Source organism: Platalea leucorodia (genome assembly GCF_965183815.1).
Source record: "Platalea leucorodia genome assembly, chromosome: 4".
In the NCBI taxonomy this organism is placed as follows: Eukaryota; Metazoa; Chordata; class Aves; order Pelecaniformes; family Threskiornithidae; genus Platalea; species Platalea leucorodia.
Genome location: NC_138826.1, coordinates 17,209,119 through 17,785,834, shown reverse-complemented (window position 1 = coordinate 17,785,834; position 576,716 = coordinate 17,209,119). Strand labels below are relative to the sequence as shown.

The window sequence follows — 576,716 nt, the reverse complement described above, 5'->3', positions numbered from 1 at the left end:
CCACATCAACAGGAGTGATTATATGCTCTAATATGAAACACCTGATTTGTGTGCCTAAACTGAGAAACTAAGTTTCTATGCAGAAATACAGAAGCTTCCAGGACTATAACAACCAGTGCTAATTTCCTTTGCGCTCCCCTGCAAAGAAAACATAAGGCTGTGCTTCTGACCCTACCTCTGCTTCAAAAGGCATGCACCTGACATCACTTTATTCTTTCTCACTGACAAAATGAAATTGGCATCTAGTGGCAACACCCTGACAGCAACGACCTCCAGGAATTCTTGCTATTGATTTCTTTGTTGCCAGGATTTCACTCTTTCATGGCAGAATAACGTGAAAAATTTCAGGAGTTGTTGCCACATCAGGAGAGTCAGCCTACACAGAAGAATGCAAGATTGTGCTTATATATCCATGCTAACTCAGGTTCCAAATGCAATAGAGATGAATTACTGCATTGTTCTGCCCTTAGCAACTTACTCTGCTTTATCAGCAAAGCAACTAGCCTAAGACAACATTGATCTTCTAAAGCTATAGTGCTTTCGAGATCTAAGCAAGTATATAGTACTGCATTGTGCCATGTCAACACTTGCCAACAGTTGAATTTATGTGAAAATATGGAGGTCAGTCTTCTAGGCTGACTTCTCTGGTTTGGGCCAAAATATAAGTGAGAGTTGATTGGTTGAACACATACCAGAAATGACTGAGGAGAAAAAAGGAAAAGAAATAGCAAGATTACGACAGCTAATATCTTAGTTTAGTTATGTATGTATGCCTATGAATGGTTGCAGCTGAGTGGCAATGGATGAGGAGACTTTGCAGTCTCTCTGCTACTTCCCCATCATTTATCACAAATTGCATGCTGTACAGGACTGACCTAGGAGAAAGATTGTACAGTCTAATTTTACTGCAAATGACACTTACATTTTAAATGACCATTTTTGTTTATTTGTGTTTTTAGTTTGTCTTTTATACGACTGTAAAAGATGAGACTGTATCCAGGAAACACCTCTGGAGGAAGGAGCAAGTTGTCTACCCTAAAATTCAGCACCCAGCCAATCTTAAGTAGCCCATGCTTTTTGAACCCTGAAGTTCATTGCTACAGGGTTTGGGGTCTTTGCGCAATGCAAAAAAACCCTGTAATCAATGGATGTAAAAAGTAAAGTCTCAACATGAATATTTTCTTCTGACTGTATGCTAGATTTTGTCTATTACTTTAAGTTCAAGAGCCAGTGTTTACAGAAAAACAATACATGTTTCAGTTTTTCTAATTAATACAGTATACAAGTAACATCTAGTGTAAAGATAACAAAAGATACTACAAAAGACACTTCTTTCTTTTTCTGGACATTATACACTAACAGTGTATACACTGTCCATCTTAGGCAAATACAAATTCATCATAGGAATTGCTCAGGGGCTAGAACCACTCATGCAGTGTTGATGGTGAAAATATTCATGAAAATAATGCCATGTCATCATCATTTCTACAGCTTCTCTGGAACTAATGCACATCTATACTGACAATTTCTACATAAGAGGTAATGCAGCCTGGCTTCATCTTACTAATTAGTTAGCAGTATCAGACCCATGCCAGTGGGGAATTCAGCAGTTGAACAAACAGTGCAAAACTCTTCATACCCCTGTCACGGGAAAGCAAAAGATAGTGCAACGTATAACTCAATTTAGGGTAGGCATGAAACAGACCATTCATCTTTAAGTGTGAACCTTAAAATTTACAACAAAGATTGTGGTAAAGAGCAAAAGAAATGGAGACCCTATGGTGACATGTGCATGGCAAGATTATAATACTTAAACATAAAAACTGTTCATAGTATTGAAATATAAACAAAATTATCTACTCCTCAAAGTAAATCACAATGGAAATGCAAATTAGAATTACAGTACAGGTTCTGGGGCTCAGACATCCCACTTCTTGTGTAAGTAGAGTTTTGTTTATACATGTTAAATACCAAAACCAAATGAACCTATCCCTCTACTCTTTTTTATTCTCACTAATCTCTTCCTGTTCTAATTTATAGGGACCTCAAGCTATCCTAAATTTGTTTTATTTTTTCATTTTTTTAACTAAGTTCACCTTATTGATAGCAAAAGGAACAGCAAAAACTTCTTTTTTAAGCAAACAGACCTAGGAGTCTTCTGAGCTGGCAGGTCTTCCTGAGCTCTCACAGCTTTAATTTTAACATTGCAAGGCTAATCAAGTTGCATTTTGAAACTCTCTGAAATGTCACTTCCTGCTGCTAGGTTCAGTGCTGGTAATTACATACTGTTTTTTATAGGGGGAGGGGAGGAATATCTGCGTAGAGCCTTCTTACCTACACTTGACAGAATGCCTTTCTGCTATTAAAAGTCCACTCAAAGGCTTATTTTGCTGCACTTCCATTTTGTTAAGGTCATTATGCTCATATGAAAGCAGGTTCATTGCCTGACTTCAGCTCTTCAAGAAGTTCAGCTTGGATCTGGGAATGTACATTTTCCAGCAGAACTAGTTAGTGTGTTTCTGACTTCTTTTAAGAAAAACAAACAAACAAACAAACAAACAAACAAAACACCACACCCCCAAAAAACTCGTTAGATCTCTCAGCTCTCTGTATGTTGTTAACAGAAAACACAGAGGAAAGCCCAGAATTTGTCTTTGTTGATTCTAGATTTACTGAATCTCAGTCCTGTACTCCTTGGCTTTACAACAGCTCTTACTTGTCTGGTCCTGGGGTAGTCATCGGAGGCAGCAAGAGTCATCCTCTTAAGTTCAAGGGCTGATTTTACTACCTGTACTCAGGCTGATTAATTCCTTTCAAATTGCTGCTTGTGGAAGAAAGCACTATTCAGATACAAGCAAGGGAGACAGAAGCCAAATATTACCTAATCTTTACTGCTATTAAAGTATACATGAAAAGTGTAGTGGTAATATTATTTCATCCCTCACAATTATTTTGTCCCTCACACACACAGAGATACTGTGCATAGCACCTGAGATCTGGGAAGAAAGGGTGCTATGTCAGTGTTAATTCATTGTGAATAATACAAAAAGTGAGATGTTGCCTATGGTTGAGCACACAGAAGATCTATTCTATAGAAAACTGGAAATGAAGAGATGAAATGAAGTGTTTGCTTTAAAAATTCTGCAGCCTGTAGGCTATCCAATTAGAAGTTGTTACAAACCAGGATGTTGATTTAGATTCAGTATCTTCTTGGCTGTCTCAGAACAGCTAAAATAATCTAGATTTTTTTTTCCTTTCCAAATGAAGATATGTAGCTTTTCCATTTTCTTGTACAGGTGATACCATCTCTTCTTATTGGAAGAAAAATGAGTGTAGTGGACAAAGTAGGGAAGATAAGGAAGGCTTTTGGGGTGGGGTGGTGAAGTGAGAACAGGAGGAGAGCAGAAGAGATCAAAGAACATTAAAAAGAGACCCAGAATGTGTAGGGAATAGCATTTAACGCACTGAAAGTTAGAAACAAATAAAAAAAACTAAGTATGGCAAATTTTTAACAATATTAATTTTAAGTTCCAATAGCTATTAAACTATTTTATATATCCTACACTTTAGGATGTCATCTGCTATTCAGCTTATTGCCGTAGTGTGGCAGTGTGCCTTTTCTGACCTTGTTTCATTCCATGTTCATAAACCTGCATGTGGCTGCTTAATATAGGATTATAGGGTAATTTAGGTTGGAAAGCTTCTCAGGAGGTCTCTAGACCAACCTCCAGTTGAAAGCAAGGTAAGTGTTGAACAGCTGAGACTGTCAGACCAGGTTACTCAGAGCTTTATCCAGTTGGGCTGTTAAAACCTCCAAGGATGAAGCTGCACAATCTCACAAAGTTTGTCAGTTCTTATGGTCAAAAGTTTTTTCTTATATCAAGTCAGAACCTCCCTTCTTTCAACTCATGTCCATTGTCTCTCATCCACCTACCATGGACCACTGTGAAGGGCCTTGGTCCAGCTTGGTAACCTTGTATTGGGAAGCTGCTGTTAGGTCCCTGTGAAGCCTTCTCTTCTCCAAAGTGAAGAAGCCAAGTTCCCTCAGTCTGTCCTCATAGGGAATGAGCTCCAACCCATTTCTGACCATCTTAGTGGCCATCCACTGAACTTGCTCCAGTTTATCAGTCTTTCTTGTACTGGGGGACCAAAAACTGGACACAATATTCTAGATTTGGTCTACTGAGTAGCAGGGGATAATCACTTCCTACATGCAACCAGTGATATGTCTAACCCAGGGGAACTCTGCTAGGAAGTTGTGGACAAATTCCTTCTCCTTTTCCAGTGTCACAAAGAAGCCATACAGTGTATTTGTAATGGATTATTTTCCTTTTCCAGTGGCTATATGGCATATACATATTATCCAATAAGATTCTGGAATGGCATCTGCCTCCTGCTTATAACAGTTTATGCTCACTAGTTCTTTTCCTGTTTTCTAGGCTCTGAGTCTTACTACATCAGAAACAGCCACTTTGGACATTGGGCACCTAACTTCCTGGCTGTTTACTGGGAGTTTTTTTCTTTTGGTTGGTTGGTTGGTTGGTTTGTTTGGTTGGTTTTTTTAAAAAACATCAACCAGATGGAACAATTTGAAGATTCTAATAGGATCCTCAAAGCCCTAGAAAGCATTGCAAATGGCCTTTTGTAGTATCTTATATCCTGTTAGCAGACCCATGAATGATCATAATTTATATCTGACCTGGATTTGGACATAGCAGAATGTCATACCTAAAGTTTATATCTAGATTGGATATTAAGAGATCAAATTCAAAATAAAACCCTGAGATGCTTTAGATGGCTGTTTCATTTCACTTGGCTATTACTGCCATCTAGTGATACAGTTTACAATCTTCAAAACTTTTCATTTAGAAATTCTATTGCATCAGATGTATTTGGAAAGGTGCAAGACATGTTCTAAAATCTATGTTTCATTTACTCGCTAATGTAATGCCCCATGCCGGCATGCAATTATGTACATATTCAGTTTTGAAAGTTGTTATTTTTTCTGTCTTCCCTATAAGCATGCACTTGAAGACCCAGATACTTTCCTAAGAAGAAAACTGTTCAGAGCCATAGTAGTAGTTTATAATGTATTCAGCTCCTTCTCTTCTAGCAAATTTCCCTTGAACAGGCCATATTATTTATGACTGCAGTGGTTGTTAGTACATGATTCATAATAATTTATATGAATATAAATTATGAAAATAATTGTGGTCAAGTAAAAGGAGCTAATCTCTTCCTTTTTCCGGTGAACAGAAAGTGTCCCATGTTTATTTGAAAAGTAATCACTTTCCAAATCTCCTACCTACCTAACATGAGACCATGAAATGAGAAAACACTTAAGAGTGAAAACTGACTCCTAGGATATTACTGGCAGCTGAAGTTCAAATGAGAATAATCTTAACACACTATCTTAATCACGAAGGCAAATTGCCTATTAGAAACATTTATTATTTGTCTGTGATTTGATGTCTTTAAATCAGGATTAATCTTTCTAAAGAATTTGTTAGATCTCAAATTGTCAATTTCATTCATATGAAAAGATGTTTTTTTATAATCATCTGGTTTTACTTCCTAAGCAGCAAACTACTTAGCGATTTTCTCTAGTTATGTGCATTTAAATTTATTCTTTTGTTTTTTAGTCAGATTATCCCACTTCCCTGCATGGTCATCCAAGTCATAGTGCTGCTGAGTTTAAATCAATTTATGCATTGAATATAAACAGATACAAAACAAATTAAAAAAACCCCAATATCTAAGAATCTCAGACTTGACATAATCACATCAACCATATTCAAATTTCATTTCAATTGTTAATTGAACTGCACATGAAAAGCCTTACCACACAATTCTACCATGGGACAGTTCAGACTTTCATCATAGCTTATCACAGGTGCCTGGGTCACAGACCAAGCACTGAGGGTTCAGTCACAGTGAGCTCTATTAACTTTTTCTTCACAGATTGATCTTTATGTTTCTCCAAGTACTGCTACAGGCCTCTCGGGCATGTTTTTATACTCATTTTGATGTTTCTCCTTGGTATCTCCCCTAGCTCTGTCACAGAAAAACTTTTCTGCAAGTCTTTCTTCAGCCCAGCTGAACAAACTCTTATGTGATCTGCTTCAAAGTCTGTGATACGGGGAGCTGAATAACAAGGCCACAGAACAGATTATATATGCACTTTCTTGAAGAACCTGTTCCCATCAGCATCAATTTAGCAGAGTATTTAGCCTGCATATGTTAAGCACACAGTCTGTGGAATGTTGACATTCTTTAAATTAAGTAACGCTTGGGTCCTGTATTCTAGCAGAAACTTGTGTAGTAAGCACTTTGACTATCATTATCATTGTGATCTGCTTAATATCCTGTTTGAATATTTCCAAGTACCAAATGTCTTCCTCTGTTTTCCAGTTCTCAATGTTAAAACAAACATGTACATTTAATTCTGAGTTTGGACTTAACTCTGTGCAAAATAAAACCTGATAGTTTAGCAGAAAGGTAATCCTATTGTCACATATAGAAGCAACCTCAGTTCTAGCTCACTTAATTCTCATCAGCTCCAAAATCCCAGACTGCTTCATTCTTAGATTTTCAGTTTTTTGATCCTAGGTAAATCTCATTGTAACAGTACAATCAGGCATCTCTGATAATATTAACTATGCAAATTGGAAAGAAGAAAATGCAAGTCAGACATCATACTCTGTACAGTGGATTTCCATTCTTCCTAGAATCTCTTCAGATTTAGATACTATTAATAAATAGACACTCTACCATATTACAGTCATACATTCAAAATACATATTTTCAACCACTCAAGTAAACTGGAAGAAAATCCTGCTTCTGAAATCAGAGGGGTTTTGGCATTGTTAATTAAATACACAGATTATGCTGTTGAGCACATCTGTGAATTCTTGCAGTCACAGGATCATTGTCAAAGTAACTAAGTTGATGGACCACTAACAATTCAAGTTATGCTATTTTGTGAACCACTGAGTTAAACATCATATCTAAAGCAAGAGATGACTTCAAGTGACAGAAAAGTGTGCATTTTGCATTATCTTTTTAAGAAGCCATCTGCTAGTGTCAGCAATCAAAGCAAGGATCACTACCAAAAGGGGGGGATCTTGTTCCTCCTGCTTCTGACTATAGACACTGTTCTTTCTCCTTCTTTCATATTCTGCTTTTTCTGGCTCTCCCACACATCATACCCTGCATTGAGTCAATTCAATTTGTTGAACCAGAAGAAAACTAACCTGACAAAGAGAGGAGAGTGAATAGTTTGTCGATTTAAAGACTTGAATGAGTTTATCACACAATCAATTAAGTGCTAGAGCTGGTGTGAGGGAAGAGGTGGGATCATGCCGCTAGGAACAGTTGAACAATTTACCTGTTTGCACAAGAGCAAGCTGTTAGAGTACATCAGTCATGAACTGTAACTTTATCCTCAAACTGTGCCTCCAAATCATGCTTATTGGTGAGATTTAGCTCCACTTTCAATCCATATATATAGTCTGGCTCCCTCCTATGCCCCAGTTCCAATGCTTGTCCAACCAGTGTACTGTCATGATTAAAAGACACTCACTTTTTCATTGTCACTGACATATTTTACTGGGTTAGAGTGTTTAAAAAAAAAAAAAAAAGTCAAACAAGCCATGTTACAACTGACATAGTAAAGAAGCAGGAATGTTTAATCAAGGCACTTGGAAAAGCCAGGCTAGTCCACAGAAATCATACTGGCTTAGTTTGCCACTAAATTGCAGTCTCCCTCAAACTTAGGAAATGCTTTTTCCCCCCTCAAAAGTAACAAAGAAAATATTTCCATACAGTATTTTCACTTTTCATTCCATTTCCCTTTCATAAATCTTTTGGGACTACATCAATCTTTCTTAAATTAAGGACACGTCAATGACAACAGAACAGGGCCACTGGAAGACAGATAGAACTGGGGCATCATTTGGCAGAAGGACAACTAGAAGGTAAGTGGGGAGTATTAGGCCAGTATTTAGCCCACTCTACTCCTAATCTTTACTGCAACTGGGAAATTACCTGAGGCTAACAGTTTGAATTTCTCAATAGCAGACCAGCTGCATGTAAAATTATTTCATCCTGATAATAATTGAACAAACTTAGCTGAAAAAGATTACCATATTGTCATTAATTGGAAAAACAAGACTGAGCTAAATGTCAAGTTTCAAAATAGTATAATCTTATTAAACCCGATTCATTATTTGCTGTAATAAAGGCAAATCTAATATAACTAAGCCCCTATAAAAACAATATGCCAAAAATGATAAAATAACCACCTATGAGATTACAGAATTCAGCAATAACATACTCACTGTAATCACAGTCTTTATAACCTCTGATAAAAATTAAAAACACAATCACGATAACAATTTTACTTTATCACAGTTGGCTATTTATCTTAATATATTAAAAAAGTAATAACACAAGGTATATGCAAATACTTTTTTGTTGTTGTTATAAATCTGATTTTTTTTTTTTTTTTAAGCAAACCTGTACATAAAAATTGCAAAAAGAGAAAGGATTAAATGCTGTGACATTGTTCCAATTTGGAAGTAATATGCTCAAAAATAAAAGACAGGGCAAGTCACCTTTGCTTTTTTAATTTTGCTAAATGTAATACTCGGAAAAGTTTTGAGCTGGCAACATTAGAGTTGCAGTTTGACTGTTCAGCTACAAAGTTCAGGACATGCAGTAATCAGCTATTTAACTAGCCCACCAAAAACACCAGCTCCGCAGTGACTATGTCTAGGTCAATTCCCAATTTACTCTCTTTCAAATCCTTACAAGTTCTCACTAATCTGTTGAAAATGATTAGGCTCACTCAGGTGTGATCATTGTGGTGGAACAATCTCAAGATGCACCCCTTTTCTCCTACAGTTATAGCCCAGTGTTACAGCCCTATCACATAAAATGGATCAACTAACATCACTCCCACAAAGATCAACTTTCAGGTGGAACAGATGTAAGGAGGTCTCTAGGTGCAGCTTCCTGCTCAAAGAAAGGTCAGCTTTGAGATCAGATGAAATTCCTTGGGGCTTTATCCATTTAGATATTGAAAACCCCCAAGGACAGAGACTCCCCAAGTTCTCTGGGCAGCCTGCTCCAAAGTTAATGCAAATCCATCCTGAAATGTCATGACTAAAATATTTGCGTTGTATGGTCAGACACTATTGGGCAGTAACAACACTAAAGGACTATGCTGAATTTTGGTGTAGAAAAGATCCTAAAGTCTAATTCCTGGCAAAAGCAAAAATTAAATATATTGAACAGTTGATATAGGTTCAGCAGAGCAGCCTCTTCCTCTCTTACAGTGGCCATGAGGGATACAAGAGAAAGTAGCCCCTTGTAAATAGTCTTTGAAATACTGATTGTTTCTTTGCCTTTGTTCCTAAGAGCCAGATCACCCAAAAAACTTTTTTTTGTGCTTACTTTTTTTTTTTTTCCTCTGACCTACTCCTTCTTGATGAGAGGTGAACTGAGACATTTTGGACAGCTGCTACTTCAGGTAACATCCATAAAGCAGTTTTCTCTTAAAATTCAGATGGCTGTACATCTAAATAAAACAAGGTTGAAAACAGCAGGTCTTAATTATTTCATTCAGCAATGTCATCTGGCAAACTGCATCTGAAAAAAATTATAAAATTAACTGGTAGGATCAAAATTGGTTTGATGTTAGAACACTCAATTGAATGATGAAATAGCTACCTTTGTATTTAACTACACACAAACACTCCTCCTCAATATATGAAACCAGGTTAAGGCCCAAATAAAAATCAAGACCAAGATACTCAGAGAATACTCAATCTATATTTAAATAATTTCCCATCTAAATAACTGTTTAAAAAGAGCAAATCATGACTACACATTATCAACTTCCATAATTGTCCATTTCACTCTCTTGGGCAGTAGTTAAAAGAAATGAATACTCAGAATTAATTCCTTAATCTTTTCTGAATTCTTCATTTCATTTTTATTAGAAAATGCATTACATAAGACAATTGCCAGAAAGAGACAATGGAACTTTTAATTATTTGAATAGGATTAAATACTGAAATCCTTGTGCTTTCAATGAAAAGCAATATACTGCGAAAAGAGAAAAAACAACATTTTATTCTGAAAAGGTTGGAACTAAATATTGATATTGGTTTGCATTTCTAACTTTGCAGCTATCAGTGATCAGTGGGAATGCACGCCTTGTTTTTTGCTCTAACTCAGCTGCAGAGGAGCTGTTTGGGCTTCAGTCCTCACAGAGCGATAACAAAGTATCTTTATGGGGAGAAAATATTAGATAATAGAGAATTATCTAATTCCTAAGGAATAGCCTAACAAGAACCAATAATGACAAGCTGAAAAAAGATAAATGCAAATCAAGATATTAAACAAGGTGATTAACTTGGGGGGGGGGGGGGGGTAGGCAGGGGAAGGTGCGAATTACCAAGAAAAATAAGGGTCACATCTTTTGGTGTTTCAGTCAAAATTAGGTAATCTTTTGACAGACAAACTATGGTAAAACAAAATTACTAGGCTCAACAGCAGAGGTGACTGGGTAAAACTTAATAGCCTGTTAAGTGGTCACCTCATATTAAACCTTCTAAAGCTTCTTGTCACCCTGAGTTCCATGAATTCCAGCTCATTTGCAACATTTTGCATCAAAACAAATTATACTTCATGAGTTTCAAAGCACCTTCTAGTGTAATGATAACAGAGGAGTGGGAATCAAAACAGAATTAAGCCAGATCTTAACTGAGGGAGAAAAGCAGAATAATTCCAAGAGGTTTTCCTTGTCTAAGGCTTAACATCTTTAGAGAGTTCATTCTAACAAGAGGATATAAATATTTTCACTACATTTTTTGATAAGGTGCATTTTCTGTCTATAAATTGGAAAATGAAAATGTTGGTATTCCTATTCAAAGGATTATTTTTTAGACAGTAATTCTGGTCATTTTTATGTAGTCCTGCATTTCACCGGTGTATTTTTGAGTCTGATTTGAGAACTGTTTTGCAGTAGTTTGGGAGAAAGGGCATAACATCAACGGTTTTTGAGTTTATTAATAGATTCCTTATGAGAATGTTTTCCATCAAAAAAGTTCTTTCTGCAAAAAGGGAAAACTTTTCACCACAAAAAAGTCAGTATTATCAAAGCTCTGATTTGTATGTTTTGACAAGCTTCAAATCCTTATTTTTACTGAAGTATTTTTAAAGATATGTATATACTGAAAAAGGAATTTCATTTTATGTGAATAAACCTTTTCAAAATAAATTCAATGAAAACTTAGGTAAAAAACATAAGGAAGATATACAACATTGAAAGGTCTTTAAACCCTGCACAGTGAAACTGACTGAAAAAAAAAAAAAAAATCTTCTATTCAGGAAACCATTTTTAATATTCACTCTGCCTTAATTTTTTAGTCAAAATAGTGTTAGACATTTTTCCAATGTGTTTATGACACGCACAGATCACCCAACATACTTCAGAACTTGGCATAAAGAGTTAAGATTTGAAACAACTTTTAAAGAGTGAATGCTTACTGCACAAAAAGGAAATATTTTTCTTTTTGCTGTTTATCAGTCTCTCTCCAAAAAAAAGTTGGTGCAGATGGTACAGAGGCTGCTTAGAGATATTCTCAGCAACAGATACTGCCAGACTTGGATTACATTTGTTCACAAACTGAAACAGTTTGCTTGTTTTCTTGCTCTGTTTTAGGAGCTCAAAGCTCTATGAAGGGGAAGAAGTTTGTCACATTTCAACTAATGACAGAAGAACGGACCATTCTGCAATCCTGCACTGGATGAATCTTTTGGGACAGATGAGCCATTACGCAGTACTACTTATGGGAATCCATCAAAGCAAAAGAAAAAGTTGTCTGTCTGTATAAATACAGAAGTGTCAGGAGACCTTTAGGTTCAGGAGCATGAAAGACAGTAAAAACAGATCTTAACAAATCCATGTGGACATCTGTAGTGAAATCCTGGCCTAATTTCATCTGTCAGAAAATATATTTTTTACTTCAATAGAGCTATAACTTTTTCCTGATGTCCATCTGTTTCTATCTGTCCTTAGTATACAATAACTTTCTTTCAGATAACCTATATAAAGTGATCAAATTTACACAAGTATGAAGCCAGCTTTCTGTCTTGTCAAAAGGGCGAATCACCATATTACTCTTTCATTAAAAGTGAAGAAAGCATTTAAATGGAAATATCATCTTCTCTAATTCTTCAGCAAGCCAAGACTAAATCTTGAAAACCTAAGTAAGTAAATTTCAGCCCTTATGCCACTGCAGTTGTCACGCTGATACAAAGGGACAGAATATATGTCTAAAAGCTTCAGGAAAGTTAAAATCCTTCCAAAACACATTTATTCTCATGCAGTCATTCATGATAATCCTCCTTCTTTAACTTCATATCTCAGTCCCATTCATGGTGATATAAAGTAACTTCTAGCTAATTTAATATTCCCCTGGCTAAATATAAGATCCAGTCATTTTCACATGTTATTTATGTTGTCCTTTTCTCTCTTTCTACTTGCACACTCTTTACTATTATGTCTTTGTTTCATTAAGTGCTGGAATGCACCAGAAGAAATTTATTTTTCATCAGAATGGCAAAACTGTCCAGCATCATCAAATTGCCAGATGGGAGTTTTCAGACTTCAAAGCAGGTTCCATCTCCCATGCACCAGAGAAAAATATCACGCTGTAATTCATTAAGTATTATTTTCTTTAAAGGCTCCCAAAGGAAAAGAAATCAACTATGAACAACTGGTTAAACCACAGATCTACAGAAAGACCATGGGTTTAGTGCAATATGATACAGCAGTTTCTCTATACGGCTTCTGAAAGCCTATAAACACTTAATATTTTTAATAACTTTAATTTAAACAAAAATGTTGACTTTTAAGAATAGTATTGTTCCAGAATAGAATAAAATATATTTGAACTTTTTCTGCACACAATATATGCTAATAAGCTGAACACAATATTTAAATGGCCCTGAAACACTCACAGAATAAACACGATCACACAAAATGTGACCCTTAGTCATTCTGCTGAATATCTTACAGGGCCAAAGTAGCTCCTACAGAATTGAGCTGGAGCCTCTTTTATCATAGTGAGTGAGCGTCTGGGTTAAAATTCTCAGAAGTTATCAGGAATATAAGTGTCTTATTTACACATGTGCCAAACTTCATGCTCCTAAAAACCAGATCTCATTAAGAAAATTCTGCATTAAGACTGTTTCAAAAATGGGACCTCTTAGGGGCAGCTGCAGAGGAGACATTCAAAACCACTAGCAACTTCTTAGTACTTTGGCCTTGGTTGTTTATTAACAGGTTTGTTGTAGGTCCCGAAAATGTTTACCTCTAATTAGGTTACAGATTACAACCCTGTACGATCCTGCTGTCAGCTACATTTACGGTTAGGTTATTGATTAAAAACAAGCTGAAAGAACCTAAATTCAGTGTAGACATACTCAATTTGTAATGGAAGAACTCTGTATGGTGAGAAAGGCTGAAAATGTAATGATATTTTTCTTTACCTTTTTAATGAAGTGTGGATTTCACTTGTTACTGAATTCATGTTTTTCTTTAGCTGCTAGCAATGATCTTAGAATTTTGTGTTCTACACAAAATTGGGGAGGGGGGGGAGGTACACCCCCAAAATAAACTGAAATACAAAAGAAAGCAGATAGCAGCTCTATTTCTAAATATAGAAGAACAGACTTTACCTTTCAATAGCAGAGAACTGTTAAGTTGGTTCAGCAGTCTCAAAGAACCACACCTGAAGGATGCTGTTACATGAGTTCGAAATGTTCTAAATTTTCAGTCCAAAACAGGATGTGTTGTTCAGGAGATTAAACTGGCATAACCAAATACCTCTCATTGAAAGGTTTTCTGTTCTTCTTCAACACTCAAGAGAAAAAAGCTGCTGCTAAGCTGGGCAGGTACTCTATTTCTTTTTCTGATATAAAAAGTAAAAAGTAAATATAAAAATATTTTCTGATATAAAAAGTAACTTTCAAAATAAATAATTTCAAAACATTTGTTGTCTCTAGAGACAGAAACTTTAGGGGAATTCACAGCTCAAAGTAGTCTGTGTTATCTTGTCTCCAGATACATTTATACCTGTACTTCTTACCATAAAGATTGAAATTTATGTACTTTTGTCATAAGCTGGCTGACACATTAACCTCTAACATGGACACGGTTATTTCCATTCTTCACATAAATTAGCAGACTGATTTCACCCTAATGTTTACCTCAATAATTTACCTCAAACCACTAAACCTTAGGAAAACTACAGATAATCAAATCTATTCAAGAATATTATACGCTGGTTACTGTGAGATAACCAACATATGATAAGAATATTTTTTCCTAGTAAAAGCTATTTAAATGTCCAAGTTTTGTTCACATTTAGCTAGTACTTGTTAAAATTCTCTATTTTGAAAGCAGAAATGCAATGCTTCGGGGCTCATTTTAGTTTTGGTTTTAGTATAACAACTATCTCATAACACTATATATCAATTATCCCATAACCATATTTAAACTAAGATCTAAAAACATATAATGAAGGCACCAAAATTATACCCTAGGACACACCAATTAAAAAAAAGTGTTCTTAAAAAATAGACTAGAAGACTGTTTATCACAACCACTAAATATCAGCAAGCCGTCTACAGCAAATATACAAAACTAAAAAGTTAGTATGCCCTACTGACCTAAATATTACATTAACAAAATCTCATGTCCTGAAATATAAATTCTAATCATAGCATATGAAATGCACGGTTGATAGTTTTTCAGCAAGTTGCTACAAGTAGAAAAAAGATCCTTAAATACATCAAACAAGTCTGAATTTTATTCTTACTCCACTTAGTGATTTAATCTTTCAGACTATCTGAAACCAAGCCTGAGGCAGGAGCAAAAATTTTAAGTCTGACTAAGATTGGGGTGCTGTATTTTTGACATGTTCAAATTAGATACCTGAATGAAACTTCACTTTTAAGAAGTGGGGTGAACAATATAATAATTTAATAAATCCTTCAATTGGGCTACAGCAAATGAGAAGATATTGTGTTTGCACTCAGAAATCTTAGCACAAATAGGTCTGCTGTAACATTACTTTAAAAACACAGTAAATAAAATGTAACTGCCCATAATCAGTTAAGAACTGTTGACCTCTTCATATCCATAACTTTAACATTGTGTCATACTGTTTTCACAAGAATGCTCTCCAAACAGTTTTCAAGGTTAATTTTGCTGTTACTCCCTCTGGCAGGGTAAGAAGATAATTCTGTCTCCTCGCTAATTTCTTTCCCAGCGTGTTTGATATCAGTAACTTGTACCAATGCTAAATGAAGTTTTCATCTTTTGTCAAGGCCACTGTTTGAATTTGTCTGTCTGTTTTATTTCTAAAGGTAATATTGATACTTCAAAGGATGCAGAAAAAACATAGGATGGTTCTTGTTAGTGAGATTGCTGAGAAAGTTGTATAACTTCAGTGAAAACATTGTAGAGCAAGCTGCTGTATTTTTCCATTTCTATTTATGAGGAATTAAAATTGAAGAGGATTTGCTTGAACCTGATCAAAAGTATTCGCCCCTGTGGCTGTGTAACAGACTGGGGGGGGGGGGGGGGGGGGGGGAGGGGAGAAACAAAAAACCAAGCAACAAAAAACCCAGCAACAAAAAAACCCCACAAAACTGTTAGTCACAATGTCAAATGTTAAGATATAAATTAGCTGTATAAGCCTCAAAGTGTTACTTTTCAGATCACATCCACGAAAAACTGTTCCATTCCTCATACTACTCACTTTAGTAATTCCACTGAAATAAGACTATTCTTCTAAGTATAAACATGCAAATTTTTTTTAATTTGGGGCATGTGATGCTTTTGGACACAGGCAGCTTAGTCCTTGACAAAATTAATAGATTCAGACTTAAACTAAGGAATAGATGTAACAACAGCACTATATGTTCAGAAATCCCTTTTATTAATGCACATCTTTCAAGTTTGAACAAGCTCCTAAATACTAAAATATGAACATTTGTTCAATGTACAGCACAAAAACCTTTGGGCCTGCTGCTGTGAATCAACATAATTTCAGCCCACAAATGTTTACTCATTTACACCAGCTGAGGATTTGGACTACAGGAGGTGCATTACTTTGCATTTGAGGCTATTTTGATTGTTCAGGTGCACTACCACCATTTCCCAATCACTCAGGAAAATGCTTGAAGTACTCAAAATCTTGTGAGCCAATCCACATATTTACAGGTGAAAGAAACCCTCACATTTTGTTAACACGTAGGTATTTTTTCACACGCATCTGAAATGCATTCTTTTGGAAAAATTTTATCCAATGACAATAATAATGTGTAATCTATACGAAACTATCGCATCACCTGTAATAAGAGCTCAGGCAAATGAATGACAATGAAGGTGATCCACACTTGCTAATGTTTTATATTAATAAAAGGTCTTCAGCTGGTAGAGAAATAAAATAATAACAAAGGTTTTCATTTCACTATGCTGTTTAGCATACCTTACCTACCCCATTTCTGATTGCAACAGAGACAAAACCCAGTCTGTGGGGATTGCACACAGTTACCAGTTACACCATCCTGGGACAAGACACAGAAAAATGTCTATTATTCTGGCTTTTTATACTTTGAAGGTGTGGTTCTGCAGTCAGGCCAGCCAATCCTGCTTTTAGTAAAATGGGGAGTCCTTGTTTCCCCTTCTTTTTCCCTACACCTTGCTAATTTGGCTGAAAGCTACTTTTTTTTGTTGTTGTTGAATTAATCTTTCATTGGAAAATAACTAGTGAGTTGAGTTGCGTTATGGAGAGGTACACCAAAAGCCAGAGCCAGCACAGAATAAGCAGCAGGAGCATGTAGCTGGGATTCAGAGAGAAAGCAAGGAGGTAGCAGTGAACTGTTAAGATTGTGTCAGCTGATATCAAGAAACTGAATCTTCAGAAAGATTTATAACTGACCCAATTAATGATTTGCTTCCACCAATATCTTCCTCTGGATTTCCACAAACATGAATAGTGAAATTTAACTTTGAACATGTTAGATTCCCCAGTATTATATTGAATTCATTAATACTTCAATAAGTGTACTAACGAAGCACAATGAATGAAGACAGCAGTGTCACCTGCAAAGACAAATTGAGAAGAATTTTAAAAACTGTTCACACGTGCTCCTTTCTAATGAAACACAATGTGCCAATGGTTCAAATACTTCTATCAATGCTCAACTTTAAACATGACTTTTTTTTTTTTTCTTTCAGTCAATGATTCTGCAGGGACTTAAAATGAAAATTATGTAAGAGTATTCCTACACTGCTGAATTAATTTGATTGATCCACTCAGCTCTTAGAGGAAGACTTAGCTCAGATAGAAGAAGCTAGTAATGCAAAGCCATTTTGTAGAACTTTCATTCCACTGTACATATTTGGTAGAGATACAGAGGCTTGGGGCAGCTTATCCTCCCAGTCATAATATTACAACAAGCTCAACAATTTTTCCAGGGAACTGTGGAACAAGTTGTTTGCCCTACTGAGAACACAAGAGAACTGTCAGCTAGCCTGTTTCCTCACTGATACTCTGGGGAAGATACCTGCATGCAAAAGCATCTTGCAATCTTTATCTTATGTTTGAGAGTGATCATTTAATGGAGCACCACATTTTAATTCAGAGACACCACTTTTCAGGGACAGAGCAGCCAGCATCAACACTTTAGTAACCGTTCAAATATAGCCTGCCCTAATGTGCAAAACTGAAACCTATTATTTTTATTTTCCCCTTAAGAAAGCTGGACTCATACCCTGGTAGCCCGGAGCAATCTGCAGTTTCAGACAGCTTTGCACCACATAAGTGAAAAGTACAACTGTGTATATTCAAGTTCTACCAATAGATCACCCATACACACACACATAGCTAAGCATGAGTTAACAAGCAAGTTAACAACTTGCAGGAAAAAAAAATTGCTCCCAAATAAAATACTTAAAAGAATGAGAGCCTTTGCTCCTTAAAAAGAGTTGCAGGAGGCAATTGAGGGGTACAAAAACTCTTCTTTGGGTAGGTTCGAAAAATGCTTGTATTGGTTAATATATACAAAGTGGAACTTAAAAATAATCAGATGGAAAACCTTAGTTAAAAAAAAAAAAAAAAAACAAACAACAAATAATCCTATTTATTGTGCTGAATTTCTAATGAATCTGTACGGTTAAGCTGGCTTTTAGCTTTGATCTGTAAAATACTGGCACTTCATATATTATTCAGACAAAATGGAAAAAAATAACAAAGATTTTGAGGCTTCTCTAAAGTCCAGTGTTTTCACTGGGCAGGTTTCACTGAGTTCAGTGAAGACTGAATCAGATCTCTGAATATGAGTTTATTCCAGCTTAGTTTCATAAGCTGTTTCCTGCAGTTTGCATACAATCAACTTTGTTCACCCTACTTGGCCCAGAAAAGCAGTTTTGAAGGCCAACTACTGTATCTTGCATCTTTTAGTAGTTAAGATGCTTGCCAACTTCATTCTTTCATGCACAAAATATGCAAGCTTTCTTTCCAATATCTTTGACCATTACCATTCATGTCAGTAGCATATTTTTTATATTTATGCTTCAACTATCCGGGCAGAGTTCATGGATCTTCATTTTAAGGCAATTTAATTAAAAAAAAAAAAGAATAATAGAATAATGCATCTTGTTACGCACTTACTTGGCATTTGCAAACAAAAATGCTCGTTCTCTTATGCTTATATAATGCTTATATAAATGGATTTTATGCAAATGAACATTTTTTTGCAAGGATCACTCACCACCTGCTTTTATGCATTCAGTGTATTTTCCTGAAATGAACTTGCACAGATCCTACTTTTAGCTAAACATCTAAGACTTTAGGCACTGAATAGTGAAATAATTTACATTCATCAAAAAAACTGAACTTGAACAGAACATTACTGTATGAAACTTCCAAGGCAGCCTAACATTACATATAAACATCATGTACATCTTCAGTATTTTTCAGTTATGCTTTCCATTATAAAGTTTACCTCAAATACTACAAATAATAGCAATTTAATTGTGTGTTTGCCCAGGTAAGTATGTCATGTTACAGAATAAATTAAAAACTTGTAACCTGACTGGGTCATAATTTAAATTCAGAAGTTTTGTCTGCAAAGCCCTTGGCGGCTCCCCCAACCATCTGTTAAGGGCCATGTGTTGATTTTTGTCTGGTGAAACACACAGGGCAATGTAGGTCTGCAGTTTCACTGAAAGGAGTTCCTCATTAGAGAGAAAGACCCTGACTGCATTCTATTAAGCACGTTACAGAACAAAAAAATGTAATTCTTGCTCCATACAGCTAAGTGCAAAACAGAAGACAGGGAGTAGGTGAAAACAATGAGACAATTAGTGCTGACAAATTAGTCAGCATGATGAGCAATATGCTCAGCCCCACAGCAACGTAGCTATCAAGAAAGTTCTTGTAGGTATCATGGCAAAAGGTGAATTTTAACAGATTTCTAGAAAGCTAATCAAAATGCTTTGTGGATGTATAAGCAAAGCCATGTTGTAGAGTAGAAAGCCAAAGATTCTTGTTTGAAAAAGTTACAATGAATGCTGTCATCCTTGGTTAATCGGAGGCACAAATCAGCTTCTCAGTAGTGAATGAAAGGAGACTGATACAGGTACTGATTGTGTATGAAAGGACTTGAAAGCAAAAAAAGCAGCTCCTGTTTTATACAATAGGAAAGAGGAAAGCAAAAAGGCCATAACCCGCTTCTAAATAACGTTGCTGTACCTGATATCAGATATTTTACCTTCCATAGGGCAACATATTAAAAAACATTAAAACTATCTAATATTTAAGAAGAAATGTTTCTCTCTTAGGCACTCACAGAAAAAAAAGTTAAAATAGAAATAAAAATATTTCTTAGAGCAAGAAAAATAAGTCATCACATGCCTACATCACAAAGTGCTTATACATTAGTCCTAAAAAAATCCCAACTTAGGCCACTGTAACCCAAAACACTTTTAGAATATAACAACAATTCTTCAAAATGCTTCTATAGCTATCTTCAGAATGTGCATTTAAACTATCCTCATTCATAACTGCTTAGCGTAGTTAATGATAAAGACAGAAACCAATTGAAATCACACGTATATACCTATACAAACATACATGCACCAACCATACATTTATCAAGAATGTCAAATTCATTGTGGATACTAAACATCCTTACATGTCAACTGTCTGAAATTGTACCTATGATCATCACGTTGCTAACCAGAAAAGGTCCACTGGTCTGAGAAAATAAACTTTAAGAAAAACTATGGAAATTTAGATAAAGGAAAGAAGAAACCATATTTATGAGTGTGTGTGCTTATGTTCAATTGTGAAAGCCACTACCGTAGGCTGGCAGATCCCATTCCAGTTAACATTTATTTTCAGTCCGTATTTAGAATACAAACAGTAACTCACATAAACCAGGTTTTCATTTCTGATCTTCCTCCTTTTGGACATTACACAGGATGTGCAATTATAAATGAACATTCCAGTTTTAATTCAGTTGCTATGGTAGAAAGTCTAACAAATGCCATTTCTACATTTAAAATGTATAAGAAATACATTAGAAAAAGCCCAGCCCTGTCATATCCAAAGTTTTTTGAGAAATACTATTCTAAAAATTTAGGCTTAGTTTGATTGTAAATAGTATCTTGAGCTAACCACTCAAACTGCTACTACATCTTCAACTTCTAAAAACTATGCTTCCACCCTAATCATATTTTTCCAAGCTGCCATACAGGTCCAGTGAATTGCATTCTAACCTATTTTGTTTCAAAGCTACAATTCAAGCATTATAAATCATGTAGCTGATGGAAGATAAATCTAGGGCTTTCTCTCACGTCTGTGTTACAGCCCAGTTAGCTTTCCCTTCTGCCTGCATCTACTCTGTAGCAATCATTCATGGAAGGACAGATTACAAGTGTTTGTTTTAGATGAGCAATCTAGAATAGCTTTTAACATTAGAAAGGGGCTGTTCAAACAGAGCACTCAAAGACTGGAGCTACATACAATTAAGAATGTTCTTTATTTAGGCCGTTAGATTTTAAATATCAGTTTAAAAATGCCAAACTCTCCCTCTTCCCCAAGGCAATGACCAATAAATTAATAACACCAAGAGCACTGGGATAGCTTTTTTCAGCTTCGTTAGCCTTGACAAATATATATATATATATATATCTCTTCATGTTCTATAACCATAAGAACACCAAGCATTCTTTTAACATCGCTTCCAGTGATTAAAATGAATTGTTAGCTCCACTTAAAAAATAGACTAAGATACACCATATGGAATTACTGAGGTTGGAATGGAAAAAGTACATGGATTTATCCAGGCTATTCTTCAGTCACTGTAGGAATCGATTTGGACATTGTTGCCCCACATGCACACGCTGAAGATAAAGGGAGGCTGATCACTGATTTAATGAGAGTACTCTCAATCCTACAATCACCCATCTTTGGAGCTGCGTAAGAATACAGAAATGAGTCTGCCAAACATTTGAAATAACCAGCATTGCCCCACATGTAAAGCCATCCAGGTTCATTGCAAAATATAACAAAAAAGCAAGGTTCACATACTAACCAAGGGATCACTGCTTTTCCACCTCTGCAGCTGTTTACAGCATTAGACTATTCGAAAGATAATATTAGCATTATGATCCTGTCTCTTTGAGGACAGTTAGTTAGTGAATCATCTCTTAATAATAAATAGATGGTGGGTTTTTGTGGGGTTGGAGAGGTGGTTTGGGGGGGCTGCCTGGGAGGGGCTGGAGAGGGGTTTGGTTGGTTTGGTTTTTGGGGTTTTTTTTTAAAGAAACTTTGATTTATCCTTCCTGGTCAAGGTTCAAATACTTGGGCTTTGTAGGGGAGCTGGATACCGACAAGACAGAATTCACATACATAGAATGCATAAGCCAAATGTTCTAGTAGTCCACTGTCCTGGAATATATAACTCTTCCTATCCTATTAGCTGCTCAGTGTAAAAGCAAATCTCTGCAAGATGTCTTCTGCCTGCTTGGTGCCACGTATCCTACCATTTTACTTACAAATCGGCATGAAGGAAATTTTCATCAGACACTTTCTTCATCCCTCACATGTATGTTCCACTGAGAGTTTTTGTGGCAAGTAGAAACTCGTGCCAGCCCTCAGGTTTAAAAAGGCATTGTGCCTCCAAATATTTACATTACAAGTTATGAATGGTCATAATAACATAGTACTTCCTTATTTTAGGGGGCTATGAGCAGCAACTTAAAGCCAAATAGCTCTATACCCCTGCAGGCAGTCTGCATCAAATTAACATAAAATTTTTGACTGAAAAAAAATGTAGGTTCAGTAATACCCAATAAAAGTTTGTAACCAAAAACCCCCTCCCCAACTCCGAACTTTCTTTCTTCTTAGGGGAAGCACTCCTGTGGTGTTTTAAGTGAGGCTTTTTCCAATACACTTCAACCTCTCTCCCACAAGTTACATGCTTTAACTTGGTCAGCCCTGAATCAGTCAGGCAGTCGGACTAGATGGTCACTGTAGGTCCCTCCCAACTGAAATAGTCTATTCTATAGTTACCCTCAGTAAGTTTGCAGACAACAGCAAGCTGGGTGGAAGTGTTGATCTGCTGGAGGGTAGGAAGGCCCTACAGAGGGACCTGGACAGGCTGGATCATTGGGCCAGGGCCAACTGTATAAGATTCAACAAGGCTAAGTGCCGGGTCCTACACTTGGGTCACAACAACCCCATGCAACGCTACAGGCTGGGGGAGGAGTGGCTGGAGAGCTGCCTGGCTGAAAAGGACCTGGGCGTATTGGTTGATAGCCACCTGAACATGAGCCAGCAGTGTGCTCAGGTGGCCAAGAGGGCCAATGGCATCCTGGCTTGTATCAGGAATAGTGTGGCCAGCAGGACCAGGGAGGTGATAGTGCCCCTGTACTCGGCACTGGAGAGGCCGCACCTTGAGTACTGTGTTCAGTTTTGGGCCCCTCACTACAAGAAGGACATCGAGGTGCTGGAGCGTGTCCAAAGAAGGGCAACAAAGCTAGTGAAGGGTCTAGAGAACAAGTCCTATGAGGAAAGGCTGAGGGAGCTGGGGTTGTTTAGTTTGGAGAAGAGGAGGCTGAGGGGAGACCTTATTGCTCTCTACAACTACCTGAAAGAAGGCTGTAGAGAGATGGGGGTCGGTCTCTTCTCCCTAATAACAAGTGATAGGACAAGAGGAAACGGCGTCAAGCTGCACCAGAGGAAGTTTAGGCTGGATATTAGGAAAAACTTCTTCACCAAAAGGGCAGTCAGGCATTGGAACAGGCTGCCCAGGGCAGTGGTTGAGTCCCCATCCCTGGAGGTATTTAAAAGACGGGTAGATGTGGTGCTTGAGGACAAGGTTTAGGGGTGGACTTGGCAGTGATAAGTTAACGGTTGGACTCAATGATCTTAAGGGTCTTTTCCAACCTTAACGATTCTATGATTCTATGATTCTATTCTATTCTAAATTTCTCACAAAGCCAGAAACAATGAAAAATTAAAATTCTATACAAAGCTGTATGTGTCATAATACAAAAAAAAAAACATTCCCAAAACAAAAAACAACTTGAGCTCATAAATAAATCCTTGCAAAAACACATGTACATACACACAGACACACCTGCCCATAAATTAAATAAAAAGTCCCTTTCACACTGTTTAAGACACCAGCTAAGAGAGAATTCTGGTGCAAGCTGATGCAAAATATGTTCTAGACCTTCACAAGCAGCATAGTCTGCTCTTTTGAAAATACATTACAAGAAAGTTGGGATTTCTAGTCCCACTAATTCTAACTGCTCAGAGGGGGTTGAAACAATAAATATCCTCTAAGATACAGTGCTACATAATTTATTTGACTGTTTCTTTTATTTTTTGGTTTTTTTAAAGAGCAGCTAACAGCCATGATCCACAGGTCTACATATATGCATGAAGTGAAGTTTGCATGGATCTTTTTATAGGAAAAGGTTGTTAAATATAGACATTTATGATACCAAATTACACATAAAACGCATAAAATATTGGAGACATTAATCCTTGTATGCATTAAAATTCCAGGCTATTTATTTTACACTAGCTACCGACCTTATGTGGCTTTCAGAGGAATGCCTGAATGGAGTACGTTTCAGAAATCATGCCTCAAGGTTAAAAGGGATCAGATCACCTCTTTGTATGCAACATCAAAGGCAAAAGATTGACTACTGTGTTAATTTCATTTTTTTTTTCTAAAATTTCAAAGTTGCCTGCTCTATTTATATTTCTGAATAAAACACATAATTTAATAAAGGTTTAATTCTGCAATCCAAATCAAAACCAGCTTTGATTGTGTTCTTAAGAGAGACTGATAAATTACAAATCAGCTGTACCAGGTATTTTCCCAATCCACAAATAAGCAATACCAATTATAAAACACAAAAGTCAAGACACTGCTCCTTCACACACAAGTAAGCAATCTTGTTACTCTCAGTGAGAACACTTATCTGAATAGCCACTCCTGTTCATAAAGATGGAAGCCTCAGACCCCACTCCAGATTTCATTAAGGTCTTCTGCGGATATATGCTTTAACCAAAGCTTCACACACCTTCTGATGTCAAAACACATTTCCGAGTTTGGTGATGCTTTCACCCTGCCTTACCTGGCCTATCTAGGACTCAAGACTAAAGCATAAATAGTGCCTATATTCCAGCTGCTAATCCACCAATGTAGTGTTCAATCCCCTAGGGGAAAAAAACAAAAAAAAAAACCCACACAAACCAACCCTCTTTCCCTCTCTCTCTATATATATTTATCAGAAAAACACATACCAAAACCAAAACTGACAATTCCTCTAGCACGTTCTAAGATGGCTTCAGGCCAGAAGCACAGAACCTCGATGAAGAAAAACTGAAAGAATCAATTATACCTTTTGTAAAAATCCGAGGAAAGATTCATCTTAAACTAAATACAGAAATCTTTTTATTTCAAGGCACTGTACACAAATCAGAATGCAATGACTGTTTCTTATGGCACGAAGGAACAAACTGAACCTGAGGTTACAAAGTGAAAATTAGGAAATTAAGGAAACTTCAACAAATCTTCTGACACTGAAAGAGCACAATTAATGAATTTCAGGAGTGTCCAGACATATGAATAAACAACAGCATGTAACAATTAGTGTTGTGGTTACTTGTGATACTGTAGTTCTCTGAATTAATTTGAGCCAATTCCAAACAATTTTAGCTGATCACTCCAGACTTCTAATATATAAAATAGATCATCTTTACATAGGAGATCAAGTGTTATAGCCTAATAAATGTCCTAAAAGAAAGACAGCAACTTGAAAGCAAATGGTTAAAGAATTTGTTCACAAATAGGATTAAATATGGTGAAAGATGTTTCCCAGCCTTGGCATCCAGCAGGGAGGCTCACTAGTGCCTGGATAAGCAGAGGAAAGCCTTGTACACAGACCTTGATATCTCCCCAGTAAAGTCATATTTGCAGTGAAGGACATTGATAGAGATTCTCAAAAAAAGTGTGCTGGGGAAAGGAGGGGTTAGACAGAAAACACAGCACAGGCTTTGAGAACAAGAAGTCCTCTCCCAGATTTACATTTTCCAAGCACCATTGACGTACGCGAAAGAAAATACAGACGATAAATTCTCATTCTCAGCACACATTTCAAGCCATCACTTTAATTATTCCTATCAGTCCTGTTGTCCATGGCACTCCTATTTCTACCTCCCCCAACATATGAATGATACTTTCCATGTTTTCAGCAGTTTTACAAAGCAGTGCTTTTTGTGCACCCAATCTGCAGGTGCAGCAAAGACCTTGGCAAGGGGCAAACCGATTATCACTTATGAAAACAGTTACACTGTATTGTTCATACTCCTTCAAGGTCTTGAGCAAAGCATAAATTCTCATGAAAACGAAGTTATTGCAGTTCAAGCATCAGACGGCTAACCAGGTAAGTCTTACTGTTGTTTGTAGAGATGATTTTACTGTACTTTGTAATTTATAATTTTTTTTTCTCTCTCTCTCATGCATTTGTTCAGTAATTCAAATAGGTATTTTCACAGCTCTTAAACAAAAAGCCTCAAATATTGTGCAGTAGTGCAATATACTGAAAATAGGATATTGTTACTGACTTGTAATTCATCTTCAGGTCAATTCTACAGAGATGACTCTTCATTTTTTCTAAGAACTCTACATTTTCTTTTATGTATTTCAAAAAATAGAGATTGCACTGATGAATTTTTAACATACTGAAGACTGTTAAGTCTCTGCTGAATCTGAGGCATTAATGTTCTTGTCTCGTACTTTAACCTCTGTCCTAGCCTGCACTAGTTTTTAACAGCCTTATAGTTCAAAAGAAAAGGCATTGTGTAAAGAATACAATTTATTTTTATTCTCCTTAATCTATACATTTACATTCCAGGTTTACTCTTGCCACAAGTGGAATTGATCTTTATCTGACTCGTTGTTCCTTTTTCCTATGCATATACTTCTTTGAGAACTGGATCTAAAGAGGCATAAGGCATGGGAAAATGGGGCGACTGAGGTACTTCACCATTCATTTCAAACGGCATTGCCAAGGTGACTGTAGAATTGCATAGAGAAAAACAGATGTATGAAGAAATGGAAGGTTAATTTATGCTCTCACTTAACTCTCACTTAACCATCAAAAAATTAATAAAAAAATACTGGCGTTATTTAATATAATAGTTGAATGTTGGTTTCATCCTAAAAAAATGATTTATCACAAGAATAATATTTTAAGCATTTATCCAACTATGGTATTCAATACGTTGCTTGGTTTAATGTTCCATCTAAAATATATGCATTGCTAAGAAGCTACTTCTGTAGTCTTTATTCCTGTAAACCTGCAATTGAAAATAACAGGAATGTAGTAATAAACTGCAAAAATGCAACTCTTTGGACCTGTCTCTTGGTTGCTGGGAGTCAGTCTTCACTGAATTCAGTTAGTGCTGACTCCGATGTGTAAGGCCAAGTGATGCAAATGTTACCCAAGTGGGCTGTCTTCAATGTGCTATTTATTCTTAGGACTTGATCCTTTAAGATCCTAAGTACCTTTTATATGATGCCTGCATGTGTAGAATTAAAAATTCCCCTCTTGTAAAAATCAGACAGTTAATAGTAAATCAAATAATAAACATGTTAATTTTTTTTCTTCTTTCACCCACAGGTGTCTTGGAAGTGAAAGAGTAGAAGTTCTCTTGGCTTTTTTCATTCAGTAGAAAAATGGTCATTAAACACATTTTTTTATGTTTCTGTCCAATTACTTTTATTTACTCTAAATAGCAATGTATATCACATCAATTCTGGGGAAACAAATATTACTGTTATGAAACAATGTAACTGTTCATACCACGTCAAATAAAAACCTAATGTTTCAGTCACAGATCAAAAGTTTGTGTTACCTTGCATCACAAATTCTAACGAGTCTTGTAAAGCTATATGTCTAAAAAAAAGCAAAACTAGGTGCATTACAAGTCATTTCACTCAGTGGTTATTGTTATGCTATACTATTCAAGCTTAACTTATTATTTTAGAAGTCACCGTTTCATTTATCTGTAACATAATAGTGTGAGAGGACTATCCTATTTACATGTCACTTTTTTCCTTAAATTAAAGGGCAATAAAAAATTGCATCCACAACTGTATCTTTATTTATATCAAAGCTTGTGGTAAAGGGGGTGGAAGTACATAAACAATACACTACTTAATTCACTTGTGAGAGAATGGATGGATTTTTTGAATATAAAAAATATTAAATCTAATAACTGTCATTAAAATCAAGAGGCGCCTCCAGAATTCCTGCACATAAAGGTGGAAAAAAGGTATACAAAACAAACAAAAATATAAATAAACAAGAGACAAACCCCTATAAAACATAGTTTCTCAAATTCCACAGAGATTTCATGTTAATATAAAATTTAAAAAAATGCAATTGTATCAGGAAAGTGTATCTTTTACCTTTAATACATCTTTTGTATAACTTAGCCTATAACAATTCCCAGAGTCCCATGCAACAAGACTACAACTGCTGCTTTTTTCTTTTTCTTTTTTTTTTTTAAAGACACAGAGTATACAATTTAAATTAAATAAAAGTTAACAGGAAAAATAATGTCATCTCAGCTATTACCAAAAAGAGAAGAAAACAAAGTGTTTGAGTTTGGAGTGAAATCAATAAAAATATCAGGCCAAAGATCAACCATATCAAACATAGTAGCAGCAAGGCAAGTAGCAAGACTGAACTGAAGGAGTACAACATGAATGTCAACAAGAAGAGAATTTTAATATTTGGTATCTTTTTTCTTTTAATTTAAAATTAGTGGCTTTCATAACAAGAAAGTTAGAACAATCAGATAAGCTACTTAAAATCAAATAAGAAACACAATGTTTACATTCACTCACTATGTTACGGGAATCATTTCAGCTCATTTACAAAAACTTGGGGGAAGGGGTTGCATATGAACTGATAAACAAGCACCTCATTGGGGTTTTTTATGGTTTGGGATTTGTTTTTTTCTTTAATGTTTTTAAAATCCTTTGAGGAGAGCGAATCTAGTTCTCACTCTTGTTAAGTACCACTGGTTACTGATCCCAGCTTTCATGACAAGAGTCAAAACTTTACAAAAACTGTCACATGCCTCTAAGTGTTCTCAAACTCCACATATTTTTAACTCCAAGACACCGGTCTTTGTAAGCATATAGAAAGTGATGAAATAACAGGACATACAAATGATAAAACTCAGGACAGATACTGGGAGCAGAGCTAGCAAATCTGAAGAAGAGATGGGACAACGATGGGACAGTGAAGCACAGATTATCTACAGGCTTTTCCACCTCTATCCAGTTTGTGCTTAATCTCTCAAACACAAACCACAACCCTATGCTTAAACATCTTCCTGAACAAGACTGAAGGAAGAGTAAAAGACATGGTTAAAGTGCAGGTGGAGAGACCTTTTCCCTTTTTCTTTGTGGTACAGTGTAAGATCCAAACCAATTATCATAAAAAAATAATTATTTTAAATGGGAGCAGTAAACTTAGAAGGTAAGGACAGGAGGATACCATTCTGTAAGGCTTAAACAGGAAGGCAGAACCCTAGCTATAAATGTACTTTTCACCTGCTGAAAACACGTCAGTTAAGATGAACTGACAAAACAGTATGATGAAAATGTGATACAGAGGTACATGCCGCATTATTGAATAGTAAATACTCAGTGGAGTAAAATAAAGGACTGGAAAAATGCAAAGAACATTGCAATACAAAGAAAATCAGTATTAAGGATTTTACTGTTCAACAACTGTATTGCAATTTGTACCACTGCCTGAGTTAAAAAGGCAGTGAAAGCTTTAACAAAATTCCTTTGCACAAATATACTTCTACTGTTCATTCTGTTTTTCATCTCATATAACTGTTGGGAAATGGGAAAAAAATGGGACACAGGAGAGGTGAAAGTGTGAACTTACCTCTATCTGCAGATAAAAGTACAAAATGTCCATAACTAAAATAAAATAAAAGTTAAATCAGGTATGAATCAAGACAGTGATGAACACTGACACTACACCAGTTGCACAGAGGGAAGCACCAAGTTGGAAAGGTCTTTTGATTATTTATCATTCTAAAGCATTGCAAATCTACCTCTGATACAAGAAGAAATCTAGTAAAATTCACTAGCTTAGGGTTTTAAAGTAATTTCATGACCAATTTTTCTCCCCAGAGACAGGGTCTTTTCCTTTCTATCAGCAGAAACATAAATAGAACATTATCATTCTATAAGAAAACAAAGATTGCTAAAAAACAAGCTTTGGTTGCGTTACAACAAACGCCAACGTGTCTCATTACAATGACTGGAGTGTAATCATGTCACGCTCCACATGCTGTACAATTGCTCCTCTGTATTCTGTAACAGGTAACGGAAGCAGGTTTTCACTTTTGGACATTTTTTGCCATTGTATCTCATCTGAACCAAGATTTGTTTCAAGATTCTATGTTGTACTGATTTTGAACTAGATAATTGCTAGATATTTTATGCACAAATTGATAATATCAGCTTGTACTTATATGTGATACTTCAAGCTAATTTAAAATACTGGAGGTCTCAGTTCTGAAGTCTGATGTACAAGCAAATGACTTTACAGCTGGGAACAATTTAAAATTGAAAACTATTAATAAATAGGAATAAAATTTTAAAAATAAGTTATTAAAATTATCAGCTCAATAAACAATGTAAATATGTGCACGTCCCAGATATCAGGAAAAATCACTCAGTAAGGATATCTGAAATCCTGATTACATATACTGCCCTTCAGAGCAGGAATGTTATGTAGGAGTCCTATATTACTCATCTACAGTTTCAGCCAAACAACAATCATGCAAAGGTGCATTTGTCCAAAACACGCACAGTTATCTTCTAATTTTAACTGCATTGTCCATTCATCTCCCCACACAAATCTCCATAGCCAAAAGAGGTGCATACTGCTGTACATACAAGAGTATATGCTGTTTATCACCTCTACGTATAAAAAACACTTAAGGCACACAGTTTGGAACTGGCAATAAATATGCGATAGAGGTGATGAAACCAAACACGCAGCACAGAAATCTATAAAGGTTAAATCATGAACCATCTAGAATAATAATTTCATTTGAAGCTCCTTAGAATAATTTTTCAAATTGAAAAATCCATATTTCGTAATGCAGAACAGCCTTAAAATAGTCCCCAAACAGAAGACTACTTCATCAGTACTAAATCTATAATATTAATAATGTATAATATTGCAGTTGTTACAGAGTTGTTCTATGTAGCATGTTATCTGTAGGAGCATCTGGTAAACACACATGAAAAGAATAATTCAGGTAATGCCTGAATATTTCTGGGGTTTTTATTAAATGCTCTAAGGCACCCCCAAGAACAAATACATTTACCTAAAAAAACCTATACTGAAATAAATATATTTGTTGTATATTAATGCAGTGAATATTACGAAACTAATTCTCTGTCTCCGAATAAAGAGCACAGCACTAGGAGAAGCAGGAAATAAATTAGCTTAATCTAAGTTACAATGCCTACACTTTTAAAAATTTCTGGCCAACTAAAATTTCCAATTTGTTATGGTGTTGCATTCTGTAATCACGACTTAAAAGCAGTGAAAAGTACAGAAGGGGTAACATCTCAGTCCCCTTCTTCCTGCCCTGACAGTCTCTTCCTGAATTTGTGCTGCCTATGGCAGTTTTCAAACCCTTACGTATGTGACTTTAACTTAGTAATGCAGCAGTTAAAAACAAAACAAAACAAAAAAACCACAAACAACAATTTTCTGTTATGATGGGTTACTCTTGAATAAGATCTCCTCTAATAGAGGAATCCAAAAAGTGTCAGTCCTAGCAAAAGTTAAGGAGCAGAAGTGTGCAACCAGAAGCTGAAAACTTAAGTGCAACAGCACTGTAATCTATTAGGTACGGCCACTTACAGTTGTGGAACAGTTCTCTGAGGAGCACAAATAGTTCAGACAAATCAACTGGAAGCAGAAACTAGATTTTCTAAAGAAGAATTGCTGCAAGAGAAATTGGATGGTGCTGATAACACCGCTTCAAAACAAATTTCTGGGATCTGACGAAGTTAGAACCCTCAACTAATCCTGACAAGTTTCGAGCTGGCAGAGAAAAGCTAGCCTTCAGCTATTTAGTATATTTTGCCACTTAGAAATAATTATTTTCTTAATCATCTCTTCTTTAGTTTACATATTGGGTGATACTGATAAACATTGTGGGTTTCAATTACATCTGAAGCATTTTTATATATAAAAAACAATCCAACAAAAGCCCTCTGAGAATTCAGGCTAAATTAACTTAATTGCAAAGCTTTTCATTATCACTCCATGCAGTAGTCTTAAAAGACACAGGGAACAATGTCTTTTTTCAGACATTGTGCCCTCATATTTGGTAACAATATGCATTACATGACCAGTATCCTGCAGTTCCCATGACTCCCTATTCCTACTTTTGCCTTACTGTATCTGAGCTTTAAACTAGATCAGAGAATCAACCTGCCAGGGGGGGTGGGGGGGCACAGAGTGGGCAAAAAATTCCATTTCCCTCCCTCCCAGTGGAATTAGTTCTCTGATCGGATTCACTTTGTATCTGCAAACCAGCTGCATCAATATAATGAAGGAAGAGAAGCAGAAGTTGCTTAAGTTAAAAGGACACTTAGGGACACTTGGAATTGCAGTTTGAGGAAAGAGAGAGGAAAGATTTTCTGTGTACTCACTTTCTCTAACACACAAATACCCATGACAGATTTGCCCTAGAGAAAAGAGCCAAGACTTAGCTAGAGGGAAATATGTTCATCACCACCTTTTTCAAAAACTTACCGACACATGTAAATTTAATTCATCTGTAACACTATCTGTCAGCACTGGCATAAGTGACGGTGAGAAAGCAATAAGGAATCATGGTCTGTACATCCAAATACAGTATTTTGCTACAAAACCAAACACAGTTAGCAGCAACATAATATACCATGAACACTTAGATTCATTTTTAACTGAAACTAAAGCTAACTCTTCAAATTCATGTTCCAGCATCTACATAAAACTTTTTTTTTTTTTTTTTTGAGAGGTCAGTTTTGTTACTACATGTGAAGAAGAAAGGTGCAGTTCTATATGAAGAATTGAGCAGATTAAACAGCTCACTGACGCTGAAAAGGAACAGTCCCTCATACCTTCCTCCTCTGCCTCCTCCTGCTTACCTTGCATGAATTCAGGCTAGTTTTCTGACCTTCAGTTAACTCTTACCAAAGGCATTCAGAAAGAGGAAAATTCTTGGGTTTAGGTCAAAAAAAAACCCGAACAAACCCAAACCCAAACCAAAACCCACCAAAACAATTTCAAATATTTTTCTTTGTTAACTTTGTTTGTTTTTCACTGAAGGACTGCAGTTTAATGATAATTTACATGCCACGCATGTGTGCATGGGCGTGGGGGGAAAGTCTGACTCAATACCCCACCTAAAACAGCTCAGTTTGGGACTAATCGGTTTTCTTGTTGTTTTTTGTTTTTTTTTTTTTACTATAGCAAACAAATGCTACAGCAATTTAAATAATGAGCTCTAATTCTTCCAACTCTCAATACTTGGACTAGACACACAGAGCAGAAGTATTAGATGTGTATCTGTTCTTTTCCTCATGAAAATTGTTCCAACTTTTAACAAGTCCTAGGTGTACTCCCCCTCAAAAAAGCCAAGTCAAATCAATTAGATTTCACACAGACTCGGACCTGCTGAGATTCAGCATCCTCCAAAAACTTTCCCTCTGCTGTGGCACGCTTCAGCTCGGGGCTGCAAAGAGCTGGGCAGCACTTTTCCCACGACTGCTCCCCAACCAGAACCAGCCTCTCCCACGTTCTCGGCGCTCCCCCTGCTGACGCTTCCCCGGGAAACACGGAAAGAAGGCAGCAGCTACAATACGAGATGGAGAGAATGACAGCAGATACCGCATGTCAAATCAAAAGACATTGGTTTTACAAAAGCAGAGGTGAAGGAAAGAAAGGACTGGATGTTTATGAAGCATATGAGAAGACAAGAGCTATTGTTGGGAGGACAGAATTTTGGGCCTTTAGGTTTTTTTCTGTTGTCTTCCATTTCTGCAAGCCATCTGTTTCTGTAATACAATCCCCTTCAGAACATGGGATTACAATGCTTATTCCTGTCAGAAAAAAACAAAAGCAAACAAACAAAAAAAACTTTTACCATTTTTGATAGTGAGCTTTGGTAGACATCCACAGTGTGGATTTTTTTTTTTTTTTTTAAGAAAAATAAATCTTTGTAAATATTAAGCAATCTACTAGGAGTTGAAAAGTTTAAACATACTGGAATTACTCATACAATCTTAATTTTACTTCATAAAACATGCATTACAATGCGGTCTGAATTCAAACCTCTCAGACCTGTAAATTATTACTTTTTTTCCCCCCCCATAGGACTCCTCCTCCGTTCTGCAGGATCAAAGCCTTATCAGCTGTAAGATATGGGAAGCTGTAGATCAACTGAAGAAGGGAAAGCAGAAAGAGAAAGCAAAAATCTTACAATGAAGAAAGGTTAATGACATATCAAACATCTTATTTCTTCTGTCAGGGACAGATTGCCTGTGAGATGGGTCAAGTTTTTTTAAAAAAATATCCTTGCATTTTTCTTATTTTTTGTCTTATGATGTGTCAAGGGGGTTAAATGAAGATTGAGCACTATTTGAATTTTAATTCTAAAAAAGTATTGTTTTGCATTAAAAGTATTTTTGCCATACCATATGATATCCTTTAAGGAAGAAAAGCATTACCCACTGTCAGAGGGAGCCTGAAAGCAACAATAAACTACGTCTTTATTGTAGCACAATGCACTATTAAAATTAAGCTGTTACTCAACTATTGCTGAATCACAGATGTGTAGTACTTAACAAATGGAAGTACAGGCTTCTAGCCCGTTAACAGATTCTGCTTTGAGTACTGTGAAGTGCCACTAGGTGATGTAATTTGGAACCATCGTAAGAGGCCTTGCACCACTGCAAGCAAGCATTCAATTAGATAAAGTACTGGAGCAAGGAGCAAAGGACATACTACAGGGTCAAACTAATCTAATCAGAACATCTAAAAAAGCTGGCAAAAAGGAAGCCATGAAAGTAAAAGTCATATTCAAAACCCATTATTTATTTACTAGTGAGTTACATATGTGCCTGCACATCACTCCAGTTCTTACCTTAGTCTCTCTATCTGGAGAAAGTGAGTAATTATACTGACCCATTGACCATAAAGACACCGACACTTATTTATATAAAGCAACAAACCTACTCACTACCAAAAGGAATCATCCTGCTTCTTCCTCTTCCCTTCCATGCTCCAAGCATTCCTCTGTGCAAGTTACAGAGCTCATCCAACTTTTCAGTGACTGGGTTTAGCTCTCCTAGCTGTTAAAAAGCCATTTGCTTTTCTTTTTTTCTTGTTTGTGTCCTGCTAGCTTGGAAACCTAAATGGACTCCCTGATAGATCAGAGGGTTACCTAAGCTCAGAGCATGTGGGAAAAAGCATGCCCAGAAAGAGGGAGGGGACTGAAAAAACTCCCTTCAACAGCACAGAGCTGTTAGTTCTACTCAAAACATTCGTTTAGCTAGGTGTGTCCTTTGTGTCAGGTAGAAATGAACGTGGTACATAACATTTTTATTTGATGAATGCCCTTCATATTTGTTCAAATGATTGAATTACCCTGTCTCTAGTGTTTTTAATTGCTTAGATACTTTCACTGCTAGCATACTGACAAATCCTAGTACAATTTCTATGCATTAATATTTTCCATAACGAAACCAACACCACAAGAATAACTGTTGCTTTTTAGGAAATTATCTTCACAATTGATGCAATAACTAAAACCATATTAATTAGTATGAGACACTCGGTAAAGTTATGTCAACAAGAGACTTAAATAGACAAAAGAAAACATAGCCATAAGTGATACCAAACATTTTCATTGTTATCTCGGTCAAGGAAGGTTATCATTAAATCGCAGCAGTAAAATGTGAGTCAGTTACACCTTCACTACAATTCTCTAGGTTACTACTTACATTCAAAGTTTTGGTCATTATGTTTTTTGTAGTCTTTGTGATCATAGAAAGTGCTAATAATCAATGGAAGATAGGATAAATCACAGGACCTGCCGATTGTTAATTGCTAACTAGAAACACAGGGCAATTACCCTTTAAATTGTAATTGCTCTCATGTGATGGTCGCTTATGGCATTACAATCACTCCATCAAAGTCCTTTGAATGGAGGCTTTGCCTCAAGCCATGCTCTGTATCTTAGGTAAATCATCATAATAACACTCAACGCATGAAAATTAGCATTTAAAAAATATAATTCACTTCAAACATACGTTTTCTTGTGTTTATCACCTTCATAGCCACTGGCACTCACTCTTCTAGTTTTGTTGAGCTCCCAGGTTAATTTTCATTCTACTATTGCAGGGTCGAACGGTCTGGCAAAAATAAAGCTTGTTACGAACTAGGACACACACCCCCCAAAAAAACCCAAAAACAACAAAACAAAACAACCCACAAGGACCTTGCAGAAAAACAATCACATTAAATAATACTAAAAGCCTTTAAAAACACAACACAACACACATTGAGTTTATAACATAGGAGAACACTATACATCTTTTATAGCGCAGTCCCCTGCCAACACAGGAAAGTTTAGTCATTATGTCACCTACTTCTGTTTACAATAAATAGGCCAGTATTTAAAACATGGGCAGCCACCAGAGCCACTTTCATTTTATGTCTGCAAATGGTTTTCTTCTAACAGTTATACCAACACGAAAATGTTGTTGCCAATACATTTTATTTTACCCGAGAAGCAGCAAAAGTCCTTAGAGGTATGCCTGTGTTGTTTACAATTATAAATTAAAACTACTAGCATTGTTTTTAAAAGGATTGCAATAAATGCAAAAATATCCCCAGCAGCAAAAATCCTCAGAGCAATTATGACACAAATCTATGAAAGTTTTTATCACCAACAGATAAAGCAAAGGAGATTCTCCACCACCACCCTTTAAAAAGATATTTGATTTTCAAAAAGAAATGGACGATATGGAAGTCCCTACTCCTAGCCTCCTAAGTACAATTTCAAAGCCAAACTGCTTCAGAGGATGTAAAGAGAAATTCTAGAAAGACTTTCTCAGGTGATTCAGTCCCATGAAAGAAGTAGGAAGGAAGCCTCACCAGCCTAACTATAGCATGAGTCCAAAAGACTGCTCTATTACAAAAATATTGTATTAGCTTCCTGTGTCTTTTGAAATAAAGGAATTTCTCCCCAAAGCTATAAAATTGATTATTCCAATCTAGTCAGATAATAACATGATCAATGATTGAAGGATTTTATTAAAAAAAAATACAAATTTAAAAACTGACATCATAGTGGCAATCCTTTTGTTGCTTAAAAACATTGTCCGTCTATTAAAATAAGCACAATAATAACGACTAGGAACAATAATATAATAAAAGAATGATATCTTACTGATCCTTCTGATTACATGTTACCTGTAACACTAAATATATTACAACGATTCACTTCAGAAATTGCCTATGACTTTATCATTTTTCCAGACCAAACTTTATTCTTTACGGGGCTAATTTGCAGGTTTGCAGGACTAGGAACCAAGCTAACTCAAAACACACGTAATTATCCATTTCAGACAAATCGTCCTGGACACTGAATTACTTCCCAGTAATTTTTCTTAAAATAAAACGTTACACTAAAGGTTCAAGACTATACCCCTTGATTGGCGTCAAAGCAGACTACTTAGCAACAGTCTCCTTCCTGGGTTTTTGTTTTGCTTTGGGTTTTTTTTGAGACTGATTTCATCTGGTAAATGCAGAAAAAGAATCTACAGATTTCTCTGTGGTTTTGGTTGGTTGGGGGGGGGGGGATTGGTGGGGGGTTTTTTTCATTAAAAAGAGAAGCTGTGACTTCTAACTTGCATCCTAATTGTTTGCAAAAGCTGTAGATTGCTGTGGGTGGAATTAGAACCACATGAAGACAATGCAACTGCCATCCCTGTTAGTCTATTCAGATAAGCTTTTCAGTAAAACATATGTGTCAGCTATGCAAAGTCATTTCTTTACTTCGAAGCTTATGTAGTCACCTCCTAGAAATTTCATGCTGATAAAAACACAGAAAACCTTAGAGGAAAAAGAACTAGAAGGGTAGCATCATCTGACTTTTGCCATCTCACTACAAATACATCACCGTTCATAAACGGTGACATGAAGTTCTTTGAAGTCTAAGAATTAACATGTTGTCTCAACCATGTTCAGCTCTGCGTGAAAGCTAGTTCATTATCTCTGACTGTATAAACTCAAGCAGTAGTGACTGTTTACTGAAACAACCTGTAAATGTGTTAGCCTCTGTTTGCAGAGGATAAGGACTGTGCCATCCCAGGCCCACTTCAGACCGTAAAAGTGGTTCTTTTCTCACCCTTATCTGAATCATCCTTGAACAGACTGCCTCTGAACAGAGTTTACACTCCTCCTCTTTGATCTACTTTATAAGAACATCAGAACTGTTTACTTTGAAATGCACACATTTCTTTGTTGGGGTGCAGGGAATGGAGATCATGTTTTAAGACATGAACAGATAAGTTCAAGCCAACTAGTCATCTCAGTGTTTCCTATCCTGTCCAATATTCTGCAATATAACTGCTCATTGCTTAATCTTATTCTTAAATAAATTCATAAGAAATAACTCATTCTACTACCTATTAAATAATTCAAAACTTCCTACCCTACATTCTACAAATTACCTAACAAAGTGCCATGCTAACGCCACTGTGATCTCGTTTCAAACCTTTTCTCCCTGAAGACCCCGTTAAATCTCCGATACTACATAAACTGAAGTCAACCTCACACTTCAGAGGAAGATGAGTCCTAGCTGCAGCACTGGGCCTCATGGACAGCAGCGAAAAATATTTAACTCTGTATTTCCAACTAACTTCTAGTTCAAAGAACATCTACCCACACTGACTTGATAAAGAGCAGCGTGTTACGCATAGGCATACTGGGAAGATACTAGTGTCAGTGTTTCTCCGTAATTTTTACCTGTTTGCAGGCTCGAGGGCTACTTACTTGCTCATACCTCGAGTCACTCTCCTTCGCTGGTAGAAAGGCAACAGGATTCTTCCAAACCTTGCATCAAACAGGCAAGAGGGGCTCCAAATTTGGGTTTAAGTGTCATAAAAGAGGCCTCTCTACGTCCACCTTTGTTACCAGTCCCTTCTGAATCCTTCATACCAGGAGATAAAGATTGAAAATCACGGCGTGGTTCAAGAGCCGAGGCCAGCGTGGGCAGCGTAAAAAGCACTGGCCGTGATGCAATTACGAGCAGCTACGTGGTCAGGAGACGACTCAGAGCTGAACTTGGCGCCAGGTCAGGTAGCCTTGAGTTCTGCTAACTACCGCGTTCAGAGATTAGGCGGATGTAACAATCACCTGAAAGGGGAGATTAAAGCGCCTCTCAATGGGGTCCTTTGTTCTCGGCCTCATTTGATGCTTTGCGGCCTTTTCAAACCACGTCGCGGAAGGCGCTTTAAATGTTTGCCCCCAAAGCCGGGGCGGCTTCAGTGAGCGGGGAGAGCCGGCCGCAGCGCGAGAGATGGAGAAGGGCCGCTTCTCGGTGGAGTGGCTGGCCCAGAGCAGCCGCGGCGGAGCCCAGCCCACGGCCGCAGCCCGCCGGCCCCGCTGCCGCTCCCCGCCCGCAGACACCGGCGGCCCGGAGAGCCCGGCGGACCGCGGTGAGTCCCGCCTCTCCTCGCGGGCGGGTCGCGCGGCGGGACCGTTGGTGGCGGCCGTTAGGCTAACGGCCGCCGCACGTGGGACCGTCGGGGGACAGCAGCCGCACGTGCGGCCGCTGCCTACGTCACCGCCCGCCGAGGGAAGGGTGCCCCCCTGACGCCCCCGTCCTGTCCCCGCAGCCGCGCCCCGGGGCCGGGAGGCCGCGGACCGCAGCAGCCCCGGGCGCGAAGCGGAGGCGGGCGGCGGCGCCGCGGCCGGGCGGCCCCGCACCAAGTTCTCGGCGGCGCAGCTGCAGGAGCTGGAGCGGAGCTTCCGCGAGCAGCGCTACATCGGCGCCAGCGAGAAGCGGCGGCTGGCCGCCGTGCTGAACCTCTCCCAGAGCCAGGTGAGCGCGGCCGCGGCGCCCCGGGCCCGCCTCTGCCCTCCGCCTCAGGGGGGAGACGGGCCCCGCGCGGCCTCGGCCCTCGCACCCCTCCTAAAAGCTGCGGGAGAGGAGGGGCGTCCTCCGCCCGTGTTTGCCTCGGCGGGCACCGCAGCATCACCGCGGGGACGGGGACAGCGACAGCTCCCGCAGGCGCGGCGGGTCAGGCTGCCTGTCGGCCTTACCCCTCTGGCAGAGAGCACGCCTAAGCACGCTTACAGCCCCGCTTCAGCCGGCACAGCCCTGTCTTGTGTTAAACCAGAGGCAATACGGGAATGGAAAACGGTGAACGCAAAAGGTGAAACCTCACCGGAGGTAACAGTACTGGCACAATCACCAGAATTTCCGTTTTCAGGCTAGTTCTTCCTTAAAGTTACATATATACTTAGCAGTATTGCAGGAATTCTCTCGGCACAGAACTAGCCCTACCCAGCCCTTGTAATCCCACTGCACCAGTCTTGAGTTACAGTCCTGGTCCAAATCTGATCTCCGAGTGATTGGCTTGCTGTGAATCACGGAGTTGTCACAGCTTGATTCCTCCTCATGCCTAGGCAATTACTCTACACTGAATATAGATCAACGTTATTAGCCCTAAATCTTGTAACTGTTAATATAGTCTGTCACTTGGATAATAAATCTGCCTTCAGGATGCATTACTATACGGAAAAGGGACAAGTGGGTTAGTTCTTGACTCCTTCTTTCTTATCCTCAGATAAAAACCTGGTTTCAGAATCGTCGTATGAAGTTTAAACGTCAGACTCAAGATGCCAGGGTGGAAGCTCTTTTCTCAGGCTTATTTTTGCCCTATCATTGTTACCCAGATATTGCTACCTCCAGCTATTCTCACGGGATGGACATCAGTGTCTCTTCTGCCTCTGCCGTTTCCCTTCACCCAGCTGTGCCAAGCCCTGCCTTGTTGTTACCTTCTGTTCCAGCTCAGTCCCTTCAGCCAGTTTTGCCAAGTCCAGCTTTACTGTTGCCTCCCAGCCCAGGATTATCTTGTTACTCTTCTGTAATTCCAGCAATGACTCTAACCGATGACCGTAAAAGACTGATGTTCCAGCCATATCTTCCTTCCTGTTAAAAATGCCAAAGATTACCTGTAATCTAAATAAGAACGGCCAAGTATCTCTAAGAGTAATTATTTAACTTATTTTGTTATATTAAATAGATTGATGATTCAATTTTTTTTTAATCAAATTTTGTGGTCTATGTTAAAGGAGAAAAGAATTTGCCTGTATTAGAGAAGTAATACTGAGGGTGAAAGCAGAGGACTTGAAACTTCCCTTATTCCTACAGTCTTCACTATGCGGTATTGAAACTTCTATATACATTTTCCTGTCCAAAGGTTTGTTTTCAGAAAACAACCTATAATCTTGTGGGGATCTCCACTGAAAAAGGGAAGTACTCTTTCCACTTTAATTTACATAGTAATTATATGATGTAATAGATAACAGTGTTAAAAACTTTGACCATTTTACCTGAGTGTGGATTTTTAAGGAAAGATTTGTAAACTACATCATATGCATCGAAATGAAAATGGTACCAAAGGTGTGGCAGCCCTATGAACAAACCTGAACCAGTTGTCCAGTATTGCCTTTTATCTGTATATTCTGCACCATTCCTACAGTTTGTTGATGTAGACCTTCCATTTATGCATTTAAAGACAGGTGAGGCTAAGGAATTAATTGGCAAGCATGTATTTTAATGGCAGTGTCAAACATACCTGTAACTTAAATCTGCTGATGAAAACATTGGAGTTCACTAGTTCAGGGCTCCTGGGACACTCAAAATGAAAATGTTTCAGGTTTTACTGCTAAAGTTTCAGCTGTAACTTAACAGTGTCACTAATTTTAAACTGCAGAATTCTGTTAGGGCTTGCTATCAGGAACACTCAGGGCCGTTCCTAAAGATCCCAAAGCAAGCTTTATGGAGAAGGGCAAAGCTGAGCCTTTAGGGAATAATGAGAAACAAGAGATCTTGCAACAGCATAAAGAAACTGCAGCACGTGTGATTACATCTCCTTCCCTGCCCCCAGCTACCCTAAACTGCTTGCCAGGTGACTGTTAGACTACTTTGCAGTTGTCAAGAGAAAAAAACAAAAAAAAAACCCAAAACTAAAAAAAACCCCACCCCTCCCTTCCACATAGAGATTGCTCATAAAAAAAAAAAAAAAAGTTGACAAACAGGGCCTACAACAGCCCCACACTGTGCTTTCCCTTCTTCCCCTCTCTCCTCTCCCATTAGCAGTTTTGTGGGGCTAAGGAAAGCAAAGTTGAAATCAGTCTTTGATAGATAACAGGGATATTGAGATACAGGAGGGGACATACTTCCACCCAAATTCCTGCCTCCCGTGTCTCATCTCCTGTCTGATTATAACCTCTGGTGGAAAAGAAATCCCTGAGCATGCCATGGCCAGGTTATCTGTGAACCTGCTCTCAAGCATCCCTACCTTTCCTGTCTAGGGGGAGGGTGGGAGATATCTGAAGGAATTCCCCCCACCACACACCTTCTCAGTGCCACCCCAGGACAGCACTGCTCTGAGATGCAGCTAGGCAGCTGAATGAATGATGTGCCTTTCTTTGTCACTTTGAACAGTGACCATACAATGCAGGGAAGACGCAGCATGACTGTTAACCAACAGTCAGCCTGTAATTCAACATCTCACTTTCCCTAGCAAGTTTGCTTCCAACATGTCGACCTGGATCCTCTTGGAGTTAAGACTGCATCTGGTTTGGAACAGCGTAACTGCAGAAAATTCCCTTTCCCCCTTCCAAATCGTCCTTTCCCAAATGAGAAGCCTCTAGGCTATTAAATTGATACTCTTGATGGCTCACTGTATTGGAGGGTGGAGGGGGAAAATTTAGCAATCAATCAGCTTAGTTTCTAATGCGTTTAGAAGACCTTTCAGGTGAATTAAAGACACTTCATTGAAGTCTAAAAGATCAAGAAATAAGAAGTGTTAACCAAGCTCTTTCAGGAGAGTGAAAACTGATCCCAGGAAGAACTAAAAACGCGACAAATTTCAGTATTGCTAAAGCAAAAACTTGGAGTAGCTCAAGCTACTTTAAAAAAGCTCCCTTTACACACTTCTTCTAAAGGGTTCAATTTACTAAAAAAAGGTTCAAAATATGCAATTATCATGGGCATTTAGTGGTGAATCAAAGGCCAAATTTGCAGATTAAACCCCCATTTAGACAATATGGCTATGAACCAAGCACAATTATGCTCTTAAATTTTTTACAAAGTATTTGTTTTGGTAATTGTAAAACTTTAAAATTCCATAGTGAAAGCTTGAAGTGTTTAACGCCTGTTTAAAGACACATCGACTTAATTAACATTTGTAGTTCACACAGCCGATGCTTTCAGGTGGAAGATGGGACTGGAAACGCAAAGCAATAAATTGATTAATATTCAAGAAGAGAAACTCACCAACAGTTTATCCTTCCTCTTGGAGGATGCACTTAGCCAAAAGCACAGTGCAATGCAACTGTTAAGGTCCAGGCTCCCAAACACACTCAACAACATACGGACCGTACCTCAACGTGAGCGCAGGAAAGTTACATGAGATGCATAAAACATCTAAATCCTTCGCCGTTACCCAAAGCTGGAGTTTAGGTGACCGTCGTTGTTTACACTGCACAAGTGCAACCTTATAGATTTGGCACATATAACTGTTCAGATTATTCATATGTTTTCCATAACTGCGGATGTGCAATGAAAACCAGTTTCTTAACGTGCCCATTTCAGATTAAACTTAATAACTTTGCCCTACACCATGGGAAATTTGGCAGAAGCAAGTTTCTGCTACCGCTTTTCTCCCTCCAGTTCCCTTTCAGCAGCTTCCTTTCAGAACATCAAGATTTAAAAAATTTAATAGCTTATCAAACAAAAAATTACTGAGTGGCATCACATCTAATAAATTTTAATGTCAATTAGTACAAATATAAAATTATTCCTTTTCATATTTAACTTAATAAAAGCATACTCTTGCAAAATAGGCAAGAGATTCTGAGCACAAAATAATACATTACAGCATACAACACTTTTCCCCCTTGCCTGACCTTTCCCCCCGCCCCCCCCCTATAATGCATATACAGGATGGCATTGCTTGTCCATTTTGTTCTGAATAACTGGGTGGAAAGAAGGATGAGGAAGAAAGCGTTGATGGTAGTACGGCAGCTCATTTGCCATAAAGCAGTAGGTGCTTTGCGATGCATCGTATCTGGGAAAGGAGAAGCTGAACTGCAGAGCAGGCACCGGGGTAAAAGGCAGGAGTCTCTGGTGCTGCGGAGCAAAGGGGTAGCGGAGCCCATCCTGAAAGAGGGCGGGCGGGGTGCCGGGGGGGTAGCTGTGGAGCGGAGCAGGGGACACGAGGCTCTGCTGGTGGTCCTGTACCTGCCTCTTCAGCTTCATCCTCCGGTTCTGAAACCAGGTCTTGATCTGAGTAACAAAAAGAACGGGGTGAGGGGTGGAGGAGAGAAATCGGGGACTTTGCTTAAAAATAACGTGTAAGTTATAAACAACTGTGTCTCAGCTGCCTTTGCTATTTTACTCCACTTGAATCGACAGAGTTGGACTGCTGCTGTCGCCCTAGTTAACCGAGGGCAGAGGATCTGGGGGTGTAGCGGGGGGAGTGTCCACGTTCAGCGATTTTAGATTAATCACTTGGAGTCTTTAAGACCGTGTACAAGCTTTGCAAGATCTAAGCAGATCGCTGTACGTCAAGGAGAAGCAGTTTACCTTATTAAGAAATAAGGAACCTTGATACCTCACCGGTAGAAAGTGCCCCCCAAGTTCTCCGACTGTTAACTCGTTCATCCCCGAGGGATCCCACTAACCTTCCCGCAGCCCCTGCTAAACCCTGCTGAAGACCGCTACGTCTGTTCAGCGCAGGGAAGGCCGACGCCAGACTGCCGAGCCCGGCTGCCCCTGCCCGACGGGGGCGGGAAGGATCCGCTTCCTCCGGGACCCACCTGCATCTCCGAGAGCTGCAAGGCAGCCGCCAGCTTCCTCCGCTCCGAGGCCCCCAGGTACTTCTGGCGCTGGAAGGTCTTCTCCAGCCGGCAGACCTGCTCCGAGGTGAAGGCGGTCCGGGCCCGCCGCTGCCGCCCGCGGCTCCCCCCCGGCGCCGCGGCCGCGGGGGGCTCCCCGCCCGCGCTCTCGCTCTCGTAGCCCGAGGACTCGTCGGCGCTCAGCCAGCCGCCGTCGGGGGCTGCAAAGGGGAGAGAGGAAGGGAAGGGGAGGCGGTGAGGTCTCTTTCCCGGCTGGGGGGCGCCTCCGCCTCCCCTCGTCCTGCCGGGCCGTTGCACCGACGGCCGTCGAGGTCCCGTGTGTGTCCCCCCGCCGCTCCCCTCTTCTCCTTCCCTGTCCCCTCCTCACCCACCTGGCTCCGACGGGTACGGGTCGGTGGGCTCCCGGGGACTGTCTCGGCCCCGCTCCGCCGCGCAGGGCTCGCTGTCCGCGGGCCGGCTCGGCCGCGGCCTCCCCCGTCGGGGCTCGGCTCTGACCAGGAGGGGGGCACTGTCGAGCGCGGTGGGGGCGCGGGGAGGCGGCGCGCAGCAGATGTGGGGCCTGACCCCGCGGGGCTTGGCCTCTGCCAAAGGGAGTTGGGCCTGGTTCATGGCGGAGAGGGGCTGGGGGACCGCCGGGCTCGGCCCGCTCTTATATGGGTGCTCCGGTCCCGGGCGGGCTCGTTTGCAAGTGTGAACCCACATCAAAGTGGGAATGGAGCAAAGATAACAGCTGCCAGCGAGGAGGGAAGTTCACACGTATGGCAAATGTCTACAGCCCCTGGCTCCAGCCTGTCTGCGGGGCCGGGGGGACCCCCTTGAAGTGCAAACCTGCCCCGCTCCCCCGGAGGGGAGGGCACGGGCGGCCCAGCCCCGCAAAGGGGCGTTTAAAGATACCGACGGTGCCGATAGCAGCGCGGTTTTACGCACTCCGTTTTCAGCCGCGGGGTCCCGCATTGCGCAGGTACCCGAAACCAGGGACGAGGGATGACGTAACGCCGGCAGGGCCCGCCAGCCCCGCCGCCGGGCGCTTCACCTCCGGGGAGCTGCGGAGACCGGCCTCCCGGGGAAAAGCCGGGGGGGGCCGCTATCAAGAAGTCCCTATCGCCGAGGCTGAGCCCTCACCCCCGGGGACGACGGCCGGGCTGTGGGGTTAGCAGGGCCGCGGGCCCTCTCAGCTTGAACTTGGCGCCGTCTGTCTAGCCAGAAAACGCAACCCATCTCCCAAAGAGTTTAGCGATCAAAGCACTAAGTGAGCAGCAAAGCTCGCACCTCATCAACTTCGAACTATCCCAATCCACACATCGCCTCCCGAGAAGCACGATGCCCTTGTTATGCAGGGAGGACACCAAGACACCCCCCCAGCGAAGCTTGGCTGGGGAAAGGGGCATCCCGGCAGCGCAGCCCGTGTCCGGGCTCTTCTTGTGTCCAACTTAGACCCGGCTTTTAGCCACCCCAGTGAAAAAGACCGCACCAACCACGACCCCACTGGCAGTAGCGCTACTTGGATAACACATATTCTAACCCTCGATGCTTCCTAAAGACCAGGGAAAGCGATCGTCATCCCTGTAACTGGGGGAATGCGCTGACAGGACTTCAGTTTCCACTAGCGTCCTCGGGGTTCCCACCAGGATGCACGACTGAAAGGAGTGGGCACCATAAACCTAGGTCTAACGGGGCGGGAGCTTGTTTCTTTCTAAGAACAGAGCAATAATCTCGGTTCCCACACATAAGTGTAGATGTGAGTTTTCTTTCTCAAAAAAAATTAAAAAAAAAATAAAAAAATTAAACAATAAGTCAAATACCCCAACTAAACCAGCTCCCCTCAAAACTCCATAATTTATGATGAGAGATCAGGGGAGAAAATCATATTCGTGCTACCCATTTTCATCATTTCAAGCGTTCCCGTAACTTCATGGCCACCAGAATGGAGAGTGCGTTATCAACCCCTCCTGCCCCCAAGGGCCACACTGGCTTATCCCAGCCCAGGGGAGCGATAAAGCCCGGGCATTAAAGCAATGCAAACACCTTACCAAGCGCACAGAGTCCAGGAGCTGGATTCCTCCTGGAGCTTTGCTTGCAACACCAACCCCTAAGGGCAGGGATGGGAGAGGCTGTACTTGCCCCGGCACAGCCCTGATAGCCTGTTCCTTATGGGGTGCAGGGCACAGCCACTAATGGAGGCTCAGTTACCTCTGGCACAAGACTGTCATTTTGGCTGATGTGCACAAGCCAGCCCAAAAACCCAAGCAGTTGAACACTGAGCTGGACACCAGACTTCCTCCCTGGGTCAGAAACACATACCTGTGAGCACCACTGACCCAACCAAAACCACCATAACAGCGGAGCTTTGAAACCCCATAGCATTTCCTAGACACTTTTCAGTCAAACAAGGACAGGCAACTCGCTGTTCCCCCAAAGAGCTAAAGTACCTGCACATTAATTTTAGTAACTTGTGGATTTAATAACTAGTCCTGAACTATCCACCTGTGTATGGTCCTTCTTTTTCTGGAGCAAATGCACCACCATACTCACTCTCTTCATCTTATTTCAGAGCAGCCATTTCTGAATAACCCCACATGTGGACAAATCCAAGCAGAGAAACTCAGGCTCCACCGTGTATCATCTATTCATCCACAGCAAATTTTACCTTGTAATGCATTGCCTACTATCTGCAGAGCCTCGCTGCCTTGCCAAAAACAAGTTTGGAGGTACTACCTGAAAACCACTGGGATTCAGGAGCTCCTAAGCTGAGCACACACCTACCCAGCAAGCAGCGTACTCCCCCAAGGGGGGCTCCCCACTATTTCTCCAGCAGATGAAACCTATGCCAAGCCAGGCAGCCCTGTGTCCCCTCCGCCCTGCAGTCCCCCCAGCCAGGTACACAGTGACACCCAGGGACTACCATCTAGGGAGGGACACTTTGTCCCTACCACCGAAATTAAAGCAGGCATGAGATGACCATTCAGTGCTGTGCCCAGAGACCAGCATGCGCATTTGCATTTATACATTATGTGTCTTATAGAGGGAAACAGTAACCCCGAAGCTGCTGCCATTTGACCGAGGATGCAGGGAAGCAGCTGACCCATCCCATTGATTGCTGAAAGTCAAAGAAAACTGACTTTTTTTTTTTTTTTTAAAATTAGAATCCAATCTGAATTGCCTATTGAATAAGATTATACCCAACCCTACAATTCCCCCTGCCCCCCGGGTGAACATAGCTGCATCTGTGGACCACAAAACCCTGGAACAGATGGGGAAGGGGTGGAAGGTGTTATGTGGCTGTTGTAGCTCCCATCAGAAAGAGGTGGCAGCTTGAGAAACTTGAAAACTTTGATGACCCTGGGTGGACAAAGGCTCTGCAGCTGCAATTAAATCCTCCCCTCACCTTGCAGAAATATAGTGCTTAAGGAGACGCAATTTTACTTCCACTTAATTCTTTTGTATCACTTGAAACTTTTGTATCATTGAATTGATATATGACTACAATCAAAAATAAATCTAAGTGTTTAGGGAAATTAATGTCTTTTCATGTAGAATTCTGTATAGCCATAACTTGGTGATACTGTAGAATCTTGGAAGATACATGTGTTTTTCTTACATGATTTATATTAAGAATATAGTGGACCCATTTCTCCAAATCATATTTAAAAATATTTATTGTTCTGCATTTGCATGTAAGCCTTACAACCACAAGAAACATGCTTGCTTCAAGAAATTTACTGATAACTTAGGTGCATTTGTAACTCAGTATGATACCCTGAAATTTAGCTGCAGTGATTAATGCCAGGATGTGAGAATTACAGCTAAGCTCATCAGGAAGAAGTGCTCTTTTCATGCGAGCTCTACAAGACTTCTAGGGACAAATGGTAGATTTATCTCACTGGTACACAATGGGAATATTTCTTTTGGGGCTTTGTGCACATGCACGAAGTACAAGCCCATGAGAACAGACAGGATTGTAGCAGGTCTACATGCATGAAGGTATTGTTAGGGGAAAAGTTCAGCCCATTATCTAGGCTGCAACGTTTCCTGCACCAGTTACTAGAAGCTCACCCTTTGCTAGAAGCTGAAGTACTTGCACTCCCCAAGAATGCTGTTGGTGGGCCAGGTCCTTTAATGTACTGTCCCACCTGGTTTTGTGTGACAGCATAAGGAAGAAATGGCCACCAATTGGAAAACAGAAGAATAATCCCTCACTAGAAAAACAGTTCCTAACATAACTGGGCAAATCTTCAGGTTCCAAACTTTCCTTCTACTAGCCATGTTTGTAAGAAGTACTCCACAAAAAAAGTTGTATACTGAGCAATGTATCACAGCGTTTATCATAGATTAAGAGCTGATGTACTAATTCACCAGACCTGGGACCTGCTGGGCTACTAAGTTACTGGCTCCATCATAGGCAGGTCTCATTTATCTTTCTGAAAAGCACAGATTTCAAAGTCTTTTTGACAAAACTGGAGAAGTGGGGATGATAGAGGATGCAGTAAGAACAACTGCAATGCCACCCCACCCCCCCGGGGGAAAAAAAAAAAAAAACAAACAAAAAACCAACGACACATCCAAACCCCAAACCCCACTATGTTTAGCTGCACAAACAGGCAGCAGGTTTTTTAGGAGAGAGTCTGCAGTAGCCCTTCAGAGGTAAGTAAGCTGACTTACTGCAGGGAACGAGGTTAACATTGCTGGAAGCACAGGCAAGACAAGCTATGTTGCCCTACTCCGCCCGGGGCCATACAAAAAGCCGGGACCGCAGCCAGTGGCAGGGCCCGGGCTGGGCTCCGGGCTGAGCTGCGGCCCCGGCCCCGGCCCCTTCCCCGGGCGGCGCGGGAGCCGCTGCCCCCGCCGGGCTGGCGGGGCGGCTCCCTGCCCGCGGCCCCGGGACAGCTGATGGCTGTTTGTACCCTTCACTGCTCCCCTTTGGAAATGCTAACGAGGTTATTCAGCGTCTCCTTTGATGTCCTGATAGGTGCTATTAGATAGTCAATTAGGCATCAACGAGATCGATTGTTTCGGAATAGACGCTTTGCTGTTTGAAGTACCCGTGAACACTAACAGGGCCATCACCCGGTCGCTCCTTTGCCCACGGGAACAATGCGGGCTAACACACCATAAATAACAAATGCTACTGACTCACTCGCAGCGCTGCACCCTCTTCCCTCCCGGCTCTCACGCTGCAAGCCCAGCTATTCCCTTTCAGCAACGGTGGGGGCGAACACGCGCTTTGCATTAAAAACAATTTATCGGGGAAATCTCATTCAGTTCTTTGCGCAACTAATGGACAAAGCGCCTAGATAAGTTAAGTACAAGTTAGCTCGAAACGAAATAGTACTTGAATCCCCATGCACACCATCGCCACGTTGCCTGAGGACTTGTGACACCTCCAGAGTTGTTCAGAATTGCCCAGGCAGAATAACTGAGCACTAAAACAAGAATTAAAGCACTTAACCCACCTGAATACCAAGAGGCTGCCGGCATTAGCTCCCTACTAAATACTATTATTTATACTACTAAACACTACGTCGAGGCCTAGGAGTTTAAGAGACAGTTACAAAGGAAAAGTAGCAACGTCTGCACAAGGAATAAGTCAAGACCAAGAGATCTCTCCTCTTTCTTCTTACCCCCGCTTCGGTGGGATTTATCAAGTTAATTGTCATCTAATTGCGTATCAAAGAAAGAGATAATGGGCAGCAATTAGATGTAATGGCCTGCCAGTGCGAGATCTCTCCCGATTAGCACACAACGCCGAATAACTTCGCCTGGTTTGTAAAGAGGTCCCTGGAGTGGCTCCACCGTGTCTGGGAGCTGCAGGGGGGGGAATACCCCGACCCTATTCCCAGTCCCCTCTTGGCTGCTCTCGCCAAATTGGGACAGGCGTTAACGAGCGCGGGCCGCAGACGGCTCCCTGCCATTACCGCTGCGCTAACTCAATCACGCTTCTCCCCCTCCGCGCACGCACTGCGGGGGAGAAAGGCTTTGAAGTTAGTGCTCTGGCAATTTTCCCCTCCCACCCCCTTTTCCCCCCGGGAGCCCAGTTTCCAGGTTATACAGCCTCTTCCTCGACAGCCGCCGGGCCGGGAGCTCCAACAGTTTCACCGCACAAGCATTAAACTGCTCCTCCCCACCTAATCGGCTCGGCTTTTCCATTTGTAGCTGCCTTGCAGACAACGCTTTGTCTTGCCGGGGAGCATTCCGGTACTGATGGTTATTGTCATGCGATTAAAGACACAAAGGGGAGTGCTAGAAACGAAGGGGGCTCCCGGCTGCGCTGGTGGGGCAGCCCCGGAGTTTATCTGGGGGGCTGCTGATCAGAGGGGCGGCTGATGCCGGCCCCGGGGCCCGCGGCGGGTGCGGGGCCAGGGCCGGACCGCGTTGCTCTCCGGCGAGGGCCTGCCGGGCGGCGGGCTGGGGGCCTGCACCGGCGCTGCGGCACCCGCATCGCTGCCGGGGGTGAAACACAGTGGATGAGCAGTTCAACCAAGCAGGAATAAAACATCAAGTGTCGTCTGAGTTTATTTCTCCCAGATCAAAGATAAAACTTACTACCACGTTTTAGTAACAGAACTCGACCGCTTTAGCAAAATGAAGTGATTTCACATACAGTTTTCTAGACCACTGGAAGGTAGTAGTGACCTTCTAGAGAGAGCCGATTATTGCAGGTAGAAGAGGAATTACCGTGTAGATATTCGGAGGAATCCGCTACCATTAGGGACTCAGCCAAGTGAGCATCACCTCTCGCGTTCATTTGAGCAATTTGTCGGGAAACAGGACAATGTTTGCAAGCTAGCGCTGCCGAAACACTGGCAAGGCATTTCGTGTGCTTGTTGACTATACATGTGACCAAGGAGTCATTATGTTAAGTGATCATTAGCACCTTTTCAAACAGAGCCCAGCTTCTCCCTCGCCAGCCGCTGTGCAGCTCGTAGCCCAAAGACAGGACACCCCGTTAGCCCCGCTCGCCAGCCCGCGCCCCTAGCACCAAACCCCCTGCCTTAGCAAGACGACAGGCAGCCGCACACCCCGCAAGCAAAGCCTCCACCTCCGAGACTGCCCCATGGCCGGTGCCGCTCGGCCCCGCAGCCCCGCTTGTCCCGGCGCGGTCCCCACAACCCCCGTGGGCTTACATCGTGGCAAAGATCGCAACACTACATGTTGTCCCGGCAGCCCCAATTGCCTCTGGCTTGCTCTAAACCTTTGTACGGATGGGGAACTGCTCCCCACACCCCTCCGAGCACCGCTGGACCTCGGCCGAGCCGTGCTGGGGCGCGGGCAGATACAGCGTCAGGCCGCCTCTGCTGCCCTCCCGCCCCCGGCCCGGCGCGGCCCGGCGGCTGCGGGGAGCCCGGGGCTGCAGCGGCGCCGGCTCCGCGTTACCGGCCCCGGGGCCGGGGGGGGAGATCCGGGGGAGGTTGGGACAGACACCCCGGCAAGGCTCAGCCAGAGCTGCCCCCGGGAGACAGCTCGCCCGGGACATTTGGAGACCCCGATAAGGTGTGCTCCTGCCTCTCCCTTATTACCCTTCGGGGGGGGGGGGACGGACGACCTTCCCCCCGCACAAACTCTGTCCCCACGGAAGCAGCTCCCCTCCGCGGGTGGGAACACTTTGTTCTCCCTCTCCCCTCCCGAGCCCTTTCATCTCTCTCACTTCCCCCGGGCCCAGCTGCGGTGGTGCCCGTCCCTCCCTTCCCTTTCACCCCCCCGCCCCCCCATTTGGTCCGGGGCCAGGGCGCTCCCGCAGCGCTGCGGGCAGCCCCGGGCCCGGCCCGGCCCTCGGAGGGTGCTGCTCCCCCCAGCCCCCGGTACCGCCGGCTCTGCCTTCTAACAGCATGAAGGGCTATTACTCTTCCTTTTGTACCGGGTGAGCAAAGCATTTGGAGGAGAAGTGGGGTTCTCCTCTGTGGCCATACACGATTATAAGGGGATCACCTAAGCCCTCAACCACTATCCCCTTGAAAACGGGAGTCTCACGCTTAAGACCTTTTTTTTTAAGGCAAATTGTATATTTATTGGCCTTGACTGTTTTGCTATTTTAAAAATGTCACTGCTTTAGAGCAGAGAAGGTATTCACCATTGCAGAGCTTTCTGGCAACATCCCAGTTCCCTAATGACATTTGAAAGAGCCAGAGAGAATTGCAGATTTTTTTTTTTTTCTTTGAATCAATGTAGCCGTTTAGCAATACCTGACTTTCAGAAATAAGCCTGCATTCAATGGGAATTTTCATCTCGTGTCAACAAATTTCCTTAATCCCAAACTGCATCATATTCCTGAAGAGATCTCAGCAAGATTGATAGCACCTGAGCCCTTATTAGTTTCCTGAAACTCTTGCATTAGAGCCACATTTGCAAGTAAATACTAATATCTCAAAAGGCTAGAAAATTAGAGCATGGCTTACAAAATAATTAAGGAGACTTCTAAATGTGACAGCTACTAAGAAAATCAAAGGCCACAGCCTTCAGGGGCACATAATGTTGCTGTTTACCAGGCAAGCGTGCTCGTGGCAGATTGGCCCCTGTATACAAAAGAAAATAGGTGTGTTCAAGGATGACTGACAGAGAACCTTCAGACCATTCATTATACGAGCCCAGATTACAAGTGCGCCGGAAATCTTCTCATAACCCCCGAGATCAACTCTAAAGTGATGGAAATTTTTATTGCTCTTTTCATGTTAGTTGACAATTGACTTTGAAAGATTCATGGCAACTTACATCAGTCAAGGATCATTTTTCAGCACCCTTTCTCTAGCCTGAAATCAGGCCATTTTGATCTTCAGTTTTCTAGAGCATTATTCAAATTAAAAAAGTGCATAGCACAATGGTAACAAACTTTACTGCCACTTAGGGAAAACCGGCTTTGGAATGTTACATTTCTTTTGATCATCACCCTCATACCCCATTAGGTGTATGTGAGATGCCGAGATACTATTTTGTTGATAAGAAATTTCAAGGCTAGATCCTTTCTGAGATCTGTTTAGGCAAGAGGCCCTCACTAACCTACTGAGGCTGCACATGAAAGCGTGAAGATATATTTACATATTTATTTAGAAAGTCACTTTTTACATCTTAAAGTCATATTCTATATGTTATTTAAAGGGCTGCAACAGAAAGTATCCGTTCCACTACTATAGCAAGCCCAGTATTAAGTATTAGTAACAGGTGTAACCACGTATTTCGTTAAAAGCACAGTCCCATCAGAGAAAGTGCCACCTAGGAAGCAGCTGAAGGGGTTGGATGATACCTGTTTTAGAGGACAGGGGGATATTCACGCTTTTTTGCACTCACCCTCAGCAAATTGGAGGGGGCCAGAACAGATTCAGAGAATAAGGAGCCTATGCTTCCTTTAAAGAAGAGGAGCTCTCTTATTGGGCAGGATAAATAGCTCTACAATTCTTGTGGAAGGAATTCACATGAAAGCTGGAAGAAGTTTAGGTTTATTAAAATATTCCATTTATCTTAGTGTTTGTCCTGCTGTGTTTCTATCTTACACAGTTGCCTATAAATGCAGAGGCCTGAAGTCCATGATTCAGATTGTCCAGCATGTCTCTGTAAAATATTTTGTTCCGTGCTGCATCATAACTCCACCAGGCAGTTACAGACAAGGGCAGCCCAGGCAGCGATCAGTAGTGCAAATCCTCCTCAGTTATAGTCCATATTAGAGGGTCAGACACCCAGCAAGAAGGCTCTGGGGTCCCTGTACCCTACAAAGCAAGGTGCTGCCCAAAAGCCCACCGGCTGTGCTCGGCAGGCGCTGCTGAGGTCCAGGGTGGGTGCCAAGGTGGAGCCCCCAGAGGCGGCCCCTTGCCGGGGCAGAGGTGGTGGCCGGGCCACGTACGTGAGCGGCAAGGGCACAACGCCGCCCTGAGGTCCGTAAGGGAGAGGGGGGCTGCAGAACGGCTCCGTCCTCAGCTCCTGCAGCTGCCGCTTGAGCTTCATCCGGCGGTTCTGAAACCAGGTCTTGATCTGGGGGAAAGAGGAGGAAGGAAGGAGCAGAGATGAGGTTACAGCGGCCCCCGGCCCCTGCCGCGGCCCTTGCCCGAGCCCGGGCCCCTGCCCCGCCGCGCTCACCTGCACCTCCGAGAGCCGCATCCTGCCCGCCAGCTTGCGGCGCTCGGCCGCCCCCAGGTACTGCTGCCGCTGGAAGGAGCTCTCCAGGGTGCTGAGCTGCTCGGCGCTGAAGGCGGTGCGCAGCCGCCGCCCGCCGCGGCCGCCGGGCTCCTCGGAGCCCGAGCACTCGGGACCCGCCTCCGGCGGGGGCTGCCCCGCGCCCCGCGGCCGCTCGCCGGCTCCTGGGGAGAGGGAGAAAGGGGTCAGCCAGGCCCGGGGACCGCGGGGGTGCCCGCCCGCCTCCTTCGCCTCCGGGCGGCCACCGCACGGTCGGTCCTCAGCCGGGCCCTGGGGGCGGCACAGGGCCCGTCCGTCCTCCCTCTGCCCGGCCCCGACGGCCGCGGAGACCGCGGTTACCTGCAGCGGGGGGGGCCGCCAAGCGCTCCCTGCTCCTGCCGCCTCTCTCGGCCCCGGCGGGCCGCCCCTTGCTCCGCTCGCTCAAGCCGGGGCTGGAGCCGGAGCCGGGCCGGTGGCCCGCGTAGGATGATCGGTGCGGGGAGCCCTCGGTGGGGCTCTTGAGGGCTTGGCTGCTCTGGGACAGCCACTCCACAGAGAAAGGGGCCTTGGTCATCCTGCCTTGTGTCGGAGATGCCGGGAAGGTGGGTGTCGGGGAGCAGGGCTCCTCCTTTATACCGCAAGTCCCAGAGGAAAACGTTGTTTGTGTAAATACACATCAAAGGGACAGATAAGTATCATCTAATTGCCATCAGTCCTCCCCCCCCAACAAAAGATACCGTTCACACATTGCCACAGCTCGCGGAGGCTCGGCTCCGCCGTGTCTGCCCCTGGAGGAGTTCGCTCCGCCGTCAGTGATTTACAGCTCTTGTTACATCCTATCCCGATGCAAATGGCATTTATAGAGCTGAGCGGCCTCAAACGGCGCTGGGGAATGCAGCCCCGGGGGAGCGCACAGGGACCGGCATCCCCGGGCGCTGGCGCGAGAGGGGACGCTGCGGCTCCCGATCCCCCTTTCCCTAGAGCTGGCCTTTTCATTCCTTTTCAAGCAGAAGATCCACTGCCTAAAGGGATCTTCCCACGCTGCTTCTCTCTGGGCTGAGGCAAGCAAGTGGATAAACTCACTCATTGCATTCTGCTGGGACTGCAGCAGCAGGTTATAAGCACCAGGCATAGGGTGAGGGTTTGAAGAAGGTTGTGAAGCACAAAAATGTAAAGGTCAAGGCTGTTTGGTTGCATGAATTGGCCAGCTCCTGGCGGCTTATATAAACTATGTTTTCTGGACAAAAGAATCAGAAAAAGACAATCGTTGCCTTATAATTCACATTCTGCTGACATTTTTGCTGAGGTTACAGAATTCATGTCATGTCTTCCCCTCCAGATCTCTTGCAGCTGTGCGGGTCACACAGGTTTCTCTGCTATCTTACTCTCCCTGTCTTTTCCCTTATTACCTTATGCATGTCTTTCAGAAGTGTTCCCATCAATCTTTGCGTTTTTTGTACGCCAGGAACACTTGGCTGCTGCAGTAATGCCTCTAGTATATTGACAAAAGGTTCCTGGTGCTTTATGGGCAGTTTTTCACTGCAGGGTAACCATGCATTCCCTCCCCTTTTCATCCTCCCCTCCTGTGTAAGAACAGAGCAGGACTACTGCACCACTGATAACTCCTATCACACCCCTGCTTGGTTATCTGTCTGCCTCCAGAAATCACGACTGCATGCCTGATTTGTCTGTCCTTGTTCCTGCTTTCTGCTTTACACTCACCCTCTACCACCTGCACATAAACCCAGTGCTCTACTGTCCATTTACCCTGTGAGCTGCTCTGTTATTCTGCCAGTCCTGCTGGATTTCTCAGCATTCACTTTTTCTGATGACAGTTAATGTAACCATGCCTCTATCTCTTTCTTAGGCTGTCAGTGAGGTAGAGGCTTGAAGACTGAACCCCTCCTACTTAATTAGTTTATGTCTAAATATTTCAATTTATTCAATTTTAATTTTATAAAGATACATCTTCTTCTTTATATTAATGCAGTAAAAAGTTTTACTGAAACCCTCTTCATCTATCTTTTCCTAAAACCAACACTTCAACTTCCTGTCCATCCAAAGTGTGGTTGCTATATCCATCCATCCATCCATCACTAAATTGTACCATTTTCTGCTTACTAGAAAATCGTTTCATTGAATGATGTTCAAGCTTCACTTGTGAGCCCCTTCTAAGCTGTCTCTCCTTGCTTGTTCATTCTCATGGCATAGTCTGAGTCCTCTGCTCTGTCAGTGATGCCACAGTTCAAGAGTGAATTATCTCTGACCAACAAAAATACAAATGCCATTGTCACCTTCATTTAAACGTGGCTAATAACCAATCTAGAACCTGTGGGTGCTACCACAACCTGGTGTGACCGTGGTCCTCTTGGAGCCCTTTGTTTCTGGCCTGTGTGGGTAGGGATTGACTCTTGAGCCTGCGCTACAGCAATAGCCTGAGCCCACTAAAAAAGCTCCCTGGAGGAAACTAAGGGAACCAGTGTAAAAATGTCTAAACAAACGTTCAAGCATTAATGCCTCCTGTGCATGTGTTACATACCTAAAGAAGCCTACAAACATCTCCAGCATGGACAAAGCCCTGCAGGACATATATATTTGGTTTTTTCACTGTATTAAAGTGTTCAATATTTAATTACTTAAAACCTCCTCCATTTATCCTTCCTAAGAACTTTCTGATCAACAATGGAAAGTTTAGAAAGTTTACTTGACCAAAGTATGCAAGATTGGTTTTACATTTCCTCTATTTTACAAAAAAAACCCCTCAAGCCCCTTTCCCTGCCCCACCCCGAATATTGCAACCACAGGTTCTTAACTATTCTTTTCATTAGGTAAATGCGAAGACTACCCCCACCACAAACCTGAGGAAATATTTTAAAATACCAGAGCTTCTGAGCATTAGCCAGTTCTGGTGCCAAGATATTTCATAGAGCAGACCAAACAGGCAGGAGATGGAGCGGAGATATAGAGGAGTCTGCTCTGTTAACTGAGTTACTAAATGACAAGTCCCTTGAGTTGGCTCTATTTAACATGTGGCCTGGAAGCAGCCTCCCCAGTCACAACTGGGAATACCAGTGCCATTGCCTGCCTGCAGAATCCTGCCAAGCCTCCTTTGCAGTCAGGCAAAATGCCATTCTCAAGGACCAAATTCTCACGAACATCAGAAAAAACAAGTGTAACTTTCCTACAAGCTTCTTTCTCAATTTAAATCTCTCATTACTTTAACAGCATTCTGCATCGCAGATGCGGCAAGATCCCATCACAACGAGATAAATATGTCCCTTGTGCTCAGAATTATTTCCATTCCTAGTCCCTACATAATGTTATACATACATACAAATATAAATAATATACTTATATACTACTTGCATACTTTGTATAACATATATACTTACATATCTATATATAAATATTTGAAAAAAGTATAAAACAGTATCTGTATGACGTTAGTTTTTCCAGCTTTATTATATGTCAACGAATAAAGGCACCTGGCAAGCTGTTGGATAGGACAAAATGAATACATGACATATGATGGTGCTCTAAAAAATGGAAAATCTTGGGGTTTAGCATCCACTGATACATCTGTCACGTAGTTTCTTTACAGATTTTAAGACATTTTCACCATCTGAGCTGCAAATTACATCTTTATACACTGCTGGTTTATTAATTGCATTTTATTGAGGCAAATGTCACAGCCAAAAGATGGTGTCAAATGTTGAGCTCTCAGAGACACAAATTGATCACATTGTGACAAGGTTAAACTGAATCTCATTTCCATTATACATAAAATGTATAAGTATCCTGGATAGATGGCAGATGACTTCTGGATGTAATGACTACTACAATATTTAACAGCTGCTAGTTTAATTTTATCTAAAATTCTTAAGCTGCCATCTTTCTCTTTCTATGTATTATTCATTAGGTGTTTGTTTGAAAACCTCCTGCTAAACCGTGATTCAGAAATACCATGTTTAAAATCAAGTGATGTCGCTAATGGGATGAAAACCTGCTCATGCTAAAGTCCTCAGGAATTTGTCAGAGAGTGAAGCAGGAACAGTTAGGACTTTTCACTCTGCTGCTAGGTTAAGACAAAGAGCTCAGACATACCAACAAGACTGCCCCTAGCAGAAGTGTAAAGATCCATTTAGTTAAGATAATGACAATACTTTATGCAGATGTTTGTACAAAACATAGTTGCTTTCTTTGGGGAGTCAGCAACTTCCCCATGAAAATAAGGACCATCAGCTTCCTGAAGACTAAAGAAGACTGAGGATCATAATGCCAAATGCCACCCCAGGCCAGGCCATTCTGTGGGAGGTGATGTAAGGGAACATTTTAGCTTCCAGGGGAATTAAAGTGTGTTGAGATTCGTCACTTGACACTGACCCCTATATTTCTTGTGAGAAGCAGCTGCATTCAAAGAGGCCTAGAAGTGGCTTTATAGATGTCTGGCTGGAACAGGTAGGATGGGATCAAGATAATGGTGCTTATTTGCGGAGCAGCTCCATAGAAATGTATACATGCAACACTGGTCTCAGGCCGAGGAGGTTCTGCAGAACTAGCTAGTCCTGCTTGGATGCCTACTAGGCAGTTGATAACAGATGTATTTTGGAATAACAGGTCAGCCTTTGAGAACTAATTGCTGCTCCACATCTTCCAACCCAAAGGCCAGCCCTGCCCTGGTCAGCCAGCGCGGAGCCCTGCAGAGGGGCAGGATTGTGCTCTGAGATATCCCCTTGCTACTGAAGCTTTGAAGGAACTAAAGAGAGAGTAACTAAGGACTGCCGAGTACCTTGGGTTCCCCACAGGTACTGGAGAAAATTGCCATGACTTGGCCTTGCTGCAGTGGAGGTACACAAGACCAAAGGAGGGGACTGTCATTTTTAACAGCAGGTGACACCTTCTTGTAACAGTGGAGGGTCCTGTTGGACTAGAGTAGAGTGAGCGTGTGGACCTTGGGAGTAGGTAGGTGGTGATGCAATTAAAAGAATGAAAAAGGCAACTTAGGACACACAGGAGGACGTGCGTTCATCTGTGGACATGCAGATGTCCTGTGAAGGTCTGCCCAGTGAAGCAAGGGCTGCCGGCATCTGCTATAAAATTGATGTGGTCTTGGCCCTGGCATGTTTATCCAACCATTGTAATTTCTGAGAAATCACTCTTTAGGACTTAAAAGCATTACAAATGGCCTCTAACCAATCTCTTTATTATCAATTATTATAATCTTTCCTGTTTGACAGAATAAGAGCTACTTTTCCATGAGGAATGAAAAGACCATATGTGCAGAAACACCAGGAGGGCCTGGAATAAACACAGTGGCAATGCATAGATGAAAATTAAATGTCTCATCATGATTGGAATTGATCTAAATCAACACAGCACTCAAAATGCCAAGAGCTCCCATGGCTCCTTACCATAAGGCTGTTACCAGCAACTAAGCAGAATCGGTGAAATGTTTTAAAAAGATATATATTCTGCAGAGAGATGCTGTAAAAGTTAAGAAAGAAAACACTATGTGTTATGTTTTTAACAGTTCCTTACCCAAATTTAAGCTTATTGAAGAAGAAGTCAAAGTCGGCATGAATCAGGACCACATTTAAAACATGTACCACTGTTTTTACAGAAGCAAGGTTCACCAGCAGATTCTTTCTTTTTTTAATTTCTTTTTTAAATTTTTATCAGATAAACTATTATAGTTGGAAAACCAGCCAAGTTTCAGGCATGTAAATCCTTCTTCAGCACTCACTGCTGTCATACTGTCATTGAGAGAGATCTCTGTGGGCACTGCTCAAACAAAACTGCTTAAAAGTCTGTATCTAGTTTGATTCTGTCTAGACTAGTAATTAGACTTTTAAAACTATTAGTTGAAAGGAATCAGCATGAAAAGGGGCTTTAGAAGTGGTTTTATTTTCCAAAGTAGATAGGGATTCATTTTTAGGTCCTTTAGGATCTGGGTTGTGTTAAAAATACGAATTATCTAGGGATATGAGATGCACCTACAGAGAATAATGTGCATATGCAAATTCACATAAATCCCACTGGTTTTAGCAATTGTTCAGATCACTTGGACTAACAATCTGATCAAGATCGCAAAATACCACACTTTCACACCCCGAAATCTTTTCAAAACCTAACAGAGAGGCTTACTTCACATTTTAGACCAAGGTCTTTTTCTTTGTCAGTCTTTGCTGAAGGATAATTTTTTTCATGATGGTTACTTCTAAAGTTACATTTAACAACCTATTACATATAAAACATAATGCATTAAATCAGAAATGTTCCATTGTTTTTACTTTTTGTTTCCCACAAATACCTTCTAAAGAAATTTAGCTATACTATGACCAAAGCATTTATCATTTCTGAAAGTAACTTTTCACTTTCAGCTATTAAAAAATAAATCTTTTTTTTCCTCGATTTTAGAGCATGATGAGTCAGCAGGAGAATGAGCTATCACAGCTGGCAGCCCTGGGTCATCTATCACCCTCTGTGCCCATCCTGGTCTATGCCATACAATGCTGCTTTGAAATGCATTGGTCCCAGCAGTGAAAATATTTTACTGACTCTTCCTTCCCTTAACTCACACCTAATATAAATCAGATCTTTGTACTGCTCCAAAACCACTCTGTTCAAATTAAATGGAAACACATGTTACCTTTTTCTTTCCCCTGACTTCAAGGCTCTTCTCCATTTCATGTTTCTAGTTATTTCTTCCCCTCTTCTGTATTCTTCATTATACACTGTTTCTTCCTATTCCCTTTCTTCCAGCCACTTCCATTAAGTACCCTGCAAACGTTACTACTAGCTGAGGAAGAGAATAAATTTGGCAGGATGCAGCAAAACACAAATGACTGTCCATTTAACTTCACTGCACCCCAAAACAGGGAGCACAGACATATCCCAACCTCCTCTCATTTTACTGATAAGGGAAAGCTGGGCTATAACAGGTGAGGACAGGAATGTAGTTAGGTAAGATGCTTAACACTGCCCCTGTAACGTGTAATTCAATGACTATGTTTCCTCCAAGCAACCCAGTGTACTTTCTTTGACCGGTTTCACACCAATGAGTGCATTACACATCGAGAGAAAGTAACTAAGATTTAACATCATGAAGTCGTGTGTGCGTGCATTTCTCTAAAAGATTATTTTTTTTAAAAAATTTAAATTTTTAAATTTTTTTTTCTCTTAAAAACTAAATAAAAGCAGCTGAATGTAAACACATTCATTTTAAAAATGGAATACAAAAAATCTCTGCCATTTCGTGTTTGCCCGTGTCTAACGGGCAGATTTTAGGTAGACATCTGGAAGGCCGATCGTTTTTCACGATACCTTTGCTCATAGCGCGGCGTGTACATCTAGAAGGCTGCAAGGGTCTCTTGTGCCATCTCCTGGTTATGTTAGGACTTCACATCCAGGAAACTGCTACGCAAAGGAAGGGAAAAAGTTGCAGAAGTTTAGCTGAGGCAGTGATAGAATCAGAGAATCAGAGAATCATTTAGGTTGGAAAAGACCTTTAAGATCATCGAGTCCAACCACAAACCTAACACTGCCAAGTCCACCACTAAACCATGTCCCTAAGTGCCACATCTACACATCTTTTAAATACCTCCAGGGACTGGGACTCAGTTCTTGGCAGCTAAGACGACTTGGCAGCTAAGAGTTGCTTTCCACACTCCCCCAACACAGAGATGTGCATGGTGGGCTTTTACCCCTCTGCTGCTTTTAGAACGAAGTCACTCTTCCACTGTGTTAGCATACGTACCTAATGGAAATTCAGTATCCCTCTAGAACATCTTTTACATAAGTTCAAGTAATGCATACTCCGGCAACACCTACTCTTTTGCTATGTATCAGTGGAAAAATGCAAATAAAACCTTGAAAACTGAAGTGACTGGAATACAATGAAATTAATAACCAAATTAATAGCATTCCCTGATTGCCAGTAATTATTTGAATTTGTGTCCAATCTACTTTACTGAGAACACAGAGGGACTGAAGATCACTGCTGAGTCCCTCTCCCTTCTCAGGGACAGGACCAAGTGGGCCTGGGCACTCAAGACAGTTTTATCTGATCTGTTCTTACAGATTTACAGGAAAGGGAATCCTACAGGTGTGTTACAGGTGAGTAACCTATTCCAGTGCTCCACACGAAGCTCTCCAATGTAAAAACTGAAACTGAATCACTCTTGCTTCAAAATTAATGCTGCTTGCCTTAAGCTTCACAGAGCACAGAGAAAACTCACTCTGTAGCTGCAATAACTTTTTACAGCAACATTTCATGCATGCAGTCCTGCTCAATCTCATCTTTTCTACATAAGTCTAATTCTTCCACTCTTTCTCTGTTTATGTTTTCTAAACATATTTTTGTTACTGTCCTCCATGCTCTTTCATTTTCCCTGTATGTATCTTAAGTGCAGTGCTTAAATGGTGAAGTGTTCCTGCTGATGCTTCACTAGTGCCAAACAGAGCAAAATAATTACCTTCTGTCACGTATGGCTCTCTTATAGTACACCTCAGGTCTTTCCTATTTTTTTTTTTTTTTTTGAAAACCGTACACATGGATTCATATTTCTTTGTGATCCATTATGGTCCCTAGAGATTTTTTCCGAAGTTCTGCAGTTATTTTTCATTTCATATTTATCCTTCAGAAATGTAAGATTTAGAGCTTAAATTTAAACCATCGTCAAGATTATTGTGAGCTCTAATCTTATATGTTCTGTAAGTACCATCCTACCTGTGTAAGTTCCATCCTACCCTGTATTTCATTATAATGAAATCATAAAATCCCAGACACAATTGGATCCAGGCCCCACCCATAATAATACGGTGTAGGGCATGAGAAGACTTTGTTATGGTAATCCAGGACAGTTCGCCTCCCCCATCCAAGTATGTAGAGTCCCAAGAACATCTTATTTTGTTACTGTAACCTGGGATAGTTCACTTCTTCCCATCCGAGTATGTAGAGTCTCAAGCACGTTTTATCTTCTTTCTTACAGTAAGCCAGGATAGTTCACTTTCCCCGCTATCTGCAAGGGTGCCAAGGTGAAGGCCAGCTGCGGATTTCAGAATTTGGACAACAGCACCTACATCAGTTTGCTAATGAGCAAAACAAGACATTGCATATATATGATACATTAATCAGCGCAGGTTTCATTACTCACCCCTGCAGTGCTTTCCCTTGAGCTTCACTCCCAAGCAGGGCTCCACTGCATCAGGTCCCCATTTGATTAGCACTGGTGCCCCAGAGTTCCCACCGTGGTAATGCTGCTACTCTTTCAATAAACCCAAAGCTTTCACGCACTGAGTGTTGTGCCTCGTCCCTGAGTGATCTGCACCTGCTTTTCACTCGTAACATATGGGTAGTCCTACCCCTACTACATCCCACTCAATTTATCTTCACAATTTAACACTCGTAATTGCCCTTGAAATGATGTATTAACTAGTTGTGTATCCACTTTATGGGACCATCATCTGGATCTTAGCAACCTACTATATAATCAGGTCAGGTGGATCTATTGTCAAGGGGTTTATTGACTTATACAACATACTGCTCTGTTTTTATCTATTGGGACAGTTAGCCTGATAAAGGAGACCATTAGCCTATTTTAAAATTACTTTATGGACAAATGCATGTTAGCCTTTTAAATTAGTCTCTATGCTTGTAGATTTTTAGACAGCTTTTTCAGTAACTCTTCTGGTATCAGTTTGCCTGGCTGATTCCCCAAGTCATTCTCTTTACCTTGCCTTTCCAGTCATTCCTGTGCTCTTGCCCACTTTTGATAAGTAATATTGTTTTCTGGTTCTCTGGGAACTCACTCATTCTTTCTCAATAAAAAATATAATAATTCCAAGATTATTTCAGTTTTGCTTCTTCTTATTATAGAACAGATTTAATCAGAACTTAATGTTCTAATATATCTAATTAGCTTGATAGTCTTCCATTCTGACCTGCATTCCTGTTTCCTGGTCAACTTTGATCATGATACACATTGTTTAGAGGGTAGGGAGTGAAATAGCAAGCACTGCAGGCTTTGGCACCATCTGGTATTTATTCACCTCTCTTGGTAAGCAGAGAACTCTTATTGTATAAGAGAAAATTATTTAAGAATCCATTTTTATTGTTTTGCTTTTACCTTGCTGGCAATAGCATTTTGTCTGTCCAGTTTTGTTCCTAACCTGCTGTGCTCTTCTTTTGTATTTGTTCTTGCCAATGCAGCCTTCTTGTTCCTACTTTTTTCAGTATTCTTTTTTGATTTTTTTCAGTATTCTTTTTTGATTTTTTTCAGGCCATTGATGAGGCCCTAATACAGCCACACTGCTCTATCAGTTTTCTTTCCTTTGTGTGAGGATAGACTGTTGTTATACTTAAAATATGGCCTGTTTAAGAAACCTCTTTTTAGAAACTCTCAGCTCTCCTGAACTCTTTGCTTTAGAATTCCTTCCCCAGGACCTCATGTACCAATTCCTTGAGTTTATTGAAGTTTGCTTTTTGAAGCCTACTGTTGTTATTCTGCTTCTTTCATTACTTTCTTTCCTTTGAACCATGAACTCTGTTGTCTCATGGTAACTTTCATCTTGATTGCTTTCCACCTTCAGATTTTTGACTAGTTTCTCTCTATTAATCACAGTAAAATCTTAAATAGTAGCCTGTTTGTACAAATGAAGTCTCCACACTCTCTTTCTGGCTGATGATCAGTTATAGACCCCATACTACGGCACACAGCCCTTTTAATTGAAACAGAAAAAAGCTATGTAGGCCTGTCTTTAGATTCTAAAACAACTATATAAATTTTTGAAATACGTTTTAGTATTCTTTCCCCTTGTCTTTCCTTCCTGCATGTGCTTGTTCCCTCCAATACATTGCAACAATCTTTTGTGTACTACAGGTCTAGTATTATTCCCCATGCTCCCAGCACTAGCTTAGACACCCAAAGCTACATCCAAACTGTCCCCATGGCAGGCTCCGACCAAAGCACATCCTGGCTATCATCAGAGGGATAAGCAGGTGGTATGGGTAGGGATGTTAAGCACGGGGTACTGCAATATGTCCCTTGGTCTGGACAAACTAAAAATGAGGGACTATTGGTGGCATTTCAAAATACATTGTCCTTGCAATTTTAGATGCAGCCTAAGATATTCAGTAATTTGTCAGCTATCTCATCTTACATGTTTGGTGACCTATTGCAATTCTCCACATCTTTCTCTAGGTTTCAGTCTTTTGGTCAATTATCATTTATTTAAATAAACTAATTTGGGGGATTTTGCATTCCCAACAACGGTCTTTAAGAGATGTATCCTATCTTTGTCCTGCAGTTTACCTTCATGGAGAAAAGTTATTTTGCTGATGTCTCTGGATCTATATACTCATCTCAGGAGTCATCTGTTCTTTTTTGGCCTTTTATTGTCAAGCCTTTTGCCCTTTCAGTTCCCTGCATCAAGAAATAGAGAACTAGGAGATACCTTGGGGGGATATCAAGACACTGCTTCACCAGCATAAGTGACTATTCTTTATCCTCCCTTTTCCACAAAAACACAGTAATCCTAGTCTACGTTTGTGCAGCTGATTATCCCGGAACTTCACATATGTCTTGTGTAACATACCTTATTTTATTGTGTGTCGTTTTTCCAAGTTGTCAAGATAATTTTAAATTTTGATCATCATCTTCAGCACGCGTGCAGAGCCCCACAGATTTATGTCATCTTCGAAAACTAGAGCATGTCAATGGAGGCATGAAGTAATACCAAATGCAGGCAGACCTCTTCAGAGCCTTACTGGACACAACCTTGCATTTTCATAACAAGCCACTGTCAGCCACTCTATGGTTATCCAAACAAAGCTGGATCTGCCATTTAGCAGTTTTTTCTAGACCTGTTTCCCTAGCTTGTTTGCAAAAAACTTTATTGCGTATCCGTTACTTAAGTGAATAATTTACTACTGTTACTGTTTACGAGCTTTATGAGATATGATCACAAATAAGCATCTATTTGCAGAGATTTTAATTCTGAGTCCGACGCTCAGGCTCACCTGTGCCCAGTCAAGCTTTCCAAATTATGTTTCTTTGATAATGGCAACTCAAATTGTCCAGTACTCTAAGCTCTTAATTTCATTATGACAATTGAGTTCCACCAGTTTAAAATACAGCACCTATTTTAGTATCTAAAACCAGTATGTATTTCACCTACATAATGCCAACATCAGAACAAGACCAACCCTAGTAACAGAATGAAGGATTCAAGAAATAAAATAACCTTACAGCTAAAACGCAGGACAGATTTATGAGACAGATATTCAACTCCTGCCTTTTAGGCAAGTTACAAAAGCATCGTTTACATTAGACCAAAAATGAATAAACAAAATTATGCGAAGACCAGATCCTAGACTAGATTACCACAATGGCCTGATGTAATTTGGCAACTGCCAATTCCACTTGCATGTGAGACACTGAACTACCACTGAACAGGAAGCACACTAAAACAACGCCAGGCAGAAGCTGTCCGGGCATACTTTCAGGTTGTTCACAAAGAACCTTCACGTAATAGCTAAAAGCTTTCTTCAAAGACTGCAACAGAAGAAACTAAAGAGCTTCTCTCTGCAAAGTGAGGGAACAAGATTCTACAAATCAAAGTTTCTAGTCTACAGGGGTTGTTGTCACTCATTGCTAGATTATAAACAGCAACATAAAAAGGTCCTTCAAACTTCTTGCTGCAAGAATTTTTAAATAGAGATTGGGAAGGTGGAATTGTTCATTCTCACATGTATTTTAGAGAGTTATCAGAGTACAACATCACATAAAAAACCTCAATGGAACCTTCTACCGCAAATTAGTCATTTATTGGTACTTAAAATAATTACAAGATCTCTTGAGAAAAAAACTTTTATAATGCAAATTGTAGTGGGGGCAGTTAAAATGACTATCTAAAAATTTCTTACATTTATAATATTAACATATTTGATAACTAAATGAAGACAAAAAATATTTACAGGTGAAGAATACCTGTTAGTAAGGCAAATCCCAAAGATGACCACTCAATTAAGCTTGATTTATGGGGCTTGAGTTTTCAAATACTGTTCAAACCTGCATTTCCAATGCTTTGAGACTCCTTCTAAAGCTCAACATGTATTTTAAAATAATTATTTATAAAGCATGTTTTGAGAAAGAAGATTTTCTGGAAAAAAAACCCACCAAAACTCTAAACAGAACACAATGTGTAATTTAAATGCTGATATGCTTTGGTTTGTATTTAAAGCAAGTATGAGGGAGAAAAAATAATTTATCTGCACTCTTTCTCTCATCATAACATCAAGGATTGAAACAATTAACCATATGCTGAAAAATTATTGCTAGCTGCCCTCCTTTCAAACTGTAGTTTATTAATTTTTTATTTAGAAACAGATTTCCTAAAATTGTAATCTTGTGCAAATTACAGACAGTACTCGCAGAAGTTATGAGCCTCAGCAGTGCTTGTGAAACTGATTCAATACATAAAGGAAGAACGCAGAAAACCATAAGAGCAAAGTTTAGAAGTGGCTGAAAAATTTCCAAGGAAAAAAATTTGTCAGAATCATGAATCAGTGTTGATTCATGAAATATTTTCCAGCTTCTTGGTTTGGGCTTCCATGGACTAGTTCATAGGATCCAAGTGAATTCATTCCCATTTCCTGGCAGGCTTCTGGAGGTGTTGGAGCTGGAAACCTGCTTTCAAACGCAGCTGGTGTAACTAGGACACAGTTCCCAGCTCTCTAGCAGGAGGCCTGAAAAACCCAGGGATCCTGGGGATAGACATCTGCAAAGGGACACAGAAAGAGCACCAATGCACAGAGCAACTGGAAAGGCTCCCAAGGAGCAGACTTCATTTCAGAAACTCCATGGGTCACTGTTTGAAAAATAAACAACATAAAAACAAGATGAGGGAAGTGTGGAAAAAATGAAGAACTAGGACAGCTGGTGGCAATTCTGGCTTAAAGAACAAACTCCATTTTTTTTCCAAATATTCTAATTTGGTATTGGAATGGAAACATGGGGGCAGACTGCACAGTCCTTCATTTATGCAATGCAGTTACTGATGCCAGTAATTTTTTGCCAACTAGATACAATTGAACTTGCTTCTTTGACATGTTTTGTCCTGTGTTTTCTTTTAAAAGCACATTCCCCACAAAGAGAGAAAACTTTAGCCCAACCCTTCCTGCTTGTTAGACATAAATAAGCAGTACAGTTATATGCTAGACATAACTTTATTCTGAAATCTGTGTCACATAAGATGTGCATACACCAGTGTTCATGGACAAAAGCAAACCAGTTTCCTTGTAAAAGAGTAATTTTTTTGTTTTCAGTAGCTATTTACATTTTTTGTTATTCTTGTGAGGTGGTGTCTAAATACAAAATCTTAAATATCTGATTGATGAAAACACCCTAAAGTAGTACCATAACTCAATACTATGCATTCATAGCAATATAAGGTCTGATACACTGAAGCATTATACAGAGGATGTGAGATGATTTTTAAATTCTTGTATAGCACCAGTTATTGTCATAGAACAAACATAATATTTTTCCAGACGTAGCAGTTGCTTTAAATCTTGGTAAAACTGTAAGAAATACGAGCTAATTATCATGAGTGCAAATATAAATGATAAGTAAATCCAGAAAAGAAATTTCAACAGTCTGACTGGCAACTACATAAAATGAATTTATTAAGATCATGTGATTAGCAAGTTTTGTGGAGTTCTTTACATTAGTAAAGCTTATGCTACTTTAAATTTTACTGTGTTTCAAAGGCAAGGCGTGGCTTGAAGTGAATGGTAATCTTTAATCGAGAAAAAACAAACTACTAATAAAAACAATTCTTTAAAATAAATGCATATAGATCAAATATGTGAAATATGTGTCTGAAGATAATGTTATCATTAATATTCTTAAATCATTGTATTATATAAAGATAGCAGGTAAAGATTAAATGTTTTCACATTCGTCAATTTTTAGAGAAATAGCAACACATTTTATTTCCTTAAGGCTAAGTCAGAATACTACAATTAATGATATACTAAACCTACATATGGTAAATAACAAAATAAATCATCTTAAAAGTAGAACAAATGCAAGAAAACCCTGTTGAGGACTGAGTTCTCCAGTTTTTAAACCAATAAGAGCACAAAAGTTAGTCTGGTATTGATATATTAGTATGAAAAACTAACTGAGGTATTTAATGAAAAGTATGCACATACCTTGTGTTTGACCGAGAAAGATGAGAAGCAGGTGGCCTGCTTTCCTCTTAAACATTGAAAAATCTACAATTTAACATGTGCACATCCATTTCTGTCAGATACAATAGTACAATATGCAAAATACTAGAGATGTGCACATTCTCATTTCTTACATCATTATCTTCCTCCATCACTAAAACATGCCAAGACATTCAGTTCACATCTGCTCTTCACATCTCTCACAACATTTTCTTTTTTATTTTTTTTAAACATAGTTCTAGCAAATTACTTTCAGATATAGCTCATTTTAGCTGTTTCTTGCCCTTCCCCATTTCTCTTCCAATATTACTGTTGTTCCCTCTGGTAGAAATACTTATATTTGTAACTAATTTGTAGCCTTAACATTTTGGCATTGCATAAACCTGGGTAGCTCAACAAACCTTCTAGCAGTAGCATCACATTTCATTGCATTTAGAAGGTCTTGTAAGTATAAGGTCTATAAATAGGTTAGCACCAAAGTTTTACAAGTTGCAGATCCAAATTTCACACAGTTGTCTTCTATTTAATGCTGCTGGAGCACTGCAATCTACAAAAGCAACCTCAGGAGTGAAAGCCATAATCAAATGTGCACACATACATATGTACACAAATTGGCAAAGTGATTCTTGTACCAAATACAGAAAAAAAAAAGCAATTTCACATTTACTGTTTTCACAAGGGCAGAAGCAGAACAACAAAGTGGTAATATTTAGATTCAGATCTTACTGTCATTTGGAAACAGGTTAGTTCAATGACATTAAAACCAAAACAAAAAAAAGCTGCAGCATGGCATTCCTCTCCTTCTTTAGTATGCTTGAAGAAAAAGATGGCCAATTATTTAAGTAAATTATAGTTTTCATAATACACACAAAAAAAAGCAAGACACAACAACAGTCAAAGGATAGCAGAGGACCTGTGTCCCTGAATTATATGCACGCTGTGACAGGATACAAGTATACTATGTTTATATAAAAATATATTCAACATTTAATGAACTATATTTTGAACTCTCCTAGGCCAACTTTGCAACAGAAGCTGTAATTTTAACATATTTCCGCAGTATTTTTTAGATATTTGCTTGTGGGCTAATTATTTTTTTATGCTAAAGAACAGGGACAAAATTAATCATCCTTTTCATCTATACTTTCTTGTTACTTTTTTTTTATTCTTTTGATCTGTCATCCAGTTGCCAGGGATTCAAATTTCAATATAGTCAGCATTTTATAATTCCACATTAAGAAATATAATGATTTCAACTTGAGATAATATTTTAAGTCTCTTCACTTAAGTATTTGCTTGGGAATTGGTCCAGGAGATGAAGTCAACTTAATCCGGTTTTACAATCTACACCTGGAATAGAATAGATGAAATGTAAATAATTACTGAAATGTTGCCTTCATTCTGCGCAGTGTGTCCTGAATTTTTCGAGAATGTTTTTCTGCTGGTATCTGATGGAAGTTGGCACAGTTGTCAGCTGCCAAGGCAGAAATGTCTGCTTCTTTAAAACGAGTTATTCTTTGTCTGAGGTAAGTCTGCAGCTTGAAATCTGGTGTATATGTATAAGGATTCTCTTGAAATGCATGAACTTGGCTCACAACTTTTGCAATATTTCTTGAAAGAGAATATGGTAAAAAAAGATTAGTTTGTTTTGCTGCTGATAGAAAACCAAACCCCCCCCCCCCCCAAACGTTAAAGGAAATTCAAAGGTATTGAGCATTCTCTTCTGTAGTATATGTCCCTTTAGTTAGATGTCAAAATGACTGAAACTGTTTAAAGTGTTAACTGTGAAATGTTGCATTAGCTCGTATTACCCCAGTAGACAATATTCTATTTTAAAAAGTTAGGTGATATACATACATAATTAAAATAGTTACCTAAGTTTAGCCCACTTATGAGCTCCATTTGTCATTGTGAAGCCTCCAGTTTCAAGTTGTTGGACATGCATAGCCAAAACATGGGCTGATGGAATTGTTGGAAGTGTTTTGAATCTTTCTCCTTCCATCAAGCACAAGCTGTCACTTTTTAAAAACACCTAGTTTAAAAATGCACACAGATAAATCTCACGTTAAGTGTTGGGGCAGGTTTTACAAGAAGTTCTCCACTTCATGTGTTTAGCACTATGTATTTATTTATCATGAATTTTAACTTTTGGCACTGAAGTTGAAGACAACGTTATGAATTAATCTTGTGGCAAACATTTTAAAGTACAGAAATAAAGAATAACTTTAATCAAAAGATACTTCATATGTAATTTTTCATTGTTCTAAATAACAGTCAAAATTACATTCTAGAACTTAACTCTACGATTCAAAATTGGATAGATCAGTAAGAGAACGCCTGTGATAAAATAAACATTTAAGATTTTTCAAAACAGATTACAGCCACAAAGCTCCTGCAGAAATCATCAGACAAAGTGTATCCAATGTCCTAGCTTGCTTTGAAATTTCTTTCTTGATTTTTAGTCACACAGGATACATTTTTGAGAAATACTGAGATGAAAAATTAATGTAAACCTCTCAGATCAGGACTCAACAATTTTAAATCGAATTAAAATGTCCTGCATAACACAAAGTAATAATTATGGCTTTCACCCTGCAGAGACACCCATGTAAGCAGATCTTGCATCTTATCCAACCCCAAAGAAGTATTTTTACATTAAAGACTTTATACTGTACCTCAACAGCCTTGAGTTCTTCCATTATTTCAGCTACTTTTGCAGGTATAATTTTCCAGGCCTTACAATAAAACAAAATATATTTTTGTTTTTCACATTAATGTCCATATTGGAACAAGATTATGTTAAGCAAAATAGTTACAGAACAGAGTCCCAAACTTACTGGTAACTGTCGTACAATAAGATTTTCCAAGCCTGCTAGGATTTGCATTGCAGTAGCAAAATTTCTTTGTTCATAGCAGCATTTTGCTATAAGAAGAAATTTTGATAACAAGCTCACCTGCAGCTGAAAAAAATATTAAGATATACTATATATATATAAAAATATTGAGATATACTAAATATATATAGTAATCTACATAAATCTACATAATAAAATTAAATGAGAAGGAAGAAAGAGAGATGCATATTCTTTTTGAATTTGTCATCAAAATTGTTGACTGTAGTAACATTTTCCTCCAATACAAAGTTTTCTCTTTTCTGTCACCACGGTGTCCTTGTTAAAGTCTGACATCTATTCTCCTCAGGCAACCTATTTCTTACATTCTATTAGGTTTTGACACCTGCTACTACAAAACATCCAAGACATCCAAGAGCCTCCTTGTGACAACAAACCAAATTGTTAACTGGCCACTCACAGGTGTATTTCAGGGTATTTCTTGCAGCTTTGCTACATGGCAACTCATATACAATAACAAATAAATAACCATTTCATAATTAATAATACAATAAAACAATGACAAACCTTAGATGTGTGACATGTTACAATTTCAGCAGCAACCCAGGTGCTGATATTGTCTGCATTTCTTAATAATTGTAGAAGGTACTGGTCTTGTATGCACTTTGACAGAAACAGATTACAGACTTTAAGTGAAACTGTCTCAGTAGAAACAGCTCTATGGAGAGAATGGAAAAAAAGGCAAAAATAATTCATGCTGACTTTGGATTTTCAGAGAAAATCTTGAGTGCGAAGATGCCAACTTCTAACCATTTAAAATAATTTTGCAGTGCTTGCAGTCTTGATTTTATAATCTTTTACAAAGTACATAGTGAGCTACTGTTACTTTTTCTTCCTTATAATTACAAGAGACTTATATGCGATTAGGTATATGCAGCATACGTTTCTGTACATAAAGACACCTTCACCACTTGTTACTGAATAAAACAAACCATCCAATCTGACACAAAATAACAGCCAGAAATCCAAACTCATTAAAAACTGCAGCCATGTAAGAAATCGAGCCTGATACCTAGTGGTAACACACAGTTTGTTTCCCATGCCTGAACCCCAAATCCGTACAAACCAGCTGATTTAGACTCTGTCATCTAACAATCTGTGAAAGATGAGTTGCTTTAGATCTTCATTCCCTATCCTTAGACAGAAAAGTCTACTACAGGTAGTGCAATTAACAAGTACTAACTAGAAGCTAGCTGAATCCACTGAGTATGTAAGAAGTAGACCATAATCGAATATAATTAGGTCCATGTGGCTGGATGAAAACATTAATTACCATTGACCAAGTAATTTAAATAGGTTGGTAACCACTCTAATAACTATAGGAAAATTCTTACGTATCTGTGAATACTGATACTTCATCTACCTAACAGTACAAAATGAACAGAGAGGTTATGGAGTCTCCATCCACATTCAGAACCCAACTGCACACAATCCCGGGCAACCTGCTCTAGCTGACCTTGCTCAAGGCAGGGGCGTTGGACTACATGATCTTGAGAGGTCTTTTCCAGCCTCATCTATTCTGTGATTCTGTAATGGTCACTGAGATTTTATACACACACACACAGAGGCATTATCAAGTAGCCTGTTGCGGAAACCATTACAATTTTTTCTGATAAAAATAAAACCTCTGAAGCAACCCCCCTTACACAAGTCTTCAGAAATATTTTAGCCTGACCCACTTTAGATTTCAAAGAAATCACCTTGCAAACGTGACCTACCACATACACGCATAGGTACATATACATACACATGTGTAAAATCTCCTGAAATTCAAAAACTTATGTAAACAGACGATCTAGTCCATCGAAAACATATTAAGTATTTAAAATGTTTCTCTCTTCCTGGATGTATTGAAGGTGCAACGCAGGAAGTTATCATGCATCAACAGAATAGAAGGGCAGTTAAAATAAGCAACTTACTTTTGGACAGCAACACATTTGTCTTTAACACCAAGAGCTCTTGAATTTAGAAAGTGTACTGGATGACATTTATGAAATACTTCCTAAACAAAAAGAACAAGATATATCTGTTGTTAGATCTAGCAGTTCTTCAAAAATGCTTGGGGATAAAGACGACAGAGGTTTCCCCTCCACTCCCTCACCTTCAGCAAATTTATCAGAGGGATCACAGCCTAAGAATAGAATTAGCCATTCTAAATTTAACTGTAGAGATTTCAAGAGAAAAACAGATTATCTGAACTCAAAGTCTTAAGAAATAGTATGAAATAAGCTTGAAACAGGGTTGGGAAATGGTAGAGAAAGGAGGCTGAGTATAAAGTAAGAAGATAGATATTATTTGTACTTCCAAGTAAACCTAGTCCTTTGTACCTGTTGCAGTAATGTCAGCTGACAACAAAGCTGTTGCACACTGTATTCTATTAAGAGATATGGTCCCACTTCATCTGCTTTAGCAAAGGAGACTGGGAATTCTTCTGTGAAACTGTTGTAGCATGGCTTTGGCAAAACTGATGAAATAGTGTACAGTCGCTCTCTCTGATACTGTGCAATTGGTCCCATACCTTTGGAAAGTTTCCAGTTAAAGTTCTGTAGAAAAAAATATATAAAGCTACAACTTCTCTAAAGCAAACATTATGTCTCCCCTTGATTTAACTTTCTGGAATATTTTGTTAGAGAAACACCTTCGTGGATGCAAACCTCTTGAGCTAATCTTCAAGGTTAGCCCAGACAGTAATTGGCTTATTCAACATTGCTATTTTAAGCTAATATAATACACACAGTTGATGAGTCTGAGCAGGAGGTTACCAGGTCTCAATCAACAATCAAAACTTCTGTGTAGTCAAGCTTGCTGCCATAAAATAGTTTGTATTCTGAAGTTTTATATTTTATGTTTTACTTCTTACTATCTCTTACTATTTCTTGTACTCTTTTTGCTTAGAATCAAACAGCTCTTTCCAAAGAAATGTTGATTTTTCCATTCTTTTCCCTTCTTCTACCTTCCAGTATCATTATGATGCAGTGACAATAAAAGAAGTTCATGTTTTCTCTATTCTGCTTGCCCTTTATTGGTTGAATCCCCAGTATACCCCATGGAATTCTGCACCTTTATCAAGAGGCTGATTCTAAATTCAACTTGCATGTTATTGATACAGTTGACTTCCACATGTCATTTTGGTCACTCTGTAGAGAGATCTTTTTTCAGAAAAAGCCTACAGTAGGCTCCAGCTTCTGGGGTTACTTTTCACTAGCACACTATATGAACAAGTAAACACAGACAAAAGTTCAGACAAGTTTTTGCTACAAGCTTTGAAGTTCTAGCAGGAAGCCACTCACCCCCCACTATTTTCCTATATTTATAGACTTACAAAGATATATGCCTAATAAGAAGTATTAATGTTTGACAAGGGGGAAAATGTTTCCTAGTAACTATGAGTCACATGCCAGTATCAAGGATGAAGAGTTCAACTCTTTTCAAAATTTGGATTATGTGATCTGTTATTACTGAAACAGATGACAGGGTGCAATTAAGGCTTAAGATGACTTCCAGTTATAGAACTGTTTAGGGCTTAGATAGTTTCAAGAGAAAATTTAAAATGCAGGTACATAAATTTTACTAAATTAGGGTGTAGACTCCCAGCTGGATACTCTGGTCTTTGTCAGAAAATAATATATGGAAATGTTCTCCATATACTGCAGTCTGAAGAAAAGACATGCCTTTCTGGAAACATCTTCTGAGAGCTTTTTACATAGAGAATGTAATGTTTTTCTGTCCTCCTCGCCCTCCTCTTCACATTTGTTCATGCTGGAGCACTGATGAGCACTGCCACTTTTCCTGGCAGAAGCATCCTCAAGCAATGACAACAAGCGCTCACCGTATCCATTTAATGGAGCAACCTGTAAATGCAAAACAGGTTAACAGAATATCAAACTCAAGTTCCCATCAATTATAATCAAGACACAATACAGCTGGGAGATTCATGTCTGTCCAAAACCAGATATATTGAACATAGCTGTCAAAGATGGCATTTTTTTTTTACTTTAATTGTAACTAGGACAGCTTTTTGTAATAACAATTTTACATATACCCTAACTGACTTCAATTGATTTTTTGTTTTTTCCTTAAATCTTCTACTGAAATTCTGACTTACCTTGGAAGAAATAAATTCTTTTAGGGTACACAAAAGATCAGTATTTGTTGCAAAGTCTACACTGTAGCAGTCTTCAATCCAAGCCTGCAGGATGTAGAAACTGCGGTTACATATTTTGGTAAGTGATGTGGAAGGATCCAGGGTTGCACTGGTGAGAAGAAAACGGCAGTTATTTCACCAAAATTGATATCCAATTCCAACTTAAAAATAAGCGTTGAAAAGCCCACAAGTATTATTTGGTATTGACTGTACTATTTTAAATTCTTGTGTTTCATGTCTCTAGAATCCATGGCTCTATGGAAACAAAGCCGTGGTTGTACTTACAACCCATCAGTGAACAACTAGCAAAAGTAAGACTTGGATTCAGAAGAAAAAAGAAGTAAGCACGTTGTCAAATATAGCACTTGCTCTAGTTTCACTCTCACTTGTCAAGAGAGTCTTACAAAAACAAACATCAAAATTCAATTTAATTAAGTAGTTCTTTTCAGAAACAGCTATTTGCCATTGGGGGGGAAAAGTCAACTGTGCTTTGATAATATTTTTCACAGGAAATTACTGTACCTGGATAAAGTGCTGCTGATTCTATCAAGAAGAAACTGCAAAAATTCTTCTTGTGTGCAGAAATAGCGAAATGTGTAGAGAAACTGCTGTACATAACCTTCTAAAAATGCATTTCTGTGAAGCACAAGAAAAACTTCAGACAAGCAAGAACATAATTTCTTCTTGCATTAGAGTACAGCAAGAGCAAAAAAAATTCTCAAAATACCAAGAATTAGTAGAGATTTTAAATTCTCAAGCTCCACATAAAACCTTGATTCCTTTTTATTTTATTTTTGTACATCAAATATTGTGACTGCCAACACTGAAAGCACAATTTGTTTTAAAAAAAGTTCCTCTACTTGCAATTTTGTGAAGACCCACTTTGACATTTCTATTATTATCAAAAGTTACTTTCTAAATAGTATGGAAGAACATATTTAATTTTCTTTTTTCTGTCATCTCACTTGATGTTGTTTTAAAAGCTTTTTACTATAATAACAGCATAAGAAGTAGATGCTTCAATCAAGAAAATATTTCCTGCAGCTCTAACTAGAGCAGTAGTTGCTTTAACAACAGAATATACTTATTACACACACATTAAAAATTATTGCGTTCTATTTTTTTATCCGTGCACATGCACATTCTCAAGCTCTCAACACAGGTTAATTGTCATGTCTCCCTGATGGCTTATGGCTAACCATGAAGTTCTGGGTTTGATGAATGTGGAAGCTCTAATTCAAAAACATTTTTTTCACTTTGTGCAAAATATTAACTACCAGGAAAAGCAGCACTCAGGATAAGTAACTGGGTCTCAGAGTCAGGATGAGCTGGGAGAAGTAGCTGGGAGGAAGTTTCTTCCTCTACAGTGGCACAAGTCTGATGGAGTCTCTCAGGCAGTTTCCATCCTGCATACTATTACAGCTCAGGTACCTTAAACCAACACTGCCCTCATCCTAGTTTAAAGTTAAAGGACATCTTTGTCCCCATTTAAGCCCTGAGATAGGCCTGCATCTTGATCAGTCCCAAGGACTAGAGCAATAATCTGTAAAACAGAACCTATATGTTTTCACATCCAGACCCTATTAATAAGAATTATCAAATTATATGTTCTGAAGAATTGTTATACTGCTGGCAGTAACATAAAGCCTTGACTCCATGGCAACTATCAGAGGAAAACCTCAAATAAGTAAAGGATAAAAAAGTTTAAAGTTATTAGTTCTTGATTTATTATCAAATGCTTTGAGTTTCAATCAAATCGAAACTTAGCAGTTTGGCTTATTTCTTATCAGACTGTCTTTTGCCATTTCCATGCCCATTTCTGTAAATCAGTGTTCATAGAAATAACATTAAACTTGGTACAAGACAGGAGAATTTATGCAATGTTGAGTAACTAGGATTTATCACAGAGGCTATTTTTTCCTGAATTAGCAACTATGCCTCAACCCATTCCCAATTAAGGATGTGCAAAATATACTATACCTAGAATATAAATAAGCCATTAAACCAAGTGGTGTACCAGCCTGCAGAACTCTTACTCCATTTTGATTATTACACTGGTGTTTCTCTGTGTTATAGTAAAGAAGCAATGACGACTCATCCGTAGGTGCCACATCCACGGTGTCAGTTCTCCCGTTGTGAATGACTGTAGGCAACGCGCAGGATTCCACACCCCACTGCTCTGCATACATGATCTGTTCAAAGATGCAAAGCCATGAAAAAATAAACCATAGGAAAATAAAGAGGAAAATCCACACAAAATGCAGTCAACTCATCTTACAGCCAAACTGCATTTCATACAATTGTATATATAATAATGCTTTTTTTCCTTTTTAAACAATACTAGTAACAATTACCTTTACTTCAATAATTCTTTTAGATTCTACTTAATTTGGCACTTTTTGACACAAAATATTTCACATTTTGTATACTGACTTGAGCAGCCAACTACACTGATGCAGTAATGAAATGACAAACAAAACGCAAGCAAAATAAAGTCTGACTTGCCTGCACGTATTTCTTCACCAGTTCAAGAAACTGCACTTTTGATTTCATCTCCTGTAGCTGTGCTCTCAACTTGGGCAACATAGATTTAGTTTCAGGACCTTTAGGTTTAAAACATACAGCACAAGAACATCAATGATTCTGATTTACAGAAAAAATCCTTACAAGCTCTATGCACCCATTTCATTACTGGCAAGTTGCTGTAATCTTACCTTTGCTTCTTCTTTCTTTCTGCAGTAGTTTCTGGTAAAACTTTATGGTCTTTCTGTAATTTTTTGTCTCCATCATTAGCAATTGTTCTAATTCCTATTTAAAGAGAAAAAGAATTCTGATCAGAATGGTAAATGCAAGGTTCTAGTAGGAAACTGAAGTTTTAGAAGAGAATTATTTTGTATGAAAAAAAGAACATCCAAACAGACAAGAACATGATATTAACCAGGAAAAACTACCTTTCACACGAGTGCTTACAGGCAAGTTACAGCAGGCATCACCTGTCCCCAGAAAAGCATTAGTTATGCCACAGTTCTGCAGCTCAAGAACTGGAGCTGGTTTGAGTATGACGAGACTGCATTGAAGTTTGCCTGAATCTGTTTATATAAATATGCCTTTAGTTATAATTGCACTTATCTGGTTGATTTCAAGAGCATTTTTAACAGTTACTCTCAGAAGTCATCCAGAATTAAAAGTGATGGGTTCTGAAATCAGTGCAGACCCCAGAAATGCTCTGTTAAGCGGCTGACCTATATTTGCAGCAAGAACTGAGTGTTTGACTGAAAGCAATGGTTTCCAAACAAGTATAATTACATTATATTATACAACCAGGTCAGAAGACAGACAGGACAGCTGCTCTATAAATAAAGAACATATCAATTTTTGAAGTTCCGCTTACATATTTTATGTTTATGCATTTTACATAATTGAAAAAATAAACTAAATTTCTATAGAATTATATAACTTAAGCAATGGATAGAAACAAAAGTATATCAGGCTTCTCACAATAATATCAAATGTAATGTAAACATTTATATTTGTTTGCATATCAAAGGTTTCATTATTTTACCAACCAACGAAAATGGGCCATCCACTTTGGGTTCAGCTTCTGATGTATTATGAAACAACAAACCTGATGTGTGTTGTGTTTTATAAAAGTGGTGGCTTTTGCACTTGGGTCCTAAGCTAACTACCAGTGACCCAGTTACATGAAACAGCATTTTAAATGGAGTAAGTTCACTGAATGCAGCAGACAGAACTCCCACAAGCAGAGTGATCAGAAAACACATAGCTCAGAGCTAACATCTCAAACAACAGATTGGTAAATAGGTTAGCTTTAATGGGATGGACTTACTAGAAATGAATTTGAGTTCGAGAAAAACCTGTCACTGTTTTTCAGAAAAGCTCAAAATGTTTAACAACATAGTTCATTAGCAGCAAGTCACAAAAGCCCTGTGGATTTTTAAGACTTACCACCACACAAGCATCACATAGAGAACAGTGAAAGCACAGAAAAGCTATTATCCAGATTCTGAATTGGAAACTGCTTGCTTTTACTTAAAGGTTTGGTTTTGTTTCGTCAATTAAAGTGAAACCAAGTTGATTAAGAGACTCTGAACACAAAGGGAATCAGAAAGAGTGGCCATTTTCTGATGTTTGGAATCTGGTGGACAGAAGTGGTTTGTTCCCTAAATAACTTCAGGTGAGAAGCAATGAAGTCAGTAGCAAATTCCCAGTCTATTCCACAACATCTTCCATTTTAGGTAGGTCTAGAATATAAACATTTTTGATGAAGCTATACATTCAATTGTTCTGCTCCCTCTGAAGTATATTTAATTTGTCAGGACACTTTTCTATAGAACATCCCTTAGACTATGGAACAAAGTAATGATAGAGTGACTTTGTTTACTTGAGAAAATTGCAAATTCCAATCTGTCCTTGAAGTGTAAGTTTATTACATGCTGAAAAGTGGCTCCACCAAAGGATGCAGAATATTGGCAGAAGGGAAAGGAAAAGAAAAAAGCGAATGGGAAAGGGAAAACTGTGGCCAGAATATGCAAAACTTGCACTAGAAACCTCGTAGTCACAGCTTGGGTGCACTGAAGTTTGTTGGAGACTCTTACAAGTAGCTTATGAGATCTGGGGGACAACTGAAACCTAGTGCGGGCAAAGAGGAAAAGGGCAAAGCCTAAGGGTGAAGGCTTAGGGCTGCAGGAGAACCGAAGCCAGCTTATCAGACTACAGAAAAAAAGCTCTTCTCATTGTGAGGGCAGACTTGGACATCAGCCCGGAGAAATGGCAGCCCTGGTAGCTGCCTTCCCTTCCTGGTCTGCTGCAAGGACTTGGTTTGCCTGGATGCACTCTCTATGAGGGTGCAAAATCAGCAGCTCCTGGACTAGAGGTGATGTGAGGCAGGGGACATATACTTGCTTGCCTAAGGACTAACTTTTATAAATGTAGAGTAACCTTTGCTGACCTTAAGAAACACAATGAACTATCTGATAAGCACCTACACAGTAAAGCATTAATTATTTTTACGACATTTGAAAGTGTCACCTTGATCCATAAATATTTTATTTTTTTAATGCTAGCTATTTCACATTCCTTTCAAACATAAGAGCACATATTACCATTTTTTTGAATCATAATAGCTTGATTAATCCAATTAATATTGTCATCATATAACAAATGTTTTGCTTTTTGCATCTTAATAAATCACAACCTATCTAAGGTGCAGACAATATCCAACAGGTTCCAGTAGAAAAATAGAAAAGTTAATTATTTTTATGGCAGAATGTTTAATAACATGTTCTGGCAGTCAGAGTTTCTCAGAACCTGCATGTTCTCAAACCTACTTACAGGTGTACAAAATTAGAAAAACTAAATAAATTTAATTGCATTTAGTTTTAGAAGGGGAACAAAGAAACATTTGAATCATATGAATATTTTCATTGGGGAGGTAAGTGTATTAATGACATGTATATGTCTCCAAAACTGTAATTTGTTGTGTGGTTAGACTCTCGTTCAGTACTCAGTTCCAGTTGCAGACTACACCTGAACTGACCAAGAAGACCTATCCCTATGAAAGGGTAGAGCCACTAAGTCAGGATAAATGTAGTCAGGCTCAAATGTCTATCTTTAAACATTCACTCTTTGAAACATCAACTCCCAAACACTGCTTTAGCACACTTTACCGCAAAGCTGTAAATCAGCTCAACTTTATTGCTGACTTCTTAAAAATCTGTCAGAGACCTGGGGCAAAATATTTTATATTCTCAGTATTTTGGTTCAGACAGTGCAACATTCCCTTGGAATTTGCACAGCTCTTATTCATTGTTTATACATTAACAGTGTTAAAACTTCATAAATGCCAATGACTAACAACTACATTTATTTTCTAAATAACATGTATTCCAAGTACAACACATATAAATATTCATATTATGAAAGAAAACTAGCTGAAAACATTTTCCTGTACAAATACAGCTGTTGGCTGCATCCAAGTACAACAATACACGAGGACTTATAAATGTTAAATACTACTCCTATCAATGGTACCAGCAACATCCATGTTGTTCAAAATGAGATACAAACTGGTCTTTGTCAGATGCTGGTATGGAGATTAAAATCGTGCTATACATTTTCACAGTCGTAGTGTTTGGTTTGATGAATCAGGCAGAAGAGACAGCAGAAGGAAGCTGGGTAGAGCTGCTTATCACCTACATGTTGATAACTGATTGTCTTACAGGTAAGAATGATCATCTCCTGACTGCTGCAATAGCAGAAAAATAAATTTCATTTTCATATTTTTTCCCTGTCTTTCTTATATATATTGACCAGTTAAAATTTGTAACAGTTCATCTCGTTTCAACGATATTGCTAATAGTTTATTTCAGAAATTGTCATGACTGATGGAGTTTGGAAAAACAGCAGGATTTTAGGAAAGTTTTCTTTGCTTAGGTTACATGTTCAAGATTGCTGCAATTGGAGCATTATCATTCTGTAAGTTTTTGTTTTAAACACATTTGGAAGAATCTGGGTTTCACAGAAAGTCAGTGTCGTAGTAACGCCAGTAGAAAGAGTAAAGTTGTTGATGCTATGGTAGTGAAAGAAATAAAAATAGTCACGAGACCAAAAAGTAACTGGTATTTTAAACTAGCCTCTGTTGAATTTGTAGTAACAAGACACTTTAAAAGCATTTTTAATAAAAAAAAAAAGAACATTTAATACAATATTATTAAAAATATTTTTAAGATTATATACCTGAATATTCTAGTATACCAAGACCTTTTTTGTATAAACAGTACAACAGCATGTATCTGCACATACATGCTTTTTTGTGAAAATTAACTTTTCTTTTGGAATGCATTAAAAAAATTTCTATGCTGTAGAAGAGTAATCTTCTATTAACCTTCTTCTCTGAAGAAAATGGTGGAATATAAACTGAATTTGACTTCATAATTGAAGATGACAGTTTATAATTGTATTCCTTGCAACCTGGACGCAAAGGGATTCCACAAATTAGGAAAACTATTTATATAAGATACCAAGCTTCTGTTGTCTGCAAATAATGATTTTATTCTTGTTCATCTGGCCTCATGTGCAGTCCAGATCACATACATTTTCTCCATTACTGAGACGGAGTAAGATTAGAGTTTATTTTTTGTCCAGCTATTAAGATTTCGCACTAATTTTAGATAACACAAGGAAGATTAGTTCACTAATCCTCAGAGTTGCATGCATCTTTTTCAGCTATTGGAATGTGCGTTCTCTTGCTCTCTAAATGAATTGTTTACTAATTGCTAAACTGAACAAATTGCACTTTGTATCAATAGTAATCTTCCTCCAGTGGAATGTACTGTGCATGAACACAATATAATTTTCCACAGAGATACCTTATGACTATTTCCACCCCCAGCCTCCTGTATGATTGTTGGGTTAGCCAAATTCTTATGCACTAGTGCATATAGTAGCAATGTATAATAGTATGCATTAATTTCATAAGCAAATTCAAAAGCAGGCTGTAAGCACCATAAACCTTGCTTAATTTTTGCTGTATGCCTGTTAAGTAGGGAAAACAATTGCCAAGAACTCAGAAGATAATTCATCCTTTTGAATCAAACTAAATTGCTGAGTAGTCTGTAAAATCTCAAGGTAAAAAAGACTGCCTGTTGAAACAGAAAAATCTGTTTAGATGCTTATGAAAACTCCTTACTCGTGAAAATCTGTTCTTCAGTCAAGAATTAGTCCTTCAAGTAAGGGAGATTATGCAAGCCCATTTTTCGCTAGCTGGCATGCTTACACAGGATTAAACAGCCCTATAGGATTAGAAATAGGATTTTTTGAGTAGATGGAACTTTTTGAGAGTGACAGTCCTGAAAACTATTTTTTTAAAATTTTAATTATTTATTTTTACACAACCCAACAGTAGATCAAGTTTCTCATGCTATTTTCTCCTATAGACTTACACCTGAACATTAAGAAGCAAAAAAAAAAAAAAAACCAAACCAAACATCCTCAATGATTCAGGCTTTAACTTGCCTAATAACAGAAAAAGTTATGTTTTTTTATCGAAAACTGAAGTGAGGTCACAGTCCTTAAAAAAAAAAAAAAAAGAATGTAAGTAGATCCATTGGGATTTAAACTGGCTATCTGGAAACAAAGAAGTCTAGATAGTGTTCTCAGCTGTTCAGTTCTACTTTGTCAAGCTCACTTAAAAAATAAAGCAGCAAATTCAACTACCTGCCCATAGTAAGGAAATCCACAAGAGCAGTGCAACTCCTGCTTCATCTTTGTTAAACATGTATCTGGCAGAAACAATAAGGATACACAAACTAGACAACTAACCATTCTCAGGGACACAAAAAGATTCCAGATGTCCCTATACTAATACGTCTTCCAGTAATAACTCATTTACTTAAATTTTTCCTTTTCCTTCCCATGAACCAGCTCCAACTATATAGATTTCTACAGTTTCATATATTATCCTTACTCTGTGGCTTTGGACTTGAAATATTTACAAAAATATTTACAAACTGAGGCTTGTTATAGATAGATGCACAAATGTAAAAATTAAGTAAACGTGATCAATATGATCTTTAAGGGAATAGAAGACCTTGCTAATCTAAAACAACCCACCCCCCTACCCATGCTCCCCCATGCTCCTCAAGATGCTTAAAAGGCACAAGGCCACATTAATCATGATGATTAGTGATCTCCAAGAGAAGATGTGAGCAAGTAACTGCCATTCTGCTGGCAAATGGTGAGAAGCTGTCAGGGAATTCACCATGACCAAGGAAAAGGGCTCAAAGCACATGACAAGGAAGACCTCTTAAGAGCTTGTGATACACACCAGTCATAGCCATTCTTAGCTCTTTTCTATAATATTACCACCATGGGGTTGGTGCATATGGCAGATGGTACTTTTCCGGTCAACTTCAGGAAGAGAAGATGCATTGTAAGTCAGTCATTATCAATTTCATGTCAGTGCTCTTTATTTTGGAGTACTACCCTTACTCTGCTTTATTGATAAGATATCACAAATTTTGAGGATTTGAAAACACTTAAGAGTCAGTATTTAAAAGAAGAAAGGGGGTTTCAACTCACTATAACACAATAAATATTATCATACTTTTAACCAGCAAGTAAAGAGGTATCTTAATGATTTTAAATCAATGTACTCACCACTTTTTTAGCATCTATATTTTGTGACTCACTTGATTTCTGCTTTCCAAGGTTTTTCATGTAACTATGAACTTCCGAATCAAAACATTCAGCTCCATAAAATGCACTGCTCCAGCCAGGACTACAGCTATTAAAGTCAGGTAGATTGGGAGACACAAGGTAGCTGTTTCCAGCTATCTTTATTATGGTCTCTTCCTCTGGCTCTGTGTTTTCTTCTGTAAAGCCTGGACCAATACAACAGCCATTGCTTTGTAAACATTGCCCCTTTTTGTCTATAGGGATAGTATTCTGCAGCCTCAATTCTTTTTTGAAATTATCCGAAGGTGACTCATCAAAATCCATTTCAGCTAATGATGTATTTATCACAGGCTCAGCCTTCACATCAAAGGTTGCTTCCCCTTCTCCTAAAGAGGGTGTATGAGGGGGGAAAGAAATAATGGTCATGTGCTGTGATGCATGCATTGTTGAACTTAAACACTACACATACAAAATACAGTTATGAGACTATCTATGCCCTCTAACAGCAGTGTTGTTAGGTGCTTATTTTGGCTCTGTGCTTTCTTTTTCTCAGTGACATTGTAAAATGATAAAGATTAAGGACATTTCAGAACTATTAAGCTCTGGTCAATACATTTCTGAAAATTACAAAATATGTCTGTGCATATACAACAAGCATTTAAACAAAGCATAGTACAGAAGTTTTAAAACAAAAGTTAAATATGTCAGACCTGTGCACGCATTAGTAAAAAGCTTAGCTTTTGAGGTTTTTTCCATCCATAAGTCTTGAAGCTTTTATTCCATACATAGAAGGCAAGAATACTTGATACAGCCAAAGTGGACACAGATGTTAAACCTTCTACTGCTACAGGACTCACTCCCTTGAGCTAGGATGGGACTTCTTTGCAGTTGTAACGGCTACTACCAACCTTAAGGGACTGAGGCGACAGTCAAAGGTTGGTATGATGCTGACAGAAGCTTTTACGCCTGCCAGAAGTCTCCCTTTTCACTTGAGCAACTCTCCAGGGCTTAGATATGCCACCTTAGAGTCAAATGGACCTAAATTACTGGTGCAAAGAAATCACATACCCCATGGGAAAGTCTGGCTCTACATCTGCAATCATTCTGAGCCAAAATGGAAAATTGTAACATAGAATGACAGCAGTCAAGTACAAACTTACAAATTTATGTTTTGCCATAAAAGTTAAAAATGTAGGGGTATAAGCCATTAGGTAAAGAACACACGGTTTAACTTTGCTCAAAACAGGATTCATGAAGTTTAAGTGCTGAAACTTGGCTGAACTATCTTGAAAAAAAAAAAAGAAATACTGATACAACAGCAACCAAATACAACCTGTCCATGAATACACCAAGCCTAGAAAGGGTAATGGTTTTGTTATAATAATGGGATTTACCAGTCCCAGCTCAGTTTTAAGTTAAGTTACTGAAAGATGGAATGTTTTGTTCAATCACATTGTATGCCAGGAAAAATGCAAAACCCACACTGAAGAAGTACAAATAAACCATCCGCTAATATAACCTCAATGACTGCCCTGAAATGGTGTCCTGTAACCAAGTTTGTGATCAAAAGGCAAAACTATCTTGATTAACAAATTATTTGACCCACTGTTCATTTTGCTATCTATCTTTAAAAAGGTACTTCAGTGGATAGAACAGGGAAGTGGAGGAATTACTAGGAGAGAGGTAAAGACTTCTTTTTTACCTGTTTGTGAAAACCCTTTTGATGAATAGTTAAAAATGCCCATTTAAATCCAAATGCAATTCAGTTTCTAGATTTCTGTACAATTCTCTTCCCCAGAATTTGTAAATAATTTTATTGACAATACTATTTTTTATTTTAATACATTTTATTTATTTTACTGCCTAGTTTTTTTTTTAATTCTGATAAGTGAAAAAAGAAGACCAATCTGTTGCATAGTCATCCTTCAATCAATTCGCAACTTCTTCAGTAACACCTAAGGAGTCGTAAGCATTTTCTGAAGCTCCCCTCTCTGCCCAGCTAAGCTTGTTATGTTGCATGGACCTGACTCAGTATGACTGTCCCCCTTCCCCCTCCCTACTAAAGCATGCCACGAGAACATCTACTGGATGAACACAAGAAAACTACATGTAGCAGTTAGGATTTGGGGAGTTTTTCAACAGACACATCTGTGTAAATAAAAGTAAGTAAAGGTACATGAAATGGGCATTCCACTCAATGATATTTTGTCATATGTAAGCTTCATACAAAAGACAACAGGTCCCCAAGGCATTGATAATGTTCAGATTCACTGATAATGTTCATAAGTGCTAAGGTGAGTGTTTTCCTGAAGACACACTCAAAGTGCTAATCTCAAAACTTGTGTCATTGTAGATTCCTAGCACACAAAAAGATCTAGAAACATGAAGTCCCTTCTCACCCTCTGTCTGACTACTGCTTCCCAAAAAGCTATCAGATTTCTTCAGATCTTGGAACACCGTGCCACGCTTTGAATCATCTGCCTCCGTTATGCTGAAAATACAAGAAGATTAGCAAAAATTAGTGTTTCATATACTTTTATATTTACATCAGTAAAATGAGATCTTACAAATGACTCTACCATGTATGTGAAGGGTTTCATTCATAGCATTTATCTACCTCCTGAAGTCTGCATGTTCAGCTTCAGTTAGTTGTTCAAGGAAAAAAAAAAATGTTCAAATGGGCATTAAAGTACACTGAGTAAGATACAGAGATTTTCCTTTACAGCATTTGGCAGAATTCCAACAGAAGTATCAGAACACATACAAACAGAAGGCATAACTCCAGGCATAACTTAGACTGCAAATTACTGTAATGGGTTTTTCACTCAGGATTCAACCTCTGGATAACAGCCTGCAGTCTGACTCTAAGTCATCCCTAATAAGAATAATCATAATTTTAGAAGTCAAAGAAGGTAACAATTAAAAACTTCTATATTCTTTGTCTAAAGAATGTTAAGTAAACAGTGTCTCAGAGATATTCTGAGGCAGTTCTTGCGTGTGATTTAAAAGCTAGACCTGTGTTTTTACACTGGATAATAAATGATGATTTCCTTTTCACACCCACTTTCAAAAACTTTACTTCATAACAGAAGCTCATATAGAGGATGACTGCTTCATATATCTCAGTAATTCAGCTGCAACAGCTCAAGTTTCTCCTACCATAACATTCAACTCTGTGGAATTAAGAGCCTAACCTCCAACAAGTTTTCAATGGCTCCTTAAAAATCCCAACCCAAATGGGAAATAGGCTGGCATATCAGGGTCTGATATCTGGAGGTTGTAGTCTATTCTCTCTGAAACTTGCTGTAGGGATAGTACATCTTTTAATACTGAAGTTTTTCTAGACTGTATCTACCAAGCTTCTTTGTCAAAACTTCCAATTTGTAGTTCCAAACCACAACAGACAAAGAAAACATACATAACTGCCACATATAAATTGATTACTGCTTACAACAGAACAGTAAGTTTTTATAAGTATGCTGCATTTGGAGGCTGCAATAAAACAAACATTGTTGTCATTATTTTTCAGGTAAATAGGTCATTGAATATGAAATAGTAAAAATTAGAAATTAGACTGGTGTTTTCTCACTTAACAGGCTACTTACAAAAGATTGCCAGGAGGAACATTGAGTCAAACTGAATCAGTTAAGTAAAACATTTCTAAGCTAAATTAATTACAAAAAGATTTACAAAATTTATTTTTACTTACAAAAGATTGCCAGGAGGAACATTGAGTCAAACTGAATCAGTTAAGTAAAACATTTCTAAGCTAAATTAATTTCCTTGTTCTTATGTGTGAATAGAACAAAAGGGTGTATAAAGAACTAAACTCAAACAGAATAAGCAAACTGAACAGTAAGAACAATATATTTCACTTGATTGAACAGCCTCTTTCTAACAAGACTACGAAGCTCTCCATCAGTGGCTGAAAACAATATTGATCAGAATTAGGTCTCCATTATGAAGATGGAGTTACAGACAAGCTTAATAAAAAAATATTTTCTGTGAAACCATTAAGCACTACTTGCTATGGGGAAGGCCATGAAGTATCTAATAGACTGGGAAATTAACAGTTGGCAGGAAACAAGTAGAGATACCTGAAGAGAAGGAGCATATCCTTTCCTGCTTCTAGGAAGTAGGGAGAAAAGCATTAAATTGAAATGTAAGGAGGAAAAAGTTCAAAAACACCTACCATAAATGTGAAGGTCTTTCTCCATTTACTACCTGATAGAGATTCTCCAGTAATTTTTCATCCCAGTAGAGGTCACAAAACTTCTCACAAATTGTATCAGAGAACATACCAAACTTAACTTCCTTTAAGTTTAAAATGAAGTTACCTTGTTTAAAAAAAACAAAAAAGAAACAAACAAACAAAAAAGTGAGAAAGAGACATTACTAACAATATTCTTACACATCAATGATAATAATATACAGAAGAAAATGTACATACCCATATCAAAAACTTCAACTCCATTCTCTAGATAGCCATCAAATGCAAACTCCTCTTGTATAAGATGAACCACTTTCTGTAGTAAAGTGTCACTTGTGCTGTTCTGCTGGGGCAGGACTTCAACATCACAAAGATGAGAATCATCTTGATTCACTGAGGTACACGGTGTGTGTTTTTGTTCAGTGAAAATACTGTCTACAGTGGTAGCACACTCAATTTCTTGGCAGTTGGTTTGAATAGCTGGGTTACTTTTATCAAACTTGTTCTGTGTACTAGTAGTCTCACAGTTTTGCACTTTGCAAAGGGAGGCATCATTTTCTGCTTGAGTGCTCATTTTATAACTTGCAATAGTACTTGCAAGTAGCACTGGCAAACTATGATAGCAATCATAAGCAATTCTTGAACGAAGAGGTTTATTTGGTATTTGCTCTGATACAGCTAAATGTACTGGCACGAATGTCAAAACTCTTTTCTCTGAGTCTTGTTTGAGAATGATGTTATTTATATGGAGAAAATTAGGAGATGTGGAGCAAGCTAAGGAGCTTGAAGGAACTTCAGATAAAATGCTCTTTTCTTGTAGAATATGTGAGGAATCAGATGGTGATGGTAAGGTAACTACAGAAGTAAATGCATTGCCTGACTTTTGCTCTTCTGAAGATATCGGAGATGAGTGGCCTGGAACTTGTAAATCACACTCAGCTATTTCAGGTGCAGTTTCAACAACATCTGTGTCTTCAGTACCATAGCTTTTAGAGTCTTTTATATATCCTGATTTGTTGTGGTCGATGTGTTTTTCTTTTCTTGTTTCTTTCTTGAATTGCTCAGAAACTGGTGTGTGAACCTCTCTGAAAAGGCACAAAGAATTTTTTTGAGGACAATTCCAGTAGATTTAACAATGAAGTCTTAAGCTTAACTTACTCTGCTTTAGGATATACTAACTTTGCTATATTTGCATTTTGTTGCAGAATAATAGGCTTAAAGTGAGTTGCAGGAGAGGTGAATGCAACAGGTAATGTAGCTTTCTCACAATTTAGAGAAATCTGGCATGGTACTGGTCCTTTAACTGCTACAAGTTTACTTTCACTGGTAATAGGCACAAATCCTGAAACACAAAGACAGTTAGAAAGATGAACAATATGTAAAATATAAATGCAAGGTAAATAACAATCAATTTCGATAGAAAAAATAATTTTGTACCTGACCAAGAAAATCTTACATGGAGAACTGATCTAGAGAATATTAAAACAAAGTAAACATGTCAAAGAGTCTGACTGCTTACCTAGACTTGACTCTGAAGGGTCCATTTCCTGGCTTTCATTTTTAAATTCAAAAGCAACATGAGCTTGAGAAGAGATTACTTCTTCCTCAACAGCCTAACAATAAAAATTAAAGTCCAAACTGAATTTATTAGCATTTTCTTGTTTTTAAATTCTGCTCAGCACATTACTGGAAAAAACCACACAAACCCAACCCCATACAAACCTAGAGTTTTAGGATTTTCAATTTCTGTAATCTGCAAAGCAGCAACCTAGTCATGCCGAGGTGGAGACTTAAAACAAATGACACACAAAACTCTAAGGATGGTAGAACTGTTTGGAAATCTTGATAACCCTCTGTTTCAAATCAGAACTTTTAGGTAATCAAAGTTTTGAACAAAGTCAGTTCCATGGATTGACTGAATGCCGTGTCAATTACATATTAATGTCTTCTGTTTTGATAAGAAGGGTGGTAAATGAAAGAGAGATTATGAAATTAAATCACTGGTTCTTCTTATTTCTGAGCTCTCACCCATGCAGATTGTGGAGTCAGGGCACCAAAATCTGGGGAGTGATCACTCCAACAGCAAGAACTAGAAAAAAAGCAATACTTAAAGACTACTTGAAAATTAAAAAAAAAAAAAAAAAAAAAAAAGAGAGAGAGACAGAACAAATCTAACTATACTTGCGGGGGCCAAAAATCTTCTTGGAATACAGTTTACAGAATTAATTGAAAAAACATAGAGAATTAAAAAAGGTGGCACTCTTACCTTAAAGACAGATTTATTCAACAATGCCAAAATATTTTTGCTGTTTATACCTTGTTCAAGTAAATAATGATTGCATGTCTAAAAAAAAAAAAAAGGTAAAAAAAATAATCATAATTTTCACTCAGTAAATAAGTTTTCAATCAAGTGAGGTATTCTTGGACAAGGACAAAGTCAAGATAGTCAATTAGAAGTAATCTAAGTTTAGGAAGTCTTATGAACCTATTCCGAGTACCTTATTGACAATTTCAATATAAATTAAAACCACACCTCTCTGTGTCCTTAGGGAGGTAACTTTAATAACAAATCACAAAGTGACTGGCTTTCATTTAATTAGATATCAGTCTATTACCAAAAACAAATTAATATTTTGATATTCAAATCACTAAAATGAGACTTTAGACACAACTAAATTTCACATAAAATTGCTTAAATCTAGTAACCTTAATTGCATCAGCTAGAGAAGGTCTTTCTTCAGGGTTTTTTCTTGCCATATCCAGAAGAAGTTTTTTTAATTTTCTTGGCAATGCTAGTTTATGACTTGGCGGAACACTGTATTTTGCAGCCATCCACAGAACTGCAGCAACACCATAAATGCAGACCTATTGGTATAACATAAGAGACAGGAAAGATGTAAACAGACCGAAACAAGCTTCCACTTCAAAACCAATTCCAGCAAATTATCCAAAAATTCCCCTCATTCCCTGCAAAAAAAAATAGAGCTAAAAAACCCCTAGAGCTTACAAAGTACAGATCACATTTGGCTTTTGAAGATGCTGATGAAAATTGCAGCCCATTTCAAAAACTAGCTGTTATGCATGCAGGGCCAGTAACAGTAGCTAATTTTCTACTGTTGGAGCAACAGACATAATTTGTCTTGTCCTTTGTCTAGGAAAATTATTCAGGAAAAAAGCGTTTTTAGAACCATTTTGAAGAATTCCTTTCTCGTGTAAAAACTTGGATTGCTGCAAGCCTTAGAGTTCTACCATAAAACCTGGCCAGCCGCAATTTACTTAAAAAAGGTCATGATAATTCAGGAAGCAAATGGTGCATAGTAATGACAAGCTAGCCAGTATGAGTCATATTTTACAGAGAAGATTACACCTATCAGAAGAATGAGGTACTGTATATTTATTTTAGCAATTATTGTGCTACCTGCAGCTAGACCAATTGAAGTTGCCATGATGAGGGACCTTGAAAAGCATTTGATCTTCACAAGCTTTCTTGTTTTATTTGAAGAATCACATTTTTCAGACAGAGCCAGATTTAGTCTACCTAATGCTTAGTTTACATACATTAGCATGTACTACAAACGCAATTTTGACAAAGCACCATGCTTCTTCACATTGCCTCTGAAAGAGATTACAAAGGCTCAAGGGACAGAAACCTAAGCACAGTACTAAACAATGTGGTCCTATAAAACAATGTTTTCTAGCACTCTTTTGAGCAAAGTGAACAGCAATGAACACAACGTAACAAGGAAATTCACTATAAAGAAAATAATCTGTGAACCATTTGAACTGTTGAACAAAAGCTACTAATAGGTACAAAAATATTTTAAATGGGAGAAAGCAGCTCCACCAAACCAAAAAAACTTTTCTTCCCCGTAGGCTCAGAATTCCAAAAGGTCAATGGGATCACAATTTTAACCTAAATTTATTTATTTATGAAAAACTTGCCATCCAATCTAGCATATCCTTCAAAAAAGTTCCTTTTACTGAGGTAGCACAGTTATTGTGACTGCCACTACACAGTCTTGACTCCCATACAATAATTCTAACTAAATGTTCATAACAACCAAAAAGTTATACAAATATCAGGAAAAAGCAAAAAAACCAGGTCAGCTTATTCTATATATAATGTTGTAGAAAAACACGGAAAAAAGATTACTTCAGATTTTCTAAAGAAAAAGAATAAAGCATAAATAATAAAGCATAAAGAATAAAGACTTTAGGATTATTAACTTCTACTGTATGGTGAAACTGCTGTATTGTATTTCAGGGTTAGTTTAAGCTTCTGAAGACTTTGAAAAACTTGCATGTTGGATCAAAGCAGTTTATGAAGAAAAAGCAACTTTAAAGAAGGTATATAAGCATTTTCTAGTTACAGATAATTTTACAGAAAGTCAAACTCTCTCTTTAGTAGATTTTTAATGAAGTTTTTTTTTTTCCCCGATTCATGACTATTATGTTTAATTTTAAAGGACTCATGGGGTACAAGGTACTGCTTTTCTTGTTACATAATAGAAAGGTACCATAAATTCTGTTTTCCTGACTCTTAAGATCACTGTGGTACAGGTTGCAATTCAGATGCAGTTGCAGTGAAGACAAATACTCACCTGCTATTTATTAACATTTTTATCATCTTTGGTCTGAGAGCACCTTACCTATAGCAAAAAACTCTAGGAAAACTGCATTGGTAAAAGACATAATTCATAGCATTCCCATAGTAAAAATATGCTGATAGTGATATTTTTATCCAGTCTTCCAAATGAGATTAATGTTTGGGCTTTAGACAGTCTAAAACACTGATCTTAGTGTGACCTCCAGAATGTGAAAACATGACTTCAAAGTCTGTCTTACTGCTAACAAACTGAAAATAATTAAGCTTTTTGGAAAACTATTGAATAACAGATTTTTGGCAGTTACTCCAACAATTTTGGAAGGCAAAATTATTTTTTGGAAGCAACTAATTTTATGGGAGATCAATATATAAAAACCCACAGATAACCAAGCAATATTGGGAGAAATGAGAAATATTATCAGAATCTTAGAAAAGTTTAGCTTTCTTGTTCAAGCAGCAGAGGGATACAACTGTCCTCTGATAAAATGCATAGCAACCTACATAACCTACCACATTACCTTCTCACTATCCACATCCTCTTCTTCAATTTCAGGGGCTAAATAAAATATATCACAAGATTCTAAATGAGAAAAGAAACCAGAAACAAAAGGTAAGATATTTGCTTTCTTCTCCACTCCCCCCCCAAAAGAAATAAAAGCAGAGCACACAATGTATTCATTTACCTTCAGCTTTTGGAGCAGCAAAGAGGATACTTCCATGGCAGTCAATCAGCACGGAGTCCAAACATAAGACCACTGCAAAACAAGCCACAAAAGGGCAAGGCATAGTAAATATCTGTTCTTGTAACTACTGGACACTAATAAAAATTAATTAAATATTTAAAAAAATAATTTGCTATGTCAGCAATTACCCTATGATAAATGATGCTTTAAATAACACTAATGCTAGAACAGACACCATCCAATAAAGAGACAGTAGATGCATAACCACCCGAAGCACTTCCTACAGAACAAAGACAAGAAAGTAAAACAAAATGGGATCACAATAAATAAAAGGGCTTAGAATACCAGAAGTTTATTCTCTTTATAGCCAGCATTGAAAAGGAAGGCCAAGAAAGGAACAAAACAAAAAAAGAAATACAGCAGCTAGATGTACTCTAGTCTTCTCACAAGGTATCAATAAAAGACAGTCAATTTATCTTTAAGCATTTAATCTCTCCTCTCTTCCCTCCTCCAACCTGACCAAAATGCAGCGTCATTATCTGGAGACAACTGAGACATATGTGGCCAGATCCAGAATTCCTCTAGGTGGGATAGGATATAGAGTTCAGTTTTGCACAAATAGTTACAATCGCATACACTCTCCCACTGAGGAAGTGTTATGTAGATCGGTATTTGCAAGACCCTCAATTTTCTATAGTCCGGAAAGAAATAACTGACTTCTAAAACTATTTTAAATGATGTGAGGTCTTCAGGAACTTAACATTAAGGTCATGAGATCACGTTATATAAATTCAGTGATGAAAAACTTGTGGTAAGACTGTGTCTATCTGTTTGACATCTTCAAAGAACACTGTAATTTAACGTGTTTCAATATAATAAGCCAATTGGTTAGCAATGTAGTCCTGCCTTTGTAGACTACCATCAAATACATTGTTTTCTTGTTAAAAACAGAGTACTAGGAGAATAGATTCTTCAATTAAATTAAGTAAGACGTTAAAACATGAAATTTATTATTATTAAATAAAATATTAAAGAGGCTAAGAGTAAAACAAATATTAATTTATTATTAAATAATAAATTGAAGAGGTCTAAGAAAGAAGAATGAAGTAAGAAAAAAAGGAAATAATTCTTTGGCTTTTGTAGTTACCTGTACAAAACACATCTAAAGCCATTAAATTGTTGACTAGGCTTAATATAAATAAAGGCTTGCCTACTACCTTCAATAATATTTAAGCTGGACCGGAATTTAAGCTGTCTTGAAAAACAAAGCTTTCCTGAATGGGAACCTTTACTAGTTATTTCTGCAGAGGCAGCTCCCCTGAGAACTCTTCATGCTCACTATCTTTGCTTCTCAAGAGTTAACGCCTCTGGCCCTGAATCTGCAACACAGTTAACGCAAACCAGAGTTCAGCACAACATGAGAATTCTCACCTGGGTTCTCTAAAGTGCCCGTGAACAACATGTAAGCAACATCCTCTGGTAAGAGGAGAGGAAATAAGTCTCAATGGAGGGTACGAACAACTTTTGTAGCAGGATTGAATTAAAAAAAAATACATGAAGAGGCTAGCTTTGGGGTATGTTTTCTTACCCAGATAATTCCTGCTTATGATAATGAAAAAAGTGTAATCAAGGAAGGATTTGGAGGAAAAGGCTGTTTAAGTGAATAAATAATAAATAACCCAGCTTGTTCCACATTTCATATATTTAACTATGACTCATCAGCTACCAATCTTACTCTACCAATGTTAAGACAAAGGATATTTTAACAAACACTTTAGATGATATCAGCTTCACCTTTAAGAAGTTAGAATTATTCAGAAGGAATGCTGAGAGAACTTTGGGGGTGTGTGTGTGTGTGTGGGCACCGAAGTAGTAACACCCCTGTAAGCCATTCCACAATGTACAATTACTCTCAGAACAGGCAGAGAACCTTCTGGCAGAAATATTCTAAATCTGAAAACAATAGTCAACTTCAAGGTAGCTTTATTTGTCAAATATGGAATTTTAAGGAAGGTGCCTTCCATTTAGTGGTTTGTATCATTCTGTTCACTTTTACATGCTACATAAGGTTCAGATCACAACTCAGTCTTTAGTATTTTGAAGACTTATACATTCTAGGTGCGTGTAAATATAGTAACAGAGGCTGGCTAGGCATATTAAATTAGAATCTGAGCCATTATGTGCAGTTATTTGAAACCTCCACAAACATTAGGAACATGCTATGAGGCTGAAGTAATTCTTCTGTTGCAAGGTATGTCAAATACTTAGTTTTAAGGGTAACATTGCTTTAAGTGCTCAGAAATCTCCGTTTATGGCCAATTTCCTTTTGTTGTGGTTTAACCGCAGCTGGCAACTAAGCACCACACAGCCACTTGCTCCCCCTGCCCCCCAGTGAGATAGGAGAGAGAATCAGAGAAAAAAGTAAAACCCGTGGGCTGAGATAAAGACAGTTTAATACGACAGCAAAGGAAGAGAAAATATAATAACAATAACAATACAAGTGATGCACAATGCAATTGCTCACCACCCACTGACCAATGCCCATCCCATCCCCGAGCAGCAATCGCTGCCCCCCAGCCAACTCCCCCCAGTTCATATACTGGGCATGACGTTATATGGTATGGCATAGCCCTTTGGCCAGTTTGGGTCAGCTGTCCTGGCTGTGCCCCCTCCCAGCTTCTTGTGCACCTGGCAGAGCATGGGAAGCTGAAAAGTCCTTGACCAGTGTAAGCACTACTTACCAGCAACTAAAACATCAATGTGTTATCAACATTATTCTCATGCTAAATCCAAAACACAGCACTATACCTGCTACTAGGAATAAAATTATCTATCTCAGCCAAAACCAGGACACCTTTTTAACAGTTTTATATCATGAAAGATAAAATAGCTGAAGCTGAAAACCTAAGAGATGCTGTAAGTTTTCTGTACCTTACTATCCCATTGTTTATATTCAGTTACAGGCTTCAAACTCATCCCTGTCCAAACCCCCAAAAGCAGGCTTTTTAAATCAAGAAAAAGGAAAGGCAGGGTGGCGGTGGTGGTAACCTCTGCTCTATTTATCAGAACTGCTACAGATTTATTATTAGTATAAGCTAAACCAACATTCAGAACGCCTACGGAAATTTAGGATGGTCTTCTCCCAAGTCACATACAACTTATTCCAAGTCTGTCAAAGGACAGTTCCCCGTTCCTCTCTCAGAAGTTGACTTCTGATAATTCTTCTATAAACTGAAGCATAGGGAATATGGAAGGAGTAATGTCATGACAAGATCCTGGGTGCGTTAAACTGACAAAGCCCTGTATTATCAAAAATATGTCAGGAATCATTCGTCACAAAGAAATCCAGGCAAGAGAGGAAATTTTATGTTTATGTATATATAAAATTTATTTCCTCCTGCTTTCAAGATACAAGTCCCAAGTGCTTTTCTTAAAAGTCACAGTACAGTCTCTCCATCCCCAAAATGTCGAAACACAAAATTTGTTTCATTGTTTGAAGTCATAAAGATTTGTTTCCTCTGCAAAAGCCGTCAAAACTCAAAATAAAGAGAAAAGAAGGCATTCTTCTATATACAGAAGAAAACTCCAAATTGAGTAAAAATTCTAAGTCGCAATTTAAGAGAGTGAAGTTAGAAATATTGCCTATTATTTTTTCTGCACACAAAATGAAAGTTGAGGTATTTTGCATCAACAGTATAAAGAAAACATTAATACAGTGAACATAAATAACTAAGCAAATATTTCAAGATAATTAAGACTATACCTGGATAATCTATGCAAGTCTGCAGAGTACATAAACACTCATGACATAACGCCCAGAGTTCATAGTCTTTCAGAGGTTTACCATACCAGGACAACAGGAGTTTTAGAGAGATCCACTGAAAAAAAGAGTGAGGATGCAGAAAGTTATTAAAAATTATCACAAACCAAAAATGTTTAGTGATGCAACAAAAAAGTAAATCCTAATATACAACACACTCACCTAAAAAACGTTAAGAAAAGGTATTTATTGCACTTGCCAGTAATAACTAATAATACTTCTTATTGAAAAAAAATGGCACGGTTAGATGTATAGATGAACCAGTAGTTTCTTAATTGCATAACAAAAGTGTAAATCAAGTGAGATTTCAGCAAGATTAGAAGTGTTTCAGGAAAAGTGAGCTGTTTGGAAGCTCTTTCTTATCATATGAAGGAAAGACTCTTTTAGAATGTCAAAGATGACACATAATTATAAGGACACCACCTACACTTAAAAAGATAAAAATCCAAATGATCACCACCAACAAAAAAATCCCACATTCAAGTTCTGATTTACCCTGACAGTCGCATTACAAGTCTTACCTTAAAGATTTCATCAACATTTCTTGTTCTTCTGTGAAAGATGTTAACAATATTGACAGGATTAATGACAGGTTTATTTGAAGTCCAAGCACGTTGTTCTGTTTTTAATCACTGGCTGCTCAATTTGTAGCAACAGCATTTATTTTTCTAGCTATCAGTTTAGCTTTTGATAACTAGCATAACACCTTAATGTGACACAGGTACTGCTCCATGGAAACTTAATGTTCTTCAGAGAATCCATGTTTTATATTTTGAGATTTTTTTTGGGGGGTGAATATAAGAACTTGCCATTGATAGTACTGCACAGACACCTTCCAGATCAAGCTGTGCTAATAGAAGAGCTTATCACTACTAGTGGCTCTTGACATCAGCTAGACTTTACGATCTCCATTCATCTACCAAAGGAACAGTAAAAAATTCACTGTAGGCAGAAATCTCTGGTTAGAGCAGACCCATCTAACTAGTTTAAAAAATAGCACAGCACATTTCCTGTTGCATATGTAGCCCTAAGATAGTAAACTATCCCTAAACGTCAACTTTAGGCCATGCTGGGGAAAAGAACTACCAGAAGCAATGCAGGATTAACTCTGGAAAAAAAAAACAAAACAAAACTGGAGCACAGGAGACAGAAACAAAAATAGAAACCTCTGAACTGTTCTGTTGTTTTTATAGACACCTTTCTATCCCAATCAATGTTTGTAAAAAGGGTCTCTCTCACACGCAATGGTAGTACATCATTACATTTGACAAATCAGTCTCTGCACTGCATTTACTGCAGTCAATTTTTCATGATCCTGGCTATGAAACACCCTTCAGTGAGGCACTACTTAGATTTTATCATAAAATATGTAATGAACAGACTACTGCATTAACTTTCATCAAGATTAACAAACAGAAATAGCTTCCCTGCGATCTATGGGGAGGAGGAGAAGAACCACATTAATTTCTGTAGCTGAAACTTTGTTTAATTTTTACCAGAAGACCTTCTCAAGGAATGTAGTACTTTGGGCTCGTACTGTTTAAATATTCCTTGAAGGTGAACCAGATAAACTATGAATTTTTAACAAGATGTGCCAGCAAACCCACCTTTTGATTTACTTAAAATGTTTTATATTCTGGCTACCTCCAACACACATAAAAGTGAATTTGGTGCTTTTATTCTCCTAATCTCCATTGTGGTACATCACAAAAATTGGTAACTTCAGTATAGACAGATTTGAAGCCAGGTAATAAGGTTAAGCTTCATTCTCAAATTTTGCTATCACCAGCATCCTGGAGTGCAAAATTCTTACATCAATGTGTTCCTTCATTATACCTAGAAAAGTAAGCTCTTGAATTGTATGATAAAAAAAAAAAAAAAAAAAAAATCAATTACACAGCAGGAAGGAAGCGGTCAGATAGTCAAAAGAATGAATTTAGTCTAGAGAACATTCAAAATAGAGCTTCATACTGTTGATTGATTACTATCCCTGATCAGCGCTGCATTCCCCCCTCCACAGCATCCTGGTTCTCACATGCCTCATATGTCTTTGCTCACAGACACTTTACAATAAAAGCAGCAGCCAAATCTTCAAATTCACCCTGCACAGCTGACACGAATGGAGAAAAATCAAAACAGAAATTCCACAGACTGACTAGAGCATTAAGAAGGTTTTCGGATTTGGGAATATTGTTGTCATAAGCACACACTGCTGCCATAAGTTTCTCTGTAAGAGGATCCCTCCTCTTGACATTTATGTCCCTAGTGGCTCTAAAAGCTGCAGTGGAGAAAGATGGACTTCCTCTATCGCATATACAAATCACCTCTCACTTCAGGAGAAGGTGATGAATAGCTAGCAAGGGGAAAAAGAATCTCGTGCTAAACTGGAGACTGAAGTTAGTTGTACAGCAGAAAGCTGAAAGGTATTTCTCATCACTTCTGGGATATCCAAGCTCTCTAGAGGAAGAAAGAAATGACAGAAAGATTTAAGTACAGCAGGAAAATAGGAAGAAACCCTAAGAGCAACAGCCAAATTTATGATAAGAAAGAAGAAAGTGTCAATGATATAAGATAACAAAATAGAGGATGAAAAGGCACCAGAAACTGAAATTCGGTTTCAGAAGAAAAAAGGATGTAGGAAAAGCAAATCTTAGCAGAAGTGAGAATCACTGCCATCCACAGGATGGCCAAATTAACCTGAGCGAGGGGAAAAAAAGGATGCACTCTGGTTACAGATTGGTGAACTTTATTTAAATGCATACCCTCATTGTTTCTCTCTGGCAAGCACCATAAAGAAAAATTAAACTTCAAATATTAATATTGCTAGCTAGTATTCATTTGGTAGTTGTTCTCTTGTGATACTAATAACTGACTGCATTGCTATTGTCTCTTAGTATAATTCAAGGCTCTCCCCACCTTGACCATATCAAAAGATTATTTTTATTCCTGAAAAGAATACCTGAGAAGGTCATTCTTCTAGTGCCCTAATCATTCCAAATGCCCACCTTCCTATACCAGAAAGACAGAATTCTGGAAGAGTTCACCTGAAGACTGAGGGTTCAGACCTGCTGGGAACTTGTCTTTCTAACATCTTGTAAAAGTTATCTGATACAGTCAAGGTACATGACAAGACATGTTTCATCACACATTTACATCTGTGATGAAAAATATATACAGCCTGGTTAAAATAGTTTCCAAATGAAAAAACATACACTTCTCAACCTAACGTTATAAGGCATTTTTTATTTAAGCCTCAAAGCAGGTATTTAATGCAATGCACATTCAAATTCCACTGAACTTGTTTATGTTTTGGTAAACATTTAAGTGTAAAACCTCCCTTATTTAGGCATCTGTCTCAGATTTGGTTGTTCTGTTTTGTTTTTTAACATGCAGCTCTCTTGATTCATGGCTATTATTATTCCCTACAACTTCCAAAAACCCCACTCAACCACCAAGAAAAAAAAAAAAATCTGAAGTGCTGGAAAACATATGATTAAAATTTTTAGTCAAACTGCCTGTCGCATGCGTTGTTTCTTAACTGTCTATTCAGACATTTTAGGAAACCAAGCTCAAGACAACTGTTCAGCATCCATAGGCCCCAAGTCCACTTCATTTAAAGCCTTAACTTTATTTTAATACTGCTATAAAACATTTATTAATATATTATCACCAGTGAAATTACACTAAAGAGCAAACAAAACTATAATCCAGTGCCCCTTCCTGAAATTTTTTCTTCATGTTCTAAAACAGACCTTTTCATAACAGGATTTATATAACCCAGTTTTTAAAATCAGAAGATGTTTTTCACAGCACAGAAATCTTGACAGAAAATACAAAAAAGCCACATGACTGATTATTGCCTACAGCTACATACTGGTGACATTTTGTTTGATGCCAAAAAGATTGCATTTTAAACCTCACTTCTTGAAAAAGCAATGTTTTTTCTTCAGTGCTGCAAAGATCATTTAACAGATCTTTTATTTCGTTGTTGGTACCAGAATTGTAAAACCAAACTTTTCAAAGCATTCAGACTATGCCAAAATACTATATTTTATGAACAACAATGCTGGCATATTTCAAACAGCCAAAGCAAGCAAGATTTTCATTATTCTTTTCTTAATAAGTACTATTCTCGGAATAGAGAACTTTTCTTTTCTTGAAGTGTTATTTCCCCAGTGTTCAAGTGTAATTCTCTAGCTACATGGCTTTTCACTTCTCTCATGTTTGACTGGGTATGAATGATCAACAGAAAACAAATGTGTATATGCCAGGTTCCCGTTAACCCTTCCCATGTAAAGGCCAGAGCATCTGAATCACAGAGAAACATTTAAAAGCATTAGAGATGAGACACACCTGATTGGAATGAAATTGGTTAGAGAAATAAAAGATCCCCACTCAAACTTGAAGTGAAAAATATTTATTTATGGCATGCAAAACTATAAAAATTACTAGGAAAACCCTCACAAGATACATTGCAGTAGCCAGACAAAAGCAAGCAAGTATTTTTAGTAACGCTTACTAGCAGTAAAGCACACAACATTAAGAAGCAGTGTTGGGGTATTAGAAAAATATTGTCCACTGGAGAAGTATTATTGACAGGTAAGAAAAACTGTCTGTTCTCCAGAGTAGACAAGGTTGATCTTCAACCGGATGGGACTGGTATCGCACTTTCTCTAAAGAACAAGAAATATTTAAAGAGATGCTAGAGATACTATTCTAAAAGCTCTATTTGCTGCAATCATGCTTATCTGTTATAGAGAACTAGTGAAAGAGCAGCGCTGTAAATCTTATGAGGTGTTTTCCATTTAGCCCAGAAGATAGAAATCACATTAGTTGGGGCTTCACACTTTTTGTGCCTTTGCAGTAAATAAACAAACTCTCAGACTTAAGTTTTAGCTTCTTAAAAAAAAAAAAAAAAACAAAAAAGCAAAGAAACATTTTTAGGTATTTGGTAAAATTCTGGCACAGAGAAACGAAAGGGAACTTGAAAGCATACAGAATCATCAGTTGTAACTTTTTCACATAAGGGATAGCACAGTATGGCTTTATTTTTGCAACTGTCAGGAGATAAGACAAAGGCAGAAACTGCTATGTTTCAGAAGCCTGAGGAATAAAATCTCTTTTCCAGAAGAGGAAAAAGAAGCTGAAAGCATTAAAAAGAATGCCCCCTTCTCTAAGAAGACTTATAACAGAGTCTGCCATACAGTTCAACGACTACTGAAAATGAATGACCCCCCTTCAGAAAACAAAGATTACCAGGCTAGAAGCTCAGCATTTCAGGGAATAGACACCCATTTCAGAAACCTAGGTGTTGCTCACAGGTGTTGATATATTCAAATGCTTTTTTCCTCCCTATGGCAGTTAAATAACCAAAGATGGCTTTGTTTTGGTGGTTTTTTTTGTTGTTGTTGTTGTTTTTTGTTTGTTTGTTTGTTTGTTTGTTAAGACCAACTTGGGATTTTAACAAGCTCTAAAGAGCATAATATTTTTATGTGGCAGAACCTGAACATTTGCTGGAATTTATTATTTTAAAAAGAATATAGAGTATGAGTCCATCAAACTTTCCTTCTACTGAAAACATAGCTATAAAACTCTGGTTTCACAGGCAACAACCACCCTGCTGTCTTCATTTCAGATCATATGTATTACAACACTGCTTATTAGGGTAACTGGAATAATTGTTACCTTTTCTAATTCACTGAGATTGTCCTGTGAATTCAGTGGGAGCAGGATAACCTCACTTCTACTAAGAGCCTACTTATTTAGAAGAATGAAATTCTGTTCAGGCTGAAAGAACACTTTATTTAAATTGATGATGAAATATTTGAAGAAAAAGAGGATTTCGGAAGAATGGCAGAATAACCTGAAAACATTTTGATTTACTTTTCTTTGTGCCAGTCTCAAGTGCTGTTGCAAGAAAAGCAAACAGGACTTTTGCTACGGCTTTTAAATCATGCAAGAATTTTGAGAAACTACAATTCTGAGGAAGATTATTTTCTTGAAAACATCTTCAGGTACCCAGACTTAAACTGTTGTCCTGATAATCCAGTGAGGACGGAATACAGGTCTTATTTGAACAGATTTTTTTTTCCTTCTTAAAGAACCCCTATCAATACACTCAATTTATGTTTTTAAGTGACAGCAGCTTATTCACCACACCTCTCTAGTTAACACAGAGGCTTAAGTAAGCCCACTTCCACCTCCAGGCAAGTGACTTAAGTGTGGTACCTTTATTTCTTGGAATGAAAAATCCCCAACAAAACAGCTGCAGTGGTTTTATAGTCATCTGATGGCCTTAGCCGGCATCTCCATGACCAACATGGAAGTTAATTCCTAGGTTTACACAGTTTAGCATAAAAAATATAAAACCTCCATTCAGAAAAAAGGTATTTGCACATAAGATGAAGGACAGTTGTTTCTCTTGCTTGAATACCAAGACAGATCTAGATTTCTGTATACTAACAAGCTTTCTCACAAGAAGTCAGTGACTGAAATCGCCACGATCCTTGTTAGAAATACATGCACATCTACCAAATGAAGCAGGTCCATGTAAATTCAGAGTAACAAATGACATAGCAAAAGCAGATGACTTTGGAATGGCTATAAATCTGATTATTACTTTGCACTCTTCTGAATGTGTAAGGTTGCATAGTCCAGAGCAGGAAGACCAAAAAAAAAAAAAAAAAAAAAAAGACATTTTCCCAGAGTCTGAAGAATGAACCTGCAGGATTTAAAAACTAAATAAAGGATTCAGTATGTATACAATGAGTAACTCCCTCAGAGAGTAAAACCATGCTATGTGGTACTTATCCACATTTACTATCCTCCTGCATTATGAATTTAATAAGTGCACGTTATTGAGGGGAGAAGAGACAGGAAAGGGAAAAAAGCAGTTAGAACAGAATCCTCAATGTTGCATTAATTTTTTTAGCTGTGATGAACCAAGGATCTTTACACACTTGACAGACCTAGGTTACTACTCCAGTGGAGGTGTTTGGGCAAGGTGAAAAGAGGGATGGACACAGACTGAAAATAACCCTGGATGCCACTGCATGGGATGGCTGGAAGACTGGCTATTAGGCAAGGCAAACAAGGCTGAGTTGTCAGTAAACAAGTAAGGAAAAAACCCAACATCTTCACGTAAGCATAATTTCTGGAAATGAAATATGTGAAGTTTGTGCTGCTCTTTTTAATCAAGTCACAGCAAGGCTGGAGAAGCATCAGCCATCCTGCATTTTTAGCCAGCAGCTCTCCTATCACATGGATTGTTTACATCTCTTTAAGTGTGGCACAAGAAAAAAAACCATCTAGTCAGAGACCAAACTTGTCCACCCTGAAAATATGTAATTTAGGCAGAGACCATACTACACTATCTATCGAACAAATTCTAGTAGACTAATATCAGCTCTCCCTCTTCTTATTTGGCTATTTATAAAGATGAAATGCTTGAGACAACATAGCCATTATATTGTGCACATATTTGAATTCTATCATGAAATATACATAACAAACACAGAGGCGGTAATTTAAGAACACAGAACAGATACAGCATATGTACAGTTTCTGAAAACTTAAATGCACACGTAGATTAAAAAAAAGTGGAGTCTTTTCACCTCCCGAAGCAGATGGGATATTGCCATTGATTTCAATGAGGTCAGGCTTACAGTCAGGAACTCTGCAATTTTCATAAGCACCTGGGAGGCCCACTGCAAGGTAGTGAACTTTATGCATTGACAGTAATGTAAAGAGTTAAAAAACTACATATGCTTTGGTAATGTTCTCTTACAAATGTAATGTATGTCGCTCTAACACACTAGCAAGAATACTGCATTTGTAAAAAAAAAATTTAAAATGAAAGTTGATTTTGCAATAGCATAAATTTCACTGTAGCACTTTACTTCTAAAGAGGGAAAAAAGGATGACTATGTTTCCAATACTAACTCTTAAATTGTGCAGACTGGCAAAATTAGATTTTCCAGGGTGCTAAAGGGGGCGAGGGGGGGAAGCAATCACACAGTATTTAAGTCATTTCATCTCCACATAAGTGACTACAGCAACTATATAATGAAGACTTTATTTTTACTACCTGCTCATTACTTTTGATTTCTGACCCTCTGCCTCCACAAAGATTATCTTCATTATTGTTTGCGCTCATCGCACCGTTGCTCAATTCTGGAGACCTAATTAGGTTTGATCCGTATCTGTTCCCACTGGGTTTTGTCGTTAACACTGACGCCATCTTGTTAAAATGTGGTAAAGAATTTTCATTTGACCCTTGAAAAGGTTCAGAAGAGTCTTCCAACGCCATGTAATTGTCTAGCATTTTTGCTCCAGCAATTGATTGATTTGGGACTTTTAGCATACCAGCTGTGTTGGGCATTTCAGAGGTAGCATCAGAACAGTCTTCTTTGTGATCAGATGAAGCAAAACCTATCTTTTTACCATTAATAAGTGACATATGTTCTTCTAGATTCATGCCAGACACCTGTGTGCATACACACGGAGCTTCTAAATGACGATCATTAACCTGGTGATTCTTTGGTTCTATTTTTGGTGGACTACTAAGAGCAAACGAATTAAGATTTCCCTTTGAAAAAGCAACCTCATTATTATTGTCTAGAGGTAGTGACTCTTGTGTTAGCAAGTGATTTTTCCTAGCTAGTGGTCCACTGTTGGTTACAGAAGTAAAAAAGTTATTTGTATCTGCAGGTTCAAGTGGTAGCTTTGGAAAGGTTTTAATTTTTCTCAAAGAACCTTTCTTAAAAATGCCATCTCTCTCCAGGTCAATAACACATGATTTTATATCCAAAGCAACACTAGCAAAACTGTCAGTATACACTGCATGTTTGTCCTCTTCTTTGCTCTTTGTAGCTTGAGTTGCAAGTTGAGAATGTTGAGTTTTCTCATTATCCAGATCAATTTGCATTTCCTTTAAACCACTTTCTCTGCCAGTCACCATAGTAACTACAGAAGAGTCCTTATGACAGGTAGCTGTCACATCTTCCACTGCAGATGAATCACCTGCTATGTTGTTTTTCTCATTTGAATATAATTTAGATCCCAAACTTCTCTGACACATTCTTCCCTTCCACATGTTATCACAGACATCTAGATGCAAAAAAAACAGATGCTTATATTAAATGTGTATTTAAACCTTGTAATCTTTCCTAATAAATCATTATATTGCTTTTTCTGTCACTGCTGTTACGTATATTCAGTATGTTACACAAATTAATTATTTTTGGACAAGTCACTTAATCATAAAGGACACTCTAAATATAATAATTATGTTCATTAAGAGTTGTATGTCCCCTGCTCCCCACGCCCAATCCACAAATATTTAATAATGACTTATGATTTCTAAAAAGGAATCTATAACAGGAAAGTACACAAACATAGTATTTTAAAAATAATTAGATGTGCGAGGCAATATAAATTCTAGCCTAAATACATTTTAAGGTTACCTTGAGAAGCACCAAATGATTCAATTGAAAGAACCCTTCTTCCAACAGCAGACAGGCTTCGACAAATATTACTTGATGAAGCAATCTTCAGTTTTTCTTCACATAATGACAAAATGCTCTAGAGAAAATTAGCGTTAAATACTTATTTAATAATGAATACATTTGTGAATTCTGACTAAAGTGAATCATGTTAACTCACACATTACATCTGAATTTATACGATGCTACATTAGAGGTCTTTGTTGCACTGTTCATTATACTGTGTGTTTCTATTATGTGGATGAATTAATTTCTTAGTTTTACCATGGGCTATCATGGAATTATTTAATACAGTTCAAGTTCTAGCCTACAGTTAGAACACTAAGAACAACTGATAAAAATTAATAATCTTAAATGTTATCCTTTATGAATAAGATACTGAAAATGTAAAAAGCTAGAGTGTGGATTATTTTTAAACAGTCAGTGATTCCCTTGAATTGAGTGATATAGGCAGGATGATGAATGTTTTTATTACCAAAATTACATTAAAAGTAAATCCTGAATCTTTTAAAAACTGCAAAATACAAATATCTAGAAAGCACTATTCCCAATTAGAGAAAATAATCATTATCAGGTCACAAGAAGAAATAAATAGTCTTATACATCTCTAACCTGTAGCCTGAGCACCATTCGATGGCATTAGCACTGGTCTCACGCACAATTAACTACAGACATTCAGACATTTAAAAACCTGTCACCATGGGCAGGAAGTAGAAGAGAGCTGCCCCTCCAAATGCATCCCAGTGTTTCCTCAGTAACTGTTCCTAGATAAACACTGATGAGACCTCATACAGCTCTGAGGAGCTGCTCTTACTTCCCCATTAACCTGCTCAGCTGCTGTTCTGCTGTTGTGAGTGGAAGGAAGAAAATGGCCCTGTTGGTTCACATAACAGATTGAGGAAGGACAGGAAAAAATGAGACAGGTATCCAGTTGTGCTGGAGTCTAGTGAAAAGCCTAGAAAAGTCTACAGGTTTTCCCTCCGTATAGCTCCCCCCACTCCTTTCCACCCAAGAAAAGGCCCAGAGGACAAGGAATGGAATAATCACAAAGCAACCTTCGTATATTACCCTAGACCAGCCTTGACCCACTCTATTTTTGGGCTGATGTAAGTAGTCAGCAATAGCTTTCAGGGATTATAGACCAACTGGAGATGATAGGGAGTGCTATACAATCCCTTTCCTGACTATGCTCAAAACCAAATGAATAGAAATACAGGAGTTGATCAAGTAGGCTTTATGTCAGAAAGGGTCTCCTGCCGGGGCAGTCCTCAACCAGGTAGCCAATATTATTTGCTTTATAAAAATTAATCTATTCATTCTTTTGTTGCAGCACTCTTTCTGCAAAGTATTGATTATAGGTGCTATACCACTTAGAACATACATATCAATTCAGGGAAGAATTAAAAAACAACAACAACAAAAAAAACCGAGAACAGAAAAGTAGGTAGCGTTATTCTGAAGTAGAACTGAATCCAAGAAAAGTCACATTTGGACAACTGTTATTCTCTGGCTATAGTCTGAAAGTCTGCAAAAATAATGTATTAAAGCTAAACTTTCACACATCAATGTCAAATAACATTGTATTAGGTAACCAACATTTAGAATATAAATTCTTTGAAAACATCATCTTGAAAAATCCTATATATCTTCAAATTCTCTCTAAAAATTAAAGGTAAAATAAGAGTCTAAATCGAATAAAATATAAATGCAATTAAGATTTCTAATCAAATACTACTGAACATTTATATATTTACAGAAAAACTAGTTATTAGCAATGTTTTGGACAACATTGCTTTGAATGTGCAAAGGAACAGAGGTTTCCTGGGGCATGGCTCCCTCCATCCCCTTCTTAAATGCAATCCAAACATCATTTGAGGCACCACACAAATTTCACAGCACAATGTCTGTGCTCTTATGTCTAATGACTCTCTCTCTGTGTAAACTAAATAATAAATGGGAAGAAACAGTTAATGAGAAAATTTAGATCCACAAATGTATTCACCCAACCTTCTTAAAAAATTTAATCACCGTAAAACATTTACATGTGCTTTTCAGGTTCCTTATCTCCATTAGATAAGGAAGAAAGAAGAATTTCTGCTGAGTCTGGGAAATCCTCATTTTTTTTTTCAAAATCTGAGCATACTACATATAAAGACCATCTCTCTTTAATGAGCACACATACAGAAATATTTTTGTCACTTTTTTTTAAACAGAAAATTATGTAGGGCTGTTTTACCTCAATGTCTGGCCTATTTTCAGGATTTTCTTCTTGCATTTGTTCCAGTAGAGTATGGAGATCTTGCCCAAATTCTGATTCTGTCTCAGGTTCTACTATATATTCTATTGCTGCTTTCAGTGTTGCACCCAAAGAATAGATGTGTGCCTGCATGAAGTTTAAAAAAAAGGCATTAAACATGCTACCAATTCTCTCTCTCCTGCCTGTTCTGAGATCACAAGGGATACAGCTTACATTATTTTCATTTTTAACTTACAAGGTAACAGTTTACTGGAAAGGTGGTTTAATTTAATTGTTCTTACAATTCTTGCAATACAATTGTTCATCAGCTACAGTTAAATATAAAACTCAGCCCCCTGCGTGTGTGCAAGTAATATTTAAGTTTAGAAGCATGCTGGGAGATTGAAATGGCATTCCTCTTAGCAGGGAAAAAAAATTAGTGTGACAAAAAAAACTTTATATATAGCAGTATTTTATAAGTGCTATCAAGCATAAAGAAAGTGAGCAGAAACAATACAGCATAATATCACTTGTCTCTGACGACACTTATGAAAGAAATACTCCACGTTTGGCACCTCTGCTTCTCCTAAAGCCCAGAACCTTGTGATGAGCTCCAATAAAAATGGAGGTGAGCCAACAACTTTCTTAAATCTAGTGCTAACGTATTAGGTTTGCCATACAACACAGCTACCTCTTAATTTTAGAAGTTTTCTGCTTCTTAAAAAAAAAAAAAAAGAAAAAAAAGACCTTTTCAGACCCGCTTTAGTAGTGATGGTAATTTATCCATGATCGTTTGTATTTTATTTTCATGTTCCAGACAACACAATTCAGTAAAATTTATAACCAAGTTTATAAGTGCAAGTTTGTGTAAACATTTCAATGGTGATGTAGTACAGCCAGGAATTCAAGTGCACTGAACACCACCCTCCCAGGTTTACAAATACATACATAAATAAAAGAATAAAAGAATGACCAAATTCGTACATTAAATCTGGTTGTACTAATGCATTTACTATATGCTTTACCATTTTTCACCCTAGAAAGAGGACCAACTCTAAGGTCAAAAGCAATTTCCTCCCTCTCCTCCCCCAAATTTCCTCATTAAGGTGTATTATCGTCTCTAAATTGCAGGAAGGGGAGGTGACTTGTTCTGCAGATATGCATATGTATTTACCTCCTAGTGAGGCAGGGCACCTCCTTGAAGAGGTGTGCAACACGACCTCATCAGGAAGCTGCGTGTGTGTGAGCGTGTAGCTTGGACAGTTCCACTCCTCCCCTCTCCTCCATGCCCCCCCAAACGAAGAAAGCAAAAACTAGTGCTGACTGCTGGATTTCAAGTTTTAATTTACCCTTGGGACACACAGCAAGATTAGGACAAAGGTCAGAAAAACAAACCACATGTCATCTGATCTAAAAAGAAAGATCAAGAATTTTTTTTTGCAAAGCAGTAATTTCAGTCTCAAGTTCTACGCTATTAACAACTTCACCATTAAGCAGAAGAGGTAACTGAAGGCTTTTGGTTTTCTTTTGAGAATCTCAGAGGAACTCAGACAGGAATTGTTGTGATTTTTATTTTGATTTAGCAGAAGAATGAATGCTGTTCATCTGTTCCAAGAGTAAGGGTTACTCCCCCCCTCCATCTTCACCACATTAAGCTACTATAACCCCTTTAGTGGCAGTAGCCCTGCTGAACTACACTGTTCACAGACTGGCATGATTTTTTTTTTTTTTTGTAAGATAAACCAGACTATATTGGGAAAAGGATATGAAACTATGAAGCCTGAGCAAATAACCCACTAACAAGGTGATGGGAAGACACTTATTTCTTCATAATTCCTGAAGTTACCACTACCCCCACCCATACTTATTTCAGCTGCAGAAAATGAACTCCACCCTGGCCTAACAGAGCTACTCAGAAAGGAAGTACAACTCCTATTAATGAATGTTTAGAGGATGGCCTTACAGTCCACACAAGTTAATTTCCTATAAAAAACTAGGTATAAATTAACACCTTTCTAAGCCTTCCCAAGACTAAAGGCCAGTAACTGTCGGGGGGGAGGGGGGGGGGGGGGGGAATCTAGATTTACACTTTAGTATATTACAACCTGTGGAAGAAATTTAACCAAAATTCCTTCCCCAACATGCAAGAATTTATGAAGATGGTTTTAAGGGTTTTTCCTGCTGAGTGTTTCATAAGCTTTTGAACAGTGAAGAAGTGTAGAATGTAGAACTTATTCCTTTACTTTGATATTAAATATCCTGTTTCAGTGAGCTATGTCATTTTGCATTTCTCAATGGACAGGATAACAGAAAGCTTAACATAAAGTTAAAAAAGAAGGAGGAAGTAAAGACAAACTCTTAAAAATATAATACAGCTCTATTTAAAGAACTTTTTGTATAAATGTAACATTGTACTGTGGTAGTTTAATATACTCGATATTAGTAAGTTATTCCATGTATCTGATATGATCTGCAATAAGTAACATCACCTCCACTCCACAAATTGACTTTAATAAAGAAAGAAATTAATCACTCCTCTAAGAACTGGAGGAAAAAAATCATAATGTACAAGTTATGGATGTACACTATGCAAAACAAGCAATGTCAGAATACCAGATGAAATAATGCCATATAGTGTGGGGACACCTTTGAATTCAGAAAGTACTTCCAAACAAAATAACCAATTTCAGCCTCCCTACACCACTCCTAACATCACGAATGGGTAGAAGAATTGCTTTATTAGGAAAATTTGCTTTTAGACTCTAATATCCAGTATAAAACTGACACCAAGCTTCACTGATGATACTTTAAAGATAATATATTGCTTATGTGCTTTTACATCATGTGGCAGAAGTAAGCAACACATGACATTTGTACTCTATCAGCAAATCTGGCACTTCTATTTATTTAGTATAGTGTTCTATTTATAGAAATGTTAATGTTAACAAAAGCAGCAGAAAAAAAAATTGATCTACTTATTCATTCTTGGGGGGTGGAGGGTGGGTGGGATAAAAAGCAACTGAGACTCAGCCTCCAGAAACAGATTATGTTGTAACACTTGGTATGTCCTTAACAACTCATCAAGAGACAGGCTGTAGCCACGAAGTAAGAATTAAAAATAGTTTACCTCAAATTGTCAACTTACTTGACATATTTTTTTCCCTGTTTGGCATTTAGCAAACAGAATACTTGTCTGAAACTCAGTGAACTAGAATATGGATGAAAGAGGTTCTTGTTCCTGCCTCCTCTTTTTTTTGTTGAGTTCAAAAGTGGTATTTTGCATGTGTCTACAGGCATCACTTTCAAGGGTATTTTATCATTTGGACATTACCTGTATGTTTAAGCCTCTTCAGGACACGTGTGTGATTTCTCAGCATCTGATTTTATTTACAGAATGTAGTGTCTATTCCAAATACACAGTGCATAAAAATAAACAAGAGTTTATCTAGTCTTCTCTCAGCAAGAAATTTATAAGAAATAAAGTATTTCTTACAATACATAAGAAGAAAGCATATTTGAATATAATCTCATTATATACAACTCAAATACCAACTCGAAAAGCAGGACAGAAAGATGAGAAAAACTTTACTTTGAGGGAACAAAAAATTTGCCTTTTGACAAATCTTCTTCATCCATATGAGGATGGATGTGGACATTACAGGACCCAGGAACAGGAAGGGCAGAGCAACATATTACTTCATCCCACTTTTTCCAATTAATAATTTCTGTTCACTGTGGGGTATAACTTATACCCCTAGTCTGCCTTTAAAAGCACAAGTCTTGGAGATGCAAGCGGACAGGCTTCCACTCCCTCCATTTTGCTGTCCTGTTTTAAAGAAGTTCACTGCATCTTTTCTTGTACAAGGGAAAGGCCAGTCTCATACTGAATAAAGAAAGAATTTTTCCCCGCACAGAAAATCATTCTGTTGAGGTACTTCCTTTCCTCTGACACCCAGGCAAGCCAGTTTTGAAGATGGCCATTTCAATCACCATAGCTTGTAATTAATTTCTTATGTCAAAACATTTACTGGGAACTTCAACATATTTTCCAACTTGAAACTCTCTTTAATGTAAATCCCCTTTTTACCTTTCCCCTCTCCCAGCTCCCCAAACACCACCACTGCCACCCCCACAAGAAAAAGGAGAAAGAAAATCCAACTATTTAATTTCCTGAGCTGTCAGTACACATGGTTAATATGTAAGGTATTCCAACATAACCTTAAGTCTCCTGTCTGAACCGGAGCAATGAGAAAACGAGTCTGTGATCATCCACTAGGTGGGGCCTTCCCCAAGTTTATGCATCAAATCTGCTGCTTCTACTTACTACACCGTTAAGAGACTTAGGAAGAAAATTTCACTTTCTGGGAAAGGAGAGCAAGATGATAAATGCAATAAATAAAGCAAATTCAGTAGTATAAAATATCTAATGCTCACTAGAAGGGACTGCTCTCAATGAAAACTCTCTCACAATTAAGCTAATTTTTGTTAGTATAAGGAGACTAACAAACAAATAGGAAAGGGCAGCAAACAACTTTTCTTCTTCTCCTGGAAGGCAAGCAAAAACTGGTACTGTATTGGCAGTAAGGAATTTTCTTAAAGAATTAAGAGGGGTTTTTCCTTAGTTTCTGGAAGAAAACCCACCTGTTTTAAATCTAGCTAAGGAGAACAGTTTTTGAATTATATGAACTTTTGCATTACAGGATAATAATATTAATAGCTGATAAATAGCATGCATTTCAAGAAAGTTCCAAAAGAAAAAACAAAAAAACCAAAAAACCCCAAACAACCTCTTCACAACTCCTAAAGAGACTTTTAAGTTAAAGACTAAATGTAACTTGTTACAAAAAATACACAGACCGTGCTGGCAAGACTGCACTACAGTATCAGCTTCAAAAAGGATGGGGAGAAAGGGAGGAAGTCACATTAGGAAACCAGATCTCCAGATATGGTCTTAAAGAGTACATCTACTCTTAGCCCAAAGTTAGCAAACGTAACAAGAATTATAGGCAAAAATCACAATTGTATGCATCACTGGGAAGGCCATCATGGAAATAATGTGCCCTTTAAAAATCAAAATGGCAACACGACGAAAAGATGTTTGAGAAAAGTCACAAGTATGATTTGAGGCCCTGAAAGTCTTCCTTTCAGCAACAGGCTAAGGGAGCTCATGTATTTCAGAGAAAAATTTGAAGGTCATAATCATACAAGTAGCTTCAAATCAAGATAACTTCACTAAAGTGGCATAACAAGACTCAAAAGTAAAAAAAAGAAAAACAGCTAAAAATTCAAAAGGTGAAGATACTACATATTTTTAAAACGTTCAGGCTAAGTACTGGAAGCACTCACCAAGGGAGAGGACAGCTTCTGCCATAATGTTAAAATTTTGTATCATGAGTGAAATATATTCAAAAAGGCTTCTGTCAATTTCAATCAAAAGTTACTTGGCTTGCTGCATGCCATTTTATGACCGTTTAACACTATAGGAAGTGAAATCAGAGAACAGTAACGATCTGCTCTAGTTTTAAAATCTGGAAATCAAAAGATCAGGAGAGGAAGTAAAAGCTCCAAGCCTACACACAGAGTGTGACAGAGACTCTGTTGTATTACTGCTTGGCAGGGCTAAAGAACTAAGCTTCTATAGGAACTCATACTTGCAGGCAAACACTACAGAAAAAAGCTGACAAAAGAGCTTTTGAATAGTGACTGCATAAGCATTTAGCATATTGCAATTACGAATAATGACCATTTACTTTTTGTATTGAGATTTCACTGAGTTCAGAAATGTAGGTCTTCAGCAGAACTGAAAAAGACAGACCATAATAGAACGAATACTTCCTGTAAAGTATTTCTGACTAAGTGATAAGCTACAGAAATAGTGTAAGACAATTCTTGGTTTTGACATTCATAGCTGACCCTTATTTTACCTTGCAGTTTATACTGAGATTGCTGCCCATATATAGATGTTTCCACCCTTTCACAATTCAAAGCATTTAAAGGTTCCGTAAATGAAAGCTTCAGTGTTGTTGTAAAACTCAAAGCTAATGCTTGAGAAAATTACTATTGGAAGAAAACATTTAATATTTACCTTCGTCTTTTTTCAATGTACTCACTCTAAAATGCACTGGTTTTATGCAAAAAGAAGTCAGACAGTAATATTCTTCAGCAACAAAATGAAATGGAAACAGGCCTATTATTTTTAATACTTCATTACAAAGGGACTAAGCACCTTTCTGCATAACTGTAATTACTGGAAGGTGCTGTATCAAATATTAGCTTTTTATTCATTTGGCACTTTGGATGTGTAGATAATTAGTCTGCAGAATGTGCTAAAAGCGCTAAACCACTGTAGCCTATTCACAAAACGTATATGCTAGCCTGAATTGGTAGCAAATGCTGGAAAAAACTTTTCAACCAAAGCTATATTTGCAGTTTGTCCCTTCTAACTACAGTTGCTACTTAGCTTTGTCTGAAAAAATTCTTCTCCAAAAGACTTCTAAAAAAATGGGCACAAAAATGCAGCTACAGGTCAGATTTCTCTCAAACAATCCACTCATAGCTGAAGTTTGCAGGTATTTCAACCCTCAAATTGCCTTTTAATTTACCTAACAACTAAGTGAAAGCTTTCAAGTGTTAATATGTTCTTGGGCAAGCGTCAGGTGATCAGTTTACATCACAAAACACAAGCAAGGCTTCATAGATATAATCATCTAAAAAGCAATGCTACAACAACATAAGGAGAGATGAACCGAGTAAAATCTAAATGCACTTGGAAAGAGTGTATATCACATATACTGTGACTGAATGTTGTCTAGTCCCTACATTTTACTATGTTTTGGTTTCTTGTGACCTCTGTTTGTACCATTCTGAACTGAGGAACCCTACCTAGTACATCACTCTAATCTCACTGTTTTGTAGTTGCGGGCTTCTTGTCTGTAATGGTCTATGACAACCGTTTTATCTCCATGAATCTGTCTAAGCTTTATCCACACGCAATCTTTTTGCATCTATGTTTTGCAGTACGTATTTCCATGGATTACTGCATAACAAAGAAGTATTTCCTCTTGTTTGAGTCCACCTGTGTTCATCTCATTGTTGCCACCTACTTCTTTATTTATGAGGGCTGGCAAATACTCACTCCATGGCTGCTGCCATGGCATACTCCACAGATTTCTAGCATAACTTCTCCCTCAGGGCATTCTCTTCCAGGCTAAAGAATATTACTCTAAGTAATTGCTTCTTTTATGAATGCTGTTTCACCATCTGGTCCTGGAAACTTATTTTACTGCTAATTTCATCAACTTGGTCACTAGTCCATTCTGACTCTTATTTGAGCCAAATTTTTGATAATTCCCCATAAAGAAGAGTTGCAATGTAAGAACCCCCTGAAGGTCCTGCAAGATGAAAATGGGTTAAAAAAAATAAACAGTTTTTCTGCTATAGCATTCTTTGAAAAACTCTTTTGTATCTTGTTCATCTCCAATCACTGCAGACTTCGGGCAGCATTTCTGTGTTTTGATAGATTTGGAAAAAAAAATTGCTAGTTTTTCAGACTTTTGTAAGCTTTTTGCATACTTTTTGACTTAGTTCTAATCACCTCCTTAGGCTGCTGTATACAAACATCTTTTCAGTTTTTTTTTTGAGATCATCTTTGATAGGAGATACGTATTTGTTGGAAAAAAAAAAAAACCCAAACCATACAATAGGTTTACAGCAGTCTCCATGCTACCTGCAAACACTTTATTTTAACAGCCATATGTTTTGGCTTTCCATATGGCTATGTAAAACACAGGTGACTGCTGTCCATAGACTAAATTGCCAGCATCTATAGCAGTAATTAATTTGAAAAGCAATATTGTCAATCCAGAGCTATACCCAGAGAGGAAAGAAGAAAAGGAGTCAGAAAATACAAACTTTTCAACTGGACCTCAATATAGTTTCAAGAAGCTGTTACCTTAACTATTGTAGTGAAGACAGATACATCTTGAGCCACTGGCAGCCACCTTTGTAAACATTCATTTCACTTTAAGAAGTCACACAAAGATGAACATACACAGAAGCCTGACCAAATTTAAACCATGCTATGTGCATGAAATTACCCATGTGTTTGCAGGGTGAGGACACAAATTAAGAACAGGTTTCTTACACTTCCATCCCATTTTCAGGCTCCCTTAATCACAAAGATCAGCACCCCAACATGGATGAATAGCACACCAATTGACTCCTCTCCTGCGGTACTGTAGAAGTATAATTATGACAGGTAAGGAAGAACATTGCAATAAAACTGCTGGAGACCTCAGAGGTTAGATAGCAGAAGTTAGACACATTTATCTCTAAAGCTTCTTGAACACTATGATTTTTTTTTAAACTCCCTTTGAAACAGAGTTTCATGTGTCACAACTCTCCTTATGATTTATCAGCCATTAACCTCCTTACTTTTAAGTTACCTGCCATAGGTAATTCATTTATCACTTAATTAAACTAACACAATTTATTACCTGTAGGCATAGGAAAAGGAAACCTGGGAAACAGTTACATGCATGCTGAGCAGACTAGCTCTCTCTTCTCTCAACTGCATAAATATAAGATTTTTTTTCATTGTATGGCAAATATGTTATTTGTAGTTATTGAAGTTATTTGTTTAAAAAAAATAGTATATTCTTCTTATCTTAAACCTAAGAGAAGGTGCCTACTGGTAAAGTCTGTCACTCTTTGAGCTGAGTAATGCATTCACACAATCCTGTGTTGGGGGGTGCTTATTGCACATTTTGGAGCTGAAGAACTGAAGTGCAGCACTTCTGGTCAAGAACACTACAGGCAATAAATTCAAATAGCATCCCAGTTTCTTTACCATGCCATGAATCAATGACATCAGGGGTCTGACACATAAAATATTTGTTGCTGTACAGTAACCAGTACACTCTTCTTTGAAGTAATCATCTATGTAGATTTTTTTTTCTACAAGGAACATCTATAGAACTGCAAATGTAAAAAGCTGGCCAAACACTTCTGAACTTATCCCACTGCATAATATCTTGTTAAGACCACATTCAAAACACCAATTTTCACAGAACAGCTGTAGGTGATTGAAATAGCAAATGAGTAGGTAGCTCTCATCGTATATATTAGGAACGTAAACAGAGGAGGATAAACAGGAAGGATTTAGGGTTTTTTTGGTGGGGGAGGGTTGGGGGCTGGTTTGGGTTTTTTTTTCTGTTTGATTGTTTCATAGGGGAATGATTTCTGCAGAAGTGAACCTTTCTCCTTTTTCTCTATTCAGGCATAGAACTCATGCATAACATAAGACTCGAACTGTATAGCCCACAAAGAAAAAAAAATTTACAAGAAAAGTGTAACATACATATTTCATTTATGTCCTTCTTCAAAAACTGAATAGATCAGCATCCCTGAGTAAAAAGGCAACACCTGTGCCATAACAATTGAGAGAAAGGAGGAGTTTTTTCCTTTTTTTGTTTTTGGTGGGTTTTGTGTGTGGTTTCCCCCCCCCCCCCCCCCACACTTGGTGAAAGAACTCAAAAGTTCAAGAATCCTGGAGCATGTATATACTAACAGGGTCATACCTGTTTGGGGTGCATCAAACACAGCATAACCAGCTCATCAAAAGAGGCAATTATCCCGCTCTATTCAGCATTGGTGCGGCCTTACCTTGAGTATTATGTGCAGTTCCGGGCCCCATAATTTAAGAAGAACGTGAAGGTCCTTGAATACGTCCAGAGGAGGACAACAAAGCTGGTGAAAGGGCTGGAAGGTATGTCCTATGAGGAGCAGCTAAGGACTCTGGGCTTGTCTAGTTTGGCGAAAAGGAGGCTGAGGGGCAACCTCAATGTTGTCTACTGCTTCCTGAGGAAAGGAAGTGGAGAAGGAGGTGCTGAGCTCTTCTCCCTGGTATCCAGCTATAGGACTTGTGGGAATGGTTCAAAGCTGCGCCAGGGGAGGTTTAGATTGGACATTAGGAAGCATTTCTTTACAGAGGGGGCGGTCAAACACTGGAACAGCCTTCCTAGAGAGGTGGTCGATGCCCCCAGGCCTGTCAGTGTTTAAGTGGCATTTGGACAATGCCCTTAATAACATGCTTTAAAACTTTTCATCAGCCCTGAATTGGTCAGGCAGTTGGACTAGATGATCACTATAGGTTGGTTCTAGCTGAAATATTCTATTCTATTCTGAAACCTGCTCCAGTGATCATCTAAGAAAGCCTTAGTCACTTTCAATGCATTTCCCAGGAGACAAGATCCTCAGCTTCAAAAGCATGTTCTCAATTGTTCTTTGAAGTTTTTTGAAATGCTGTGACTAAGGAGAATGATGTGTGAGTGACAACCATTTTGCCATAATCCTGAAGCTTATGTTGACTAAATCTCAAGCAACCTAATAAGATGACTCTACAACCATCTAATTCACAGTGAAAACTGGACTAGTCTCAAAATTTTCCTTGGAGATTAGGAAGTCATCCATTCTGCCATCTACTTCCAAGTCAATCAGCTCCTGAACCTTTCAAAAAGGTTGTCGTATTTATGAATGTTCTCATACACTGGTGAAATGGCTCTATTTTCAGTTCATGCAATTGGTAAAAATGAATTGTTTGTCATTGTTCCAGAGAGTATAAAGTCTCCAGATCCAATCTAGCAGTGATCATGGATCTTTTAGTGACCTGAATATCCATATAGAACAGACATAAAATTAATGAATGAGAAATCTTTTGATATCAAGTAATGACCAGGAATAATTTTGCTGGAGGTCTTCATGTTGCCTTTAAGGGTTCAGGCTTACATTTCAAAAGCATTTTTGAACATTCTACACAGTAAATGATGGAAATCAGCAGAGACTGCAATAGAAAATTAAGTTCTGCCAGTAAGACCAGTATGATGATGGGTCCACCAAAGAAATGAGTTTGAATGGGTAGCACCAGAAACCGACAGATAATTCTACTAGGACTAAGGAAGACAACTTCATCCATAGCTGAGAAAGTATCAATACTAATTCAGAAGAGTTATGTGGAAGAGGCTGGAGATAAACAACTGATCCAAAACAACTGTGCATCTTTAACATTAAGGAGCCTAAAGTTTTATGACACTGCACAAGCATAACAGGAGAAAACAATCTGTCCTCTTTTCCATAGATTTTTGCTCATGATGGGAACTACCTGCAAATTTATCCAACACAGCTCTTCAGGCTTCTAAAAGAATAAACTTCAACTACCACAAGAACCAACTGTTTTAAGACAGAACACCAACCTCTCTTTTCACTCCCAATCTTTCTCTCACAAATCCAAAAATCCTCAAACAGCTGATTTGAAAAATGCTTTTGTACATCAGAGGATAATCTTCCTCAATCTTAAGGAAAATATATATCTTAGGTTTAATAATGCCTTCTTATAGGAACCTAATAGCCAAGTAAGGAAGAAACCTAAAATACTACATATTTTCATTGAGCAGGTTACCTGTACAGTCAGTCATTTCTCTTCTGAGGACATTTTTCTGCTTAAGAGACAGACTATTCCTGACAAAAATAGAAGTCAGCTTGTGAAAAGCTGTGTTTCAGATTTAGAGGAAAAACTGTAAAAATACCAGCAATATGTTCTAAAAGCCAGCCAGAAAAGTCCAATGACAACTTTGCAAGCCCAACTTCAGAACTAAGCAACAAGCTGTAGGATTTTGAGGAAGTCAAATGACAAACTTTAAGATACTCTATACATTAAAAAAAAGAAAAAAAACTGCTGTAAAAAAAAAAAAAAGAAATCCCACTGGCCTCATATTCTTCCTTTGTGTAAAGCAACTAAAGGGTGATATTTGCTCAGTACTAAGGTCCTGAATGGAACCTCAATTGGGCCAATGATGTAAAAGCAAGAGCAGGAGGATTCCATTTCTTCTTCTATAGCACAGTAGAGGCATAGGTAACCAAATAAAAGTAATTTATTTTTGTCACTGAAAGAAAAGACAGCTTTAAATAACACTCAGAAGATAGAATGGTTTAGACTACAGGAGGAGATAAGTTACCGTTTGCTGATGACAAGCGTTGCTGCTGTTAGATAGAATTAGTCTCAAGAGGAGGCTACATGAAATTAAGGGAAACAGAACTCAAGAAAAAAGGCACTAGGTGTTTCAAAAGACTTATTTCCCCCATCAGATAAAAACAAAACCAAAAACCCCTCTAGGAGAACATGTAAAAAGTTTTCTTTTTTCCTCCTGCACTGAGAGCTAAAGAAAGAATAGAACAGTAGAGTGCTTTAAAAGACCAGGGAAGTGGCAAAGGCAAGACTTCCTTTATACCTTCTGCTGTTTAGATTTGGGAGAAAGATGAAGGCTTTCGTATTTAGAGAAGGACCAACAGCTGAGACCTGAGCGCTAGCTCAGTAATGATCAGCTATTGTGAAATATTGCAGGACCAAACTGTCAGCTCAGCTTTCTTCAGCAGGACCAACATATATATACCCTGAACCTTTCTTTCTTTATCTGTTCCCTAGAACATAGGTTTCATTTGGCATTTCAACCCACGCATTTATATGCATATAAAATATTTGTACATATATGATATATATCAATCCAACTGCCTGTCACATTTCATAGGAATAAGCCATATGAATCTTAACTATTTAGTTTAAATAAAAAAAAAAAAGTAATACACTTTAGCTTGTCTTTTCTGTTTGCACTAGTTATAGCACTTTGTGTAGAATTGTTTATTTTTAAGGTTGTTGAAACACTTGGACTTTTTGTTTTTTATAATATAAATCAACTATAACCCACTGAGAACTGCAAGTTGACAGCTGTCACATTCTAGCAAAGAGACAGGCAGTGTTCAGCCATTTCTGGCTCTGATTCTCTCCCAGGTGAGAGATCAGCATACCCGACTCCTGCCGTGATAGCAAAAAGTTCTAGATGACAAAACAGAGAGAAGTGTGAACTTGACTTTCTTCCCATTCTCTATCCCGCATTTCCCCCTTCTCCTCAAGGTAGTATTCAACTCTGTATCACTTTTTCAGTTCTTTTATTTCTGAAAGGTTTTAATCCTGCCGCATACTGAGGTTTCTAACTACTGCATTTTATCACCTCTAAATAATGAAAGAAATCATTAAACAGTAGCATTATCCAGTCTGCTTTAGACATAAAAAAAAAAAAATATGCAGACAAGACTGAAAATTCACTGATTTCTGTTACAGAGGTTCACTAGAACAAGCAAAATTGAATAGCCACATTATGAAAAGATTATAAATGCAAGTTCACACATGGCAGACATGGGTCCTTCATCTCACTGAAAGCTCATATCTTAGAAATGTGGGGTTCTACATCAATGAACCTCTGTGTCAGGCTCAATGGCAGTTTTGTGATGCAGACAAATAGCTATTTGAAACTGGTTTGAGACAGCCAATGTTTTTAACCTGAGGCAAACTCATATTGTAGTGATAGAAATAAGGCTATTAATGAACTTACCAATATTTAACTATTCCTGTTGGGCCTCCCATTGGTCAAATTTCACAAGTCTAGCACTGTACTGCCCAGGGCAAGAAAATTAAATAGGAACCATTTTCATTAGGAAAAGGTTAAAGCTCTTCCTATTTAGAGGAGGGAATCAGGACTCAGTATTACTTTATACTGAAGACGAATTGTTTGATAAGCCCAGTATATAGTCACGTAGGCAAATTTTAAAAGAAGCCGCAAACCTGTATTTTTGCATCTCAGTCTCAATGTTTTTCTAGAACAGAAAAATTCACATTCTATGCTGCTCTCTACAGTAGCATACTAGTAAAACATTACAAAATTAGAGGCTAGTCTTTATACTCAAGATGTATCTAACTGACTTCTAGTTCAAGATTCAATGAGAACAAAAAAGTGGTCAGTACTAGCTACAGCAAATACAGACACACCCTCCAGCTTAGAGGAGAAGCAGAAAGTGACATCCTTCCAGTCAAGTAACAGCTTCAGTCATCAGAAACATTTCGCCGAGCACAGCCACATCACATGCCTGCATATGCATTAAGAATAAAAGTGAAAATGATAATAAGTGTACTGTATAGAAATTCACCTTTTCTTTGGAGTTATATTATGGATCATAACTCTAAAGTTTCTCTCCTGTTTCACTGTCTCTCTTTGTAGCACCAGTCCTTAACAGTGCAGTTACTAGGGCACCATGGTAATAGAAGTCTTCAAGGGGACAGCAAAGTTAGAGGAAAAAAATTAACATGATCAGATACCAAGGAGATTCTCTATTTTAGTCCAACACTGTCCTAGAGACCAACGGTACCGGCTTGGCTGCCTTTTTTGCTCTTACACTGTGACAATGCTTACACCAGGAAGAGGAGGACATAACAGAACTACCCCATTAAATGCTGCTCCAACTGTGTAGCAACACAGTCATTACAAGGTCTTTTGAGACCCTCAGAAACTGCAATCTTTCCTCCAACCCCACAGGCTGGAACTATGGCAGCACTAAGGAAGCCACCGGTTGGAAAGCTCAGCCACACTTCACTGTTGGCACCAACAGCCCATTTCACAGCTATTTCCTTCTTAACATCTTTCCCTCTAAAAAGTCTGTCCTACACCTGACACTGAAGCTGACAACTCCCTGAAGGGCTAGGTTTTACCTTCCTACTCTCAACAGTAAGTGAAGTTAGTGTTATCATTCCCACTTTACTAATGGAGAGCAGGTCAGGAAACAAGGCACAAGTCTAAAACAAATCACGTGAAATCAATTACTTTTCAGTCCTGTGCACTGACATTTGGACAAAGCTTTAGATCTCTTGCTATTTGAAATTCCAACTAGAAACTGAAATTTTTAATAGTATTGTTTCAGACACCAGGAGAGTAATGCATTTCCATTTGTTTCCTGTGTCTATTACCCTTGTGTGCTTGTGAGTGCCAGCTAAGTTTAGTAACTAATTAGACTGGAGCCACAATTCCATTAGAGGTCTGGATCAGTAATTCACCAAGCAGGAAACAAAACATCTCTTGTTGAAATAACTGTAGCTTTATTTGAGGGATTTTTTTTTTTTTTAAAGAGTTTAAAGAGGAAGAAGTCACCCAGTAGCTATACAAACCTCATTGTGTGCTTCCATTTTAGAAGCCACAAAATAGGTCATGCTCAAATCAAGCGAAACTTTTGGCTGACATAAGTATTTTAAATCAGCTGAGCTTTGACACTGGAGTAACAGCTATCAAAGATCATCTTAAATGTAATTAGTAGTTCCAATACTAATTTTTTTTATTTATATTGAAACTGGACAGTTTCAATACAAACACTACTTTCCGTTGTTCTCAACAAAGCATACTAAGCAGCTGCAAAAACACTCTGTCAGCAAAGAACAACTGAGTAAGGTCATTACCAAGGAAGGAGCAAGCAGTAACACAAAAGATTTGACACCTCTGTAAAAAGAGCAGCTTATTGGTGTAGTACAAAGAATCTTGTAATACTGAGAAAGCACAAGGGCCTAGGGTTTCCCCAGAGAGGTGTATATAAACCAGTGCTATTCTGCTATTGCATAGTAGGAGGTTACCACTATGGGGTGAGGGAATAGACAAAAGTATCAATACCTTTGAAAAAGAGAAGAACTTGAACTGTTAGCACCAAGAAGGAAACAGCTAGCTTGGAAAGATTACAGTACTATAAAACCCTTGTAAAAAGTACATAAGGATTAACACACCACAGGTCTTAGAAACTGCAAAAGTAAAAGCAAGCCGAGGTCAGCGTGGAATCCCTGGCAGAATTTGATCTGGTACTAAAGCACTTAAAATTCAACCAAACTCTACAAGCGGTAAGAGGTAAAGCTTTCAAAGTTCCACAAATACTCAGAATCCCATAGCTGTCTGCCAAAACGCACACAAATCCCAGAGTAAAATAATACACCTATGCCTCAAGGAAGGGGAAAGCCCTAGCTTTTCAGTCTTGTGCATTGCCCTAGGATGGTCAATGAGAAACAGCTGAGGCAAGAGGACACTGTTGTAGCACTGCTCTCCCTGCTTTGCAAGGCTCCCCAACTTGCTAGATAAGGAAATAGGAGCAATGGCCAGAAATCAGTGCACCCAGCCCTTACCCCACTTCACAATAGACAAGGCAGAGCATGTTGACTTCCTTTCACACAAATGTGTACCTTCCTGTATCTTCATCAGCCTTTACAAAAAAAAAAAAAAGTAAAAGGGTCAATGTTCAGAGGCACCACTCCTGACTCAAACAGCTTTCACTGACTGTATTATTGTTGTTTGTGCTGTGCTTGGTATTGGGATTCACTGGGGCTTAATAGGCTTATAAGCACTGCTGAAAGAGAAGAGTTAAATAACAAACCTGTACACAGACAAGTTTTACCCAAGAGGGATACGATGGCCTTGTATATCAGACAGAACTAAAATTTCAGGTCACAGTATTCCCACTGTCTTCCCAAATCCCTATTTCATCTTGACCCATCCCCTTGGTCTTTGAACCTCTTTTAGTGTATGTTTGCTATATGCATAAGAGTTCCACAACTCCTAGAGGAGAAAGGGCTGGGGGGAAATGCAAGTTTGCCAGAGGAGCAAATAATTCCACAAATCTTATAAGTGTTTCTATGTCAAGTCTTGGAGGCTTGTTAAGGGGCAAGGGGTGGAGAACATATTTATGTAAAATCTTAAGTCCAGCTTCAGAAGTACAACAAAAAGAAAGAAACAAAAACCAGTCACCTTTGGGTGACTTTGGGACTTGCTCTCCTCAACCACATCTGAATATAAAGACTACTACAGTTGCCAAGTTTACATGCAATACTGGTCACCTCCTAACTGGTCACCCCCCAGATTGGCCCCCTGTCCCCAAAGACTGCCAAAAAATCCTGGGGGGGGGAGGGGGAAGGAGAGCAAGCACAAAATCACTAGAGCTCTGCTGGCCTAAATAACTACATTAACAAAGTACAGCAACAGGGAGAAATGTTGCATCTCTAACCTTCAAAGACTGTACTACTTCATATTCTATAATACTACCCTTCCTGCCTTATCATTCTCATCTTACTTGTAGTACCACACACTTCCAAGGTTCACTTATCCCTCCCCCCAGCCCATCCCGAGAAAATATAGAGAACTATAAACATGACTATGAAGGCTATTAACTATGAGAAGTAAAAAGTGTCTGTATTGAGCTATAAAGAAACAGAACAATTTTTCTATACCTTGAATAGAACATGTTGCTAAGTAAAGCATTTGAATTATCTAAGAATACGTGCCAGAAAAAATACTGTATTAAAAAAAAAGGATATCAAGCAAGCAAGCAGTCCTGCAGCATGCAAGGAGATGGTTGACTTGGGAGGCTAATGAATTAGTATAAACAATTTAAATCTAATTTAATTTAACAATGTAGAGCATTTGTGCATTGCAAAGCAACAGATAGTCATTTGCTTCTTCATTAAATCAAAGATAAAATTGTTGATTACCCTTCCATGAATTATTTTATTGAAGAGGATGGCAAACAAATTTTATATTTAGTCATAAAAGTTCATGGCTAGTCCCCAAACAAGCAAATGTAACCAGTGAAGGATACCAGTGAACATAATATAGACCAGCTGTGGTTTAGGGCAACACCTTATTCAGCCAAAATAGATTCTCACATTTTAACAGTTAGTGAACAAATGTTTGTATAGAAAATTAATATAGCATTTTAAGTTTACTTTTTATTTCCACAAAACATATCTAAACAGCACAATCTACTATTCACAATCTTTAAATGTGTTAAAATGATACATTGAGAATGCTGAGTATTTGGTACTGCCACAAGTACTAAAATGATTAAACCCCCCTCTATTTTACAGATAAATTTATGAACTTGCCTCAAAAGTGTTACCGGTGATATCAAATTCTGGTGGAACAAAGGCACCCTCTGGATCATCTTTGAAAGCAAAAGGAAATGTGTCATATTAGAGATTAGTAGTCTTGTTTGTTTAGAAAAACAAACCAATGTGATGATACAAATTTAATGACACACTCATACCTGATACGAAAGAAACTATGTATATAGCGGTATTTTGGTTCACTCATATCTGATGTACAAAGAACTTGTTATCCATGTTTCTAGTACTATAAGTAAAATAAAGTGCTATTTTCAAATGTTCTGCAAGAAGATACCATACTTTTCCTACTAAGAAACAAAACAGACAAAACACTCCCAAAGAAATACATTTACCATGCCTAACCACTTCTTGCCTTCAGACATTTATGTTCACACCAAGTTATCACCTAAACGGGTGTGGCTTAGCTGTGGCTTGCTAGTTTGATTTCATTAATGGGACATTTCCATTCACTATTTTCCACTGCAGACCTGGGGAATACGGGTTCAATCAGCAAAAACAACCATAACAGCTAATTTCCTCTTCATCTACAGGCCAGCTTAGAACCTTGACCTTTCTGCTTAGTTTGTTTTAATTATGATAAAAAAAGGTGAGGAAGCACATTCCCCACCTGTGTGCTACTTCGCAGAGAACTGAGCTACTGCAGCAGCCACTTCTGAGTGAAGAGGTAGAAGGAAGAAAGGAACATCTTGAGAGACAGATGTTGCTGCTGCATCCAAGCATGCATGTAGTATCACACTGTACCGATGTCACATGAACCCAGTAAAGAACACCAGGGGATTAAAAAAAGTGCCCGACTAAAAACCTACTCTTCACATACATATTCAACTCACCTAGTCCATCCTTCTGTGAAGCCAATGGATGATTGAGATCATTTACAAGCAAAGACTGCAACTTTCCCTTCTCAACAGGGAGAAAATAACCCGTATGCTCACAGCTGTAGCATACTCATCACAGCTTTAGCTCTAATAGAACTTCCGTGCCCGTATTTTAGAACTGAAATGCAAAGCTCTTTTATTGTGAGGATACTAAACTCAGTTATATGGTAGAGAGGACTTTTTTTTACATATTCTTATATTTCAGCTACCTGGCATGGCTGACTATCCAGATGCCACTAACTGATTTACAGTTCCTAACGATGTTCCCAATTCTACCTTCCCACTGAAAAAGAGGACTATGCAACTAATTCTGCATTCCCCCCACACCACATTATTCACTGATATTGGGGGGGGGGGAGGCAGAAGGGGAAGGGAACTAATGGACAGAAGATATTTTGTCCCCCCCTCTCCCTCACCCCCAGACTACTGTTCCTTTCTTTTCATCTCCCCACTACCTTTTCCTTTTCTTTCAATAGAACACTTTAAAGGCTGTACAAGCCTTTTTTTAATCACTGGTAAAGCTCACTGTATTCTTTTAATATAATGTTTACAATGGAAATTTGATTTGAAGAGACAAGAAGATATCGGAGCCCTTGGCAGAACATCCTATTGAATGTTTGTCACTTCAGCACCACAGAACCTGCAGGAAGCAGAACTCGCTGCTAACGCAGAGGCGACACGCTGCTCATTTTCTCTCATTGGCAAGCAAATCCAGAGGCTATAATTTTCTTCTGCAAGAATAAATCCATAGGCAACAACTATAGGGAAGCAAAAAGGACAACCTCCCCAAGTGCCTATCTAACAAACTATATTTTAACCAAATAGTAACAAGATCTGAGGTAAAGGGGAAGAGAAAGAGTCAAAGACACACAGTGGAGTGTGTGTGGGGGAAACAGAATATATACATAACTTTTTGCATTCCTAGGAAAAACACAACTTTCTTTAAAGAGAACTAATGAACAGCCTCTTCCTCAGAGGCTAACATGACTTCAGGGAACAAAATCTTTGTACATTTCCTTTGCACGGGAATTTGTTATCCCACATTTTAAGCACTTGAATACGGCAAATTCCTGGATCAGTTGTTTGCCAGCTATTCAATTAGACTAAAACATTTAAGAATAAATTGATTTTTTTTTCTTTCCCAGCTGCAAGCAAAAATCTTAGTTGAGGGGCATTTTTCATCCACTAGATTTATTCTCTTCAACAAGTCTTTCATATACCTTTATGAATACAAAGCCAGCTTTTTTTTTTTCTTTTTTTTTTTTTTTAATTTCAAGTTATGACAAGCTCCTTAAAATAAAGGAAATTGATTCCACATTACCCTATTAACACGGAACTAAAAGCTGACTCACATATATTTGAGGAATTTAAGCACAAACCAAATACCACAACAATTATGAAGATACAGTTTCATCTTTATTAATTACATTTTATGATGTTACATGCTTATTTGAAATACTATCTTTAATTCTAAAGAAGGCAACAAATATCCATTTGTTGCAAAGTTACCTTACGCCACTTTTTCTAAATACTGTGATCTAGATTTTGACTAAAAGAATAAACACTTATTCTGACACAGATTTAAAAATAAATTAGGTTGAAGAAAACATAACAAAAATCTGAATAGTGTATATATGGACTAGAACAGTTCTAGTTACAAGCTGACATGATGTTAAAGGGACTATAGAATAAGAGCTGGGTTTTGTTCTGTAATATCCTTAACAGGCTCAATACAAAGACTCCTGAGATGGCTCATTTGAAAAGGCAACAGCAACAATAACATGCTTTTTTGTCGGTGCTGAAATCAGAAGTAATTTTTTAAGTTAAGCATCCCCCCATCCATCTGCTACAACACCTGAAGATCTTACATGCTACTACATTCTGGTTTTTAGCATATTAAAATTCATTTCTCAGTCAGTCACCACACTTGATGAGTCTAAAAATCATGACTTTAAAAAAATAATAATCCTTTATTCAAGAGAGTGAGCTTTCCTTTCTAACAGTGAATATGCACTAGAATAGCCCCATGGTCACAATCATCAAGAGACACTGAATGTCAGATTTCTCTAGAAATAGAACATATCCATGAAATGAGAAGAACTGGAAGAGGCTGAGAACATGCTTCACATAGGTAGAGACTTGCGCAGACAGATACACAAATACATAACCTACAGTGTTTAAAATGGAGATAAATTACATTCCCCTGGATAACTCTTAAAATAACTAGGAAGAATCTTCTAAGCAAACTCATAAAAGCCTTTATTCATCAATCACAAAACTGAGCATGTAGTTTCATATGGACCTATACTCACCCATTCATTCCTAAACAAGTTTTTGTTTTCTCTTCAGTTTAATTACAAGTCTTAAGACTACAATATAATGCTTTACTACAGTCTCTCACTATGAGTTTCCATAGTTCTAAAACAAATGGCCTGGAAACACAAATACTTACCACTGAGCTGTTCCATGAAGCATACATTGCCATTGGTGTTAAAAGCCAAAGTGTCAGGAGTGATGCAGAGTGTCTGGAAGATTGCAGAATGGGCAATGCTCTTCAAAGAATGGCAACACTCCAGGCAAACTGCCCAAATATCTTGCTCAGTAAGACAGCTATCCCGCAGTGACAAAATATCAGCAAGGGACACATTCTCCTGCCAAGATATGAAATCATAAATTACCCTGGATTTCATGACACTACTTTGTGTATCATAGATTACATTTGACACAATTGGCTGCTAGTAATGTTTCCAGCAAGTTCTCAGACTTTCTAGGACACTGATTAACACCCCAAGAAACACCAAGTGCATGACTTCGCTCTTAAGCAGAGAGTCTCTTAAGAAGCACAGTTAACCTGAACAAAGGTATCACAGTATGTTAACATTAAAAAAGACTTACTATGGGAGCTATGTAAGTTACATAAACACTGCATCAAAGTTAGGGAAACAGACCATTTGGAGGTAAAAGCAGAGAGACTAAGCTAAAACATTTTGTTTAGCCCATGTCTCCGTTAAGCTCTCCCAGGTGCCACTGGATAAACTACTTAAAAATTCTCTTCACAGCAGTTTTTCCTACCGTCTGTGATCTGGGAAAAAGTACCCTCTAAATTAGTCTGTCTTAAGAATGATGCTGTTGTGAAGTTTAGTGGTGTAGACCATTTAATAAACACTCAAAAGCCAAACAAGCCATAGGAAAAGTGTTTTTATACTTTGACTTAAAACCAAACACTTTGGTTGTCCTAGGCCTCCGCATTACACCCAGAGCTCTCAGTGATCAAAATAGTTTACGGACTCCGTTTCTAAGTTACTGTCCTAAACTATAAGTCAACTTCCCTTGACCACATCATCACAGTAAGGCTATGAAGAGTCCAGTTCTAGGAGAAAAAAAAAAAAAAAAAAAAAAAAAAAAGTGCCTTTAATGTGGCTTTTCTGGTCATGGTGTTCAGAAAGAGTGGTTTGTTTAAAGCAGCTAGACTTTTATGTACAGTTTTTAGAATACAAAACTAATACAGAAGCTACAGAAGTAAAAAGTTTTCTTGAACGTAAAGGCATGACAAAAAACATAGAAACAAAACATCAGTTGCATCCATAAGCAAAAATAAGCTAACAGAAAAATAGAAGTATCTACAGAAGTTACTTTGTATCAAAGCTATACCACCATTAATTACACATAATATTTTCTCATTTATATGTGGTAATTAAGACTAAAGACTATACTTCTGAATGATATTAAATATACCTTGAATTGAAGATGTAGCTGCATATTACTTAGAATACAGAAAAAAAAGAAAGTATCTCATTGTCAGCAAAGCAGAATGTGAGATATCTTAAAGCTCAGAAAACTGTAGTGTTTTAAACTTTTAATCCCTTGGAAAATGCAGTTATAACTTTCTTTACATATGTCAGTACTGGAGAACATCAATGATATCTGGATTACCATTTACAAAAGAATTAACAGTTTGTTAACATGTATGTCAGAATTAAGTATTGCACTCATAATATCCTTCAAACAAGGACCGATCTTTAGTCTAAAAATTTATTTTGCTCTTTGGTCTAAAGTATAATACTTAATAAATATGAGAAAAAACAGGTAGTAAATAAAGCACACTCAGTATTATTTGGGAAACTTAACTTTTATTTTCAATATTCTAGTTTTCATCAGCCTAGAGATGGATTGATTTACTAATGGCAGCATTACTACAGTGCCTTCTAGCACTGATCATGGACCCTGGTCTCATGGAGTTCAGTCCTACCTAGTAATGAACAGGGAAAGCCCTTACAGTTCAGATACATGAGACAAAAGAGCTCATTTTCTCTGTGCTGTGCTCAGCACCATATACTTAATGCTGCCATCAGATTTTGAGGGTGGATGAGGAAGTTTTGCACATCTTTGTGGGGAACTTCTTCCAAGCATGAAAGGCAGCACAGAGTTCCTGTATCTGAAAACATAAACAGATGACAAGGAACTGGACCACAAACCATTAGGCTTTGAAGCTGACCAAACTGATAGGTAGGATGAGGATAGGCTTGGAAAGGAAAGACTAACTGCTTATTCTAGAGCCAACCAAAAGAAGTTTAAAAAAAAAAAAAAAATGGCAAAAAGAAGAAAAAGAAGTTCTATGACCAAAGCAATGAACCAGTAATTATTTTTATTTTTAACTCTCCTAGGCTCATCCAGCTAGGTGACATGATGGCATCTGCCAAAACTACAAAAAAAGAATGGTTCACTAATCAAGATGCAAAAGTATGAGTGTTTCATCTGTGCATATGGACAAGAAAGGCTCAATTTAGAAATTATGTGAAATACATAAAAACTGCAACAGCCTCAATATCAAACTCCACTCACAACCAGGACTTGATAGAATTTCTTTTGAGTCAAGCTTTGAGGTTGAGCTCTACAGCGGGTATTAATCATCAGTACTGATATCTACAGTTTAAACCCACAAAACCATCTTTGTCTTGTGGTTATTTGGGGAGTAAAGAAAAGATGATGATGATCTCATGTTAGACAGATTTCTCTTCCTTCCAGGGGAAGGGAGAGTTAGGCAATACAGAAAAAAGACAAAGGAAAAAGGAAAAAAGAGAAAACGGCCTATGAATGTTCAGTGGCTTCCATCAGCAATGGATGGCTAGGTGAAGATAAAAAAAAAAAAAAGCAAAACACCACCACCACCATGCAGCAAGCCTTCCTCTTTCCAGTGCTCCAGGATGTGAAGTGATTTACTTCACAGAAACCATGTATTTCTCAAACAACCACACTATCTCGACCTTAGTTATTAAAGCTTGTATTGCAGCAAAGCAAGGCCTTTGTAGAGAACAAAGCATTGAAAACACCGACATGTGCATTTGTTTACTTTGCATCCCCAAAGTAATACGGAAACAAAGTTTTCACTGTGGGGGAAAAAAAATTCCTTTTAAGACTGTAACACAGGAGTTTCTGGCAAGCTGCAGATTCTGGCGAGCCATGACTTCAGTACTTTGGACCACTGGAAGTTGGTTCACTTGAATTACAGGAAAACTTGAGTGTGTTATGTAACAGAGATGCTGATGCCTTTTCTCTCTTGTCTCATGATCAGTAAAAGACACTTGTAAAAGCAATTATTGTTTAATAACTACAAAAAGTGAACTGGTCAGACAACCACGTTTTAGTTATTCACTTTAGTTCTCAATTTTCCCTTACATTTTCTTCAGAAAGTATAAAACAGTTTAGTAGCATATGTAATTAAGCAGAGGAAGAGAGAGCAGGAAGAGAAAACAAATTAATTTCCCACACACAACTTCCTAAAAAATTTGAAATTAAATGTGAGTGTGAGACGAAGAAAGTCCTAGTAAAGAAAGGCAGCTGAAATACACCCTCACCCTCAGGATTTCCTATTCTTCAGCTCAGGCAGCTTCTTGCTTCACATATTGGCTTTTGTACACTTCATACATCAGACACCAACCTCATTCCTTATATGATGTACAGTGATGAGAAGCACAGGCTCCACTAAATGACTAAGCAGCTGAGAGAGGTACATCAGCATTCACAGCTCTCTGGCACCTAAGTATTTTTGCCAAGATCATTCACACGAACTTCAAAACAATCTATTCCAGAATCATGGAAAATGTGGCAAACATTATTCATTAAATTTGTTGCATTTGAAGAAGAACACTGGGTTGCCTGGGTAAGCTCACTGAGTACTCTTCAAAGCAGCCCTTTTTTATTAACTTCTCTAATCACCAGGCGATAGGTCATGCTCATTCTCTCAATAAGAATATTGAAAATATTAATGTGCCTGGAATAACTAAATAGAATGGACTTGTAGGAATCCACAATTAAAGTATATATTGAGCAGGTGAGAAAAATGGGCTCAGGTCTTCCTCACACAGAAGAGTTGACCCTCAGCTTTCTCCCATCCTGATAAAAAATACTCTAAATATTTAAGCTAATGTGCATAAAGGAGGCCACTACCGCCTTCCTTCTTCCTTCTCTATGTTGCATGGGCCAGTCTGAGAGGGCCTATGACACTGAATGCTACAGATGATGGGAGGAAGAGCCAAACTGCTGAGCCATTAGATGGCCTGTGAAAGCTGGAAAGTACTTTTCATTTTCAAACACACTTTTAAATCCTGATTCGACTTCGGTTCTTGACAGAGCAAATAAGAAAGCTTCCAAGATCTGGTTTGGGGAACAAGTGGCTCACATATGGTTCACCAAACTTTTACTTAAAAAAAGAAAAAAGCCCGAAAGATATTGCCCAAACATTCACTAGGGGGTAAGGAACACACTTCATGTGGAAAGATACAAAGAAATATGAGCAAGAACAATAAAAAGCAAGTGCAAAACCAAGTAAAAATCCAGACAAATGGCATGACAGAACTGGATTTAGCTACAGGTTATTTGGCATAACAACTAAACAAACACATTTAACAGTTTGTTGTTTGTTTGTTTTTTATTTCCCAGTGACAAGGCCTTTTTACACAGGGCAGCAAGAAATGGCTGTACAAAAATCTGGTTGGTGGCTGCTGGAAACACTTTTGCCCATATAAGACGTTTCCCTTTATCAGGTGTGACAAGGACACATCGTTCCCGACTGCAGCATTAACCCACGGCTACGACGGGAGTTACCAGACACCCCGCGCTCGAGGACCATGACTTTGCTGTTGTGCGGAGAAGGCGCTCGGGGATGGGCTAAGCCGAACTTGGCAGCTGGGATCAACCGGGCAGGCGAAGGCGAGGAACCCGCGGTGAACGCACGGAAAGCGAACGGTTATGTCGACACGGCCTGGCCGCTGCCGGCGGGGCGGGAGAGCCCCCGGGCTCCGGCCGCCCCCGGGGCCCGGCGCAGCCGGCGGGCTGCCCTCACAGCGCGGGCAGAAAGAGGCGGCGGGGAGGGGGGGCCCGCGGGCCGCCCCTGAGGCCGCCTCGCCACAGGTGAGCGCAAGGGCGGCGGCGGCTCCGTCCCCGCACCTGCCTCACTCACCTCGTCCTCCAGCAGCGTCGGCAGAGGCTCGAAGTCGTAGCAATTCACCTCCTCCTCCTCCTCATAAAACACGTCCTCTGCGGCGCCAACAGCCTCCATTCCGCCCGGCGAAGGAGCAGAGGCTTCACCCCCGCAGCCTCCCTACGCGCCCGGAGCACGGCCCTCGGCCCCCGCCGCGGCTCATCCCCACACCCGCCTGCGGGCTGCCCCCGGCGGCGACCCCCACGGCGCCGGGCCCGCACGCCCGCCCCGCTTTAACCCCTTCCCCTCCCGGCGGGGCCCGGCCGCGGGGCGCCCCCTGCCTCTCCCGGCCGCCCGCCGCCGCCGCCCGCCTAAGCCCTCGGCTGGGGCAGCGCTGCCATGGCAACGCGGCCCGCCGCCGCCTCGCCCGCGCCGCGCGGCCTCACTGCGGCGGCGCCCGCCCTCCTGCGGCGGCGCCCGCCCCCGCCGCCCGCCCCGCCGCGGCCCCGGGCGTCCCCGAGGGCCGGTCGCGGATGCCGGCCTGTCCCCCGCGCCCCCTCCTCCCCGCTCAGGTGAACTCCCGGCAAGAAGGCGGTGGCGGGGCCGTGGGCCCTCAGGGGCGCGCCCGCCGCAGTGCCAGCTGCGGCCGCCGGGGCCCCGCGGGAGCCGGGGCCTGTCCCCGGCTCGGCTGCGCTCCCCGGGCGAACGGGGGCGGCGGGAGGGAGGGCTAGTGCTGGGCGAGAGGCCGGGGCGGCGGCACTGCCTGGCGCCCGAGGTGCGGGCAGTCGGTATGGCCGGAGAGCTGCTCCCGCCGGCGCCTCGGGCGAGCTTAAGCCCCCGCCCGGCCTGCCCGTGTGCCCCGGCCTCCTTCTGTCGCCATCGGCTCTCCGAATCACGGGATTTACCGGATAAACCCCAGCGTTTAGAGTTAGGCAGGCGATGAAGTATTTGCATGATCATGGCCATAACTCCTGACGCAGTTCAAACTATAACAAGCACAAACAAACCCACTATCTGATATCACCAACTTTCTGGTCATTAACCCCAGCCCATTTTTGCTATCCACAGGGCTTAGGGTGCCTAAAATAACTTCGTTAAGTCTCCCTTTGAAATTGAACGTTCAAGATCAAGGATTCCTTCAAAAGTACCACCTGCGTGGGCGCATGTTTCTGTTTCAAGTAAACCCCACTGGAAACGGCAAATTGTGTTGTGTGAACCGGCCGTAGCCGTTCCCCTTTCTGCCCGGGAAGGGGAACCGGCATTCGGTAGCGGACAGGTAACTGCACACGCTGCACGAACCCCTGGGCAGGTCTCTCCTGATTTAGCTTTGAGCATGTGTGCAGCCACATCGAAATCTTCCATCTCCGTTGTAACCAGCGTGGTGGATGGAGAGGATGGACTGTTTTCTCCTGTAATTAAATTCCAGAAGTACAGGTACTTGGAAAATAATAGTGCCATTTTCATTATCCTGCTTTCCTGTATTCTTATAATTCTGTGTCAAAATGGAGTATGTTAATGAATTAATCTGTGCACAGTACATCAAGCAAAGCAAAAGTTTTATATTCTATTTTGTATGTAGTACTCTTTGGAAAAGATTAATACTCTATTAAAATATACATTAACAAACAGTGTGAAGCAAACAAAGATACTTTGATTAACTGGCCCATAAAAGCCATCCTGCAGCAGTTGTAAGATTTCTCCCAATTAAACATTAATTGGATGCATTCCACAGTTACGGCACGCTACTGTGAAAAAACCCAAACTCAGGCAGATCGGAATCTTATATATATCTACTGTCTTCTGACTAACATTTTTGAACTAAATTGATGTGGATAAAATGTTTTTCATGATTACAAATGTTCCTAATCTATATATACTTATAATTTGGTAACTCAGGCTTTTATTTGTGAACAAATATTAAAGCATGGGAAACAGTGAGTGCCTGGCACTTCTGAATATAAAGCCCAACGTGACTCCAATAACAGCACTATTTTACTTATAAAATCTTTCTTAAAATGTATTTCACCAGCATATTTGGCAAAATGTTTTCTTCGGGCAGCACAACCTATCCAAGGATAGCGCTAAATTCTGGACCCTTGTGGGCTGGACTCATAACTGCATTGTAAAGAAAAAGAAAAGAGAAAAATTTCTCTGGTGTGTAAATTGGGTCTAAGATCTGCACTCATCCATAAATACATCTTCGATAAGCACTCCATTGCAATCACCACTTTAGCATTCATAAACATTTCTGTAAAATGATAGGTTAAGTCAAACCTATGGGTGCTGCACGGAAATTCACATACTAGTTTTGAAAGGATCGATATTTTTTGTTGAATAAGAGAAATTCACTTGATAAAAGCAATTAGTGATTGAGTGATAAGGCATTTCCCTGTAAGGTTAGCAGACGCAGGTTCAGACACCTACCCTGCCGTATTTGGACCTTGAATCTAGGCTTGGGTAGATTTTGCCAGAGTAAGTGACTTTATCCAAGTGATTCGAGATGCTCAAGACCTATCTCTCAGTTGCTCTGGTTAACTTACTTGCTGTACTGAAGAACTATTTATACCAAGTGGAATATGTACAAAGTGCAAAATAAAATGAAATAAACATAGAGGGAGCAAAAGAGACTGTACTCCAAGTTATAAAATACAGCAGCACAGGATTCCTCTGTAAACAAAAACTTGTAGCGGACTTTGCCTTATCACAAGTGCCTTGATAGGCAGGACAGAACAGTCACTGGAACTGATACGGTTTGGTAGATTTTTCAAGAATAATTGCTATAGTAAGCCTCTGCTCTCATCAGTAATTCTGTTGTTTTGTTTTCCTCGTTGGTCTCACGGTTGAGGCAACTGTCAGAAAAAGCACTGTAAATTGTTTGATAGAGTTGTGTAACAATTCTCACACCAGAATATTCGTTCTTATTAACCTCTGCAATTAATCATGGCCTGTGGGAATTGTTGGAGGACATGCAACACTACACAGTTCAGCATTAGAAAAAACCCCACATAGAGATGAAGCTGACAGTTTCTCTGTAGTCATATTTTCTGTTCGTTCTTTTCCACAATATTGCTTAAGAAAGTTGAAGTCCTTAAGAGGTCTTTATGGAGTATTGGTTGGCATTTTTTGAAAGACATTTTGATGAATATGTGAGTGACTGTGGAAATTATCTTCTGATTCTGAGGTTGGCTGAACATGCAAGTGAATATCATATTAAAACCAGAAATAAATAGAACAGCAATCATGTTCTCAAAGGTGAGGGTTGTCAAAAGGCAAGAATACAAGTGTTATTTTGCACTAATAATACTCTATAGCCTGGAAAAAAAAAAAAAAAGAAATGTTGGCATAGATTAAAGGAACATACTGTGACTAAAGTTGTTTTGGTAAAGGATAGTTGAGACGGGTTTCGTTATGGAAGTACCAGAGAGAGGTTTCATTTCCCTGTGATCAGGTTTTGAATATGAACTGAGATCTCTTTAGTAACAATTACGCCAGGAATCACAATTATTAGAGATTTTGACTCCTTAATCGTAGAGCAGAGATGAAAAACTAGTAAACAAAGGTAAGCTCCAGGTATAGTGCAGATATTATACCTGAGAAACCTCTTGGCCAAAACCTCATTGAATCAACATGGAGTTTTGTGTCTTAGACTTGGTGCATGATCACAGACAATACAGAGGGACTGGATCAAATACATCTGATTTCAGTCTTCTCACAGTTTTAGCATGCTCTCTTTAAGCTGTATCTAATTTGTAGTAAATGCAGTAGGGTTAGGGCAGTTGTTTGTAATTTTCACATAAGCAGGGTTTGCAGCAGAATAGCTGACTTGATTTCTGTCTCTGACAGCAATCGATAGCAGATGTCTAGAGAAGAGTGTAGGAACAAGGTAGTTATATATTATGCTTTTCCAGTACAGTCTCACAGCCTCCAAAGAGTCACAGTTCAGATACTCCCTAAGGCAGTGGTAGTGTCTATTGGTTTAAGAGACACTGGAATATTTTTCTTTAATGAATTTGTCCATTCACTTTTTGAGTCTGAATGGTTTTACTATCCACCGTATCCTATTGCAAAACTCCTCAGCTGACCCACACATTGCAAAAAATAAATTCTTTGTTTCATTTGAGGCCCCTAATTTCTTGTGTTTGAAAAGGTGGTGGATAGATGCCCTATTTATCATCTTTCTATCATTTATGATACTACAGAGTTGTCATATCTCCCCTAGTTCATCTTTTCAGGTTGAAAGGTCCTGGTCTAGTTGCTCATTTGCAGAATAGAAATTGTTCCATGAATTTGATCATGCTGTACTAATTTCTAATTGTGTCATTATGTAATTAAAATTTGTGAAAGAGAAGGTTGGAACCTGAATGAATGAATGAATGAATGAATGAATGAATGAATGAATGAATGAATGAATGAAAGAAGGAAAGAAAGAAAGAAAGAAAGAAGGAATTGGTAGACTCTCAAGAGATTTTTGAAAATAATATATTAATGACCTGCAAACTTAAAGGAAGCACTTCTCTTAACTGTGATTTACTGATTTAGTTATCAGCCTCATGCCTTTTATTTCCAGATATCTGGATTCATAGGATATCGTCAAAAAAGAATTCAGTGGGCACTAGCCACAGAGAATACATTCATGGGAATTCGGGGGGTGACTGCCACCACCTCTGTCTCTGCAACATAATCTAAATACAACCTACAGGAGAAGGAAATTGTATAGGGTACTACTGTTAGGCCACTTTGTGCCACTGGAGATGTCTTTCATGTTCTTTTGTAGGTTTTTCCTTTTCATTATAGCACTTTGGTTATTCTTTTTAATAGATTATATAATCATAATTGACTATTAAAATTTTGGAGTACCAGCCTTGTAGATGAAAGGTACACATTTGTTACACTATAATTAGATTGTACATTCTCCTTTTAAGAGTTTTCGTTTAATGGCAGTTTGCCTGAAGGTTCTCATTTTAATTTCGTTTGAGTGAAACAGAGGGAACTGAAGGATTGCAGTAAAGAATTGGGTTTTGTGTGTGTATGACTTATATCCTTTTCAATTGTTTGGTTTTTGTTAATCAGAGATCGCTTTAATGCCATGGGCTTTAATACTTTTGCAGTCTATGAAACTACTGTTCTTCCTTTAGCAGTTATATATATTTCAAGACAGAGAAAAGCTTTCTGCCAGTTGCCAACTGCTGCTGCCTTTGTGGCAGCAGTGAGAAAGTATTGTAATAAAAAGCAAATTATGTGTTGCTGCTACTGAAAAACCTGAAAGAATTCAAAGGTAAAGACACTGCAATTTTTAAACCAGCCCCATTGCTGCTACGAATCGTATATGAGCATAAATCTCCTTGCCTGAAGAGGCAGGTTAGTTTGTATTCCAAGTACTTCAGAATCTTACAAAGGCAGTAGGGATGCGTTAGCTTTGCATTTCTGAAGAGGATCAGAAAATTATATGCATAGACTGCTTACTGTATGGGGAAAACCATATATAGGCATTCCCTTTTCACGGAGGTATATAGTAGAAATATAAACTTCAGAATCATCAGGCGCAGTCTTTGGTCATTATAGGCACCTGTCACATCATTCTTTTCATAGAAATATCAAACTCCACCTGTTCCTGCATGTTAGGAATCTTCTGATTTCCAGCCTCTACTTATACTCATTCACTTTTGCCTCAACATTATCTTTTATCTTTTAATCTCAGTTCCTATTTCTTTACAGATTACCATATTACGTGTACATCTGTTCTGTTGCCTTTGACTTTGTTTTCATCTTTTCCAAACAGTGCATTTTCTTAAACCTGTGTTCTAGTCATGATTGCTTTTCTACTACACTACACTTTTGTTGTCTTTATAATACTGATAAACCTTAAGTCCATCATTTCCTCAGGTGCTTAGGAAATCTGATCTTTTCAATAGAGTCCTCTTCTATCTACCTCCTTGCTGTATTTTTTTATGGAGTCTTGTGCCTTTTTTTTCATCTTCATAATCTTCTCACATGTCCACTGTCTAAAGACTTTGATTTCATTGCGTCTTCTTTGAATAGTAATTTCACTTGGCCTCATATGAAAGACTGTCAAAGGATTCTTCACTGTTTTCAGGACATCTTTCAATCATCTTATACAGTTTCATCTGAACTGCAGCTGTATCTCCAATTCCTGTATTCTTTCTACATGAACTCTACTAGGTGGCACTCCAGGCATAGATAGCTCCCATCAGGAGCTACTCTAGGGTAATGTGCTTTGCATTTAGGCATCTTCACTTTCTTTGTCATTCTTTAAATATCCTATGCTGTTGCAGTTGGATATTACCTTCCTGTACCAGCTGAAATGCAGGGAAGGGCAGCAGAAGTAAAGACATAATTTGGCCTCAATTGAAGTCAATAGCAGAACTGTCATGACATAATTTCCTTTGAAGAGAACTCATTGAGATGCAAGATCAAAGACTGGATTGTTTTTATTTGTATACAAATGGGAAAATAACCTAGTGATGATCCAATATGCAAACACATGACTTTCTTTTCAGCACTGGAAAATTAGGACTAGAGGAGATAGGAGTCCAAAATCAATCCAATGCTAAGGCTGGTATTTGGGAATTTCTGAGTCATTGTTTCATTAATTCGATTAGATTATTAGGTTTGCCATAGGCAATATCTATCCAGAAATACATGTGTGTATGTATTCACACATATATACATACAGAGAGACTGATAATGGGATTCTTTCTATTGTTATCACTCTGGAGTGTTACGTGACTTCCTTTATCTCGGTGTCTTTGTACATCCCAGGTATTCCCACAATAGGCTTGTATTGCAAGGTGGAGATCGCTTTGCTTGTTTCACATGGTAAAGTGAGGCACCATGAAAATAAATCAGTCCCAACATTACTCAGGAGGCTCATATCAACTGGAAATTTAAGCTGTAAACTTGGAGAGCCGAATTTATGCTATAATTGCAAAGCATTCTCCAATTGATTCTGAACTACTTTAGTTTTGACATTATAACATTGTCTTCATAACACAATATTGTCTTTATAGTACCTATTGGTCCCCTTGCTCTTTTAATTCATTTTAGTGGTGTTCATTTGAAAACACTAGAAAAAGATCATTTTAAAAGATAATGTGCATAATAAAGTATAATATGATGCCTATGGCAATTTCACACTGGAAAACAAGCTGCAGGGTAGTACTAGCCAGCTTTCAGAGAAACACCTCATAATAATTAACTAAATCTTAAATTCATATTAAAAAACATAAAAATTATCTATGTGCAGGCAGAATTCTAAGCCTGGGATTGCTTATATTTCTGACACCTGGGTATTTCCTTAAGCTTTCCTCTGCAGAGATTTATGAGATCAGTATGACCAGCTCATAAAGGAAAACACTGACAAGACAAAGTATTCTCCCATCCATGGGGCAGTGAATCAAACTGCATTGTTTAAATCCTTCTTGAAGTTAATGAATCAGCAGGAAAAGTCCATCCTGAAGACCTAATGTCTCCAAAACCATCACCTGGTGTCCCCAACAGCTGATATGAAATCCATGAGTGTCTTTGTTCTGTTCCTTTCCCCAGAGACAGGACCATGGTTATCCTGGGAATCTTTCTCAGTAAAACATAAAGACAAACTACAACACAGGTGACATGATCAACTAGCAACAGAGATAATATACAATATTTACAATTTCATCTTTTTGATTTACTGTGACTATTTGTCTCCAGTGAGAATTTAGCTACTGTGTTTCATGCTTGGGTCACTGCAGTTCTTTCTTCCTGACACTGAGTTGGAAAGGCATGCAGAAATTCCACCTGTGCAAGACAAAACAACACAGATCTCCTGGGAGCATACCAGGTGCTGTTCTCCATATTCCTTACAGGCCCTCCAAAATAAAAACATTGCTAATCCAGCAACCTGTTCTCCGTTCTTACCCTAGGAGAACAACTGCTCTCCATGGAAGCCCAAGGGCTGCTGTACTCCACTGTGAAGCTCTCAGGAGCTGAGATCAGACTGTTCTTGGCAGAACAGTATGTTACTTTGTGCCAGAGCTGATTAGAATGAGTCTGATCACAATCAATTTCAGATCACAATGCTGAACTCAATCTTTCTGCCAAGCCCTTCAATCAGTAACAAAGATAGTTGAAAGAACTTTCAAAGGTACAGGTTGTCCAATAAAGTCACTTGACCTCACAAGAGGTGAAGAGCAGAGGATTTTTACATGCAAACTGAGGCAAATCTCATACAGGGTATCAGAAAAATGTTTGCTGAAAACCACAGCAGGAGCCATACTGAAGCTATTAAAAATGCAGATTTAATTTCCAAAATAGTTCCAGACAGATCTTTATTTTTCGCATGATACTCACAACTATAGAGGAAAAGGGCACTTGCTAAGGTTGACCTTTGCTATGATAGCTTGAAAGTGCTGTGAGTAGAGCGCTCTCCTGGCAGATGGAAATAGTCCTTTACGCGGGCAGGCTTTGAGTTTGAATCCTAGTGCCACACACAGGTGAGCGTCCTTTTTGCATTCTGAGAAAAAAACCCAACACTTCTATTTCCAGTCACCCTAAATTAAGACTCTTTTCCAACTTCTCAATTCAGCTACTGCACTGAAAAAAATCAATTATTTGCACTACCTGAGTCTCAATTTTGTAATTGCTGTCTAGATAATTTGCTGATGGATGCATTAGTAATATCTATGTATTGTGCCACTGGGGACTGCTTTATACTGGGAAATGCTCCTCCGAGGAGAAGCAGTCAATACCCAGAATCCAGCCGTAAAACTTACAAATACAAGCAGAAAACATAGTTGAGACTGAATCTTGTACATGCAGATCAGCAGGAGGAGAGAAACTCTTACCAAAAGAGCTCCTCTTACCAAGAGAGCTCATCAGCAGAAGGGAGAAAATAGCCCCTCAGCCTTCACGTGATACAGGGCCTGAAGAACTGAGCTGCAGTCTGGTTTACAGGACTGTAGATTTTTAGACTTCCCTGTCTTTTTTAGAACTAATTTGGGGCAGAGGTGACTGATTTACAAAGACTTCTAAAGACATGATCATTAGTGGTATGTTAGTGGAGCTCAAAATAGTGTTTAATGAGCCAGGAAGAAAGATAGATAAATTGCTGAGTTCAGCTCAAAGTCTGTAGTAGCTACAGTGAGTATGTGTTTGAAACATTTGTCATTAATTAGGCATCGTCAGTTACCTCCTGGATGAAGCCAGAGCTATCTTGGGCATCATAAAATCCATGAACTGCAGTATATGTCTCCAGAATTTGATAATCCAAATGAATCAACTGGGCAAAACTCTCTTCCAACCTGTTAGAGCTATTGATTCATCTGGATCTATAACATGTTATTAAATTTTCATTCTTAGTAAAGACAGCTGGTTTATATTAAAAAAAAAAAGAGGAAGGATTGTGTGTAACAAGCAGTTAGGTACATGAATATCCCATAAAGAAACTCTTATAGCACACAGGGAGAAGCAGAAAGAGTACAAGGTAGTGCCAATGCCTCCATCCAGTATTGCATAGGATTCCACTGATTTCATGAAAGTTTTGGTCTCTGCATTGGTGTCTCCATGAACACTCCTTTCAAGAGGCAGGAAGGAGTCAGCTACTTGTATCTCAGAGGCAATATATCCCAATTTTAATCTGCCTCACAAGGACAGGTCAATTATTTCAATTCAGCTTCTTGAAATAAAACACTACTATTTGTAGGAGCATAGCCAGGAAAAATGGTTAAAACAAACAAAAAAGCACCTGCACACAAGCTTCCCTAGTTAGACTTTCCTAATCCTGGCCATTCCATACTACTGCATGGAATAAGGGGAAAACTATTCCTATTGTGACTTCTCTCTCAGAACTCCCATAAGGCCTCTTCCACTTGGGACCTAAAAATACATATACATATTCAGTGTAACAACCTCCAGTTGTCCTAATGCACCTGATGCCTTTTGGGTTCCCCAGATGTAAGTAGTTGTCTGAGTGGCACAGGACCAGTGGAATGGCTTCTATTCCTACCTTGTGTGAAAGGCTACTTGGGCATGACCAGAGGACTTGGCCTCCAGGAACATTCTCCTGAAGCCAGAACCTCCTGGGGACTGCTCTGACCAGTGTGAAGCCAGAAGGATCCCAAACTACTGGACATTTTTTTGATATGAAGGAGAGCCTTCAGGTGCTACAGAACCAACACAGGAACATCCAGCCCACCAAGTACTCATATGGCAAACACAGACTATGGCAGAGACAATACTGTGCCCCAGTACCACTGGCTGTCGCAGTGACTCCTTGGGTTTAGAAGCAACTGAAATAGTCAGACCAGTCTGTAATCTTGTTTTGGGGAGCCAGACTGGCACAGAGCTGTCCTAGGCTTGGGGCAGAATAAAGTAAAGCCTAGCAGCAGTCTGGTGTGCCAGTTCCCCTCGGCCATGCCAGGCATACCTCAGCTGCAGCCGACGACCTGGCACTGAGGCTCAATTAATCAAGAGAGGTTATATAACAAGCAGAGAATTTCAGCCAGAAAAATTCAAACGTATCTGCACACAAAGCCCTCATTGTCCAGTCTGGTCACTTCTGTTCTGCACCAGCTGCTTCTGTGAACAATTTTTCAGATTATCCTCAAACAGTATCTGTCCTTGATCATTTAATCAGTATTTAAAGCTGTGTCTGTGATGTTATTGATCCCACTTGTGCCTCCAGCATGTGTTTCCGACGGAAAATCCAGAACAGAGGGAAAGCGAGGAGCACTTTCTCAGCATCTGCAAGAAGAAAAAGATGCATTTTTCTCCTTTCTGATTTTATGGTTTGTTGTATAATAGCAGTAATCTCTATTGCTTTCATATACTTGCAATAAATGGCTTTTGAGATCGATGAAATGTCTGAGCTTCACTTTAGCTATTAATCATTCTCAGTAGCCATTTATTGCTTCATATATTATAAACAACAGAAGTTATTCCTTAAACCTACCCAGATAGCTGAGGACTGCAAATTTCAAACCTAACTCCGAGAGGCAGATTCACTGATGGCAATCCCTGTGTTGTCTTTTATAACAGTAAGTAATAATAACAGCACTGTGCCTTTCACCTGCAGTTTTCAAAATCTACTATACAATGCATTAAGGAAAAATGAACCTTGCTTCTGTAGTTGAAGGAGGGGAAAAGGTGAGGATATAGCTAAGAAACATCTGTGAAGATCCCTTCCCAGTTTTTTTCTCATTATCTGAGAAAGCAATATTTGTAACCTGACAGAATCTATAATACCTGCTCTTGGTGCCAACCTGCTAGCAAAGCTCCTTGGGACTCAACCCTCTGGCTGCAGCTGGGGGAAGAGGTACCGACTGCCCTGGGAGAGAGGCTGTGTTGCTGTTCCTGGCCAATGTCAGCAAGACTGGTGTGAAACAAATGTTCACTCAACAAACTTGCTCCACATGTTTCCTAATCTGACCAGTTCCTTTCATTGCCCCCTACCCTCCTTCTGCCTAGGGCCTAATCATGTTTTTTGGATAATCATAAAATAACAATGGGCAGTGGCATCAAAGGAGAGAAAGTCCCTATAAGTTTGGGCTGGGAAAGCATGTTCTAACCCTGAGAATAATAGTGTGGGTCCTTCACAAAGAATAAAATACCATGAACTTGAGCACAGTGTGCTATTCTCTTGTATTAGAGGCTTCTGCTTTGACATATATCTGCCTCTTAGATGCTTCTGTTTTGATCATCCATCTTCCTTTATTCCAATAAAAATACAGAGCCTATTTCTCACTTCAGTGGAATTCCATATTTGTTTACTCGGGTGATGACATTGGTATAATTTCTTTGCCTACACGTGGGATTTACCAAGTCTGGTAAGAAACCATCATGACTCTCGTGGCTATGACCACTTTGAATGCGAGTGGTCAGTTGCTAAGGAGCAACTGGGGTGTTCTCAAGACATGACTCAAAACATCTTACTGTTGCCCTAGGCAGCCTAAATTCAGCATGAGGTCAAGCTGTGCATGAATCCTGGCTGTCTGGGAATAGATGTTGTTGGGAGCTCAGAGAAAGAACCCCAGACAATCTTGTCTCTTCCATACAAGTTACATTACATCAGTGTAAGGGCAGATGGTCAATAGATCAAAATGCCAGGTCCACCAGCAACACCAGCAGTAAGCACATACTGGGGTGTGTATGAAAGTATCAGTTTGACAGCACTGCAAATATGTACCTCCTTATCCTAAAGATTTGCAGTCAGATAATATGAAAATCGGATGTTCTCTCACCTACTTTTCTTTTCTGCAAGAACCAGAAAGCCAGAGTGAGACTGGACTGGGATGTCACAATTATTTTGCTTGGGCCTCAGCCAACATGAAGAAACAGAGGGGAGAAGCAGTTTTAATAGTTGTGACAGCATTTTGATAACAGGCTCAGCTACTGGCTTCTGGTTTTGGTGCTGGTGGTGGTTTTTAACAACTAAAGGACAGAATTCATTTTCTCCCAAGTCTAGTCTAGGTACTCTACGCTCCAATGTTATGTTATCTTTAACCTTGCCTCGTGGTTTAAAAACTCTTTATCCAGATTAGCCACCTCAATTCCCAGAGTTTATTTTAATGTTTTCTACAATTTAATAATGATCCATCCTGCTGAGTCTACTTCTGCATGTAAAATAGGTCTATACTATTAATGACAGCAATTTTCTGTTATTGTAGCACACAGTTGCAACAGGCACTGTGTGAAAAGAACAGCTGAAAAAAAGTCTGCATTAAAACTTCCGTGGTTTCCAACAAAACCTTTGTCATGTTCCATTCCCATTAGGCTTACATAAGACATTGTGCCACCCTGCAAAGTACCTATGTCTTAGCAGTGCCGCCTTATTCCATGGATTACTTCCCTTTGATTATTAGGAACTATGTTTTAATAAGGGAAGTAGAGATGATTCGCTCTTTACTCTCTCTAGCTCGACAGAAGATCAGAAGGGGGAGAATTGGTTTCTGTTCCTTATGCATCACTGGCTGAATTGTTTCCACATTTCCAGTCTAATCTAAATTACACTCGTGAAACTCCAGAGGATGACAGAAGAGATGCAGGACTGAAACGGAGAGAGCTCTCGTAACTTGCTCTTGGAAGTTTCAAAAAGTATTACTGACCTCCTCTGCCACCCTCCCTTACTCTCCTACCCTACTTTTTACAAAGACATTTGTTATGGATGTCTGAGGTGGTTGTTCATATAGCTCAACAAGGTCTTGTCAACCCTCTTCAGAACTGGGTGAAGAGCAGATCCTCTGTGTATCTGATGAATGCATATTAATCATATTAACCAAATAATATTTTACCTCTAGCTACCTGAGGAGGAACATAAGCTCTCTTACCTAAAGATAAAAATTGACGTACTAGGTCAAACCAGAGATCCATTTAGTTCAGTATCCTGTCTGCTACCAGCTAATAACATATACTTAAGTAAGAATATAAGAACACAGCACATACAGAATGATCCTTCCTGACTTTTAGAAATCAGCATTTTACTGTGATTACAAAAAGACCCTTGTTAACTAGGGAACAGAGCACAGGAGTCTGGATGAGTTCTCTAAATGACTCTTCCTTTGAATTGCTTTGTGCCCTCAGGCAACTCACAAAGGTTGTGACTCAGTTACCAAGTCAGTATGAAAATATTCATCAAGCTTTGCAAGTTGGTAAGGACTGGATGCACTTACAAAGCTGTGTGTCACTGCAGCATCGCTTGTGACACAATAGTCATAAAAACTGCTACTGCCAATAAGGGAGAAATGTGCCATGAAAAGTGGCTTAGAGATGCTCTCACATTTTGAAAACAAAATAGACAAATGAAGTTGTAAATTTATGATCCAGGGAAATTTGTACAGAGTAGAAATGGCAAAGACAAGCTAGAATTATGTGGTTGTATTAAATTAACTTTTTTTTTTTTATATTTGAATAAAAATAACAAAAGAGCTAATGAGCAGAAAACAATAGCATAAGCACCTTTCTAACAAATGTTCAATGGAAATTAGCTCTAACATGATCTTGCAGCCCCAAAACAGAGGCAAGGAAACTAGTTTTGTATTGATTTGAAACACAAAGGTTTTCCTAAGATGCTATGTCCAAAATTCTGTACAGCATCTAATGGGAGTACGCTATAAATTCTTTCTTCTTACAAAAATGATAAGATTAATGAGTTTTTCTTTATTTGCAAATTGATTTCAGAAACCTTCAAGGTATTCCACTGTTATGTTTTGGAGACAATATTTATCATGTTTCTATTTTGAAGATGCTATTCTGAATCCATCAGTATGCCCACTTGTTTCACAGTTGTCTCCCATCATATTTTTATATCAGTTTTACATAATTACATTCATGACCAATTTTTGCAATCTAGAAAATAGAAATATAAATCTACAGAAAAAAATATGTCTCATGTTATGTCTCTTAATTTCTATTTGTTCTTCTGTCTAATAGAAAATAATAAGAAAAATAAAGAAAACTAATTTACTCAGTGAATTGTATACATAACTGGAAAAATATGCATGAGTTTGCTTGCTGTATTACAACAAATTGCATATTATCCATCAATAATATTATCCAGACGTGTGGAATATTAAATAATAGGTTGGCTGCTTTCCGTGAATTTCATCAAATATTTCTTTTATACTTAAAAAAGTCTTACAACTTCAGTGAGAAAAAGGGTCAATTGGAAAATTCCAATCATATTCTTCACTATGTCAGATAGAACAGAGATTTTAGCCGTCTGACATAATGGAGTTCTGTCTTGCTTTCTTTGATAGGCTGTCCTCTTCTGTATTGGCTGCTACTTGATACGGTGATAAATTTTCCTCTAAAAACCTCCAAGCATCTTCCAGGTTATGAAAAATGTATTTTGTTTTTTACAAAACTATAATTTTCTAGTGACAAATTGTCACATGACCCTTAATACATGTGTAGACTAGTATTTTCCCCTTGTTCTTTAGAGTGTCATGATCAAAGCTTACATCCACTGCATTCAGTTTTGCTTAGAAAATGTAAGAATTAATGGTAAACATTTTATTTTTTAAGATTCCCCTTCAACATCACCTGCATAAAAAGGCATACGCAAGTTTTTTTCAGAGCATTGCTTGATCAGCAGCAAGGAAATTGCTTCCTATCGAAGTCTGAATGTTACTATATGGCAATATTCTCATCAGATGGGCTTGCCTGTACAGAAAAGCTGACCAGAACAGTTCTTTTTCAAAACATGTTGTTCTAAAAAAGCTATTTTCCAAAGTAATAAGTTTTCTTTTTGAGTGCAGGAATGATGTGTCAGAGGGAATGCATTCCACTCAATTTTGTTGCATCAAAATGTCTGCGAAGAACTGGAGATGAAATTCACTCTTTGCCTCAGTCTTTCAAGAGCAGCATGAAAGCTATTAAATAACATGACTGTGATCACAAGCATTTGTGGTACGTGATCTGCCTCCATCCACAGTAAATCATTGACTCATCATATTGCATTGCAAGCTCATTCATAACATATACTTCCCAGAATATCCTTTCTTAGATCAATGGACTCATATTGCTTCTGTTACCTATTAGGCATTAGGGAATTCCACCTACAAATCCATTCCTCTAAGTATAATTTAATTATAATTTGCTTTGTGCAAGGGAAATAGTAGCAGGCAAGTCAAACAGAAGGATATTCCATTCTTATGGTTGTCAAGAAAGTGGTCCACACCATCAGTAACCAAACTCAGAAAAGAAATTCTGTCATATCAGCCAAATTATTTTCTTACTGGGACTCTAAAAGCCTGAAAGTAAAAAACAATGTGGCAGAAGAATGCTCTAACATAACATCAGCATAACTGGAGAAAATCTAGAAGGATATAACAAGAAGGCATGACATATTATAACTGCATAAGCTCAGAGTGGTTGTCAGCTGTTTCATGCCAAATTCTGTGCTAATAGTGAACTATCAATACCATTCGTTTTAAAAAAAAATCAAGCCTAGGTTAATTTCTAAAATGTATTTCATGGACTCAAACCTATCTTCCCAAAGCTATGAATTTATCCAGAGTAGGAATAGACCTAGGCAAACTGGAGAGAGTTTGCCAGAGAGAATACTTTTCTAACTTATGATTATGCCAACAGCTATCCCTCTCTGTTCCAGTTTGTGGAAAGGGATTAAGAATGCCTACTCATCATTCCCACAGCACTCTGAGAGGTACAAAAGCCAGATAAATATTACATTTCATTTTGAATAATGTTGAAAGTAACTCTTGTTTTATTGTGCATTGCTGAACCATCACATGACCATTCATCCGCACAGGTCTGTGTATCTGGGAAGGAAACTGAACATTATGGGACAGGATAAATGCTCTTTCGCTGAGTTATATCATAAAGTGCTATATTATATATTGCATTTCTCCATACCCTGGCCAGTGGCCAACAGTATTGAAACGTTGCTTTCATTAACATCTAATTAAATTAATTGCAATTGGTCCTATCCTCTGCTGTCGTGGGCTGTGTAACCATACTGCGGTCAGTGAAACTAAGTTGAGTTATTCAGCAGAAAATCAGGGCTACCAGACTCCTTAGATACCCAGTGAATTTCTTGAAGTCAGAGTTGAGCTTCTTGATACTGTTCAGGTGTTTTAGAGAGTGAAACGAATACAGTAGTGTTTCCATCAAAGAACAGTGTGTGCTGCATATTAACTGTCTCCTTCATCTTTATGGAGCAACAACATCAATAACTGTCACAGACTTCTGTAACGGACCAAGCCACCCCTCAAGGCACAAGGTTTTGTCAACCTTTTTACTTCTTACGATAAATCATATTCCCATTAATAGGTAAAATGTTACCTTTAGATCAGGTTTCACTGTTACTGAGAACATCAGAGGTAAGGAATTGCAGGACAATAGAACAGAATTTGCAAGAAAAACCTTTCAGAACAGATCCCCTCCAAAAGGAAGAAAAAATAGCATTTCGGTCCTGATGAAGCAGAAGTCCGGGATAGCATCCAGCAACCAAACCCGAGCAGAAAAGCTGCAGCTTAATATCTTCATTTAAAGGGAAGGAGCTTTTCAACGCCAGCCTGCCTTCTCCCCAGGGTAACCTACTGCAAGTGCATTATCTCGATTCATGCAGTAGAGGACACTATTTTACACATCATCACCTCCCTGGCCAGCGTGGTGTGGTAACACAGCCCCCGCTTTCATCAAGCCCTGTCTGTTCTCCAAATATAAAAAAGGGGTTGCATTAAGTTATGGATGAAGTGCCATGCATGCCAAGGATGAAATATTATCGAGGCATAATTAAGTAATATCAACCGCCACAATAATAAAAGGATAGAATAGAATTTGTGTATTAAAGGTGTGCGAATGTATTGCTTGGCCTGGATTGTGTTGTGCATGAGTACCCTGAAACTCCCATCCTGTTCTTCCTGCTAGCATTTACCTGCCCACCACAGCTGAAACCTGGGGTAATAACCAAACTGCCACTCAGTCCTCGTGAAATCTCGAAGTTCAGCCTTCTGTATGTTCTGAACCCAGAATCCATGGCTGTGCTCTGAATTTCCTGGAACTTAATCGGATGATTCTGAGTACAAGCAAGACACAGATGCATGAAAATCTAGGGGAAAAATGCATTTATAAAGGTTGTTAAATGATTTATGTCACGCTACTTGTTTCAATGCTTAACTTAGCGCATCTAGGGAACTATTTAATTAAGTTTTCTTTGAAAGATCCCAGCTATTAACATGTTACAACAGGATTGGGAAATATAACTATATTCTCAGTGGAGGCTTTAATATAAATATGTAATATTGATCTGCCTGCCTCCAAGTAAGATGCTGAGGAATAAATTTATAATTGTCTTTACAAAAAAATCATCAGCATGAAAGTTCTGGAGAACCAGAAATTAAGTTTTTTTTAACACATTTTCCTCATCACCCGCTTTTGAACCAGTCAGTCATTATGAGGAGCCTTCATATAAATTTGATTAGGAAACATCAATCACATCATACTTTTGGTGCTGTCATGTTTATTTATTAAAAACAGTCAGAAAGTCATGTTTTCTGGAACAGGACAGTAATTAAATGACAGAAGGGAAAATTTGGGATTCTCCCCTTCCAATTGCAAGATACTTTCTGGCAACACCAAAGATTCTCTCTCCTCAGTTTTCTTTAAAGTCATGCTATAATATGAACATTTTCTACTTTCTGAGTTGGGCAGCACTTACCTAAGACTTTGATCAGCATGACAGCAAACTGTCTTTGTTGCGTTAATATCCAGGCTACCCTACACAAATCTTCACTACTCGTGGTAAATATGACAATCTTCCCAGTCCAACTGGTGAAGCTAAAGCTTCACCTGAAAGCTGGAAAAAAAAAACAAAAAACAACCAAACCCAGAAAAAAGAAAAAAGTCCAGGAGGTTGAAAAGAACAAAATGATTCCATTAGAATATATCCCTTATCACCCTTTACCTTCACTTCAGCCAATTTATATTACGCATGTAGCGGTTGTCTGTCTATATTTATGTGACTGCCTAATTCCTGGTAATAAAAAGATATAAATCATTTACTCATACACACACACAAAGTTATAAATACATCTATTGGTAACAGAAGGATTTAAGTGGACTAGGTTATACGTACTATCCCCCAGCTCAGTTCTATAAAAATTCCAAGGCTGAACTTGATTTGTCCATTTCTGATCTGATGGAGAATGTGTGTGTCACGTGTGTGGCTATTTCAGCCCTTGGGAATGATTCCAGTGAGATAATCACTTGGGGAAGGTGTGGTTTACCAGAGGCCTGTTTCTGCATTAGTGCAAAGGTCTATTAGCAAATACATGGAAAAACTGCAGCTTTTGAGGCATAATGCTTCTCATTCCAGAGGGGCGATAAAACAGAGGACTATAAAGTGCTGTAATTCAAGGCACGCAGCTCCTTAAAGACATGAATTGTTCCCTTTCTAGGTACCATTAGCAGAATTAGAGTCATAAAATGGCCTTATTTTAGAATCTGATCCATCTGGCCCACCTTTGTTAATTAGTAAGAATTCTACTTAATAGATAGAACTCCCAATTTCCTTCAAGGAAGGCCTTGCTAAGATCTGTAAATCAGGATTTCCCAGGTTCTATTATGGTTAGGACACGTCAGAGAGAAGAGAGTCATACAATGCATCTGAGACATTAATTACTTCTCTGCAGGCCAGAAATGAGATACAAGTTTCCAGAGGTGTGAGGGGGATGTGGGAGGAGCACTCATTAGTGGTCCTTGTGTGAAAAATCTGAAATGGTCCTTCTGAGGGAGAAAAAAAAAAAAAAGATTAAAAAAACAGCTTTCCATGAAAAACAATCTCATGGAAATAATTTATTCAGTTCTTTAAGTAACTCACAGAAGTTGCAGGTAGCATTTCTTGAATTATTAGAATTCTGGACATTATTTCTTGCTTCTGAAGGGTTTATGCCTCACAGAAATAAGGAAGATTGCCTCCCTGCTTTTGCAAAAGGCACAGCTATGTGTTTCACTGCAAATGGATTAAGGCACAAGAGAAGTATCTTTCCTTTTGTCTTGCAACGTGTCAGGCATACCCCAGGCACGTAACAAATAATAAATAAAATAACAGCGTAAGTGTGGCTGGGATTAGAATACTATTACCATACTCTGGAGTCTCTGTCATGCTCTTTCATCTCACTCTTGGCAACCCGCTTGCCAGTTCACATCATAGTTTGAGGAAGATCTGCCAGGATATCAGCTACACATGAGAACAAGAAACCCAGGATATATTTTTTATTAACTTGCTCCCTGCATGGCTGTATCTCAACAAGACCTTTGAATATAGCTTGTGAGTACTGGCGAGTACAGAAAGAGAGTGCAATTTCTAACATTCCTTTCCAATGAATTCTTCTGGAAAAAAAAGGCCGATATCAAGGCAAAATACATATCCTCAAGTTTTTTCTGCTCTTTCTCTGCTCTAATCCTTTGCTTGCATATAACTATATTGCATATCTTGATAGAAAAGTTTGGTGAGGAGGTCTGTCTCTAGTAACAATTATCTAGATTGTAGCATTTGGTACTTACAGGAAGATGAATGTAAACTGTATAATAAATCCTGGAACTCACCCTGGCGTGGCACCAATGGAGTTAAACACAGCCCCAAGTGCTGTGATTGCTCCACCTTTGTATTTTATCTGACAGTTCTCTTTCTCTCCCTGGATTGTCATGTAGCCCTTTTGCTCTGTCTGTTCGCATTACACTGTAGCTCCTCTGGTGTCTCTTTCAATTTTTTCTGTACAAATGCATTCCCTGTGATACATTAAAATTTGTTCACAGAAGACTTCCTTAGGCTCACTGTTGCTTTGGCACACTTATCTTTATGCCTAAATAATTAATATTCATAATATAGATTAATGAATAGATACCTGGCCAAAATATTGGGAGCATCTACACAAGTTAATTTTCACAATATATGTCTTAGTAGACTGCCAGCATAAAATTTCCCTTGTGGAGGACTTCCAAATTCTTCCATAGCTTCACTGGTTTCAGCATTTATATCGGCAAGTGGAGGAACTTCCAGTAACATAAACTGATGGTGACAAAGGCTTTGATAAGGAAATGGATCCAAATTTGTGAGAAAAGACCGTACCTGTCCTCAGGCAGGGGCAGACAAAGAAACCATTACTGCATATGGCCCCTAATACTACAGGTTATATTACTACATAAATAAGGACTTGGTGCATGCTTTAGTTTCAAAGGAGAATTGGCAGGTAACATTTGATATGAGGATATTCAAGTTTTGCAACTGAGAAGTTAACATCTCCTTGAATAACTCTTTAGTGCTCCTCCTCTTTCCCCAGATGACTTTGGATGTGATTTGAGCTGACACCCACAGTTGTGTGTTTGAATAGCTCTATTCAGTGCTGGGTTATAGTTTATACGTCAGCTTCCCAGACCTAAAAACGATGAAACTCTTGATTATGTTTGTCAGCCCATCCTGAGTTTTTACTTTGTTATGAAATTTATTGAAAAAGAAACATTGAGCACTTGATTTCCCTCTTTTGAATCTCTTTTAAATGTTACAGAAAAACTTACTGAATAATATAAATTCCCCCCAAAGGATTTGTATCTCTCCATATCAGTAATAGCTTATAAAACAGAAAAGTCTACTTTAAGAACTCTGCACAGCTAAGTTCTCTCTTGCTAATCTACAGTTTTGGCCTCTTTGATTTTAAAATATATAAATCCAATATAAAAAGAATTATATGATCTATATACTTTCTACTGAAATTTTAAACATTTAAAATGAATGAATTCTGAAAGGAACAACTTTGAGTGTTATTGACTGAAAAAGCAGATGGTGCAAGGATACATTAGTGTCACAGAGCATTACCTTCATCCTTAGGAGCAGAGATGGCATCTCAATGGATGCACTGGGCTTTTTTCATCGCTTTCTAGGTGGTTCAAGTCATAAAACATACCCCCCCTGTTTCTTACTGAAGTTGTGTACCGAAGAAATTAATGTATCTCTGATTTACTCTTTGCATATAGATTGCTTCTCTAAGGGGAAAATTCAGCTTAAGGCTGATAAGTCATTTAAGTCTCACCTAAAACCTTAAAATAGAGTATAAGTATGACTTAAATTATGCATGAATCTTGAGCTAGCCTTTACAGAAGGGTAAACTCAGTTTCTTTAACCCTCATGCATTAGAGTTAGTCTGTTTTCAGTTATCAGGAGGATAAAGGTTTGGCACATGAAGACACCAACTTGTCTTTTTCAACTTACTCTCTTTCCAGAGGCCCAAATCTTTTTCCATCACATAGCCATGTCAAACATGGTTGTAAAAATAATTCCTGAGTTTTCTAATAACAATATTCACACTTATCCGAATCCTATTATAACACAATATGGAAATCAGTGCCAGCCCTAGAGTGAGTCCTGTAAGGGTCACAGTGCCTCGCCCCAGAGTCTGCTGTGCTTCCAGGGGTTCCCCAACCCAGAGAGCAGAAGCCAGGATGAGGCAAAGAGGCAGCCGTCTTCTCTCCCACCCAGCCAAGTTTTTTACTAGAAAAAAAACCTAGAAAAAAACATGAACAAACCAATAAAAGGGATCCTATCCATCCATCACAGAAATATATTCGATAAAAATAAAATTATTTTTATTACGGCCATTTTCTGAGTTCACTTTAAAGCAGTCTCAGGACAAGATATTTTGCCAGAGAGACTGCAGGAATATTAAATATTTCTCTTTTTCTGGCTTCACTCTGAGGTCACCCTTGCCTCTTATACCATTACCCATCTTCTCAAACACACAGGAACGGACAAGCCTGTTTGGGGCCTCACTGTGCGAGTGTGACAGACCCAGGAAGCGATCCCACTCCAGTATGACATTTTAATCTCTATTAATTTTCACCTACTTTAAAAGAGACTCCTCTGGACAAAGTTGAACATTCAAAGTCTGTGTAAGCATTCCCTGGGGTTTTCTGTTCAGCCAGACGCTGAACGTGTGTCTGGATGGCACCTCATGGAGAACAGCTGTACGTCAGCAGGAAGGAGGAGCTAGGCAATCTCACAAGTCTTTCACTGGTTTAAGTGCTGCTTCTTGATCAAGGTTAAAATCACTTATACTAAACTGTCATCTGAGGCTGGGCCTTGATCCAAGCATGCAAACCAGTCCACACTATCCTTTTGCTAAAGAAGATGCTGAGAGTGCAGGGACTTGCCCTCGGTATAGAAAAATAGTACATGCTCCTGGCTACCTCTAAATTTCTCATGATTTTCAGAAGAGAAGGCAGTATGCAGACATGCCTGTGGCAGCACAACTGCCTTTGGAACTGGGATGCACCTAGTCCAGGAACCCCCTAACCAGACCTCAGAAGGACAAACAGTACAGCTATCCTGTAGACATAAAGAGGGGAGATTCTGGAGACCTCTGCAGACTGTCCAGCCATGCTATGCCTTGCACCATTTACCTTCCTGTGCTAACTGGGAACCATTCAGAGAGGAACTTCCACAAGACTGCAGAGGAGAAGCACTTGTTCCGGTATATCTGTCATACCTGTCTTTTGTATCACAGTTGTGGGAATATACAGGAGCAATAGGGAAGAGAACTTTAATTTAGGACACTATTCTAAAGAATAATTTATTTGCTTTAGCTTCAGGAACATGCTAATCTATAATTAAAAAAAAAAAAAAGAAACAAAAATTAGCAGGATTTTTTAATGATGACATGACTTGAGCAAAACCGATGAGAAACAGTAAAACTGAAATTAGCCACCAGAGAGAGCTCATTTGGTTCAAAATGGTCAGTGGCTTCATTGACTTTGGCAAAAATACTGTGTAACTATGGAAGTTTACAGACTTCAAACATGCAGTTGTTTATGTATTACTATGCATTTACAAGAAGATGGCAGACAGGATTTATTTCCTTGCCTTTAAAGGTTTAAGTTGATAACACAGAAAAAAATTATCAAATGAGAAAGCGTTCCTACAATAACTTAACTAGTGGGTGCAAGATGATTCAGACTTGACGCAAAGGGTCCATGTGACAATACACGACTATAGCAATGCATATGCATAAGAGCATTACAGGCAGCCACAGTGAGCGCATTTGGATACTCTTCTCACTATTGTTCTAATGAATGGAACCAAAACAACCCCCTTCGAAGCTGCAAACATGCATGCTTTGAATAATCCATTCAGCCCTTGTCAAACTTGCAGATGAGCTTTTGGAGTCTGTGAACACAGGCTGAAAAAGAGCAGCTTATTTATTTAATATTGAAATGAAAGAAGACAAGAAGAGAAAATGAGGTCCCAGATACCCATTTTTTATGGGTCCAGTTATGACTCTGAAGTTGTGAGTTGCTAGTAAAAGAGTGAAGAACTGGGGAAAAGTCTTTTGAATAGACAGCTCTCAGAGTACCTGCTAAGCAAGCATGGACTCCAAGTAAGGCAGTTCCTGGTTAAAGGTAGGATTCATCTCATCTACTTTAGCCTTCGGAAAGTTAGGCATATGGTATGACCCACTTGCTAGGTTGTCTTTGTAGTCAGCAGAGGGAACAAGGCTCTCAGAGAACGTGATTAGTCCTGCCTATCTCAGGAAGGGATGAATTACTAATTCCAAGGGCTCATCTTTTGCCTATAAGGTCAGCTGTTGTCTCTCTGTAGATGATAAGCTTGGTTAAGATACCTAAACATTTAAATAGCTGTAATTAGTAGAGATTAATCCTTTAAATGCTCCAGCTGCTTAATAAAGTACAGTCTCTTCCTCTTCTAAAAGCTAGATTTGTCAGTGAAAGTATGTGCTACAGGTTTCAACTGATGCTGAAATAAATGTCAATGTTGCACGCTGCCTGGCCATTGTGAGTCCCAGCTTAGGCACCAGGGGATGTTAAGGTCCAAAATGTTGGTGAATGGTGGCATTCTGACTCCTATATTGGTTGGTCTTGGAGGCAAGGCTGTGTCACAAGTCCCATCTTATGTATCAAAAAAAAAAAAGCATGTCACATCGAATATTTATAAATCTAACATTTCAGGTTTGGTTTTTTTTTTTCCTAGTGACAACTTAGACAAGTGGAAATAGGCTGGTTACCTGAGCAGAAATTAAATGAAACACAGTGAGAAGTGGCAGGTTTCCTCTTCTGTGTGGGTTAATGAGACCCTGTAGGACAGCAAGAAGGTGGTTTTAACTGTTCTGATTAGCTTGACCTAAAAGCCACTTCATGATTCATACACAGAAAATGTAATTTAAAACGATCAAATTGATGATCAAATGCAGACTAGTTAACAATAGAGATTTTAAAATACTCTCTTCACAGCATCTTCTGCTCCTTCCAACCCCATGCCAGGTTTTATTGAATATAATATCCTGGGCTGTGAACAACTCCCACCAGAAATCTTGTATGTTTTAACACACAGGATACTTTTTCAGCACGCTTTCAAGTGACATCTTTAAATGCACTGGATATAAATTCAGGACAACCACATCTCACCTTTTTTTCTCCCTCCTTCCAGACCTCCAAAGAAATATTCTGTCTGGGGGTGTCCTGTGCTTAGCTTGCTGGTGCAATCTGTCTGGGAAGGAGGTTGCTGAAAGCCTTCACTGCATGGGAGGGCACTGCTGGATGTCTGCTTTGGGGACGCTGTCCGAGAAACCCGCTGGGAATTCTCTTGTTATAGATGAACACTGTCCACACTAGATTTTTCTCCTATTGCGAGCCATTTTTGTTGGTGGTGCAACTTCATTACTGATGGGAAACTACTGGCATTTTAATCAGGGGCATCTCATTCTAATGTAACTGCTGGTGAAAAGGGAAATAAAGGAGATATTTGATCCATCCTTCTAGCAAGGCAGAATTCTTCTTGTTGAATACTGCAGAGCCAGAGAGGTAAGACTCTTCAGATGATTAGAGGGAAGATTTGAAACTCAGTTCTACAAACAGTAGTTTGAAATGGAACCTAAGCTGCAGGTTCTGCTATAATGAGAGCAACAGGTTGGGCAAATGAGAGAAAGATGTGAGACACGTATGTAATGTAAATCAACGTATTAAGTAATCTTTGTACTTGTAAAGGACTCCTTTTATATGTGTTAGAAACATATTTGGACAAGAGATATCAAACAGGCATAGGAGTCGGTTCCTTTTTTTTTTTTTTTTTCCCATTAGTACATAGCCTGAAGTCTTTTCTAAGCCAGAAAAAATACATCTTCTTAATGCACTCATTGTCCTATAGCAAATTAGTAGAGATCATCAAATCATTCATTCTAGTGAAGGCCATTTCCAATCTATCTCATTAGCACAATGTTCAATCCAGTTAAAGCTGAGTCAAACTAAAGTGAGCAACTAATGGACTGAAACACTGCATTTTTTTATATAAAAGTTCCTGAACTCAAGAATATAATATCTCAGATACAAGATCAAATGACAGATTGTAGCATTTTCTGGAGGACTTTAAAAAATAGGTTATAATGTATCCATGTCTGATTTCTTCTTCTGGGAGAAAAAAAATGTTATAAATGGATTATATTGACAAGATACAACAAAGACCAAGTTAAATCCCAAGTAATAACTTGGGAAAAATGAATGGCTTTATTTGTATGTCTGAATATCATAAAAGTAGTGGTAAAAGGGATAACCCCACCAAATACCATCCCGGTCATATTTAAATTTGAAAGCAACAATAAACAGTCTGTAATCTATGCAGATTTTAAAACAATACAGGCGCTGGCACACATTCCTGTTTGCACCTACAATGCCAAGTTTACCAGCAAATGACTGTGAGATTTGTGTATATTTACTCATAAGATTCACTTGTGTAAGGTATGTTTTATACTTGCATGTGCAAAACAGGCACAGAGTCTCATATTTCAGTCTGGACATGATCCCAACAGTGCTCTGCTGAACTTCTGGCTACTAATATCTATATTGTTATCACAAACGAGCGATCAGAGTTCTGCAGGGGTCCCAGGACATGTTTAGCACATATCTACAGGCTCAGTTACAGGCAGACATTAGGTTCCTCTGCCAAGCCTGTGGGAGGCAAATGAAATCTCTCTCGACAAGCTGGCAATTTGCTTTGCCTGAGGTAATAGACTGTGCAATTCACTCTGTGGACATATGCAGGGTGGACATATGCATGACCATGTAATTTCTTATTTCAGAACTGTTGCTTAACTTAAATAGCTTTCACAAGAAAAAAAAAAAAAAAGCCTGTGCTGGTCTTATTAAAATTGTCTTGAAAATTGTCTTGAAAATTGGCTGAAACCGACCCTATAAATACAAGTTAATTAGTGAATAGAAGTGTGAGTGTGTTTTTGATCCAGTAACAGCAATATGAAAGAGATACAAACTACTGTACCGCCCTGGTGCCTAGCATAAAAAAATATGCTAAGAAACTGCAAAAGCAGAATCACAATAATGATGGTAGAACTGTAGGAAATACCACAACTTAGCAAAATAAATTTGCTTGGCTTATCCAAAAGTAAATTAAAAGTTTGATTTTTAATAAGTTTACCTCTAAAAAGGGGAACTCCTGCTCACTAAGAACAGTCTTAGTAGGGATCAAAAATACTCACTGGAAATGGAAGACAAAATTCATGTTGTAAAGACAGCACAGATTTAACATTAACTGCTGAAACAAGTAATGCTGAAAAGTGGCGATTTGCTTTCTGGAGGATATACTTTAATCAGAAATTATTATTGGGCTCTGATGTATTGGTCAGTGTAGGTGGTCACTTCTGGCCTTCAAATTCTGTGAAAATGAGTTATAAGCGCCTGGTCTCAGGAATGGGTAATTTAGCAATACTAACATTTCACTCTTTGCTAAGAGTGGCCAGAGTTTTGAAATGCTACAAATAGCAAGGAGGAGAGATGGCCACGCTCTCTCTTTAGCAAATTTGTGCAGATAAATCCTAACCTTAATTTATATTAGTGCTTTCTCTGCTTTCTCAAAACAATGTGGAGATCATGACTCATGGGTAAGATAAGAAAAGTTGCATCTCACTTTGTCCATAAAATATAATTAGAGCTTCACATAATAAAAGGTAGCTAGGGAGCTGGATTTTTAGAGGTATTTGGCACAATGTTTCTCATCAGAATTGTATTTAATATACAACTATAAACTTTATATATAGCCATGATATGTCGGCCTTCCTATGATCTTTGAAAATATGAAGCCATCAGTATACCTAGGGCTTAATTATGCATTAACTGTTCTTAGTGCAAAAGCAACTTCATGTTCTCAAAAGCTAATTTTATTGTCATAGCTTTCAACCTATAGCAGTAAGAAAATGTTTTTGTCCTTGAAAAACTTACAATGAATATTTGCTTCTCAATTTAAGGTGATTTTTCCTACTCATTTGTAACCACAGAAATGGAATGTTTTCCAGATTTCATTTGCCCACAGTATTTGTTGGTGAAATGTCTATTTTGTTCAAAATTTTACATTGTTAAAAGGAATCCTGTGAGAAAAGTAATCCTTTGAGAAGCTCTAGTTATAATATCAACGTTTATAGCTCTTTTTTGTTTTTTTTTTTTAGGGGGTGGTGGTTTTATTTTCTTTCAGTTTGAAGGAGAAATATCCTTTCTTTGTCTTCAATAATGACCAAGCTGTTTGTCTCCCTGTTCAGCTTATATTGTTTGAAATTTCAGGGGGAATGACTTACAGTTCAGAGGCATTAAAGTTATGATCATCGCAAGCTTTTATTTTGGTGAAATAAACACATTTCTCTGTTCTTCCTCTCGCCTGCCAGCACTGACGATGATAGGTATGCTGACAACTGTCAGGACTATTAATGTGCTTTGGAGAAAGACAAGGGAAAGGATATAGCAAAGAGCTCTTTGCTATTGTTAGAAAATTTCTTAAACCAGTAACAAAATCCAACAGGTAAGAATCCCAGTTTTCACAGTTACAGCAATTCTATCATTCAAATTAAATTGGAGGCAGTCTGCCTCCATGCTGGCATCTATCAAGACTGAGTGTAAAAAAAACCCCAAACCTCATAGCATTTAGGAATGAGATTTTCCCTGTGTACAAAGGAGTTTCTTGCAGTGCATGAAGTTCATGAAATTCAAGTAACTTTTTGAATGACCCAGCCTCCTGGTTACTACACCTGTTTCTGTCAGCAAACTCCAAAAAGCCAGTGTGCTGGAACCTCTTGTTCAAATTTCATGCTTCCTCTGTATTGCCATCAATGTGACCTTTCAGTATCTCACTACAGGCTTAATTGGCCTTTAGTGGACTAATACACCAAAATCTATAGGTTTAACTATGCCTTTACATTACTGGGCAGCTACATTACTCTTTATACAGACAAGATGCCCAGTTTTGCCCTTGTTAAGTTTTGCAGCAGTTCTCTTTAATATTGACAACTTTTTTTTCCCCCCACTGTGTTGCAGGGAAAAAAGGGCTGAAAGCAAAGCTGGTATTTCCACACCCGCAAGACAGACAGCACAGTCCGACAAGACACTGTGTTTGTGACAGACTGAAGAAATCTTGGCTGGATAACGCAAGGCACAAAACAAGCCAATATTCACCCTTCGCTGTCACGAAACAGAGAGATATGATATTTTTCCATATTCTACTCATCACATTGCCTACCTTAGTGATTTGTTCTCTATAGCAGCTACCACCGGTGTCAGTAAATTCTGACCTCTGTCATATAACAGGACCATGGGCTTTTGTAATCCTGGAACAGGTCAGGTATCTGAGGGCAGAAAATAAAGGTCAATTGTCTCTTTGCGTCATTCCTGTAAACCACAGTATTATTACAGCAGTCTAGGTAGTTTAAACCAACTATAAGGACAGATTCTGCCAGAGCTGCTTCTGCAGTTCTGAATTCAGCTCCAGGAGACAAATAAATACAAACAAATCTGCATGTCAGGGGCAACACACAAAGAAGGATCTCTCTCATAATAGCAGTCTGTTAAACTAGATATAAAATAAGAAAGGAAGGGGAATGGGAAGGACAGAAAAAGAAGTTTCATCCATTATTGTGTCTTCCTCTTTATAACTTCACGTTTGCATTAACAAAATGCAATTGAGATCATCATTACCAAAGAACCTTTAAAACACTCACATAATTTTTCTTTTCCCTGTAGTTTCCATGAAACAGATGCATGTGCATATTAAGTTATATTTTACGATTCATCTGGGGCAACTTAGCTGAGACATATCTTTTTGTTTGCTACAAGAACAGCCTGGATTGAATTTTTTTGGCAAATAAATTCTTAGTAAATGACAGAGTAAGGACTTTAGTTCCCAGAGTTGCAAAATTATTTTTTGACAGCATGGCAAGCCAAAGCAATACATTGCCAGGTTCTCATAAGCTATCAGGGTACAACCTTAAGGTCACATGTCCTGACTTCACTTAATGCATTAACAGAAACAGTCCCACAGTATGGAGAAAAATAGGTTCAGCTGTGGGATGGCAGCTTTAACTGAGAGTTTGCAGGCGGCTCTCAATGGGTTGTAGCTTCTCTCTAGCCACCAAGTCACTAACTTACTTTTGAAGCCTTCCTAATGTGTCTGAATGCTTCACTTCTGCAAGGTGATGCTGAGAGAGCCCAGACAGCTACAGCTGATGCATTTAGCCCTGAGTTTCAGCAGTAAGGCCATGACTAGAATAAAAATATGGAGGAGCTTCTGTAGTGCTACTGGGGTGATGGGCCACAGCATGCTGCAAGGCCATCAGTCCTGACCACTGCACAGGCAACACCTGGCACTAACAATGTGAGATTGTTTTTAGTGAAGACAGAGTAAGTTAGGTTGCCTTATATAACAAAGAACTTACAATTAGATAAAGCACAGCCAGCTGAGTGCTGGAAAAGACCTGGCTGGTTATTCTGTTGCTCAAGTTGTTTTCCCCATCTCTAGCATTAGCTTGGGACTCTTGAATAGCAGAGATATTCCACTCCATTTAATTAGACATTTGCAACATAAAAAGTTCTGCAAGCAGGTCTCCAACAGACAGGTCGTTAAAGTTTACTACAATCTAAAAAGGCAATAGGTTTATAGACCTTGTCATATATTATAGTGGAAGTTATTTTTTGTATAGTATTGTTTATGTAACAAGTCCCAGGATGCTTCATGAAACTTCAAGGCTCTTGCACTTGATGTTTGAAATACTGTGTATACAGTCATATACTTGGTCATTTCATTTCTGTTTTTTGCAGATTGCCAGATAGTTGTGCCACAATAGCTCAGCTTTCATTGAAAAATACTGACTTCTACTCCTAGGGAGCAAAGCTACCTTTAGTAACGCTAACAAAGTAAGTAGTTCAGAGATGTCTGAAGCACTGGTTCTAAAAACAGCGAGAATCACATATGTTCATCTCCCATTTATTGAACTTCAAAGGGAAATAACAGCAATTAAATAATATCTTTCTTTTACAAGTATTTCCTCAGAAACATTACAGAAATAAGTGTATCCGTTTTAACTCCCTTTTATTGTATGACTACGAGAGTATGCATCTATCTAACCAAGTGCCTTTTTTTGCTCTCAATAACATATTGCATCTCCATAGTAACATCATATAAATAAAAGACCATTTCATTTGGGAAATTCTATTTTTAATCAAATAATTGGTTCTCATTTTCCATTTTTTCACTAAATGCATTCAAAAATATATTAAAAAAAAGAACTTGTGCCAACTTTTAGTTATTGTAAGAACATATATTGTGGCACAGTCCAAATTACTGACAAGGTATGTAAGATCAGGGAATAATGAAATGAAACCACCTGACATCCAGATTGGAAATCACTCTTTTCTGTGAAGTATGCAAAATCTCAGGATAAAATACCTCAATTGTTAGTCAGTGCCAAGAGTCAAAATCATCTCGTCTCTCCTGGATGCCAGGGTCACCTGAAGTGACCATCTCAATTATCAAATAGCAGTTTTACATCTTCACTGTGTTCTTTGCCTTTGCCTTGGTGTGTCTGAGAAATTAAATCTTCCAGTGATTAAGGATCTTTTATCCTTTACTTGTACTAGCATAGGTCCAGTTGGTTTTATGCCAATGTTATCATTTATGCTTCAATAATTCTTTTCTTTCCCTTGTGTTACTACCCCCTCCAGCCTTGATCTATTTTCTCTAAACAAGCCAAGATCATTTTTTAACAAACATTATTCTGCCTTCAAATGTCATTACATATTGTCCATCTGTACTCTTCAGCTCAAATAACAAAAGAGCTCTATCATCAGACTGGTTAGCAGAATACCTTTTTTTTAATACAGGTAACCAGAACTGCTTATTGTGTTGTAGATAAATTTTAATGCGTGCCTGATTTTTTTTAGCTTGCCTGATATGTCTGAGTACAGTTTTTACTTTTTCTCTTCCCTATTACACAAGTGACTCATAGATATGCTGTGACTGTCAAGTTTTCCAATGTTTAACTCCACATGCAAAACTATTGCTTTCTTTCCTAAATGCATGGCTTTGTCATACCTCCTTTGTTCAGTGAAAAAATCTTTTACTTACTATGGCTAGATATTCCTACATTCTGCCATTATTAGTAATATTTGTTCTAAAGCCTGTTTCTGGAAGGTCAAAATCTTCCATAAAGACAGTAAATCTTCCCTAATGCTAATATTTCTCTTTCTAATAACATTATGGAGATCTTTATCCAGCGCAAATTAAACTCTAGGGGCCTAAAGCAGACATCCAACATTATCCAAACCTTTTTATGATCCTTCCTTAAATTGTTTTTTACTCAAACTTATCCATTTTATCATGTTATCCCATTTTTTTTAGCTTAGCACATTATGAATATATAATAGTCTTTCACTACCCTGCGTTTCATTTCTAGCTTTTCTGAACAATGTGTATTCTTCCTGTTGATGTTGCACCCTATTATTATTATCTTACCTCAGCTGGCTTACTCTAATTATATCTGTCTTGACACCCTGCACCATAACTCAGCTTCCTCACTTTTGTTGTCCAGATGATTTTAATTCCTATACTAATATTTCTATTGCTTCTCAGTAGCCCCATATGATTTGCTAGCTAGATTAGGGACATTTTGTTCATGGCATTGCTCACCTGACCTCTGCTGTCACCAGGTTTTTCTCCTTCAGATTCTTCAAATTACTCTTTCCTTGCAGTGTCTTCACTGACCTTCTGTGTCACTGCCTGTGGCACACTGAGCAGCCAGGGGTGGAGTAAAACAGCCCAGAAAATAAATACCCACTCCCTTCCTATATGAGAGGCCCCTAGGTGTGAAAGGACCTGCAGAAAGGAGGACAAGAAGAAAATATATTGAAATTCAAAATCGGTCTTTTCAAAAGGGTTTCACTTGCTTGTAAGCTAACTCATGTGAGGAGAGAGCTGGTGGCCTCCCCCTCTCCCCCACAAGGTAATTCACCTGCTGAGAGTTTCCACGGTCTCTGGAATTGGTCTCCTTTCATCCTCTGCTGTATAGGAGCTGTGTTTTTGGGACGATGTAGGTTTGACAGAGCACGGACTTTGATGTTAGGAACAACAGAAACCCAGGTGTTTCCCCAAATTTCCTTAACACAATGATCAAATATTGACCAGTTAATAAATGCGTCTCTGGGAATACCAGGCTTTCAGAAATTAAGCTGATGCCTATGATGCTGCATAATTTCATTGTAATGTGCTATTTTAAATTGTTGCCAGTAGGCAAAATCTTGCACTGACAGGAAAATGGCAGCATGTGCAATGGATTTTTCCCTACCTAGCATCCATTTTTCTACATTTGAAGATGTGAGAAAGTTGTTACATTACTTGCAGATATTGCATCGGCTATAGAGTTTTGTGTTTTTTTTTTTTTTTTAATTCTGTAGAACTCTGTGACAAAAATACCTTGAAATTCAAATGAAGAAATAAATTCTGAAAAAATCCAAAGATCTGACACTGGAGTAAAATCTAAGATTTGAGAGAAGAGGGATTTCTTAAAGGACTTGCATCCCAGACAGAAAAAAAGAACTATGGAGTCAGATGAAGGCAAAGAGAGAAGTTGTAGCTGACAGTGAGGATAAAAATGGTAGGATTTATTCTTTATGCAAACAGTCAAGCAAGAAACATTGTTTTGGTAGGAAATGAATGGGACAAATCTGACCTTCATTATTCCAGCTCCTCTGAACTATTAAATAGGGCAAGTACTGAAATAAGGATTAAGGCTATTTTTGCTGCCACTGGAGCAGCACAGAACAGTCTTAGTGGGGACTGAGATTCAGCCGTAGGACTCTGTTAATTAAAGTAGCCACTATTAAGATATTTACTGTCCCTAATAATCAGAGCTATGCAATTTGTACTACTGAGTAACCAAATCATGCTTTAGAAGTTCCCAATTGGCTATTACAGTCTAGTCTGTCAACTGTCATTTAGTTACAAAACCAATTTTCCATGTAGTTTATTTGCATAAACAACATTTTTTCAAAAAGAGCTTCATGGAAAAAGAAATCACATTAAACAAAATTAAAATTAGGTTAAAGTAATGTTAATAATCTGACAAGGTCCCTAAAGCCAGACTAGTCAAAGATTTTTTTAAAATTTCATGCTGAGTTTTTTTGATGTGTTCACCTCTCTAGGCAGACTTACACTGTGTTAAAAGAATGATCATTACCGCTTCTTGAATCTTGTTAATTATGCATGCGTGTGCAGGGTTATTTGTAATTGGTCCCTCTCCAGTTATTCTCTCATCTCTGTCTGTTTTCATAAAAACTTAAAAAATATCCATGCCGACTATCATTTACTCACTAATATCTCTCTCTGTTTATATATTTCAGGTGTCCTATACTGATGTGGCCCAGATTGGACAGATAGTATCACATTGATTTTCTTTGGATGGACAAGTTGCATCTGCCAACATGGTGTTATTGGGTCATCAACTGTTTTAACATGTTATAATCGTAGACAAGATAGTGCTTACAGATGCAATGAACTTTTAGTTTAAATACAGAATACTTTTCATAACTTGCATACATGGCTTAATATATTAAACCTAATTGGATAAGACAGAGACCTCATACAAGGCACCTGAGGACTTTTTCATAGAGTAAGAAGCCCGTGAGGGTCATAGTCCAATATAGGCCTTCAGTGAGCAAATCAGATGGTTACCCTTGCTCTTCACAGCCTTTTATAACAGTTACAGTCTTCCCCTACCTTCATTAACACTCTCTATGTGCCTTCACACCTTGTAACATGTACCATAGCTGTCTTTTCAAGGTAGGAGCAATACTTTAGTCTCCTACAGATAAAATTTATTTTATTTTCAAATAATATAAGCTTTTTCTCCATGTATTATCCTAGTATCTTGCATTTCACCCATGTCATTGAAACACTATTGTTTTCAATGAAGAAAATTCTACCCCTGAGGTACTAATCTGACCAAGATTGTAGGTTAGGCAACACTGCAGGGAATCCCATTACAGTTGGAGCGGCTAAAACATTGTTTTCCACTGAAAAAGACTGAAGGATGGGCTTGCAAAGTCTGCAGATTTCTGTGGAAATCTCTTTTAATGTGCACCAACTGCCCTGCAGGACCTGAAAGAATTGTTAACAAGTAAGTTTTAGATAATCTCTGATCGCTTCTATAAAATTTGCATTGCTCTACAATCCCTGGTGAGCTGTTAGCTTTTACATTTATAATGTCAGATGAGGTTTACTGGAAAAGGAGAATATTGAAGCTGCTGACTAAATAAATATAGCTAAATGCCCATGCACCTTTCTCCTGATGCAATGAAAATTTGTCAGCGAAGATGGCGTTTGCAGATATAGCAGAGTTGCAAAGAACAAGAAAGGTCTTAAACCGCCATGGATGGCTTTACCTTTGGGGAAAGAGAGACTTCTGGCTTTTATAGGATATTATTTTTTCACATGTCATTCAGCATATGCTTATGCAACCAGAACTGGTCTTGTTATTTATATTTCACAACATTTCAGGCCAGCTTTTTCTTTTTTTCCCCAGAGCTTTAGCTGAGCTGCTCTTGCTTGACTGCCTCTGAGCCTGCATCTGATTCCTGAGTGAATGTGCTTTCATTCTGCTCAGATAAAGGGCTTTCACTGCAGTCGTGACTTGCATGGGGTTGGATGTTATACCTTTCTTACGTCTAGACCTACGGAGATGACGACATGCTGATTCATCTATGAATAATCATATTGAGCTCTCAGACAGTCTCAAAAATAGACTTCTTTGCTCACTTCTGTTAACCCCAAGATGCCTGAATGATACTGAGATGTGGAAAAAAAAAAGTGTCATAATATGTGCTGTGTAGAGATGTACATATGTGTTGTAGATATGATGAGACATAAGAATAGGGAGGGGAATAAGTTTTAAATAAAGACTGAATTCAAAAACTGGAGCTTACGAGTCTTTTTTTAAGGACACAGCCAGCTTCCAGCTGAACAGATCATCCTTTGATTCTCAGTGCTGCTATTTTGACCCACAACTCAACACTGAGTCATGTGTATTCAATTCTGTAGTATTAATTTCTCATTTAGACTACTTCACATGCATTAAAACGTGGATAGTTATTTTCCTTTTTCTTAAATTTCTCTATTAAAGTCTACCATTTTCCTTGAATAAATACTTTTTTACTGAAATTAGGTGCTTCAGCATTGGCCAGTGAGGAGAGGGGGACACTGGACACTTGCTAGCTTTTATAGGGTAGTAGCTTATGGCAGGACACAGTAGCTGGGCAACTCAGAAACAGCTAGAAATCTATTTTTCCACCTCAGGCTACTGTCCCAACAGAATGAGGTGAGCCTGAACTGAAAGACATTTATTTCTATAATGTTTTCATTTCAACATCAACAACAGGGATAAACTTTCACAATTTGTCTGGGAGACTGATACGTGCCTTTTGCCTAAAAATATGCCTGAAGACATTTTTTTCCCCTGCTACTTCCAAGCAATGTGTCTACAGATTGATGTGCATCCTTAGTTTTATGCAAAAAAGTCATATGAGGCAGCATCTGGAATTTACTGTTTATGAATTGGAAGATTTTATCAGTATTTGAGACAAAAAAGGTTAGATATTTGGGGTGTCACATTAATTTTGTTATTGCTTCTCAGATGATTTATCTCGTATTCCTCTAATGGTCAGCCAAAATGATTGTTGTGTTTTTACTTACCAACTGTTACAATTCGTTTTAGAGTGTAGAAAACCATCTTGTGTCCAGTACTCTTCTATATTAAATTAAAAATTAGAATTAATGTATTCTAAAGAACTTTGAAATAAAGAACTGGCCTCTATCTAAAATACACGTTTCTGTGAGGCCTTTAGCACTGCTGATTTTTTTGTTTGTTTTACAGTTTACAGACACTAAAGTAAGGTGACCTTCCATCACATAGACTGCGATGAAGCTTAGGGGTGGCCTTGGGCACTGATATCAGCTGCACCTCAATTTAGTAATCTTATTGTCTCTCTCAAAATTAGGTCATCTGAGAGCCAAGTCCTAGTTCTTGCCTGGAGGGATATTACATACCATATATTTCTATACAAAAAGATTTAAATGGAACTCTTCACCCAATATTTGAAGAATAGACTCAGATTAACAGAAATCAATTTTTCTACAAATGCCAGGAAAGTGCATTATTACTTTTGATGAAATAATATAGTATCTGGCTTATGCTGAGATTCCATGCAGTGACTGTATCGCCCTTGTGTATATGAGAAAAATACAAAACGATTTGCTGACCCTCAGCTTTGTACTTAATAGCCATGTGACATATTCCATGAAAACTAGCATGTGTAAAGGATCATGTTATTATATACAGCTGTTAAAGACCTAGAAAGCGAACAATGTGCTACTGACATATAAATAATACCTTCTGTGCACAGTTAAACATTGGTGCTATTTTTGCCAGATTTTAAGCTCTTTTGAGGCCAACTGGAACAGCTGAAATAGAACATAAAAAAAAATGTTTTGATGCTGGGGCACAGATGGCGGTAGCCCAATGTGTCAAAATAAATGTTTCATTTTCGGTCTAATGTGGGAAAAATAGACCTTGTCAATTACTCCAATAATTGCAGGTGCAATAAATGCACTCTGTAGCTAAGAAGAGCTATTTCAGACGGGCATTCAGAGAAATTCTATGTATCCTACTTCCAACAGCCTGAAAAGGTAAATTACCTTAGGCCAATGACTTACTGCCTTTGAAAGGGCTCTAACAGCTGCAATCAAGCCTGAAGCTTTAATCCTTTATTTGGCACCTGAATTTCACAAACAGAGGATTGCTCCCTCTGAGAGACAGGCTGAGAAGGTGCTGTAGACAATGGCTCTGTTAACTTTAAATCAATGACATCTGTATGTTCAGGAAATTTAGAATGGCTTGAACAGACTTCGGTGCTTAAATGTTTGTCCAGATTTTTCTAGAAGGCATTGGTGGCAAGCAGAATAAACAGGAGAGTCAATCATATGTAGGCAAATTGTTTTCAGTGCTGACAACTGCCCAGACCTTACATGTCACTGGCATTGAATGGCCACATCAAGTTGGGTGCATCCACTGGTCTTTGCAACAGCTGGTAACACCCATCATTCTCTTGACTGTTGCGTTTGTAACTGAGAGGACAACATCTACCTTTTGAAAAGAGGCAATCCACCAAGACACCCCACCGAAATGTTAAAGTGCTCTGAAGAGAAACTTCCGATAACCCACAGATAATGCAGGGTGGGAGAAGACACCAGCTAGTTAGGGGACAACATTTAAAACGGCTTCAGATGCCGATACTCTGCACTGCTTGGTTACAGCTACAACGCAGGGCTTTGTCTGTAAAATGGAGCAAAGTTACAAAGAGTGAATGATAATCCTTATGCTACAGCACAACAGTAAAATGATTCACGTTCTCTTACCCAATATTTTATTTCCCATGTGAAATTTAAACCTGGTCCAGCTGGTCCAGTAATAGTCCTCACAGTCTGCGTGGCCAGTGAGGAAGGTGGGAGGGAAGAAAGAAAAGCAAAGCGAAGCAAAGCAGACTTACAGCTGAATCTAGAAGGCACCTCTCATTTTCCCAAGGACTGTGCCCTTCCAGGCAGCTCTACAGCTTGCTGTTCCAGAACTGTGGCTTTGCATTTTGTCATCTGCAGTGAGATTGCTGCATTTCTCCTGAAGAGACAGTATTGTCTTTTTTCCCGGGCACTGCAGCACAGAAGGCAATGTATAGTTTTTGGCTATAAGGGACCTGCAAGGATTGAAAAGCCTAAAAAAGCCTGTGAATGCTGTTGCAGTATTCGTTGTCTTACTCTAAACCACCTAATATCTTTCGTGCCTCTTTTTTAATCTGCTTACAATGTTCCATGAACCTCAAAACATTACTTTTCACTGGGGTTAATTCTGTTTTCTAGAAAAAAAATGTTTGGACCAAAATCCCTTATTTTAAAATGACCACTAGGGCTGATTCTCTGCTTGAGGATGAAGTGCTCAGTGTGGGTTTTATATGGGTGACCCAAGAGAGCGGAGTAAGAAGAAGGGGAATATGGTGAACACAAGAGGTGAAGAACAAAGTCATGAACCTGTAGCCTGAATTTTAGGCTTTTAAAACATTTTTCATGAGCATAAAACCAGGATGATAACTAAAACTCTGACCCACAAAGATATTTCAAGGAGAGCTATGGATGTGTAAGAAGGTCTGTGAGGTTTACTTCCTACATTCAAAGGGCCAGCATGAGGAGGGGCAGAAAGCAGTAAGAGTAGTAGACACTCCAATCCCTTATGTTTGTGAGAGGGACATTCTCCAGAGGGGCCACAAATATCAAACTGCTTCAGCTTCAGATTGCTGTGATAGCTGGCATGCAACTGCAGCCACAGAATCAATTCTGTCTACGTTCTGCTTTAATTCCAGATGGATAAATTAGGGTCAGCAAGAAATGAAGCAGCAGACAATAACTGCTAAATGACCCAAATAAACTAGGCCAACAAGAAGATTTCCAAACAGGGAGTTGTTAGAGCCACAAAACTTGCTAGAGGCATAGAGAAGTTGTGGAGCGAGTTAATTGTCAGCATCCCTCAAGTTACTATAGACAATTCTAAAGTTAAGGTTGAGCAATTCAACCTCTCTTATGTATGAGAAAAACAGCACTTACTCAAGAAAATTACAGCACTTATTCTGAGTACAGAATTTAATTTCCAAGGATTAATAAGTAAACACCTTAATTAATGTATGACTTTAAAATAATTAAAATAAGTCCTTTAAGAGATTTAACATCTTTTTCAGTCTTTTATTTGTCCTGAATGATCTTCAGAATAATAATTATGCAAGCGTTTCATATTTGCAATCTTCTGCACCAGCCACAGTCAAAAGAGTGGTTATAATTGAATTAAATTATTAATGATTTCTGCCTCTAATTGTTATGACTAGATAGACTGTGGTCTGACTCATTTAACTCTCAACTTGAGAAAGTCATCAATTTCTTATATGATTTATGGGGAATTTCCATTTGTAAACTACATGCATCTGAAATAATTTGAATTTGAACCATGAGGTTTCAGTTCTCTAGAGATATCGCACAGTAGTATTCTTTGCTTATAAATCAAGACATTTCCATGGAAGAGAAATTTGTTAAAAGGAATTTAAAGTTGGTAATGCATATCAGAAATATAATAAAAGGTCTAATTTTGTCCAGCCTGTGCAAAATTCTGCTAAAAATATCACTATTAGGAATCTCGTGCTTCTCTCAGGCTAATTTTACAAGTGGCAACTTCCCGTACCTCTGGGGAGGTGCTTACAATGCAAGTGAAAGAGCAATTACAGCCACTGAAAAAGCTTCTGAGGTTTTAAATAGTTCATTCCTTTTATGCAGAGTTGGAATACCTGTAACACTTAGAAAATTGTAGGTTCCATTTAAAACCATTAGGAAATACTACAAATACCGGTAATACTTCACATTAGAAGACATATTTTGAAAACACGGGTAGCTTGCTCAAAACAGAGCGAGGCAGTAACAAGTACTAAGTTGGTATCTCTCTCATGTTCTCCACAGTTCATTTATATGTGTTTGTGTGTATATATATGTCTCCACACATACAAATTATATACATGTGTGCACACGCATACATACACATATATGTAGTACATATATGTAGTTTAGAGCTATAAAACTCCTACGTGCCACTGAAAGGAAAAATAACCTCTCTGCTTTGAACGGTCTTTTCAGGTCAGCTTCATCCTCTTGTGAGTGACAACAGTGAGGCTCTTTCCAGAAAGGACTCACTTCAGGAAGAGACCATCTGGATGCTGTCTGAGCTGCACAGAGCAAAGTGTGAGACGGAGAATAAAACCCAAGAAATAGCAAGAAGCTTTAGGGACAACACAGAAGTTGAAAATTAAGAACTCAGGCAAGAGCTTTAAAAGAGAAATGATAGTTCCTGGTAGGTTTGCACAACACTGGTGTTTCTGGGGAATGTCAGCAGAGGACGTTCCCAAGTTGGTTGTGGTGCTTATGTTTCAGTATTCATAAACAATCAGTTACTAGGCAAATAAAATAATTACCGTGAGAAAGAGCAGAAATCATTCCAATCACTTTGCCACAGGTCTATAATCAGAACAACTCTTCCTATATGCGGATGTTTCACAACAAATAATATAGAAAAGCAAGCAGAGCTATGGGCTGCACAGCAGAAGCATTTTCAGAAAGGAAGAATAAAGAAGAGGACACCGTGGATGCCCGGCACTGAAGTTACACAACATGCCCGAGAAAGGACATGGGTGATCATATCGCAGGAGCCAGCGCGCTGCAGCAGGCAGGAGAAACGGAGAGGGTGGGGGGACTGCAGCTTAATTATCTCCCTGGATAAATCCACATCTAGGGGGAGAGAGAAAAAGACAGCAAAGAGCATTTCAGATCACAGCCATGACACTACCCTGTCAGCACGAGACCTGGGGCTGTCAGGTAAGCTGAGGTCAGCACTGAACCTGTGCTGCCTTTCCAGAAGGACGTGAAAAAGTGAGTGGAATAACAGCAACAGGACTGAGTGCACAAACCAAAGTCAGACAATGAAAAATAGGAGGATATGAGAAGAACCACCGTGCACAAGGCTGGAAAGAGGGGAAAAAAGGAAGATCTCCCAACACAGCCCAGGAATAGTTTCATCCTGTTCATCACAGCTTGAGGTGCACGGATGTGCACAGGTACAAATGCTGGGACTTTGTACAAATACCATGTGCAAAATCAGGGCTATCTCTACCTAGAAAATGCCAGTCTCTGTGCAGTATGTTAGGATCCTAACACACAGTTGCTTTACCTTTGTTTCCAACAGACTAAAGGCTGAATCATTTTACATTGAGATCAGATAAACATACCAAATATGGAAGATGAAGTTTTGGACCTAGAAGCTGGAATAAGGTTTTGGGAAACTTTAGAGATCTTCTATTTTTCTACTTCTGGAAATGGGAAATCTGGAATTATTTTATTTTACCAATTTTACTGGAAAGACAGAAAAAAAAGATTATAAGGAATGTATTCTAGTATAGGCAACACCCTGGGAAGTTTGCAAGGAAGGAATTCAATCAGAAACACCAAATTCTTAATGCAGCTCAAAGTTTGGCCATTAGGTGCTAGAGAGGAGATAAGAAAGAATTTGATTTAATGCAGACTGTTACAGGACGTACTGATAACATCTATTTAAGCAAGGACCATTGTGGTTTTAGTCAGAGGTTAATGGAGCTTTTCATTTAAAGCAGTAACTAAGAACTTTATAATGTTGCAGAGTATAAAGATTTTCCATTCAAACATGCACTTTACAAACAACCTGGAATAACAAACATTAAAAAGGCACTTAGACTGAACAGTGCCATGAAAGCCAAAGTCAAGGTGTTTGAGTGCAACACAATTTCCTAGGTTCTACATAGGCAGGCTGAGACACTGTCCTTTCTATTCACCTCTACAATACCCATCTGAAAGTAGGATTTTTCTGAGGCTAAGTCTACTGAACATCAAATATAATGTAAACTGCCTGGAAAATTTTACTCTGTAGTTCCTATAGCACCAAGGTAAAAATTTTATGTTTGAAGTGAAATGTATTTCTGAAAGATATGCTCGCTTGAGCTAAAAATTTCAACTTACCATATCACTAAGGAATTGTTATGAAGTTAATTACTTTTGCAGATTAAAGGGCAAGTCCTACTTTCAGTTTTCAGCTCCTGATCTCTGGATCTTTTCATACCTTTGCTGCTAGATTAAAGAACCCTCTGTACGGTAGTTTCTGCCCTGTACCTGTGGACAGCGACCCAATCACTTAACTTTTTTTTTTTTTTCTTTTTCTCCACAACTCGAACATATTACATGCTTTTAGCTTGAAGCATATTTCCAGTTTTCAGCTCGTCTTCAAGGCTACTGTCCAAACATTATGCAGTCTTTCGGCATCCTCTCTGAATGAACACCTGTGCAGCCCTCTTAGTCCTGCTCATCCTTCACTCATCCAGGGCTTGTGGTCACTGTCGCGCTCACGCCATTTCAGCAGGCACTGGTGCTCATTCGATTATCCATCACAACACCCTCCTCCGCTTTATGCCCCATTCCTTCTTCATTTCCACCCACTTTTCCTCCAGGTCCTTCCCACTGTGGATGCGTGCCAGGACGTGTGACCCCGCGCTATGACAGAAAGCCTCCATTTAATGAGGTTTGCAGTTTGCCACTTTTCAGATTAGGTTCTGAACCGTATGCTGTGCCTTTTCTGTTCACTGTGTATTCCATCTAGGACCCATGGAGACCGATGGAAAGGTTCCTGCCTGTAATTTCAAAACTCTACAGCTTATTGCTCTAAAGTGAAAAAAGTTTGACTAAAGACTGCATAAATTAAACATTTCCTTGCATCTAGCAGTGGTTACACAGGGAAGGAAAGCCTGTGCTGAGCCGTTCAAAATGACGCTTTGTCGGTCTCTTTCATCGTTTCACTGATTTAAATTCAAACCTCCTTATAGCCTACATAAGATATTTTATTCTTACTTTGTCTAAGTAAAAGGATTTCTGCTAAAGATTTTTCATCCTACAGCTCCAGGGCCTTTGAAATCATATCCTGTATGTTTTGTCTATCAGCAGTTTCCCCACATAAATCTACAACGAACTACGTAAGCCACTTATACCAGAGACTGTTCAAGTCATTCTGAGTTTGATTGGCATATCCTGATCTCCTTGGTTTTGTTAAGCAAGTTGAACCTTAATAACATACTGAGAAGATGAATGGGCTAATGAAGCAGATTGCACGATCTGGAATCATTCGCTTACAGGTAAAGTTCTGAACTGCTGACAGCAAGAGGATTTTTTTTTTTTTTTCCATTTTCCATGGTTACTTTTCGCTCTTGGTGCAATGCTCTGTTATGCAGCTGTCTGGCTCTGTGGTAGCTACATACTGAAGAAAAATAACATCTCAGTGTAATACTGATGATTAGCTTTTTGTGTAATTAAAAAAAAAAGTAACTTTCCCTCTTTTCACTTCAATATTACAAAAACATTTTCAGTGCATATCCACACTAAATGGATCCTTAGTCTAAACCAGTTCACCAGTGTATCAAAGGATGCAGAAAATATTTCCACAGTACAACTGTGTACAGCTTATTTTTACCCAGGGGAAAAGCATTGTGGGTGAAACGTAGTTACTTTCAATGTACTATAGCCCTTGACTGTATGTCACGTTGCTTGTGCTGTGCTGTCAGGTGGAATACAACATTGCTATAATGCTAGAATTAAGGCTTCTGTACTAACTCAGAATGGCTGGGGGTTTGTTTTGTTTTTTGCAGTGCTTAAACTGTTCCCCTTACTATCCCAGAAGAGATTACCTAGTCATTTAACTCTCTCCTCCCTGCTTTTTTCTCATATATGAATGCAGGGAAAGTTTCAATAGGTTTTACACAAGATAGAGAGGAACCAGCCCTCTGTACTGATGTCACATTCTCATGCCATCTTGTCAAGGGGACTGGGTCTTTCCAGCTTCTGGCTTGGGCAATGGGCTCAGGGTTAGCAATGAAGTGTGAGTTTTTGAAGGGAAGGGACCCTCCTGGAGCTTACAGCAGAATGACGTTTGTATGATAACAGGGGCTAAACCTCACAACTCTCTCCCAGTGCATAAGGCTAGCCAGCTGTTGGCTCGAGGAGGTCATTGTGCAGTGCCAGAGACAGAAGCGTGTCCATCCCTCATCAGCCACAGTGGCACATCCTACAGTTTGGAGGACTGGGTATGTGATGCCCTTCTCAGCAGCCCCAGGTATCTCCCCCATAGGAGGCTTTACAGAAAAGACTCCATTGCAGGGAAACATGAGATTTCTAGGCAGCCCATACGTCAACGTGAATTATCATAATTAAGGTACAGGCTTCCTATGGACGGTAATACAGCTGCACAGAGCCAGGGCAAGGACTTCTTGACTTCAGCCTGCTCCTTCTAACGCTCCTACATCCTCATAGTGATGGCAACACTTGGAACAATCATACAACTACTTAAATACTTTGGAAAAGAAAGAACCCCAAATAAGGGGAAGCTCAAAGGAAAATCTTTCAAGCCACTTCTTCCTTTCTAGCACTCAGCACAGGGAAGAGTAAAAAAACAGGGTCCATGTTATTATACGTCTGAGAAGGGTTTCTTTAAAAGTTCCAGAAAAAAAACATTGGAAAAAAGATGGAAAAGAAAGCTTACAGTGAAATGACTGGCTTAACTTTAGATGTACACAAAGCCACACATTTAAAGAACACTAAATGTGCAGCATCAAAGCCAAGGTGTTAGAAAGCAGCATGCACTCAAATAGTTAAAAAATAAAATCAAAAGACAGACCAAAGCTGTGAATGGAAGTGCCAAAGGCAACCTTGATTCTAAGAGTACCTCAATTTGGTGTGTTTGACCTTCAGCTTCACTAGTACTGTTTGAAATCAGTTGTCTTTTTTGTGATGTTTCCTGGATTTTGAGAGAGGACATTAAAAATACAGAAATTCTATCATGTGGCACATGAAATATCTGGTTAATCAACAGGTTTGAGCATCTGTGATTCATTACACAGATTTCTGACACTTATGTTAACAGAATAGCTGACAGCACTAATACACTGTCATTTTCTACGAGGACCAACATTATAAGGAAATAGCCATTTTGCTAGTGGGGCTTCAGATATTTAGTGACTGCAGATGAATCACAAAGCTTGGCTTACATACCCAACTTGGAAACACACATGGACATAATGGTTTCACCCTACTCCCCCATTATCAATTTGGTCCCGATTTCTCCCCAGCCTCCAAGTCCCTGTGTTCCTGTGATTCTTGTGATCCTCCTTTCCCTCCCAGCTTCAAATCAGCCCCCAAGCCATCTTGTTGCAGCTTCCTACTCATACCAGCCTCTCTCCTTCTGGTCACCTTGTTCCATTCAACTTGATCCACTGCTAGAAACTCAATCTCTTCTTTTTGGTTTCCTCTAGCCCAGCATTTGTCTCTCCTCTTACAAATCAGATATAGCTCCATCCTCCATTGCATTGTAGTGTCTATGAGGGGGAGGCAAGCTGGAGAGTTTAGCAGAGAACATGAGAATCAAGACTCCCTGATTTCCATCCTAACCCTAGCTGAGGGCAGCTGAAGTCAGTCATTTATAGGTCAGGTCCTTTAGAGCCCCTATAGCTTGCAGCAGCAGATGATCAGTGAGCATAGCCCCAGTCAAGGCATACGTGTCCTAAGAAGAGGGGAGACTTGTCACAGTAGTATACTGGGATATTTTTAGTGGCTAAAATTGGCATCTGTACTGAACTGCTAACTTTCTAGAAACAGCAAAAAGTGCCCTTATCTCTTCTTAGAATAGCCATACTTCCCAAAGTTCTCAAATACTGGGCCTTGAAGATAGAACTATTAAAAAATCACTGACAGGTATTATTGTGGACAAACATGATTTCCTCAAGCCTCTTTGCTGAAAACATTGCAGCCATTTTGGCTGAACTCTTTAAAATCATCCATCTGAGGGCAGTAACTGCTGAGGGTATAAATCAAGCTAAGTTAAGTTTCAGCTATGTTCTAATTAGCAGAGAACAAGGTCTTACAATGGAAAGAATCAGGGAACAAGTGACTGTAACTGCTTAGAGCTCAGTAACAAGTGGGCTAACAAAAGAAAGTGCTGTGAGAAGAATATGAATAATGTGTAAACCCAATCAGGTTTTATCACTTACTCTTCTCCCAGAGTTTCCACCTAACCCCAAAATAAGCTCCTGCTGCTGCCTTCCTCAGGTGTTATTGAGTACCTGGGAAACAAGTAAAGGAATGAATGAAAACACTATGCTGGACAATCTTGCTTGTGCTGCAGGTTAAGGGGAACAGCTGGAGCAGAGTGACAGGCTGATGGGAACAGCCAGTCATTTTGTTGCTCAGACTGCAAGGCACCACAGAATTCAAACACATCAAAATGTAAAGAGACAGTAGCACCTATAGGGTATACAGACACCATGTTTACAAAAAACTCTTACCTCTCAGGCATGGCCAGCTGCATAACCTTAAGGCAGGATATTTGTCTGAGATTGAGCTGCTCTAGAGTTTGCAAGTCAAATTTCAAGCCTCCTTGCAGAGAGTAAGCCCTATAATACCATCCTGAATTCACTGATGCTTGCTTGTTTGGCTCCTGAAAATCTCAGGTAATAGGCTGGTAGGATAAGGGAACAGGGATTCACTTGCACCTTCACAGACCTAGTAGCAGGGAACAAAAACCGGATGGTTTATATAGTCAAGGTAATTTGTAGAATAAGTTTTCTTCTTACCAATTCAATTGCTAATTAAAAAATGGTCAACTGGGTGCAGCAAAGGAAAACAGCCAACCAAACCAAAAGCTCCCTTCTCTGTAGAGTTAACTAAGCAAGTAAAAGCTGCCTAGAGCACCAAGTTACTACTGAAATTGCTTGACTAAAGTCAGCCAGCCAGCCTTTAAATCCAGCTGATGGATCCTGATTGATCCAGCTGCCTCCTACAGCTTCTTTCTGAACTGGAGGATGCTGGTACAGGAACTTGAATTTATGTTCTGGTAAGGAAGCTGCTGAGCTGCTAATGTCTTCATAGGCCTGACATTTCTTGTCATAGGCAACAAAAACTCAGTGAGAGTACAGGTGGTCTCCTTTACAGAGAACCATACCCACCCTTCTTTTTTCTGTGTCCATGCAAAGATTCTGCATTAAAAAGGTCACTGGCCTGATCCCGATGACAGCTCTTTTTTCCCTAAATAGTCAAGTGGACAAGTGTCCTGTGTCAGACAATCTCTTCATTGTAAACAGGCATATAATTTACAGAGGAAGCGACCTCCAAATTTGTGGGGTCACAGTCAGCTTTGTAAGCCTTAATAGTGTCTGCACAAGAGCAATTTCAGATCTTCAGGGTATCCAGGATACTTAGACCCATGTCCCCACACATGATAAACCTGAAGCAGCTTCATGACAGAGCATCCAAAAAAGTTTCCTCCAACTTGGGCTTTTCTGATTGTTAACTCCATTGTGCTATTTCACTCTCATTTCAGCTAACCAGGAATTTCAGGTAAGCTGACTAATTTTGCCTGGATTTGTCTGGATTTGGCAGATGTCTGTAGGCAGCAGACCTACTAGGCAGGTAGTTTAGGCAGAGAGCTGGAGGGAGGAGAAGTTATACTGCTTAAATCCACTTCCATTAGGTTTATCTGCCTTCAGCCCTAAGTGTTTGAGTGGATGTTGCCCAATTGCCTGTGTTGCCTATCAGAGGTGGCCTTGACTTTGCTTTAAGCGCAGACTTTGCGTTTGGTTTAGACAGCAAGAATGCTTTAGAGCTGCAGTGAAGGCTCCCTTGGCGGGTTAACATCTGGATGGGGTGCCCACAGGGTAGCTGGCAGGCAGCTGTGTGGTGAAGGAGAACGTGTGTTTATGGCCACTGACAGAGGCTGCTCAGTCATATTAGTGCAGACACAACCAACAGACTTCTTGGGAACTGCACATATGATCAGGCATAATGTGCAAAAATGTATGCTTTATTTTTTCACCAAAACTCTATATGAGGCTGGGTAGGAATTCTTCGTGTAAACAGTCCATGTGACAAAATGGAGTCACTTAGATGATCTGAAATTTGGTCATGAAAACTGGAATTTCTATATGCAGAAAAGAACACTACAGCATCAGAGTGTATTTTTATCCTGGCAGTACTGTAATAACAACCCTTCAGATTTCTGTTGATTGCATCGTTCTCCAAAAATTATCTTTTTTGGATGTAATTTCTCTTGCTTGATCTCAGACAGAAAGTGAACAGTAAGAATCTGTTCAGTCATTTTTATGTCATCAGTGAATCGCCATAACTAATGCTGACTTTGAAGCATGTTACATGTGTATGTCCGTGAGGAATTTACTAGGACAATATATCTCTTATACGCCAGTTATTTCATTGACTTTATTTTTATAGGAAAGAAAATCAGGTAAAGTAGTGATGGTTCACTGACTATAATTGACCAAAACCCCACAATAAAACAAAGCCAGACTCCCAAAGCATTGAAATTATCTCATTTATCTTAAAGAAAAAAAAGTCAAAAGCACAAAAAGCATTTTGGTCAAATTTGATGTTACAAAACATTTTTATATTTATTTAATATCATGTTCTCCTACTCTGTAGTTATACTGTATATTTTCTGAAAAAATAATATGCAAACAGATTATTGCATAACACATCTCTTCCAAATTAGCCCAGAAATATTCACTAAATTAATTTTTTTAACACAATAAGAAAAGTGTTTTAATATTTTACGTTTAAATTCCAGAGAGTTTTATCACATAAGATATTCTGTGGAAAGCAGCACCTATTTACTTCTTTGTAAGCCATTATGAAGATGGAACTAGCCTCTCAGACAAAATAACAGAGGTGATTAAAACACAAGCTGAATAAAGCAGCTCACCGAGTGGGTTCTTGCAGAGTGAGTATTTCACTTGGCTCTGTGTGTGGAGTATTTTGCATAATGGTCTACAGACCTCCTAGGATTTTGCTATTACAGAATATACACATACATAGTGCTGAGACACAGAGAAGTGGTATTTCACATTATGTCTATGCTTGCTTAGGGCTCACTGTCTATGTGGAATGAGTAAAAGTAATATTAAAAGAAAATAATTATTAAACAGAAAATAATTCATTATGCAAACAAAGAAAAATACTGTATTTTAGTTTAGAGACAGTTCAAGCATATACAGCATATACATAATAAAGCTCAGGCATTTCTTTTTTCTTATTAGCTGAAGAAGCAGTCATGAAACTGTTGTATATCGGCTTAAAACTTGACAACCACCTAGTGCATTCTTCTTGCTCACCTTTTAAAAATACACAGTCTGAGATGGATACATTGCACTGCTGGAGTTTACAATATATATTTCAAATTTACAAAAATACAGAAAAACAAGATTTCTTGCACTCAGATACTGAGCATTAACCCTTTGAGTACTAATTCCCACCTGCAACACTGCAGAACACATTCATCTGACTTACAAGTTTTTACAACATTCTAACAATTATAATTGTCATCTTTATGTACACTATTAGGAAATGTATTCCTACATATTAAAAAAAAGGTAGAGACTAATAAACTGCTAATAACAGAAAAATAATGGGTTGAAGTATGTGAAGATTTCTGCAACATATACACAGAGAATTGCAGACTGATGATCTCTAAAGGGAATTTTCTATTTCCTCTCTGCAGCAATGTAGCAATTACAGAAGCCTGTGTTAAGACATGACAGCAAACTTTCTCATGTGGCCATACAGAATTGTGCTTTTTCTTTTATTTATGGATGCACTGCTCACCTTCCACTGTAGACATTTTTCTCGCAGCTTTATGCTCCTATTCCCTTTCTGCGATCCATTATTATTCTGCACCCTTCCTACTTGAAAAAAGTGGTTTTTCTTTCATATAGGGATAATTATGATGCAGTTCTGTACTGTGAGTTGATGCTTTGTGTCCAGATGTTCATGAAAACATGAAAAAATTTCTTGCCAAGAGCCTTGTTAATAGAGAATAGTACTGACCCTGGAATGCCCTACAATTCAGCAGAAATCATGAACATAAAGAACTTCTCTGAAGGTCAAATTTGCATTAAAGGATGAAGACAATCTGAAATTTGCTAGGGGAGGAAATGAGTTTTCAGAAAGCAAGTGGTGAGATTAATAGATGGACTCTGAGAAGGTGTGGTTTTGGAAAATGACTGAACTTTCTCTTTCCTGACAACTCTGGACTACATTGATCATGTTAACTAAATAGACAATATCATATATACAGTGTCTCTGAACTAGAATAAGCCATTTTAAGAAAATAACTGTAGTCCTCAAAGAGTTAATGATAAAACTGCTCTACCTTAATAGATGTGGAAAGGTTATCATGAAAGAGCTTACAGATTTGTTCAAAAGGCATACTTTACAAAGAAGTGTAAAACTTGTTGAGACAATTGCTATTACACCGCACAGTGTCACATACAATGAGTAGTGCATGCTCTGTAAAGACATTAGAGTGGACCCTTATCAAAGCTATCATATAACCTTATACAAAGGATTGTGCCACTTAAACTAGTGCAGAGTGATTTTTTTTCTGTAGATTTATAATGCTCTAGATTAATATCAATAGGGTTTTTCACAGCCTTGTACAACACTTTTTTTTGTTCTTTTTTTTTAACACATGTAACACTAGAAAACAGCAAATGGTATATCCTGACATATGTCATGCAAAATACAACCAATACAGCACCATAGATGTAACAGAGACATTACCTAGCACTTCTCTCCAAGAAAAAGGACAGAACAGAGACTGTACATTACACGACTTTACAGGCCATATGCTACAGAAGATCTTTAGAGGCAGTATCACTTTTGTAGATCTAAAAAGCTTTAATTTTATAAAATCCTGTTTATCATTTCTCCCATAGTCACTTCTGATTAAAATCCATGGCACAGTAATAATATTTTGCTACAAAAATAAATAAGTAAAAGTTTAAGATGCTGATATGTTTATAAAAAGTGTCTGAAGTTACTACAGAACAAAAGTGAAAACAATGAATGAAAATGATCTATTTCTAAAGAAATGTTGTTCTGTGTAACAAAAGGATATTGCCTCCCATATTCAATTGTCTAGACTTTATTTTCTAATTCTTTCAGAATAATTGTATAATTTTCTTTTAAAAATAACTTCACTTTAAAACTGTCACTATCTCTCTCTTCTAGACTCTTATTAAGAAAATGGAAATAAAGATGGAAAAGCTGTACAATTTACTGATGAGCTACACAAATATGTCATCTTATTTAGTTTGGAATAAAAACAAAGATAACGATGGTTTAGGGGGAAAAAACACATTATGATGGCCCATGAACTACACAGTAGTTTCGTTTTTCCAAGGGCCAGTTTTGATATTTCCTGTACTATCTGAGCTGTATATCATGGCTTCATGCACGTTTCCCTTGAGAATTCCGTTGTGATTTGTCGTATTAAATGGCAATGACTGTGTCCGTGGGTGCATTTCAAAATGAGCTGGATGGTGCACAGTGTCACTTTCTGGCATTTTGGCACAACTATATATTACAGTACTTGCGTCGCTACTTTCGGGCTGGTTGACAGTAGGATATGGATCGCTTTTTGAGCAGCAGGCCCGTCTGTGACCTGACTGGCTATCATGTGTACTGTGGGGACTGTCTGTATGTGAGCTGTGGATGCTGCCATCGATACTTGAAGGAATGTGATAGGCATATTCTCTTTCACCTGCAGACCTATGCCGACTGAAATAACGTGGCTTAGTTCTGCCTTTCAGACATCTATGAATGTGCATATTGGGTCTGAAGGTTCCCTCATTGTGGACGTGAATGTGAGCTTCATCATCAAGTAGCTGATCACAGTGCATTTTTGCACAACATGGTGTCACAGGCGAAAGGCAGTTAACGTGATTTTGAACCGCTTGTAGGTTAGTAAGTTTGCAGTGGCTAGCTGCTGGATGATTAAACACAGCTGTTTTGTTGGGACATGGCGATTCCTGAAGACAAGGTGCATGAACTTGAGTGTCTCCATTGACATTAACCTTTGGGCGCACATTAACTTGGACAGAATAGGTGTTTCTTCTAGATGGGCAACAGGACCACCAGCAATGCCACACATCATCTCGCTTTGCACAGTGATGGATCAGGATGAAAAGCCCCAAGGTCACACAGAAGGCTCCGTAAAGACAGCTAAATATCATATCCAAGAAATGACCTTGAGATACTGCAAGTGCTCCAAAGGTCCAAGTGGCAGTAAACAGGAACAAAGTGAATGCTGCGGCTCGAAGCTGAGCCTTAAATGAATGCTCATTTTCCAATAAGGAAGAAGAAATCATGGAGCAGGTTGTCTGGGGAACGGCCACAGAGTCTGTAATATGACCATGGCCCATCTCAGTACTTGGCATTCTCTGCGGGTCTTCTGTCTTTTCCTTTAACTCATACTTGCGTTCAGGATGGCGCTTCAGTTGCACATATGTGCAGAGAAAGTAAACACAGGTGACTAGCACAATGAATGCTACTGGCCCATAAAAAGCACCGAGACTAGGCTCCCATGCCATCCAGCAACTGAAAACAACAAAAAAAGAGAGTCAATAACATTTTATAGTGCATGTTAGATGTGATGGACAACGGACTGATGTGAAACTGGGCTTTCTGACTAACTAGTATGACCTAACAGTGTCTCAGAAGTTCAGATATGTTCGTTGTGGAGAAAGGGAGTGTATCTTTAATATCCATTAAGCTGAGGTGTCACTTTCATATTTTTTAATAGAATAAAATGTCTAGTATAATTTACAGGATATTAAAGCTAAAAATTTCCAAGAAATGTAGGTCAGTTTAGAATCTAGAATTGCAGTGAAGTATAAGACCATTAATGTCAACCCTTTTTTCTACTATTAAAAATGTCAGCGCTAATACTTTGATTGAAAAGCAAATGAGGCATAGTTTATACAATCTGTGTGAGCAATAGAAATGTACAGATTTCAATGGTTTGTATCAACAAACATTGATACAAACTTTTAAGCCTGAAGATTGTTCATACAGTATTTTCTTGTTGCCAAAGTAGAGAACAGCCTGATTAAAAGAGAGGCTGAAAAAAGACTTCCAGTTGAACAGTCACTGCTTTCTGCAATGAGCGGACCCAAAAGATATATGCCATTTCTGAATTCTCCACTGTTTCTGAAACTCCTGGGAGTTAATTTACATCAGTTTGAATGTCCTCATAAAAATTAAGGAGATCGATAGTCTCTTTGTGATACACTGGTAGCAGATTATTGTAGCATGGATCATCATTTGCTAGGCTTTAAATAATATAACCATAACTGTTTTGGAGCAGCTTAAAGTAGTTCACAGGCCAGTATGAGCTGAATAAGCCTCAGTCAGCTGCATAATTTAGTAGCAGTCTAACAGGACTGTCCTGAGGATGAATGATCTAATCAAATAAACATGGGAGAAGAAAACACTTGTGGCTAATGAAATCCCAGAGGGAAACTGGGAGAACTTGGGTCAGGGGGAGAATGAATATTTGCCTCGTTTTTACTCTTCTCTATGATCAGCTTTTAGCCATAGTTACAGGAAGGCTACTGAGCTGGCGGTACAAGCTAGTACAGCTGTTATTAGGTTCTTATATTCTAAGTATTGCATGGATTTCTGGAAAGAGGAGTAAGTTACTTTACTTATCTGTTGGACTAGGACAAGAAGGAATGGGCTTAAACTACAGCAAGAAATATTTAAATTAGATTTTCAAAAAGTTTCCTAGCTGTTAGGATAATTAGGATAATAAGCTGTTGGAATAAAATGTGGTGTATCCATTATCGGGGCATTTAAAGCACCTCAGATAAATAACTGTCAGGAATGGTTTGGATATAGCTAATTTCCTGCTGGGTCAGAAAGACAGACCAGGTTGCCTGTCACGATCCATTCCAGCTCTAAAAATGACACTGTGTGACACTTCATACTCATTTAGGCGTGTGTGATTGGTTGCAATCCCTCCAATACAGCAAGGAACCTTCTGATATCACATTATTGTCAAGCCAGGAATCATCTACCACTTACTATAAAAAGGGCACAAAGAATTTTTCTCCCAGGCTGAGAACCTCTCAGCTAAAAAGAGGCAGCCTCCCTGGGTATTTATCACAAGAAACTGCAGCATAACTACTTTAAATTTTTAAAATTGGAACCTTAAACTAAAACACACACACATTTATTAATGAACTTAGAAACAGTCCAAGGAGTACATATTTTGCTGTCAGACATGCACATGAAAAGATTTCGTGAAAGATATCTGTGAAAATACAGGTAAGGTACCACCTATATTTAATTGGATAAGCAAAGAGCACAAAGCTACATGAATACTTGAAGTGCATTTGAAAGCTGCATATTTGATGCAAAGTGGAGAATGGAATGCTCCCCGGTGGAACAGTCTCTTGGGATGCTCTTATTTCAAGTGGAATCTCAGTGTGGATCACTTAAAAAATCAGTTCCGTAAAAAAAAAGTTCAAGTTTGTGCATCTACATTTACTGTACTAATACTATTAAAAATGAATAAGGCCTATAACTCACTATGCTCTTGTTGAGCTGTCTTTTTACTCAGTCTTATAACCATCCCTCACCTGTGCCTTATCTTCTGTAGAGACTGCGGTACCAGCTATTGATTGGCTATGATTAACATGATTAAAGAAGTATAACCTCTGTAACTGTGCCAAAACAAAAAATGTCTCACATTTATGAACATAAATAATTGAGTCTTTTAATATACTGTTGATTATAAGTGATTGTCTAATTGGATAAGTTTGAATAAATATATGAATATGAGTTGGGCCCTAGGCAGAGCAAAGAGTTAGCCATGGTATGTACTAATTTATTACCAGAATTTAAATTTCAATTACCTGTAAAAATGCCTTTAAGGAGTGAAATGCTCACTTACAAACCATTATCCTTTGTTTCCACTTTTCTTACCCAGAACATAACTAGTTTCAAATGTATTACAATAGATCCTCAAAGCAGTAACTAAGAGTGATGTCCTCCAGAGTACTAGTGCTGGCAGCGTACTAATATATCCATTAGTATGCCAGTCATTGCCGTGCTGATCTTTTATACAGAATGTATTTAACTTTGCAGTCTGATTCACTTTCTGCTACATTTTTATGGAAAGACTTATTGAACTTTATTGATATTTCATGTTTCATGCCAAGAATCAATAACGTGATGCCTGGACAGCTTGTGGAGGTATACTGAACACTAACACACTAATACACTACAGAGCTATGTCAGGATTGCAAGACATTGTGACTGGAATGTTTCCAGGTGGTGAAAATCCAAAATAATTGGTTTTTAAGGGAGGGATGGAAGTGGAGGAGGTGGGGGAGGGATTTCTACTTGTTCTTTTTTCACATAACTATTTGTAAATTACTTTAACTAAGTCACCTGAAGGATATCAATTCAAGGTAGATAATGAATTGAAAGTATTTAATTAACTAGTAGCTCCATTAAATGTGCTATCCAGTAGGTATTTTTAATATCCTTTCACTTATTCAGATGTAAATGAAGAGTAATTCTGTAAATGAAAAGTGATTCTATTGACAGTAATGGAGTCAAATTGGTAGAGGTGAAGCAGCAAGCCCCAGATTAAGACATTGCTCTTTCACAGCTATTATTTAATAAAATTTCATAACAAATGTCATCCCAAATGGCATGTCTGTACCCTTTATGGAGCCAGTTACATTTATCGGCAAAAGAAAAAGAATACATTTTCCTTAAAATTTTTATGATAATAGTTTATACTTACTATGGTGCATTGCCTTCAATCCCATAATTATTGATATTGGTTGCTGCTGTAATCCCACATATAATGAAAGGAACTCCACCACTAATCAGGTAAAATCTGTTGAAAGATAATAACTGATATTTTAATTTGCCTGACTTGTAGTCAAATACTGCTTTTTAAATAATTGTACCTTCTTGAAGTATTTTGAGTATACAATATTGCTGAAATGTTAAACATGTCCCTAAAACCAGAAAGCAAAGAATGAAGTATTGTCACAATAAACACTGTACTTGATGAAGCAAGCTGCAGAAAGCTTAATATTTAAAATTAATATGGACCCACTTTTAACAATCTCTTGACTTACGTCTTTAGTAAATGTAGTTACTATTGCAGTCATATGAAGAACAAAACCTTGTCTAAGGAAAGAACCTACATCCCACATAAAGTTATTCCACTCACCTAGATATTTATATTTAATAGTTATTAAATATGTAAGCATTATAAATTAAAAATATGCAGACAAAGCACCTGTATTCACTTTAACCTGAAAATCTTCCCAGGGAAATTCAGTGAAATCACAGAAACATTTTCCTAATTCCCAGATGACGAAATTAAGTTCAGTTAGGCAAAGAGAAAAGGGGCAGTCCACTTGGCAAAATTTTTTTTTCTGCACAGAGGAGCAATCTGGAGAAATCAGGAGGATTAAACATCTCTTTGCATATACCACACTTTTCTTCACTCATTCAATGCCCAGCCTTGCATTAAAATGTGAAGGGCCTCTAAGACTTCAGCCAGATCTCATAAATATCCAAGAAGAGTGTTAAACTAAGTGTTAATCTTTCTGTAAAGACTTGTATTCTAAGACTGAAAGTACATAGTTTCACACCCCTTTAACCAGTTAAATGCCATTGAACTACTTGGAAGCAGCAGTCATTCCAATGTATTATCATTAGGCTACATTAAAGTCCTAGGGGATGTCTTACTGAAGTAGACATCCTGCATGCCTATGTCCAAATTCAGCAAAGTAAACCATCATCACATTTTCCATTTATATAAGCAAAACACAAAATTATGCATGGAGTACAGCACTTCCACGGCTGTGGTCTCTGAGGTGGAGAGCACGAACCCCGGTGTATGTGAGGCTACAGCTGGAAGGAATGCTGCTCAGCGACAAAAGGGAAAATGTTCCACTGCACCTAGAAGCTCAGCTGGTTCTCTGAACATCCTGACTCATTTTCTGGTTTAACCAATGCTCTTCTGTCAGTAGACAAAATTAGTTTCTTTTCAAGCCACTCCTCTGGTGCAGGAAACAGTACGCAGGGATACAGATGCTTCCCAGTCACTGCTATTATGTTGTCCATCAGGACTAAGAGGAACCTGATAATGTGGGGGGGACATTCTGACCAGAATCTGGCCACTAGTTTTCAATAATGTGTTATAAATATTGGGAAATTTCAAAGTCATTGCAAGGCAGGATTTTTACAGAAACAGAGTTATAGTAAGATTAAATAAATCAGCATTTAAATCAAACCCAGAATTACTGTTAGAATTTCTTAACCTCTTTTCCCCATCTCCTTCCGAAGCAGAATTAGAGGCCAGGCCTCAGAAAATTTCGTGTTAACATTTACAGTCAATCTTTCTCCTAATGGTCTAAGCTGTAAACAGAGCAGAGAACATCATCCTCCGCATTCATCAAAAAGCCCTTCAGATTTTATAACTTCGAAGTCATTAAGTATATATTTTTTCTTCAAACTGGGCTTATTCTATAGAGCTCAACAAATTCCAATGAACAAGCTGCCTCCTTACAAAATCCATTCATTCACTGCAGTTTAATGATTGTACATATCTTTTGACTTGAGCACATTGAATAAGCTAGTTTAATAGCTTATTATTATTTTTAACAAAGACATGTTCACTGACATTTTTGAAATTCAGGAAATGACTAGGGTAAGCAATGAGGCATAGAAAAGTTAGTCCCAATTCATCTAAGAAATAGTAAGGAGCAGAAAAATAGAAATACAGAAGCAAGTATAGAAAACTGCACTTCAAACTCATCTGAAGTGATTACACCATAGAATTTACCTACAATGCAACCTGTAATTTCATTTTTTGCAGTGCTGCCACTTTTTACAGATTGGATACATACATTTAAATCATATCCTTATCTAAAGTCTCAGACAAGCCAGTATTTGGGTGTTAGATAATCTACTTCGTATCTCACACTTTCAGCAGGCTGCTGAACACTACAGCAGTAGCGTCAGATGTTCTGGAAGCACTTAGCTACACAGTGCTTCAGAAATGTGGCAAAATCTAGCCAAATTCCCATCCTGGCTCATTGCTAAGATAAGAAAAATACATTCTAGAAATGACATAAGGTGAAGTCAAATGGTTTCAGTGTACCTGAGACGCGCTGTACTGATACCCAGCACAGCACACTGCCTGCCCTGTCTCATTGAAAAAAAAAAAAAAAAAAGTAAAAGAGCGACTAGAAATGACAGCGTATACAAATGATTCTTCATTGGTGGATTCGGGATTCCTGAAGGGTGAAGGGAAAAAAAGTCTGCCAAATAGAAGAAAAATCAGCAAGACAGGAATGGGATTAAAATAGAATGAACAGAAAATATAATCAAAGAAATGGAAGTTAAATTGTAAGAGCAGGAGTGCATACTCTTGACCCATTTATGTGAGCTCATGGATACCTTAAACAGTATATAAAGAAGAAAAGACCACACTGGGAAGTCACCAAAGAGAAGAAGCATTGTTCAAGAAGATCCATATAGGTGTTAGTTGTGAGGAAGTACCCTTACAATTAAGAAATTTAGTCCAGTCTTTGCAAACATTAGTTTCTACACAATCATTAGTTTTTATCAGTTTATTCTTTTTCACCCAGATGAGAAGATTAGGACCAATAATTTTGAAGAAAAAGCAGAAGTAGAATTGATAGGGCATGAATAAAAAGTGAAGAAAATGCAGATAATAAATAGCTATGCCTCATACTTATAGAAAACCTTTTATCTAAGAGAATCGAAGTGCTTCATAACATTAATTTAGTCTTACAGCCCCCTGTGTGGTCGATAAACATTATTATCCCTCTTGTACAGAGGAGAAAACAAGCAAGGAGAGATTAAGTGTTCAAGGTCACGCAGAAAATCTGTTTCAGAACCAGACTTCTTAATTCCCATCCTATGGTTAAACACAAGGCACCTCTCTATTACTGTAAATGAAGGGACTGAGCAAATCATGGCATCCAGGAGTTTGTCTCCAAGCCTAAGAAACACGATTGCCTCTCTGTGAGTTCAAGCAGGAGCAAGAAGAATATAATCTTATCTGAAGGATCCCCTGGTTAGGGTGGTTCCCTCCCAGTAATTCACTAAGCCTTGCCAGCGACTGCCTGTTACTCCCCACAAAGCCTGACTTGTGGAGGAGGAGCCCACGTGTGCTACTCCCTGTGCAGCCCTAATACTAACATCCACTGGTATTTTGTATAGCGCTGCCTGGGCATGTAGGCAGAGCAGATTTTCCAGACCAGTTAAAGTGGTCTGAGTGTAAGGGTCGTAACTGGAGAGACGCTGGGTTCTGCTGCTTTTGCTGCTGCAGCCAACTTTGGGTGTCTTTCAGCCATATGAAAGCAAAAGTAAGGGGCAATGCTCCTGTCCAGTGATGCTCATTCACAAAACAATATAATAAAGCAGTACTGGCAGGATGAACCTTGTAGATGGAGCAAGTACATGCTTTTCAAACATATTTCCCCTGCCCCTCAAGTATATTTTCTTATTTTGAAAATAACGATCGACCTTTTTCCTACACTGTTTGCCTAACTTACATTTACTACTTCCTCTTGTGACTATCTTTTGGTTTTAAAGCTTTAAAGGTCTATATCTTTTCGTTCACTAACCAGCTTTTGTCTTCCCATTACCTTTTCTACGTCTGAGTTAATTTTCTAATTCTTCTCATTAAGCCAGTGGGCTGTCTCCTCTTCACAAAAGAACATGCAGTAACTCAGGACCCAGAGCCAGTTTCATCTACTTGTGTTACTCTTCTACCATTCAAGAATGCAAACGGTGATACTCAGGCTACCAGTAACGAAACTCTGTAGGCAGCAGTAAGAAGACAGAAGAACCCTGCTCTGACAGATTTGACTGTTACGATGGAGCCAGCTAACACAGAGGGTTTGGCTGTAGTCAAGATAGCTGTGCATGCAAATCTTTAAAGACTGGGAAACCACAGGGAGGAAATTAAAACCTTTTTTCAGCTAAAATTTGATCTTGACAAGCAGTTAATTTATATAATATTTTAAAATTGTTTTACAGGGAAAACTGTAAACTATCTGTGGGATGATTTGGGGCTTTGAAGCAATTGCCAAGCTGTTGCTTCTATAGCCCTTGGGTAGAGTTTTTAAAATTGTACATTGTTGTTGCTGGTCACCCAGGGATGTCCCGATGATTCCTAGCAGGCTTTCATATCAGCGTACATTTATTTACTGAAGCTCATTCTATCACATCTTCAGTAATATTGTTATCCAAGCTAATTAGATTAAAGCTAGCCTGGTAGGCCTCAGCATGCTGCACTTGCACCTCTTAGCTGCAGTGTAGGCAACACCTACAGCCTGCAAACTGGGCTATGCAGACACGCTTAAATGATGTGCAGTAATTTGTGGAGGGAGGAATCATACTCATTGAGCATTAGAGGGAACGCCTAAGTTCCTGCTGCAGCTGCCTGAGACCAGTAAGTACAATATTTTTATTACATGCACTGACACAAACACAAAAAAGCCCCAACAGAGCAGCAGACACTGCTTGAGGTGATGTCCCTCTGTTGACATCATGGCTTACTGTTTTCCAGCTTCCTTTCAGCAAGAGCTCTTCTTGTAAGGCAAACCCTACCACAAAATACTGGGAGCCACATAGCCAATCTGATAGAAACAGGATAATGTCAGCAAGAATGACTGCAATAGCCTGCAGGCAGCATCCATTCTGCTAACTTAACATACAGTATATTCTTCTGAGTTCATTTCCACAAATATTACTCAGTAAGTCAGCAAGTAAAAGGAGAGTTCCTCCCAGTGATTAATTTCTTGCTTGAGTGTCTGGCTATTCTCTAGCCCAAAATTGTTTCCAGATTAAGAACCTTGACTCTGGAATGAATTCTTCCAAAAAGGACCAGACCTTGGCTTTGTAGGTGTAATGCAAGCCTGATTTTAAGGTTGGTGGTTTTTTGGGGTGTTTTTTTTGTTGTTTTTTTTTTTTTTTTTTCCTGCAGAGGTTGGCAGAATGGCAATGTATCAGGAAGTGATTTAATAGCTTCAAATAGTCTTTATTGCAGACATTACTTGATTAAAATGTATGTATATTTAAAAGTATTCCTCTCTGCATGCACAAGTCTAGAAAGGTACATGTTAGATATATCAGTGAAACATTAATTTCTTTCCTTTTCATCAGTACAAAAAAAAGATTTATCTATTTAGCTCTACTTACTTCTAGGGCACAGTTCATACAGGAAGAGATGTCAATCTATTAGCCACTTGCAAAATAAATATGAAAATAAAAGAGGAGTCACAGCAAGATGACTTTCCCTTTTATTTTTCCTTGAGCTGGGATTTGATTTTAACATCTTTGTAAAATAATCCATACAGAAAATGGTCATTAACTTCTGAGCTAACCAGATGCCACAGTTCAAGTACCCGACAGGCAGGCAGGCAGACAAGTAGCTGCTCTGTAGAAAGCTGAATTTATGAACCTGATTTTCAAATTATTGTTCCTGAATTTTTCATGCATCACATCATTTCATAGTCCTTTTTCCTGGGAATTTTGATAAAATAAAAAGAAGAGTTTGTAGAAATAGTGGGATTTTGAAAATGAACTTTTCATTTAAGAAAAAAAAATTATCATTTTGAATCCTATTCCCAGATAGTCTTGACTTATGAACATATTTACAAATACCATGTTAGTTTTGCTTCATGGCCTGGCTGAAGAGAAATAGCCTGTATTTCTTAAGTGCTTTTACCCTGTCTGCAAAGTAGAATATAAACATGAAGAATACACTAGAAAAAAAAAGGAAAAACAGTCTACTAATAATGCTAAAATAAACTTTAATATTGCAAGCCAGACTCTAAAAGGTAAATAATAGCACAATTAAGAGTTGTGTGAAAACTCTATTTAGCATGTTTATGTGGCAATATCGTTATTCTTTTTAACTGCCTGTTAGCAGTCCGTTTTTTTTTTCCATAAAGCATTTCACTCATTCAGCATGGAAGGAACAAAGAGCACTGGACAGGTAGTTATTCGTTTTTATATATATCCCATCTTTCTAGATCTTATTGCAAATTAAGAGCTTCACAAACATTAATTAATTAATCTTCATAATGTCCTTGTGAGAATATGTATAATCTTCTCCATTTAGAGGCAGAGACTAAAACACAGAGAGCTGAATGACAAAACCATTAAGAAAAGTCTCTTCAGATTTGTTTGCTCAACTTAAGATGCCCAGGCCTCCATTTGATAAAACTAGGCTCTAATTTTTTATTAAAATTGGCCATGACATAGGAGTTCAAATACTTTGCTGGATCTGCCTTTAGAGACTCATAATATGGGAAACTGGGCAATAAAGTGGGAGAATGGTAGTCAGCGTCAGAAGACATGAAACCTCACCTATCAAATGGCTTCAGAAACACTTGCCTCTCTCATGCGAGCCCATTGCACTAGATATTCATGCTGAGCTTCTCTTCCTTTCTGTCTATATCAGATGTTGTCTCATGCATTGCCATTTAGGTAGCGTGAGAGTTTAGGCCCTGCTAGTGGAGGAAGCCAAGAGGATGTGCTGAAGCTATTTCTATTCAACTTCCTTGGTTAGCAACCTTCATGGCTAGTGTAGCTGTATGTCTACTTCAGTATTTTGCAGATGAAAAGGAATTTACAGACTGGCAGCACAGTTGCATTTTGCTGTACTATGACCCTGTCAGACAGTCTGAGCCAGCAGAGAGGACAGAGAAACAAAAATACATATACCAAAAAAAAAAAAGAATTAAAATTTAAAAAAGAATTCAAGAGCTCAAAAAAAAATGTTTAGAGAAAATTAAGAAGAAAGAGAAGGGAGTTTCATTTACGTAGAGCTAACTGTATTGTCACTTGGTGAGCTAGACCAACTTGAAGAGCCATTGTATCTAAGAAGCAAAAGACCTTGCCTTTTATTTTTCTATTTTATTGGACAATGCCTTGGGGGCTGTTGGAAATCGAAGAGAGAGATGATTCTTACAGTGCATTTCATGCTGCAGTTTAGCTCTATTGACTTCTACACCTGCTCAGGCTTAATAAATAAATAACTTCAGTCAGGGTAAGGAGGTACTTATGCTGAATGTACTTCTGAAGGAAAGAAGTAAATAAAATATTAAGCAGTATGGAGAAAGAAAATATATTTATTAGCACTTCTTAAAGAATCTATCTATATTTTTAAAAGTTTGAAAAGATCATGGAGATCTCAGAGAGAAAACTGTTTTTGTTAATGCTTCAATAGAAATAATAGGAAGACAAATAATACTCATGCTTTGAGTATTTTCTGTTTGCACAATCATTTTATCCCTAGGGAACACAACAGGCCTTTCAGTTCTGTTTCCACAGATAATTTCTAGAAGTAAAATGGCTGATACCCTTGTTCTGAGCAATTCATTGCTACCTCATTTTTCCAGGCATTTGACTATGGCGTAGAGCTGTTAGCCGAAATTATTTTGCAGTTCCAGCCTACTGAATCAAACACAACTGCTTCACGGAGCATTGCAGTACACCTTTAGAAAGTCAATTACCATCAAGATGTCCTTCTGCCTTTCAAAGGGGAGAAAAGGACCATTAACCTATCAACCCTCATCAAGACAAGAAATTCTGATAACAGCCTATATATGACAATGCCATTTTATATAATATGAAAGTGAAATGAAAAGTAAAGCATGCAAAGATAGTAAGTCCTGTACCCTTATATTCTTATGTATTTAATACTTGATTCACGTTATATTAGTATCAATGTTTTATGACTGTCAGTAGAATCACCTTGAATTTTAAATAGAAAATATGGATTTCTTTGGTTTTACTTGATCTAATATTTCATTAAGCCTGCCAAAGGAACCAAATGAAATGACTAGCAGGAGGAAATATATTTTAATTTGGATCAACTGTGAAAGTCACTGACAGGGGGTTCTGGTCTATGTTCTCCTATGACTAAATTATGAAATAATGTTTTTTAAAAGGAATTTATGTCAATCCCGTATTTTATTATGGCAGTCACCAATGCAACTCCCTGAATCCTGCTGTGTTTTATGCATTGTTGAGTTCGACACTTGCTTCGTAGGCAACATATTTTTTTGTCAAGAAGAATGCTTTTTATTCTGCAGTAATTTTTTAAAATTTCAAACAGACCAGTCAAGTCTTGTTTTGTAATTTTTACATCACCTGAAAATACACTATTTTCAACTTTCACAGGAGGAGAACCTTTGGAGAGTTGTTTATTCAGAAGTTATTTATTCACTACTTGGTATATTTTTGGTTTTAGGTATGAAATCTATTTGTTGTATTAAAAAGAGATATTCTGAGACCTTTTTTTTTATTGTGAGCTGTATTGCCAAGTTAGAGCTGAATAATTTTGATTGCATGAGTTTCACAGGTAATATGCGAAACTGTCCATTTTCTAGAGAATAAGTCTTTTAGTTTTATTTTCTGTTAAGTTCTTTTGTTGTACATGCACAGAATGATTCAGAAGATATTCATGACCAAGCAATCGATGTCATAAAGATAGGGACTTTACTGGTAGACCCAGGTGGCTTGTTAGATTTGCTTAGCTGAGCATTCAAGACAGATGTGTGCAAACAGACAATGAACAGAGAATACAGGAACTCCTGGGAAATATCTCTAGGGAGGACACGTTAATTCTCCCAAATTCGTGTCTTCTTTTCCTTTTATTCTTATACAAATCAATGACCTTATATGAAGGGCAAGATTTTTGCCCACAGTGCCAGAGGGAGCTGAAATTGTTTAGAAGAAAGAGAAAAAGACAAGAAATACTTCAGAGATGTGAACTTCCACAAAAACTACATTGTTAACTTGCACATTTTTTGCAAGCCTTGTATCTTGTGATGCAATATTAAGCCCCTGTTCCAGAGGGCAGGTGATAAAGAATCTCAGCTTTCTCTACTGAACTTTTATGTGGGCACAGAAACAACTGAAATCTGATTTCCTACAGATTTTGTCTTATGATTGTCTTTTGTGTATAATACGGTACAAGGTCCTCTTGAGATCTTTCCCATAGTTATGCCATCTCTCTATCATCTCTCTATCATCTCTCTATCAGCCTTCCCTTATTTTGAGATATTTATCTTTGTGATTCACCTGCTCATCTAGTCATGTGAAACTTACAGGAGCTGAATGATCTCTACCTATCTCAGGTTGACTAGCCAGTTATTAGACAAGGAAATTCTCAATGACAGTCACATATTTAAACAAACTGTTTCTTTAAGGAGATCATAATATAAATAAGAATAAATTTCCATTTTTCCATTACAGATAATTATAGACAAAATGTGAAAAATGTGAACTTTAATGGTTCAAAAACTAGCAGACAAACAGGAATCTTCAACTCACTGTTTTCAAAAAATGTCCTGGTTTTTACACTAATACCACAATTTTTACTTTAGTTTACTGATTCTTAAATGATGAATGTTGGCATTACTACTTGCAGAGAAAAACAGTAGCAAGAAAGCACAACTCCAACAAGCTAAAAAGCATTTTTATCTCTTTGGCTGGTCCTGAAACATTTCAAGCATCTTATAAAGCCTGTTTGATTGATACAGGCCATTAAAATAACGTGTTTAGGAAATGTAATGTTGCCCCATGAAATCTGCCATTTCTGCCCCAAAAAATTGCCTTTCTTCAATGAAAATGAAAATTACAGCTTCACACATAAGTGTATGTAAAACTGCTGAATGCATCAGCTGGTTTCTGTCACATAACAGTGATTGGGTGGTTACTGTTACACAGAATACTCTCAGAAATACTTTCAAATTATACATGTTCTGGCCACCATGTAACGTACATATTTCTAATATTTAGTAGATTCATATTTAATATATTCATATATCCTTATAAAGTGCTTTGTTATGAAGTTTACAGAACAACAGTAAATTTCATCTCTTTACCTAGATTTGTTCAGCGTATCATATGCATATTCTTAAATGATACCCACCCACAATACTCAAGACATATTTATACTGTCTGTGTATAGATAATATATGGAGGTACCTCTATTGGCTTTTAAATATTAAAACTTCAAAGTATTAAAGCTTCAAAGTATTAAAACTTCAAAGTATTAAAGCATTCTTAGTGTCTCTGAGGATTTTACCAATAAGGTAATAAACCCCCCAATATCCTTAAAATATTGTTAAGGATTAGGTGCTACATCACCAAAATTAAACTGAGTTAGTGTTTCAGGCTTCTGCATCTCTAGTTTTACAATTATGTGCTAATCACAATTTACTTCTACCTTCCATCTATTGAGGTAATTGGGTTTATTTTCAACTGCATGTATCTAAAATCTAATCACACAGCTACAACAAGATGTAACCTCAGGCAAAGTGAGAGAACAGTCTTGTTTAAGACATGAAGAAACCACACACTAAAAAATAATATCATTTTGATTATTAAATCATCTTGGTCTATGAGAAGTATTCAGTCACAAACCCACAGGGCCATTTAAAATCGAAAAGCATTTATGCAGAAGATCCATGGAAACCACAAAACCCTTTCTGTTGAATCTTTCCAGCTACCAAGCTTTTGTCGTCGACAAATCAAACCCACATTTTTAGAGAAAAGATGAAACAGTTTCCAGAAAGGAATTGTTTCTGATGTGAAAAGCATACAATCAGTTTTTAAATTTCTCTAAAGTCCATATTCGGTGCACAGTAAAGGAAGGGACTCTGTGCTTTATTTTGGTTCCCATTTAAAAATATTTCAATTTTTTTTTAATAGTTCTAATATATTTAGGGTTTGCTACAGGTCTGAGTTAAGGAGGGGGCATCCCTGAAAGTTAAGAAAAAATAGTACCTCAAACATCAAAGACATGATTTCAATCATAGAGAATACTGCTTTCAATCATAAAGAAAACCACGCAGAAACACTTTCAGGTGATATCAGTGCAAGGCACAGGTCTTAACATCCTAAAATACACCCTAGATGACTTGACATATTGATTCTGAAGGCACCATGTTTTTGCTTTATTTACCCATACTGCACAATGAAAAATCTAAACGCAGGTATTCTGTGTAAGGTGTCTGTATAAGTTAAACATGTTTGTGTTTTTTTTTTTTTTCTTTTTTTGTATTTCTACCCTTATATTGTCTTTGTTCACAAATACTTGCTGAGGAAAAAATACCTAAGTACTTATATGGAGCAGCAGAACAGAGTAGAGTGCCTGCCTCAAGATTTAACTTGCACTCCACAAAGACTAGAGTTACTGAAAATTTATGCACCAGAAATTTAAAATGGGAAGCTGCGAAGTATAGCTCAGGTAAAAACCCCAAACTATCAAGATGGAACATTTCAATTTTTTTCCAACCAGAAATTCTTCTGAATATCTATTACCTAATCACTTCTAAATATTGACTTTAACTTCCCTTTCAGCATAAGAAGACATATCAAAAATGTTGGCATCTCCCATGAATGATAGTTCAGTTTTACAGCTGGCCACATTTGGACCATGTATATATAGTATATGCAACCACTACTTACACCTCAACAGACTCATACAGAAAGAAAACATTAGAAATCTAAAACTTACTAATGTGATTAATTGTGAATAACTACTCTGCTTGACTTGGTAATTAGATGGTATTCCAACATTTTTTAAAGCACATTTTATTACTTCCTGTCATTTTTCACTTAGGAATCCTTAGTAATGACAGCTTCATTTTCATGTATTTCAACATTCCTCAGTTTTGCTATTTGAAAGAAAGCTGCATTTCCTTTTCTTCATGGCTTAAGTATTAACTGGACCAAGTAATTTTAAACCCATATAACAACGATTAATGTATTTGGATATTTTTCTAGCATAATAACAACAGCCTTCACAGAACTGAATGCATCACATTTTTGTTATAGAATCATAGAGTTGTTTAGGTTGGAAAAGACCTTTAAGATCATCCAGTCCAACCATTAACCTAGCACTGCCAAGTCCACCACTAAACCATGTCCCTAAGCACCACATCTACCTGTCTTTTAAATAACTCCAGGGATGGGGACTCAACTGCTTCCCTGGGCAGCCTGTTCCAGTGCTTGACTACCCTTTTGGTGAATAAATACTTTGTAATATCCAATCTAAACCTCCCCTGGCACAACTTGAGGCCATTTCCTCTCATCTTATCACTTGGTACTTGGGAGAAAAGACCGACCCCCACCTCACTACAGCCTCCTATTGTAGAGATCAATAAGGTCTCCCCTCAGCCGCCTCTTCTGCAGACTAAACAACCCCAGCTCCCTCAGCTTCTCCTCATAGGACTTGTTCTCTACACCCTTCACCAACTTCGTTGCCCTCCTCTGGACACGCTCCAGCACCTCGATGTCCTTGTAGTGAGGGGCCCAAAACTGAACTCAGGATTCGAGGTGCGGCCTCACCAGCGCTGAGTACAGGGGGATGATCACTGCCCTAGTCCTGCTGGCCACGCTATTCTTGATACAAGTCAGGATGCCGTTGGCCTTCTTGGCCACCTGGGCACATTGCTGGCTCATATTTAGCTGGCTATCAACCAATACGCCCAGGTCCTTTTCCACTGGGCAGCTTTCCAGCCACTCTTCCCTGTGCCTGTAGCACTGCCTGGGGTTGTTGTGACCCACGTGCAGGACCCAGCACTGAGCCATGTTGAACCTCATACAGTTGGCCTTGGCTCATCGATCCAGCCTGTCCAGATCCCTCTGTAGAGCCTTCCTACCTTCAGGCAGATCAGCACTCCCACCCAACTTGGTGTTGTCTGCAAACTTACTGAGGATGCACTCAATCCCCTCATCCAGATCATTGATAAAGATATTAAACAGAACTGGCCCCAATACTGAGCCCTGGGGAACATCACTTGTGACCAGCCGCCAACTGGATTTAACTCCATTCACCACCGCTCTTTGGGCCCAGCCATCCAGCCAGTTTTTTACCCAGTGAAGCGTATGCCCATCCAAGCCATGAGCAGCCAGTTTCTCCAGGAGAATGCTGTGGGAAACAGTGTCAAAGGCTTTACTAAAATCCAGGTAGACAACATCTTTAGGCATAACATCTGTTAGGGCATAACAAAGTTCCATACCTTCTTAATGCTACACACATTGGCTGGTCAGTGCACACTGACCAAGGTGAGCAAAAAACTATTATTCATAACAACATGCCCCGAGGCAAGAAACAATTTAAAGTTTAGTTTGGTATAGTGAACTATTATACCAAGTGAACCTGCTACTTTAAGTGATAGTGAGAGAAAACCATGTGTGAATACTCAATAATCAGGTGCCTGGACTCTCTTCTGTGATCGGGAAGGCAGACTCTCTTTCCTTGAATTAGACAATTAAGGGTCAGCCATCACATCTGAGTGCTGTGAGCACTGGATATTCAGTATTCTGGTATTAGCACAAATGGTGCTAATTTCCTTATGAGGTAGAGATACTTCCAATTTGCACAGATGGAAAATCACTTTCGTCACAACTCTATTAGATTCTTATTTCTGCAGTTTTTTAGAAATTTGTTAAACTTCTGGAAAGGCTGAAAGAGTCAGGACTAGAGAATGAGTCCTCATGGACTGTGGCAGAATGAGGTGGCCACCACATGATGAGTTTCTTTTGCTACTCCTTATATTCTTTCATCAATGGTTTAGATATACTGTGTCCAATTTGATGAGAATTACTTGTGTTTATAAACATGGTATTTATATATTTTACATTATGTAGCTATGAATTTGAATGATGTTCTCTTAAACTCACGGGGTTTTTTTTCATGGGATTAAGAGTGATTATTTTGTGCTTTATTTCAGACTAGGTTACAGCCCTCACATTTCATGTTTGTGGTCCATTCAAGATGAAAGCTAAATGGAAACAGAACTAGGATGGGAGGAAGAAATAAGGTCCTTGGAGATTTTCAAAACTTGACTGGATGAGGCCCTGAGCTAACTTTTAAGTTTGATCTGCTTTGAGCGGAGAGTTAAACTAGATGACTTACAGATGTTTCTTCCAAACTTATTATTTTTATGATTCTATGGTTAACTTATTATTCATTGTTATCTTTTCAATCTTATGAGGGTCCATCCATACTAGCTGACAATGCCGAGAGAAGACCTCTTTAGACCTACTGCTTTTCTAGTTTATATCACTCTGTAAATTGAAACATATGCACTACTCAGAGTAGACTGATTCACAGGTGAGTGAGCATAGCTTGAAAATTCCTATAATTAAAAGGCTATGTACCTAGAGCCAGCCTGAGTTCTTCAGAAGAATGCAGTGTATTATTAAAATGTAACTGAGATAGGACAGGATTGAGGTCAGAAAAAGACCCCACTTCACATCCCATCAACAACTCCTACAGCTGTGACTGTAGCCAAGAATAGTTGCAACAAAAGAAAAATTTGTGCTATGTGTAAAATCTATTATTGTATCAGATAAGTTGTGCATCCATGACTTATGTAAGTGTTCCTACTGACTTTGGTCAAGCTCCATATGAGCGAGATGCAGACTTGCATGATTTCATCCTACACAATTGCATTATTCTTTTGCAGAAACTAATCTATCCTCTAAAGAATCTTAGCGAAGTTTCATCCTTACAGTTTGCAAAAAGGAAAAAGAAAACCTTATATTAGGATTTATGCAATGTTATCCACTTCTACAACTTCCAATTTATCATCTTGACAGATATCCAGGTAGCCAAGAACTTAAAATGTTACCAAGCAGGTGTTATTAAATGTAACAAGCAGCAGTGAAGCATTAAAGCATGATGGAAATAACTTTCCCTCATGGTTTTATGGCTTTTGGCTTCTTTCTGGAACACTTTTCCCTTCATATTCCATAGTATGTAATTCAATCTGCTAATCTAGAAGCAGCAAAAAGCATTCCCTTTTAAATGCTATACATAAAAGAATGATTATTGATTACCCTGCTATTAAATCATAGACAAACTGTATTCAATTACATTGAATTGGTAAAATTGAATTTATTGGTAAAAATTCAGGTTGAAATTTTGTCCTTAATTCACCCTATTGAAAAGAATCAAAGGTACAATTGCATGAGTTCATGAGTGTCAACCCCAATTTTTAGCTTTAATGTTGAGGGATTTTGCTGTTGTCGGTTTTAGTCTTACCAAGTTGAGCTATGGGAACTATTATATATACGATGATGGCATGAACATTTGCTTTTTCCTGTTGTTTAAAAACTGACATACACAGAAATCTATTTTTGGTGATCCCTATCCCAGATTTTAACCAGAAGCAAAACCAAAGCTTTTTCCATCATATATAAAAAGGTCAAAGGGTAAGTCTCTAAAAAATCACAGGGTTTCTTGGAGCACTCAGCCAGAAGTGATCATGAAACTTTGAAAGAAAAGGACAAGCAGAGATAGAGGAGCGTTATCTTTATAAATAAATAATAATTGAGAAATATTAATTAAAAGCTAGAAATGACATGTCATTTCCAGAATGTTACGGCGTTAGTAATGCAGAAAAAGGAGATCTGAAAAGGAATGAACAGCAGTCATTGCCATCTTCACAAAACTATAAGAACATCTCGTTGCTCAGCTTTCCAGGTCAAAAGGCTGCCTAGCTTTGCTAGATACAATAATTGTTACCGGATTTGGCAATGCCAGAACCTCAGAAAAAAGTAAAGTGTTCTCTCTAGTTGGAAAACACTCTCTTAAATACATGAAGAGGGAATATAGCTAATTGGTTGCTTCTTCAATATCACTAATGGAAGACTAAGAGTCTATATGAGCAGACAAGCTTAATGTCATTCTTATATGAGACAACAAGAGTATGATACGCCACATTAAATAGTCTAAAATGCCTTACATATGAATTATAGCCAGTATGGGGTAGCTATTCTGAAAATAACAGTGGTAGTAATTTGCTCATGATTCCTGTCCCTTATCCTTTTGATTCATGAGAATGAGTTTTACTGACATCAGTAATCCCAGAAATCAAATTCCAAAGTGGTATGCATAAATATTTCTTGGAAATGAACTCTTCCTGTATAGGTATTTTTTTCTGAATATGTCTGTAAACTCATCTAATATGAAGAAGCAGCAAGATCCTATGACTGACCACTCATGACTCATATAGTTAGCAAATACCACAAATTCAGGGACCCTCCATAATCAACCTATAAAACAAATGATTGCAAAAGTAAAAGACTAGAAGATAAATTAAAGCAGTAATTATATCTGAACAAATTATTATCTGCTTAGAGATTTATAGGCATAAATTTGTGGATAATGTTCTTGGTGAATTACCTATATCTACTCACACAACTACTTGTAATAAGCATAGCTACCAGTCAAGGCATGTTGCAACAGGAAACTACTTCTTACATTTCATATATTTTCCACAAAAATCATATAGAATATTCAAAGGTAAATCTTCCAATTTCTTGGCATTGCTTATAAATATTGAGAAGCAAACACAAATGATCTTCAGTAATCATAGTTCTCCTACCTCCTAATCAATAGATAAAACAATAACTAGGTGTCTCTCTAATCAATAGATAAATAAGCCAGGTATCTCGTGAGCTCAGGTTTTCTTTCACAAAAAAAACTAAGCCAACATTCACTTTCAGATAAATAGTTAAAATCTTGAATGATTCCCTGAGTACCAAGTGTGATCGAATAATAATGGCACCACCCCTTTATCTTGAGTGAGTACTCAATCAATACAGGCATAAAGTTTAATCTGGACATTCTATTTTGCTAAGGTATACTAAATATTATATATTTAAATTCTTTTAATCTGTATCATTAAAATTCCAGGGAATTCACCAAGTTTTATTTGTAAGTATCAATAAGCAATAACTTCCATGCATGAACCAAAATCTTCCTGTGATTATATATGTGTAACTCCCAGTTATTCACTGAACACTATCATTGCTAAAAACATTTATATGTGCATAAAAAGATATATTTGTTTTTTATTGCTAGTTTATTTGAAGATAACCCATGTACTTTTTATTGTTATCATTTGATCTTGGAATCTAATATTATCTTTAAGCCAAAATTACTTTATGGAATAGTGGCAATGTATTGGTAAATGCAAAAACCTAGTAAGACCTATGCCATGCTGGAATTTAAATGCATAGTGGTTGTACTGTGCTGCAGTTATTACAGACTATTGAATAATTCCATATTATACTATTTGATTACCTGCAGTGTTCTAGTTTCTGTGACACTGCAGTTCATCAGTCCGCACAACATACTTCACAATTCTTCATGTCTTATGTTTTCTTGCAACATCGCTGTTTTCATTACAGTTAAGCTGGATGTATACAGGCACCCACTTAAAAGAGAAGTGTCCTGTAACAAGCTTTAAGTTCCATCCTTCTCACATAACAATTTTCATAAGAAAGAACTGGTATCTAATGTGACCCTGGCTTCATTTAAATAAAACAAATGATTCATTTTTAAATTTTCTTAATAGCAAATGAGTACAATCATCCACAATTAAAAGTCAGATAGCCTTTTCTGTAACTGTGGTGAATATTATTTCATGCAGATGGGAATGCTTAGTTCTTTGTCCATACTACAGCAATAGACACATTTGAAATTATCTTATGCATTTCTTGTTACAGCTGTTTGCGTAATCAAGTTTAATCTATATGACACCAGAGAATCGTCTGAGAAAATACTAGCTCTTTCAAATCTGATAAAGTTTTCTACAAAGCCCCCACTGGAGTTTGAATATATTATCTTCAAGGATTTTTAGAACTTGCAAAATTTCCAATCAGCATTTTACATTTTGCCTGGAGCAGCATATCAAAGCATGGAGTGTTTTATCAAGCTTACCCTACCCTCTAACTTATCCTCTACAATTATGTATATGACTAGCTTGAATTCTGGCAAATGTTGAGGCAAGGAATAGTGTGATAAGAATTCTGAATTTCCAGGAAATACCTAGATGTGAACTCATGATAAAAGCAGCTGAAAATTCAACCTAATACAGTTCTGCAGATCAGCATGTTGCAGTTGCGTCCTTTCAAATCTGGAAATATCATAGGAATCGTTATAAGTCTCCCTGAAGCTCACAACTTTGCAAGCTTGCAAATGCCATAACTCATGTTGTTAACAATTTCTAAGTCCAAAGACCATAATTCCCTCATTAAATGACCAGGTATCACTCAGATGTTGTAATTTTCTTTTTTGGCTATGTTTGTCAATAGCTTTACAACTGCGGAGAGTTTCAGTTGAAAGTCTTGATACGTGACTTGCTATGCTGTTTAATAGCTTGTTTACAAGTAATAAGTTGACATTTCTTTTGCAATAACCATAAACCATTTCTTTTCATCTATGCTAAGTGGCTCAGACACTATTCTTTAAACAAAGAAGATAAAACTTCACCTTCTACCTCAACATCTCTTAAAGATTTGGTATAATTGAATTTCTACTCTGGAAAGCATCAACATTGTGTGTATCTATCTTGCCTGTACCGTAGCTAATGAAGTTATGGTAGTAACAAAATCCTTTTTCTACTTTGATTGTAACATGCTCTTGAAATAAGATCAAATCAAAAGAGGAACCTCTGTTCCAGGCATCATTCACTTAAACCATTTGGTCAGATTTGAAGAATAGTTTTGCCAACTAGAAAATGAGAACAAACTTTTGAAATACTTCCAGTTTGAGGCTTGATTCACAAACCAGATGAAGTGAAACTAAAAGTAAAGCAGGTGGCTCTTTTACCATTTTGCTCTTAACGGAATAATTCAGTCACTCGCCTTGAAGATGGGGAAGCAAAGTTCTAATTTTTTTTGCTTGTTTGATTCAGAGTAGGCAGGAAAATACCTCCACACTATGACACCACAGACTGGCAATCCAATGCCACCTGCAATGAATATTCACATGGCCTATGCAAAGTGCAACAGCTTTCTCAGGGTACCACTGACAATATATTGCTACTGTGAATCTCCTCAATATTTTAATATTTTGTTTTTACTGAAAAAGTTCTTGTGTGGAACAATTAATTCAAAGCTGAATTAAACATTTTCTTTGACCTAAGATAATTTTCCCCATATGATGGAAATGCATTTAGCTTCAGGCTGAAATTGAATAAGAAGAACTCATGAAAATGTTTCCCTTGTCACCATTTTGTACTCTTTTCCACTGCAGATCTTTCAGTTATGTTGCTAGCTAGCAATAAAATAGCTCTGGCTATACTCCATGACTCCATCTGACCATATATCAGCCTTTTAAGAGTGATCATATTAAATAGCTTGTCATATCAACAGCTTTTATACCTCAGGTGGCAGAATCTTTCTGGTCATTCTGGCTAAGGTCCCAGCATTACAATTCTTTTTTATTTGTTTGTTTGTTTTTGATTTTTTTTGAGAACTTGCCTAAATTGGTAGGCTGATAAGACACAGTATAGTCTGACTGATAAGATCAGCATTTCTGGTGGTACTGTTGTATCATTAGCTGTGTCATCTTTGAATGTCAGAGTTATTAAGATTGTCTTCAGAATACAGCATTGTTTAAAAGATTAGCTCTATAATTAAACCACACTAAAATTTTGAAATGGCTCTTATCCTTAGATTATTTTAATATCCAATATAATAACATATTTGTGTATTTTGATGTTGAATATAAGCCTTATTTTGGTGAATAAAACTAAAAAAATAGCCGGAAGGAAAACATGGCTTCTCTTACATTCAATTTTTATCAAATGCAAAAATTTAAAAAATGGTATTTTAGCAATATGGCCTTTCTCCTTCCTGGGAAATATGATAAATATTGAAACAAGAAACAGGGGAATAGTGATTTGCAGATAATATGTATGAAAGCAGCTGTTACACACTATGTTCTTTTTAGGAACTTACGGTATTGAGGCTATAAGCAGCCTTGCGAATACACAAGGATTGCAAAAACTTCCATTGTTCAATAATGAAGCAAACTAATTACAGCAGAATTTGAAAATGATCTAAAAATATACATTGGGAAAAAACAATTTTCTGGTCTTAACTTTCAATAACTAAAATAAGAAGTGTTGATGATAATACCAGAGACATTAAACTTCCTGATGACTGACTCTGCCCACATCAAAATATTCTGTCCTCTAAGCAAAGGATGCAATTAAGTATTTAAATTATAGCCAACTTCCTGAGCATAGTATAGCAGATTTGCAGTGAGACTGTTGGCTTACTGTACCATGGTTCATCCAACTGGCGAAACACTTACTTGCAGGGAGACATCACTTTCACTCACTCTCCAATGACAGAACTGTGTCTATGCTAATAGTAAGGAGTGAACAACAGAGATCTCCTCAGGGCTTCCGAGAATACTACCCTGGGGCATTTCCAATTTATTTCAACGTGTACAAACTATAGAGAGTTGTTAAGGAAAAGGCAGATAATCCCTTGGGATAATCAGGCCTAAATTTAAACTTTATAGAGGAGGTTTAGTATGTTCACTGTGGGAAGGAAAGATGGGCTTCTATGGATGAAGTTTAGGGAAATTAATATTTAAGGGCATACCATAAAGAAGAAAACAACGGATTGTAAATGATGCTTTTCATCTGGCCTCTTTCTCTCTCCCTCTCTCTCAATCATTATTTGATACAAGAAGACAAGAATTCATGAGAGCCAGTGCTAATGAAAAATGCACTAGAACTTAACTGCATTTCAGAGCTGCTGGTGTCAAGGGGACAAGTAATGTCTGTGTCTGTCAGAATGTAAATTAAGTCGCTTCATATGATTCACACTCAAGATCCAGAAAAGAACATGGCCAAGAAAATGACATGACGTATTGGGCAAACTTGTTGTTTAATAGAGAATTTGTTGGTCAAAATTTCAACCCCCATTACACTGCTATTATGCTGCAATAAATTACAGGCAACCTGTTATAACTGATAGGGGAAATTTTCTAGACCCTGAGAGTAACAAAGATCATTTTCTGAAGACCTTTTCAACCTCAGGAATATTAGAAACCATTAGTTAGTTTTATTCTAGGGTTTTTCTCTGGCAAAGGACATAATAATTCTTTAAAAAACTAAATACAAGAAGTCTTTAGTCTTTATAACTAGAGTGTTTTTAGTACCTCCATTATGGTGCAAAAACATCATGTGCCAATTTTCAATGACATCATGAATATTGTTGTGTGCAACTCAAATTCAGAAAATAGCCTGCTTTATTGGTAACTTATTCAGTAAAAATTGCCACACCATCAATTTGTGATGGAAGTCACAACACTTCCAGCCAGGGTCTCTTGGGACCTACAGTTAGGTAAATGCAGCAGTATATAGCAGTAGATCCATTTGTGCCCTTGAGTTGGTTTCCAGCTTGTCATAATTCAGATCAAGCATCTCAGCGTTCATCCTGAGACAAGCAGGGTTAACACCGTGAGCAAAGCACTAAGCAGATGCCATGACCCCTGTGGTATCATGCAAGTCTGTAAAATCTCCTCACTTCGAGGCAAGAGGCTCATCACAGGATTTGTCTACACAAACCAAAGGAGAGGGTTTTCCTGGATGTGAAAGTTTAGCATGGTTTCTCCTTTTTTCAGTGAAAGAATTTAGCATAATTCAGTGTCACAAAGATACTTAGCTACTGTTTAGCTGGATACTACTCATTAATGTTTGGTTAGCTAAGAGAAATAATGAGCCAGGGAATGACTGTGAAGAGCTGCTCCCACATTCACAGGAAGGGGGAGGATGCAAGTGGAGCACTATCACATCTTGCACATGCATGTGATCAGGGTGTAGGTTGTTAGTCATTGCTACACCATAAACAGAGCCCACAAGGAAGACCCCGTTGTTGCTACTTCCAAGACATCACTCAGTACTCTATAAGTGTATGGACGATGTACAGATACTTGCCCATATACAAACTTATACAGAATAGCAGACACACACACACACATATATACACGTACACATCCATTAGCAGACATTACAGTTCAACTGGACTACTTCAGTTCTCACCTACTATTTCTAGCTCTGTTCTGTGTGCAAGTTAAAGGACAGTTTCCAAAAAACAGCTAAGACATTTCAAAATATATGAAATATGCAAACAGCTTTCTCATTCTAGAAATGATTCTTAACTTTTAAAATTATTTAAAGTTAAAAGCAATAAAAGAATGGAATTGAAGCCAGTCATGTTGACTGTAGGTGCTGTGAGTGTGCTGCTGAAAACTGATTTAATTTGCCTGAGTTATGATCTTCCTAAAATTCTCTATGTTAATTTTTAACAGCCACAGTACTAAGCCTAGTAATTCCAATACAAAGGGAAGGACACACAGTCCATTCCTAAATTGCTACTACAGCTAGATACACAATTTTTCTAAGGCACTGCATGAGGTACTTTTCCTAGAAGCCCCACAACTATAGTAACAACCTTTTAAAAAGCTTATCAAGATACATTACATAATAAACAAGATGAAATTCAGCAGAGACAGTGACATCACCTGTTATCCATTTTGCAGATGATTCTGCAACCTTATTTATGCACATTGGATGTTTTTTCATGACAGATATAGCATATTGGACTCTCTGTAATCTGAAGTTTGCCATATTAGTTACCTTGCAAGATGCTCATTGAATAAAAGAGGATGGAGGAAATTAGGAGACATATTTGTACTTAACTCTGAGATAAAAGGTAACTTCATTATCCGTCTCCTTAACACCAATCTCTGGCCCAGCTGGCAGCTTATTTATTTTTTTATTTTAAATGTTTATAGTGCAATTGTGCTCAGTAGTTATTAAAAATGATAGTAGTCTAATTTTTTTCTCTCTTTCTGGAAAGGATGATTTTAACAGAATGCATTTCAGGAATATTTTCTGCTTGGTCTGTACTCCTGTCTAATCTGTATGTGCACACAGCATCACATGAAAAATGCATGCACATATCAGGTATAAAAACTAATACTACCTGTGCCTCAGCTTAGGCTGATGAGAAGTTTTGTACATTGCAAGTAATAGCTGAATCTTGCACGCCCCTTTGTCTTTGTTGGCAAAATCTGACTTCAGATGAGTCAGAAGCCAACACTCTGCCAGGTTTAACAAATGTCCACAGAGGATGAACAGACAGATAGAATTATTTATTTCTATTAAGAATACCGGAGAGTATATTTTACAGGAAGTAATTTCATTATCTGTTGAAGTGCTAGTGTTAAGCATTTCAATACACAAGATTCAATGATGCATTAATTTGATCCACCTCATTAGCATCCAGGCACATTTAGTGAAAAATACCAGAATTGTTACAGTTGGTTCCAGTCATCAAAGTGATAGGCCCCGAGAGCTTTAACTCTATAATTAACAGATAATATACATATAATGTGTAATATATATAATAAAATATACATAGTGTATCATGTATAACATATATAATGTGTTGTATAATATATGATTGATGTATAAAAAGAGGCAATATTCAAAATCATATTGCCATGAAGAACAACTTTCAGTAAAATTACACTGCAAAAAGATTTCAAGTTTGATCACTGTGTCTAGAAACAGAGAAAACTAGTAGAGAACCACAATTTTACATAATAGGATACATCTTGCCACAGCTCAAGGAAAACTAGGAGGAAAAGATCAGGTGTACCTCATTTGTCTTACTTCTGCAAATGAATATGCAAATAGCAGGCAGAGAAACTCAAGCAAACATCCTTTTCTACTAACAGGTCTCCTTTTAGATATTTTGGTATTTATTTTCACTATTTCAGCTACTTTTTAGAGTGGATCAAGCTCTTTGAAAAAAACGTGATGAGAGAATTTTTATTGGTAAATTCCATGTCATAGATTGATGTATTGATTTTTGGCAGTAGTCCCCACTTACTGACTCACAAAAGATATCCTTACGTCTTATATGGCCAGTGCATATACAAGGAATACAAAAACACTCATATGTGAACTGGAAACCCAGTCTATCATATACATCCTTTACCAGAAAAGAGAACAGCAAAGTGTGCAGTTCTTGCCAAACGCATTCATATATTTGTGTTCAACAAAACCTGAACACAAGTCAAACTAGGTCTATAGACAGGGATTACTAACAAACTACCTCTTGTTTAAAAGTGTCTTGCAGACCATGTTATAGGCTTCCTAGCACTGATGGTCCTGACATATAAAAATGCTTAACTTAATCTCCATTTGAACAAACTTTATGTCATTTAGCTATTTACTGGTGTCAAATGGAGACAAAAATTAACACTCCCTCACCCAAACCCAGACTCGGACAAACTGCAATGTTATCTCTTCTGTACCTGGGGCACAATATGTATAAAGACTGGCATCAGCTTATAGATACAAGAACACTGTCTAGTTAAAACATTTCTTATAAATGACTACACTGAAATATAAGCATCTTAACTGGATTTTATGGAAATATTATGATACAGAATAATTCTGATTTTAATTTTATTAAAACCAGGAAAGTTAAAATGCCCATAAAAGTGGTTGTTATCATTCTAAAAGAACAACAATTACTAATTATGAGTTTGGCATTTTATTGCTTAAAGCAATTTTTGATTTCCCATATACTATGCCCATTTTCTACATGAAATGAAATTGATCCTTACTACTTTGAATCTAGTACTAACCATTATGAAATCATATTAGATATTTCAGTGTCTGTGCCTCTAGGACATATGGTGCCCTGAGTGAGAAACATAACTTAGAATCATTTTACTTAGCTATTAAACAATTATACTCATGTTCTCTTACAGCAAAAAGGAGGTTTATCATTTCTATTGATAAACTTAAAATATCTACTGTTTATTTTCACTGTCTGAGAACCTCAACATGACTAGTACAACAGAGATTCTAATTAGAGTAATTTTTTCTGTAACCTGATTGTCTATTGTTTTCCAACTCAAACAAGATTTGAATTTGAAGAACATACGCTATGCTGGGTCTATGTAACCTGTAACAATTTTCTACCTTAATAGCCACACTGCAGCATTTGAAAATTGGCAATTATTCATTTTGCCATGAGCTAGTAACTGAAAGAGTAAAATTCTCATCTGTGAAGAATGATATAGTAAATAATGTATTAGCAAAGTCAGGCACTCTCAGTGGAAGTATATCCTCTTGCTTACACCTAACAAAGCTAATGTTCAATATGGCTCTTCTTCTCTTCACTATACAAATTTTATGTTAACGTTAATCAATTTCATCTCTAGAAAGAAAGTGTTTTAAAAAGCGGAAAACTAATAAAGATTTCACTCAGCAGAATCAGACAACAAAACACAATTCATTTTCCTATAGACTTTTAACAAGTTGTGTCAACCTCACACAGCCATCTAAAAATGCTACTTATTAAACATTTTGTGTTCAAAATAAAATAACCTAAGTCTGTTTAAAAGAATACTTTAATCTGTATTTTTCACAGCAAAGCCATAAAAAGCAGAATTTGTATTTCCTATCCTTCACTATGAAACGGAGGTCTTTCGTCTAAATTGACCATTCAGGTTTTTCCATGATCTGTGGGGAAAGAGATGCACCTCTATAAGACAATTCATCCCGCCTTCACACAAACATCCAAGACAGATGGGAGGAATTGTTCTCTGGAAGTTCCTCTCTGTCTCAGTCTCCCTCCAAAATCTATACAGGGACACTAGATAACTTCAGCTAATACCTAGCTTTTTGATAGCTAAAGTCAAAAAAGATGAATCTATCTTCTCATGCCTTTGGTCTGAAATCATAGTTTGTGGTAAGTAATTTTTTTTTTTTTTTTTTCTATGCAGACTGACTATTTTGGCTTGAAGTTTCAGCATCTCATAGGCATCTGGTTAAAATTCTTACTGCATTACACCTGCCATGCTGTCAGAGACACGTTAGTTAGTCTGCTCCATCTAGAAAGCTGATAGGGAGTCCAGACTTTCAGTCGCTCCTGTAATAGCATTAGATCTCTGATGTGGAATGAGGAAGGTTGCTATCAGGTTACTAGGCAATCAATACAAGTGTGGGCAAGATTTACAGCAGAATAGATAAGGGTAAAGGGAGAGTCATTACAGCTTAGTTTCTGATGATTAAATAATGCCTTAGCCCGGAAGCAAGCCAGGTTTTTTTCCTCCACAAGAAACCAACAGAAACATTTGAATTGTTCCTGTTCAGATAAAGGTATCTGAATCTAGCCAATACCAGTTCTGCATATTTCCATCTCCTGAGTAGAGTCAACTATTAGCATACAATAAATATTCAGATTTTTATATACACGTGACTTAATTCTTTATGGATCCTATTTATAGTCTATAAAAAGTAAAGAATACAGAAATAAAACTGAGAGTTTGTTTAAAGTTTATATGTTTTAGGAACACATAAAAAAATAGTATAGCTAATATTCCATACCTGAGTAGTGGTTGCTTTGGATAAGAAGGTTGGTCACTGTTTTGGCATGGCTGAGGTTTTTTTGTGACTTGCTTATAAATATTCCTGGCAGTTACTCCAATCCATAGCATCGTAGAGAGTGTAGAATAATGTAGTACTATGCCAACCTAAAAAAGAGGGTGGACAGTTAAACAACTCAGTAAATGGATCAGTAAAACAAGAGTTCTAGAAGAATCTTAATGCATAAGTGTACAAGTAAACAGATATTTTTAACTGAATTTGTTAAGTGCATAATTTTTTCTTTCTCTCTGTTTTTTTCTAACCAGGAAAAACACTTCTAAAAAGCAGATGGAATCCGTTATTTAATCTATCATAGATAATATCTGTGATACCAGATGGTATGTTATGAAACCAAGACTTGGAGACATTTGTTTTCTAAGAACCTGATTAATGACAACTTTTTACACCTGGATTTAAAGTGATGCAAAGCTTAGTTTGTGTTGTGAGCTTAGTTAGCTTATCATGACAATGCGATTTAAAAATTAATGAGGGGTCAGCATTTTTGCTTGCTATTATGCTACTATTTCCTTTAATTTTCAGGAATATCCTGCTGTAGTTCCCTCTCAGCTGCATATAGCCAAGGTTGACTTCTTGTAATGGGATCAGTGCTATTTGCCTAAAACCAGATTATTTTCAGACATATTTTAAGGAACTTGTAAACTTGGCCATACAATTTTTAATATTAAATGATAGGTCTTGGCATCCTCCCTTAAAAGGAAATACAAACTCTCAATAGTGTTATTATCTTTTTGTCTCCAAGAAACTAGTGTGTTTATCATTGAAAGTAAAATAAAGTACAAACACCTCTAAAATACTAACATCTTTGTTATGTTAGTAATTGTTATTCATTACTATGGAAACAGTAATTGGAATTTTATCCAATCCCCAATGCTTTATTACATCAGCTAAGTCTCCATCTGATTATATAAAATGAGGTTACCTTTGAAGCAATAACCTGACATTTTGCAGTGACAAGTAAAATATTGCTATAATTGCAAAGCACATAAATGTTTAAGGAATACAGAGAATTGCTGAATAAAGCTAACACAAATCTATTGTAATGATTTATTTGAACCAGTGTTCATTTTTGCTCAACTTAAAATAATTGATGGGTAAAGAAAAAAAATTCCACAAATTTTGTTTACATTTAGTAATATAGCACAAAACTTGAAGATAGCAGCAAATATCATCAACAGAAAACCCTTTGTAATTTTCTCTGGGACTTGTCTGACACATTAGACAAGGGAGTATAAAGCCTTCATAGCTGTTGTTGCTTGAGGTAAAAGAAGCAGAAATAAGAGAATGAGACAACTTTGTACCATCAGCTGGCAGATGTTGCCAGTTCAGTGGCTAGTGCTGTCTGGACTTAGTTCATATGCAGCTTGCAGCATTTCTGTAGGGACACGGTGAATATGACTATGAGCTGGGGGGGGGAGTAAAGGACAAAGGCAGGAGGGAGAAAAGGGGGAGGAGTAAGGGGAAGAAAAAGGAGGTGGGAACCATGAGAAAGAACTGCAAAAATTCTAGAGATTTGGTTCATAACCTCTTTCTTATTTCAACATAGCACTGCTACTATACATTCTGTAATTATTCTACACAAGTATGCCAAAGAGTCCGTAAGAATATGAACAGCAGAGGTGAATTCCATGTGAGAAGGTGCGTACATGTAAAATTTTGACAACATATATGGCCATATGTAGAGAAATGATCAGCTACTTAAGTGAATGAGATTCCTAAAAATAGTACAATAAAACAATTTTATTGAACTTTTAAGGAGGCAACTGAACTGAAGACATCATTGCTATGCCACACCTTAGTCACATTACTTTTCTTCACAGTGTTCTCATATTTCAGCAACTTAGTTCCTTCTGATATACGGACAAATTGAACAAACATGGACAAGAGACAGAAATGTTATTAACTTCTGTACTATCTCTTTAATAATATCTCTCTCTCTCTCTCTCTCTCAATCAATCAATTTGCATTTCTTACTTAAAGGAAAAGAGGATATATCCTGGTGATACAGGACCTCCTCGTGACTGACAGATTTGAAGGACAATGGTGATGATGTGGAGATAAAACATACATGACGCAACAAAAATGTGGAATTTGGAAGAGTGCACTGAGCTGTTATCCTAAATTCCAAGGGAAAGGGTACCCTTTTCTCTGTGTGGTGATTATTTTGTTTCTCACTTCCCATCACAAAATATGCTTTCTGGACTAGAGTTTTTACTCTTATTCATCCACTAATAATAGTTAGGCTTGTCACACCTCATCGTGAAAATTCAGTGTTTCAAAGTGGTGGGCTTTGCTCTCTGCCTCTTCCTTCCCCATATCTCCACACTGACATCAGTCATGCCATGGAGATGCATTTTCCTCACTGTTGCACTTAGGGGCTGTGGCTGCATGCTCTTTTGTCCCCTTCAGTGGGACCACCTCTTTCTAGCTCTCTTAAGCTAGGAAGACATCTGAGCCCTATGCTAGAAATACATGAGATACCAGCTCATGATATGGAAGGGGAAGACAAGGCTCAACAGCATGGGGAACAGGACAAAAATAGTTTTAACTTAACGCTGTTAGCAAACTGTTTACAAAACCTGTTTACAAAAGCTGTTTACAAACCTTAGGTTTATGCACTAAAGGTCCAGGGTACGAATTTATCTGTGTATATCTTGTTAGTGGATTTGTGCCTCTGTAAAGCTTAAGAGGCCAATAGATAGATACAAATTAAATACCCAAGTGTTCACTTAAAACTATTTTCACTATAAGGAGAACTTTTGTATTTCACATAAAATTGTGTGGGAAGGGTCGAGTTTTCCACACAGAACAAAGGATTATGACTGAATATATTAAAGTGATGACCCTTATTCGTAAGAAAGTTTTCCACTGACAGGCCAAATGGTACAGAAAGAACTGTCAGGACATATGCTTTGAAGACAGCATTGCACCTAAAGCTATTTAATATCTGCAGCCGTATTGTGAAAATTTGCTCTTTTCCTTGGACTCATTTTTTCCATGTCCTGTGTTCTTAGAACTCTTATCTTTGGGAATAAGCACCAGCCTACTGAATAGATTATGCTTTTCTACAATAAGAAGTTGCTGTCTGCATGTGCTCCTTCAATAAATTTCAGTACCTTAGAGGTAACTCAAGTTCCACACCATGCAGTTACCACAGTAATGACCAGAATACACATTTATGCAAAGCATTTTGGCACAAAAAGCTCTCTTGATGAGCTTTAACTTGCACACAAATTTCTTTGTTTTCCCCTAGTTTTTAATTTCATTTCTTTTTTTTTTAAATTGTAATCATATTTCAGATAAGATTGTCCTTCTTCAGCCAGTTCTATTTAAAGGAGGATATGGATATGCACTGACATTCCATTTAAACTATTAATCCTGCACTGAAAGTGATTATTTTCAGTGAGATTAAGGGATTCAGGAATTTCTCTGCAGTCTATAACACCACTGGACATAAAAATTTCATGATCTTAAAAACTTTAGCCTTAGAACAACCCCCTGCTTCCTTCACAGGTAAAAAATTTAGAGCAAGAAGTTGAGACCCACAAATCAGGTACCTGAGACCAGGAAGGACAATCTTCAGCACAGCATGCACATCTAACTCCATAGCATGCAATGTCTTTAGCCATCATAGGTTGCTGCTAGTGAAGTTTCCAGCCACCTAAAGTCTTGCTTGTGCATGTGACTAGCTCTGTTCCTGTCTCAGCAGAGCTGAACAATGCAGAGCCTTTCTCACCGAAAACCACTCAAGAGCTCTTAAATAGCATTCTTGCTTGAGACACCCTAACTGGCAAACTTGATCACAGTACATTAATTTTACACCCATTCTTTCAAAAAAAATATAGCTAGAGCAGAAAGAACTGCTCTTTTCCTCCTCTTTCTATAATATTTTTGTATCTACAGCTCCTATCTGAGATGTGGCGCATAGCTCTAGGACCATCTTAGTTTAACAGGATTCAAATCCAAATGTCAAACTTCCAAGGGTAGTATTCTAACTTCCAGACTACTGGCTAGTATGGAACGGGCTTTGCCTTTCTTGCTGAAGATTTACTGCCCTACAGAAAGGAAGTCACAAGCAGTTGTGACACTCATCAGGGAGGAGGAAGATCTGAGCCTTGCCAAATTTTATATGGAAGCTTTTATTTGATAAACCATATAGGATGTTCTTGGAGATGTGATTGAAGTGACTGGCCACTAGGATAAAAAAATTATAATTCTGTCTCACTCCCTAACTTTTCTCCCTCCTGAATCTTGTGTCCCTAAGCCTATTCTTCATGCTTCAACATGCTGAACTGATGATTTCATCCCCTAGCCTCATGGCTATCATGCTGTCCTGGAAAGCAGGGGCCATGAGACTGAAATCTTTCAGACTGAGGGTACAGAATCAATGCCTCCCACACATGGGGAGTGATCCAGCTATAGTTGTGTCTCTTTCTGTCTCATTCCTTACATGAAAGGAATAATCCTCCTCCTGCCCTTTGAAGGAAAGTAATCTGAGACCTAACTCTGGGAGATGGAAGGGGCTGACTACATCATCCACTGGCTGGCTCAAGCACCTTTCTGGCTCCGTACTGGCTCTGATTAATCCCAATCTGCTGTTCCTAACACAACCTTTGCCTTGCACGAAAGATTTTGCCATAAACTCAAGACTCTGGATTCTACATCAACAGCCAGCATTCAGTGACACCCAGAATCAGATTCGTGGGTAATATAAACAGTCTGTAGATATAACATCATTTACACAGGAAATCTGTGAAGAAGCAATCAACTCTTCCAGACCAGCACTCTAACATCAGTTTTCTTTATAAATCATAAAGACTGCATAGCACATACACAACTGAGACTGTCTATACAAAATCCTCTCTGAAACAGGTATGCAGGTTTAAAAGGAAGTTTTAGACTTTTAGATTCCAGATAAAAATAAATATCTTACCATCTCTGAAAGCACATTTTTTTGTGTAACTACTTTGCCTTCAAGGGGATATGAAGGTTCTTCCAGCTATCTATCACAGAAAATGGGTACATTTCCATAGCATCAATTCCTGCTGCTTAAAATTAGCCTGGGACACCTCATTTAGAGGGAGAAGGTGATCCAACTGAAGTTATTTTAGAACCACCCTTTTTGGTTAATTATGAAGGATAAAAATTAACTCAGTCTATTACTTCACTTGGGTAAGGATGTTTCAGTGAAATTTGTGTGAAAGTTTTAGGGATAATTACAATAAGAAAGGTGGAGGTTCACTGGCTTTGACACCACATTTCAGTAATTAGGACAGAAAATGCTTGCACTTGGAATCTTCCCCTATGCACTCAAGACACAAAAAGTGCAAATTACATTTGCTGCAGGGTGAGGCTGTGTTTTGAACTGTAGCAGATGGAAAGATACCTGTGCTATAGCAACACCGATGGTGTTGCACATGGTGTGTAACTAATTTTAGTACTGCTTGAAGCAGTAATATTTTCACAAATATATTTTTAAACCCTAATATCAATTTTTTTTCCAGAACTAAAAAAAAAAAAAAAAGAAAAAAGGAGAAAGAGACAAAACTTAAGACTTGAGGGACACACAAACCCAAAACAGCTATATAAATATACCTTACGTTAGGCTGAGTGATTTAAAGAATTGCTAATATTCCATACGCAGGAGAAAAGGAGTGCTGTCCACCCTACCACTGCCTACCTCCTAGCTTTGGCACCCTGAATATTAATTCACAGAGTAATCATCTCAGGGTAATCACAGGAGGAGACAGCCACTGGGACTCACAGAATTTTGAAAAACGTTGCTGTCAGTAGGCAAGAAAGGGTGTGTGGTGGGGTACGATGTTCTGGGAGTGAACGTTTGTTCAGCCTGTGTTACCAGCTATAGGAGTCTTGTCTTAGATTGTTTGGACTGTTGCATCCATTAGCCCTGCCTAATTACATCAGACAATTTCTACCAGGAACCAGAGGACAGTGTGTGTCTTGTGTGTCCTATATCTTTCCTATATTTTAACTGCTGATGATATTGTCGGTTGATGTAGCATGGTGTCAGGTAAATAAATAACTTTATGAAACTGATTAGAAGGCATATGTGAATGGATCCATTCAGTTTCTCTGTGCATGTTCTTCAGCAGCTCAGATCTGGCCCTATACCATAGCAAGAAACAGCTGTCACTGATAATGCATTTTATGAAGAGAGCCCTGTAGTTTATGTATTACTCATAACAGTTTATTAATAACTCATTTATCTCAATCAATTTTTCATTATTGCTGTTAATACTGCATTGTTACCATGCAATCTGCAAAGTAAATATCCAGACAATGATTGTAACAACAGATGGTCATTTGTGATCGTGTAATTACACGACCATGGCTGCCCTACAAACTAATCTGCTACCCTCACTTGCAAACTGCAGATAAAGACAATGGTAAGTGGTATGTCATTTGCTAGAACTTACAGATTAATTATGACAGAATACACTAGATATTGTGAGATATTTATCTCAGAATAATCTAGTGGACAATTGTTTCATTTAAATGAATACCATGTAATATACATAGGTAGACTTTGAATGTAGAACGTTACAGGTGCTAACAGATCTACATATGCTGTTTGTTGATGGTCATGCACAAGTATACACAAAAGGCTTCCAAAGCACCTCACTGAGAATTAGAGTGATACCTGTTACACTAGTTATGCAAGTTTTGCAGTGAGTGCTGTTGGCTGGCAACTCTTGCTGTTTACAGGCATTCAAGCCAATCAAAAGAACGGGATTAGTGACAGGCAAAATATCTGGGAGAATGTTGGCTTAACAAAGTGCTTTACTACAGGTAAATACCAACAACATTCATGAGATCTGGAGCACTTCTACAAAATCTGAGAGGAAAACATATTTATGACAAACAAATTGCAAGAAGCCCTCATCAGGCGTTACAGAAGATGACTGAAATGACTCTATGCACTGTACAGGCTCAGCCTCTATATTCAGTGCAGCTGCAGCCATGCCCTCTCTGAGCATCTCATGGCACTCTATCCTTGGAAAGGGTAAAGCAAGAGATGTGAAATAGTCCAGCAGTGCAAACAGGGCTCCATAAATCACAAGTGTACTGGTCTGCTGTCTCCTTAGCTTGAGTTGTAATTAAGAGACATAATCACACTATAAACATTAAGCTGCCCAAGTATATATTTAGGGATCACTCAGTGAAGCCAGGGCCACCCTCAGGCAAATGGTATATATATTAAAAAAGAGCAGCAGTAACTTTAGTTCCACACATTCAATCCAAAGATCAGAAGGGATATTAGAAATGTTTGGGAATCATAGTTTTGAATTATCCTGTAGAACAGAGAAACATTATGATTTTCAGGGATTTTTTTTAAATAAGGAAATCTGAGCAGAGAGAAGTTAATGCATTGGTCAGCCTCTCACAGAAACTCAGGTGACAACCAAACACTGAACACTCCCAGCCCTGGCCTTTAAAAGACATGCTTATAATGATGACTTATTTTGAAGAACTCAAGATCCAGAAACAATATATGAAAAGAAAGAGAACTATCAATATTATGTTAAAAGATACAGTTTCAGGTTTTCATTCTATTAGTAAGAATTACTAAGGCAGATACTTACAGCTTGACATATAATTGGATATTTAATGCGATTGATTCCACCAGCAAAAACAGCAAACGTAAGAGCAGTATGGAAACAAAAGTTGAGAAGCATGTGCCATCCTTTTCTACTTATTCGGATTGTGCTGTTGAAAAATCATGTTTTAAAATTAAAAAGCAACATATCTATTATGAAAATTACACTTTGGAAAAAATGCTTAATACGATAGAGTCAAATTCTCCGATTCTTGAGTATCTACTTAGCAATCTTAGCAATAGGACAGAGTATGATTTATACAGCATTGAAATCAACATTAAAAAGGTAAAATCAATGGTAAAAATTGTAAAGAGTCTACTGACTTAAAGCTTCCTCCATCTAATCAAGCATTTAAAGTAGAGTAATAAAAGCAAAAGGCTTATTGCATAGCTGCAGATATGCAGAACTTTAACAAGACATCTCTAAAGGATTAAATGGAAGCTGAAAATCAGAAGTCATTGCATTAAGTTCACTTAATTAATATTTAGCATCTTCTACAGTACAATACATTCCTACTCTTTTAAATTGCTAATGGTCTTTAACAGAAGTATGTAGTTAAAATGGCATTTATATGAATCTTTCATGTCAAGGAAAACACAAGTTTTCTAAACCCAAGAAGATTTAGACATCAAAGAAAGTTTCTTTTATCCAATGATAGTTACCAAGCCTTTCAACCAAACTTGGTCTTAGAAGCCAATACTGCCAGTGTAGCTGTCCAAACTACTGCTCTCTGACTGGAATTTGCCAGAGAGCAATTTGATAGTGCTCGTGGTTTCAGATTGAATTGTCAAGTTAGAAATCTTAGGAACAGTGCGTAGACCATTTAGACATACGTCTCAGGAATGATACAGCTTGGGAACAGCTTGAGAAATGTTGACATAACCTTTTTTTCATTTCTCTGGTGTAAATCACATTGCTGATATTACTATCCAACAGTAATTCAGATCATTTTAATTTCTTTTCAGTGAGGGTTAGAAAAATTGAAGTACCTCAGCATAATGCTGACCATTTAATACAAGTGCTTAAAATTGAATTCTTACCTGTGATGGACAATGTAGGTGATAATGGAAGCAAACAGGCACAACAACATAACTGCAGTACATGCATATACCACAGGGTGCAGAAACTCCCCTGGGTACTGGGGGAAAGACAGCACTGTCTTAAAATCCTACGGAGAAAGCAAAATGATTTAACATTGTTAGGCATGTGTGAAACTCAGAGTTCATTTCAATATGTTCTGTCATTTCTAGCTGTTCCCTTTCAAGAGCAGGAAAATAAGATGATGAACTTTTTATGTAGATATAGTTCATGAATTTACAATAACATCAGACTGCTCTTTCCTCATCTGCATACACTTTGCAAGACAGAAATTAACCTTTTTGTACAAGCAGACATATCCTAATTAAAAAAAAAGTCTGAAAAAATACACAGAATATTACATCTTCCAGGCATTAGCAGTATCTGTTCCTTCTGATAACATGAACTTTATGTGTGTATTTTACTAGGATATTAAGTACAAAATATCAAATTACCATAAAGGTCTCTAAATGGCATATACATGGCTGCAGAGGAACCACTTAAAGAAACAAAAGCCAAGAGAATACACCCAAAATATTGACTGACTCACTCCTACATTCAAATATAATTCCCAGTTGATATACCTCCTCTCACCCAGTGACCTTCACACTTAGTTGCAAATACTCTACTACCTACATCAATTCAAAAGCAGCTTGACAGCTATATTAACAGCAGAGTAAAGATCCATGCATTCCTTTTGGACCTGCTAGTGCCTACTGACACAATTCTTCATGAAAAATACAATGAAAAACTATTAATATATTTTAAAAATTAACCATATCAAATTCCCATTCTAAATTACTGGATCTTACAAGGAAGGAATAAGAGAGCTAAATCTTCAGGTGTGATGGATGGAAAGCAAAAGGAACCCATTACAGAAAACAGTATGTCTTCAAGACTATCTGAATTAAACCAAACATTAGAGGTTCACTATAATACTTTAAGCCACATCTGTTTGTGGCACTACATTTCTGCAAAGAAGTACTATAAATTAGACAAACTATCACCTGAGTGCAAACAAAGTGTCGTCTGCATGCCAGTTTCCATGTGCAGTGGCACTAAGTGTGCACACAAAAATGAGTATACAACCCAGCACAGAAAAAGCTAAAATCTGAAAAAGTACTGAATATGACAATCCAGCAAACTCTAACACTGAAAATACTGGTATACATTTAAAAGACTTTTTTCTTATTTGCCAGTTTTAGGTTAGTTTTGGAGACTGGGACTGTAATGCTAATGTATTTTTTAATCACATTTGCATGCAGAGAGCTGATTTCCAGCACCATTATTTATGTATATGAACTTGTCCATGTACAAGCAGCTAATGTTCATGAGTATATGCAATTATTAAATCAGGGGGAAAGGTACTGTTCCATTTACCTTCCAGAAAGGTCCTTACAAGTAACAGATGCCCTAGTAGTCATTATTTTTCTTCATACTAGCTTTAAAGTTCCTAAGATTGATTGTACCAGTTTCTCCAGATGCATATTAATGTCAGTTCTAAAACAGAGCAGCTTACAAAATACATAAAAAAAGATCATCAAAATGAACAAATAATGTATGAACAAGATGGCAAATATATGTCATTACAACCCATTTCTCTTCAAGTACTTTGTCAGCTTGCATGTGTACCTCAGTTAAATCCGCTCAGTCACCACCTGTCCCAGACACAAGTCCTCTCTCTGCCCTACTGAGTTCACCAAGACTCAAAGTCAGAGGTGGAGTAACTTGTCGCAGAGGTACTTTTATACTGTCTGCTAACATCTCTTGCTACTCTTCCCTCAACCACAAGTGGAACAGAAGAGGAAAAGAACTCTGTCTTTTGATGTGGTAGCTTTTTAATGTGACAGACCTATGCTCTTGAGGCCTTCACCTGATTTTTTTTTTTTTTTTTTTAGTGTGCATGAATATACATTCAGGATATACCGAATTAAAAAATTTCAAATAATTCTTTAAAAGTCTGTTGGCTCAGAACTGCCACTAAATCTCCACTCAAACACCCCTTTTTTGACGGTCTTTTCTCCCATGTTTTTATTTGCATCATCTTCCCATTAATTCTTTTACAGAGTGAATTTCTTGAGGTAGACTATTATTTACCAGAAATGTTCAGTACAATTTTGGCTCATATTACTAGAGTAGTAATGTAAATACTGGACAATTTAAACAGAAATACTCTGCTGAAAATGATAAAATATTGAATTTTAGCTCTTAATGATATAATCATATTTTGGTATACCAATAGTACACTTCATCATAATTTTATGTATATACTTGCTTCAGTTCTGTGCATTAAGAAAACTGTTACTGTAACTAATATAGTAGTAACAGTGCAGTTATTTAAAGAAATAAATATCTTGGATATTTCTGAAAAAAATACTCTGAAAAGTTAACAAAGTCGTGAAAAAGGAAACACAGTAAAGCTATACATTTATGTAGCAACAAATGGAAGCAATTTTACTTGAGGTGGCATCACTCAGTGTACTAAAGAACTAGCTTTTAATAGTGTAAATGCAAGGATCACCAAATCACTATGTTTGAACATCAGTATAAAAGCAAATGCCATATGCCCTACAGGAATACAGCCATTTTCCCTGCAGAAGAATCAAGAACAATCAGCATCTTAAAGCTAATTCCATTTTAAAATATGCATTTTTTATTATTATCTCTTTTCTAATCTTGTACAACTTTTGAGTATCATAATGCATTATTGCCAATGTAGAATATCCTTTTTAAGAGTTTTGTATATTGAAAACTGATTTCATTATAGATATATAATAAATTTATCTTGTCTGCTTTTTGATGATAATTAAACCTTATTGATCTGTCAGCCTCCCCTGAGTAATCCTCTGGGGAAGGCAGCATGCAGAAAACAAAGTTATTTTTTTCATGCTGTACACAAAGCAGCATAATTGTACGTTACGTTTTAAAAAGGTAGGTTTGATTTTATTTCCTAGAGGGGATTCAAATGATGATGATATTGAAAAATGGCAGGAATATCTACAGGAAAATGAATACACACAGGACTTTGACCATTACAAACTGCTGTCTACAACTACAAGGCCCGTAAAATGTTCTCTAATGAGAAATTATCATTCATTCACCCTTATAGGAAGGTGTGAAACCAGCTTCTTTCAGCTGTAAATGCCACCATAGTATATAAAGCACAACAGAAATTAGTGATGGAAATTAGTGACAGAAAAGACATTTTATCAGCTATTTCATCTAACAATCAGAATTATAAAAACATCAGAGTGCAAATAGGACTTTCACTTTTACTTGAGACTTCATTCCCAAAATCAACTGAAAGACACATCTATACTGACCAGTTAAAACTCAATATGAAAGTATAAAGAGGTATAGACAAATTACATACCAAAGGCAGCTCTCAGACATCTAATAGCAGATGCTGAGAAAGCTGAGGGGAAGATACAGTGAACTAATACTAAATATCTGGTACTTTCACAAAATCACAGCTGCTAAAAACAATCTAGTTTGTGTTATAAATTTTTGTAATCCATCTACTTATATTTGCAAATTAAACATTTATTTTTAATATATTGCTTGTAATAGTATGACTTTAGAAAGTATAGTCTAACTAGTTTCTGTGTTTAAAGCAGGACACCTGAAATTGTGTTCCCCAAGGAAGTGGTGTCCAAGTGCCACAGAGATTTAGAAATAGAAGTGCATTTGAACAATCAGTTCTTGTTTTAGATTCCTATTTGTGTTTAGATTCCTCCTGCTTAAACAAAACAAAACTTAAAAATTAGGTGCCAAATATTAGGATGTTTAGGAGCATGAGAATATGGAAATTATCCATAGAACTGGGTCTCTACAGAGGGCTGAAAACACTGCAATGCATGCTGAGTGGAGCAGTTGATGTGCTGGAGGGCAGAACTGCCATTTGGCAAGATCTCAACAGGCTGGAGGAATGGGCTTACAAGGGGGACAGAGTAACCCCGACTGGGACAGAGTAACCCTGACAGCAGTACAGGCTGGGGGACAACTGACTGGAAAGAAGCTTTGCAGAAAAGGATCAGAGGGTACTGGTGGACAATAATCTGAAAGCAAGCCAGTGGTGAGCCCTTATGATACATAAGGTGAACCACATATGGGGCCATATTAGCAAGAGTGCAGGCAGCAGGCTGAGGGAAGTGATTATTCCCTTCTATTCAGCACTTGTGAGACCAAATCTTGACTAGTGTGTCCAGTTTGGGGCACTTCAGTACAAGAACGAATTGGCAAATCAGAAGAAGTCCAGTGGAAGTCCAGAAGGTGGCTCAAGACCTAGATTCTAGGTCTTTAACTTGCGTCTCATATCTCCCAAGAGCTGGCCCATTTTACTGAGCTCCTTTACAGTCTGGATACCTTTACCCTCTGGTTGAAGCTGCATCACCAAGAATGCAAGATCCATTAAGCCAACAGAAAGCAAGAGCAAACAGAAAGCAAGAGCTTGAGCCAGAGGCTTGATTTGTTATAAAGTTAGTGCATTTTGAAGGAGACAAGCCTGGATTTTTGTCACCAGTACCAAGCCAGTTTATGCATTTTACAGAGCAAACAACACATGTTATTATTAAGTGTAATTTAATTAAAAGTAGATGTAATCCAAGGATAAAGGAATAAAAGCCAGATCTTGCTCTTATGAGTACTCTAACTCCAAGGCTTTATGCAAGAGATTGGCATATTCAGGAATATACTGAAAAAAACAACCTTTTCTGGGAAGCTGGACTCAATACTGTCCATACGGACTAAGCATTCTCTGTTAGGTGAGCAGTACATGTCAGCTGAGGACTTAGGTGAAGAGTAAGTGCCTCTTTGCCAGGCCTCTGAATGACAGCAGAGCTTAGAAATCTAGCTCTTCACACTGGGAAGCATCTATGCACATGCAGAGGAATCTAATTCCAGGGAATTTTGCAGTTCCCACTACACCAAATGTTAATTTTGCAGATAGCAGGTAAACTTTCTGGATCACTTTCATAGTCTTTGGTGCTTAAACTCTGCTAAGGTCTATTCTGTAGGTGTAAAAGTAGGTGTTTAAACATAAAAAAAAAATTGAAAAGTTCATTCTTAAATGTCTCTTTGTAAGCAGCCTGATTTTTCAAAGTACTGAACCACGTTTCTACAGCCTCTTACGAGAAAACCCTGTGTTCTCTATGGGGAAAAGTCAAATACTGTAATTATGTCAACCTTCTAAATGACATCCCTGTAATACTTCTCCGACTCATGAATTAATTTCTCAAAAGGCTTAGACAGGCTGTTTAATTTGGAGAAGACCTGAAACATCAAGTTTAGAAGACTGTTTTCAGAATTGAACTTCATGAATAGGCCTATAACATTCTGCAATTGTCTCCAGTCTCACTGAAAATGTTGAAAACATAGCTTTTGTGGTACTGTGATCCTACCAATTTGGAAAGACTTAAAAGATTCAAGGAATGCTTGTAAAACAACAGGAGAGAAATCCTGTTAACTTTTAGCATGATCCGTTCCTAGTATCTCGCCTCTCCTCAATTCCTCATTCACACAGTTTTCCAAGGTTTGCTTCCAGAATATTTTCAAATTTGCTCTTTTTTTGTCAGCTCAGTCTCCTCAGCTCTAATTATCTCAAATAGCCATCCACTGAATGCATGCTTCTTTTGCAAATAATGACTCCTTAACACTCACAAAGAAAAAAAAATTCCAACAGAAACCCACCTATGTTGTTTGGAATACTGAGATACATTGTGACAAAACAGGAAAGGAGTTGTTTATGATTTTATGTTCATTTAACCTATCTTCAGGATTACAATTAAAAATGCTAACAATATGTATTAATCCATTTTATGTTAATTGGGAAGTAGTATACTTAGATTTAATAATTTTACTAGTGTTTATTTGGCAGATTTGAGGAAATTAATATTGACAAAGCAGTCTGAGGGGGAAAAGGAAATGCTGTATACAATTACAGTCATATCCATCACTACTGAATTGCCATTCTGTTCTAAGAAAAACGAAAGGAAGAACAAAAGGACAATGTATGTCAAAACACATTCAGCAAATTTTGAAATTCAGTGTTGCTGTTGGATATTTTTGTTATCTCCTGAAGAGTTTTTACTCAGATATACTATGGCTACAGGACACTAGATTCGTCATAACATACACAAACATTGCCTTGAAAAGTTAAAATATTGATATACAGCTCAGTTCACAAAAGAGCACAAATACATAGTATTTATAGAAAAAATACTTATAATTAGATATATCAAAGCTTCAGAATACATAAGTTCATAATTTTACTCTAAAACAGAAAATCATATTGCAGAGGTCTATAGTTCAAGACCCTAGAGGGCTTTGGCCACCTCTGAAAGAAGATTGTGACTGTCTCTCTTCCTCCTACAGATTACAGAAGACAAAATAGGGGACTGGTCTAAACACAGTATATGAAGGGAAAGGCAGGAATATAACTCGGGAGTTTAGTTCACAGTATTTTACTCTCACCCCTAGGATATACCATTCAAAAGCTGATTAGAAAAAGATAATGCTGTATCATGTCTGACACTGTTTTACTTCCATCCACTGGCCCAACCCAGAGCAGAATGAAAGCGTGAAAGTAGTGTGAGGGAAGGAGCTTATACCTCCTTTCCAACACAGCCTCCAAACTGTACTCTCTCTCTCTCATTGACATCACTTGAACAACTGGCACAGAGAGAAATGAAATGGCTCTACATGAATCCTCTCACTTGAAGTATGCTCATGCTTATTAATTATCAATCGCAGTTGATAAATCCTTGATTACTGCCTTTCTAAAAAAGGACTCTATGAAACCTTTATTTTAACCCTTTTACAGTCCATAGGCAGAAACAACTTTTATAAAACCAGTTCAGGGAACATTGTCTTACTATTTAAAAAGATGAAAAATCAGAATATGTGCTGTACTAGCTATAAAACGGACAGTTGGATTAACTGAGGCATCTATTTCATCTTCCACAGCAGGATATACATTATTCTGATGGTAATGTAAACCTTCATCACTGTTGCTTTATTGCTGCTCTTCAGTTTACAGATGCTACTTTAGTTTTCTGCTATTACGCCAAAACATAATAATCAATTATGATTTTTTTTATGGTTTAATAGATTAGAGAATTATAGATTAATAACACGTATCATGATATTGTAGCTAATTTCATTGGCTACATACCATATGCTAGCTATTTTGAATTTGCTTCAGTTTGTTAGTATTTTAAAATATATTAGGTATTCAGGTGTGAATTAAGAAGATACACATAGGCACTGTATATTGTTCATATTATAAATTAATAGCTAAGCAGAACAACGAAATATTTTTCATTTCTGGTATGAGAATTGAACTGTCCAGAAAAGCATAGTCTCTATCAAATAAAACAATCCCTGACTTTATGCCACAAAACACTGATTAAGAAATAACACTTGAATGAAAATGATTACACATAACGAAGGTACAAAAGTTTTCCGACAGCTGTTGGAAGTCACGTTTGTGTGTGTGTATATCTATATATATTAAAATGACTTAAGGTCAGGCATCTTTATTCTTAAAAGTGACTGCGAAACATAAGCTAAGGAACATACCACGTTGTTTGCTACCATATCAATTGCAAAGCAAGGGTGAGTCTAAGATTCTATTTTCGTGTCTTGCACAGATAAAAATGGAAGATGCACAAAGGAAAAAAAGCAAAGTTGAATTACCATAAAAAAACAAATACAAGACCTAAAACAGAATTACATACCAGACACAAAAGCTGCAGTAAAAGGTGCCTCAGTTGCCTTTACGGTTGTAGAAAAACCAATCTGCTACATCTTACCAGAGATAAATGTGCATTCGGCTTTACAAACAAAAATTAATTGTAGCCCTTATGTCAATATACGATTTTTGAAAACAAAATGAAACCATGAAATTGGTTGTTTGCAAGCAATTAGTTAACATTTAATAACTACCCAAAGTTTAAGAACAGGCTGAACCCAAGCAGTTGAAGGAGGAGGAAGCCATTTTGGGTGTGGCACCTGCAAAGTCAACAGGTGCTTTCTTTAATGAATTTAGAAAAACATCCTCAAAGCAAAATTATGTTTTACATTCAGGGAAACAAGCGGCTGGGGGAAAAAGGGAACTCATAGAAGCTGTAGAAAATGAGGTATATTTGATATCATCAAATCTTAGGAACAGCTCTTAAATTCTGAACAATTCTGGAATGGGTGAAAAAAATGTTGAAGTAACTCTGAGAGAAATCAGTCCTTACGAAGTGGACGATAATATCCGCATTTAACTCGTGGGTGCCACAGCCTTGTGCTATGATTGGCTGCCATCTGGGCTCCATCTGACAGCAGCAGATTGGTATTCTCTGCACACGTCCTCGCAATTCCTGTCGCCTATGTTTGCTGTCCCTTACACATACACACAATACATTATTTACTCAACTATAAACATTTCTGTAATGTACACAAGCAGCATCTACAGTGCAATCATGCACCAGCATTCAGGATCAATCTGGTATTAATAGTACACATCTGGCTAATCTTTTTACAACTGGTTTATAAAAAATATTTTTAATGGTGCAAACATTTTCTCACCTATATACACTAGAAACCTCTAATTTTTTGTTTGCTTTCCTTTATTCCCTGAACAATAATAGGTCATTATTATATGCATAATATTTTTCCTTTCATGAAGGTAACTTTCTGTTAAGCAGGATAGTTAAATAACTGCAATGGGAACTGTAAGTGTGACTGAGAACAGACCAAAGCAGGCTGATGTGTTAGCACTGCACAGAAATATTTTTCTTCACGAACAGCAATTTCATGAGAAGGCTATCAGCATCGGTATATGAACTAAAACTCCTACAGGATCAACAAGGACGGCACTGTCCTTACTTAAAAGAGCAGAAGATGTTATTCCTCTCCATTTATTAAATGATTCAACATTGCGGTATGCCTGCAACTAATTAGTATGATCAACACAGTGCAGGGCAGGAACAAAAGCAGACCAGCCTCCAAGATGTGCTGATGTAAAAGCACACAGGAGTATACATTTTTAAACCCTGTCCTATAATTTATAACCATTACATACTAATCATTCCTTGATGGAACTTTCATTTGTAAGACTGAATTTAATGTCATTTCTGATTAGGCCTGTCTCTGGATATTAAAACCGACCACCAGGTTTATTCACTTACTAGCAGTTAAATAACTTACTTTCTTTAAGACTGTCTTACACTACACACTATAGAAAACAGAAGGTCAGTTACTGACAAGTAAGAATGATACAGATGCATGTAAAAAGAACATATATGTATAGCAAAAGAAAGAGAGAGAAATATAGATATATTTGCTAAGTCATATACTTACCATTAGCACTGCAAAGTTACTGAAGTGTGTACTCTGAATGGTGGTAATATTGCCTGCAGAACTAATTATGTGGCACCCTTCTCCCCACCAGCCTCCATGTCCATCTAGAAGGTCAAAATCCCAGAAGGCTGCAATGGGGTCTATACCCCGTGCAAAGTGCCTCAACCCTATAGTAAGAGGACTGGTGAGGTTTCCAAAACTGCACCCATCTGCAAAAGCAACAAACTGAATCAGAGAGATGGAGTGGAAAACCCTTTATTGATGAATGCTGTGTAAAGAGATCAGATACACTAAATTATAGGGGAAAAAAAGCAATAGACATATACTGTTAGTGGTCAAAATCAAAGGTAGTGCTCACATTCAGAAAAGTTTGCAATAGTATAAATAAATCTGAACATTTCAGTCCCATAGTGTCCAAATGATCTAATCATCCTTCACAAAGCAGATTTTTTTTTTTTGTTTCAGATTCTTCAGTTACGACCAGTGTTACACTATTGCCCAGGTAACTGCAGAAACGTCTCAGTTTCATGGTATGATTAATAGCTGAGACAATTCTGTACTTTGAAAGTCACATTTAAACATTTTAAAAATGTTAATAGAAATGAGAGCACTATTCAGCATCAAATAAAATTAGTAAAATTGCCTGGGTGAATAACTAATCAAAATAATGACTCACTAGCACATACAATATATCACACTTAGACAAAAGCCTTTAACAACACCTGTTTTACGTCCATCGTATCAGAAAGTATACTGGTGAGTATTGATACATGCAACAGGGCACTACTCCCACTCCAAAAGCCTTATTTTCATCAGTGTCTAGGACGTTAACATTGTAATTGTCACTGTAAAGAGTAAAACAAGGTTCTTTCCTATAGCACCATGCTGTAAGAAACAAGCATCTGTAACAACACTGTCAACAAACAGCAGTCCAGAATTTGCATTCTAGTCATACAGCAAGTGCATTTCTTTATTTGCAAGATAATTTGAATAAAATCATGCAGATAGGAAGAATTGCAAACATTTGTACTAAAGAAAGAGACTGTTTCCAGCCTCTCAGAACACTGTATACTCTACTCCTCTATTTTCTACATAATCAAGTATACCGTAGCTTTTAGATTAAAGGAAATGCATAACAACTCCTCACCTATTTTAGCAAAAACAGCTGGTGTGGCAACCGTCCTACGTTTCCCATCATCTGCAAGATTTGATGAGTTTCCTGTGCTAGGAAAGAGTTTTCCATTCCGAAAAACAATAAACTGTAGCTTGCAAGTGGAGTTATCAACAGATTGCCAGGCTGAAGACTGAGAGAAGACAGACTGTGGCAAATGAACTGAAGCTACTGCTACAGCATTCTGTACAATGAGAAAAAAAGAGAAACATTTAAAATGCAAATCACAACAGGGTTGCTTTCATGATGTTTTAAACTCCTGTACAAGAAATGTATGCTGCCTTCCTTTTCCAACAGACTGGAAGCAACCAAAGAAGCACGAGCTGTAACCATGGGAATAGGATTGGTACAGTGCATATTAAAAGGGAAAACGTTTTGATTGAATGTGAGAGTCTATATGGTCAAGCTCCCTGCTGCAGAGGTGAGAATGGTTCTTACCGTGCCTGCTAGAGGGTCCATCAACACTGCAGATCTGATTTAAAGAGACAACCTCTACCAGGTTTTCTCCTTCACTTAAAACAGAATCAGACAACTTACATTAAAACATTTCTCTGAAAGGATACTTAAAGGGTATAAAAATAATTTTATTAATACAAAAAATTACATCAGCAGAGAACTGCAAGTGCGGTAAACAATACATTTTATGAATACGTTTTTCTTGGTTCATATAAGGAAAATCAGTTAACTCTGGTTTAGTAATGCAGGATTAAAAAATATTACAAGCACTAATGTAACAGAAGAAAACAAGACAGCCCTAGGAGAAAATGAATGAAGACTGTCAGATCACTATAATGGCTTTGAGTTGTGAGTGTGTTATACACCCTTTTACAAGCAGATAATTCCCTTACAGCAGAGCTATAAAATACACCAAACATTATGTTCTGAGGACTTCACTCATCAAGCATCTTTTTCCTGCCAAAGTAGCAAACTAATCATTAAAGGCTGAGATATTTACAAGAAAAAACAAATGATGAGCAATGGGAAAATAAACAGGGAGCCTGTCCTGAGCCTTGAAGTGAAAAGTGTATGTATTTAAAACCAAACAAACTACAAAATGTTCTAATTTGCATTTCCCCCAAGGGCAAAGTATAGCTTCTGTGCACATAATTTACATAGATTATCACACACTTTCTTCATAGCACATGTGCGCTACCTCTTTGAGAAGTAAAACAATAATCTTCACAATCGTGTAAACAAACATGACATTAATATATGTCCATGTGCTGGGAGAAATATACATGTGAGATATAAGGTACAACAGACATCAGCAGACTAAAATGAATATGAGAAGCATCAAGTGCCCTCACAACAAATATGGGAGAAAAGCATGAGTAGTCTGTGATGTCATTGGGATGCTTAAACAAACAGATAAAGGATTCCATACAATTTTCTCTTTATTACCATGTATATTTTGGAAAGGTTTTGCAATGTTAAACCACCAAAAATTCCTTTTTTAAATAAGTATTCAATGTAGGTGATGCCACTTATTAAAAATACTCAGGAAAAACAGAGCAAATAGCAACAGGACATTCCTACATTAGATTTTAAAATTACTATGAAGGCTTTAATTGGAATTAACTGAACTAAACATCAAGCACTCTTCCTTAGATTTTTTCTACTGCTTAATTTGCTAAAGCTGTCATAATTGGCTTTATCTCACACTTCTGAAAAAGACATATTTTACTCTATATGATATCCCAAAGCATCTGTATATGCTGAACCTCTGATGATCCCATTTTGGCCATAAAATTGTTATCAATAAGTATGTACAGAAATTTTTAGAAGTGTCATTTGTCAAACCCCAAATCACTGTTGAGGACTTATTTGGAGATGTACAGAAGCGTAAGAGAAGTTACAGTGTGATTAACTTGATATTTATATTGGATTATTATTATTATTCTGTGCTGGAAAAAGCAACAACGACACATTAAATTACACTAATTACTTATTATACACAAAAAGAGAAAGCTAGAAGCATCTGAATAAGCTTATGATAATGAAACCAACAGCTAAAGGCACTGGGATAAGCAACAACGTGCTGACTTTACAAAAGCAGTCCTACATAAGCCAGAGAAAACAACAGGTTTATAGCACTTTTACTAAGGGGAAATTGTCTAATTCATTGTGGTTCTCTAATTTCTTCTCCATTGGGACTTATTGATACCAATGGGAAAAAGCAGTAGTGTAGACAGAGCTTGGCTGTGAGACTAGGGAGGCGCAGAGAAGAGGCTGCACACATCTGAAGCACAGAGAGCTTGCATGCAGGTCAAGAGACCAAGGTGATGTCCACCCCTCACCTCCTCCCTGTCTCTGCCCACACAGAGACCCTTCACCATGTAGCATAAAAGAAAGAAACCTGATCACGGTGCCCCAAGTCTTACCCACAGACTCACAGCTTCGCCTCACAGGGGCAAAGTCAAACATAGTGAAGAAAAGCTGTACACAGCCTACAAATGGATTTAGTGTGGACTCCTCGGGCTGACTGAGCAAATCTCACACATGCAGCAACATCAAATTACTTACATGACAAAAAGACACATATACAGAAAATTATTTCCTCATTAGACTTTAGGAGAGTGTTTTTCCCTATTTGTCTCCTCAAAATGTACCAAGAATATGAATACCCATAACATTAACTATTTAATAATCTTTGCTAAATAATGTCTACAGTCACTTCCTGGGATACAATTTAATTGTGAATACTGCCCTACGTATACCTGTTATTTCAAACAATTCCTTTTGAGTGCAGGCAGTCTGGTGGAGCGAACGGCAAAGGGACAGGCCTGTTCCTTGACTGGACAAATGTACACATAAAGTCAGACTACTCACTGCACATCAAATATTTACTTTATGTAGAAATTCCTCAGAATTAAACATCAAACTGTCTGCTACAGCAACATGCCTGCCAACAAGCTCCTGTGCTAGGATATTAATGAAAAATGCACACATTGAGAGTGCCCACACATTCACAATGCTGTTTAAAAATATGAATAAATATTTGTGAACAATTTTTACATCTAAGATATGTGAGAATCTTCTTTTCAATAGTATTAGTCATTATTCACAGGAGAGGGATGATCTGAGCACTCAGGCAATCCTTGTTATTGTGGTAGAGGATGGATGGAGCCTGACTGGAGGCTCAGTCTTGGATTCTGCTAATCTTATGTGTGGTGATGAAGAAGTCAGTTCCCCACTCTTGCCTCAGTTTCCCTCTCACTTGGTGAAATAAAAATGATGGTATTTCTTTTGCTCTGTAAGGTGCTCCAGAGTCCAGAGACGAAACACAATGTGGGAACAGATTATTACTAAAACCAACGACAGTAACATCAAATTTTGAGTGAATGACTGTGCTTCAGATGTTTCAAAATCCACATAAATCATCTCATTTTTAAACATTTTATTTGGGCACCATATCACCACATCACATAAAAACTGACATTTCCAAGCGTGCTAGTGGCAGCATCTCAGGAAGCTGCTCCACCTCTAAGAGGGGAGAAAGAGGCCGAGAGACAGAACCACCAAGTGTCCTGCATGGGAGCTGCAGCGTTGCAATGACACATCAGCACTGACATCTCATATTTTCCTTGAAAAAGCCTAGAGTCTGTGTCAGCAGTTTACTAAGTTAGCATTTAGACATTCTGTGAGTGTTTTCAAAACAGAATGTCAATAATCCCTTCATGACTCCATTTCACTTTTAGTCCTATTAACTGGATTGGACTGGCATTCATTAGAAAAAAGAAATCCTGAACATACTGTAGATTTTTCTAAGGAATATTTTTCTGCTGGAAAATGCCAGTGTTTTAAAATGAAAGCTACCCACAGACATCCACCCATTTGTGCATCAATATGATAGAAACAGTGCAAATTTCAAAACCTCCCAGTTATCTTCCATGTCATCTGCCCAGATATTAAAAAAATCTGCTGTGTGACCTGCAGCCAGGGAAAGAGGGCTTATCAGCTCTAAACCAGCTCTGAGGATTTTCTGGGAGGGCTCCTAGGACTCCTGGGTTCCAAAGAAGTCTTGGAACCCAGGAAAACTTTCCAAAAAGCCAAATGAAAGGTTGTTTTGAACACTCTGAATCATAATTTGGAAAGTACAGTTTTGTAAGTACTTCTGAAGTTTCGTTTTGTGTTTCCATTTCAGAGCTAATTTTTTTGTTTGTGGGATTTTTCAAATTATCTGAGGAACAGAAACAGCACAAATAAATCCAACTGGATCCCAAAAGTTTTACATTTCAATGGAAAACCTAATTCTAAAGAGGAAATGGTCCTCAGCATATTGAGAGCTATGGACTTTTGACATTTTTGCACCTCATGCATGTGTGACCCTTATTAAAAACATTTTAAGGGGAAAATGAAAGATTTAAAGTGAAGTTTTTCCCTGGGCAATTTTATTCTGGTCAGCAGTCCATTCCTTATAATCAATGCTAGCATTTACAAGGAGTTTTTAAGTGTTTAGGGAAGACAGCCTCTTGCTTTAGGTGCCTTTGTGATATGTTGGCCCTTCTACTTTCACAATTCTTTAAAGAGACCTGCTCCCATTTTCAACATTGCTTCCCCATTATCTTTTTCTACTTGTCTAAAATTTAGCATAATATTGAGAGACCATACCCATTATCAGACAATCATTATCAAGGAAGATACTTGGTAACCACTGTGAAATGACATAAATCAAATTTTCAGTAGCTCTTCCTTGTGTATGTCTTGGTACTAGATTAATTTTGAGTTCAAGCACAGTATTTCTGTTTGAGATAAAATATATTTCATAGGAAAGCCTCCAATTCTGAGTTCTCACAACAGTCACAAGGTATATTTTTCCAGTCGGCAATTTCCTTAACTTAAAAACCAGCATTTTAACAAGAGGTCAGAAGAAAACTGGAGGGGAGAAAAAGAAAAAGAAAAAGAAAAAGAAAAAGAAAAAGAAAAAGAAAAAGAAAAAGAAAAAGAAAAAGAAAAAGAAAAAGAAAAAGAAAAAGAAAAAGAAAAAGAAAAAGAAAAAGAAAAAGAAAAAGAAAAAGAAAAAGAAAAAGAAAAAGAAAAAGAAAAAGAAAAAGAAAAAAGGAAAAAGAAAAAAGAAAAAAGAAAAAAGAAAAAAGAAAAAAGGAAAAAGAAAAAAGGAAAAAGAAAAAAGGAAAAAGAAAAAAGGAAAAAGGAAAAAGGAAAAAGGAAAAAGAAAAAAGAAAAAAGAAAAAAGAAAAAAGAAAAAAGAAAAAAGAAAAAAGAAAAAAGAAAAAAGAAAAAAGAAAAAAGAAAAAAGAAAAAAGAAAAAAGAAAAAAGAAAAAAGAAAAAAGAAAAAAGAAAAAAGAGGAGTAAACGCAATCACCTGAACACCTGGCAGAGAACTGGAAAAGCAGCTCCACTGCTTCCAGACTTTAAAGAATCTGATGAGGTGTTTTATAGATTCAGATGCAAGACGCCATATATTATTAAAGATACAAGGGTGTTGCCAAAACAGGCACAAGCTAGATAAAGTTACAGTAGCAGTAAACAAAAAGTAGAAACCAGGCTCTACAGGTAATAGCCTATATTACTAAATAATACTGAGTTAACAGTGTGGTCATCATAATAAAATCAAGCAAATAAAGTATTTATACATATACAATAGATTTTATTTAGGCCCTCAAACAAGACAGCCGCTCCTTAGAAGCAACTGAAGATTTCACTTTGGAGTTTATTTTAAAGGTTTGGTGGTTAACATAACAAAGAAGTGCAAAATTGTTTTTTCAGCTGTCTCTCCTGGTAGATATTTAAATAACACTTCTTTGGAATTATCTCAGCACATGATATAGGAGATAAGGACAGGCATTTTGCTCAGTGCTGTGAGGCTTAGGCAGACTGTACGTGAGTACTGGTCTCTTTCTCTGGTATGAAAAGTATTAACAATAAACCCCCAAAATTTAGACTGTCTGGGAAAATGCCAAATAAAGGTTCTGTAAAATGAATGGAAACAATGCCAGTTTGAAGAAATATGGTTACACAAGTCACATACTCAATGACAAACAATCTGACAGGTCCTAAAAGAGACAGGATTGATTTTTTTTTTTTAAAAAAATGGGAGGATAACAAGCAAGGAAAGTCAGAGATCCCCGGCTACGTTAACTTATCTACATAACCTTGCTCCTGATTTGTCACAGTTTAACTACCCTTTTTAGACTGCCATTTAAACAGAAGTCTGGAAAGGCTCAGGGATGACTAGCAAAGTGAAAAGCAAAATTTATATAGATTCCTAGAGAGAAATGAAGAGGTAATACTTTATTTTCTAAGAAAAGGAAAATGTGTGGAATTCTACAAGCAACAACTGACCTGTTAAGCTGATACCGTGAGGGAAAAAGAGAAAGAAAGAAAAAAAAAAAAAAAAATCAAAGAAAAAGGTAACACAAAGGCAGACAGGGCAGGTTTACCAAAGGTAAATAATGCCAGACCCACACAATAGTCCTCCTTGATAACTGTTTTTCTAGACAAGGCAATACAATTCATCTAATTTCTTTGGTCTTCAATAAAATATTGGATGCTACGTAGAAAACTGTTAGCTAAGACATTGAGAATGAGGTAGAAATAGTGTCAGGTGAATAAGGAACAAGATAAAATTGATAATACAATTATTTACTTTGAAAGGGGAAGACAGGCTGGAGTGAATATATCCAAAGTTTCTACAAAAATCAGTTTGGGGACTTCAAATTTTCATTTGATGACCTTGAAACAAAGAAGAATATCACCTAAGACAACGTACAAAATCACGTTTTACAGATTCATAATTCTATTATAAACTGGTGAAACAGACCACTTTGGAAAGCAACAGACAGGAAAAGGACCTGAAAGCACTGGTTGATCACAGCATGACTCAGAGTCACTATGATTTAACAATGAAAGACAAATACAGTCCAGAACATACAAGGCAATGCATTTTCATTAGACAGGGAAATACTCTGATTTTAAAGGCCTAATCAGAAATATGCTACACAATTTTGGTCAACTGGGCTCAGAAAAAATCAGTCCAGAATAGAATGGGTGTAGAGGATGGTTAATAGGGTCACCATTAGAATGAATAATTTGTTTCACAAGTGCAGAGTAAAAGAGTTTAGCTTTGTTAGCCTAGCAAAATGAAAGAAGAGGCTGTGCCTGCTGTTCTTAAAAATACCAGAGGAACAGCATCTAGGGAGGAAGAAGACTCATGCAAGCAAATAGCCAGCATGAGCATAAGGACAAATAGGACATTGGTCAAGAGCAAAAATGCAGGCTTAAAAGTATGAAAATGTTTCCTGCCCTTTATAACAGAGAGGACAAAATAGCTTTCAAAGATTATGGACACATACAAAAAAGTTACCTATTCTTGAGAGAGTATTTGAAAACTTTATGATAGAATTACACAATGCAGTTAGCAAAGTTTTGGTTTAATTCTCTATTTTACAAGAAGTGTCTAAAATTCCTTTAGAGAACTCATGAATTCCTGAATAAAGGAATTCCTGAACTTCCTACTTCCATTTACATCCCCAGTATACAGCTAATAGAGTTCATAAAAATCTCACTAAGAAGAGAAAGAGTTGAAAAAACTATAGTCGTGGTAGATTCAAGTGACTCACATCTGCAATAAAAGAACATTGAGCATGGAAATGATACTAATATTTTTTTGAGAAACAAGAGAAAATTCTGCACACATGTAAGAGCTGCAGACAGTCAGCAAACTTGAAAACTGAGCCACTTATTTAATGCAGACATCTATTTTAGAAATCTTAAAATAAATGTCTAAAAATAGAACAATTACACAGAGATCTCACACGGAATAGTAAAAAATGAAGACATAGGCATATTTCTATTACTTATCTTCCTACTTTTTGTCCTTAACATTGAAGAGTTCTTTAGTGCTTAAGTTACAAGAGCTCAATTCCTTATACTGTGTGATGGTCAAGACAGCAATACCCGTCACAGATAACTGTTAACTACTGACGCTCAGATAAATGTTCCTAACATAGAATCACACAAAAATGGAATCACCCTAATCACTACACGACCATTCCTAAACAAGGATCCCAGATTTACTCTACATGAAATAGAATACAAAATGAAGGTATCCTTCATTTGTAGTAGCATCAGTAGTAGCACTAGTGGGTAACCTTGTGGCTCTGAAAAAAACCAAAATACTTTCTCTACGCTGTTGGATCGGCTAGCAATCTCCCATAGACTCAGGCTGCACCTATAGGTAGGGCCATAATACTTAACTCTGATACTGTGGTGACTTGAAAAGTCTTTGAAGCAACTCGAGTATCAGTTGAACAGGTGATTCTGCAAAAGCCTCAGAAAACACAATGAATCTCCCAACAACCTCAAACATTATCGCTCCAGCAGATACAACGTAAAAACAAGGATTAAGAACCACATTTGTAAATGATTTACTGCCGATAATTTGTTAGTATACTTGCCATGTATTCCAAAATTCCACATCAGCAATATCATTTTAAAATTTCAAAGTTTTACCCAACTTTTCACCTTTTACGGTAATGTATATTTAGCCCAAATGTTGACAACGGAAAAAACACTGTAAAGCACAACAAAAATCAATAATGACGAACAACATTTTATCAACTGAATTTTATATAAGAAACACAACACAATTTTGTTATAATATTAATTATTAGTCTTTGTATTTAATTTAGATTAAGTTTTTATTTTAAGGATCTTTTTAGACTTTTCAGACAGTGCTACATGACTGCTTCAATTCAGGGTTCCTTTTTGCAAGTCAAGCAGAGTCTGCAATAGACTTGACATAATGCAGAAAGTTATTTCAGAGAATGCATAAAATTGGTCTTTCTGGGAATGTAAGAGTTCTTAAGGGTTGCTTATGAGTTTTCAACTGGAATTTAAAGGGTTTTTTGGGGGGAAGATTCTTGAAGTCTTAAAGGCTTTATTTTGGACACACCCCAAAATTCACACTGTAACTTTCCGTTGTTTTCCTCTGGACCTACAGAGACTCACTGCAGCTTCATTTTTAAAAAGGATGGCTTCTGGCAGTGCGCTCTACAGGAAGATTCACCCTCTTAGGAGTTTGGTTCACTGGGCCCTTCAGGGATGCATTAGCTCCTAGAAATACTACATTTTCCTCTGAGCAGCCTGGGATGAAGGAGTATTTTTCCTTTTTATTTAGAAGCTCAGTTCATCTTCAGGCATTAAATATGTGTGATCTTTCTGTGGAGATGATAAGCATATTTGATTTTATTATTACATTGATGAGACTGTGGTTTTAATTGTTGCAGATGCACTCAGAGGATGGGATGGGCATATGCTAAATTGTTAGAATTTTTAAATATAAAGTCACAGTAAATAATCTTATCAGCTGTCTAGGTGGAACATTCAGCTACATAATTACAAAACTATCACCGTGGATCTTGGGAAGGGCATCACCATTATACAGAATACTTAACTAACCAAATACCTTTTACAGCTCATTGACCACTGAATTCAGTTATACGTAACTATTACCAGTACAGAAGACAGAATCATGTGAATTCTAGCTTCGGTATACTGGCATACATGAGGTTCTTTTGCCATGACCACTTTTAATTTATTTTTTGAACTAAGTGAATTGAGTTAATGTAGGCCTCACAATAGCCTGTCTTTCTGCATGGTCCATAGCTTAGCAATTATCATACATAAGAAACTATTAGGAATGGGAACAAAGAGAATATTTCCCACTACTCAGACATAAAGTGTTAAAAGAGATTTTTCTAAAGTTGGAGAAATACAATTTGATTAAAAGAAGAAGGTATACTAGGTGGCTTATATGCATCAGAAAAAACACTCTGTACTAAGCACAGTTCATACACATTTTAATAGAGTGCAGTACATACCATTACAGATTTTATGATTTTTCTAAAGTCTGAGATAATTTGTGCATATCCATTTATTGAATATGAGTACACAGTGATGCAACCATTAGGTAATACAGTCAATCAAAATGACTGAATATTGCAACTATTTAATCATACTAGATGATAGGATTTCTATTTTCGCTGATGTAGTATTCGCGCTTAGTTAAGGTAAATAAATATAAATGTTCATTTAGTAACATAAGTGGGAATGTAGTGAAAAAGATTAATTCAGAAATATTTAATAAACTATTTTCATATAATTTTCCTGAGGCAATGTGAGCTTCTACATTGCATAAAATGTACAGAAGTCCAAGTGTTTTTTCTGATGCTGCCTTTTCATAAAGATGACTACAATGAAATGCTAACATTGCTGCTTGATAACTACTGAAACATTGCCCCTGTCTGATAATGGACGAAAGCTGAAGTTGCTGAAAATAATTTTAGCAATTTGGGTCTTTTAGGTAGTGAATTTAAAAGTTCCACACCATGAAATGACTCAATATTCTGCAGATTGTGAATGATTTGGATATTATCCTCAGGAATGATCCCTATTGCCTATAGCCATTAAACAATTCAGACCCAGCATTACTCTTGCAAGCCATAACGTGGGCAAGGCACACATTTCTAGAAGTGGATGTGAGATCACTACATTCCTTTGCTTTCCTATATACAGACAGTTAAGTATTTGAAAAAGAAAGGTGGTAAGATCGCCTTTTCTTTAGTTCACTTATGCACAATCACACCTTCATTCATTCTATTACAAGATACAACTTCACTATCCTCACAATAGTCAAGAAAATATGCCTCCTCAAGAGGACAAAAATATGATTTCTTCCCTCCTGTTCCCAAACTCAGTTTTCGATTTTAAAAAACTTATATATTTTGGTCTCCAACTTGCCAAAACAATAATCTGCTTCCTGAATTTCAGTCACTCAGGCGATTTATTCGCTTCTACAGTACAGTCTGAAAGCATGTGTTGTAAGAAGAAATGTAAAAAAAGTGAGTGAGTATAGCTACACCGTGAAGAGAGAGGTTCTGTGTCACAGAAGTGTCTTCACATTTGAATGAAAGTACCTATGATCTCCAGACCCTTGAGTTGCATGGTGATAAAGTGGATGCATAACAATGATGGCAAGTGACATTTTAAGAGAATTCTTATAACTGAGATGTTGAGTATGAAGGAGAAGACAGACACTCCACTACTGCTAGTGCCTGTAGTTGTTAGTAGCTGCTGGTCCCCAAAGCTCCCATACAAAATCACATACCCTGCTCCAGAAGTCTTGTACACATCTTCAGGATTCCAATGCACCCAGTGTGGACACAAAAGACAAGATACTGAGCTCAGTATGACAATGAAATGGTAAAGACAGAATTTCACCTTTAAAGTTCAGTTCCAGCCAAATGCCATGCTGAACACCTAGTTAGAGCAAAACCAAACATAAATTTGGTACATATGTTTGTGTGTGAAATAAGAGACCATAGATATTAACGGGATTTATCCAAAGGTACATTTACATGAGCTAATTATCAGCACTAGTGGGTCCAAATTTGTGCGGTGGTGTGAGCCTTTGTGCCTGTCTTACTTTCTTGACAACTGAATAGAAAAGGAATGGAGGAAAGGAGTCCATCTGGAAAGAAAGTTCACAATTTGCTAAGAGTAGTACCCTTTTCCAAGCCATTCTATTTTTGGGTTATATATAGAAAATGGATATTGTCTGATGAATAGTATATTCCCCCATTCCTTTTTTAAAGAAACAATACAAGTTGTTCTTCTTGCAAGTAATATATTTGCAGATATGTTTTCACCAACAATCTAGAGTCATGAGGAAGCTTTGAAAATAAAATGTTGCAGGATGTGTATGCAAGTACATTGTATAGAATCACAGAATCATAGAATCCTTTAGGTTGGAAAAGACCTTGAAGATCATCAAGTCCAACTGTACGTATAGGTCATGTGAAAATCTGTTGTATTGGTCCTTTGGTTCAGCCAAAAAGCATTCAGAGCCAAACAGAACACTTTTACCTCCAGCTGAATCACGTACTCTCATTGTCCTCATCATAGATTACTAGTTTATCTGGACAGACTCCTTAGCCCAGAACGCATCTGTTCTAACAAGCGCTTAGGGACAATCTATCTTGATTCATTCTACTAAGTTTTTCTAAGGGATTTGTCACAGGGTTATGTGAAGATCAAAAATATTTGCTAACATTATCCACAGTAAAATCCAATAACAACCACAATGGAAGTGAGGTCAGATTGAACCTTCCATCAGACCATGTCTCCACCAATCTAGTGATCACTTTATACAGTCCTGCTAGTTGAAGAAGGTTGGAAGAAGCCTAACTCTTATTTCTTAACATTTCACAGATGCTAAGAAACCACCTAGGCATGTGTGCAAATTTTGCTTTGTTACTGCAAAAATAGTCACTTGACATAGTCAATGTTAGACATTTCATTTCTAAAAGCTGACTGAATTAAAATCTTAATCCTCTAGTCAAATCAAGTTTTGTAGCTCAGCTGCTGCGAAACAGTGATGACATTCTCCTGATTAAGATTTTAAAATACTAACATACATTATCAGTTCTTGTCATCAGTCATCACTACATGAAAACTCATAGTTTATATTGGGTGAGGATGGTTTTATATTTCTGGGGCAGCATGCACTGTATTGCTCTCGCTCAAGCGAGCACCTTTGAGTTGAGATGCCAAAGAAGGTCACCTGAGACTTCTTACATAGTGCATGAACCCAACTGAGGTCGGAATGAGCCCCAGGAGGAGCATCCCCTCATTCTCATTCAGTGACTGTTGAGAATGAAGATTCCTAATATGATATAGTAGATTTCTAATATAATAGATTCCTTCAAATACTCAGAGAGGTGTTAACCTAGCTAAAGTTAGATGTGATGAAACTTGTATAGTAATAAATGAAGACCGAGAACTAAGAACTTACATCATTCTTCTCTCCCCATTTCTTACATCAAACAAAAGGGAATAACAATAATCTTCTTAATTCTTCCAAATGCAAAGCTGCTTTCAGTTTGCAATGTACTGCAGGAGCAGATGGGAAAGCATAGCCTTTTCGTTTTGCTCATGGCTTTTGAATTAATACAAGTTTTCAAGTATTAGTGCTGCAGGGCGTGTATACTGAAAAAGCAACAGCAACATGTTCATTAAAAATAGCGGTCTATATGCCATGAAGTGTTCACTTTTTAAATCTTGTAAACTAGTTATATAAGCAGCAAATTTGCAATTTAATCAGTAGAAAATGAATTGTTTTACATTGTTATATGTAAGCATTCGCAACGGTTTGAATATTTTTGGTCTTCCCCTCTTGCTCTACTGATTTTCTAATCTTTTTCAGCAAAGGTCAATTCTTCTGGCATCAGTATACTTAGTGTGTTCACAAATTTGTACCAAAGGCCTTTATTCTAAAGGGCTTCATTTTATCAGTCAGGCACATCAACAGTGTATATAATTCAGACTTTCTCAAGGGCTTCCACTGCCAAATTTGACTGATTTTTTTTTTTTTTCCAAGCGTGTTATCAGTCTTGCTGAATCACTTCCAGTCTCCTATTAAACTGATATGCCTTTATTTTAGGCAGTAGCAACGTTCATTTTCTAACATAAAAACTTAATATGATCACCATTTCACTACGCTTTTCATCTGGACTCCTCAGTCTTCCTTTCTGCATTAAATAGGATGGGAGTACTTTGCTGAATCCTGCACAGGCATTTCTGGACTCTTACTACTGCTACTACCAGATGCTGATATGAGTACCTGAGTGTATGAATTAATTATTTAGGAGCAAGGATCTGAAAGAAATGTGCTCAAGGAGGGAAAGGGAAAGAAAATCAATACAGCAAAAAATTGAGTCTCTCATGCCAACTGAAGGACTAACATCATGTAGAAAATTAAAAAGTAACCTTATAAGCTGAAAGACAGTGTATTCAAGAAAAACTGGCAGAGTCCCAAATTGTCTGTCTCAGCAATGAGAAAGACTTAGGTTTTTTCATCAGCAGGAATTCTGAGTCCTGGAAACTATATATCTACAATGATATGAAAACACTGCTGACAAGGGCACAGACTCTAGTAAAAACTGTATTCCCATTTTTCTCTGACTGTTGTCTAATGTAAGGAAGAAGTATTTTTACAGCAAGTATGAGGGCCTAGATAAAACTAGAAAAGACTAATTTAGCAAACTAACAAATGGATTTTGATCCTACTTCCCCAACTACACCTAGACTTATTGTGTTTTGTTTCTTTCATACAAGATACATTACCTGAAAAGCAAAGATCATCTTTTGAAAACAGCATTAAGTAAATGTCTCAACTTTAACAAAATGAAATAACTTCAGTTAATGTCTTGTTTTCTTCAACAAGTAAACACAAAAATAAAAATTCATTGGCCACTTTGTGCTCTTCTGCCATTCTAAATTTTGATATACCCACATTTCTTCAATAGATCTACCTTAAAAATGCAGTGACAAATAGATTCATAAGAAAACAAAACGGTATTCACTAGGTATAAATACCTTACAGTCCATCTCTTAATTTTATCACCTTCTTGGGGTTCTTTGAGGGACACACCAGAAACATATTCTCTGTATATTTTTTATATCCTCTAGCTTTTTAGAATTTTTTTTTTTTTTTTAACATCTCTATTCAGAAGCAATAAGCCAAAAATGATTCAGTCTGCATGTCTGAAGAACAGCATTTTCCTGCTTTGTAACCTTGACATGGAGAATGCAAGATACTTGTACTTGCTAAGCCATGGTCTATTCAGCATCATTGTGTTAGCATTACTCACCAAGTGGAATTAAAAACTGCGCTACAGTTACCATGACAACCAGCTGTCTCCCACATACAGCATCAGTTTGAATTTGTGCAGACCATTTCTAACAATGATTTAAGTCAACAAATTCAGTATTACCCTAAGGTAAAAATCTGGTTTAAGAACAAATAAATATTTTCAGTTTCACAATATTACTTAGCTCAATACATTAATTCCAAGTATGAATTGGGAGATCTTCAGAGAGCTGCAGTGACTTTTCTCAGAAATTAAAGGTGAATAGTAATCTTCTGGTCAATATACTATTGAGGACCACTGAAATTCTTGACCCAGCGAACATGTAAGAAGGGATATTGAATAGGGTGTTCTATTATAAGCAGTATTTTAAAATTTCTAGTCAATCATCTTTGTAAAACTGACTCAGTGTAGTAAGTGATAGAAGAACACTGTACTCTTAGACAGATTTTACATTTTTTCATTTTGATTTTATGGCCTCCTTTAAACTGTGCTGCTACAAAGGAGAAGCAGCATATGATTTCTTGTCCATTGCATATGGAGAAGGTGTAGCATTCATAGAAGAGTTTGTGGGGAAAATGCATTAATATATTTATTTATTTAATAATCTTCTAAAATTTACATTTGAATGATGCTGTTGATTACCTTGGGTAGTATCACTAATATCATCAGTGTATGCTCAATATACAGATTCTTACTGGAAAATAAAGTGTAATCCACCTTCATCCAAAAGTATCAGTCAGTAATTCTCCACTGGGAAGATAATCTGAAACTTGGAATATAATTCCTGGGCTGCAGAATTCCAATATACGTTCCTTTTCTAGTAAACTTGCAGGTTTTTGTTTTGTTTTTAATAATCAAATTAAATGCAAAGAGAAAGCCCAGTTACTTTTGAAATAGCTGAGCTATAAAGGAGAGAGGGAACAGGAATATACCAAATTTATATCGTATTTACAACGTCTGGTGAAACATCATACAATTGCATACTGGTCATCAGTATGAAGCAGCCACCTGGCAGTTTTCAGATCCTTTTGATCACCAAACATGCTTTCAGTAGAGAACAGTCAGTTTTGATTGTCATTGCATAAACACATAATGGCAATGGTGGCCAGGTCTGCTTGCAGAATGGTAGGATGTATTGTTATGAGGAGAGGGAAAACAAGAACCTCCATAACAACATAAAAAACACATATCAATTGTGCATTTGTATATTGAGCGTAGGGACACAGAGGAAAGTAAATGCTGAAAAAAAGATGGTTAAGCTACTAAAAATGTAACATATGGTCAAACTAAAGGTAATAAAGTAGTAACATTTTATGTAACAAAGTATAAAAAAAATCAAGGGCAGAAAACTTAAATAAAGTATACATTTACTAAAGAAACTACTAATGTTACATACTGAAGTACATACATATTAATGATACATTCTACACTCACTCATTTTTCTGGAAGCAAGTGCCACAACTAAACATTACTGCAGATTTCCCATTTGGTATCTGGTATAGCACTTGTTGTATCGCAGAACTTAAAAATACATCAGAAAAGAAAACTGGATGAATATGTGTAATGCATTTAAAATTAAAACTTTCAGAGGCTACAAGGAATCTGATGCTATTATAAGTTTTAATCCGTGATTGAGAGTTATTGAGTCCTAACACTGAGGAAAATACATAATTATAAGAAGTTTTAGTTTGAATATAATGCTTTCAGTTTTAAATAATTTCATTTATGTGGGAATGCTCGTCAGAGGACAAAGGCAGAAAAATAAGTATAATCACAGAATCATATCTAAAAGATTGAGGAAGGAAATAGCATAGAAATGCATTCAGTCCAGGATCACTGTGGACACATTTGTTATCTGTGACAGGCAATGTGAAATCAAGCACAAACTGAAATCAAACCCTTCTTTAAGGTTACACTAAACTGAAGTGAAAGGAACACTACATGCAAGAAAGAAAAAGAAATGGATTTCTATATAGCACTTCGATCTTCAACAATGGGAGTGCATAATGTTTAAATGTAAAAACAGAAGAGAATTCAAGGCAGAAAAGAGGTAGAAAACAAGTGAAGGAATAAAATATAACCTGGGGCTCCAAAGCCACAAACCCAGACAGAAACAATTTTTTTGCCAGCAAAAAGGCTGCACAGTCAAAGGTAAACGACAACGAGAAAACAAATATGATTGTTACTCGAATTTAACAGATCTGTAACAATCCATTAACTCCTAGATTGAGATGCAATGTAATATCATAAAATAAAATGCAAATTAAAAGTAAATCAGGATGACAACATAGGCAGATGTGAATCATTTTGCCCTGAGGCTGAATCTATACCCTTGTGTCAAAGATGCCTTAATGGGGTTAAAGTAGCATTGCTAAAAATTAATGGATGTTTTCTTGTTACATTTCAAAAAAGTATTGACGGCACCATTAAAAAAATAAAATGAAGATGATTGATTATTTATTCTAAAGTCAGGGAAAAGGTCTTTCAGATAGCAATTTAAAAAAACAGAAAAACAAATATGGTCTCACAACTGCGTTCCTCTAAAATAGGACTCACCAAAATTTTTGAATAAGCTTGCCAGATGTGTGTTTCTTGAGTACAGTAGACTTATGGGTGTGTCTGTATTAACATTTTAGTTTAGATTTGGATCATTGGTCTCATATTCACGTATTATTTTCATCCTATCGCATTCATATCTGAATGCCAGTTTTCAGACAAATTTCCTGATGGGATTTCTATTGCCATGCTTTCACAAAGTACTCTCACAGTGCACAATGTGGATTCCGTTTGGATGAAATGGTCACCAAATGTAACTGATGAGTTACGTGGGACCAGACTAGAGCTAATCTGGAAAAAATGCCCTCATAATGTTGATGCTGGATTCTCAGTCCACCTATTTTGCTCCACAGATTTGCACCTATTGCATTGCACTACTTACTAAGGTGGGATTAAACAATTCTCACTCTTTACAAGTTTCTCCTTCCCTTTTGTGACTCTGGTCTCTCCTGCTTCTCTTCCTCTTAAGTATCTGTCTTCTCCTAAGCCTCAGAACTAACTAAAATCGAGCCCTTGCTCTTCCCTATACCATAACCCTCTTCTTTTTCTCCTTTCTAAAACTCTGGATAGCTCTGCAACCCCCATAATCATTTCAGCCTCCACATACAACAACTAGAACTTCTATAGGCTCATCATTATGGCTTATAACAGGTAACCTCACCGGTTGTCTCATTCAAGGACAACTAACTGAACTGGAATTGAATGGCTTTCCCAAATCAAAGGGAGTCAACAAACCTAAACTGAGATGGAAAGCTTCATGTCTAAACATTAATCTCTACTAGTAAATCTCCTGAAATAGATCTCAATCAGGCAATTAAAACCTATTGAAAAAAAACAGTAGGAGAAAGAAACAGGGAGAAAGAGGAAATGAGCAACCTGTGGTTCCCCAAACAGTACAGGGGCAGCTGATCTATCTGCCTGTGAGAATAATTTTATTAGAATAATGGCGTTCTGACACAAAACCTTGTACCCTACATATTCAGGTGACTAATACAATACTAGCTTGTTTAAGAAAACTGCCTTACCGAGCTCTTGTTTAAGCTCTCATTTCAGAACAAATTCAGCCCACTTTTGTGGGGCCCTGAAGTTAACCAAATGTGCTGTAACTGCTACATTTAGCTTTAGATGGAAGAACTCAGATTTCTCTCAGAAACTCTACTTTCTCAGAAGGGAAAGCAAGCTCACCACTCTCCAGAAGTAACATCATGGTCTGGCTTTAAGATACATGCAGGATAACATTTAAAAAAGCCAGGTTAAAAGCTGGAGCAAAACCCCCAAAACAGCTTCACTCTGTTGCTGCTGATTTAGATCTGTAAAAAGCAAGAAAAAAAAAAAAGTCTCCCCTTTCCCCAGAATACATCGTTCAATCAGAAGGAAATAACATTTCTTTATTTGAATGATAAGGAGAGGAAAGCTAATGCTTGACATGCCAGTAGTTTTTCACCTTGTAGGAAAGTTCTAGATTTGTTTCTGAGGCCAAAACACACACCAGCAACCCCTGCTAACCCAAAAGCTGAAGAGACTTGTGATGACTTGAGTTTTTGTCTTCACTCTATTCCCACTACTATTCTTATGGCAGTTTCAGCAAGCAGAGATTTGAATAACCCTCTTTTATCTACAGAGGCTGGCATTTCCCCTCCAAATATAAATATTCTAACAAAGACATATTGCTATTTTCATTGCTGGCTAACCGCTGAAGGTAGACAGAGAACCTCAATTCTACTGTTAGTCTCATAATCCTTAAAAACACTAACCTTTTTAATGTCTTAAAGTATGTATTTATTTGGTCACATTTTAATCTAATCCTGAAATATATTTTCATATGAAGCAAGGGAATGGCAATAATTTAAAAATGCATATTTGGAAAGAAGTTGTGATGTCTGGCTAGTTAGTGGATTGAATCAACGAAGTGAGTAAACCAAAAATGTTTATTTTATTCTGACCAGTTAACCTCTTCTTAAATATACATAAAGGAATTGATACAATTTTGACTGGCACTTCCACTCATACAGTGAAAATAAGATTTTTATGTTATGGAGGTAATCAAATAGGATATTTTTAAGACTTGGCTGACTGAAGCAATTAAGCCAATTCAAACTTTGTGTTTTAGATAGATAGGTGAGTACATAATGAACTGAGAGTTCCTGAGAGAAGTCCATAATTATCTAAGGTGGAGAGAAGTGGACAGTAAAATCAAGTCTGTAGGCAAGAATTGTTGTATGTACCAATTTGAATATCTAAAGCAAAACTTTTGCATTTATTATCTTTGCGCATGTCACAGATGGTTTAGAACAGAACATTATAAGGGGCTAGAAAGTGTTTTAAAAAGTGTCTGATTTTTTTTTTTTCTTTTCTACTTAGGCTTCTATATCCTTTTTTCATTCATGATTTTAAGACAAGGTATTAGAGTTTGTTCCCTTTTCAAAAGCTTAATCAGTCTTTACAATCGAATATTGTACACAGTGCTCTTCTGCTACTTAACACACTTACTAATATTTCTGTTGGTTATGGTTAAACATAAAATCCCCACCATGATGTGAAACACTTGCATCAGTGAAGCCCAGAGACACTTGCTCCATAGCTTATCTTGCAGTGATCCTCTCCAAATAAAGGTGCTGCAACAAATGATGATGAATAAGGAATTCCATCCATCGCTCATTTTACTCAAATATATTTTCTCTTTTTATTCCTCTGAAATAATATCAGACATATCTGCAATACTATAGCTGTGTACTCAGATTTTAATTCTGAAGCACTAAAAAGCATTAATATCTAGGACCTTTTTATGAAAGGAGAGAACGCCTCAAACCAATGAAAAGATATTTTATGAAATTGAGGGTCTGATTATCCAATGGGGCAAGCACCCACCACCATTGCACTTCTGCAATGACCCATCTATCTAACAGGCAACAAACTAATATTTTAGATGTTTAAGACTGTGTCATGGTGTTCAGGCCTACAGAATTTACAAATCAGTGTGCTTCTTACTAATGTAATTACTATATTATTCTGAGTTATTTAATCATATTTCTTGAAAAAGATTGATCTTTTCACATTCTTAAGTATATACACAAACAGTATGATTATATTTCTACTTAGATTGATTTCCATAATCATATTTAAGTGTATAGGAACAATTTATACTAATATTTATAATTCCATGGTGCTTATTACAATAATTTTGACAGCTGCAATAAACTTTATGCTTTCTTTTCAGACAGTATTGCTTCCTTGGAAACAATTCAATGAATAAAACAATTGGTTATGAAGCTAACACCACATTATTTAACAATAGACTTCACCTGAAATTTAAAAAAAAGTGACATGTAAAGCCCTGCTCTATCTCTTTAAAATGCATAGAGGTAAACTTTTGTATAAAATAGCATATTAAGTATAAAATTGAAAGTTAAACAATAGAAAACTTGGAAAGAGCCATTTTTTTAACTGTAAAATAATTTCTTAGAATAGCTGAAAAAGTACTTTTTCCATACACTCAATTAAAAAAAGCAACAGAGAAAGATCCTGCACATACAAGGCATGTGTAATATACATTTTGCAGTAACTTGCTACCCTGTTGAAAATGTACCATAAGCTTTAGTCAAATTATATAGCTGGATTTGCACCAAGCAAAAGCTTCAGTTCGATGTAACTCTGGCAGAATCTGATTCACAAAAAAACTTTAATTTTGCATTTGCTGTATAGCACATATCCTTTCTGTTGGGTGTGAAGGAGAGTTAGCAATTTCACTCTGTGAACATTAATTATCACTTGCCTGTATATACCTTGTGGAAACAAAATCATCTAACGAAATGAACAGAATGCATGCAAGTTAATATCTGCCCATTGTTTTAAAGGAAGAGAAAACATGGACTGTTCACTCAGGAAATACTAATAAATGGCACCTATATAATATTAACAGCTCAAGAAAGAATGCAGCAGATCGTCAACCACTCAAATCTACACTGCTATGCTAATTTACAGCAGTTAAGGATTTGCTGCAGTCTCTTTTCTGCTTCTCAGTGAACATACAGGAGTTAGTTCGTAAAAATATTGCATCGTTTCAAATCCAGACTCTGTATTTTCACTTGCTGTAATGTTCAGCAACAAGTAGGCTCGCTTATCCTAAACATTGAGGGTCTTTCCTGCTTAATCAATGAGCAACTTCCACTGGTATTGAAAGAGGCAGAAGCACTGAGTGTAGACTAAAGTTTGTGTAAGATAGATAGAATCGTTTATTATTGAAAACCAAATTTCTTTACTTTGGCAGAACAGTGATGGAGAGGATGGCTACATGGACTATGACAGGCTAGAGAACAGATTTATTATATATGTTTCAATCCAGAAGAACCTCTAGTGTGTATCCTTTTGCTCACATGGTAAATGACCAATTGATTTTCTCATCTCTATTCAGCAGTAAATAACCTCACATACACTGCAAGGTAAGGCAGACATTCAGAAAGTCACGGTTTTGTGCAGATGTTTGTGTTTACCTGGTAGTAACCAGGTGTCAGAGTCACACCATGAGCAGTTGAAACAAATCGGGAGTGCAGACTTCCTCTCAGTACTGCAATGAGGTACAAAATGTCTCTGATATGAAATAAACTTGCCTTTGAAATTGTTTTTCCACAGATCTAAAAAGGTTGTCATTTTCATGTAGATACCTCCTATTGTCTTTGATATACATATATTGGCTCTGCTAGCCTCTATGCTGTCCTTACATCAATTCATTGCAGATCACACCAACATATGTCCAGTATTACAGAGGTTCAGCCCCTTTCCTAAGCTCCTAAGCCCCCCATCCTTCAGGTCCCGCAAGCTAAACAACTGAAATTCATTTAAAAAAAACACACTCTGAATTTAAGTGGAAAGTTCAAACCCACAATTTTAAAGTCTTTTCTTAAAACCTATGATCCAGACAACAAACTATACAGTTTACCAGCTCTTTAACAATGGACCAGTTAAAAGGGAAAGCTGCTCCTATACTTATATATTGTCTCACAACATTCTGATTTTCTGTAAACATGGATCAAAGGACCACCATTCTCATAGGAATGCACAATACTGAAGCTCAAAATCATGGGGTAGATGTCAGAGACGAATTTTGCCCACTGCTCTGTTACAATATTTAAAGTGTTGCATGGAGGATTATATGACAAGAGATAAAAGAGAGGGATCATCTCTATGGAAACACTATGGTCTACTTCATCTGTAATGGATAGCTCAGAAATGAACTATCCAAATATTACAAGGCAGTCCAGTAATATAATGATTTGAAACTAGTGCCTACATAACCAAATGGAACTATAAAATGGTTCACACAAATTGCCTGGGAGATTTTACCAGCCATAACCACCACAGAGGTGATTAAACCTTTAATTGTTCTTTGGCCCTACAGTGCATTCAGTCCCTGAAGTTCCTTTCACTATAATATCTGTTTAAAGAATTGCAAGTAAACTGTCATAGCATAATTTTTGACAGATGACTTCATTTTACACATTTAATACAGTCTTAGTAACTGACTAGCTAATCTCAGCTTTAAATTATAAGCATTTGAAATGAAATTCCACTCAAAAAAAGGACTATGCTAAAATGGCATTGTTTTAATCAGCGGCTTGACTCTTAATCATGTTTGTTCAGGATGCAATTTCTTAGTTTGGTGCCAAGGCATTGTTTCTGATTTTGTATTTTCATCAGCCCAGATATAACACAGGAAAAGACAGAGCAAACTGGCTTCTGTGCATCACCAGACTTGTACAGTAGTGTCCAATCAGCTGAAACTACAAAAAAAAAAAAAACAAAAAAAACACAACCATTTAAGACAGCAGTGTTAGTAGTGGCCTAACCTCTGCTGTTAAAAAAATTAGGTTTTTGATTTAACTATACAAACTCATACTTTAAAATACTTCACAACTGGTAATGGCTTAGTCCAGAAAAAAGTTTAATCATTGGTACAAATTCAAACTGCTGTATAGGAACACATTAACTGGTCCTTATTTTTATAAGGAATAGCTAACATATCTGAAGATTGGGATGAGTTAAAACAACAGAACTGGAAAAAGGATACCCAGAAGACAGAAGCCGGACTAGGCAAAGTTCATAGAGACGATGAAAGCTAGGAATAGGCAAGGCATATTCAATTACATTGTTTTGCAGAGTTACTGTTGGTCTTGTCCCCCATCTCTCTTCCATCTGTGTGCTGCACTCAGTGATAGGTTCTATAACTGATATACTGCATAATGTTTTTATAGCTGCCAGCAAAGATGGTGATTATAGTGTGCCCAATTATCTTAAATCTCAAATCCAAGATTTAATATAACTAAATTTTACTTTAAATGTTAACCACATTATTCTCTTTTTAACTACATCAAACATTTTTACAGGTCTGCAGCTTAGGGATAACGCTACTTTGGCATAAAGAACATTACAACTCTTTCTTGTCTTGTATTTGTGTGGTGCATTTAAGGTCTAACAAATTTATATAATGATAGATTTTACTAAAAGAAACATAGAAGAAGAAATCCTGGCTACACTGAAGTGCACATGAATTTTACTTGGACTTCAGTGAGACTAGTATTTCATCCATTCTTCTTCTGTTTCTCAAGGTTTAAGAGCACCATTGCATAGTTAGCTTTCTTGTAATGTGGATTCAAAACCAGATACTTCATGTTTCAAATTTTAGTTACCAGTAAGAAACATGTCTTTATTGCATTCAATGATAATTTAATATGAAGGTATAGGGAAATCATTTCTTTGTACATAAAATAAAAATATTTTTTTCTGAAGATGTCTGAAAGCCTCTGTCTTTATTGAGGGTCTGATGAAAGGTAAACTTGAGCTACCTCCACCTTTACACTGTTTCAATCTCTTGCACTATTTATTACAGACTATATATGGGGTTTAGGTCTGATGCACACGAAAAAACAGATTTTTATAGCAGTTACAAATAAGTAGATGGTGCCTTGGGAAAAATTATCCTGCTTGTACAACTGAAAGTTTTCTTTTCAGATTAACAGTTTACAGTGTTCCCTTTCTAGCAATTTATAAGGAATTAAAAAATATGTTATGAAACACATGACATTCAAGATCAGGAAAACAATGGCAGGGTGAAAAATCATGTTCAAATCTTCCATCAAACCTAGTAATTAGGCCCATGAAATAAATATGGCATTCCTTAAGAAAAATCAGAATGCTGACACAAAGTTATTAGCAGAATCCTTCACAAAGAGAGATATTTGCTATTACACATCTGATCAGTACTTGGTATGCAAGGATTCTTAATTATACTGAAGCATATTTAGAATGGGTATTTGGAGAAGTTCAATTGCTCACATTTTAACTGGAAAATTTTGGACAAAAATGAAACTTTGAGCTGCAGTTATATACCTTGCTTATGAGAAAATCTAAATTGATGTGCAATCCACACCCACACGGCTTTCTGGTACTTGAATATTCAAAACTGTATTAAAACAAATTCTATTTAAGGCCCACATGAGTTTTTTTGCGAGCTGCAGTTTGACTTTGCATCAGTTTGCCCATCACACTTACATCATGCCAAATTAGGGGCATACATTGGATTCAAAGCTTTGCAGATGCAGATTTAGACCTATATTTATACTACGATTTTGAATTTATCCAATAGGCTTTATGAAATAACCAGTAAGTCGTGTTGGCAACTGGCACTTTCTAGGGTACTAAGTTGACTACATCTGGGTCAGAAAGAATCATCTGTGGCTTAATTAGGTCTTTCTGTATATGATATTCTTTTCACATGAGTTGCTTTCTTGGGAATTACAAAATGAAAACTGGATGCCTTCAAACATTTTAGTTTCTATTACTTTTGCTGTTATTTCCATGATATTTTTTATTTTTTGTATAGTTTCTAGGTATGTTATCTATTTGAACTATTACTTATATGTGTAATCAGTCTATGTACACTTTGTCATTTTCATGAAGGATTCATCATTAAAGTACCCTCAGTTGTCTAAGGGGTTATAGCATCTACATCTAATTTTAATTAGGCAGGGTACTAGATAGTCTGCTATGTGCTTGACCGGTTATCCTCTGCCTATGCCCATCTTAAGATGGAGGATTTGATTTCTGATTGAATCTCCATACCATAGGGTAAAAATTAGAGAAAACAGAGGACAACAAATAAAGACAATCAGACTCCAAAGTTTTCAAACTTAGTGTTGTCAGCAAGATACTACATAACTGGTGAGCATTAAAGGACCTGGGACAGTTAGGAGATGTGATACTGAGTAATTCCTAATAAACTCAAGCAGACCTGCAAACACCTAGCATTTAAAAACACCAAGAACATACTGTATGTAGTCTTGCTTATGGTGATTTCAGGAGGTATCTTGAGCATGATACTCCCTCACAGAAGTCCAAACAGAATCATATGACACGTTTAAGTATAAATAGCAGTAGTGAAGAAATCTGAGGATAGAAAGGTTAGTTGCACAAAACAGAGCTGCATGTCAGAGAAGTACTGGCATGCACCCAGTAAAACCATAATCCCTGGTCCTAAAAATGCTTCAGTCAATCACTACATAAAACAAACAAGACAATTAATTGCAGGTAGCTGGTATACAATGTGAGTAAACCAGCCTAAAGCTATCTGTCTGTCATACTGACAGCAAAAGTCTTAATCCAATTTATGAATGGTGTTAACAGGCATTTGCAGACCTTGTGATACACCCTTCCTCATTGGTACTATGGACAGGTGCAGTAAGTTGTGGAACTGCTACAGTCTCGTACATTTACAAGGCAACAGTGTGGCAGGGTGCTCCCCCCGCCTCCCCGACCTGACCTCTTCCCGTAACTCTGATCAAGTGATAACCACCAGTGGTGTCCATGATGGGTGCATCCAGTCTTGATGGCTGCATCAGGCTCAAGGTGGATTTGGGGGAGACAGATAACACGATAGCCAAGGGCTAATTTATGGTGATGCACCCACCTGACCACAGTGCTGGGCCATGCTCAACTCAAGCCAGATTTGGAAGAAACTGGCATCTGCAGTCGGTATGCAAATATGACTATGAGTCAACCACCTTATCCCCATAAATAGTGAGCAGCCCAAGAGCCCTCTGAGCTCTCCTGCACAGCAGCGGGCTGCATGCCAGGATCTCCCCTTGAGTAGGGATGCCTCTCAAAGTTACTTCTCAAGGTTGAGAGATTCCTTGCTGCAACAGATCCTTGGTAAGTGACTAATAGCATGCTAAACTTTGAAATCTTAGCTAACTGATATAAAGGATTGATTGCGCATATATAATCCTTTAGACATAAACCATTGACCAAGTCTGGGACTAGGGCAGGATCCAGCTGCACCTAGACTCCTCTCTGAGGAAGGAGTTTAGAAAGCAAGGGCGTCCTTTCTGAACCTCGTGACTCAATGGGAAGATCTACCTGACAGTCTTGTCTGACCCTGTTCCCTATACAGTAAATAATCCAGTGTATCTTGCCATCAAATCTTGTTAAACCACCATCACATTTACTATCAAACTTTGTTATCAATAAACATATTGCTGCTTCTCTCTTACGAGTGAAGTGCATCACTCCATCCATGACAAACGCCAACAGAAGATGCAAGGTGGTACGGGAAAGGTTTAATGTAAACTTTCACTTTGGGAATGCAGGTGCAAGTCACAAGAAACAAAAGCAGAGACAAATGTTGTATAGGAAGTCAAGGCTCATTAAGCCGAAGGATGGTGAGAATAAGGGATCGCAGAGTTAAGCCACGCAAAAAACCTTTTTGAACCACAGCTGAGTACCTCTGCTTCCACTTAACTGAAGACCACTGGTATAAATTAAACTTCTCAAATCATCTCAAGAAGAGGCAGACATATGAGTTATTTGGCATAAAACCCTTGCCTTGAATGTTGAGTATAAAACAGTTATAATCACTTCTGAAGGCACTGATGTCTTTGCACTTTGCCTTAAGTTCAGTAGTGACACATCTTGGTGAGAATATCAGTTATGACACATAAATACAGAATACAGAGGCATTGATATGGAATCGTACTCACTTGAGATGATATATCACTGAGCACTGACTGGTCTGCACAGCTCTGGCATTCAACATTGTTAGTACTTTTTCAGGTGAGAGAAAGCTGCAGGCCTTAGAAAGCTTATACCTTTTCCAAGCTTAAGCAAAGATGGAGGCTTCCACACTTTGAAAAAATGCCATATATATATATATGTCCTTAGAATATATATATATATATATTCTAAAGACATATACATGTATTTTTCTAAGGACATATATATATATATATATATATATGTCCTTAGAAGACAAATAATTGATTTTTAAAAAATTATTCTAGCTTATCTGTGCCAAAAAATGCAACTCTGACTTCAGTCAGCATTTGTTAAGTAAAGACCAACTACTCCAACATGCACTGTGTACAAGCTATCGAGCAGAAGGAATTCAAGGTGAACTCACTCTGCTGGATTCAGAAGTTAAAAAGAAAAAAAGCTAAAAAGAATTCGGCATTTTGTAGATAATGAGATCACCAGTACCTAAACCTGTCTTGAGGCATATGAAGGCTAATTATGCTCCTTCCTGAGAAGCCAAAATGCATGTATTTAAAATGGACTTAAGTGCATAGACCTGGTAATAATGGTGCTGTTTGTTTAATACATATGTGTTGCATTACAAGTGCCTTAAAACATCACTAGCATACTTCTATCAAGGAAAAGATTATCTTATTTGCTTCTGGTACATTTAAACAATGAGTATAATTGTTAGTTCCTTGTTTGTACTTCAGATCTCATTTTGAAGAATAAATACTTAAAGTTTACATAATTTAACACAAAATAAATTTATCACCAAATTAACGAATGTTGTCATTACAAACATAATTACCAATACTCAGCCATCATTCAGCAAAGTTTATCAGAGCTAAACAAATTCAGTAAACATAAATGTTTTCAAAAAGAATTTTCCACTCTACACAGTACCAATAATTGAAATTTCTGATCTTGGCTTATTAGCTACTAGTAACAGCAAGCCTGCATCCAGAGGAATTAGTGTTAAAAAAACCTTTTTTATTTGATATGTGGCTGGCAGATAAAAACCTAATTGTACATACCAACATGTCTTTTCCTTCATGCAACATGATTCTGTGAAAGAGCATGGTATATAAATTACAAGGGCTTTCAACATACTCCAGCATTTCAGACACTATTTTAGCCAACTGATGAGTTGTAATTTAAGCAAACTGACTGCAGATATTTTTCATCTGCTATTTGGATCATTATGATATTCATAATAATATAGATATTTGTTATCTTTATAATGAAAGGGTCTAGAGCAGAAGTAAAAATACTAATAAATAAAAATACTGAATAAAAGGAAAATAAGCCTTACTTGTTTGGGTTGTTTTTTTGGTTTTGTTTTTGGTTTTTTGTTGTTGTTGGGTTGGGTTTTTTTTCAGAATTTATGCTTAAGATGACAAGTATTCTATTAGTTTTTGTTTGATCAAAACATTACTTTGTTGGGTATGATGGCGAATAACAGCTTTTATGATTGGGATGGCATGGCACGGCACATCTAAAAAAACCAAACACCCTAAGAATAGGGCTTTGACTGAAGACGAGAAGCATGCTACAAAGAATAAAATACAAATCAATCATATAACCAGTTTGAACCACAACGCAGAGTCAACGTAAAGAATAAAGGAAAGACACAGAGGGAACATGATAGACATGTTTTACTTTGGATATATTCTAGACTTGAGCAATGCTTTGAACTGAGTAAAAGGGTTTTAACTCAGAACTGCAAACTAGCTTAGATTTACGTACCATATAGTTGTGGACAATACATGACCTGTGTGAAAGAAAATTACCTCAGTTTAATGTTGATTGTAACACACCTTTCTCAGCAATGCAGTGAAACCTGGTAACCCACTGAAACTCAGTAAAAGGCAAGAAGACATGGCTGTAAGTACAGAGGAATTCCTTCCTGACTGTTTCATGAAATCAAACTAGTTTTTGCAAATGAGTTCTCAAGATGGGAGAACAAACAGCACACTCTGGGAATATGCCAAGTCATATATTCTGGAAGCTCATATGCTTCATAGGAAAGAATATGGTTTTGCCAATTTGTTTGCATATTATGTTGAATTTTTGCACGGTTAGGTTGGTGCACCCAATTACTCCCACAGAAGCAATAAAAACACACGTAGTAATTCATCTTATTAGGATAAGCTGTATTGATATACTACAGATAATGTCACAATTGCAGAATTATGATCTTTAAAAATGTTAATAGAGAACAGAAATGACAGGTGAAACTAAGTGATTTGCTCAGCCAGCAATGCTGAACTTTGTCTTTTAACAAAAGGAAAGTCACAGATCAGAATATAAATTTCAAGCTGTGAATTGTGCTATGCTTTCTTCACTAGTGGGAAACAAAGCCAGTTAGATTGTAGATGTTTTACTTGCTGGATACTTTGGCATTTCAAAAATTCTTTTGATTCTCTGTCATGAAAGTCATATTTTCTTTATTCCTTCCTTAAGGATCACCAAAACTAAACAGTGATCAAAGCAGCTACGAACGATATGAAGATGATAAAGATTCAGGACAAGATGAAGAAAAAGCACAGATGAAATGGTCACTCACATGAGGACAAATGTACAGTTCAAATGTGGAGCCACCAAAGATGATATATTTGTGAAGAGCCAGAAAACCAATCTACATATAGATCTTTATAACAGCATTTTCGTCCTACTCCAAATCTGTAGTGCTCTCACAGAGTGGCTATTAAAGAGATACATGAAGGACTTCATGATGAAATCTCCCAAACAATTCTGAAAGCACAGAGAGAGAAGACAGAAGCCAAACTTCCCAATTTACATCATCATGTTACTGTGTTCAACACTCTCATGGCTACAAGGGAACAAAGTGTCCAACCTTTTCTGGGGGCAAGAAATTGGAGAAAAGTGATTAATCTCCTAGCAACATTAAAAAAAAAAAAAAAAAAACCACAACAAAAACCACCAGACACACTTTTATTGCTCCAAGGTAGAACTTGCTACCATGAAATTAGCATGTTGACAAAAGACATTGAATTAATGTAGAAGACTCAGCATAATTGTTGTTAATTAGAAACCTCCCAACTTCTCTACATAAATAATGCCAATTAACAACACACATTTGGTTCCAAAGACATGACATAAAGCTTTTTGGGGAACTAGTAGCATATATATTTTAATACGAGAAGGGGAGTTTATGCATTTGATTTCTAGGAAACCTTAATGCAATTTAAGACCCATTTACAAGATATCTGGGTAAGTGTAATTTAAATCTGACTTCAAGATACCAGATCTACAGTGCTGTATAAAAGTAGCCATGAGACTGGATTTGAGAATGGATTCACAGTTTATCTACACCATTTACTCATTAGAGCATTTTTGGGGCAAGCATTATAGGGAGACCCAGCCAAGCTCCTGGGCACTTGGCTACGCAATGTGCCTACCTGCCTCACCATACCCTGTCTGTCTTTTTGCTGACATTATGAGACTGATGTCACAGACAGTGATTCTGGCATTGGCAGTCAGAGTAGACATAGCTAGAATAACATTGCTTTTACAAAACACAGGATAAAGAAATCTGCACTTAATACCAGAATCTGTTGATCCTTCAAGAAGAAATATCCCCCAAAGATGTTGTCTTTATATTCAAGACATAAAAGCACAGGTTTAGGAAAAGAATAAATTCATCCTAAAGATCAGGGAAGACCACAAGCTCTGCTTAAGATTCAGACTGAGCAGGATGTACACACTCTTAATGTATGAATGTGCAGAGAAAATTCTTGACTGACTATAAAATAATAATAATAGCATTCTGCTGAGTGAGGCATATATTCTTTCAATTCACACTTCTTTTTAGTGGAATTTGCAACTTACAGTCTCGTATTTAACTAAAGAATGCAAATTAATTCACACCCCTATATCCTATCTAAAGATAACCACTGGCAAGAGTATTTATGCAAAAGAAAAAAAAAAGAAAAAATCAGCCAATTTTAGCCCAGGACTAACTTAATTTAATGCAGTTCATATACTCTGGGAACAACCATAGCACAAATCTAGACAGAAAACATTTCCTCATCCGACAAAAAAAAAAAAAAAAAAAGTGATCAAATAGGAATGCAAAATTTCTGTTACAGAACTTTCACATGCCTAATACAATGGTTTCCCTTCAAATCTTGCACTTCTCAGAGAGCGTAAGTTTATGTCATTATTTGAATCATTGTAGTTGTTCTTACAGTAAAGATAAGGAAGTTCGTATTGTATATTCTGAAGCAAAAATTATTTACATAGTTTTACAAAGTTTTGCAAGATTGGCAAGCATGACCTTGTAACTTGCTTTATATAAATATTTAACTGTCATGAACTCACAGATTTGTCCAGCTTCTCAATGAATTAATTTGCAAGCAAATGCAACAAGAACTGAACATTGTAGTAAACTTCAGCAAAACAAAAATCTATTGTTAATAAAAGAATACTTTGCATCCCTATAGTGTATTCTATTCAAACATTTGAAAGTGCTTCATTAACATTTTACATAATCATATAAGGTAGTAATTATCCCTTAATTGCTCAGATTGTAGAACTAAGTCTCAAAGAATTCAGGTGATTTAAGCATCATCATGCAGAAAATGGCATGCAGGCAAAAATACAACCCAGCCCGCCTGTGTGCTAGTCTGAAGCCTTACCCAAGAGACCATGTTTGTATTTACCTTGTGCCTTGTGTTAAACTAAACAGTTGAGGTACTAAAAACTATCTAGTCATAAAGCTCTCCATAGGTACCATTACTAGTGCTTTACTATTGCTCCCTATCTTTTCCATGTCCGGTCCCTTTTTCATCTTTACAGCCCTTTGCTGACTCAGTATTTCAATGTTCTTCTTGTAGCGGAGAGCCAAGACCTGGACACAGCACTCCAGCTGTGGTCTTACTAGTGCTGAGTAGATCATATGATGCAGACAGACTGCGGTACCTAGCTGGGGCATTCATCCTGTCTCATACAGTCTGGTGATCCTAGTCCTGCTAGAGCATTGAGCACACTAAAAATACTTCTACAAGCCTCCGGAGGGAGATGGCTGACTAGACAATGGAAAATTTAAGAGGCAAATGCAACTAATGCCAAAAGAAGCGCTAGTATTTAAGCACTAAACTTCGTACCATTTTCACAGAAAAGCACTGGAATGGGCCTGAGGGCTGTTTCTACTTGAAAGGCTGTAGACAAAACAGTGAACTCCTACTCTTTTGGTTAAGTTGCCACAGCAGAATCACAGGATTTAGTGATATTTCTGTCATTGATCTTTTAAATGATGGAGGTAGATCAAAGACCATCTTCAGTACCCATACTCTGGAAGATTGGAATGAATTTGCAATAACTATCACACATGCAGTCAGATCTGCAGAGAAATCGATGATTATGAATATACTGTATACAGGTTTTCACTCAGCTCCAGAAGTTTGAGAACATATCCCCTCATATCTCTTTGCTGTTCATCAATGTCTACCCACTGTTCAGTGCTATTTGTTAAAGGGCTGCTTAAACAAGAATGTTAAAATGTTATGAAATGACAGTTGTACAATTAAAAAAAGGCATAATAAATGCAGTGGAAAGAAACATCAATTTTTTTTATACATATTTTGAATATACAGATATTTGGTGAATGCTGACATACTTTTTCATAATTATCTATATCATATCACATTTTTCCCCAAAAGACTGAAAAAAAAAAAAAAAAAAAAAAAGGAAACACCAAAACAAAAGGCAACATTTACCTGAGACTCTATTCTGGAAGTCTATGTTTTGATTGAAAAATTATCTCTGAGTATAGAAATAACTATGAACAGTTCTACTGAAGTCACTGGGTGGTACGGATTTGTAACAAAAATGCAGGATGTCCTCTAATGCAAAGGAAACAACATAAAATTCCCCAGGATTGAAAAATATTTTTAATAAACTCCTGTAGATAAAAAAACAAGGAAGTGGAGAATAGTAGCAGTAAGGATACTCAAGTCTCCTATAAAAATCAAAGTGTGTGCTTTATATTTACTATCCAAAAAAAGAACGGTAACGCAAAAATCTATATGGCTTCTCATCTGATGAGGTATACTACACATTTATTATGTGATGCAGCATATATGTTATTATTCTTGAATAATACATTTTGTGTAGTGATATTTTTACAGACTGAGTAACAATATAAAGTAGTATACATGTTATTATGTAACAAGCCCCCAAACTCTTTTTGTTAGAGACTTGTAATTCCTAGGAAGCACTTCAGAAAAAGGTAATGAAAGCAATAAAAAGTCAGTCTCTTCATTATAGTAAAAAGATACATATCTGTTTCAGAGAGATTAAATAAAACCACATATAAACTATAAGAGAGTCCCTTTATGACCTTATAAAACAGATGTTTACACTTCAAAAACTATTTGTGGACAGAAACAACCATTGATATAACCAAATAAATAATTGTGAATGACTACAACAAATGTATATGATATGTACATGACCACATACAGATTTTGAGTTAATTAACTGCTCATAAGAGAAATTTCATTTTCAAGTAAGTATTTAGAAGCAAACTCTAGATAGCCTTGCAATCGAAGTAAATTAGCTCTACATACTGCAGAGTAAAAGGAGAGCGCAAATTCCTCCCCTAGGGTTCATAGCACTAGAGCAGCTGTTCTGCAGTCATTACTGCAGTCCATAGGCAGCAGCAGCCACAGCTGTTATACATTACCCTAAACAGGCATCTTGGACAGTAGATTCATGTAAACATAGGCTTAATGGTCATCTTCCTTCCTCTCAAACTCATTAACTCCTCCTCACTGTTACAGGGGAGGAAAAACACTTAGAGATTTTCCCAATGTGAACAAGGAATGCAGACTTCCTGGTATGCTTTTGATGGCTTTCTCCTTACAAAATATTCCGTACGTACTGCCATATGCATTGCACAGAACAATGGAAATTTGCCTTCTAAGCAATATCTTTAGTTTGTATCATCTTAATTTTCCCTTGATTTTCTGTATAAGCAAACTTGGCTTTTGAAGTGTATACTTTTTTCTAATTATATTCTGGACATGTATTTGAAATGTGCCTTCTAATCTGCTCAATAAATGGAATAATTAGCCAATACTTATTGCTAATTTGCACATGCATTTCATACCCAGTCCTATTTAACATTTCTGTCAACAAAGCAATTCTCTTTCAGATTTCAATTCTATTTTTGGATTATTCATTATAATAGTCTCCAATAATTTAACGCCCCATATTCAGACTTCTTAGAATCTCTCTAGCTGATCTTACAATTTCTAAGTAGTATCTTGGTACATTTCCAGTTTCCACTTTTTTCTCAGTATTGGACATGCCCTTAGAAGACTAATGATGTTCTCTTTTCTCATTCAGGCTTCTTTTCTCTTTTCTTGCTCCTGTCTCAAATACTGTACCCAATACATTGATCATGACATACTTCCCAGTCATTTAGCACAGTTCACTAAAGCAACCATATTTCAGTTTATGAGCTCAGATTTTTTTCTTTAAAAAAAAAAATGTAATAGTATTCTATAAGTATATTATTGTGATAGAGGATCATCTCAAGCTATAAATAAAACACTCCTTAAGATAGGACATGCAAGTAAAAATGGAGGCAGAGATGCACCATATAGCTGTAATGAATATACTTTCTCTGCTGTTCAAGAACAGGTAGGCTTAAGACCTAATAGAGACCTTTGGATAAGTATAAATGGAAAGGAAGACTGGACCAATCTCATGATAGGAACTAGCGATATATTAAATCCAGTCAGAGGGTGAATGACTCTTTTCCAGAGCAATTAACAGAAGAAACCAAAGGATAGGAAGTGGTGATGATGGCAAACTGACTACCCTAACTCTGCCAGGTAAGTAATGCCGGAAGATATGAATTGTCCAACAAAGTTCTTGCTATTTGCTGGAAATAGCCTCAAAGAGCTGAACAAGTAGGTAGGTACTGGTAAGGACTGCTGTTTCAATTCCTGTTTATATAGAGAAGTTGGTCAAGAGTATAAGGGACCAAGCAGTTTGAGTGAAAGTTACAACAAAACAATCAAGAGTTCTCAAATACTAGGAAAGGAAGGAATCGCCACAGCACACTAAGAACAATGACATTCCAAACCCAGACTTTAGCAAACTGAGGAAACAAAAGATAGGATCTCTTTGGCAAACATTCAAAGTTTTGGGTTGGTTTTGGTTGGGTTTTTTTGTTTTGTTTTGTTTGTTTGTTTGTTTGTTTTAAAGTTCAGGAGAATGGGAAGTTTTAAGTAGAATCACTTCTGGAGGCAGAAAAACATCTTATCCCAAACAGGAAGATAAAAGGGAAGCACATGAAGACACTTAAGAGTCTAAATCAAGATTTCTTGAATGACTGACATTTAAAAAAAGAATAGTACCAAGAGCGTAAACAATATCACCTATAAAGGAATAGCATCAATTTCTCAGGTAGGGTGGTGGATTAAGATGATAAGTAACAACAGGTAAGGTGCATTAAACCAAGAAAATGTTATTAAAAATTGCAAGTAGAGGAAGCACAAGAGGATCACTCATTAACAGAAAAAGGTCAAATCGCTGATAACAGAGAAAGCTAAAACAGTTTGGGCTTTTTTTTTTTTTTGTCTTTAGAAAGCAACTAATTGTGACTAAGCACTTGGCATAATTTTAATAAAAGGGACAGCACAGGCAGACAAGAAAAAGGGGAAAGGGAAATAGTAAAAGAATATTTAGATTTACATTTCAGCAGGACTTAGTAATTTAAGAGAGGTGTCATCAACTGAAACAAAACTTTAGCTGTTAGGCCTGACAACATAGGGACAAGGGGGAAGTCTCAGAATTAAGGCAACAAAACTAGAACTTATATTTTTCCTCCCTCATTTTTATATGTATCTTGGGATTCACAGACTAGTTGATTGAACTGGGATATCTGAAAATTTACTAGAACAAATTATTCAAAAAAATCAATTTCCAGGCACCTGGGGATAATAAGATAATAAACAGACAACACAGATTTGTCAAGAACAAATCATATTAAGCATATTAAGCCAACTTAATTTAATTTCTTTTTGGTCAGAGTAATTACTCTAGTGGATAAGGAGGAAGAAATATCTGCAATGTATCTTAACCTAAGAAATAACATTAACATTAAACATTAAAAAGCCTTTGATTGTATTTAGGTTTACTAGATAATCTGATGACTTCAAGAGATCTCAGCATCTTCACGCAAAGCACTCAGATCTTCATTAAAAGTGTTTAACTTAATTTTCAGAAGTTAACCAAATGACAAGACATAGAATAGACTCCAACTTTGAACACAAATAGTATTACCGTTCTATAGCTATCCCTCTACTGCACAAATAAGCGCTGTGCTAACTACCATGACAAGCTCTTTGCTTTACAGTTCTTAGCAGTGAAACTGTCTATATTCTGACCATAAAGACTCCATCCTGTCCAAAAGTAAATTCAATTTATCGCGGTTGCAGTGTGGGCGTTTATGGATTTGTCCCAGCTTGTGCATAGATCTGCACTGCAATAGAAAAATTAACACAAAATCAGAAGCAAAGTTTATATATATTACAGATTTTGTTTCAATATTTTAATACATCAGTTACAGCTCATAATAACTTCTTAATGGTTTAAGAGGCATGTTCCCTATTATGTTGTATTGCCTGCACATGGGAAAATGGTTTATACCACTTACTTCTTTGTAAAAACTGAAGTGCTTTCAATACAGAAAATTCTAATGAAGACCTTTTATTCATATCAACTTTATGGTTACATTTTATAATCTTACAGGTCCATCTTGCAAATGGTTACTTAACACAAATTAGCCTAGGACTCTCTTTCTGAGCACACATGACTCAAGGAAGAGGTAACAGGGAGAGAAACATCATTATTACATGTTAATAACACCCCAATCAGCCATTTCTGCATAGCAGGTAAATACATTTTATTTTAGAAGCTTTACAATTGCTTTATTTTAAATCATGTATTTATCAAAAGCTAAAATACTAGCTTTTTAGAGGACAGCTTTTTATTCCACAACATTTTTTTTTTTTTATTCAAGGAAGCAGCATTTTTTAACATGCTATACTTTAAAAAAGAATCTTTGTCTATTCTTGGAAATATCTTTATAGGATTAGCTGTGCACTATCTACATTTTGAGTTCTTAACCTGTACAAATTGTTGCTTGGTTCTTTGATTAGAAAGATGGATTTGATTACTTTTCAGGTAGGAGTCATCTTCTAAGCATTTTAAGTTGTCCCAAGGCATCTCCATGCCTTACTGATTTGGGATTATAACACTAAACTATTTTTTTTTTTTTTAATTGTTTAGTTCAGATGAAAAAACCTATATTTTTCCTCTGGATCCTTGCAACATGATATTTAGCTTTGGTACTAATTTTATTCAATGTTTATTTATGCATTAAAATGCAAATGCTGTGTATGTATATATGTATATATTTAATAATTTGTACAGAGAAGAAGCACAAAATTCTTCTGAAGGTACAGATACCTGTAAACAATGCAACAGAAGACCTAGATATTGCTAAAACATAGTCTTTCTATGTCAGTTAATAAGCAAGATTAAGGAGATTAAGGAGAGTTCCACTGGAGAGATCGCAAATCACGTATTACTGAAAAAGGCAATGGAACACAGAAATAAGTTACTTGAGATAAGCAAATGATAATTGAGAAGACACTCTGCAACATCAACAGGATTTGGCAGTTAGGGCACATTTTAACAAATCTTCAACTCAAACGATGTTCCCATCATACCATATGGATCTCATAGCTGGAAATTCATCAGCAGTGCCAACAGATGTCAGAAAGCTTTCAAAGCAACTGCCTTAGAAAAGATTACATGCATTAACTTAAAACAATTTATAAACATGCCAAAATTTCTCAGAGTTCATCAGCCTTCTCTCCTCCCTGCGCTTGCCCTGAAAGCCATTCTGAGGCTCACATGAAGAATGAAGCCCGGGTATTTTCCATTGCAGGGCAGCAAAATGAAGATGCAATGGGCCAAATGAAATTCTCTCCCAATGAGAGTTCTTGGAATAGAAAAAGAAGTGCATTTAGCAACACAGAAAAAATTCTCAACAGGACAGTGGTGGCATAACCTTATTAGTGCCATAAGCAATATTTGATTCTGTGGGAAAGACTGAATGGAACAAAAATGTTGCATAAACACTAATGTTATGCTGGGGGAATGAACTTTTTAACCTTTCCAACAAAACTTTCTGAAGAAGGGTGTATTCACGTAGAGAAAAAAAGCCAATTTCTCTTTTTTTGCCTAACACCCAGAAATGTTTATCTTTGTTTTGTATAAATGTTCCCTCCCTGCCATGCCATGCACACAAAAAACTTTGACCAGTTTAGTGGCCTCAGGTAGGAGGGAATGATTTGACACCAATTGAGAGAAGATAGAAACACTCCCCTCCCCAGTCTATTCATTAAAATGTGGCTTATTGTCTCATGCTATGAGAAAACATGGGAAGTTCTCCTGAAATATTATTAAGTATTTCTAAATACAGTATTTCTATTTACTGCATGAGACTTTAAGGTAATCTTTGTATTTATTCTATGGCAATATTGAAGCCTGTTCTGCATCTGCTCTTAAAAGAAGAAATTCTTAATAAATTCCATGGAAGTAAAATCTAACGTTAAGATACAGTGGTGTGACCACATGGAACATAACTAAATAAAGTCAGTAATTCTTTGGCATTTCTCTTTAGAATGAGGTAGGTAGAATGAAAATTTACCTGTCATAATAAAATACAATAAAGGAAATACCTGCCTGCACAGAAAATCAAGACAGAGGTCATTGTACTGTTTTTATTTTTCCCTTTTTCTGAGAAATGATTGTGTTATCTTCTCAAGCAAATGAGACAGACAGCAAGATTATCAGGAGACTATTTTTTGCAACTGCTGGATGTCTTTTGTTAGCAGTCTTCTCTATATGGGACACTTGAGGTTTAGGATATGTCATTATTACAGAGTGGAAGACAACATTATGAGTAATTACAGGCTTCCAATATCAAAATCCACATTTCACTCAAATAGCTGAAGTACTTATTCATTAAATAATGAATGATACAGAACTAAGCAATTGTGGGTTTTGGGGGTGTGTGTGTGCTAGCCTTTTAAATATAATTTAGAAGATTCAGAAGATGACAATCAGAGAAGACTAAGGATCTACTGCTACACAAAGCACAATTTCTAGTAACAATCTCTGGGTAACAGTTTTATATATTTTTTACTGGGTCACTTACTCTTCCTAGATATAGAAGACCACTGTCAGGGTATTGTAACTCAATATATACAACTTATGGCCTACCAGAGTGAAATGCAGTATTTTGCAGTTGCTTGTAAAATGAATTTGTCGAAGGGTATAAAGAGGAGTTTAGTCCATTTTTATAGAAAAGTGATTGTGTTTTACGATATGTTGAAGCAACCATCTATTTGATACAAAACATGTCAGTTTTATAAAAGACAAGCTAGAGAACTAAAGGCACTCCACCAAAAGGTATGGAAAGCTGATAAAAGCTGACACGTTAAAAAAAAAAATATTGGACCTGTTACTCCAAGAGAAATAAAATATGAAGAGAGCTAATTTTTCCTCTTCCCTATCTGAGCCTTCTTCACAGGCAAAAAGCCAATAACCTAAGTTTCATTGCCTGGCTAGCTGATGAATTACATCAACCCTATTTAGTCAACAGATTTCAACACATGGACCATGGATGTCTGAGAATCTGTGGACTAATTCTAAGAGGTCTATAAAAAAGTACTAAGAAAAATAAATTTATAGATACTGTATATCAACCAATGGAATTAAAGTTTCCAAGTTGGTCTACACCACCAGTGAAACTATACCAATATCCCATGGACCAGAACAGCTGAAAGTCACTGGGACTTGAACCTGAAGGATCACATAGGATTGTATACCTGATGCTTCTACACAGCATTAAAATTAATTTCCCAAAATAACAAATAGTATTGTAAATATGTTAGCCTATGTTTTCCATTTCCTGAGCTACTGAAAGAGAGAGCAATCTTAAAGTATCTCTAAAGTGCTACCCAAATAAAATAAAATAGTCAGATTATCCAAAAGAGTAAGACCTCATCTTAGCTGCCAACAAATCATAAATGAAATATCAGTGGAGTAAGTGACCATGACAGCAATATTTCTTAAGCTGTGAAGTTATTCAGGAACATATTTGGGAACAGTCAAGATTAAGCATAAATTTTTATACTTCTGCTATTATCATACTTACATATATAGATATTTAAGTGTGTGTGTGTGTGTGTGTGTATATATATATATATATATATATATATTTAAAAAAGCCCTAAGTCAAAATTCTCAGGGAAAGTTATACAAAAGCAAGATAATTTCTACAGAACTCAGAAACAGTTTATCACTGAATCTTTACCATATATTGGATTACAGAATAAACTTAGTAACTTCAAAGCCAGTGCAACTATTTTGAAGTATTTGAAAAGATTATTTTTAGCTACTCATGTTAAGTAGTCATTTCTAGGAGCCTACAAGAATTGCATGATTATTTCTAATTTAATAATTAATATTTTAGTGATATTAATCACTAAATTCATTTCTCAGCACAGGAACACTATAAGCTTTCTTTAGGTCCTAAAATAAGAAAAAGCAAGTACATATGAGAGGCAGCTCCTTTGGCATAGTTCTGCCATGACCATTTACAGGCAGGGCAGTGTATATCAGGCCTTTCAGCCAAGGGCATCAGATCACACAAGATGCTGAATACCAGATCTTAAGTATACTATTTTGGCAGAATATGCACTATGCAACACTGAAAGTGCTGTAATTTTCATTAGTAACAGTAAGCCTTTCAGAAATGTCCTCATTTTCTATTCAGAGAAAGTTTCTCAGCTGTCATTTACTGAAACACAAACATTATTGCAGATTCAGCATCTGATTTTCACTGAAGTCCAGTGTTCTACTGTCTTTTCTAGCTGAGCTGTTATTAGTACAAAAAAGTACAACAGTATGCCCAATAATCACAGACCAAATCCATGCTTCACCTGAGGTTTAAAACATAGTTTATCCTAAGCCACAATTCTGCCTTTTTCTCTAAGAAGAAAGACCCTGATAATAACAACTCATTATATTTCCCTAGTCAAGACTGTGCAAGAAAACCCAGAGCTGCAAACTGGTGGAGGCTGGAGAAGTGTTCTGGGTCACTCTCTCTTCAGGCTAGCCCTGTTCTGACACCCTTCCTTAAGCACTTGCTTTTAGCCGCTGCCAAAGACTACATAACAAGTTGATTAATCTTTAGTCTGAGCCGTTTGTATGTTCTTAGTTCTTTACTGATGTATCCTAGGTTCAGCATCAGTTAGTTAAGGATGATATTTACACACTGTATCTTTACAAAGGCCTTTGAAATTCATGGGCTGTATCCTACATGAAGGAATGAGCACAGGCCACTTAGAAGACCTACCTCCTCCCATAGTATATGCATAGGTTGTGACTTCTCAAGACCTTCATGGCAACAGGAGGAGGGTATTCTGTTGTGAAAGAGCTGAGGCTGTTTTCACTTCAGGCTGTTTTCACTGTCTGAAAAGTTCAACTTCTAGCTACATTTCAAGTGTGTGTATGCCTGCATTTGACTTCCTCAGCATTGACTTCTGCAGCTCTTTCTTTTGGACACTTGATCAGTTTGAAACTTCAGTAAGATGGTAAATATAGCATGTATTTAAGTTCTTAACCATTCACATAACTGACTGAAGGTCAAGCCTATTAGACTCACTTCAGCTCACATCAATTATCCCCACCATTGAAGGTGATGTAACTATGATTCCAGCTAATTAAGTCTGTAATATTGAGATAGAGGGCTTAATAAGGCACAACATGAGGGAATCAAGTTAACTCTGTCAATCTTCTTTGTAATAATGCATTTTGTCATATAACAGTCCAACAGCCTAAGATTTGTAGATTTGCATTTGGGTGCCTTTTTCTGGTAGGCATAGGCAAATACGTTCCTCTTGTGGTAAAATATCCTTGAATGGCATTGCACTAAATATGTCCTAATACTGAAAAAGTTAAAGTTTATTTTACATTCTAGAAATAATTTTATCACCCATAAATGAGAAAACCAGAGAAATATCCTCCAAGCAGCATCTAGTTAATAACTGTAAACAGAGAAGTATCTATCCAGTCATTCCTAGCAATCAGTGTTAATTTTCACTGTCTTTGCTTAGCTGCAGATAATCACATTCCTGTTAATTTACAGCTATGTTCTAATCCTTAATTTAAAACTCTACTGAGATTTTGATTTTAGCACCTGAACAATCATTTGAGAATGTGTGAAGTGCAGGAGAATGCTAGTAAACCTGAGACCTAGGTTTTGTCCAAGGGTAAATATTCAAGGTAGAAAAGCAAGGAAAATTCCCAACTAAAGAGACATCCCAATAATGACCCCACTTGAGGGTGGCTGGTCATAACCTAGCCCATGCATGTAGTTATACAGTCCTCCTCCATCTTCCTGGTCTCTGGTCACACCATCTGAAAGGATATAGATGCTGCAGTTTGGAAAAGCTGAGAACGCTTTTTCTTCCTTTCTGGGGAGGACTGGGAAAATTCCTGCACTTTTTCTTTGTCCCAAAACTCAGGAATTAGCTAAGCCAACTGAGGTAATTAGATGCAGACTCGGCTCTGCTCAAAATACATGTTAGAGGTGAGCTGACCACAACACTAATCTCTGACATATAAGCCTGCCCAGAGTTTCAAAGCTGGACTACACTGTATTTTAAGTTAAGGTTAAAGTTTTTTGAAATTGAAATGGGAACAGTATGAATTAGGAATCAAATGCAGAATAAACTTCAATTTAATATTCAGTGTAAGTGCAGTGATCGCAGTTTTAGTCTTTGCAGATGGAACTTCCACTGGTATCAACTGATTAATACCATTCACAATATATACAAGTTAAAGATGTGATTCTAAAAATCTACAATGAAACAACATCTTACACAGGAAATTCTACATACTCTATTGATGTATTTACATAAAAAGTTTTAATTTAAAATCACTAGTACAAGTGACGTTATTTTCATATATTTGCATGATGTTTGTGCAATAGTATTAATGTTAAATATTACTAATTCAGTAATTTCTAATTGACAAGGCAGGACTCCATGCTGTCTTACTCATTTGGGATGTTATTTAGCTGACGCTTAACATGAAATAATAATTATACCTTCTAAACATAAATGTACTGCTACAGTAGCACTCAAAGTATAAGGAGTGCAAAACCTTTCTATCAAGCTTTCTATGACAAATTAGCATTCAACCCTTGCCACTAGCAGAGTGCCATTAATTATGCTTAGGCAGCACAACAAAGACAACAGGTGCTTGCAGGAAGGTCACACAAAGGGCTTCACATGGAACTAAGAAGCGATTGTTACGATAGCGCAAAGCAATATGCAGTCTGAAGAAGGATGCATTTCTTGAAGATTGTTAATGGTTCTAAACAAGAAAAAGTTAGCCAGTAACCCCAAGAATATTATAGCCTTTTAGGTTAAATGTAGTAATAAAGAAAATAGAAGCACGGATGTGCCAAGCTGATCCAGCTTGAGGAAATAAATAATTTCATTGAAGATGTCACAACTTTGTCTTCTTTAACTGGCTTTAACTACAATTTTCTTTTATGTACAGAAGAAAGTCTTACTTTTAAGATGTATTCTTCTGATCTGAATATGTTACTTATAAAAGTGATGAGCAGTACTTATCAGCAAGAAATAGGGGAGGCCTACTTTGCTACTAAATTTGTTACTAAAGATGAAATGATTAATTAATTCATCTGTCCATGGGACAAGAAAGCTTAAAAAGAGATTTGATGAATATGGCTGTATTTTATAGCTGGGGTAGACTCCTCATCAAAACGCAGAAGAGACATCAGGAATATTATTAACATGTCTACAACTATATTATGCAACTAGAAGTACTTGGCAGTCCTTCCCATTTTCATCTGTTTCATAGATTGCTTCTGTTCTACCCGTCTCATGCCCATTGCAGATACTTCTCTAATCTTATTTTCCAAAAGATGTAGTATATCAGATCTTTTTTCTAGTAGTTATAGAATTTGACTGTGTTGAACATTCCTGGACACCTAGAAGTAAACAGAGGAACCTGCAGAACAGAAGTGTCTTCTGGGCAGTAACAGAAATGCAGCAACTATCTGCCCATCATACAAACACAGTATTTTAAAGGGAAACTCCTTCTTATGCTCGAGCTCCTGTCCTGGCCATTTTCTACAATTGTAATGAAACACAGACCAAATACCAGACTCATGTTTAAAGCATTTTGTGTTGTCTGTTGTACAGACAGTACAACAGCCATTCTGTTGTAAAACCAAAAGGCAACTTCTCTCTTGCATCCCATTAACAGCTGTACACAGGTCATGATTATCCTGGTGATGCTAAGTCACAAAACCAATCTATATGATGGTATCTAGCAGTGGAGCATGATTCTGAAAAACCAACTATATCTTTGTAATAAAAGCCGAGTTGTACTTAGAATAGCCAAGATGATGTGTTTTGTGGCTCTACCTTATTAGTCCTCTCCGTTTTTTAGCATGAAGAAAAAGAAAGAGATAATAGGCCAAGAATTTTCTTTCCCCTGGTGACCCACACTACTCCTGTCACCTCCACCTCTGATACCATGGGGGAGAGCACATTTCTACCCTGTGAATGAGCAGGCCAACTTTATCTTAACTAAAGAATGAGAGTGCATCCTTGATTTCCTAAGCAGTGAGGCTGGCTATTATGTTATCACCAACTGATACATAATATGGGCTGCTAAAATCCCAACACTGTCTCCACTTCTGATTAAAAAAAAAAGAGATTGTCTTAAAACAAGTATTGAATATTTCTTAAAACTCTCCTCTTATATGTACACTTTAACATGTTTAAGATTGTGAGTCTGCTGCCCTCCTCCAGGCAAACCACTTCTAAAATCATTAATATTGAAGTGTGAAATACAGTTGACTTGATACTTCAGCAGATAGATAACTCAATTTTTAAAAATGAAATATACTTGTCCTAGTTTAGATGAGCTTTAAGTTTTAACAAAAGCATTATACCTTTCTTCAAGGTTCATGGGACACCTGAGATGGGAGAGCCACCAAACAGAACTGCAAGCCTGTCATGAAAAAGTACAGAGATCCTTACAAAGGATCCCTTATTAAGGTCTGCTGGACCCTTGTTCACTTGGAATCTTGTTCATTCTGTGAATAAACATGTGATACAGGCCATAACAATGGAAATCAAAGGAGCTGTGATGGTAGCAATGGAAAAAAATAGATTAGATATTAGGAAGAAGTTCTTTACTATGAGGGTGGTGAGGCACCGGAACAGGTTACCCAGAGGAGTTGTGGATGCCCCCTCCCTGGAAATGTTCAAGGCCAGGTTGGATGGGGCTTTGAGCAACCTGGTCTACTGAAAAGTGTCTCTGCCCATGGCAGGGGGGTTGGAACTAAATGATCTTTAAGGTCCCTTCCAACCCAAACCATTCTATGACTCTATGATGTGACTCAAGGGTCACATGATGTGGTAGCCTTTTTCTTAAGTACTTTAGCATATGGTACAATCCCACTTTCTAAAAGGATAATATTTAAGGTTCCTTAAACAAGAATGCAAGTAAACCACCACAGATCCCTGGACATTTCTGTAATTTATCTCCTATACCATATAAGTTCTTGCTCTGGGCATTTAAAATAACCACTATAAAGTCATGATCAATATATATATTTTCATCTTTCATGTCTATATCAATATTAAACTTCTGGTTTTATGCAGTGATAATGATCCCCAAAGTATTATTTTTTAGCAAACTATTGAGATATTTTTTTAAAATCAATAACAAGACTGACATACAATATATATATCATAAAAAAACCATAAAAACATATTTAAGATTTCACTGTCTTTCACTGGGATAGTAAATGGCAACTAGTTCTACCAGTAGAGCAAAAGATGTGCAAGTTTAACTGAATGTATACTAAATATTCAATTCCTATAGCAGAGAGGTGAAAGATAACATCAGCATTTATAAATCAGTGTCTGTACACAGAAAAAAGCAGTATGTTATTTGTAAGGACTACATCAGCTATACAAATGACTTTTTAGCTGCTTATGGTTTTGTTACATCTGTTGTATTTCTGTGACCTATGATCATTCTCATCATTCTTTCAAACTTCTGAAGCAGGAATTAAAAAAAAAATAAAACAAAACAAAAAACAAAACCCAAAGCTTTGTCTTGGCCTTAGTACCAGAGACATAGGAGGGAAGGGAAGAATAATGTCCTCTCTGACTGAGCATCTCTCATTTAGTCTTGACTGGAAAGCACTTGAACCCTTGAATACTTAAGTCAATCCTCTTCCTATCAAACAGGCTTCATCTTCTCAATTACAAAAAACGAGGATAAATAATACTTATTAGCTTCCCAGAGGTATTTTGAGACTAGCTGGTTAACCCTTACATAATGTATTAATAACTAATGTACTGTTACACGTTCACTTACTATGTATAATCACCACCTACATTAGAGGAGGTTTGCCCACTGGCAAAATAGAATTATTTCTATGTTTAATGGAAGGTTAAATGAAAGCAAGAAAATGCATAAACAGCTATTTGATATACAAAATATGGAATATGAGAATTTAAAATAACTCGGATAAAGATTTGGATTGCAACTCAGTGATTCCCCCCCCAGTTATTTCTTTTTAATCCACTTTTAAAGCACATTGTAAAAGAAAGGAAGCTCTTACTCCTGTGGGAGATAAGACTAAGAGCAAAAATGGAACAGATCCTGGAAACATTAAAATTAATGATGTCTGAGAAATCATTATGGTTATAAACCTTGAGCCTGACAGTTTTAATTCAAGGCTCACAAAAACTGAGAAACAGTTAAATAAACTGAAGGACCAGATGGTCTCAGCCTTTAGGGAATTCACTACAGACAGATAAATTGGGAAACAGGAGTCAACAGTCAGAAACTAAAGATATTCTGAAGTGTTTTGAAGGATCTGATTTCTGATGAAAAACTTGAGATTATTTTTCTAAAGAAAACCCAAAAATAAATTGTGTTTCTGAAGACTGTTCTTCTAAGAGATTTTTCAACACTTATATTCCAAAAGGTTCAGATTTGATATCTCTATGCCCAAGTTCAGATCCCTAAAATGAGTTATTTTTGTAAGAGCAGGCATCAAGACTTACATTTGTCAAAGGAGAAGGAAAATTTCCTCTCTCTTTGGTTGGATTTGTACCTTTAACTTGTTTGATAAATAACTCAAAGTAATTAATGACCAGGGTGCCAAATAAGAAGATTGAAACACTGAAGATTTAAATTAATTGCAGTATATTATTTCATTAAGTTCAGTAGCTACAGTGAAGGAGAAGCATAGGAATTAGTTTTAATTACCCAAACTCTTTAGCCTTGTAAGTGGAATTTGTATATTACCTTCCCTTTCCTATTTACTTTCCAGCGGGATTTAAAAAAAAAAAAAAAAAAAAAAGGAAAAAAGTGTCACGCCTGCATGAAGGATTATTTACTTTGTGGTTGTGCTCTTACTACAGAAGAGAGCCATATTCTACTGAAATTCTTCAGGTTGTATAATGCCATGGAAACTTAAGATTAAGGTAAAAAAAAAAAATCTAACTTCCTTGGTAAACATGACAGCTACAACTACCTTTTGAGAAAAAAAAGTTTACTTTTATTTTCAAAAGTAGCTGAAAATAATTTTAAATGATTGAATTTTTTTTTTTTAAATCTGAGAACGATTTCCTGATAACAATGAGGCATTAATTTAAATTTTGTATGTCAATACACTTTGAGATTTAAAACAAATTATTTGTAGAGTCTATAACTTGAAGTAAGAATGGGACTTCCAGAGTGTAAGTAGCTATTCTGGCATATCCCCTTCTTCACAGGGGAGCAGAAGTTATGGAAAGAGACAGCTTCTTTCAGTATTTGTCTGCTAGAAATGGAATTATTCAGAAATTCTCACATTTATACTACCACTGAATCTAGCTTTAAAAGTAGTAGTCAAAAATCGTAATCACCTGAGCTGTTCAATGTTCCCTATAAAATTATTTACATGTTTTCTCACATGTTTTTCTTTAATTATTACTGTTCATTTGTCCATACAGAAATAAAACATTATCACAATTGGATTTGGCAACCATACTGCCACTCTTGTCAGAAAAAACAAGGATTAAATGGATATGAAAACTGAATTACCATGTCAGTCTTTAGGGGGCTCTCTTTAGGTCAAAACGCAAGCATTTTAGTGACAGTGTTGGGAAGTGTGTACTGTCTAGGAGCTTGCCCGTGGGCTTTGTCTGTTGTTCCTTACATATGCAAATGATTTCACTTTCTAGGACTTCAGTTGTGACAAACATCTCTGCAGTTGAAATGTAGCAACATAAAACTTAAATTTCTTTCAACTTCTAGCACAGATAATTATAGGCAAACAGAATGTCTTTCAAGTCATTATAATCTGAGAAAATTATGGGAAAAATTATGCTACATTTTCCTGATTTAAAAAAAGAAAGCAATTTAGTTCAGATGTCTAAGGTCACTAATGATGGATAATGCATCAATGACTCATTAAAAAACAACAACAAAATCAGCCTTTTTTAGCAAATGTAGACTCATCACTAAACTCTGATAATGACATCATTCTCAGTAATAAAAATCAGTCAACAAGAATATCCACCCAATTTTGCTTCTTAATGATACAGACTGAAACAAGTTCTAATACATTCTTCTGTCTCTATTGACAGGCAAACAAAACCACCTGTGTATTAAAGCTTTCATTGTGCCTTCTGACTTATAAAACTGCGGAAGAAAATCAGCTAGTACTAGAGCTGGTATTTTAATTTGTCAATCAGATTCACCAGGAAGAGATTAGGATAATGAATTCTGATACACATGTGATCATATTGTCTGGACTCCTCCTTTGCTATGACTGCTGTATATGGCTACTGTATCTATTTAGCTTCCAACAGTTCAACAAAGCAGGTTATTTTCTGTTACAAGGGGTGGGGTTTTTTGTTTGTTTGTTTGTTTTTGAAAATGCTGTTCAACAGCTCAAAATTCGTAGAATATCACAAGCGAGGAAGATGACTTCTGGTTAGTGGAATACAAGGTAAGAAAGAGGGAGTTTGGGCAGAGATTCACCAGTCCCTCCATAATTGAGCTAACAGCAAGAACAGACCAAAAAATAGACAAGGAGTAAGAGTTCCCACTAATTCTGCGGAGTTAGAGAAGTGTGGAAAGAAGTTGCCTCTTAAAGGAAGCTATTCTATTGTGTGGTTTGTTACCAGTAAGAGGAATAAGAAGTCAGAAAATGAAATTAAAGCATCGGAAGACTCACCCCAGTGATGGCCTGAGAAGTGTTACAAGGGTGGCACAGGGGCCCAAATGGGTTCGCCATCAAGAAAGATTATCTACACCGTTCTGGAAGACATTAAACATCAAAATGAAAGCACCCAACGGTATTTCAAAACTGGTGAAAATTTGACCAGCTAGTAAGTAGGACAGATAATACTGAAATTCAAACACAGAAAGAAGAGAATGGCCTGAGACTAACCACTAAAAAGTATCCATGACTTTTAAAAAAAAAAAAAAAAAAAAAAAAAAATCAACAACCACAACCGAAACCCCAAGCCCAGCAAACAAGACTAAAACTATATTAACAAAAGCCAAAATGCAGAAAATCCAAGTTAGGATGAACTTTTATTCTTGAATTTTTCTGTTGACTAAATGCAGATGATCCAAGAGATCTAGAGCAGCCCCTCACTATTCTCTTTTTTTTTTTTTTTTTTGTTTGTGGTTTTGTTTAAAAAAAAAAAGTACCCGTAAGGTCATCTGTACTGAGAAAGAATGCAATAGGACTAGAGAGGTCCCTTGGGTTCAGTATTAGCACCACAGGGTACAAAACTAATAAGATTTAATTTAAATCCCTAGAAAAGACTTTTCACCAAGAATCTCTCTCACACATACACACATATATATGTATGTATATACATTCTATAACAAAAATCTAAATCATTCTACAAATGACATTTTTTTCACTGCTTTCCCCTGTTTAGTATGACTGTAGGCAGACAAACAGTTTATTCAGTTTCCCATCCCTACCTCGCTCATTGTCACTAGTAATGTCTACAAGTTTGTCTCTCCTGGAGGGAGACTAAATGATACCTTTTTTTTTTTCCTCCTGTTTGCCTGACAAGTAAATACATGCTGCCATAAGATGTTAACTGAGAAAAAAATTGCACATGCATTAAAGTGTTCAGAAAAAATGGTCCCCAAAATTTATAAATCACTTGTGGTACTTTCAGACTTTCACATCAATAGATTTTGATAAAAAGGACTAACTGTTTTTTCTTTTCTCAATGACTTTTAAGACAGAAGTTTGAATTTTAATATATTAAGACAGATCAGTAACTGCTCGTTCCTTTTTCTATTATCCCAATATGTTTCTTACAACTTCTTTATTTATTATGGTAAACCACAAAGGATTAAAAAGTGAATTCATTTCAAGCTTTCAAAAAGACATGGAACTAATCTAAACACGTGGAAGAAAGGGCAGCAGTAAAATTTCCTGTTCCATGAGATTGCTAGCTGCTCACCATGTGATAGTAGGTAGGGCATACCATAATTTGTATTATGTAAATATTTTACATCAAACCTATGCCAGCTACAACAGTAAGGAAATTATTTACATAAAATTTAAGATAAATTCTAATGCTGTTTTTCTGTGAACAGACTTCAATTTTATTTGCATATCAATTATTCACCCCTTTTAAAACTAACACTTTCGATGCATCATTTATAGGCTAACTCCTGCAAGCATATTTTAGTACTTTCAACTCCTATTTTCTGTTAGTGCAAACTAATTTTCTCTAAGTAGTCTTGAAAACAGCCATCTGACGTCAGACAGGCCCAAACCATGTATAGATGCATATGATTTCACAACATGAAATTGTGATATGCCTGCTCACACCTGAGTCCACCAATCTTAACATGAAAAGGGAGGTAGACATTTCTAGAGACAAAGGGCAGTGATAAATATCTCATTTCTTATAAAACTGTGGGTATCTAAACCTCAGATTTATTTCTCTGATAGCAGTTAGTAATATTGAGGCTTTAAGAGAGGTTATATTTTACTTTACAACATGATTTTGTCCATCACTTGGCCTTACTGACACTAAATCTCTTTCATCCTGATAAGGTCAGCAGAGAATGCATCAGCCACACCAAGTAAATAATTATTTATTTCAGCCTCTCCACCTAAATTTGATCTAGTGAACATTTCAGAAAAAGAATAGAAAGTCAGACCACTTCTAACAAGATTAATGACACAACAGACCTCTCTTTTCTACAATCTGCAGTGGTAAGAAAAGCAGAAAGCACCAGCATAGAGTTACTGCTTGCTCTTCTTGATAACCTCAACAATGCAAACAAACCAAGAACAGGCACTAGTGGGCACACCTTCCTTAATTGCAGTCCTTTCAAGAAAGGCATTTGTGGTTTATAACGTTGGTAATATGAGTAATTTTTCCCCACACATTACCACATTACCAGTAATCAGAAAAATAAAAGGTTTAATATTTCTCTTTGGCTGACTCGCATGAATATCTAACAGTTGAAAATTATTAGCCTGATACGAACTAACCTTTGACAAAAGAAAAGCAGAAAAATATGCAAGTGCTGATTAATATAATTTACCACAACTATATTGAATTGTTGCAAATAATCAGAGATCAAAGGACCTATAGAAGGACTAGTAAATTACAAAATAACAAAAAGAAAGCTATTCTATTGTTTAAATATAAATATATCTCTGTGGGAGAATATCTGACTGGCAGAATGACTGGGCAGATGTTTTTCAATAGCTGTACAATATGTGAATGCTTGTACTCTGTTGGTCAGTTCTTGTTAGTGCTTCCAGAGGGCTTTTACGATTATTTTCTAGTAAACTATGCACAGTAAACACACTGTGAATGTGCACATCTTTTATCGTATTTCATTACAATAACACATTTATTTTACTTATATATTTAGGACTGAAGCATGTTGTTAAAAAACTGAAATATAATGAGTAAAGTTTTATTCAGCTTCTCTTATGTCAGCGGTAGTAGTTATGGTAATTTAGGTATTTATAAAACTTAATGAAGCAGTTGCTGAGTTATTTTTACATGATTTATGTTGCACATGTTTAAATAATACAAAAAATTTGCAGAGTAAAAAGAATCTATAGCAATTCAACAATAAAACCTACTTTTGGCTCAATGTGTACTCTGTATCATTTTTTTCCAATTATCTAATCTAGTTGTTTTCTAATTATCTACCTAGTTGTTATTAAGATAGTCTCCAAGGAGTTTGTCTAATGATTATGCATTGAATTTCTTTAATTTGGAGGAAAATAATTAGTGCTTTCACAAGAAAAACATCAGTGATGCAAAAGTAAACAGGTGAATACTAATCACATGAATTGAAGGCTGCTTGGTTAATGTTGTACATAACATAGGTGTAATATTTTGGCTAGTTTACTAGGTTTGCTGCAAAGATTTCAATGCAAGGTAAAAAAATTTACTTTGCCTATGAAGTCTGAAAGTCTTATCTACACATAGTTATCTTGGTTGAACTGTTGGAAGATCATGGAAAAAAGAAAAAAGAATAGACCTTCCCCAAAAGGGAACTGAGAAAAGATGTAAAGGCTAAAATTTGCAATAATTTTCATTGATCATTAGAATTTTGATCTGTCAGAATTCATGCTGCTTTTTCAAAAAGCTAAAAAGTTTTTTTGCCATGAAAGCTAAAGTAATTGCACATAGTTTAGTGTTAATTGTATTTAATTTTTTAATTCCTTTATTACTGAAATATACTTTCCATATGTCTCCTACCTCTCAAATTCTCCCAAACCATCTGCAAATACTACTTTCTGTCTATTGAAGTCCTTCCCATGAAACCCTGGTAAGGTGTATTAATGGTATACAGCAACAACTACAATTTCCCCTTTTTTCCCATTATACTAGACATGCATGATTTCTCATAATACTGAGGCCAGAAGTCAATATTTATACAAAATTACTGGAACAGTATCAGTAGGTTAAACTCTTAACTATTTTGCTAGAAGGAGATTGTACCATGCCTCTCTCACAGACTTCTTGAATCAGAATGACATACTGTTTTCCTGAAAACGTTGTGAATCCTTGCTGTTTAATTAGAACCCAGATTTTTACCTGAAACTAAAGTTTAAGAAACCTTGTTAAACTATGCTTAATTTTTTGACAGAGCATTATTTGATAACTTAGGCAGCTAATAAAATCCTCCTCCCTTTTTCACAATGATGCATGTTACTCATCAAAAAAAATCAAGTTGCATCTCCATTATTCCAAGCTTACCATATATTTACCAGAGGCAAAAAAGGACTCATCCTCGCAAAGCAAGAAATTTCCATTGTGTCCTCCAAGCAGCAGTAGTTTTTATCTCAGCATCAATCTATTCTCAAAGCACCTGACAAAACCAGTTAAAACTTAAAACCTTTAATCTATTTTACATGCATTATCCAGTGCATGTACAATTTTAAAACTATACATACATTGCTGAGTAGAATGCTAATAAAGATATTGCTGTGTTCAGAGCTAATTTGATTCTTTTTCTCAAAGTTATAGGTCATTTCTTGTAATACCTGACCTGTACGCTTTCAACATTTTAATAACTTTGTCAACGTTATACTGACCTTTGTCAATATCTTATATTGGGCTGTGAAAAGGAACTCATGACAAGACTTGGTCCCCAACAATGTGAATTAGGTTTTCATTGTATTAAAAAAAAAAAAAAAGCATCAATATTAAGTATAATGCAAGCTTCTCTAATTCCTGTCTTTTGAAAATTGAGATCAGAATTACGAGACAGTGCAACATATTTGTCACCTGAGAAACCTTTGTTGAATTCTTTGAAATCAAAGAAAAACACAGAAGTCTTTGGCCAATAAGTTTGTCCAAAAACTTCCCCCTAAACGTGTTCGCCAATAGTTTCATCAAGTAGGTGCATAAGGCGACGTTATTATTGCTGTGACAGATGTAATTTGGAATCTTTGTAAGAAACCTTACCTAAAGAGAGGGATATAAGCATCACCATCAATAGTCATAAAGGTTTAAAATGTTAGGTAAATCTGGATAAAGGTACACAGAGAGAAGTCATGTCCATCAGTTATCATTGTTAACTAAGTTTTTCCGAGTTACTCTGTACTGGAGAGTGGTTGCAAAGTGCAGTGGAGTATATGAAACCACTGTGTTTAAGCACCAAAACTTTGAGCTTCAGTAAATGTGGGGTTAGCTGTGACATTTGGAGTTTAAGACAGGTGCTCTAAATGGCTTTTTAGAGGGATCTACCTTTTCTCAGCTATTTTATTTGGGGAGCTCAGGGAAATGGTTAGGTGACACGAAGAGTACTCTGCAGAGATTTACACAGAGGCAACTGTGTATTACCTTCTTGCTGTTGCTTCATCGCTTGTCAAGGTAAGTGCCTCTGCTCAGTTAAGATGAGTCTTTCTGTTCATAAATGCTTTCTCCGCAATGACATTGTTTTATTTTGATTGTGGGCTAAGCAAACACTCAATACAAGAAAAAAGCCAAACTGCCTTTTGGATTTTTTTTTCCCCAGCAAACAGACATCTTTTTAATTTACCAAATACAAACATGATCTACAGTCTGCCTACTATTTTGTATAGTATTATATTTGTAGTATATTTTACTCAGAAACTCACGGGAAGAATATTCAAACAATTAAAACTTATTGAAACAATTCAGCAAAAGCTTTTACATTTATTATGTCTAAAATTCCTGCTGGAATTGTTTAGATTTTAATTGAAAAAATCCCACTTTCAAAATAATTTTAGCCTTGGGCAATCACAACTATTAATTTTTATAGTTACTGAAAATATAATTCTTTTACCAAACTTTCCGTTTGTATTACAAAAAACATCAGAAAAACCCTATAACATAGATCTTGCAAATACGTCTCTGCCTAAGGGAGCCACACAACACTCCATAGACTATATTCTGTCTTCATATGATAATAAACCACCCATTTCTTGAAAATTTTTGCACTGCAAAAGTGGAAATGTGTATGCAGGCCTTAACATCTTTATCATGAGATTTTCTCCCTGTTATAGAATGGCAGTCACCTTATCTGCAGAGCGTAAGCAGAAGCATCACAAGAAGCTGAAGGGCAAGATGTGCCTGACAGCTTCTTTTGCCAAGAGAAGAGAAAGGAAAAAATTCAAAGCTAGCCCAAAAGAACTAAAGATTAGTATAAGTGATAAGCAATGCATTAGTACATTATTGGAAAAAGAAACAAATTACCTGATTAGTTTCTAATGCATTGCCTTCCTCTAGAGAAAACAGAATCAGTGGAAAAATAAATCCTAAAAAAAGGACATAATAAACATCACAGTAAAGGAAAGAGAAATAAAAATGTCATAGAAGAGATTGAAAAAGTAGTGAAAGAAATGGGTGAAAACAGTTCTGATTATCTTAATTGGTAGTGATTATTCTAGATTTGCTTAATCAATAAGCACAATTCCTCATAGCCAAGGCTTTAGAAGGTCTTATTTAAGTTCTAAGGAATTCTTAGGCAAGGATAAAAAAATAGCAACAGATTATTTTTTAAAACAGCTAATTTTTCAAAACATTGTAAGGAGTAGTATTTAAAAAAGAAAGAGGATGGCATTGTGACTTGATGTGAGAGCACATGGATTTCCTAGAGTAGCTGGTCTTAAAACAAATTGTAACTCCTTCATACAATATTCTTCTCTTATTATGGATTTCTGTGTATCTAATACTCTGGGAAGTCAATTGGGAAGGATGGCCTGTCCATCCTATGGCAATAATCACTGAAGCAGGATTTACTACTGTAATGCTGTACTTTGCCATGGATTGGATAACAGGTATAGATCTGATGGATTCGCTACTCTTACTCTCTTCCTACTCTACAAGTCTCACAACCTGTAGGAATACAACAAATTCCAACAAGTTTGTTGGAATACAGTTAGACATGATGAACCTGAAAATGCAGACACTTCTTTCAAACAGTATGAGATTTATGCCTCTTTACAAAACATAGCCGCATAGCCAGCAAAGCTTTCTGCGATTAGGCAGGAAGAAGCAGGATTTACTCCAGCAAATAGTAGTCTAACTGAATCAGCTCTAAGCATTTATCTTGCTGCTTAAGGGTTATAAGGTGCTTGTACTACAAAATAAGAACTTAGGAGCCAATACCATAGGAAAATATAAACAGATATAAGATGACAAAAGCAGCTGGATATCTTGACACATGCTGTCAGCGGCTTTATGAAAATTTTATGTACCTGAGGCTCCTCACTGATACGTTTTCCTTCATTCATTTCTGTAGACTTACGTGCTTGTTTACTCTACAGAGATAACATTTGAGGAATTAATGTGTATTTTTATTAAGTTTTATGCTGTGCTCCGCCTGGCTTGGCTGCACGACCCTGTTATGTGACATAACTCCAGTAAATTTATACTTAACTGCATTTTCATTTTATTGCTGTTTATAGATCATAAAAAAATATCTGAATCATTTTGTATATCCTTTCACTTTAAACAAAAATAAAGTAAAAAAAAAAAATTAAGGGTGCATGGGACTGTAAAATAATTACTAAGAAAGCTACTATTATGTAACAGTATGAAACTGTTGATAAAGACATCTCAAAGATGTTATGGTCAAGCAAATCATCCTGAGCATGCATGTAGACTCTGAAACCTTCCCAGCAATTTCTGAACATTGCGTTTTGCAAATGTCCATTTCAGCTGTAACATAGCTTTTGGAGCTATAGTGATGCCATGTGATAAAAAGTGTACAGCATTTTTCAGTATGTATTTCCACAGTTAAAATGATCTACCTTTTTTCTTATTGGGATAATGAGAGGTCAGTCAGTCCTCCTGCATGGCTTAATAGAAGAAAACAGTCAACCAGAATGCGATAACAAGGTTAAATGGAGAAAAGGGGAGAGGAAAAATATCTGTTTTCAAGACTGATTAAGAAAACAAAGGCAAAGTAGTCATGGCAGAAGCATTATAGAATGAGCCTCCTACACTCCACAGGAAAATTTTGGGGAAAATCTCAAGAGTGTACATGTATTGAGAATGTGTGCAAGGGACGATCAAGAAGAGTTAGAACAAGTTATTAAAAGTCTTAATTTAAAGTAAATTAATAAACTGTACTTAGACATTTCTATTGATAATTTCCTTCATAACTAAGTGGCCTTAATTCAATTTAGCTGAATTCATTTCCAAATTAATTCAATTCAGCTGAACTGAATTAAAGCTACTTTGATTCTGGATAAGGGTGCCTACTTAGGGTTTCACTTAAACACTTTCAAAATTCATTCAGATTAATTTTCCCCAGTGTTTGCATGTAGACAAAACCCTTAAACTGAGTACAAAGGGAACTGAAGAAATGACACATGGAGTGCCACTAGAAACTTATGTCTAAAATAATCTCTTCAGCAACTCAGAACTTACTAATTTTTAATGCATTTTTTGTGTATTATTTTGGTTTTGATGCATTATTTGAATATATACATATTGAAATCTACAGAGGAGATAGCCTTGTGCTCTCTCAAGCCCTTTGAACTGTTAAGTAAAATGGAGTTGGTACCATTATTCCTTCTTTGCAAATCAGCGTTGTATGCTTTCACAACAGCACAAGAGAATGTACTTAGCAAAGCTAATGGCACAACATGAGAAAAACAGTTCTTAAGAGTTCTAGTGCTAGAAAAGTTTTCCTACACATTTTCCTTCTTCATAGTTGTGTGAAGACATCACCATAGCAGTACATGAAATCTGTAGCCTGTTCCCTTCTTGCACTGATGATGTTTAATTTAGTGTCCTAAAGTTGTGAACCTCACTCCGGTACCCGTTCACTGAGCTGAATAAACATCTCCTCCCTGACTCTTCAGGTTATATAACAACTTCACATGACACATCTGCACATTTTGCCTACAGAAGGTATATTTCATTTTTTGATTCTCCTACCCATAGCCCAGCTGCAGAAGACCCATTTCATTTTAAAGGAAGTTTATTATCAGATCCTAATAATTACTAAAAACTTCCATTATTTGGGCTGAATTATAAGGCCAACCAATTTTACTATGGTACCACTTTCAAGGATACCACAAAATCAGCAAATACATGGTAGCTTGTATCAACCGTATACACATTCCTGAAAATGGAAGGCATATTGGAAAGAAAGTCATCATCTAGATACCTTACTCTTCCTAGTGGTAATAGCGTTGTAGAAGAAGTAGGATTGCCAGGGCACGACTACTACATAAGCAAATACTACTAGCATAAGCCTGAACGAATACATTACCGCCTATCAAGGATGAGCAGATAATTATGAGAAGCAACTGGTTACCAGCTCATGCTGATAGTGTCTCAATACTTACTGAATTATCTTATTTTCACTGATGATTTAAGTTTTACATATATTAAAGCATCCCTGAGCCTAATGCTAAAAGATAACCTTTTAGCGTTTTTAAAATGAAGATAAGAAATAGTGCCCTAATCACTTTATGTTTGCTTTGTTTTTTTTAAAGTGACAACAAACTGGGTAAGATATTTCCAGGAATTCACAGATCATTAGCCAAACTAAATACAGACTCCTTTTTCAGTGCAGTGATTTCATTGGGATTACACAATGGTAAATCAGGCCCAAATAGTACAGCAGTAGGTTTTCTGAGTAGTTATTGCAGATAGTCAGCTATCAATAGATTTTAACATTCACTGCTAGTTTTTAATTATGTCTAGAGTGATGTTGCACACTTTAATGCATCCCCAAGAAACAAAACACTGAGAACCACTGTAGCAAAAGGTACCCAGTGAGTCTGATCCTCTTTGAAAGTTCCTTCCTTAAAGAAACCCTAGCAATTGCACTGTGGAGGAAAACTTAATGCTGAAGCTTGATTCTGCCATTTGATTTGATTTGATTTGTTATTTGACAGAATTAAGCTAAACTCTAAGGGTAAGATGCACTTTATTTCAAATACACTACATACATTCTGACATTTACTTACTACAGACTTCACTTAAATCAGACATGAAATTTCTGGAAAATAAGGATTAAAATATAGATGCCAAATCAATCAACTACACTGAAAGCCCACAGAGAGTGAAAACCATTGTTCCAGTGAACAGGAGCCGTTAATAAAATAGTTTCGAATGTATATGTAATCCTATTTTATGTGGAAATTAAGTATGTACACATTTAAATGATCAGTACCACTTAAATAGTACATTTGGTGTTCAGTGGCATTTCTGTAGATGACTGCTATCATCAGAAGTGAAACCATAAAGGCTGAAGAAACACAACATAGCTGTAAATAACTCTTCAGTTCAATGAGTCTGATAATTATATGCAACTTTGATAGACTATATTTAGTAAGAGTTTCAAATCTGTTAGACACTTTACACAGTACTGATCAAAGTGAGCTTATGAAATACAGGAGGCTTTCTGTAATATAATGTCACAGAAACGTGATTTTTTTTTTTTTTTTTTTTTTTTTTTAAAGTGTCAAGTCCTAAGCTTACTCTTTTACTTTCAGAGTAGCAGCATATGCTGGTCAGTGAAGCATACACTACACAGCTGTTACATCTACTGTATGACCTGTACATATTGAATTAGCCATTGTGTTTTTTCAATTCTGGTTCATCAGACTTTTGGTCTGAGGGGCTTTAATCTAAATTTAGCAAAAGAATACAATTCAGTGTTATCTTGTCTATCCATAATTCATAGCCTCCAGCCTGTTTTGATATAAAACAATGGGCCAATTTTTTTTTCTTTTAAACAGTAACACAGGATGTATGAAAAAATTCAGTACAAGGGTTAATGGCAGAAAGCCTCCAGGACTGCAGTTTGATAGTATATGAATATATATTTGCACACACACAGAGAGGATGTTAACAGATGTGGGCTTTTTAACAGTCATCATCACTCCTGTTCTCAGGTTTCCACATTTGCGTTCATGGTACATTAAGAAAGAGAACTATTTCTACACCTAAGAACATATATAATATAATTTAGTGAATAAACAAAAACAGGTGTGGTACTGTAAGACCTAATCCATTACGATGCCTCAAAACTTCAGATCAGTTTTTTTCTAAAGAAGGAACCAATTTCCTGTATTGCCAATCTTCTGGATACAGCCTGTTGTTGAGGAAATCCATAAGGCATAGAAGGATGGATATAAAAGAGAAGTACGACTGCATTTCCTTTTCTCTATATATTTTTCTCTCAAAGCATCTAGCCTATTAGATTCCTACTAGAAGCAGGAAACAAGGCTAAACTGAGCTTTGGACGGACCCTTCGTGGCTCTGCTTATATCCTTAAATTCAACACTTTTCACTAACATTTGAAAGAACATTAGATTCAAGTTTCTTACTGAAGTACTGGATCTTTCTAGCTATCATAAGTACAATTGTAACTTCTGATTAGTATTTTTTACATTACTTTTTAGTAACTTATTGATACCAAGAGAAGAAAGTTGTACAAGGCCTGGATGAAGAGTCATTTAAAACCATTTGTTTTTCTCAAGTTCATTAAGGAAATCTAATTGTCTGTATTTCATCAGGAAGTTCTCTCAGAAACAAAGCAAAGCTGCATATCAGTTTCATTTCCTAAAAAAAAATAGTGAAGCAAATTATCTTCACTTAGAATGACTGCTTGTGTATAAAGTCATACAATGAATATCTATTTAGAATTCCTTTCTCTGTAAAACAGAGCATAAGTGTTTCATTAAAGACTAATCTGGCATTAAAACCAGTAAGTTCCTTCACTGATGATTTGGAAACTCAACACCTGTGAATTCCTTCACTGAGAGTTTGGGATTACAATCACAATAATTTAGAATAATGAATTAATTCTTATGTAGAACTATGGAATTTTGAAGATGTGATTTTTATAACTCACAGTCAGGAAGTTATGCTATGATCACATCTGTACTTTTCAGGTCTGTATGTACTATGTTAAATAACAGTTCAACTAATTTACAACCTTTCATTTATATATTTAATATAAATTGTGCCAACCATGCATAAATCAATAATGCAGGAAGAGTTCCCAGTATGAACATGAATCAGCATATGAACATTCATTTAGTTAAAAATCAATTTCTCATTGAGATGGGCTCAAAAAATACTATGCACATCTTTGTGAGATGCCCACTGCGACAGTAGTCATGCACTCTTACATCCCATTTTAAAAGTGTAACACATGACGTTCAGTCTAAAATGGCAGAAAAGAATGAATAATTACAGTCTCAGTCAACTGTGCTAATAGCACAAGTCTTGTCATAAAGTTTTGGGTTTTTTTTAAAAAACAAATAAACAACTCCTCCTCCCCCATCACCATATCTCTCCCTCTTCCCACACCCTCTAACAATATAAGTTTTAACAGAGCAGAGGACGATCTGATGAGGACTGTAAGTCCAGCAAAATGATCTTCTAAATTAACTATTTTTCCGCTCTCTTTCCCTCACTCTTTTTTACTTCATTTTCCCTCTGTATTTTTTTAGGAGACATTCCCAAAGTTCAGAAAATAGTTCTAATTCAAATAGCTTATAGGCACCACAAACACATAGTATTACTTGTCCACGTGTGCACTATTCCTTCCAGAATAACTTTTGCTAACCCTGTACACACAGGAACCAAGACTCCAGTCCCCAAAGTCATGAAACTTGCTTTAAAATTCTGTAATAAAGTTATTTATATACATGTAGGTGTATACGTATGTATGGTTCTAGATGCACAAAGTTTACCGTTCTTTTCATACGGTAGAGAACGCCAAAACTTTATCGTGATTTTTAAAACAATTTTTAAAAAATTTCTCACATAATTTTATCTATATGTTTTTAATGAATATCACTGTATTACATCAACAACTACTGCAAGAAAATTTTTTATTTCACAGATTTTTTATATATTTTTTTAGATGGATGAGCCAGAATATGCTAAGTACTTCTGGATTCACCATCATACAGAAAATCTCTTAAGTTCTACAAAGTGATACCAGTCAATGAAATAAGGAAATATTGAATCCTTTCACCCAAAAAAGAAACTTGACAGATTTCTACTAGTATCTTCATTCTTTTTCTGGAAGTAACAAAAAAATTTCAGTGAATTCCTTCTCCCAGCTAAGCTCACTAAAAACACAGAAACAGCACTCTGCCCGATTAAATAAATTCCTCATACACAGCAAACAGCAAGGCAATATTGGCAGTAGTATTTAACTCAAATTTCACTTCCTATGTCATGGAGGCAGTTCTGAAGTATACTAGTCTTTTCATGAATCAACTCATTGGTATAGTAGTCTCTTCATAAGTCACTTTAAAAGAGGTATTCTACATAATTGTATCCTTAGGTCTACACTGCATTTAAAATACAGGAGATAACATAACCACTTCCTGGACTGAAAATTTGCATTCCATTGCTGACTTCCACTACATATTCAGTAACAACTATCTATCAGGATACATATATATATACACACACACATATATATATATATAGTCTCTGGAAAACTCCCACACCATAAAAATTATAGTGTCCTAACTACCACATAGAAAATAACAGAGATTAATTCCTCTACATCCACAAAACCAAAAACCACACAAAAAATCTTTGATACATGACCTCATATACTGCTGCGTTTTCCCTGAGCAGATCAGATCCTTAAGGGGAGCTCCAACCAATACTATCACTTTTGTAAGGAAAAAACTGTACCTTTCAGTGAGCACCTTTATGCCATGTGCAGGGTTTGAATCCTCCAAAAGGAACCTCCTCACCTCTGTGCCATTGGCCATTTCTCCCTGATTATCATATACAGCTGGAGACTGTAAAGTCAGGAAACAATTAGAGTTTCTAGGAGAAGAACCCACATTCAGAAAAAAAATTCCATCCATATCACCTGCTAATCATCAAAGCAATCTATTTGAGTGAATTCTTTGTCGTCATCAAACTATTTGTGGTCCAACATAAGCCAACAGGAATCAAATCAACCCAGAAAAAAAAAAGAAAAACTTTTAAACACACTTCTACAGTTGCTAAAATTACCCATTTAGAAATTGGAAATGCCTTCTGTAACAGCAAAAATAGGTAACAATTAATTAGCTAAACAACCATGTAGTGAAAGAGCTTTTGAAAAACAAAATGTAATTATTTATTGGATGTTGAAGCATGGCATCAATCTTCCTCAGTGAAAATAAAATAGGCATTAGAAAGAAGAATTTAGAAAAGAGTAGCTGAAAATATTCAACTTATATACAGTTCTATAAAAAATGTAAAAAGTTGCTTATTAGTATAGTAGGAAAGTTAGAATTGGGGTATAATTCCTCAAATGTCAATGCAGAACTGGGAATTTCAGTAGTACTCAGTATTCTACTTGTTCATTATTACCTTTGTACCATTAAGTTAACTTAAGGTATGTTCTAACAACTAATGTACTGTGTTATTAACTGTTACAGTGTCAATGTGTTTTTGTTACGAGATTTATCTTAATTAGTGTACAAACTATTATTTAACAGCAGAATGCACATGAAGGAGTCTGATAGTTTATAACAAGGAAACTAATCTTACAATGCCCTTTGGGAAATCCCAAAGAGAACTTTTCTGTAACAAGAGCAATGGTGCAGAAAATCAGAAGAAACCAGTCTTTTACCCAACCATTGTGGATGAGAGAGTGACAGCATATCTCTCAGATATATATTGACAGCATACATAAAATCAATACGATTCATGTCTGTCCAGGAACAGAAGCTTGTTTCACAAGAAAGCAAATATGAGTTGAAATAACAGAATTTTATATCAAATACAAGTTGGTAATTTGCACAGTCCTCTTGTCCTTGTATTTATTCTCTTCAAGCTATTCAGATGTCTTTTCATTTCTTCGTATGTATACAAGTTAGAAGTCAAACTGTATACAGCATTAAAGGAGAATCAGTTAAATAACTTTAAGTTTTAAACATAATACATGTCTCTGAAACATCAATACCATAAACAATTAAATGCAGAAAACACTTCCAGGGGGCTGATGTTATTTGCAGAATAAGCTTTTTATCTGCTAAAAGAGAAGTGGCAAAGGGCATGATAAAAAAAGAAGGGGCGTGAACTTGTAATTACACATTTTAAAGTTTGTTTTAAGCACCTATGAAACAAAAAAAAGTGATACAATAAATTTTTCTTACTTTCAAAAAACATAATGTACTTGAATTTTTATATGTTAAAACATATGTTAAACAAATATAAGAATTGTAGGAACCCTTCTGTATACCTAATATCATTGACATGTGTCACGTGCATGAATAGTATTTTGGCACTGTTTCATTTTCTCAGTGTTTAGAAAGATCTGCAAGAGCAGGATAGCCATCCACATTATAAAAGACCATGGAAGTACATGCAGAGAAAAGAAGGTATAGTGAACATTGAATACCAAACTACAAATGTTGAAGATGTCATAGTAGGCATAAATATATAGAGACATTGTTTGAGAAGGAATACTAATAAGAAATAGATATACAAATGCAGTGGTAAGAAATAAATATACAGATGTGTGATTTGGGCATTCTGGAAGAAGAAAAAGAGGGGCAGTTTGTCTTGTCTGGTTTTCTTTTTGAAATCAAACCCATCTAATCAACTGAAAGACAGACATTTCAGCTTTTTCCATAGCTAGTACTCAGTGTACGATCTAAACACACCTGCAAGCAAATTAATGCCTGCACAGAAAATACTAGTTTATATATCATATTGCTGTAATTCAAAATAAGTGGAAATTCTTCCCAGATCTTTTCTCTAGTACTAAATGCTTTTACTCAGTTTATATTTTATTTTAAAACAAGGACTCAATGGCTGTAATAAGAGAGATACCAAAAGCTACTTTTCTATACCTCCTAGATATCATGTCTAAGAATGAAGAAGAATATAAAAAATTCTTTTTAAATGTAAAAAATACAATGAATATAATTATTCAGAATATTGCATAAATAGATACTGTATGTCTGGATAGATTCTAAATCACAATAAAAACCACTATAGGAGAAAATTTAAAACTATATTTTAAAGATAAAAATTTGTGTAGAATAAATATAAAGGCACAGAGCAGGTAAAATATAATGAACTTTAAAATCCTTACATCACATAAGATATCACTTTGTGACAGTACCAACAACCTACCCATGGAGAAAGAAGAAACAGATATAGAAGGGTTACTGTAAAATCAATATACAGAATTTACACTCAAGCAAACTTTCCCATAAGTTCCCAGAGCAAATTCTCAAATTAATATCAATATCCAATACAAGAAGAGCAAAACACTTTGGGCACTAAGACTCACAAAGAAAAGAATAGGGAAAACAGAAAAATGGGCAGAAATAGACAGTTCCCAAAGGAAAAGGAACGGGGTGAATTCTGATGTGTACCATGAAAAGCCTTGATCTGGATGTTTAATCATTACATATTTTACAATACTTGGAGGAAAAAATATTTTGAAACCAAAATAAGCTATGATATTATGTATTCCAGCATTGAGCCCAGTGTCTCCCTGTAATATGCCATACATATAAAACTGAGAAACTAACTTTTGTTTGGTAGTGTCCTGCTTAACTTGGCAGTATTTTCCTTATTGGGTGTTTTCTGCAGATGTAAAAACTACAGAGTCAGAAAAAAGTAAACGATAGTCTTGTACTAATCTGTATGACACAGACATAATTTTCGATGAGGAAAGTGCTGTAATACTCTCTAAGAAGCAATGTGCACTGGGAAGTTAGAGGAAATCATGATGGGAATGATGATGCCAACATAATTCATGCTACATTTATGACGGCTATCAACTTACTAGTTATTACACTCTAGGAAAAAAAAATACAAAATTTCCCTAATGACATACTGTGGCACACTGTAGTATAGCAGCATTTTGTTGGGTATGTTGGCTGGTGTTTTGTTAATATGGTGTATATGGTTATGGAACATTTCAGTGTGAATCTTCTCAACAGAAGACTGAAAAACCTTTGTGCAATTTTTTAATGCAGAAGTGAATGAAAGATGATCCAGACTAGGGAACATTTAGTATGATAGACTGGGCCAGAAAAATTAATCAGAAGTAGCCATCTTCTGTGCAAGTTGCAGGAAGTATTTTCATTTTGTATTACATTTTAATTGAGTTCACAAATTCTATACATTACATTACTTTGAATTCTAAATTTCCCTAGCTGATCTTATTGCCTTGAAAAATTCTGTCCACATGCATCCTGGACATGGAAAAACGTATCTTAAATGGATAAGCAACTCAATGAAATTCGTAACAATAAGCACATACTTAAATGAAAGTACTTTCCATAACCAGGTTCACAGGTGATTAGAATATACATACTATTACAAATTGCCAGTGCAAGAGAAAGGTCCCTGTTAATGAAAACGTGTGATCTGAGCTAGAAGAAAAGTTTTAAATACTGTTTTTGCTTTTGTTTCACTGAAAGAGGACAACGTATTGTTCAAATCTTAGTCAAAATTAATTGCTTTTGCAGAATTACTGTAGGAAACCATTCTGGAACTTATAGCTGGGTAACTGTACATCTTACACTCTGGCTTTGACACTTCCAGTGTAAATGGTAAGTACTATTTATATAAGAATTATTTTTTGTGTTAATGAGAAAGTTAATTATTGCACACTCTACTAAGCAGTTTCCAAATGGATATAATTAATTATCTATAGATCCTGAATATTTCACATATAGTGGACTGTAGAAAAGGCACTTTCAATATAAGACCTATTTTCTGCAATTTCAAACTTTCCCCTTTACAATTCTTTCTTGGGTTTTCAATTCTGTGCTTTATCCTACCCCAAATGCCTTGTCACTTGTTGGTGGAAATCTCTGTTGTTGGTGGAAATCTCTGTATTAAGTTCTCTTCTGCACTCCTCTTAACTTTTACATAGTAATTTACTATTATTTATACAATATGTATATGGTCTGACATTCAAAATTTATTTTATGCAAGAAAAAAAACTTTTCTTGCATACTGATTGTATATTTTCCAGTAAGTATCTGAGACAAGAATATTTCTAAAATCGTATAACAAAGTGCTATAAGCACGTAATCATAGGATTTTGTCAAAGCACTTCGGAATTTTTTTTTTGTGGTTAGCATGTCTAGTACCAATCATAGTACCAGTTTAACTTTTAACATTTTATCACATGGACATCACCTGTAATACAACCTGACAAATCAAAAGGTGGGTCTGGCTCAGAGCATATAAGAAATAAATAGAATTGAAAAGTTAAATGGAATGCAAGGAGAATATTACGAGGAATTCAAATTTCAGAAGTCAGTGATTATGTGTGAAAATACAGATTATTGAAAATTTGAAACTTAACTTGCTAATTCATTCATGTGTCAGAATAATTAAGGAGAGGAAAAGACTTTTTGACAAGTGTTTTCAATGAAGCTGAAACTGTAAATTATGTTAATAAAATACTTTCCTTAAAATCCAAGCATGAATACTGAATGTACAGTCCTTTATAAACTACACATTTGATTATGATAGTACAGGAGGTTTAAAAATTCATTTTATGTTGAAGTTATTTTAGTGAGTCAGAGGAAGGGTTAACTGTATGTAACTGATTATCTTTGCACAGTGGAGATAGTTTACAGGATCAGACTGGAACAGCGATTAGATTCAAAGTATGCTTCAGGTCTGATATCAAATGGGAACCAGACACTGGATTCATACTGAATGGCAGTAAAATTTCATAAGCTATTTTCACATTGTCTGAGTTCAAATATTACAGCAGCCTTGTGGGTGTGTCATTATTGTGATATCCTTAGACCACAGCCAGGTCATGGGACAGAATTGTGCCTCAGGAACATTCCTGTGACAGGATCTCAGTCTAGAGTCCCAGGCTGGGTAGATACCCTTAAGCCTACTTAAACAGAGATGAAAACAACCACTGTGTCAAAATACAAGCCACTGTATCAAAAACTAGGAAGATATATCTGAGCCATTTTTTTGACCCAGTAGAGTCTGGTCAGGCAGCAAAAGCTCCCTGCCAACAGCAGAAATGGGATCTAAGAGAAGGCATCTGGGTCTAAATCCTACCAGAAGAAACTTTTGATCTGCAATAGTGATAAATGATTCTTTTCAACCTTTCAGATTGGTTACTGGCTACAGAGTCAGAATTAAAGATAAAAATTTGTGTATCAAACTGCAATAATATTTTGCTTTAGGGTATTTGGAAACACTGTGAGTTGGTCTATAAAAGACCTACCCCGTATTTGAACCATAAGTGAATATACGTATATTTTGACAGTTATCTATCTCCTGACCTTCTCTGAATGGTGGACCTCTTTCAGTGCCTTTTAAGTTATTTGATTTTCAAAGGTTATTCTTTTTTAACTGTTTTTTTACTTATGTATTTAAATTTTTAATATTTCTTCCCACTCTGGGGGCTCTCTATCCCATAATAACCAGTTCAGCAGGAGAAATTTGCATTTATGGTAGAGTTCTTTATAACAGGAGAGAGACACCAGTGCTTGACCATCAAACTTTCAAGAGATTCATTTACTAGAAATGTTGGTACTCAGTTTCTGAAGGAGTACACAACATATTGGTAAAGCTGATAAAGAAAACTTTCCAATTCACGTAATCCCATGTATGTTTCTATATCGATAATGCTATCTCATACATTGCAGCGTTCCAGGGTTGCTTCTTGCAGAAATCTTGTATCTTTTAGATCTCTGACATTTGGTTTTCATCTTATGGATGTCAAACTCTTCTCTTTTCAGAGTCAACTTTCTCTTTCCTATAGATAGACATGTTAACAGTGTCCACAGAAGAAATTAACTCCATTGCAGGAAATAAATTAAACCTATGCTTCCATTATTCAGATGACCCCTTATTACCAGAAGATCCTGAGGGCATAAACTACCGTATCACTGACTGCAGAGTCCATACAGAAGATTAAAATGCACCAAAGAGAAAATAACTTCAATCAAAATGCTTTCAAAGTTCAATAAACTAGTAATATTGTCCAGAAAGTATCATTTTTGTCACAGGAAGTATTTCAAGAAACAAGCCTATTAAACTGAGATTCAGCTGAAGGATAACAAAAATTCAACTCTACAATACTTAAATTCAATAACATGCTCAGCCAAATGCAAAATTCTATTTCCTGCTAGATCAAAATTTAATTGTTCCACTTCATTATTTGATAATAGCAGTGCATTCTATTAAAAGGCTTATTTATTATTGTTTTTCTTTGGGTACTACTCAAAAATACCGATGTAACACTCTCCCTCTGTATAAAGTTCAGAAGGTAGAGAATGTAATATTATTTAGTGGAAGTAAAGGCAATTTCCCCCCAAAAATACCTTGTTGCAATGTAAAATTCCCTGAGAACACCTCACTAAAACAAATATTTCCAAATTACTTTAAAGAGATTTCTTACACATAGCAAAGTTTGCAGAACTGGACCCAGAGACAGAAAGAACAAGACATTTACTCATTTCTATTCACATCCTGCATTCCACCTGATTACATTAATGGAATATCTATTAGCACAACAAAATATGCTACACCAGTTTAAGGCCACTTACAAGTTGAAATTATTAACCAGTTTACAATGCTAACAACACATGAAATACACATTTTCCAAATCAATATTCTGTTTAAAGTTACTACTGAAAACACACTGAAATAGATAATTTATATTCACAATTGTACTGACTTACCCTGGTAGAAGAATTCACCAAGGAACCATTCAGATTGCCAGTGTTGCACTTGAAATTCAAATGTTGATCAGGATGGTGATTTGCTTCCCAGCTTCCCAAATCATGCACCACTGACTTGTCAGAATTTGCAGATATTTTCTGGAAGGCAGTGCAAGTCATTCCTGTGAAACTAGATGGCTTGATCATAAAGGCCTCCAGAGCAATATTACGAGATACCTGTGAAAACATTAAGCAGATATGTTGCTAACTCATTAAGCATAATTGCATTATTACATGTGCATTGTGTATTTACTGTATATACTTTAGAAAGGATTGTGCATGCACACACTTCCATATATATTCACAGGATAAGAAAGAAAACGGAACTTATTAAAAAACTGATCTAGAATTCTACAACGGCATAGTGGGTTTGCTTGAATCTTCTTTAGGAAGATTATCAGTTTATCAGATATCGGTTTATATCAGTTATATCAGTTATTATTATATCAGTTTTGCAATTGTGTCATTATCAGCTTCAATGAAAGCCCTCCTCCCCAGGGAGGTAGTCACGGTGCCAAGCCTGACAACATTTAAGAAGCATTTGGACAACGCCCTCAGACATATGGTGTGATTTTTGGGGTTGTCCTATGCAGGGACAGGAGTTGGACTCGACGATCCTTGTGGATCCCTTCCAACTCAGGACATTCTATGATTCTATGAAATCAATCCTGATTTAAAGCAATACAGTTATAAAGTTAACTAGCAATAGCAGGAGTAGGAACTACTTAAAAAATGAACAAGGATGTACTTTGTACCTCAGAAATGAAACAGAAAGCTTCTTAGCTATTTGGTGGATGGATTGGTTTTTTACAGATCTTGTCCCATTGGAGTCTTGAACATGACTATATGGTTCATTGCAACACCACATTATAGGTCTTTGGCCTACCCTTTAGTGAGGTGATGTGTCTAGATAGAGATTGTAGCACAGTGCAGAGATACGCATCTCTGTTCTTAAATTAGTATATTCACTTCAGCACAGTCCCGTGCATGAGACAAATAGCTCATGTTATAATCAGGTTGACTAGCTTAGACTGGCACCACAGATTGGACTATATGGTTTCTGCTTCCAGGCACAGATTTTTAGTGATCTGTGAGTGTATGTATTTTGCACATTGATTGCATTGTAAAAATACCCGAGTTAAGCCACAAACTAGCAGGTTTATCAGAAGGATAAATGTACAAACATTGCAGTTTTATATTACTGTACTTTGCTTCTGTTATGCAAGCTAGCAGTACAGAAGTACCTTAAATCCACCTAGTAAAAATTGGTGTGAATCCTTCAGAATTTGGAGCATCATATGAGTTGTGCTTACAAGAAGTGACTTCAGTGAAGAAAATCACATTAATTCATACTAATAAATGAATCTAAAGAAAACATTTTGCATAAAAAAATAAGGGCAGGATAGATGGTAGCCTAACTGTGTAAAAGTCATGGTATCAGAACAAATTAAATCTTAGTCTGAGACACAGTGCATGACTTGCTGGTCCTCTTTTGAACTTATGAAAAGGTTTTCAAATGCACCTTCTTCAGTCACTGATGATTCTGCATGTGTCCAATATGAAAGTACTGAAGTCTCATTAAGCAATTTATTTTACTTTTTGTCAAAATTAGAGAAAATCCAGAAGCTTTCAGTAGATTTTTTATACTTTTTCATAGAAAAGTAATATATATTACTTTTAAAGTAAAAGAAGCCTGAAGGTTCTTTTCAATTGTTTTTAAATTCCTAAAACATCCCTTTTTCAGATTAAGTTTCCACCTCTTCTGTCCTTGCCTGAAGGTGATTTTTTTTCTACACTTGAATAAAAATGCCAAAGATCATTAAGAATCAAATAATTTTTGTATTAAAAATCCAGTGGCTGTTTATTGAAAACTCCTAAAACCTGAAATGAGGTTCACTTGGATGATTTTTTGTATTATCTGCAGACAGCCTTTCAAGGAGTTAAAAAATTTACTGCTTGCAGAATACTATTATCCGTATCACAGGAATCAGCTACATGACTCAGTTAAAACTCCTGTGTGGTAACAGATTTTCTTTAATCTTGGGAAAAGCCACTTAATTATTCATAACTTCATGTTTTCTGCTGTAGAATGGGCATAACACTAGTTCCCTGTTTCACATTGGTGAGGTGATGGCGAATAAGATGTTTGCTAGATAATGTTGTAATGAGGATTCAAGTGATTTCACAACAGTGAGCCCTATTTTTAAAATTTTGAATATTAAATTCTTTAAACACTTGGGGTTTTCCACTCTCAAAATATACCTGTAAAGGCTTAACAACATTCAAACGGTATGAACATGCCATTCGCAGCATACAGAAACAGACAGGTAAAATGCAAGGTAAAACAGTGTTCATTATGTGGGGTTGTAAAATGAGCTACAAAATTAATACAGATGAACTCAGAGCAAAGCTATCCATGGAAACAAGCCAGAGTCGGGTACATGTTACGGAAAGCCACAAGCTAACCTTGTCTCTAAGCAGTACAGATACAGAAAATGATAAGTTGCTGTTCGATTCCTAAACCTCAGATAAAGGCCCCACTCAGCAGAGGGGCCAAAGGGGATTGTTACCTGGGTAAGCTGAGAGCAGTGCTGAAGGCTGCAAAGACTGAGTGCAAACAAAAAGCCACGTTGCAATTAGCCTAAAATATTCTGACAGTCTCACCAGCTGGAGAATGAAATCAAAACTCTTCAGAGGTGGTTTTGAAAACTATTGCACATGCCTGATACAGGACCATTAAGATAAGTTTTATGATCAGCTAGAAGTCTTCCTTCTCAAACTGCACATCTGACATGTATACACAGAAATAAAATAAGAGCATGAGCAAAGAAGCGCCTCAGAGCAATATTGAAAGGAAATTAATTTGGGTGTGCTGAGGCATACAGATCCACCCCAGGAGCCCTCAGGTGCCCAGGGCACTCCCCGCCTCTCTGGCTGCGCTCAGGGCCTCTGAGGGGGCTCCCATCCCCTTCCCTCTGGCCCAGTGTCAAGCTGAGGATCTTCCAAGGCCTCACTTGAACTCCATGATGGCTGCGCCACAGCCTGGCCACCAGTCACCTGGGGCCGGCTCCCTCGCCACGGCCTGGCCTGGCGACAACCAGCCTGTGACTGGACCCGGTTACCATCACCAGGCCTGGCCCTCACCTTGATCTGCTGCCTCGCGTTCCCCGCCTGGCCTCATCACCACCCCTGAGGACATGCCCCTGGGCTGGGGCTGCCCCAGCCTGCCCCGCTCCCCGCCTGGGGGCAGTGGGAACAGGCCCTGGCTGGGGTGGCCCCAGCCCTCATGGCATCCTGACAAGAACCTTTTGTCTATATGACTTCTCTAAAATTTTAAATACCATACAGCAGAATAACGTCTTCTGTGTTTTATTGTTATATGATTATTAAATGAAACATATCTTATTTGAGATATATCTATATATCTATATATCTATATAGATATATGAAATTATCTAGCATTTGAAAGTTGCTACTGGCCGTTCTTCCCACAGCATGTTTTGTAGGCCATTTGACAGCAAGGGAGACTTAAGAAGATCTAAATGAAGGTATCCACCCTGGTGTTTTTCTGAACTTGAAATTAGTCATTGCACAACCTCATGGAACTGGAAAAACATTTTTGTCTTCCAAAAATGATGTAGAGTAACAGTCATGGCTCCCAAGTAGCTTTTCACTGTATAGGAACGCAGCCACACATATATGACGGACACAGTTTATAGAGGTTCCTTTTTTCCAGGAATTGTATTATAAGCTAGCAGCTACCTAAGCTTTGGAGGTTTTATTTGCTGTTGTTTAAAATAAAGAAAGCAGATGCAATTTCTGTGAGACAGTTTGCTGGCTGGCCTCTCAATGGAACAGAAGTGTTTGGTATTTCATGAGATGACACCAGAAAAACTCAACAGCTTTGTTTATTTACAAATTGCACTCAACAGTAAACTAATTCTCCTACAGAAAACTATAAGAAGCAAAAAAATAAAGCATAGCAAAAAGGTTAGTGACACAGATCTACATCTGAGTACACAGAATTACTGTTTACAGTAATGTCAACAGCTTCCTGAAGCAGAGACAAGAAAAAAAATCACCTTTGGCACCTGACATTTAAAAGAAATTTAAGTACAAAGCAACAGAGCCCCTCTAGCAGTGACATTGCAAAATACTTCTAAAAGGCACATTATTGTCTCTATGTATTTGATATAAATAAATATTTTCAGCAAATTTCATTCTTTTATGTAAACAGGAATTAAATAAAAAAAAATTCCTTTAGAAAACAGTCCAATATATTTTTGTCTTTGTTTGAAAGACTGCTTTCCTAAAAATATACAGTGAAGGAACTAAGGCCATTATGTTATTTGGCTCAGCCTGTAATTTGGCTCAGCCCTTTTTTTTTTTTTTTTTTTTGTGCTTTTATACCTTATTGCTGTAATTGGAACTAGCACCGAATTCAATTCTAAATAGTGTCTTCACGTAAATGCAGTGGACAATTGAGAAAATAATACAGGTTGTTTAAAGTCAAGCATGCAAGCAAACCAACCCGAGGAGCGATAAGGCTTTAAAATATTTATCTAAAATTCTAAAAGGATAAATTTCAAGCTTCTGATTTCGATGCGTTTCTGCTATTTAGATGTTGAAACTGGCAAAAAGACAGTTTCTCAGTATCCAAATGACAACCCCTCAATATCTAAATGTCAAATTCATGTAGGTGGAGGCCAAGCAATAAGAACAATTATTTCATACTGCTACAGCTTGCTTCTAAGAATCTAAAACTAACCTCAAATTAGTAATCTTTATGACAACATACACCTTTCTTGATCATTTTCTAAATGCTTTAAGCAAGTATTGTCTAGAATCCTCTCTGAAAGGCAAAAAATCTTCAGGCAAAGAGGGAGCATGTTGTCTTTGCTGTTATTAAAAATTTCACTCACTCAGCTTAGACCTTTCAAAATAAACCCATATACTATAGTGACAAGAACAATAGAAACTGAATGAATAGTAGGAACACCAGAAAGATAGTGTTGTGAACAGCCTATTGTAAGAATAAATACAATAAATCAAAGTCAAGAAAAAGCACTTTTTAATACCATCAGTGATACTCAAAAAAAAAATTTTGGTCTTCCAAATAGAATCCAGGAGAAGAGAAAGAAAAAAATCACAGAATCCAAGCGTATCTACATAAATCGGCTATGCTTACACAATCTCGCTTCTCTGTATACTAGTTGGTTGTAAAACTTGCAAAGAAAAATGGCATTTTTAAAACACATTCTGACAAAAAGCCTTGTAATTTTATGAAGTACCTTTGATATAACTTGAATATTGCTGGTCAGTATTTGACTTGCAATGTGTTCTACACATCGTACAATCCTGGTGCAAGCTTTGTCTTCCTTTTGAGCCATCCACAACACATGGTCATCAATCAACATTATATTGCTGGCAATTTCAATAAGAGCATCCCCAACCTGAAAGAGAAAAAAAACAAAAAAACCAAAAATGGTATTGGCTGGAAAACTCACAAAAATAGGAAAAGAGTACACAAAAGTACAACTGAAAGCAGGCACCTTATTCCTCTTAGTAATCATCATTCAAAGACAGTTTTGATTATATTAAGAAAATTAAATGGACTGAAAAAGACCAAGAAAACAAAAGTGCAACTGACTTCAAGGAAAAGCTTTTTTTATTCACAAATTTAAAGCTTATCTTCAAGATACACCATAAAAATTTAGTCTCTCATTGGGTGATAAATGGAATCCCAGAATTATCACCCTCTTTCTTAAACTAATTAAAATTGACCATGGCCCTCTAAAGAACTGCTTCATGTTTAATCAAAGGATCTTTGGAAAAATATTTTAAAAAGAGGGAAAATATATTTGAAAGACATTTTTGTTACAGACATAGTGGGGTAAATTTGAGATATATCTTAAGTGCTGATACAAACCTATATCACCTCATTGGCCATACAGAAAGTGTGCGCTTATAGCTTTGGATGTTCTAATTCACTCCTGTGGCTAACCCAAAGTGAGAAATCTTTGTTTTGCTAGATGACATTTTGCAGATTTTTGTAAGTATCACTATGTGATTCAAATTTTTATTAGTATATTACATTTAGAAATAATAAAAATCACTGTGAATACTTTTTGTGATTATTTTAAATTGAAATTAAAATATTTACTTTTTAAAATTCTAAAACTTAATTTGAGTGAGATTTCAAAATTAACATTACCATTCTTTTTGAAGGCAAAGATATGCCAAAGATATACAAGGTTGTCACAAATAAACCTGAATAAAAGGATATATATAAAGAGAATAAAATGACTGAGAGAAATATAGCTAAAGAAAAGTTCAACAGGCTAAAAAAGTCAAACTAATAGAAACAGAATAATAAGGCAAATATACAGATAATTCAGTGGGAAGGAAAAAAGGAATTCAGCAATGGTGAAAAAGGCTTAAGGAATGACTGAGGTTATGAAGTTAGGTCTGCGTTTTCAATAAAAAATACATAAATTTCACATGCATTGCAAGGGACACAGAAATAATGAGACTATATGTGAAGTTTTATGTGACTGTTCCTGAAATATTTAATCTATGTTTGAGAACATAATTACTAGATAATTCTAGATGGCTTTTGACAATGTGACAAACAGAGTTATTGATACAATGAAGAATAATAAAACACGTTAAGAGACAGGAGTGATTTATTTTAATGATTAAAGCATACACCGATCAGCTTAGCAGTAGCTTACTGAGGGCAGAACAATAGTCTATAAATATACAAAAGGACAGAAATAAGAAGAGGAAGTAATTTATATTATAATTAAATGCATTTATGAAGAGTAAAGGCATGGCGTTAAAAAATACAAAAATTTGGGCTAATACATACACATCTTCCTGGCAAAAAGTTGTAGTATATTGCGAATATGTTCCATTGAAGGTGTTGAAGTGCTCCTGTTTGAGAGGTGAACTACCAGATGGGACAAAGTACCACTCAGTTGTATAAAAATGAATAATCTTGTGCTGACTGGGAGAAGCACTCCCCAGAGTGGATGTACAGAAACTGTACTAGTTTAGCTAAAATGTTTTTTAAATTATTCTGATAAATCACAGAAAACCTCCGTGGATGTATTTTCATTAATTTCCAATGGTTTTATATAACTGTAGTTTCAGCTGCTAGTTGATTCCAAACTAATATACTTTTGTTCATATGTTGCCTTGTACTAAATGAAGTTCAATCCTATTTATAATTCCATGAGTGCAGCCTCATGTGTGAAACTACTGACACTTTAACTTCACATATTTTGGTACCTTATGAGTGAGAGTTAAGAAACGGGTGTTAGTAAAGAGCTCAATGAATGAGGATCCTACTTAGTGAACTTGAGAGAGAGGGAAAAGTGTAAAGTTCAGAATAGAAGAAGAAAACAGAGACAAATTAGGAGAAATGTTCTAAATTATGAAAACAATAAGGGATTTCGAAGTAGGAGATGTAGAGATAAGTGGTGGAGATGGAGATGCTTTGATACCAAAAACCAGAAACTGAAACCTATTTGAAAGGTGGAAGAAAGCAATTAAAAGATTAGAGATGGTGCTCAGTTTTAATGGATAATGAATCAGCTGCTAGAAAAATAAAGAGGCTTTATGGTACATCCAACTGTTTCTTTTGGATGGTAAATTTTTGTTTTGTCAGAAAGCATTAAGATCTTATCAGAATTTTGAGACGAAATACAGTTGTAGCTTTGAAACATGATTCTTGGAGAGCACTTAATAATATACTTTAGGTCTGCAATATAATGATGAAATTGAAGTTGGAGGCTTTCTCAAATTGGCACTAAAAAGTTAACTGTTACAATCCCCAGAGCCAGAATGGAACGAACATTGCCAAACCAAAAGAAAACAAATGTTTTAACTATAGCTGTCATCTGTACAAAAATTACAGGTTATGAAATCTTCATGCAAGCAGTTACTCTGCAAATTAACAGAAAAAATTATGATGAACATTGCTGTTCTCTATAAAAACCCATTTTTCCCATAGGGTTTGCATAACTCTCTGATTAGATTTCCCCGTAAAAATGCCATACATTATGCTAAAAGTTTCTGTAGAAAGTTGCACTTAAAGACACATTATCTTCTCTTCACATGAAGTGATATACACGCTTTCAAAACTCAATGAAAACCTCCTGATGAAATGGAGAACACAAAAGAAGCATGTGTAACTCGATATCCATTCTGATATGTTGGACAGGGTAGAAATTAAAACGAAAAAGAAAATTAAAGAAGTGGCTTATTGAAAACCAATTTTTATTCCTAAGCAGCAACGCTTTTCTCAGTCAGATGAGATGGCTTAGTTGTCCTTTTTGGCATAAAGAAACATATCACAGTATATGGAGAACATTTGCAATCAGAATATCAGCAATCAATTTTAGAAGCTACTCTTCAATGTCTGCCTGCATACACTAAGAACAGGGCCATATGTGAAGACTTCACTTCTAAGTGATTTTTTTTTTCAGCACAGAGAAGATATCTTACATCTGCAACTTCATCCACGAAGACAATTAACTTTTCCATTATATAAGCCAAATATATTACATCCATTTTATCTGCAAAGTGGGAAGCACCTCTTGTGTAGGCTGTCAGTTGGCGGGAAAATTCAAGCACGGTTGTCAAATTGATGTGCATCTGAAAATACATCAGAATTGTTAGGTGTAATAAATCAGTTAGCTTTGTTCTCTTTTAAAAACTGGAGATCACACCCATTTGTATAATGCTTCCTATAATTTCACATGGATTTATATGCATCAGTAGTACCATGGACATAAATTTCAGGGGCATATGAATGTATCTTCAGCATTAGGTCTTACATTTCATTACTGTTATCTGAATACACCACCACAACAGGCCAACAAATTTTGAAGATTTTTTCTGCTTTTTCTAGACTGTAACTAACTGGCCTCATGAAATGTTATACCAGGCTACTAACCTTGCCTTGCCAGTATCTTTAGATCATCATGACAACAGCACCAGTGAGGGTTCATATATACAGTGGTGCACAGTGGAAGAACAAGGGACAATGGTAGTATGTTGAAAGACGAGAAGTTCAGGCTGGTTATGAAGAAAATCTTGTCTGCCATGAGGATGGTCAGGCATTTGAACAGGTTACCGCCAGAGGTTGTGCAGCCTCCATCCTCAGAGGTTTTAAAGACCTGAGTGGTTAAAGCCCTGAGAAACCTGACCTAACCTCATTGCTTATAGGAGAATGGACTGGATTCTAGAGACCTCTCCAATTTTTTTATTATCCTGTAATTTATTATCCTGTAATCCTCTCTTAATATAGTAATTATTCTGATTTAAGTATGAACACATCTGAAAACAAACTTCCTGTGGTGTTATCTAGCACTACTGATTGGGAAGAAATGATCAAAGAAACTGAAAGTTGTAAAAGTTAGTATGGCAGTTACAGGTCTGTACCATCCTCCATGCTGTTCCCTGTTATGCTCTTTTTTTCTCATTAATTTCTATCCATTTACTTTTTTATCTCATTCTCTCTTGTCCATTAGAAACCAGTTAAGTACTAGTTTTTTGGAAGACATCAAAAAGGCATTCTAAAGTAGGCTTCATTGCTGTAGCTCTTTTAAATATATTATGGACAATGGCAATGAGGAAAGGCACTTCAACTGACAAAGCTCTGATACAGGACTTCAAGAGAAATTAACATCTTTCTGGTAAAAATGCATGAGGGGAAGACAAAGAAGGAACTGAAGTAAAGCATTGATGACCCTGCCAACATTACTAATGGTCATCTAGACTCCAGGCACCCAGAGAAAAAAATTATTAAAATAAAGGCAATAAATGTGCACTTGTTCCTACTACAACTTCAATTACCAAACACATTGTCTTTCAAGTAAAACATTTTATTAAGTCCGGCTATCCCAAACTTGTGGTTTAACGGTCATTTCTTGCAAGCTATTCAATAAAATCAGTACTAAAGAAGGGAAGCCCTGGATTTCATAACATTACCTGACTAAAAGCATGAAGAACTTGAGTTACTTCTTGTGAATAAGGACATTCAGAATAGTTTTCTTCATCCCAACGTCCAGTTCGATTACATTTACGCCATGCCTTAGACTCTTCTGCGCCATTGTGAAAGGCAATGGAGTTAAATGAATACTGGAGACAGGGATGGTAAGCAGTTATCCCAGCCAAAGTTTTGGGCCATCTATGAACAACATGATAATAAAAAATTGAAACATGAAACTTCTTATTTAAAGGCAACTTGCAATATAGCAACAATATACAGAATACATGAGAAAAAAAGGCTATTTTAAATTTTACCTCATCATGTTCTATAATGAATTACTTTGTTTCCTTGGAAAATGTCAAAATTATACACATTTGAGTCTGGCTGGTCACACATTAATCCTGGATTAATTCCAGGAAGGTGTTTGGTGTTAAGGAAAAAAGTACGGATGGCATCTTCTCTACATTCATCTTTGCAGACTGCACAAAGCAGAGCACAAAGACTGCACAAAATAAGTCCATAAAGTAAAAAACCCCAAAGCCCTATTACTAAATGCTGTAAAAGGTAAATATTCAAAATGTACCTGACAATCTTTGCTTTGCATTTTAACCCAACGCTACAAAGCTCTCTCTGCCACAAACTCCCGAAAAGCAAAAATCCTAGAATGTTTCAGAAGCCAATAAAGAAGATTTCAGCAGAGATTATGTCTCATGAAGGAGGAAGGAGATAGGTCTCAAAAATTAACTATTTAGGTATACGTGATTTATGTAGTGTGATTCCAAAACAGCCTTTGAAAACAAACTATAGATCAAGAGCAGCCAGAATTCTTCTATTTAGCTCATGGGTCTATTAGACAATACTGTTTTTCTGTATATCTATCTGCTGCATTCTCTAAAATGGCACAACTGGATCTATTTCTTTTGTTATGAAATCCATTGTCATTTCCAGGCTAGGATGGACATAGCAGGATCAGGTAATTGGGAGAAATCAAACAAAACCAGAAGCTTATTATCAGCAAGTCGGCATGTCTGGAAAGGATATGGTTCTTTAATTGCACTGACATAATGATCGAACCGAACCAACCATAAAAATATTCTGCCTGCCAGTGAAGCCACACCTTGACAATCAACCTTTGCTCAAACATACATATTAGCTCCTCTTAGTTATACAATGCAGGTCCATTTGGACATTGTTACCTATTATACTGACAGGTTTTGGACTATGTAAGTTTTCCTTGTTTCAAACAAAGAAAAGGTAAGAAGAAAAATATTTTTATATGTCACAGCTAACTGTCACTGGAGTAATTCATTTTGTGATGTAAAAACAGTTGATGAACCATGAAAGAAGCTTCACAAAAAATCAAAATATGTGCAGCAGTATATTCTCCTTTTGCCTCTGGGCTGAAATATTATTTTTAGTAAAACATTTGCATTAATGCAATTGGGCCGCACTGAGTAGCAACTTACCTCAAAAGTAAATCTAAAGAGAGAATTCTGAAACTAGTATTAGCACAGGTAGCAGAACCTGGCCTTTATGAATAGGAATGATAGGACATAATAACATTACAATTTGCATTTCAGAATGATCTTATAGAGAGCTGAAAAACTAAAAATGAGCAAAATATGGCCATCATAGAGAAAAACTCTTAGTACATAAGGCCAGTTCATGCTGACTCACAGTGCCTAATTCTTACTGCAGTTGTGCAATTATAAATACCACCTAGGCTGGTCAACTGAAAGAACCACACTTCCCTAACAGTTGATGCTTTTTTCCTTTTTTGGCCCAATAAAAGAACAGTTCTTTCTAGCTTTGCTTTTGTGGTTCAACTCTTTCTACTTACATACTTGCTATGTTACCCAAATGTCAAAAACCTTTGTAAGAAAAATTACTGGTGTGATAGCTGGAACTCTGAGGATAAACATTTGGAACAATTTCAAGTGCTAATGCTGAGTTTGAGCCTGACAAATTCTCTATAATTTTAAATTCATTCAAACACCAAAAGAACCTATGGACTCAGCATCCTCTTAATATACATTTTAAAAATAAATGTATATGGATTTCTAGTAAGATGATCAATAGGGAGAGAAATGTGCACTCCTGTTCTTTTGATTTATATAAAGTGACAAAAATGCCCCTGGTGTTAGTTTGTGAAGTCTGTAGAATTTATATATATTTATTTATGAAGAAAAGGATGTCATTTTATGGCAAGAACATGAACTTCATGAAATTGTCATCTAAAAGATTCCATATGTGTTATCTGATAGGAAGTATATTTATTTTAAATGATCTAATTAAAATACATTTAAGCACATTCACTATGAGAAAACACAATGGCAGTTTTTGTGATGACAAAAAAAAAAACATAGCCAAGATTGTCTAATTCTTTCTAATTCATTCCTTTATTTTTATTCAAACACAAAAATTGTAGTAAAAGGCCTTTGAAAAAGTGTTAAAGGTAACTTAAAAATGAAGAGAGGCTTTCAGGTCAGAAGTATTTGCAGAAAGTTCTGGCATTTAAGAGAAGCTTCCTCTCACATCTACTTTTCCTTTCATTAACTATTCAAGCTGAATTCTTATTATAATTCACTTGGTAACAAATTACCTTCTTGATTTCTCAATGGGAATGCCATCATACATCAGTGTTATTGTCAAGCAGGTAATTATATTTTGTTTAAGAGCTTTATGCATGTCATTGAAGTATTTTAGAGCTAGCTGAAAACAATACCAAATTCCACAGAATCCTTAACTTTTTCTTCAGTTTATGAGGATTAAAATAAAATAAAAAAAAAACGACCAACATATGTAGATAAAAGTAAAGACGAAATAAAAATCACATTTAGTCAACAAAATTGTGCAGACTCTAAGATTCAACAGTAGGACTGATGTATTTTCTAATCATGTGATATATTGGTGGAACTGTGTGTGTCCTTAAGCTCACCTCAAACGATCTATTTGTTTTACTAAGTAGTTTTACTTGCTATTTTGAGTCTCTCCAGTGAAATATTTTACTAACATTTTTATGTTATTTGTTACCTCTAATCTCAGCTGAACAAAACCAGCAGAACTGGAACAGATTATAAAAGTACTGAAGATTTAATCTTCTAATGCTTTAATGCAGTGTTATCATATCCTATAATTTAGAAAAGACCAAGAACAATTTTGAACCATCTCTCATTTAGCTGTAAAGAGCCTACAGCTTTTGAAATTTTCCATAATCTCACACTGAGGAATTAGAAGAAAGATTCTCTGACTTTCACAAACCTCTGCTGCTCTTGAAGCACTAGCTGCCATTTCCCATAAAAATCACACAGAACTCCTCCTTCCTACTACATCACATAAACATTACAAGTAAAATAAGTGACATCTTTGTAACTGACACTGAAGTATCATGTAAGGATGAATATGGCCCGTATCTATATTAATATATGAAACACACTCCAAAACTAGAAAATCATACCTGAAATCTCCCTTGTTGTTAATAACTCTTTCTGCAGGGCAGTAGGGTGCAGCCGTTTCAAGTACCACAATTTCTACTTGTTTAGTGCTATTTCCATAGGAATTGTTGACTAGACACTCCCAATCTCCAGTTGCATCAATGTCAATGCTGGATAGGATAAGTTCACTATAAAAAGAAAAGAATAATTATTGTATGTACTTCATTATACAGAGATTCAGTCATTGGTTTTCTGACATTAACTTCAGAGATTTTCTATGAAAATATAAAAACAGGTTTTGCTCTTTGTTATTATAGGGACAGACAATATGTGAGTGGTTGGTATTAAGATTTTAGCAGCACCAAGACTGACCACTCAGATCATGACAGGCTGTAACACAGATTACCAATCATCACAAAAGTATATCAGTTATGTTTCAATGCCCGTTCTCCTTTCCCCAAATATTATAAAACTTGTTGTTGTTGTTGTTGTTGCATAAACAAGCACTTGAAAGTCAGAAATACATTTCAAGTTGACAACGCAACCAGTTCACAGAGAATGCTTCCCTTCAGCTGTGATTGCAGCTCCTATGGTATTTCAACAGCAGACTCTGCTGCTCACGTGGAAACATGGGAAAATTTTTCTAGAATAGCCATTGACTTTGGAAGCCGTATGTAATTTTCCTGATTAATGCAAAATGAGAAAAGGCAAAAGCTGGTATTTCTTTCAGTACTTTACTACTCACAAACTTCTTTCACACTGTCCCCTACCAAATATGAAATGTAGTTAATAGCAATAAATTAAGGTTGCATTAACTATTTATAATGACTGTTAGACAATTCAAATATAGAGACTACTTTGTGGCTTCTCTTACAATACAAACATTCTGCATGACTGCACCACACCAATATTTAGTTGCCTAAGCTAAATATTCTATATATTCTATATTCTATATTATATTATATATGTATATATTATATATATTCTATATTCTATAGTTAGAGAAGGAGGAAATAATTTCAGAAACATTTAAAATTGTCTAGAACTGTTCTGGTTAGTATTTTCTGTATATTTTAAATGAGGCGAGAAGCTTCCTTCACCTAATGGATGTAATCCAGGCCCTAATGAAGTCAATAAAGTTTAGTTTTTCAATTGACTTCATCAGAGAGAGAATTTTATCCAATTACTGTAACTCCATAGATCTCATAGACAAGAATAATGCCAACTACTACGTTTTAAGAAAGTAATACGTTAGGTCTTAAATCTGCTGTTGGGCTAGAAATAAATTTTACTACAGTCTTAAAGAAAGTACAGCTTTTGAAAGTAGTTGGGAGAAGAAAAAAAGTAGTAATTATCTGAAATATTTACTTTGCTTTACACAAATGGCTTGTCTTTGAATATGCCTTGTGGTTTAGACAATTAGAAATTATGTGGGAAGAAATGGAGTACAGTCAGAAAGGGGGAGAAGGTACATTATAAAAAGAGAAGAACCGAATTTAAAAGTTATTAAATTGATTTCAAATCTGTATTTAAAACAAAATCTTAAAAAATTCTACTTGTGGCCTTTGGCACTTTTGTAAAGAGCCTGACATTTTGAAAGATATACAGAGAATAATTATATATAATTTATTTTTAATTTTTGCTCTTTTAAACTTCTCTAAAAATGTCATCCTTTTTCAGTTTAAACCTTTGTATATTATATATGCACTTTTATGAACTTAGCTACAAGAAAGGATCAAATCTAATCTCCTTGTATATAGACTACTTCTGATACACATGAAAGTAGACCACAATCAAGGTAGGAAGTGATTAGACAACTGCATATGTAATTTTTCTTTTGAAATACGCATATAATGAAGGATGATTTTCTCAAGTTCTTACTACAGACCCATTATCTTGATCCCCAGAAAACAAGTAAACCACGGTAAACAGCCTTTGATTTAAGTTAAATTGCTTCAGAATTTTTGTTCAGTTCTCTAGATCGTCAGTCAAATTTATCATTAAACAGTGACTTCAAAAATCTCACACTGTTCCTATTTATCATGGCTTTGAGCTCCAAGTAACTTGGAACCCCCTATTTCAATTTTACAACAAATTCTAACATGTTTTTATTTCAGAAAATATAGAAAAAGCATTACTAGCCATTCTCAGACAGAGCAGCTGAATATTTTCATGTCAAAAGAAGCAATTGTTCTCTTAAGAACTCTCAGATGAGAAAGCCCAATAACAGCAGCCTCTTAGCTAACTCTTAATTCATCTTACATTCAGGTTGAAATAGTTGATAAAAATTTTTTAATTAAATCTTCTATTTCATATGTCACAACAATCTCACATCATCTTTACAGACAGCTGAGAAAGAAGATATTCCTAGAGCTTATAAAAACACTTATCCATAAAAGCTCTTTTTCACAGAAACATTAGGCAGCATAAATATTCACCTGTGGCATCAAGACCTGGAGACTTCCCAAGTGAATAGAATGTATGTTAGATGTGCTGAGCTTTTGATATATTCTGTATAAAATATCTATAATCATTGTTAAAACTACATATTTGATAAAACTGGGAACCACAGTGATTTTAGGTAAATGCAATACTTGATTATCAGATTTACAGGTAATCAATATGAAGATAAATAAATATGAAGAAAAAGGGTACATTTTCCACTTATTTAAATTGCTGAAATGTGTTCCGATGCAAATTTATCTGCTGCTAAACAGATCTCTTGTCATTAGATGAAGTTTCCCAGTTTCACAGACAAATACTTACTGATACATCAGTGTTGCTTCTGGTAGAAAGACAATACTTGAACACTGCTTCAAATTCTCTAAAATGATGAGTAAATCCTCATATTCACACTTGTAATCTTCTATGGCCCTTTCTTCAGATGGTGAACCAAAATAAGCCAGAATAGGTTTATGCAATATAGAAGAAGCTGTACAATGACTAGGACATGGAGTTGTCTTCTGAATTGCCATCTGGCCACTGTAAATGATGCATTAATTTATATTCCTCTAGGAATATTTTGGATAGCGAGCCCAATGGTGAAACTTCATTTATTTACCATCTGGATCTGACAAATGATAAATTGATCTTATACCCCTGGAGAATTTGGGGGATTGGATTAAAAAAAATAAAAAGTCTTTTAATTCTCAAAAAGAGCAGTCAACTTGATCCTTTAACATTTTCTCCAGTTATAATCCTTAGTGACCTCACAGTCCTGGCAGACCAAAAGGAAAGGGTGAGCCTATATAGAATTTTAAAACACTTCATAAAGTTTTCTAGTAGGTCAGACACATATTTTAAGTCTTAGCACTGTTACATTAGCATGCCTAGAAGTTTCTTACTCTTAGTAGAAAGGCATTCTTGATCTCTCTTGGCCATGGCTGCAAGTCTTGATAAAAGGCAAGAACTCTCCTGTGACCTGAGAACGTGGCAGGACTCTCTGGTTTAGGAGCTTGACAGGAGCACAACAGAATTAAGAGAGGATGCCACCTTTGGCTGTATACTTTTCTTTATTATCCTGTCTCACAGAAGGTACTAAACGTCAAGCCACAAATGAAATGATCTTGCCTCTACTATGCAGCTTTCCTAAGGATGGAGTATGAGTCAGAAAGAGTTCCTACTCCCTCTACATTAGCAATGATATCCCACTCCTCAGAGATGTGATAGTTGCTACTTTTGTGGAAATTTTTCACCTATCAAGACATAAAACAAAAAGTCAGACGTTCATGAGATGGTGTCAAGGCAAACTGAATATGAAGATTGCTGCCTGATGAGAACAAAAGGATGACTAGCAAGCTTTTCTCAAGTTTTCTTTTGAAATTATAGTGGCTTTAGTAAAAACATTGAAAGGAAGAAGGAGACTATACATATTTCTTCTTTATACTGGGAAATTTCATGAGTAGTAGGATTCCTTTTTCAGATATGATGACTGGCATATTGAAAAATTAATTAATATGTACAGCTGATGCAATTGCCTTGTTATAATATTCAATAGAAGCCCGTGGCATTGGTCATTACAAAGAGAGGAACCATAATGCAGGCGGAAGCCATACTCATGTAATCAAGTAACCTGTGACAATAGATTTCTATTTGAGGCATAGTTTTGCATTGCTACAGCTATGCATAACTAATTAGACAATCAGAAGTAGGTCTCATTATGCAAAGTTACTCAACCATGTCCTGAAGCAATACCTTAGCGACATTTACTGTATGCCCCAGCAGTCATTTGCATGCCAGGAAACAGAGTAACAAATTAAAAGAAGACTTTAACACTATATTTTGATTGGATTTCCACAAGAAAGGCTTTAAAGTCTTGAGTTCCTATAAGACTTGGGAAGAACCAACTGCTCTTCCTGCAGAAAAGTAAAAATTAATTACTCAAACACAGATAACATTTAGGTTTCCTCATATTCTTCTTCAGACAGATAAATAGTGAATGCTTTTCTACAGCTCAGGCAGAAGGCCTGCATAACCTGCCTCCAACCCATACCACCTTAAATTATTAATACTAACACAGAATTTTAAAAATTAGTGTCAGTCTCCAGAGTACACTGCTGCTTGGAATGCAGCCTTTCACAGGGGATATAAGGTTAAAACATGCAAAATGAAAAGAGAATGTGTAAATCTAGGCACTTTAACTGAACTTAAATTGTAGTCTGATCTCTCTGACAAAATTACTTATTTACCCATGAAAGAAACAGCTTTAGAAGGCTGATGGCCTTTAAAGAAAGCTTGTGTCCAGGCAACAGCAAGAGAAACGGAAGATTAAAGATTAAAGTTGGTACTCATTTTATGCTAGCTGTCTAGCAAATATTTTCAAGTTTAATTAATTTGTCATACACTTAGGAAATTCAATACCCACGATTTTCTGTTTCTTCTGATAGAATATAAAAACAAAGCATAACTTACCATTTAATGCCATCCGTAGCTACCCAAGAAACATAATGTGCTATAACATACTTTTACTATAATTACCTATCAGCTAATTTGTTCACATCAGTATGCTAGGACCATGACAACAGTTGGATGTGACTTCAGAGATGCCAACGGAAAGGACCTAATTTTAATGACAATATATTGACAGAAAAGAATAAAAACCCAAAACCTACTTCCAAAATGGGAGAAAGGACATGTATGTCAGTTAGTAAACCATCTCACTTTATTTTTGTTTGTATTGATCAAATTACTCTGACTGAAATGCAAATGTTCAAAAATGTTGTCACAGGCTAATATTATCAATTTGTTATGTAAACATTTGCCCAATAGCGAGATGTGTTTTCTGTAAGTGGATGTCAAAGAACCTGTGACCTACATTTATATGCCATCAATTTGTTTCTTAAAATTGAGAAAACAAATACTAGTAAGAAAGACTAACCAAATCATCTTCAGAAACAGAGTCAGAAATCTAAATGGCTCTACAACATACCACAACGGGTTTGGTTTCTGGTATGATCCTTTTCTCTCTCATTGAGCTTGTCAGGTAAAGACAGACTACCAGCTACTGTGCTGCATCGAAGGGTGTGCATAAAGATGTTTCCATTTATCTTCATAATCCCACAGTCCTAGAGTCAATACATGCCAGTCTAGCTAGCTGAGAACATAAAGTGGAGAGGGGAAAAAAAAAAAGGTACATCAACAGCTCTAGAGCACTCAAAGCTTTGTCTTGCTGGAGAAACCTTCAGACAGCTGGCAGGTCTGTGATGGCACAGTGCTATAAAGCTATCTAAGGAGAGTACACCTGGGCCAGGGCTTATTTAAAGTACTTCATGAATCAGTTGTCTATCATCGAGCTGCTTTGTCAGTTGGTGAAAGGTTTGGGGATGCTCAAATGTGTTTATTGTTATTAATTTTGTTCTACCAGCAAACTGCTTGACTGCAGGATGTATATAGAAGTGCAGTCTTCTGGGGAAACGGTGCTACACCTGCTGTATGCCTTTCATCTGCCCTTAAGTAGTCTGTATGCTGCAATGTTATATCCAGAGGAAGCTTTATTTCATTAGCATAACTCTTGTGATCTGTACACTACCAGAGGTTCTTAGACAAAAATAACACTATGACAATCAGTCCAATAGCCAAAATTGCATAAAAAGCTTTTAAAGTAAAATATTCCCCAGATGATTCAGAAGTGTTAACCTACTTATTACAATTCTTGATTATTTGATTACGTGCCACTGGGACGAGCCAAAAAAAAAAAAAACCCACACAAAAACCCCAAACAACACACAAAAGAAAACAAACTGAAAAACTGCTACATTAGTTTTACAATTTCAGATTATTTGTCAAATGCACACTACTTTGACAGAATTTCCCACTCTCTCTAGTCTGTGGTGATGTTTCAAATGCAGAAATTAATTATTTAATGAATACTTTATGGGACAGAGTAATTGTATAGTACGGCTAGAATACTGACCTGTTTTATTTGCTGACCTGCAAGAAATTTGGGAAGATCTAAAAAGGAGGTAAAACATAGCAGATTCCTACATAAGAACTTCAGGAACAATCTCTATTCTTTCTCCAGTATATGGTGTATTTCCAACAGTGTTAACTTTATTTTATGATGGCCAGGAGTCATCCAATCAAAATACCATAAGCAATTAAAAATAGGGTTCTTTTATCCTGTAGGGAGAAAGAAGGGGAGGGGCTGGGACCTATATTCATGGAATTCCAGCATGCTAATGGAGTAAAAAAGCTTTCTATAAGTCAATAAGGAATATGTCCTCCAACACATTCTCTACATTGAATAGATTGAAATACATTAAAAGTAAAAAGTAATTCAGTTATTTGTTTTAATATTTCTAACATGTTTTGCTTTAAAGAAATGGTTTGCTTCACCAGCATCTAAGGTAATTGACTTGGTAGGAAGAGTACATCAGAGTCTGGACATAAGTCAGAGTTGCTCTGATAATCACAGCCAATGAACAGGGTTACAAACTACTGCCTGGACTGAGAGAAAATGTATAATTATACCTTACATTGGTGTTGACACGAAAAGTAATTTAAAAAAAGCCAGTCCTGGCATGTTCACTCCAAACTGCTGCCATAGTGCAGCATCTCCTCAGCTGTATAGCTGCAGCTGTTTGAAGGGTCACATTAAAATCATGCGGGCCCTAAAAAGTCAAAGCAAAACTCTATTGATTCCCCCTTGTGGGGGGAAAAGTGCACATTTTTGTTCATAATACTGAACTTAATATTTCATTTCAGTGGTGTGGCTGGATGGACCCACACACAGCTGCAGGAAATAAGCACAGATGGAAGTGAGAGGTCCACATTTAGTGCAAAGCGTCTTGTTAATCTGGTCTTAACATCACAAAAAGGGTACTCTAAGTTCTTCAAGAAGGACTCTGTCAAAATTTTTTACAGTTCTGACTTACTATTTTTCTAGGGTTTTTTTATTCTATCAGCCCAAAGTACTTACATATATTTTCTGTGAAAATATCTATTTCTCAATCATGTTTCAATAAGCAGCTACCCAAATTAAGCCTACAGCTTTTATGGCACAGCACAATTCTTACATAATTGTCTATTCCTTTAATGGTAGAGGGTATCATAGTTGCTGCTTTTGCTTTTCATCGTATTGGTGTACTTATTCACAGGTTATATTTTAAATTATTCCCCAAACTGATTAGTAGTAAAACTGTCATTGCGTTTTACTCAGATAATTGAAAGATTTTGAGAGAAAAGGCCAAAATTTAATTAATCTTCCAAATTAATTCACATGAAGATTCTCTCAATCTCAGATAATCAAACCCTTAACCTGTGTATTTCATAATATTCTGCAATAATTTAAAATATTAGCTTCCTGTTGATATATGAGTACATTGCTGGTAAAGGTGCATCTGTTACTAGCTTTTTGCTGCCTACAGTGCCTGAAGTAAGCTGTAGACCATTGACTATAGGGTTTAAAGTAATCTCAAAACAATACAGAAACATTGATTTACAATTTAAATGGTTATTTTGCTTCATTTCTTTTCTAACTGCTCAACAACTAAGGGTCAAACAGAGTCAACTAGGTGAATCAACAGAATATCAGTACTAAACAATTTCTGCTGATTTCCCTGGGCTTCTCAGTATGACCCTCAGCTGCTCATCTCCAAATGCTCATGACAGAAGAACACAAAACGCTTGTGAAATGTCTGCATTTCTGAATCAGATTCTTTGTTGTAACACTTATTTTTTAATCTTGTGCAGAGTGAATCTCCAATATTTTGCTATGATTTGGCACATATCTGACCTTCCAATTGTGTATTCAACCTAGTAACATGCTCATCAGCGATATACCATTTTCAGACTGTTCTTAACCTAATATCAGCCCAAACCACTACCACTTGCTTCATATCTTTTCCAGATGTATTCTTGCCATGAACTGTTAAGAGAGTTCAGGGGTCATTTGGATTCTTTCCAGAAAAAATAGGCATAGAATTTCTGCCTTTCTCCATGAATTTCTGGAAGTTTTGTTCTTTCTTATACGGTATGCCTGCCTGGATCTCAAACTTGTCATGATACCACCTGTCTACTCCTGGAATCGATTTGTACTCATATTCATTTCTCTCAATAATCATATCTTAAACTATCCTTATTCTTTTAGTGAAACTGTCTCAGCCAAGTTCCAAATTCTTTACTAATAGCGGCACTGATAATTTCAAACACTTAATTATTAATTGGATTCAAAACCGCCTTTCAATTACAAAAATTATGATTGTAATTTTTAATCCACAACACTGTATTCCTTTTTTTCTCTCAGTTTCTTCACTATTACAGTACAAGTGGATCATGATTTGAAACTCTTCCTTGATATCAGATATTTCTTTTGCAGATGGAAGTTTTGGAGATTTTCACACAATCATATACCTCTAAAAACAGCTTTCAGAAATTAATATACACATTTTATGTATAAATTTTAAAATCAGTTTTCTTATTATTTCCCCTATACTTGTTACACCTAAAGGATCAGCTGTAGTTCCATAATTATCTTATCTCAAACACTACTACTTTCATTATTTACTTTTGACCATCCCATATTGGCATTGACTGCTGTCAAAATGTAAAGAAGGACTGAATGTTTTTAAAAAAAAACAGATTCTTGAGTGTACCTTTTTTTTTTTTTTTTTTTTTTTTTTTTTAAGAACTGCATTTGGCAGCCATATTTAGAAGACTGAAATACTTAGGATAGAATTTAAGTGATCTGTCATTATTTGTGGGGGATCACAGTTGAGACCTACTAGTCTGTATTTCCAGTGACAAATCTATCTACATAAGATAACAAAAATTACATCTGAAAAACACATCTGATACTAACACCTGCTATCCTAGGTTTAGTTAAGAGCATGTTAGTTTCTTCAGCTGTAACACTCCTGTTTATGGGTTCTTAACTTTCTGCACAGTTTAATGTTTTCAGAAAGAGCACTTGTGAACTGTAATGGTCCCAGAGCAGCCATTACAGCTGTCAGAGTCATAAGCACTGTTAAACACCCTACACAAGTATTTACAGAATAGAACTAAAAAGACTTTAAAATTGTCATTATAGTCTATGTGGTAAATAAGAAAACTCCTGAAAATTAAAGTGTCTCTACTACTGCGGAGTTGCTTGTTTCATAAAACTAAAATATTTTCCGTTTTTAGTTCAATATTCTAATAACTGTCCTGCTAGCCTCTCCAAACACTGAAAGGGAACAGTGGGGAAGTTGGGAAAGATGCTGTGCTGCAGAGAATCATACATAATCTGCCTTCTATGTGGCTTCAGGGATATGGATTGTTTCATTGCCGCTTATTGTGATCAAACTGATAATCTAATATTCCAGGCTTAAGAAATTAGGCTGTCTTCACGGAAACACAATCACAATTTCAGCTAGATCCATTCACAGATGATAGGAAATTAGTTCCACATCACATTTACATTTTCATGTATGACTATGACATTTATACACAGGCATAATGACAGAAAATTCAACATGAGCAAAATCAAATATTATTATCATTGGCAAGAAATGGTAAATGCGAGCTAGCAGCAGAATTGAAAACACCTTCTCAGGATCTCCTATAAGGGAATACTCTTTGCCAAGAAAAATGTCACAGGCCGGAATACAGTTCAAAACTTTAGTTTAATTATTGTAACAAAAACATTTATTTTAGTTTGTTCTGCTTTATCATGAGACAAAAAAATACACATTTGGATATTTTATCCTTCTACTGAGGCAGTTAATAAAACAGAAGGGTTTAGTATGATATTTGTGTTGTAAATCCACGTCCAGAAATATCTGGAACTACCCAATAAAATAACCATCTAAAAATGTTTGAATAAGGAGCTTTTGGAACACAACTTCACCTCTTTGTTCAAAACTAGCTTCAGAAATCTTTAAATTGCTAAGCAGCACAAACCAAAGCATGTCCTTTAGTGCAATCACAGAAAGCCACAAAGTGGACATTTGTTGTAAAGAGTAGCTATAGGAAGGCAAAATATGACACTGTAAGAACTGATTTTAAATTACCTTTATTTTTACTCCAAATCTTATACTTAACATATGATAACCTCAGGGAGGCATAGTCTTTCTGATGTTTCACAGGGTCTCATACAACTGTGATTCAGCCTTAAGAACTATTACAAATTAGTGTGTAATTGCATGTAACAAGCATATTAACACATACTACTGCAGCATGTAATAAGCATGCTATTACATATTATTTTAACATGTAATAATAATAATGATATAAATGGAATGATAGTATACATGGTCATGATGATCAGATTAAAATTAAGAGATGCTGAAGAGAGTTTTTACAGTTATAACTTGACCAATGTTTTCTCACTTTCAACATGAAGAGACAATACGTCTCTATAATTTATATTAAAATAAATCATTGACTTCAAAATAGTATGGTTTTTGAAAGCTAGTTTCAAAAGTATAGGTCTCTCATGCCTTTCAAGTTAGTTTTGATCAGTCCCTTGATCAAGGCAGAGGCATGACTCCTTGAGTATTAGCATTTTTGACTGGATAAGGACCACGCCATACAGTAAATGCAGTGTTGATGCCCTCCTATACTGTGAAGTGAAACATACAGCTCAAATAAATGAGCAATTAAAATGTTTTAAGCTTTTAAATAGCTGTTTAAAGACTGTGAGTTTAATTAAAAAAATAATTTGTCTCCTTTTGACAGCCTGTATCACATAACTTGATCAAGTCAAAGTATTTTTCCAGTCTATAACAGCAAATATGATGACGTATTTAGAGAACATTCTTTCTGAATACCTGGTCCCAGTGCATCCTGCAACATGAGCATCAAGGCAACCTATTTAATGGCACAGTAAACGAGGTAGGTAGCAGACCAACCATCCTTATTAAAATATTGCTATGGTAGACAATGATTTTTATTTTATAGTCTGGCAAAAATTAAGCAATATAAGGTAAAATTCAGTCAAGCTACTTCTAAACTAGCTTTTTAAAAAGGATAGCTATTTTGAAAATCTTAACATTTTTAGACAATTTATTTCAGTTTATTACTATGCTCTACAAATTGCTTATATAGTGCAAAATATAATTCAGTTGAAAAATATAATGAGATTAACAGCATGACTTTTAATTTTGATATCATGGAAATAAGAAGAACATGCTTTAATTTAAGTGACTCAGCAGTTATGTAATAGCTCATATGCACTTGGCATTACCATACTAATTGGTTTAATAGTCTTTTTCATTATCCACTAGAGCCATACACATTGGTATTAGAAGAAAGTCAGTAGCTGTGGGAATAGGTCAGGTCTATGCCTCTAGATCTCTAGGACTCCAAAAGGGGTCAAATGATCAGTGAGTAGATGAAATTCAAATCAATAAAGCCGAAAGACCCCAGTGGAGAGGAATTAATTTGACTCCCTTCATCATAACTTTCATTTGATAGTTGAAGAAGCATTTCAGGTCAATTATATTAATAGAAACTGTTTGAGTGAAAAGATGTTAATGATGATCCAGAGCTAATTAGCATAGCTATTTTCACTCCATCTTCTACAAAGAGAAAGGCAGAACAGACACAGAATCAGACTCTTTTTGTGATCAATGATGGAAATTGGCAGAGGACAAAAGGATGTGTGCAACAGCTTAGCAGCTTTTAGTGACAAGCCCATACTCTATGATGAAAACCAAAAATAAACAGAGAGATTTATAATAATTTATTAAATAAGATTTAAAAGGGAAAACCAAAGCAAAACTGGAACGATACGGTCATTGCCAAATATTAGTTGTTACTTCTTTTATAGAAGCTTATTCTACTTCATTCCTCTTGCATTTTTCACGTCAGCAAAGGTTTCTGTAGATCTCTGTCTCTCAAACACACAGAGGCACACAGATGGTAAAAGTCATAGAAGGTTGAGAAAAATTTTAATAAGAAACAAATACAAGATTACTTAACTAAAGAATATGGGATCCAGTATATTGGAGCCTACAAAAATTAATCCATCGCTTTTAAATTGATAGCTCTTCATAGGGAGATCACTATGGTAGATCAATCTTCTAGATGGTGTCAGGGAGAAGTAGTTTGGCTGTAAGTCACTCTCATATGCTACTGAAGCTATTCTAAGTTCAGCTTCTTTTCACAGTTTACTGTGTATAAAACTCTGGTTTTATCTGTTTCAAATCCATAGCTGCTCAAATCTGGACACTTAGACACAAGAAATACGATTTGGAACCACAGCCATTCATAGCCATGAAAAACCTATACCTGTGTGTGTTCTGATTCAAGCATGCAGTTGAATTCCTTCAAATAAAACAACTCCTGATACATGTTTTAATGAAGCTTATTGCAAGTGTTGCACCTGTTCACCTTGCCTACAGGTCTGACTATTACAAGGAGTATACATTACCGTGTAATTAAGCAGCAGTCATGAATGATGCTGTCCTCCACAAATATGCCACTCTCTTCATCTGTTTCGATCAGACGACCAGCATGGTACCAATGTACTTGGGTGGTATTGTCAACATATGTTGCAGTACACTGAAATGGCAAGCGATCTCCATGAAAAACCACTTGTCTTTGTGATGGGATCAGCTCAAAAAGAGGAAGTTCCAGAGGCCCAGCTGCAGGGAAGACAAAACAACAAAAAATAGGAAAAAAACCCTCACAATGAATTCCTCTCATGAATATTTCGAAGTGAACTAATTGTATACAATTCTAGCTTCCTAGATCTTAACATCAAAGCACTAATATAAAAGATATACCCTCAAACTACCCACTTGAGTCTGATCGTGTTGTGAATTCTCGAGATGACATTTCTTTCATTGGTGTGAGCCTAGATAATTACAGGATTACTAGAATATCTACAGAAAATGGGTTTCACAGTACGAGTAAGGTTGGAAGGGATCTCTTGAGATGCTCCAGTCCAGCCTCCTACTCAAAGGGGGATACTTTAGTACAGAAAAAAAATCAGTCTTCCAATTAAAGAAAAAATACAGCTATTAATATAGGTACAGTTAACAGTTATAAGACAACTTCACTGTCAGTGGATGAAATTCCCACTGTGCTCCACAACAAAATTTACTCACTCTACAGAGCCTAAAATATCTCATATGCTGCGGTGCATTGACCCTGGCTGAACGCCAGGTGCCCACCAAAGCCACTCTATCTCTCGCCCTCCTCAGCTGGACAGGAGAGAGAAAATATAATGAAATCGAGATAAGGGCAGGGAGAGATCACTCACCAATTACCGTCACGGGCAAAACAGACTCGACTTGGGGAAATTGGTTTAATTTATTACCAATCAAATCAGAGTAGGATAATGAGAAATAAAACCAAATCTTAAAAACACCTTCCCGCCACCCCTCCTTTCTTTCTGGGCTTAACTTCACTCCCGATCTTCTCAACCTCCTCCCCTCCAGTGGTGCAGGGGGACGGGGAATGGGGGTTGCGGTCAGTTCATCACACGCTGTCTCGGCCGCTCCTTCCTCCTCAGATGGAGAACTCCTCACTCTCTTCCCCTGCTCTAGCATGGGGTCTCTCCCATGGGAGACACAGTTCTCCATGAACTTCTCCATCAGTCCTTCTATGGGCTGCAGTTCTTCATGAACTGCCCCAGCGTGGGTCCCTTGCACAGGGTCACAAGTCCTGCCAGCAAACCTGCTCTAGCGTGGGCTTCTCTCTCCACGGGGCCACAGGTCCTGCCAGGAGCCTTCTCCAGTGTGGGCTTCCCACAGGGTCACAGCCTCCTTCGGGCATCCACCTGCTCTGGTATGGGGTCCTCCACGGGCTGCAGGTGGATATCTGCTCCACCGTTAACCTCCATGAGCTGCAGGGGGACAGCCTGCCTCACCATGGTCTTCACCACAGGCTGCAGGGGAATCTCTGCTCCGGTGCCTGGAGCACCTCCTCCCCCTCCTTCTTCACTGACCTTGGTATCTGCAGAGTTGTTCCTCTCACATATTCTCACTCCTCTCTCCGGTTGCACTTCCACAGGTTTTTTTTTTCCCCTCTTCTTAAATATGTTATCCCAGAGGTGCTACCACTGTTGCTGATGGGCTCAGCCTTGGCCAGTGTCGGATCCGTCTTGGAGCCTGCTGGCATTGGCTCTGTCGGACATAGGGGAAGCTTCTAGTGGCTTCTCACAGAAACCACCCCTGTAGCCTCCCCACTACCAAAACCTTGCCACTTTCCCCTGAAGTTCAACTGTCCCTATGATTTCTCATTTTCCTGTCCCTACTTCCTTCTGCCTCTTCCACAAGTCATCTTTACTCTCTAGATTTTTACTCAACATTAAATATTTATCTAAATATCTCTTTCTGCTTTTTAATAGTGGAGTACATTTCACCATCTTTATTTTATGAATTTTCTCTCTCTCTTCTTTCCCCAAGAAATACCCTAATAATAGGAATATTGCATATTCTTATTCTAAGCAGAATCTTACAAAAAACAGCTGCCATCATCACATACTCAAATGCCTAAACACAATTAAAAAATAAATAGTGTTGTAAATTTGGAAGGCATATGCATTTTTGGGAATGCTGAAAGTCTGCTAATTTCATAGATCTGACAGTGATTGAAGGCTGTATCCTTCAATCCTACAGTCTCTGTAGAGACTGAATCTCTAGACAGTATTTGTTTTTTTCCATTTTTATTTCTAGATCCTGAACTGCCTTAACACAATTTCTGTAAAATATTTTCTATGCATTGTGAGATTAATGCTTTCTTTAAATCAGTGGCAGAATGTTGAAAAGGAGCTTTTTAGGAAACGTAATTGAAATAGAGGCTCTGCATCTAAAGAAAGAAGATCATCTTTTATAGGATAATAAGGAATAAAGGATAACTTTATTTTCTTTTTTGTGATATAGTCTCCTTAGGCAGGACAAGAAAATTACTACCTCTGATATGTTGTTATCATCGCACAAAATTGTAATGGTAATAAAAATACTAAGGACTCACATACGTGATTGACGAACACACTACCATGAACATCTTGCATGATAATTCCTAAAATACAACCTCTTCACCTTAGCCTACAGTGCCAAAACAATTGACTGAGCCTGGGTCACTTTATAACTTCACTACTGCAACCTCATCCTAGGCACAATGCCTACAGTCTTGCACCTTGGACATCCTTCTACCTTGATGAGGAAAGAGAATTTATAAGCTACATCTTCTTCTCCCTTATTTTTCTTCTGTTTTCATTTAGAGGCCTCTCATCATTAATATCTATCCAGCCTATGGGGTTGTCAGTTGAAAGGTCACCCTTCCACATTTGCACCAGTATTAACTATCTCAAACATCTATTTTTCTGACAAGCACTTTAACATTTTTTTTTCCATTTCATTGCTCACCATTTTATCTTCCTTAAACTTTCTCCTCAAAATCCTCCATCGCCTATAATAAATACAGATTAACCTAACCATGCCTAACCAGATTTCAAGCCATAATCACTGGTTCTACAATTGCTAAAATTTGTGGACAACCAGTAGTGTTTGTTCCTCTTCTTACTCAGCATCCCACCCTAACATGCTGCTTTATGTCATTCAGATGTTGTCTTTGGAACATTTAAATTGTGAGAAGCTGCATTTATAAACCTAGCTTTGGGCCCTCAATACTATTGGGGAATTTAAATGTTAAATAGTATATTCATAACCTGCTTTGAATAAACAGTGAGAGGGATCACTTCTACGTTTTTATAGAGTAAGAATGCTGGCCAGCATAATACGCAGGATTTGTACGTGAGTGAATATGTGATATTGCTGTCCGGGAGAAGCACGCAGAGAATTAAGGGGCTAGCCACGGTCTACGGAAATGTTGTAAGTAAGTCTGCAGTGACTATAAAGGGCAGGCTTCAGATATACCTCCTTACTTGTGCATACATCCTGTAGTTTATCTTCTGATTGCGCCTATTATTTGTGGACATGGATGCGTTACTAAAAATTCCTTGAAATATACCTAGTATTTCTATATAATCTTTGTCTTCTAACTAATAGAAAAGAAAGTAAACCAGATTAATACCTTGTTCATAATAGGTACAGGCTTGGTCTCAGTCATTTACATGAAAGTTTTTTACTAGAAGATGGAGAGAACCTCTCTCCAAAAAGTTGCAATCTTTGTGTTGCATTATGAAGTGAATTACGGAATATAAGGAAAAGTTATGGTGTGGAATTTAGCCATAAATTTAACTGAATGATTATGAAAATGAAGTCCAGAAAAATTAAATATACTGTCACAAGTACAACAGAAATATATACTACTCACAGAAATAAAATATGTCTCATTAATTTAACTAAGGATATTTTATCTTGTCAGATGTTTTTGCTCATGCACTGAGTGACACATTATGTCATGAGGCTATGACGTAGTAAGAGTGTGAACTATAGTATCAGTATTTCTTAAGTCAGGCTAAATAATTTGCCTGGCATAGGGATGTAGTGTAACACTATTACTTTGAATTTATCTATGTCTCTATAGCTGGTCTTTAAGGCTTTCACATTATCACTTCTGTTGCTCAGCCTTAGGAATCACCAAACCCAGAAACGGAGTAGGAATGATGTGCTCTCTGCAGATTTTGTCAACTAATGATCAGAAGTAAATGAAATATTTTTTAAGTGCATATCAGAAAAAAAGAAAATGATCCTTTGATTGACATCAGTCATATCAACAACCTACCCACTTTTTTTTTTCTTTGCAAATCCTTCTAAGTGCCAACAAAGATGCAAAGTGAATTAAACATACCTTTGGTTTACCGTTAGGATGGGATAACCTTCTGACCAGCTGAACCCTTTCACAATGTACATATTTGGATTGGCCAAATTGACAACTAATGCTGCAAGCTCATTTTCAAAGTGAAACTAGTAAAATTGCCATGGATTATGACATTTGCAGAGCAAGGAAGGTACACTTAAGTACTTCTACAAAACATCTGCTTTTAATCTGTATGATGTCTACGAAAAATGATTACCAGAGCTAATCTTCAGTTGTTTTCCAGGGATAATCATGATTTAAATGATTGAGGCTGGTTCTGCAACTATTACTCATGCAAAAGTTCCAGTTGACTTCAGTGACACAGCTCACAGATATAAGGATTAATTGCATCAATAAGAGTTTCAGGATTAGGGCCAATACCCTTTATCCTGAATGGCTATAAAATGATTGTATAGTTCCATCAGCATCAGCTGGAAATACTTATTTTAAATCCATAATCCAACAATCCTTCAAATTCAGAATAAAAATAAAAGTGTTTACTAATGCTGTACACACGTTTTCAAGCTTGACTTTGAGAATAAAGTAAGAAGTAAGACGTAAGAAGTTCTGAAAGTATTTGGAATGATTTTGGCATTGATTTGACAGCACTTGAAATATAACAGCTCTGGCAAGCATATCCCTACACAAGAAAATTTTCTCTCTGATTATGTGATTACTGAAGACCAAATAAAAATATATAATCTCTGATGTTCATCTGTATATGAGTATGTGTGGGTACATATGGCAGACAGAACAGCCTCATAAGATCAAAAATAATGTACAGTTTACTATTGTATCCTGGGAGTGGAGGGAAAAATTTAGGAGAAATTCATTTATAGAATTTTTACACATTTGAAAAATATTCCAAGATTCTCCTTCCAAGACAATCTGCTCTGCTGCCCCCACATTTGGAGCCAGCACCACCACCTGCAAATGAGAGGTGTGACTCTCCTATAGGCATTTAGATCAAGGGCTGCTGAAGTGTTTTACAGTCTTTACCTGTCTTGTCTCTCTAGTCAGCACTAAACCATGATTGCAGTAGAGCACCACAGGAATCACTGATTGCAGCATGAATCTAGAGGTCTAACCCGTCATTACAGTAATTACATCTTTTTCTTTATCTTTCACTTCTCAGCAGAAAAGGGTTTTGTTGACTGAAGGCCAGATTCTTTATGTGATCCAGTCTTGTATTGCAGATTAGCTCTAGACTAGAATACTGACGACATATGGAGGAGGAATCAGGTTGCACAAATACCGCTGAATTAGAATATCACTTAAGAGTCCTTCTCACAGAAAGTATATCCATGCACTTTTTAATGTATGCAGTGCCCCAAGATGTATACAATGTTGAAAAAGAAAATAGAAATTATTTCAATAACCATTAGCTAAAATAGAAAAACAGCACGGTACACTGAAGTTCTAAGGAAATGTTCCAATGCGCATGCCCTTTATATCTTTATAAAACAATTTATCTCACACACATGCACAGAGATTAAATACTTTCTGCCTTTTTCCTTACAATTCAATTCTTGAGATTTTAAAAATAGTTCAATTTTCCTTCTAATTTTGGCCTTTCTTTTTGTTTACTGTTTTCAAAGATGGAAAGAAGAATGTGAAGGAAATACTGCTGTCACTGGACATATATGGAAAACAAATGTTTGTAAAAGACATACTATACAACCTGGGCAACACAACTCTCTACAGCTAAATAGCTACTAAGTGCATAATCCTGGTTACTACGCTAGAGCATTCTGCTGTTCAGTTTACCATAGACACAGTTTTCTGCTATACATTTTCTGGTCCTCATTAACTGGCTTTGTTTGATACTGGCAGCTTTTACACAGTCAGAAATAGGAAAATCCACAGGTTTCTCCAGGTTGCCCACACATCAGTGCAGTATTACAGTGTTTGCGTCTCAGGATACACCATTGACTTCTGCCTCTTGGTAGAAAATTCAGTTTGCTACAGTGCACCACAAGCTTTTGGGACAGAAAAAAAACAGAGGTTGGCATTTTGCTTCTTGTTAATCACTTGATTTATTGTATTGCCAATGGGCTTTTTATTTGAACAGAGTGTGCCTACAGAGTGCGGCACATCCTGCTGACAAAAGTGTGAGTTAGAGCTCTAATATTTGTATACAATCTCAGTGGGAAAGAAATGTGCATGGAAAGCACAGTGGGGGGGAAGCTGGAAGTAAGGACAAAGTAAAGGAGCTGGTCCAATAATAAGGACGGATGAAAATGAGGAAAACAAATTGAAAAACATTAGTTAAAAATTTGAATTGCTGACACAGCAAATTATAGCTGTTGATATTTACTGAATGGAACTGAAGAAAAGAGAGTGATCTGAATTGCTCTGAAGGCCAGTTCTGCCAAGAAGGGGAGGTGCCAGTACACCAAAGCCAATTTCTGTATTGCAAAATTTGCTGACAATAACGAAAGGTTTGGTGTAGAAGGTCACAGACAGTGCCACGTGCCAAGCAAGTCAGGAATGAATACAGAACTGGAGCCAAGCTTCAGTTTTAATAAAAGCTTTGCCTGGCTCCAATTTTAACATAATACCAAGAAAATACAGATGCCAACATGTACTAAACATATCAAAATAAGATAAGTCGTTTGGGCTTGGGACAAGAAGGCTTTGTACCATATTCATTTACCACTCACTGCAGAAAAAGTATAGCTTCTCTTTGTGTAATAGCTTCTTATTTCCACCAACTTCATAATGCTGGCAGGGCAAGGCATATTGCACACCATTTTATCAGTCCCTTTCACCCTCGTACATGCTTTTCAGACAGGAACATAAAGTAGATGTATTTTTTTGCAGCATCTCATAATTAAATCACAGGTTTACATTTATTTTGTAATGCTAGGTGCTACACTGAAATGTTAGCTACTAACCAAAGAGCAAGACTTCAGATATGTATACTGTTTTACTTAAAGTTACAAATTTCGCATTATGTTTTACTGCTGCAAACTTCTGTAAAGCCATCAAAGCTGAGAAAAAGAGAAAGGTGCATGTCTTATGAGCAGGCATAGCAGAGTCAGTGGACTGAGGAACTGATAATAATGTAGATGCTGCTGCAGGGAGCTGAATAGAAGCAGCAATCCCAGGATTTATCCTGAGTTAGTTAGAAGTACAGTGAGCCCAGGCTGTCACAGTCCACTGCTACTGGTGCTTCAGTTATCTGGGTTAGCTAACCTCATAAATATACTCCATATCTGCAAAACAGAAGATTAAAGTCAGTGCAGTTATGCCAAGAAGAGGTACAATCATAGCTCTGGATGACAGCCTCACTGAGAAGCACTTGGATTCCATAACTTCTCAGACTTATTTAATTAAAATAAGTTACACCTGTGTAGAAACTAAGGAAAGTTGAGCTGGAAAAAGTACAATTCAAATCTAGCCACTTTTAGCAAATCCAACTCATACAGGTTTCAGCCAGCACTCAGCAGGTGGATGACAAGTCCAGCCATGACAAAGTTATTTAACTTGTCTTTGTCTACAGTAGTTTCCCCCAGATTTATAAGCCCCTGTGAAAATAAATTATCAGTTTTGCACTGGGTCTAGGGACTGATGCGTGTTGTGTCCATTACAACCATTTTAAGTAAGGGAGAAGTGGAAAAACACTTTCTTATTTACTGATGATAGCAATGATTTACTTGGTAGGAAAATAGAGGCATAGAAGTACAGAGGTAGTAGGTTTCACTTAATAGTATTTAACATAAATGCCAAATATCATAACATTAATTTGTAAAATGGCAACAGCTACTTGAAAAAAATCCACAATAGGAAATCAAGGTTTCATTCCAGTTAATCAATTAATTAAAAATATTATCTGCATGCAGGTAATATAAAGCCCGCATCTTGCATTGGCACATCTAGCAGAAATTTAAAAGAATGGGCAAAGAGTTTTTTCCTCACTGATTTCCTTCTTATCAAATAAAACTGCTGCCACTTTTCAATGTCTTATTTTCAAATTGTCCCAGAAGTCTACTTTAGAAGCTGGGAAGCGTTTGATTATTTGCCACATCCTGAAACTTGAAGACCATGACATATTGACAGCTATGTTATTGGAAGATTCATCAACATACATTCCTTCACCGGCAAGAGTCAGTAGCCATTACTAGAAAGCTAGTTTTGATTACTCAAATTATCCTTATGGCAAGCAAGCTGGCAGGCTCATGGCTATGCACACTCATTACAGCTTGCAGTTAATAAAAATGGCTGAGCAGTAGCAAGGATAAAGCACCCACAAAATATATTGATTAGCTTTATCTATCTGGGAAGTGCAGTGGTAGCACTCATCTTTCCAAACCTTAAGCACCACTAGCCACCTTCTTATTATTTTCATATCATTACTGCACACTCAGACCAAGGAAGCCTGGCAGCAGGAAGGTCCCAAGAGTGGCAGTGATTGCCCCTAATTGCCCAGAGTCCAGAAGGCTACATGAGTACCCATCTATGCTGCAAGAATGCCAAACAAAAAAGAAATGTAAAAGTCATAAAAGATGCTGAACAAGTGACAGTTCTGTTGAAGTAAGAACTCGTCCCGGTCATTGTATGAATTTTTTCCATTCCAAATGCCTCTCAGCCCAGCTGACAGTGTCAGAAACTGCAGATCTTTATAGCCATTTTTATACGTATATTAAAGAAAGTCTCTATGATGAAATGTGCTATAAAAATGTGAAATATCACTATGGTATACTCCACTTAATTAGAACAGAGGATGTTAGGATGGAGGCTTTATAAGGAACTTTCCCATGAGAACAATTAAGATTAATTACAACAAACTGTAATCAGTGCTGTTAACTGGACAATATTAACATAGGTTTGGAAAAGAAGCTTATATCATTTTATCTAGGATTTGCCAGTATAAAATTTAACCCTAGTCTTTTAATGTGCATGCTACTATGTTAAGAATAAAGAATATGTCTTCCGGCATACTCCATAGGCCTTACTCAAGGCTGGCTGCCTTACTGTTGCCTTGCTTATGAGCAACTAGCTTTTGGAGATGTCCAGTCAAGTCTCCAAGGGCAGAAGTTTTGAAGATTAAAGAAGCTTTGTTTCACTGATATTCTCCTCACTACATCTTAGCTAAATTTTCCTTTAGTTATTTTGCATGCTTTTTGGAACAAGCAGGCAAAGACAATGTAGAAAATCAGACAAAACTGTACATTAAAAACCACTGATGTAGTTTAAGAGTAAGCTATGGGAAGAAAAACAAATTGGGCACATTTCCAGCATCTAAATCAGTGAGATTTCAGAGGTGAAGAGTTCTCTTGAACTGTATTTTCATGTGTAAGCACAGATGCAAGAAAATACGTAGTAGTAAAACCTTGTCCTTTAAGTTTCTCAAATGACCATTTTAATACTTCTGTTCTTTCACATTTATAAATGTTATTAGTTTTGTGCCCCCAACCTTGCAGCAGTGTTCTAAATTACCACTAAAGAAATTAGATAATAATATTTAATATTAAATGTAGGGCACCATATTCCTTTTTTTTTTTTTTTTTTTTTTTTCCCCAGTTTGACACTGATCATATTAGGATGAGAAATCTAGAATTTGGAGCCAAAAGGTTAGAACATTGTTGATTTCATACTACCAAATGGTTATCTATTGAAAACTTTGGTATTTAAAATGGGCCACTTTTAGCTCTGATTGATAGAAAATGAATCTACCACACCCATCTTTGAAAGATCTAAAATGCAGTTACATTATTTGATTTATAGACATTCTGCTATTATCCATATTGTGTTACTAAAGAAAATCCTGAATTGCTAACATTGTAAACCGGAAACAATTGCAAGAGGATTTAACTACAGCTAATTGTATCACTATCCATATCTTGCAAAGCCTAATCCTGTGAAAGGTTACTAGTGGGAATATTCCTATTTCAATATAATTAGACCTATTCATATGATTAGGCACTCCCTGCAGAATTGGAGCTGAAGTCTTGATCCTGCATATTCTTGAAGACAATGATGTTCCACATGAATGCAGCAGGCTATCTGTAGGCTGCCAAGAAACTGCAGGACTGGAATCTAAATCTGGATAATTAATCCATCATTCTTTGTACTTGAGATTTTGAGTTTAGTTAGTTACTACATACTGAAAAAAACCCCACAGTTCAATATTTACATTGTGTTAACGTAGTAAGAATGACTTGTAAATGAACAAAGAAATGGTTGAAACAATAATCTCAAGCCCATTCCTAAATTTAAGTAAATAACAAGTGAGACCAAAAAATGTTGTGTGTACTATGAGAGAAATAAACGAAGAAAAAATGTTCCTTGTCAACTTTGGGCCAGTATTTGTTATTGCAATATATTTCATGTAGGAAAGAAAACTTTTAAGAACAATCTATGTGCAGATGTATACAATTACAATTTTAAGACTCAAAAGGCAATATAGATAACTAATTTTTGTCACCATATGAAACAAGCCATTTCTCACCCAATATCCCTAGCACAAAATATTTGACAGTATTCTTAAAAGCTGATGCAGAACAAAGCGGAATGCATTCAGTTGATTTCAGGCTTAAATTTAATTGTTGAAAAAGTCTCCCTTCAAAGTTTGCATTTCCCAATATCAATCTATTTTTTTCTATTTTTGGCATTTTAAAAGTACATATTTCTTTCAAAGTTCTCACTATTGCACAGTGGAAACAGAATTACTCTGCTAGGGATGAAGGGAAAACAATGCGCAAGCACATCAGGTAAAATTATAAGGACATTTCAACATGTCTAGCATCTAAAACATTGCTATTCCTCCATTGCTGAGAAAGCAGTTAAAGCCACACTGTATTTTAAGAATATATGTCAAGAATAAAAAAGCTGGTTCAGAAAACGAAAGTACTTTATACAGGAAGTATAGAAAAGAAAATGATTTCTTTTTTCCCAATGGCATTACTGTAATTAATTTAAAATGTCTCAAATGTTCTGAATTTTTGTGGTATATTTTAGGTAAGATTGCAAAAAAAATTACTTATGAAAATAGACTAGGGAGCTGCATGTGGCCTGAGAGAAATATGCCTTAATGTTCTGCTCATATTTAAGCATGAGAAATACAGATTAGAGAATGTGAGTAGGTAAGTAATGATGAAAGTACTTCATACCTTTCTATGTAAGAAATTAAATCTTAAAATTGTCAAGAAATCTCTAAGAACACAAGTACAAAGAGTGCATAAAGAATATAAATGTTCTCTTTTCTTTTCTCCTTTGCACCAGTTTCAGTGTGAACAGGTACGGAGCATCAGAGCAGAAAGTGCTTACATTTTAACCTGACTCTGCTCCTTTAGAGGATGAATACTCTGATTCTCAGTGAAGTGAGGCAAACTACAAAGGACAAGGTGCTGGTTAAGTACAAACAATTCCCTAACAACTATATCCCCTCCCTCCCGATATATTATTTACATTTTCTATGAAACATTTAAAGAACTGTATTGCAGAATACAGAAGCTAGAAAAGGATCTATCCATCCTTTTGATTTGTATCCCTTTGAAGTGCCCCTCCTAAGTAGGTAGTCTATTATACTAAAAAAGCGCATTTCAATAATATTTTGAGAGTCACAACTTGCTAATTTCACTCATGAGCTAACACTTTAAACTAAGGTAGTTTACAGAATTCAGAGACTGAGTAATAATTCAAACACTGTTGGACACTCACAACTTGTAGCTAGTATCTTCCATTGTTTCTGACCTCTATTTTCAGTAGGATGGATTTTTATTCTTCTTTAGTGTTAACACTTTTCTCAGTAGACAGCCCCCTAAGGCATGCTAGAAACCTAATCATACAGATCTTATACAGATGAAACTCCAGCTCTATATTTGGAGTACTCATTCCCTGTCATCCATTGTGAAAGTCCTAATTGACTATTAAAACTATGAGTAAATTATGAACCAACCCAAACAATTTCTCATTACAAGTTTGATGTAAATAGTACAATTCATCACAACCAATTGGCATGCTACCCATGAATAGAATGCACATTTTGTCATAATACACACTTTCAAAAAAATGTACTGTAACAACCCCCGTAAGCCAGGTGAAATACACTGCAGTTGCTTTTCATGAACGTGGAGCACCCAAAGCAACAACAGAATTCGAAAACAGTTTCTGGATACTACAGCCTCTGAAAAACAGGTTCCTGAGCCTAGGGAGGCCACCCTATCCCCATCAAGGTAGATGAGACACTACATAAAAACAGATGCTATCTCAGCCATCTTAATACAAGGAAAATGACTCAGCTGCAATATTTTGTTTGCCATTACTCTGTGCTTTGCAAGTTCTATTTCCACCATATTTTCCCCTGAGACTGCATCTTAAAATGGATGTATTTAACATTTGAGTTTATATCTATTTCCTTACTCTGGAAGTTTGTTGACTGAGGGTGGTCTATGAAGAACATCCATTAATACTAGCTTGTCTAATTGTATCTGTTTGCCCTTGTTGGTTGTAATTATTGAAATGACACGGGTTTTTCAGAAATGTGCACAATATAGGTGAATAAATAATGCTGTATGTTAGAACTTTTTTTCACTCTTGTCCTACAATCCTGTGTTGAAGCAGTTCAACATCCAAGGAGATTTTCTCACATTCAACGCAACCCAGCAAATAAGGAAGTGGAAAAGTAAGAAAAATTTGGGACAGAAGCATAATAGAGATACAAGCAAGTGATTCATTTCTTCCAAGGAAAAGACTTGTGTAGATCTTTCCATCATAGACAGAGAAAGAGGGTAAACATAGTTTTGAGGGACTACATTTAGCCCATTCCTTTTGAAAGGGTTAGTCACAAAGGGCTAGATCAGACTTACTGCCAGACTGCCTTACATCAGACTGCTAGGAAAGGCAAGGACAACAACAGGAACAGGAAAGGTGACAGGCAACAAAACTAGCTTGCCTGAAATTGTTGTGATGAGATGGTGCAGATGTCTATGTATCAAACCATCTGCTCAAGTAGAACAAAGTGACTTTTGAAAAAATTTAGGCTTCTCTACATTTAGACTTCCGGAGAACTGACAAGATACTACATCTAGTTCTTTTAACCTGTCCCCTGTATAGGAAAATAGCCCACACAACAATATGATGATGAAGATTAGGACAGTAGACTACATAAACCTGAAAAGCTACTGACACCAAGAAAAGAACTAAACCTTTCCACTTCTCTGCACAGAAAAATGCATAATGATAAGGAATAATAATGTAATTTATGATGTATAAATGCATTAAACTCTAAGCAAAAAAATATATTTCTTAATATCCTGTTATATTTTCTTACTTTGAAGCAATTTTTTTAAATTAAAAAAAAGGTGATAGCATGGTCCCAATTATTCATTTAGAAACACCTGTAGAGAAAACACATATGCAAAAAGCAATACTTTAATTTGTAGGAGACCTGCGTGAGAAACAGTATTCCGTCCCAGGAGCATTAGATAATTATCTTTGTGGCAGAAATAAATAAATAATAATAATGTCTTAAAGGACTATAAAATTATTTTTATACTTTGACTTTTGCAATATTTTTTGTATAATTTAGTAAATATTTACATCATTTACAGCCAAATCATTTATTTCAAGGTTATTGACATTATGTCAACTACTTTCTAAACTTTAAATAAAATCTAATTGGGGGAGACAAGAAAGTCAGCACTTTTCCAAACATCTGCTTTAATGAGTCTACATTTTCTAACAGAAAAAGGCTTTATCAGAGTTATATGTCAATTGTAATTTGCAGAACAAATGAACTTTTACGACTTAGTGCTGTTAGTTCAATAGCATCAATACAGCTTTGAAACTGAGAAACTAAATTCTAGTATCTCACTCATCAGTGTAAATAATCAAAACCCAGCTTTAAGATCAATCTTTCATAATCCCCTTTAAGAAAAAAAAAACTCATACGGGTCTTTCCTGAGTGAAGAATTTGGCCTACAGAATCTATTTCTGCTGATGATGTGTGCAAGGGAAAAATCACAGACTGCTCTCAGACCTCAGGTGGAATTTATAGCACTGATATTCAGGAAAATGTAATTTTCCTCCTGTAAATTGAGTAAGTTTTATTTGGAGTCAGGGAGAAACAGTGTCAAGGCACTGCAGGAAGCCAATTTCACAATCATTTTTTGGAAATATACTCTGTCCATACTGTTATGAATTCATTGTAGTCCCTCATAATTAAGGCAGAAAACAAAGGCAAAACTCTCTTTTATCATCAAACTATTTTTCAGCCTTATTCCAACATTGTCAAAAATTGCTTTCTAGCTGAACATTCCTGAGAGTTGGAGACTCTTTTAAAAGCTGTTAAGCTTTTAAAAAGCTTATAAGCTGTTAATGAACTATGCAAGCAGAATCCTGTGAATTCTGAAACTGTGCAGTTACTTAAATTAACTCATAAAAACCATCAAAGCAGGTTTTTAACTGTTTTCAATGGATGACTTCTTTGGCTATCTTGAATTATCAGATGCATGAGAAAGATTTGCCAGGAAGAAATTTGAAAGATAATTTCTTCTCCCATCAAAACATAAAATAAATTTAAAAAGCTCATGGCAAATGGCCTCCTGTAGCTATTCAGAATTTTTTTACTCTCTCGTTTCCTCTTCACATACTTTGACTTTTTGGTTCATTCCCTAACTCGTCTGCAAAGATTTTTGCCATTTCCCTTCTATTTTTATTTTTTCCCTTCCATTCTTCTTTTCTTTGCTCACCTTGTAACTGTGATACCTCATGACCTCTTCTAGCTTGTAGAGGGAAGATCAATAACTATAAATAAAAATGTCTGACAGTATTGAAGATGTTCACATGCAGGAGTTTTTAATTTTTAAACCTCTTCTTAATATTTTCTTTAAGATACATTTAATTTGATTAGCTCTAGGCATATTTCAACACATATTATTCTTAAAACATTCTCAATAGTTGTTATTATTTTGTTGCCAGACAGCTTTCTATTATGCCTAAGCTCAAATTAAGTTACTGAAAATGAAATTGCTAAATGTTGTGGGCACCATGAGCTGCCCAACAGATATTACGAGCACCGTGAAGTACCTGGCAGATATTACAGAGCTGGCAGAAGGATCAGCAAATATAATCACCGTGAAGCTCTCTACGGATATTAAAAGAGGTGTTAAGCTATTGGCAGTCATTACAAACCTTGTCAAGTGTTCTGTGGACATTATAAACAGCAGTGAGAACTAGACTGGCCTTATAAATTGTGTATCAGAGGTGTGGCAGGAGTTCTATTAGGAATTAAAGTACGAAATTCTGAGAAATTGCTTTCATTTCTTCTCTAAAATTCACAGGCTCATATTCATTGGCAACCTGGAAATACCAATTAACAGTCCTTTTCTGTCCTAACAGAACAGATTCCTCTGATCGTTCCAGCATTTTCAGAAAGAGGACTTTTCCTGCTGGGAAGTGGATCTCTATGAAGATACCCATGCTGGGTCTCTATAGAATGGCAGCTTGACATTTGAGAAGTATTGCAGATTTTCAAATGTTCAGTAATACAGGCTACTGGAAACTTCTCTGCCTTTCACTCATAAGAGCTCATTCCTTATTTGCCTCCAGACAGATAGCTGTGTTTCCTTAACAATTCAGCCGATGGAACATCTGTAGCTGGTATTCACATCCTTTCACTTCTCTCCCAACTTGTAAATATCTGTATTTGCTGTTGTTGTTAAAACCAAATTTTTTCTTATTACTCCAGTCAACCCTGATCTCCCTTCTGGTATAAATGTGTTAGAAATACACATCCTTTCTCTTGTAGTTACTAGGATAAAAATGTGACTTTCCTTTTGTTTCCACAAGACATAAGCAAAGTCACCATCCCAGCAATTTTCTGTCATTCAAGAAAGTCAAAGATTCAAAGATTCTGTGATTAATGAAGTATGTGTGAAATTATACTTCTGATTATGAAACCCACCAGCATAATCTTGGGCAAAGATTTTTTTCTCTGCAGTACGTGATACTTTTAGAATCTCTAGGTTTTTCTGTTCTATGCTAGACAGTGTTCAGTGTGAGAAGAATTTTCTTTACTCATTCATATGTTTTTTTTGTTTCCTTCCTCACACCATATCCATCATGTTTGCTATGGTGGAAAATCTTTTTCAAAAAGCAATTTACTTATAGATCTTCAAATACAGAATTCACCTAACTGAAGCTCACTGTAAAAATTCTATTCATCCCCAGGACGCAGTGCTAAAATGTATAGTTACAGGTTTATAAAAATGAAAAATACAGGAACGAAACCTGACATTTAGAGATACAACTTGAAAGAAACATTCTATAAATCCCCGTAGGAATCCTCAGTTTCATGCAGTATACAATGTAGAGCTACCAGCATGTGCTAATGTTTTAAATCATAATTACATGTTGCCTAATACATAGACAGGACAGTGGTGTTCTTGCTACCTATAAATATATATATTATTTTGTATTAAATAAGAAACTTGTATTTTTTTCCATTCTCTTTCAATCTTGTATTTTCTGTGCCATATACCTGAATTTCTTCTGCCTATAATCAAGTCAGGTTTATTACTCTTTTTTTTTTTTTTTTTTTTTTCATCATTTCTGGTTTTTAATTTTTCTCTGGATTCCACTTCAGTTTGTAATGTTAAATGAGAGTACAGCTCACCACATATCAGCTGGTTTTCCTTCAGGTTACGAAATGACAGTCCTTGTAAAGCACTGGGGTAAGCACAAACTGTTTCCTCCGCTATTCGAACTGAAGCATTTCTAGCCCATTGCAAGACCCATTTTAGATTACAGTCACAAATGAGTGAATCGGTGTTGAAATGTCTAGAAAGGCAAAGAAAGATCACAATTGGTACACATGCAATTTTCATAAACATACTTTCTTCTGTCAGATTCAAATTATCTAACTCCAAAGAGAACTAATTCTAGATAGATGCATACCTATGGATGTATAATTATAGATGTAGGATTATAAAGACATCCTGAGACAACTAATACACATTGCCCCACTGTTAATGACTTCCAAGACATTATGCCAAAATTCTGGTTTTGGTTACAGAACAGTATCACTGACTCCTGAATTAAATTTGAGTATGTGCTACTGTAGAAAGTCATACTATAACATACTTGCACTTACAAAACACTCTTTTAAGTAGAAACTTGACCATGGAAGCATCCAGTATACACTTTTAAATCTGAGAGAGGTACATTTAATATAAATAACTGGGAATTGTTACCATAATTGCAGGTAAAATATTTAACATTAATGTTTTTGTGTATTTAGAGTTATTATATGGTATAAGGCATGAAAACATGGAAAGGTATAAGATCATAAAAGGAAAAAAACCACAGGGATGCTAGTCAGGATGGCTAGACTGAGCTAGTCAGGAATGGGGTCAAGTTGTCAGCGCTATCCATTTCACTGCAACAGGTAGCAGATGACAGCTCATCAATAGTAAGACAGACACTGATAACAAAATACTGCATATTTTACATTTGGAATGCATTGCTAGAAACAATCCTGTTTGAATTCATATTCAACTCCATTAAGTTTATTCTAATGTCTTTCCTGAATATTTCAGATTTCCAAACATAGGGAATCATACTTACAGTGCTTTCAGAGCTAGCAGCTCAGAAAAGAGTCCATTCATGAGACTTGAGAAAATATTCCCTGACAAATTCCTAGAAAAAAGCAATTTAAAGTCAGTTATAACAAATACAAGAAGAAAACAAAATTGTTTTAGAGTATAATTTTCCGAGTGCTAATTAAAAATTCTGCTTTCTTGACAACAGTAAAAACATTTACATTTGTACATTGCTTTCTTGTAAATGACAGCAATACTCAAATCAAATCATACACTTTTACTTCTTTTATTTTCACAGCAGTATACATGCAATTCACTTGGTCTAACAAATAGGAATATTTCTACATATTTAATAGAATAGAATTCTAGAAGATAGTATTCTAGAATTTAAGTGAAAATATTCATACAATGCTTAGTCAGTGAGACCTATGTTGTATTTTTATAGTACATGTAGAAAGCCAGTTTTCAAAGTAATTACACAAATAGTTTTATTACAAAGGACTTTAAACAAACTGATTTTTCCCATCCTTAAATTAAGGACATTTCCATTTTAATTACTGTTTTACTGTTTCTTGTCTTGATGGCTGAATGGATTAAGCTGAATACTTGCAAACAGATGCAATTTAATTTTGCCTAGTTTAACAGTATTGCTTTACCAGTGCCTTAACAGTATAAAAGGTAAATGCTTAATGTCAAGTAATACTGTCTTTTTCTATACCAGTAAACTGAAAAATCAGTGCAATATCCAAGATTAACATTTCATACCATATTAATTACCTTCTTTTGAAATACTGATATATGTTTCTTTCTATCCAGTGCCTGAAGCCTACATGTCTGAATTCAAGGACGGCTACAAAATTTCAGCCATCAGTGAAAATTCAGATCTCCTCACCAGAGATTTGTTGTTACATATAGGAAAAAAAAAGTAGACTGGCAAAAGAAATGGTTTCATTACTTTTTCATTAAAAATGATGTTTTTATAATTATTGATTTTAATTCTCTTAGGTCTATGAAGTAAAGAAAGTATACTAAACTGAAGGTACAAATTCAGATCAGGAGCAATGTTCCACCAGTGAGGAATCTACCAAGCTGCAAAAGGCCTGAGCCAGCTTCATAAAGTAAGGAAAAACAAAAAACTCAAGAACCAAGCTTCCTACAGAAACCTGTACAGATACATATGGACCAATGAATTCAAGAGAAAATCTTGCTAATTTATAAATTACTTTAAGAAAGTTATGGAGCATTCTTAAAATAACTACTAATCTTATTCTTGTACACAATTAATTTTTCACCACTGAAATCATGGGGGGAAAAAAAAGAACTTTGAGCACTTCAAATTTTCATGGTAGTTTAAAGCAAAATTCTACTAATATAGAAAAATAAACTGGCTCAGCAATGTTAAGTGAAATTATTTCTCATTATATTGAGTGACGATGAGATGTGTTGATATAATTGATCTCATTGTTAAGATTTTGTCTAATGGCGCGCCTTGAATACAGTTGTGGTGCAAAGCTCTTGGAAATGGAAGGGCTTTCAAGTATCTCTTCAAATGTATGTCTAAAGGTGGAAATGAATGTTTGCTTGTAGCTACCTATTTCTATAGCTTTAATATTTTGTATTTATCAAGAGGAACTAAAAATATTGAGCATTTCACAAAGACTCAGTTACCTCTTTATTTAAAATTAAATGGATCTACTCATGTGTTTATTGGACATAAGCCCTGACGAGGCATATGCTGAAGCAGCTCAGTGAACTGGGACGTTAAATGGACTAAACCAGAAACCGATAACCCTGACATTTACACTGAAGCAAATCAGAAGCAGTTCCACTAACATGAAAGCACTTACAGTAGTATAAAGCTTCTGACAGAGGATGGTCATGCTGAACTGAAGGACAGGAAAAGCAATCTGCCTAGCCTTGCATGGACGACAGCCAGAGGGCAGAAATACGAGGGGTTTCTTTTCTCTGCCTCACCCCACTGCAGTATGACAACATTTCCGATCTGATGCAAATTCCCTCTTTTCCCTTAAATAGCTATCCAGGCTTCATACAACAAAACAAACAGAACACCAAGCCTGAAGTTTGATAATTCTATCTGGACCAAAGGAAGGCTTTATGTCTGGTCAATATTTTAGGAAACAGGGAAAAAACGTAAGTCATTTCCACAGCTGACGTAGCAGGGTTCAGCAGAGGTATGGTAGCTATGCGCCTGCCAGCGATGCCCATTCTGTATCTACTGAATCTATGTACTTTCCACAGGTCCTGCCAAATCCACCAAGATATCTAGCCAGAACTGATCTACACTGTGTTAACCTAAAAATCACTGAGTAATGTTCCACTTACAGATTTTTGGTTTCTTCTTATCATGACTGAGAAGTATGTAACCCTTTTCTTCAGTGGTTCTACCCAGTGCTGGAATAATTGCGTTCCTGACAGTTCAAAAGTCAGCTCAAAGCCAGCAAGCCAATTTTTCATATTCTTTCATGTTCTTCTGGCAATGACCTGATTTGAAGTTTCCATATTACTACTAATAATTAGCAAACTATGTTCATGTTCACAGTGCTGTATAAGCCATAAAGAAATACATTTCTATGCCTAAGAAGCACATAATTACAATATCTGGATCTCCAACAGTGGGAATAGCTTCTTATCTAACAAAACTTTCAGAAATCTTCTTAAAGCACCCTAATAACATATGCATTTCTGAGCTAGATATCTGCAGCACCCTGCAAATGCCTGGTTCTGTCAGTTCATGTCATTTATATTATATATTAAAATATCTCCAAATGCATAGTGTGGTAAAATTCCACCATTTCAGATTCCTAAAAACCCACTCTAGCTTGGTTTAAAAGGACATTTGTTCTAAAAACACCTGTATCACTTAGTTTGCAAACATTTCAAACATAACAAATTAATGCACTCCAAAGCTGATAGCACTTACTATGCCATTAACTTACTCCATTAACAGAAACATGTGCTTTCTGTTCTATCAGAGGTAAAACACTTCAGTCTTACGTATAAGGCCCTACACTTGTTTTTTCATATAGCAAATACTCTTGTGCTTTTACAGAAATTAATAAAACACTTTTGCAAAAAACTTCAATATAAATGACAAATACCATAAAAAGGTCAAAGGAAGTTATGTGTCTCAAAGGACCATTTTGAGGCAAAATATAGGTATGTGCTGGTTTTGGCTGGGATAGAGTTCATTTTCTTCATAGAAGCTAATATGGGGCTATGTTTTGGATTTGTGCTGGAAACAGTGTTGAGAATTCAGGGGTGTTTTAGTTACTGCTGAGCAGTGCTTACACAGAGTCAAGGCCTTTTCTGCTTCTCACCCCACCCCACCAGCGAGCAGGCTGGGGGTGCACAAGAAGCTGGGAGGGGACTCAGCTGGGACAGCTGACCCCAACTGAGCAAAGGGCTATTCCATACCATATGACGTCATGCTCAGCATATAAAACTGGAGGAAGAAGAAGGAAGGGGGGGGGGGGGGGGGAGGGGGCATTCGGAGCGATGGCATTTGTCTTCCCCAGTAACCGTTACGCATGATGGAACCCTACTTTCCTAGAGATGGCCAAACACCTGCCTGCTGATGGGAAGTAGTGAATGAATTCCCTGTTTTGCTTTCCTTGCGTGCGCAGCCTTTGCTTTACTTATTAAACTGTCTTTATCTCAACCCACGAGTTTTCTTACTTTTACTCTTGTGATTCTCTTCCCTCTCCCACCGGGGGAGAGTGAGCACGTGGCTGTGTGGTGCTTAGTTGCCAGCTGAGGTTAAACCATGACAAGGTAGAAGCAGAAGCATATGAATATGAAGAATGCTTCACTCTTATGAGCAGTATTACAAAGCAAAAGTTGAATGCAAGGGTGACAGATTGATCTTCTGTGCAAAAAGGCTAGAATAGGAGGGGTGAAAAACGACAACAGAAATACAGAGAGGGCATGTTATGGTGCATATTTTCTTGATGTTTCTGAAGTGGGGTCTGTTTGATTCACTGTGTTACTGTTTTTGTACGTTATCTCTGGCACCAAAGTGGTTAGTTGCTTCAGTGACAGCAAGAAAGTCACACAAGAATTTATGGTATAATATTACCATAAAGCTAACTGCTGCTGATGAGTCAGAGGCAGGATGAAGAATAAATCAGGTGTACTTTAATCAAACAATTGGAAGTAAGGAGGAAGTCCTGTTTCGAGCTTCCAAAAGGAAGATCCAGCAGTAGGTGCTTGTTGAAACAGGTTTAAGGCTGCAACATTTCAGAACCTGAAGGGCTAACTTACGGAGGACTAAAAAAAAATGAAATCTGGTATATCAGTATGGTGGCACCATCCCAGTATTCCACAGCTCTTGATATTTAGATTAAATATAAACAGAATTAATGTGGATGGCAGCTCCATTACCTAGCAAAAATATATTTGCATACATAATTCTGGAACAAAGCACTGAAACATGGCCACTGAGGGGCCAAAGGAGATTTGGAAGATTTGTTGCATTCAATTATGTCACTTCTAGTTAGAATACGTGCACCTCATCACAGCATAAAGACAGCCAAAGGGTAATATATAAGCCAAAAAAGTTAAGTTAATATCTTAGAAGACATAATAAATCTCTTATACTGTCTGAGGCACTGTCAGCTGCATCTGTCATATGATGTGAAAGCATTATGGAATCATTTTCCCGAGTACAAATCATCAAATCCAAGAAGGTGTAAGAATTAGATCAGTCTCAAGGAACATAATCACAACTCACTGGCTACAGTAATTTCAGGAGCTGTGTGAAATTTTAGATTTCATTAGTAACTTCAAATTCAATTCCTATTCACTGAAATATACATCCTGACTGCAATCTGAATAAAAGTCTTCTTTTCTACATTATCAAGAGGCTTACAATTTTTTGTGGTTTCTGTATGTGTGCATGTTTTCAAAACAATACTAGATGATACTACTAATTATTTTTTTCTTCAAGAATCCTGTAGGTTGTCCTGTTCTAAAATAGACTGCGCAAAACCACCAAGCCCTTTGAAGAGTGCATTATCCCTGAATGCTGAGGCAGTTCTCATCCTTCATTTTAGTGAAGTGTTTAAACATACCTTCACCCTACTCAGTTCAGTTATATGCTTCACATCATTTGGTTAAACATCCTATGTCGGTTTGGGCCTAGAGATGATTTTTCAGCTCTAATTCAATTTTTTTCAAACTGAATTAGACTTACAAGATGATTGAGTGAAACAGACTCCGTTATTTTGTTTCACCTGGTATTTGTGCTTGTAAACAGTATAAGAAAACCTCATCTCTACTTCACAGAAGGTGCATGAAAAGATTTATGTCCTTTGCTCCTTCCAGTGGACTCACGGCTCTCCCTACTGGTTTTGATAACAGCTTGCAAAGATCTTTCTGTACTTCATCTCTGTTAAAGTAACACAGGAGAGCTCTAATTACCACAGTCAACAACTGCGTAAATCAACGCATATTATATATCTTTATATTGTTCCTTCAGTAATCTAAACCACACTTGATGGCTCTGAAACCAGTTCCATGTTTAAGAACTTGTCATCTTTTCCTTGGTACAATTATATACACTGATGTTATACTAAGTAAATGCCTCTCCATAACCTTTTCAGAGAACAGCTTTCTTATACCCCTGAAATGACAAGTAAACACAATTATCAGTATCAGTATCAGTATCAGTAGCAATGGAAGGTTGACTTATTGTATTTTAAACATGTTTAAAAAGTTTGATTCGGGGAAGTTTGTATGAACATCCAAGGGGAAAAAAGCTAGAAAGTGTTAGAAAAGTACCAGGTGGCATTAGCTTGCAGTCAACAAAAAATCACCAGTTCTTACACGAGAGGTAAATTGAGATCCAAGCTCAAATAATTACTATCAGCATTATGTCACTATATGAGATTCCTGAGATCGAGGAACAAATGATACTATGAATGGCAGGGAACACTTCCTCTTGATTGAGACTGCTGTTGTCACTGACCCAACAAGAGTAATGGTACTCTTGACTTTGGTTTGGTAAGGAGAACAGTCCCTACAAGAGAGAAAGTCATAACTTTTGACATAGCAGTCATGAACTGATTTATTTCAGATGAAAGGGGAATTTAGGCTTCTCTATTACTATGCCTCTGATTTCCAAAGGACAGACTTTTGAAATAAAAAAAATAAAGTAACTAGTGAAGAACTACTAAAGTACATGAACTGAAATGCAGGATGGCCCCATTTGTTAAGTCAATGGTAGAACGGCAATTTAAAACCCAAATAAGAAAAATGGAAGATAGACTAAATGGATGAATAACCAAATCTTAAATCTTGAAAAATGAAATCAAGTTTTAAAAAGATCAAAGAAGTGGAGAGACTATAATGAAGAGGAAAAAGTTAGCAAAAAGATAGGAAGCACAGAGAGAATTACCAAAAATTTAGTTAAACTTTGGAAAGTATACTAAAACAAGGTGCAAAAGACACTGTAACAATACTACTATATGATAAGTAAGAAATGAAGAAAGAGTAGATATTATATATAGCCTAAATATGTCATAGTACAATGGATGTTCTCTGATTTGTTCTCTCTTCCTTTAATAATACTCCCTAATATATTTTTTAAATGATACCGAGCAGATGTTTTCATGGCATTATCCACTATAATCTCAGAACATCTTTCCTCTCTTTTAATGGTTAGCCCAGAACAGATTGGTTTTTCTCCCTTTCATCACTTAATATTTATCTACAGTAAATTTCATCTGCCATTTTACTGCCCAGTCATGCAGTCCCGTACATTACTTCTGTCCTTCTTCAAAATCAACTCTTGTCTCTAATTCCCTGGTTAACTTAGTATCTACTATGAAATTCTGTCATCTCACATTTTATCTCTTCTTCCAGGTCATCTGATTCTCCCTAAAACTGAACAGCCTGGGTATACTATCATAATCTCGTATTTTCTGAGTACTCTTTCTAGAATAGCCTGATAATCTGTTGATCACACAGGCTCTCTGGCATGCTTATGGATATGTAAGTTGATTGCTTTGCTTTCTAGATCATATTCCAATGCAGTTGCAGGTAATAAACTAATGACTCGGAAAGTACCATGAGAAATAAAGTGTACAACACAATACCTTAAATGAACAGTGTAAATTGATATTTTTGAAGCAATCTGTACTACCCTAATATTCCAAATGTACTTGATACTTCATACATTTCTTTCTCAGTATATGCTTACTTTTTTCTATAATACACTTCAGGAAAAAAAAAGATATAAAACTCTAATTGGTCTCTAATGGACAGAAAGAGCAATGTATTCTTTTTAACCAGTGTGAGTCTCATTTGTGTGCTTGACCTTTAATTGTTTCGAAGACATGCAAAGACAAATGCATTCAAACAGAAGTGTCACATTCAGCCTCTTTTCAATGTGAAAATGAAATGTATTCAATTCTGATAGATTTTAAAATTACAAATAGAAACAACATCTTTATCAAGTCATAATAATTAAAGGCTCAGGAAAGGGATTTTTTTTTTTAGTACAAAACTGATAATTTTCTTATAATGAAAGTTTATTGACAATTGTGCTCAGGTAAGCCACGTGACAGTTTGGATTTCTCCTGTTCAAAACAAAAGTGGTATTATACTCACAGTTTGTGAAGACTGTTAAGTCCAACAAACATTTCTGGTGTTAGGCAACCAATTCTATTATTTGAAAGATCCCTAAAACAAACAAAAATAATGTGAAACATTAGGTCTGTCTTATTCATATCCACACCTACATAATCACATACAGCATCTTTATTTTTAACACGTAAGGAGTTAGAGACAAATGAGAAGTAAAACCTATTTCCATAATGTAACATAATTGAATTAAATAGATTTAACAACTTTTATATTAACATTATTGAGCAATGTTCCACGATTAAACAACTTATACTAATTGCAACTTATACTAATTGCATTAAAATGTTATTTTATATATGTAGCAAATAAAAATCCAAAAATTATTTCCAATATAGAGAATTTTCTTTATCAAAGTTACTAGCATCTGTTTGTTTAATTATGAAAAATACTATGCATTTCGTTGCATGCAATATTCATCCAAAATTGACACATTTTTACTGTTTACTAATGTCTCATCTCGTTGACAGCATCCTTTCTTGCTAAAGAAATCATAGAAACCAGAGGACAATTAATTTTTGATCTAGTAAGAAGGTCAGTCTTGATAAGCACTTGGCAAGCTCTTCTACGAGCAATACTGTGGCAGTCTCAGACCACAAACAGTACAAGGCATTATGTTCCATAACTCTTGCCTGCAGAAAGTTGAATGGATGTTTTCTGTACAAGTCATACATACAACATAATGTATAGGATACTTATAGGAAGGAGACAAAAATAGGTATGAACAATTATGTTGTGATAACAACATGAATACTGCACCGGTGCGTTCTGAACTAGTGTTTAATTTTTACATATTTGGTTTTCAACCTTGACTCAAATTTTCCTTCTTATCAAGTTTGGTTTTTTTTAAATAATTGCAGTAATGTAAGGATTATATACCCACTAAAGTGTTAAAATTGATCTGAATGTATTTTTGTTTTAGAATCAGTGGTAGTCTTCTGATTCCTTTGTTACATTGTGCTGATTCCCTATTTTTCTATTGTTACTTGAGAACACTAAAGTAATCAAACAAGAGGATAAAGGTTGTAGCTTGACAAATCCAGTTATTGCTTTCATGGAGACATACCCAATTAGCCAGAATGTGAACGCAATATCTTTAGAATTCACTACAAAGTCTTCTTCTATCAGAGAAAAAAAATATATTTTTGTACAATTAAATGATGAAACATCGCATCAGAATGAAAATATTTCTTAAATGCTTGTCAGGGATATTAAGTAGGCAACAGCTGAGAAAATAGTGTGGATAACAATATAGTGCAATAATTGCATATTAGCATCATTCTTTAAGTTTTCCTAATGAAAGCTACATAGAAAATCTAAAAATGCAAGTTTAAGACAAACATACATACATACATATATATAGATATAGATATATCTTTCTATTAGAAGAGGTAAATAACAAACAAGAACCTACCCAGAATTCTTAGATGGGTAATGCTTTACTTCTGCCTAAGCAAAGTCTGAACACATATGGAAGACATGCATCACTGGGTGGGGAGTAATTTGGGTAGCAAAAGTAAATTTCATCTAAACTAATCAAAACAAGTGCATATTTCTCTAAGTGTGGCACACAGTAAAACTGTATTTTTAACAAAGCAAAAGGCTACATCCCCTTTTCTTAAAGTTTATTTCAATAAGTGTTATTTTCACAATAAGCTATATGGCAGTGGCTGAAGTCTCTGTACGGTAAAGCATGTTTTCTAAAAAAACATTAGCGAAAAGAAAAGACAGCCTGCTGCACGTTCCTCCACACTAATGTATGTTATATTAGACATAATTCAATTCGTAATGTACAAAGCTAGTGTTCCTTCTCAGGAGTAAGACATTTAACTTACTAATGCTGACTTGTAAAATGGATGTTAGAGAAAACAAAACTCTTCTCTGTTGAATAACCAAGTGCCATAATTTCAGTGCTTCATAAATTTTTAGTTTTCACCAATTTTGTGTGTACCTCTTTGAGTAAACCCTTGAAATAATTTAGTTTGTCATTCAACTACAAATTATAACAGTTCTCCAAATCATTCACAGAAAACATTTTGATTTTGACAGCCTGCAGTTTGTCTGTCTGACTTGCCATAGCTGTATCTCTTGCAGTTGCCCATATTACATCAGCTTCTGCTTTTCAAAGCATCATTTATATTTTACATGTGAAATAAGAAGATGTGAATATAAAGTACAGTCTTAAAGTAATTACTATATTCAGCATTCAACAGGAGTTTACACTATTTATTCCTTTTGCTCAACCGTCTGCTACCCAACAGTTGCTCAGTGAAGGAGTGCAGGGATTTTCTTGTTTACCATGAAACTACACTGATTTGTACCAAACATGTGGCAGTCTAGTCATTAATCGTTCCTTGTCTCTAGGTTGCTCCCAGTGTTTCTTGTTCATATCAGTAACAAGGTTTTTTTTGAGATCTAGCATGATAAATCTCAATGTTGCCATTCCTAGTTTGCTGAAGAGTCTTTTCTTCTCACTTTTCCCAGTGCCTAATGACTTCCTTTTCCTTGACTTGTCTCTGCTGGCTGAGCCAAGGCTCCATCTGTGCAGTCTTCAGATGTGCAGCCCATGACTTGCACAGGTTTCCTGGTTTTCCCACAAGAGGTCAGGGTTGTGTTATTAGAGTATGCGGCCAAAGCAACAATTAGCACTCATTTTGATCACTTCATTGTATTGTTATCTCTGTATACAGAGTGAGCAAGAAAGTTTCAACCTAATGTTTTTGTTTGTATTGAAAATGTATATGCTACTGTGACTTCATTATTATTATATCATTGGCTTTCTACCCAAACGTACTAAAACTTAGTGGTTGGTGTTAGAAAATACGGCTACCTGTATGATCAGAGATGGAAATCTTTTACTTGGGTTGTGCAGTGTTCCCTATACATAGCAGTTAGGGAATTTAACCTCAGAGCAAAAAAGCAGAAGGATTTGTAAATTTATTTTTCTGTGGATTTGCATTCCTTCTCATCTAAATCTTCCCATCCCACGAAAATAATCCCTGTTTTCTCATAGGTTTTCTCATCACACATAAAACAGCACACACAATGGCTAGGCAGATTTCTGGCATGTGCTGATGGCCTGGTTAGCCAGCACATGGACATTTGAATGCTGTCACTTGGAAAATTATAATTTAAAAAGGGTTCATCTCACTTTTCCTTTAGGCTGAGTAGAACTAAGGAGGGTCTGTAGTCCTTGTTAATTAAAAACAAAAAGGCCCACTTGTAGGATCTTAGTAACAGATATTTTTACCCTCTACAAATGTAGTTTAAAAATCAGCCAGTGCTTTCAAAAGTACTATAAGATTTTCAAAGACAAGAATACAAGAATGATGGACAGGGAATATATTGCATAAGTCTTGTTTCCTTAGAAAACCATGCTAAAAAATAAAAGATACCAAGCAGAATCAATGTGAGAGGTATGCAAATGGTACACAAATTCTAAAGCATGACAAAGTTTCCTTTCCAAGAATTTATTTTATAGACCTGGTCTGTGATAAAAGTAAACTAGAGCTTACAAAACGAAAAAACTTAGCATAGCACAAAACACTGTTTACACATAGTTAAACCACTTAGTTTTATTTCTGATTAATGTCTATAGTGATATATTGTCTGCTAAGTCGTTAATTAGGTGTGGTTTTTAACTTTGTAGATGTACTTGTTAGGACATTTATTGGAGAGCAAACAGATAACTTTAAATGGGAAAAGGTAAAAAAGAAGGGGGAAATGGAAAAAAAATAAGGGAAAGAAGAAGAAAAAGGCATGGTAAATTTAAAAAGCACAGTGTGTGATTTTCTATTTTACAGCCAGTGTCCTTATGTGATTATTGCTTGGTGGCATATTTGAGTTGCCCAAGGATAGAAATGTCGATACAAACACAATTTTCAGAATAATTCAAATGGAGTTAACACTTACAGGCGCTTCAGTTCTGAAAGTCCATGGAAGGCCCCTGGCTCAATTGTGCTGATCAAATTATTCTTCAGATCTCTAGAGAGACATAACAGGAGGAGCAATTAATTATCGCTTTACCTACTGTACTACCGTTTTACATGAGGAGTGTGAAATGCAATGCAATTCTCACCTGTATTTGTCTTAGCTAAAACCAAGAATGAATTTCTTCTAAATAGCAACACCAAAAATGTTACATCATTTGCAGTTTATAAAAACATATTTTTCCAAGTAAGATGGTTAAGATTGGATGTTAAAAATTAAATATCTGCTTGTTTTAATTCTTCTCCTATTTCTACTTTTCAAAACAAACTTACCAGCCATTCTTGCCCCAGGAAAAATGTTTTAATCAATGAGTGAATAAAATAATCAGTCAGTGAAGCAAGAGCCTTTTAGTTTGCTTATTCATTGTGCTGTGCACTTTACACTTAATAAATTTATCATTTCCACCTAATGTAGGCAAAGTAGCTGGCATGTGAGACATAAACAGATAGGTCAGGTTTCTGTCCTGAAATACAAGCAATTTCTCATATTTGGCGGACAGGTGCTTCATTTTGCACTTGGTGACAATCCAGAGGATCAGTTGTTGCGCAGATAAAGAATATTTCACTGGCATTAGTAACCTCATCTGCTCTTGGCACAGTGCTTGGGGCCATGACATTGCTCAGTCCCCATAGAGATTTACTACTGAATTGTCTCAAGACTCTTTGTGATGTGAACCCTGAGGAAATGCCTTCAGTGCAATTAGATGAGCAGGCCTAGGAGATAAATGCTGTAAATTCTTGTAGAGTCGGTGTCCATCTTCTGACAATTTGCAATTCATAGGGAATGACTGGTGTGCAATAATATCAGTGTTGTTTCTCACTGCTTGACTCTGCCAAAGTACAGAAGTATCAACAGCCACATGAGTCATCTTATTTATCACTTTTTATTTTACTGCAAATAAAATGCAGACTAGGTGAAATCTTGGTTCCACTAACTGCGATTGCCCTCAATAGGGCAAGATCTCATGCCAAATGTTTAGTTCACAGTAGGATATATTTTAATTTCAAAGTCAAAATCATAAATAAATATTTCTCTATTTTGGTAGCAATTTTTGCACATCTTTTGAAGACAGGTCCAAAAATTTGTGTGTCACACCCATTTCATTTTAGTGATGATGATGAGTGATCTGTCCCTAACAAAGATCTCAGTCAGACCCTTAATGGTCAAGTTCAGCTTTCAGCTCGCACCATGCAACACTCAGAGTCCTTAAGAAGGTGACAAGACATTCTGATTACTTATGCACAAGATGTTTTGTCTTACACATATGAAATGCAGAGCTATCAAATGTACAGTAGGCCAAGACTGCAATTTTGATGGAGAAAAACCCTAGAAGTCCTTATCATCTCAGTTTAGAAGGTACACCTAGATATTCAGTTGCTTAAGCTGTAAAATCCTAACTGTAAACAAGGTTCAAGATAATCACTTAGCATTTGTTAAAATCTACTCAGCTCAAAGTTTATGCTGCATAATTGGTAAGGTATGATACACAAGTATGATACATGGCAACGTCACCTGTCCAATATTTTTAGATTCCCATTTCTTCTTTGTTCCAGCTTGCTCTACATAGTGCTTTCATCATGAGTATGTGTTGCTCATGATCTTGTAACATTATTGAAAAAAAGCAAAGGACCAGGAGAAAGGTAAGAAGGGAGCTATTTATTTAAAATTGAAATCATACGATAGACTATCCTTTAAGTCTTTTTAAAATGCAAGTACTGCAAAGCATACAGGTTTAATTATTAAGAACACCTGCGATTAAGTAACTTATCTGAAGTTACAAGCATTCATAAAGCTATGAAATATATTAGAAAAATCTTTCAGCCATGCATGTCTGAAACCCAATGGTTTAGTTTCTTACTGGTTTTATATTACCTTGGTTTAGATATTTCAAAGTTCCTCTTTTTCAATTGCTATTTTCACTAATAAACCATTATCTGTTCATTATGCAAATAAAATAAACTTGATAAAATATGCTAATCTCAGGCCAACACAAACACAATGTGGCCAGCAGGACCAAGGAGGTGATCATGCCCCTGTACTCGGCACTGGTGAGGCCACACCTTGAATACTGTGTTCAGTTTTGGGCCCCTCACTACAAGAAGGACATCGAGGTGCTGGAGCGTGTCCAAAGAAGGGCAATGAAGCTGGTGAAGGGTCTAGAGCACAAGTCCTATACGGAGCAGCTGAGGCAGCTGGGTTTGTTTAGTTTGGAGAAGAGGATGCTGAGGAGGGACCTTATTGCTCTCTACAACTACCTGAAAGGAGGTTGTAGCGAGGTGGGGGTTGGTCTCTTCTCCTAAGTAACAAGCAATAGGACAAGAGAAAATGGGCTCAAGTTGTGCCAGGGGAGATTTAGGTTAGATATTAGGAAAAATTTCTTCACAGAGACAGTGGTTAGGCATTGGAACAGACTGCCCAGGGAAGCGGTGCAATCACAGTCCCTGGAAGTATTCAAAAAACATGTGGATGTGGTGCTTAGGGATATGGTTTAGAGGTGGACCAGGCAGTTAGGTTAGCAGGTTGGACTTGATGATCTCAGAGGTCCTTTCCAACCTTAACAATTCTATGATTCTATATTAAAACTGCACCAATTATTCCAGTTGTACAGTACTGATGTAACTTTTAAACAGCAATTGATGAATGTATAGATACTTTAAGCATATGCATTACATGGCATAGGTCACTCCTATTTGCCTGAGCCACAATAGCAGTCCCTCAATCATTGCTAAGCTAGTAAAAAGCATAAAACCCAAAAGTGCTTCATTTTCCCTGCTACTGTGCAGTATGGAGGTAAGTATGCCTGTAAGCCTAGGAAAGGGAGCAAGTCAGAGCCCATGAAATTCCCAATAGTCTCAAGAAAACAGCAACATGAGCCAGAGGTAGGGGGAGAAAAGGTGGCACACAGGAGGGGAGAGAAAAAGGACAGTGTCAGTTCAGGAGACAGGTAAAGGTGCCAGAAAGGAGCAGAACTTGGGCAAGGACCTTGATGGTGATTTGAGCATTCATAAGAAAGCTGCACAGTCTATGACTAATTTTAGGCATAGGTCTAGGCCCTTTCCTTTCTCCTGGAAATCACATAAGAAAAAAAATGGCAGAAACACAGAGGTCAAGGCTGGTGCTTGCACCGATTCTTATCTGGCAAAGCAGATGAGAACCCTGCAGACAACAGAGCAGAATTAGGGGCTACAGCCATCCTCCTGTGGGTATTCTGCCCTTCTCCTGATTCCCTAATCCAGGTAAAGAGTTTTCTTCCTTGCTTTGTCGTCTTCTGCTGGATTCGGATGAAAGTGACAGTAGCTGATGTAATAACAAATAAAATACAGGGGATGATGTTTGCTATCATGAAAACACTCTCTAAGAATTGGAAGCAGCTTTGTATTTTTCAAAATTTTGTGGTCAAACATTTTCATCTTAGTTCCCTGGTACAGGCAGCAGCTACTAGATTCATTTCTTCTGCCTCCATCTGGTCAAGAAGTTGTGACCGTTCCTTCAGATACTTAATTCAGAATTTTCCACACCCTCTTATAAAGAAAAAGGTTTGTACAAAACTTCTGCAGTCGCTTTTCCAGAGTCCCATCAACTTGCAAAGACAAGTCAATATGTTTGGTGAAAGCCAATCTACATGAGTGTATTTTCCTTTGGTGGTTTAGAATGAGGCCAATGCCTTTTTTTTTTTTTTTTTTTTTAACCTTCACATACTCAGTACTAAGCAGTTTGGTCTACTCTGATTCTGTGCACACCAAACATCTGGGATTAGCTTTCTCTGGGCAGCACTGCTGACAATATCTTCATGAATGAAATGTGGATGCTTTTGCTTGTACAGTATGTTAAATATGTACCTACTCAGGTCGAAGGAAGTTCTTTAACTTGCAGAGCCCTCATGGAAAAGACTGAAAGGACACTGTTCTCATCATGTGAACTTCCGCATTCTTAGAACTTAAAAGACAAACAAACAAAACAAAACCAAACCCCCAACCCAATACTATAGACCCTTTGGATGTACACTGACTTATCTCAGGCTTTACACCAGGACACATTTGAAAACCACTTAGAGTCATAGTTCAGAGCAAATATCCACATTTTAGGCAGGGGAAACCAACAATTTTAATAATAAATCTTTATATCAATTACACACATTCTGTATTAACTGACAACTCATCTAAATGCTGTGCAAGTTGTAATTAGGTGAAATGATCATCTCTTATAGCCAACAGTGGTAACAGCTCACAACAAATATAAAAGAGTCAGTATATGTGGCAAACTGTTGGCAGGTAAATTTTAATGCCAGTCAAAATAACAAAGTAGACAAAAGGTCTCCCATTTACTGAAATCCTCTATGTTCTAGTTTATGGAAACTCTGTTGTGTTTCCCCATAACTTGTTAACCACATAGGAAAAAACAGCATAACCCTAAACTATCATCTACAGGAAGAAAAAAAGGCCAGTTTAATGTTAGTGGAAGCCAGACCATTTCAAGGAAAAGTGTCCATCAGTTGCACTGTCCCAAAGACATGTGGTCTCCTTATTTTGGAAATTACACTTAAATTAGGTAGGTCATTTTAGTAAGGATATTCTCAGAAAATTGTAGATGATTATACTACCCACAATGCTGGCACTTTCTTGGTAATTAGTATTATTCCATAATGCTTCCATATACTTCTGGCCCAGCAAAATAGGTGTTTTCTTCCTTGTCATCCTTGAAGACTAAAATGTCACTAAAATAAATAAATAAAATTATCACAACTGTTAATCACTTATGATTCTCATTTCTACATTAGAAGAATCTATTTCCTTGCCTCCCACTTGTATTTTTTACAAAATTACTTTTATTAAAATATTAAATTAGCTTCTCCCATTTTCTAATTTAGCAAAGAATTTGTTATATTGAAGCCTTATAGCAATGAGTATTAACTTTCACTGAGCTAAATAAAGAAACCAGGATAAGTTTGGTTGTATGTTTACATTTTTTCCCCAAGAGCTACTGCTGAGGTTTGGCAAAAGGTCATGATCCAAGGCATGCCAAACAGCAGCCCAGCCTGGGCCACACACATGCACACATGCATACCTACCATGCAAGTGTTTTTATCATCAACCAAAAGTAAAAGAAAAGGAAAAGAACCCCAGTATCATAATATTGAATGACCACAGTATGACCCAGTTAAAGTCCATAAAGAAAGCATTTTCTAACTAACAGTTATGGTTTTACATCATTTCTGATGCAGCATTCTAACTTTAAAGTATCTATTCTGAATCTGAATGACGTGTCATTAGTGGTGTGGGTGTATATATCTAGTGGCGTGACCTGAAAATAAATCAAAACCAAGTGCCTTGTACAAGTACAGATAGATGGAAGCTACATGAAGTTAGCTGTAGTCATAACAACTGCAGCACTTATATCAAGGCTGCACAGCTGCACAAAAATAAAATACTACAATATTTATTGAAATACATTTCCCATCATTTTAGTGCAGTTGCTAGATATACTTGCTGCATGGTACTCTGATCTTAAGTAGACCTGAACAGGAAAAAGAACAATATAGAATGGACCGTGTTATCATTAAAAACCAATCTATCATCTCAAACGGTTACAAGTAAGTTTGAACTTACACAAATTACATACAATAACCGTTAAGTAGTGTCTTCCTACATGTATGTAGATAATTTGTATATATATGCAAATAATAGTCCCACAGGTAAAAACACTCGAGGATTCTTTTACTAAGTATCACAAGCTGCTGGGAGTTTATCATCTTACACATTAATCTTTGAACTGACTTTTACTTACTAAAGAAAGAAATTTAAGAGGAGTTACTGCAACAAAACCAGCTGACTTAAGGAGGGGAAATCTGTGTTTGAAATATTCACTTCCTGATGGCTTGGCTGAGAGGTAAATGAAACAAGAGGAAGAGGCTACTAATGGGACTTTACAAGAACATTTAATAGCTACTCTGGGCCTCTCAGCTATTAGACATCTTCTGTGGCCAAATCCCTGATTATCTAAATGTATTCTTGAGATTCTTGATGCTTCAAGTTCACAGTATGCACTTACACAGTATAAAACATAGTGGGAAAAATTGCTAAAATATACACAGTGTATTAACAAAAGAATCAATTTATCTTAAACTACAATCTGACATTTGGGGCATTTTGTATCAACATCTATGCCTTCAGACACTGCAGATTCTTCCCTCAACTTACAATATATGCAGTGTAGATATTTTGAATACATATTCATAACAAGAATGTTCAACTAATTCCAGTACTTCGTTCAAATTCCTGACATCGATACATCTTTCATAAAAAATTATAGGTTGTACCAAGAGGACATCTGTGTTTAGAAAGCTGTCATTATGGTGCTGCAAACTTTCCAAAAAAGCTCTGAGAAGAGCAACCAGTTGTTGAGCGGACGCCAAATACCAGTGAAATATGACTGACTTTCCACATTTTGCATATTACTATGAAACAACAACAAGAGCAAAAAAAAAAATAAGGTCACATCTTCCACTTCTTTCTCATGCAAAATATTCCAGCTAAATTAAACAGCACCTTTGCCCAAGAAATAAATGCAGACTTGGGACCCTTGAAGAAGGTTCACTTTTAAAATATCATTATGATCCTGGTGGTAGGAAAGAGGCATAGCCAAAGATGAAAGACAACATTTAGCACCTATCCTGCAGTCACGATAGCAACTGTCATGATTAGCAGTACTGGATACAGCAACAGAGAATTAAGATGATATCGGTAAAATGTGTTTGAAGACATTTCAAATGTACCTATCTGTACAGTGCCTATCAGGAGCCAGTGACACACTATTATACTTTGATTGCCTGGGTATTATCAAAACTTATTTTCATCTCCATTGTTGGCGAATACATTGTTGGTCACACACTGTAGACCAAGATACAGGCAAGTTAAGCGATATCTATTACCTGGTACCATCATCAATAACTAAAGCACTCCCATGAAACTCCAGAGCTCATTTGTTGTTTTTTTTTTTATGATGAGAGTGGATATTTAATCTACTTTCCAGAATCAGAAAAGTTATGGTTGCGTTGCAGTTAAGTTTCAAGACATAAGGATAAATCTTTTTTTAGAGTACTCCCACAATATAATAAACATAAACATGCACATGGACAATAATTGTCCAATAATGGTCTGCCTTTGCAGACACAGAGGCTACAGGTCTTTTGTTTGTCTAGCATGTGGGTGCATGTTGATTATGCATTTTCCTTTAATTTTCTTTTTTAATCCAAGCCGTTACTGGTTGGATTACCTAAAACAATAGACCCTAAGGACTGGACAGAAAAATAACTGCTGCCCGTTCAAGGTACTAATGAATGATCGGAAGTTTCAAACCAGTCACTTGATGGCAATAATGACATATAGAACAACAGAAAGGTCATCACATTTTTGTTTTTTAATTTAAGGACGATGACTCATTCACATCAAATGTGCCTTCGTAATTTGGCAGTTATTCATTATTTAGGAACATGCCTAAAAATGTTAAACAATGTGCCAATAATGGCAGCTGAAAGAAAACAGATAAAGGCTTTATGGCAGTTTGCTTGCTCAAAGTATCCCACAGAATGTTACAATGATGTATTTCATTTTACTGGTAGTAATAATAATAGAGCAAGAATATAAGGCTCAGAGTATTTTAATTGAAGGAGTAGTATGTGAAATAAGGAAAAGGGAGTAAAAAGCTTGGTAAAGCAGGATAGACTTTCATTGCAAATTTGTTGTTGATACATTTTTCTACCGGTATATATTAGAAAATAACATTTGAAAAGAGTAATTATCCAGTATAAACTCTAGTTTCATTCTAAATATAGCATCAACCAATCAGAATCAGGGATGAAGATGCAAAGACGTTTGGCACCTGCCTTTAGTTCAGCATTTTGTTATTGATAGCTCAAAATGAAATGCATTTTCTAATAAAGAAAAATCATCTGTGCTTTCCAGATTCTTTTTCTTTGGCCTATTTTCAAGAAGAAAATATTCAGCAAAATACTCAATTCCAAACATACAGCACTGTTCCTATATATATTTTCTTTTCCTGGAAAATGCCACAAAACCGGAGATATATGGAAGGGTCACGTTAGGTCCGAAAGTTATTGGCTATGTAGGTGCAAAAGCACATGCTTGGCAGTTGTAACTTGGGGAGTCAAGACAGAATGGCTGTGTTGCCCAGCAGAAGGAGTCCCGTGGATCAGTTCCATGGGGCTAAAACAGGACTGGAAGGTCAGAAGCAATAACTGCTGAGGGAAGCACATAAAGTGGATTTCAGTCTCCATAGCTTTGCAGGCAGCTCTGCAGTGCCAGCAGAAAATACCTCCATGAGTGTTACCAATCATGCCCTGGTGTACAGTGACAGATTTGGCGTAATGTTGATTACGATAGCAGAGCTTGTGTCTGTCCATAACTATGCAGAGACGTGACAAGCACAGAAACCTTTGGTGGCCAAAACCAGCCAGAGGCTTCCTTAATTTCTACACCTATTGGGACTTCTCTGTGTGTTCATGCCTAGAAGGCAGTTCAGCACGGGTTAGGTTTCTTGACACGTGCCCCACTCCTTTTGAAAAAAGGCTAAACATTGCGGGGGAAAGAAGAAAAAAAAAAAAAAAAAACATCTAGTGCTGAGCAGAATTCCAACCTGTAAGAAAATTGTCTGCAAAGAAAGTGGGAAAGCAGGGGAAAAAAGTATACTCAACTTTTTTTTTTTTTTTTTTTTAAGTGAAATGCACAGACCAAACAAAATGTGAAACAGACACTTAGAAAGTGAATAAAAAGTACTTCCTACTGAGAAAGGTTTAAACTCCAGTGTAGGAATTGTTATTCCACATTCTAAGGCTGCACTTATTTGCCTGTTACAGATTTCCAGCATTCAACACCCTTAGGTCAAATTTCAAAATCTGGAATCACAGTTTAACAGCATAATTACAATTTTGAAAATGAAATATTGGAAGTTTATCCAGTATTTTCAGAAGTGCATCTGATTTAATTTTCCATAATAAAATAGGGAGATTTGCATTTTTACACTAAATTACCAGAGGTATAAGGGTAATGGAAATGTGTTTTGTTAGCTATGAGAACCATATAATATACAAACCATTGTATCATGGAGTTTTCAGTGGGGTCTTTTTTAAAGGAAATGTTTGATTCTTTTTCTGTTACTAAACCAATATTGACTTGCAAGAATACAAGCAATTCTATATTGAATTTCAAGTTGAACTTCAGAGAAATACTTTCTTAAAACATCCAAAGAAAAGAAGAAAGAATTCTACCCTGAGCTGTATAGGAAGGATAAGTACCTGTAGATGGCCCATAGATTAGCTTAGAGTAGTTTTGAGCCAAAAATAAGACAGTTTACTACTCAGTATACATCAATAAAATAAAAATCATCTTTCCTATAATGATTATTTTATTGTAGTGTTTTCATAAGACAGAAGTAGAACACATTTAAAATAAGGTGATTCAATTATAAAATGTCAAGGAGGGACTCCATCTTTCTGCCTGCTTACTATTTCTATGTAATCTCACTAAAAGAGTAAGAATCTTAATTAACATTATCACAAAGAACAGAGTCACTGATTATATACTGAATCCTAAGCAACTTGCTGTCATTATTTAGCTCATGATGAGAGATGGACAGGACAACACTGCAATAACCTTCACCCATATCCAGGAACAAGTACACTCAAAGCCATTCTTCCTATTTACCTGGGAATATGGCAATGCCGAGATACATTCCAGCATCACCTAGAATAGGAAGCCTTTTCCAGATAAGGAGGGGAAAAAACCCTAAAAATAGAGACTATTTGAACGTTTAATTCAGTCAATGTTAGAGGGAACATCAATTACATAGAAAACCTGTCAATTTAAACTGTCAATAAGAAGTGGTTTAAGGATAACAGGGTAGAATTGTCTATAAGCAGTTTAGCTCAGAGGAGTTAAATCTTGGTGAAAGACTGGTCTGGGAATCCTTCCCTGGAAGCCTCTGTTTTATAAAAACTGGGGCTTTAGTATTAATTTAGACAAATTTAAGTAATTTAAAAAACAACCATGTGTGCCAATAAGAAGGCCTGCAGAATTGTCTTCTGCAGAAATCAGGGTTAATGAGTATTCTTTTCAATGACTGAAGAACTTCCTTGAGTATTTTCACTGCACACTTTTTACATCTGCATTTTCTTGCAGGTACTTGCAGAAACTTTAAAATACTTCTTGCTAAAATTTCATATGAAATACAGACGAACGATAGAGCAAACTAGAAAGTTGAAAAGTAAGGAGACCAGAGGATCTACATGAATGTACAATTTCTATACATTCTTTAAGCTCACCACCATATACTTTATATGCTATACAATGCATATGTTGTGAGATTTTCAAGTAAAAATTATTTTAAACAAACTGGACAAATTCTGTTTCTTCTACCTCAGAAGTGCCAGACTGATACTAATTTCAAGCCAAAACCTCTCCTATTAAAAATAATAAGTTGGCACATTAAAATTTGTCCCTGGTGGTCCCAGTTGAAATGTTCCTTTTCAATGATTTCCCTGCTTTGTTGCTTTTTTCCTAGTGTTTCAGACAAAATTACAGTTTTTTTAAAATAAATTTTCTTTTGTTGTCTCAGTTATTCAGCTCTAGAATATGCAGAGATTATTAAAAAAAAAACAAAAAACAAACAAAAAACAACACAGCCATAATAACACACAATAGCAGCTGGGGCCACAGGAACACCCACAGGTCTTCCAAGCCCTGAAAGTATACCAAAAAATGGAGGAAACAGGAAAGGAAGCACAAAAAAAGGATGCAGGGAAAGAAAGAGTATGTTATTGTTGGAGATAATTATTGCTGAACGCTGTTAGTATGTTTTGTTCAGTTAGATATCACTTCCTTTTCTATCCTTCTCACCACACAGAGTAATAAAATGTCTTTTCCCAGCTTGTTTTTTTCATACCTTCCTTCATGGCATCTCTTATCCTACCTTCTTCACATTGCCTCTCCCTCAGCCCCTCAGAAACCGTGCTTTGTTTCCACAGTCTTCCTACTTAAGGCCAGGGACCCAGCTATTCTCTCCCACAAATAATTCAGTTTATTCGTCAAAACCTCATTCAGGCATGAAGGGGGCAGAAAAGCCGACAGGTGCTATGGGGAGCCACAACCCAATTTCTCTGCTCTCTGCCTAGCCAGCTGTGCCATACTGGTTTCTTAACGGGTTATTTTATTTTCAGTTAGTTGTGGAAGTGAATTAAGGACTGTATTTCTCAGTAAACTGCACATGCTATATTGAGAATAAAAGCATACAGACAGGCTATTAATCAGCAATGGATATCTCACTTTAGAGTTCAGAATCATGTCCATATATGATAAATCCTAATACACTGTTTCTCTACCAAAAAAACTGTTAATCCCTTCCAGTGCTGCTAGAGTTAGAAGCATCAAGGAAGAAACTTTGGTGGCAGCAAAGGTGCTTTTATGGTGGCTATTTTAACATATGTATTTATAAATCTGCACTTGATACATCTTCTTAAAGGATGACAGCATCTGACACAAATCATGTGTTACCTTAATGACATCACTATATAAAACGTCAGATGAGTATATCATACAGCTGAGATGGCTGACTGCACATCAGACTAACTGACTGAACTATTTGTGGTCCTAATGGGAAACAGGAACCTAGATGCTCATAAATTCACTTAAGTGACTTCCTGAAATACAGCTAAACTTCATGTTATATAAATTAAAAAAAATATTGTCTGTGATTTAAACAGTTCTATAAACTAACTTTACAAGTTAATCTTATATTCCTGTCATTTATGACTACTAATACTTACTTTTCATATAAAACACCTTATATAATTTTTCTAATGTGCAATGCCCTGATAAATCTATTCATGACTGTGCTATAGCAAAAATAATCTTAGTGTCTAATCAACCAGTTTGTTCAACTACACAAGTAACAATTTATATTGCAACAAAATTATGATTTAACAGCAAGCGTCCAGGCAAAACTCCTAAGAAACACTGCAAAGTGTTTTTACATGCCTGCATTTTAAGAGGTGTATAAAAATAATTCCTTATAATAATAACTTTTACATCTAATAAATGTATCTAAACTAGTAGACTATTAGACTATTCTAGGTTAGGAATACAGCTACAGTTGACCGTGAGAAGCTGGTATTGTATTAATTGTACAGGTGCTTTGCACTGACTGACAACATAGGAAAGATGCTTTTCATTCTAACTTGACAGCAAAAGTGATCTGTGAATTATGACCTTTCATTCCTGCCTATGGTTGTCTAATACAACTTTCTTTCCCTCTGCTTCTAAACAATTCACTCACTGATTTTCCCTATATTTATTTCCCTTTGCTTACATTGCTATCCATTGAATTTCAAGCAGAAATTCCTGGCTTTTGTCATGTTCTGCATATTTTGTATTCATGCAACAACAACTGTAATAATTTTGAAGATGTTTCTCCATTAAAATATTTCCCTGGGATTATATTTAATAAAAAGATATGTCTTATATTCATTCCTCCCACCTTGAAACATTTTTATCTTTTACATCTGAAAAGATACATATGGTATGTTTTGCCCTTTTAAAAAGTGATTAATCCAGTACCTACTCATAAAACACGTCACCGTACTAGACTGTGATCTAAATGCTTTTTAGCTAAAAATAAAAAAAAGCTTCTTAATATTTTTATGCAGTAAAATGAATTATTGAATTGCATATTATGACCATCACTTGCAAACATCATTCTTACTAAACAAATCTAGTAGTCTTAATCTTTTCTATAGTCCTGTTACAAACTGTTTAGTTACTAGGATAATTAATGTAATATAAATGACTACATCAAGGCAAAAATGTCTTGATTATATGAGAGACATAAGGAGCACAAAGATAATGACCATTGTACCGGTAAAATATGATGGCATGGAGAACCTTCCAAGTATTTCAATTACATACTACATCCAATTTTAATAATTATTTAAGTACTGATCAAGTCAAATTAGACCTTGTATTCCAAATGTCTCCTGCATCTCTTCATGAAGGAAACTTTCACAGATGAGGCTTTAGCAGTCCTTCATAAACTAAGCTTTATATTGCCATACATCAATAGGACTACACCTTTCTTATTCTTTCAAAGTCTCAAATAATATGACCAACAGAATAACATCCACCTATGGAAAATTTAGAAAGCACTGTAACATTTATTATTTTACATTGATTTAATTACAAAACGATATTTTTTTAGTTGAAAAATATTTACTGTTTAGTATGAAGTTTGCATCACAGTACGTAAACCTCTCAACTGGTCTGCAAAGGCATCTCTCTTCAATGGCTGCTTCACTTGTCAAGAAAATGAAACCTGACCCTGGGCCCTGCTGTGTCTCTCTCTTATTCAAAAACACTAAAATATTTCTTCCTTTAGGAGAGATTTATTAATGGGGAAACAATGCTGTTTCAAACTAGCATTTCCTTTCTAAGTTGCCATTTTTTTTTCCAAGTGATCTCAAGCCTTCTCAGCTGAAACTCAGCTAATAACTCTGTCCTTCATGATGATTTCAATTCTAGGTAATTGTGAATTAAAGTTCACTATAACTATTTGTGAACTAGCAGAAGCTGACCTTTTTATTAAAAGATGACTGTGATTCTCCCTAACAGATGGCCTAATGTGAAACTGGTTTATTGGGGAGCAGGTCACTCTTTGCCTTTTCTAAGGTCAATACAAAATTTTGAATTCATCTTTTCCTGAGAACTCTGAAAATAACTCAGCCCAACAGACCAGCAACAGTTGCCAGAGAGCTCAATAAAAAATGCATATGTTGTTCTTTGGAGACTCTTCCTTTTGTAGGTTATTTTCATTTCGCCAATACTGAGACATAAAAAATATGTTATATTTATACATCAGTATCAGTAAAGAATGCTGGGACATAGTCAAATCATGTAAAGTATTCACAAACAGGAGTACAAACACTTCTGAAATAAAAAGCAGGACTGGATAATCTTTTCTTCAAATCAATTGACCTGAATGGCAGAAATAATTTTCAACACTTTTAAATATTCAAAGCATATCAAACTCGGAAATTACTTAATGCCTAGCAGAACCACAATAATATACACTGGCCACCTGAAGCATGATGGGAAAAGTTTTGGCCCAGGTGCAAAAAAGCACTTAGGTCTGAAGTGAAACTTAAGTGGAACATAGGTACTAAGTCCCAGCGTGCAATTCACAGCCCCCTCTTCACCTCCTACATGTCCAAATGGCTGCAGGTACCTTAGTCTTCACTTTTTAAGTTCCTGAAGTGCAGAAATGGTGCTGGGCCTGCCAAACACCTCAGAGCTGGTCTCGTACAAAAGCTCTTTCGGGATTTGCAGACAAGACCTGCCCACACGGCAGCTCTCTGCAGGGCCAGGCAGTCTACGGGGATGCACTCATCACAGCCACAAAAACAAAGCGCAGCCCAGCATCCCAGAGAACAGCGAAGGGGTGAGGAAGTGTTGTCATCCATCTTTTCTATGACAACCTAGCGATTAGAGCTGGGGAAATGAAAGACACTGTTTCAGTGCTGTCCTCGTCCAGAAGGGATGTATACCTATGTTTAAAACACATAGGACCTGAAGAAACAGACAGAAGCCTCTGTTCCCTAAAACAGTATTTCTGTATTCTATCAAATGAATGCTTATAGCAAACCCCATTTTCTTCTTGTTGATGAAATACCCTTGGCACTTGACTGCTGCTGTTTTTTTTCTTTCTGGCACCATAAATCTTAAACACTTGACTGCATATTGGCACATCTCCACTTCAGCCAGACCTACATCCCAGTTAAGGCCTTTCCCACAGAGGTAGCAAATGTGTGATGTGCTCAGGCTGAAGAGGCTGAACCTGAGTCCTTCTCTTCCAAGCAGATACTCCAGCCAGTAGGCTAGTATAGAAAGAACAAAAGCAAAATTACTTTCTTTTATGACCAGGTTTCAAAAAGAAAATATGGAGTCAGTTATGGCTATAAAGAGGAATGGCTTCAGAAGAAGTATTAGGTTGCAAATCCCAGTCCCACAAAGGCTTCTAACTTAGGGCTGCACAGGAAAAATCATGTCAGGCTTCAGCATTTCTGTAAGCCACTCTGTGCCTGTTTAGTCCGTCAGCATGATGGCTGGTTTGGATCCTCTTCTAACACACCTAAGTCTCCCTGTTCACTGTATAAAGAGCTTAGGCCTCCAAAGACTAGACGAGAATTACATTTTGAAAGCTAAATATCTGTGCTACTCATGACAGTGCTGAGAACCACTAAGTCTACTATATCTTGTTGCTGATGGGAGCCTTAGTGACTTCCTCAGCTAGCAAGCTGCTAAATTTTCTGTTTAAGGGCTGTATGTATTATTTACTACCCATTTCGCTGGGATTTAGTTTGCTTTTAGCTGTTTTCTGATGGCTTTGAAATACGCCAAGACTAGAGTCAACTTTCTCTTCCATCCAGCAAGCAAAACCCAAACAAGACAGCAGTAGCAAACCGGAGCAGAGAGCATAATTAATGTGACATGTGCTTCCTTCCAATGCGCAGAGTTAAGGTTCGTGTTTGGGATTGCAACTCATGTCTTTAAGAAGTAATGGCACAGTGCAATACCCCTAAGAAACACTGCAGGCAATACTTTGAAAACAAATCATTCTTTTTAATTTCAAAAAGACATGGAGCATAAGGCTAAATATGATTTTGCATTTTCCTTCCCATATAGAGTATTTTAAAAAGGGTTAATTCTGGAGAACAGTGTTTTCCTGTGGAACAATGCACACTGTGCATATATTCCACTCTTATCCCTTCCCCTCCACTGATAAGTGGTGGGAAAGGGCAACTCAGAAAAAAATGTCATCCCATATCTGTCTCCCACTCAGCACACACTAACCCAATTCTCCAAAATCTCATCACAGTGTTACAGCTCATTAAATTCAGCTGAAGGATGAGAACTGAGCTGCACCACTAAATGTGCACAGTTTGTGTTTACCAGCAAGAACACTGTATGTAGTGTTGGTTACAACATACCCCGTAATACGGAAGCATTCTTGTTGGCAGCTTTGACAATTTATCTATTCATATCAAAGTGAAACAGAGGCTGCTTTAAAACTGTTGCTCCTTGTCCTAATGGGAAAAGAAGAATATTAAAAACTATCACAGTGAAATCTCTGTTGCCATCAAAAGGTCGTTGATTCAACAGACAAACAACCTAGTGTTAATGATTTAACAAAACATTTTTCACACAGATTACATGCTCATCCATCAATATATAATATTTTTCACATCAAGAAAATAAACATAATTTCCTTTTAAAATGCCTATTACAAAGAATTGTGTGCAAATCAAATGCAATGCTTAAATAATTATGCTTTTACCTAAAGAAACTAATTAAAAACACAATTAAAAAAGAAAAAAATGTTACCATTGTTTGGAAGTAGACTCATTAACAGAAGAGCTGTCCTAAAAAGAGAACAATGTTGTTGTACAATTCATTCAGCAGCCTCTTGATTTGAATAGAGCTATATGCAGGCAAACTTATAGACCTGGATTTCTTCACTCCCTTGACTCTTATTTGAGCATGTATGTGCATGAGGGAGAGAAACTAAGAGGCTGATCTTAACTTCATGGAAGTAAGTAGACCACCACATTCCTGCCAAGTAGTATATGAAATAAAATAAACATTACACATTATTTCGACTATTCTAAATTTAAGATAAATGAAACTCACACAATAACCAAAAGAGTAAAAAGCAGTTAAGACTGTTTAAACTTACTTTGAAAATGAGTTTTTCAGCTCAAGAAAAGTATGTTAAGAATATGTTGATTCTGAAATTGTCAGCATAATAAAAAAAAAGCATATGCACGTCTATTATTGTACACACAAAAACACAAAGAGAAGCTTATATCTTTCTCTAACTTAAAGCCTCAAAACAAAATATCCCTCAAATTTACTGAAAATTAAATAAAAATTATAAGTGTTTGTTAATAACATAATAACCTCACATGCAAGCTCAGTATCCTGCACTATTTCTGATACTATATTTTTTTCAAGAAATTAATTTTTTTTTATTCATCAAAATAAAAAAAATTGGTTTTTGATTTATCAAAAGATGTACAGTCATAAGTGAAAGTGATAATGGATATGTTCTTATGCAGGCTTCAAAAATACTTTGCAGATAACAAAGTCAAAATCTACAAGTTAAAATCCAGCAAAACCTATCATCATCAGACAAATTTAGCAGTCTTAGTTGCAACCATGTATGTATTTCTCCATAATTGATGATAACAACACACTTGTTTATTATGTATGAAATATAAGATTTATGCTGTATTTAACTATTCATTTTATTGCTTTTAAAACTATTCATTTTATTGCTGCTATTAAAAAATTGTGAATGTTGAAAATGTTGACTGTTAGGTGAGGTTCTTCTTTTTTGTTTTGTTTTAAATGAAGACTACTCTCGTGTAGAGTAGAGAGCTAAATATAGTCATTCTGACTCTGAACCTATGTAACATATAGGTGACTGATCCAAAAAAACGTTATATAGGTGGTATAAATTTAAAATCATTCCTTGACATACTACCTACAAGTGCAGAGAGCAACAGAATTAGGTAATTCAAAAAAGTGATTTCCATATACCAGTAGACTCTGAGAGAGTATGAGTTGAACTGTGCATGAATTTCAGTATGGAATTTAAATTGTCTCTTGGCAAGATATTAGAAATAACCCATTTTTACCTGTGATTTATTTCCCACTTCTGTAATTTGATTGTGTCTTCAGTGTGGGAGTTTTTCAGGAGGTAATTCAATTCATCTAGAAACTTTTGTCAATGTTTGGAGTAAGTTGTTACTCTTGACTTACTAGCAGGTTGGGGTAGTACCGGTCTTGCACAAGTTAACCATCTAAAATCAGAGGGCTAGACATGACTAAGCACTGCTACATTCTACTAAGCTAAGTCTGGCCATTTACATATGAAATAAAACAGAGAGGCTGATATCCAGAACAATTTCAGCATTTGCATCAATATAATTTGAACTGGAAGTATTCTTGTAGTTTTGTATATTTCTGGCTCAATGACTTGTTTCCAGGAAGAAGAACAACAACAACAAGAAAATATTTTATATTTATCTTACAGAAGCCTCCAGAAGGTCCCAGTCAGGGCTGCAGCTCTTTTGTGCTGTGCAAACACATTTTTTCCCATTCTGGATATATATAGAATGACTGGACATAAGCTCACCCATATACAATTATTTGCAGGATCAGCCACAGATGTTATGTTCCCTGCCCTAAAGAGATCAGAATAAAATTCACAGAAGTTTTGTCACTGACCTCGGAGAGATCAGAATGAAGTCAAAGAAATTCTTGTCTTACAACTATTTCAAATGCAACAGTAATACAAAGTAGCAGTTGAAACAAAATCTAAATAAAACATGATTTAAACAAATGAAAACAGCCCAGATTGCTCTGATGTTGGGGGAGTGTTCATTTTCAGCTAATTCTATAAAGTGTGAGCATTTGCCTGGGCACAGACTCCTCATGACACTGCTTCTACTAAAAAGCTCCTTCCCAACCAAGTTCTGACTTAGCTAATAGGTTTATGACACCAGTATTTAAAGATCTGCACAAGATTTATAGGCTACCACAGCGTGAACTCTTGCCAGTAAAGTCTTAATTACTTTCAGAAAAATGGGGAATGTGATGACCATGTTTATTGTTATAACCTCTTTTCTTTTGAACTAATCAAATATGGCTTAAAGGATTCAATGGGAAGACAAAATAGTCATAAAAGCTCTACAAGACAGTAATTATTGAAGGAAATATCAGAAATTTGCAGCTTTCCCAGTAGCTGAAAAAGCCTGTCCAATTTCTGGGGAAAAAAAAAACAAACCAACACCACCAAAACCAAAAAAAAACTGGCATAGACCAACATTTCTGGCATTTATAAATGTCTGCAGTGTCACCCAGAAAACAGATAACTACTGTATAGTGTATTAAGATCCTTAGTCCAGCTGGTCCATTTTTTCTAAACTTTAAAAACCATTTCCAAAAATACAAAGCATTTTTAATGGATTTCAATGGTCTCTTTCTTCTTTTACATAAAATCAGTCAGAAGAAGGATGTTTTCTTAAAAACAATCTGCTATCCAGGTCCACCCTCCCAGGCATGTCCCTTGGAGCTGTTCCCAAACTATCCCCAAAGCACTAGCGTTTCAGCAACTGGAATGACAACTTCTTTTTAATTGTTTGAGATCCTGCAGGCTTCTATCTGAGAACAAAGCGTGCACATGAAGCACATTCTATGGCCACGATTCAAGTTCTTTTGAAAATAAATGATATATTGAAACAATGCTATGTTATATAAAGCAGTCTATCTGACACTGGATGCTCAGCATTACACCAAATCGTAGCCAAGTTCATTTCCCACCCATGCAATTGGACATACTAGAAGCGCAATAAAACTTACATAAAGCAACTTTTTCATTATGTGAAACATAAAGCATTTGGTTGAAGTTTGAAGGGATTTTACCATGAAGAAGAAAAGATGAAGTCTGTTTAGCAACGGACAAATAAAAAAATGAATCGAACACAAAAGTCTATTTGATAGTTTGTAGTGATACTTTTTAATATGACAAGAACAAGGAGTATCCAGTGAAGTTCAAAAGCAATATATTTAAAGCTGACAGAAGGAAGCACTCTAACACAATATGTAATTAACCTACAGTCTCATTAACGAAACATATCATTGAGGTCAAGAGCTTAGTAGGATTCACTAAAAGTATTAGGAATTATATGCCTAATGAGGACATTCACATACACATCAGACAGGATTTCTGAGGACACAATCTACAAAGAGAAAGTTTCTTTTATGGATTGGTTATTCTTTAACTGCCTTTTCTGAAGATTTGATAATCATCTCATACCTCTGAGCTGAAATCCTGACTCAACAACATGGGTAACGGAGCCACTAACTTGAGTGGAGTAGGATGCTCATCTCTGGCACTGGCAAGGGGCAAAATCTTGGAGAAATTGCACAAATATTCTGATCTACGGCATGATGATTTAAATTCTTCTAATTAAACCAGTGAAAGCCATAACGTAAATGCATTCAGAGCACTTGAAAACTGTTTAACTATATGTAACTTTGTTAGTAAACTACAGAATTAAGCTAAAGAAATTTAAACAGTCTCTAAATGAAGTTAAGTTTGTGTATTTATAAAGACATGGTATTTCTTCCACATAACCCTTCAACAAGAACACTGAGGTACATCTCTTCTTTCATTTATCCCTTCTTAGTTCTTATATCTATCCATCTATCAGTTATTAATACTTTTCACAGGCCAAATGGCTCAGCTATAATGTAAACTTGGTGATAATTGATTTTGTAATTTAAAGCAAGGGTTTGGGCTGTTCTTTTTTTCTTTTTTCTCAGAGTTGGCATGCATTTCCCAGGCAATATAGAGAACATCACATTTATTAAATTAAGCCTTAGGCTTTCAGAATACTTTACAAAAGGTTATGTTTGTAATCTTCAGTGTTTATTTTACTATGAAACCAACACATTCAGCAATAAGTCAGATTTATTGTGAAAATAAACACATTAGGACCTTATAAATAGCTGTTAGAAAAGTTCCGTATGGTCTGCCAAAAGCCCCAAATGATTGGTTCATGAACTTTTCCTCTGTATGCTCTAATGGCTTGAAAAAATTGTTTATTTTTGACTGGTTATGAATAGATGAGGATTATATTTCATCTACACTCTCCATTAAAGAATCAGGATTTAGAAAACTTCCAAACTTTTAAGAAACTCACATTAAAAAAAATAAACTGTTGACAGCAGACATACATAATGGAATGGCAAAGTGGAGTGTTATTTTAAAGCTGCATTTACACAATGAGTTTCTCAATTTACCTGATTATATCCCCTAAAAAGCAAAAAATAAATCATTGCTCAAAGATACTGCAAGACTTAAATGGTTTATCTGAATACCAATAGCAATTGCTGCAGCATGAGTTAATGCAAAGAACTGCCTCTGCTTCATCAAGAAGGATCTTACATTGCCTTATACTTGCTGCAAATATGCTTTAACAAGCGTAGGAGTCTTTTGGTGAGAGGCTGGACACATATCTAGCTGCACATGATCCATGCCTCCTTTGGTATGCAATGCCCTCACAAATTGGCTCCCTGGGAATGACAACACTTTCCCCAGTATCAAAGAGCCAGCTCTGATTTCCAAATCATTCAGACCTTTTCAGATCTCTCCAGCACACAGTCTGCACACAGAGACCAAGATGCTACCTCCTAAAACCAAGATGGAGAATTGTTTCTCTAAAATGCAGCCATCTTTCTACAACTGCGCAGAAATATCAAAGTCCTCATCCTCAAAGTTTAAAAGAATAGCTGCAAAATCATGTTCCAGTGTTTTTGTGAGTATGAAACCAGCTGTCATGACTTTAAGAAAAAGCATATCTGGCTGGACACTGTATTAGGGAAAGGTTTCTTGGTAGTGCTAATACAGTAATAAAAGGGAAGGCCAGAAAACATTTTGATTTCATGAAAACTGGAGGCTTGGTATTAATTTTCTCATTCAACAACAGAAAAGGAAATCAGTTTCTCAATGTTTTTGGAGGAAATAGGAGACATGGAGAACAGCTGAGAGCCCAGCAGGCAGGACATGCCTTGTGACAGGGAAGGGCCACCGTTGCCCAGTGTGGAGCAAACATTTGAAACTAGCACTTCCCTGATCCTAGGCAAATGCCTTGTCAGTTTTAATTGTCAAAACTGTTCCTTTTTGCATGTATAAAATAAACACTATCTGCATTGGACTGGTCCAACAGAAAACATTGCCAACTCACTCACCTCAGGTACAGCAGTGAGTCCCAGCGATCCTCTGTAATTCCAGCCACCCCTCCCACTGAAAGCATCACCAATACATTTATACAGAAATTTTCAGTTTTGAATTAGAGAAAATACCTCTCTCCCAGTTTTGAAAACAAATGTAGGACTCTAATGTCACCTGATATCCATCAGAAATTAGACGACATTCCAACTACGGAAAAAAACATGTAGCAGAATTCCTCTTAAGTGAGCGGAATTATCTCCTCCTAAGTAAAAGGGTCTTTTTTTTGTTGTTGTTTTATTTAGTTACTTTTACATGCTACAGCAGATGTACCACATTTTGTATTAGTTTCTGCTTGAATGAATAATGGAGACATGAGCACTTGTATAAACAAGGAAAGGTATTTAATGAACATATTGTACATACTAAAGAGGCTGCTTTCTGTTGGAAGAGTGTAGAATGCATTCTTCCAAGTGCATGAAAATCCCATATTAATGATGCATGAGTTTTCTATGAACTGGGCCAGGCATAAACTGTCAACTGCATTTAAAACACTGAATCAAACCTGATAATTGCTCATTTCAACATTAAAAAAAAAAAAAAAGAAAAAATCCAAACCCCCACAGAAAACAGAAGATGTCTAAAATGATAGTATTATTTTTACATAGTTTTTCATTAGAGATCATTTGTTTGTATTTCTATTTTCAAAATTCAAGCCTGCTGGTCCCAGATGAATGTGTTCCTCTAGAACTGCAATTTGTTTCATTGTGTTTTCATTCATTTTCATTCTCTTCATGAGCAACAGTGACATTTGCAAAACCAAAAGAAAAGGACAGAGTAGTTGGAACCTCGTATTTACAGTGTATTTATAGCATTTGGCACGTTGGACACAGTTTTCTGAAAGATATTATTAGATTTGTCAGTGAGTGTCCTGCTGCTTTTTCAGGACTTTGTGGGTTCAATCGATGAAGGCAAGTGCTGAGGCTTTAAATGCCTGGCTGCAGTCAGAGCCTTGAGTGAAGCACTTTGGCTTCCTGCACAATAGGAGCACAAGAACTACCAGACAGGACAAGACTAAAAGTCCATCCAGCCAAGAGTCCTGTATCCAACTGTGGCCAGTAGTGGAAACTCATAATAAATGTTTATGTGGAACAGAGTGACGCCTCCCTCATGTGCTCTCCCAGCTTTGAGCTGGATGCACCACATGTATTTCATCATCATTTAGTCACTGAGAGGAGACAGCAGCATGCCTCAATAGAGGGATCACAGAGACAGCATGCTGACATGATGAAACAGAGCTGGCTGATGCAATGGGAGGTTGCTGTGACTTTTCCCGTGGTTACTGGGAGGTCAGAAGTATGGCAGCAAGCACAGTAGGTGAGAGCTACATTGTCCCACCGGAACAATCATCAGCATTTCAGACCTCCTGCACGCGTGAAGCTGTGCAAAGGACTTCTCCAGTTCTTGAGCACTGCGTTCATAGATAAGGGAGGCTGTACCAGTTTTGAAGGCATTTTTTGCAACCTACTGGCATGGGCAACCAAAAAGAGTGACATAAATTTGGCTCAGTAGTTTGAGACTAGCAAGTCAAACAGCGGGTGTTATGTTGACAGATATTTGGGTGACAATGACTTGTGGACTTCAATCATAGTAAAAGGTGAGGAAATACTAGAATTCACAGCTGGCACTCCCAAACTGCCAAAGTCTGCTCCCACAAAGTGCAAATACTTCAGTTAATCAGAAATAATATCACTCATCATCACACAAACTTCCCTTCACACTGGACTGTGGGGAAGGCAACTCCTCATTCACAGCCTTTACTGCACAGCTTTTCTCAAAGGAAAGATGGTGACAGTGATGCTCTCTCCCTTCTAGTTTAGGAAACTCACACCTATATCCAATGCATAAGATCTCAATTGTCATCAACCTTCCAAATATCCTCCTCAACCAGATATTTGGTACCCTCCTTATGGACTTTCTTAATCCCTGACACTTTAGAATTAAACAACTTTAGAATTAAACACTTTTTTCCACTTTAGAATTAAAATTAGAATTAAAATTAGAATTAAACAACTCTTCATCAAATTAAAAAAATAAAGTAGTCACAACTGTATTGGTGATGCATTCAACAGCCTTTCCTGACTTGCACACAACCAAACTGAAGTCTTCAGGTTATAAAATTGCCTCTGTCATGCAAAAGAGTACCTCTAAAACCAGACAAAACTCTCAGAGATAACTCAGCAATATTTCATTGCTTTTTTTTTTTTTTAGAAAAATATGTGACAAACACATTTAGCTCACAGCAGATTCTCCACCAATTGGCTGAACAACTCCGTATTTCATTAGTACAGCTCCGTATTTCATTTTAAGTCTTCAAAGGAAGTTGTTACAGAATTTGTAATTTGTAAATTTTTTTGTAATCTGTAAATTTTTTTTTGTAATCTGCCAAGATTTCATTGCAGACAGTTGAAACTTCAACATTAAACCTAGGTCTAATCTGCTGGTTAATAAAAAATGAAAAAGCAAGCAAAAAGTTGCTAGATGGATATCCCCAAACCATATGCATACCCTAATAAGAAAGCACCATCAAATATATTAGAATATACCACAGAAACTTCCATTGAATCTAAATGAAACTATAAAAATGGAAAAGAAATAACAATTGTTTAGAATTGTAAATACTTTCTTAAGATGAGAAACAATTAACTAGCGGCTTTAGCAAACAGCTCAGGAAGGTGATAATTTACCTTACCCATCAGATAAGACACTACTGAAAATATTTCATGAATGTTCTCAACTAAGTTGCATATTTATGTAAGATAAAACACAAGTGAAAATACAAGTCTTTAGACACAGTAGCTATAAATACGAGATGTGGCTGACATTACTCAGCTATATAAACTATTAAAATATGGGTTTCAATCCCCTTTTTTTTTTCTTCTCCCCCCCAAAGAGTCTGTTTATATTTGTCTGTTCAAATAAATCTCACAAAACCAAAACGCTCCTGTATCTCACTTCTAGGAGACAGACAAGTTGGTAGGACAGAAAAGTCTTTGAATTAACATCTTGGGTTTGATGCTTGTATATAACAAACTTGCACATGGTTTGGGGAAACTTACCCTTACCTAACAGAACACATGGGGAGAGCAACCAGGGACCCCAGTACAGCAAAGCTCCCTTCATTATTTCTCTTGCACAGGACTTCTCTTTCTGTTTCTTCCCAATCCCATTGTTCATTATTTTTGCACAGAGACTTGTGCATCTACTTTAAAATCCATAAATATGATGTATTTAAACAGCAGCCCTGTAACAGTTATTACTGTGACCTAGAAACAGAAGCAAAGGCTGCATTGCAGTAATTAAAGGGCAGCAAATGATCGTTGCTTAATTCAGATGTTTTATTGGAAAGAGTATGCTTCAGCACCTCAGTCATGCAGCAGCAATGCCTAGGAAACAAACTGCTAGAGGCCAATTAATTAAACAGTTACGAAGGGACATGACCTTTTATTTTCCAAGTATTTGTAATTATTTTTTAAAAAGACTGAATAATAATCTAATTATATACAAATATATAGAAAATATGATCAATTGTACATATTTTATCATAAGAGAAGAGCAGCAGGAACACTCTAAATTTTATATTGCTGTCTTTCATAGCCAATTATGGGCTCTCAGCTGAGAATGATAGACCATCATCATTAACTGAATCCAATTTCACATTGATAAAATTGATCCTATTAAAATAGACCTACTGGCACAAAAGGCAACTTTCATTGTTTCTTTCCAATCAGCCATTGGGGAAAGGAGGCTTAATCTATTTCTACTTTAATCAATAAGCTCTTTAAATGGCATCTACTGTGTACCTCACCAGTGCTGACCTCTGAAGAACCATTCTGCAGTTTTAATCACCTGGAGACCAAAAGAAAGCCAGTAATTTTCTTTACCCCACAGAGCTCTACGCCTTTTCTCTGCACCATCCACTTAGCCCTCACCACCATCAGCATTAACCAGATATAAGTGAAATTGTTTATACGCCTCAAAGTTTTGCATAAATAGTGCAAGTAGTAGGCCTGTTCTGGTCAAACGTACCAGTAACATCAAAACAGATTTTAAACTTCAACTAGTTAGGAGAGACTAAAGGCTAAATATTGATTGACAAGAAACTATTAAATCAAAATGTTTTCATTGCCAACTTCTCGTCCGTATGAGCTCAGCAATCTTAAGTCATGTACTTATAAACAGTAATTCTGCTGTGTCCAAAACCTTCTCAAGCTGCAGAAATGTATCAGGACCAGAAAGTGGTTTACTCAGCTGCTCCCTTTAGTGGCTCTGCCTAGGGAAGCGCAGTTTAAGGCTTGGACTTCTTTTCTAGAACATTACGTGATCATGCAGTACATCTGACTCATCTCAAATGAGCAACAGTTAAACTGAACTCTACACCCCACATCACTTTCAAGAACCAACTCCCTGAAACAAAAGTCTACACTATCAAACAAATAGAACAGTGTTATATATGGACAACTTCTCAATTTTACTTAATTTTAAAGAACCGACCAGGCTATTCTACAATGTAAAACTGAAAATTTACATAGCAAGCTTGACATACGTCTATTGAATAGTTAGTGGTTGTTTTCACAGTAAAACTACTAAAATACCAAAAGTATTCAAGGTATTGTGGTTCCAGGCATTTTTGCAGGCTTGCATAAAAGAGAGGGTTACACCCTGCAGACCTCTGAAATTTGTACAGATGTTCTTACTTCTTTCTATTTAATCAAGGCATGCCTATTACTTAGAAGAAAAGATAATTTGAGAGAAAGTATTTTCATGCCTTAATCACATTAGCTGAGTTCCAAATGAATTGCTACCTTTAGGCATTACTTTTAGTCACAGACAACAGAGTTGCTTGGCTTTTCTTTCTTTCTTTTTTTAACATGATCCAATCACATGTATCAAAATATTAATTCATTAATAAAATTCATAAATAATAAAAAATAAAATATAAGGCACTGATGCAAAATAATTTTTATAAATACATTTAAATCAGTACAAAATTAAATACAAAAGTTTTAATAGGCAATAAAGAGCAGGTATATGGAACATCTAATGTAATGTCTACTATTAGGGTAGTCAGGCAGTGGAACAGGCTTCCCAGGGAAGTGGTTGAGTCTCCATCCCTGGAGGTATTTAAAAGAAGGGTAGACGTGGTGCTCGAGGACATGGTTTAGTGGTGGACTTGGCAGTGATAGGTTAACGGTTGGACTCGATGATCTTAAGGGTCTTTTCCAACCTTAATGATTCTATGATTGTCACAGACATTGTGACACAGATATATCACCCTATTCACATGTATTTACAAAAGTTATTGCTATTTTCTAACTCCATGGTGTTTCTCCACTTTTACGTGGACATAAGAATCTTCTGTATTAGTGTACATTTTAATAGTGGAATGATTTTTATATGCCATTTTCTCATTAAAAAGTCTCTATCATTTTAGACAGTAGAAAGATAGTATTTCTTTGGCCCTCTGAACACTGACACAGTGCACAGAGTTAACTGACACATTTAGGATTCTACTATAACTCTTAATCAAAATAAAACACTGGTAAAGGCTTCTCCATTAACTCCTGTTCAGCTGTGGCTGAACATGGCTTAGACAAAGCCCAGACATCTGTGGCGTTCAGTGCAGGCAGCAACACTGCCCTTCATCTTGACCTTTTTTATCTCTGCTGTATTTACAGAAGGAAAAAAATTCAAATACAATTAATTTTTTAGTTTAGAAAAACTAAAAGCAAATTTTAAATCATAAGTCTAGAATGTGTGGTATGGACGAAAATCTGTGGTGGCGAAAAAACAAATATTTAGTCAAGTTTTTAAAAAGCAGCAAATACAAAGCATGTTACATAAAGTGCCAGAGTGTGTACTTCTTCGTGTTATCTGAAACCCAACGTGCTGAAGGTTATTAAAGCCAAGACACAGAAAACAACAATCTCATTTGGAAGACTGCATATAGGGAAAGTAGCAGCTGCCATTCAGTTTGTCTGAAAATGTGCAGGCATAACATCATTATGAAAAATTAAATGAGTTAAATCCAAATTTCAAAAAGAGGAGTGGGCTGGAAGTGAAGAAAGAGTTTTCTAAGTAGAAGAAGGTTTAGGAGGAGAAGGTAAATAAGCATTACCCAGGTAGCACCAGGTTGTCAACTGTGAATGAGTTAAATCAGTGAGATGCAAAAAGTCTGAACCACAGTCAAAAGATGAAAATTCAATAGCCTGAAATATTCTATATTGCCATGCAGCATAAGGAATTTATATCTGTCACTACCAGGAAATAGGATACAAAGTTGACATCAGGTGATGAAGGTCAGGAAACACAAATCAGTCTAATAGCACTTTTGTCATATTTTCCGTATTACATACTATCAAGAATTATTTCCCACAGTTTTTCTTCTTTAACATTCCATGTATACACAATTTCCTGCCCCAAAATCTAAAATTTTCCTTGACACAATAGAAAACATGGCATCTACAACACCTCAATAAGATTAGTGTTAGTGAATGGCAAAAACATAAAATGTTTCAAACTCTTCAAGCTATTGTAAATAGAGTATAGCTCCAGAATAAATTTATAACTCTGTTATAGGTTCAATGATAGCTGCCCTGAATGCACATACATGAGGTGCATTGCCATATTGAGTACCATATTTAAAGTCTGCTTCTACAAAATTTATGTCTCACTGACTACTCAGGGAATACAAATGGTTGTTAAAAATTGCATAAAGATGATAGAGAAGAGGAAAACAGAAGGCAAAGAAGAAACACACCAATTCTTTTACCCTGACAGTGCCACTACCCAGAATATGCATTTGTCCAAAATTTTCAGACATCTGAGAGTGCACATAACAGATCTGATGCTTCAGGGACACACTGAACCCAGCAGTATTTGGCTTGCACAGAGGTCAGCACATGCCTGGAAACTCAACCCCTTGGATTTACTGCATGTACACAGGTCAAAAACAAAGCACATGCCTATCTAGTTCATGGATCCATATTTTTGCCTGAGGTTTTCCAGCAAAAAATACAGAGCTATGCAATGTGGCTGTAGTAGTGCATCTTTCCCATATTGCTCACTGAGGCTTTGGTCACTTCTAAAGTTTCCCATACAGCTGTCCAACCTCCAGTTATGACATCTGTGGCAATGGTATTTGACATAACAATGAATGTAACCATACTAACTACAGTAAAACTATACTATAAATCTAAAAATACACTACAAATCAACCTTCATAAAACAAAATACTGACTGAATTTTACATATTGGAAAAAAAAGCCACAAATCTCTTCTTACAGTTTTTTATGTTGACATTGATTTAACTTGTAAAAGCAATAATGACCATAAAACAGGATGTATAAACTCTTGCATTGTCTTCCCCTACTGCATCTTTTACAGTTTTAAAAGACTAATTTTATATAAATACAATTATTTTTTTTAAAGCAATCTTGTTAACTGGTCTCAAGAGCATGTTCCAGCACAAGGTTTTTAAGGGAGTAGTTAACTATGCATCTCCACTCCTTTACTACTGTGCATGCACGCACACCACACAGAGAAAACTGTCCACAGTCCTGTTCCTTAACTAGTAATCTACTTGCTCTTCTCCCCTTTGGGTGAGCTAAGAAAAAAATAGAGTTAAACCATCATGAATATTCAAGACTAACTATGATCTTGCATTAATCAGCTGAAATACTTATATAGGAAACTCCTGTATTTTTAAACTTTCAGTCTTAAATTGTGTGTCAGCTCACAGACCATAAAATCTGCAAAATTATATACAAATTTTTGGAAAACACCAGGAATTCCATCCCATATGAAAAACAGACAGGCAAAATGTGAAATATTTTAAAAATAAATTCAAGCTTGGTCTCAGTAGGAGATTTCCTGGGCAAACATTCATTAGAACTGAAAGACTTGCTATCAAGCAACACCATCTCTAAGAAAAGATGAGCTTGAACAGGTTCCCACATCCCATCCCCTTTCCTGTAAATATCCATCTGACCACTATGGGTCATCAAATTCAGTACAGTCTCTAATCCAGGGCAAAGGGGACTGCAGAGTTTATGTGACAGGAAAGTTTGATTAATAAGTGAGATAACATGTAGTTAATACAGAGAAATTCCATTCCATCTAGAAGTCTTTGCTACTCAGATGTCTTTGCAATGTCCTTCCCAGGACGCTGGTTTTCAGAAAGACTGAGGAGCCTACGTGCAGTGCTGTACTCATCTCTATGTGTATTTACCTTGCTGTCACTCACCTCAAAATTTATTATCTCTGAATCACATTTCTGAGTGCTCCCAGGTCCAGCAGAGATCCAGCACACATTTTGAGCTCCAGCTTTGTGCCACACGAAACTGTGCTGCTGCTTCTGAATTCATAGCTGTCAAAGCCTTATAGCTACATACCTACACTGCTCTGCTCGAACTAACACATATTGCAGAAATAATCTGCAATGCAGATTATCTACTCATGAATAAACAAATGCTGTTCATATTTAAAGAGAGAAGCATTTTCAGGGATAAGCAAAATATTCGACAGCAGTCCCAAAGAAGGAAATGGAGCTTAATTGACAAAAATCTCATGCAAATAGTTAAAATGGAAAGGCTAAAAGACAGAAACAAGTATTTTCTCATTTCCTTAAACATTCATAGTACTCATTTGAGGTAGTACTTTCTGGAAACCCAGGAAGCAGAATATATCTTTTATGTTAAAAGCAACACTTTCCATTATACATAAGACCCCAGTCCAGTGAACAGGGTGATTGCTACACTGTCACACTGTTTCATTAGAGTAGTGGGGAACCTACCTTAAAGCGATGTGTGGTGCCCAATTTTCTATGCAGGCTTTTGAAAAACACTAATCATTTTCCCTGAAATGACATTTGTTTCTTAGAGACGGTTTTAGCAAGGGATGGACATACATCAACATAGAAAAAGAGTTATTTCTTTAGGGAATAGAAGGTGGGGGTTTCCCCCTCCCCCAATAACAAGGCAACATGACAGATTTAATAAACTGAGGAAAAGAGCATAAAATTCAACCTGTTTTCCCGTATAAAATACTATTAATGATATATTAACTTATATAACCAAGACCATGTCAATAAACTTTCCAATTATGTGTTTGAAGTATTCTTTCAGATTGACGTCATTAATACCAATGAAAATTAATGGGAATTCCACAATGTTCTTTAGCACATCAACAGACAAACATTCCCCAAGGGAATTATTAAGGAGTACATATATTTAGCAGTAATACAAAAGAAAATGGTTAGAAAAAAACTGGCACTTCAGCAGTCCTTATTAATACTAGAAGTTCACTTCCTCCATTTTTCTTTAAAGGTCTTGCAGAAGAAAGGCGAAGGAAAACTTTTTATTTGTTAACATGGCAACTATAAATCTGACATGGAATACATGATTCTAGGGAAGCTGGCTATAACCAAAATGTAATCAGCACAAGAACAGGTGATATACAGTGCTTCAGTGAATAATGCTTTCCTGTGGTTTGAGTACGACTGGAGTGGAAGAATCTTCAGCAACTTCAACTAAAACTTGAATATGCGTTATATTCATCACCCTGTTAACAACGACAGGGAAACAGGCACACACTTGTTGAGGTCCGAGGTTCTGCCTAGAGACTTCTTCCTTCTTTCTTTTTTCTTATTTAGGAAAGATTCTGTTTTCCATTACTTCCAAATTAAATTTGACCAATAAAACAACAAAATACTGGGCAAAAGATCCTGCAGTGCAAAATCTATCCAAAGTGGTAACTTCAACAATATATGAAGTAATACTAGCAGATTTTCCCCATTTTCCAACTGTAAGACCTTTCTTTTTTTTGTAATCAGTCACTTCTCCCCTGGGACTTCAATAAGACGGTGAGTGAACTGAGGGGTACGAGAGGGTGGCTGGGAGCACAAAGAAGGTACTCACACACTTTTCCACACTCTGTGTTCCCATGTGCTTCTCCAGCTACATTCTTTTGCGAGTCTGTATATATAGCTAGCTAGGACTAATTTAAAATTTCTCACTTAGACAATGCATTCTTGCCCAAGTGGTACACAGCTGCTTCAGTCATTCAGAATATTTTGCACGAGGTTGGTTTTGCTTACAAGTGGACATCTTCCCTGATGTCTGCTATAAATTAGCCTATGAGTGCAGTTAAAAGGAATTTTATTGCATTATGTTTGGTGAGTTTCCTTGTGAGAAAATGCTCAACAAAAAAAAGAAAAATTAGCCCAACAATAACACCATTTTGAGTTTATGTATTTCTGGGAATTGTATTTGCAAACTTAATAACGAACAGCAGTCTTTGTCAATGGAAATCTTGCTTCTGTTGGCAAACCAGGGAAAGGGAAATGGTAGGCAGGTGTATTTTATCTATAAAACCATAGCCTCATAGATATCTATAGACATTGTTATATATATATTGCATTATATATATTACATGATATATTATTTACATAATGCATTCTATTAATAATATTATGTATATTACTGTAATATACATGTAACTGAAAGCTGCAGCCAGGCGTTCTTAGTGTTCATATAACCAAAATAAACTTTTAAAAACATATTTGCTTGCAATGTTTTGAACAGTTAAACAGCTGCTTGAATGGGAAAACATGTAACTTCCTGCTACAGTGGTGCTTTTTAATTCACAAATTCCTGATTTTACTTCCTTGAATTCAGAGCACCACAACTACACTTAAAAAAAAAAAAAATCCAGAGCTAATTAGTTTTTAAGATGGGATCTTATTTTAAATTTCCACCTTATAAAACTGCATTGTAATATGAAATATACAGAGATGAGAAACTATTTAGGACAGCTAACTGTCCAAATACCTTTTTGCAAAGACAACAACAGAAGTGCTCAATATCATACCAATTAATACCAACATAGCTGCGTGGCTCATAACTAACAACAAAAAATCAGATTTAAAGCCACCCACTGAGCTGAAAATATTCAGAATTACAACTGTAGCATGCTATAACGAAGGATTTCACAAGCTTTATATCCTTATTGCAGACAGCTCGTACATTTAACATTTGATGATGTGAGAAAAACAGAACACACTGTCTGTGCAAAAACCTTCTGTCTAGCATAGCAACACAAATAAATATTTCATTGAAAAACCCTCAAACCTTTAAGTGAAGCTACTTTTATTACTTATACAGTATCGGCTTTATTTTCTGGGTGGCCAAGTATGCACTAGGCAAATGAAAATGAAGAAGTTTTACAAAAAAAGAAACTTTCTCATTCCTTTCTGTTGGACTACTTGGAATACTAAGCCTTCCCTGAAATTCTGGGTTATATTTCAGTATCTTGTAAAACACTGCATACAACCTGGCACAACACACACCCAAGAAGGTTTGTCACACACCAAACTCTTTGGCATTTCAAAACATTTAAAAGGCAACCTACTGACATATGACAAATTTCCACGGACAGCAGCAGCTGCATGGCCTGGTACTGTTGCCACTATTAACCTCAGTTACAATATGATGGCTGAATTAAGTTGTCTGCCAGCAGTTCCAGCTGGCAGAATACATTACTATGTGGTGTCATGCTGTTTAGCTATGGTCAGTATTGTGACATGCTGAGCTCCATGTGTTTATCCGCTTTTTACAGATAAAGCTTAAATCCTGGAACTTCATGCAAAGTACTAATTTCTTTAAGTCATAGCCAATCCAAGCCTTATCAGTTCTAGTTTTATATAAATTTCAGCAAAACAAACTTATAAACAAATTAAATTCTCTCATCTCTGCACACTGTGGTACCATATATGACAAGACTTGGGAAAAGGATGGTCCAAAGATGCAGCTAAATGCCACCTTGGGGGCAAATAACGTTTCATATCTTTATATTTGTTCAGCCTGGAGAATATGTCTATATTGTTCAGCCTGGAGAAGGGAAGGCTCCGAGAAGACCTTATTGCAGCCTTTCAATACTTAAAGGGGGCTCATAAGAAAGATGAGGACAGACTTTTTAGTAGGGCCTGTAGCGATAGGGCAAGGGGTAATGGTTTTAAACTGAAAGAGGGTAGATTTAGATTGGACATAAGAAAGAAATTTTTTATGGTAAGGGTGGTGAAACACTGGAACAGGTTGCTCAGAGAGGTAGTAGATGCCTCATCCCTGGACGCATTCAAGGTCAGGTTGGACAGGGCTCTGAGCAACCTGATCTAGTTGAAGATGTCCCTGCTTACTGCAGGGGGGTTGGACTAGATGACCTTTAAAGGTCCCTTCCAACCCAAACTATTCTATGATTCTATATTTCCTGGCTTTCAGATTGCTGCAAGAGCTGAAGTAGTCCCTGGAAGATGAGTACAAACTCAGGGTAATCTCCTGCAAGCTATTTTTGGATGACACCTAATCTTGATTCCACAAAGATGCACAATCCCATGCCACCTCCAGCTTCCATATGTCCCGGATTCTAAGTAAGTATTATTCGAAGACACATTTGCAGGATACTTAAAAAGAATATAATTTGATCAGAGACCAGCATATATGTAAAGTAACAAAGGTTGTTGCTAATGCCCACTCTTTTAAAGCAAAGGTGCCCAATTTCTTGTCCACAGGCACAAGCAATCCTCCCCTAGCGTCCTGTTTTCTGAGGTGGGTACCTGCAGGTGGGTCAGACTGCAGACCTCCTCATCCCATAGTCACAATAAAAAAAAACTAACCTGCTTCCCTTTTATCATTTAATAGATATCTGCTCTAACAGCAATGGAAGAACTCTAAAACAGTGTGTTCATAAGCTGTATTGCTCTGAATATTATATTTTTTTCTAACACACTAAGTCTGAAACTGTATACAGCTATGACTTCAAACAGATTACAGAATCCGATTTTAAGAATAGTGATAGAGGAGCAATTCCATTGTCATGGCTCATTTTGAGATGCTGGGAACACTTCACAGTGGTATTTTGACAAACAACTTGTTATTTGGGAAACAACTATTTCTGGTCCTCTCCTGAGGTAAAAATAAGCTTAAGGGGTTTTTTTACATTTCATTGTATTATATATCCATCTTCACAAACACTATTATGTTTATTACTGTGGAGCTTTATTTAGGACAAAAAACCCGCAAACTAAAAAATGTTTCTTGTTCCATTTCAAAGTGTATTAATTTCTCTATTCAGTTTCCTTTCCTTAAAAATAGAAACATATTTTAATGTTAATGAATTCCTGAAATGTAGACAATGAAGCAAGGACAACCTTCCTGAGCAAAGCAAATTAATAAAAAGGCTGGAATTTTATACAGTCCTATGGTGGTTGATTGCATTCACTATGTAGTTAGCTCCAGAAACAAGAAAGATAACCCTTTCCTCAATATTATACTAAACTCACACATTTAGTAGGTTTTGAGATTTTTCCTGCAAGATTAGCTTTTTATTTGTACACTATTTGTAATGGCATTGACCTTTATTATTTCCAGCACTGAATCCGAACAAGGAGGCTGTTACCCGTGGTCCCATGCGGAGTCAACAGGAAGCATCCTTGTCTCTGCCATTTCGCTGACCTCTCAGGATGTGACCAGATTCGCTACTTTTTCCTGCTCTGAGACTGGGCACACTTTTTTCCCCTCCTTAATTACAGCAGCAACTATAATGAAACATTATAACATTACTAACTAGCTCCACCACAACACAGTGCCTGATCACTTCTAAAAGGTTACCTTCTCTGCAGTTACAATAATTCTCTTTGAGCTGCTCCTCAACCCATATCAAAAGCTCAGAGAATAATCAAGAAACAAACTCTTTATATGCTTTTCTGAGATCAAAATGAGTTTTAAATGGAGTTTTGGTTTTGTTATGTGGGGCTTTTTTGGAGGGAAGGGGGTGATGTCTTTCAACTAACGTGAATGAGAGTCTTTCCCGAGCAAGCAAAATGTGTAAGGAATGCAGAACGGAGCCCTTGAGGTATTTGGGGGATGGTGAGGGAAACAAAATTAAAATTGACTGAGGTGCCTCTGTTAAAACCATCTACTTTGTACGCACATGAACATTTCCTCATTAAAGATTCATAAGGACTTTATAGTTTTAATGCACATGTGGCCAGTGTTACAGTTCAATAGCCAGAACTCTTAAAAAGAAAAGGAGGAAGAAAAAAAAAAAAAGAGAGAAGATACTTTACTGTTTTTTAACTGATTCTCTTTTCATGGGAGATAGAAACTTCCTTTTTTAAACACCAAAGCACATTTGCTGCAAAAGCCTGCCATTCTAAGAAAGGTTTGAACAGATGAAAAACAAACCGGTATTTCGGTTGTAATTCATATTCACAACAACTGCCCATTTCCTACTTCTGAATTTCTGCATTTTCTTGCCCCAACAAAGGATGAAATCATGCCCCTTACTCACAAACCTTTTCTGCAATCACCAAGCTGTTGGTGAGGAGCACCTTGAATGGCTCCTTAGCTGAAAAGGATAGTAAGGCAAAAAGTTAGAAAAGGATTAGGGAAGGGAAAGAGCCCAACCTATACCCCAGTTGAATGTTTGAACACAGAAGGCTCAGCACAGGATTTCTGTAGGTCAGCCTAGGATAATTCTGACTTCAGCAGGATCCACCTGCTGTTTAAGAATGCACTGATTTTTTGCTTTATGACCATTTTTTTCTGGTGCAGGTTATACTCCAGTTCTACCACAGTCTGTTGAATTTCAAAGGTGGAGACATCTCTTTAAGGGCAGGCATAACGGGGATGTGTCTCACAAGCTGGGTAATGTTGATGTCTCCCATCCTGTTACTTTATTTTTGCTGGAAAGGTGAAGAGCTTTCAGCTGCTCTTTTCCTTGTCATTTTCTTCCATGGTCCAAATGACCCATTTGTCTTCTCAGGGCTTCCTTTATTTTTCTCTTTGCCAAAAAGCTATCAGCAACTGGTAGAAAGCACTGACTTTAGACAGAAGACAGGCAGGCATCAGCAAGCCCTCAGCAATCTACCCAAGCTTGTATCGGGGACTGAGGGAGGACTGAGTTACATGTTATTAGACCCCTGGCATAGTTTTGCAAAGGAAAAGTTTTGCAATGAAGCAAAAAGAACTGTGTAAGGATTGCTCTGCAGAGGGATTACAGCTTTTAACTTGATTTTTTTCCCCCCAAGACACTCCTAAACCATTTTTTCCAATGCAACACGGACCATCCTCTCTTTGGCCAGATCCCCCCTTCAGTGCCCCGAAAAACGTATCAGAATTGTATTATTTTTAAGCAATGTGAATTACTTCCTCCTCCTCCTCTGCTGCACAGAGCGTGTGACTCCCTCTGCAGTATTCACCACTCATTCTAGGGATGACGAACACAAAACAAATGTCTAAACGCAGGTTTCCAGCAGTGGCCCGGGCCAGGCCTAGCCTGCCTGCTCAAGTAACGCCACATGCCTGTGGTTTGAGCAGATTCAGAGCAGTGAATTTTTCTCCTTTTTCAGCAGCTCTTTGGTACCCTCCCTTCTCACTATCAGCATCCCATCACTCAGTCACAGGTGTCCTGTATTTACGTCTTCCCAAGCTGTCTCCACTGTAGTACTAACCTAATTTTCCAACCTTGCTCTTTCCATCTTGATTTTTATTTAATCTCATACTCCATTTCTCCTGCTCCTATTTTTATCTTCTCTTTTACCCTTTCAACTAATCTTTTTAAAAGCAGAGGACCTAGTCAGAGTGCTTTAAGTCTTAATAACAATATTACTATCTATGAAGATCACCTTCACCTCCAGTTCGGTTGAGCACGCGTGGTTCCTTGATATTGGTTAATGTGCTATTTGGCTTAGTGCTGTGACACTTCAGTGCAGATGAGAAGCACAAAAGGTATTGCTCTGCGCTACATCCAGGACACTTAAATCCCTGATAAAATAGGCAGCCTTCCTATACACTAATTCCCAATTCTGTCTAGCCTCTTGTTCTAATAAATCCAGTGCTAATGTCCCTATATTAGTAAAATATTTAGTGTTCTCTGTTTGACTTTCATTCCCCAGAATTATTTGGCAAGAAAAGTCTCCATATCCCAAGATAATTGTCTCACTATTGGCTTCAGGAAGACAGAATATTTTTGTAGTGAATGACCACATCTCTACCATGTCAGGCTTTGTTAGAGATTAATAATGGGTACTACTATTCTGCCTACAAATTTTCATGCTCATGATATCTAACAGCTACATTAAGAGTGACAGATTAGACCATATACTTACAATAAATGTCAGTCACAAAAGCATGCAACTTAGCTGGTAGCAGCAACAAATTTCTGGGAAGACAGGCAAAATGTAAATTTGATCAATGTAAGTTTGTTCAATTACACTGCTCGAACTTTGACTCAGTATAAGCTTACTTTGTTATATATTCCTGTAATTATAGCTTGATTTATTATTAAGTATTCCATAGGATTATACAAAATCTATTCATATGCTTATGCCCACATCTAACATGGGCAAAGACAATCAAGTTGACAACTATACTGAACGATACTATAGCAGTAAGAGCAATTCCCATTATGACACCCAGATTTCAGGAAAAAAGAAGATATTTGATACGTCTCAGTATCAAGTATTTGATACATCACCATGAGGAAAATTTTCAGGTTTCTTATGATGACATTCTATAGCCTACAGCCATAGCGACCCTTAAAACTTTATTTCTTAAAAATCTTTTAACAAGTAAAATCAACATGAAAAGACAGATAAATCTATAGTACAATTGTAATTTTTTTATCATCTTATGCTTAGTATTTCTTAAGTCATTGTGCTAAGATCAGAGGCACTGCTGTCATCATCTAGTCTGACTTGCTTATAACAAAATACTTTAACAATTGATTCTTATATGGCTAAGCTCAAATAGAGAGCTGAACCTAATTCAGAACTCTGAAACTGAAGCTTTTTTAATACCACAAGACCAAACTCTGACATATGATAATCTTTTCTTTTGCTTTTCTTTAGGGTTTTTTCCATCATTTGTATAATTTTTTTTTTTTTTTTTTTTTTTTTTTGCCTGATTGGCTAAGTTCAAAGGTTTACTGCATTTGGAAAATTTACCTTTTTTTTTAAGTGACAATATGATATTAGCTTTTCAGGTGAGAAATTTCTTTGTTTGATTAAATGTTATGTATTGACTTCATTGCACAACTTCTGATATTCATTTATAAGCACATTAAACCACTGATATTATAATTCCATCATCATGTACAATGACTTGGTATTCAGAATTCTCATACTCCAGTTCCCAATTAATGAAGCTACAGTTTTTTCCATCAATACATTTCATTCACATACACTATTGTTAATTACAGTCCAGAGCCCTGTACATATCTTTGAACTCCTTTCCCTTATTTTCTTTATGCACATAAATCCAGCAAGTTACTGTAAGAATGACTTTTACTGGGAATTTCCACAGTGTTTATATATGATACACACACACATAAAATATAACAAGTGAATGCTGTTAGATCATTGATTTCATTGTTTAATATAAATCTTTGCACAAATGTAATGTATATTGTTTAAAAGCTTGCATCTCAGCCAAATGAAAACAGATCATTATTGAACTGTGCAAGACCACATCTGAAAAACAGGGACAAATCTCTGCCAGATTTCAAGTCTGAATATTTCAAGTCTGAACATAAAAGTGTTGAGGGAGGAGAGGGGAGTGGATAAAAATCTCAATTTTGCATAATTTCTTTAAATCCTGGCCAAAACACTACTCCATTTGCCCTCAGAAAGAACCCAGCTGGTTTTTAATGAATCTCTGTAAGAAGTTAACCCCTGGCTTAATCTAAAATGAACCAAACAACAACCAAAAGATCTGATGAAATTATTCGCACTGGAGATTAAAAATACAGAATTAGAACAAATCTGTACTAAGCTTTCAGAAGAGACTTTTGTATAGGGAAAAAGATCTCAAAATTAAAGTTTTAACCTTTAAAATGTTTTCTTGGCATTTTGGAAGATTTTTAAAGGGAAGTTTTGTACAAACAATCTCTATAATTTTACATTTACCTAAAGGATCACAAGACTACTTTTAATGAGAGTATCTATTACATTCTAGGAAAATACTGTATACAGTTCTACTGAACAGTTATAAAAATAGTGCATAAAACATATTTAGAAAGAGTTCTATGGTACAGTAAATTAGATGTTTTTTCTCAAAAAAGTAATTTATGACCATATTCATCATGCAACCAAGCAAACCAAGAATGGATACACAAACTTATGACTGTTCAGAGTATATAAAAAACCAAAGCAATCCCAAAGTACAGGACATGTGCAGAAACTGGACTGTTGAGCACTATTCTAAGCAAAAATCATGCAGATCAAATGATTCCTGATGTATTTGTTGCTAATGAAAATTGTGTTATATTAAGAATAGACTGACCTCCAGCATCACTTCAGAGAGAGAGGTTTGTTTAGGTTAAGATAAAGGATACTTCATTGGCTCTGGTAATAGCCAATTAATTTTGAGATGACAATCGCCAATTAGCTGTCAAAAAAATCTTCTGATAAAGGTTACCTGCCAATAATAATCAAAAGAATCTGGAAACAGGAAGCACAAATCATCAAGTGGTGGTGTATGTACGTCTACAGGTATTTTCCTTACCCGAACTGTAACCTTCCTCCGCAAGGTGTGGTAAGCTCTGATCACTTCCATTGCCTCCATCTCCGAGAGAAGAGGAGGAGGGAGCACAGAGGGGTCAGAGGATAATGACCTGCAGCAGTGCCTCAGATTGTGTTTCTTTGCATTGTTCCCTTAAGTCTTTTCTCTGATGTTGTTAGGAATGAAGCAAATAAGAAGAAAAACAACCACCTTCAATTTAATTCTATAAAGTCAGGTAGGATAAAACTAAATGGGTACACTTAGGCAAATATAATAGTAATAAAAAGAACACTTAGTAATCCCTTGTTTTCAGCAATACAATAAAATGAAATAAATATATGATTTGGAAAATACAAGCAAATAAGCCAGAAAACAAAGCTTACACATTCCCAAATGTAACATATAGAAAATGCACAGAAGAGCTGATGTGCAAAAGGAGAAATAAATGCCGGTAAAGAACAAAAAAATTGCTTTGACTTTTAGCATTCTGGGACGTAGATAGCTTGCTGGGTAATTGGCTGATTGACCGTTCTGCTAACTTTCTGGGTGAGTGGTGGAGCAGGCAGGCTGCCTTCCTTCAGGCTCACCGCTGGCAAATTGGCACTGATATTATAAATACATGCACATGCATTCTTTTTTAATTTCTTTGAATCCATGCTCATTCTGTCTCACACAGGAGCTTGAAGCTTCAATGGGAAATGAAAGGTAATTGCATTTAGAACAAATATTGCCAAACTGGCAGTATTGTTCTGATCTATCAGTTCATACTTAACTAACCTGAATTTATCCTAGCAACTGATGTAAACCGTACGCTCCTGTGTAGCTCTAAGTTAGAAATTCATGATGATTTGTGCTATTCTTAATGTCAGAACATCGACTTATGAGCTAGAGGTAATACTACCAAAAGAATATCGCATGTAAAAGGATTATTCTCAAGTCAAGATCAATACAAGTTTCCCAGCTCTGCTACTATCTCAATATTGAAACAAGAAAAGGTACCATTTCTAGTTTTAGTTCAGCCTGTGGATTGAACTAGGAAAGTCAGCAGCAGCTGCTCTCACAGACTACTCTTTTTACATTAGCCCATCACTGAAGTTTGACAGTAAAACCTGTAAGACAGTATAAAAGGTTCTTTCAGTCATTCTGCAAGACTGACAATACTTTGCGTGATCCTGTCTGCTTTTTGCTGGCTCAGCACACTTCATTAGGGTTTGTTTTCATATATCCCATATATCATCTTTTAAATATTGTTGAACTACACAATGACTTAAATACGTCACCAGAAAAGCTTTGGTTTCAGAAAATTTTCTTCATTTAATGGAAGTCTGACTATGGATCACAAGAAGTATACATGCTGTTTACCCTTCCCAGCCATTTTTTAAGTTTTGTGTAAACCCAGTTAATGAAAACAGTATCCACATCTGCTTTCATATGTGACTAACTTACCAGGAAAATTGGGCAATCAATGGGACTTCTTCATAGTGTGCCACCAGTGACTTCAATAGTGTACACTAAAGCAACAGATTTACAACCTCTGAAACATGCGAGCATTAAAATAAATAAAAAGCCCACAGCTAATGCTCTACAGTTCATTAAAAATGCTAGAGTTTTAGTCCGTTGAACCTCAACCTCACTAAGACACATCAAGTATTTAAAGAAATGAATTTGCCAGGTTCATTTAGCAAAAGAAAGTGTGGTGTACCACGTGTTAGCATGTTACACAAGTTGAAGCAACAGCAGCAACAATGACATGCCTATACTGGCTTTTGCATACGTTGGCATGAGCCCAGAGTCCTGAAGAGTTCATGGTCTGGTTGCTGGCATATGCTCAACTTCATGTGTCCAGCACAAATCCTTCATAAATTATGATTCTATATTTTTTGTAGATATCAACCAGAGTTTCACTTCCCAGCCTGCACCTATCTTTTTTCCTAAAATGCTTGCTAATGAAATGACAGCTCAGCAGCATGCCAGCTATGTTTTCTGAAGAAACATGGGCTGTTCCTGTGAAAAAGAGTGGAGCGTTAGGGAATAGCGCCTCCATAACGTGGAGGTGTGGAAAGCCACAAGGGCTACTGAGAGGCATTAGGTGGGCTGAAGAAATGAAACTTTGCTTAGCTCACTTATGTGAGAATTAAACCCTAATTCTTTTATTAAGGAATCACAACATTAAAATGCTTTACTGGATTTGTGGGGGAAACGGGCTAAAAGTAAGTAGGAATATAAGACTTCATGCACCCTTATAGAACTGTTTAAATAATTATACAGGTATAGAATACTACATATAAAAATGAAGTACATGTCTTGGTAGGTTATTTCAACACAATAAGAATAAGCAGACAGAACAATGTAAGAACACAAATACAATGACAAAGGACAGATTTTTTTTTTTTTTTTTTTTTTAATGACGGTCTAGGAATCACATGCCTAGGAAATGAATATTTCACCTAAAAACAGAGAGCTTTGGGGAATTTTCAAAGGGGAGAGACCTGAAACGAGGAAACAAAACTTTAGGACATCCATCCATTAGCACAGCAACTCAACACAGAGGTGGGAAGACCAGGAATTTCCTTATGTCAGTATGAATGAAAGAAGAAAGTCTGCATAAAGACCATTTCCAACACGTGTTATTGCTAACCCCTTCCAAACACTTAGGTGCCTTCCCATGTTCCACGTGTCCTCCACACCTCTGCTAATATTTATGATTTTATGAAACCATTTTTCTACTTTTGTTAAATGTTTTTCCTTTCATTGTCACTCTTTAACATAAGTTAGGACAAGGCAAGTAGAAAAGTAGGAAATGCCTGAACAAAGGAGAAATTATGTCAGAGCTATTAGGTAAGCTGAATTTTCTCCTCTTATGGTAAGACAGAATCTGAATACATGAGTAGATAGGTATATGAAACTAGGGAGCAGCTGCTGCGCAATAATAGGGTCTATAGGAAAAAAATAAGTAAAATGTCATGTTTTGCTTCTGAAGAAAAAGCATTTAATTTGATTTACACAAATAAACTACAAAGCCGTCATCACAGACCACTACTCATACACCTGAATGCAAGGAAATTGGGAGAAAAGGCCTGTAACAAAAGGTATGTATTTTGCTCTCTATCTCTGTGCAGATGACAGTTTGAATTAAGAAGAAAAAAAAAAAAAGATCAATTTAGTGAATTCTCAGTTCTAGAGGAGGCAAAAAGAAAAGAACCTCCTAGCAATGTTAGCACTCAACCTGAAAACAGGGACAACAGAAATAAAAGTAAGAGGAAACATAGGAATCAATTCAATGTCATCAGCAGGAAGCTTTAAAGTTTCACTGGGCTTCTCTCAGTGACAAGTCGGTCAGCACTGGCTGGTTACACAAGACCGGAGAAAGCAGCTTTATACAGACTTCCTAAGCCCTAAAATCCCTGTGAATTTCCCAAGGATATTTATTGCATGTAGATGCTCCAGAGGGATCTTCCTTGTATTCAGCTGTATGAGAGTTTTACAACATGAACATCACTTCTGAATGTTAAACTAAGCTGAAATTGTACTTTTCTGAGTATTCAGTAAACTGCATTCAAGTCAATTTTTTAGGCTATATAAAAAAAAAAAAAAAAAAAAAAAAAGAGTACATTGTCATTACATCCAAAATAAATCTTTGCAGATAATAATCTTGCTTTTAGATACATTTCAGGCTTTGTGCCCATAATTTTTTATTTTAAGGATATATACATTTCACGGTTATTTTCATGATGTCACTAAGAGATTATCATATTTTTGGCTTGCTTAGACAAGGAAAGTGAGTATTACACCATTGTTTATAAATGGTGAACCCTACAAAGAGAAAGGAATTATTTTAAGTTAAAGGATAACAGTACTATAAAATCATATGGATAAAAATAGGCTATGAATACATTTAGATCACAGATTAGAAAAAGTAGAAATTAAAAAAAAAAGTTTAGCTATTACAGAAATAAAGATTTGGAGCCACCTTCCAATTGTTTGTTCAAAATGCAGTTTGAAACTCTTACAGAAGGGGTTTTATGCCTGGATAGGGCTTACTAGAGTTAGAAATTGCAGCTTGTGACATGAATTTTTGCATATCCAGACTTGAATCCTCTCAGGGCATCTGCAAGGACCAGCAAAATTTTTTTGTTTCTTGCTCGATGCAGAACACGGCTTCAGGAACTTCCCCTGCTCCTCCCTTTTCACTAAAAAAGGATAAGAGGGAACGTTGGATAGTTCACGCTGGCAACCTGAACTGGTCCAGTACTGAAAATTTTTCAGGTGTCTGTGTTGGTATACCTTGCTGGCATACTCACGGTTAAAGTAACTGTCAGATTTGGACTGATAAAGATTTATGGGTTACAGTGGCAAAGACACGTAAAAAGAAAAAGTAAAAAAACTCCTGTGACACACTACAATTTCTTCTCCTGTGACACATTATAATTTTTAGGGACATTATTTTGAACTGAAGTTTCAGTGTTCTTAATGGAGTGCTGGAAAGCAATTAATGGAGTGGCCAGTTTATGGTGTACATGATGAGAGGGAAAGTTGAACAAATTTTCTTTTTATCCCTGGAAACTCAGCCTGGCTGCAACCCATCCTGGTCTTACATTCCTAAATATTTTTGTAAGTTCACATAACTCTGTACAGTAGGAAAGCTTAATACACTACTCAAACTTCACTCAAATGGGAGAATTGTCCCTTGTGAGGCACTTGCACTTCTCAGAAATACCTAAAAGCATTTAATGGTACAAAGGGGAAAAAAAGCTATCAAATTCTCAACTTAGCTGCTGACACAGTACAGAAAACACTGTTTTGTTCTGAACACAATGTACTTTAAACTCCCATTTCAGCTGAAAAGCATGTCTTTAAGGTCTTTAAGAAAGTATTAACTTACTTTGCATTAAGAAACAAATGTGAATATTGAACATAAAAAAAATGGAAAGAACACTTGGTGAAAATAACAAATGCACCATGTGTCTGGGGAATGTACACTAGCTGTAAAAATTTCTTTCACTGGCCGTTAATTATAGCATCATAGAAAAAGTGTTACAGTTATGGTTGAGAGGGTATGCTTTTTAATAAGTTTGGTTTTTTTCAGGTACCTACAACTACAATATTTTTTCCTGATTTAGCATCTTTCATATTTTTTCATAGACAGAAATGAATTGATTTTAAGAATTTCAAGCTGCCCCTTTGGCAGTTTTCTGGGTTATAAAGGCATGATAAAAACATTTTATTTATGCTTCAACAAGTTTCTTGCCTCATGCTAACTCAAGTGGCTTATTTTTAACTCAAACTGCTTATTCTTACAAGATGAAGCTCACTATCATTGCATAGAACAATTTTATTTTATTCTTTCAAGTTCACAAGCAAATAAAAATACACATTTTTATTCCAGCACAATGTTTCTCTCTGTATTCTCCTCAGCAAAACACTTTCTAAAGTAGAGCATAGAGGAATTTTGTAATTCTTTTTTTCCCAGAATATGTGCATAGCTCAGACTATACAAACATCCTCTATAGCTCTCCCAGTCACTTTCCATTTCAAGAACGAGGCAATTTGTGTTAACACAAGACAGCTTATCATGTGCTAAGTCTGCATGCAATTTTCTCGTGAGAACAACCATTTTGTACCTACTTGACACACGCAGCACTATACTACACCCAACTAATCAATTCTGTCTATATTAAGAAGTGGGGAGAAAAACTGCCCACAGCTGTTATATTACATCAGCTTTCCTAACTACTTCAGACAACTCATTTTGGGGAGTTGTTTTTTTTAAACTAAATTGGCATAAAACATAGCCCTTCTTTCTATTTCTTTTCAAGTACTTTTTTTTTTTTTTTTTTTTTTTTTATTTTGCCTTCTCAGAGATTATTGGTGAAGTACAAGTGTCAGAGAACAAGCTATGCTTTCTGCAGACATCCCCAGAAGTTTTGAGGGCAACAAGCTCCCAGGGTCATTGGATACTCTCAGAGGATTCATGGACTAGCATGATAGGAATTAGTAATAGCATGTTTTCATCAGAGACCTCACAGGCTAGTCTATAGACCTGAACTGATGGAAGAGAACAACTTACATATAATTTTTTTTTCTTTTAAGTAAGCAGATGAGAAATGTCTGTGAATTGATATCAAGTCAGAGATAGAGACACAAAGAAAGGTATCAGTAGGCCCCAGAAAACTCTCTGTGAGGGAAGGATGGAGTTTGGAGCTTTTCTTCTGATACTGACTTTTACCTGAGCACACCATGACATTGAGGAGATGTTCTTATTCAGCACTCGAGGTCTTTCACATTTTATGTCCAGATACTACCAGATGAGGCATCAAACTGTGGTCTTCTTAACCGTAAACATGCTAAAGTCTACACTGCATATGAATACAAGAAATATTATAATATTTTTTGGAGTTTGAAAATATTATTCCATCAATAGCCTACAGCTGAGGAATCAAAACCACAAAATACTGAACACAAGGACTCTGCTATCAACTTACCTCGCAGTTCACTTCACAAGATTAGCTCAGTTATTGATCAAATGACCCTAATTTTTATCAGCTTGGCTTCCCAGCATGCTGCTCTGTGACTTCATACAAACTGCCTTTAAACCACATTTCTGTTTTTTCCTACTTCTCCAACCAATCTGTCATTTCTTTTTAGAAGAGGTATATAGCTTGCATCAATCCTAAGTGGTATAGTTCAGCTGTATTATTCCAAAATATTCTATTTTGTGAATACAAAACAGTTGAAGTGAAATACTGACATCTACAACAAAGATGTTCCCAAAACTGTTGTGTTCCCACAAAATGTTTTTATTTTGTCATGCTAGCATTTCCAACACAAATCTGTTTTGTCGGGGAAAAAATGCGAATAGTTACACTATTCTATACTATAGAAAGTATAGCAATGCAACCCGGCAAACCACTGACGTCATAAATATCATTACTGTACCATATACATACCAGCAGCTGAAAACTTCGTGCCTAAGCTGAAACCATAGTTTCACACCAGAACTGGAGGAATGCAATCCCAGCAGCACATTCAGAATGGCATAAACACCCATCATGCCAATAAGCAGCGCCTGCAAGGGAATGCAGTGCTGGCAAGTCTTACGTCTCATTATGAAGCATGGAATTAAGAGCAAAGACGTGGCCTATTAGCCCATGTTGTTTCTATCAGAGGGGAAAAAACACCACAATAACCAGAGAAATGAATGTGGCAGTTTAGGAGACAAACAAAAAACAGGCTTAAGGTAGAAAGAAAAAGATGGGAAACACACTTGGTTCTGGAGCCTTGCACTAAAACTATGGGATTGATTTTACTAACCTATTTTTCAGAGTTAAGTACTGCTATTTTTAAACAGCACTAATATCCAAAAGGAAACATCCTCTCCTTTTAGAGTTACTGGGGGTTTTGTGCACTGTGGTGTAGCAGCTCTACCCAAGTAGACATACAGGGTATTTTTCTGTTGTTCAAAAAAATGCACATACTCAACTTTTGCAGTACTAAATGAGTAACTTATTGTTAGTCATAGGATGTAATCAAGAGATCCATAAAGGACCACAGAATTAAAATTAAAGGTAATTTTTAATTAAGTTTGCCTAGTTTTACTAGTGACATTGATCCTGCCTCTGTTTCTCCTTCTCTGGTTTCTCAAAGTTTCTATGCAACAATTGCAAATTAGATATCCTCTTTCTGTGCAATTCATTAAAATACTGCCTGCAGCCAAAGAATATCTACTTTGAAACACATTTCACCCTGCACTCCTTTACTTCTACATGAGGACCAACAGTGGTTTTTTCCAAGTCCAGTTTTCTGGTCCATGATGTTTTCAAAGGACGCTTCAGGTCTGCTGTTGCCCCTTGCTGCTTATGTAACCAGGCAGGTATTTTCATCAAGCTACAGTAGTCAGGGCATCCACGGATCTCTCTCATTTTATACTTACAACACTGAACCCAGAAAATACACGTGTATATTGGTTGTGATGATAGTACCAGGAGAAGGGGAGTAGCAATTCTGCAGACTCAAATTCCTAGGGCTGGGTCAGGATTTGGTTCATTACATTAACTCTTGCTCAGCATATTTCTAATTTAATATTGTTCACAGAACAAAAATAATACTTTCAATAGGACAGCTACAGCTGACTTCCATCCATTAAAAAAAAAAAGAAAATTAAAATACACATTTTTACAAGTAAACCTATTTGCTAGCAGGATTCTATCAATTTTTAATGACGGTATGTTAATACAAGTGTTTTATATATGGATCCATCTTATTTGTATTTTTCCTGTGATACTTGATTACACCAGATTATATTACTGGAAGAATAGACCAAATTTATGTGTGGACTAAAACTGAGCCTAAAAAGCCTATCAAGACAACAACAAGAGGATGACCTCAGCCACATCCCCTGCAACCCTGCTAGCAATTGCCACAGTCCTCTCAGGTATGTGCCAGCATTGCCTTGGTCTTGTCACTAAGACAGCCTAGTCACCAAAGATGACAGGTTGAGAGTCGTCGCCATCCCTGTCTAACACCCATGCATACTCTGTGCTGTTCAGCCCACACCATGCTCAGATTGGTTCCATGGGATTTCCTGAGAGTTACTTCAGTTGTTGTAGTCAAAGCTAAAAATTTTCCTGATACAAGACCATTTTCTGCTGCCTTTTCACTGCTTACAAAAAAGTGAGGTTTATATTTATTACTAAACTTAGCTAACAACTGAATTTTTGACACATGGAGCTGCACAAAATACATCAACTGAGCATCAGTATCCTCTATCTGCACTGATGTATTTGTGTCCATTAAGACTGCTTCCCAGTCAGGCTAAAAGGAATACATCAAAAATAAATAAATGACTGAATCTATATAAAGTAGAAGTGTAAAATAATTGGTATTACATAATCATGGTTGTACTTTTTCTTACAATGTCTTTTCTCTCAAGATGCATTGAGATCCTCCAGTATTACTAGATTCGGAGATACTACGTAAGCAATACTGTTTTGCAGATGAAGAACACAGAGAGGTAGAGAGAGAGATCGAGTGATGTGACAATACTTGAATTAAAACTTATGGCAAAATTTAAAAGAAGAGAGTCCCTGATTTCTAAACATTTTTCTCACATAAAAGCCACTTCTTTCAAAAGACTCTTGTTTGACATCTGTATATAACTATTATATTACCTGACTGTTACGCATTTGCTACAGCATGCATAAAATACCCTATTTACACAAATACCTTTATGATTAAGAAGGATTAATTACCTTTAAGTAAAAGACATAATAGCTAAAAAGCTGTATTTTTAATTGAATGCAATGCCTAAAGTGTAGCATCTTCCAGGATCAGATGATGACAAAAGAAATCTGTCAATAAATACTGTCAAGCAATAACTTTGTCCAACTTAAACAGTCAGTTAGAAATTTATCCACTATGAATAAGGTAATTTTAGCTAAGTCAGGTGATCGGGGAAACTTCTCATTACAACATTACATTTTACTTTTAATAAATAAATAAATAAAATTGTATTTTTGCATGATTTACAAGATATAATTCAAATGTTTTAAATGTTAATGAGGAATCCATATTTGATGCTAAAAAAATATCTTCAAAAGTGAGGAACTGAAGATATTATGGTGCTACAAGGATCATTTTTTTATCTCCTTTCAGTCTGATATCAGACTCATACCAAGCTCACCAATCCATGCCATTAAAATTGTAAGGTATTAAAGCGATTTTATAGAAATGGGATTTTATGGAACTAAATTGATTTTATGGGAAAAATACTTTTTTCTGATATGCATTTAATTATTTAGCAATAATTCTTTTAAGTGTTACAAACTTCATTGACAGATACATCAAGTTAGATATTTGAAGAACACATTCATTTAAGTGGACGTCTCTATATTCTCTCTGTATCAGAATAAATGTGACATTGGCGTTATTGAGTAACATGACCAAAATTATCATAATGGCAGAGGACCAAGCACCAAAGGGAGGCAAAATCCCAGAGCATCTAGGCTGTTACTGCCACAAAGGAAGACTGATGGCAGCAGATGTGGAAGGAGCCCCAGGATGGGTAAGGAATCGGGTCCTAATCCAGGAATATGGTGCAAACCCAGACAAAAATATCTTTCAGTGGCTGACCATGGCATTCACGAACAATGAAAAGATGAGATGGCTAAGCAGCTGTGTGTATTAAGCTCTGAAAAATACAGTCCAATTTACTAGCTTATCAGTCATTTTCTTGGTAGAAATTGGTTCTCTCCATGCTTCAGGATGAGCCTTAAAAAACATTAATTTCACAAAAAGCTATCCTAATTTTAAGTGATAAATAATTATTATCCAGGTAAATATTTTCTTCCCTCTTTCTGATCTGTCTGCTGCTTGACACATGTTCATAGCTTTTTTCCCCTTCCTCTATTGGTAAAGATCTTTATTTCCTGAGTATCTCCAACCCTTCAAATCTGTTATTTACAATAGAATCATAGAATAGTTTGGGTTGGAAGGGACCTTTAAAGGTTGTCTAGTCCAACCCCCCCTGCAATTGGCAGGGGGGTCTTCAACTAGATCACGTGGCTCAGAGCCCTTGAATGTTTCCAGGGATGGGGCATCTACCACCTCTCTGAGCAACCTGTTCCAGTATTTCACCACCCTCATTGCAAAAAATTTCTTCCTTATATCTAGTCTAAATCTACCTTCTTTTAGTTTAAAACCATTACCCCTTGTCCTGTTGCTACAGGCCCTACTAAAAAGTCTGTCCCCCTCTTTCTTATAAGCCCTCTTTAAGCATTGAAAGCCCGCAATAAGGTCTCCCCGCAGCCTTCTCTTCTCCAGGCTGAACAACCCCAACTCTCACAGCCTTTCCGCATAGCAGAGGTGTTCCATCTCTCTGATCATTTTTGTAGCCCTCTTCTGGACCTGCTCCAACAGGTCCATGTCCTTCCTGTGCTGAGGACTTCAGAGCTGGACACAGTACTCCAGGTGGGGTCTCACCAGGGTGGAGTAGAGGAGGAAAATCACCTCCCTCAACCTGCTGGGCACACTTCTTTTGATGCAGACCAAGATACGGCTTTCTGGGCTGCGAGCGCACATTGCCAGCTCATGTCCAGCTTTTCGTCCACCAGTACCTCCAAGTCCTTCTCCTCAAGGGCTGCTCTCAATCCCTTCATCCCTCCACCTGTATTGATACCAGGGTTGCCCCAGCCCAGGTGCAGGACCTTGCACTTGGCCTTGTTGAACCTCATGAGGTTCACAAGGGCCCACTTCTCGAGATTGTCCAGGTCCCTCTGGATGGCATCCCATCCCTCAGGCATGTCAACCGCACCAAACTTGCTGAGGGTGCACTCAATCCCACTGTCTATGTCATTGATGAAGACATTAAACAGATGTCTCTGTTTAGACAATAGATGTCTCTCTGGCAGAACAGTTACTTTACCTTCAGTAATTTCTGCATTTTCAGAGCTTTCCTTTTTGAGCTCAATGTTTATAATTGCCTTAGTAATGAATATATTGCAGGCAAGCATACTTAACATCAAATAAAAAACTTCCAGATATATCAGCTGCTTCTAGAAGTGACAAAGGGAACTATCTGGCTTCATGAAAACACTAACATCATTGTAATTAGAAACACAATCTCTTAATCTGACACTGAAACCAAAAGGGTAACTCAAAGTTCAATGAGCACCAAGAGGAATATGAATTGTTTTCAGTCTAGTTTAGAGTATGTGCACGAAGTACAGATAGTCTCGCTCCAGGAGAAAAATCATTCCCCATGGCTATTCCCATCCTTCCTCACCTACTGGAATATGCTCAACCACTTCAAATAGTAATGCAGCATAATGAGGTTTTTTGTAAACAATTACAACAAGCCAACACAATAAGAAATTTAACATGAAAAATTGCTTATATTTTCCCAGGACTCCTAGACATATTACTAGACAAGGAAAAATAACAGTCGGAGCATTTGTATTTTTGTTCTTTGAGACTATTTAAGGTGAAATTAAACAAAAAACCTCATTTGTTATTATTATCAACTAGATCTACAGAATTTACTAAATCCATGTGGGACTTGAAATACAAGAAAAAGTGGCAAGAAAACTTTAGATGTTTGAAAGAAACTTGTACTGATTTTCCTTCCTCCATATTTCTCCAAATAAAAAAATAGATAAAACTGAACAGTTTCAATCATGCCATGACTACTTACACAACAGACAGCTCTAAGAAACAGAATTTAATATTGCCCTTTCCCTAAGTAACATCACAGCATTTCTCTAAACATGGCTTTGCGGCATTTGAGATGAATTAATGTGGTCATTTGAGGTCTCCAAGATTATTAATCTATTTTCTGTTAAAAGTACTTGCATGAAGTTAGGGGCACACACCTTAGTTGCAAGATCTTCAGAAAAAAAAAAAAAAAAGAAGAAAAAGTCATACAATTGCAGTCTGAAATATTATTAGTTTATAATAACTAGTATTTTTCTGTTTTTAAAACAATCAAAAAAAGAACAAGTAATTCTAAATTCTAAATTCTAAATTTAATTTATGAAGTTTCTAACTTTAAAGATGTCATGTTGAAAATAAAATTAACAATTTCTTTAAGCATATGGCTGTCCAATCCTTCACAGTGCCTAGGAAGAACATCTCTGTTTCATCGTGTGTGTGTGCGCACACACACATTTCCAAAGTATAGGCAGGAAAAGCAATGAAGTGGCCAGTAATTTAAAGAACATAAATTGCATGTTTAAAGAAGCACATCAGTATATCAAAATGTAAAACCTTTCTATTTTACCCTTTCATCACTTGAGTTTTGCTAAAGAACATCTGAATACCATATTTTTATACCAGCTCTTTAACAACATGTTTTTTCTCTATGGTCTAATTTGTTTTGCTTGCCTTTTCTGCCCTTTCATTCCCTCAAGTTAATGTGTTATTACTTCAATTGCACAGCACAATATATAGTTGCAGAATGTCATACTGAAATCTACTGAAAGTAGGTTTTATGCAATCTTATCTAATAATAACTGAGGACAACATGTGACTGCATAGCACTGCCACACAGTTGGTAACTTTACGATACAGCAACACTTAATAAAAGTACACACAATCTAAGTGAGACCTGGTTGAGTAAGACTGATCTATACAGCTAAAAAAGTAAAACAAAAAATAAATTCAATGCTAAATTCTTACAAATACTTCAGTATTATTTTTCTTTGTCTAGAAACATGTCTAGGAATATTGGGAAAATATAACAGCAAGTTTCTGTAAAACAGTCACTATTGAAGTATTAGTGCCTGGCATGCTTTTCTTCTGGGTCAACTGTGAAAAATATGTGTAATCGTGCTTAGTGATCTTTCATCCTGATTTCCCAAGGAAACACTGCTTATGCGATCATGGTGTGTTTGTGTATGTTTCTTTATTTTTACTTGCTGATTCCCTCCAAATAGCTTCTGAATCTGTTAAAGAGTTTCAGCCACAAAGGAGCAGCAGTCTCAGAAGTAATTATGCTCCTACAAACTTCATGAAAAAGTACATTTGGTTATGAAACAGAGAGAGAGAGAGAGAGAGAGAGAGAGAGAGAGCGCTCATACACCCACTTCAAAAAAATGCGCAAATACCAGATCAGCTCCATTAAGCACGAGGAAGCCCGTAGCGGAGGAGCCACCATGACAGATTGCCCCCAGCTAGAGGTAATATGGGGACTTAGTGCGGGACAGGGGCTATCCAGGCAACGGGACGCAGTAGTTGTTGTGGAGCGTAAGAAAGAGAGTAGTGTGGATAATAGCTCAGATACATACTCTTTCGTGCCAGCTGACATCAGGATGAGTGAATAAGATTTAGTTTCCTACTCTAGATCTTGACTTTGGGTCCAGCACAGCTGGTCCAGCCACCTCAGTCCTTGTCCCCAGAAGCATAATGTGAACTATGGCATTTTTCAGAAGAGAGATTTAGAGGCCAAATATTCTCAAGCATAAAAAGACTTTCCACAACTGTTACTAATAATATTACTTTGCCACACACTGTTCAGAGACTGCAATGTCTTCGGAGTAGGGTCCATACCATATACTGCTTATGATTCCTTGGGTAATAGCAATGGTTAACCCCACTGCCCAGAAGTTAAGAATAAATAAATAAATAAATAAATAATAGTAACTAAAAAGATCAAACTGTAAGCCACAGATTTTCCTATTTAATACATTGTTCTAATTTATGGAATAATTATACCATCAAATTATACAGGCTCTTAATTTTTCAGTTGTTCAGGCCCTCAAAATCACTATTTTAACTAAATTAGAGCTTCCGGATTGCTGAAACTTACTTGAAAGGACTATCTCACTGCTTCATGACTTTGAAAACCCACTTTGCCTTTCTTTTATGGTACCCAGAGCATATGAGAAACTTATTTAAATGTCTGCAATAATGGATGCTGTCCTGCTCAGATCAATGCATCTCCCAAGAACATAAGACACTGACTACGCACAGAGAAGGCATTGGAACTGAAACCATTGCAAGCTGTCAAGTCTTTGCCCCAAGCTTCAAATCTAAACTGAACTCTCAGCCTCCTGAATATGAAGCAATCTCTACAGGGTGTATCACAGAAATGGGTTGAAGGTGCTCACTCTCATCTGTAGAATTTATGGTCTGCAGATCTCTTCCAATTAAACTCCATAAAGCTCTTCGTATTTTAACAGTTTCATTACCACACTTGCTTCAAAAAAGTTTATTTAGCTTCTTACCTACACTTCTCATTTTCATCCAAATCAAGGGAGTAGTCAAGGCCAATACAACTGAACACCGTACAAAACTAAGTTTACAGAAAGTTTTTATTTTCACATGGTATTTAAGGAATGATATTCACTTCTTAATGCCTCTTGTTAGTACTACAAAGTAAGCCCAGCAGCACAGAGGTGCATCATGATCCAGATGCAATAACACATTCGTGAGTCAACCTTTCCAAACCAGCACAAGGCAGTAATTCTTAGTTTCAGAAAATTCAAACTAAGTGCAGAGAGTACAGATCACTCATGAGTCACTGTTTGCACACATACAAAATACAGAAAAGGGACCTTTTGTGAGATGGTGTTTATCAAAGCACTTTTACATTCTGCCCAGTAAAAATACTAATATTTCATAAATGTATTTTGATCACTATCACTTATATAGTTTTTATTACAGACATTATTAAATGTTTCATTTTTAATATTAATAAAGTATTAGTAAATATGGGATTATCTGTCTATTACTAAAAGGGAAATAACTGTATCCCCAAACATGTTTTTTTCCTGGCTGGCTGGTTCTATCCCCTGAAAACCTAATATGAGATTTCCTTTTACAGCAGTAACAAAATTTAAGACAATCTGAAATAGAAACCTTGTAATATTCATGCTATGGTTGAAAAAAATGCAATTTTCTGAGAAGTCTGCAGGAACAAATACAAACCAGGTCCAACTATATTTTGAAAAAATTGCATGTCATGCACAATATGAGAGTTCTACAATAGTTCTAGCTTTAGAGAAATCGATTCTGTCTTACTCTTAGAATAGACAGTTAAGGGACAAACAACTTATGTTTCTTGGTTTGCTTGATTAAAGTTGCATAAAATGAGGAGTCCTAGTTTGAGACAACTGCTCAGTGAGGTCTCTCACTTGTGTAATACACTGTTGAGAAATCACCAGAACTTGGGAGGACTGACACTTCTGTAATCCAATTCCTGTTGTGACATGCATTGAAAAACAAAATAATAAGGGGAAAGTTGTCACTAGCTTATTGGAGTAGGGCTTCAAACCATTCTCTGGTTTGAAGGATAGGAGAGAGCCAGAATATGCAAGTCACTCAGTTCCACCTGAAATTTTACTTCCCCTCTAAAGTTTTCAAGTTTGACATTGAATGATTTCATTTTCCACATAAGCTAGCACTCTTCTGGCTCATGATCTCATGGTAACCACAAAAGAATTACAGACAGGCATGATTCTTGTCTCCATGGCATTCATATTACTAAATTTTTTGTTCTGCTGGACCACAAGGAGTGCAAAGCCAAATTAAATGAGTAATCCTTAACTCCAGTACACCCGCGTTTCTAACCACCTGATCTTCTAAACTTAACGTTATCTTAAAGGAAGCTGGGTTTTCCTGCTACTGTACTTCATAAGATTCTCTACCTCCCCTTTCAGGCAAGGAAGAAAAATTCGTTTTGGTCTGTTTTGATGAGCCATGAACATCAACAGCAGTTGCTGTCATAGTTCTCCATTTTAAGCATCTGAAGTACTGCTCTGAACTGGCTTGTGTGGAAAAGGAAAAGCTGGGGAAACCTTTGTCCAAGGGTTAGGACCCCTAATCCAGATGTAGTTCACTCACATGCACTGCTTCCACCTCTTAGTAGACTATTCCAGCTGTTCTCACCCCGCCAGCTGACACTGGACCTTTGCAGATATTGATAAGTATATGGAGCCAGAGGACAAGAGACAGAGCATCCGAATCTCATGGGAATGTCATCACCTGAATTCTAGTCTTTGCTTCAAGGACCACTTATGGATTTTGTACTAACGTCATGGCCAAATAGCACCATATACAGAGGAGATAACGCTCACTGATTTTATCTGTAATGTTGTGAAAAATCAATACAATAAAATTAAGAAGGTTTAGATGGTGATGATACTTGAGGCTACACACTGCTCTAAATACTGTTTGCAATGTCTCTTCAGGTTGAAGTATTTCTCTAACTAGATAACTAATAAAGTTTTCAAAAGTACATGCTCAGTATCATTCCCCAGTGTAAATTAAACTTAAAAAAACCCAAATCAAACCAAAACACCACCAGAGGAAATGTTTTCCTCTGTTTCTAAACACTAATGCTTTACTTGCAGTACATTAGAATTTAATTTACTGATTTCCTTTCTTGCAATAAATTTGTAATCCTATCCCCTAAGTTCTTTTGTCTAAAATATTTGTAAACTTCTTTAAAAACCCCATATCATTGTTACACCTAAGATTAAACCACTTAGTAAATAATACACAACTACTCTTCATTTCATACCATTTAATATTGCCAATATTAAAAAGTATTTGTTACATCTACAACTATATACAGATAAAATTTAGTATTCCTTTACATAACTGTTCAGACAGCTAGCTTTATCCTAACCCTTCAAGGTCCCTAAGGGATTCTGCCAGACCTTGAAATACATTGTTTCTTTTTAAATTGCAGTTAGAATATTCAAATATCTCAGTATCATATACTTACCCACCTTATTACACAACCATAAACAGCATGCATGTCACACACATATACAGTAAAATATTAGCTAAAGTTGATTTTAATATGCAATTTTTTTGCGTATGGAAACATTCATACAACATAGAATACATTCATGCAAGCATGAAGGTAGCAAGTACTTTAAATCAACAGCTCTACATAATAAATGTATTCTTACAAAGCCATATAAAAATAGTTTAAGCTGCAGGAGATGTTTTAATATAGGCATGATATAATTACTCATTTTAGATGCACTGGCAAAGTAAGTTTCCCATAGATACAAAAAAATAGCCTTTTAGACTTGCTCACGTGATTATTCTCAAATGAGTGACATAAATATACAGAAAGCAGTGTTATTGCAGTATAGCTGTTACTGAGCATTTATTCCATCGAAGTTTCAGAATGTTTTCTTCCTAACTCATTAGTTGCTCCTGAGCAGATCATATGGAAATCTCACTCCTCTTCCCTTCTCCAAATATTGACTAGATATACACAATCATGGAGCTTTATCAATGACATCAGCTGCTCTAGTGATAAATGTTGTCCAATTTCTTTAGAATATAATTAAAATATAGAATAGAATTAAAATTAGAATAGAATTAAAAGGGAAGTATTGGAGACCAATGAGTTAAATAACCCAAACTATATGTCAGGTACATTAGTGTTACCATTACATATCCCAGTCTTCGCTGTGATAGTGTACATAGTGCAGTAAAAGTCTTTGACTGGATGTTTATTTTAGTTCCAAACTGATGGCAGTGCGTTCCTGTATTTTCCATGTCCATCCCCATTCACCCATTTTTATGCTGTTTCTTAACTTGATGACTGCCTAGAAACTCTACTGTGCAATACAGTTCAGAACACCTCAACTTCATTATCTGATATTTGGGTTTACATTTAAAATACAAAGACTTTTTAATTGAAGGTGGAACGAGGCTGATCAGTTACTCACAGTCTCTCCAGGGATCTCAGTCCGAAGAAAGAGCCGTTCTTCAACCATAAGATCTTGTTGTTACTCAGAATCCTACAAGAAGTCAAGAAAGAATCCAGTTAATAGAACATGATAATTCCACTGATTAAAAACATGTAATTATAGTAAACGACTGCTCTGTAAAATACTAATCACAAAATTCTCTGCTTCATTTGCATTTTCCCATCATAGCAGTAAATAAAGATTACCATTCCCTGAAGTGCATAGTTTCTTCTTTATTGAATAAAAGCACATTCAAGAAATATGTCAACAAAGGAATTTTGACTTCAACTTGAAAATGGTAACGCTGATAAATGCCCACACTTCACTAGTAGATTCTAAGTTACCACTCACAAAGGTACTTGTTGGGCTTCCCAGTCAGCAAAAAGGCTGATGAAGCAAGGGACCTGTTAAAAATTGTTCCACTAGATTAGAGGACAATACAGTCACTTTGCAGTGGCTGCTATAGCAGGGATGTACAAAGAATGATATCATCAATGGCTGATAAATACAGAGAAAGTATTTAATTTTCTATAGGAAAGACAAACAAAACCCACCACTTTACCACAAAAACAAACTAGTCCAAAAATGTTTTCCTGTTGCAATCTCTGCATAGTAGAAATTCAGTAATTAAGCTATGCCTGGCCCATCAAGTACCACCACCATCAACTACACATGCAAACTGGCCCTGCATGCAAGCTTTTGAAAAAGTTGTCTATTCTTGCTCTTCTTGTTAAACTACTGTTGATGTCACAAGCGGCTCTTTCTAGTTTAGTGATTTTTCATCACTATCTTTTCCCAGCTATTTCAGAAGCAATACAATATGAACATGTACTCATTCTGAAGATGTTACCACTTAAAAACCTTCCAATACACAAAAGAAATGCAATTTGTTTTAGAAGCTCAAGAAATCTTTTTTTAAACAGATCTAATGATTATGCAATGCACAGGAGAAATGTTCATCTCTGAAAAAATCTAATTCCAACTGCTTGAGAAATGAGTCTTTTAATGTATCATTTACAATAAATTATACTTCTCAAGTGCGCAAAATTCCATTTCAAAATAAGAGACATAGCTTGCAATAAAGACAGAAATGAAACAAAACAAATTTTCAAAAGAAATGTTATGCTCTTAACTAGCAAACTTGAGACTTCATGAATCAACTTTTTACTTTTGTGAAGTTTTAAAACAGTATGTTACACAAGACTGTCTTATCTTGCCTCACTTTTAGCATTTCCCATTGTATATGAACAGCAACTGCTTTGCCCCAGCATACACCTATTACATAAAATCTCAAGTCTAGGTGCAAAAGACAACACATAACACTGACCCATAGTGAAAGAGAAAATAATTATGATGTAGGAAATTTAAAATACCGTAATGTTAGTAAGATTTAGAGATTTTTGCAAGTTATTTCCAAAATTCATCGATAAACGTGTAAATATATTTTGATGAGATTTGACAGCCCACTATCAGAGAACATGGACAACAGCGCAGCTCAGATCTGACCTGTATGTTATTACACTATGTTACTGAATACACTTATGCAGCAACATTACTCTTCACCCAGAACCAGTTAGCATAACCCACAAGTGGCAATTTGGGATCAATCATGAACACTTAAACCCAGGCATCTGAAAGCACACAGAACCTTATGTTTACAACAAAAATTAAATATGCTCCAATATACGCACAGTCTGTTGCCATCAACTAAGAAACTCCACATCTCACAAGATCTTTGTTCTACATCTCAGATTAAAAATCACATGTATGACATTAAATAGTCTCTAATCTACCAACTCTTCACTACCATCTTAGCTATGTATTTCAGCAGTGACATGATGAAAGACCACAAACTGTTTCAATTTGTCTTATTTTTCAGATTTTTCTGAACTTTTTACATGCCCATACAGTGACTAAACTGGCAAATTGTTTTAGAATTCTGAATATCTAAACTAGAAAAACATAAATACATTAAACGTTCTATTATTTTATTCTGTTCTTTTATTCACCTTCTCTTCTGATGCTGCACAGAACTTGTGTTAGTCAAGAAAAAATGGAGTCCTAAAATTAAAATTGGCTGGGCTTGGAAAGACTAACATCGTAAATTCCCTTCATATTGGGTCATTTGGTTATATGCTGTGTTACAGAGGGACCATCTTTGAGGTCTATTACAATGACATTTGATATAAATATTATATTTGGACTGTTCTCCATAGCCTGATTTGCAAAGATACATGCACTTCAGAACTCTCATCTGGCTCAGATACAAGTAGTTCTGTCTTTGAAAAATTTTCATGGTGCCAATTTGTTTTCCAGCCTTCTATTCATTCTGCCCAGAAAAAGAGGGCAGTCTGAAGTTTGCTGGCAACTCCATGAAAACACAGCACAAGCCAGCAGCACACAGGTCTCCTGCTCTCTACCTCTGCATCTCCTTCTGTACGGCCCTAAGCACGTAGACTGAAACCAGTATCATTAAACCACATAAAACAAACTCCTGGAAATTAAAGAGAACTACCTAACTAATAATAAATCACAAGATTAAACAGAACACTTAATTCATAAATGGAACACTCGGTAAATACAGCTCATGTTCTGCAATACTGCTATCTCATTTAGTCATTTGCTTTTATTTTCCTGAAAGATAAACTGTCTTGAAAAATATAAAAGACACCAAAAAATTAAAAAAAAAATAAAACCATAGAATTTAACTATGTAAATTTGAGTTTCTAAATGAAACCTTTCAAATCTTCATACCGGACTTTCACAGAGACTTTCACACAGAGATCAGGTTTCAAAAATTAAGTTTCCTTCAGGGCCTTCTCTTCTCTACAGTGCCAACTAAAATTCAGGTTTTATAAACAAAGTAATATGGGTATTATAGCTAAAATACGATTCTTCTTCAGTTCAGAATCACAGCTTCAGAGAATCCTAGCATTCCAATAAGGTCTGGGGCAGGGTGGGGGGGGAATCTTCTCTAACAATTAATACAAGTTATCTACATTTCATTCAGCTGGTTGTTATGCTACATGGGAAGAATCCACCTGTTTTTAATTAGCTTTAGTGATGTCCAAGAACTTGCAATGGGCTGTTATCAAAAAGGATTTGGGTTGTACTGAAGAGAGATTCTGTGAATACAATGAACAACTTCGCTGGCAAACTTAAATCACATTATTTTTCATACAGTAATGGATCACTTGTTAAACTTTTGATGTAACTCATTCTTCCCTTCTGAGGACATTTGCCTGGGAATGAGGCTAGAAGGGAGGAAAGTTTCAGTTACGATGTTCAATATACTAATTGAGAAATGAGGCTTAACTACAGATGATGAAAAAATCTTTTCAAGTCAAATTGTGGCTCTTACTCTTGATGCTGAAATTACACTGAATATTGTTGTATATTACTTCTTCAAAAAAAATAACAGAATGGACATGAAATGTATGAAGTATGGCTGAAATAGGTATTTCTTCTCCCTTGAATACAGTCACCTGCTTACAGGGAGATGTTTTTAATTAGAAACCTGCAGAAATTTTGCAGGGAAACAGAGACACAAAGAGCATCCTTTTCCTGTACTTACAGATTCAAAGGTTTGGTGGATCAATACATGGAAAAAGGTGCTATTCATGTATTTGATTTTGGATAGCTTATAACGTAATTATAACTTTCAGATGTAACAGAAACTGAGTCATTTATTTTAATAAAAGACTAAATATAGTTTGGATTTTTAAAACAAATCACCACCATGCACCTGCTATGATTAAGTATTTCTCACCTTTTATTTATTCACAGAATTTTCACTTTTTTTTTCCTGATGTGCTAGTGAATCACAGCAATAAATATTGCTACATATTGCAACTAGGCAGCTGCTTTAAATAATTATCAGTTTCTAGCCATGTGCTAAGAATCTCACATTTTAACTATTTTATTCTGAGGAGAGAAACACTAAGAAAATGAGCACACTTTACTCCAGTGAAGCTATTTTCCAAAACCAAAATCCCCTTAAAGTTTTACTTTCCTTAACAAAAAACAAACTAACAAACAAAAAGTTTCCTGGAGAAACCTTCTAAGAAGGTATTTATTTTAAAGTTCAGTTTGAAAACTGTCTTTACACTATATATAATGATCCAAACCCCAAGTAACTGGAAGTTAAATGGTGGTACTTTCAGTCCTAGCCCTCACAGGACACATCTAACTAAAATAGTCCTGGGGAGCAATCCACTAGCCAGCACCACTCCGCTGATCAGACACATGATGAACTGTTTGCCCACTTCATTGACCCTTTCACATCTTATGTCTCTGCTGCTTCTTCTCCCAAGACACTTAGGGAAGAGTTTACCCCAGAGAGCATGTTCAGAAGACATTAACTCTACACCAGGTTTGTCCTGCCTGGCCCTGTGAAGGCCTCCAGCACTATTCCTGCAGGCTCTGAAGGGTTATCCTTCAAACACTCTCTCATGACCTACAGTGACACCTTAAAGTATGTAATCCATACATGTAGTTTCACAATGCAAATGTACTTCTCTGGTGGGCTGCAACACAGGCTGCATGCTATTTCGTTCATCCTGCACTAGAAACAAACCAATCAATCAACCTCACATGTACACAAGGCCCAATATCATGCCAAGGAGTAGCATGGACGGTCAATGAGCCATTACTTCCAATCTCTCCTGGGCCTCTTTCTTTAGCAATACAGACACACCTAAAAGGATGAATTGTTCTAATGGGCTACAAGCCATCTCTCTGATTTTCTTTCTGGTTCTTCCATTGAAATTAAACAAGCACAAATCTTATCACAGTTTGTTTAAATGGATGCTATGATTTTTGCTTTTGTGAAACTATGAAAAGTGCAAAAAGACGTAATCCTGTGCAACAAAGTCTTATTCAGGTATAAAACATGCCCAGTATAAGAGAATCAACTGTAATACTAAAAAAAGTATCAAATAAAAAGCTCTCAATCATAATGCAAACAAACTTCAACTTTCTGCAACCCCTCAAGCAGAGAGAAAGAATCTTTTTACCATGCCTTCAAAGTCAATGGACTTGGGTTCACTCAACATTAGAGAGGAAACAAATTCCACAGCTGAGGCTTCTTCAGTGAGATGGTACTGCATCCCACCCTGTAAAGCCTAAAGACTGTGAGCTCACACAGCAGTGCATCCACAGAGAATGCACATCTCAAATAACCAAATGCAAGAAAGACAAGACATTTAGATGAAGACTGCTATTCCCAAATGCATAGCGAACATAGAAGGAAGTGTGACCCATTACTGAAAATGTGTATTTCCCAGGGGAAAATGAACAAAAACAAGCCACAGACAAAAAAAACCCACCCAAACTTCATGAAAAAACAGTAAAATGTCAGCTTCCATCTGATTTTCTGCTGGGCAGCCCAGGAACTGGTTCAGACCAGACTTGACCCAGTCCTGTGTCTAGATGATAGATAAGCTTAACAACCAATGTCTAGAAAATTAATCCTTCTGAACTCCTTTCTTTAAGGTCCACTTGCTGAGACCAGCTGAAGGTACACTGAAGTACTACGGGAGAGACCAACCAGGAGACCAACCACATCTGCCCCCGCAGTGCACTTCCTCTTAATCCCTGTTTGGTTTTCCACTTTTCAAGTAAAAAGGTGTGTCAGATGGATATCCAAGATAATTTGACAAAAGATAGAGAGCTCAGTCCATTGGGATTGTCTATCTGGGACCTCTGTGCTGGAGTTGTGTTAAGAAATTGTGTTTCAAGTTCTGCAGTTTCTCTTACATACTAATTTTAGTTCAAGCAGAGGGGTATATCTTTTATTTTAAAATAAAAATTTAAGTACTAGTAGTATTTAATAATTTTACATAGAAGCTTGATAGCAGTTGACATGTTGCAGTTTAAACTGTTCTCTTTACACATGAGGTGTGGTTAGATACAAAAGGAGCATGAGCAGACATCCTATGAAATACTTGGACACAGCAGTGGCAAAAAAATTTATTTCTTTAATTTCTTTATGGTATCAGACTAAGACTAGAATCATCCATATTGAAATGCTACAGTGTAAAATGAAAAACTATTTTTAAGGTTTTAAAATCCTTCTCGGTAAACCAGAATATTGTTTATTCCCATGACATCCATAATTCATTGAAAGTTGCACCATAAAAACAAATTAAGAAGGAGCTTACATCACAAAAATGGCAGGAACAGAAAGGAAAAAAGAATGCCTGCTTTTTGTGCCACATACGTAGAGACAGATGGAGCTATCATAAAATACAGGAAGTAATTGCACTTTTTTCCCCCCTCCAAACTGAAAACCACAGCTGAGCTACTACCTAGGGCTTCAACAGATACCAGAACTATACAGATAAACTGGGAGAAAAGTCATAGAACAATAACAAAACTGATTGAAGAAGTGAAGAGAGAAAAATTACTGAAAACAATATTGACAGCTCACTAGATGAATGCGGTGTGGCAGACAACTACATAGTTTGATAACCAACGAGAAAGGAGGAAAAACTTGTAAAAATATGAGAAGTATTTATCAGTTCATTATATATCACTATTTGTGTACAGTAGTTCGTAGTGCCTGCTACTCTGACTTTGAGAACATGAAAACTTAAAAAAGCATAAAGATGAGTTATCAGAATACTAAAGATGCATATAATGGTCTCAGGTGACACCTCTCTTCCCTAAGGGGATCGTGGCCCTCTGTATTGTCTTTTCAAACTAAACAGTGTGTTGTCAACATTCTTAAAAGGAATCAGACAAAAATCCTGTAGAAAGTAATAAAACCTAGTCACTTTGCACCTTTAATTCCAGCTGGTTTTATTATCTTCAGTATATACCAGCTTTTGTTAAACCCATTCACTTGCAGCATAAACAATCCCAAGCATTAATGAAAACAGAAAAACACTCAAAAAATACTTTCCGTTGTAGTGTTACATGTCGCAAAAACCCCCAAACAGCTATAGCCACAGAAGCAATAACAGTGTACTGATTATCCTTCTAATTAGAACAGTACCAGCAGAACAGATATTTCCAGATCTTGACACTATTTGGTGATAGCAAAAGCAGCAATGAAACTATAAGCACCGAGAAATTTCCTTGTAGGTAATTATTTATATAAATGAAAGCCCTTCCAGTAGTGCAAAGAAATGCTAATAGTCTGTCATACATTTAATGGAATGTAGGAGAAACTGTAGCTGACCACTCATGTTATGGAAACACAATACTGCTTTTGTGGAAAATCACTGTTCAATAGCCTCACTTGCAGTAATTCAAAAGAGAAGGCAAAACTCTTATTTTTATTGCTTCGGTGTTCACACTGGTGGCTTTTCATCAATAGTCCTCTTGGGTGATATAAGAGACTGCTAGGTCACATTCAAAATAACAAAGCCAGAGAGTTCTTGCGTAAATCATCACACCAACCAATTTTATTAACTAAAATCATATTCAAGAGTATTTTTGTGTAAGCAACATCACAATTCAAACAGTAAACCAAAGTGTTACCATCATTAGCAGGACACACAACATCCTCTCCCTAATACTGGTCCAGTGGTATTAATGTATTAACAAAAGGATGCAGCAAGGTCACTCTCAAGTAGAAATCTTCATATGATTTCTTAACAGTGCGGGAGTTAAAGAGTTCCCAGCTTTTGAAACAAGCCTCCTCTACTACAGGGTGATATTCATTAATTGAACAGGACAAGAAACAGCAGGAAGCAAAGCATTACTAATAGCACTGTAAGTACCTCAGAAAAGAAATGTGGTTCTTTATTTTATGACTTTTGTCAAGCACCAGCAAATTTCTGAACTAGATGATCCTCTTAAGTAAAACATTTTTTTTCAAAAGAACTTTAAGATGTAAATGTTATATCTATAGGTCAGTGAAGACTCAAAGTATCATACAGGATTCTATGCTCAAAATTTAATCAATTGTATTCAATAAAGTCAACACCTGGAAAACTTATGTCATTAGTGGATGATTGTAGAAAAAGGTTTGACAATGTAAACAGTACGTAAAATAAAATTATGCAATGCTATTTCCTGAAATCATACAGTATTGAACTGCTGAGGGTATAAAAATATGATGAATCATTACATGTACATGTTAGTATTTATAACGTCATTAAATTGTCTAGATAAATCTTGCTTTGAGAAGTTTTGAACTTGAGTGCAGGTAACTTTTTCAAATGTAATCTAAAAAAACTAACACGTAATCTTTTGATAAGACAGTATTTTCATTACATCTTTTGAAAAAAAGAGATAATTTTATCTAAGTGAACTTTTGGACTATGCCACTATACCTACCATGTGCATGGTCTTTAGTTGAGAGATAGTCACATGTGTTTAACTTTCTGTGATGGGTCCTACTGAGTCTAGCAAAATTATTTACATGAATTAAATTTATCATGTGCATTAGTTTTTGAAGATCAAAGACTCTATTGTCAACATTTTCTTTGGAGAAAAGGAGGAATTGTTCAAAGTGCTCTCTACAATGAGAAGGAAATCCTTAAGTCTGAACTTTCAATAAAACACCATTTCTAAAAGCATATGTAGGCAATTGCTGACAGCATGGGTCTGCACCCCTGGTTCCTGGTTTTGCCTTTGACTCACTGCACAGCCTTCACTCAATGAATATATATTTCAAATGCATTTGTAGTGGGGAAAATGAGACTGATAAAAAATATAAAAAAATAACAAGTTCTTCTTCACTGAGTAAGCTGGTGTAATACAAAAATGGATTTAATGAAGTGATTGTTTATAGGAGAATTAGCTTTTGATTTGTTTGTCATTCAACTCAGTTGACGTTATGGGGAAATTACATTCTTATATTTGTTTCTCATTCAAACTTTCAATTCATCGATAACCACGGTGCAAACAACACCAGGAGGAGCAGAGCAGCTGAGTGAACAATGCACAAGAACAATGTGCAAATTTGACTATTTCACTGTGCTCGGCACCAATTAGACAAACAAGAGCTGAGAAGCATCTTTACCCTGTAGGACAGGAATTTTTACACTCATTTCAGTGGGACTAAGGAGCTCATTTAGGTTCCCCATTTCAAAATGATTACTGCAAGTAATTTGCCGTGGTGATTCATGGCAAAGGCAACATAACAGCATGCCCTTCTCTTCTCCTGGGTTTACACTCTACCACTCAGTCAAATAATCAGCATCCCAATCTGCCTTGCAGCTCTCGCAGGTGGGCCAAACCTGTTGTTTACATTACCTATGATACATTCAGGTGGCTTTATTCTGCAAATAAATTCTGAATCCTTGTTTAAGTTCAAGAATTTTAATAAGATTAATTAAATTTTAATAGTTTATTTGGTCAAATTTTTTTAAGAAATAATTCACCTTTCCTAATTTGGATTTTACTACATCTTTCCTTCTCCTAAGTAATTTTGGAAAAGGATTAACAATTCCTGAGTCACCATTCCTTGTTTATTACACTTTTTATATTACCTTTTATTTCCTTCCTAAGATCCTTTCAGCATTACTCTTATTCAGCCCACTGCTCTTCTTTTAAACCCTGAAACATCGGTTCTGCTTTTCCCAGTTTTGCTAATTTTGTATGTATTTCTAAAACAGCATTGTAAAGTTTCCATGTTATTTCTGAAAAACATGCTCAGAATTGTCTTCAAAATACTCATGTGTCTCAGTTACCACAACAGATAAGCACTAACAATTGCTGAATATAAATCCAGAAAAACAGTGACAATTTTTCACTGTAGTAATTTAGTTTGATTTCCCGCCAAATTGGTTTGTTTTTATAATGGTTATATCTTAACTCATAGGTTCTGCTGGGATTGTAATTGTGTTTTGCAAAAGAGATATCTGCAGTAGTATTTTTTTTTTAAATGATGATGTATATCATCTGATAATTCAATAAAATACAAAACTCATTCTGGATCCTTTGGGCAATATATCTGAAAACTGAAAGCCTGAAAAAAAGACTGGTCTGACAACATAAAATAATTCCTAGCTGAATCTGAAAAGAAACTCTTTTCTCATAAGGACGCATTTTAAAGAGTTAGGTTATTAAATCTAAATTGTTTGCTCTATTTTGTCTCAACCAGTAGGACTGCATGTCAAAGCGCTGCTCTTAGTCCTCCATTTGGTTTCAAAGGCTGAGAGGAACAGAGATTTAACTCCTAGTAGGGAGTGACAAAGAAGTTTTTCTAAAGTACTTAAGACAACTACCGATATATGCTCTGGCAGAATGAGATCCCGAAATTTGAAACAGTTGGTGATTACTCATATTTAATTCAGAGAGCAAGCGACCCCTGCATAATGCATACAGGCCATCATATCAGTTTACAGTTCTTTTGGTGGTGCTGCAGGGCTTGAAAACTGTTTTAAAAACTGAGATTTGGAATAGCATCAGGTTGAGGCAGAAAATGCAGGGCCACAACTAATTTACAACATCCAAATCACCTAGATTGGAAGGGACTGCCAGAGGTCATCCAGTCCTCTTCCTGCCCAAAGCAGATCCAGTTAGATCAGACCACTGCTCAGAGTGGTGAAATGATGACACTTTTTTGTAATGGAGACATTAGCCATTGTGGATTATTTTGGCCTTAAGCACTATTTATAAAGTGGACTACAAGAGATCAAATAATCCCTGAAGAACTCAAATTCAGAAGTTAAATCCAGACAGCACAGGGGTACTCTGCTCTATACCTACTGCAGAGACCAGACATTTATGGCAAAAAACAGGATTGTCACAAAAAGTATCAGACTGAGGAACTTTAAACATCAGGATGCAGACCTTAAGCTTCACCTGAATTGCCTTCTGCTTTACCCAACATGGGTCCCTAACTGGAACAAGAATATTTGTACTAGGGGTTATACAGCAAAATCACCGATGTGTAGCCTACAGGTTGGATGTGTTTTATTTCTGTGACAGTGCCTTCCTTTTAAATAATTTTTTCAGGATCCATATGTCACAAGTGAGACCATGACAGTAACTTCTGTCATATCAAATCCCGGTTCTATATTGCCCACTCAAGTCAAATTGGAAAACTATTAAAACGTAACATTTATTGCAAATAATCTGTATAGAATTTCCATTGTTTCCAGCACTAATTAATATTATTAAAGGGTTTACTTCAAAAATTCCCTATCTTAATATATTATTACTGAATATATATACAGAAAAGAACACACATTTCATGTTGTCTTCTAGAAATAATTAAGCTTTCAGCCAGCTTTTTATTTCCAATTTGAAAATATATTAAGGTGTGCCAAATCAGTGCACAGAATTAATAATTAATTATTACAGGTAGAAGACTCAGTTTACTTAGTTAAAAGTATTAATTTTAAGTCTAAGCAACGTTCTTGTGTCTTACCTCTCAAAGAGATTTTGCAATGGTGAAGGGCAGCATGGTTACCTTAAGAAAATGAGCTAAAAGATAAGATTCTCGTAAGACATTTGGGAAGGCAGTTCTCACCCCATGTAATGACTGTAATGCAGGAGCAATCATTTTGAAGTGCATCTACCTCTCAGCTTCCAAGCTAAAATGGTCAATGACAGTCTCACTTGTGATTTGTCTTTTTTTAATGTTAGCCTCAAATGCTATCTATCAGCTCAGGTACTTAAAATTATCTTCCCAAGGCTGTGTTGTTCAATATTTGATGTTCTTTCCATTTTAGTTATATCCACAGTCTTTGAAATAAAGCTTTCCACACAACTGTTCAAAACACTGGTATAAATAATACAAACAAAGAAACCTAACATTTGATCCAACTTCCATCATACAACTAACTTTCTCCTACCTTGCTTTGTCTTTGTTTCTTTCACATTAGTCAATGTTCAGCCCATTCAACCACCTTTTGTTTGATTGCGAATATTCAGCTTTACCTTGCAACGTGCATTTCTGCCAAATGGCTCCTAAAACATTTAGCTGTAGAATAACTGTAGCTGACTGCATTGCTTTTACAATAATAAACTCTGTCAGCAATATCCACAAGGAATTCCAAAGCCTTTGTAGGGGATCATGTCCTGAAGCTATCACAGCTATGTTAAATGAAGCTCAGTTATTCCTAATGGTTTCCCAATTCATTTCTTTTAGTGGCTTTAAAAGTTTTCCTAAAATAATGATGACAGAATAATTTATTCATTTTTCAGAAGTGTCTTCAGATCCTTGAATAAATAATGAGAGTGACAGCACCTTTCAGAGATGCCTGAAATGACACGAAAGGAGCTTGCTTAAGTGAGACCAGTTGCACTTATTTATTTTTTAAAAACAGAGACTGTCTACAGGAAGAACAGAAGAAATAAAAGGTACAAAAGAAAAAAAGCAGGGACAGGGAAGAGAGTATAGCTCTGAGTACTAATGAAGAAAAACAACTAAAGGAAAGTAAGAAAAAGATTCTCTCTTCTGGTACACATATATTTAATCTGCTAGTTATTAAACTGATCCACAAGTGATACGCTTTGGTTCTTTAGGAAAGCAGCATGACCTGTTTGAAGTTAAGTAGAATGACAGAAAAGGAGCAGGTCCTTAAATAATTCCTAAAATAAATAGCTCAGACATTCATTCTTTGGGCAAGCCACTGTGAGAGTAATGGACAGTTGGGTGTACCGACATGGAAGAATCATCATCCATCAAAGATAGGAAGGTACAAGAAAGTACAGAGCACAACAGACAGTTCCAGTAACAGCCAAAATCAGCATGGGTACCCGTCCGGTTCTTTTCCATTAAAATGTAATTTTCTCATTTATAACTGTACTACGTGCAACACACGTAGTGGTTATTTCTTTACTGATCACCCACACAAGTGACACTTACCAAATCATCATTTTGTGCTTACTGTGTTAGCATATGAGATAGCTAAAAAAAAAAAAAACCAAAAACAAAAACAAACCCCAAAAACAAACAAAAAATTAATCCGTATTGGAAAGAAAAGTCTGTAACATATACCCTCTGGATTATCAAATAACATTTGTTACATTAAACCTGAATATTTCAATGCTGTTTCAGTCAGTTTTCCCCTCTCACTATGGTATTGCAATGGCTAAAGAGAGAGTAAATATGATAATTTTCATTCAAACTTCATTTAAATATCCATTTCTGCTGTTTCCTGTATTGAATTTAGATAACTTTGGTATTCCTTGCTATTTAGGCCCCTTTCTCTAAAATTTGTTTGCTTATCTTTCATCAGACTCCAAGTTCTTATAGAATATCAGAAAAGCACTTACAGAGATTGAGAGATTTGATGTCACAAACTAGCTTCAATAAGTGCCACAGAATAGTTAAAAGATATCAAAAGTCCTTCTCTACAAAGCTTTCTTAATGATGTGTATTAAAGAGTAGGTAAAAGCAGGAGTTTCATTTCCAAAAACAAACACTTTCAAAATTGTAACGCAAGACCCAATATCTACCTCAAAAATGGCCACTCATTGTAATCTTTGTATCAGGCATTTTTTTGACTATGTAAAAACACTCTCATTCCAAGTCCTTCACAGAAGTCAAGCGAACATGAATTAATTGTTCCTGAGCAAAACCAGTTATATTCAGTATAGACTAGGGAAAAAATTAGTAAGAATAGCTCAATGCCTTAATTATATATGATTCTGGTCTAACTAATTTGAATATTTATGTAGAATAATAGAAGATTACCTAAAGCATTTCATGGCAAGATAATCACACACTCCCATAAGAACCATATACCTGAAACCAAGCTTAAGGCATCCACATCAGTTGTCTACCTACAGCAATATTATCTACTGTGTCATGCTGTGATTTTCTTTTCCATTCATTTTCAAAAACATTTCTATACATATAAAATACATCTTATTTCAAGATAACAACTCTGGAAAGGAATTCATTTTTGAGAGATCTGGCACTTTTTTAACTCTCCATCTCTGAGAAGTCCGGTTGTCAACAAAAAAAAAGCTGACCCAAGTGTACCATGTAGGTACACTAGAGGAATCCTTAGAAAAAAGGTCTTTTTTTCCCTCCAGAAAACCTGACTCATGACTTCTGAGCGCATGAATTCAACAGCAATGCTTCCTTCCCCCCGCTTCAAACTCTAATACTATAAGCACTTACTGCAACAGACCTTGCAATCCCGAAACATAACCATTTCCCTGAAATAGCAGGGAGCTGCGTAATTCCCTGCCGCAGGAGGGCACAGGCAGTTACCTCTGCAGTACACTCCATTCGTTTCCTCTGGAGCCCACAGCAAACCTTTGAGATATTGCCAGTCTTTTGCGAGGGGAAGGAAGTCAGGGCTCCCAGAGCAGGCGAGCCGGGGCAGCAGGACTTGGCACAGCCCCCATGAATATAAGATTGGAAAAGGGTCAGGGAGCTGATGATGACTGAGCCCACATCAACGGGACATTCACACTCACCCAGAGCTTTCTCCAGGTAGCAAAATCAGGAGAGTAAGGTTTTGGGAATCTTATCAAGCAGCTTTCATTTTGAGGGCCCATGGTTCCCCGAGAGCTCTTCTCACAGGGAAATAGTCAGATTGTTAGCTCTGAAGCACTTCTTAACTAAAAGCTATACAACTGCTGCTGAATAATCGAACACTCAATACAGGCATGACTTCAAATTCCTATACTAAATAAATAGAAAATAGGTTTCCTAGATGCTGTTTTTACAGTTCTAGCTACAAAGACTCTATTTGCAAATTTACTTCATTTCGGAGTTATACATGCTGGAGATGTACAACTCAGAAATGTTCCATTATCAGACTAACCACTCCTAGAAAGGGGATGTTTTATCTTTCAGACACTATTGTGTAGATATTCAGACACTATCTTGGGATTCAGCAGAGCCAAGATAACTGGAGTTTTAAATTGCTTTTGATGTTTCTTACATCTACAGTAATGAATGACATAACAGCTATCTATTGTGATACATGTGCATCTGAAGACCATTATCATGCTGTGTGTACTGGAAATTTTTTTGATATGTTAAAGTGCTAAACTAAACTGGCTTCGTATAGCCAGGATCAAAAGGGAGCTGTAGAAAAGCAAAAGGTACTATCTTCTTGTGTCCTTTTTTATGAGTCCAATATGCATACTAGAGGATATATAAACATATCATTCCTTACTCTGAAAGGTATTTTCCTTGGCCAACAGAATTTTCTTAAGCTTCTTTAAGGGAACAGATTTTCAGATACTTAAAATGGCAAACTGTCTGATGAATGATAATGAATGTCATAGGTTATTTTTCATTGCAAAGCCTTCTCTCACTGGTTTTAGCAGAATGGAACTAAGACTATTTTTATTTTGCAATATCATCTATCTAGATAAAAATATAGGACATGAATAAACACAGGATTTCAAGCTCCCTCCATTTCCAGTGCAAAATAACTTAGGTATCGACAACAGTTAGATCACAATCAAAGGAATAATGGAAACAAAAATATTTAAACTTTCACACAGGGTTTATGATCAAAGACAAAATCCAGAATGGTGTAGTAGAAGCAAAAAATGAGATGATCTTCATTAGGACCCTACCACTGGAAGTTGTATTGTGCTTTGTTTTATAAAGCACATCTGAGGATTCCTTACCCTTAAAATTACACTCATTTATGTAAGTATTATTATTTTACAGACAGTGAATCAAAGTACCAGAAAGAAAACTATTCGTGCAGTTTTGGACTTGTGGCTGAGTTGGCAATAAAATCAAATCTCTGGCGTTTCAGGCTACAACTCTGAGCAAGCAACTGTCTTTCTCATTTCACTGATTACAACCTGAGCATTAGGTTGAATGAGAATTACATAGCTTAGAATTACCACGAGAGCAAATATTGTGAGCAAGAATTAGCTGAGATGCATGAGTCAACTTAGGAAAGCTTAAGACAACTCCGGCTGCAGTTTTAGGCAAAGCTCATTTCACCCCTAAGACAGCTTCCTATTAAATCACTATGTACGAAAACCGACACACATAAGTACATTCATTTTACAGATTCCATTAAACCAGTTACGTTTCAGTAAAGCACTAGCTCATCTCTCTGCAAAAGCTTTCTCGGTGCTTTTCCCATTAAGCGTGAAACAGCTGAAACATGAAGCTCAGATATGAAACCTCTCTGAGCAGAAGGAGAGTGAAAGCAGTGGTTCCTCCTGGGGACACCCACCAACCCAGCGATGGATGGGAAGGGGCTCTTCTCAGAAGACAGACAGAAAACCTCAAAGCAAAGACCAAGTTCATTTTGTTTGTATAACACCATCCGACATGAAAATTAACTACTTACCTTTGTAAGAGAGATGCTTGGGGATTTGCTCAGGTGATACACCTCAGAGAATAATATGCCGCAATAAAAACTGGTAGCATCACTTCAGCAAGCATCTGCAATCCTAGAGGGGATAATGGTCACTTCCAGTTTTGTCAGCATTAAGCTACATACAGACCACATCAGTGACCTTAAAAACTGTTACACACAAGGTATCATGCCAGACCATATCTCTGTTAATGCCAGAGAACAAGTGTTTTGCAGGCCTCTCTGGCAAACCAGTACCTTCTCTGTATTGCCAAACCCTAAGGAATATTCAATTGAGCTTTAAAGGGGCATTCACTAATTGTAATTGGTATGATTTGATAGAAATTCAGGGATAGCTTGACACAACTTGAGCAGGCAAGAATAAAAGGATGGAAATACACCACACAGAGTACTGACTTTGCAAAGTCAAGCTATAAAGCCTGAAGTCACTTCCACTTAGCAGATGCTGTGTACCAAAAGACCTAAAATCCAGTACAAGAAAATCTGACCGCTGATCCAGACAGTTCATCATAAAACTTAAAGGCAGCAGCAAACAAATCTTGCCTAAGAACGCATCTACAGAACTCCGTCAAGGCATCAGATGTCTGCTATGTTCTCAGCTCTCTCTTCAGTGTAGGAGATAAATAAAAAAGATTGCTGGACTCGATGGCATCTTTACAGAGCGCTTTAAGAACTTCGGTTTGAAAGGAAGATTTTGACTGTCAAAATTTCTTTACATATAATCTCTACACATATTTGAAGGGCACGAGGCTAGAAAATTTACGGCCATTCTTGTATATTAAGATGGCAACTGAACCCAGCTAATGATGACTACTTTCATTTATGGGTGCCACAGTTCTTGACAGTGGCTGCATTTGGAATTGGTGCAGGAAGGGTTAAATCAGTTGTCACTTGGTGAAATTCTGACATTGACTTTTGTGTAGATACTTGGCTACCAAAAGCAATGAAAAACTGTGGTGGCACCCAGTGACCTTTCATCCACACCTAATACTGTCAGACAGAAAGACAGTTAACTCAGTCTTGTTAATTACAAATTGCCACTCTGCTTTCACTCTGATCAACTAAATCATCTGTGATGTTAAAACCAAAAACTCCCTCTACACCTACCTTGGCAATAAGCCTCATGAAAACATTCGCTGTTGGATAAGGTTTTGAGCTTGCACCAACCTTTTACAGCTGTCATAAGTTGCTGTTACCATGGTTTGTGTGACCGCAAATTTATCTTAAATGCAGATGAAATCGCATTGCAGTTACAGCTTGTACTCCAAAATAAGATGGTTACTCCTATAAACCTTTTAAAGACTATTTCTAAAGTGGATTTCAGAACTTTAAGGACCTACTGCTAACACGGGAGCCTGAAATCACAGCTATAGCATTTTTCAAGTTCAACTATCAAGAAATAGCAGCGGAAGGGAATAATAATAAAAAAATGGCAAGATTAATGCATAAGAACTTCCTGAAATACCTTAGAGTTGAACTGAATAAGAGAGTCAAATACCAATCTCATTTGAAGAATGTCAACAAAATATAAAAACCATTCAGAATGCAGTTAACACTACCTGACCAAGCAATACAAATATCTTCAAGATTTTACAGATTTCACCACAAACACTGGTTCTGTCTATAATGGATTAGTGTTTTTCAAAATGCCAAACTTGGAGAAAGTTATTTTTTCTTCAATTTATCTCTATATTACATATTTATAAAGTTAGTGACATTATTAAATAGCAAGCAATACAAGTTATAAAATTCCCTTGCACGTGACTATAAAGCAACAATGGTAGGGCTGCTCTGTACATTGTACTTTGCTATTTGTGATTTTGTTTAAGACATCTCTTTTATCTTAGGTATTACTTCTGCTTTTGTACCTTTACAGACTGAAAGGAATCATTTTAAAAGAGGTTTAAAAACTACAACAAGAATGACTTCATACCTGAGCCTGCCACTTTCAATCATGTTAAATTATACTGATTTAATACTTGAGTCTGCCACTCTTACTTACATTGAATATCGACAACTAGCTATGCAAGTCTCACTGAAATCTAGAAGGTCAGTTTATAAATCTTTTTCACATTTCTAGGCAATTGCTCACCAAAATAAACTCTTTGCACAGAGCTAGAATATTCTCACAGAGTACTCATTTTACCAATGCAGACTATCAACGTATGTGCTTCAGAAACCATCATCAGAATAAGCTCTTGCCTCCCTGTCATGGTTTAACCCCAGCCAGCAGCTAAGCACCACACAGCCGCTCGTTCACTCCCCCCACCCCAGCGGGATGGGGGAGAGAATTGGAAGGGTGAATGTCAGAAAACTCATGGGTTGAGATAAGAACAGTTTAATAATTGAAGTAAAATGAAATAGAATAGCAGTAATAGTAATAATAAAAACAATAATAATATAATAATATAATAATAATATACAAAGCAAGTGATACACTATACAAATGGCTCACCAGCTGCCGACCAATGCCCAGCCCGTTCCTGAGCAGCAATCGCTGCCCCCTGGCCAACTCTCCCCAGTTTATATGCTGAGCATGACGTCATACGGTATGGAATAGCCCTTTGGCCAGTTTGGGTCAGCTGTCCTGGCTGTGCCCCTTCCCAGCTTCTTGTGCACCGGGCCGAGCGTGGGAAGCTGAAAAGTCCTTGACTACTGCAAACACTACTTAGCAACAACTAAAACATCAGCGTGTTATCAACATCATTCTCATACTAAATACAAAACACAGCACTATACCAGCTACTAGGAAGAAAAATCAATGCTATCCCACCTGAAACCAGGACACTCCCTCAGCTCAGCACCTGAGGAAGTCTCTCACCACCTACAGCAAAATGTGGAAGGCGGTCCTGGTCTACAAACAACAGCCAGAAGAGGGCAAGGGGAGAAGACCCAGGACAGAGGCAACTGAGGCAAATACTTAACTGGATCAGACTGCAATTATAAAAGTGAATTCACTTTGTATCACTTTCTCACACTTTTTAGATGTCAGTATTCTCTTAAGAAATGCCGAGAGAGATGTTTCAATGAATGGCCCAGCAAGTTTCACCATGTTCCCCATACTCAAATGAAGAACAGATTTAGTAACCAAACGAGAGGTCCCCCACTTTAACTACTTGATCACCCTTCTAAAGCATCCATGGTTTCATTCTATCCAAATGATATACCAGAACTATAAAAAGCTCCTTGGCCTACAAGCAGGATCATCTCACTCCCATCTGTAAACCATCAACTAACCACTGACTAGTCAGCAGTTACACATTTTAGGTAGCAATTTATTACATAATTTTTTAAAAATATATACAAAATTACTGTGGGCTTTAAGAGGTGTGCAAGAATAAGATTAACAGATTTCTTATTTAGCTTGAATGACATTGTCTCTATCAACAAGCTTATACAGTACATGTGATATTATTTCATTTATATTTCTTTAAGCTTGCAACAAGATTTTTATAAGCTGTACTAGCCCAAGGCATATAACACTCATAAGACGAGTACAATTTCCAGCTGCGTAGTTTATATTGCATAATTTTGTAGTGGCACTTTCAGAAAGAATGAACAGCAAAAATCAACTACAAACCACCACTAGCCTCATTCATTCCCAAATGAATCATCACTTAAAGAAGCGAAAATTCCAATATCTTACTTTCTAACATGCAGCATAACTTAAAAAAAATACACTAAACTTGCTTTCCAACTGGACTCGGTACTTTACAACATTCACTCTGTTCCCCAGAGAAGGCTATCGAGCTCCTAATAGCACCATAAGCTCAAAATAGAAGTTGAGCTCTTGGCCATACTGCTTTGGAATGTTAAGTCTGTAAACTAGGCAAAGTATTTTATATGCTTAGGGGTGGTTTTGATTCTATAATAAAAGGAATTTAAATTCCTAAATCCTACGGTGTTACTATGAACCTTCAAGATAGTTTTCTAAACTTCAACAATGTGCCTTTATCTTTAAATTCCTTCAGCTTTCCTACTATGTTTAAAGAGAAAGAACTTTCATAAGACTGATTAAAATTTTCCTAAGCTATATAGTTTCATAAATATGTTTTCATGAAGAAAGAAGAGCTCTTGAACTTGAGATGGGCAGCTTTTGAATCTAGAAATTCAATTTCCTTAGAGAGTATCTGAAAGCCACATTACAGGAAGCTACGGTTCCTGACTTAAGGGAAGTGGAGGGAAGGAAAAAGTGAAATAACAAAATGTGCAGCTGACCTGAACTTGCCAAAAAGCGAAATAAATACTACCCTGCATATATTGTCCTGAGCACACGTTATATTAAAACAGGAGCTGACATGCACCAATAAATAAAAAGGGTATGAACTTTGTTTAATATGTCAACACTTAGCAAATTATCAAAACAAAACCAGCAGTGTAAGCTAACTACTTTTATCAGCATTTGTGAGGGTTTTCTTGCATTTTCCTAACATTTAAAATACAATTCTGATTGCATTTGGCAGTAAACAACACACAAATACAGGAATTATCTTGCTGATTGATATATGTTATCGTACATTGACAACCCTGTTTCTGACCATGTGAAGTACTGCACACTTCAAAGGAATGACAAAAACCCCACATTGTTTAAAGTCTGTCCTCAGTAAGCTTGTTACTCCATAACATTAATTAATATATGCCTGCAGCACTTTTAATCTACTCCAGTGTAAACAGATTTTCTCATTGTACATTTTCTTTTCCAAATTTCCTTTTAAAGCATTACATTACCCGCTTTGACAGTTTCACTCCCTGCATTTAGATATAGTTTATATAAGTGTTAGTTGGTTTTACCAATTTTGTCTTTCATCTCAACTAAATTTACTGCTTCATTTAGGTATTTCTATTTCAAGCAAAGAACTGTGTCTCAGACTATTTAACTTGATTTTATATTTTTTTATACTGTAGTGGTAAACTTTTTTTAAAAATAATACTGTTTTCATAAGTAATATTTGTGCCATACTTAGATTTTACTTCGTTCACTTCACCTCCTCTCCAATTTCATTAAAAGCTCCCTCTTGAGTTTAGTGCTCATTATATCCTGTCAATGTATTTGTTTGCTCTTTATGCTGATGCATCCACGTTATTCACTCTTCGCTTACTGGGGATTATGTCTCTAATCACCCTCTGAAGTTTGGCGTATTGAGTTTTTCCAGTTTCATTGTGTCAAAAAGAGGTATGAAGGGCTGTAAGTAGACTTTATACAGTCTAAGTGTAAAAATTTATCAGATGAGGTTTTTTGTTAGAACTCAAAAATGTTATCACAGCACAGAAAAGGAAAAATGGAAGCTTTGTCTTTTCTAGCTAACTGATTCAGTAAAATTATTTAAATGGAGACCTGTTATTGTTTTTAAAAAGAGAGAAATTGTTATATTCCAAAATTTGTATATAAAAAAAAGTTTAAGTAAAAATTGTTTTTTTTAATCCAAGAGTGCCTAACAGGCCAATAGTGATTTTTCATTAGCACTCAGTAGATACAAGTGCAAAATGTGAACAGTTTAAAAATACCAAGTGTGGACCAAACCCTGCCAATCCTTATGCCTGCCAAGGATAACATTTGGCCCTACCTCTTCTCTCCTGAGAATTCAAAAAAAACTTTTAGTTTTTCTGGGTTCAATGCATAAATATCTAATAAAAGTATCAAAAATAATATATGACATATGATAATGACTCGGGTTAAGAAACAGCCCTGCCACTAAAGTATTTTAAAATATATCCTTCTACTTAATTCCCTTCTTTCCTAACATAGACAGTCAAAAATCCATATTCTTACAACTATATCATAATAAAATTCAAGATAATTTTGATATATCAGCATCCAAGAGGTTTCTTATTTCTTTATACTTGAATTTTTTCTTTGAAGGTTAATTCATTGGAACTGTTGGCTTCCTTCTGGGAATCATTTTTTCTGGTCTCCAGACATTCAAAATATTATTACTGTAATTAACATGTATATTCTTGCATTGCCCTCAAAGTCTACTGGATCGCTTGTACCAATCAACTTATTCATGGGATAAAATGACTGAGGCAATCTCAGAACCGTGTTGATCCAATACAGCAATCCAGCAGCTATCATATATAAATCCACTCAAAAATGGTACGATTTTGTTCTTCAGTAAGAACTGCCAAACTGAACCAGGACTTAAAAATCCTTGATAATTTTAGCAGATTTGCCTCCCCTTCTACTTCTCAGATTATTTATGAAATCCAGCACATTTTCATGGTACTTTATAAATAAACAATAATAATGACTTTTCATGCAGAAACAGTTGAATCACCATAGCATATTTGTTCACATCCATCACATTCTTATCCTTAACTGACATTAAGGACTGCACCTGTTATCTTTAATACATAAGTGACCATCTGAAGACATCACTGTCACTCCCCTTATGCTTATTTTCTCATTGGAACCTCTGTTTCTAGATCAACACTTCGACGCAGAGAGTGGCCACACAGAAGGAAGCTACTTTTTTCCGTCAGGATTCAGACAATCAGGAACAGACTTCAAAGCTGATCAAGGAGGACCCAAAACCTTACTGAAATGGGACGTGATCCCAGCTTCTTCAGAAGATGAGAATGACTGGCCAGCAAACACATGAACTGCATAAGAACTTCCCAAAAGGCAAAACAGTGCACAAGTATTTTTCTTAAGTGTGTTACACATATTATAGTGTACAATTACTAAGCACTCCTGTGGCTGCCAGGTTTACTTTTAGACTTACTTTGCTGCAGGCAGTAGGCCAGACTTATACTGGCTGGTGTCAGCTACAGCTAGAAGACCATCTAGAAGTGTTAGATAAGTTTCGACTAAAACCGCTCCAGCAGAAAAGGAGAAGAAATGGAGAAAAAATTAATAAATTAAAAGAAAAAAGTACTTTCCTACCATCTTCCATGAAATACAATTCTTTTAGAAATAGAGAAAGATATCAGCTCCCCTTCCCAGCTAATGAAACTTCACAAGAAAAGCAGCTTGTAACAACATGAACATGAATGTATTTATTTAAAGATTATCCATTTAGAATGTGTAACCCTAAAGGTAAAGGGCCTACTTCAAAGGTGCCCTGCAGGGCCGGTTGGGAGGCAACAGTGACTTTTGAAACTCAAATCTGAGACCCTGTCCATGGCTTAAACAAACTAGGACAAACCTAATCCCCTGAATTCTGACCTGGAGTAGTACAAGACTTGAATTCTCTGATGACATAATGCCGCTTACAATAATTTCTTTTTTTACAATAGAAGGATGTTTAACCTATATGTGTCAGTTCAAATACTCCATGTATCTTGTATCTGATATAACATGTTGTTAAAATTAGAACTCACTGTAGTAAATCAAGCTAATATGAATGAATCTGTCCTAAGAATCCATTAAGTGTCAAAGTCAGAAGGTTGTCAGAGGTCTTAAGTAACAGCTGCGATTAACCTGTTTCTTGTTTTGCTGTTCCAGACTTTGTCTTTTTTACCCACCCAGCCTTTTAATTTATGTCCTGGTCATCAGCTGAAGTAATAGGAAATCATAATATTGCAAGACACAAAGCATTTTGAAAATAGACATAGTTCATTCCCTTTTCAAATACCTTCATCATTTCAAAATGCACTATCCATAATACTGGCAAACAAATGTAAGTTAGCTGATTTTTTTTTAAACACTTCTGAATGCCTCTCAGTGCCACTATTTCATATTATATTCAAAAAAAACTTTCAATGAACATTTCAGAACTGATCCTAGTAAATATCCAAAATGATTTCGTCCCAGGCACTTGCAAGGTGTATGATAAGTTTACCTTCATGAGCTCAGTCAGGTCATAGCCTAAGCCAAAGATGCACAAAAATACTACACAAGCTATCAAGAACACTAAGGAATTTTGTGTCCAGAAATAATGTAGAATCCCTCTGAATTTCTGAACTAATATATACAACTATGTCAAGTAATTTTCAAGTATGTGTGACAGGGCTGTGAGCTGGCCAGAGCTTTGAAGATCTGCCTAGTCCATTTGCTCCCCAAAGAGAACTCAAAGGTCTTTTTACTATGGAAGACAGAACAGAAATAAGAAGGCGTTTAATCCAGACCTCACCCTTCCATACAGTTAGTTAGGGAATTTGGTCATTTGTTTTCAGGGTTTTTTCTGTTTGTTTGTTTGAGAATTGTTTTTTGGAAATTCATTGCATTTGTCTTGAATGAAAATCTGCACCATCCCTCCTGGTCTTTCACCATCCACCATGGTGTGCCCATGCTGGTGCCCTCTTGAGCTCAGGACATGAGCACGCTTTGAAGGCAATCCTGCTCGTTCCTAATTCTGTCCTTTGGTTTGCAGCACAAAACAGCCTCTGAGCGCACTGACAGGATTTCTTGCAGGTGAAATCAAGTTCAAGCTCTGCTCCAGGAATGCACCTAATGCCTTTCAGGAGAGGAGCATTCAGTCTGACACCCCAGACTAGAGCTAGTCTGAAATTAAATAGAAACACACACTCCCCCTCATCCCCAAAGTACGTATAATGGACTTCTACAGCAGCATTTAATACTCCAAAGTAACAACTGAAACCTCTCTAGGATGAACATCCAGTCCTCAGCACCAGCTCCTTCACCCCACGGATCCACAGCACTGCCTGTATTGTAGCCCTGCACAAACGTCCTGGGCTGCCACGCGCCTGCTCACCATCACCTCTCCCGCCCGGCTGCCGGGTACCTGGAAATCCCAGGCAAAGAGCCAGTTTTATCTCACACAAAATTTCCAGGCAGATTAAGGCACCGTACCTTCTTGCCTTCAAGCATCATCACAGCAGCTTTTATATTTCACATAGTGATGAGGGAAAGGAAATACTTACTTCTGGTTACCACCACCCTCATCCCAGGGGATGTCAGATGAAAGTACAGGCAAAAGCACAGCAGATGCTCAATTAATTTACTTACACATTATTGCGCTTCCGTGCTTGGCAGGAACTTCTTGCAAACACTGAAAACCCATGACAACTGACCTCCCCCAACCCCTCCCTCTCACACCTCTGCCATGAGCCCTACAGACCATTCATTTGGTCAGGCCAGGGAAAGCAATGAAGCGATGCTTTTGTTTATAATCAGGAGCTATTGCCATTTTATCACATTATCCATGACTTTTTATGCATAAAAATAATAAATTGTTTGGCCATTTCCCTTACAACATGTGCCAGAAATCCACCATAATCGTTCTTCTTTGTATTAACATAATGGAAGAAAATGGTAATAACATGGTAGGTAGATGTGAAAATGCAATAGGACTGAAAGGAAGTGCAGATGAATCATTAAGCCTTCCCTCTGCAACTAAAGAAGTATCTATTATTTACTTGAAGGATGGTATTTCACTGCATTGACAATATTCACCTGAATCTGTACGATGCTTAGCAGTTTACTGCTTTCATACAAGCTATGCATCACCACTGCTCCCTCTCATTTTTCTTTTTTCCCTATCACCTCAAAAATAATAATCCTGCAACCTAAATTAAAACTTTTCAAATGACAGAATTTAGAGACATAGTACTTGCCTAGAGGACCATCGGTCTGACTCAGTAAGGTGTTTTGTTTTGTGGGTTTTTTTTACTGTTCCTAAATACTGAATGTCATTTATGAACAACTTCAACATGTTTCTTACCAGCACAAAAAAAAAATCACAGAGTGAGCTATCAAAATACAACACGAGCTTTGATTCCACAAATCATTTGTATCACAAATATAACAAAATCACAGAATCATAGAATGGTTTGGGTTGGAAGGGACCTTAAAGATCATCTGGTTCACAACCCCCCTGCCATGGGCAGGGACACTTGTCACTAGACCAGGTTGTTCAAAGCCCCATCCAACCTGGCCTTGAACACTTCCAGGGAGGGGGCATCCACAACTTCTCTGGGCAACTTATTCCAGTGCCTCACCACTCTCACAGTGAAGTATTTCTTCCTTATATCTGATCTAAATCTACCCTCTTTCAGTTTAAAGCCATTACCCCTTGTCCTATCACTACCTGCCCTTGTAAAAAGTCCTTCTCCAGCTTTCTTGTAGGCCCCCTTCAGGTACTGGAAGGCTGCTATAAGGTCTCCCCGCAGCATCCTCTTCTCCAAGTTGAACAACCCCAACTCTCTCAGCCTGTCTTCATAGGAGAGGTGCTCCAGCCCTCTGATCATCTTCATGGCTCTCCTCTGGACTTGCTCCAACAGGTCCACTTCCTTCTTATGTTGGGGGCCCCAGAGGTGAATGCAGAATTGCAGGTGGGGTCTCAGGAGAGTGGAGTAGAGGGGGAGAATCACCTCCCTCAACCTGCTGGTCACGCTTCTTTTGATGCGGCTCAGGATACATTTGGCTTTCTGGGCTGTGAGCGCATATTGCCAGGTCATGTTGAGCTTCTCATCAACCAACACTCCCAAGTCCTTCTCCTCAGGGTTGCTCTCAATCCATTCTCCACTCAGCCTGTATTTGTGCTTGGGATTACCCCAACCCCTATGCAGGACCTTGCACTTGGCCTTGTTGAACTTCATGAAGTTCATATGAGCCCACTTCTCAAGCTTGTCCAGGTCCCTCTGGATGGCATCCCTTCCCTCCAGCATGTCAACTACACCACACATCATGGTGTCATCTGCAAACTTGCTGAGGGTGCACTCAATCCCACTGTCCATGTCACTGACAAAGATGTTAAACAGCGCCGGTCACAATACCAACCCCTGAGGAACACCCCTCGTCACTGGTCTCCACTTGGACATTGATCTGTTGACCACAACTCTTTGAGTGTGAGCATCCAGCCAATTCTTTATCCACTGAGTGGTCCATCCATCAAATCTATGTCTCTCCAATTTAGAGACAAGGATGTTGTGTGGGACAGTGTCAAATGCTTTGCACAAGTCCACGTAGTAACGTCAGTCATCACTTGTTTGCACTCACAAATTTTCACTTGTTTTCAACTACACACTCAGAACAAGAAATATTGCAGACAAAAACAGCATAAATTTAGCTTTAGACCAGACTACAGTCTGGTAAATGCTAAAATTAAGTCAACTTGCACATTGTCTAGGGTACTGAAACCAGAAAACAAATACTATAATATTGCATTTTTGTCATAGACTACACAAAACATGTCTTATGGGTAACTTAAAATTTGTATTTTGATTAACTTCAAAAATAGTGAAGCAATGAACATTATTTTTAAAAACGGATCTTGACTTTGAATACTGGACCAATTACATAGAGCTGATTTCTCACTATAGCAAATGGGAATTCATCTCTCACACACATGATTAAAATGAATCACGTACCATGCTATCATCTTTCACTAAAGGATCTATTGATGTATTTCTGTCAGATTGGTATGAGTAAGTTTCCCCCTTCTATATTCATTAAAGTAAAATAAGATTTTATTCACCTTGAAAGAACACAGAACATGTTCTGCACTCTCTGTTCTTGACACGAGTCCTAAAACCTGCAGTTATCACTCTCACCAGGCTCATAATTTAAATGCCTAAATAAAATATTATACAATTGATGTGCCCTGGGAAGAATTAAATTCAGAAAAAGCTTGTTTTAAGTCATTCAATATCTTTTTATTTTATTAGAAATCCCCAGAGTATAAATTTTGCTACTCACGTGCCAGCTCCTATTGTCAGTTTGTATTTTCTCAGCTTGGCTGTTGTCAAGATTTATTGACAATAATATTTTGATATATACTCCATCAAAATGCTGTATAAATACATATTGTATTAAATAAGACTAATGATCTTTGATCATACATGCTGTACCATAAAACTGTCACATACAGACCTCATTAACAGTGCCATTAAACTGATGCGACTTAGAAAGGCTTTTTTTGTGAAAACGCTACCTGTTTGCAGAAATGGGCAGCAATCATTTTTACCAACACCAGAGTATCAGGATAGCATCTGGAGACAGTACAGATGAAGAGCTCTGAACAGAGCAAGGGAACAGCAGCTTCCTTTAATGCCTGCAGCATGGATGCCATAAAAGCATTGCAAGATCTTGCTACCGAATTCTGGCAAAGGACTTTGCTCTTGAATACTTTTATAATAGTTTGCACATTGTCTAGGAAAGCCAGTCATGCAGTTTTAAGTTACTGAGGAGAAAAAAGCTTGCTGGTTTTAACTGTTTTAAGAGTTTGGGGTTGGGGTTTTTTTGTTTGTTTGTTTGTTTTTCTGCATAACCCCTCCCCCCCAACAGCTATGCATCATATTCTAATTTAATTCCAAATGATTAGTGGTGATGTTTTACATAACAGAAAGCTGAAAGCTAGCTGCATTGTGAAATTCCCTCCAAATATTTTTACTTTACAAGTTGAAGCAACAGCAATTTAATTGTCTAGAAAGCATTCATGATTAAAGAATTGTCAGCATGAAGATTTCTCCTTTCCCTTAATACCTTGGATTACTCCTTAGGTTTAGAATTCTGGTATAATATAATGTATATACTTATACCTGTTACACAAGAGATTATCCATTAATAATACAAAAATAATCCCAGATTACATAAGAATTTACCACTGAATCCTCAGGGTGATTAATATGTTCTTTCAAACAGTTGTCACTTCAGTAAGTAAAACATACCAATTTCATACACACGAGCTGTTCTCCAACTACCTGTAAACTTGATTGAAAGCAGTGTGAAAAGAGCAGACATCTAACTTGTTTAGCCTGTCTTTATAAATTATAATATACCACTTTCATTGTTGTATAAATTATTTAAAAAATACTAAGAAAGACCAAGCGGAAATCTGTTTAATATGGCTAAAAGGGCGCACTTCCTAGTACAGGAAAGAAACGGTGCCAAATTACAGAAATCACTTTTTTATTTAAAATACAGGGTACAGGGGAAGACTTTAAAAACAGTAGCTACAGAAATATTAAACTTAATGAGTAACTTAAAGATCAAAGGATGGTAACATTCAAATCACAAAGCTCTTCATGACTTTCATCTCTGCAATAAAGCTGCTATACACTGACTTAGAGCTATACTGGTTTTTAGTAGCATCCCTTTTACCAACACCCACCACCCAATAAAAATCCTACTGGCAGCAACAGACAGGGAAAACAGAAATACAGTTCATTAAAGAAGCATGCAGACACAGTCTGATTATTTTTAAACTGCAACTTCTTACGCTAATAACTTTTTTGTTGTCGATATTTTGTAGGTAAAGTGGTGAGGATTAAATTTGAAGGAGAAATTGAACTAGTTGGGTAACATCAAATAATAAATAAACACCATTAAAATCATTGGGTTTGACATCTCAAGAGTTAAATTACATTCAGAATATTTGGCAGAACTCAAAGCAGAAGAACTATTCACAGATGAAGTACACCTGGTGAACACGTTTGCCAGTGCCAAGCCAAAAGACACTTGGAAACTATCCAGTGTTGAGTATTTCCAAATACACAGTGTACTACTGGACAGCCAACAAAATTATTTTGATACTACCATGATTCTACTTCTGTATTAAAAAAAAAGAGTCACATTTTTACAAGTATTATACTAGATTAGCAGCTTGTCCCATAAGGATAGAAACATTGCATAGATTCTCTTGATATTTCTATGTCCATAGCCAAAAACACTTAAATCATGGTTTTGGTAGTATTCATATAAGTATGTGAGAATACATACTAGAAGTAGATTTTCACAAGTTCATTTATTCTAATGCACAGAAGAGACCAATGTGATCACGTCACATAATGCAAAGAACCTCTCCCAGAAAAAGCCACTTCAAGCCACTAACTTCTTCTTGAGCTTTTAAAGTATTCAGTCTTAATTTAAGAAGGAATGAAGTATCCATTACAGTTCCTACGTCTTCCAAAGGTTAAATACTCTCACTTAGGTTTCCACTGGCATTCTTATTCCAAAGGCATTTGGTCTGAGCTCTCAATGACTGTATATCATTATTTTCCAAATTAAATTATCTTTGATATCAGACATCTTTTTTCTGTGTATGCACCTATGGGACACAATCAAATAACCTCTTAACCTCAAAACAAGTAGAAGAGATTTATGAGAACACATTTAAGGATACAGAACATATTTTCTAGTTCTTAAATCATCCTTGAAATTTTAAAATATATTTATAACATCTTTTTCTAGTCATCTTTTTCTCAGTAGCAGCAAACAAAAGTAATACTCCTTAATTCTGCTTTTTATTCCCTGCTTTTGGATCCAAGATGATATTATCAGTGCACTTTTAGTAATATCACACCAGGAACAGATGTTTAACTGATTATGCACCATTATAATTAACTGCTTTTTCAGTGACACAATTTTGGAACGGTTTTCTGGAACGTGCAAGTGCAAACTATGTTCTTTGTTCTGGATATATGACAATGTTCTTGGCCATGTTAAAATGAATGTTGATCTATCGAGTCCAGCTCGCCAAGTGATCCCTGTTACTCTACAGAGCTGCCCCAGGCTGTAATCATTCCTCCCGACTCTGTCTTCTGAAAACTTTATATTTTCCATCTGGACCATGAATAAATATACTGAACAGCAACAAGTCATCAGGAGCAGGTCAGACAGGAGTCTATTTAACTCATTGTCCTGTCTTTGACAGTAGTCAAGAGAAGATACATTAATATAAAATCTACAACAAGAAGCTCTGCAGCTAGCCTACTTTTTATTTCTTATGAAACTCCAATCCAATAATTTGTTGACTCCGCAGTCCTATAATATGGAAAACAGTGAATAACCTTCCCTATTCACTTTTAGCATACCATAGAGGTTTTCAGGATAAAACTCCCTCAGCTATTCATCATTCCTCACACAAAAGCTTTTCCATAACCCTGCACATTTCTGTACCTTTCCTTGTCCAGTTATGCCCTTTTTGACATGGAAGAACCAAAACTGTACACAGTGTCCAAGATGCAGATGCACCACTGTGGGCTTACACAGTGGGAACAAGATGTTTCGTTCTGTTACACTTGTTGACTACTGCTGAGCTGTCATTTCCACAGGGTGTATCATACCTCCAGAGTACCACTCCTGCAGATCACAAGTGTCTAGTTCAGAGTCAATCAATACATAAATAAAGTTAAAATGTTCCACATACCCTTTTTCACTTAGTATTTATCAATACTGAATTTTATCTTGATTTTATAGGAGTTGTCATCTTAATCACAGAAACTTACAGACAATCACAGGAAAGTAGAGCAAGAAAAGACTAGGATAGCTAAGGGAGAATTCATAAGTTCAAGATATCAGATCATTCTCACCCCCACTCCCCATTCATTATTCTTTTAAGCACTGGCAAACTAAGCTTAATAAAACATTATTTGTTCAGTGATCAATATGTCTTTTTTTTTTCAGAATAACTTCTATTACAATATAGTGCAAAACCAGACAGAAAATACTATTTGAAGTTAACACTTGCGAGCTCAAAGTGAGCAGCCACTTCCCTATAACCACATCGTCATTCAGGGCTGGGGAACCCATCAGCATCCCACAGCATCCTCTGTGGCTGAAGGACAGCCTTCGACTCTGACTCGCTGTCAGCAATGGACACATTTCTCCAGACATGTAGAAAGTGCTTGGCAGAGCAGATCTGTCTCTGATGACTGGGCAGGATCTCCTCTGCAAGGTCTGTAAATCTTCAAACCATGCACATGGATCGATACAGGAAGGAAGGTATGTGAATTTTAAGCATTTTGCCCTACTGTAAGAAATACTGATTCAGTTGATGGGGTGTAAGTATCTTATAACTCTGTCTCTAATTACCTCCTCTTTCAGGGTCAATCTGACAGACATTAGGCACCCTGAATGGTCAACAGCGGCAAAGGCTTTCCTACTAAAGGCTCAAGGAGAGGACTTTCCTGCTGGTCAGTTCCTGGAAGGTGGCTCCCATAATTCACAGGTTGTTAAAACAAACAAACAAACAAAAAAAACAACCAACAAACAACAACAAAAAAACACATTAAGACACATGAAAGAAATGGTCAGCAGTATGGCAGGAAAATCAGGAAAATGGTGCAGAACAAAGTAACAAATAAAAGGAGAAAGCACAGCAGCCTGCCCTAAGCCCAGAGACAGGGACGAAACACAGGTTTTGTGGCCAGCCTACACAAAACAATAGATGTTCAGAGAGCACCAGCCTCACGCATGTCCCGTGGAGATAATAATGTGGAGAGACTATCTTGAAGAGGGAGCATTACAAAGAGACTTCTAGATCACCTAAGAAGAGTAATCCAATTTAAAATAAAATTATCAATATTTTTACTTTTGTTTCCCCCCCAATCAAAAAATTCAAGCTCAAAATGCAATTTTTTCCATTTCTAGTTTCTTTTACCCATTTCCTTCCAGTCTCAGATGAATAGAGTGGTTACCCATACTCAATAAGTAACAAAATCTACTAAACTATTATTAGCATGTTGTAAGGTTTAGAGCTGTGAACTAAAGAATACACAGAAAGACAAAACTGAAGCTTAACTCAAGCAAAGAGGCTATCAGTCAGCAGAGCCATGCTGCAGTCTTTCTGAACAAATACATTGCCAGCATCAATACCAATCAAAATTATTTTTAACGTATAATAATAAAAATAAAAAATAAAAAGGACCAATTGATCAACACTCTGTACCTTTTAAAGCCATTTACCTCCTCCAAAACCTTGTTTCACTGGCATGCTGTTATTTAATAGTTTTTTCTCTCAGTCAGACCTTCTCTCTCTCTCTCTCTCCTTTCCACAGTGCCAACAACTAAACGAAGCACAAAATATTGGCCTCAACACATAAGGAAAATTGAAGATGCATTTATTGTTCAGGAATACAGAGGGAAGCAGGAAAATCTATCAATCTGCCACGAGAAAACTAGGCCAACCAATGAGAAAGCTAACTTCAAGTTTTTATTCATTTTTCATTAATCTAAAATGTTAAAAGCAGGAGCAAAGCCTCCTTTTTTTCCTTCCCTAGAAGACCAACGCATTTCCCCATGATTGAGTTAAATGTAATGATTTTGGTTATAAAAGAAGTTTTATCACTGCTCTCTTTTCATAAAGTTAAACAAAATGTTGATTACATAGAAGAAAGTGTGCTATTAATAGTATAAATTAATTTTACATTCTTGAAATCTCATTCACCCCCTTGCCTTTCAGCTTACTGACAGTGACTCATGATAACAAGACAAAAGCAGAGACAGGTTCCCCCATTGAAGACAGAACCTGTACCATTTTCCTGCGTTTGATAACCTCATCAGCTCTGGCTGAAACAAATTAGAGTTTTGAACTCTTGAAACTCAGAAATAAACCAGAGGAGGACATTCCTTGCCAACATGCAGTTGAGCTGTGGTACTTCTTGCCATAGGATGCTCCAAATGCAGGGAGCTGACACAGGTTCAGGCAGGGGGCCAGGGCAGGCTGTGGAAACACAATCCATTTTGGTAAATTAAATGCACAGGAACTACAACTCTGAGTTGGGATGGAGACTAGAAGATCCTTGTGGGAAATATCACACTGCTACTCTACCCTAGGTGCCTGCTTTTACACACTTTTAAATTGGAGACACGGTACTGGTCTACATCATGGCTCTTTGGTCTTGGTCCAGGACAGCCACTCGTATTTTTATTGAAGGTCCAGACTGCAGAAAATTAAAAGCTGCGTAACCATAAACATTTCTAAGGTCCATGTATCATATTTTTACAGATTCCAAAACAATATTAGTAACTGAAAACTCATACAAAACAGCAAAGCAGCAAGTAAAAACAGCCAGGAAACCCAGCTGACCCAGTTCTTCAGCCTAAAGCTTCTTCCGAAGCTTTATTAGCTATTCCAATTTCAAAAAGGAAACACCAGCCAACTGAAAAGGCTTATAGACTAACTAATCGTATGGAACCACTGGGTCAACATATAATTCAATACCACCATTTTGACAGCTACTTTCAGAGGAGGAAAAAAAAAAAAAAAAAAACCACAACTTGACTTCAGTGCTATTTAATAAATGATTACTTGAGGGATTTTATTTGTTTAAAACAATCACTCTGCCTCAGCTAAAGCAGTACTCTGGAAAGCTAGCATTAAAAAATTATTTGCTCTGATCTATTCCAAACTGGGGCTTGGCTTCTAATCCCTCTTCATTACCAAATAGCTTGGTAACCACGTATTCCATTTGTAAAGTAGTCATAATAACGATACCAAATAGTTGACCTGAGTTCTTCAAAGGTACCTACAGAAAACAAAAACTTAAACAGCATTCAGTTACAGGGAGATTCAAACAACCAACTCCCTTAGTCTTATTAACAATACATGAAAAAACATGGAGGATATTTTCAGTTAAAGTCATTTTGTCCAATTAGCAATACTGCTGTATTATTTACTGAAAAAAGATGTCGTCCTAGTCAGCAATTTACTGTTTAACTGTATAAAATTGTTATGAAGATCATTTTATGGACCAATTTGCTAATGGATTAGTTATTAAATATAGGCACAAATTAATTAATGAGAATTGTTTCAGAAAAAATAGTTTATTAGAAACAGGTTTATAATGATAATCAATAAGCATGAAGTACTTTAAAGCGGTAACTTCATTTGCTCTAAATGCAGATTAGAATTTATTACATTTATTTAGCTCATGGTTATTTTTTGCTTCATCAATCTATATTGTTGACTCTTTACATTGTTATTTATAACATGCAATTGTGCAGAAAGTGGAGAGAATTATGAATAGTACAACAGTAAATGACCATTAATGTGTTTTGTTTCCACATTTAAGTGTTAGGAATTTCATTATTCATCCTTTTATTACAGAAGGCAAAGACAAAGAAAAGTGCTAGAAAAGTTACTTTCCCTTTTTCTGCAAATCTCATTGTCTCTTTTTTCTGTTTAAACTAAAGACATTAGCACTAGAATACCTGCTATAGCTCCATGAGGACTAGCAAGCATATAAATATGCCAGGTAAGTCTTTATTTAACACTAACAGCAGTTGGCATTCATTTAATACGCGTTAAATCATACAAATAGATAAATACCAAACATCTATGATTGACATCATGTCATTTTCTGATGTTCATATCTCAAATGTAGTCCTCTCCTCTTCCTCAGGTATACTTAGGGTCCACAAAAAATGGGTCCTCAAATCCTAAGAACTTAATGGGACCTTATCAGCACTGTCGCTAAAGAAAGGAAAGGAAAAGGAAAAGGAAAAGGAAAAGAGAAAAGGGGAAAGGGGAAAGGGGAAAGGGGAAAGGGGAAAGGGGAAAGGGGAAAGGGGAAAGGGGAAAGGGGAAAGGGGAAAGGGGAAAGGGGAAAGGGGAAAGGGGAAAGGGGAAAGGGGAAAGGGGAAAGGGGAAAGGGGAAAGGGGAAAGGGGAAAGGGGAAAGGGGAAAGGGGAAAGGGGAAAGGGGAAAGGGGAAAGGGGAAAGGGGAAAGGGGAAAGGGGAAAGGACGACCATCAGGAAAAAAAAAAACAAAAAAAAACCAACAAAAAAACCACCCACACACAAAAAAAACCCACCTTAAAGATGGCTTCCTGCTCACACTGAACGGACTTATATTCTTATCCAAAATCTCCCAACATTAAAAAGTATGGAACTTTCCTCCACAAGATATAAGATATAACCAAGGGAAAGAGCAGATTAACTTTCTGAGAGCCTATTGTTATCAAACATGGAGGAAAAATGCCCCATAAAGAAACTAACTACAGGTGTTATTCTCACATGCACCAGTAGTTTAACAGCTACCTGAATATCTGGTGTCGTAACTCCCACAGCTTGACTCCGTTTTCTGAGCACCATGTAATCCAAATTCCTTTAAACAATCATGATATCGTACTTTGAAGAGTTACCTGAAGCATAACATGACAAAATTTTACCGTTCTCCATCTACAGATAATTACCTTGCTGAAGATGAGATGATGTATGACTCCATCAGGGACTCTAGTAATAAATAAGTCTAACGATGAAAATGTTGGTACAATACGATTCACAAAATGTGCGCCCAACACAAAAGCCTTAGAACAATGACATTCATTACTGAGGGAATAACGTGTTGTTTTCTTCCAGTGGAAAGCATGCTTTGTTTTGTGCATTTTGACTGTTTCCTTTCCTGCATTCCATATGTAGTATGGATGGAAAAGTGTGGCTTTTGCAAAATTATGACGGATTTGTCAACTGCAACAGCCATAGCTGAGAACAGTTCATTAACTTGATCTAATTTAAGACAGAGCTATATGATAAACTTAAAATGTGAATAAAACTAGCGATATCACAGGAGAAAGGAATGCAGTCCCTTGAGCTTAGATTTGCTTGTATATTGAAAAGTTTCGTTTTCTGGCTCAAGAACTGACATGAGAATAACAGCACACATTAAGATTTCATCTTTATCACTATAATTATTTGCATTACACACATTTTGCAGTTGCAGAAGGACGGTTGCAATATTGTTTGAATGTTGTCACAAAGGTGTACAGAAAACTGGAAATTAAGCTTTTCCCCTTCCCTTTTAAACAATACACAATGCTGGGGATGGAAAACAAATCTGATGATTGTGACCGTTCCCTCCGATCATCAGCAACATGTTTGGTGGGTCAATATAAAATCACTGCTTGACACAACCACATTCAGACTTCTCTACTCCGCTGGCTGCAGTTTTAACGATAAACTCTGTAAGGAGGCAGAGCTAGAGATTCAAACGTTTTTCTTCTTTGTAAGTTGTGTAATAGGATCAACTCCATCTGCCTGGCCCCAATTCCAGGCACTGCTGAACTCCAAGACTTAGTTCAGATCACTCTGAGGACCCATATCATCACTCATTTCAGTTCCACTCAGTAAGTTCAGAAGAGAAGGATAAAATCAGTCAGGGATCAAAGGTGATGAAGGCAGACGTAATGGAGGGTTTTAGAAAAGGAGAAGGAACTGCAAAGCCACATAAGGCTAAAGGAGTGGTGGAGACTGTGAGCTGAAAGCAGAGTCTGCAGCACGCAAGACAGTGAAAGCGCAGAGGCTGGCAGAGAAGTGGAGCATACCAGAGGACCAAAAGCAGAGCTGATGAGGAGGGAGATGATAGGTTTTTTCCTTTTTTAGAAATGCATTTGTAGTAAAGTGTGCAATACATGTAAGTGGTGAACAAAAATAAGATGCAGATAAGAAAAAATGGGGAGAAGTATCAACGTAATAATAAAAACAACAACAATAATAATAATAAAAAGGAAAGTGAAGAATTAAAAGGTTCTGGGAATAATGGCAGATGGGTCCAAGCACAGAGGATGGGCCCTGGAAGACAAAGAGAATTAAGCCTTTTTCTTAGCGTGCAAAGCTACCCTGGACACATGTTAATGGGTAAAAATTCAGTTACTTAGGAGTGCTGGTAAATTTGATTCCTCAAAATTGGTAATAACTTTTCGTTTTTCTTTCCCCTCTCTTAAATGCTGGTAGGTTTCCTGTTGTGCCAGGTTGTTAGCACACTCCAATAAAGGAACCTTTCCTAACATTTCAGTATAGTTCCTCTGAAATTTCTATAAAACCCACGGTATTAATAAAGTTGCTCACAAACAGGTTATGCTCTTCTTCCACCCCTCTGCTCTCAAAGAAATTGATACCATGCACATTAATTTGTAATGCAGATATCGAAATAACTGTTTCCAGAGAACTACTAATATATAGTGATGTTAAGTGTTCAATTCTTTCCTTAAATCTATGCTTTTCTTCAAATTTTCCAGGCCTACTTTGGTTACTACTAGTTTTAACCTTATTTTCCATTCTATGATGTAGTTTGTTCTTTTCTCAAGTTACAGTACACATAAAACCTTGACCCTCCCAATTTATACTTTTGTCTATAAAACATGCACTCTCTAGGACAGTCTATCCCATAACATACAGAGAAGGGTTTTATGGGGAGACATCATCTTGATTGCTATTAGAAGGAAGAAATCACAGTAATTCTTCAATAAACAAGGAGAATAATAAATGTCCATAATTTGGAATTTGGACGCCTTGACTTATCAGGTTACTCGAAAACCATAATGATACCTTAATAACAGAAAATCCATTAAACTTCATTTTGTGTTATACAGAGCCTACAGTATATATGTTGAAAATGCATGCCAGTGCCTTTATACCTTCATGAATTTTGATGAATAGCCATTTCAGAAGACAGCCACTCACCAAAGAAAAGCTTAAAATATAACTTTAAAAGAATTTGCTTACTTATGCATAGCTATCAGCAAATCTAAATTCTATACAATCTAGCAATAAATCTCAGTTTTTTGCAAAGATTTATAGGTCTATGAGCATAATACCCATAAACCACTGTGTGCTTACTTTATTGGCAGAACAGTTTATACATTTGACATACTGCTGTTCAGATAAGATTATATCCAACTAAGTACAGAAAAGAAACTGTCAACAAGTCTGTAAGACTATAATAGAAACTGCAAAAGCAGAGTTTTCATATTACTAACCATACCTTCAGAGTACTCCCAAATCAGTCCCAGGCATGAAAACACAGTTGGAACTGCTTTTCAGAGAAGGGTGAAGCGTGGCATGTTGCCACAAATATAAGAACTGCGTGTTCCCTGTATTACATAATTGCAAAAGTAGATGGAAAAAAATGTTAGTACTATAAATAATACAGAGTTTTTAGCCAAATTATATTTGGGAAGCCTAGAACTAGACAGCAAACTTGTGATTGATCAAAGTTAATCATAATTGATTAGAGAAGCACATACCCAACCTTTTCATGTTTTGTCTGCCTTTACTGCTGTGAGGGTTTGGATATTCTATCAGGAAGATGGAAAGGGAGGAAGCTTAGAAATCAATAGGCAATTTTTCCTAAAAAATCTAAGTCAAATAGCATAAGTAGTGATTCTTGAAAACATGCACAAATATTATTAAGTAGTGAAAACCAAGCTGGCACAAAGCTCTGACTCTCAGATGCGCACGAAGTGTGTAAGCTTCATATATATGAACGTGTTTCTTACCGGCTGTTAGAGGAGAACCTCTGCCTTGGTAAAGATACTCTGACCTTTAACTTTCAGACTTATGCCAGCTCTGTATTACAGAAACAGGACAAAAGACAGCAGTGAGGGAAGTAGGGATGGATTATCTGGAACATGGTTGGATCCAACAGCTGCAAAATTTGTGATGACAGAGGGTCCCAAGTAGGGAGAAACTTCACACAAGAAAGCAGTGTTACTCTGGCTATTTTTGCCCAGAAAGTTTCTGGGCCTGTGTTAACGGCAAAGAAATAAATGGGCTTCCAGAGTCACAGGGGTTAATATGACCCTATTGTTGTACAGTATCAAACAATTAAATAAGATTTGTGATTTCAAACCTCTGAAGATGCAGAAAAAGGAGAATGTATACAATATTAAAGCTTTAGAGTTTCATTTTAATAACATTCTTCCAATCCTTTCCTTCTGGCTTTTCAGACCTGTTTTAAGAAAGTCCTCTCCCCTTCTTCACTTCTCACCCCACTACTCCATCACTCCCCCCTCTTCACCTGACCTTACATCTTATAATGCTGTCAGGACATTTAGAAGGGGACAAGGAAAGAAGAAAGAAAAATGTATTTTGAGAAAATGTTTCAGTATGCCTTCTAAAAAAAAAAAGAAAAAAAAAAAAAAAGCAGCTACAAAAGCAGCTACATTTTCAAATCTTTAAAGAACAGTCCATTTTAAGGGCTGACAGTACTTTGGTCCCGAGGGGCAGCAACTCATGCAGCTTCCTATAACGGCAAATTCCACATACATAAATCACCTTCTCCCTGGCCACGACCTCACTGCAACAGATGAGAATACCTACACTTTAGAAACAAATTTCTGTTGCACATATCTTCTGATAGTTAAAACTGAATAGGTTTTATGAATATGAAGCCAACCTACAAAAAAAAGGCAAAGAAAAAGAGCCAGTGACATATACTAAATCTCTTCCTGCTTAAGGCAAACAAGGTCAGTAGCTAACCAACTGACAAATTATACCATATCATAAAACCCCAGCTTCATTTAGGACTTCTCAATAGGTATCAGATATACATTTATATGATCAAACTCCCTTCCCACATGCATTACTATCCTCTTGTCTATCCTCACCAGTTCATTTTTACCTCTGGAATGAAACCAAGTGTAAGATCACAATACTGCAAATTTCTCAGTATGCAGCAAAAAAAGGACTTGATTTCTACATGAAGTTATCAAATTAATGAACTGTTCAACACTGTAAAATAATCTTATCTGTTTCCAAAAATTCTCATCCCATTCTCTTGCACAAACTGCTTTCCTCAAAGCAAATTACACTGAGGACTTAAAAGCACCGGGAGGATATATGGCACTGTTTTAACTTATGACATGTGAATATTAATAATAATAAAGAGAGAAAGAAACTTCAGCATGATTCACAGAACTTTAAAAAGTTAATCTGGTAACTATTAAAGCAGCCTTTGTTGTATTTTGGACATTATTTGCAAAGAGAGTTCTATTTTCCTTAACAGAATTTTTTCACCCTCCTCTTGTGTTAAAATTTCCAGTAATGCCAATGCATCAGTTTCATCCAAAGAAAATCATAATTTGGAGGTGGTCACAGTACTTCCTGCTATTGACAAGCAGACAAGAGAATTCAGGTGCAGATATTCCTTCGTCAGAAATAACATAAAGAAAAATAAAATATTTTCAGTTATGGTACTTTGTAGCCACTTGAGGTGAATCTAGAACATGAAATATCAAGGAAGATTAGACTAACATCAAAAGACTTTTCATCTCTAGTGTTGTTCTCCTCTTTATTTTGCTCTCCCCAACCACCTCTCCCAGACCTTCCAAGTCTTATGTGTATTTTATGTCAGTTTGCTTTATGTTAGGAGTTTCTTTCAGAACAACAAACTGGCTTTTTTTTTTTTTCAAGAGTTTTGGAGAAAGCATGTATAAATATGTATACACACATAAATAATGGAGCAGGAAACCTGTTTTTTAGTCCTTTTTTCTGCCACTTTGAGTGAACACAGTAAGCTAACCAAGGTGAAAATGTTTGTGAAAACCTTTGTAATGAGAATTAGCCTACCTTCTTTAATAATGCCATTATTTACAAATTAGCAATGCTACGTGAGATCTCATATCAATAAAGAAAAAGACGTGAGTTTTAAGATGGGGAAATAAAACTACTGAATAATATTTTTTGTTTATCCTTTCCTCAATTCTTGCTTTGTTTGCTTTGGCTAGCTTAAACTCTAAGCTCTTTGGGACATAAAGAACATTTTTGTGATCTATTTTTACAGCAAGATGCTTATATTAAATAAACCATATTGATATATCCTAGACTGAATATAGGAGCATAAAAGACAAGACTGGACATGAAACAAATACAGTAATATAATAATTTTGAATAAATTCCAGTAGACATGACATAAATGAATGTGACAGAAAAGTAATTTTGGGACAGAGAAAAGCAGGGCAATGCTGCTTTCAGAAGACTACTTAATGTTTATAAAGTGCTTTGAAGATGAAAACCCCTACGTTCATATTATGGCTATGGATTACCACTGGAGTCATGCAGCCTCACTCTGAAATTGAGAATCTGAGAAATCTGAGACAACCTCCAATTCAAAGTCAGAAGAAATGCATAGATACAAAAAAATACGAAGAGCCCTATATGATACGGAATTGCTACGAGCCATACAATACCTTAAATTTTCTTCATTTCTATCACGACAGTTGAACAGCAGATTTCTGTAAGTGTATCTGTGGGTAAAATCTGTAAAAATAACAACCTTCAGTATAAATGTTGGACTTCCTTTTGAATTGAGGGAGGGAAAAAAAAAATAGTGATGCTACTGTCAGAAACTGATGGCATTTGTAACTTCAAAGTATATTCTGCGCAGTGATATCAAGACATGTATTGAACTGAGAACTTCTAACACTAAAAGGATAAACTTTTTAACACCACTTGACAGAAAAAAAAAAAGTACACAAAGTAACCTACCAATACACTGTCCAGTTTACATGGAATAACTCAGAAAAATAAAATAATCTGCTAATTCCTGAAATTTCAAATTGTAGGACTTCCACATTGCATAAAGCAGCAACACAATTTTTACCGTCATATTCCATATAGCCCAAATTGCAGCAAGTCAGTCAAAAGTTTAACAACTAAAATTTCCATTAGCATAGAAGAGAAAGAAAATTGCAAATAATCTTTTCCTCTAGAGTTACACTTTAACAACCCAATCACACGACTGAAAAAGAAAATAATTGTAAAATATTGATTCCATATAAGAATTCCCAAGTATTCAGCCATAAAGTCTAAACTGAGAAAACTATATTACCCTGAAGGGCTATGACTCCTCCTTGTTGGGTCTACACTTCTGTGCCTACCGAGAGCAAAGTGGGGAGAGCAGATCACTTATATTAGTGATTCAAAAACTGTATTCTTCGTGGGAAAAAAAGAAGAGTAACTCCCTTACTCCACCCCTGCCCCAACATACAAGGCACAGAAATACATGTTGCAAATCAATAAGGGCTAGAATTCCTTTTAACAAGATACATGCAAATATTGAGTGAAGCTACAGCTAAGTTTTTTCTTTTGATCCACATCAAGCACTTGAACCCCGTTTCTAAAGCAGTAAAATACTAAATAAAAACAGTGAAACAGAGTCCAGAACAAGCTTTTTTTGTTGATTTTGTTTTTTAATATAAAATAAAGAGGAGGGGATAGTTGCTTTATCAGCTTATATTCTCATTTTATTTCTAGTGTGATTGTTTGTTATTGGGAGCATTCAGACGGTACTGAATAGCTCTAGTGTTCATATGATTTCAAAGAAACTATGCAAACTTCCCCACCGCCTAAACTGGAAATAGTTGGTCCGAACCTGTCAAGAATAAGCACTTCTTCAGTGACTTCACACTAGTTTGTAGTCACTGTGTGCGACTGCGTCTGAAGTATTTTCAGTAGTGATACTTTATTAGTACATACATGCCATAAAGAGCCTAAATCTTCAAACTCAGCCAAGGTCCATGGTCACTTAGGTGAAAAAAAAATTAAACTAACAAATCATAACTTCTTAAATTTGCTGATAAGCAACATCACCTAGCATGTAAATGAAATGTTACACATCCACAGCTTCATCTCTTAATGGCTTAAGAGATACAGCAGAGGCAACTCCTCTGTCATCTTTGCAGAACAGTTAAAAGAGTTTGGCTTCAATTTTCCCTTCCAAAAGAAAATATCACTAGGGAAATAGCATCCCTATATAATAAATACATATATATATATATGAGAAGATTAGTTAATCTGCCCAAACCTCCCCAAACTGTTTGTTACATCGTTTCATTACAGTGCTACTGCATCTGAATAGGCATTCCTTTTATTCACCTCTATATTTCCTAATTGTTAAAGCAATCCAAAAGGTTATGTTCCATATGTTAAAGTTCTCTTTCTCTCTGTGGGCCCATAAAACTGAATGGAAGCAGGCAGCATCTACTAGAATATTCTCTTTTGCCCAAGTCTTCCATGCAGCTACAAAAACAAATGTAAGAGCACTAGTGTTTGAGGTTTTTATCATTATTTCCTGCAGCTGGCCAAATCTCTCAAGTGTAATTTAATTCGTCAAAAACAGTTTCTCCTGGAAAATCTTTGACACGTTCAATCAAATTGTCATCTGTATGTTCCAGCTACTGAAAATTATTATGCCCTAACACAGATTTTAAACTTTTTTCCTTTTTACCTTCAAGATTTAGCCTTACATTTACTTATTGAGAAGAAAAAAATCTGAGAAGACAGACTGCAAGAGGAAAGGGAGAAGTTTAGGTGATACATGGTACTGTACTCGTCCACATGAAACACAACAAAAAGCAATGGTTTGTATGTTTTATATCAACTAAGGACAGCTAATCAGCTCTCAGGTCAATGGCTATTTATAATTAAGTTATAAAAAACTAACACGGTATCTTTCTAATGAGTATGAGCAAGTGTTACTTGAAATGTGCACATTTGGGGTGACAGTATCAAGTTTGCTACTGGTGCCTGAAGTATAAGGCATAACGTGTAAGCGAGCAAACCCTCCCTCCTACCACTTCAAATGCACCACCTCCCCCATTCATCTTTTCTCACTTCTGTTTCCAATTCAATTTCTTTTCATTACAGTGAATACATACGTCTGTTGATCTTATGGTCAGCTGGATTCATCTACTGGTACTTAACCTTGTTAAAAGAAAAGTTTCTAAAAAAAAAGATCTAAATAAGACTCTGTAAATCAATGCTTAAGAAGAAAAATCTTTGCAGATGTGCTGAGTGTGAGAGTTTCTACAGATCTTTAACCATGGAAAAAAATAGTTTCTGCCTGCCCAAGATGTCAACATTTTATACTTTCGGGGGACTACAAACTATATAGCCAGTTATATAAACCACAAAAGTAGCAGTGAATTTATCACCTAGGTCAAAACTTAGGTTCATGTAATAATTTTATTCTAAACCAGCCTATTAAAATTTAGCAGGAAGTGTAGTTATTATATCTTGTACATTAACAAGCAAAAGTTTCCCAAATGAATATTCAGCATACAGTCAATCAGCATCAAGTCACTCAACAGTTATAGATAAAGCTGAACTGAGGAGTACGCAGCACATCTGTACATTTACAAGCACAAGCTCCCCAGATGTTATAAATTACTATCTTTACCAGTTGTCTCCTAAAAGTGTTGACTTAAAGAAAATGCAGTGAACAGTGGAGATATTCACAGCAGGAATTGTCAACAGAACTAAATTCAACAGTAAAAGATCTGTTGATATGTGCATGATCTAGAGGGTAAATGTCACAGAGCTATTACTGCTTGAGTCCACTACAGGGACATTACTTTCACCTACACTTGATGATACAAAGTTCTACTACTTTACTTACAATACAGACCATTTATTCAAGTTTAGCTATGTGCAACAGGCAACAGAACATCATAACCTATTTCCAAGTCACTCGGGAAAAAAAAAAAAGCAAAATACCAAACTGTGAGTCGGTTTCAATTACCAGACAACTCAGAACAACATTGGAGATTTAGTCGTTTCAAATGGTTGTACACAAACTCTTGTTAAAAAAGGAGACATCAAATTTCGAACTTTATTTAGAGGAGACGAGAAAGAAGGGGGAAACCAGTTGATTACACAGAACTCCAGAAGGCAGTTTACCATTATCGACACCATTCATTTATTGCCCGGATAGTCTGAGCCCATCCCGTCGCCGGAGGAAAGGTGCACCAGTGAGCTCCATCAGTTCTGCTAGCACTGACATTTTCCAAACCACCATACCCAGCAGCATGCAATTTACATCAGGGTAAGCCCAGCTTCCCCAGCTCGACCAAAACGCCAGCAAGAGTTTCCAAACTGAGAACAACAACAACAAAAAAAAAAAAAAAGAAACAAGCCCAAACTCTCACACACTTTTTAAAAGCCGGGCCAGGGTTATAATCTGCGCAGAGCGGTTCTGCCTGCCCCTGCGGCAGCGGCCGGGGCACGGCCCCGCCGAGGGGTCCCCCCGAGCCCGGGGCTGCGCGTCCCCCCCCACCCCTCTGCTGTGGGGCACCCCCCGGCCCACGCCAGCGCCGCCCGCGGGGGGAATCCCGGGGCGGCCGCCGCCAGGTGCGCGCTGCCCCGCGGCCGCGCTGCCCCGCGGGCCGTACTCACAGGGACACGGTGCGGTTGGGCAGCACGGCGGGCTGCAAAGTTTCCACCAAGTCGCCGCCGCTGCAGACCACTTTGATGCGGAGGGCCGGGCGGCCGGGCCCCTTGGAGCGCTCGGCGGCGCAGAGGCAGCGGTCCACGATGAGGTCGGGGCAGTTCCTGCTGCCCCCGCACAGCCCCAGCACGGCGGCCACCAGGCAGAGGCGGCGGCACAGCCCGCGCATGCTGAGCCAGCGAGCGAGCCGCCAGCTGCCGCGCCCGCCGCTCCGCGCCGCGCATGGCACGCGCCGCTCCGCGCCGGCTCCGCGGCCGCCGCGGTCCCCTCCACGCCTCCTGCGCCCACCCCGCCCCGCCTCGCCGCGCCTCTCGCTGCGGCCGGCTCCGCTCGGAGGGACCCCCCCTTCCTCCTCCTCCTCCTCCTCCTCCTTCTCCGAGGAGCCGCCGCTCCTTTCCTGCCGCAGCCCGTGCAGCAGCGGCGCTGGGCGGACCCCGCGGCGCGCAGCGGGGCCCCCTCCTTTCGCCGCCGCCCGCCGCCCGCCGCCCGCCGGGCGCGGCCCCTCCCGGGGGGCCTGGGTCGCCCCCGCGCCCCGCCGGCAGCCGCGGCCCCGGGGAGCTCCCTGCGCTGGCCGCGCTGAACCGCGGTGCTTCCAGCCCGCCTTGGGTGTCCGGTCACTGGGGGGAAAACAGAAGCGCCAAGGACGAGCTGCGCTGCAAAGCGGGTGCCAGCAGCCTAGGCACAGGTTGGAAAATCAGGAGCTGGAAAAATTATACGGGTTGGGAATCTGGTTTTGATAATAGCCATCTTTCCAACCGCTCTTGTGAAACGTGTGTGCAAAGTGCTCTTCACACCTACAGTGGTAGGAAAGGAACTTCAGGCCATGGGCAAAGGTCAGTGTAGACCAAGAGACGGGACAGTCCTCCAGCCAGCTCTGGGCTGACCGGCCACCGCCATCGCGGAGGGTCCATGCGGTTAGCTGACTTCACACACCTCAGGTAATGCTGTGGACATGTCCTACATCAAAGGTTTGATCTGTAGTCAAAGACTTCATCATCCAGGTCAACGAGCAGATTTCTTTCTTTTCTACTTGTATTTGTATGTTATTTATGGCACTCTATGGCTTTGGAGCATTCTTGGTAGTATTTTATCCAATATGATCAGTAACTCTTAGATTTTCAACATCAACTGCAAGCTACCCTGTTTTTTGCTGGAAGTAAAGAAAAATTCCAATTTGTAACGGGGACTTACATTTTTAATGGGCTTTTACAAAAAGAGCAAGTTCCTTGCCTTCTCTTACTCAATGGAGACTCACAATGCACATTTTCATTGCAGGATCTAGGCCAAAGTCAGTAATAGCCTGCCATGGCTGTAAAGCTATTTTAAGAAATTACTAGTTTTTTTAAAACAATATTGTATTATAGTCCCTTAGGGAAGATTTGTCTTGAACATTTACAGTGCCTGTTATCACTGTGTTCTAATACCTAATTGGAGCCTTTAGGCACTAAGTTTATTAATAAAGTGATAGAAGGGTTAGTGCCCTTGTGAAATTCCAGGCTAATAGGAACTTTCTCAGGAACAATCTTTTTCTGTACAGTTGTTGATTTAAAGAATCATAAATATTACAGCCTCTGTTCTTTTATTTTTAAAAGCAAAGTTGTGTAAGGCTTACTGGCAGAGAGCAAAATGGACTGTGTTACATGAGACCACGCAACACTGTAGTGGTTGCATGCTGTTCTTTATCATAAAGAAACCCTCGGTAGCATTTAAATTTGCAAATGCTTTTTTAGCTTTGAAAAATTGTCTCATCCATACTGTTTGTGAAAGCACAAGTGGAGAATACACATTTATTGAGACATAGCATAGATTTCATTCAGTGTTAACCTTGCTGAGAAGGAATGGAATTTTTCAGTCAAACTCAGCCCTAAACACATGCTAGCAGAATTTCAACATTTTTTTCTAACTGATCCTGAAAGTTTTTGAATATTGTTCTACTAAGGAACAAGAAGGTTTTCAGTCACATTGAAGCCACCTATCAAATCCTGCAGTACAGGTAGAAAAGCAGTTGTTATTCCTGACATTAGAAGTGAAAAATAAGGTGAGTTTCCTCTCCAGTTCCCAATGCATCTGATCCTTTTTTTTTCTTGCTTTATTACAAATAAAGAAGCAAAAATCTCAGTCATCTTCCCCCTCCTTCACTGTCATCTTCAAATATGAAGAAAGTAGAATTCGTATGATGATTTGCAAGCACAGATGATGGTTCCTGCCCTGAGATCTCACAGTCTAAACACGTCCGATTGGAAAAAGGACCTGGGCGTGTACAAAGCTTGGTACTGCTTCAGTTGTCACCAGCCAGCAGCGCAGAACATTTAGTGTTGGCGGTAGCTACCCATTTTCCCAGACTTTGGAAGATGCAACTTCAACACGCTCATGATAATGCAAACAACTGAATTTCCCATGTCTTGGGAAGGCGGTGTAACCCCAGATTCCCTTGTAAGATGAGAAGAAAAAAAAGTTGTGGCGCTGCAACTTGAAAAGCAGCCAACGTTGCACTATGTTTGGGTTCCAAAACTGCCAGATTTAGACAAACTGTGTGCCTACAGTTTGGGTGCCTTTGGACACTTACACAGCAGATAGCATATGATAGGGCATGAGGTCCTTAGCTGGGCTTTGGTGTGTGTAAAAAGACAATTATGAGTATATAGTGTATATTAAAGTCAAAGATACTTGGAGAATTTGGGTGTCTGTGCTCGTAAATAGAACTGAGCGAGAATTTTTTTTAATTTATAGTTGACCTTGGACCCTTCAATTTCTCTTAAATCTTTTTAAATCTAGCCCAAGGTTATTGCACATGTATATTACAAGGACCACACTTTACGATATTTCTCCTTATGGTTTTCTCTCTTGGTTTGGTCAGCAACCAGAATGTGATGTGTGCTGGTCTCCTTTTGCCCACAGAGCCAACCAGGAGAACTCAAGAAACACTTAAAGAGTCCTAGAATGCCAGGTCCTGCTCAGATGAACTTCCTGGAAGACAGAAGCAAGACCAGAGATTCACTTGAAACATGAAATATTTCCTAATTTTAATAATTTCTTTACAGTTAAATTCTTGCTTTAGTTATTTGATTAAATCATAGAAGTGAAGGATAAATTTTCTTAGATCAGGGAAGTAAGAAAATGACTATATGTGGCTATTTTATTTGTATTTTTATTTCTGTGCATCAAAAGTCTTAAGGATTTTTAATAGGTCTGTCTGTGTACGCACACACCACGACCTTACAACAGGACTTGAGAGGGAAATTTTATCCTGTGGCTGAGTGTGGAAGTGTTAAAAAGGAATGTAAATAAATTTAGGAAGATAATCCTAAAACGGTATTAGCCTGAACAAAGATGAACAATATGGAAAGGAATCAGAAGGTAGAGATACAGGTGGTTCATTGAACTACAGGTTTACATTACATTTAGATCATGCTCCTGAGCACAAAACAGCAGCAGCACCTGCTTAGCATCACAGGACATTACACAGCAATTAAGTAACGAGCCGGTGTTATACAATAATAGGAAATATGGGGAGGCAGAATGTAAATAAGTCAATTTGAATTTTGTCAGTATTTCAAAATTGTGTTAGTATTGGAAGAGCGCCATGGAAACTTTAATAACCACAAACTGTCAGGGCTTTTGTTTTATTTCTTATCCAGAATTTGGCACTCTATCAGCCCTCTAATTCCTTGAACATTGACCCTTTATTGACAGTAGTGAAACAATGAATCATTCACCCCATTTCCTCCAGCACCTCTGTATCCCGACACCATTACCCCATCATGACTGTATCTCATGCTACTCATCACATCAGCGTAACACTGTGTTAAGTCTGTAAGCCTTTGCAATGAAGTGATTAAAAAAAAACCAAGCCTAGAAGAGATTTGGCCTAGAAAAAGGATAGGTAAACTAACTTGGAGAAAAACAATCCAGAGCAGATTTCCACTGGGACACTTGGAATTCTGTGAAAAGACATTGTCTGAAAGGTGGTAGAGGCAAAAAGCAGAATGGTTAAAAGCACGCAGTACAGCATTCACGTAGAAAGAACCCAATGTTTAGCTTCGCACATACTGAACTAATACGTCAGTATTAGAGGTAGGATAGTCCTGTTCCATAAACAGCTCATGTATGGCATTGACAATTTCAAAACAAAGACAATAAAACAATAAAAGCAAAATTGTTCAGAATTATTACCAATCACTAGAATTAATTGGATAAAACTGAGCGCGGAAACAGACTCTTGGCAAAACGGTCCTGAACCTATTTCACAGACTGAGTAATCTTTTAAGGAAATGTGGAAACTGAGTCATTCAGAACCGGAATAATCAGAGCAGGGAATCGTGTACCCAGGGGAACAATGCTGTGTTAGAAAGAACTAACAAAACAGCATTTCCATTTCTGCTATTCTGCATTAGCACAATGAGAAACACCTCTGTATTGGTTTTATGTTAAGAAATCGTAAGAAACCCTCAAATATCATGGCATTGTTTTCCCTGCACTTATATTTTCCATCATATTTACAGTTATAAATATAGTATCGTATCTGAAATCAAAATGGTTTTGATCACTTCTGTCCTTGCAGGGTGACATGTTTCCAAAAAAAGTTGCATTGAACTTTTCATTGAAATAAGGAGGTCCTTAAAGTTAGAGACCTCTTGTGAAAAAAATGTGGCTTTATTTGTTCTGTACCAGAGCAGAAACCTATGCAAAATTCTGTTAGAAACTGAGAATGTAGCTCTGAAGTTATACACAAATAATGATAAGCTATCAGTGGGGACTAGAATAATTATCACAAAATTATCAATAGTGAAATAAATAAATAATATTTGGAGGAAGAAGCTAGCGAGTTAGCTGTTTCTCAAAGTTGAGCCAAGTTTTTTTTCCAATGAATACTTCAGAGTTATTGCCAAATAATATAAACTCCCCTTCCCACCCCCCCAAAATACCCCATACCTACATGGAATTATATGTCAGCATAAATTTCTGATGGCCACCAAATGCAACTCCAGCTATTACCAAGTCCCTCAGCTGCCTCAGAGAACAGATTGAAATTGTTCAGAAATGCTATTAATGGCACATATTTTCTAATGTTCTAGCCTTCATCTCTTCATGCTGTTTCATTTACTTGCACAGTAGCAGAAGAATAACACTCTTGCATGGTCAGCCAAAGGAGAAGCAGGTTTTTTTTTTTTTTTAACTTTGTACCTTCTAAGGTCTCACATGGGGTAAGGTTCATACTGCAAAATTTCACTGAAAATTGAAATGCCATCCTGTAGAAGGGAGAGCAGAAATACAGAGGGGACGGCACCTGCCTTCTGTCCCACAGACTCAGGCATCTATTCCTGCAGGAATGCAGGGCTCTTGGGAGAACCATCCACTTTCTCTCACACGTGGTTTTAAGATGCACTGGAACGACATATTTTTGGATGGTGATGTACACATGCCAGTGCTTCTCAGTGTTGTTCATTCCTAAGACATGTGAGAATTCTGAGTGACTTACCAGCATGCCTTGTATCAGAGAAAAAGGGAGAGAAAAACACAGAAAAACCTAGCTCCCTGAAAACTGAGAATTTTCAGGTAGAAAGCTATTTCAAGCTTTATTTTCCTATCACACAAAAATGCTTTTTCTCTCTGTCATCTCCCTGTGTAAAGAAGGTCAAATGAGTATTTTCCACACCTTCCTGAATTGTGAAGATCTGTTAACTCCCTCCTTTGTACTTCTAGAGGTGGCAGGTTAGGTACTCTCTTCATTGCAGAAGAGACATAAAATGGTAAGTGGATAGTCTAAGGTCAGGAAGATGACAGTGGTCAGAGACATAAATAGCAGAAGCAATAGCTATTTGTGCAACTTCATTAATGGCCTTTAAATACACTTTAGAGTCATTGTTAATAGAGTTTGGGTTTGAAGCACAGTCAGAGAATGCCAGAATGATTTATGTCAGAAGGGAGCTCTGGACATCACCTGGTCCAAGACCCCAGTTAAAACAGTGCCAGCTTCAAAAGTACATTTAGTTGCTCAGAGCTTGTCCAGTGACATTTTGAATCACTACACAGATGGGGATTTCATAGCCTCTGGGCCTCACTCCAGTGGCTGGCCATCCTTGCTGCAAAGAACTTTTTTTTCCTTAGCTCTTAAAATAATTTCCCTTGCTGCAAATTGTATCTATTCCCTCTTTTTTCTTTTGCTGTGTACCTCTGGAAAAAAACTCTAGCTGCCATCTTGTCTTCAACTACCCATTAGATAATTGAAGATAGCATTAAGATCCTCCCTTTGCCTCCTCTTCTCCAGGCAGCACAAAAGCCCAATCTCTCCCCTCTCCCTTACATGTCAGGTGCTCTGGCCCCCCAGCAATCTCACTGACCCTCTGATGAATTAAAGCACTTTATCAATGTCTTTTTTTGTATGACTGTACCATCTTGTGACAATATATGAATGGTTCAAAATAAAAGTAGTTATTACTCTGTTATTTCCCTTCTTAATCAATGGCAAGGATATTCAACAAATTTCTGGATTACTTGCTGTCATGCATCCAGTGAATTAAAATGATGTCTTAACCTAACCTGTATTTCACTGCTTGCTGTTTTATTCATTTATAGCAGAAAAGGGAAAATAACAATTTATAATCTGAAAGACAATGATTAAAATAAGAATCTTATTATACAATAGATGCTTAAGATAGTCAAACGTTGCAGTTACATTTTGTCCTTGTCACTCAGTTATGTTGAATCCTATCTGAATGCCAACAGTAGTATTATAGAGAAGATTTCATGCGTAGCTAGTGGTTCTAATAACTAACTTACTTGTTTTTAAATGACCAGTTGAAAACATAGGGAAAACAAATGACACAGACTAAATGAGAACTCGTATTTATACATGAACGGAGTTTTAAAAAATAAACTATACCATGGCTTGAACTAATTTTGTAGAGGATTTAAGTAGATTCATATTTTGTGGCCAAGTTAGAAAGTCCATTGATAGAAGCCCTAGCATGAGAAACCGTCAAATCCAATTACCACTAACAGCTGTGCAACAATTCTACTAATATCAGCAATCCCTCAGTCCAACTAAGTTCTAACATGCTTCCATCTTTCTTTAAATTCCTTCTGTCAAAACAAATTTCTGTCCTTGATACCTTACAAGCATCTATTATTTTGTCTGCATAGTCCCGTTTTAATTTCATTTCCCACTTCAAGCCACATGAAATTGTGTCAGTCACTATTACATACTCTTTCTTTCAAGTTCCTTTGGAGACCTCATATTTTCCTCAAACAATTATTTTCCTCAACTTAAAGGTGGCTTAGAAATCAACATTCTCTTCTGTCAGGTGGGTGCCTTCTTCCCTCTATTTCCAATGTCTTTCAGATTTGTCAGTAATTCTTGAGTTTGCTTTTATGCTTTCTATGCATTCTTGGAGAACTGGAGTGTTGCCTTGGTCACCTTGTGCAAAAACACCAAGAATAACGCATCCCCTCCACAATATTTTAGTGGCCATGCTGTTGTTTAAGAAGCATTATGCCGTTTTATATCATTCATCTTGGTACTTCTAGAAAGGAAAACCTTCAGTGTTAAAACAAATCAAAATACTATGTAACTACAGTACTATGTACAGCAACAGCAGCAAATGTCAACCAAAAAAAACCACTTAAAAGACGTAGTATTACAGGCATGAAAAATGAAAAGCACATGTATTTGCAAATCTTAATTGCTGTTAAGCATAGCATAGATGATTCACAAAACCTTTTTACTTTTAAAGGGCCCCACCTACATCTGAATCTTATGATATCAGGACTAGATGCTGAGAATGTAGCTGTTGCCTTAAAACTCAGAAATATCCAAAATATCCAAAAAGCCTACTGTGAAAGCAATTTCACCAAAAAAAAAATCCTTCTAAAGCTCTCTAAAATGGTGTGATAAAGAATATTAGAACCAGTTTAAACAACTGCAATTAAAAACCCATAAGTATACTACTTGAATAAGGATAATATTCGGGAAAATAAAATAACTGGCTAAGATCACTGAAATTATTTCTGTTTCTCATTTGTAAAGTTCTGTGTCGTACAGGTATTAACTACTATCAGACACTAAACCTACCACAAAACAAGCTGGTGAAGGCTGTTTTTTAAATGAAGACTTCTAGCTCCTGAGAATCTTAAGAAGCTATTATTCTTTATTCTTTTCTTGTAAAATGTACTGTTTTCCCACTCTATTTCCTAACCTCCTCTCTTAACATGCAAGCACATTTGGAATACTGAATCACACTCCAGAATGGCAGCAATTGGTATGCATACGGTGTTAATTGAGTCAGGAAACATTCCTTACCAGATGGATATGGATTTTTGTGCATGCATAATGGCCCTTTAAGAAGCTTAATAGAAAAGTATGAAACCTTTTACAAACAGCATTCCAAAGCAAGATTGCCAAAAGCAAGTGCACATAAATAGCTCAGATAATTGGAGCCGTATTCCTGCACCCATCCCCAGCGCCAGAGAGGGGCTGCTGACCATGCACCGTGGTTTGTATGAGATTCCTGGTCTGGGTTGATCCTTAACTTGCCCTCATCTTCTTTCAATCACCAGAAATTTAGGTTTTGTCCTCTTTGCCAGAGCTTTAGCATTGGTTAGTCACTGAACATAGCTTCCCACTTTCCACATATGAGTAGATTTCTTTAAATCCTGCACTTGTTACAGAAGCAGCTACAGGCTGGTACAAAGATCTGGGCCCACTGTGCTGTACACATGCCTTCTCCAGGCACAGCAAGTCCTGTCCCCAAACCAAAAAATAGGGGGGAAAAGGCGATGAAATCCAGCAGGACAGTGGTAACACAAGGAACAGGACACAGTCACCTCAACTTTACATTCTTCACTGAGCCAAGGGATGCAGGTGCTTTCTGACACTATTGAAAAGTGTAATGGTACTTTTGATGAGTCTCCTGTAAAGAGCCATCTACATAGTACTATTCATTAACTGTTTTCTTTATCTACATTTTAAAAAACATGTGTATGGCATATGTTTCTCATCGTTGACTATGACCTTTGTTTATTTATAGTTTTGAAAACTTGACTACTGCCAGACACTATTAAAAATAAACATTTTTAATTGTTTTCATGTTTTATCCTCCCCTCCCCTTTCCACCCAAGTCTGACAGGATGAAACATTGTTTTTGCTTGGGATATAGCTACTTCTGCTGGGAGAAGAAAGAGGACTAGAAGGAAGTAGTATACATATTATCAGAATAGTTTTATATTCAACAGTCTGGAAACAAAGCAAACTACCATGTCCCAGCTCCCTTTAATGTAGGTCTCCCCATTCCCAGGATCTATCTTCAGCTGAGGGGGCAGAAATGAGTACTGAATTGCTCTCCTGCCTTTAGCCCAGACAAACCTCGCTCTTTTTTCCCAAAAACACAGCCTCAACACAAGAGGCTGTCTTCATTCCCCATATAAACAAATAGATGGACTGTTCAGTGCAAGGTGGGTTTATGTTTCCTCAGGCAGAGAAAAAGCCTTCTGCATCCCAAATGAATTGCTTTAACTAGAATAAACGATGCGAATGTCACAACCATGCCATACCCTTTTCCACCTTCTATTCATTATCTGTGGTTTTGTCTTTGGAAACAGACACTTTTGCTCTGGTTTTTTTTGCATGGGTTTAAGAATCTGATTCCAGACCTAGACAAAATGGGTACAAAATACCAGGGAAAAGTTAAAACACAACTTTTTTCAGTCTTTCTGATCCGCTGGCTTTTGTGGTTCATCACTCAGGTCAGTCTTTTCTGTAAACCTGATTTTGGGGTACAAAGCCATGTTCAGGGAACTGGGATGCCTCCTTGGCGCCATGGATTTTACTGCATGAAGTTTGCCACTCTAATAGCATTACAGAACCTAAACCTCTTAGACAGTATGCTGGTGAATAGGATAGAGATACATTAATTAAAGGTGCTCCTAAATCCCCTGCAATATTATCTCCAATTCTTGGTGTACCTACCAGAACCAGTAAGCACCAGACTTTTTTGATACCTGACATACCTCCTTTTCTGAAGTAGGCTTCTACTTTATTTCTTAGGCAATAATAAGAACAATGTTTTAGAGAAGGCACTAGGCTGAATCTGTTTCCCGATGTGAAAGGCAGTAGATCAAACTATGTATCTGAGTCTTCCTTTCTTCCATTATTCTTCCACTTTCCTTTTTTAATTAAAGCTCCTTAGGCAAAGCCATTCCTTAGTAGGTCTTTGGACACTGCCTGGCACAGGGGACCCCAAACAGTTGGTGCCCTTCAGCAGGTGCAGTTTTTGCAAAGCAGTGTAGGAGCAGAATCTCATAACATGATATGAAGCTGAAAACAAAGGACTGCAAAGAACTCCCTCACCTTTGGGGAGAGAAATGAAAAAAAAAAAAAAAAAAAAAGAAAAGAAAGAAGGAAAAAAAGAGGGACAAAGGATGCAGGTGATCCTCGTCTTCCATCCCTGTTAGGGGCCCCAGCTCTTCCTTCTCCTGCCTTGCAACGCCATGGTGAGCTAAAACCTGCCTGGTGAAAGTACCAAGTGAAGGGAAAACAGACACCTGACTGGGATATTTAGGGACAGCTTGTCAGATGGTGAAGCAGTACAGTCCTGATGGAAAGATGATCACAGGAATAAGGCTACTAAAATGCATCTCTGGCAACATTGCTCCCTTTCTTCCCAGACAAAGTGGGGGAAAAATATTCTCAGCCATTAGTAAAAACTAAGAGTGAGTGAGTGTACGTGTCTGTCTGGGGCAGTGGGGTGTTCAAAGAAGGGGCTGATGGAAACTACTGCATTTCTCGTGACATGTCTGGGGAGTAGGTAGAAAACAGAGGGAGAGAACAGTTAAAGAAAAAGCGATTACATGTTGTTTCTTTGCTCAGTTTTGTTTTGTTTGGATGATTACTGGTCTGTCTGTGAACACAAATTCCTTCTGAATATATTAATTTATTTCCTTCCTCCTTTTCTGCTCTCTCTGTTAGATCCCTTCTTACTGCAAGTGGAATTTCTGATCTCTTCTCTCCTTCTCTGTCTTTAGCTAGATCTTGACAACAGAAGTGAAATCAACCTTCCCTGCAGGTAGGAAAGTCAAAGTCCGTGGCCTAAATTAGTGATCCATGATTCAGAGATTTGTTCCTCCATCTTATCTCAGCAGGTGGCTGGCCATACAGCAGGTGGTACAAAGCCAAAGTACCAGCATGAGCCTTATTCCTTCCTGGGGTATCAGATATGCGGTGTTGATGGACCCAACCTTGTCTGTGCTGACTGGAAAGGTAAAATCACTCCTCAACAGGAAGAGTGATGGAAAATTGGACCGCAGAAATTTCCAGCCTATGGCACCCTCAGTACCATTGTGCTTGGGAACTGCTGCTATGTTGAGGTAACAGACAAGCTCCGATTTTCCAGAGAAATTGCAAAAATCAGGCACCTCCATCTGCTGATGCTGCCGTTCACACTTCCTGTCTCAAACACACTGAATGGATGTTCTGGATCACATACAGCTCGTGAACCATGGCCAGCAGCACAGCTGAACGCAGCCTCCTGCTTCCCTGTTTGCAGAGGAGTAAAACCCTGCTTTCATCTCCTGACTATGCCATCATTTCAAACATCATAATTCATAATCTCAATTCATAGTCCAGAATTACTACTGGGTGTTTAGATCCCTCAGGCAAATAAAATATTGCAAAGTTATGGTATAATTTAAACTACTGACAGTATTTCCACTGAACTCAACATAGCCAGGCTTTCACCCTCTAAATCTTGTCAATATAGCAGAACACTTATTAGTAATCAGGGAGTCCACTGATGCTCTGACAGCCTGATCTCCTGCATAAGAAAAACTCTAGGAGTTTCCTGAATTATGTCCTGAATAGAAGTAAAATATAAGTAACCATTCAGAAAAAAAGATATCCAACTTTTTGATTTATGTGTTTCCAGTAATGGGAAACCTACGGTCATCTTTACTAAAACTGGCATAAACGTTAATTTCTAGATAATCTGCACCTTGTCTCTATGAGAATTTGCTTAGCTTCAAACTGCAGACATTGAACTTTGTTCTACTTTTAAATAATCAATAGGAGAGGTATCTATTTTCAAGACCCTATTTGTTATAAATTGGAAAAAAATACCTTTAGCCTGCACATGATAAAGTAAATGGATTGGACTTCTTGAGGTTTTATATGAAGTTTTGCATCCTTTTCTCATTCTTGTGATTCCTGTCTGACCATTCCAACATTTTCCTGTAGGAATCGGGAACCTGATATTCAGGCAGCTACACACAATCTGATACTGCTCCTCCTCGAAACCACACAGTTCCGCTAACTTCAGTGCAGGCTTGTAGCAAACTGGCTTGAGTGATTAAGCAGATGTTCTAGAAATAAATCTCTCTCAAAAAAAAAAAACTGAAAGCTTAAACAAAAATTAGACTATTGTAAAGGCACTTCATTGTGCTTTACTGTACAAGGTAGGCAAATGCTATTTCAGCTCATCCTATCAATACAAATATTGGGTTACATTAAGATATGATGTATTCTGGAAAATTTACCAAGTGGAAGAGGAAAGAAAGAGGCCCAAAATTGTTCAACTATAAAATAAAATAAGTTTTCCCTTTTTAACCAAAATCTGATCTTCCTGCAATACTTGCCCTGCAGGTAGAATTATATAACAAAGTAAATAATTAGATGCCCAGACTCTGTGTGCGCGTGATTGAGGGGGATCTAATATTTGTCAGAAACCTCACAAAGTAACATTGGGTGTATAATACTTCAATTCTCATTAGTTGCAAACAGATCAAATAGTTGCAGCTCTGACTCTTCTTGTAAACAACCTAGAAGTTACACATACTGATTTTTAGAGGCAGGGTAAAAGTTCTCCCACTTTATTTATAGAGGTGGAGAGAGACAAGGATATCCTTTGGACTACTGCAGCTCAAAACTCAGAAAGAGTTTCCTGCTTCCAACTGTGTCACTAGGAAACAGGAAAAGCAAAAAAGAATATTTACCAGAAAAATATTCCTTTAGTTTGTATATGTTATATCAAACTGCTATTACTACTGGCCATGAGAAAAAAAGCTTAACACCTAGCCTTTCTTGACTTTAGGATATTTATTATCATAGATTTACACTTCTGAAATCATAGTTAACAGCAGAGTTCCTCTGTGTTCAGAGCACATTTATAGGCCAGGAATAGCTATTGCCAGAGGAAATAAGCAAGAGGGTCAGGGGACAAGCAAATTAAAAACAAACCCAAAATAACCCAAGGATGTACTGCTTTGGTAAATATAAACTTGTTTTTTAAATGCTCTTCTTGTAAAGAGGATGTCTATATTGGATCAATAAAAATACATTTATTGAAACTTACAGGAATCCATGAGGTATTTATTTTCATGTGAAACACAGCCCTGAAATCTGTGAAGGTGAGAAGGAGACTTAATAATGCATTCCCCACCCCCCAATGTGTGTTAATCCTGATTAATCCCAATTTTAATGATATTTTACGGCCTGAATTTTTTAAGTTGTTACCACAACACACAGCAAATCCTTAGCATGGCTGCCAAATTGATCTAATCCTTTACTCCACTTTAAGTAAAATAAAATAGTAGTAGTAGTATTCAATGTTTTCTTCCATTACAGGAAACAAACCTCCTAGCTATCTTTTGCTGAAGATGCACAGCCATACTAAGGCTCATTAGAAGGATCACCCACTTGCTTGTTTCTCAGCATAGGTCATGAAAGTGGTATCAGATGGTTTTCAGAAACCATTTCATGATGTCATTCCAAAAGGTACCACAGTATAAGTAACCCTGGATGTAGATGAACTCAGTCCATATGCAGTAGGAAGACAGGTTTTATGACAAATTGTATAAACTTGTGGTGAGTGGTTTTCTAACAACAACAACAACAACAAAAAAACCCACACAAAAAAACCCCAACAACAAACCATAAAGAAGTGGCCCCCAAAAAATACAGACCAAAACACCACCACACACAACACACAACCAAAAAAACCCACCATGCTCACACACAAAATATCAGAATTATCTTTTGTAGGAAGTCAGGTGCCAGGAAAAAAAAAAGGTTTTTTGCTTAGCTGAGGCCTAATCTGGAAGCTTCAGAGAAAGTTTGAAGACGACATTATACAGAAACATGACAGTCAGATGACATCTTTCTTGTATTTTCAATTCTAGAGACAAGTACACCACCACTGCAAGAGCGTCAGGTAAGCTCATCTCAATTAGAACTGCTGGACCGAGATTCAGCCACAGTTTCACAGCTTTGCTGCAGGCTTCAGTTCCTTCTCTGTGAAGATACAACCTTTCACATTCCAAACAGGTATTTGAAGGCATGTTACTGCCATCAATATTTGGACCTAAGTTCATTTAAAGGGTTGATTGTCCTGGCCAGGCTTTCAGTATGGTACGGTAAAGTATGCTCTAAAATAAGCCAAGTGATCCAACTTGCTTTGAATGAATTAAGTAAACAATATTTTCTTATCAGTCCATGCTAGCTAAAGAACAAATTTGTTTGACATTTAAAATGATTGGATACCTATATAAACTAACGGTTGGCTATGAATACTGATCATAAATAAGTTCAAATATTGTCATAAGTGATAAAACTTTTAGATGGTTGTATGGCTGGGCTGTTACAATTACAGTCAACCTTAAAAAATAATACTTTTTTTAATAATCTCTTCATCTACTCTCCATTTCCCCCCTCAGTCTAAGTATATTCCAGAGAATGGTTTAAGCATTAGGAATGTGTTTTGAAGCCAATTTTCTTGTCTTTATTTTCATACTGAAAAAAAAAAAATCTACCACTTTTAAAGGGTACAACTTCCATGTATTATTTCTCCTCTTGCACAATGGGCATTCCTACTGAAGAACTGGAAACCTTACCAAAGCACTGTCCCCCAGATTAAAACTTTTGTCTGGGTAGTTCCATCACTAACTGTTTCAGTCACCCTGCCATCCTTCTTGCCATACATTTCAGTATTTCATGGTAACAGTGAACATCAGTTGAACACATCTTTGCAGGAGGGAGCATGAAAGAGTCTGTCATGTCTTCTCACAGGGCATTGGAGTCATCTGGTCATTTCTAAAAGTAGAACAAAGCTTGCCCTCTTTGTTTCTTTCCTTCCCCCAAACTTTTTTTTTTCCTCTTAATGATCAAGACAGTGGTGATTTTGCTGATATACCAATAACCTGACATGGAATAAACTCCAAAGCAGGAAAATGTCTTCAAGGAGTGTTAGGTTGAAAGGTAGGGTCTGTGCTGGCAAAGGCAGCACGGCCCCAGGGGGGCACCCTGTGCTTCAGCAGAGTCACACTGAAATGCAGACCATGCAACAGCACCATGCAGTTATCGTCCTGGTCCATTTTCAGCCTGTTTCCCAACATGAACCAAAACATCCAGCATACCTAAGAATTTCTTCTAAGTCTACAAAGGGAAGATCAGAAATTAATATGCTTTCGGAGAAGGTCATAGGTGTATTTCCCCACATCACTTAGGAACAGATTAAAGAGTAGAGTTTAAGATTAAAGAGTAGAGTTTAAAATTAATCTAGTACTCAATTTAGTAGCCAATGAAATAAAATAGGAGCTATACATTTTAAAACTTGCACATATTTCATGGCTGCTCCTGAAGAAGCAAGAATAAAACCATTTATGGGTAGCGATTAAGCATTACTCCTCCCTTTTAAGTTTTCTGTGATCATTTGGAGGAAAGGATCCATAGAAAAAACAAAGGCTTTTTCCCTTGAGTCTGCATAACATCAACAATCATTTTTTATCTTATTTCACATGATTTGAATAAAATTTGGCTTTGTTATTTTAAAATAATGGCCTTGTGTACAACAGATGTATACCAAACAAACACTTGCAATCATCAGTATAGCCATCAGTACAGCAGAAGCTTTGCTTTCAAGTATCAGAATTCTGCAGGATGGTTATGGAAGCTGGAGACATCTGATGCTCCTGTTTGTAAGAATTTTTTCACAGGACTACCCAGAAACTAACTCAGAGAAGCCCAGACGGCCCTAACATATTTAAGATTCAGTCAACAACTTTGTTAAGTTCCTAACTGTCTAATGTCCCAAGGCAGCCTGGTGTTCTGCTGGTTACCAGAAATTTCTTTTAGAGAAGAAAAAAATCTACTCCATGAAAGACAGAGGAGCGAATGGAAGTGAGTGCTCACAGGGCCCTCAATGGGAATTAAAATAAATACTCCATGTCACTCTACTTACAACAAGGAATAAGACTCTGGAAGTAAATCAGCAAGAAAAGCTTGTCCTTTGCCCATCTTTTTACTTATTTGCTCCTTCTCACCAAATGAATGATTTCTGAGTATCTAAATTGGTCTGAAGAAAGAAGATATTTATAATGCGTGGAGTGTTTATAATAAAACAGGATTACTGAATACTTAAACATATAAATCATAAATGCACTGTAACTGTGATACACAAGGTCTCCCATACTAACATCCAGAGACTTCATCAGTACTGCACCAGGTCAGATAAGGCAGATTCCTGCTGTCCCTGTCACCTTTATTTACTAATGCAAACAGTATTAGACACCTTACCCTTGTTTTACTCTACTGGTAAGTAGCTTCATAAGTCCTCTAGTCACACACAGATCGTTGTCTTAGAGTAGATTACATTAAAAACAGTTATTTTAGAGGATCTAATTTTTTATCTTTTTTGTAATAGAGTAACCTTTTAAAGAAACTCAAATCAAGACTGTTCCAAAACAGCAGTAAGATCAAAATCTAGCCATTCTAATTTCAGTTCACATTACCCTTCCCTATTATATCTACTAGCATTAGGCTTCCTTGAATTTGTGCAGAATATCAAAAGGGAAAGCTTTGTGGTAACACCTAAAAGTAGTTAACTCTTAGTGTAAAAAAATAAATTTCATTCCAAAAGAAATTTAGGGCTGCTGATCAGCTGGAGTTCATGAAGTTGCATAATAATTAGGAAATTCAAAATGGTCAGACTAAGCTGTCTTCTCCAATTTGTCCCTTACTTTCCATATGACCTACAGGATGTATATGCAATTGCATCAGACCACTGTCCATTTTCCAAACCAGGCTGTTAACACTAACACATAAAATATCATAAACCTAGGAATTATAACGCTCTGTAAACACACTATCTTCAGAGAGGTGATATTCTGCTTTAGGATATTGTGGTGAAAATAATTCACCAAGAAATAATTGGCCAATTTAGATGTGTGAACTTCCATGCTAAATCCATCTTGAAATAGGTTAAGACACTTGTTAAAGAAATGTAGGATGAAAGACAAAATTGCTTTGCTTTGGCAATTCTTTGCAGAAAATTACTTTGAGGGACACACATTCAGGTATTTTACAGTTGAATGTATTAAAGCACCACATCAGAATTTGAAAGAGCTGCAATCTATCCCTGGCTTACTGGGAAATCTTGCCACATAGCCTTCCATAGCTATGATTTAGTTCCCCTACAGATCATTGTTTTTATTAAGTGCTTTGCAATTTACTAGCAAAAAGATATCAAAGAGTTACTATTTCTATTACATACTTGGTTTTTTAATGTTAATCCTTCTTCCAGTCTGCGTGTCAAGGTTCTCATTGATCTCAGCAGAAGCAGGATCAAGACTTCTGGCAACAATTTGGGGAAGCTTAGGGTGTTTCTTCTGCTGAGCTAAAAGTTTCCAGCAGGGTTGAGGTAGGCCAGATCGATATTTGTCAATGGGTCCTTGTACATGCATTGTATGATTGAGGCTAATGTATGGGGGGTTTTTTTGTTTGGTTGTTTGGTGTTTTTTTGTTTTGGTTTGTTTTTTTGTTTTGTTTGTTTGTTTGTTTTTTTTAACCCATTGCTCTATCTGTAGAAGATGGACAGATTCACAGATGTTTATTTCTACCAATCCAGTGTACACCGCCTGTAGAGGTAGCAACTACTTAAGCTATTGCCCTTTAGCTTTCTGAAAACTGCTATTATATATGTTGTCTGCCAGCTAACCCAAACTTATTTTAAAGTGTATTAAGTGATTTCAGAAGCAGGCAATAGTGCTTTATTTCAGCTGTTCCTTCACCTTCTCAGGCTTTATTCTACCATTCGGTAATTGGTTGCAAGACCTGTTGTACAAACTACAATTTGTCCTGTTCTGCAAAAATGGCATTACATTACTTAATTTTGATCCAGTGTTTGCATTATATTCTAATGGAAAACCTAGCTCATTTGGAGAGGATGTCTGCCTGGGAGCCACCACTTTCCTTCTGTGGTATAGCACAACTGGTCCTTTTTGATCCTCAATGACAAAAACTGCAACTTTATGAGAAATAAAGCCTACTTACAAATGAGTTCAGTTTGCATTAGCCAAGCAGTAGAGGAATAAAACTTAAAGGTACAGGTATAAAATATCTGAAAAATTAGTATAGACTAAAATTAAGCAAACAGGTTATTGGAGCTGTGTGTCTCCTAGGACATGCATGTATCTCCTGGCATTTATTGGTAGCACTACAGATTAGCTGAAGTTGTTAGAGCACTTTGAAATGTCAACAGCAGCCAGTTTCATAACTAAGACATAGGTGGGAAATGCAGGGTGGGGAACAGAAATCATTCAAACATTCAGCTACTGTGTGCTCATTCCAGCAGCTCTCCCTGCTCATGACCCATAGATCTTTAAAATGCCTTGTTTAAATAACCTCAAATTTATTTTTTAAAAAAAAAGTTGTCAGCTGGCCACAGACCACACATTCCAGAACTGAAGTAGAAAGGAATGTGAATGGGTGGGTGGGGGAGAGGAAGGAAATCAGATTTAGTATTGAAAACAAGACTAAACTGAGAAGCAGCTGATGTGCACTCGAGCAGTTGCAGTGTGCAAGACTATTTTTGCTCGTAGTAACTCACGTTCAGAAAAATAAGTGGTGAATAGCCATTTACTCTTTTACTTTGAAGGTTTTATTTTAAATTTATCAGTATAACATCATTTATGAGATACCAAAGACAAGAAGTAAATTCAGATAAGCTGTAGGCCATCTACAGGTCAAAAAGATGGTTAATATTTCTTTATTCAGCATGAAGTAATATCTCAGGAGATACTGATAGATGAATTCATTTAACCAACGGCTCAGCAAGTATAGACTCCCAAAGGCAATGAGAATCATAAAAGATTATGAAATAAACCAGTCAGTTTGAAGATGGAGACCAAAGGTTTGCGCTACTGCCAATGTAAAACTATTCCAGGGATTTTTGCATTTGGTGTTAGATTAACAGTAAGTGTGTCAGAAAAGTGAGGGTGCCTAACTGAGCTACATTTAGTATTACCTACCTTTACCTTGGGAGAAGAGATAGAAGAATGTAGTCAGGAAGATAAGAGTGTTATTAGCTTTTTAGTCTGATCAGTATTGAGTCTAGAAATTTATTCTCTAGAAGTTCTGCAGATGACATTGACATAAAAATACTTCCTGCTTTCTACCACTGCTTCTCAGAGTCTAAGTCAGCCTTTTCTCTATTCCTGAGAGGATCTCAGTGGCAAGACCCCAACTGGTCTGTAGCAGAGTCAGAGAAAGCCCAAGAGAAAATATCTAGAAAGGCCTGCAAGAAGCAGCATAGCCAAAGAAATGGAGCCAGGAAATGAATAAATTAGAAGCATGTATTGCTACCAGGACTGTCAGGATATTTACTTGGATGACAAAAGAAGGAATTGGGATTATCAGAAGAAACACTATATTTTCCTTTGTGCCAAAGACCTTAACATGTTTGAAAAGATTTTCTGCCTGTGGTCTTTTTTTTTAAAAGGCTTCAGAGATTAAATTACTACTGTTTGTACAACATCTGTGTTGGTTCAGCTGGTTCTGGGTCCTCATACTGGAGTAAGACACATCATTCTGTATTGGGCGTTATTGCACACTTTGTTGTGGGAATAAAAATGGGACAGAGCAGGCCAGACATTCTGGGATGGGAATATTTGTTTAAACTACTTTAAGGAGGAAAAGGTGGAAGTGTCTTCAGTAAAGTGAGGTGGCAAGGCAGCCCTCTGTCCCCAAAGGAGGGAAGCTCTGGTTAGGCACTGCTGCTGCCAATGACAGAGTCAGCTCTTTCATGGACATAATTCTCCCTGCTATTCAGCTGGCCAAGAAGTTCTTCCAAGAAGCCAGCCCTTTGATCTGGTCAAAGAACGACCATCAGTCTGATCAGCACTAGTTATATGAACTGGACTCTTATCTTAGTAACAGGGAAAATAATATAAGCCTCCCTCACTGGCTAAACAACAGGTCCCTGGAGGGAAGACAATCACACCAATTTGTCCCTGAAATGGTGGTTCTGAGGAAAGGCTGATCCTAACTAACTACTCTGCATCTGAACTTTCTATATCACCCTTCCTCATCATAGTTTGTGGACTACTCTTCAGAAGCCTTTATAATAGTGACAGCATTATATTAGTCCTCTTAAATGCTTCAGAAATGCCACAGTTAATGGAAGGGAAAACTCTTGTTTGTTTTTGCTGGCCCTGTTCCCTTTTGAGGGAAAAAAAAATTATCAACAAGGTTTGAATTTGGAGCAGGTTTACGTGAGCGTCACCACATTCATCATTTTAAGTTCCAAAATATGGCTTTTGCATCTCCCTTCCCTCAAATCTCTAACACAAGTATTTCTGAAAAAGGTTTCTAGAGGAGCTAAAATTTCACTAATTATGGAAAAAGTAAACAAAAAAAAAATCCAAAACCTCCAAAACAAAAAAAGCAGAAGGAGTTGCCTTATTTAACTCTTCATGGATGGTTATAAAATGTTTCACACAGAATCTTTTTTCCCTTCCTGGAATTTCTGTCAAACTTCCTCCCACCAGCAAAGAATCAAATACAGTGTTTAATTGACCATTATGATATTAAAACCTACATGTCACTTATATCCTGTAGGAAGAAAAAAAAAGAAAGATAAATCAAACACCAGACATACAAATCTCAGAGCTAATACTCTCAGATTGTAGGTATGTACACTTTCCTACTTCTGTGTATTTCTTATCATCCAATTTAGAATAACAGGAAGCAAAATGATACTGAGAGAGCAGAGACAATGTTTTACTCAAGAAAATATTTTGGTTTGCTACTATTTCCTGCATGTTGTTGTACTGTTCTCCTCAAAGGTTATTCAGAAAAGTTATTCTACCGTTCCCTCATAAAAGTCTATTAAAAATGGGGTTTTTTTTAGTCGTTCATTTTCTCCTACTAATGGAATGAATATAAAGATTATCAGATAATAGAATAGATAAAACAGGCAAAAGGAGAAAAAGTAGGAAATAAACTCACAGCTTGAGTTGTGTAACTCTCTGCCACCATTACGCAGCATACCATCAATAACCCAAGAGCTTCCTTCAGCCTGGCTCTTTCCTAATAAAAGCTCCCTTCCCTGCCCCCAAATCAAACTTCAGCCTAATGCACCTGAGATTAATTTCCTAAAATGAGGAATACCTTACAGTTCTTCTCTATGGCACACAACTGTAGCAGGCTCATGCAATAATGTAGGAATTAAGTTAAATAAAAATGTCATTGATAACAGCAGAGAAGCATTAGGCTTTGCAGAGTATAAGGAGATAATTATTTAAAACCTTATTTTTATTGCAAGGATGCAGTACTATGGTTGTGTGATAACTTACCATCACATGTGGTTTTGTACTTTATAATAGGAGCCTTATGTGTGTATGCTCCTTATTCACCTGCAGGCTATGTTTATTCTTTTTGAAAGTCATCTTGCCCTTTGTTTAAATAATTTTAGAATGCTTCTACTTTCTATCATAGCTATAACATATTTAATTGCAAAATTATACAGTCTAAAACTACTTTCTAATTGATTGTAATACTAGATGTTAGTTAGCTTAAGAGAAATCAAAATTGAAACTACTTAGACCTGATATGTTTTGATGATGAATTGTTTCTAACTGGATCAATAAATCCAGGAAAGAAGCTTACATAAACACAGAACATTGTATGTAATATATTGTAAGAGCTAATAGGAAAAGAAAAAAAAAAAACCCACACTGTAAAAAGAGTAGACATTATGCTTAAGCAGATGAAACATCTGAATTTCCAAATGTTTCCTCAGCAAAAGCCTTAAGGAGGCAACACAATATAACTAAGAAATCCTAGGACAGATTCTTCATTGAAAGGAGGATCAAACATCACATATCCAGTTATGTCTTCATTTTCTCATTGTCCAATTTCATCATATGGTCCATGGGTCCAGTAGCTCTTAACTCATTAGTATCATTAATGATTATTTGGTGTCTGCAGTCTTCCTTTCACCTGCATCGCTTTGTGCGTGAGCCCTCTTGTAATTGAAACCAGTCAGCCTCCCATGTGGGCTGAAGGAATTCAAAGCCGAGAGTTTTCAAAGTAGTCTAAGGGATTTAATTTCAATAACCAATATGCATCTAAATCCCCTGGAGTACTTTGAATAGTCTCAGCTCAAAATCCAAGCATGCTGAATCTCAGGTGAATCTATTAATTACATTGGTCTGTTTGCTTAAGAAAGAGGTATTGGGTTTATTGCAAATAAATACCTTCTCAAGCTTTTTCCCCTGGGATTCTTCTTCATTTTAATTTTGGTACTGGGTCTTTGTGTGAATCAGATATTCAAAAGTTTCTAGAACATTAAACTTGAAATAAGTTTAGATGGCAACTGTGATTCCCTACAATGGTTACTAAAGCTGTGTGGAATTACTTCTATTTTTAATATCATCCATTTTGTTTAGTTCTCTACGATTCAAGCTAAAGACAAGGTTAAAAGACAGCATTGTAGGTTCAGCTGTTATCTTAGCTGTGATCATTTCTTCTGCTCAAGAAATGTAAGCAAATGTCACCATTTTCTCTCCAAAGTGAATGTAACTGCCGTGGAGATTGCTGTTCAGTACACTGCATATCTCTTCTGTAATCTGTACATTAAAGCAAAATCTAGAAAGTGTTACATAAAAATTTTCCAGTAGCGGCTGAATGCATATTAGATGCTGTTAAATGTCAGTTGGCAATAGAATGTGCATTCTAGTGCATGAGTGATCACCGGAGGCAATGCCTTTCACCATCAATCTAAAAATGGTTATGGTGATAAGATAAAGCTAATACTTACACGTGTAGGTCTGGAGACAGAGCTCCCTTTTATTTACATGGGGAAACAAATGATCTCAGAGCATGTGTATATTTCAGAAAAGCAAAGAAAGGAATCTCTCTTCCAGTCCTTGCAATGAGGCTGGGTTTGTTCACATTAAGAAATAACCCTACAACACATGCCAGTGAAATCATGTTTATTTTTAATTCAGTAAAAAAGGAGGTGCTTGTCCTTCAGAATGCAGATATTTTTTGCAATATGTTCTGATTGCAGACAGAGACTGGAATGGATTAGTTATCTAGGGACTATGGAAAATTAAATGTCCTTTAAAGTGTGAGTTAAGTACCACAGAGGTTAGGAGAGCATGTAATTGTAATGACTCACAGCTATTGCTTGTGATAACTCCACAGTGCCATCAGACGAAGAGAAAAAAAGTTGATGCTATTATGGCTTTTCTTGAGAGGATGAAAATGCGTATGTTCAGATTGCTGTTATCATTACCATTACTATCACCATAAGGCTGAGTAGGCATAGCCATTTTGTGCTAATCATTGTACAAAACACACCAAAAAAAAATCTTTAGCCAAAGTGCAACAGTCTTCAGTAGAAGAAAAGAGACAAGCAAAAAAGTTAAAGGCAGCGAAGCAGAAAGACGTAAAGTATGACAAGACAACTCAGCACTATAAGGTGGTTGTTTCAGGACACCAACAGCATAATTATTTTCAAGTACCTGTTTTTTTTAAGACAAGCAGCAAATGACTTGTCACCTACAGTACTTTATGGTAGAAATGGAGATGCATAAGCCTCTTGTGAGACCTCCTGTAGAACTTGTGAAAGTTTCTTGTCACCAGTGTTTAAGATTATCCTGGGGATAATCAAGGGAAAAAGATCCCGTTTCATGAGAACACATTAAAAGATTTAGATCTTTGTTTGTTTTGCCTAATAAAATGTAGGGGATAGTATTGCTGTCTATAAATATATCGTGGGTAAACATTAGAAGAGAGGGGAGAGTTTTACAATATTAGACACTGTTAGTAGAGGAATAAATAATTGCAGTGTTGGTGGGCAGTCTCTAGCCATGAGTGAAGAAAAATTCTGGAATAGCTTCCCAAAAGAAGGTTAGATGGAGCCTGAACTAATTATTTTTAAGATTGCATTCAATCCATTTTATATAACATGACTTCTATAGCAGTTTGGTTGCCTATATTTAATAACCCAAAGAAAAGTGCTTTCCCTTCATTTTTTGTGGTTTGATTATTGGCCCAAATTTTAGTTGCCTGAAATTGGGTGAAATGAAGTCCCTGCTCCCTTCTTTAAATATACACAGTTTTATCATCATACCAACAGTAGGAAAGCTATACTGTAATTAGACATGAGCAGGCATCAGCCACTAAAATCAGTGGGGCTCCATGGGATGTAAATATCTGCTTACATGGATTAAACTGTCATGCAGGATTACAGATTAGAGTCTCTGACATGTTTAAGGGGGGAAAAAAAAAAGCTTACAATATATCCTGCACTTCCATGGAATTAGTGAGGTTAATGTTAGGCTTCCACAGACAGTAATTCATCATTTTTCCTCGTGAATGAATGGGTTGTATATGATTAATGAAGCTTCCAGATGACCTGCGATGCATGTTACATAACACAAGGTCTGGTACATTCCCAGTGATTGGCAAAATCAATCATTTTACTTATGCTTCATTACTGCTAATGGTTTTATAGCCACCTTGAAAAAATCACGAAGTAGTAAGGGATAACATTTCAGCTTGATGGAATGGTTTAATAATTGAAGAATAAATATTTAGCCATGCCCTCCAAGCTGTAATGTTTATCCTTTAGTCCATTTATTTGTGTGTTTTCTCTGCCATATAATTTGTACACCCCAGGTTTTACACTTTCTTCTACCTTTCTAGGAGCCTATAAACCGTGAATAAGAATGGCATTTTGGGAACCACACTGCATACTTTTGCCACAAAAAAAGTTGATTTTAAACAAATTCTAAAAAAAAAAAAAAAATTCAGTTACCTAAAGTGATTTTAACTTTTTGTTCTGTTTAGATATGTTACTTTGTGATTGTATGAATAACAGTAGGCATTTAATAAAAAAAGCAGAAGTGTAACAATGTAGTAAGCATTTCTTCACAAGTTTCCAGCAGTACAGAAGTAGTCCTGTACCCTCTAATCACCTTAAATATGGTTTTCACTAAAATCCATGATTATTCCATCAAAATATTCATGACTGAGATCAAAAAACTATTATAATTTTTTTAGATACGAGAGACTATTTGGATCAAAATAAATTATTTGCATCCAGGAGGTTGTTGTATTTTGTTCTTTTTTTTGTTTTAAGTCTGTATTCTATTCATGCCCAGATAGAGACAGTAAATTTCTGGTTTAGATGCTTCACTTACTGAGAACCCTTGCTCATTTATACTGAAGCAACTAGGAGTTTTTCTTAGGACTACAGGAGAAAAAGAAAGTGGCTACAGAGGAGGTGGGAGGGGGGAGAATAAAAAGCATACATGGAGTGGAAGGTGATATTTTGAAGAAAACACCAGATGATTCATTGGTGGTGTTCACTGGTTAATGTTCATTTCTGCAATGGAGGCTGGCTCCCTACATCACTCACTGACTTAAATGGTTTCATTAGTTTGACATTTATGACACTGCGGCATTCAAAAGGCATGTTTTGATGCTGAACTCTCAACTCCACATAATCACAATGACCCAAATGGCATCAGAGTTGACAGCTTATCCCCCTTGTCTCGTGTGTTACAAGGCCTCCGTGAGTGGATTTTCAAGTTGATAAATCTAGCTGTCTTTTACAATTACTTATTTTTCCTTATTTTACTGTTGATTCATGTCTGAAATTTCTCCATGTGTTTCTCTACCAGACTGATTCAAATTCTTTTAAAAAGTGTTTTCAGTATCTGGGATGTCCACAAAAACATTATAACTTTTTGTTTTGTTCTGTTTTCCCCTTCTTAACCTCAGCTTATTAGGTATTTTCGAGATGTTTCGGGTCAATTCTGTTGCGAATTACAAATGAGAACATTCATTAAGACCAGAAGATGACCTTTAAATTAAACATCAAATAATGTGTCTTTGGGATCCCTCTCTGCAGGTGCCCTCCGTTGACAGAGGTATTTTATTTCTGCGTAGATTTTTGTTAATCACTTTTTCATTTGGATATATACTTTTCAGATTGAAATTCAGAAGAGGGAAGTTTGTTTGAAAGAGGGCATGGTTCAGCCTGAGTAATAAACTGAACACAAAAAAACCATTCTTTGTCCCTCTGAATTTTGAATTTAAAATGTACAGCATACAGTTGATGGAATTATTGACTAAATGCAATAAGCCACAAAGAATGGCTCAAAAAAACCCACACAAAACCTTGGCTTTTACGTTTATGTTATCTCAGTGTTTTTCTAGAGGATGACAACTTTTCTTCTATACTTTTCTTATGTATCTCTTTGTCCAAACCCTGTTACCTGATTGATGTGTCTGTGACATCTGGTATAATGCTGAATCAATCAAAGAGAGCATCTCCTCAACTGTTCTCCAGCTGAATGTAATGCAGTTGAACATAGTTGAATGTAATGAAGAGAAAGAAAAAGAAGAAAAAGGTAAGAGTTAAATAATATATGAAGGACCACTGCTTGAAAGATTTCTGAAATTATATTATAACAACATTTGCAAGGAATTTGTGGCATAATGGGTAGGTAATGGTTTCTTATCCCTCTCTGACCTATACAGTTTATTAGTTTAACGCTTTGGTTTGCTGACATTTTTTAAAAACTCAATGAGAAACTTCCATGAAAATGCTCACTATTAGCAAGTGAGAGGTTAGAGGGGTGTAGACAGCAAACAGGCTTCCAGAGGCCACTTGTGTCTCCTGATCTCTGATAACCAGCCTGCAACCAGCTCCTGGAGCCATTTCTAACAGTGTTTGCAGCAATGTCTATGTGAAACATGTAACAATAGAGATAAGGAATTTTGAGCGCTAAAGACCATTCTGTTTAGCAAAAAAAGTGTGGGTTCTCAAGAAAGAAATAGCTAGAGTACTTGACAGAGTGAAGAATTTACTGATTGGTCTTATAATTTATCCACGATCCTTTTCGTTACCATGGAAGTGGCAGCTAGAAAATGAACATAGGTGTTACTTGCTGTCAGGAAGCCGAAGGACAACACAGAGCATGAAAGAAATGCTTTCCTTGAACACAGCAGAGCCCTGGTACCTGGAGGATCCTATTAGATACAGACATTTTCCCTATATACACAGATCCTGGCTGCCTTTTATGTTTGGAACCTGTGCCAGTTTTTAAGACAAATATCCATCTCCATAAATCAATAATACAATTAAATACAGCAATGGGTAAAATTCATTGTAAGTAAATGGCAACTGAATGATACCATCATCACTGATTTGCAAAATATCAGGGCTCTTACAATCCCATATACAGTTCAGTTATAAATGGCTACGTGTCGCAAATGGCAAAACAGTCATTTTGCATTTACTGAGGAAACTGGCTTCCAAATGGCAGAGGATGTGGATGCCCTTCTGCACATGAAAATAAATCTAAAGAGTGGATCTCATATAGGAGAAAGCCAAGATAGCCATACAGTGAAGAATTTTATTGTAACAGTTGCAAGTTGTGGTTTAACTGTGGTGTAATTGTATGTAATTTTGTTTGAGAGCTTGGTCTCTGGTGTCCTGTGAATACATGAGAGTCTCAGCCCTCATTTTAACAGTAGCGCCTTGTCCTGACCTGAACAAAGTGAGGTTTGAAACTGTGAACTCTGAAAGAGCTGAGATAAGACCAAGTTAGGTACAGACATCACAAGACAAAATGGTGAAGCACATGTTAAAATATCATAATCTTAGACTACTTTTATTATTTTTGTATCAACTCATAATCATGAGTTTCATTAGTTCTGATTACTTTAGGTCCTAATAGACTGAGTGAATCAAGAAAACATAAGAGCTGATACTGAGCTGTAAGAAATGGTCTTTTGCATATTATAATCTAAAATACTGTTGAAAAACTAAACAAAATATATAGTTTTTACCATTAATCAGCATAGATTAGATTTCTTGAGATAAAATGTAATAAATCTCAGCTTCTTCTGGAGGGCTTGCATGGTAATATAAAAAAAAAAATGCTTTTACATTTTAAACATCCCCCTTTTTATTTTTATGGGAACTACAACACAGCTATGGTAATGCAAAAATGCCACTTCCTCAGAGATAGAAAGGATTGAGAAAAAGTAAATTTTCACAGAAGATGCTGTCTCTAGCACTTATCCCTCACTGGGGAACTTTGAAGTTCCTTTTTTCACCTAACAGTAAGTTACATGGCTAATTTGGTTGTTAGGACAGAAATGCAGCTTTCTGCCTGGGTATCCAAGATGCCACCATTTCCCTAATGAGACTTTAGTTGATGTTTCTTTTTCTCAGTTTTTTTTCTTTTGAAATCAATGTCTTAGCAGCAAAAGGTAGCATAACGCACTCATAGGAAATTACAGTATTTTATGAATCATTAAACGAGAATGGCAGAGATCGAGGTTTATTAACTGAGACAGCAAATGCCTTTGACAGTAAATATGACTATACTGAGTTGCAGCAAGCTGAAGGAAAAAGGGTTCAAATAACCTTCTGTCCATTTCTTGTAAGCAGAGATACCAGACTAGCCTTAGTCTATGTGTCCTTCCTGAACACATGCATGGAGATAAATAATCATTTAGCACAAATACATTAGAGGTGTCACCAGTCACAAGAGTAACTGGACAAAGTCAAAGTCATGGCTTTGTTTCACATCCATATTGATTTGCAGAGTCAGAGCAGAGCTAAGGAGAAAAGCTTTCACCCTCCTACAGCTTTCTCCAGGCACTCTTGAAGTCACTGTTAAGGTTTATTGCATGAACATTTCATTCCTAAATGCTCATTTGACTGACCATTGTAAATTAAGACCACAGAACCCCTTTCAAAGAGTAATGTATCTGAATTTTCATGAACAAATTTTAAATATCCATTTAGAAATAATCTTCACTATTTAGGTTATCCATTCTTGCTCAAGAGAAAAACCCTCATTGTGGATGCAATTTAAGTACAGTCAAACTGAATTTTATGGTCAGATCTATTTAAAAAAACATTTTGTTAAAGGATAACATAGTTTTTATATGATTATACAAATGGAAAATTTCAAAAGTCAAACACAACCAAAAATTGCTATAAAATTTGTAAGTCTATATAACAAGACAATTTTTAATAATGAAAAAACTTTATTTCATTTTATTCTTGCAGCCTCACCCATGAATTAAAATCAAAACAAAAAAAGCTGAAATTTATGTGCACAGTATCCCAATGGGGGTTTGCTGCACTTGCTATTTGGTTTGAGTTATTCTAGAGTCAGAAGAGACTATTTAATTCTTTTCTTGTGATAACTGCTTTAATGGTCATCTCTGTGAGAAAGCCAGATGGGTAATTTGAATCAGAGCAATGACAAAGAGGGCAAGATGAATGGTGAAATTGCTACAGATGCAAAGAAATGTAGATTTTTGCATGCAGAGTGGTAATACAGGAGATTCTGTAGCAGATCCAGCACCTATAAAAATGGGCCACAAAAAAGGGATCACATTAACATCTTTTCTGAGTGTTAAAAGCAGGTCACGTATAAGTCATTGTGTACAGAATCTTGTTACCAGATTCAGAGGGTAGGAGGTGGCAAAACATGAGGCTTAATGCCCTTCTTCAGCTTTGCTTTATGTGGCATTCAGCAATAAAGACAGATCTTTCTAAAACACCTGCAAAGGCTGATCACTGTGCCTTTACATCTGAAACTTCCAAATAGCTCCTTAAAGAATATTTTTCTCTATTGCTTTTTAAAGTTGATTGATGACATACTAGTCTGAACTTACCTTCTGATTAAGCATCAGAACAGGTGATACACCAAGTGATTTGTTTAGTTTTTTATTAATTCTAACCCACCCAGACTGCAAATGGAGAAGAGGGTAAGACTAGAGGATTCAAAAACTTCTGGTTAATATAAAATTTTGAAAGCCAAAGACAAACTTTAGATATTCAGAATTTTAATGAACTTTTTTCTGCCAGACAGTAACAAAACTTTTGGACTTTATTATTTTTATGCCCTACAAGTTAAATTGTCCAAACTACCCTTAGTTATCTGAATTATATTGTCTAAGTGATTTAAGCACTTTTGGAACTTAGCCAGTAGGACTACAGGCTGTTTGGTATCTATAACTTGCAAATATCAGAATACAGCCCAGAAGTTCAGAGAATGAATAAGGATGAGATTGAGGAGCATGTACCTTCACACAAGTATCTTGAATTTACTGAGATTTTTTGTAAGCAGTGGACCTAGTGAAGTCCATCTTCTTTAGGACTTTCTGCCCTTTAGTCTTACACTTCCTGACCTTCCCAATAATTCCAGCTTGCCTTCTCATTCTGCTATGGCATCACCCTCTGCAATATCCACCATCTCTCTAGAAGTACACTAGCTCTCAGCACCTTCCTTGACTCCTGTCTCCACAAGAAGCGATTTATGCTGCAGCTGTTTCCGAGTGATCAGCCAGTATTTTGCCTCACTGGTATGTGCCAGACAGAACAGAATGGTGCTGAGCCTTGCATATATGCTTTTCCTATGTGGAGCTACTAACCCAAGTGTCCTTCCAATGCAGTGTCTACCCAGTTTTCACAAAACTTGCAGAAACTTTGTATGTCTGAACATTTTCTCCTTACCTTAAATTTGTTTGAAATCGGCCAACACATTGCAGAGTTGTTTAGGGAAACACACAGAAAGAACACATAAGGCATCATCCCATCCAGAAACAAAACTAAAAAAAGAAAGAAAAAGAGTATGCAGATTTCTCCTCCCAAAACCCCACCAAAAGTTCTATTTTTTCCCCAGGAAGTATTGTCTTGTTTTAATTCTTTTCTTCTTTTTTTTATTTCATGGGCAAAACCGCAATCTCTCCATGTAATCTATTATTGCTGTTCTACCACATTGTTTACTGTGCTACCAAGTAAGGAGGTTTCAGAGCACACATGAAGATGTTGCAGCCATACTGGGGCGAGTTGGAGGCAGTCAAAAATAGGGATCATCTTTGCAGACTCATCGTCCCATCCATTCTGGACCTGAAGGAGAGAGGGAACAGTAAGATAGGAGTGCTCTCACCTCCCCCGAGCATCTTCAGATTGAGAGAGCTCAGCTCATTGGGATCAGGGTGATAAATAAGCATATATGATTTGGAAGTGGTGTCAGTGAGGTGAATAAGCAGTTCAATGAGACTAATAAACATTTCATGTTGTCATTTAGAATTAAGTATGACAGATGTTGATGGGGCTGATGCTAGTTTTCAGTCTATATTATGATTAATTAGGTAGACGACTGACTGGTGTGGTAGTGCTAACACATTCATAGTAAATGGTCATTTTTCAGGATTGTGTCTTAAGCTTTTGGCTTAGAAAAACTTCCAGTAAATTCAATGGCAGTGTAAAGGAGGTACTGAATAAAGCACCAAGAGATGTAAGTTTCCCTTCTCCTGCTCATTAGTGCGTCTAAATCTTTAGGAAAGGGATATTCAAGAAGTCCAGCATGTTGTTGTTTCTCCTGAATTTATTAAAACCTTTCTCTAAGATGTCTGCACAGTTTGAAGAGGAAGAGCAAGAGCAGGAAAGAAGCAGATAGGTTTGCTGTAAATCCTGCAGAGGAAAAAAAGATGTTAATAATGTATAAAGACTTGTTAGTTCCCCAGTGGTTTGGATCTCTGAATACAGATTTCTCTGGAGCTTTCTTTTATGGTGGGTACCTCAGGTAACCTTAACATTATAGGCCCATCCACCTAGATTGCCAAGCTATGGTGGGCATGAGGAGTTGAGAAGAGGGCTATTCAAGTGAGTGAACTGCAAACCTTTACGTGTCCCCAGGCTTCAGCAGGCATCAGGTCACAGTGTATTATGAAGGTTATACTTTCTCCCTTGCTTTGTCCTTTTGTCTAGAGATACAAAACTTTTTTCTCTATATATATGTAGATTATTCCCATGTAGGAGAGGTCAGAACTATTCTTATGTCTTACTATATTAACTACATGCAGGATTTTTTGTTAAATTATAATTGAATGGAATTAAAAGGTTTGGAAGTGCTTATTTTGGCAAAAATGTTGGATCTCCCCTCTGATAGAATAGCAACAGTTAATACCTCTACATGCTGAGCAGGAGACAATGTTTAATCATGTACTAAGCCAGTAAATACCATTAAATTCCTTTACATTTACTACTTTATATACTCTTGATTGAAATGTCCCATGTTCTAAAATAGAAATCATTAGTGAACCTGTTAGTTCCTCTGACCTTAATAATGTGTAACCAGAATTAATTATTACATTGAAGCATTTGCTGTAACTTGTCATTAAGTGATTATTGCAGAGCAAGAATGCAGAATCCCAGTGAATTAATCAGTGACCTATATTTTCTGGTGCTTCTGCTTAAATTTAGCCTTGGTCAGAATGACGGAAGATCTGTCCAATTGCATTCTTGTTAAATGTTCTCAACTGAATAAGTCTGGTTACTGTCATTCAGTGAATAAAGGAGTGCTTTCTTCACAATGCTGTCACACATGGATTGGTGTATTGATGGGAACTTTTAATTCATTCAGCTATGTCCACACCAGAGTCTCCCCAAACCCTGTGTAGGAAGCAGGACCCCGCTGTCTTTAAAGCGATGAGAGCTTTGCTACTGAGGACACAGCGAGCAAGTTTGAAATGTAAATTATTAATCTACTTCAGAGTGCTCAGCAATGGAAAAATGTTTCTCTGGGAGCAAACCCGTTTGAATACTGTGATAGACACCAGTAATTCAGCAGTTTAGAATCAATGTGCTGCAGCAATTTACTTGTACCATAATGTATGCCCAGGAGGATGGAAAAAGTGATAACCTCATGGTAAATGACAGTTTCTGACAATAAACAAAAAGGTTATGGTTATTTTGAGAGAGAACTTTTTCCTCACCCATATTTAAATATACAACCCATCATGAAAATAAATTACATCAGAAACAACAGGAAAGCAATTTTTAAATAAAAACCACTGCACTAGTATGGTATTAAGACTATATAGTTATATCTTCCCCCAGCAGAACATATAAGGACCATCATCAATAATGAGGTACATTTTGAACACTGAAGTATAACATTTAACACAAAATAACCATTTATTTGGATCCAGATTGTGTGTGAAAAGGAGAAAAGATGTGGTAAGAATAAAACAGGTTGAGGCAGGCTATGGAAAGTGGAGACTACATAGCTTGGAGAGCAAATCTAAAAGCTAAAACAAATATATACTGCTGGCTGTTTGACCAATAAAACTGAAGAGCTGCAGAAAAAGAGAGGGCGAACACATACAACAGATTCACATACTATTGTCATTTTATTATTTTTTTTTTTAAATATAGAGTCTAGCTGCAAGGATCAAGAATAAAATGGACAGGTTGAGGTTTAAATGGACAGGTTGAAGGTCAAGATTAGAGGTGCAATAAAAGTGGTTTTTCCTGCATCTTTTATTTACCAACCTTGAAGCTAGAAAATATGTTAGGTGGGACCCATCTGACAAAGTGGGGCAAGACTATTTTTCCAACAGGCTTACTTACCTAATGAGCATGGCTTTAAACTTTTTTTTTTTTTTTTTTTTTTTTTTTGGTGGGGGAGGCAAGGGGTGGAGATCTAAGTCTGAGGAGAAATGGAGAAACAGGAGACAAGAAAGCGGGACCAGGGGACGACCTAATGGGGGAGGCTGTCATACATCCCCTGAGAAAGAATCATGAGTGGGGATCATTTTCAAGTGCCAGTACACACAAGCCCACGGTGGGAAACAAACAGGAGTTAGAAATCTGTGCACAGTCACATAGCTCTATTTCTGGAATCAGAGAGATACAGCACTGTGATGGAATGACAGAGGCTCTTTAGGTAGAACCTAAAGTTAGGTTACTTTAGGATTCGGTCAGGGAACTGGTAGACAAGATCTCTCGAGAGGCTGCCCTGAAGGGCAAAGGGCCCAGAAGATCTTTAAGGGCAACATCTTCAGAACAGAACAGAGTGTCCTGACAGGCAGGAAGCTGAGGACGCCTGGCAGGAGAGACGAGGAACTCCTGACTGGGCTCCAACACAAAAGGAAGCATACAGGGGGTAAATGTGGGGACATGCTACCCAGAAGGAGTACAGAAACATATCCTGAGCATGCAGAGCCAGAACCAGGCATGCCAAACATCCACTGGGGACAAAATTGGTGAGGAACATGAAGGGCAGCAAGGAAGACTCCTACAGGGTCAGTGAAGCAAGAGGAAGGCTAAGGAAAATGAGGCTGCTGTGTCCTAGTGACAAAGGATACAGAAAAAGCTGAATTGCTCAGTACTGTCTTTGTCTTTACTGACAAGGTTTTCTCTCAGACCTTCTGGCTCTAACTGGCTTGTGGCAGAGTCCAGAGGATGAGTTCCTACCCACAGTAAATAAAAACTGAGTTGTAGATCCCTTAGGCAAACTGAACATAACACAAGTCTACGGGACTAGGTAGGACGCATCCAAGATGCTGAGGGAGCTGGCTGCCATCATCACAGAGTGACTTTCTGTCATCTTTGACAGGTTGTGGCAGTCAGGGAGATCCCTGGTGACTGGGTAAAGAAAGATGTCACTCACATTCAAGAAGGGCAAGAAGGAGAATCCAGGAAGCTACAGGTTTGCTGTCCTATTACTCGTTCATTGTTGCTGAGCAAAAAGTCCATTTAAAATTTAGTCAAACTAGCTTTGCTTTTTAGGAGTTAAAATTAAATCAGTGTTTTCTTTAATAGACTACAGGTGAAAAAAAACTGTCACCAATTGCATTCTGCCTTCAAAGTCTAAGTACAAACATTTCAATATTTTGCACATTAATGCAGAATTCGCAAATGTCTCCGATATTCATATACACCAGCCCAATATTTGCGCATTTTGCGTACTGGAACACATACTAATTGCACACACACACACAAAAAAAAAAGTCATCCTTTGACTACAGATACCAAAAAAAAAACCCTTATAAAATGAAACACGGAGAAAGAAGAAAGAAGCTTGTCTCCTCAGAGCATACAGTTTACATAATATAGATTTTTACTTTTTTCCCAGCAAGTCTGTTTCCTATTTCACTACATACTTATCTGCTTTGTTGAAACAGCTGTATCTTCCCAGCACAGTATGAGCGAAGATCACAAATAATATTTGTACAGCAATTTTTAACTACTGTACAAACAGAAATAATCACTCTCTTAATTGTCTTTTTCTTTCTATACGTACAGTACATTCTTTATTCTTAAAAGAGGTGATGACACTATTAAAGCCCACCAGAGTGAAAATGTACATCTTCTGTTATTAATTATGTGAAGATTCTTACTTGCACTGATTTGTCTTGCAGTTAAAAATATAAAAGCCTTTCTTGCTTTATAATAAAGAACCTATGCCCATATTTACAAAAATGATGGTACCATCTACCATTTACTGGAGGACCTGGAACACAAGAGCAGCTGAGACAGATCAGACCAAAGACCTACGTAACATGCAATCTTGTCTTCAGTAGTGGTCACTACAGATGCTTAGGAAATGGTGCAACTGTAGAGTGATTATTCTTGCGGTACATACTCCCAACTTTCATGGTTTAGAGACTTCTTGAGTTTGAGGTTGCGTTAGTATAATTCTGCTTAATAGATTTGGTGGGTCTTCTTTCATCGCTGTATTAATTACCTTATGAACCCATTAATAATTTTGCATTTACTAAATGGGGTGACAATGAGTTCCAAAGTTAAATTACATGTTGTGAGAAACAGTGTGCCTTTTGTCTATTTTGGGTCTGCTGCCAGACAACTTTGTTAGGCCTCCCTGATTGTCAGGATTTATTACTACTCCTCTTATTATTTTCTTCTCAAAGCAATTCTATGGACACTGCAATCCGACAGCTCCTCAAACATATCCCCCTGTGGTCAGAACTTCCTCAAACTCTTTTTTTCATAAGCACCAATGCAAAAACGTTAATTTTGCTCTTTTGCTTTCACAGTTATTTTTTTTTTTATTGTCCTCTTGAGATGTCTTTACATTCATTAATCCTTGCCATCCTTCCCACATGTCCAGCAGGTGTGCCACCTTGTCATTCTAGCTGCCTGGTCACCATCTCCAGCCGGGTCACATAGTACTGTTAGTATACTTTTTCTACATTGGTATGGAATTTCAGTCCAGAGGCATGGCACATAACTGATGCGTAAAGTTTAGAGCCATGTCAATTTTGTTATTTCACATAGTACGTATACATCACTGGCATTATCCATTGCTATTACAGTAATACACGATCAACTTCCAGTGCACATAGTATATCACACAGATGACAGAAGCCTACTAATCAAAATAACATATCTATTCTAAGGATGAAAACACACTATAAATCTATATTTGCACATTTCCTGTTAACATCAGTAAATTATGCATAAGAGTAATTATTTTATGGCCTTTGATAAAGAAGCAGAGATAATTGCTTTCTTAAAGTAACGTAAAGGTTCTCTCTACTGTTAGAGTAATACAGGGTCCCACTTCGTAGAGTGAAACAGTAGTTAGCTCTTTGCAGCCTCTGATGTAGAAGGAAATATTTTATATGGGTTGAAAGGGACTGGACAATTTAATGAAAGCAAAAACAGAAAAAAAATTTAAAAGTCCATCAAGGATTACTAAACAGATAGAAACGATGTCTGGTTCAGAAAGAACCTGAATTGCAAGTGGCTAGAGGCTTGGAGAGCGAAGTATCCTATATACTTGCCCTGTCTGACATTATTTTCTGGACATCTGCTTTCTCTAGGCAGTGTGAGACAGATAGGGAACTTTGATCTGACCTAATGCAGCTGCTCTCACATTCCTGAATTTAGTGATAATCTGAATATTAACACAACCAGTCTCTAAAACACATACAGTTGTATAAAATACGACAGCAAATCCTACTAGCAGGTATAACCTAAAGTGTATTGTTGTGGGACTAAATGGTAGTTATATTTGCTTTGAGTTTGAAAATATATATGATTTACTTACAGATGTCTGATCATTCTTGCATCTTTCCATCTCAGGCTTTGTTCCACAGACTTCCATTGTCGTCTAACTTCTTCCAGGAACATGATGCTTTCACAGTTGTAGAAGAAGAATTTACTGTTGGGCTAATGCCATATGGGGCTTGGAAAGTCCCATTTCTTAAACATCTGCTCCTTTAAAGTAAAATTGGGCACATTTTCAGCTTAATGAGTGTGATACATTTGTAATATCAGCTGAAAGTGGAGAGTGTATCCTGCAGACAGGTGCTGGAACCCATAATCTCTTAGATTTCAAATCCTCATCAGAAGAGAGGGAAAATATCTTAATAAGATGGAAAGATACCCATGAGAGAAGATGAAGCAATTAAAACTTGCTACCTTACTCCCAGTTTATAACTAGGTATATCAAAGTGTTATATAAATATACATTAAATCTCACAAAACCTAATGAACGTGATTATATCCGTTCTACAGATGGGTGGAAGACGTGCACTGTGAGTAGGACATATGTTAAAACTCCCAGCTGTTGCTTCTGTATTTCGGATGAGACTATAAAAGCTTATAAAAAACTAAGTCTGTTTTAGCTTCATTGTGTACGTGTATTTATTTTTCCTAACTGAAGGGTTATGTGACAGTTCAGTGCTCATTTTGTGGAAACCTCTGGCTGTAGCAGGAGGAAGTATTTAAAAATAATTTTCACAGAGGAAAGTAACTTACTACAGTTTAAGTTTGTTCCCCAGCTTATGGGTAAGAAAAAGGATTGGATTCTAGAAGGGATGTGTAATATCTGTTAATGATATCTGTGATATGTCACTTGTGTATACATCTATTTATTTGTGTAAACATTCATTCATTTGATTCAGCACTTCTTTAGACAAACATATGGTTCATCATGCGTACTTACAGTCCTGTGTTTGACTTAATGAATTCACACAGATTTGATTCTCTCTTTGAGCAAATAGCTTGCGGTGTTTCTAAAGAATGACACATCTGCACTCGAGATTTGGAAATCACATAACAGGATGCAATTTTTCACCAGGAGTGCAGCTGAGGGACTTGGTCCAAAACCTGATGAAAGTATTAGCCATAGAACTATATCTTTATAAGCTTCCTTTCATGACTCCCCCCCCCCCCCCCTCAAAGTTCACTTGACATTTCTGTTACATGATGGAGAAAGGTACAGTCTTTCCCAAATACTTTAAGCAATTGCTGTGCAAACATACTATTCTTTGTAGCTGCTTGTCAGCAGCACACAAGTGCCAGCTACAAAATAACTTTAATTTAGCTGACAAGAATCCACTCCAGAGCACTATAACATATTTAAACAAAGCAGTTTTAAAACATACAGAGAACAAAATATGCCTCTGTAAGTGCCCCATACACACATTTTTGAATTATTTTTATATGTAGGAAGAGATTTCTTAGTTGCACTGGAAAATCCAAATAAACACCAAAACAACGTGCTGCCCCAGAAATGCTTCACTTGATGTTTCAGACATGTATAAGGAAATTCAGGAGTACAAATCATTTTCATGTTATGCTGTACAAAATGTTAGTGCTCTGCTTGTGTTTTGCTCCCCGGTTTGTGACTGATCCACAGAAGATATAACAACTGTCACATAGGTCTTAGACACACTAATATCTATGGATGTCAGGGCATTAGGTGCTACTGAATGACAGAATAAGAAGGTGTCTGCACCTTTTCTAAAGACACAGGTCTTTAAAAAATAACATCAACTTTCTGCTAAATTAATGTTACGCAATGGATTAAAAAAGGAAACAATTATAGATTTATTTAATAAGTTGTCCTTTTATAGGACTCTGAAAAATTCTACCATTTCTTATAAAATATAATCCTGGTGACAGGATTTTGTCCTGAAGATGTAGCGATCGAAGTGATGTTCAAAAAACCTCAACTAACAAGCTGGAGTAAGAATGGTGCAGATTCTGAGATGATTCACATTCTGAATTTTACTCACAGTAGGTGTATAAACTAAATTTTAAAATAACCATACTGTAGCAATTAGGGTACCTAACTTGAGCTATAGAGGCCATTCGATCTGGTCTAAGCAACCAAGGAAAAATGCTCCCTGAACATCTGTATTATAGGCCTAGTCTCCTTAGTGTCCAGGAGCCAGGATATCCATTTGAGTTCAGTTTGAGGATGTTGCTGGAAAATTTGTCTTTCTTTTCTCTTGTGAAGGAAAAATAAACAAGAGCCTCTATAGGTGTGTGTAACCTGTACAATCTCAGAGTACTTTCTACCTCTCAATGCTGGCTTGTCTCCTGCTTTTGTGTTATGATACCCCTGGCATGTGGTTTTCCTCTGCATGCCCTGCTTTCCCCCCACAGGCAAGGAAAGGAGTCGACATGCGGTTGTATGTCCCTGTTAACAGACAGTCAAGACAAAGACAGCAGGACACATGGAGCACATCTGTTCTGCAGGTTAGATGCAGCCTACGGACATGATAGTGCTCACATAGTTAGCCTGGCATGTTTTGTAGAGTTTGGTCCTTCATGGTCTATACCCAGAATAACATTGAATCACAGAATAGTTGGGGCTGGAAGGGACCTTTAAAGGTCATCTAGTCCAACCCCTCTGCAATGAGCAGGGACATCTTCAACTACATCAGGTTGCTCAAAGCCCCATCCAGCCTGTCCTTGAATGTTTCCAGGGATGGGGCATCTACCACCTCTCTGGGTAACCTGTTCCAGTGTTTCTCCACCCTGATTGTAAAACATTTCTTGCTTATATCTAGTCTAAATCTACCCTCTTTTAGTTTAAAACCATTACCCCTTGCCCTATCGCTACAGCCCTACTAAAAAGTCTGTCCCCCTCTTTGTTGTAGGCCCACTTTAAGTATTGAAAGGCCGCAATAAGGTCTCCCTGCAGCCTTCTCTTCTCCAGGCTAAACAACCCCAACTACCTACAAGTTTGCCCTAAAAATCTAGGAAGAAAGATCTAATGGAAAGCTTTACTCCTCTGTGCAACTCAGCACATTGAAGCTCAGGCTTTAATCTTCTCCAAGGAAGAAAAGCCAGAAGAGGAGCTACTCTGGGCTGCAGGCTAACTGCTCCCAGGAAGGAAGGATGGCTCCAAGCACACAAGGCAGGTTGGAACATTTCTTTTGCGTCTGCTTCTGTAGTATAAATAAACATAAACAGAGAAAATAACAACAAGAGGAAGGAAACCCAAAATGAAGCACTCTTACAAACTTTTCTTCCCCTGGGGAGGCATTGAGAGTACAAACAACGTAAACAGATGTGAGGATGCTGGATTTTTTTGCCCCTTCAGTGTGGTTCTGAAAGGAGCTTCCAAAGTTATGATCCCAAGCATTATATAGGAAACTGTATAGAAAATAACAGAGGATAAACAGTTTCCTGCCTGTATAGCTGCATTTCACTGCCAGTTTTGTACTGGATGGTTATACACAGATGCTGCAAGAATTTGGTCCTGAAACTGGTTGTTTGCCAGCTGTAACAACTGAAGAATTAGATCAGCTTCTGTACAGTGCCATAAAATGAACAATGGCTGTTGTAATACCATGTCTTACAGATTCTTCCATGTGTTCATTTTTTTTGAACGATGAATGTAAATATTAAAATGCCGTGGTATTTTTAAACTTGGCTTTAGAATACTGGAGTGGCTCTGTGGGAAAATCATTTGTCCCTGGCTGTGTAACAATCACTTTCCACCAGTCAAAACTCTGGCTACAATCTGTTTCTAATTAATCAGTAAGACAAGACAGGGCGAGTCTTGTACTGAGACAATGTCATATATAGTGGACTCACTGTAAAGCATGCCAGACAAAGATGTGTTTAGTGCACTAAAAGGAAAATTCTAATTATCAGCTTAATATTCAAGTCTTAAACTCTTGAAAAAACAACGCACGTTAAAGCATAGCAAATAATCTTGATACAGTGAAAACACATAATGTGAAGTAGTAATGCCTAGGCCAAACTGGCATATTTAGAATTTTACCATAAAATTATCTACCTTCCAGAAGCCCTGCAGAGTACAGAAAATTCAAAAATGTTGAAAATCTAGCTCCTTGTTCAAAGCTAGGTCTTTGACTAGTCACCTTCAGTAATTTTTTAGAGCTCATAGAGCTGAAACAGTTTTTACAGCTTACAGAGTAAAAGATGTGATGCTCCAAAAAATAATGAAAATAGAGAAATTTTAAAAAAAAAAAAATAGTTTGAAAAAGCCGCTTGTATTTTTTGGCCAGCACTAGTTCTTAGCTGCTGAATAGAGCTCTCTCTTGCAAACCTTACTAACACAGATGGTTCAGCTAAAGTAAGGGGAAGCATTCATCTATCAGCTATGTGCAGGGGCAGATCATAAGAGAGAAAAATGATTTACTTTAGAAAATGGGAGTAATGGAAAGTCTGTCCATGTTCACTTTTATTTTGCTCTTGTTCCTTTTACTCCTGATGTGAGGAGCACTGTACTGAGTGCTGTGTGTCATTGCTCTTTGGGATGCTGGAAATAGAATAGGAATTGCTCCAGCAACAGAGCTTAGAAATGATAGTCAGCGAGTGTGTTTGCGAAAGAGGAGTTATGTCTGTTTATTATTCTGTCTTCTTTTGAAGAAGACCAGAGCTATCCTATAATCTCTTAGAATTAAACTCTTTTCAAGCTCTTTCCAGAAAAGTATTTCTGCTTTTATTGCAAATATGAATAGAAGTCCAGGGTACTGTTTCTGTACTTAAAACAAAATAATGGTCTGTTATTTCTAGATGGATAAAGTACTGAAATAACCCATAGGCTTGTTTAACTTCTGTTCATGCTATAGCACAGCAGTGTCAGATAAAGCGATATTCCAAGTGCATGAATTTAGCTAAAGGGTTGATGTTATGTTGCAGATTAAAATCACAGATGAAGGGAAGACCTACAGGTTGCTTTGTGTACCAGCGACAGTTAGAGATTTCAGCTGACTTTTACATATGAAGCAGTTCTTGTGAGTGGGTGGGCTTTGTGGGCAGAAACTCTCCCAGGACTGAGATCTCACTTGATAATCTGACTCCGGATGTAAAAATGTTAGCCATTGGAAATTTAATCTAGAAAGGGCCTTCTTTTTCTTTCTAACATTCCATCTATGCAGCACATACTCTTTTCCTCCACCCTTTTCCTCCCACCCCTCAAGGTCTGCGTCCTTATCAACAAAATACACAAAAAGGATTTGTTACAGATTTGTTTTGCAAGACTTCTCATAACTGACATGAGCACATGAACAATATATATCTTAATTAGACCACTATAATAACTTTTAACTTTTGGTCTGCAGTAACTTTCCCTGTTGCTGCACTCTGCCCAGGATTAGACTGTATGTTCTCTGGGGATAGGAATTTGTGTGAAAATCCTAGTTACATTGAATATAAAGAGCTTTGCACTCTAGGATTTTATTACTTGCCCTTCTACCTGTAATGCAAGGCACCTACTCTGCCTTTGGGTTATAAAAGTGTGAATAATAATAGTAATTCACCAGGAAAAAGTCATTGTAACTGAAAGGGGTGAGTAAAGCCATAATAAAGTTGGCTGAGTCTAAACGCATGAGTCTCTGCATGAGTCATTTCTCAACTAGGATATTTCTGCGACATGTACTGAGTGTGGAATGCTAGGGCCAAGAAAACTCATTGTGGATACCTGGGTTCAGCATTGTTGCAAGGCAAAGAGAAAGTTTTACTAAACATGCTGTGAGTTAAAAAAAAAAAAATAATAAACCAACCAACCACAGGAGAGGAAAAAAGAAAAAAAAAAAAAACACAAAAAACAAAAAAACACACCACCATCAAGCAACAAAAACCAATTGAGAGGGATGATGACTGCTAGGTACCTTTCATCAGGCATTCTCAGCTATGGCTGTGAATCACCAGTGGCCTGGGAAGTCCTTCCTGGAGGTTATTGAAAATATTTTGGTCACCTGGAGTTGGCTTTTTGGGTTTCAGCTTCTAAACTCAATTAAAATAGAATAAAAATAGGAGGGACTATCTCCCCAGTGCTGTGATTCTGGCTGCTCATGGCATGGCCAGCAGCCTGGAGGGAGGCAGGAGCAGATAAGTCACACCAGGCAATGTGGGACAGCCCTGCTCCACGGAGGGGTGTGGGGTCTCTGGCTTTGGTCTGTAAGATTTTGGGGGCAGGGACTTTGCTGTGTGTGTTTGCTACCTCTGAATAGCATACCTGTTTCAAACTACTGATTTGGCAAGACCCTGTTCCAAGACAAGATACTTATGTCACTTAGTATGGTTTATACACAATTCCTACAAAGATTTTTATATGGCTGTTGTAATTAAATACAAATATAATAAATACTTTTCTTAAAATTAAGAGGATTATGGTTTTATCAGAATTACATGCTTCTGATATATGTGCAATTATATTAATTGACATTGGCTATGAAATCCCTATTGAAGGTCGAGTTTTCATACAGAGAAACACAATCTATACAATTTCTCAATTAAGGAATAGTAGGAACTTAGGGCTTCATTGTAAATATACTACATTTTGCTATCAGAAACATGATATAAGCTTAATTAAAAAAATGTTTATACCAAATGGTTTTACTTACAATATCTTCACCTGGTTATTAAAAACATTGCAAAAAAACTAGACATTTTCTAACCATAATGGACAGACTTGGATACTTTTGTTTCCATTTCTAGAGTACACAGATATTGTGGAAAGGAGTTTACCCAAACACAAAACACTGGAATCATTCTTCTTTTTACTGACAGCTCCGTTGCCCCTTTCTCTTCTAAGGACCTTCTGACCCCATGGCAACTCTTATCTCCTCTCCCATGCTTAATAAGCATATTTCAGATTAGGTAAAGATAGGCCAGCTCAGTTGCCTCGCTGTTTGTAACCTAAACCACAATTCACGGTAGTTGAAGCACATACTCTGTATTTGACAAGTCTAACTTCTTTTAATGTTTTTTTTTTTAATAAAAACTCATGGAGGACATTTTATGTTTTTATATTTGAGAGATATCGCAGTAAAACAGGCGGCTATCTGAACAGTTAACAAGAACATGAAAATACAATACCAAAGAAACATCAACCCCACAGAACTAATGTTGCCAAATAGAAATAGCATGAAACTCTAATGCTATACAAGAAGTTCACTGTGTAAAAAATTTGCTGTGGTTTCTCCAGGAATTGAACTGAGCATCAGTGGCTTGACCTTCAGGTATATGGGCAGCCAATCCTCAAGTAGCATTAACAGACAGTGCAGGGGGGGTGGGTTGTTGGTAGGTTGTTTTGGGTTTGGCAGGGGAGGACGGGGGGGGGGGGGGGGACAGGGGGACGGGGACTTTTGGTGGATTTATTACATTTATTACTTTGTCTCTTTTGTTAAGGGAATGGAATTGAGGAAGAACAACATATGGGGGTGGACTGAACATGGGGAAATGTTGTTTTATTCTTAGCTTTATTGTGCATTTTCTGTGGTCCTCAGGGCACAGATAAACTTCAGCAGCTCTGCTGTGACTGCCCAGGTATATGTCCTTACACAGTAACAAATACAAGGTGGTTTGAGATAGTGTGAAACCTGTTAAGGAGAGAGAAACTGTAAAAGGTCTTCTTTCCACCTACATTAACTATGCTCCTGTATAAACTAACCTGTTGATAATTACAGTTGCCAAGTGCTGAGTAAGTTTGTTCTAGATCTTATGGATTTACAGTCACATATCAGCATTGAAACAAGTTTATACAGGTCCTTGAAATTAACCTTATCTTTAAAATTTCTCAGTGGTATACTTCAAAACAAAGTATTTTTGTAAATTCATTAGGCTGCACTGGCAAGAGTACTCCTATGTCTGATAATCTATTGGTTATGTAAATAGAAAAGAGATTTCATTGCTTATTTTTACTCTGCCCTTTAAAGCAGAAATAAAAGTAATCATTTTAGGAATTCTGAATTTACTCACTGAAGCCCAAAGACATCCTGTGATATGCTATCATAGATTTTCTTGGAAGTAGGAAAACCTATAGGAGATTCTGGTATCTTCTCAATAAAGTTTCCAAGCAAACATGCTAGGGATTCATTAATGCAAAAATAAAAGAACATGTCTGCAATTATTGTGAAATTAAGTAGTCATGAGCATTATAAACTGAAGTCACACTTTTCAGTATGAACCAAGCGTACCTGCTCTTAAGCACTGTACGTGCCTGGCTAACCAATATTTAAGCAGATTGTAAATAACATTTTCAGCCTGCAGCTTATTTTCATCTGCAGTAGTCCAGCTAAAGGAGAAGTGACATAACTCCTCAAATCCTTCTTACATGCACACAGCAATTAATTGCTTGAACACTGATCTTTGAGCTAGATTCCTTCAAGCGCTTTGTAACTAAACAGCAAGCTTGTATTGTTCAAAGAGCTCCCATTGTGGACTCCTCCTCAGGAAAGCTGCATGGTGATGCCATGTGAAAAACCTCCAGACTAATGGGATAATTTCCTGCTAAATGAAATGACATCACAAACGTGATTAATATCTGAACAACCTAAAGCCATCAAAATACTGGTCATTTAGTAAAATGAGAGATTAGGCGATTCTGCTGAACTTTTCATGAATTCTTATTCCTGATTATGACAAGATACTAAAAAGGAAAATCTGAGAGTCTCTAAATTATTTCATGAAGATCATGCATCTATGAAACATGCTTTAATTAGATATTCACACCTAATTACAGAAGAGAAAGTGTGTTAAACCCACAGATATGCAGACCCTGGGAGGAATGTCTAACTTTATAGAATATCCTTTCACCTCTTGATGCAGGCTACCTGAATTTCCCAATCCATCAGCAAATGTCATTGCATTATTGCTCATCCTTTGGAAGTTTCAAAAGCTAAATCCAAGGAGTTAATGTGAAATGTTTCCTTAATGATATTTCTGCCAGCCTGAGCAGATCCAAGAAATGGAATGATTTCATATGTTTCAAGCTGAAGTAGGCATGCGTCTCCTCTAGGTGCTCAATTATAAAGCTTTTGCTTTATATTCAGTTATACATGAGTGGTTACCCAAATGCTACTTCTCAGTGTCTGTCAAGGTTGAAAAAATGCCTCGCAGCCTTAATTTCCTCAGTGAGTTCACTAGTGGGTTAATTAGCATTTGGAGACTAACAAAGACATTTAGCAGTGGAACATACTATTGGGCATTAAGGGTAAAGAACAGTTATTCATTTGTAGCACAGAGGCAAAGAACGACAGAGAACTTGAGTACATAAGCATGTTAAGTAGTATTTCTACCACTATTAATAAAATTGGGTAAAAGCTAGACACAAAAGAAGAGTTCCAGAACCAGTGCGATACGTGGTACTAACTCTCAATGTCAATGCATTTGTGTGCACGGTAATTAAAAAGTGATAAACCAAGGTCTATGAAGCTTTCCGTTGAGAACATTTCACATTAAGTGGTGCATTTTGGAAATAAATTCAGAGTAAGCCAAGCCATGCATGGAAGTCTTCAGGGCATGCAGAATGCTTTGCAGTATGGCTCTCCTCATGTCAGTCTCTGCACATGGGCAAACAGTGTGCTAAGCCCATCTATGGAAGAAAAATCTTATTATGCTACAGGCTTCCTCAGTTGTCTTTAGATGCAATTAGTAAGCGTTCTTAACTTGCCTAGTCTAGTCTTACAAACTTAGTTACTATGAAAATCTTTTTTAGTGCAGAAAGAAAATGTTCTGCAACTCTCACTCCTGGGTGCCATCATTTGTGACTTGACAAGCAAATCACAAGTGAAAAATATCTCCTTTTATCTTCTCAAATCACTATTAGCCCTCTGGAAAACAAGTAAATTCTGATCAATTCTGTCTATCAGAAATATTTAGTAACATCTGTTTGTTGCAGATATGTTTTGGACCATAAACTTAAGTACTTTAAGCAAGATCTTGCTCATTCACATTAACATACTCCTTCCACATAGGTTAATTGGCTTGGAGGCTTGAGAGTCTGATGAAACTTTAATTGAAGTCAAACAAAGATTTTCATTACCTCCATTAGAAATTCAATCAGGCACTTGGTCTGCAAATAACATGGATCTAGACATAATCAGTCTTATTTTTCTTTACATTACTATTTACCACATGTCCTGTGACTAACTTTTAAATGACTTGTATGAGAAACCATATTTGAAAAGGTTGTGATATAATAAGCAAGACTATTGACATTTTTCTGGAATGTTATTGAACTCAGTGGTTTTCAATAAAGAGGATGATCTATATTGGCTCAGTAAATACACTGAGTAATGTACGTTAGAAGATTATTTAAGTAGAATACAATGAACACCCTATAGGAATGGTCTTATCATTAACACCAAGATGGGTTGCAAAGATTTAAATGCTTATCTCGGTATACACCAAATATATACACACAAGCAAATAAGAACAGTGACATATATCAGTGGTCCAAACCCTTCCTTAGGCAGATTTTCCTACAAATCCACCCCTTCTCCTCCTCACCTCCTCAGTTCCCTATGTAACCTGCTGGTGACCCCTGCACCCATTGACAGAACAAAAAAGAATTAAATTCTTCTCTTTAATAGCTCATTGGTATTTGGAAACTTCATTCATGAAGTGTTAGAGGAAGCATGTCCTATGCCTCATAAGGCACAGGAGGGATGGAGGGAAGGGGAATACATATCTGAGATTTAGTACAACGAATCTCTGCTACACAGGTCCTTCATTGGCAGAAGGGCACCAGGCAGCTGCATCGGTCCAAACAATCCTTACCCACTCTGCAGCACCAACCTGACCTTAGGTGCAAGGGACAACTGAGCCTATGATGCCATCTTCAGAAACAAGAAATACCCAGAGAAGAAAGATAAGAAAGTAGTTTATGGGTATAATTGCAAAACAACACTACTTTCTTTCCTGAGAAAAAGAAATTTTAGTCTATACTCATCAGTGTAAGAAACCCCCAAATTAAATTCACATCCACTTCTGCATAGCAAAGGATAATACATCACTCCTTGTCCCTATCAGGACTGTTTGCAATCTGGACACCAGCACAGAGAGAGCCAGAGGTGGCAATCTTGGGAAACATCTATCCTGGTTGACTGGGCTAGTTGACTAGTGCAGCACTTCTCCTGACTAACAAGCTAGCTGCAGTGTAGCATGCATCTCTCTCCAAACTGGCATCCATCTACTAAATGGGATCAATCGCCTACAATCCCTGGTTGTTTTGTTGTTGGTAAGGGGGTTTTTTTGAGTTTTCATACTGTTAATTAAATAATTAACAACAAAATATTAAACCATCATGCATTCCAAATCAATATCGAAATTCAGAGAAAAATATTACCTGCTTCTGCAGGTTGTCATTTGGAAGAAATAAGACATGATCCACTAACCAAGAAGCATAACCAAGATTATAAATCAGCAAGATTGAAATCCCCACAGCATCATCTTCCTGTCAGCCTTTCCCCACGACTCACAGAGTTGCAGGATGTCTGACAGAGAAGTAGCATAAAAAGCTGCAACACAGATAAATAAAATACAGTTATCCCATCCAAAAGTTCAGATATGTTTTTCCCCTTTCTAAAGTATTGTTCCTAAAGTATTGTGTGTATGTATATATATGTGTGTGTGTATATATATATATACACACACACACACATATATATCGGCTCAACATTTCTTAATCTCTTCATTCTGTGTTATCCCCCTGCTTCTTTGCTTTATCCAGCTAGACAAAATTTCAAGGAGAGAAAGGGAGCTCACAACTCAGTCACACCACAAGTATCCCTTCAATATCTTTCCACAGACCTTTTCTTAGATGTTAGCTAGAAGGGTTCAGGTCCTGCCTCACATCTGATTGCAACCGATTACAGTATTTCCATTGATAGGGAGAAAACAAAAAAGAAAAAAAAAAAAAAGAAAAAAAAAAGTGTTATCCTTCATTCTAATGGTTCATTTTCAGAAGCATCCAACTCATATGCAACTCATATGTCAGTGTAGAGGAAAGGAAGAGGAAGAAATTGTAGACTGTTAGCCGATATACAGATGTTCAAGGAAAAGCCTTTTTGCCGTTTGTGCAAAGATTAAGTATGGCTCAGTCACTACATCTTAATTTTGTAAGTCTTGAACAGTGATAACAGCTGAATCTCTTATTTTAACCCCTTTAAATCCTAAGTCTCTACTTCCAGAGGCATTATCAGTATTAGATACTGGTTTTACTAGTAAACTAAAACAAGTTAGCATTTTATTTCTTTTCCCTGGTAACAGACTCAGACTCAGTTCTCTCACTGCCAAGATTTCAGGAGAAATACTTGCATATGGACAGCAAGTATATTTTAAACTCACATTACTGTTCATCTGCAAGCAAAGCATCTAAGCACAGGAATCAACCTTCAATCCTCTACTTAAACAAAATTCCCAAAGTACATCACATAGAGGTTTTTAAGTCTTTGGGAAGTCAGTATTAAAGACATAGATCTTAAACAGATCTCAAAAGTGAAAAAAAGAAGGACATATGTATTGTTAAAAACAGGACTGTTGAAAAGTCCTTAGAGATCAAATATCTTACTTGATGAAGAGATTCCCAAAACAATCCCATGAATAGCTGAAATCACTGTGTCAGTATAGGGCAGGATTTTGCAAACCTTCATTCAGTCATTTATTCCCTATCCACCAGCTGTGATAATTCTGAAAAGGATTGAATTCACATGGTACTGAATAGTTCTCTGTCCTATAGAGATGTCTGTGGGTTATCTGAAGCAATACAATTACAGTCATTGCAATGAGGAAATAACTTTGTGGTTCTTTATACAGAAATGAATTTTAACTATAAAATATTCATTGTATTTCTTGTTGTTGTTGGAGAAAAGAAAATCAACTTGTGCAAATGCCTGTTTTAAATCAAAACCCAACTGCTGCTGTTTTTAAAGTTTAATTTTCTTCCCTTTAAAAAATCTGAGATGGATCCTCACAGACTTTACCAACAAGGGGCAAAGGAGCCGTCATATAGTCTTTGCTTTAGTTTTATTGCAGAAATCCATGCTGATTTTTTAAGTACTTATTTTTTTTAATACATACAAAATACATACAAAATACATACAAAAATACATACATATAGTCTTTTCAAGGATTTCTCCAGTTTTCTTGCTTGTATTTTCTTCAGAGGTCCAAAATCCTACTGGTAAGCACTCATGATGGCTGTTCCAAGGAGCAGGATACTTTCCAGCTACTCTGCTGATCCGTGACCTCCAGTAAAGTGGCAATCACTCAAAAGTGGGTAATTAAGTGTTGATCCAAAAGTTGGATCCATGAAATAAATATAGTGGTGATCTTTTTTTATGTAAAATCATTGCCAATCAATGTAGGTAAGTTGGCTTAGTAACAACTTTCAGACCATGGATCTTTATGAACAGTAAAATATTTAGTAGTGAACAATAAAAACCTCACAAAAATTATGTGAAGTTAAATCATTAGCTGAATAGCAATAGGCAATAAATAGACATCTACACTTGTACATGTAATCAGGTCAGGTTGTCAGGGGCAGTGAAAAGAAGAATACAAGCAACAAATGTGAATGTTTAAGAATACACACAGCCATGGCAATTTACAGCTTGCTGCTCCCTCAGATATTGGGGCCAGAGGAGCAGCTATTCACAGCTCATTTGCTAGCTCTGAAAGTGCTGGTGGAGGTAGAGACAAAACAAGGCAGAAATATTGAATATAAATTCTTTATTGTGACCTATAAAAAATAGCCCATTGTCCTTAGATATTTTCAGTAGTGGAATAATTCAGCTCGTTCATTGCAGGCTGAGGCATCAGAGAAAAATGCTAAGATGACTTCTTGTGAAAAGCAATTATCTTTTTCCACTGAACTAGAAAAACTACACAGAGTTATTTGAGACATTTTATTTAAATTTGCCTTAAATACAAGGTAGTTTTTTATTGCAAAATAGTTTGCAGCTAATTGGTTTACATAATATACTCCGGTTTTTTGGCCTTCCACATCCAAAAAGCTGTGATTCAGAGCTTATAATGATCAAATGAGTCTGTCAGCTTTTTAATAACACTGTTTTCTATTGAGAAATATTTCAAATCCAGACAGATATCTTCACTGTATGACTTTTGACATGTCTTTGTGCCTTCACTTGCCCTGATAATAAAGATCATCATAGAGTCAAAGAAATGAGGACTGAAAGATACCCCAAGGGTCCAGTGCTCCATACTTTTCCCTAGTCCAGAAGATTAGGGTGCCCAAAGTCCTACTAGAAAATCTGTTCTCTTATTTTAAAAGAGTAACATATAGCTGCTGATAGTAGTTTGCATTATTAGACCAAGGACTTTTACATGAAAGGTTAGTAACTTCCATGCATAAGTGGGGAGGTTCCAGCTGAAAAGGACACCAACAGAGCTGAGGCTAGTACTAAAGTCTCCAAAAATCTCAATCCAGTGGTCTGTGAGGCTACAGTTATGCTTATGCTGGTTTGTCAGTGGGAAGTAAAATCTATTGAAAATCAAACCTTCAGACTCTTCTTTTGTTCAACCTACATCTCATCAAATGCAAAGGCAATCAGGGAAATTGTAGTGTTCTGGGATGGGATTGTCTTCCCCTTCTTTACTACAGTAGCCCCACTTTGGGTGGAAACTTATCTTGGAAAGAGGTGAAATAGATTGATATTTTTCAAAGTGTTATTTTATGGGGCTCTCATTACACCTCTGCTAGTTTTCTTCCAGGCATTTAGAAACTGAGTGATTGTTGCTAACATCATTATAATCCCTTCGCTGAATATGACTGAATTTGCTAGGCAGCAATGGAAGCAGTGTGTTACCAGCTCTCAGGTCATGCTATACGCACGTTTGTATTTGTAATACTTGCTAGATCTTATGGGCAAAACTCAGTTCTCCTGTCTGCAATGCAGTGTTTTAGCTGCAGTGCAGATCACTAATATCTATTCTCCCTGTCCAAGTATCAGAGAGGTCAGCTATGATTCTGTGAACATCCCTCTGCAATTGTTTTCCACGTTCTAGTGTCTCTTTCACAATCGGTGTGATTAGAGGGTATGTATTGCCTTTCTATCTCTGCTAGCTTATTGCTGACCCAACAGCTCAGTTCCTGCTTTTTCCTATGACTTTTTCATGTATCCTTATTGCTGACCCTCCAGACACTCTCCCAGCCTAAATAGCTACAAGGGTGACCTATGGTCTTTGCCCCCCCCTTCTTCAATATGTAGTGAATATCCAATAATTCATATGTTTTATTCTCTCATATACCTTTGGGTCCCACTTTACACTAATCCATATGAGACCAGAAATGAGCTTCTCTCCTGACAGCTGGAGCAGTGCTGCCCGGCTACATGGTTCCTTCATTTTTAACCTGTCATGTTGAGGAGTGCAGGAACAGCAAGAACTTGGATGGAAATCGTTAGAATAGCAGTGACAGGTTACCTCCTTGTAATATGGTGCTTTCAGATAAACATTTCATAAGAAAACTGGTCTTGTTTTTGTGTTTTCTCACTTTCATTTCTCCCCTTTCTTCTGAAAAACAATGAAAGCATAAAATGGTGGAAGACAGGTTTTCCTTAATCAGAGTCCTGGCAAACATCAGCCATTTCCCACAAATGTAAACAGACTCAGTGAGGCAAGGACTCTATTTTTTCTTCTGCTTGCTTTCTTAACTCTTTCCCAAAAGGCCACTCTGATGAGTAGCTCGTCTCTGCATGTGGACCTGCAGGAGCTCTGTTTATTACTTGGTTTGATTTTTGACCTGACCATTGATGCAAATAATTGAAAAGCAGTCTCCTAAGTGCAGAAGGAACTAACCCATAAAATCATGCTTTTTCAGGAAACATTTGTACAGATATGTGTATAGACATATATAGATATAGATATAGATGCACGGAGAGCGAGAATCCTTTTACAATTCATTTCAATCACTGCTGCTGTATACAAGGAGCATGAGCCTCCCCCTCCAGGCAGTTTTTGTATGTGCCTGTAAAAGATGGCTACATGGTACTTTGTACAAGTATAACTATTGCTAGAAAAAGTGAAATAGTGGGGAATCAGAGTCAGGGAGATCTCTTCCATGAGCAGGCTGGACCAGAGCTAAATGCTGCATTGCACCAACTAAAAGAGGGTACTTCCCTTCTGCCTGAATTTACCCTCTGCTACACCACTTCAGACAAGAAAACTGAGTCTGAAAATGTCTAGGATTATAGCCATGACTTAGTCCCGTGTTCTAGTGCTGTGTGCACAGCAAAATTTCATCACCATAAAAGACTGGCCCTCAAAAAAACAAAGAAACTGCACACATATCAACTAACTTTTAAAAGGCTTATTTTTATCCATGACATCAACACTGCTTTAATAGAACTTAGGAAATGTCAGATATTTTGTGATGTAGCACAGTCCCTGAAGTGAACTGTGTACTCAAATGCTTTGCTAAAAAATTCATTATTGGCAGCACAAAGTTTTCATTAAATTATTCTCTAAAGATCAATTAATCAATTGTTTGTGAATACTTAGATATGTGGGATATTTCAATAATTGGAAATTGATCACTGACATTATATGTTATTATTTCTTTTCCATGCCTGGATAAAAATGTAAGTGTTATTGGAATGAATTTCTGCTCTTGCAATTTTTCAAGTTTTCCATAGCACTCAGTCTAGTGCTAGGAATTCAGTTCCTGTAAACATTAATGTCACCAGAGTGTGACTGCATGAGAACATAAACATAACAGAAAATAGTGTGAGCCCAAATAGAGCAAGTTCACTGTGGAATGACTTAAGTTAGTATTACAGAAAACCTTCTAAAGCATATAGAAAAGTCTAGAATCAAAGACTTGAGCCTATATTTTACACATGGTGCAGTACAAAAGGCAATTTATTTGGCAAAAAATACCAGAAAATATTTTACAAAAAGGCATTTTATTAAACACAACAAAGAGAGAAGAAAATTCTGCAGACTCCCACCAAAATGTCCAAAACAAAACCAAAACAGCATGAGCTGAGAGCACCCTCTTCTGATCATTATTTTGTTTTTCAAGTTTTTGATAAAATATCTTCTGCATTTGTTGTAAAATTCCACTGACCTGCTCTTTAATCAGGATTGCAAATACATAATCTGCTCAGGAGATGAATACAATAAATTTGTTTCAGCTACAAGCCAACATTTTCACTTTAGTTGTTCATTTTTGCAAAGGTGAAGACACTTCTTCCAGTAACTCTTTCCCCTTGTATGTTCCAGTTTGATTTCCATGAGGCCATCCAGGGCTAGAGGTGAAGGAGGCAGGCTGATTTTTTGTTTAGCTCATGTCACCAAGAGAGAGATTTAAATTCAGCTGAAAAAAATGCTAGTCTAATACTAAAAGAGTTTATTTACAAAGATGAAAGAAGGAGGAAAGGGTGGGGGGAGAATGAGAGCAAGAGGAAGATTAGGGATATAAATATTTTTTCTATAGCTATAGCAGCATCATTTGTACAGTGTTGTCACACAGGCCAAGCTGAAGACGTAAATTCTAACTCCAGCTGTAATTCAGAAAAAAAGCAAAAAGAGCAGTGCCTGTGCACTTCTACCTCACTTTCAGTCTCTGAGGACCAGAGCAGTAGCTCATGAATATTAGAGCTAATGAAGCCTGATTTTCTCCAGATTTGTGTTTTGGTGTTGATTGACTTTCATGTCTGGAAGATGTAAATTGTGACTGAAGCTTGTTCTGCATTTGAGGCACTTAGATGTGCTCTCTTTAGTGTGTATTTTCTAAGATTTAAAAAGAATCAAGCTCACGCTGTAGTGTTTTTCTCAGTGAGTAGCAGTCAGATGTCTCTCTGACCTGGACATCTATTTTTATAAAGCTTGTAGGAACATCCTATCTCTGAGATTTCTATTCCTTTATCATTCCTTTATCATATTTGGTAAAAATACAACAATGGGTTCAAAAAACATGGGCTAATGGGCAGATATATTCATACATCTAACCTAATACACTCTTCACCCCATCTACTTAAGTCTCTAAAGCTTTTTGTTAGGGAGCCCTTGATAGGCAGAGCTGTGGGTAGAGGTTCCCCTTGGTGTAGGTAGTGACTCAAATCAGAAATGAAACCCGAAGAGACAAGAGGAGCCAGCAGCCATGGTCAATAAAGAGTCTCCCGCACTGCGGATGAGGCAGTATGTTTTGGGGTGAGTGATCCCACCTCTCAGCAAGAGAAGCTTATATACCAGCATGCACTCTCAGCATCACACACATTGAAAGCCAGTAGAAATGAAATTGGAAGATACAGGCACAATCCTATTATGTGATAAGGAAACCAGGGTGGATAGAGACAGCATAGAGATAAGAGGGTCATGAAAACTAACAGAGTAATTTGGATCTGAGAAAGTGGATGCACTATTCACCAGATGCACTCAGCCACACTGGATTGCCAGATGAGGCTTGTCCTTGTCAAAATATAATAAATTAGCCTCTTCAGCCCTCTCTACATTTAAGGTTCTGGCATGAACCATTTTAGACAAACACAGATTGATGGCTGCAGTGTACACAGGAGTGACACAGGACCAGGATGATGCTGGAATATCATTAAAATTGATGATTTTGGCTTGTCCCTCTGTCATGTTTAGTACAGCATGGCAGTGCATCTGGAGACCTGACGTTATCACAGAACAATGTAGAGCCTTCTGGGAAGGGAAATGCTAGAGCTAGAATACAGGCATATGCAGAGATGCAAAAGATACAGAAGCAGTTTTTGATTCTGCTGGTAAAGAGCTGCATGGTAATTCAAGTAATCTAACAGGAGAGATATCCAACTCAGGCCATTACATGCAGTTGCTTGCAGAAAAGGTAACCTACAGCTAGGTTATGGAAATGAAGGTTCAGATACTGTCCAAAGACTTTTAAGGTAATGTGTGGCAAACCGAAGGCAAATGCAACTTTGAAATTATTGGCCCAGAAGTGGTAAATTAGAAATTAGGATTTTAGGATATTAGGGTAGAAATAAAGGAATGGGTTCTTCTTCTTTTGGGGCCCTTATACTATATTTTGCTGGAGGTGCATAGTGGGACTGAGCAACCACAGAAAAACTTTACCATTACAGCTGCTGTATCACCTCATTTTCCAAAACTTCAGCAAGGCTTTGCCCAGCAGCTGGAACGTGCTGGAAAGGACAGTTGCAGACCAAGGAGTTTGCATTTTTAAGTCTGGTCATTTGTTCCACCTGAAATAAGACCCTAGCATCTGGGACCATATGTGGTTTGAAATGGTGCAGGGTCAGCCGTGTAGTTGGCACTCATATAATATCTTCTATGGAAATATATGGAAATATCCAGAGTTATCAGTTCTTACTATCAAGCTTCACAAAATGTGGACCAGCAGTGCATGAAAACGTTGTTCAGTAGAATTAAATTTATCCTGGGGCATAGGAAGCCTCAGACTTCAAAGTCTTTAGTTATTTGCACATCATACTTTAGTTTTGGTTGGGGTTTTTTTTTAAGAAAAAAAAATTACAAGGATCTCTGAATCTTTCATTATCAAAGAACCTCAAAAAGTACTAGGAATGACACGAGTACAATACTTATACAAAGATGATAAAGAATGATGGGGAAAGATGTTAAAGTGATGCTCGATCTCTTATTCATCTTTCTGGGAAAGAAGTTGAGGACAAAGTTCAACTTATATTTAGCTACTTGCAAAATTTCTTCAGATCTTAATCTGCTATATTATTATTTTGAAGATTGTGCCATTTTGAGAGGTCAAGACTGACAGTTCTTCTGTTCTCAGAAATGCACCAAAGGATTCTCAAAGCAAGCCTTATAAAACTACAGCAAGGATTGGACCAGATCCCTGTGGCCAACTCATACATTCATAGTGCAGGGTAGAAGCTTTTCCTATAGGTCCTCTTTTCTTCACAAGAATGGAAAATACCACAGAAAAGGACAGTTGTATTCATTAAATATCATCAAAAACATACTGCTGTGAAGGGAAAGTACTTTGATTAGGACTGAATTAGCTACATGTGTAACATAGTTCATCATATGAGTCTAATGGACTAGCATTTAAATGCACAGAATTGAACAGATGGTTCCTAATGCAGGGTTACATGATTCTTGTTCACCTTGTCATGGCATTCATCCAAAGCAGGTGCTCAATAAACTGAAACTGGAAGAGGACTGAAATGAACTGGCTCCTAAAGAAACTGGGACATAGGAAAGGAGGGACAATCCCTTCTCCTGCATCTTTCAAGAATATATCAGTGGGTGCAATGCTAGCTTTCCCCACACTGGCAAATCTCACAAGTTTGTTACTGTTTCTGAGATGCAATGAATGTTGTTTGTAGCAACATTGTTGACATCAGCATGAGGGCCAGAGGCATAGAAGCTGAGAATGTCAATATGTAATTCAGGTTTGAAATCCATTTTATACTCTCATGTTAATTTTTTTCCTAACTTTGCCAGCTTGTTCTGCTTGCAAAGCAGCCAAGCCCCAGCTAGAGCCAGTGCTGTGAGAGCTGCTATTCTGGATTCATTCCTGACCTGCCTTTAAAGCAGAAAAATTACATTCCTCTCCTTTCTGAGAAATCAAATAACCCTGGTATCAAATCTTTTTACTGCCTAGGTTCCAAAAGTTACCTGCTATAGCAAGGGAAGCAACAGTGGTGCAGCTGTTTGTGCATTAATACAGATGAAGTTATCCAGTGGTTAAATCTGGATTAAATTTAAATTCAGAGCAGAGTTTGAAACTGAATCAGGGTTATGGTTTGTGTGCACATGTGATGGTGCTAAAGTCTTATGGTTTTGTTGTTGGGGTTTTTTTGTCTTCTGAAGTTTTGGCTGTGTTTGATCTGGAATGGGAAAATAGGGTCCATTCCAGTTTGGAAAGAAACCCAGAACCCAAATTGTATGAGTAAACTCATATCAAGAGACTGAAATGCCCCCAAATGCCCCCTTATCCTTCTCTTTCTGAGGATGGAAATTTTGACTGTCAGATAGGACTGGGGAAGAAAGATGTCTCCAGATGGAAACTGATGAAAAGCTGAACTTGGCAATATTATTAAAGTGGACCCCTGGTTTTAATTATAAAGTTATATAACAAGTAATGGCAAATCTATTACAGACTTCGAAATCATGTCAAGTTTATCTGCTTTAAACGCTGTCAAGCACCCTCTTCTTTACAATAGGCAGAATCCACTCCAGTCTTCAGCTCTCAGGTTGAGAGATCTTGTTTCTTGTAGCAACCTGTTTAATCAGCCCAGAAGACTCCCATGGCTCAGTTTCCCACCATCTCAACAAACCCTATTTCAAGGGAAACTTTTCCAAAAGATTTGAACAGGCTTTTAAAATTAATTTGATCCTTGTGTCAACTGTTAGCAGTGTGCCAGTGAATTACCTGGGATTTAGGATTCATAAATATTTATAGGAAAACTATTGGTACAGCCACTATTCTGCCTGTCCTGAAATACTGAGATGCTATAATACTTGGATTTGAAACACTATAACCTGCTGGAGAAAACCTTGACATAAGGATGGAAACTTCAGGCTTAAAACACAAGGGATTGTGGTCATGAAGTTACTTTGCAGACTGGCAGAATATGTTAACAATTTCAGTGGCTAAAATGATGGAAACAACAGTCTGGGTTTGAGAAGCCTGAACTTGAGTGTGAAAAGCAGAAGTCCTCAACAGTCCACCTGACAATGCTGTTTTGTCTGATTTTAATTAATCTGTCACTACAAACATGACCTAGTTACCACAGTACAAATGTCAGCTTGTAATAGCTTTTCCCTAGAGTCCTCCTTAACTAGCATTTGCCATTTATATTTGCTCATTCAATCATGAAGAGTAGTTAATTAGCTCCATCTACTGCTGCATGGAGTGAATTGTACCAGCAGCGCCAGTTCTCCAGTAGCCTCTTCAGATCGCACTCACAGTGGTGTTTTAGGCGCTCAGCTGCACCATGCCACTGGCAAGAGCTGTTAGTGGAAAGCAGAAGCTTTACATCATTCTGGTTCTTCTTCTGCCATCAGCTTTACTGTTATGCAGGTTTTCTTTAATCTGTAATCTTTTTGGTAATTTCTTTTTGAATTGCAGGGTGACAATGTGGGGCATAATTTTTTTTAATACAATTTCCCAAGCCAAAAGACATAACAGTTCTCTTAAAATAATTAGCACAAACAATGAAGAGACTTGCAAGGAAGGAAACGGAGCTATTTAAGTTACTGCTGCACTGATAATAAAGAATGCCACCATGCTGAAAACGGGTACTCAGATCAACAAATGGATGCCCTTATCTCATGCTTGCCATACGTGTTGACTGGAGTATTCAGATGGGGTATTTAGTTGTTTATGTTTTAAAATAAATGTTCTGATATTTATGTTCATATAAATGTTCATTTAAAATGCTGCCTTAGTTTATGAGACAGCTAATGAATTTCTATTCTAAAATGCCATCTGTCTTAGTATTTCTTTTTTGATTTAGGTGGAATATTTCAAATACTCTCACAACATCCCAACTAGCATCCCAGTAAGCAGGCTGCATGGGATACTTACCTATGATATAGCTGAATCAGAGAAACACACCAGATAATTACCAAAGTGGAAAGGTATCAAGGATTAATACCTTCAAATGTCTAAAATCTCCAAAAATTTTTATTATTATCTTTAAAGAAATAGCTCAGCAAAGGATTTTCTTTTCATAGAATCATAGAATGCTTTGGGATGGAAGGGACCTTTAAAGGCCGTCTAGTCCATCCCCCCTGCAATTGGCAGGGACATCTTCAACTAGATCAGGTTGCTCAGAGCCCCGTCCAACCTGACCCTGAATGTCTCCAGGGATGGGGCATCTACCACCTCTCTAGGCAACCTGTTCCAGTGTTTCACTACCCTCATTGTAAAAAATTTCTTCCTTATATCCAGTCTGAATCTTCCCTCTTTTAGTTTAAAAGCATTACCCCTTGTCTTATCGCTACTGGCCCTGCTAAAAAGTCCCTCTCCATCTTTCTTATAAGCCCCCTTTAAGTACTGAAAGGCTGCAACAAGGTCACCCCGCAGCCTTCTCTTCTCCAGGCTGAACAGCCCCAGCTCTTTCAGCCTTTCCTCATAAGAGAGGTGCTCCATCCCTCTGATCATTTTTGTGGCCCTCCTCTGGACCCGCTCCAACAGGTCTACGTCCTTCTTGTACTGAGGACCCCAGAGCTGGACGCAGTACTCCAGGTGCGGTCTCACCAGAGCAGAGGGGCAGAATCACCTCCCTCGACCTGCTGGGCACACTTCTTTTGATGTAGCCCAGGATATGGTTGGCCTTCTGGGCTGCGAGAGCACATTGCTGGCTCATGTCCAGCTTTTCATAATAGATTTACTTTTCCATTAAGAAATAAAATAATACCAAAGAGCTTATTAAGGTCAGAAATGTTTTTCTAGTCTGCACAACGCTTAGACACCTGGGAGATGGCTGTTAAACCAAACGACCAGGCTTGCAGGTATTCCATAGAGGAAAGAAATTTATTCCTTGGGCTGGCTGCTGCCTTCAGATACATCAAAAGCAGTGCACCTCCTGCTAACAGCAAAGTAGATTACATGAAGATGCATCATCAGTTCACACCGCTACCCCCTTCACGTACCTTGTGTCCCTAGTTGTACATCTGCCTCAAGTTGCCTCAAAATACAACAGGACGTTTCTGAATACAGTCAGAGAAGGTCCCTGATTAGAAAACATTAAAATAGAAGTAAGCAAAGAAAAGAGAAGACAACTATCAACCAGAAAATAATTGCAGCAAATCCTAGGTCTTTCCCCTTTACTTTTCACTAGGTATGAAAACAAAACCATTTTCATTGCCGAGGCTAGCTTTGAGTGCCTCAGCCTCAACCTCAGCCCCTGATTTTAGCTCTAAAAGAGACTTCTCCATCTCTAATTTACCTCTGAATTAAGGAGGTAAATAGGCCTTCAATGCAATGTCCGTGAATGCCACTTACTTAGAAGACCCTTTCCAGCTAACTCCAAGAAATTAGATAGTTTCTGGGGACAGTTTTGTATGTTTGAATGAGATCATTTAAATTCTGTTCTTCATTCTTCATACACTGCACTGAAAATCTGTTCCCCTGTCCCCTGGAGGGAACATCTTCTACTTACACAAATTCATGTCAAACCAAATTTTGTTTTTCAAATTTGTAATTAATGCAGCATTATGCAAAGCAGAATAATAAATAATCTGGCTGTGCAGTCTATTCTTTCATGAAAACATGGGGGACTTCAATGCCTAACTCTGCTTACAATTAGCACATCAGTGGGAAAACAGATCTTGTTATCAGTTAATGCACTGTAAATAAATCCGTCCAGACCTTCAACAGCTTTCTAAAAGAATATTTAAGGTGAATTACCTCCAAGTTAATTGGAAGCTACAAAACTCTAAATTCTTACTTTATGCTTGCAGTAAATGTAAATCCCAAATTTAGTGTTAACACAACAGGTAACTTGCAACATGTCGATGAACTATTTGAAAACATTGAGTAAACTTCAAATTTAAGAAACTAAATACAGAGCTTTACCATATGCCTTCTGTGAATTTTATGGGAGTAAGAACTGGAAAGAGATCTCAGAGTTCAGTTCCGCACCTCATTTCCAAGAAAAAAATCTCATAGAATCTGTTCCTGAGTAAAGGCTTTAAGGTTAAATCTGCAACACCAGAACGTTAAATAAAAAAAAAAAAAACTTTTTCTTGGTTTGTCCTTACCACAGGCAGTCTTGGTTTGATTTCTTGCATGCATTTGCTTTTATATGAATGTCAGAAGAGCCACAAGGAACGAAAAGCCACTAGGCTGCTCCTGAAGTCGCATTGCCTCAATAAGCCTTGCAAGAGGCATTACTGATTACAGTAGAGAAACAAGCTTTCAGTACTCAACCAGTTTAGAAAATAAAAATACTGAGGGGATTTTATTGACCTAATACTTGTTTACCAGTGTGCAATGATTATACCACTTTCATGGATCTAGTTGTGAGCAGGGGCAAATCTAACCCACACTGGTATTTTGCACTTTCCTTCTTCTCATGTAATGGTGTTCTTCACAGGCAGCACACTGGTAGAAAGGTGTATCAAAGAGTCTCAATATTATGGGGGTTTTTTAATGCATTTCTATGTGTGCAGTGTGTCAGATCATCATAAATGTCAAGGTACACAGTCTGTAAAAGCAAACATACACATTTATACATATATATGCAACTCACGCATATATTATGGTCAGGAAAAAGGTATAATAATAAGTGCTTCTAAACTTCCAGAGTGCAGTATAAGAAACAGGTTGCATATAAATAACTTTTGTAATATCTGTCAGTGAAGTAACCACTCAGAAAGACTGTTACGGTTTTTCATCAAGTGTAACCATTCTCTCATATGGATCATAATTTCATCTGTGTAAAGCCTTCCCTTTTCTCATCACAAGTTATTGCATATGCAGGGTTTTCTTTTCAAGTCAAGAAGTAAGCTGTTTCGTCTTTACGTGAAATTTTTAATGGCAAGCAACTCAAGAGGAATTTGCTAAGCTAAAAATTAAGCATATCAGTTTTTTCCTCTGCATAATAGTTACCCAGGCAGTTGTGACTGAGCAGAGTACAGCGTACTCTGTATCCTGACAAACGTCAGGATAAATGGCCATATTCCATTAAGGACTGGCCAACATCTAAGTATGTCCTCACTTGGGAATTACATCTCTCTGGATCTAAACCTTTTGGCTCCAGTCCATTTCTATATTCTGCCCTGCACTTATTCAGAAAAGCCATTGATGCCTATGGGAGATCTGTCTAAAGATGTAAGGAAGAGTCTCGATACATATTTATGACCTTACAAAGATTAATATACTATTTAGTTTGTGGTGGTAGCCCATGCCTTCAAAGCTGTTTCTTGCTATGAAGCAAAACCACTTTGATCTGCAATTACACATTTTCTTATATAATCTGGAAAATTTATGCATTATTGACAAAGCTAGAAGGAACTGAATACTGAAAGCATAGCAGTAAAACAAAACTTCAATGTTTTTATTTTTAAAGGTATTCAATGCTGTTCAGAAACAAGTGTAATATAACACTTATTTTACAAAGTTGACCATTAAAATGTTAAAAAAGGACTTATTGGCCTTTGATAAATAGTTTAATATGCGAGATGCATGCTAATAGGAAAGTCAGTTTTGGATGACAGTCATTTAACAGTGGAAAAGTGAGTTAACAAGAAACTTTGTAGAAATGCTTGAAAAGATGGCATATCCTTTCATATCCCTTTATCCAAATGCAACTTCTTCATTCTTCTGCAATTTCCCTTCCCATATCCACTTTCTAAACTTTAAACCAATTTTGCACATTAAAATATTTAGAAATACAAATAATATACCCAATAAAATACATTAATTATGATGAATGATAACGGGAAAGAAAATCTGGCATAGTTGTCTATGTGGTAAGGATTTTTAACATGGAAGCAATCAAAGATACAGCAAAGTCTTTTCATTACTGACATTGGTGAACTACACCCACTGTGTTTACTTCTCTTCCTTTTTCCGTCAATGCTGGTTGTGCTGCTCTTGTGTGAATCGATCTTGTTCATATCGTCAGGGGGACTGCAACTGTTAGCAACTGCTGCCAGGACTCCATTCCTCTCTTCTTCAGCCTCATCATCCTCATCCTGATGGGAAACAAAACAGCAGGTACTTACATGCCTGTTTCATTGCCTATTTACTTTACAGCTACAGCAAATAATGGGATTTTTCTTATGACTCCTCCTGTAGCTTGCTCCTTCATGTCAAGGGTGAGCACCTACACACACCAGACGGCTCCTTTCAGATTTCAAAGCCTCCATTTACAGGAAAAACACTGACTTAAACAACATCTTACTGCAAAAGCTATCATAGGACAGTTGAGCAAAGCTGGATTTGTTCAAATATGGCCCACTAAGCTTTACTTAAGAGCAGCAAATCCATGAAATGCACAACAATAAGCTGTCTTCTGCTCGGGGAAAATACTGGCAAAGGTCAGTGTCTAGAAAGCAGGTAAAGTAAAGCCCCAGTCTGGAGATGGAGAAGGTGGGGGATCTGCCAGACCAGCTAGTCAAGCTGGTTGCACCCCAAATCAAGCACCCCAGAATACAAGACACTTTCCTTCTGTGCAGTTGGCTACTGTATTCCCAGTGCTTTGTGATGAAAATCAAATTACTTAAAAAAAAAAAAAGGCACAAAAAAAAAAGGCACAAAAAAAAGAGGATCATAAAGGGGGACAAGCCCCACAACTAATTCAATATTAATTACCTCATACTACTTTCTTTCAAGTCCTGAAACCCATTCTTTAAGTTCAAAGTTATGCTAAGGTTAAGCGCATTTTTATGTGCTTCACTGCATCAAGACAGCTCTTTGGAGAATGTTGTATAAGCCTTCTGGTGGGTTTTCTTTCTTTGATTAGAAATGGCTCAGAGCCATGAAGTTAATGTATGAAATCTTCACCCTTTGAAGTCAGCAGGTTCTCTGTTACTGACTCAGAGGACACAGGATTAGACATCAGCTGCAGCTTGAGCTCTAAACACAAGCTTTCTTGAAAGTTCTGGGGTATTTAGTTTGGTTCGGGATATTGCAGAGATACAAGCAGATCCAAGCTACAAAGATTGGCTCCAACTTTGTATCCAAACTAAACCTAAATTTGTACAGTTGGAGGAGGGGTCATTTTAATTCAGGCAGGTGTACATATAATTTTAATTTTCTCCTGATGATTTTATTACCTTCCAAATCAGTGAGTGGCAAGCAAGAAAAGGCTAAGAATTTATTTGTGAAATGTAGAATGCAGAATCTCTTTCCTCTGACCAATTTAGTTTTTCCATTTGCATCATGAGAAGAAATAGATTAGACAAGGACAAACTTCGGAAAAGTTAGGATGTACAGCCCTATGTGTAGCCACACAAAAAGCTCATTTAGAAATATCCCAGCTATTAAAGTCAAAGAAAGCTCATTAAGCCACCTGAATGATCTCCATGCTAGTGCAGAATTGCTCTTCTGCCCAGGGTACTTGTAGACGACACGGTTCTTGAGCCTTTCTCCATCTAAAATTAGTAACGTCCTTGAAAACTAAAGTGGAGTCTGGACAATGTCCTCAGACTGCTGTGAATCAGTGAAGCAGAACAGATGGAGCTAGAAAAAGGGATTATTACTGCTTTTCATTTTCAATTTGCCAAAAAAATCCAGTATATTTTATTTGAGAGAGATAAACGTAGCTCAACACAACGTGTCATCCTAAAAATACACTGACTACAAAACCTTGCTCATCCTCCACCTAGCCTCCCACAGCTATGTGAGAATTTTGAAACCAAAGGCCAGGATAAAAATCTGCCTATAAAGCATTAAGAGGATCAATCCATAAAATTCCAGTCTGAACCTTAAACAATCCCCAGGGTAGTACTAAAACTCAAACCTGGAGTTTTACTTGGGGCCTAACTCTGTTATAAATACCTAGCTCTTCTGCTTCAAAAAGTTCAGGCAGCTGAGGGAAGCACTGGGGCTGGCAGAGGAGCCTTTGTCAGCAGCGCCTGGCACTTGAAACAAGGCACCAGTACGACAGCCTAATGAATGCACTGAGCCCTTTAAAAGCTAATAAAATAAAGAAACCTGTCAGAAGAGTCCTGACTTTTTTCCACTGCTCTCATTTTTTAGAAAGGGAGAAAAGGAAAACAACATCTGTACTTCAAAACTGGCAGGATTTGGGGCATTATTCAGTGTAAGAGTCTATTTGTCTCTCAGGTAGCTAAAAGTTGTACAGAATTAGTTTTACTGCAGAGCATGGAAGGACATTGCATATATGCCATTTTTCTTTTCACACAACCACAGGTGAACAATTCGCAGGAGGCTGATGCTTTATTAGGCTGTTCTTAACTCCTTTCTACACCCCAAGAAGCAGTTATTACTTAAGCAGAAAATACCATACATGGTACATATGTACTTGATTCTGTTTGCAGAATTCTGTTTGCCTGTTACAAGGCAGGGGTCTCACAGAACAGAAACAAATTTACAGCAAAAGCGCTGTATCATATTGCTTCAAGAGGAGAAAGCTCATCTGGAGGAGAACCACAACTGCTGTTTTATAAAAATACTAGTCTTATAAACTGGGACTATCAAGGGACTTTTCCAACTCGCTATCGAGAACTGAATGTGACGAAAGATTAAGCTGGTTTACACTATATAAAAAAATTGTTTTGCAAGTGTTCAACTGTGGCTCTAATCTTAAATGTCACACTAAGTTTTCTCTGGATTCCAGCTGTCAATGACAAAATGGCACTAAGAAGGGTCTGTTTGGATACAAAATTGGTAGCATCCAGGAAAGGTACGGTACATCATGTGAAAAGCACTGTATATGGCATGTGCTACTGTGGCTGCTGTTTATGCTAACTGAAATGTTTGCTGACATCTAACAGCCAACAGAATTGAGGAAAGTTATCACTTCCATTGAATAATAAAGACACTCAGGTTTAAAAATATTTCAACCTAGAGTGTTGCATACCCAGAGCTTCTTCGGTGTTCACAAAGACTGCACAATTCTTGCACAGAAATGCCAAGGAGGCTGAACACTGCCCTTGTAACCTTATTTTCAGTTTTCAAACATTTCTCCTTTCTGATTAAAAGGGAGAGGTTTAGGTGAAAGACAGATGAAGGCCAAGGAGGAATTCTCTGTTTTATAGGAGGGCACAATTCACACCGTTGTATAAAAGAGAAGAAACTCAGGATTTTGGAGAGGCAAACTCTCTGTTTAGGCAGTCTGCTATGCAGTTGACGTGAATGGCACATTTTGCCTGACCTTCCTTGCAGCAGGTGGCTCCTCTGCTTTTGCCATTAGCTTTGAAGCTGTCTCCGTGGGTCCTGGTTCATGTGGTGTGAGACACTGCAAGAGTGTGGATATGATGTGTTGTTTCACCAGTTTATATTCGAAATTGGAGACCCCAAGGGCTTCAAAAGAACATGATATGCCTGTGCCCAGCTGCTTTAAAGAGTAAAGCAGAAAGCAAACCAGTACAACTAATTACTATACAAGGCAGAGGGTTACATTTTCAAGGCACCTCCTACATTTATTTACATAATTCTGAGTGCAAATTTTGTATCAGCTCACATATGGGAATAACAAACTGGGAAGTGAGATTTCTAATTAACCTATGTCCACAAGAGAATACGATAATGAGGAGAACACATTTATGGTGACAATACTCACACAGAAATTTGTTAAGTACCTGCTAGACAGTGACATGAGATCTTAGCTGCTACTTGTGTCCTTGTGATGTTTTGTTTTTTACAGTGAGAAATGAGAAATACAAGTCAGGTGTGCTCTCCATGGCACCGTGCTCACTAAGCGGTGCTTGTCCTTGGCTACAGCAGGAAAAGGACATGACAGGCATTTTCCATATTCTACAGGGTCTTTAGTTGATCTAGGACCAACCAACTGCCCCTTCCCTTATATGCTCGTGCTTGTGTGGGCAAGTGAGTTGGACTGACTTGTTCACTCCTGATGCACAGGAGAAGGCAGGAAACATGCCTGAAGTGACAGACCATTCCTTTCAGTCGTTAAGTCCATCACAAAACTGTACCTTAAGTCTTTCTTCCTTCCTCATTTTAGGGCTGTACCTCCATTTACTTCCATGCGCACGTTTCAAGTCCGCAAGTGCCCATGTCTGCTCCATCTGCAAGCACTAGTACATGTGCTCCAGATGAAAGGGAATCTGACACAGGTAGGCAAAGGCAAGGGCAGTCATAAATGCCCTTCACAGATCCAAAGATGCTTAATCATCCAAGCACTGAAACACTTTATTTTCTTGCTCAAACCTCCAATAAGCTTTTTTTTTTTCTGCTCTATGAGCAAAATGACAACCACTTACTTTACAAGATGGATATGCTCAGAGGGAATTGTCACTGATGCTACCTTGCCAAGAAAAATTACTTTCAGGCTTTCCACTCAAATCCTCATTCGAAATGAGTGCTTGCCCATTTGCAGACATTCCCCCGTTAGATGTTGTCTTTTAAAACCCACTGGGCGGCTCAGCTTTGTGTCCATTTTTCAGTCCTTCTCCATACACCTATATCTAATGACAGCTTTGAACATATTCCTGTGCATTTACAGAACATATTTCTCATCCAAACAGCCAAAATCCCATATTAATTGTTGAACTATCCAGGCATAAAAAAACACATCTTGGCTGATCTTCCTTGTTTTTAAGCTTCTCCACTTGAACTCAATATCCTGTTTCTTGAGTCTACCGAAGAGCTTTGCTTAGGCATTTGTGATGTTCTGTTCTAGTTTGGCTTAAATAGTTAACAATCTTTCTTCTTCTGGCCATTTATCCCTACAGCATTCAACCAAACTTTTTCCTGCTTTTTTTTCTGTTATTCTCACTTTCCATGTTTTACTTTTTTCTATTCATCCAGAAATTTCATAAGCTGCTTAAAATTTTCTTTTCTATCATGCATATTAGATTCAGTTCCGTAATTAAAAGCCACAAGACAATCAGCTTCCAACTTCCTCGTGATTTCTTTTTCACTGCTTATGAAAGCAGTGCTAAACACTGGAGATGGAAGATGTGACAAAACTTCTTCATGAACCTGTCCTTATTATTTCAGGAAGATGACAACCACCAGACTCAAAAATGCCTATGTTGATTTGATCCCTTTCTTTTTAGGTATATTTCACAGTATTTCAGAGTTGTGAGCAGCTCATTAGAGCAGCAAAAAGTGCTGCTATAATAATGATGCAGAACAGAAAGTGAATCCCAGTCTGACCTTCAGCTGCAGCTGTTGAAAGAGAAGGTGTAAGTGGAAGGCTATAGGGATCTGATCCACCTAATACACGAAGCTGTCTGCTAGTAAACTGACTCATGTACCATGCATGTGCAGAAATTTTCATAAATGGAATGTGATAAAATCTTTTCTTTTTTGCTGTATTGCAATAAGATCAAGTCACCGAGCTCAGTCTAATTTTTGAACTGTAAGTAAGCGTATGTCATTGTGGGGAGACAACAAACGCCTATGGTTTTTGTGATACGTGTAGCGCATTGTTTGATAAATGGCCATAAAGTCCATGCCAAAAGAGAGAATCATTATGGAAGGGTGTTTCAGTGTGTTTGATCTCTTCCAAAAGTTCCAGGTACACAAATAATTTTTCTTTTTCTCAAGGTTATTCTGTTTTCACTGTCCTTATTCTAAAACACAAACTTCCCTAAATACCTTTACCATTAGTGCTAAAATAACACATTCTCTTTAGCAGGTATAATTGAAGCCTGTTGTGTAGGACAACAATCAAAGAATTAAAGTACCTTTGGAAGTTCCTTTGAACTGAGTCGATGCAGAGTGCAGAAATGAGCCACAGCATACTCTAACAGTGCTCCAAAGATGAAACTGAAGCAGATACCGAGGTACACATCAATTGCCTTAATAAAGCAATTAGCATTTGGGAGTGAAGTCCTGGCTCCCATCATCAGTGTTGTCATAGTAAGGACTGTGGTAACACCTGTGGAATGCAAAAATGTAAGTCCTGATAAAACATGGATAGCAATGAGGGCCTCTACTGCAAGGGCCCTGCTACAAGACAGTTTTTCCTGGCTCCGTGAACTCCTAGCATGCCACAGCATTTAGTGTGTCAGGTTTTGGAAAGAAGACTTTCAAATGAACTTGTGATTCTGAAGTTAAATGCTTAAAAACACTCACGAAAACTGTTTGTAAAGCTGAGATGACTGGAAATTAAAATGAGACAGATTTTGGTGTCATAGAATGTGTATTTATGATTAATCCATTATTATTGCAATACTATGCAAATGCTCCCTTTAAAACACTCAGATATCATGTTGCTCGGTGCAGTCGCCCACTGGCCTCATTTGATGTGAAATCTTTCTTCCCTATTCTGTAGAAGTGTTTTTCCCACTCCACCTGCAATCTGATCAGAACTGATTTGCATTCTTTCCCTTTCAGAATCTCCTTTATTTGAAATTAATTATATTTAATCTCTTATAATTCTGTTATTATTCATGTGTTAATTAGTATGTACCATTAACCCTCACAAAAGCCTTACAATTCTGTCTGTGCATGCCATGTGTTTGAATATGTTGAAATTATTTCCAAAATGACTGAGTTTTCCTTTGCTTTCAGCAGGCTCCCCTGCCTCCAAGTATGCTGTAACTCCCAAAGACATTGTCTTAGTTAAAGAATAGCAAGGCTTTAAGGGGAATCTGCATGATGTACTGCAGATGGCAAACCAGAACAGTAATTCCATAAAACTCAGAAGTGTTTGCAACTTTTGGAAATGGATGCCATGTACGTGCAATAAACAAAGCATCTTAATGATCCAACTCTTGGTTTGTTTTGTTTTATCAGCTTCTCACCTATGCAGATTCTGGCTGGAACTGATGACTGGCTTATCCAAAATGATACCCAGGAGAGCACAACGAGTAGGATTGATGGTACATATGTCTCTAGTATGAAATACAAGATGTTTCTCTTGAGTTCAAAGTGAAACACTAGTTTTGGGTAACGTCCTGTAGAAAGAGCAAGAAAAAAAATATTGTGAAGGTGCAATTCATAAAAAGTTCTTTAAATTATCAAACTGTATTACATATGTACATTATTATGCAGTAAAAGCTTAACAAACAAGCTTGAAAAAAAAGATAAGCACAGTGCTGAAAAACTCTACCATGAAGACTCCCAACTGAACTGAAGAAAAAAAAATCAAAATATATAACATCCAGTCACCATATCCAGAGTTCCATTAAAGATGTCTTGAATTGGAAATTCACTGAGGATTAGTGAAGGAAAAAATAAATCCATCAATGTGTGGAAAAGATGTTTCATTATATAACACAACACAAAGAAATTTGAAATCACATATGTATTTAGCTGTGGTTATTCATAAGAATTACCACAATGAGCTACTATATAAACCAGCATAATAACAATTGTAATTTTATGAAGTTGGCATGGGTCCTTATTCTTAACTGCCTCAAATATCTAGATCATTGTGCTTTTTTTTTCATTTACTATTACTTAAGATGTGGATCAAAGGTATCTTCTCTGATACTGTTGACCTAACTCTTATATTCTACTTAAAAACAAGCAGTGCCTTTCCATCTTCTCTGTCCATTTTTTCTTTACATTAGTGTATTGCAGTGTTTGTGTCATTCTGAGGAGTGTCACTCTTGTGGCACAAATGGTTCACTTCTAGGTGGGTGATGTCCAGAAGATGAAAGTTTGGGCTCACAGAGTCAAATACAGAATTGGGTTTCGTAAGGGGACAGCACACTGGTAAGCAAAGCCTGAATTTGTTATCCAGCTCAGTAACTGAGCAAAATTTGGCTATGTTTGGGCAACAGAAGCACAGGATCTGAAATTGTTACCAGTCCAACAGATCAAAGTAAGGCAAAAGCTTGCTTTGTAGTAACTTAAAAGTGCAGAACAGACTTTTTATTCAGAAGTTCAAAGTTCAAAATTAAGTGTTAAAGTGTTTAAGTTTTTTAAAACATTATTTCAACAAAATTCTTGAACCTGAATATTGGTGAGAGAGTAATGCTTGAATATACTGTGGTCAGATAGCTTTGGCTTCATCTATTTTAATCCAACAAATGGTGATCTCCAGGACCTATGTTTGTTTCCAATGCTGAGTGCTGTGAGTCAGGACAGAACTACAGAACGGAGAATGCACTTCAGCAACAACAATATATGCATAGACAGGCTGTTTGTGCATCCCTCAGGTGTGCTGTGAGACATGGAGTCAAAGAAAAGAGTACTTTTAAAAGCCCAAAGTGCAAGTAATGGATGCCAAGAAATATCTTCTTGCTCCCAGGCTAGAAAATGGATGGTTAAATTTCCATTTTTAGAAGTATTGTATAAATTGCATCCAGAGAACAATAAGCTTTCATAGAACTCTTAAAATCAGAAAGAATCACTAGATTATGTAGTCTGACCCTAATCACAAGTCATTAAATTTCCCCAATTATCCCATGCTTTGAACTCAATCACTTTGATTGGAATAGAGTCCACCTTTCACACAGACATCTAGACTGAATCTGAGGATATCAAGGCATGCAGCATCCACTGTTTCTCTCAGTAATCTGTTACAGCGATTAGAATAATTTTATCTGTTAAAAATGAATGTCTAATTTCTAATCTTAATCTGATTTAAGAAAGTTTTTACTCAAGCTTTCTGCCATGTTGACTCTGCCTTTTCACTAGTAGACTAAATAGTCCTTTGGTAGTCAACTCTTTGTCCTCCTGAAGGTATAAATACATTGTATTTAGGGTTCAACATATTGAGTTCTTCAAGTTTCTGACTGATAGAAAAAAGGATACAAAGATGGACAGTAGCCTTTAACTCTCTCCATGAGGCAGGAGATACAAAGATGATTTATACCATTAGCATCATTTTTATGTGAAAAGAGAAATATTACATTAGTGTACCTCTATCATTACTGTGATTTTTACCAATACAGTTGTTCCAGTAAAAGTCATTTTGCCCACCAAAATTGATTTTAAGTGTAAGCAGACCAAAGTAAAGCACTCAAAAGTTAGGAAGTGCAAAACTTACAGCTGACTGTGCAACATTACTTCTGCTTCTGTCTGCACTCATCCTTGCACTAAATCAAGCACTAGTGCTATGGGAAAACACTGAGTCTGTACAATAAAATACTATAGCATAAAGCATATTTAAGGAAAGAGAATTAGGATTGTACAGGCAATTGTAAATCTGTGGCTTCCTAGCGCACAAGAGCAAGCATTTAAAACCTTAATAAAAACTGTTAAGGATTTTATTAATTTTGCTTGCAATCTTCTAGGCTGCTATTTAACTAGGACTCAAAACAGATAATTTTAAATAGAAAGACAAGATTTTCTCTGCAGTGTTTGTACCCCAAACTGTCATTACTGTGGCATGGTTGCAGCTAGCGCACAAAGGATGATGGCACAGCCACTGTGAGTGAGGGAAGGGTGTCAACCCAGAGCTCGTGTGAGACTGCAGAGGGTGCAAACCATCAGCAGGAAACCAAATCCTCAAAAAAAGTAATTTGTCTTGTGTTAGGGAAGGATGTGGTGCCATGCACCCAGCAAAGGGGCATGAAGAGACTGGACTATGCTTCCTGCAGAGTACCACAGGCACTTGGGGGTTCCTGTGGTTCAGCCTTAGAGCTTGTCTTTAAGAAGAAAGACTCTGAAACAGCCAATACATAACAGCCATACAGCAATAGCCTCGCCTTGTTAGCACCCTACAGCTGTTATCTCTCTTCACCTTAGTATAAAAGTGTGTACATGGGAAGTTAGTCCAAAATATCAAACTTGAAAGTCACATTTTGCCACTTTGCTGCAATTCCCAAGTGTAGACAAGCCCTTTAAATGTTCCTGTGTTCTTTCATGTTATTTTTCCTGATGCTAGGAATTTCTGAAGCAACGTGAACAACAAAAAGAAATAGAGAGGTAACAGATTATAGCTGAGTGGCTTTTTGGGGAACAAAGAAAAGGCATTTCTCTAACCTTAAGGCTTTCTGCTTGCCAGAATCCAAAGACACATCATGGACATGATAATAATAGTGTCAGCATTTCTCTAAAGAGTTCAGAAGAGCTTTTATAATGGAAATTTTGAAGCAACCTATATAAAGAATTCATATGAGCTCCTCCTGTAATAAACTGAATGAAGAAGTAGTCGAGAAAAAGTATGCAATGCATACTTATCATGCTAAAGAAATGCGCAATGGGACAAAATGAAGATAAAGAAATGTTGCAATCCTTTTTTCATCTACGCTCCACATCTACCAAAAGTTATCATCTTTAAAAAGAAACAAATTTGCTACTCCTAATACGTGAGTTGCATATGAGGTAGTAATGCTGTATTTCATTGCCTTTGACTTGCACATCTGAGGCTATGGTGCCATCGGTCAGATCAAAAGCAAAATAGGTTCATGTAATCCTAGTCCTGTCTTTACTAGAGTTAACTCAAGTACAGTTCAAGTTAACTCCTCAAAACTATCAAGTTTACCCCTTGCTTGAGTCTTATTGAAACAAAATATTTGCATTAAAATGAGAAGATGCTTTTTCATTCGAGTTTCTGGCCCATGATGGATGGCACCTCAGTGTGTGACTGCTCTGATTTAAATTTGATAATATGATGGAAATAATCTCTGTGCAGATAGCTAACTCTGCAGCAAAGGCACAGTGTTAGCGCTTAACAAAGTATCAAATTACTGTGTTTAACAGTTTCTCAGATTAATCTGAACCTAAGTGGCTGTCAGTATACATACTCCAAACCCACCAGAAGGAGAGGTATTCTACTTAGGTCATCCCACAGAGAAAGAAGATTAAGCTGAGTTACTTGGGCTTTACGGAATTTACTAGAGGGCAGAAGTACAAAACTAGACAGTAGCTCTAACTTGTAGATGAAGAACAAATCTAGATAGCAGACTATAGTATCCATACCTACTCTAACGCTCTCTACTGCTTAAAAAAAAAAAGTACCCTGGAAAGTAGAAAGAAATTAAAGAACTCAAGTTTCATTTGGTTCCAGGTGACTACTTTTGTTTCAGTACCATAAAAATTATAACAGCATAGACTTGTTCCCAGTAGCCGAGCAGGTGTAGGTCTAGGTCTAAGGCAGATCTTTCTGAAGGCAAGAAAAGCTAGTTTATTCCTCTCTCTAACTTGCCTTTGAAGTTTGGCTTTTGGCTTCTAAAAACAGTATTCTAATTTACAGCACTGCCTATCTCACACTTAGTATAGATCTTGCCATAATACTGATGATTTTATCAACACTGACTATTGCTGCACTGCCTGAGAAATAGATATAAACCTAAACAAACGGGCTTCCTTATCACCCTAGGTCATCTGTTTTTTGATTATCCCATTTTTCTATGGCATCTGTTCCCAGCTGATGGCAGAACGCTGCATCTCTGCTCTTTCCTGCTGCCCTCTGACCAGTGGACGGTCACAGCAGAGGTGCCTGAAGGAAGGACTGATGCTCTACAAATGCTGTCGGCAGTTCCTAACTTCCGCTCTGGTGTGACGGGATGGGAGCATCTTCCCTACAGTTACTTCCTGCGGACTTTTTGATGAACTCTACTCCAGTAAAAGACTGCTCCACATCACTCTTTATGTAAGAAGCACTTTGGTATCCTGCACAGGGGTGTGCAGTCAGGCACAAAGAGCACATTCTTCTCTATCATGAAATATGTATGCTAACCTCTTGGGTGCCAGCTAAAATGTGTGATGTACATCTTACACAAGTGCGTCAGTATAACTCTACCAATGCATCATTTTCTTCTCTTCTTGCACCTTTTAAGGGCACAGTACAGGAAAGCTTTAAATAGAATTTTACTGCCTTAACTATGTGCTGAAAATGTAGCTTTCAGCATGCAATTTTTTTATTGCTTGTTTACAATGAACATATGCATTAAGGAAAGGGTAGTGTCCCCACTTTTACTAAACAAATAAGTTGTGTAACTGAAATGCGATTCTCTGACTGATTTAGGATGCTAAGAGTGTCAATATATATGGTTAATATGTTATTACAGCTCCTTTGTCCTTCCCTCAGAGAACAATCATAGTCTTCTGTTCTTCACAGTCAAGATCTTATAAACTACCTCTTTTCCTACTTCTTCTTCAGAGATGAACTAAAGGAAATGAAAGATCAGGGCAGGCTTCTCAACATGTGTTTCATCTTCACGAAAATGCTTTACAAAAAATGAGTTTGAAATTCAAATTTCCTAAGAATGAAACAAATCCTTTCATGTAGTGTTTGTGTGCAGATATAGTTACCCATTTAGCTTACCTGTAAAAGAAAAAAAAAAAAACTTACAAAACAGTTATGCCACAGAAAGTTTTCCAAGTGTTTGTGTGTATTTCTGTCTACACTACAAAGAACTTCCCATAAGTTAACAAAAAAATGCCTCTTAATATCCTTGATAATCATTCCATTCATCGCATTTCCATATGTTTTTATGTTACTGTAACTTTTTCAATGCATTTTCCAAAACTGTTTTCTTTCTAAACTGTTCTACATTGCAGAAATATCACAAAAGCAACTCACGATGGAAAACTTTTCAATGTCAACTCAAGAGGAAAACCTTGCTTACAAAGAGTGATTATATGAGCTCAGATAGGTAAGTTGACCATAACATGGTAGCAGATATATATACGTATGTAACTGCTTGAATCTTAGGTGAGGCTGCCCAAAGACTCACCAGATAGATAAGATTATACTGAATATGGTTCTGAGATTGTTTGTAAGCCCTGTGTGGCAAAGAAGATGTTCTCAGAAATAACAATAGGAGAGCAATTACAGATTATAAAAGAACTGATAAAGGGAATGAGAGAAGTTACTCAGTGTACCACACCTCAAAAAAGAATAATTGAAAATCCTAAAAAAGTTTGATTGTTAACTAAGAAATCTCCTGAGCCTTGGGAAACTGCAGGTGGGCCTGTGGGACAAAGCAAGGTAATGCATCTGTTTCAAGAGAAAGACACTGTGACTGATGAACATACACTCTGTGCAGGAGTCTGTTATATTTATACACTCGTATACACCCTTTATAGTTTATATATAGTTTATATACTTTTTGATTTTCGGATCACTAATTATAAATGAGAGCAACTCATTACTGGCTTAGTCATGACCTCCCACCTGAGAAGTCAATAACATGGAATGGTCAGGGGTCAGCAGAGTTTCAACACTACATAGCCAACAAGGCCTGACAAGGCCTCTAGCCCAAGGAGGCTAAAGCAGGATTTGTGACAGACATCAAAATCCTGGCAGTGACTGCAGACAAGGAACAGCAGCCAGCTCCCTTTGCAGTCTTTTTCAAGAGGGCAAATGTCTTGTCTTTGTGCATCAAGGAGAGGAGACTGACTTTATGCTTCTGTCTCTTCTTTCTTTCTGTTCTGCCAAAATACCATCTGAATACGCCATTTTGCTGACTTCATGGTTTTCTAAGCAGGGAAGTGCACTGAGAGCCCTGACTCTGACATAACTCTCCCTGCCTTCTGGGCTCAGGCTGAAGACTCAGTGTTAGACTAGACTCAAGCAAGCTGAGCCTCTGCATTCCTGTTGCTGCTGAAGACTTGGCAGGAGCGTTGCAGTAGCAAGAGCAAGACTAAGGAAAGTTGCCGGCCAGAAGAAGAGCTATCAACAGCCAATTAACCTCAAGTATTAAATGATGTTTTTGCTTCTTTCTCCAATTAAAAATGTTAATTGAGATTAATTAGCTATCTCTTGCTGTGAAAATAGAAGCATTTATCAAGTGGGAACACATGGGGTCTGTCCCATGCCCAGTACTGCTCACTAACAAACATGATGACATACCAAGTGTCTTTTAAAAGAGGAGCATTAGCACATTGGAGAACAGGATTAGAGTTCAAAATTATCTCAAAAACTATCAAAAACAGCCTGAGTAAAACAAGACACAATTCAACAAAAGCAAGTACGAAGTCCTACTCTCATACAGGAATCACTAGCTCCCTAAACAGAGCACAGGGCATATGTGGCTACAGGGCAATAAAAGAGGTGGAGTACTAGAAGGAATCGCAAGCTGAACAAGGTCAAAAATGCACAACAATTTTCTGCAAGAAAAGCAACTATCAACCCAGAATGGATAACAAGGAACAGAGTTCATGAAATGCATTAAGTGAACCCTTCCCTCTATGGAGGATATCTGATGGGAACAGGGTACCCAGTTCTGGGTGCTGCACATCAGCAAAGATATGAGAAATTCAATGGAAGAACAATAGCAAAGACAGGAAATCTGGGAAATTGTTTATATGAATTAAAAAGAGGGAAAGTGTTGGTCTGAGAACAGATGTATCTGTCCTGAAATCATGAAAGGGCTGCTGAAAAATAGCAGGAAATTTGTCTTCCATATCCACATAATGGGTTTGAAATGCAGCAAGGGAGATCAAGATTAGACATGAGGAAAATATCCTTGTAATAATCACCAGGAAAAAAAATCATCTAGGGAGGTCGTGAAGCAGACACTTTGGAGGTTTGTCTAACTTACTCCTAAAACATCTGTCAGGAAGTAGACTGTAGATACTGACGACCTTGCCTTGTGACATGAGAATAGATTAAATGAATTCTTAAAGTGTATTTCAGCCTTATTTCTATGATTATTTACACAAAAAGCTAGACTGTAACAGTCCTTCATTGCTTTTATGTTTTTCCAATAAGAAAGGCAAGCTTTTTATATCCCTGTGTATTACTCTGAGAATGCAGGTGGTGTTGGCTAGACAGCTAAAATAAAAACCCAGCAGCCACTGATGCAGATACAAGGGCTTGGGGTCCAAGAGTGTATCAGTGTATGCAGAATAAGGACTATAGTTAAAAGACACGTGGGAAGTGGTTCTAACCATTAATTTACCCATGTCTAAAATGAAATTGGTCCGTACTAAAACGAAATCAACACCAAACCCTAGCCAGCCATCTAGCTAACATTATTCAAAGTGACTTACTATTATGTGATTACAATAATGTGATTACTATTATGTGATACATGCTGTTCTATAAACAAGATTAATCCACAATGTCCTTTTCTTAAATTTACTGAAGTTACTTACGCAGGAATTTCGCTGACTACATTTTAAATTTGGCTCTGTCCGTGGCTGTACATGAACTTGGGCTTTGCATTGTTGTACAATATTTCACTTGCACAGCAGCTGTGCTGTCTGTTCAAGTTCACACAGTATCAAATCCTGATTGCTTTTTTTGCTGTGTTAGGAATTACTACACATAGCTCTTCTCTTGTATCTTTAGCTTTAGCCTTTTGAATCGTAACTGTTATAAATAACTAGTATTTATAATGTAACCGTTATTTATAAAATACTCTCAGATATCTATTAATGGTGTTAAGGAAATGCAAAGCATCATTTTTCATTTCAAAACTGATTACATAGTTCCATAATCTGGTTGCTTTTTTCTTTTAGTATGGGCTACAGCAGGCACTGCTTGCCTAAAAAAAAACCTGTAGAAAATAGCACCTAATTCATAACAACTCAATAGAAAATTAAGAGGATTATGAGATTTCATTTTAAAAGTACTGCATAGCACTGGATAACATGGCTTTCTTGAACAGGAGAATTGAAACAAGCAGGTGTGGGAAATTTTGATCAAATTAAGTTGCATGTGTTAAAATGTATAATTAAAAGAAAAAGTGGCTTTTGACTTTATACATGTGATTCCTGCCAGCATAAAGTGAGGAAGACAACATCATTTACTGAAAAGAAGAGCACAGTTCATCTGATCGTGCCTCTTCAGTTATAATTGGAAATTGGCTATTCTATTTGGTAAAAACCAGTAGAACTTTTTTTGGCTTTAGAGTCTGGACTCTATGATAGAATCAAGCAGGTTTCCTCTTCCTCTTTCCTGTATGGTGAACAGGTCCTAATACCCTTCTGGGCAGAACAGCGGTAAAGGATTATTCTCCTTTGATTGAACCTGATGTTGCTTACCTAGAAGCTGTAAAGAGGAGGAAGGCAAGCAGATGTCACTTATGTAAGCAGCAAGATACTTTGTGATCCTGGAGCCTGCTAGTATGTATTTCATTTCTATTTTTATATCCATTTAGAGAACTTTGACTTTTACCCTGAATTAATATCATAAAATTTCTCTGTGGTGAATTATTAAAGCAAAAATACCCAACAATTGAATAGAGAAACTATATTTCTGTGGTTCAGAATTAGTAACATATCCTCTGGTGAAACTACAGCTTTGAAGGATGTGTATGTCTTCATTTAAAGATGACCCTTTCGGTTTGCATGTTGGCTTGGGCAAAAGAGAAACTCTGTGCAGTGAAAAACAGCAAGGAAGGACCTAAGGGTAACTCAAAGAGCATAAAACAGGTTTGGCAGGTCTTGAACTCTCTGAAAGCCCTTTCGATATCGCTGGAAAATAAACAGGAGCAGACTCTTTCATGAGGTTAAGTCCTGCAGTTAGAGGAAACTTTCTACAGCAGTTTCCTAAGACCAGCAGAGGAGCAGGTCTGTGGAAATGCTTCTGACCCTTCCCCGGGCAGAGGAACCTCAGGCTGGGCAATCTGCGCTCTGCTGCCCACCAGGCTGGACAGAGGTGCCACAGATAAAGAGCAACTCCGACAAGCACTAGCCATGAAACCCAACTTCTTACAACTGTAAAAGCACCCAGCATATACACAGAAATTTCCATGGCTGAATAGAGGCTTTTGACTTGCCTAATAAAGCCGGAGTGGCTATTTCCAGGAAGGCTGGGAACTGTTCTGAGCAGGGTACTCAGGGTCCCTGGTCTCTCTCGAATTTAAATGCCCAATGTACAGGCTCTTCCTTCACAAGAGCTCTCCCTGACATTACGTGGAAGAAGTAGTACATCTCTTCTTTATCACTCTTTAGATAATGCATAGCCTCCGAGAAAATGCTCAAAAACTCTCAACCTTTACATTAGCTGGGTCTCTGCTGATAACATCTGGAAAAGTATGTATGGTTTCAAGAATGTAATCTAGCAGAAAATGAAAACTGTCATACTGAGAGAAAGCAATGTGCTCAGTTCCTTAATGCTGCTCTGTTTCCAGAGCCATATTCCAAATTGTACCTAGAAAGTGTTAGAAGAGTGTTTTTACCTGTCTCATATACCGCTTCGGACACTGAGGTAAAGTGATCTTCTACTGTGTATTGTGCCAGTCGGAGTGTGTCCAAACCTCGAACTGAATCATTTCCTCTAGTCCAGTAAAACATGACATCATTGATGTTATATCCCCCTGTAGTGATACACAAGCCAACACAAGTGTTTATTTTACACGATAATTAATTTGTGTTGCGCACACTTATGGTTCAGCTGTTTCTTATTTATCTGTCTGAAAGTACAATTAGACATAAACAATGATGGTTTTTGGCAGAACGTAATGCCTGTTTGCAACAAAACTCCTAATAACACGCAAAGTCTTGCAATTTAAAAGCTGACTGTTTTGGAGGTGGTCTTTTTTATATCATTTATTCTGGTATAGACGACAAACTACTAAAAGAGATTAGTTCCACATGGTATTCTAAAGGCAAAAGCTATTAAGCTTTAAAGAAATACAGTTTTTATGAACTGCAGTACTGCCAGCATTTGGACTAAACATTAAGCATGCCCTTTGTTGCAACCCAGGCTGCTGTTTCTCAATGCAGCGCATTTGATCCTCATTCCCATAGAAATGAAGGGGTGAGGAGAGCAGCGGGGCTGCTGAGTGCTGGCACTGTGCTCCAAGCTGGGCTTGGGTCCTCACTTGGAACGACGTTTTGCGTTTTGGCTTAGGAGCTTGGATGCTTCCCAAGGACACCAGCTTAGATGCTGATGTTTCTGCAGGCTCAACAGCGTGGCACACTCCAGGGGCCCCAGGAGGTTTCCTCTTAACCTTCAAGTAGTAATTAGGAGCTGAGACGGGACACGAATCATCTATCAGAAGGCAACTATTTTGCACACACTTGTCAATATGCGGCACAATCATAGCTAAAATACCTCTGTAGCTTTTTCCCATTATATTAAAAGGCAAGCAATTTTCAGACTAGTGTATATGATTAATTCAAGATTATGTTAATGTAATTTACATGTTAACAGGGAGCATTTTAACATCTTTTCCTTTAGCTTACTTAGATCAATCATTCTCGTATTTGACAGACTTATATTGTGCAAGTTAATAGCTAAGCTTAGGGGACAGAAACATGAGCTGATGATTATTTTTAGACTCCAGTCAATTGTAAGTAAATTACAGTGGGACAATGATGCAATACATTGCACAAGGGTATATGCTGCAAAAAGAACAAAGCTTTAGAATCACAGAAAAAGAGATGCATTAAAATCAAAAGAGGCCTTTAATATTTTTAAGTTAATGGCTTTGTTTCTTGCAATGACAAAAAAGAACTTATTTCCTACAATCATTTAATGTACGAAAAACAGGAGTTCGGAAATTTCATTTCAAGGAAACGCTATGCTGGTTACCAAAGAAAATGGCAATTTCACCTGGAAATTCTTTCCCTGACCATTCTTTAAGTGTAAATCTTAAGTGTTTTCACTATCACTGGCAGTTTTCTGAAAAGGTATCATGACCAGGTATCTCTGTTCACACTATCACATTTATAGCAGTTAAAGCCAAAACACTGCTGTGTCAAAAGACTAAGCCAAAAACATGCATGTCCAAGCTAAGTTCCTGATTCTTTAAAACCACAGGCTGGGAAATTTCCCAGATTTGGGAGATGAAAAGTAAAAGTAACATTTCCTATAAACAAATGATTGCATTGTCCTCAGTCAAAACAAAGAGGTTCGTAGAAACAGTATTTATGCATGACTCCAGGCATGGATTCATTTTACCTTCCTTCAGTATAAATGAACTGCAGATATTTAAATAAAGTCCAAAGAACTAGAGAGTAACACAGTAAATTATTATTTATCTTTACAACATATTCAGTCTTCCAAGTTGTGTGAGATGGGAGAAATTCTCAATGCCCAGATGGGTGATAACAAGCATATCTCCAAATGAAGGATGGTTTGCTTTAATGCATTTTAGTTCCAAATTATTTTCATTAGCTGAACAATTAGTAGGTTTTGGTGATCCTTCTTCTGAAAATTCTTTGAAAATACTAATTCTGAAACTCTATTTGTGAAGAATTTTCATGGGGAGAGTCTTCCCAATAGCCAGTAAAGTTAAATAGCACAGTGCTCCCTCTGTGCAAAGTTATTCTTTATTCAGGGGATTAATATTTTACTAATTATAAAATGTTTAAAAAGTTTATAGAGACAAAATCCTTAAGCCATCTTATTTGGCTTTTATAAGTAATCTCTATTCTCTTTATATGACACTGAGTTTTCATTCTAACTAATTCCTCAAGCCCAAAATGTCTCATTCCTGTACTTTGTTGATACAGTACGAGCAGCTAATGTCAACAGGGTTAACTACAGGAACAGTAAATTTGGGATTAAACATTCATAATGCCTAATACAAATGAGTTTCTTTACCTTTCTGTTGCTAATTTTAATTTCCCCTGATTGTCAAGCACAAGTTAAGTGCCTTCACATGGCTCTTCACTGAATAAATGCTAAAGGACATGTTCAAAAAGGAAATAAAATTTCAGAGATGGCCCAAAACATTAATATGTATTTGGATGGGAGGCCTGTGGGGGGCGGGGAGGGGGAGAAAGAGGAAAAAAGCCCTCAGCTCAGTGTAAATGAATGGTGGTGTTCCCTACCATGTGGCAGAGAGCGTGAACCCCCCGGCAGCACCCACCGAGACAGAAGCCTTCCAAGTCCCCAAATGTCACATCTGCCATATCAACCGAGACTCAGAGTGGCAACTCTCTGTCTCCTAACATATGCCTGTACTACCTTCTAAAGTGTTGCAATAACAGGGGAAAGAAACAATAGACATTTTGGCTGAAATGTATTTTGCTGTGTAGAAAGTATAAAACAATTAATGTTATTAACTACTAATGGCAGAATAGCATGTTGTAAAGGCAACTAGCCATGCCTTACTGTGTAAAGCCATTACTTGATAATATTAATCGATTACATTAGTAGTCACTTAATAAAAGGCCTAACACTTTGTTTCAGATCACGTATTTGCTATATATTTTACATTTTATTTACACACGTTGGTATTTGTGTGGATGTATACACATGCTTGCCTTCACAGTTATTAATTCCAGGTAATGGTATCGGCAAGCAGTATTCTAGGACGATGTCATTATTCATCTATAAATTGTCACAGCTTATCTCATGAGAGGGTAAACACCATTTCCAGCATACCCAAAAGAAAGTATAACAGTGCACTGAAGAAAAAGGGCCAAAGCTAAAGGCACACTCTTTCCATTTGCATTTATTGCTTCTAGCTGTTTTCTTTAAAACTAAACACCAGTGTCATGGGAGCATTTGTGATGACATTACTATGTTTTCCCCTTGGACAGGAGACACTTGTGTGTTGTTGAAAAAGCAGATGGAATCATTCTGAAAAATGTTTATTTATAATTATAGAGGGAATTTTCCTTTTTTTAATCCTGTCAAATAAATTTAAGTACTTGTGGGACATATATTTCATTCTGGAACTAGAGAAAATATTAAATGACTCATTAGGCAATGCTGTTGATGTAAAACCATATGTGTTGACTTACCAATATGCTCTTCCAAAGGAAAATAAATGAGAGATAAATCCAAATTCTAATTCAAATCACTATGTGTTAAACAGATCTTATAAAACTGCTGATTCTAGAGGGGCTCCTGTGTAAGGAAGGTTCGGGGGCTGATTCCCTTTGTGGTTCTGTCTAAAATGAAATTTTGCAGCAATCTTCTAATTCGTCATTACCAACAGGAGATAAAGAACACACACATGTCTGAAATGGTAAAGAATAAAACTTGACAAGTACTGAAAAACCTTCCAAAAGATTTTGAATATGCATTGACATATATTTGAACATATATTTTCATCTTACAGGATTGGGTATCCTTTTACATTATCCCATGCAAAAATATTTTGATAGAGTCTTATCATATGAGTAATAGCAGAAAGTTAACTATAAACAACACACACATTTAGGTATTTGCAAAGTGACCATGTCTACAAAGTATTAGAGACCATATTTCAATGAAAATTATGAGGACATTGATAACATGAGAACCTGTAAAGGTATATTTAGTCTTGGTCCATCAATTGATGATATTTTTTCCCAGGACACTGGCATAGAAACAATTAAATAAGTGACAGAAAGATCTGTAAATATCCATCTCAGAACAGAACTGTCTATGCAATTACCCTTTTTTCAGTATGAAGACAGTAAATTAATTAAATATGAACTCGATGCCTTACAAATAAGCCTTATTCTAATATCTTTCTTTCCTAGAGGAATTGTGCCTCAGGGGGAAAAAAAAATACCTACTATCTGAAAGAGAAATAAAAAATAAAAAATATTTTCTCAGCTGTGCTGGAAAATGTCTGCTCACAGAACTCCCCCTGAAGACCAACAGAATAACTGCAGGATGCACTGCAAAACCAGGCCTATGACAATCTCCTGAGATTTTGTTTAATGATTAATAGCATGGCAGCATTTCAGTACTGCCATGCTATTTTCAGTGATGCCTTGTGCATTTATCTTTGTATACAGATACTACTGTAATTGAAGAGGGACTGGTCACATACTGTCCCTTGGCTTCTTTGAAAATTCCAGCCTCTTTGATAATAATATCTAGCAACCCTTGAAAAAGATCATAGATATTTTTCTAATTGTATAAAAATAATAAGTATTAAGCGTCTTACAGCTTTCCAGTTGCAAAGTACACGTCTGCTTATCCATTGGATATTTGGTCAGATCCATGCTGCATGCAACAGTTGTAGTGATCCTTGGGAAAAAAAAAAGAGTATTGCTGATTATTAATGGGATAAAATTGTCCATCAGTAAAAATAAAAATAAGCCATGTATCCTTCTTGAACTAATATTTGCAGGCAAATATCTATTGCGAGGAAAAAAAAAAATCTAGTATTTACTGGTAGCTAATGGGGGAGAGTAATAGCATCCAAAACTGGAAACCACTTCAGAAACTCCAGAATAACTGAGTTTTGTGGCAGTCTAAAAAGGGCACCCCTTGATCCCTTCTCACTTACAGTGTGCATTTTCCTGTATTGATATTTTGCAATATATTTTACAATTTTATTATGTTTATCAAAATCTATTATAAAGGATAAGCCGCAATAAATAATGCAAATCAATCATCACGGCTTGCTTTCCTCTGTGATGACTTCATGGCAAAACAACTGGAATGGCAAAATGCAATTCCTGTATTTGGTCTACATGAAAGCAAAAGGGTCTACTTAGGGAAGAAAAGGAGACCTATTATTAAATTTAAGAATTTAATCATATTGGTCAATAATACTACGTATTCATAAAACTACAAGACCATGCATATTCTACTTTTACAAATAGATCTGTTTCCTAAACATAAAATTATGCTAACCTGGAAAGTTTAAAATGTAAGTAGAAGCCAAATATAAAGGCTGTTGTGTGGTATATACATACCGTAGAGCATACAAAACTGTTCCATTAGGGTATATTCTTATAAGACGATTCTCAACAGTGATATCATGAAGAAAAGACTTTTTTGAATCAACTATGAAAGTATCCGGTACCCAAAGCATTTCCACAAGCCGACCATCTAAGCTTAAACTCTTATTACCATCGAAACAAAGTCTCTCATCAGTCCATCGCTGCCTTAGAAATATGGTAGCCGTGTAGTCCTGAAAGAGAAAAAACAAAGTTATCATACAGAGCAAGCCTGTATTATATTCTGTTTTACAAAAGTATATAGAAACAGCTGTTGGGCACAAATAGCCTGTGACTCTCCATGTCCCATTCTTAAATGCTGGCATTCCGATAGCAGTTGTAATGGCTCTTGTACTGCCAAATTTTCCAACACTTGATGTGAGGTTGACATCATTAAGAAATATTATCTTGAGTAGATTTTGTTACGGGCATTGGAATTTTACAGTAAAAGCTGATGGTCTAAGTCTGGGGCTATAAATCAGCTGAAGTCATCAGAGTTTTGTAAGCAGATAATCTGTCCCTGTAAATCTTTTAATTTTGGAATTATTTATATAAGTGGTTGCAAATATCATTTTGTTCGCATAAACTACTAAATAATGTGGTTTTAAGAAAACTTTGGAAAAAGTTGTATAAATTCAGATAGACAAAAGGACAAAAGAAGTTAGTGAAATAGGAAGGGAATCGTCATCTTTTAGCACAATTTAGCCTTTCAGCATCACAAGGGAAACAGTGGTGCCAAATTTATCAAAACCTTGAATATAGCTCTTAGCCCAATCCACCTTCAATTCAGATATGCCTTGTAGTCTTACATTAAAATCACACTATTTCTTAGCACTTTTTTCATCAACTTTTGATTTTACAGTGTGTTTTTATCAGTATAAGTTCATCTTAAGTTCTGACCTTACTTCCCCCTTTCTAAATATTAACTAACTGATACTTAGTAAGTACAGAGGGATTCTAATATTCAACTTCTGTGGAAGCCTGAGTAATGAAACGGTGAGGTACTTTTATTTTTTTATATATTCATTTATATGTGTACACACTTTTTTATATACACACACACACAAGTATTTGCTAATATTGAATATCTGATTAATGAATTTTGCCTTTTATTTCTATGTACCAATGGAGGAGCTTTAATTAGAAAAGTATACTCCATTTCATAGTTTGTTCAAAAATAAATTATACAAATTTAATGAAACACAGCTGGAATAAATTAATGTGTGACAGTAAAAGAGGAAAACAATATGAGTTCAGCTGTGTCGAGTCACAAGGAAAGGGAGTGGCTTCAAAGTCACATGAATATATCTTTAATTTTCTGAAATGCATGAAGATTTCGACATTTCATCCAGAAAATAAATACTGCTCTACATGCCTTTCATTAAGATTAATACTCAGTAGTAATTTTCTTTTTCTTTCTTTTATTTGAAAGGTGTGATTTGCATCTGAATTTCTATACTTATTATAGTGTTATAACCGTTATCTGTAGTGAAAAATAAAATTCCATCTCCTAGCACACATTGACTGCATAAGGAGAAAAGCCTCAAGTCACTTTGCCAGCAGCTGTAAACACAAGACATTAGCTTATCAACAAGCAAAACAAAAAAGATTGCAAAAGCTACAATACCATATTTATTTCTGATATTGTATCAATGCTTGCAATATCCAGACTCATTCCAACTGACACAGGACCATCTGCAAAAAAGAGAAAGTCAGAATCTAGCACATAGTTCTTTAAAACTCAGTGTTCAGAAGTGGCTACAAAATCTTCCACAATATGATCCATTTTTTTCTAAATGTTTAGTAGCTTTTTAAAAAGGAAATATTCCTCAAACTTAGATTATAAAAGAATTTTAACAATTTCATAACCAAAATATAATACTTCTAGACGAACAGTACCTTGGTTTTAATAAACATGCTTTATTTCCTAAATATTTCCTGGTTTATACGATTTCCTATTTTTTTCCCCAGAAAAAAAAAGTGCTGGGGAAAATGTTGCACAACAAGGTGCAGAAGGTTCAGTCCCCATTTTACATCGCACCCTTCTGCTCCGAGATGCAGAGCAGTGGAAAGAATTCTTCCAGTTGCGACATCTGGTCCATCAGATGTCAGTGAACTAAGAAGTTGCACCTGGCAATGTCACATGGTGAACATCCAGATGGGATAGCTGAGTGACTTCACTTACTGACTATTTAAGAACATATTGTCTATATTGTGTCACTGTATTTTAATGTCTTGCTTTTGACCATTAGCAGTTAACTTGTGATTTAAATACTTGCATTTATAAAGGAAAACTAGTCATTTCATTCTCCTTTTAATATTAATGTCCGCTGAAGGTTTATTCAGTGTCATTAAATACCTTACCCAAGTAGTTGTCATTATAATGTTAGTATGCTCAGACTCTTGTTTCCTTGTGAATGTGCATTTTACAGTGTCAGAAGGAAGATCACCAGCCATGCATTTTAAAATGCAGAATTTGCGCAGAGCTTTCATGGAAACATGACATTATTCCTGGTTAAATATGTGCAGAATAATTAAAAGAGTACATGTACAAGGAAATTCATATTAAATAAGTGCATCTTTCCAAGTAACTGAGAAGCAGAGAATGCAGCACTGAGAAATGCAGAAATATTTTAGATAAGATCTACGTAGCTGATGGTGCCAGTACATTGCCGGCACACTGCTGAAATCCCCTCTTGGCTCCTTGCAACACATTATGTACATGGTTCTTATATGCCCCCAAATGGCATCTAGAGGGAGATAGGTCCAACTCTACCCCACTGAGTAACACTAAAGAAAAAACGTGTCGTTCTAAGTGGTATAAGCATATTAGTATTTTTTTTTTCCAAAATAATTTCCATTTGTAATGCATGGGTTAAAACTGTTAAACATCTGGCACTCCTGAAAGAATCTATAAATGCTTTGTTCTGGACTCAGTTGAAAGTTCAAATATAAAGCTCCAGCTTAAAGCAGGACTTGCAGCATCCCCTGATGGCAATCTATGTGTTTATTATGTACTATAAATTGTACATAGGGATTAAAAGAAATTGTTCATCTATTGGAAGATGACTTTGGAGGTTAACTTTGGAACAAAATTATTTGACTGAAAAGTTCTCAGACCATTGACAGCTTGTTCTTTTGTTTCTTTCCATTCTTTTCAGGTTTTGATACTCCAAGAATACATTTATGTTTTGTTCCTCCAGGTTAAAAACTTGACCCTGTAGGAAACTCAGCCCAACTTTCTAGGGTGAAACAGCAACAGAGTCAATTGATATTTATGCTTACCATTGTGCTATATCATTATTACAGGTACAATATTGCCAGCCTCAAAAGACGTGTCAGGCCCTCAAAAATCATTAAATTTAAAAATAAGTGTTATTTATAATCCATTTTCTGATTTTTTTAAAGTCTTCCTACAGATTCCCATGTATGACTGTAACGGAGCATATTATTGCCAACTGTCTTCCCAAGTAACTGTTACCCCACAATTATTGGAAGGGATTTTTACTAACACAACACAAGCTGCTGAGAATAGCTTTGCTTTAACAGTTAATTAAATCAGAACAATATTGATAGTTAAATGTTAATTTCTTTTTTTTGTGTGAGGCTAGATACAATTTATGGTGCCTTACTAAATAAGCAAAGTATTAACAACAGAATGAGTCTTCCCATAATTATCCACCAGGGTTTCTCCCAAACTTCCTCTGAAAGGTCTCCTGCTGACAGTGTCAAAAACAGAGCAGTACACCAGATGAGGCAGTCAGTTCCTACATTTCCATATGTTTGGCAGGAACTCTATGTATAACAACAACTTCAGAAGAAATCTACCAATCTTCAGAAGAAAACTAGTTAGTCTGTCCTGCATTAGTGAAGGGAATCTTCAAAATATGGCAAAGAAATGCCAAAGGGTGTGCCTTGTACTTGTGCACAATTTAATTAACATACATTTTAATTTTTACTGAAATTAACGTACGAAGACTATTACTTTATGCACTTTACAGATATTCACAGTAATCCTATACAGGAAAGCGGCCAGAAGAGCAGCAGACAGTATACCAAAAAATTAAGTTTGGATCACTGCAATGATCACAGCCTGTTAAACTTTGTACCAACAAAGTAAACCACCGCTGTGTCACATATGTCTTTGTAACTCTGAAGACCTACTACTTAAGACAGTCGGCACTATCATGAACTGCCAGTGCTGAGCTGTTAATACTAGCTCTTTTTCATTTAGTTTAAGAAAACTTAATTCTGACATTCAGAAATATCTCAAAAGGGATTGCTTTTTGAAAGAACACCTCCTCCTTGCAGCAATACTGGATAAAATACTATGCAACTCTAACAGAGAATTAGAAAGAAAAGTATGACTAGAATAATTTATTATAGTTTCATGATATCGTGGTTTAACCCCAGCCGGCAACTAAGCCCCACACAGCCGCTTGCTCACTCCCTCCCTGTGGGGTGAGGGAGAGAATCACAAGAGTAAAAGTAAGAAAACTCGTGGGTTGAGATAAAGACAGTTTAATAGGTAAAGCAAAAGCTGCGCACGCAAGCAAAATGAAACAAGTGAATTCATTCACTACTTCCCATCAGCAGGCGGGTGTTTGGCCATCTCCAGGAAAGCAGGGCTCCATCATGCGTAACGGTTACTTGGGAAGACAAAATGCCGTAACTCCAAACATCCCCCCCTTCCTTCTTCTTCCCCCAGCTTTATATGCTGAGCATGACGTCATATGGTATGGAATAGCCCTTTGCTCAGTTGGGGTCAGCTGTCCCGGCTGTGTCCCCTCCCAGCTTCTTCTGCACCCCCAGTCTCCTCGCTGGTGCGGTGGGGTGAGAAGCAGAAAAGGCCTTGACTCCGTGTAAGCGCTGCTCAGCAATAACAAAAACATCCCTGTATTCTCAACACTGTTTTCAGCACAAAACCAAAACATAGCCCCATACTAGCTACTATGAAGAAAATTAACCCCAGCCAAAACCAGCACGCATGAAAAACTGCTTTTGTCCACCTGATTGCCAGCTTTGCTTTGAGTATTATGGGACTTTTAGATAAAGTGATACATTACGCTTCGATTTTTTCAGTGCATTTAACTTCCCAACACAAGACATCTTTCTTGACAAATATACGTTACATGAAGAGACTGGACAGATTAAGATAGGCCTTCTGACAGATCTCAACTATAATTGTTGACATGAAGACATCAGAAGACAGACCCATTTCTAGCAGGAATCAGCTTCAATCCTATTTGTTCACATCAATGATCTTTAGACAGTGATGTAGCTTCGCTAGTACAGTTTGTGGGCAAGAAAAAAATTTGGTGGGGATCGTCATAACAACAGCTTGTTAAATCATTTGTCAAAAAAACATATTTTAATACTGCCAAATGCAAGCAATTAATGTGGAGACAAATAATGCAGGCAGTATGTACAGGATAGGAAACTATCTTGGCAAGCAGTGCGTTTGAGAAGGATTTAAAGGTTGTCACAGATAATCATTTCAACATGATCTTTCTGTATTATGCTTTGGCAGAAGCACTATTGCAATGGGGAGCAATACGCAGAATTAAGTTATCTTGCGATCTAGACTATATTGGCAAGACTGTTACGAGATTACTGTGACAAGATTTGTTTTCCACATTTGAAAAAAAATGTGCAAACAACAGACAGTTCAGTTGAGAGAGAGAAATATTCCAGAAGACAAAAAATCTCTGGAAGCTTAATATCAAAGCTTCTAACATGAAAATTAAGGAACAGCATTTACTCAGCTCCTCAAAGAGAAGACGGAGAGGTGACTTGCCCAATGCCAGTAAGTGCACAGGAAAGGTATCCAGTAGTAAGTTGTACACATTCTCTGACAAAGCAAAGCAAGATCCCACTTTATGGAAGCTAGAGATGTGAAAATTCAAATAAATTTATTTTTTTCTAATTTAACTTGATCACTGTTTATCATTGTCATTCATTGTTTAGCCTGGAGAAGAGGAGGCTGAGGGGAGACCTTACTGCTCTCTACAACTACCTGAAAGGAGGTTGTAGCGAGGTGGGGGTCAGTCTCATCTCCCTAATAACAAGCGATAGGACAAGAGGACACGGCCTCAAGCTGTGCCAGGGGAAGTTTAGGTTGGATATTAGAAAAAACTTCTTCACCAAAAGGGTAGTCAGGCATTGGAACAGGCTGCCCAGGGAAGTGGTTGAGTCCCCATCCCTGGAGGTATTTAAAAGATGGGTAGATGTGGTGCTTAGGAACATGGTTTAGTGATGGGCTTGGCAGTGATAGGTTAACAGTTGGACTCAATGATCTTAAGGGTCTTTTCCAACCTTAACGATTCTATGATTCTATGATTTAGAGTCTCTAGAACTGAGCATTTAGGGATGGGGAGGGGGGAAACACCAAACTGTCCTGCAGGTAGGAAGCTGGGTTTGGTGGCAATAATAGTCTCATAGTGTCCCTCATCTCCATGGGAAAGGAATGAAAATCTATGTTACCATCTGTATGCTGGAGTTTACAGTTTTGCACCAAGTCATTGATTTATTAAATCACAATTGTAAGGATTCAGTAGGGATTCAAAAGATTTTTTTTTTTCCAGTACACAACTGGTCATACATATTCTGGGCTTTTTGCCTTTCTCTGAAGAATTAGACATTGGCTAACTGGTACATAAAATAGTCTTTAGATGATGATGATATGGTATTTATTTCTCATGTACCCTGTGAGCTTGTCTCACTAAATAAAAGGGTCTTAGATATGGGTAACATCCTGATATCTCCTGGTCTCTTTTAGGGGTAAACTTCTGAGGAATAAAATGCCTTCATCTAATTAAACTCATAGAACTTAATATAAACAACATTTGAGAAAAAAAAAAATGACTGGTCTTACACAGAAGGTTGGACTCAAAATTTAATTTGCTTTCTTGAATTTAAAGCTTAAGACCATGAAATCTATTAATCATTACAAAGCTAAGGAAAATAACCTTTTAAATGTGGTTTAGAATAACTGATTTAAGCATGACACTTTTCTATACCACTTGAAAGCAGCTTCCATATTCAAATATACTTAGCTGTGACCTTTTCCTCATCTCTCTCTTTTTAATTAGAACACTTAAATTATCACATTCAATCACAGAACAAAATCTATTTGTATAAAATTATTTACAAGATTTTATGCATCCCTTAACAACTCTATGAACCTGATCCAAGGCTCACTGAAGTCAGCAGGAATTGCTCGTTAATTCAGAGAGGTTTGGCACAGCACCTAAAGCTATAAAATTGGTCTACACAGTTTCAGCAGAAAACCTGATGTTGAAATCAGCTTGTATTGCTGAGATAAAGTGCCAGGGTTATGTAGCACATTTAAGGGAAATAACTGCATTTTTAAATCCCTTCTGTCAGCTTTTCTATAGAAGACTTTCACATCTATCTAAAAGTCTAGGATGGATATTATTACGTTAAGGGGTACTACCTACTAACACTAGTATAAGAGTATTTCGTACTCCAGTCCAAAGAATGGCTAAAATTATTCTAGATTAGGTAATTTTTTAATTCACTAATGGAACTTCCCAGGTCTATCTGTTCAGTTTATTAAGACTTACTTGATGAACCGGATCAAAGAGGGACATTAAAATGCTATAGTTAAGGAAACACAACATTCTTAATAGTAATATTCAGATGAGGGCAGAGCCAAGTAACCAGTCCAGCTGGGATTCCTCTGTACTAAACACTGTGTAAAAGTATCCCCATCATTTGGTAACTGGTATGTGCCACCCAACGTGGGCAAACATAAAATGCTCAGTCAGTTTTACCTGCCTGCAGACCTTTGACATACTAAGCCTGGCTTCAACTAATCTAACTTTAGGTACCTAATTTTGGTGCCTAGACATGGGAATGACAGTCTGTATTGGGCATAAATGGCAGCGTTTGGGTAGCAAGGGTCTGGAGGGGTGACTTGTGGGGGAGGAGATGACTAAAGGCGAGATTAATCCAGGCTTAAAATCTAGAAATCTATTCGTTCCAATCCATGCAAGGAGAGGAGAAGACAATTTTTATGTTGTTATGCACATTCATTGGATTCAAATGAAAAATATCTTCATAATCCCCTTGTTAATGACACTGGCTGAGTTGTATCCACTTAGGTAATTTCCAGTCATCTGCCAGTCCCAGCACAAGGACCAAACACAAACAAACAGGCAAATGGAGGGCTTATTAAACTAAGAACTGATGAGCTGCCATAAAATTTCCTTTATTAGTAAATATTTCTGTTTCTCCTGGCTTTAGGAAAAACAAACCTTCATTTTATGATCATTTGCTTATACCTAGTGCTTTCTTTTCAGGACTAAAAAAAAAAAAACATTTTGCTAAATACTAAGGAGTTCAGTGTCACTGATTTTCTAAGAGTATGATTGTATTTTGGCAGCAAGCATCACTTCAAAAATCCCCATTTCCTGCCTGAAGAAAAATTTCAAGGACAAATAACTTTGAAATGACTTTGAATTACGTTATTCTAAAATTCAAGCTAACCTCTGGCCCTCTCACACTTGATAAAAATCACATTTCAAGTGTTCCACTATGACTAGGTAACATTAAGCTCAAAGCACTGTAGATGCCAACAAATAATAACATCTAGTTTTATGACAAATTTCTTCATGCGTATTTATGACTGCATATCTAACTGACCACACAAATAAACAGAAATATGCACAACTTTGAAAGCAAAGGAATCATTGCGGGGGGGGGGGAAGGGAGCCAAGTGTCTTAAAGAGGCTGACTTTAGGATATTATTTTTTTATATTTCTGCATATTAACATACACATACTAGGTTCCCATTTTATGCAAATCCTTTCATGCACTTCAGACAGCAAACATAGATCTTGGGGTTAATATGCATATACATCCTTTTCTGTTCATGTTTCTAGAAATACAAGTTTCCTTCTCAGAGTAAATCAGCACTGATAGGTTGACACAATTAGAACTGTGCAGGCTTTTATAGTAGCTGGTAATCTCCACCAGTACCAGAATACCCCGGTTTAGATTTTTATCATGCATTTGGTCATTATTATACTCAAGTCTAACCAGCACTCTGATCTTACAATCCATTTTTGATTGGTCAGCCTCTTACTATTAAAATGAAAATATCATACCAAAGAAATTAAGGACTGGGGGGATAAAGAGGGTAAAATAAAGTCACAGAAGAGGTATAAATTACTAAATCGACACTCTGGCTTCATCAACTATTTAGCAGGTGTGCTATAGCCATTGATATAATTCTGAGTAAAGCCAGTTATACTGAAATCTTTCTCATGAAGAACAGGTACAAGGTACACCAGCTGCAGGCAGATAATATCCATAGAAATAAGGGAAATACTACATGGAACAACAATAAGATAGCTGTGGTCACACAGATCAGTATAATCCACTGAATTGTTAAGCTGAGGGTTTAAGTGGTTTACTAGCTCTGCTTCTGAGAAAAGCAATAGCTTCTCCTGGACCTGAATCTCATCCGAGCTGCAGCCCGCCTTGCCAGTAACAGGGAGGGGTCAGGGCTAGGCAGATACCACTCCCCACCCCACCCTGAGCATACGTCACATGGAAAATGATCCCAAATGATCTTGGAAAAAGCTACAGGTCCAAAAATCAGGATGAACACTTCCTGGGTCATCCTAACCTAAATTATTCCTAAAAAAAAAAAAAAGTCATTTCTCACAAAACCATCAATGCTACATTTAGAAATGGCATCAATAAAATGTATTTTTCAGAGTCTCATCCCATTCCTTCAGCAGTAGTGCTAATACAGATCCATCAAAGCTTTCTGAGACTCAGTGTTTGCATGCCTGAGCTGCGGCGAGCATATGCAGCGATGCTGGCACTGTCTGGAAGTGCCAGACTGGCTCTGCATATGACATAGGCTTGATCTGTGCTTGAACTCCTCTGGGATTTCCAGGCAAATGCAGAAAGTCCTTAGCATCCCTCTGAACGAAATTCCCAGGCAGAAAAAGAGCTATAGCCTCGCTGCATTACAACAGCTGAGAAAAAAAAAGGGCTCACATTAGAAAAGGGAGATTCATAACTCAAAAGTGTGTTACTGCTAGTCTTAACTACTATCATAGGATTTTGCAGTGAAATTCTGTTTGCTGTCTACCAAAGCACGTCCATCATAGCAGTGCCAATGTATCTCTAGTACTAGCATGAAGTAATGAATGAAATACATTAATGGCCACTGAACATATAGTTATTTTCCATTATGCACCATCTCCAATAAGAAGGGGTTAGCATGAAATGGATTCAGAAATTGCACATGATGTGGAGTGCCCTTATTGAACAGGCTGATAGTCTCACCAGGTATTTGGATGGCAAGAGGTAACAGTATGGTCTGACAAACTCTTTAGTCCATTTTTAAGCAGAATATAAAGGGATATTAAAGTCTTCATTTGAAACCTCTAACGTTTCTGAATATCTAACTTAAGAACTATTGCCTAGCATTCACTCTGTAAGTTTATTTCCTGACAGAGATGTGATGCTGAGCATCTTTTCAACAGGCAGAATATTTTCTTTTTCAGAGTTCTACAGTTACTCCAGGCAGAGATCTTCACCTTGTGTCGTAACTCTTCAGTATTTCTGATTGATAGGTGCAATAGCCTGATTCAAGCAAGGAAGGTGTTTGCCACTGAGATTTCAGGTGCTTAACGTTGACTGCACTGCAGGGCAGTAAAATCAGCCTCAGTGCAGTAGACTATGTGGGTCTTCCAGCCTGGTGACCATGGCCTTCTGACACAGGGAACTGACATTTTCGATTCATTTTCCCTCACATTTCTGCAGTAAACCAGTTCAGTGACCTCTAAGACCCGAGACAAGAAGCATTTATTAAATAATTCTCTTGCAATCTTATAGTAGATGCACATAATACTTGGTATAGTAACAAGATTTGCCTGTGCTTTTATGAACAGTTTGATATATAAAGCTTTCTTATCTTTAATCAAAATTTTTTTAGTTATAGGAAATTAGTTAGTTATAGGAAATAGAGGAAATTAGTTAGAAATATAGGAAATTTTTATAGTTTAGGAAATCAGGGGAAATTATGCTTTTATATAGATAAGGTATTATAGTTTATTTCACTAAGGACACATATCAATAGCCAAATTTCGAACAGAGTCTGGAAGTTTTGCTTGTGAATGCCTGGAATATATAAGTTTCACCTTGGGCCACAAAAAGCTATTACGCTATATCTTATATCATAGTACATCATGTATAATCAGATCAGTCACTGTCAAACATCGGAGAAAAAAGTACATCAAAAAAACATTTGCTCTCATTGCTGAGTTTCAGACACTGCATTATGTTATGGCTCAATCTTATTAAAACAGCTTTTCTACTTACTATCAAAAAATGGACGCAGATACTTGTTGTATCCTTTTATTATTTTTTGTATAGTTGGAGGTAGAATTTCACCTTTTCCTTCAGCTTTAGGAATTTGCATTGACCTAAAAGGAATGAAAAAGTGAGGATGTTTTAAAAGAACATCATCAATTATAGCAGAGGTGACATTCCAGGAAAATGCTGTATTAGTGTCAAGGTTACTGCCGATTATTGCCCATAAGATAGCATATCATGAAACATTTGTACGTTTGCATTTCACAGCACTATAAAAAAAAATGTTCTAGAAAATATCAGATTTTATAATCTGTATTAGTCTTATTGGAAAAAAATACCACTTTTATATCTTAAATTCTCTTGTTTCTTTAAAGTCTATCATTTCTTAACACCTCAGCTGAGAAAACAATTCAGTCTTCTTTAATACCTTCTCTGTAAATAGGGCACTATTGTTATAATCTAGGAATGTGGGAGGGGTGTTGATTGTTTATTTCAGCATTTAAAATTAAGCTTCTTTTTACATAATGAAATACATTCAATTTAGCTCCTGGAGAGAGACAGAAACCAGCCTCAGAGATTAATGCATAAAAACACTTTTAAAATCCTGCTTTTACAACACAATTGTTAAACAGGTTACAGAAATAATCCTGTTGGGCAAAAATCAGTGAAGCATAATGAGAATGCAAACCACTTCTTTGTTCAGAAACAGCTATAAATATGCTCCACAAAAATGAAATATAAATTAGTAATTACAAACCCCATTTTTGCACTGGGGCCCCTGCAATAGCCTCATTGGGAGAATGAGTGAAGGGACTAGGGAAGATGCATATCTGAATTGCAATTCTTTACTCAGACCATATCAGGACTCATTTTTATATATTCCCCCCTTCACCTTTTATGGGTCTTGATGGTTAGCAGCTGTGGGAGGGACACCCAGGGCCATTAAGGGCTGTTACACTGTAAGTAACAGTCCCATAATGAAAGATATCATAGCTTTGCTCTTAATTTCTGCCTAACCCCTAAGGTGAGCACCCCGAGAGTGCAAGCAGGGCATGCTCACCCATCACAGATTCAGGCTGTGCTCTTCATAAATTAAAACACAAGTGGTACTGACTGCTCATTGCCAATGATTTGAGAAAAGTGGGGGTATGACTTTAATTATGAAGATCAGAAGCAAATAATTGATTGACTCGAGGAAGCCCAGCTGGCTGCAGGCAGAGGTGTTGTCTCTGCTGGTGGGGAGCAGCCACCTATATATTCACCAGGAGAAGGTCTCTGTGTTTCTTAGCCCCCATGCTAAAAGTGACTTGTTGCTATGAGTGACCAGCTCTATCCCTTAGCTCTCCCACAGCAAGTACAAGAGCTGTAGCTCTGGTGGCTCAGCCCAGGGGAAAAGGATGTAAGTGCAAGTTGATGGCTACAGGGGTACCAGTGTTTTGTGGTCTTTCCTAGTCCTGCTAAATCCTCACTGAATTTCTTCTTCCCAGTTTCTCCCAGAGCTGCTCCTGAAAACTCTGCTTGCTCTTCCTAATGATATTTCTGGGCTTCCTGTTGCTTTCCAAACCTTGCTCCTTTGCTTTTAATTTTACTGTGTTTCTGAGAGAGCTTGAGCTGTTCTGTCAGGAAACTGTGGGTTTTATCCACTATGAATAATACAGTATCTTAGATTGGCAAAACTTAAATGCTATGATGATCTTACTGAATGCACGTGGCCAAATCACACTGTGGTTTTAGATGTGGCATCCGCTGTCTTGAAGTGCTACTATTACTGTGTAACTTTTCTGTTCACCAGACCCTATTCCCATGTAAGTAGCTGTTTTTCATTAGCAGTCTTGTAATTCATATAGCTTAGATATTTGAATGATCCTATTTATTTCCCTTTTTTTGTCCTTGTTTTTTATTTCTTTATTGCTAGAGAACTGTGTTATTAGTCTACTTAATGTTAAGTGTGGTCTTGAGTAATGTCAGCATTGAAATAAGGAATGTTTTTCCTCTAAGTTGTGTTCTAAAGAAACAAGCACGGTCATGTTGAGTTGAAACGTGGATATAAATAAAAAGGCCAATTTTATATTGCACAGAAGTGTTGCAATTAGAAATGTACTTGAATTTAATTTATTTCTTAAATGCTGTACTTGCAATAGATATTCTCCTTTTGTAATTTACATATAACTTTAGCTAAGTGCTCAATGAGCTGCATGAGTTTAATTTTGCTGCTTCACTGGATTGTTCTTGAATAACTTTCACATATTGTAAAACGAAAAAGGAAAACTTGTCCCTTTTCCACTGCAATGGTATAATGTTGTTCTGCTGATCAGTATGCAATTGCAGAGTGGTCTGGTGTGTTAACAGCTATTTTCAGAAATACATCTTAAATATTTGGCATTATTGTGTGGAAGTCCTTCCCTTAAATCACCTCTGGTACCCTTTGAGGTAATTCTTGATTTCCCTCATTAATACATGACGCGTAGCTTCCTGTCTTTGATTTTTATGGCTAAGTAAGAACTTGTTGGCATGCGAAAGCTGTTGTGCAGTAATTAAGTCTGTGAATTAATGGGGCACTGTCCCTTGTGTGCTATTTTGCCATGCAATCTTTGAGAAGTCCTATCATAGTATGCCAATATATGAGCGGAACCTGATGCCTCCTAAATGTCACTGTGTGGTGCTACCATCCTGGTAACTTTGGGGATACTCAGAAGCAGATTGTCAGTGTTGAAAGGCAAGGAACCTACAGATGTTACGTGCCTGAAGTGGTTTTGCTTACCTACATTTTAAAGGAGGATGCCCTGTTTCCTGGAAGTGCTCTTCAATTCACGTGCCCCATTCATCGCTAAGCAAGATTGAGCTCACAGCTGCACACATTCCTGTATTCTGTCATATAGCCTTATGCAGGGATCATAAGGGTGAAAGTAAAAGCTGAGACTCATTCCTCTTATGCATGTACATCTTCTCATCAACGCATCTAAGCTTCTCTTTTACCTGGTATTTGTGTTGTTATATTTAACTAACTGCATATGTTTTAGTTCCTCCATTTTGTTTATGTATTTGAAATACATTGGCATGCATGTGAGTATGGAATTGCCTTGAAACAGCTGCTCCAGCCACTGAGGAGAGAATAGGTTTTTATAGAAGAAAACTGAATATATATTTATTTGACAGCTGGGAATATCTATCTGTTCTGGGATGTCAATGTATAATACATGTTTTAAACTCTCCAGCTTCAATGACCCATGCTTGCTTTTATACAAGCTGAACTATAATTATTTCATTTCCTTAGTTATTCTTATGGTTGAAAAACTTAGGTTTTTTACAGGCTAGGCTAAACTTGGAAGGTACAACAACTGCTTGTTAAGATATTTTCAAGTTAGTGTTTTAACAGAATTGGGTAACTGGAGGGGGAAAAGGGAACATCTGCCTTAAACAGTAGTATATATCACTGCTTAAAACAAAAGTACAGTCTAGACACATGTATGGGAATATTTTTCCTGGCTATTTTTTGTCAGAAGTTATGTATCATGAAAGAGTCAGAAACACCTTAGAACTGAGAGAAGAGAGAAACAAAATGCCAAACACAGTCTGAGCAAGCTTTTGAAACACCCCCCTCAGGAAAAGCTAGGGAAAAAAAGCTTTTTTCAGGCAATCCACTGACAGGCGGAGGGTTTACAGATGCAAACAAAGGTCTTACTTCTTTTTTCATACCTGATTCTCAAGGATACAGGCTTTTGTATGGTCTTTGTAGATAAACTACAGCAGAATCACCTACATCACTGCTTCAATTCTCTGCTTGAAAACAGCCAGTACTGTCACTGGTTTTTGGTTAATTAGTAAGGTTGAAACAGTAGCATTACACTAGCACTTACCAGATACAGGAATGAATAAATAATGTAAGTGCTCTTAAATTCAGCCAAAAAAAAAAAAAATAAACATACCACAGAATTTTCTAGATCTGACCCTATAAGCCCACGCTAGCATTCTTTAATTCAAAAACACCCATCCTGAAATAAATGGGAGCCCTTCTAGGGATCAAATAGCATATACTTACTTCAGCGGACTCCTGATAATGATTTGTAAATTCCATTGATGACTCTCACAAATTTGCCTCACTTTTTTTTCATTTCTACTTCTTAATAAAAATCTTTCTGGGAAAGTGACCATCCAGGCAACCCCCGGATACAGATTTTAGTATGAGTGTCTATGATGTGATCATAATGTAATTTAATGTCAAGCGCTGAAAGTCAAGTTAAGAAATGTCGTTCAGGAAGGGAGAACTAGAAAGTAAGGTGGAGTCTGATAGGCTGGTGTGATACCGTTAGCATGTGCGTTGTGACAGATCATGTCCTCTGTATATGATAGGGGAGATGAGGCTCTGGCTATCTCTAAACTCTAAATTAAAAAAAAAAAAAAAACAACACACCATTATTGATTATAAAGTACTCAGTAGAGGAAACTCTCTTCACACATTAGCCAGAGCTTATACAAGTGGGATATCTAAGGGGCCAGTTGCGGAGCAATCCTGGCCCTTGCTTCAGTGCACCTTGGTCTTTGGATATTGCTTAGAAATATTTCTGTTTCAGTGCCAAGCAGGATAGTTTTTGTTTTAAACAGCACTTTCACCAAACCTTCCTGATTTGTGCACTGGAAAAAGGCATTTGTGTACCTAAGCATCATCTTGGCTGTGAGCTAGCCAAGGGGCAGAGCTTCTTCTCAGCCTGTGTTTGGATTTGGGTACAACATGATGGGATCAGCTCAGTGTTGTGCACTTGTATCCAAGCTAAACACGTACTGTGCATGCACATAACTCCCATGGATACTATACAGGAATTAACTGTCTGTGCTTCTGGATACTCTTAGCTGTATGAAGCTGTAAGAGGATTCACAAAGTCTGCCTTATAATAATGAAGGCGATTATATACTGCAGAATGAACTTCTCAGAGAATTTTGCCTCCTTGTTACTTACATGCTTCTGAAATTTTGTTCGTCTCTTTACAGTGTTTTATTACTGCAAAGCCATGAATCATCCAGTGATTATGGAGTGTGGCAAGTCACAGCTGATGAGGGAGGAAGGTGGAATTAGAGCAAATGTGTGTTCTGGACAAAGATCTCTTTATAGCACCGCAAAAGGTGGGGGAGATGGATGTTTTAAACTCCCTTTCAGGGCACTGTTCCACCTGCCCTCACAACCAAGTGGAGGCTTTATCTAAGCATGTGTTTGCACATCCACTTGAACTAAAGCTCAGGCAGTTTTTGTGAGGAATTTACTGGGAGACCAAATAGGTTAGGCAATTCTACACAGAGAATTGGCTAACAGACTTTAAATACTTCGGTTAAATGTGGTAGTGACAATGTTTAACCTGTCCATGCTTGCATTTTCTTATTAGAACTACTTATAAAGAATAATTTTTTCCCCATTTTTATAGAAGGAATATATTTTAAGTCCTCCATTTCTATCAAGTTTTTTGTAATGGCAACTGCACTGTTAGCAGGGTTACTTCTACACAGAAGGGATCGGTTTCACTTTCCAGCTTAACACAACTCAGCTTCACGATTTCATCAACAGAGAATAAGAAAACAATGTTTTAACCAGGTAATTCTTTTTAAGATGCTCTCATTTAGTAACAAATGCACACCAATGACTTTACTACTTCAAGCTTACAGTAAATTTAGATGGACTGTGTGCTTCTGTCCTTGGGCAAGGTACTATGATCCAGCCAAGGACCATGTGCCCTTCTAAATTTGCTAAGCATCTGATAGGATATTCACACTCTCTACACAGTAATCCTCTGTTTGAAGGATCATTTGCTTAAGGTAAATTCCTTCCTTTTTTCTCCCCCATCAGTCTTCTCAGTGAAAAAATCTGTAACTCAATCAAGGCAGCTGAGATGATCTGTGGAACAGTTCAGTCCTGTATTTCTGTTATTAATGTCTAGGTTGTTTAATCTTTGTAAGAGGCAAGATTCAACTGTCAAGTAGATTTGGCTTTGTTACCCAGTCAGATATATTTCTAATTACAAGTAAATTGATTATAAACTAACTGATATTATTATACATTGAGGAAATAATATTTTTTAGCAAATATTTCTTACCTACACAGCATCAATAGAAAAAGGGCTCTGAGACTGCAGCATTTAAGACTGCACATTGTCAGGTGTGGTTTCAAAAGTTCTTGTAGCTCCTAAAAAAAAAAAGTTCAGAGGTAAGGTTTTACAACACATTGCATTTCAAATATACAAATTTCACAGTTTTCAACACTAAAGATATTGTATCTTGAATAGCTGCTGCTATAAATGTATTAGTACATATCTACAACAATAAAAACACTCAAAACTTCAAAAAAGACATGGTATCAGCAATAATTTAACTTACCAATAGAAGTTGCATTCCAGTATACTACAGCTCTTTCATTTTTTGCATCTGTCCTTTAAATATTAGGAAAAGTAATTGTTTTGAAAAATAATGCAATCACGTGCAGGAGAATCATAAACACTGAGTTGTGTCTCTGCTATTCATGCTTATAAGAGTGCATCTCTGGCATATCAGTGCCCTCCTCTGAATGGAAAATACATAACCCCATCTTAGAACACAGAGCTGTTTAAGAGCAACATCTCTGCTACATGGGTAGTAACAATACCTATGATACATATCTTTGGTAAGCTTTTCGTTAATGAGGAAAGTTGAAATGATATGTTTCTACCTCTAGCTATTCAAAAAAAAAAAAATCCTTTGACTGTATATAAATAATCATATATAACCATCCACGTTCATCAAAATGTTTGGCTGAGGCAAGATATTTTCTTCTGAATGGGATTTCTTTGCTTTTGTCAGTATGATTCACATCCATAATGGTTATTTTAAGTAATCTGTCAGGTCTGTAATCCATTTCTGGATGAAAAGAGCATCAATCGTTTAATTCAGTCATGCAACAGATCTAAAATTCATGGACTGTGCAAACTTTTGCTATATTTCACCAAAGCACTGAAATGTTATTTGTAAGACTTGCTTCAAAACTTAAAAAAAAACCACACACAAAAAAACCCCACAACTACATGACAGGAACATTACCTACCCAGAATCTGCAACACAACTGTTAAATGTTAATAAATACAAATGAGATATCTGTTGTAGGTTTTAGGAAGGGACAATCAAACAATACTATTTTCAACATCCAGAATGAATTTTGCAGGGGTCTGTTGCACTTTGATTTCATAATAAATTACTAACAGTAAAGAATTTGAAGCTTCACAACTTGAAGCTTTGTTTCACCATCCTTTAGTGACAAATGCAAAATGCTAGCTAATTACTTTTTTACCACAAAGTAATCTTTCTTTCAGTCTATAGTTCTAGTAAGAGCAACACTAGTGGTATTTACTTAAATTAATGCAGTGTGAGTGGTATCTGACTTGTATGTAACAGTGGGGAAGTGACAAAATAAGTTGTTAACGTCTCCAAAGAAAAATGAAAGCCATTTCAATGGCTTTTTAAACAAGTGAAAATTCTCAGCATCTTGGATACTTTAAGCATACACCAGCCTGGTAAATATTAATGTCAAAATAAATCATACACTCCTACTGACTTCCACAGAAAATCATGCATGAGATGTTAAGAGAGCCTGTAATAGGAAGATACAGCACAAATGAGCAGATGGTGTTGTCAGAACATTGCTCTCTAAATGCTGATTCTGTGACACTCTCTTGGTGCATATCGTGGGATCTCTTTTTCGTGTCTCATTTTGGGTTTGGATGGATACTTTCTACATTCACTATCTTTATCTCACAGGAAAATATGCTAAAAATAAGTATTATCTTTCTGGTTTCCCAGAAAACCTCTTACTGACTTTATAAGTACTTCATAAACCTTCTTTTATATTTAGCTTTTGAATTGCTACTATGAGCTCCTAATGTGTCTGAAGATCCTTTTTCAACAGATTAAGGAAACCTATGGATATTTCTGTATTTGTTTAGTTTTAGTTTTTACAGTACTGAAGATCAAAATGAATGGGTTGATTACTAATCTCTTTCCAAAGCAACTGGTTTACCTTCAGATCTTAACCAACATCCAATTTAGCAATTTTATGGGGGGATGGGGTGGAGAATTTTTCGTTAACACATGAAAGGCCAAATCCATTCTATGCTACTTGAATTAATTTTGTATGCTTAGGAAGAGAGAGCACGAAAATAACAGGAAGGAGAGGATCTTGTATTTCTATGTAAGAAATACTAATCAAGAGACCTAACTGCCATGTCAACTGGCAACCCATTACTGAAAAGGGACACTGCATGCCAGCCAAGGAATAGAACTGGGTAGCTGCTGAAGTCTTAAGCAGTTTCACTGATAATACTTAAACTGGATATATAAATCACTGCTGCATGTGCATATATGCGTGCATGTACACACACATTTTATCTGCTGTCCCTTTTTTTTATAGGGCTTACTGAGCTGGTTTGTTCCACTGAAAAGCCTGCCTCTTAGCATGTTTGCACATCTGGACCTTTCCTCTGTCATGCATTTCTTTCTCAAATGCTATACACTCACAGAAGGATTCCTTCCTCCATATGTAGACCCTATTAACTACTGGTATTTAAAACTAGTTCAGCAGGACCTATAATATTTTCCTCTTTTCCAGAGCCTAGAAAAATACACATAACCTGTTCTCAGCAGGGAATATTGAGCCATTTGGTTTTACCAGACAGACTATGTGCAGTCCAGATTATTGTACACATACTAGCACATCTTTATGTTCTACACATACCATTAAGTAATTGAGGTGAAGGTAACAAATATCTGCCCCAGTTTCCCATATGATGAGACAGCAACACTTTCTACTTTGAATCAGGTCAGATTAGGACTCTAAAATAGTACTTAATGTTTTGGCATTTGTCCTGAGAACTTAGTATTTATTACCTTCAGCATGAGAGGAAAAGTGAATTATGCAAGTTTCACAAACCTCCAAGAATGAAATGGGATGAGGCAGAGAGCTGGCAGAGGTAGTAGCAGTATCTTAAAATTTCACTGGAAATTAATTTTGTGTGAATGAATCAAAGGATGAAATGTCTGTTATACTGAAGTATCTTACCCACAAGCGGACGCATGGAAAAGACCAAAAATTATTAGATACAGACACTTTGTCATATGGTAGTGGCCATA

At 37.2% G+C, this 576,716-nt stretch overlaps 6 protein-coding genes across 6 annotated transcripts; 1 reads left to right on the top strand and 5 right to left on the bottom strand.

Annotated features, from left to right (window-relative positions):
- Window positions 1-39,028: 39,028 nt before the first annotated feature.
- Window positions 39,029-40,956, top strand: LOC309588932 (uncharacterized protein; the record flags this gene model as incomplete). The annotated part of the gene is given in 4 exon segments (XM_082308744.1): window positions 39,029-39,262; window positions 39,264-39,528; window positions 39,631-39,836; window positions 40,585-40,956. Coding segments are annotated over 4 exon segments (1,077 nt in total).
- A 2,999-nt stretch (window positions 40,957-43,955) lies between these two features.
- On the bottom strand, window positions 43,956-45,496 carry LOC309588931 (homeobox protein vent1-like; the record flags this gene model as incomplete). Its single annotated transcript, XM_082308743.1, has 3 exons — window positions 43,956-44,315; window positions 44,849-45,087; window positions 45,259-45,496. 3 exons carry the CDS (start codon window positions 45,494-45,496, stop codon window positions 43,956-43,958), a joined length of 837 nt encoding a protein of 278 aa, XP_082164869.1.
- A 9,045-nt stretch (window positions 45,497-54,541) lies between these two features.
- On the bottom strand, window positions 54,542-55,659 carry LOC309588930 (uncharacterized protein; the record flags this gene model as incomplete). Its single annotated transcript, XM_082308742.1, is given in 3 exon segments — window positions 54,542-54,841; window positions 54,947-55,339; window positions 55,342-55,659. Coding segments are annotated over 3 exon segments (1,011 nt in total).
- A 15,937-nt stretch (window positions 55,660-71,596) lies between these two features.
- On the bottom strand, window positions 71,597-137,771 carry KNDC1 (kinase non-catalytic C-lobe domain containing 1; the record flags this gene model as incomplete). The annotated part of the gene is made up of 30 exons (XM_082308389.1): window positions 71,597-71,828; window positions 72,092-72,249; window positions 72,893-72,952; window positions 73,055-73,177; window positions 73,637-73,787; window positions 75,049-75,131; window positions 75,457-75,672; window positions 76,801-76,980; window positions 77,235-77,382; window positions 77,796-77,909; window positions 79,254-79,465; window positions 79,779-79,876; window positions 79,988-80,081; window positions 86,451-86,854; window positions 88,868-88,959; window positions 90,661-90,805; window positions 90,919-91,763; window positions 91,858-92,020; window positions 92,198-92,291; window positions 92,945-93,022; window positions 93,385-93,543; window positions 95,803-95,864; window positions 95,968-96,039; window positions 99,731-99,845; window positions 107,874-108,895; window positions 109,252-109,369; window positions 111,527-111,673; window positions 129,318-129,376; window positions 132,666-132,864; window positions 137,673-137,771. 30 exons carry the CDS (start codon window positions 137,769-137,771, stop codon window positions 71,597-71,599), a joined length of 5,742 nt encoding a protein of 1,913 aa, XP_082164515.1.
- Window positions 137,772-186,598: 48,827 nt separating this feature from the next.
- Window positions 186,599-470,247, bottom strand: LOC309589876 (adhesion G protein-coupled receptor A3-like; the record flags this gene model as incomplete). The annotated part of the gene is made up of 19 exons (XM_082310563.1): window positions 186,599-190,560; window positions 193,781-193,876; window positions 220,287-220,432; window positions 227,948-228,071; window positions 229,003-229,130; window positions 238,388-238,596; window positions 239,535-239,742; window positions 309,691-309,906; window positions 315,021-315,182; window positions 318,241-318,390; window positions 319,729-319,927; window positions 323,187-323,351; window positions 336,014-336,227; window positions 352,976-353,139; window positions 353,926-353,997; window positions 361,530-361,601; window positions 365,475-365,546; window positions 424,213-424,284; window positions 470,027-470,247. 19 exons carry the CDS (start codon window positions 470,245-470,247, stop codon window positions 189,339-189,341), a joined length of 3,912 nt encoding a protein of 1,303 aa, XP_082166689.1. The 3' UTR covers window positions 186,599-189,338.
- A 63,286-nt stretch (window positions 470,248-533,533) lies between these two features.
- On the bottom strand, window positions 533,534-573,953 carry LOC309588849 (gamma-aminobutyric acid receptor subunit pi-like; the record flags this gene model as incomplete). Its single annotated transcript, XM_082308559.1, has 10 exons — window positions 533,534-533,845; window positions 539,492-539,685; window positions 540,554-540,706; window positions 550,781-550,918; window positions 555,440-555,522; window positions 556,197-556,414; window positions 557,848-557,915; window positions 567,585-567,688; window positions 573,659-573,747; window positions 573,939-573,953. The coding sequence occupies 10 exons, from the start codon at window positions 573,951-573,953 to the stop codon at window positions 533,534-533,536; spliced, it is 1,374 nt and encodes a 457-aa protein (XP_082164685.1).
- Between the last annotated feature and the right edge of the window lie 2,763 nt (window positions 573,954-576,716).